This window comes from Podarcis melisellensis, assembly GCF_964234715.1.
Source record: "Podarcis melisellensis genome assembly, chromosome: 10".
Lineage (NCBI taxonomy): Eukaryota > Metazoa > Chordata > Lepidosauria > Squamata > Lacertidae > Podarcis > Podarcis melisellensis.
In genome coordinates, this window is record NC_138542.1 from 46118335 (window position 1) to 46605162 (window position 486828).

The following is a 486828-nucleotide window of genomic DNA, read 5'->3' on the forward strand; positions in this document are numbered from 1 at the left end:
CTATGTAAGGTTAATTTAGGCAGGGGTTTTAGAGTGCCTCAATTTAGATATCCTGCTCTTGATTACTGTTTGCGGGAGCTGTTTGGGGTATTTTGTGGGTTGTGCTTCTAGTGCTCTAGCTAGTTCATTAACTGACTTTAAGTCGGAAAGAGAAAGGTGGGATAACTCCCCCTTTTATAAATGATGCTGTTGTAGATGAATGGGTCAGACATAGATATAACTACGCTAGGCTTGGCTACTGATGTGAGAGAGTAATGAACACTAATACACATTTAAATGCCTGTTCCTGTTTCTGCACCCTTGGTATTTATCTAAATGATTTTTTACCTCTCTGCAGCCCCCAAAGGCTCCCAGATCAGTATGCAAATATCAGGAAGTTGATATAATAATAATTAATAACTGAGGTGCTCAGTATGTACACTTGTAAATAAGCATTGTGATATAGGCACAAACCCTCAAAACCATGGTGAGATGGGGAGGAAATTAACTCTTTCCCTGCCCACTTCCCACCAAAAATGCCTTCTCTTAAGCTTCCATTTGCATTTCATGGAAAGCCTCCATATTGTGGGAGTGAATTCCAGAGTTCAACTACATAATTATTGGCAGCCGCTTTCTGGGATTGCAGACAGGGTCTCTCCCAGACCTACCTGGAGATGCCAGAGTTTGAACCTGGGACCTTCTGCAAGCCCTTCCAAATTCAGTGAAATCTCCCTCACCTGCACCAACTTCTCTGCCTTCAAATGAAGTGTAGAATTTGGAGAGGCCATTTGTGTGCATCTCTGATTATTGGTGTTTAAAAAGGCTGTGTGACTATATAAACCTGTGACTATGCTCATCAGTTCTGAAAGGCTCAGAAAGAAGACGATATCCCAAGGAGATGATTTTTCATAACCACACAAATGCAAAGTTGAGCCTGTAATAATAATTTTTAGAAATGCATTTGACAAGCACCTTGATTCCATGAGATAATAAGACAGAGAAGGCCTACTAGAGAGAAGTTAAAAACAAATCCCAGTGAAGAGTAATGGATGAAGCTGGTGAATCACTTACCTTTGGTTCCTAAACTGTTGTGAACAACAACAAAAAACCCCTGCCTCAACACCCATTGTGTGTCAAGTGTGTCTCCTGCTTCTGGCCCTTAAGTTCTGCAACAGGAGAGGGAGGGAGAAGGGAAGGAAGGGCTGTTGCTCCTCCCCTCTATATCCACTTCGTGCCCCATCATTTTTTTCTTCAGGGAGGCATGTTTGATGAGTCTTGGCTGCCATCGCAGTGGAGCATCATTGTCAGCCCTGTAGTCCTCAAGGGAGTGCGTGACAGGCAGGGAGAGTTATAACTGTTGGGAGCGAGAGAAGAGAATGCTCCAAGCAGGCTCTTCCATGCAAATCGAGGCCTTAAATTGCACAGAGATAAATCACAGCAGTGAGGAGTTGAGTGACTCCCATTTAGGAGGGGCATTTAAGCCTGCTGGATATTCACAAAGGATCAGGCACTGTATCATGCAGAGCAAGCAGATGTGCCATTTAGGAATCGGACGTGTAACTGGCTTTGGTCATGCATAGGATTGGACTGTATCCTGAGCCCTCCCACATAGATAATCCTAGCACATTGGACTACTCCTGCATATAGGCCCACAGAAGCAGATAACCACCCCTCTTAATCAGCATCAGAGAGACAGGGTTGTAAGACCTCCTGTGAGTCTCTCCCACCACCCATGTAGTTACTATCATCTTGCTAAATGGTTACTGCCTGCCCAGTGTATGTGTAAGGGCAGCCCTTTAGAAGTGGTGGTCAAACTGGTCTGGTGGTAGAACATAAGATTCTGCATGGGAACAAAGTACAGGTGGGTATCCCAGTTTACTGCTCTCCTTGTGAAGAATGTCTGCATATTTCTTAATACGTCCTCCGGTGCCTGCATTTATTTTCACATAATCATTGCCCATCACTGCTGAGACTGATTGGCGAACACACATTTCGCACGCACAAAGGCTGATACATGTCACAGGTGCACGTGCTCTGATGCAGACCCTTTAATGCCAAAGACTAGTCCTTTAACTGCTGAGATGAGTGTTATAAATGAAAGAGACTCTGAAGTCAGCAAACCATAAAATTAGCATTAGTGTGAAAATGACACCATTGCATCATGTTGAATGCAAAACACACACAAAGCAAGAGGCAGCCGCATCCAGTTCCCTCCCTCTCCCTGCTTGCGCTCTCTCAAATATGTGAGCTGTAATGATTTACAACAGCCCGCAAGGTACAGCATGAATTTTCAATAATCCCCAAATCCAGACTGCTTCCAGTGTCCTTCCATTGGTGTGCTTAGGAATCCTGTGATGGATTGGACATAAGGAGACCATCAAATCCTAATGGAAAATCCATTTCATAAAATGTTCAGGAAAGGTCTATTAGCAGCAGCCTGCAGAAATGTCACACCCTGTACATAGATTTTGTTTTCCCCTTGCTTGCAAAATGCAACATAATTTTCTATCCTGACATCACATAATAATCCAGGTGTGATTTTGTACTTCAAACATTCCAGTGCTGCTTAACTTAACTTAACTCGGAATTGGAGAGGCGGGGAATCTGAAATGGAAGCTCTGCACAAGGCATTTTGGCATGAGGGATGAAAGTACTCTCCATTTCTCATTTTCTCCAGTCTTAAATTCAGTTCTCCACATTTCACAGCTAATATATATACCTAATGATAATTCATCAGCATTAGAGTGTGAATTTCTCCCAGTTAAGCGCATTGTTATATGCAGTTTTGGCTAATGTTTTTGAAAGCAATTTCCCCTAATACAATGTGTCTTGTGTGTTATTTTCCCCAATATATTCACTTTGTGGTCACTTTCTCCTAATACTTTTGTATTTTTGTAAACATCATTTGGTTGGTGAACTGAATAGCAAAATTCAGCTGAGTGCAAATTTCAAAGGATAGCTGTATTTCAGTGCGCATATTGTTTCAGAAAGTGCAAATTTGATACGATTTGGCTTCAAATGAGTCCTGAATCAAATTTCTCTCCCATCTCTAGTGGGGTCTGACTGTGATGACTTCAGGGAAGGGCATTTTTATTTTTATTTTTTGTATCCCCAGCATCACTCCCCCCTCCAATCATCCCACAAGAATAATGGAAAAGATTTTAGCTAATGACAGTATGGAAGGTATATGCTCTAACACTGGTTACCCTTTTTTCTTTCTTTTTACACTTGGACCGACTATAACAGCAGATACAAATCACTGGTGACATAAAGCTTCCTCAAGTAATACAGATTGTGCATTTCAGTGGAGGTCCCTTGAGTGTTTGTGTGCTTGTGAATCTTGGGTCAATGTGTGGTGAGAGAATTTTTTTCTCTCCAAGTCCAGTGGTCCAGGAGTCACACATGCATTTTGCTATATAACCTGATGTTCTTGTGAGTGGTCAGGTTCTGCAATAAGACAGCACCACCACAGTTATAAAGCCTTTGTTCTTCAGCATGGCTATCAAATTGCAGACAAAGCTGAACCAGAGGTGTAGTAACAAAGAGCAAAATCTCATTGCTTCCATACCACTTTTGCAAACAAGTTTTGCTTTCTCCTGTGCAAAACAACAGGTAAAATATTTAAACAATATAATAAACATCTGGTTGAATCAGATCAACACCTCTGTATTCTGTTCTCACAGTGGCCAACGAGATGTCTATGGGAAGCCTGCAAGCAGGTCCTGAGGACAATGGCCTTCAACCACCTCACCACTGGAGGCTAACTAAAAATGGGTTCCGAGTTTGAATTTGGTTCTGCTGTAACGAATGTGATCAGAATGATCACATGCTTGAGAAGTTCTGCTTGGCCCCGTGATATCTGGGGGATAGAAACTGCGGTCTCCCCAGAGATATTAGCTGCTTTTCCAGATTTTCTGTAGCCTGAAGATTCTTGTTGTGGGGAATCCAAGAGCCCGAAGTATATGCAGTTCAAATTCTGGCTTCTGGCAGAATCAGAAGTCTTATGTTCCACTCCCTGTAAAGTACTTTCACAATGGCAAACAGAGTTTCGTAATCCTCATCAGAATCCAATTTTTAACACCCACCCCACCTCAACGAGGGAAGAAACAAAGCTGCCTGTCAGATTGGAACTGAAGTGAAGCAAATGGGACAAGCTTACTGCATCTGGCAACTGGGCTTAAAACAGGCAGTTGATTGACTCTAAAATGACACCTGCTTATTCTGCAGTCTGCTTTCTGGGTGTAATGAGATGAAGCTGCTGACATATATAAAAAATAATATAATGATGGATTTGCATTCCTCACATCATGGCCCTCAACCAGCTTTTAAAAGTAGCAGGAATCTGGTGTACAAGGCCTGATGAAAGTTTTGAATGAATTTATGTCATATGAGAGGCAAACACCATAGCACTCCTGCATCAGCACAGCCAGGCGCCTTTATCTGCCCCAGCCACACAAAACATGTCTCTCCCATATTGGTTTCTACAGCCACAGCAGGCGCTGTGACTCTCCAAGAGCTTGACTTCACTTCCAAAGGCTCGCTCTTCTATTATTGTGTCATTTATCGCCATGTTCCATGAATGAATCCTCCAGGAACTGAGGCAGAGCAAGATTTAAGTAAACAGGTCTGACACTGCTATGTTTAGTTTGGCCCCTACAATGGAATCCTTTGCTCAGAAGGAAGTTCCACTTTGTTTAATACTCCATATTACATATGTTTCAGATTACCGATTTTAAGGCTGGTCTTTCCCCTCTTCTGGATCCCTTTCTACTATCCTGCTGAGGCTGTCCAGATTCCTGAGGTGAATCTCAATAGGATTATAAGACGTAATTGTTGGGGAGTAATTTCCCTATCTTCTTGCTGACCTTGTAAGGAAGTATTTCCATAGTAGAACCACACATGGTATTCTAATATGGAAATAAAGCCACATTTGTGGCTTAATCAGCAAATGCTTAAAATGCCTGCTGTATTTCAAACTGCATTAGCACGTTGTTGAAAACACCAGAGAGGAGGTGGGGATGTCTTCACCTGAAATGCATTGCCTGTTGATTTCTCCACACTTGCTTTACCAGGAAGCCGTTATCTGCACATGCATTATCCTCAAATGTACACACCAAGAAAATACTGGATACATATAATTTTTGGCTAACACCATGTGTACAAGACTTCTAACACCATTGGTGGGAGTGCACTGGAGCCAGAAGTGGCATTCTGTGCTTATTTTACATAAGTGCAACAGACCAATAGGGAGTGCCTTTCATTCCCTAGAAAGAGATCCATATTGGTTCAGAGAAATACTCTCAAGGCAGCATAAGGCATGTGTGCTGAGCTTTCCCACTTATGCTGATCTTTGGAGCACAAAAGATAGGTGCTCATTCTATTTCTGGTCCATGTAAAATTCACATGTGCTTATTCTTTATACCATTTTGACCTGTTTTCACATCCATTGCAATTTTACACACACACGTTTAAATGTAATTTAAATACATAAATATGTATTGTATTACAAAATATGTATTTAAATATAATTTTATCCCAATGTATGCATTTATATGTATATTCTCTTTCAAAATACACATTTTAACTTGTTTTGCTAACACTTTTTTTAGCTAAGAAGTTAATTACAAATTTTGAAAAATACAAAATCTGAAGGATAATTACATTTCAATCTATGGGAAATGTGAATTAGGTTAGTTTGTTTAAAAATGCAGACCAAATAAATTTTTCCTTTCCTTCACAAATGTGGTTAGTGAAACATTTAGTTTGAATAACGCTTTAAAATTCCCAATTTGAAGGCATGGATGTGAGCTTGTGCCTAAAAGCCTTTTCGTGGGTGAGAACTGAAGATATCTGCGCAAGGTGCTAAGTATTTCTTCCCACTGTGCAGAACATCTTCAATACTCATTGACCTGAATAGAATGTAAAGAGATACAGCACCTCAAAACTATAGAGAACAGTTTGAATATTCAAACTGCTAGTGTATGCACGGTCCCAATAAAACTGCCTGTCCCCAATTTCTATCTCTGAAGCAGTCTGTCTTTGAGTGTGTTCACTTCTGTTCCCCCATGATTCAAAAATGCAGCCCACAATTTTGTGACTTTGTCTGGTGGTAAAACCATGAAAAATGCAACACTCAGCCATACTTCTGTTTGGTCCACATTATATTCTGCTTGTCCCGTGTTTTCAAGGCTCATATCTGAGAGGTTTTTTATATGTTCTGTTGCTTTCCCTGGGAAAAAGCCTTTCCTACTCCCAGGAGGGAAGGGGTTGTGAGCGGGAGAAGATTCCTGCGTCATGCAGGGGGCGCTCTGCCCCCTGCTTCAACTCCAGGGCTGGCGCCACACCCTTCCCCAGTTGGGCACCCAATAGGGGAGCTCGACAGGGGCGTGGCTTGCTGCTTAAACGCAGCCGCGCCAGCCATCCCCACCATTGCACACACATTTTCTTCGAGTCACCCACCCTCCACTCCCTTTAGATTAGCTGTTCCTGAGACTTTGCTATGGACCTCTGGTTGGTCACCCTGTTTAACCAGGGGGCCTGGTAGGAGTTTTTTCAAATTGGCTAAATTGGCCCGGCCTCTTGGTTTTTTTCACCTACCTCATAGCAACCGTCACAACTTTCGTGGTATTTGGCGGTTAGGCATTGGAATGTGTTGTTGGTGTTTCGGGGGGCAAGGTGTGGCCATCACCTTCCCCGACAATTTTGGGTATTCTGCTAAAGGAATCCGGCGGTCGTGGATCCTGTCCGATGCCCGTGTGGCGGGGGGCCATGGCACGACCCTCGGTGACATCAGGAAGAGAGCCTATAGTTGGATTAGCATCAACAGGCTTCCCCTACTGGTGGTTAACCCCTCCTCAGACTCACCCCTCTACAAATGGGTGGAGTCTAATGTTCCGTGGTCCAATGCCTAAGCCAATACCTTCTCACATGCTGTAATCAATAAAGTTGTGGCCTTTACCTTACCCATTAACCTTACATTCTGTGTCCACGTGTCTTTATTCCCCGAGCGGGGATCGGGTCCTCGAATCACAACCTGCTGTTTAAAGCTGAATTGGAACAAATGTAAATCTACAGAAAAGTCAATTGAAATTTGTTATGATTCAGAGGCAAACAGTGGGTTTTCCTGGGGATAGTGGCAGGGCAAATGAAAAACCTCTTGGACTTGTGTCTAGAAATCATTGGAGAAGCTAAAGTGTGGACAAGCTCTTGCAATGTAAAACTCCCACAATATTTCTGGATTATTATTTTTCTGGAGACATTAAGCTTCTCCTAGATTCCATGAGATTTCCAGAAGTGGATTTTACGTTGTCTGAAAGATCACATAAAATGCAGAAACTGACAGGTAATAAAACATTGGGAAGATGGAATAATGTGGGTGCAGCCTAGGTAACTTTTATAATCAGTTCCTAGTCTTGATAATCAGCTGAAAAGGGTGGGCAACCCCCTCCTTTTGCTCCACTTGGCAGTGAAGTGGAGCAGTTGTTTTAAAAAACATTTATTCTTGCTACCATACTGCAGAAACAACCTCTTGTGGGGAGAGCAGGAGAAATAACACCACACCACAGTCGTTCTTGTCAAAAGGCAATACTTTAATGTTCAAAACTTTCTACACAAAGTGCATTTGTCTCCTGTGTTTTGTTTCCTTCACTGGGGAGACTTTCCAATGAGACTTCCTTTCCTCCCTGTGCAGTTTCTGAGATAGACAAAATTCCTGCAGGCACAAGGGACCTGTGTCTTCCTGTGACTCCCCACTAAAGGGACTGGACAAGAGAGCCCCAGTGGAAAGGAGACCAACCAGGCATAAACAGACCTTCTCACATAATAGAGCAGAACCTTCACTCTAAGCCAGCATACAGAAATAACCTATTTTGTTGCATTTTATAACAACCCCACTCTCTGGGAAGAATAGATGTGTCGTCTTCTTTTTCAAAACCATTAGTGAATAATTAAAAGGGAGAGGCAAAATATTCTCTAAAGATAACCTAGTCCTTGGTTGCCATGGTAACACATTTCCTAGGCCAAAAGCCTTTTCCTTTACTTGTAGAGAGAAATGAAAATGCGAGCGAGGAATCTGTTTTTGGGAAGGAAGGATGGGATTTTGTTGATAAGGTGTAGATGTCTGTGCTGTTATAAATTCAAGTTAAACATCAGAGCATTACATAACAGAAGCTGGCTGGGATTTCTATAGACACAAATTGGTGGCAGCACCTTCAGATAAATGAGGCATTGAATATTTCATAAAATGAAGGCTAGGCGAGATTGTGGATTCATAGCTGGGATAACAGATTATAGTTTTTCCAACAGCATAGATTTTGTCTGTACCCAAACAATTCATCCAGATTAGTTGTCAGGTACACATACTAAATGGCTGAGTGTGCATTCTTTAGGGTGACTGTGTCATTTGAAGGGATATCAGAGAACCCTGCTCTATTTGTCCTCTGAAGGACTGTGTAATCAAGGTCTACTTTAAAGATAAAGAACAATGAGAAAGAGCAGGGCTTTTGAAGTTGCCTATCAATAGTTAACACCAGCAGAGCAGACCAAAGAGGCACACAGGTCACCTGGTCAGTCTGCCTCCAGATTTGTATCTAAACATATAAATTGCCATATGCAAATTTTATGCAACTTTTTTTGGTGATGCATTAGGGGCCACCTGAGGACACTTATTTAGGAGGAAGGGACAACTGCTTTTATCATCTAATTATACCTCCTAAGAAGGTGGGTCACCTTAGAAGGTTTGGGAAAGCACCTTCTCTAGTCATTGGCCAAGCTAGAAGCCCCCCAACAAAGACCCTCCTATTGTAAGGTTATGAAAAATGTGCAAACAAAAAACAAGCCCCTGAAATGTAAGGGCTCACAAGACAGAAACGGTAATAAAAATAACTGAAATGTATGAAGCAGAAAACCTGCTTGTGAACATGAGATGGTGCTTTCTCAAACATGACAACCGGAGACCCAGCCTAGCACCACTGGAGAGTGGGAATTACTTCTAATTAAACATGCATAGAATCAGGCTCTAAGCAATGCAGGTTTGAACCCTGCTCTACTCTTTGATGGCGACCATTCTCAGGGCAGAACAACACTTTACAGTACAAACACAAGCGGGCCCAACACTAATACAGAGACAAACGGGTGGGCAAAGGAAGGGTTAAGCACCCCTTCTGAATTCCTCAGACTTTGCAGCCACTCTCAATACAAGGAAATTAAATTCCTAGCTGCTTTTCACGTCCACCTCTCCACTATTTAAGGCTACATTTGAAATAACTGCAGACAACATTATACACTGCATATTTTGTCTTTGCGTGTGAGTGGGCTTTCTCTCTCCACATTTCAAGCATATCTAGGTACAATTTCATATATTCAGTTCACACCTGATATTGTGAGTGTGCAGATGTGCATTGGGCTCCCCATTGAGTTTTGCAGGGATTTTCATAGGCAACATCCAATAGGAATGTAAAATCCCTACCTACTATTTTGGCAGGCAGTGTGAGGTCTACTGTGCCTCTGTTGGTGTTTGGTATGTTGTCGTCTGACAGCTGTCCAAAAGCAAAAATGGCTGGAGCTTCCCTGACGAACAGACTGAACTGGCTCCTGCACGATTTCGGCATGGGATGGGGATGATGAAGTTGATCAATTTCAGTCTCAGTCTCATTAAAATGTTTTGGTAGGGACTGCTTCCTTGCAGGGGAGTGTGTGTGATTTAAAGAGGGGCTGCCTTTTCTCTCCCCATGACAGTTTTATGCTTGAAAAAGAAAATAGGTGGGAAACATGCCACAAAATTCAGCACAAAATAAACATTTAAAATCAACACTGCTGTTATTGCTTTATTAACGCAGACCAGTGGCTTATCTGAAGAGGTGGGGATTTCAGAACTCTTAGGGGATCCCAGAGCATTAGACACACTGCTCAGTTCAGCTTCTTCACTCGCTAAGGAACATGTATTACTTTCCGAGATGTGATGTCATTGTCATTCCATCTCCATTTGGTATTTACTGCCTCATCAAATATAAAGAACAAAACAACTTTTTGACATACAGACCAGCAGTGCCCTTGCTTCTTACGTTACAGGGGGGCTACAATCATGGCTCTTTAAAGGGCCTTGACCCTTGGCGCAAGCCCCAAAATTGCAGAAGGGGTCCACAGAGGTAGGTGTGGTCCACTCTATGCAGCAGAGGAAAGGTTTGCCCAGCTCTGAAAGCAAGCTCTCCTCCCTATGCACCTCTCCCCCTCCACCCCGATGGCATGTGCCTTTCAGCGAAGAGAAACATGGTAGCAGGAAAGGGGATCGTTTCCTACTGTTGTTTTCCCAAAGCCCTTTAAGTTGGCTGCCAACTTTTCCACCAGTACCTGTAGATGTGCCATGAAACAGTGCTTCGATCTGCAGCTGTAAGCGAGAGAGAGATTCCATCTCCATGATGGGAAAAGCTTCACCTGCTGATTTCTGTGGATCATGCTTCTGCCAAAGGAGCCTTCCAGGTTGCTCCCACCCCTGGGTCAGTTGGCAACACTAAGTTGCATCGCTGAATGTCCTGCCCTAAAACTGAATAATAATAATAATATATCCTTTCCAGAAATCAGTCTTCCTAGCAGAGGGCTTGGCTAGTGGTAGAAAAGCAAGACTGGATACAAAGGCACCCTGAAAGGGGGATTGAATCACTGGGAATGAGTTACATGATAGAGAAAGAAACGGACCTCTCTGTTTTTTTGAGAACGATCCCTATGACTGAGCAGATTTCGTCTAACCAGCCACTATATCTAACCAGCAAAGGGCCACCACCCTGATGATCAATCCACCCTGTTTGCAAAGCACAGAAAAGGCAAGCAACAATCCTTTCAAACATTCACTGGTGAATAAATAACCCACTGTATTGCATATACACATACATTTACACACATGTACACAAACATACACACACTCACTCAAGGCCAAACTACATGTGACATTATACATGCAGTTTGGTGTTGTGTGTAACTTTTAAAGACCATAAATAGCTGATGTGGGGCCAAATCACGATGACTGACATTGCAGCACCTGGGGAAGCAGTTTAACTCTTTCCTCCTGCCCCCCTCAAGTTGCTATTTGGCATCAGAGGGAAGTGCTCATTGGAGCCAGTGGGGGGCTTCCTTCCTGTGGCAAAAAGCAGCTTGAGTGGGGCTGTCAGGGTTATGAAACAAGGGGAAAGGGTTAAAGCCGCCCTGCATGCATCGTGGTCCCAATCCATCCTGCTTCCTGCCTTTCAGCAGCAGCAGCTATTTAAAGTTTTTAAAAGATACATGCAATGCCAACCACAGCTACTGTTTGGCCCTCTCCATCAACTTCTGCTGTCGTGGCCCAGAAAGGTGCAGACTGTTTTGAATTCTTATCTCATCTGACACAGTCCAAGAGCCACCACACTGAATTAGCATAGAAGGCCATAAAAAAGCATTAGGGAGGAACAAGGCTCACCTATCTTCCCTAGGATTATTCGGCGATAAATCCCCGTGTGTCAAAGTTATGAGTCCCAAACTGGAGACAACTAATGGCGCTTTACGCTTGAGGTTCGGCCTGCTCCTCTTACTCATTCTCTCACGTTTCATTTTTATTCTTTCAATATATTTGTAAAAAATAACATACCTTTCTCTAGAGATGGTTTTTGCACCTTTGGGCTTCTAAAATAGACTCTTCAAAAGTACTGAGTGATAAAGAAAATAAACTCTACACCCCAAACCCCTTAACAGTACAGAGTAGTTCCCCCCCAAGCAGCTTTCTTTCTTAGATTTTTTTTTTTGCAAAAAGAAAAAAAAAGATCAGTGAGAATCGGAGCATCCAGTAGTTGACCTGTGACGTCTCGTTGTCACACGCACCCCTTTAAAAAAAGCAAACCTGAATAGCCTCCAGTGCTCCATGGCCCCACAGTTGGTGCCGCAAGACCCTCAGAGTTCACATTTAAGAAATGGAGCCTTCATTGTCCTTGCCTGAGGAGCTCAGCTACACTGAGAGGGCACAACCCCAGCTGAAGATTTAATGAGCATTTTCACATAGTCAGCTGTCCTTTGCTGCCCCGTCTCCCCCAAACAGCTGGACAATAGCTTTTGCACTATTACTATTTCCCAAATAGAAACATAGAGCAATATGATTTTCCTCAAAAGAGATTCCCAAACCCTTAAAACACAGCTTGGTTGCTGATTTCAGTCTGAAACAATCCCTCCCCCCAAAGACCCTGCCCTTTTCACGCTTAGCACTTTTCTGGAAGTCCTAAGCTCTCTGTAAAAAAAATAAATAAATCATTCTCTATATCTGTACATATATATTTGTCTATGTAGAGGAGTAAACGGCTGCCCCCCAGGCTACTCCTTGGGCCAGAGGCTCTTCAGCCTCATCACCCAGAATTCTCTGGATTCCTATGCCCCACTGTCATCTTTGCAGAGGTGGTGGTCCCGTGCATGGGTAGGTGGGTGGGGGGGTCCACATATTGCTTTCGCTCTCTCGTGTCTCTGAGGTATGGTACAAAAGTCTTTGTTTTCCACACATACACATACACACGCACACGCACGCACACACACACATATTTATATTTTGCGTGTCTGCTTGTTTCCTTCTCCACAGCTCCTGCGTTTGGAACTGTTTCGGAAATGGCAGCCAGCACACGCTCCCTTGTTCACACGACGCTCTTCCTCCCTGTCTTAGGGAGCTGCCTCATCTATTCCTCTTGCTGACTCCGCTCCCCAGCTGCAACTCGGAAGGAATTGGAGAGCTGTGGCCTGCAGTCTCAATCCTGTCTGAGCCCTCTGGTACGTTGCCCTCCCGCGGAGAGGGGCTGTTCTTGCAGAAGTCCGTCACCCACGAGGGCATGGATAAAAAACCCCTGGGGTCAACAGAGTAGAACTGCTTGCCGTCGGTTGCTGCAGAGCCCCGGGAGGAAGGGTTGGCATGGAGACTGCTGGTGCTGTTGCACTTCTTCACAAGCGCCAGACCTTGGGGCGGAGGGGGCGGCGAGAAGAGGGACGTCAGAGAGAGACTGCTGAGGGTCTCTGACTGCTCGCTGTTGTTGCCTCCGCCTCTCAGGCTGCTCCCTGCGCCCTCCTCGTCCGAAGGGTCCATGGAGTCATGGTAAGTGCAGCCGGGGCTGGTGCTCCCGCCGCTGCTGTGGCTCCGCTGGTGCCGGCTGATGTTCCGGAGAGTGAAGATCCCACGGCCCCTCAAGCTCTGCCTGCGGGAGGCAGGGGAAAGAGGCGCCACCAAGGCTTTTTTGGTGGCTGTGGCTGGCACTGGGCACAGTGCAACTGGGAGGTCCAGGGTGCACTGGGGCGAGTCACTGAGGTTTAAGCTGTCCTCCAGTGTGGTCTGCAAGCTGCCTTCCGAACTGTTGCTCCTGCAGTCTTCCAGGGAGGTGTCGCTCTCTGTGGTCTGCAGGGTCAAGAATCAACAACAGAAACAAAGTGGTTGATGAGCAGTGATGCCTGCATTCCAGGGGGTTGGACTGGTGAACCCTCTGGGTTCCTTCCAACTCTACTGTCCTATGATTTCTCAGTTGTCATGCTATTGGGTGAGGGAGAGACTGGGGCATCAGCTGCAACTGGGGCATCAGTGGGAAGGTTAACAGGCAGTTCAATGCTGCCTGCCCCCAATTCACGTCTCACCACCCTGAAGAAGGCACACTGGACACGGTTCCAGTTCTTAGCTGTCAATCAGCAGTATCTCCAGAAAACAGCAATGTGCAGCACCATCACAAGGACCACTGTTGGCCAAACATTAGGTAAAGGTAAAGGGACCACTGACGATTAGGTCCAGTCATGGCCGACTCTGGGGTTGCGGCGCTCATCTCGCTTTACTGGCCGAGGGAGCCGGCGTACAGCTTCCAGGTCATGTGGCCAGCATGACTAAGCCGCTTCTGGCAAACCAGAGCAGTGCACGGAAATGCCGTTTACCTTCCCGCCAGAGCGGTACCTATTCATCTACTTGCACTTTGACGTGCTTTCGAACTGCTAGGTTGGCAGGAGCAGGGACTGAACAACGGGAGCTCACCCCGTCGCAGGGATTCGAACCGCCAACCTTCTGATCAGCAAGTCCTAGGCTCTGTGGTTTAACCCACAGTGCCACCCATGTGGATCAGACCAAATGCCATTAATGTCAGCACCCTAATTAAGCTATGTTTAATTAGAGCAGACCCACTGAAATTAATGAATGTGACCAAGTTAGATCCATTAATTACAATTGGTCTCCTCTGAGTAGAATGTAGTTGAGTGCCACCCACTGTCTCTAGCAGTGGACATCTACACGACAGGTGTTTTCTTGCTTGTTTCCAGAACCTGAGAGAGGGACACTACTTCTGAACATGGATGTCTATGTCTTTTCAGTCCTGCCTAGAAGACATTTGATGAATCTGTCTCCAGTTAATTAGCCTTTCATTTGAAAAAGCTATCAGAGATGGTGGCCAACATCACAAGTTGTGGTAATGAATGGTATTAATTTTGCGCTTTGTGAAGAGATATTTCATTTTGACTCTAGTGCCAATCAATATCATTAGATGCCCTGCAGTTCTATTATTATATAAGAGAGATACTTTTTTCTTTCCATGCTCTCTCTCAATTCTCCCCACACTGCTTTTAATTTTACACATCTCTTTCAGGCCATCCCCTTTTAATTATTGTTGTTTAGCTGGTCTGCCAACATGTCAATGCTATGTAAAAAGGGACTCTGGAGTGCTCTTGGCACATGTGTCCTTCATGTGCTCAAGACCAAAATTGTACATCCTCCAGCAATTGATTTCCATCTTAGAATGTGGGCTGCAACCAAGCGGCTGTAAAATAGCAGGACCTGGAAGAGAGGAGCCATGTCTGGGAGCAGGTCTCTCTTCCCCCCTTCACACAACCCTTCATTCCATAGCATATGAAGTGACTCCAATGTACATTAATTGTCCACAGCATTAGAATCAGGACAACAACAAGGCAGGTATGGGTTTAGTAGCAAAGTAAGGGAAGCACACATAATCTTGGGGGATTATTTATGTCACTCAAGCACCCAGATAACTGGGGTCCATGTGGGGCATGGAAGTGATGCCAAGTGGGCACATCAATGTGCCCAATCGCTGCTGATCAAGAAAGACTCCTCCAGGCTAAAAAGAAAGGTACCCTGCCTCTCTCCAGGCCTCTTGCACATAGGGAATTTATACTCTCTGTGGGATTAGTTTACATCTGAGAGCCTGTAGGGGAATAGGCCCCTGGTTAAAACTATGTGAGATGTGGACATGTCCTCCCTTGATTGGTAATGGACACACACCTTGATGTTTCCCCAACAGTACCTATAATAAAGGAGGAGGAGGACTCAGAAGATCCTGTATGGATATTCCTGCACCTTGTTTGCAAGGTGTGGATGTGAGGTGGTTCGATCTTGGTATAAATATAGGGGGAAATAGGGAAGAGCATAGATGCTGCTGGATCTAGCCTAGTTCTCACAGTGGCCAACCATATGCTCATGGGAAGTTCACAAGCAGAACCTGAGTGCAAGGGCACTCTCCCCACCTGTGGCTCCCAGCAACTTGCACTGAGAGCCTCTCATAGTGGTGGCTGAAAATTGCTATCATAGCTGGTAGCTGTTGATAGCTTTATCCTTCACGACATTGCAAAATGGAAATTTTCCCTGATCGGGACAGGAGAGGACTATTATCCAGTCTGGGGCTGCAAAGTAAGGTTGGAATTCCACATTTCACTTCTGTGTCCTCAAAGTCAGGACCAAGAGTCCAGTTTGCAGCGTTAAAGCTTTGGGCCTTGAGAATAGCCTGGAAAGTCACAATCTTAATGTATAAATTAAGTAAACAAAAAACTCTTTTCCTTATCCACCTGCAGCTTTCCACTGCTCATCTTTCCCCCAGACTTGTTCTTCATTCACAGGTCTGGGCCATTGGAAGTTAGAGAGAAAAACACCTGAAATGAGGTGTGGCCAAGCTAGGGAAAAGCCTTTATACTAGGTTTATCTAATATTCAACCCCAATAATGTATATTTAGTTCTGAGGATCTCATCATTGCGTGGATACCTAGTTTTATTAACCCCCCCACCCCAAGATAAAGACAATTCACAATACAGTGTGGAATTGTGACTATATCACAGTCCTTGCGTCTGTGATGGAGCTGACACTAACTTCAAACATGAGCTCATTTTCCTTGAAGCTTTGCTCTGTGTCACTGATGAGATGCTAAAACAAGCAAATGGAAGAAGCCTGTCTTTCAGCAAATTCCTATAGAACGAAGTTGTTTGTGCAGAACAACCCCCCCCCCCACACACTTCCAGGTCAGAGTGCAAAATCTAAATGTGGCAGTCACCTCTTTTCCCACACAACATCTAACCCCCTCTACCTTAAGTCTATGAGAAGCTAAAATGTCTGGCAATGGACAGATGGAGGAATGGTGGTTGTAGGAGCCCTTACCTGGTGGATAAGTGAGCAGTGGACACCTGGAGATTGCAGGGACGCCCAGGAAGCTTGCAAAGAGATTTTTGGGAGGCTCTCTGGGCAGGAAGCTTTCTCCTGACTTGGTGGATTGGCAGAAACAGCTGGGACGAAAAACTCTGCTCGCAATGGTAACAGGGGATTGGATGCATCTGGAGAGAAGGGGGTGGGAGGACCTGACAGAGTCAAGGAGGAAAAAAATCAGCACTGTTCAAATCCGTTTCTACCCATGTCAGAAATCTGCAGGGTACATCCACATGTCACTTCTTTAATGAGGAAACACAGGCAATCAAACTTGATTTTTCTTGTAATGCTTTCTTCCTCCTTGCCATCTATTCGCTCTTTCTTCCCGGGTAGCCAGTACTGGAAGTACTCAGCCTGCACTTCACCCTCAGCCAGTACTTCCAGCAAGGACAGTAGCTAGCAGCCCTTTTGGATGGGTGAATATGTCACTTTCATTTTGTCTCATTTTTCCAATCTTTCCCAAAGTTCAGTTCTCTACATTTCTACATCAATTTGAGATTTTCTTTTTAAAAGTCCCGATGAAAATTCACGAGCTTCTTGTGTGAACTTCTAATACACACACTTTTATATACAATCTTTTGCAAGGCAATTCCCCCTAATATACTGCATTTTTCTATGTTTTTTTTAAACTAATATATGCATTTTTATGAACACTTTACCCTAGTGTATACATTTTTGCACACATTACTTGGTTGGAGGACTGTACTGCAGAATTTGGAGGAGCACAAATTTTGAAGGCTTGAGTTTCAGCTCATGCATGGTTTCTGAAAAGTGTGAATTCAATATGTTCACTTTTAAATGCAAACTGAATTGAATGCATTCTCTTATTCTAGCAGTACCTCTGTTCCAGCCATGTTTCTTCTCCCATTGCCCAATCTTCCCTGAGTAATCCATCAAGGGCAGATCAGCCAACACCAAGAAAGAACAGAGCTGGTGATGTGAACAAGGCCTAATTCAGTACCCATTGGTGTGTCAGCATGAGAGACTGTGGCAATGGTCCAGGACTGATCTTTACTTACAGGTTGGGCTTTACTTTGAAATCTTTTTGGCTTTAAAGGAGAGAGAAAGCCAGAGACAATTCTAGGATGACTAATCTCTGCTTTGCCATGAAGCTCACTGAGTGACCTTGGAAGAGTCAGTCTCTCTCACCCTAAACTACTGCATAGATCTGTTGGGAAAAACGTACTACGTATGGTGCCCTGAGGTCATTGGAGAAAGGGTGGAACATAGAAATGAAACAATGAATTAAAAAACAAATAGTATTGCCAAGGCCAGGAGGCTGAATTTGCAAACTGAAGTTAAAAGATGTGCAGCTCACAGATGATGTTGGGAAGAAACAGTTTATACGCTTAGATTTATGCAGCCAATCTTGCGATATATTTTGTCCTTGGCAACTGATGAAGTGGATTACATTGGCATTTCCCCCCTTCGGAATGGATGGAATGGGAAAGAGGATTGGGAAAATCAGTTAATTTATTTCCAAGTATGCAATTTGGAATTGATGAAACAGTCCATGCATTTGTAGTCAGCTTTCTGTAGCTGAGTACAATATGTATCTTAAAAAGTGGCCCTCGGAAGAACAAGGTATCTCTGCGTGGCACCATGGGATTGTCCAAAGGAGCACTAGGATATTGCCCACCTGGGTTGCTCTCGTTCTTCAGCCAAGACTGGACTGGACTGAAAGAGATTTTCTCCACTTCACACAAGTAGCTTTCTGGAGTTGGAGAAGCTTCCATATTTGTTAAAGGGAAGAGACATTCCTCCAAACCCACAATCCCTGTGGAGTTAGGACTGTCTTCACCATCCTAGATAAAAGAAAGACGTTTGCCTTATAAAATTTCAAATTTATCCAAAAAATAGAAGAATAAAATCATCGTCAAATCCATTATTTGATCAATAAGAACATTTACAGCTTTATTCAAATACCTGCAGAATATGCCTGGGACACTAGAGCCTAGTTGCAAGAGGCATTAGCCACTGGGTTTGTGGGTAGCAAAAGGGATAATTATTTCCTACTTTCATCAAACAGTTCATCTCCCTACGCTACCCTGTCCTTGGGAATTTGCCTCCCCTTAACATCTCTAGTGCACTGACACTTATCCTACAATGATCACTAACTGGTAATCAATCAATCAATCAATCAATCACATCCATATCCCATTACGATATGCGTCATCTGCATCCAGACAAGTTATAGCTAGCAGAAAAAGAAATGTATGAACATTTGCAATAACTTCTCTATACCTATTTCCTCTTAGAAACCCACACCACTTGCTCTAGTCACACAAACACAGCTTACTAGCTTCATTTTCTGTCACACATATACCACTCCCTTCTATTGCTCTAGGTGCTCATATTCCAGACCCCAGGAAGACGCTTCAGTTTAAGGAAGGGTTGTATAAGTGCCTGTATACCTTAGTTATTATGAGAAGGTGGAGGGAGTGGAGGTCTCCCATCCAACTAAGTTTGTTGGCCATCACAGCCTCCTGCAAGTTTCCTAGCTTAATTACGTGTTGTATGAAGAAGTACTTTCTCTTATCTGGCCTGAAGCCCAGTGATTGTTTCAAAAGGGAATATATATCCACACAAACTCTTGGAAAGTTTTACCTTGGCCTCCTCCTCCTTAGGGCTTGGCTGATCGACACTGTTGTTGTCTCCATCGTCCCCAAGCAGGATGGAAGACTTATCAGAGTTGAGTGATAAGCCTTCCATTTCGGCCAGCTGAACCTGCAGTCAGAGGGGGTGGGGGAAAGCTATCACACATCACAGATAGATTCTATCGCTCAACCAGTCACATTGCTTTAAGAAATGGTTCGATGACAAGGAGGAAGACCACACATGAGGTTTATGGAGTCCTAACCCAATTCTGCATACAATGAAATAAATTGTTTCTGGAGAGAAAAGAACAGAAAAAGAGAGAACAAAGTAGTCACTGGCATTTCTCATGGACCATTTTAGCTGCAGTACATTCACTATCAACATCTTCTTGGGTTGGAATGCAGAGAGAAGGTGTTTTGTTCAGCCCTAACGATTTTGGCTCCGTGATTCTGGATGCAACTGATTCCATACCGGTGGAGGAAAGACAGGGGGATTCTCCAGACAGAGCCTATCCCAGAGACCAGTTGAGGAAAGGACACCCTTGTTTGAGGATAGAAGAACCTGTTCCAGTCAAACAGGATGATAATAGGGACGCCTTCATTCCAGCAACAGTAACCATGTTTCATGCAATCCATATCAATATCATGCAGCTGAGCAACTCCTCCAGCTATTTCCTTCTGGATTCCCTGCTTATTTTTCTTATTTTTCTTTTTCTAATTCCAGAATACTAAGATGGAACTAAAAAAAATCACCCTACTCTCTTTTCTCATTCTACCCCCTCTCCTGTTTTCCCACTTGTTGCTTTTATTTAACTTTATAAAGGAATCTTCCTTGTTTTCAAGTCTTTGCTCCTATGTCTTTAGCTCTTGTTTCTTTCCACCATAACTTTCCACCTTGACATCTTCTCCCCATCTTCTCCCATTTCATTCATTGAATTAGTTTTTCCTCGTTATTTTCCCTCTGATTCAGCCTACATAGCTCTATCTTCAAATTCAAAAGGCAGCACTGGCCTCTAGAGAACTTCTACTAATCTAGTATGGCATTTGATCTTTTCTGGTTGCGTATCATCTCCGTGATCTTGACCTAGTTTGCAGGGCTCCTCGGGCAAGGTCTTTGCTATCCTGTGTTTGTGTAGAACTGCGTGTGCATGTTGTGTTTGTAAATAGTGACGAATGATGATATGGAGAGCTGATGGCTTTGGACAGGAAGTATAGCAGAATCAGTGGCAGTGCCATGTTAGGACTCCTTCAGACCAATACCTCATTGGGAATGAATGGAAGATATGCCTGAAGTAGATTTCCAAAAAGGTAATCCACCATCATGATGTAATCCAGCAAACGGACACAATGACGGCAATCTTCGTAGCACTAACACAACGGTACTTCCATGGAAGCTATCTACTGAACTACTCAGGTTAGAGCATTGTGGGCACAATCCAGTGCATCATCTTGTGTGCTTAAATCCTGCGGTGTCAGTGTGATTTATGCATTGCGTGCTGGATTGTGCCCAATGCTATGCAAAATGTAGTATAACCACCACCAATGATCCAAACATTGAGAAAAGAAAAGAAAGGAAAGGAAAACCACAATTACACCACGTCAACACACAACACAACTATCTACACACAATATCTACACACAAAAAGGAAACACAGCCTTTGTTTGAACTGTTCATCTAATGAGTTTCATCAACTATCACACACATAACTGAAGTTCATATCAAAACACCCTCAACTCTGCACCTCTGGGAACACTGATATATTACATCTGCAAAAGACTGTAAAAGTAACCCTTCCTGATTTGTGGCTTTCAAAAATACCCTGGGATTACAAATGCTAGAACAGTTAATATTTGCTGTACTGCTGCTTTGCAAGAAGTGACAATCTTTTCCACTGAAATCCAGCACAAAAAGAAGCACCTAACAAATTCATAAAGAGGAAAAACATTCTGCTCAGAGCTTCAATTCTCCATTATGTGTTGACAGATCATGTGATGCCAATTAAATACTCAATGAGTCTATGATTCTATGTGCCACCAGTACAAATTGCTAGATATATGCAAACCTCATAGAGACAGATAATGAAATTAGACTAATGTCATGAAAGGAGCAATGATGTTAGTATGGTGAGAAAATGTCTTACATTTTAAAATTCTAGCCTAGACTACAGAATACTTACACATTATTTTAAAAAGAAAAGAGTTACTGCAACATCCCCATATGCTTTTCTATCTGTTTTTTTTAATGGTGTGGGAATAAAAATATTGTTTCTATTTATTTACAGTGTGAGTTTCTGAAATACTTAAGTTCAATACTACAATTTATACACATTACAGTTGTTGGGAGGAATCTATTTAAAACTAGAGTTAGGATTTTCATGCTATACTCTCAAATGTTTATATGTTTTGAACAATAAAAATATCTTAGTGCTTTGAGAATTAAAATATTAGTTTGATTTTAAGGTGGACAAACCCTGCAATAATTTCTGTTATTTCTCTCTCTGTATTATCTTTTATCGCCTAAAAAATGTATTGGACTAAAATGCGACATAATTTGATTATGATTCTATGAAAAGGAAACATCATAATTAAAATATTCTATTGTAAACAGGGCTTCTTAAAATAATAAAAATTAGGGTTTCATGCATCAATCCTACAAGATGCCCAGCCTTTTGACCACAGCAAATGAAAAATGCAATGGCCACCATCATCCATGTAGCTCATTTAGCTGGCAAAGTCTAGTGGTTTATGGAACATAAAGGGGAGATTTGGGCACAATCCATTCAGCCAGTCACTCTGAAACAAATGGAAGGGACACAAGAGTGCTACTTTGCTCTTATGGAGTTCTGAGTCATTTCAAATTTGTGTCTTGCCCAGGAGAGCTTCCCAGTCTATTTTGCCCTTGATCAGGAGGATCCCATTCAACTTTGCTTAGAGCCATTCCTGACATCACACTTTTATAATGTTTTGAAAATGCTTGCAGGGGAATGGCTGGAACGATATGCATCTCTAATGTGGAAGTGGTCAGACGCAGGTTTAAAATTTATGAATGGCCAAGCAGGTCCCAGGAATATTGCCAGGTATTTCTCAGATTTACATCTGTTTCCAGAGCGTAAAACATCACTTTCCTGGAAATTTTCAGGCCGCTTTCCTTTATGCATAGTTGAAATACATCTAAGGAATGGGTTGTGCATTTGTGGAAGCAATCCACAGACTTCCCTAGTTCAGTTACAGTGGTACCTTGGGTTGCATACGCTTCAGGTTACATACGCTTCAGGTTACAGACTCCGCTAACCCAGAAATAGTACCTCGGGTTAAGAACTTTGCTTCAGGATGAGAACAGAAATCATGCAGCAGCGGGAGGCCCCATTAGCTAAAGTGGTGCTTCAGGTTAAGAACAGTTTCAGGTTAAGTACGGACCTCCGGAACGAATTAAGTACTTAACCCAAGGTACTACTGTACTTGTTTTCAGATGGTGCCCCAGAGCAACAGAAATTCTAATCCACAGTTTCTGGGACTACGTCAAGCTCCTTACTGGGGTCAAATAACCTAATGGATGTGGTTCATTAATTGTAAGCTTCTGGGTCATTCTGAAGCATCCACTGGACTAAACATTGTAGCTGAGAGTTAAAGGGATACTTATGAACTTTGCTAGGTCAGCATGACTACTTATAGCACAATCCTAAACATGCTTAGGACAAGACATGCCTTACAAGTCCTATTAAAATTCAATTTGGCTTACAGATACCTGAATGTTTCAGGAGGCTTTTGGGTTCTCAGATGGTTCACCATTTAAAAAATATTACTACCCCAGGCAACTGCTGATTTGTTTGTGCAACTCAGGCCAGCACTTGATTTCAAATATTTGACTGGAAATATGTGGGAATAAGCCAGATAATGTTAAGGAATGCCCCTTATGCTTCACTTTTCTTACATGAAGATGATCTCCTTGGAGGAAATATGGATGTGAAATGTGGTGCACATTATCATTACTATTGGCCACAAGTACAATGATTTGGTGCCTGTGCATTTGCTTCTTTTCTCTATGAAATACTCTCTGAATACATGTAAAACTTTTTAGTGCACACACATTTCCCTACATAGAGATTAGCAGGAAACAAATAATGCTAAAAAAAAAAGACACTGAGTTATATAGAAATCAAACTAAATGCACAGTTAAACATTTTATAACTACGGGACTTGAGAGTGCAGAGTTTTCTCTGGCTTGTGTGCTATTCTGTAGTTATTATCAATGTCTTGAATAGGCACATTAAAGTTTGTATATATGTATATGATTTCCCCTCTCCCCTTTTTACTCCAGCAGCAGTGCACTAACAAATTGAAGGGGATGGATTACTGGAGCTAAAATTAAAGGATGCATATTTTTTTGTTTACAGTCTCAGGGGCTCACTCAATCCAGACCTAGGATACTGAGTTCTATGATTCTCTGTAAACTTGATTATTCATTTTATGGTGTTTATGGTAATGTACTTATTCATTTTATGGTTTTGTTGTAATGTACTTTTTAATACAAAACAAAAGTTTTGGCCGCTAATGATCAAGAAGATACAAATGTAGTGCGTTGTTAATATATATATAAAATCTAGTATGTATATCTAGCATATGGAGCCAATCTGACTTCTTAGATATGATAGTAAACTACTACTGATAATCTTTGTTCACAGGTCAAAGACTTCTCAAACTCTTTGAAATCAATGCAACTAAGACATTTAAATTAAATGGAGAGAAATGACAGTGGATGGATATGGTACCTGCAAGAATGACATGAGTTTCTTGACATCTCCCTGACCATTTCTGTAGCAGCTACCTACAACAGTTGCTAACACCTAGAGTCAAAATCTTATTTCTCTCATTGTAGCCTCTTTCTATGTCTTCCAGCAGCAATTTTAATCATACACCAAAGGGTCCACAATCAGCCATTTGCCAACAAGATGAACAGACAAAGTGAGGATTAACCAATATCTTCATGTTTTAAAAATGGATTTTACTTATGAACTACACTTTCATTGGAAATTTTGCTCCACAGAAACCAGAAGATATTTAATACTGAACAACATGCCTAAGTCTCATCAGCTTAAATGGAAAACTGAAGAGTAGAACTGGGCTTAAAACTGATCAGGCAAATGCCTTGTTGAACTGATAGCTGATCCTTGAAAACAGTGAGACAATACAGCGTCTACAACCTATTTTCTCCTAGTGAAAAATTGAACTCTGCCTCCATGATTTCTCCTTGCTCTGTCTATCTACCTATACTTTTCTGCCAGCCTCATTGGTCCAGCTGTCTCTTCATTCAGCCTTCTGCTGATACAAATATGCATTTCCTCCTGACAAGGACTTCACTTCAAGAACGCACTTCAGTAACAAAACTCAAAGCTTCAAGTCTAAGTCACCTATCACCAGGAGACCATCCCAGGGAGATCTCAAAGGCCTCAGGGTGTGCGGGTGTGTTCTCGCACGTGTGGGGGGGTCCCCCTCCCATATCCTCGCACGCAGGTTACCTCTTGCTTGTCATGGTTACACTTCTCGCACATGGCCGGCGAGGAGTAATGATGGAAGACGGAGCCCGATAGGTTATCGATGATCATTAACTCCCCGTCGAAGGAGTCCTTAATAATTAAAGAGACACTGTCCAGCCATAAGTTCTCCTAGGGGACAAGAAAGGGGGAGGATGGGAGAAATAATTTTAAGAATTCCAAGTTTTTGTTTGTTTCAGTGTTCTTCTGTGTGAGTATATCCAGAAGGCTAAAAGAGGTTGTATGGTCTTACAAAATGAAAGTAAAGTAGGCAGAATGTGGCCCTGCTTGATGATGTAAAAGGGAGGGGCTCATATGACTAACTGGCCATGTGTAGAGAGGCACCACAGAAGCTTCATGTCCAAGGCTGCAAGTGTTCCTCAACCTTGCCCTGCAGTACCCCTTGTGCTTTGCTAACACACCTCCACACACACACTTAAATCCCTTCTCAATCCAGTTTGAACTCCTCAAAGAACTCTGGTCTCAGTTCTACAGAGCACCCTTTGCTGTTCCATGTTCTGGCTCCATGTGACTGCCAATTCGTCCAAACACCCATCCTAGAACTGAATGCCAGCCGGCCATATAGTTATAGACACACCTTTTTCCACCATCAGGTTCTGCAACCACCTAAGCTGCCCTTCTCCTACCCACATCAATGTGCCAAAGTCTTGCAATTAAGCAACACAACAACAACCAAACACCGCCACCTACCTGTGCAGGAGAGTAACATGCCATGCACAGCTGTCCTCCAGGATCCAATCTCCCACCTCCTCCATCGTGTCCAGCACTCGGTGAACCACAGTTACGGGAGCAGAGGCCGTGGGCCATCTCCAGCTCAATCTCAGCATCCATTTCTGCATCTTCTTGTGCTTCCTTGTTGCTGTCGTCCAGGTGTTTCATAAGCACAGCTACTACTACATTGATGAGGACAAACTGGGCGGTGAGCACGAAGCTGACAAAGTAGAGTGGCGAGATGAACTGCAGGTTGCTGAGACAGCTCCGGTCGTCATGAGTGCATTCACGCAGTGTGTCCTTGAGGAACATGTTAGGCCACAAATGAGGAAGAAAACACCCTCAAAGAAAACCAAACAGAAACCCCACAACACATAGACATACACATACAGAGAGAAAGAAGAGAGAAAAGGCTGAAGTAATGAATGCAAATGTGGTTGCTCTCTCAGACAAAGTATACAGACAAAGATGGCAAGATGGCAGCTTCTGGACACAGAACTCTCCTCTCTTTTCCAATTCCAAAGTTTCCTGGAATCACAGGAAATCGGTCGAGTGGGCTGGCGTTTTCTAGCAAGCCAATGAAATGTCAGTTCCAGTTTACTCCTAATGGGCTGTCCGTCTGTCTATCTACTTACATGATTTCTATGCCACCCGATGACACAGTTTTCTAGACTGCTTACGATAAAACATTAAATGGCAATGGCATCAGTCATCAATAAAACAACAAAAAAGTCAGTGGTAGCAAGTAAAACACCAGAAGGTGTAAAGCATCACTAAAGGCAGATCTAAGATTCAGTGGATTAAAAGTACAAAGATCTAAAAAACCCAGGGAGATAAGAATGTCTTCACCTGGCACTGAAAAGAATATAAACAAAGCACCAGGCGAGCATCTCTGGAGTGGCCATTCCATAACCAGGTGCCACCACTGAAAAGGCCCTTTCCACAGTAGTCAACAACTGCAGCTCATTTGCTGAGGGCAGCTGGAGAAGGGCTTATTTATTTCAGCACATATAAACAGGAACACTGCTGTCAGGCCCATGCAGAGGGTTGGGGGCAGCCAGGTACACTTGCCCCGGGGGCCCCTGCCAGGGACCAGCTGCCTTTTCGTTTGAGTTTATAACTTTATTCCAACAAGACTCTCGCCCCAGGCCTCAGGCAAGCTCTGCACAAGCCTAACTGGTGTTAATATGTTTGCTCTTGCAAAATAAATTTTATAGAGTTAGGGATTTGGCGTCGAATGTTATTTGTTTAAGTGACTAGAAACCATGCGCAGGGTTACGAAGGTAAGGAGGATTCTTGCACTGCTTGCTCTGGAGAGTTTACTCATGGGCCTTACTGCCGCAGTTCTGATTTATCTCTTGTCAAGGCAGGAGGACATGGGTCAAAACTAGAGCAGGCATATGGTGGAGTGTCTTTCATGGGGCCTTATCTGATTTCATATTCATAGGTAAAGGTAAAGGGAGCCCTGACCATTAGGTCCAGCTGTGGCCGACTCTGGGGTTGCGGCACTCATCTCACTTTACTGGCCGAGGAAGCAAGGCGTACAGCTTCTGGGCCATGTGGCCAGCATAACTAAGCCGCTTCTGGTGAACCAGAGGAGCACACGGAACGCCGTTTACCTTCCCGCCGGAGCGGCACCTATTTATCTACTTGCACTTTGACGTGCTTTCGAACTGCTAAGTTGGCAGGAGCAGGGACCGATCAACGGGAGCTCACCCCATCGCGGGGATTCGAACCGCCGACCTTCTGATCAGCAAGTCCTGATCAGCAAGTCTGATCACCCATCCCTTCATATTCATACATTACTCTAAAACCAGCTTTTTATATTTTTTAGCTTTTACATCTTAATGAAAGAACCCCATTCCACACAGGGAGAGGTTGCATTGCTACAGACAATTTTTATAAAATACTAGAGAATGGCAGTTTGTGTAATATGGTGAGAAGGACTTGTGCCAATTTCTCAATTCTCTTTCCTTTCTTCTTGTCAGCTTCTGGTTCAGAAAACCAGATTCTACACAAGCTCTGATAATACTATGAAAATTCACCACCTTTCCTGAGGTGAACTCTATGTGCCAAACTGTGATCTGTTCAGGTTCCTTCCTCCCAGGAAGCGCCAACACTTCTACACCCAGCCACAGATTAGATGTTTGCAACATTATTCAATCCTACTCTTTTCTCTATCCTCTCACACACACAACTAAGTGCCGGTCTGTTTCCATTTCAGGATGTAATTCATTGGGACCAAAGACATATTTCCAACAGTGGCCCAAGTTACCTTCATGATTCCATTCCAGTTATCACCAGTGGAGACCTGGAAAAGTGTGAGGAAGGCCATCCCAAAGTTCTCAAAGGTGGCATGACGGCTCATACCCTCACAGGGATTCTCATCGTTGCAAACTGGAAAGAAGTAATTTATAGGAGAAAAAGTGAACCATTGGCTATATTCCAGTGAAAGGCAAGAGATGAAAAAGCAGTTCTTTGTAATATTAATTGTAACTTTATATCTAAGTCCACATAAAAATAGCTTTTGCATACTGTTACTGGCCAACAAGCTGGAATGGCCAAAATGACAAAAATCTGATGAGTTCCCATATTTATCAGGTTGCACACATGCATATTGTTCTTGCAATATTTTATGTCAAGCTACTTTCCAAATGTCTGCCTTCCATTATTACATTTGGAAGATCCAAACTATATTCCTACATTACTTCTGGATGCTACTGTGCAAAAATGCTGTGTTTGCATTGCTCATTAAAACTGATGGCCTATTAGGATGCATAAGCTTCAGTCAGCAAATGTATTGGAGCCAGATGTTAGAGCCAGTGAGAGTGACAAAGTAAATGACTGAATTTCTAATTCACTTAGTGATAACAGCTACAACTTCATCTAATGGTTGTTCAAGTGTTACATCCTCAAGAACTTAAATTTTGAGGAACTCCATGATTCAGCCCAATAATTCCAAAAGGACTGGTCACAGTATATGGCAGGTGGTTAAATATAAAAATAATATCTATCAATCCATCATTTTGGGATCAGAGGTCATGTCTCCAAGATTCCTGTGTGTACAGGAATCATCTATAATTTCTTCTTAAATAACAGAATAATGTATACAAGCTCATTTTCTGTATATGAATGTAGGGCTGTGCCCTGGATTCAGCCAAAGTCCAAATCCTAAAACAGATTGGGTCAACTTGGGCACAGCTGGGCTTCAGTCGAGTTGGGCTGAGATAGTCCTTGATCAACCCCAAGTGGGCATACCCAGGTACTGGTTTTTTTTAAACAATTCACTGGGGTAACTGTATGGAAAGCAACAGCCACCCATCTTTGAAATAGACTAACTGCGGGCAACAAACCATGCAAGAGAAATTCCCTGTCATGATAGATTCTTGGAGATACTCAGAAATTCTGCTAATTGCTGTGGAAAAAATAACCCTAAAGCATGATGGGAATCTTCCATGCATCTTGTAACCCACCTCTGTGCTAGAAACTTACTGAGTTTCCCAAAGAGCTCCACTCCTAGAGCAGCATAGATGAAAAAAAGGAGCATGAAGAGCAGTCCAAGATTCCCCACCTAAGAAAAAAATCAAACATACAAACCAAAGTCAAGCCAAACTAATGCGTATGATACAAGCGTCACCAAGCTGAGACCTCAATCCCCATTAGAGTAGCATGGAGAAAACATACACACACACACACCTCTGCATTTGTGCTTCTTACAAATGATTCAGATAATCTATTCAATTTATTGGAGGGATGATGGCAGCCCCAAGTAGAGTGTGTTACAGTAGTCCAACTGGGATGTATCTAAGACATGTATTATTATGGCCAGATCCGACATCTCATAGTAGAACCCCAAAGGTGGCTTAACAAATACGCAGCAGCAAATTAGAGAGTCTGAAAAATGCTACCAGATTGAACATGAGAAAAGGAGGCGGCAATTTCAATTGTGGTGTATACTAAAAACACTTTGGAAATGAATAGTCTGAACCAGAAGTGGACAGTCTGAATTGGAAGTTGAAATGTCAACAGAGAGCTTCAAGAAAGCACACCCATCTTCTACTTGTTCTCCCTAAACTGAATTTGACTCAGAAGGTGTGACTGAAGGGCTGGATTCCTGGGTTGCTCCTCCTAAGCCGGGAGCATAAACAGTTCCTCCAAACAAGGTATGATGCAGGGAGCAGAGAGCACCACAATTGCATACCCAGGCACATGATGTCAGTAGCCTAGTGAGGGGCCAACCTTCAAAATAACAAACACAACATTGATATTGGGTTGAAATAGTCTGAAACCTTTATTGCAAGTATGCTTATGCCAAGGCATTGGGTATGTATCTGGTATCAAGCAGTGAGTCTGCTGGTTGTTAAGGGGGGGAGTGCTGAACCTAACCAGAGGGTCATCCCCTGACATGCACCAGGTGTTACAATCCTGCCATGGCCACCACTAGGAAGGGTGCTATGGTCCATTAGCCCCCATGAGAACTCTTGGACAAAACACCCTTCCCGGACCCCTTTAATGGAGTACCTGAACAGCTAAGGATCCAACCTGGAGAGGTGCTGAGCATTTCCCCATGGCCACACGGGGCAGGGAATGAGATCACGCCGTGGCCAGGCTGGGCAGCAAATGCCCAATTAGTAGAGACTCCCTATCTGCCCACCCCTTCCCCAGCCAAAATCAGGCACTTCAATTCCACACTTCTGTAGTACACCTGGCTCACAGCATGGAAGGTTGACTACTACATGGTTTGCTAAGATTGTGTCTGAAAAACAAGAGGAGGAAAAAGGAAAGACATAAAGCAAAAGGTTATCAGGATGGAAAGGATTTAATTTTGAAGTACTTGTTCTGCCAGAGTTCATAGATCTTTGAGAATAATAATGTTATGGATAATTTGGTTGTCCCCTGAAGAGTCAATGTGCAGAATATGGAAACTCAACCCAATCACTTAAGTGCTGAAAATTTTATTACTGCCTCAAGTGAAACCCCCCATGCACTACGGCTTAAACTATGGCTTAATCTTTGCAGCCTCCACCATGCAACATTATTAAATGAAGCTGCCTTCTAAAGAAATAATGAACTATTGTGCTTTCTAGGCTTTGCCGGTGCTTGAAGAACAACGCAGCACAAGTTCTTCAGATAGGGAAACATGCCTTCAGATGCAGATAACCTGAAGACACTGTTTTGCAATGATTCTCATCCTGCCTGAGAAGGCAGGTGCAGAGGGCAGCCTTGGGTGGATGCTACTCTTTCGGCCTGGAATGCTGTAAGGTGCCACCTTGTCCCCAATGCTTTTAAATATCTATATGCAGCCACAGGCAGAGAACATTAATCATTCTGGAGTGCAGTGTCACTGGAGTGCTGATGGCCCCTGGCTAACATCAAACCTAATGCCAGCAGTCAAGAGTCCTAACTTGGATGCAGTTATTATCTGAACAAACTGAAGTTGAATCCTGAAAAGATAGGGCGATGATGGCAGGCAGTCCAAGGGACCCAAACACAGGGAGTATGTGTGCCTGTTCTGGATAGTGTTGCACTCACCTGGAAAAAGTAAATGTACTGCCTGGTGCTGCTCATGGCTGCCCAAGTGGTGGCAGTGGTTAGGAAAGCCTTTAACTGATTAAGCTGGTTGCATCCCCTCCTTGATGACAGAGACTTGGCCACACTCATCTATGTCCTAATAATTTCAATGATAGATTACTGCAAAATGTTATATATGGTAAAAAAATAAATATATCTGATTTTGAACCCCCCCACCTCACAATGTGGAAACTTCAGTATTTTTATGAAGAGCAATAGTTTCACACAAGTGGGGTTTAAAACACCACTGATGAGCCCTTTCCTCCTGAAGGCTGTACTCTTGGGGGAGGGTGATGCTGCCCTCTGAACATCTAAAACTCATAGCCTCTGTAGCATAACTCCCTCATTTGTAAATGATAAAAAGTGGGTACGTGTTCTCAGTGTAAGAAAACAAGGGATTCTTGTTTGCGCAGACAGAGCAGCAAACAGAAAGCAAGAATTCCACAGAATTGTAGAGTTGTAATCCGGAGTACAATTAAAAAAGTTGCATCAGATAGCAGTGCACTGGAGGCAAGAATGTGATATCACGCACAAGTCTCATGTGTAACAATTTGAGATAAAGTTTCAGGCTCACCTCATTCACACAAAGAGATTATCAAATAACCAGCCAACAGACAAACACATGCTCATATTTTTTTATAGACAAGATAGAAGATAGCCCTCTTGGATGCCATTATTCATTCTTTGGCAATTATCTCCTAAGAACCAAAGTGTATGTGTAATCCCTGTTTCCCAAGCCACTTATCCATCAAGTGGAATTCTGTCAGTTTGCTCCTGGCTTGATACCCATGGGAATCGAGTGGTGGGCAGTGGAAACATCAATACTGAGTATTTCTCTTGAGCAGCTGCCTTTTGCAAGTCATGCAAATCCCCCTATCCAGCTGCTGCCTTTCAGGTGACATTTCACTACATGCAAAGATGGAGGAGGCATTATTTCTCATGGGACAGGAGACTTGATAAACGATCAGGCATTCGACAGGAGAATGGAAAATGGAGAAGGAAGAGTGAGAGCCAGACTTAGTCAGGCCCATTTTTAGTCTTTCTTTTAAAACAACAACAACAACCCCAAGCACATTATTTTTATTTGATGTTCCCACTTTACAGTTACATGAAAAAAAATAAAAGAGAAATAAGAAAGGAATTATTTATATATTTAAAAAATGGAACCACTGCTCATAGTGTTTAAACGTTCTTAACATCCTCTGGCACTTGAGTTCAAAGAGGAGAGGAGATTTTGTGCTTTTTGTAGATTAAGAACATGAGAATGTAAGATGAGCCTGCTGGATCAAGCCAATGGCCCGTCTAGTTCAACATCCTGTTCTTGCAGTGGCCAACCAGATGCCTGTGGAAAACCCCTAAGCAGGACCTGAGCACAACAGCACTTGGCCTTCCTGTGGTTTCTTGCAACAGGTATTCATTGCTGCCTCTAACTATGGAGGCAGAGCATAGCCATCATGGCAAGAAGCCATCAACAACCTTCTCTCTCTCATGCATTTAAGTTGGTGGCAGATACTGCCTCCTATAGGATCAAGGTCTATAGTCTAGCCATGTGAGATGCATAGTTGGCAATCTGGGGAACCATTCTAGCTCCCCAGCAGCTTCCTAGCTGGCCTTCAAAACAGTCACAGATCCAATCCACCCTTGATGACTATTTATTTATTACATGTTATGTCTTGCCTTTTCCCATCATGAAACTCAAGGCAGGGTACATGAGGTTCCAAACTGGCCTCCCATACAGGGACCACTGACCAGACCTAGACCTTCTCACTCCATACATGAGCTAAAGGAAATGGAAGTAAAGGACTGAAGTGTCCCTTGCCGTCAATTTGAGAGTGTGTTATGCCACACTTAAACTCCCATGGAGGAGATGAGAAACAAGCAGCCTGAAGCATCTTTCTGAGGTAGGAAAAGGGCTAAGACCTCCTTGCCTTGCCAGTTCTCTCAGTCTTGTTTGCCTCTCTGAATATTGGACATGGCCTTCCCTATTACAAATGGGACGTCCAGGTGATGTAACATGAAGGGTCTATTTTGGCCCCAGTAATATCATTTTTCAAAATCTGGTTTTCAGCCCTTATGGTTGGAGAACAATGTCTGACAATGTGGTGGTAGATATTGCCAAAGGTCCTGAAAACAAAAATGGCCATAGGCAGTGTCTTTTGACACACCAGTCACTGCCAAAATATTTCCAGTTCTGAGAATAGTGAAATCAGAAAGAATGATGCCAAATTAAATACAATTCTGCATTTTTGCATTATTTACTTTGAGCACCAAAAGCATGCATTGTTAATACAGAGTACATCTAGCCAAGGGCATAGTGAGATAAACAAAAAAAGAAACGAAAGAAAGAAAGAAAGAAAGAAAGAAAGAAAGAAAGAAAGAAAGAAGAAAGGAAAAGGAAAATAGGAATAAGATCATTTAACACTGTGTAAAAGCACTGTGTTCAATGAGGCTAAAAAGGGATAAAAGTATCTAAGGGGATAAAGAGCTAATTACCTGAATATTGTTTCTTTTCCTGAAGTGTGAAATGAAAGTCAGTGGAGCTAATGGACGGAAGCATAGCTGAGCAATTGTAGTGTTTTGGCAAGTGGCAAGCCTACTGAATCAGTGTGATTGAAACTTACAATCTGCACAGGGCTGAAGCAGATCGTTGCTGATCCAAGGGTTCTCTGCTGTCATGGGTATTTGGAGTTACCATCATTATTTTTACACAATTGTTGCTGTCTCCTTCCTGCCTCATGTAGTGATTCAGTGAGAGTGCCTGGACTAATGGTAATGATCACAGCTGACCAATGGGTGTGAGAGTTGCAGGCATGTCAGTCTCCCACAAAAGCACTATGATTTGCCAGACAAAGCTGACAGGTGGAAGTGTATATAAGATACAAAATGGAGAATATGATATCAGACCCCATTTGCTGATAAAGAGCTCTAAGAAAGTTTGCAAACTTACTGTTTCAGATATTTGTTTTTAATTAGTGAACTTGAATCTTAAGTCTTATTATTTTTGGTTAGTAAACTTACAAATGCATATATAAGTTGGCCAGTAGAAAATATCACTTCATCAGTCTTGGGCTTCTAACCTTCCTTTTTAAAACAAGTATCGGATATCTTATTTGTAGAAAAGAATGTGGGAGCGGCGATACCAACCGCTTATCCAAAAGGCAGAAGATAAAATAACTGTGCTTTCAAAATTTCAGAATTTGTAACATGTACAATGCAGTCACAGGAAGGCTTACTCAGAAGGAAGTCCCACTGTGCCTGGTGGAGCTTACTCCTCAGTAAGTATGTTTGGGAGTTCAGCCTTGGGCTGCACAATTCTACACTCCCATACTTGGGAGCAAGTCCTCTTGAATGCAACAGAATTTACTTCTGAATAAATAAGCCTAGGGTTGAGCTGTTGGCAGCCAAGGCCTACTTTCTTTTCCCCTCAGGAATGGCAGCCTCAGCCCATCTCATAATTAAATGTTTTGACTCTTAAATGAAAACAAAAAACTAGTGCAAAATCCTCTGTAAAAAGATATGGCTTCATTTACCTGTGGCAGTGCTTGCACGACTGTGTCCAGTAATGCTCGCATTCCAGTCGCCATCTTCAGGAGCTTCAAAACTGTCATGGGGGGAAAAGCAAAGTGGGTGGCTTTTCACACAGGATCAGCAAACCAAGCAATGGTCCTGTTGCTGGTTTTTCTCCCTAATGTGTCTGATTAGAGAACACTCCTGCCAACATCTCATCTTTTTCTCCCCACCACCCAGTCTCTTTTTCTCAGCCACTCGCCTCCTCTCCATTTAACCCCTTCTGTTTCTGAAATGATAGTTCCCAGTAATTATGGTGCCCTCGCCACTATACAGATGAGCATACTCTCTTGGGTACCAGAATTCAGAGGATTCTTACCAAGGACCAAAATTGCAAGGACCAAAAATGCCCTTGGCATTCTCAGTGGTCCTGTGCAGCCTAACAAAGGTTGCAGCAGCACAGCCGTACTTCTCATTGATTTGGGTGTCACCAGGTAAATGTCAGAGGAAATAGGTCCCCACACTAATTACTATAGGGGCCTGGGTTCTGGAGATGTTTGGCTCAACTCGTAATTAGCCCATACATGGCTAACTGGGGAAGTTCATGCTCTAAACACCTCCAGTTCTGAACTCTGGCAGCATCACTTGCACAGGTACATGTGAATGTCTGGCAATATGTCTGGCAAAGTCCCAGTTAGTTGAGTGTTACTCAGTTGTCAGTCAGAAAGCAGCCCTGCTCAAGTTCATAGTTCTGTGGAAAATTCAGAGCACTGGAAACCTGCATGGTGTTAAGAAGAGCCCTGCTACGCATGCTGAAGAGTCACATTGGATAAGCATGGTAGGAGAAAGATGCCAGAATGACTGCATCTGTGTGGCTCTTGCACACACACAGAAGATGACAAATTTCACAAGCATCAAGGGCATGTGAGGCCCAATATGTGATTTAGCAGAGACTCCAAGTTGCTTAGTCTTCCTCAGTCTAGTCTCCTACTAATACATTAGGAACATAGGAATATAGGAAGACCATTGGCACATCTAGCTCAATACTGTCTACTGACTGGACATGGCTCTCCAGGGTTTTAGGCAAGGAGTCCTTCTCAACCTTGTTGGGGGGTGCCAAGCATAGAAACTGGGGCCTTTGGCATTCAAAGTGTATGCTCTACCTCTGAGCCACAGCCCTTCCTCGTCCTTCTCGAAACATGCCTATTGGTCAGTCTGTGCTCTGTAGCTCCCTCTGTAGCTCACCTCGGGCAATACGCAGCACTCTCATGATACGGATGATGGTGGGGTTGATGGGAAGGGCAGCATTTATTTCAATCTCCTCAAGTGTGATGCCCATGACTGAGAGCAGAACAATGGCCAGGTCCAGTTGGTTCCACCTTTAAGAGATGGGAATCAATTTATTCCTTTGACAATTTTCATAAATGACACACTTTCAAACTAGGCACAGCTTATCAACAAGTTATTTGTAATGCTGTACTTATCAAAGGTTCCTTTTTTTAAAAAAAAATGGAACAAAACATGGAAATCTGTGTTTGCTAATTAAATAAATGAGCATGCCAATTAAGCAAACGGACATCCTTTATTTTGGCTGTTCTGTTTGCTTGGATGAGAATTTATATTTGCATGGTATTTGATTATTATTTGGCAGGTGGGGAGGCACATTTTTTAAATATGATACATCAAAATGCTTTATACTGATTCAATATTGTTCACTTTGATTGGCAGCAGCATTTCCCGCCCCAATATCTTAGATTCTTTAACTGGACTGAATTTGGGACATGGTAAGTGTGTCCCTGAGGAATGGTGATTAGGGAAGGAGCTAAGAGATAAATAGAAGACAAACAGTTTATAAAGGCAAAGTGGTGGCCAAGCTGGTGGGAAATGACTGGAGAGTTTCACTGAGTGAAGGAATGCCTTGATATCCATGTCACCTGTATTTCCTTCCAAGGAAAGAGGCTTCCTTCTAAGCCAACCTCCTCCAACCTGGCACCCTCCAGCTGTTTTAGACTACTGCTCCCATCAGCCCCAACCAGCATGACCAATGGTCATGGATGATGGGAGGCAGAAACTAAAATTCCCGGAGGGTACCAAGTGAGGAAGGGTGCCCTAAGCATTACTTTGTAAAAATGTCTGTGGTCAGAGTCCCCTCTCCCCAAATTCATGCTAATTCAAATACAGTAGGTCAGGTAGTGAATGGCATTCCAAACACAGAATGTGTCACCTCTGATCTTCTGTGTGCCACAGGGTATGACTCACGTTCTTTCCGGCTCACCTGTCTTTGAAGAAACGTCTCAGCCCAAAGGCTACAAGCTTCAAAACTGCTTCCAGGACAAACACAGTGGTGAACATGTAGTTGCAGTACTTGAGGGCAGTCTCCAGAGACTAGGAATTGAAAGAAAAGGGAACATTAATGTCATCAAGTTCCCTGACCGGTCTGTGAGAATCAAAAGGAAGAAGGTGTGGAAGCATACTTACTGATTTTGAGCACATGCACAATCTTTTCTCCTAGACTGAGTTCAGGAAAGCTGTTTGCAACAAACCCACCAGTTTGTAGCAAACGCTAATGACTAGTCCCTGTGTCAGTGATAACACCCCTTTCCTCAGAGCAATTTTTCAAAAGTAACCTCTCCCACTTTAAAACACAAAACAAAATGCTGGACAAATGACTACCCCAAGATACACTGGAAATCACATTTGGGGTAGAAAACTACCCCATAAAAAGGGCTCAACGGACACCGTCTGCCCTCTGAGGAAGAAAAAGAGAGTGATGGAGCAGGGAAAGACAACATCTGGCGGGGGAAACAAAATAATTATAACATCAGGGCTTGCTGAGTCTGACTGTCTCCTCCACTGCAGTGCTGATTTTACATTTTACATATTGACTGCTTTAATATTTCAAAATTGTAAACCGTCTTGGGTGCCTTGGCAGAAAGGCGGTATATAAATGCAACAAATAAACAAATAGTAAGCATCCAATAATATAACATGCATTTAAAACATGTTCCCCACCCCAAAGATTCCTGAGAACTGGAGTTTGTTAAGGATGCTGAGAATCGTAGCTCTGTGAGGGGTAAACTACAGTTTCCAGGATTCTTGGGGGGGGGAGGAGTCATGTGTTTTAAGTGTATTGTGGGTGTGCAGGCAAAGTGGACATCCCACCTGGTTCATGGGGTGTCAAGGAAGACACACCTAGAATTTAATTTGGCAGCTGAACGTATGTGAGGTCTAGTGAAGGCAGGAGAAAGCAGTGTTCCTTGTAGGAGAAAACCCACCTCTGCTACTTTTTACAAATATATCTACATATTTCTAGGATTCTTGAATACTGAGCTATCAAAAGGCTATGTCTGCAGTGGTATACAGTACCTCAAGTATCTTAACATTTAGTTCCTTTCTGTTTTGTTTCTTGCTGAGATTTGCCTGTTTCAACCTTGCTTACAGTTCATACATGATTCATTCTTCCATGATGACTGGCTGGTCTTTTATTGTTTTGTAGCAGCTTTCCATGGCTTAAAAAACCCCAAATGCCAAATTTTGCACAGCCAAGTAAATGCCTCTTACCTACATTGCTGCTATGTGAACCCCCCTTCTTTTGTGTGAGAGGGGAATCTTTGAGGACATGTCTTTTGAAGGGGCTGCAAAACAAATAGTCTGCACAATATCTCCCCAGATCTGAAGAGGAAGCCCTAGCAACTACCATGGCTCCTGATGTGGTGACCTAGGAAAGGGTTTGTGGTGGCCTTCTTGGTTATAAAGTTCCCTCCCTGTGGAAATGCTGTGGTCCTCTTAATGGATGACTTCTTGCCAACATCTCTCTTTGGGCAGGCATTCAGGAGAAGAGTGCTAAAGCTCACTTAATGCACCTGGATTCTGTTAGGATTTTTATCCACCAAGCTGTCCAGCAAGTAGCACTATGTTGTTTATATCAAGTGAGTGTCTGAGAGCGTGAGACTGGAAGCCTCAGTACTGTTGGAAGTTAGTTTCACTTCTCTGTGTTAGGCTGTTCTGTACTGATGCTGAGAGAGCACAGACGTGCTGATGGATTCTTTGTATATAGACTGTAAATAAAGTAGTTTTAGAGCTACTAATTGGCTCTTTCTTCTGTTATGAGATGCCAGAAAATGAGCGTGCTCCTCTCAGGAGGGAGGGGTCGCTTATCACCGGTCTCTCTGGACTGAGGAAGATTTACAGCCAGAGGGTGACCACTGGAGAGACGCGCCGGTGTCTTGGGAAGGTGGTGGCCTTCCCAGGCATTTTTCCAACAGATTCCCCCAAAGAATCCTGGGGACACTAATTTACACCTCACCGTGCTACAATTCCTAGCACACTTAACAAACTACAGTTCCCTGGATTTTCTGATGGAAGCCATGTGCTTTAAACGTATGGTCTGGATGAACTGTTAAGAGAGTTGATTTGCTATACCGTGGTACCTCAGGTTAAGTATTTAATTCGTTCTGGAGGTCTGTTCTTAACCTGAAACTGTTCTTAACCTGAAGCACCACTTTAGCTAATGGGGCCTCCAGCTGCCACTGCGCCACCAGAGCATGATTTCTGTTCTCATCCTGAAGTAAAATTCTTAACCCAAGGTATTATTTCTGGGTTAGCGGAGTCTGTAACCTGAAGCGTATGTAACCCGAGGTACCACTGTACATGTACTTGGTTTAATCCTTTTGCTTATTGGTTCGATGTATTTGTGATATGTTTATTTCATTGTTGTCTACTGCTCTGTGATCTTGCAGGGTGAAAGCTGGGTTAGAAGTATTAATGATGGTGATGATGGTGATTATTTCGGGGGGGAAACAGTAGTACTGAAAACAACACTGGAGAAGGGGGCGCAGAGGCACTTGAGAGAAGAAACAGGTTGGCCAGGGCAATGGCTGTAGCTCTAAGGGCTTGCTCTAAGGGATGCTGTGGTAAGACTGCACCCTTGTTTCTGAAGTATTAATCTCATCACAAATATGTTGTAGTAGAGTTTAAACCAGGACAGGACTTGGTATTAGATGCAGGCTTATGAGTCATACTGCATTCCATGGAAATGAGTCACGTTGCATTCTGTGCCACAGGGCTATCAAGCTATGCTTCTGCTCTGAACAATCTCTGTTCATCTGAACGATTGTATCGTTGGAAGGTGGGTGGTATGAAAGGAATCCAAACATCATTACATGCCACTTCTGGCATCAGTACAGTGGGACAACTTTCACAAATTAACTGATCAGTAAATAAATGAGGGGTCTCCAAAGAGAACAATCTATGGGCAACAGCTCTTCATCTTTTTTGAGGAAGCGGGAAACTAAGTTTTCTGAAGAAGTGGTATCTGAAGAAGTGTGCATGCACACGAAAGCTCATACCAAGAACTGACTTAGTTGGTCTTTAAGGTGCTACTGGAAGGATTTTTTTTTTTGTTTTTTTCTGAAGAAGTTAGCAGACTTTTTCAAAATTGTATGAAGCTCCTGCAACTCACTAGAAAGAGTTCGGATAATTATGTCTGGCATATCTGGAGTTCCATATGCTTGAGCCACCTTAAAGCATTTTATTGGCATTCCATTATGCCAGAATAATTAACAGGTTGGGAAAGTGACATACAAGGAGGCGAAGAGAGATGTCTCCTACTTGAAGATTTGACGGGTGTAACAAGGAGGGAGGGAGGAGATAGGATGATGAGCTTATAAGCAAAACCCAAAAGAAACTGGGATGCAGGAGGAGAAACAAGGTATAAACCATAGGAATCCTGACAAAAATTGTTCTTGAAGCCTAACAGAAAGAGAAGGTGAGTTAATGACTGCAGTTCTGCCCACTTCAGATCTTAGAAATTAAAGACCCTGCCTCTTGAAGATAGCAGGCTCTGGAGGCAGAGGTTTCCTGGCACGCATGAATACAGAACTGAGCAGGATGTACTTACCCAGAGGGAAAAGACCTTTTAATCTTATGTCATATATATTTGATTCTGAGAGCCAAGAATTCATTTCTTCAACTAAGCCACACTAGTACTGTGTGTGTTTTGGTAACAGCATCATTTTGGTTTAGGAGAAATAGACAGGAAGGATTCTCTCTCTAGGATCATGCCATCCCCCACCCCACTAGATGACAAACTCCTTTGGACATGAAGCGAAATGGGAAACAAGGAGTAGCAAACAGGTTGGATTAAGAAATACACATCTCATCTGGCAAACTGCACTTTGAAAGCGGAAAAAATAAGGGTTGCATGCCACCCCAATCTCCATGAGTAGTGCAAAAGTCCTGGGGTTGCAGACATGCTTACCAGGGTCTGTGCTCCCTTTTGAGACACAACAGAGACTGTGGTCGCCCACTAGCACCCAGAAAAGAAGGGCCCCCACTCCCTCTTGTCTGGCAATCTTGCCCTCTGATGGTTTCCTGGATGGGCCATTACTGACCTTTGACCTCTGCTAATGGCCCATCCAGCTAGCTCTGCAAAGCTGGCTTGGCTTGTTAGCATAATTAAAGTCAGGGGTTTTCCATGTTTGGTGAAGTTTAATCGAACATTGATTAATTCTAACTTTTACTGACTCCAGAAATTATGGGGAGTATCTAGCATGCAGGAATTTAGGGGATTCTGCCCCCCCACAAACCTATAACATCAGACATGAGCTCCTCACCATTAGGCAGCCCTGTTCAGGGAAGTTTTTAATCTGTGATATTTTAGTGTATTTCTGGTTTTTGTGGAAGCCGCCCAGAGTGGCTGGGGAAACCCAGCCAGATGGGCGGGGTACAAATAATAAATTATTATTATTATTATTATTATTAGTTTGTACCTATTTGCTGTACTTATCCTGTTAGATCTGGCTCAATTTATGGACAATTTTGCACAGTGATATTTATCACGGAACTTTTCAACTGGCAAGGTGGACAATCATATAGCACGTGGCTCTAGTGAAACTATATAGTGACCAGACACAGGCCCTAATAAAGCAAGTTTTGTAATAAAGGGGACCTGCTGTTCTTTGCTTTGTGAGTGTAGTGGTACCTCTGTTTAAGAACTTAATTCGTTCCGGAGGTCCGTTCTTAACCTGAAACTGTTCTTAACCTGAGGTACCACTTTAGCTAACGGGGCCTCCCGCTGCTGCCGCGCCGCTGGAGCACAATTTCTGTTCTCATCCTGAAGCAAAGTTCTTAACCCGAGGTACTATTTCTGGGTTAGCGGAGTCTGTAACCTGAAGCGTCTGTAACCCGAGGTACCACTGTAGTTCTCTCTGTAGCCTGTTCCCAACTCATCTTCTAATACCATTTTACTCCTAATTGCTAGACACCTATTCTCTACTTTATGTAAAAAGCAGCTCTTTGTGAAAAGGGGAGGAGAACAAGGAAGGAGGAGGAAGGCATAAAGGTGGGATTTAGTCCCTTGAACTCACTCACCATTGGCTGGTTGTAGTGCTCCAGGGACATAGTGACAACGTTGAGGCAAATTATGAAAGTGATGAAGATGTCCAAGTAGTGGCTGGTGCAGACTGAATGGATGAGGAGGCGGACAGAGCAGTAGGTGGCATAATACGGCAAGCGCTGTGCTTCTGCCATGGGAGTGGCAAGGGGAGCAATCCAGGGAGGGAGGGAGGGAAGAGGAAGAACAGAGAAGAGGCAAGGAAAGGAAAGAATGGAAATGGAGGAAGGGGAGCGAGGTGAAAGGAAAGGAAAAAAAGAATGTAATAAAAGGGAACCAGAAGACGGGGAAGAAAACAGAAATGAGAGTGAGTAAGTGAAAGGGAAGAGGGGAGGAGAGGGGAGAGGGGAGGGACAGAAAGAATCTGTTAGTCCTGTGTTTGTAGAAATGATACTAAACCAGCATTTCATGCTCCAACAAATTGAGTTTTCAAATGAGCACAGGAAGCAAACATCTCCAGAAAAGGAAAATCTGAAGTAAGGAGAAGTTACAGGGACTTCCATGGTTCTGGGACAGAGGTGCATTCAAAGGGGTTTAAGGAGCAGACAAGGGGAGAGGAAAGGCTGGACTAATTCACATCCAGGTGCATTTGGGGGTATGTGTGTTTTTCTCATTAAATCATGTACACACAAAACTACCCGCACAAATAAGAGGCACATTGAAACGGGATTCTCTTGGTTCCAAGCCTGTCTTAGAATATGATGACTGAAAGAGATAGAGATAGCCATGGGCGCCATCTACCCAAAGAACAGGTGATGTTAACAGGTTTTTGGGGGCAGATGCTCAATGACATTTGACCAAGCGGCAAACAGCTCTCACAGTTTTGCCACCCACATACACATTAAGAACATAAGCACCTGCTGGGTCAGGCCAATGGACTCTCTAGTCTGGCACCCTGTTCTCACAGTGGCCTGTGAGAAGCCCAAGAGCAACAGCTCTCTCTCCCTTTTCACATGGTTTCCTCTGACTGTGGAGGTAAAATGCAGTCACCTGGGTTAGCGATGTTGTATTCGTTGTTGTTGTTTTTAATAAAAAATGATAAGTTTTTTTTCTCAGAAAACTTCAGCCTACGAACCAACAAAACACTTAGGTTGTTCCTTACTCCTACGCTTCTTCTCCAGGCGCCTCAGGCGCTTCTCTTCCCGCCGCCGGGCCTCTTCTGCCTCTTGGTGTTGCCGACATTTGTGGAAGTTCTCCACCACCACCCCTACAAACATGTTGAGGACGAAGAAGCTGACGATGAGCAAGAAAGAAATGAAGTAAAGGAGCATCCAAGGGTTGTTGTTGGTCACTGGCTGGAATTAAAAAGACAGACAGACAGACAGACAGACAGACAGACAGACAGACAGACAGAGACTGTAGTTAGCACGTTATGAGAGGAAAGACCAAGAAGATGATTTTGTTGAAGGAAATCAGAGATTTCTGGAAATCAAGGAAGACGGCAATAATTTATGTTTTTTATGACCAATGGGAGACCCAAACTTCATGGAAATGTGGCGCAGGACACATCCTCCCTCCCCTCAAGCAGTGGAGAGTGATATTTGTGATTTATTGAGGAGAGTTTACAGGCAATCCTTCCTTGACTGCCGGTTCTTTTCTTTCCTGCTACTAGGGAAGGCATGGTGCATGAACAAAAGTACTGCCATCACAGTGACATTCATCCATTCTGTCCATCATGAGGATGGTTTTAATTAATAGGGCAGCAATAAAAAAACTAGAGCAGTGTCATGTTGAGGAGAATGAATATTGAGCTGGGAAGGTTCCTGCTTCTCTGAGTGGTCAGGTCAAGCTACTGTATTTCATCCTCAGTCCTACCCTTGTAATCTACAATAAGGGGATAATAATAGTGTTATATCTTGCAGGTTTGTTGCATGGAATATTCATAATTTATATGAAGTACAGAGGAAAAGCAAAACAATCAGTCCAACTAATTTTTAAACTCTCCCACTCAATTAAAAAGTGCTTTAAATTATTTTTTTAAAGCTCTCAGATTTATTGGGCTATTGCACACGATGATCTTGATCAAATTCCAAAACAGTATCATTTTTTCCTGCACTCTAAACTTTTGGGGGGAATACAAACCAGGAGTGCAGTGTTAAGAGCTTATTGAAACAGTGTCCGAAAAGGATTTGACATGCGTGTCTTTCTGTGTGGGGGTGGCATTAGTATTTAGATTAATAATATTGGTAGCTGGAATACAAGAATAATAATTACAGTATCAGAGAAGAAGACTAGGATAATTACAATAATTCTCTGAAGAACTCATTTAGCAATGTATACACAAATTATTAATGTTTGATCACTATTATCAAGTCATTAAATATCAGAAATTAGTACAGGCACAACAGCATTTTTCAGTGAAGTAATTTTGCAGCCCTGTGTGTATATTTGCTGCCTGAGATGCCAAAGAGAATATCCAGATGGGTAATGAAGCTAAGCTAGAGAAATGGAACGGTCAAATCCTATGCATGTCTACTCTGAATAAGTAATTCCCAAGTTTCAGGTAAGTGGGTCGAGGTCAACAGTCTAAGGATTTTCCAGATTATTTTAAAAACAAAGCCCTGTTTTTGTTTTTGTTTTAAAGTGTTTTACTCATTGTAGAACAAATCCAGCATGGAATTTAATTCTATGTACTGGAAAGGGGGAGAAACCTTGTTTGTGGTGGGAGTCATTCTGCATATGTAGCAGGAGAGTGAAGAACTCTCACAAGAATTAATAAGGAGAAGGCGGCGTCATTGGTAAGTAATTTATGTCACAGGCACTGTTCAATAGGAGAAATCCACACTAAAATGCTGGTGAATTTTTATATGGATCTTTAAAAGAAAACTCACGAATCGCTGCACAGGTGTGGAGAACTGAAATTCAGTTTGGAAAAATGCAGAACTGAGAGAACAAAAATTGACAGATTCTTCTTGTCCTTATTCCCATGTAGGTAAAAACCATTTTGTACACATATTTTGGCTGCCCTAGAACTGTTGTGAGGTTGTGCTAGAAATGGTTCTCTCCAAACAAGACCAGCTGAAAACCATTCTGCTATACTGAGAAAACAAGTTGCGTTCACAGTGTGGGTGTAATATATCACCGTCACTGTTTAGGTCCTGTGCAACTGCCATCTGCATTAGGGAAGTGATCTTGCATTATTAAAGTGAACAGGAACAGCAGCAGATTTTAGCTGCCAGCCGTGAAAAGCCCTGCCTAGGGTGGGAATTGCCGCAAGTGATCATCAATCTGAAGAGTCTGCCATCATGCCCCAAAGGACACATGATACTACTGCAAAGCCATTAAGAGATAAAGAAGACGACGACAGTGATTGGCAGAAGTTTATGCAAAAAGAATAAACGTGGGAGCATTAAAACAATTTTCTCCATGCTAGTTACCTGAGAGATATGCCATGTCTGCACGCACAGAAAACAAAAGCTACACCCACTACAAATTAGATGAGGACAAACTGCAGTAAAAACGGAATGGCCCGGCATGAAAATAGTACCAATCAATCTGAGAAATCTCTGAGGGAAGCAATGTGCTTTCAATGCAAGGTGTATATACAATCCTAGTACAGTTAAATAAGGAACTTATACTCTAAGGGCGCCTCCAGACTGTGGCAAATTCGTGGAAGGGATTCGAGCATATACTTGCACTGTTGGTTTGTGCAATGAAAGTGGATTAAAGCATGCTGTTGACCTAGAGCAACAAATCTGCTTTTAAAAATGCAAATCAATGGTTAACAGAAAGATGCACAAACATCTCACAAAGCAACCGCGGATGAATTCTCATTGCATAACTGTTGCATTAAAAAGTCAGAATAAATGCTCAATGAAGAGTTTGTTTGGAGGGGGCTGAAAACAGGAGAGAAACAGCAGTGAGAGGGAGTGATAGAGAAGAGAAGGAGAGAGGACTGCGGGCAAATGTCTTGATGCGCATTTAAAGCCTATTTACACTTGGGAATGAGGATCAAGAGTATCCACTAAAGGCCATGGGGAAAATGCAAGTTTTGAGGAGAGAATAGAGAACTGGAGAGAGAGAGAGAGAGAGAGAGAGAGAGAGAGAGATTTGGCATTGCAGAGGTACTCAGAAAGGCAGTTCAATGCATACAGCAAGAGGACATATTAGAAGGGAGGGTCACCTGAGAAATCTGTTATTCCCAAATTCTGCTACAATCTGACCTGATCTCTAATACTAAAATGCAGGTCAGAAATGGGTAATCTTTTGGAGTTTGCACTTCTAATTTTGCAATGCAGCTCCCGCACTCAAAAAAAGTACTAAAATGCATCTAGAAATGCATGTTTTCATGATGACATAAATTTAGAAAAATGCACTTTGCGAGAAAATACCATTAGGAAAATATGTTCAAACATATATATTTTAAATTGCAGGGTCTTTTTTTATGCAGAAACAGGGAGGATTGGCTTTATGAATGAACACATGCAAAACAGACATTGACCAGAAAAAGAGTGCTCTGTCTATGCTCACTCAATGTCTTTTGTCATAGAGAATTCATGAAAAATGGCCTGCTGCACTATGTTATCCAGAAGAAACTTAACCACTCCCCCTATAACTTCCTAGTACTTGGGGAGGTACATAGCAAAACAATTAGGAGTCATCAAAGATGGCTCATCGAGCCTATTTAACAACCCAGCTGAAAGCAACATGAATGATCATTTTGTAAAGCAAGTTCCATACCTGCTGATCAACAGCCACAGCATCCAGTCCATTGTACATAATGTTGACCCAGCCATCTTTGGAAGCCAGTACAAAGAGTGACATCAAAGCCTGCAACACATGAAAGTGAGTCAGCTTTTGACTGGTTCAGGGGTTGACTATTTGATGCACACAAATGAATAGCAAAAAAACAGAGAGCTCCTTTCCTTCCTTCTTCCTCCACCACCCTGCCAAAGTTCTCCAGGAAAAGTTGATGGGAGAGGGAAAAGAATTTGCCTGTGAAAAGGGGGAAGAGAGAGAAGGAAGTGCTGCCAGACAGCTGTCCTCTGAGAAATTCGTCCCTAGAGAAACACCAGATCAGCTCAGTCACACTGTTAGTTTAGAAAATAACTCCTCACAATACACGCCATTCCTTGCTAAAATGTCACAAATCTATCAAATCCAAGGGGTTGCAAAAAAGGGAAACATGAAAAGTATCAGGAAGGACTGTGGCATGCATCTGATTATAATTTTTTAAGAACCCACTTATCTCCCTTTAGAACTGGCTCTGAACTCTTCCCTGCCACGTCTCACTCCAGCATGGAAAATTTGCACTCCATGCAAAAGTTGACCCTTCAAAAAAGATTCCAAGACACTTCAAGAGGCCTCCCTCCACCAACACTGGGAGAATATTATGGGAGAAGTATGGAGCATCCATTAAGAAAACATACAGATTAGAGAGTGAATTTCAACTGGATGCAAACAGGGAAAGAAGCTAGAATATTTTAATCAGAAATGTAAAGCATCCTCCATAAACACTCGCTCTGCTTGCTCCCTTAAGAGCCTCCAGAGGCTGAGACTCGGCAGTTTCCCTAGGCAACCATTTTCATTTCCCCAACAGTTCTTTTTGCAAGGAGATCTTCTCTAATGTCCGGCCTGAACATGCTTTACTGGAATCTAAACACACTATTTGTAGTCCTTTTTTCTTTGTCCCTTGTAAACACCGTCCCCCCGATTGATTTCTTTCCATTTAAAACTTGCCACCAGGTCTCTTAAGATAGCATACAACGTAAACCGCATGAAAATGATATCCCTGTTCACACAACTAAACAGAGCATACTGAACATGTGCTGCTGCAAGGCAGGATTGTGGTGGCAGGCCTCATCTCCACCCTCCATGCAGTGCAGGGTCTGTAGGATCCTGCCTTCCTGTCCTACATGCCCAGTAAATCCTGATTAGCACCATCAACAGCGTTGGAATTAGAGTTAAAATTCTGACTTTTGAAAAGATATTTGAAAATATTTTCAATTAATTATTACAGTTTAATCCCTCATAATGCATAGCTGTTTATCCTTTCCACATAAATCATGTGCACATGTCCTATGGTGGGAAGGGCCACAGCTCAACAGTAGGGTGTCTGCTTTGCATCTAAAGGTTCAATTCCTGTCGTGTCCAGGTGGTAGGGCTGGAAGGGAAGCCTGGAGGGCAACTTCTAGTCAGTGCAGACAATGCTGAGCTAGATGGACTGATGGTCTTGTGTTACCATCAAACTTCTGACACCGTGTGTTGGCTTCAGCTGTTTATCTAGAAACTCACTATAAGCCAAGTTAATGAACTTTATTTCTGAAAAGGTCTGGGAGCCTACATAAAGTAGTAACAAACTTCTGCAGTCAGGCCACTTCTCTGAGTCAGCTCTGCAGCAGCTGGCCTCCTAGGCTATGCCTGTTTCTCTTAAAGGGGCCATGTGCCAGTTACTTAACTACACAATTCATACAGGTGTGACTCAATAGAAGGCAGCTTTCTACGTGTTCTAGAACCTCAACATGCTATTTCTCGTTCTTTTTTCTTTTAGGTCTCAGAGGTCTTCAGCTTTCTCTTATATTTGAGACCACTTGAAAGATTCCTGGATACCGTAATTGAGATACGCTGCTTTTATTGAATTTTTTAAAGCAGCTTCTGAATTGCTGCTTTGCATTAATCATTTATTGTACAGTACGCCAACTTGATATTATTCCAATAAGATGAGGTATATCAGTATTTTAAACCAACCAACCAACCAAACCAAAGCAAACCAGACCTTGAGGCATTATCTGAACCAAAGTTAAGCACTGAAATTAGTAATGGAGTAAAGGCTACAGTTCTTTAACCCACTTACCTGGGAGCCAACCCCATTAAACAATGGTATTTACTTCTCAATAGACATGTAAGTGCATGCTTAACTGAAGCTTTAATTGCCGTTTTTATTAAAACGTGATTGGTTTAGTTTAGTTTCAATGTGCTGATTTTACTGCTGAAACCAAGGAGACTTAGAAGCGCTTAATGTTGGATGGACTGTGCCATTTGCAATTCTGATTCTTAAGATATATCTATCTTACAATGTGGTAATGAAAAACTGGATACGCTTCTGAAGATGAAGGCTCTCAACAGCAGTACTACAACCTCCCATCCTTCAATGTAAGGATCCATGTCTGAGGTTACAGTCCTTCCTTTTGGGATGAAGACACCAGGGAGACTAAAGTGAGTCTAAGGAAACTTGGAGGGTTCCACATTTACCTGGCCCAGATTGTCGAAGTTGTATTTGTGATGGACCCACTTGTAATTGGCAGCCATGCAGTCAGACCTATTGGTGATGTTTCGGGTGTCCACGCCCAGACAGTGGTAGAACTTCCCCTTGAACAGCTGCAAGAAGAAACCACTTTGTCAGAGATTTTGCTGTTAGGAATGGAGGGTGGTCTCCTGAGTTTGGTTACGAGTCAAGGCAACTTGCTCCTCTCGGTCACTGACTGCCACCTGGTTTAAGGCCCATTGTGAACTGAGAGTCATTAACCCCCTGACACCCATTTGGAAGTAGGTAAATGAGAAAGTAGCTGAATGGGGACTAGCAGAAGCAAAATGCCCCCAATTCTATTCCCCAGGCCAGTCTAGAGTTATTCTGTTCCAAATTGTTACTGGGTTTGCTGAATGCGAGCATACTGCTCCCATGAATTAAATACTCGGAAAATATCCCCTACTTCTCAGACATTTCAACATAAATTTACTCGGTGGTGACTTAAAAAAAATCTGTTGCCCCAGTTCCCTTTCCCATATGGCAGGGATTGGATTGTGCATTTGGAAAATCTCAGGGTGACTTCACACGTTACAGGAAGCTCATCTGCTTTCTAGCACTTCCCGTACATGATGAAACTGCCATCCCTACATACAGATTAAGTATAGCACATTCTTCCAAATGATAGAAGCACTACCCACTCCAGCAGACCTCTGCAGTAGGAGCCTAAAATAAAAGAGAACGTCACTACTTTCTTCTTCAAATAGTCGTGGGTGGATCCAGTGCTTGGAATGTGGGGGAAAGTCAGGAATTAACGGAAAACACTTTTTTGTAATAAAACAGCAGGTAGATATCTGCGCTCTCAAGCATTTCAGTTTGGACCAGCAGCCAACATGCCATTTCAGCATTGGGTCCTGAGGTCCAGCTGAATCTTACTGTAGCCCTGAACACCAGCCTTGCACTCTTATTATTTTGAAATGCATTCCTTCCAGCTATCACATTAGAACTGGACCAAAGTGGGAGTGTGAAACAGTGAATATGACCCCTCCTCTATTTTTTTATTAAATCTCGAAAAATATTCCAAAATATTTATTCTCATAAACAAAATGTTTTTCCCTAATATAAATTCCTTCTTGACTTCCCACCCCTCCTTTCCTGATGTTTGTTTTTTACTTCTTTTTAGTAGTGAAAATGACATCTCAAGCTCATCCAAATAGGTTCTTGCTTTCTCTGTGCCTGCATTCTCAGGGATGAGCTGGGAGCCTGCCTAACATTCCTCTTCTTCCAGACCTTTGGCCAATTAAACAAATTATGGCCTTTTAAACTGTGTAGGATATTATTTTTTGTTTGTTTGAAAGACACAGGAACCAGAGTGGTGTAGTAGCTGCAATGTTGGACTAGGACCTAGGCGACGCGGGTTCAAATCCCTCCTCAACCATAAAACTCAATTGGGTGACCTTGGGCCAGTCACACTCTCTCAGCCTGACCTACCTCACAGGGTTGCTGTGAGGGTAAAATGGGGAAGAAGAGAACCATGTATTAACAACAGTACCTGCACACCAAGAATGCCGAAGATGATGAAGAAAGCACAGCAAATGAGGACGATGTTTCCAATGGGCTTGAGTGATGAAATGAGTGTCTCGACCACAAGCTTCAGGCCCGGCGCACGACTTATAACCCTGAAAAAGAAGCACTGTGAGGAGCAACAATAAGGGAGACGTAGAACAGAGAAGCTTTTCTCAATGCTTTACGAAGAGCTTCTCTAAAAAGTATCACGGCACAGCTGCTTGCCCCATAAAGCAACACGGCAGATTTCCAGCAAGGGCATCAATTCATCCCCATATATGTATTTTTGTACACATTACATGGCTGGACAATTGCATTACAACATTAAGAGCAATGAAAATTTCGAAGAACAGCTGTGCTTTGGTTTGCATATTGCTTTTGAAAGTGCAAATTAGGTACCTAAATGCAAACTCAAGTCTAAATTCTCCCCCATCGCTACTGTCAAAACTGACTCTGGATACATATACACCCATTCCCTGCCTCTATGCTTTTTTTTTTTAATTAATTTTTATTCAAATTTCCAATAACCATTCCATTTATAATTTAACATCCAATTTAACTTATACATCTTTTAGACTTCCATCAGCCTATCTGACAATTTTCATATTTATCACAACTTCTCACATTTCCTAAATTTATGTTGCACTTTAACAATCCTTATTTTATCTTCTCTTTTAAGCGACATTCCTATCTATTCTTTTCACAGAGCTTCCTGAAATCCAACAAGCGTTATTTCCTGATCACACACAGTTTAGATACACTCTGTAAATTTATTCCAGTCCTCGGTGAATCTCTGATCGCCTTGGTTTCGAATTTTCCCCGTTAATTTGTCCATTTCTGCATATTCCATCAGTTTCATTCTCCATTCTTCCCTCGTTGGCATTTCTTCCTGTTTCCTGCTTGTTCTTTCCTATTTTGATCGGCCTTGTCATCACAGACTGTATCTAAGATGCCCTGAGCTCTTGACCCTTCTTATTGCCCTTTCCAAAACCTTTATCATGGCAAAACATCTGGGAGTCCACACAAGCTTTCCCTGGGTGTTCAGAAGCAGGGTCCTTACAAAAGAAAGGAGGAGGGAGACTAGCCTTTTGGATCTCACCTAAGAGGGCGTAAAGTACGCAGCAGCCGGAGGACTCGCAGCACGCCCAGAATTTTGGCTCCACCAGCAGAGGCTACCGAAACCACAATATCAATGATGGACACGAACACCAAGAAGCCATCCAGGATATTCCAGCTACTGCGGAGATAGGCCTGCTCCCCAAAATATAAGCCAAGGGAGACTACCTAGGGGAGATGAGAGAATGTATGAGTGTGGAGAATGTGATAGTCAAGCAGTAACGCTGAGCTACACTCCTGGAACTACTACACAGTGCAGATACTTGAGGGTTTCACCTGGGTACAGAATTCTTGATGGGAACAGGCATGGGGTTAATGCAAAGCTGATCACAGACGCTGATATAATGCTTGGCTCTCTTCTAATAAAAACAAGAACAACCAAAACTCTGGGGAATAAAAAATGGACAGGAGGGCCTGATTTCACCTCTAACAAATATCTTTTTTAAAAAGCTGCTAATAGCCACCAAGGCCCTGATGATCTCCTTGCTGCTGCTGCTTATACTATATACAAATCCCTTCATCACCACAGAGATAATTTCAAGTTTTGGAGTTCTGAGATTTGGAAATGAAAGGGTTTTAATCAGTGCTTTTTTCTGGGGGTATGCATACCCCTAAACATTTTATGAAACTTTGTACTTTTGTCCATTTAATGTATTCATTTTCCCCAATTTGAACTATAAAATGGTGATTTTCTTGAGTCAAAATGAGAGTACCCCTAAGCATTTTTTTAAAGAAAAAAAAAAGCACTGGTTTTAATTCTCCGTACTCCCTATCATGCCAGCCTGTGGGAAGCAATTGTACAAATATGACCAGCAAGAAATATGGCCACACTGAATATTTACTCATTTGGGGTGTGTGTGTGTGTGTGAATGTACTGGATCCTTTCTTTGGAGGAGGGAAGAAATGTTTATTTGGAAAAAAAACACAACCCCTGAAATCACTTTCAAAGTGCTGCCATTATTTGCCCCACCGTCTGTCTCTTGGGTGCTATTCTCATTGCTCCCCACCCTGGGTTCTCTCTTTTCTAAAGTTACCCTAGCCAGCCAGGGGTCATGCAGTGACATTGATGCTGAAATGCTTCACAGCTCATCAGATTCTGCTAAGTGCTGATATCATCATAGGCAAACAAAGCCTATTGGATGGTGCTCTGAATAGACAAAGAACTGCTGCCCTATTTGCAGCAATATATGTACATTCACCAAAAGGGCGTCTGCTCTCTTTCAACTCTGACAAATATATTTGTGAAAATGGCACCCCTTTGTACCTTACCCGTCGCCCCCCTCCCAAATGGTATGTTTGCCTCCCTGGCAGACTTGGAAGGGGCTAGTTGGGTCAGTGAAATGGGGACGGCTTGGTAGCTGTCAATGAGTGACTTACTTTCAGCGTCATCTCAGCAACGAAGATCGCTGTGAAGATGTAATTGGATACCGTAAGGAAGATTCTCTCCTGGAATAATCAAAGGCAGCCTCAGAATATATCTAGCAAGAGCTCTGCAGTTTGAGTCATTGCAACGAGCTTGGCAAATCCTACTTGGTTGCTAAGAGTCAGGTGGATCTAAAAGTCTAGGGTACTTTAAGGTCAGCTGCCAAAAGCATCCCCCTACCCAACATCTCAAGTACATTATAATATGCTGCCGTCCTTCCTAGTCTACTGTTGTGGCCCAATCATTTCCTAGTGGATGTGGTAGAAATAAAAAATTAATGTGAACAGGCCAGCGACTGAGGTTTTCTTTTCATTTACATTCACAAATACCTAAAAAAAGAGATACAAACACAGCTAAGGGCATGGTCACATAGCCAGTTACACTGCACCCAGTGCACTCCCACTGCTAGTTTTAGAAGTCACATTCCCATGACATGAGCCACAATCCATGCTGACCCTATACTTTGTTGACAAATACTGCTATTTGATGCGTCTCCTCCTCAAAGCAGCTTCAATTTGACTAGAAAACTAGATGCAGAGTTAGCAGTCATGTGACCACGCCCTAATAGCCATTGTGCATGCACAGATAACAGCTTCATAAATGGGAGTTCTGGGGGAGGGGGGTTGCAGGGGTGAGGAAACCAAACAGGTTGTGCCCCATCCTGTCTCTGTGCAAATGCAGCTTAAAACGCAGCAGGGGGGAAATGAAGCTGCTGCATTCTGAGCCACAGTTGTGAACATGCCCCCCACTTGTGAACTGTTACACCACTGAATAGAATCCTCATGTAGATGGTGCTCATAGCAATCACATCAAGTATGTGGCTCTTCTGTGGTTGTGGCAAACTGTTCACAGAACATAGGAAACTGCCTTATAACAGCAACATATATAGATGTTCATTTGGCCCAGCAGCAGCTCTCCCAGGTCTCAAGCAGAAGACCTTCTCATTACTTGCCAGGTGAGCCTTTTAACTAGAGATGTCAAGAATTGAGTTTGGAGCCTTCTGCATTCAAAGTGTGTCCTCTGTCACTAAGCTATGGTTCCCCCCACGACCGGGCACAACACTGGACTGTCCCTGCAAACCCACCTAGACCTACATTTGCAGAAGGGAGGCTTGTTCACACAGTTTGCCATGAGCTGGAAAGTGCTGCCTGCTATGTGCCCAAGGTTCATAAGTGGAATTTCGCAAGCCTCGTCTCAGGAATGTGAAAACAGTCTTCAGTGTGCATGTTCTCCTGATTATACATTTAAAAGCTAATCCCCAAAGCACACAGATAAATCATCTTATCTAACTTTCATCTTCAGTGTTGTCATGTACACAATGAGCTTCCCTCTTATTGGCAGGTGTATAGATTTCCAATACATGAGAAAGATATGTGTTTTCCTCATTTTTCACTATCATTGGCTGCTGTTCTAGTAATGTACCGTATTTTTCGCCCTATAGGACGCACTTTTTCCCCTCCAAAAATGAAGGGGAAATGTGTATGCATCCTATGGGGCGAATGCAGGCTTTCGCTGAAGCCTGGAGAGCAAGAGGGGTTGGTGCGCACCAACCCCTCTCGCTCTCCAGGCTTCAGGAAGCTATCCACAAGCCTTGGGAGCTCCACGGGAGTTCCCGTGGGGCTCCCAAGGCTTGCGGTTAGCAGCCTCCAAACCTGACCTGGTTTGGAGGCTGGCGGTGGGGAAAGCAGCGCTTCTCCCCACCGCCAGCCCCACAAGCTCGGGGGACAGTGGGGAGGTGGAGAGCGCCTTCCCGCTGTTCCCCGACCTGGTTTGGAGGCTAGCAGTGGGGAAAGCAGCGCTTTTCCCCACCGCCAGCCCCACAAGCTCGGGGGACAGCAGGGAGGCAGAGCGCGCCTTCCCGCTGTTCCCCGACCTGGTTTGGAGGTTGGCGGTGGGAGCTGCCTGCATCCCGAAGCCTGGAGCGCGCTGAGCCACGCGCCCCGGGCTTCGGGAAGATATCCACAAGCCTGGGGAGACCAGCGCGACTTCCCACCGGGCTCCCTAGGCTTGCGGATAGCAGCCTGTTCTGGGGGCTAGGGTCGGGGGAAGCCCGGGTTTCACCCGCTCCAGCCCTGCGCCTGGGGGGGGTGTAATTTTTTTTCTTTATTCCCCCCCCCCCAAAATGAGGTGCGCCCTATGGGCCGGCGCGCCCTATGGGGCGAAAAATACAGTAAGGAAGTACCATTCTGAAGTTTTAGATAGGAAGCGTTTTCTTCACATAGAATATATTGTCAAGGATTTCATCTGAATGGCTAAAGTATTTTACAAGCATATGCTCTTTTATGTCACACACATTTATCTAAAATAGATATTCTGACACTTACTAACACAGATAAGAAACATCATCACTCTAACTCAGGACAGGGGGCCCTTTTCAGGCAGAGTGCCAAATTACCCTGGTAAAAAGGTGTTTAGGGCTGCATACTAGTAGTGGCAGGCCCAAGCTCACACATGCAATCACACATATACAAAGCTGCTTCCACTGGAAACAGAGGCATACATTTAATTCTTAGTAAAACTAGTCAAGTTCCATTTTCCATTTCCTCCATAGACTTGTTTTACCAAGTTTGTAAAACAAAAAAACAAAAAACAAAAAACCCCACACTCTCCAACATCCTTTCTATGTCCTAATTGTGCAAAAGGTAAAAAGAACTCTGCTCCCCTAAGATTCTATGGTCCATCTGAACAGGTTATAGTACTCACTGTGCTTCTCTGTTCAATCTGTGGTCTCTCCAGGGCAATAGTGATGCAGTTCAGGAAAATGAAGGCCAGGACAATGTAATCAAACAACTTATGGGCGATGATAGTTTGACAGAGGATACGAAATCTGAAAGACAGTTCACTTGTTTGTGAAGTGCATATGTTTCTAAGGGATGATAGGGGTAGTGAGAAGGTTTGGGGGAATTGGAAGATGATAAAATTACTCCCTGAAACTTTAGCTGTTAAACCTCCTGTTCAAAATTCGTTTGGTTCCACTTGAAGACTGTGCAACTGATTTAATTAGTATTGCCTCATGGCAAACTTTTAGAATCTCTCATTTTATTAATAATAAATAGTAGTAAATTTTAGAGCTGGGATAACTTCCTCTGCTGCTATAAGCTTTGCAAAATAATGCAGAATGTATTGTGAAAAGAAGATACAGTAGTGCAACATTGCTAAAAAAAATACATCATGGTGTATGTCTGATAATGTAATGCAGGCATCAGCAAACTTTTTCCGCAGGGGGCCGGTCCACTGTCCCTCAGATCTTGTGGGGGGCCGGACTATATTTTTTTTGGGGGGGGGGGGATGAAGGAATTCCTATGCCTCACAAATAACCCAGAGAGGCATTTTAAATAAAAGCACACATTTTACTCATGTAAAAACACGCTAATTCCCAGACCGTCCGTGGGCCGGATTTAGAATGCGATTGGGCCAGATCCGGCCCACGGGCCTTAGTTTGCCTACCCATGATGTTATTCATAAACCAACCATGTGCTCTAAAAGATGTGCAGGTGTGACTGAAGGTAAATGCAAAAAATTCAAGGCAGCGTGGTAGTATCACACCCCAATTTGCCCATCCCTCACAAACATAAGCAAAAGTAAAGGACACATACCTGTTTTGTGGTGAGAAAAGGTAGATGGACCAGTCTTCACGCAACTCACACCAGTCTGGCTTGTAGGCCTCTATCATCTTTTTGATACGGAAACACAGGCTCTGTGAAAAGCGAGGCAGAGCATCAGAAGTTGCCGCCTTCTTCACTTTCCCCATATGAGCAAGACTCCTTTAACGCCTTGCATACCAAAAACTGAGACACCTTACAGGTTCTTCATCTATATGGATCATTCACTACCCACCATGCCCCATGCAGGGTAAGAAAATGACTTGAAATCACAGCTGTGGGAGACGATGATGGCATGGTCAGAGCGTTCAGAAGTTTCTCTCTGATCTGACATAAAACTGAAGGGCTGAAAAGAGAACTTCAAGGTCATCAGAGCCAACTGCAAGCACCATGGCAGGATTAATGAACTAATTTACCTCCTAGAAAGTAGAGAATCAGCACTGCCATTCTTACTTAGACTGAAAGCTTTGCTGATTGGGCAACACTTAAAATTACTAACAGCCATGGGCTACTGAAACAGCTCAGAGCATTGCCTTCTACCGAGAAAACCCCCAAATGCCCCTTATTGATACTGACATTTCACACCTGGTGAAATCCAGTGAGTTCCTTAGAGAGAGAATTTTATGTAGCAGAGACTGAATCCTGAGCACCCTTACTTGGGTGTTGGGAGTAAGTCTCGGGGAATCAGACTCAATTTGAAGTAACATTGCATAAAGTTCACAGTATTTTTTCAAACATTGGCTACATCAGAGGTTTGTGCATTCTTACTAATATTGCCTATTCCATAAGTAATAGAGAGACACAGTTAGAGGCATGCAGGTATCCATGGGGATGTTCCTAATGCCAAAAATATAAAGGAGAGTCTGAGATGTAGTATAAGAGGAAATATTCTACTAACACATCTGGAATTTCAGACAAGACTCAGGCTAAGGACAGGGCTTCAGATAGATACACGTAAAGCCTAATCACTGCTGATCTTTAAAAAACAAGAAAACCTATGAAGATTGATAGGATTCTGCTGTACTTGTGGGTGGGATTTTTAGCTGTTCTTGGTGTATGACAGAGATTGAATTTTCATGTCTTGTAAGCTGCCTTGCGTGGGCAGTGTGCCCTGAAAGGTGGTAGAAGCACTCTGAAACCAATTAAATAATGCCAGAAGAGTCTATGGCTTGGGAAATCTGGGGAACCATAGAGTTCTATAGAGTTCTTCAAAAGCTGATCACTCTTCAATGAGATCAGAATGGGCAAATCTTCCTGGAAGATAGCTCACTCACCACTAGGGAAGGGCAAATGTCTCAATTTTTGTCTCTCTGTTTCTATTTTTTTCTGTTGTCAAATTCAGTTCTCCACATTTCTGTATCAGTTTGTGATTTTTGTAAAAAATATATATATCGTGAAAACTGATCAGCATTCTAATGCAAATTTCTCCTAACATACATGTGCTGGTATAAAATTTTGCCTGATATACACATTCCAATAGGCAATTTTCCTGAGTAGAATGCGTTTTCATACGGTATTTTCACTAATATATGCATTCTTATGCACATCTTTACCTACTATTTCCTTCCTTGGTATGCATTATTTAATTGAAGAAGTGCAACACAAAGTCACAGAACACAGTGTTCTTTTCAGAGAACATGACATGAAAAGCATTTCATGGGAGGAGAAGTTTTGGAAAGGGTTCTCTTAGAGCTTCACTGTGATCTCTCTTTGCACAGTACAGGCAGGAAGTTCTGGGCTGGTCCAGCTCACCCTCTGCTATGATGGCTCTCCTCAACTTTACAAAGCCCTAGTGCCCCTTTAGTGGAGGAAGCAACTACTTACATAGTCTATCTCCTCCTCGTCTTCTCCATGGTCTTTGCGGTTGTTCATTTCTGGGAACATATCCTTAGCAATGTTGGGCATTTTGCCATTGCAGTTTTGGTGCTCACTGGGCCCTGTGGTCACACCCATTTTCCGCAAAGGCCTGTGATTGGATAGGACCGTGGGTGCCAACTCCACCAGTTCAGAGGAGCCTTTGGTGTCCAAGGAGAGGGTTCGCCGATGGTGGTGAACTCTTACTAGCCCTTCCTGTTCACCCTCTGATGCCCTGTGTCGTTCCCCGGATAAGAGGGACTCGTGCTCAGCTGAAGGAGGCTTGTGCTTGAGGCTGTGTCCCCGGGCGAGGCTGTTCCAGCTGGAGCGGCGGCTCCCCCAGCCCCCAGTCCGGCTCCAGGCACCGTAATGAGAACTACGAGAGCTAGACTGCAATAAATCCAAGAAGAGGGTTCAGCGCCCCCACCCAAATAGGAAAGCAGCACAAGTCAACATCCTCAGCCATTTATTTATTCAGAATGTTTTCATTAGGAAAATCACATGAGGCAGTTCAGAATCAGCACAGATCATTAAAATTACAATGGAACAATAACTTACTTCAGACTAGTTGCTTTTACTTCAAGCTCTTTTAACTGTAAATTAGAGGTATATGGTTTTGGCTTGGTCATCGTAATAACTAAATCACACCCAACCACCCAGCACTACTCTTATCCATTTCCATAGGGCTGGAAGGGAAATGGATCTTGCACATTCTAACAGTGGGGACAACGAGTTCTGGAAAACCATGGGTGATGTGGAGCAGAAATTCATGGAAGATACAGCTTTCAATGGCTACTAGTTAGGATGGCTATAGATTATCTACAGGACCAGATGCAACATGTCTCTGGATGCCAGTCACTAGGGAACAGCAGGAGAATAGGGCTATCACTCCCTCAATCTGCTTATGGGCTTCTCAAAGACACCTGACTGGCCTCTGAAGGTAACAGGATGTTTTGGTCTGATCCAGCAGTGCTCTTCTTACATTTGAACTGAAGCTGGAGTTGGGATTAAGGTTTGAATTAAGAGAGATGTTGATTAAGCTATAGTACACATGCTCTGAATGTAGAAGAACTTATTCTCTGGTCCCATAAAGTAAACTATCTTATTCTCAGGTGTTAGGACTGGAAATCATTGTAGTATGTTGGCTTTAGGTAACATGTGCTACACCTAGATTTAAATTCACCCACCAGAGACATCACACTGCTTTTCCTGGATTCGAGGGCCATGAGGACTTGGTCTGGCTGCAGAGTATTGCGGGAAGGGTTGGGAATTCCAGCAGCTGCTCCAGGCTGGTTGAGACATGGAAGGCTGGGGTCAAGATGTCCATTTGGGGTCATGGGAATTGCACAAAGCTTTGGATCTAAGCAGAAAAATGCAAAGGAAAGAGAGCAAAGGACATTCCGTTTTCCACCCAGAGAGCCCTTCGATAAATGCATTCACGTGCTTTCAGATATATAGTGAACTCGAAGGAACTGTGCTCATACATAAATTCCACATACATAGATTCAGACTTTGGCACTATCTCCATAGCAATGCCTCTAGGAAATAGGGAGAACAATATGGGAGAACAAAAAGTATCCTTCTTCTCCATCATCCAATAGCTTCTGCACTGACAGTGCTTCATACTTTTCCCATTAAATCTGGGAAACGTTCTCCTTGGGAGAAAGTAAAGCTTATTCTTTATTGCCCAAATGCTTAGCAAAGAAGATTCTTGCAGTAGGCACTCCACTACAGCAGCAGGAGAACTGATGCAGTAGCAATAGCTATCCTTAGTGTGAGCAGCTTAATATTCACATACATGGAAAGAAGCAAAACGGCAATGACTGATGATACCCCCCCTTCCTGCTTTCAAATCGAAGGCAGCTGTAGCTTTGTTCCTGCAGCAGGCACACATTACAAAAGGAGAATATAGTAAAAATGAGAGAAACCGATGAAGACATTAACCAATCTGTGACAAGCTGTTTTGTACCCTATGTTTGAGAGCCACCTCTGCGTCCCCAGACCAACACCAGCAAGTCTCTTTTCATTTGTATCTGGGAATCTATCTACTACCAGACATGTCTTGACTTCCCTGGAAGCAGAGCGCCTATTGAGCCATTTGGCCTTGGAAACCCGTCAGCAATATTAGGGGCTTTGAGGTTCTGAAGCAAGCAGACAACCAGTGAAGTTCCCTCCAGGTTGGGCACCCTACAAACCAACAGCAAATAAAAACTGAAGTCCAGAAGGAAAGGCAGAGATGTATCTTTAGAATGGTACACACTATTGGGTGCTGCCATATGGTAAAGAGAAAAGATCATTGCTCACAACACAAAGGTAAAATGCAATTTCTCTCTTCAAGTACCACTCCAATGTAGTAAGGGTGTCTGACTGGCGTGAATTTCCATGGTACGTTGCCCCCATCACTTTCTTTAAACCCCGGACTCCCAGCGAACTTCCCCCTCTTCACTGTGGTCCTTAGTAAGAATACGCAGGCTTGTAACCGGCATTTACAGCTGTTTGTGTTGAGGGCAATTTGCAGTATTCTCAAAGAAGTGCAGAGGGCATTGCTTTGGCTATCACACAAACAAAATTCTGCCATCCTGTCTTTTGGCTGATTTTACAGATGTTTGAATCCAACCTTTTGTCAAGTCAAATCAGTACCCACGGGGTATTTTACACAGATTTTTTATTTCCGTCTGATGTGCTTTGTGTGATTTGAACACTAGGGGTTTGATTGAAACTCAGTGTGGGAGCCCTGTTCCATCAGCAGCTTGAACATCTTCATCATTGTTATCCTAGTTCCTATGAGGTCGAGTAGAAAAGCCAAGTATCCTGATTTCGCCAAGCCTGCCTAGGACATCACTGTTGCCTTTCAAAGAGAAATGGCAGGATCTGGGCCACAGCGTGTCCAAAAGGCATCAAAATCCTTTAGTAAAACATTGCAATAGCTTTGCCTTTTACTATTAGAAATGCAAATGCATTCAAATTGTCCATTGCTGTGGACTCAGAGCACATTTGGGGTAGAGGAAGATGAAAAGGGAAAGCTGTAGCTCAGTGGTAGAGAAACTGCTTTGCATGCAGAAAGTCCTAGTTTGATCCCCAGTGTCTCCAGATATGGCTAAGACAGAGAATCCTGCCTGCAACTCTGGAGAGCCACTGTCAATCCAGTGTAGACATTACTGAACTAAATGGACCAATGGTCTCACTCAGTATAAGGCAGCTTCTTATGTTCCTAAGGAGGGAACTTTCCAAGATGTTATGTTTTCACATATAAAAGCAGAGACCAACACAACTGTAAGTAGGATCCAAGATTATTCCGCTTTTACAAGGCAATCAAAAGTAAGACCTACTGAGATCAATGGGGATTACTCCCAGGTAAGTCACTACGATTGCAGCCTAATTCAAAGTTGCAAGGTAGTTATGCTAATAAGCCAGAATTGCAGCCAATCTTGAGAAATAGGGAAAATGGGCAATATTAAGTAATAGACTTTATTTCGCTACTCTCATGAAAACCAATATGTTCACAAATTAGATTTCATGCAGCGGTTCTCACTGCAGTTATAGTCATGCAGAATTCCTATACCACCTTCTCTTACCCGAGCCATCTTGGAATTTGTCAAACTCCTCATTGTTTGATGAACTCTGATCGTCATCTGAATATGACCGGTTAGCATCACCCTGCATTGGGAAAATAAAATCAAAGACCTGGGAATTGTGAGCATCCTGAGAGCAAAGGAGGTGCTTCCCTGTGATTCCAGCATTTTGTGGCTTCAGCTTGGTAGGGGATTTCCAAGGCAAGGCAAACTACTTTATGGAAATCATTAGCTGACATGCCACTGCACAGAAGAGGCAACACCTTAGTGTCCAGGCCATGTAATGGCACATGTCCTTGCTTTTCTTGCAGTTGCTTTGAAACCCACCCTCCGCAAACACGTTCCTTGGAAGATCACTGGACATGGGATGCCTCGCCACCCTTTCTAAGCCCTTCAGGCTATGTCCCCAACCAGCTATAGATGTGTGCCATACCCTCCCTGAAAGCAGCTACTGTAGCAACTCACCTCGGCCTGGAATCCCTCCACCAAGATGGCCACCAGCAGATTGAACAGAACATAATTGCCAAATGTCATGAGAGCCACAAAGTAAAGAGATGCCCATGGAGAAGTTGAGGCCATGCCATTGTAGAGCACAACATTCCAGTCCTCCTGAGTCAAGATCTGTAACACAGAACCCAAGCTTGCAAAGTCAAATCAAGAACAAAACATGCAGGCTGGAAAATACATTAACTGACAGGTAAAAAGTATCTAATTGGTTTTATCCTTTTCAGCCCGCTCATATGCATTAACTTTTTTCTGTTTTGGTCATGATATATCTTTTTTCCTGAGGAGATGCATTGGCTGTGTTGTGCTGTTCCAATGCCACAAGCACTCTCTGAAATGTAGTGGGTTGTCATTTACAGTTTACTGTAGAGTAGCAGAAACACTGTGGATCCCTTACCAGTGGGCCGAGCTGAGCTCACAATCATTAGTGGGTTGCAACTGATGGCATGGTGTTAAGCATAGCAGCAGGCCCACAAGCCTGATGGTTCAAATCCTATCCTTTCCCTTAATCACTCCTTGTTTCTTGGAAGACATGTCTCCTTCCCCTCCCCTTATTCCCTTTTCCTATTTCTTGGTCTCACCTGGAACACTGTGACAATAGCCCAAAGTAGGGAGTCAAAATTCTTCCGGTCAGGGACTGTGTCTCCTGTGTCAGTCCTGAGGCTGAATTTGCACCCAAAGATGTGCATTCCCAGGATGCTGTTGGAAAGAACAGTTTTTTAATTTTTAAATCAACACATTTCTGATGTAATTTTCATTATTAAAATGTTCTTATTTATTTACCACATATGTATCCTATCCTTCTACTAAAGAAACTAGGGCAATACATATATGGCTTGTCACAGGACCCAGAGCTCTGCCTCCTCACCCCCAGAAGAAGAGGTCACGGATATAGGGGACAGAAGGATTTGCCCTCAGAACCAGCCTTTGGTGTCCCTACCTCACTGGGAATTCTAGCACCAGGAGAACCTGTCATGCCAGTGCCTCTCTGGCTGGAAGAGGCTGCCCTGCCTTCCTCAGACTCGTTTGGAGGCTGTAGCAGAATCCCAGACTCCACCATATTGCTGGGTCATGGGCCATTTGCAACTTAGATTACTAGTTCTAATCCCATTTATCCCAGGCTCGTTCACCGTGAATTTGTTTTCCTTATTATTCAGGGGGAAAATGCTCTGTCTGTTGTTAACCCTGGGTAACTGTCAGCAAAACCCATACTTAAAGGGTTTGAACGTCTGTTCCTCTACCTGCACATTTCTGTTAGCGCAGCAGTTCAGGGTTTCCTGACTAGCTACTTTGCATTTATCTTGATTTTGTGAACTGTCATTTTAATTGGTGATTTCCTGAATTGTTCAGATCCCGGCATTATTGCACATTGTTTTCCATTAAGGGCACAGAAACAGTGTTTAATTGCACATGACTCCCAAAAGGAAGGCACAGAGAGCAGAGAGAGTTCACAACAATTTTCTCCCTTTAAACACAGCCTGGACTTGGTGCTTTTGGTTGTGATGTTGGTTGCCAAGGGTGTTTTTTATCAGTTTAGGTTAGTTTGGCAGCTGTGGCTTAAACTCTTAATAAATATCATTTAAAAAAATAAAAATAAAGACTGTTTGGAAAATGCTGCTGGCACAGAATGTGGCTGCTAAGACATCCAGATCGTATTACACCTATGCTGCATCAGTTACATTGGCTACTTTTTCATTTCCAGGCCCAATTCAAGGTGCTTATTTTAGCATATACCGTAAAACCCTAACTAGTTTGGGACTATGTTATCTGAAAGACAGCTAATACATCAACATCAGCACCTGAGACCTTGCTCACCAGCCCACCAGTGAGACCCATTAGGCTGGTGGTGATGGGCAGGGGCTTTGTTAGTGGTGACCCCACACTTTTGGAATTCCCTTCCCATGGCATTATCACTGCTGAGCAAAACAAAACTCTGAAGACAGAAGTCTGCATTTAGCTGATTTGCACTGCTGCTGCTGGTGTGTGTGTGTGTGTGTGTGTGTGTGTGTGTGTGGTGTAATAATAATTTCCTGTGTTTTGAGTTTTGCAAAGCTGCCTTGAAAAGTGTTTTCCCCCTTAACACAGCAAGTTTTAACAAACAAACATACATCCTTTCTTGTGACTGAACAAGTAAAATGGATCTCATTCTGGATAGTGTCTCTGCACCCTGGAATTCCTCTTTTCACCTGAATATAAAGATAAACAGCATGAGGAGCATGCAGAAGGTAGCGACATTGTCCATGGTCTTCATGAGCACCACCAGCTGACGCCGCAAGGCAGGCATGAACCTCACCAGCTTCAACACCCTCAGTAGCCGGAATGTCCTCAACACGGACAGGCCACCATCAGCTTGGCCTATGATCTCCCAGATGCTACAAAACAGGGACAAAAGCAACAAGAGACAAGGGAGGGCCAGAGTGAGACCTTGAGAAAAGTAATAGAAAGGAATCCCAAAGGATGATGAATGACAGTGTGAATATTATAAATAGAAGCAACTTTTATTTGAGTGATCTTTAACTGAGATCCAGGTAGACTGTGTTTGCCAGAGAGCGGGAAGGAGGGAGATAATTTTGGTTGTCAATTGCACTGGTGTCTATAAACCAAATATCCCTATGTGTAAGAAATACAAAGTTTGTCTGAATTAATTTGGTGAGAACAAAATACACTTGCTTATAACTCCTGAGTTATTCTTTGTTCTTTGGAGTTAATGTTCCCCTTATATCCTTCCCTTAGTCAATTTCAACAGGTTCCTTCAGGATCTCTCCTGAAAGCATTTTATACAAAGATGTTATGATGCTCCACAGAAGCGAAAGCTTGTTTCCAGCCTCAAGAACCAGAAGGGAAGAAACAAAGGGTGAAAACTACAGCTTAGCCAAAACGGCAGCCCCAGTTCACTGCTCTGCCCCCCCCCCCCATGTTTGCAGGTGGCAACTGTTTTGGTAACCTTCAATGGAGCCATAATTCAAAAAACATACACAAACACCGTAAATGGTTTTGGAGGTGCTTTGCTCAAGGGTGAAAGCAGGGGCTCTTTCCTTTCCTTTTCTTAGTCCTGCTCATAAATTTCAGCAGGTCTACACTGAGTAAAACCTAGTTGAATAATATCTTCTGGCTACCACTACCAAGCTCCCCTCTTCTCAGGTGCACTGCACCCTGGCAAGTAGGAAGTAGGGAGGTCCTGGTGGCCAATCTCTCTCCCTGCTGCCAAAACCTCTTGCAGAGCGAGCGGCTTTTAGAGTGCTAAGACTGAAGTAGGAAGCTGCAGCTGCCAACCTGCATGATGAAGGGCCTGTTTTGACCCCAGAGTCCAGCAGTGAGGGAGCCAGAGAAGATTCCTGGGTCTGAGTCTGAAGCTGGTGATCAGGGGACCACCAAACTGGAAACTGGCAAGGAGGAGCTGACTGAAGCAGATGCCACAGCACCAGGATTCTTAAAACTAGAGTCAGGAACTTCCTGGATAATTTCCTCTAGATGTGAGGAAGCAAAGCTTTGTGCCCCTGTAGAGTTGTCAAAAGTCAGAGTAGATTCATCTGAGCTAAATGAACCTGATAGAAGTCAGCTTCCTCTGTTCCTGTATAAATGGTACTCTGAACAGGGTGGGTGTTTAGAAACTGATGGACAGTTGCAGTGAATGGCGAATCTAGGCATAAGGTTCTCTTACAGTTATAAGGCTGCACGTGGACCTATATGATCGGACAGTGGGTGGTATTTAACACCAGTCCTACTCAGGGAATGTCCATTGAAGTTAATGGACCTGAATAACTTTGGTTCATTAGTTTCAGTGGGTCTCTTCTGGGTAGGACACAGTTGAATACTAACCCCCCCCCATGTTTAACGGATTTATGCAAGCAGAACCATGATACTCATGGTTTTATATATAGCAAAATGGATCACAATTACAAAGTTAATAGGAATTGTCCTGAATCCAAAGGAAAGCTGGTGGAAAGGCTGAGAACAGACTCCAGAATGGCAAGTTCCTTGGTCCTGTGCACTACCTTTTCAAGTGGCTCTCACATTTTATTGATTAAAATGTTTAATATAAAGTAGTGGCGTCACCAAAGGCTAGAATGGCTTGAGATGTGCTGTCCCAACACAACATTGCTCAGAACACTGCTTGGAATGAGTTTCATTTACTTCTTGGGCAGCCCCAAAACTGACCCTCACCCATCTTTCTTACACTACTTCTCATACATTGATGCATAGCTTTGATTATCATTACCTGATGATGACGATGATGCTGTCATAGATGTTGTAAGGATTGCGAAGATAATCAAAGAGGCCAAAGGCAGCAAGTTTCAAGATCATCTCTAGGGCAAACATGCTGGTAAACACAACATTGCAGATTTCCAAAATATTAGTCAGCTCTTCTGGCTGCAGGAGAAATAAAATAAAATAAAATAAAATAAAATAAAATAAAATAATCAGAAGCCATTTAGGAAACTTTCTATCACACACTGTTCCGCCTAGTGTGCAAGAAATGGGGACTCTGGGTAGAGAAGAGACTCTTGCAACTTTTTCATTTTATTATTTATTTTTTAAATTGCATGTTAAATGTCTGTCTGTAAAACCACCATCTCCCAGTGATGTCCCAATATTTCATGATGTTTCACTTGTTATCCCCGAGTTTTTACCTTAAATCCTTTATGTTCTGTTTTGGTTCTGTCTCCAGGACTGCAGGTTGTTGCTGTTTTTTTAAATTGTAGCTGTTTTAGGGTGAAGAACAGCTTCACCCTATGAAATGAAGAAATGAGATTGCAGGAAGCTTAATGTGCCAATTTGGTGTTCCAAAGAAGATTGAGGATTACTGTGATGTTCCATAGAGATTTACAATATACCATGTATATTGTACTGAATGCTGGTTCCTTACGAATAAGGATATGCGATACAGATTATGGACCAGCATACCAACTGGGAACTTGAAATTGTTTTGAAGATCCTCAGGGCATTTGCACTGAGGCCGTTATATGCATGTTGAAAAACCTTATCTGTAAAATTTGCATCTCAGTACTGAGAAAGGTATAAGTTATTTCTGCAAGTTTCATGTTCTCATTTTAATGTATGCATATTTGGGACTTAACCGTACTAGTGCCCTCTTCTGCCTCCTATAGAATTACATTACTATGTTACTAATGTTGATCTTAGACTATAAAAATTTAGAGTGAATTCACTGCTGGATTGCCAGACATAGCTCTATTCAGTGGCATAGCGTGGGGGGTGCAGGGGGGGCCGGCCGCACCGGGCGCAACATCTGGGGGTTAGAGTTAGGGGGCACAAATCCACGGATTATGGGGCGCAAATCCACGGGTTAGGGGGTGCAAATTACTTGCCTTGCCCCGGGTGCTGACAACCCACGCTACGCCACTGGCTCTATTATGGACTTGGTTGTATTCAAACAACAGAAGCACACAATTTCATTTTTGTGGTCTTTCACTGACTATTTCTATAAATAATTTTGTTTTGCATCAAACTTTGTTGTTCTTTATGATCATTGGATATATATTTTTTCATCTGCTTAATTGGCACAAACTATTTCAATCCCCTTCTTTTCTTTTCTTTTCTTTTCTTTTCTTTTCTTTTCTTTTCTTTTCTTTTCTTTTCTTTTTTAAACCATCAACAAGGTATGCTTATCATTTCCACCATCCATGGCATGTGCTGGAGCACTAGCACCAGACTATGATGGTATACTAGAGCTGTTTTCTAAAACGAATTAGCACATTTCTTTTAAAAATTGTTTTGTATTAAACCCTAAATGGCCTCAGTCCAGTATACCTGAAGGAGCATCTCCACCCCCATCATTCTGCCTGGACACTGAGGTCCAACACCAAGGGCCTTCTGGGAGTTCCCTCCCTGCGAGAAGCAAAGTTACAGGGAACCAGGCAGAGGGCCTTCTCAGTAGTGGTGCCCACCCTGTGGAACGCCCTCCCACCAGATGTCAAAGGAAAAAACAACTACCAGACTTTTAGAAAACATCTGAAGGGCAGCCCTGTTTAGGGAAGCTTTTAATAACTGAAGGACTATTGTATTTTAATATTTTGTTGGAAGCCGCCCAGAGTGGCTGGGGAAACCCAGCCAAATGGGCGGGGTATAAATTATTATTATTATTATTATTATTATTATTATTATTATTATTATTATTAACATTTCCCTTAATGCAAAAGTCAATCAATCAATCAATTTTTGGAAACAAAAAATAACACTCACCCCAGTTATTTTGAGATTTCCTCTCCATTTGCAATAATGCATATTTTCGAACAAAACTTTCCTCTATCCTTCCTTTCTTCTTTTCTCGGTGTTTTCAGCTTCCCACCCCCAGTCCCTTTTTATACCCATATTCTTCTAGTAGCAGCTTGCTAGGCCTTGTTCTGCTAATCTTCTCACATAACTCTCTCTCTTGGCTGCTGTCTCATTAATTACCCAATGGAATATGTAGATATCTTGGAATGTATTTTATCGAAGAGGAGCTTGTTATGCTTTGCGCTCAAGCACACACTTAGGCTATAACACAATTCCATAAACAGAGTATGCAGCCAATCATGTCACTTCTATGTTGCATACAGAACAAGCGTGTCAAGAAAACTGGTGGCATGATGCTATTACCCCCTGGGATGTTTGTGGTGAAAAAAAGGCTTGAATCAAATGATTCAGCCTTGGATGCATGCGGTATCAGGGTTTCACTCGGGTCCTTTGTGGTCTTCTTGGAACTTGCAAATAACATCCACTCACTAAGCCAGAAAAATACAGTTCTGCTTAGTTTGTGTGTGTGTACAACAAATAAGTGATTGAATGAATAGACTTCAACCACCTGCCCTCCGATGCTTTCTCCTGAGTTCCCATTCCAGTTCCTGAGCGCTTTGTCCCACATAATCATCTGTTCACTCACACCAAGTGGTTTTGACAACTGCTGTCCAAAAAAATCCCCTCCCTCCTGTATTCTGAAAAAGCAAAACCCTTCTCTCTCCACAGCCTACTAATTCATCCCCACACTTTCTCGGGATCAGTGACTTCACGCTAATTTCAACACAATGAGAAGGGGAAAACAACAACAACTGCACACCTTTCCCATGCCAGATGATTCTTTATTAAAGCTGCCAGTTTCCCTAAGTGAAAAAGTAAAGACAGAATGGGAAACAAGGCCTCTATTTCCACCCATAATTATGTTTGACTAATAATGCAAGTGCTAAAAGGCAAAAGATGGAACGTAAAAACTAACAGAGTGATCTTGTACATTGTCACACAGAAGGAAGAGTAAGTGTTTGTAGGGTAAGACTATGCACACTGTAGTAAGCCCCAGGGAAGCAGAATTTACTTTGGAGTCAATCTGCATAGGATTAACTTCTAAGGGTCGTCCCTCATAACTTAAAAACCTGTATTGTAGGGTGAAGAAAAGACAGACGGTAATTTCAGAAGGAAGTGGAAATCCCTCCCCTTATTTATCTCTACTTTTACCATCTCTACCATATAACACTGGTCCTGAGATCTGCATTGGCTCCCAGTACGTTTCCAAGCACAATTCAAAGTGTTGGTGCTGACCTTTAAAGCCCTAAACAGCCTTGGTCCTGTATACCTGAAGGAGCATCTCCACCCTGATTGTTTAGCCCAGACAGTGAGGTCCAGTGCCAAGGGGCTTCTGGCGGTTCCATCACTGCGAGAAGTGAGGTTATAGGGAACCAGGCAGAGGGCCTTCTCGGTAGTGGCGCCTGCCCTGTGGAACGCCCTGCCATCAGATTTCAAGGAAATTAGTTTCAAGGAAATTTCAAGGAGATTTCAAGGAAATCAGATGTCTTTTAAAAGACATCTGAAGGCAGCCCTGTTTAGGGAAAATTTTAATGTTTAATGCTGTATTGTTTTTAATATTTGAATGGGAGCCACCCAGAGTGGCTGGGGAAACTCTGCCAGATGGGTGGGGTATAAATAAATCATCATCATCATCATCATCATCATCATCTACTTTTCATTTCCTGAGCTGAAGAATCAGGCAGAACAAGAACATTTTGGCTCATTCAATAAGCCTCTGTGTAAAACTCCCGCAAGCTGGTGTGAAAGATAGCAGCTTTTTGCAATATGTGTTCTGAGGCAGGTTGAAAATAGGATGCTGTCCTAAAATTTGTATGTTTATCCTGGACATGAAGGAACGCCAACTGTAATTTCACCCTATCACTCTCCAAGGCAGATATCACATTAGAATATATTTTGCATTTTACTACCACTACCCACTTCTGAAAATGTTGAGTTGCGGGGAGGAGACGCTAGAAGAAAATACGAGTGAGGACTGAGCAGGACAAAAACTTGTTTTGTAAAAATAGACATAACCTGCCTCACTGTGAACGCTTTAATTTCTAAATCGCATTGTGGTGTGTTTTTCATTTTTCCTTGCCTTTCTGAGAAGAGGTCTATGGGGCTTGCATTTTCCTCCCCCTTCATCTGAAATAGATGAGAGATGTGAAACCCGAGGCACGGAATTGTGCCCTGAATATGACTAGCATATTTCATTCTGATCTCAATGTTCAAATGGAGTATCTCACAAACAAATAAAATGCTGAGTGTGTGGGAGAGTGAAACTAAAGACCTCACCTTGTTTCACAAAAAGTAGTGGTTTTTGACATGGCAGGGCAGTGGTAGAGAGAGGTGGGGAGCAGCTTTTCTAATATCCATCTACTTCAATTATTCCTGCACATGGTACTAGAGTTGCACGTGGTGGAATTCCCGCATACAGTCATTCAATAAACACACCCCAGTGTTCAAGCAATGACACTAAAAATGTCAAAGATATCACACGGAACCACTCCGACAAGTCTCCCAAATAGAAATAGCAATGGAGGTGCTGTATGGGGAACTTATTGCAAGCACAAAATATAGCACACAGACCAAGTCTGGGAAATGCAGTCTCCACCCCACAGAAGGGGTATTGAGGAGAGAAGTGTGGCTTGCATAAGACAAATATGTAACATTAACAAGTGCATATTTACTTTGCTGAAAATGTATTCTGCAGAAAGGTTATAGGGGGGAACTTCTATTTGTAGTCTAATGCTCATTTCCATGAAGCTCCCCACCACAGAGACGAGCGCACATCCAAGTGGATTAAAGATACGCCTATTTTTGGCAAGGCGTTTTCAGATACCAGGCCTGTCCTATTTAGATGTGCGCTTGTCTGTATGGGGGCAAGCACAACCGTGATGAAAATAAGCTCAGAGCTGCACAAGCAAATCTGCACAAGAAAAGAGCTGCACAAGAAAATAAGCTCAGAGCTGCACAAGCAAATCTGCCCGAAGAGTCTTTGGCAGAAACTAGAAAAAGCAAAAATACCAATTCCAGCCCAAACCGAACAGATTATGTCAGTGATAATGAGAAATGTAATGTAGCATCATGATATACTGGTGAATTGTCTTCCTTGCTCCTGCTGACGTGTTCTCTCTCTCACGCCTTCTGTGCCTTCGTGAGGAACTGATGTTTTAAAAGTCATCCTTGTCTGTCTCTTACCGAAAAGGTCACCTGTTCCCGCTCACTCTCCTTTCCTCCCTGACATCTGTTTCACTAGTCAAGTGCACATCTGCTAATCTTTTTCTAATGGGCCATCACTCACCCCAGGGAATGGTTCTACCTAGGGAGCTGGGTAAGAAAAGAAGAGCGTAGGAGAGGGAGACAGGAGAGGAACGGCTGGGGAAAGGCAAAACTTCTAACAATTCCACATTCCAGAGTGGAAGGGAAAATACAAAACAGAACACGGAGAGCCAGAGACACAATGAAAAAGCAAAGCAAAGAGGAAGCCAGAAGCAAATTATTAGGATGGGAAAATAATGAGGGGAGGGGAGGCTGAAGACATGCAATACAACTAAAGCACATGACTTCCCTCAAAGAACCCTGGCATACAAAACAAACAACGATGAGGATAATATATGAAGCCCAAACTAGACGCTTTGTTGGGGGTGTTTAACAAAGTTGCAGGAGTGGGAGGAATGATGGTCAGCACACACTTGGCTGTTTCACACCAGCTGTTGGACCAACCTATCTCACAAGGTTTCTATGAAGGAAGGAAACAGGTGGTGGTGAGGGAGATTCAGTTTTCCTGCTCAACCACAGATCTCACTTACAGTGCAATCAAGAGCTAGCTCAACTGAGTTCAGTAGAATTGACTCACTTTGGATCTTGAGCCAGCTGTCAGCCTAACCAATCCCACAAGGTTGCTGTGAGATTAGAAACGGGGAGGCGAACCATGTACAATGGCAGGCATAAAATGTAAGCAATATTCAGAGGCATACTTAGCTGCTATGAAGTTAATTCATTGATAGACCTATGCTCCATAAATTTGTCCTAAAGAAAGTGGCCATCACTATTCCCAGTGACAAGGAGGTTGACAAACCTATTATGTGTTGTATAAAGAAGTACTTTCTTTTGGCTATTGTGATAGGGCAGGTTAATCTAAGACAGGAGTGGGGAACCTGCGATTCTGCAGAAGTTGTTTGACTCCCATCAACCACAGCAAGCATAGCCAATGGTCAGGGATGATGGGAGTTGGAGTCCAACAACATATGGAAGGCCACAAGTTCCTCACATCTGACCTAAAAAGAGAGTAAAGTCTTATCTACACTACACTAGCTCATCTTTATTATTACTTCATACTTTCCAGGGCTGAGTCACGGCACTGATTTTAAAAATGTTCTGAAGTTAAGCTGTGGCAATACTGGTTCAAATTAAACCCTTTCCAGAGGTCTTAGCACATACTGTTGTTATGTTCTGATGGTTATTCTATAAATAGTCCTAAACAGTACATTAACTCAAGCTTATGTAAAATTTAAATGAAGTAACTCACGCCAAAATCTCCCTTTAGCTACATGGCTCTTGGATAACCTCTCCATCATATAAGTCATGTGTTTATAATATTTGAATACTAGTAGATGATTATACTGATTGTTCTTTGCCCTTAGTCGTTGCCAATCAAAATGATAACTACTCAGCTCCTTTAATTTTTCTTTTATGTCAGAGCTTTCTTTTTAAAAAATGATTTATGTTTTTATACAGGCCTCCTCTGAGCTGGGCATCATTATTTTTTAAGAATGAGGTGGCTACATTAGTGCTTATTATACAAAGCAGAGGTTCTAATCAACCAGGGCCCTCTTAAAAGGCTATGCCCACACTGTCTGATTCACAGCCAATTCTGTGCTATGAATATTCCATAAACAGAAAGCAAGACTGTGGGCAGGTTAGTCAGCAAATGTGGGTTATCATCATACATATTGCAAAAAAAAGGGGGGGGAGGAGAAGAATGGTATTTTCCACACTCAACTGCTATCCTGTCAAACTTTCACAGAAAAACAATGAAACTAAGGGTGGTAGGGATTGCCCTTTGATTATTGTTGCATATAGTAGAGTTTAGTTTAGCTTTGTATTTGTATTGTTTTGTTTTCAAAACTAATAAAGCATTTTTTAAAAGAAAAAACTAAGGATGGAGGAGAAATTTGATTCGCATTGCATTTAAGTGTCAAACTACCTAATTCACAATTTCTGAAACAATATGTGAACCAAAACACAACCATCCTTTGAAATTTGCATTCCTCTGAATTTTGCAATGCAGTTCTCCAGCTAAGTAATTTGTACAAAAATGCATATACTAGGGTAAATTAATGATAAAGTGTGCATAACATAACGTAGTGAAAATAATACACCAAAAATCCATTACCAAAAACTTCTTTGCAAATCTGTGTTTCTGTGTATTCAAGCATTTGTATACAGCCCACTTACACAGGGGTTATGTTCTAGGCCCCTGCACGCATAACTGAAATCACGTAAACTGGGGAGTGCCATTCCTCCCCCCCCCCGATCTTCAGTTCTCTCTCCCATTCTCTCCCCAATCCAGATCAAAATATCTGTAGTTGAAGCTATGGGGCTGCCTGAAGAATACGCAAGAAAGTTGCTGCTGCTGCTGTGCTACCCCGCATGTCAGCTGTTAGGCGGGGAGGCTGAGCAGCCAAAACAAAGCTTCACTGCATCTCAGGTCTCTTTGGGTCTTCCTCTGCCCTCACTGATGTCCTCTTTGGGCTCTGGGGAGAGTCTCCTTGTGAGCTACGAGGACTCTCCAGCTCTCTCCCACCATTTCTGGATTTGGAAAAAAATTACTTATTTATTTTCCTGACATCACACATATATGTGGTTGCACACGAGTCAATCATGTGTAAGTGGGAGAGTGCCTGTATTTGGAGAAATGTCCTGATGAATTCTCAGAAGGACTGTTTTGGTGGGGGGAGGGGGCGGAATCTGCAAACTGATGCAGAAATGTGAGACCTGAATTCAAGATCGGAAAAACGAGAAACTGAGAGAAACCAATATTGACAGATTCATCTATTGTTAAGAAGAAGCTAGGGGGCTTTTTTTTTTAGTTGTGTGGATGTACAGAAAGATATTGTATGCATGACCTGGTAGCCGTCTTTCTTATCCTGGATTTAACTTGGCCCCCACTAAGCAGTAGGTGCCAAGTTCCCTGACAGGCCTTGGTAAGAGGAAACAGACCCCTGTCAGGTTTGTTTCCTGATGCTCACATCAGGTTGCCTCACTTGTCAAACATGGAGATGACACCTTCCTCCTGACCTTTGACCTCACCCTCATTTTATACCCACTCAGATAGTATCTGCCCACATGCACTACCTTCTGCTCTCTCTTTCACTGTCCACAGAACTGCTCACAGCAAAGCTCCAGCTTCATTGAGGCAGATCACAGGATCTCCACAGGACCATCAGTCTGCAACTACATTGCCAGTTCCTCCCTCTTCTGACTACACTGAAACACATATTTCACAAGCACTTCAGATGAACCAACATTCCAGAGAGTATGTTACATGGCAATCCTAACTACATCTACACAGAAGTCCCATTGGATTCGGTGGGGTTTACTTTCAGGTAAATGGGGCTAGGCTTGTCACCTATGTCAGGAATACTGAGCAAGGGTTGGTCATCTCTCACTATCTTGATACGATGTGCTGTCCACAAAGCATACCAACATGCATCAACAAATACAGATCACCCGAGTTCGGTGAAAAACTGTTTTTATGCAGAAGAGGCCACGTTGTGCGAAGGCGACCATGTCTTCTGATGAGCAACTGGACATTCATAATGCAGATTCTTTGCAGTTGTAAACACAGAAATATAATTATTTTCTACAAAGCTATAATGTTGATTTAAAATGCCACATTATTAACTTTCTACAGACATCAGGGTGCGGCTACTGAGGGAATATTTCATGCGGAGGAACAAAACTAATTTGCATGAATTAATTGCCTGCAATTAACATAAGTTGCAAATTGTTTTCATGAACTTAGCTGAGGCCAAAACTACAATGTGTTCTCTATGTGATGTGAAAATGTGGCATCAGCCCTTGGGGGGAAATGGAAGAAAAATCCTGAGAGATTAAAAATAACACCAATAGATTAGGAAATTATTTTACTGGCTTCACAGTTCAGAGTGTAAGCCTGTGGGTAGCATTTGTTCTTTTAATTCAATTGTTGTGCTGCACCGAGTGCCGAAGCACTTTCCAAATAAGAACAGCTACAGCAATCACTACTCTAATAATTCCTGTACTTTGCAAGCCCTCTTTGGAAACCCCTTAGGTTTTCAATTTTTGAAACAAAATCTTTACAACATCAAGGCCTGAAAATGTCCTGTTACAAACAGAATGAGCACTGGAATTGTCACAATTCTAACACAAATATCTGAGTTTCCTTGTATGCGCCTTGAAAGCTGGGTCCTCTGCCATTCCTACTGCATACATCAGTAGCAGCAGGCGGGAGGGGGTACCATTGCACACCTGGCCTCCCATCAGCTGCTTACTGGAAGGGACAAGGTTGGATTGGCTCTGGTGATGCAACTGGCCTCCTCGCTGCCTCACCCTCCTTCCCCAAAGCTAAAAGCAGAAGTAGCTCCACTGAAAGAAAGCTGGTGTTGCAGCTCCACCCAACAGAGTGAATCACTTTGGCTATACAAGACACTAAACAAAAGACAAGACTGCCACATGACAGCAGCGGTACGTGCAGGCTTTGAGCGGCAGGTTGTCAGTACAAACATCTGAGGTCTGGCACAGCTGCCTTTTAGGTTACAACTCTGCTCAATATTATGTGTAGCTGATTCCTCTGTGACAGTTCAGAGAGCCTCATTTGTGCCCAGACATTTGCCTTTTCTATTTTGATCTATTCTTTAGCACAGTTTCAGATTAAAAGGAGAGTTCCTGCCCCTGCTGCCCCTTGAGAGGGTTCCTTGAGCTCCATCCGTACAGGGCTCACTGGATTCCCTTGTACCTCTGTAGAAACGGGCTGTGCTTGTGTGTCTCTTAATTAAGCTGGAAAGACTGGCAAACGGATGGATTTGATTTGAGCGGTGGGTGAAGTGCCTGCGCTGTCCCCAGAGGCTGTATTAAACTAAACCAAATAGACTAAGGATTCAGTTAGCTAATGAGGGGAGAAATGAGACCGAAAGAGAGGAAGATAGTGGGAGCGGAGAGTTGGCAAAAACAGAAACACACACACACACACACACAGATCAGCTGAATGGAGCATAAATAGAGGAGGACAAGGAAAGGGACAGAAATAAAAGGGAGAAAAAGGTAGGAAGCTGTGTTGGTTCGTCTAGATCAATATTGTTACTAGTAGTGCTTCTCCACGTTTTCAGATAGGGAATCTCTCCCAGCCCTACAAGGAGACGCCAGGAATTGAACTTGGAACTTTCCACATGCAAAGCAGTTGCTCTACCACTGGGCTATGGCTGTTCCCCAAGAGAGAGCAGGAACTGAAAGGGAGATATAGAACAAGGAAGCAAAAGGAGGTGGAATGCACTTCAGATGGTTACTTCACCTATTAATCCCCCTCCCCATTCATTCATTTAGTGAACACAGACACTTGTTGCCCGGTGGGCTTACCAGCTATTTCTGCCCCAAAACCACAGTGAGGTAACACCTTTATTAGGAACCAACCCAAATGTCACAGAGTTGTTTCCAGGACTGAGAACGAATTGATTAACTGCTTTATTTCATTTTTGTTTAAATGGGGGTATGTCTGTTATTTCTTCTTGATCCCAGCAGTTCTTGGTACAACCTGTAATCTGCAAAACACTTACCAGAGGCTAATATGCAATTACTCCATCTTAAAAAATTGTTACAAACTGCAGACTCTGGGGCTTTAGTAACATGAACTATTTTTTTTTACTACACTCACCCAACAAATAATTTTCTAAACATCCAGTCTGAAGATGTTTGGAGGAACTCAAAAGCTTGCTCATGTCTTTGTGACATATTGGTTTGGCCTAACAAATGTAGTATTCTAGCATGGCTTTAGCATCTCCCCTGCCCTGCAACGAGCCAACAGAGCTACTTATGTTTTTTATAGGCTGCATCTTCCTCAGTCAACCTAGAGCAAATGTCTCCCATTCCATTTGCATAGGTGCCAGATAGGTGCCAGATACCCTGGCCTCAGTTCACAGGACCACTATTGCTACTGCAAAGCCTCCAATTGGATTTTCCTTCCATACTTTCTTGTGGGGTGGGGAAGATGTGCAAGCCTAGTATAGAGTTATGCACAAGATATAATCATAGAAGCTCTAAGGGAACATGGCAGATACAGGTGCCTTGTCCAGGTGCTGCTTGATTATATACTTAGGTCCTTAAATACATGAACTACCGTATTTTTTGCTCTATAAGACTCACTTTTTCCCTCCTAAAAAGTAAGGGGAAATGTGTGTGCGTCTTATGGAGTGAATGCAGGCTGCACTGCTATCCCAGAAGCCAGAACAGCAAGAGGGATTGCTGCTTTCACTGTGCAGCGATCCCTCTTGCTGTTCTGGCTTCTGAGATTCAGAATAATTTTTTTCTTGTTTTCCTCCACCAAAAACTAGGTGCGTCTTGTGGTCTGGTGCATCTTATAGAGCGAAAAATACGGTACCTACCAGCTCCTAGGCCCCCCCAAATCCCTACAGAAAGAGTAAACTCACTTGAACATTGTTGTGTTGATGTCCCGACAACCACAACGTGCTAGATAACAGCCATACTTTTCAAGGTACACAGTATCGCCTCAGACTGCTAAGTTAATTTATTGTTCACTGCCCACCAGTCTAGCTACCTGTTCATGGTGCTCAATGCCCATGCTGATGGTGTTCACAAGGATGGCGATCATGATCCCACGGTTGAAGTATTTGCTCTCCACAATTCCCCTCAGTTTAACCCTGACTTCTTGCCACACGTCACTCCAGAGAGCCAGCTGTCCACCTTCTTCTCCATCCTCCTCCTCTTTCTCCAGGTCTGTAGTCCCGGTGCTTTCTTTTCTTCCATCTCCCTCCTCTTCACTGGGTCCTCTTCCCTCTTCCTGATCCGAATCAGCGCTCTCAAGCACGGAGAGTCTCCGGGCTGCTTCCCGCTGGGCCTTGTGACATCTTGGGCAGTTACTGGGGTCAGACGTCAAAGTCATGGCAATCGGTTGGCCAAGACCTTGTGGCACATAATCAACACAGTTGTGCTTTCGGCAACGTCCTGGGGAATAATAAATACAGGGATCAAATTTAAGGGGAAAGCAGTGCTACATTTCTGCATCTCAGGCAAAACAGGTCCTAAACTGTATTGCTAGCCATTTTAAGCATGAAGGAAATTAAGCCCTGGAACCGTCTGCCAAGGGAAGTGTTAGGCTCATCATCACCAAGAGACTTTAATGGAGACTGTTTGTCTCTCAGAGACATGCTCTACTTCAGCTACAATAGATTACACTCAATTGTGTTCAGCTCTGTAGTAGGGGTAGGATAATTCTCCAGACTGCAGGAATCACTAAATAAAAGGCCATGGCGTGTGTTATCTCAGAGGTGAAAAAAAGAAAAAACATCAAAGCTTCTTCTGTCCTTAAAATCTATGATCCCCTAGTTATCACTTAAATAAATAGTTTCACTGGCAGAACATATTGCTGAAAAGGTCCTTGCCTGAGTTCATCAGAACTGCTGAGTTTTTACTTAATGTCAGTGTTACCTGTTATATCTGTAGAAAGAACAACAACATGAAGAGAAAGTATAAAACAGTCCAATGTTGCAAACTTGCTCAAAAAGTTATTCTGATTTCAAGCTAGAAGCCCCTCTGTTCCTCACCGCGTGAAAATCTAGCGGAAACAGGCGAGAAGGCACAACTTCATGCTCCTTTCTGGCACTACAGGTCATGCGACACTTTTTTTAAAGATGTAAAGCTAAGATACTTTATACCTGAATATGCAAAGTGTGAAGGCAACCAGTTCATCAGAAGCACAAGTAAGGGAACTAGGCTTGACTGCAACTCCCTGCTGAGTGTGCAGGTTCACCCTGGATATATGGAGCAAAACTGGACAGGCTGATCTGATTTGACAAGCTAAGGAAACCTCTTTAGCTTGCATTGGCAGTTGGGCTGTTCTTATAACCAAAGTAATCTTGTGGGATCCAGAGAGGGGTCAAAGTTGAGTGGCAGAGCACGTGCTTTGCATGTAAACATCGCCCGGCACCTCTCAATACTGAGCTAGATGGATCAATGGCATGACTCAGGGCCAAACAAGATGAGACATAAAATGCATTTGTTAAAAATACAGTTTGCTCCTTTGAAGCTGCTGTATGCTTTGATACAGGCAACATCATGGGATTTCCTCCCAATACATATATCAGCTTTAGAGGTGGGTTTGCTTTTTGTTTTTTTTTTAAACTCAGGACCACAGTAGGGGAGGAAAGAATTAAATTTCCCCTTCCTGTGTTCTGCAATCCCCCGAAATATCAGCTGCTATTAAAAATACATGTACAGTATATTACTGTAAATAATTATTTAACATTGCATCCAATTTGGCCCTCCGTATAAGGTAACTTCATATGATCAGGCAGTAACTAAGAGGCACCCCCCTCATTTATTTATCAAATCCAACAGTCTTTAGATATTCAGCTACAGGGAGTGGCATTGAAAGACAGCTGCAGTTACCTGAGAAATGTGCCTTTAGTTTCCAGTAGTGATTGGTGAGCTCCTTATAGCTTGATTTGGAAAGGGTTTGGGGTAAAACATTTTCCTCATGTCAGAAAAGTCCTTCCCCCCACTCCAAGCCCATTCCAGAGTTTTGGCTGAATCACATGGATGATGATGTCATTAGAAACATAATTGAGTTTGAAGGCCTCAATTTCCAAATAAACACCATGACCCCTTCTTTTCTCCACAAACTTATGAACGAGTCTCAAGATGGCACAACTCCATTGCTGCTGCCTCAGTTGGCACCATGGAATTTGGGTTGGAAAGGGAAGTGGGCAGCTGTGGTGGTTTGTGAAGAGGGCTGGTACCAGGATGAGCTCATTAAAACCAGGCCCAAACTTTGGTTAGGGTTTGATGTTTGAGTTTGATTCACAAAGAGCTTAGGAAGCCAAAACCAGAGTTTGCTATTCCGAACTCACTCCCTTATGAATCTCAGCACTATTATTATTCCTAACATACCGCTGTAAAAGTGTGCAAGTTTTCTTTTAGAATGAGGACAGAACATGAGAGCAGGAGTGGTCATGCAGAAAGAAATCATCACCTCTAGGTGATAAAATGCTCTCTCATCATTAGAAAGCCAGAGATTGCAGGTCTGGAAGAAAAAGCGATTTCTTTGCTTTATCCTTTTCCCTGCTAAATTCACCTTGATGGAAAGTTAAGCACTAAAATGTAGCTTTGAATGTTGCTGTTCTCAGGCTAGAAATGCATGTTCAAGTACAGCATTTACCTACAGCCTGAGTTCCTTTACTGTTAGGTGATCCTGGGTCCACAGACGGGCTTACTGCTGTGGCAGAGGCATTCCTTTTGCAATGTCATCTTGGAAGGAAGCCTTCAGGAAGCACAGAGGTGTGATGCCATAGACAAGAAAGGACCAGGAGGCCAACAGGAAAGGGAGCCCAGCAATGGCAGGAAAGAGGGGTATGTAAGAATCCCAGTAAAGGGTGGTTCATTAGTTGGCATGGTTGGAGAGCTGTATTTCTGGAGCTAGATAAGGTCCAGGACAGCCCAAGAATTCAAGTAACATCTGAGTGACGTGGCATCATTTTAAAATATTAAACTACATTTTAAAATCTCTGAGACTCAACTGTGCTGAAGCCACTAAAGCTATGAGTAGAAAGAACTGTTGGTTACTGCAAACTTTTGGATGCCATCCAGGATAATTTTACAGGACCATGGCTTGCTTTCCATGCCACAAATGATTTAAAATGTATTTTTTTATATTCAACAAATAAGCCGTTCAAAATGTCCTCCTGCGTAGATTTTGCCACTGAGCTTTACTGCAGGCCTGTCCTCCTTAAAAATGCTAGATTACCTTGGTTTTAATGGTCAGTAAAGTCTAATCCTCTTTATTGTAAAATCAGTTTCTGCAATTGTGTTTCCATTTGCCTGCCTCATATTATATTATGGCAATTTTTCTGACCTACAAAAGGGGCTATTCCCCCCCCCCCTGAAGATCTGATGCATCCTAGATTAAATCAATGAACAAATCTCTCACCAACAGATTCTACTCAGAGTTTGTCCAGTGTACTGCCTTCTCCTCTATGGCCACTACATAAGTTTTCTATTAGCACTGCCATCTCTGTGCCTACCACACAGTGTTATCTATTAGCATAGTGGGTCATGTGTTTTAAGTACTCTGATTCATACGTATGGTCTTATCAATCACTTATTTCCTCTCTCTTCCCCTACCACCATCATTCTGCTGACTTGGCCTTGCAAATCTTACTGTATTGCCTCTGGTCTTTCCCATTCATGCTCCTCTTGGCAGCGCTCGGCTCCGTTCGGCCCAGGCGCCGATCTTGCAGGCTGTTGTAGAAGCCAAGGGTGCGGCGCTTGGCCTTGCGTACAATATGGCAGACGTATTGGAAGATTTCTTCATAGCAGTCCCCTGGTTCCATGTAGCTGGCCACGGTGCTGGAGGACAGGTACCGTGCTCGCTGCTCCTGCATCAATTGGTGCTCTCGCTGCTTGGTCTCCGAAAACTGTGTAGCAATGACCACCAGGCATAGGTTGATCATGAAGAATGAGCCCACCTAGGAACCAGAGGAGAAGAGAGGCATAAAGCATGAATTTAGAAGGAAGCAGGGAAACAAAAATCTGGAAGGGAAAAAAGGTACAGATGCAGTTGAAATGCTGCCTCCTGGAGAAGTATATTTATTATTTACCTTTATGGAATACTTACATCCTGCTTTTCTACTTGACAAAAGACCTCCAAAGTGGTTGAAAATAAGTTTGCAAGTCTGTCATCAAGATGCATTAGGTTGGCAGGCAACAGAAACAGGCTTTTTTGGGTTGTGGTCCCATATTATGGAACTTGCTCCCAATTTTTAAATAGGCCTTGAAGACGTTCCTATTTCAAGCTGGTTTTAACTAATATTCGGAATGCTCTAGATTGTTTTCAACTATTGCTGTTCTAATGTTCCGTTTTAAGCTGCTTTTAATTAACATTCGTACTACTGCAGTTCAATTGCTTCTATGCTGGTGTTTCTAATATTTTAGCACTGTTTGTGATTTAAATGTTAGATTATGATTGTACAAGGAATAGGAATTTTATAGGATTATTTAGTTTTTTAGTATGATTTGAGCTGCCTTGGGATGGTTAGCTCTGTAAAGCAGCATACAAATGAAATAGATAGATAAATAGATAGCCAGATGATGATAGATAGATAGATAGATAGATGATAGATGATAGATTTTAAAGGAAGTGGAAACTCTAGGAGAATGGAAGGAAAAGAGAGTGGTGATTGGAAATGTCCATGTAGGGACCGCTTACCAGCGGGAAGGTAAACAGCGTTTCCGTGTGCGGCTCTGGCTCGCCAGATGCAGCTTTGTCACGCTGGCCACGTGACCTGGAAGTGTCTCCGGACAGCGCTGGCCCCTGGCCTCTTAAGTGAGATGGGCGCACAACCCCAGAGTCTGTCAAGACTGGCCCATACGGGCAGGGGTACCTTTACCTTTACTTTAAGATGCCACTGCTGCTGCTGCTGTGGCTGTAGGAACAACCTTAATTTGGGACAGGTCCTCATTGAGAAGATTTCCAGCTGCATTCCATGATGGGAAAATACCAGGTTTACTATTTTTGACTTCACCATTATGCAGCCTTGGGTAAAGGGCTTTGGCAGGGGGCGTGACTGGAGGGGATGCGATGTCCAGTTTGGTTTTGTTCCCTTGATTGCTCTTTACTTGGACTCCCAGTCTCTCCTGTGCATAGTTAAACTATGGAACTTGCTCCAGCAGAAGGTAGTGATGGGCAGCAAATTGGATGGCTTTAAAAGATGACTGGACAAATTTGTGGAAGATAAGATTATCAATGGCTGCTAGCCATGATGGCTATGCTCTGCCTCCATAGTTGGAGGCAGCAAAGCTTCTGAATACCAGTTGCTGGGAAACACAGGAGGGGAGAGGGCTCTTGTGCTTGGGTCCTGCTTGCAGCTTTCTCACAGGTATCTGGTTGGCCACTGTGAGAACAGGATGCTGGACTAGGTGGGCCATTGGCGGATACAGCAGGCTCATCTTATGTTATTAAGTTCTTAAAGAAGAATCCTAAAATATATCTGTTTCCACATGTCTTTTTCAACTAATTGAGGTGCTTTAATTCAGTGTATCTCATCTTTCATCTGTCCTTTCCCTTGTGTGTCTATTTGTTTAGGGTGTAAGTCTGCAAAAATGATTCTGCCTTGCCTTTTGTGCTTAAAAATACTATTCTGATTTTAACAGCTTGGGGAAACCAATTTCATTGGTAGCTCTGATATTGGGCCAGGAGCATCTTCATTCCTAATCCTGAATATTAATTTAAATGGTGAGATATTTATTACAAAGATGGCTCTCAAAAATGCTGGTTTGGTTATTGGCATGTCCATAAAACTATAGCAGTCAAGGTGCAATTCTGCCTTCATTATAATTAACGCCCTTTCATTGACTTTGCTTTCTCAGTTCCCACTACAAAAACCCCCTTCTTCTTTGGCGATCACTTGTAGCTGAGTAAGATTGTGTTCCAAAAACACGGTTTTAACAATGAGTCCGTAAGTGACTGTGGAGGCCAATTCTGGATCCCCATGTCCTTCCACAGTGGGGACATTGGTTTCCGGGTGGGAGTTGATCATGATGTGGATTTGCCAACCGTGCCTTCCTCTTAGCACATTTCTCCCTTGCATCCTGAGTTTGAGTGTCTTCAAAGCCCATGACACCTATGGTAAAGGCTGTTCTTCAATTGGAGCACTCACAGGCCAGTGTTTCCCAATTGTTAGTGTTTATATTACATTTTTAAAGATTTGCCTTGAGACAGTCTTAAACCTCTTTTGTTGACCACCAGCATCATGCTTTCCATTTTTAAGTTTGGAGTAGAGTAGTTGCTTTGAAAGACGGTAATCAGGCATCCGCACAACATGACCAGTCCAAAGAGGTTGATGTTGAAGAATCATTGCTACAAAAACCCATTTCACAACTCATACATTATAAACCAATACAAAAGGGTTATTTACCTCATTGCACACAAGCTAACCCAGGATAACACATGAAAATAAGGGGAAGCATCTTTCCAAATGCACTCCGAAGGTCATCTGTCTCACAATCTGTTGGGTAGGGCATAACACACCAAAGAGAACTGACCCAAGAATAAGCATAAAGAGCCAATTCTGCCACCTACTTAAGTCATAAGTAGGGGGTGGGGGAGTGATTGTTTCTCCACCTAGCCGTGTTCAAACATAATTCCCCACGTGATGCCTCTGCACTCCTGGCACTCAGCTCACACAGGCAAAGGTGCCCAAAGGCTCCATCAGAATATTCAATCCAGGAGCTCTTTCAGCATTTCAAAGGGGGCACAATACTGCTAGCACTTGAAAAAGCTTTGAAGAACTGAAACGTTCCTGGCCAGCTTCAGTGTTAGGACAATAAGCTGTTTCAAAATAATATAGAGAGGATTTTTATTTATTGAAAAAATGGCCTTCAAAGCTGTTCTAAAGTTGTTTTGCCTTTAACCATCTGGTCCTCCTCCACTTCAGCTTGTCCACTCTTTAGAATACCGAACACGGTGTTGGAGGGAAAAAGAAAAGAGGGAGAAAGCACTGTTTGGTTTAAAATAATCCCCTTTGACCTGTAAAGATTTTGCAAAATGCTCTCTGCTTTTCTTTTTGAAATTGTGACGGTTGTGAATCCTCTCCTATTCTAAATGCATTCCCTCACACATTCCTATTCTCACCTTTTTGACTGAACAGAAATGGCAAGTATTTCACGAGTCTTCAGAGAGTAGAGCCTTCCCCAACCTGCTGCCTTTCAGGTGTTTGGGACTCCAACTCCCATCAGCCCCAGTCCACACATTGGGGAAAAGCTGTATGGGAATGTACACCAGGACTGGGGAAGCTGTAGCCTGCTAGATCCTGCTGGACTCCAAGTCTCATTGTTTCTATTTATTGTTCATGCTGGCTGGGGCTGATGGGAGTTGGAGTCCAACAACATCTGCAGAGTTACAGCTTCTCCAGTCCCAGTGTAGAATTCCATACCCCTGGCTGCAAGCTGGGTGAATGGAAAGAGAAGATGGAATCCAACCTTTAGAATAGTTCAGCGTCACAAACTGCAGCAAGACCAGAATGCAACCTCATTCATAAAGAGGGAGAAAATGAAATGTTATATGGGCATTTAGTTTAGCTGGTGTAGACTAGCCTCCCAAAGGGGGATACAGGAAAAAGGCGACACGAGTTTTGCAAGAGAGTAGAATCTTCCATTCTCTACAGAAAATGTATAGAGGCATCCAGCACCCTTAGCCATAGTAAAAAGGGCAACAACAGAACTGAAGCTGATATGGGTAGGAAGAAAAGGGGGGGATATATATTCAGGTTATACTTGCTCTGGACTACAGAAAAAGAGTGTTAAAAGTCACACTCTTAACAAGAATGAATGGCTGTGCTCCTTATTATACCACTATTGGTGATGGAAGACATGTGTTGGAGTATATAAAGATTTTGCTGGCAGAAAAAGTAAAGTAAAGTAAATGTAGTTCTTGTAGGGAAGGGGTGAGAGAAAATTGGTTCAATTTATATTTTAAAATAAATCTATCTAGTGAGTGATTCCTGAGACAATATGCAAACAGAAACACAGTTATCCTTTGAAAGACACAACTACACAATTTGCAAGTTTTCCAACAAAAAATGTGTACAAAAATGCATATATCAGGGGAAAGGATGCATAATAATGCATTTATGTAAACTAAAACATTAAGAATTTTTTTGGAAGGACTTCTTAATTTTTTTAACAACTGATGTGTCAATTTGGAGAACTGAATTTAGGATTGATAAAAAGGGGAAACTGAGAGAAACCAAAACTGATGTGAGAATTGTTTCTAAAAACATGTCCTTGAATACTTTTTTAAAAAATGTATATTTTTAGTACATGGGGGTATTTTGCTTCTTTCCTTTTTGCCAGAGCTGTTGTCCAAGTTTTGTGGATGTGGGAAAATTCTGACAAAAAGGGGAAAAGGAGCAGAAATTGCTGATATTTGTTTATTTGTCCCTTGTCCAGATGGAGATCAATCCATTGCAAATGATTAGTATTCTCTGTCATTGTCGCTTTCAGTCAGCACAAATATGTAATTCATTATGTAACTCACACACCCCGTCATTTTGCATTGAGAGTTCTTTGCATTGAAATGGATGGGGTGGAATAAATGAGAACACAATTACATAATTTATGTAAGATTTGTAATTTTACCACAGTGGACATTGAGACAAATAATATATTTTTTTATGGAAGATGAACTGCAGCAGAATAGAAGCAGTGCTGCAAGCAATTACACAGTGGAATGGAAAACAGTGCCTTCTTCCATCCCAACTACCTATAAGCAGGCAAGTTATCAGCTGTTACAGGGGTTCTGGAGACTCCATCCAACTGGCTCCTCCAATGATGTGCCCAGGCCTTCGTGTTCTATTTATCAATTCCACGAAGCCAGCATGGACTGTGATACCTCTTGGAGCCAGTTCAGAGAAAATGCCATGTGGTGAAAACCCCCGCTTCAGGCTAGCCATTGGGTGAACTGTCAGGCAGCATGGACTTCTCCAGGAGTCACAAAGGTCTGGGTTTTTGTATTGGTTTTCTTTAAAAATGAGGTATAGAGAACAAAGAAGGTGCTTTCATTCTCAATAAGAAAAACAAGCAGCTCAGGCAAAGGAAACTTGTTTCAGCTGTCACCCTTAATGAAGCTTTTCAATCCCAATTTAAAATACTCTCTGCTTTCCTTTTTTCATTAGCTTTTATTGCTTCTTTTTAATCACCCACTTAACTCATGCCTGTGGACAGTGGCTTGGAAACATTGAACGTCTAAGTGACTACAACTCCTTTAGATGAATGTGACAGAAGAAAGAAAGAAAGAAAGAAAGAAAGAAAGAAAGAAAGAAAGACTGCAACATAGGTTCAGATCATCAGCATCTTATTTGCTCATTTTATCTGAAATTAATTGAACCAAAAAGAACCCCCCCCCCGAAAAAACCCCAAATCTATCTTATTTCTCTTACCATCACTACTGCTTTTTTCTTCTGCCATTCACTGTGATCCATGTTCCTAAGTTATGCCTTAGGCCAGCCTTGGGCAGCCTAGAGCCCTTCAGATATTCTGAACTACAACTCCCATCAGTTCCAGCTAGCAGGACCAAAGGCTGCCTAAGGCTGGCAATGGTTGCTGCAGACTATAAATTCACTGGACCATGGACTGTAAGTACTTAGCAATTACAAATTACCATTTAAGTGAGAAGAACAGGAGACCAAAATGTCAGAAATATCTCGAGTGAACTCTAGCTTCTCAGTCTAAAAAGGCAATGCTAAATTTGATCCTTGAATTTCCTTGAATGATTTTGCTACTTGGAAAAAGAAAAAAAGCCAGAACTGGAATACTTTGCATTTTGGAATGCATACAATTAACACATTTTGCTTTCTACAGCTACTTTTGCTACAATGTGTGTTTCAGGCTCCTAGATTAATTGGGATATTGACAGGATGCTATCACCTCTGGTGAAAGGACAATTGTACTTACAATGATCAGCAAGATGAAGTAGATGAAGTTGTAGAATGAATGAGCATCCATCACATAGTACATAATCTCAACCCACCCTTCCAGTGTAATCACCTATAGAAAAAGAAAACAAGAACAAAACAATGTAAATAACTACAGAAGGACAGTACAGTGGTACCTTGGGTTACATACGCTTCAGGTTAAAGACTCCGCTAACCCAGAAATAGTGCTTCAGGTTAAGAACTTTGCTTCAGGATGAGGACAGAAATCGGGCTCTGGCGGTGCGGCAGCAGCAGGAGGCCCATTAGCTAAAGTGGTGCTTCAGGTTAAGAACAGTTTCAGGTTAAGAACTGACCTCCAGAACGAATTAAGTTCTTAACCCAAGGTACCACTTTAATGTAAAGCAGTCAAATCCACTCCAATGAGTTGACTGCTCCAGTCCACATATTTTGTGTTATTATGCTAGACTTTCAGTGTTAGGAACCCTCCACTTGATGCAAAAAAAGCAGAACCCACAAATCTTATAAATCTTTCCAATTAGTGCTAAAGTAGCACTAATTTGATCTGGGCCAGCAGTGCAGTATCTTTTCACTATGACATGAATGGAGGGATGGGAGTTTTGCTCCTGTAGACTCTCTGAATCCAGTTGGGCTCTCTGAATCTGACACATTTAGCTGAATGAGAGCCAACCAAAGTTTAGCACTTCTAAGTGAGTGCTGTTGATTTCAATAACATTTAAGTGTGTCCTAACTTTCCCAATGAAATCACTTGGCAGAATATTCAATGTCAGTCTAATCATACTCTTAGATGGCTTCAGAAATTAAAGGAAATAATCGTAAGATTTAGGTGCATTCCCATGTTAGCCTCACCATGTGTTGAAGGCCTACAGGCTAGGTTTGATCTACACATGTAGACCGAGTAAATATGTAAACAGAAGTAGTTCTCTCTAACACATTTCAGATGCTTTAATACCAGTTATATATGCAGTCTTTTAATCATCAAAAGAGAGTGGGAAAGTCAGGAGTTATACACTAATATCCTTATATTTGGAAACAATTAGTGAGTTCACGGTTTAAGTGGTAGTTGAGCAGATGAAACATATGGACGATAATCATGATGGTTCGTATTCCCTGACAAGCTTATTGCAACCCACTGCTGCACTGAGTAAATACTTAAGGAGCTAAGACATAACAATTCATGACAACTGATTGTCATCCACATTATCAAGCTATTGCTGCAGGTGAATGGAATTTTAAGTTCACCCTATTCCAAAGGCCTACTGAGTAAGAAGAACAGTAATATCTTACAACAAGAAAGATATTAAGTTTGATATCCTCATTGGCTTTTCCTTATGGAGCAAAGCTTTTTAATCATCATCATCATCATCATTATATCTTGCTGTGCTACCAAATGGTGGTATGTTGATGTAAAGGCACTGGAGGACTTCAACCAAGGACTATTGCCACAGCATACAGGTGAATTATTCCCTGCCCCACCAGGACAGCTCTTAAAGAACTGAGGGAATTTCCAGCCTAATCTTTGTTATGCTGCAGCTCTACATGCCAGAGTACAATCTACTGTTGCTCTGTCCAGCTATGGCCCTGAGACCTGCCTAGCACTATATGACTTCCCAATTCAAGTTGAGCTCCTCTGTCTGAATAACTCATAAGATGGAGGAACAGCACAGAGTGCTACTCTACATCTGGTACCTACCTAACGTATATGTGTGTTCCTGACTCTGGCCATTTGGTTCATTTCTGCCCAACCCTGTGTCCCAACACCAGCCCATCTTTTGACTACATCTCTGGTTCTCATCCTTGTTTGTCTGAACCAGTGGCTGACCTCTAGCTTGAACCTGATCACATCCTTCTGCCTGTAGCCCAGGGATAGGGAAACTGTGGCTCTTCTGATGTTTTTGGACTCCAACTCCCATAACCCTGACTATTGGCCATAATGGCTGGAGCTGATGAGAACTGGAGTCCATCTGGATGACTACAAGTTCCTCATCTTTGATCCAACCCATATATAATCATACCTCGGGTTACAGCCACTTCAGCTTGCATTTTTTCGGGTTATGGACCGCCGAAACCCGGAAGTACCGGAACAGGTTACTTCCAGGTTTCAGTGGTTGTGCATGTGCAGAAGCACTAAATCGCGCTTTGCGCATGTGCAGAAGCACCGAATCGCAACCTGCGCGTGCACAGGCACAGGTTGTGAACACCGTGGGTTGCGAACGTGCATCCCACACGGATCATGTTTGCAACTCAAGCACCCACTGTAATATTTCCATCACAAAAGTAGCCTGACAACTATGCTATCACCACATGAATAATACAACATATGCTGAGACCCACACTACTGTTTCAGTAAAGGACTGTATATCACTAATGAGAAGAAGTGTAGGTCACATTTATAGACTTCGGACTGGTTCCTGGACATCTCAGTTCAGATTACCTGAAATATAACAATCCATGCATAGCCAATATTATCAAAGTTGATAGCCCCTTTGTGTGGGTTGGCATTGCCCGTGCGACACTCATTGTAATACTGGTTCCAGTTGACACACATGCCGCTGACGTTGAACTCCTGTCTTACAGAGGTGTAGTAGTAATAGTCATCCTTGTCCAAACAGCAAACGTGGCCTCGCTCCTTCAGTGGGGGAATCTCGTGACAGCCCATGATTCCATTATCTCCTGACAGTGAACAGATGAAGGGCTTTTCATCGTCCTCCTCAGGTTGATAATAGAGAGGAAGGGTAATGTTACCTTGTCTGAGGGGACACAAAAGGCACACTAATTAATTTGTTATTGCAAACACTAGAGTTAATATTCCAGGCGATGGGCAGTACCATGATCACAATAACCTTCCAACCAGCTATTACAGGGATATAGTTTATTAAGGATCATGTAGTGTCACAGAAAATGAGCTGCTGGTTTCCCATTTAACATTAGCCACAGTTTGCTGTGATGTCTGACTTAGCAAACTATGGCTAGCACTCATCCCTCCAAACCAGAATAATAAAACAGGAAGTTTCTAATTCTAGGGAAACAGAAATTACACAGGGAAAGGAAACAGTGAGAGACAGCAGGAAGGGTGGAGAGTGAATGGTTCTGTGGCTCATTCAGGATGACCCAAACAGTGGTCTAGAGAATCAGCTGAATTGAGCTACAGCCCCTAGCAAAAATCAATTTATAGACATTGGGGAGGGCGGGGGGAAGGTTTTAAGAAAGGCCACAGTAAGAGTGCAAGTTTTTATTCATTTTTCTTCCCTAAGTGGCATACTTTCCACGTAGTCAGAACTAAAATAGATAGCAGATGTATGCCTCATGCAGCAAATGGGTAATCTGGGACTGTGCCAGTGTATGGAAGTATTTAACATACTTATTTCCTAACATCTGACAGCAATACTTCCCATAATATTGAATCCAAACTTAAAACTGTAGAATCCCACAGAATTCGAGATTTGTAGAAAATTAAAAAGACCGTGAATAATCTTAAAATATTACAGCAGAGTCTGGAATGGCAGGATCAGCTGCTTCGCCCATTATTTTTCGGAGGTGTGCCAAAGGTGTTTTAAGCACAGACCTGAAAATCTAACATGAATGCACCAGACATGTTGCTTTAAAAAAAATGTATCATAAAGGTGCATACATCAGGGAGTCAGGATTGGCTGCATCTCCTGCTGAGGAATGTGAGAGATGGCCTGGAGGCTGATCTACAACTTCCAAATGACACATCTCTAGCATTACAAATCCACAGGGCCTGAGCACTTGGGTCAGGGCCAACAGCCAGGTGATCTAGGCAGCCAACCAGAGATCGTGACCCTGCCTTCCCTGGGTTGTCAGCCAGGTTGTCAGGAAACCTTTTCTAAACAGCAGGGGGCAACTTAGGGAAGCATGTGTGAGGTTGCTAAGCAACATCTGAAACTGAATATGGTAGAGGAGAAAGCATAGGGGCCTAATAGGCATTTACTGGGTAATTCCAATCAAATGGCCATTTTGTTAGTGATTATCATTCAGATTAAAAATAGAAGGTTCTGCATGAATCATATGAATCATGCTGACAGGTTTTTTTGTTTAAAGACTGTTTGGGAGATAAAAACACATTCTAGCATCTCTTAGCCAATGGCAACCAAGCCTTTCTCAGATGTAAATATCTTGGGAGTCAGGAGGGGCAGAGAGGAGTTGTGGGTGGCCTAGGAAGGGCAGGACTAGGGATGGGAAGGAATTTGATTCTGTTTGCATTTAAAGCCAGATTTTTCAAATTTAAACTTTCTGAAACACAGCCATCCTTCAAAATTTACACATAACTGAATTTTGTAATGGAGTTTTCAAACCAAACAATGTGTACAAAAAGGTATATATGTACATAAAAATGAATAAACTAGTGAAAGAACATGCAAAAGTGCATTGAATTGGGAAAAATTGCTTGCAAAAATGTGTACGTGAGTTAAAACGGCATACAAATATGTGTTAATTGGGGGAAATGCACTAAAATGCCGAATAATTTTCACAAGGATTTGTTTTATTGCATATTTAATAGATTTATATTTCCAATTTTAAATTTAAGATTGGAAAAAATAAAAAACCCAAAGAACTAAAATCAACACATTATTTGATTCCAAGGCAGGACCAGAAGGTTCACTTAGTAGGGGACCCCAGATTCTGGCCATAGGTCAGTCTTTTTGTGGACTGGCAGTCTCTACTTAATAGGACTGCTTCCTTTATCATTTGTGTAATATACAGAATATAAAGCTGGCAGGACACGGGATGAAGTTGGCTGTTGGTAGCAGCAGCCAAATATCACAGCCATTTTGCCTTTGATAGGAACAGAGCACATTGTGTCATTCTTTAAGCCTGTAATGAAAATATTCATAAAGCGACATGAATTAGCTACATATATAAAAAATATATTCTTGATCTGGTTCAAGGGACTTGGTAGGGTTTTAATAACAGCTTGCTAGGGCTGCTGCTTGAGTTTTTTTAAAAAAATCTCTGATTTGGCTATAAGGATGCTTTAAATTGCTGATTTGTATGTCATAACTATTTATCAGTGTCCATGTTGTTTTAGTGGGCTAGAGTTTGGCATTCTTTGTTGGCTTCTTAGTGTATTTTTAAGTGGAAAAGTGAAAAAGAAATAAAAATAAAATAAAATGCACACTCAGAAATGCACGCTCAGGTTAGGCCCAGGCTATGTGAAGGACCATATTCTCCCATATGAGCCTGCCTGGACTCTGAGATCTTTGGGGGAAGCCCTTTTCTTGGTTCTGCCACCCTAACAGGCACACTTGGTGGCGATGCAAGAGAGGGCCTTCTCAGTGGCTGCTCCCAGACTTTGCATCTTTTTAGTAAAAGGAAGACTGCGAAGCTGCCTGCTATGCTGTCTGATGTGGTTATTCCCCTCTGCCCCCCCAAAGCCATGCACCCCTATATATGTTCTGCCCCCCCAAAAAAAACCTCTGGACCTGATTTGGGGAGGGTGCAAGGGTGCACAAGTGGAAATCATTTGCTGTAGTGGATATGTTTAGTTTGATCGTTCCCTAAGGTTGTGAACTAGCTCAGCAAGAAAGGAAGTTAAGAAGGGGTAAAGATAAGAGAGGCTTGCTTCACAGACAGTTCCCTCTCCCCATCACTCACATTGTCAAGTTCTCTTCCATGAAACAGCGGTTTCTCAGCAGACCAGCCCATAGCTGCACCCCAATGATGCCAAAGATGAAGAAGACGAAGAAGCAGAGAAGCAAAACGTTCCCCAGCATAGGCAGGGTGTCCAAAAGCAAATTCACCAGGATTCGCATGCCTGCAAGAGGGACCAGGGCCAGGAAAGGAGAGAGGGATAGATCACGGCATAGGAGGGAGGAAGGTAATTGAGAAAAAGAAAGGGAAAGGAGATATAAAACAGAATGGGGAAAGAAAGAAGACGACGTTATGTGGGGGAAATCCTGGATCGAAACAAGGTGGAGGCAGCTAGAGAACTCTATAAAGGAGGTGTGGGGAACTTTTGGCCTTGTAGATGTTGCTGAACTACAACTCCCATCATCATCCCTGGCTATTGGCCTTGCTTGCTTGGGTTGCTGGGAGTTGTAGTTCAGCAACATCTGCAAGGCCAAAAGTTCCCCAATCCTGTGCAGCAGTTTTGCAGCTCTGAATTAAGTACAGTAGCACATTTAGCCAAATGGTGAATCCAGGCCTATCGATGCATGTTATATCTGTTCTTATTTGACCACATTACTTATGCAATGTCTCCAAATATATGAGGTGCTTTCAAAAAATCAAGATACAAGGGACTCAGCTTCTGGGGCTGCTGACATGATACATGCTTTAGAATGTCAGAATGCAAAGATGCAAAAAATAAAATGAAAAGGAAGAAAAGGTAATGTGTGAAACTTCAATTTGTTGACAAACCCTACCATGTTTTGAGCTTCATCAGGGAATGTTTACTTCAAAGAAAGCTTCTGTTCAGAGAGCCAATAAGAAGGAGCTCCTCAATCATATCCAAGAATGGCTTTCTTTGAACTAAGTATTACTTTATTAAGAGAGCGTTTTAGTTCACAATGCAGTGGCTTTTGCCATGCACTTTTTCTTCTTCTTCATTTCCTTTGGATCTTGATTAATTGGACGCTACCCTATTCTCGTGCGTAGAATCTGTAGCATCTTCAGACTACAACAGCTGAATAAACTTTGGGCTTGTTTCTCTCCGTGATCCCTTTACTCTGCTAAGATAACGGACTAGCCCCTTGGATAGGATAGATTGCACCCGTTTACTAAATTAATTACATTCTCTGTGTTCCCTGTGGTCACTTGAGTTCTGCAAATCCTTCCAAGCATCAATCACATTCCTAATCCCCCCACCTGCTTCCCTCCCCACAGCTGAGACTCCCTACTGCAGGGGTCCAGGGAATTTCACATTACAAGATGCTGCATGTAGGCCAGCATATAATTAACTAATTAGCTATTTATAACTAGTTCATTACTTCAAATGGCTGGGGAAGGGAGAGGGAAAGATAAGATTAGGATTCAGCGACAATCCCTAGAGGCACCAGTTAATCCCCTTTTTATGCCCACTGTCAAGTAATTAGCCACATCAAGTTGCGCTTTACACTTTGTCTCATTTTCCTGCTTTATTCTGTTCCTGCGCCTGGGAATAAGGGACTCTGAGCTCAAGGAGAGCACCTGGAATTGGCTACAATGAAGGCTTGGGGCATTCATAGATATAGGTGCAATTTGTACAGGTACAGATATTAATTCCCATAACAAAATCCTGAGGTTTTCAATGAACAATGTGTGTCCTGAAACCTATTTTCTTTAAGATCTGTGAAATCCAAGTGAGAGAAGAAATGAACAGATGTCCAAAACTGTTCACATAACACCACTGGCAAGTGAACAGCACTTACATACAGAACTGCCACTGGTATTAACATTTAACTCCAGGGGCTTTGATTTTAATCAATGGGGCGACATAGTTTTATAACCATCTTACCACTGCATGTCTTGTGGAGTTAAAAGTCCCCAGATTGACATCGTTTCCAGCAAAACCACGAATAACAATGAAATATACTGTCAGTGTTTTCTCTCATTAGCATGGGATTAGACAAATGCATGGACTCTAAGACTATGCATCATGGCTGTATTTCTACCTCCAGAATGAGAGGCGCAGTGGCCCCAAATGGCAGTCACTAGGATTCAACAGCAGAGAGGGCTGTTGACCTCATGCCTTTCTTGAGGGCTTCCCAGAAGCATCTGGTATGGGAAACTGAATGCTGGATAGGCCTTTGGTCTGATCTGGCAGGGCTCTTCTTACAACCATATTTGACCATATATATCCAGCATCTTAGAAGGGCAGAAGGGGGTGGGGTGCTGCATCACTTCAAGTAGCATAAATGACTGAGGAGAGAAGTGTGGATGTTGAGTCCCAGTTGTGGAAGAGGCCTCTGGCAAGAGTGAGTGGGAAAGGATGAGTATATCTAAGGAACCTGCAAGAAGTTTCACATGGGACAAATTTGCAGGGCAATTTAGACTTAATGAAACTGCACTGTTGTAGCCCCTCTAGGACGACTCCTTATATAATGTTTCATGCCTAGTGTCATGTCTTTCAGAAGTTATTTCATGAACAAATTTTCAGGGGAAAGCGACACCAAAATAGTCCACCTACTGAATGTTTCTCAGTTAAAAATCTCATCCAAAAAATCTAGAGTATTGCTCATGAAATCACTTCCAATAAAGGTCCCCATAGTTAACACATTTCAAAATAAATTTTCCACTTGTAAGTAACCTGGGAACATTTCAGGTCCTCACTGCCTGAACACCATACATCATGCCATAACTGTCCTTCAAAAGAACATCGGAAGGGACTGCTGGACCAGGCCAGAGGCCCATCTAGTCTAGCTTCCTGTTCTCATAGGGGCCACCCAGAGGCCTACTGGAAACCCACAAGCAGGACCTGGGTGCAACACACCTCTTCCCTCCTGCAGTTACCAGCAACTGACATTTAGAAGCATTCAGCCTCTAACAGTGGAGGTATTAATCATATTTAAATATCACAAGTAAATAAGAATGTGGTGGAAGAGAACCAAGGACAGCAAAATGAACATGGGTAAAAGCAGGAATCAGCAAACTTTTTCAGCAGGGGGCCGGTCCACTGTCCCTCAGACCTTGGGGGGCGGTGGACTATATTCTGAGGGGGGTAAATGAACGAATTCCTATGCCCCACAAATAACCCAGAGATGCATTTTAAATAAAAGCACACATTCTACTCATGTAAAAACATGCTGATTCCTGGACCGTCCACGGGCCGGATTTAGAAGACGATTGGACCAGATCCGGCCTCCGGCCCTTAGTTTGCCTACCCATGGGTAAAAGCATTTAGGACCTGCCTTTGTAATTAGTATGGTCTTCACATGACTGGTTTTAACCCATGATGTTTCTCTTTCTTCCTGCACTGACTTAGGTTGCAATAAACAAGCCATATACCCAATCTGGGAAAGCTCCATTAAAAAAAAGAAAAGAAAAAGATTTACATGTGTTCATACTGGGAGCAATTTCAATTTTCAGTATTAGCAGAAATCCAAAGGCAAATGTTTTTAAAAGAGGAATGATCAAATAAATAGTCATCCCAACACTTCGGTTTGGTTCAAAACTTTAGCCTCCAAACACCAGCAGTTGCCTTGTTTCTGGGGCACCAAATTATACAGTATTAGTGAGAGTGTAAATGTGAATGTGCTCAGAAGAGAAATGATCAGATGGGCACTTAAACACAACATATAGAGTCAGTTCAAAGCCTCCATCCCCTGACTATCAGGATGTAGTATCAGGAACCAGTTGCTTGGCTTCTGGAGCATCAATTATTCACCCGAAGAGAGTCTGAACATCTTGCCTGGGGAATATTGCACATACCATTACCTGCTCCTAAGTTTCTGATATATGCCAATAAAAAGAACAATGGTTAAGGGGGACTCTGCTAGCTTCTCAGATCTCCTCCTCCTCTTCTTGAACAAGCACAGCTGAGGCACAGCATCCCCACCTCACACATTTGTCAAATGGAAATAGGGACGCTTTTTACCTGATGCGAAAAGTCAGCTCCTCACAGTGAGGCAGAGAGAAGCAGCAGCAGGAGCACACATGGGCTCCGAGAGTTGACAAGCCCTGCTAAGTAAGTGTGGTGAAAATAACTCCACATCATGCATTTTCCACTTTCACATAGACAACACCATATCCCTATCATTTTCTTCATACCACCATGAAAATCCATATCCCATAATATTCAGAATGTCAGAATTCATTATATACCAGGAAAACCTGCAATACCTGGCACCATAGACAAGATGGATGCTATTCTGTCAGTCAAAGGAGTCCATTAGGACGATAGGCCTCATCATTCGCATTATTATTAATAGTAGTAATTTATTATGTATGCATAAAGTCCCAGCAATGAGAGATAAGCATAATGAGAGAGCAGGCATTGTGCCCCTATTTAACAGGTACAGCTGGGGAATCTGCGTATGTAACTACCAACATCTGTACTACCTTAAGTAGCGGCTTTTCTTGCCTGAAGATTACTTGCCATCTAGCAGGAGTTTTCATGAAATCTGGAGAATTTGTATCAAAATTCTGAAAATCTTAGCTTGCATTTTTAGGCTCTCGCTGTTAGTCTTAAAAGTGTGTCTTAAATCATTCGAAAAGTACACTGTGCATAGTAGCGCCTCCATCAATGTGACAAAGCCAAAACCACATCATTTTCTCACCCTGGCAGGCTGGAAAATCCTGTTGCCACAGGGTGACGTGTGAATGGGAGAAACGAACTCTGAGAATACTAATAACTATTCCCCGGAACTGTCTTCTGCTTTTGGCAGTGCATATATTTGTAAATTAATATTCCCATTGCTAAATATTAAATGTAAACTGAGATCATAATTAACTGATAGTTATCTCCCCAAATACCCCTTTGCTATTAGCTCAACAGCTGGATTACTCTAATGCAGCATTTGCCAACCTGGTGCCTTCCAGATGTTTTGGAGCACAACTCCCATTGTATGAAGTGTGTTAAGGCTGCGCTACGTGTACTTTTCGTTTTACAGTGGACATCGCTGGTGGAACCTGGCTGATGTATAGACAAATCTGGGTCAAGATGGGAAGCAGCAAAGCACAGAAAGTGCAGCATCTTCACAGCATACCTGCCTATGGTTTGCTGGCCTCCACTTTATTGACATAGATTCCAAGCAATCTATATTTGCTACGTCCCTGGGGACTACATTCACACTGAAACTATCTGGAGGAGACATCCAGACCAGCACTGTCATCTCCAATCCCAAAGCAGACCTTCTCATAAGCATGGCCCTCCAATGACAGCAACTATGCCTGAGGACTTTAATTGTAAAAGCTGCAAGTGGTCATCCGGTTAACCTTCAGGAAGCCAGGTAAGAATGCCCTGAGTGACAGGAAAAGTTAAATTCCTCCTTGCTTCTCTCCACTCTGCCGGGCCAAAAAGAAATCCACCCACCCGCAGCAGCAGCAAATGTGGAACAATTTGTGCAACGGCTATAGCACAAGGACATGAACCTATGGCACAGGGCCCTGGCAGCATGCACAGAGGACCACTGGGAATACCCAAGCATTCTGTAATTACTCCACTGGTAATTCAGGAGGCGATTTTGATTAACACTGTTAGAGTGCAGCACTGTGCACATAGCAGTGTCATTTATAGAGACACAGAACCAAGGTCCTGACTCCTGATCAGTCGGTGCTCATTAAAAAGAGCCAGTGGAACAATCTAAACATCACAGGTAGCCTAAGGTTTCAGCCAAATGTCAAGGCTGCATCATTAATTTTGCCTGCTGTACCTCCGAAAACTCTGTAATTTGTTTCGGTACGTCATTTTCTTCATTTCCTTTCTTGCCGAAGTATATTGCTGTGCAACAAGTGGCAAGCTGTGCAGCAAGCAAAGGAAAACGTGGCTCCGGCGTCTTAAATCTGCACAGTCAGTTAATAAAAGTCGCTATGTCCTTTGGGGTTCATATGGACAAATGGTGTAGTACAAACACAAGATCAGTTTAAATATAAGCCAACGCCAAGCCCTTTTGGCCAAGGTGATGCTGCTGCTGGCAGTCCAGATAAGAATGCCTGAGATCAGAGCAGCGTTTGAAGACAGCTGTAGTGCAGCAGTGGAGCACAGAGCGCACTCTTCGCATGCAGATGGGGTTCTGAGTTTAATGCCTGGTGTATTGAGTCCCCTGTGTGAAACTCCAGAGAGCCCCTGCCAAGCAATTTCAGGAAGCGATACTGAGCTAGATTGACTAATGGCCTGACTCAGGTTCTAATGTTCCTGTTTGCCTTTAAGAAGGACCATGCGTAACCCTTCCCATGCTGGCTGCCATTTCCCCCATGTAACCCCACCTACCAACTACTTTTTAAGAACAGAAAAAGAGCCTGCTGGATCAGGCCAATGGCCCGTCTAATCCAACATCCTGTTCTTACAGTGGCCAACCAGATGCCTGTGGGAAACCCACAAGCAGGATTAGAACACAAGGCCACTCTCTTCTCTTGTGGTTTCCAGCAATTGGTGTTAAGAAGCATTGCTGCCTACAACCATGAAGGCACAGCGCAGCCATCATGGCTAGTAGCCATCACTAGCCCTCTCCTCCATGAATTTGTCCAATCCTATTTTAAAGTCAATGTTTTGTCTAGTCCTCTTCCTGCCCAGTCCAGATCCATGTTTGCAATGCTATGTGGATATATAACTGTGGCAGGGCAAAAGCCCCAGATGTCAGGAGGGTAGTGCAATTAGGATTCTCAGAGGAGCAATGTGCAGCTGTCATACTGAACTGCCCCAGACCCCTATGGCATATACCGTATACATGTGCACATTAGTTTAGGGGACAATCAATGTTGCTGGACCACAGCTCCCATAATCCCTGACCATGGGCTATGCTGTTCAGGACTGATGGGAATTGGAGTCCAACAACACCTGCAGGGCACCACAGGAGGAAAGATTGCTCACTAATCTATGCACTTCTAGTGAATGCTACAATAACTGCCACTCCCTTCCTTTCATATGACTGAAAGTCCTTGGGGGGTCAGTGTTACAACACCCTCCTTCTGTGGGCTCCTTGCTCCCTCCCAGATGCCTCAGAGCAGATGCACATGCCATCCTTATAATAAGGCAATTCTCGCATTTGCCTCCTATATCAATGCTGGTCCGAAAAGTGAGAGAAACTCTGTGAGATTCAGAAGCGAACTAGTTAGCTTGGAGCCCAACAGGTGCCTCCTCAACAATGGTTTCTGAAATGTCTTAGGAAACTTTTTATTTGCTGTCTTCTTCTCCCACTGCTTTCATTTCGTGTGTGTGTGTGTGTGTGTGTGTGTGTGTGTGTGTGTGTGTTTTCCCTGTCAGCCTCTCTCTCTATTTTCCTTTTTTTATTCTTAACATCCTCTCAGCGTGCCTTTTTCTCTTGCTGTTCTCCTCAGACTCTCCGTCCTTATAAGCTGTTGTCTGGAGGGCTCTGTCCTCCCCTCCTCCCTGTTTATCCTTTTCTATTGCCAGAGCAGAAGCCACACTGGCTCACAGCGAGGAGCAGCCAATATGAAAGGGACAATGACCTTTTCTCAGGCAGTCTGGGGTTGGGGATTGGGGAAGCAGCCATTCCACAAGAAAAGAAGAGGAGGGCCTGGACTATCGAAAGGGAAGGGAGGAAAGCTCCGATGAAACAATATTTGGCAAGCAAAGCAGGCCTTCTAGGGCATCAGCTATGAAAAGATTTGATCTTTGCAGCGAAATGCGCAAAGAATGAAATATGCATGAACACCAGGTGTGTGTTCTGGAGAGAGAAAGTTGCAGCCTCCTCACCCTCCTTGTGGGCAGATTTGCAGGGATGAGGCTGTGTCTGTCAAGGGGAGCCGGTGGAGGAAGTTTCTAGCTGGCAAATTTCCCCCAGAAGGCAAAGCTTGTGAAATATACTTTTAAATGTACCACTCTGTCACAGCCGGTGTGGGTGTGTAGGGAGAGGATGGCTGGTTCAGGGAAGGGCCTTGTTCTCTAGTGTCACATTAAGACCAAGGAGATAAGTCGGTGCAAATGTCTTGCTCACACACACAGCCCCACACAAGGCATCCCGTGTCGTGAGCAGTGGACAGGGAGGTTAAGAGAAGCAACTCTTCGAATACCACCCAAACTAAATGATACAGTGGGGTTTTTTGGGGGAGGGGGGTCTCCCTTTTGGAGCTGGACAGAGTGAATCGACTGCCTGACTCTGGAGGTGCCTCAGGGCCCTTGCTGACAAGCTTCTGCCGACTTCATAGAGTCCATGACTCCCTCCAGACAGTGCCTGTCAACCCCTATTAGCTTGGCTGCCACAGCTGAAGCCATCTTGAGTGAAGCAACCAGCATGTGCCAACCCTTGGGAAAGGGGAAGCGTAGCAAGCCACTTAGAAAGAGGAGAGCGGAGGGCTACATGCAATATATACAGGCAGGTCTTGCAATTATATCCCTACTATTTAAAAATGCTTTCTTCTTTGCTTCTTTTCCAAAGCAGGCAGCCTTCCTGTGGCCATTGATTTCCACTGCACAGATGGTCCCAAAGACAAACGGCATATTGGACTTGTGGGGAGTAGTCTACTCCTAGTCAATAATCACCCTTGTAGCACCCAAGAGTCTTGATGTAAAATATTAAGAAATGAAGCAGCATAATAAAAGTAGACATGAGGGTCTATTAATACTGTTTTTCACTCCCACTTTACATAAGCATGACTCCTAAGGCATGACTAGGTACGCAAAGGGAGGGAGGTTGAACATATGGACACAACTGTGAAGATTCCTATGGATGTAGCAGGTGGTGGAAAATGCTGCAGTGATCATAGAAATCTTTACCAAACCCCTCCATGCCCAGCTTGGACCACACGTTGATCTTCCCATAAGCTGCTGTGAGTACACACAGTTGAGGAGGGCTCAAGAGCTACTTATACATTGAGAAACTATGAATCAAAGTTTTCAGGGCTCATTGTCACCAACCAAGTGTGATGAAAAGAGAATGCATTGCACCAGACAACAGCAATTACACCTTGGGTTGAAACCGAACTACAGGTATCTGCTTTTGCTGAGGGCAAATCAAACGTCTTCCTGTCTCCATTTGCAACTCTGTTCTACAAGGGAAGGGGGGATGTCTCAATTTCCCTTTCCTCCTCCTTTGTTCCTACAAGTACATAATGTCTCCCATAGTCTGAATTTGTCCCAAGCAGTTCCTCTTTCTTTCCATAGTGTACCTTGCAAAGTAAAAGGTAAAGGTACCCCTGCCCGTATGGGCCAGTCTTGCCAGACTCTAGGGTTGTACGCTCATCTCACTCTAGAGGCCAGGAGCCAGCGCTGTCCGAAGACACTTCCAGGTCACGTGGCCAGCATGACGAAGCTGCTCTGGCGAGCCAGCGCAGCACACGGAAACACCGTTTACCTTCCTGCTGGTAAGCGGTCCCTATTTATCTACTTGCACTTGGGGGTGCTTTCGAACTGCTAGGTTGGCAGGCGCTGGGACCGAACGACAGGAGCGCACCCCGCCGCGGGGATTCGAACCGCCGACCATGCGATCAGCAAGTCCTAGGCACTGAGGTTTTACCCACAGCGCCACCCGCGTCCCTACCTTGCAAAGTACAAACACATAATTGAGCAGGACAGTCTTAGGAATCCAAGATCATGCAGAAACACAGATACAATATTGTACAATAAGAGAAAATGACTTACACCTTACGCACTGTTCCCTGTCTGAAATACTCTCCATTGCTTTGAAGCAATGCCCAGGCAGGTTGCTCTCTCTCACTTCATGCCTTTTTGCAGAACTCCTTTCATGGAGTATCGCTGTTCCAATTCTTCCCCTCTCGGGCCCAATTTTAAAAGCTCAACATATTTTTTAAAGTTGAATATATAACAATCAGGCACGAGATGATGCTACACTGTTGAATTTCTGATATGCAGTTGCCTTCTCTTGCCATGTTAAATTTAAATGAAGTTCTGATCTTACAAAGAGTTTCTCATGCCAGAAGCTCAGCTTCAGTGGGACTATTTGCGCATGTAAAGATAAATAATGTACCACATGTCATTCCAAACCTTAGCAAAAGACTCTTGAAGCCTTTCAAGTGATTTCAGTGTAATTTGGATCAAGCTAAATGTTTGAAAGTGTTCCCTTGTCCAAAAATTTGCAACTGAAAATGATTGTTTTTCCTAGTTTATTTAAAACAATTGATAGAGCATTTTCTCACAAACGCTGTTGAGATGAGTGATAGAAAATTCTTATCTCTCTCTCATAATACTTGAATTTGTGGTCATCTAGTGATGTTTTTTGGCTGATATATCAGGAAAGACAAAAATTAAACAAACAAGAGCTTCTTCACACAAACCATTAAACAACTTAGGAAATTCACTAACCCAAGTTATGGCGAAAAGAACTAGACAAATTAATGAAGGCTAAGTCCCATGATAACTGAGTATAACCCCTATGCTGTACTGGGCAACTCATGGTCTGGGGGCCATATCCAGCACCCCAGAAGCTATTCTGGTGCCTCTGAAGATACCCCCTCCATTTTGTCAGTAGTGGTGATAGCTGCATTGCTTGGGTAGTCTGCATGTGTTTTGGCATTCTGCCCTCTGTTGCAGGCTTTTTCTTGGTAATGGGTGTCAGGGAACTGCCATCGGATCCAAGAGGAGAGGTAAGGCTCCCCAGTGATGCCGGAGAGGGAACTAGCAAGGAGAGAGGGAGAGCTTCCGCTGGGGACGGAAATCAAGGTGACAAAAGGAAGAAAGGGGAGGCTGAGAGTACTTCGGAGGGAAGGCTCCGAGACTCTTCCAGTGAGATCAGCGGGGAGAGCACAGGACCTCCGCTTGGCACGCCTACGCTGCGCAGAAAGCTTCCGCACAGAGAAGCTAGGAGGAGACTGGGAGTCAAGGAATTTCTATGTTGGAAAAAGTTCAGGAAACGCCCACTGACGGATTCTGCCAGTGACTGAGACAGTCTAGTTTTAAGGGCTGTCAAGCCAGGGAAAGGTTTAGCCATACAACCAGCGTGGAGCAGTTTGTGGCTTATGCACAAGCAACCCCAACTCCCATTACAATGGGCATTAGGCATGACCCAATACTTCATCTCAGGCACTTCCTATAGCTTTACATTGGTGCCTGTCAAAGAGATAACAATCTTTAATGATCATTCTCAAGAGCAGCTGAAGTGCGAAGCCACAGATTGTATCTCTTTGTCAAGAGATTGTATCCCTTCATAAGGCATCAGCATGAGGCTATGGTTGTCAAAGGTATCCATTGAAGATTTCCTTCCACCTAACTGTTCAACCCCCATCACAGCACAGATTCTTGCTATGAATGCTTTTTGCCTTAGTTTGTGCCAATTATTTTTAATGTGCAAATTATGTCTAAATAGATTCATAAATTGTTTTGTAATGTACTCTGTGTACATATTCATTGATATATAATTGCTGCTGTCCTGACAGGTTCCTTGTTGCTTTTCTTTTTTCTGAATTGTAGTTTGCTGACTTGGTGTTAGTTAATTGTTGTTACAATCAGCCTATATGCATGAAGACAAATAATACTTTATCAGAAGTAAGCCCCACTAGATTCAGTGTGGCTTATGCCCAGGTTAAATTGGGTTAGGATATTAACCGTAAGCCTCTGCCTACTGTGAATGTTAATTTTTTTTTTGTTAGCTGTAGACTCCTCTATACAGTCCTTAGTTAAAATCCAAACTGCTTTGTCCAAGTGGGGAGAACCAGCTGGATTTGACTGCTTAGGTTTGACCATCAATTCACCCCCTAAATCATTGTATTAAAATATTTGTTTTCAAAGTGTCCTTGTCTCACTTTCAGCCCAATCCCAAATGCTTTGCTGTCCCCTGAAGTTTTGTTGTTACATAACTTGTTTCCCCCTCAGTCCTGTTTGTGCTGTGAATTTAAAAACCAATGGAACACATAATGTATTATTATTCTTTTTCACATGGTAGGAATGCATTGGCACAAAAAGGATTTAAAGCTGTCAAACACAACAGCATATTTACTACAAGCATTTCAAAGATTAATTGGCTTGAGAGGTATGTTTCAGCAGACACACACACACACAACCATTTTCTGATTAATATCCACATTTATGAAATAAAATGTTGCAACAAAAATGACTTATATGTGGTTAATTCGCATTACAATGACTGAAGGAGCCATTCATACAATTCAGGACACAATGAACAAAAAATCAACAGGGAGCTAAATTGACCTTCACTAATGCCAGAATGAGGAAAGCAAGATGAGATGACAAGTTTACTGTGAAATCAAGCTACTGAGATAAGCTGTAATCCTATTCCCATTTACCTGGAAGTAAGCCCCATTGAATTCACTTTTGATTGTACAGTTACTTCTGATGGTTAGAATTACAGTCATAGATTAGCCACTTCATTAACTTTTATTTAAGGTACCGCAAAACTCCTTGGTCTTTTTGCTGCAAAAGACTAACAGGGTTACTCCTCTGGGAGGTCATTAACTTTGAAAGGGAACACACAGAGAAGGCACCTGTTTTGTAAATATCTTTACATGGCTGGAATATGCATGGCTATTGTACACTACAACATAAAAAATACACTCATATATTTCAGCAGCAGCAGACGACAAAATGGAAGAAAGGGCTGTGCAAAATAAACCAATTGCAGTGGAGTGGAAAAGACCAGTTGGATGTATGAATGAATGTACTTTCGACTATCCTTAGATGAAGGTACTTTTGACTGAGTTACTTCTGACTATGCTTACATGAAAATACCAGATGTACATGAGACAAAGGTAGACATCACTGGCAGGCACAGGAACCAGCAACAGACAAGAGGAGGAAAAGCAGAAGAGAGAGTATAATAGGGTGAAACTAATTAGGAACGGCAAGCATGCATCAGTGAAGCCTGATTTGGACAATGGGAAAGGGGAATGGTGGAAATTTGCAGCTGGTATCTCTGCTTATCCTCAAGTCTTTGAATTCTACAGACAATATGACCTTAATAGGTAAAGGTAAAGGTACCCCTGCCCGTAAGGGCCAGTCTTGACAGACTCTGGGGTTGTGCGCCCATCTCACTTAAGAGGCCAGGGGCCAGCGCTGTCCGGAGACACTTCCGGGTCACGTGGCCAGCGTGACAAAGCTGCATCTGGCGAGCCAGAGCCGCACACGGAAACGCTGTTTACCTTCCCGCTGGTAAGCGGTCCCTATTTATCTACTTGCACCCGGAGGTGCTTTTGAACTGCTAGGTTGGCAGGCGCTGGGACCGAGCAGCGGGAGCGCACCCCGCCGCAGGGATTCGAACCGCCGACCTTTCGATCGGCAAGTCCTAGGCACTGAGGCTTTAACCCACAGCGCCACCTGCGTTCCCAATGACCTTAATAGATTTTATCTATTTCAGTATCCACAGGATGAAGGTGGGCTATGTTGTTCAATTTATGTGATCTTCTTCTATCAATAGCTCCACCATGTAGTCTACAAGCTGGGATTCGGCAGTGGGGAGGAGACAAAAAGATTGCAAAATATTGATTTCACAACTTAAAAATTATGTAGAGGGAACAAATATATTTTTATAGGCCAGAAAAAGGTCTTGGAAACTCCATTTTCTTCCCACGTTTGCCTCTCCTCTCATAATCTCTACTGTATAGACACCTTTGTGCAAATTACTTGAAAAGTATTGCTCCACACTGGTGGTGACTGGTGGCTACTGGAACTGGTAAGGTGGAAGGTAAGGAGACCAACAGTAGGTGGAGCCAGAGCAAATGATTGTCAGAGCCAAGTAATACTAGTTTTGTCCACTTCCTCCACACAGCTGTATTCCATGAAGCATAAGACTAAAAAGGAGGAAGCTGACAAGCACTAGTTGTAAGAAGGCAAGAAGGCATGGGCTGACTGAAGGCAGACTGAGGCTGCTGGTGCAGTGACCCATTTGCTGCAATGAACCAGTCTCTGCTGCTCCCCACCTCTTCTCTATTGGGGCTTTTGGAAAGTCTACTGCAGCAGGATGAGGCCATACAAGCATCAGTTTTGTCGAAAAACTTCTACTGCTTTGATCACTGCCTTAAAAGTGTTTGATTCCATAGCCAAATTCATCTGTCCATCAGAATTTTATATTCACTCTCTAGCACGATGCAGCTCTCAAAAGCCATGAGAAAATTCACCCGCTTCCTTCTGCATTGGACATTCTCTTTCAAGGGATTTTTTTGTTGGCATCAAGCAATGTACTCTATGCAGGAGTAGAATACAGATTGAAGATTGGCAAGTAAAATGCTGAATATCGCTTTTGCTCATGACTAACCTGCAGTCTGGCTGTTTTACAGCAGTTTCATTGTATTACTTCAGATTAGTGAGTCGACGACAGGGCTGTGCATCAGGAGAGGGTGATTCTATTTCTGATGCTGTGACTCACTGGATTTTGGTCACACTCTCCCCAGAACACAAGACTAATAATAGTAAGACATACCTTTCTGGAGTTTGCAGACATTTTCAGGTAAATCTTAGCATGGCTGATGGATTTTATGGATGAGTTACAATTATAACATTAATCAACAATAATGTAGAATGCTCATATTTATAATACTGACTACACTTGGAACACCGCAAGATCCAGCAGGGCTGCTCTTACAATAAAAAAAAAGCCCAAGTTGTTACATTTACTTTATCTATACAGTGGTACCTTGCAAGACGAAATTAATTCATTCTGCGAGTTTTTTCATCTTGCGAATTTTTCGTCTTGCGAAAGCACGGATTCCCTGGGTATTAATGGTTTTAAGAAAAAGGAAACAAACTCGCAAGACGTTTTCGTCTTGCGAAGCAAGCCCATAGGGAAATTCGTCTTGCGAAGCAACTCAAAAAACGAAAAACTCTTTCGTCTTGCGAGTTTTTCGTCTTACGAGGCATTCGTCTTGCGAGGTACCACTGTACATATTTTTTTCATCTACATATGTTTTCACTCAATGGTACCAAGTTGCAGATATCTGCTAAAGGCACAGGCCCAGTGAAGATTTTCTGCACTGTATACCGGTATACCTTTTGCTCTCCTGACACTCAGTTCAATGGCTGCTAGCATGCATTTATTACTGAGAAGTCATCCCACAAGCACGCAGGCTTGGTGCATGCTGAACAGCATTATTATTTTGAGAGGCACCTCCGAGCCGTAGGACACCAGCCCTACAATGCTCTGCCCTCTAACAACTTATTCTTGCCACATTTCAGCAAGACTAGTGTTACCCCTCCTCTCCCTATCCCCATCCATGGTATAGTTCCCTAAATTGCGGGTGGAGCAGGTGCATTGAGCAGTAGTTCCTGTCACAACAGCCAGAAATGGGAGTTTCCAGTTGACTGCTCAATCCAATCTCAGCCAGCATTGGCCAGCATGTGCCTTGCATACCAAAGGTTCCAGGTTCAGTCCCTGCTAGCATCTTCAGGGAGGAAACTCTAGTCTGGAATCCTAGAGAGCAGCTTAATAATAATAATAATAATTTATATCCCGCCCATCTGACTGGGTTTCCCCAGCCACTCTGGGCGGCTTCCAACAAAATATTAAAATACAATAGTCCATCAAACATTAAAAGCTTCCCTAAACAGGGCTGCCTTCAGATGTCTTCTAAAAGGCTGGTAGTTGTTTTTCTCTGGTGGGGGGGCGTTCCACAGGGCGAATGCCACTAATGAGAAGGCCCTCTGCCTGGTGCCCTGTAACTTGGCTTCTTGCAGTGAGGGAACTGCCAGAAGGCCCTCAGCGCTGGACCTCATCAATGTACTGAGCAGGGCTGAGGAATTGGATCCAGTCAGTGGGTTGGATCCTTAAATCTCTTCCCCTACTTCCAACAGGCCAACTTCATTATAACATCAGGTGACAAGTTCTAAGTGTCTTGATACAATGACTGATTACTTGCTCGGTGGTTACAATTATCCCCTTAGAAGTACAGGTGTGGTAGGGATTGAAATCAAGCTTGCAAATGGACCAAAAGCACCCAAAGGGGACCTCCCTAGTGCAGCCAATCCCAGTGGGGCTGTTAGTGAGCCCTGCATGTAGAGGAACCATCAAGAACTCACTTCTAAGCTCCTGATTGTTTCTTTGGTGCTCCACACTTGATGTAGGGCAGGTGGGCATGGTTTGGAGGAAATGCTGCCTTCTTCCCTATGGACCCTCTTGGGTGCTAAGATTGACAGAAGGTTGTTCCACCATCCTCCTGCTACTGCAGGAGAGGACATTATTTGTGGTAGCCCCTAAGTTGTGGAATTCCCTCCCCACAGACGTGCATCTGGCATCTTCATTATAGAACTTTCAGCAAATGCTCCTTACCCTTTTGATACCTGAGATGTGTATATTTTTAGGACCCGCCTTATTTCTGTGATCATTACATTGCTTTAGAGTGTTTTTAACACCGTGTTTTAATTGTTGTAACCTGCTGGTGAAGGGTGGTTAAATAACAACCACCACAACTACCACCACCACCACAGCAGTGGCTAGATAGCACTGTACATTCTTGGCAATCAATTCTTCAGCAAATCCCTACCATCACAGGATTTGCCTTGTAACTTAGCAGACAGAACTTTAGCCAAGTCAGTTGCTGTAAAGTACTAGTTGTAAGCAACACACATCCAAACACAGTACAAAATGAGACAGAATTGACAGTCACAGCTAACACCGTGGCAGCAACAGCAGCGAGAAGAGGCATTTTCTTCCACCTGTGTCAAAATCATGACGGTACAAGAGGAAGATATGATTAAAGACTTGCCACTCAAGAGGGATGAAGTGAGATTGTGCACAACTTCAGAAAGAAGCGAGAGGTGGCATAGAGGCAGAAAGGTGCCACTGGAGAGGCCATAATAAGAACTGGCTGGGGTGACATGCAGCCAAGCTTTTCTAGAGAGACCTGGGGCTGCTTCTGACAAAGACCTACGGGGATCTCTCTCTGTCCCCCTCTCTCTCTTGAGCTGTGTTCAAGGTGCCACCCATGAGGCTTCGGTTAAGAAGAATATGAGAAAGGGTGAATGTTAATAAAAGGATGCAGATGGAAAGGGAGAAAGAGTATATCTGGGCCACACAGAGAATTAATTAGCTGGTTATAAATTTTAAAATTGCAAAAATAAACCTTCTATCATTTAGAAAAGTGAAGTCTAAGAGCCCCCAAGTTATCGAGTCTCACTCCTGCAACAACAGGGTTTTTTTTGTGTGTGTTTTTGCAAGAGCCATTCTACCCATCATACAGAAGGAGATGTTAGAATTCTGGACTATGGCTACATCTATACCAGCATTATGATACTATTTTAATAGTCGTGGCTCCCCTGAAGCATCATGGGAGCTGTAGTTTGTTAAGGGTGAACTGTAGTTTGTTAGGGGTCCTCTATTCCATTCACAGAGCTACAATTGCCAGAGTGGTTTAATAACCAAGCCCTCTTTCAAATGAACTCAGGGCGCCTGCCCTCCCTAGGCACTGACAACTGCCATTACACCGCTGGTCATAAGTATTTGAGTGCCTTTGTCACAGCAAAATTGCTCTAGTTAATCTCTTTTTAAAATTGTGGCCAACAGGAGACTCTACACCCTGGTCACATGATAATCTTTCTGGACAACCCATTCTGAATTAAGGACCTTAAAATAGGAATCAATAAAACATTTTGACAATATTTCATCACTTGAACATTTTGTCCACTGTCTCAGCCTATGCCTGCCTTCAATTTACTTATTTTAAAGTACTTATATTCCACTGCTTCTGAACAAACAAATAATTCAAAAATCTTTGATGCATTTACATAGGTGGAGCCTTTTCTGACCAGTCCATGTTCGTTTCTGTCCACTTTCCCCTCGCTCCTTTTACATCCCTTTATATTATTCTTTTCCCTCTGCTAATATCCACTACTCTTCCAATTTTAGCATCATCTATGAATGTCATTAACAAGTATGACTCCTCCATGAAGATTATTAATGAAGACATTAAATAAGGTTTGTGGGAAGGACCCAAATGTTCTGTCACTAATCTGTGCCATGTCTAGCTAGACACCTGCTACCAACTCAGACCATTTCCAATTTTTCATTATTTTTTCAAACACAATCCTCTTGCCATTTTTCGGTTATTGCTGCTTAGCACTTATAAAGCATTTTCTGAGTGCTGCATTAAAAGATAAGACAGTCCCTGATTACAGACTCAGAATCTCATAAACATGATACAAAAGGAAAAGGGAATGAGGAGGGGAGAGGAAAGCAAGCACTGGAGCACTTGATGTGACAATGTTTCTATGCAAATGAAAAAACCAGAAGTTTCCCCCCTCATATTACTAACAAAAATGCCTCTTTGATCAGAAGTACTGAAGATGTGGCTGGAAATCCCTGCATTTATAATAACTGGAAAAAGAAACACATTAAAGTAAAATTAATCCCAGAACAGTGCTGGTGCTACAGAGATACTGATGTGGCAAAGAGGACTGAATATTAAAAAAATAATGCTTTATTTATATGTGTGATTTTTATTCATGCTTTAACAGGTTATGGTTCGGTGTTATAGTAGGGAATTGGTAAATGTTAGACTATTCAGAAACAATAATAAAATATGTATACAACTAATAATAATGATACACTGGGGAAATGGGGCTTTTAGTTTGGCTCCCTTATGTCCTGCACCCACTGGACTGAAAAGATTGCTCAGGAACCAGCATCAACATTTCCATGCCAGCTCCTGCGCAGACCTGAAAATAATTTTTCAGGTTTGCCGATGCCACCGGTATCAAATTATTAGGTGCCTGGATTTGTCAAGGCCTGAATGCCTATTTCAAGAATGAGGATGCACAAGCTCCACAAAATGTGTCTGGAAGCTTGCCCAACATGTCTAAAAGTTTTCCCCCAGACACATTTATTACCTTTCCAATATTACATTTTCTCACATCTTTAGGCACGGACTCCCAAGACTGCACTTCTGTGTTTAAAATAACATGAGAGGCAACCCCGAGGAAGCAAACCCTACCATAAATCTTTACGTATTGTCAGAAAGAGCGGTGATGAATGGCTGAAAGTGTCTCACAAAACCTTACGTGGAAATTGCTTCTGTGTATCTGAAACAGGTAAGCAATCCCACAGAAGCTCCGCAAATTGTTCTTAGCGCAATGTAGCAATGGAACAGAAACCTGTTCCAAACACAGACACTTTTGAGCATCACTGGAAGGAAATCGAACCCAGCGCAGATGAACAGGTGAGTCTATGCAGATAGCATTTGGGTTTCAGTTCTCAATATTTCACATTTAGTAAATATTGCTTAGCCTCCTTCTCCCTAAAACTCCTCCCAACTCTTCTTACCCCTAAGGAATGTGAGACCTGCATGTTAAAAACTGGAATAAAAGGGTGTGGTGGGAGAGGGAGTTTCAGGTTAAAAGTGAGTAGCAGGCAAAGGTTTTGACACTCCCTCTGTTCCTGACCTTTTCAGGTGCAAAGCATCCCCTCTCTTTCCTAGAAAACCCACCCAATTGCTGAGGTCACAGAGGCGCCAACCTGAGCAGAAGATTGGAAGGGCGATGACACGCACATGACATGCGTGTAACACAGGGAGGAGCCAGGGTGGAGCCAAACGCAGCGGCAGCACGGCTTCTATAGCTGATGGCTCCTCCTCTCTAGTGCTCCGCCTCTTCTTCCTCCTACCACTGTCATTGGCTGGGGGCTGTTTCCCCCTCCTTCACCTCCACGGCAGGAGAAGGAGTCACAAGCCACTGAAGTCACACAGCGCTGCTCTTGGCTCTGCAACTGAGTGGTCTCAACATTGGGGTTGTCCGGTCCCCCCCCAAAATATTTTATTGGGGCAACTGAAGAGACCTGGACCCCCTAAAGTTGATGCCTATGTAAGGTCAACATGGGAGGCCCCACCTGCTCTGCGGCTGACTCTTTTAGGAGGTGAGAATGAGAGAAAGATACCTTTCGGTAGTCTGCACTTACAAGTAAACCACTCAAATCCAAACCTCCCAGACTAATTGCACAGAGAAGAACATATACTGTATTTTTCCATCTATAAGACGCCCCCATGTATAAGATGCCCCCTATTTTGGGGGACTCAGATTTAAGAAAATGGGGGGAGATGGCCCCGTGTATAAGACCCCCCCCTAATTTTTGACATTATTTTTAGGGGGGGAACCTAGTCTTATACACAGGAAAATGTGGTACTTTGAATTTTGCACTTCTCCGAGCTTTGCAGTACTGTTCTCAGCTCAAAAACATAACAAAAATGCATGAAATCGTATGTTTTAGGATAATTTTTTTTAGAAAAGGCATACATTGAGCTAAAATAATCTATTTGAATACATATTTTGTGGTACATAGTGCAATGTATCAAATACTCAAACGCTCTACAACAATATAACCAAAGTAAAAACAAACAAGCCCATGTATGTGCCATAGTAAGACTAGTGATATTTTAATTGCCCATCCCAGATAATGAACTTCTCAAGCTAAAGTGAAAAACAGGAATGAAGAAAAAGCACATGGCAGGGGCTGGGACCTACTAAAGGCTTCTCCCTTTTTTTTTTGCAGGGGTGGGGAGAGGCAAACTTTGTACAAGGCCAGAGTGACAATCCTCTGTACTCACTTGGGAGAACGAATGGAAGAATCACTTCTCTTGGCTTCTCATTTCCCCAACAACAAATTCAGTTCACTTTTGCAGCAATTTGTGATTCTTTTCTTTTTATAAAAACCCTCATGAAAATTCTTCAGCATTTTGCTCCTCACAAACACATTTTGTATGCACTGCTGACCAATATACACAGTACTGCAAGCAATTTACCCTCAGATAATGCATCTTTGTTATGTTATTTTCACCAAGATGATCGTTTTTTTATGCACACACTCTCCTAATGTAAACCACGTTTGGCTGAAGAACCGAATCCCAAAATTTGGGCCAAGAGTAAATTTTAAAGGATGGCTATATTCCAGTTCTCATATCGCTTTGGAATGTGTGGATTTGATAAGTTCAGCTTTTCAAATGCAAACTGAATCTTATTTTTCTGCCATCCCAACTCAGTTGCAGTTCAGGAAACAGGCATAGGAATGAACAGAACACTGTATGAGCCATTGTGTTAGATGGCCTACTATCCTGGAGTGTGGTGTGAAGCAGGAGTCACCCTAATGCTTCATCAGAAAGGCAGGATAAAAATATAAATCAAGGAAAACCTATAAATAATTACATAAAGATTTAATCTACTGAACAAAGCAATGAAAGGGGGTTCCTTATACAGTGTGATGTGCATAGCCTCACTTTACCCTTCATCAGGCAAAGGAACCCTGTCTTTTTTTGGTGACCCTGCACAGAAATAGTTATTAATAATTACTAATTCATTACCAGCCGCTGTGTGATGCCTAGTTGGGCAAACACTGCTGGCATTATTTGATCGGAGTTAATAAACACAGTGGAATACCAGCCGTGCTGCGGCCTTGGCTCCGCATTGCCCTCAGGAGGGAGGTGATATTTTAAAGCAGCAAGAAGAACACAATCCCTGCTTCTATTCTATTGTGCTCTCGCACTTTCCCTCCCTATTAACTATTCTACTGAAACGCGTCTGTTTCTCTGGCCTGAAACCTGACATGTTGGGGAGGGGACTCCATTAAACTATACTGTGTGTGTATACAGAGCAACTGCATCCCGGTTCACACCGTCGCCTAGCAGATTCTGATGGTTCAGCTCCCAGTGGAGCCTGACTCATATTTATATATCATGCACACAGAGCTGCAGAGGAGGAAGAAGGGACAAAAGTAGAAGCAAGACGAATGGGGGGGGGAAGGTGCCCATTATCTCACTTCCCTCCATGTAGCATAGGTCTTAGAGTATTTTTAGATTACAAGGGGAGTCATGCAGGAGACAGCAAATGCCGTGCTCCTGGTCCCTAACTTGCAGAGCAATGGCACAGTTTTAGGACTGCTTTACACCAGGTTGCTTCCTTGCATAGATATCACTCCAAAGTTGGGAAAAGGAGGCACACCATGCACACATCACCGTATGATTGGTTACATCAAGAATGACGAGCCCTTGTCAGCTCAAGAGCGCCATTCCCTTCTGGGTAACTTTCCAGAGGCAATAAAAGCAGGCAGAGCAATGAATGCAAATTTTGCATTTGCACAGTAGACATGCCCCTCTCTGTTCTTCATCCAGGGAAGCAAGAGGCTTATCAGAGTTCAAGGACACCTTCCAGGCTGTCAAGAACACTCAAAGATAGTGTGAAGCAGGGCCAGTGAGGGATGTGGCTTCAGGAGAGTCCTGAGGCCCAGATAAGGAGACTTGGATGGCCATGTTTGACCCTGGGCCCGAGGTTCCCAACCCTGGGTTAAATGTTGGAACATGTATTCATTCATCTGTGTTCTTATGCTTCAGCAAACCCAGACATAGCTAAGGCTCCATCTGCACCATACATTTAAATCAGCAGCAAACCACTTTAAACAGTGATGACTTCACCCAAAAGAGATTTTGAACTATAGTTTGTTAATGAGGGTGCAAGAGTTTTTAGGAGACACCTATTCCCCTCACCGGGACACGGGTGGCGCTGTGGGTTAAAGCACAGAGCCTAGGACTTGCCGATTAGAAGGTTCGCGGTTCGAATCCCCACAATGGGGTGAGCTCCCGTTGCTCGGTCCCTGCTCCTGCCAACTTAGCAGTTCGAAAGCACGTCAAAGTGCAAGTAGATCAATAGGTACTGCTCTGGCGGGAAGGTAAACGGTGTATCCGTGTGCTGCTTTGGTTCACCAGAAGTGGCTTAGTCATGCTGGTCACATGACCCGGAAGCTGTACGCCGGCTCCCTTGGCCAATAAAGCGAGATGAGTGCCACAACCCCAGAGTCGGTCACGACTGGACCTAATGGTCAGGGGTCCTTTTACCTTTTTTATTCCCCTCACACTGCTACAATTCCCAGTGTGTGGTTTAACAATTCTTTTTCCCGGGCAGACACAGAAAACTGCAGAACAAGAAAGGAGAATTCGACTAAACATTAGGAAGAATTTTCTGATGGTAAGAGCTGTTCTGCAGTGTAACTAACTTCCCTGAAAGGCAGTGGACTCTTCTTCAGAGGTTTTTAAACAGACGTTGGGTGGTTATCTGTCAGGGGTTCTTTAGCTGTGATTCCTGCTTTGCAGGGGGTTGGACTAGATGACCCTTGGGACCCTTCCAACTTTACAATTCTGTGATTCTAAGTATCCAGGGAGAAAGGTCACTTAATAATCTACTGAGCAAGGCTTCCTAAATCAAAGCATATTTATAATAGGGAATCAAACCAATAAAATGTCTGTAGCTTCTCCAAATGCTACCAGCCCAGTCCAAGAAAACAGGGTAAGGGCTGGAAATTCTCCCTTCTGTGCTTAAGGCTCTAATTTGCTGCTGCAAAGCCATTATCCATACACATACCAAATGCTTGTAAATTAGACTTCCAGTGAGAATGTTTACATTTGGCATTTAATTCATCTGACTACGCCTGGGGCTTTGCTACCGGCTCCTCCATAGGCTCCTGATGTTACCTGGACTAGTTGAAGGAATATAAATCATATTATTCTGTGCTTTAAAAAGCTCTTTTCAAAAAGTACTGGAGTACTGAAAGTAGCTTAATACAGAGACCAAGATTTCAAAGCAGGCCTGTGAGATGGGGCCTTAGGGATTGGGGGAGAAAGGGGAGTGTAGGGGACACTGCCAAGTTAAAAATCCCACACCTAACATCTTAGCTTCAAGGAAAATGGAAAAATAATTACACACTTCCTACATGACCAATAGACACTAGCGTCCCAAGGGGCAACCTTCTGGTGAAATCCCAAAACTAGTTCCAGAAATGGTCCCTAGGGTTGTTTGAACATCACACTTATACAAGATACAATCCGTGGTCCTTGTTGCTTTGCCACTTATATTAGGAACACAGGAAACTGCCACTGCTCCACTTAGCTCAATACTCTCTATGATGATTAGCAGTGGTTCTCTGGGTCTTAGTCTTTTGTAGCCTTAATTGGAGAAGCCAGGGATTTAAATGGAGACCTGCAAAGCATGTCCTCGGAGCTGCACCCACCAAACCACCACCCCCACCACATGATGTGTATGCTTTCCTTATCTCTTCTTCTCTTGGATAGGCTGCTACAAACAAAGGAAACTGCCATATACTGAATCAGAAGATTGACCCATTGAGCTCCATGTTGTCTATATTGATTGGCAATGTGTCTCTAGGATTTCAGGTGGGATCTCTCACAACTCCACCTGAAGATGTTAGAAGCTGAACCCAAGACAGTGGACCCTCCAGATATGAACTTAATTCATCCCAGGGGTCTGTACTTACCCCAAAAAGTCCTTATCCAGAGGTGCTGCTTCTGCGCACGGCACGATAGAGTGCTTCTGCGCATGTGTGCGTGGTGAAACCCGGAAGTGTATACACTTCCAGGTTTGCCACATTCACAACCCGAAATTATGTTACCCGAAGGTAACATAACCCAAGGTACCACTGTACCTTTTGCATGCAAGGCAAAGGCTCTGTCCCATAGACACGGGTCTGGAGCTTAGCATAGCCACAGCAAGTATTGCAATGGTGTGAGAAAGATGTGGAAGAGTAGAGGGAGCAGCAACAAAAGCAGCCCTCTGTGTCCCAACTCTTCTTAGTGCTGCCCTAGCCCATGGGTCTAATAACAAATCCCTTACACAGAAGTTATCAATAAATGTAGGACAAGCCCAGGACGAGCACAGTAAACCTAACTTCCTTCTCTACAGCAGGCAGATCTCCCAAAGACTCCAGTTTCATAAAAGGAAGAGAAGTACAGTTTGAAGCATCCATAATCAAAGCTGTTTACTCCTGTCTCTCAAATTCCCTTTATCGCTGACACAACCATTTGGCGAAATCACCCACTCTCTAAGAGGACCACAAGTATGAGAGACCTTTTCTCTAAAATAGTGTTCAGCACTTACACCATGACCTACAACAGGGTAATGTCCTAACCTGAAGTGGGTCAACCGTTGGCACCATAACCTTCCCAAAATGAAGCATTCTGAATAAACAGACAACCTGATTTGTTTGCACAAAGCTTGTGCCATGGTTAGACTGTGTCTGGTCTTTATTGAGCATTTATTCCAATCTGTTTACAGGATAGTCATGCGACAATGATAATTCATTCTGATTCGCTTGTGTGGGGTTCACACGTTCTCCGATTAATTCTTCACTCATTCCACACCTTGCATTTCACCATCACTTTCCTAACAGCAAAATGTTTTTTGACAGAGCCGGTTAGGGGAATCCCGCCCATATCATCTACCAGATTCCCCCTTACCCATCTGCCTGATGATGCTTCCAACAAACCCCAAAATGCTGGTAAGACGGAACTTCCTTTTGCAGAAGCCTTGCTAAGTATTTCCTAGTAAGGCCTGTTCTAAAGTTCCTTTAATCCCAGTTTAGTGTTTTAGCTCAGAATTTCTGTTGTGAATGCTGTCCCTTCTATTAAAAGGATTTTGCTGTCTGTCCACAGCTCATGAATCCCCCAGACAGCAGTTCAGGAGGATGGGAGAGATCAGCATAGTCTGGGTTCAGGTACCAAGTAGCTGGAAGGGACTGGATGTGCTGGATAAGCTGATTTGCTCTGCACACCTGCCCTACGAAAGCTTCCCCAGACAGCAGTGCAAATGGGTGTGAGAGATCAGCAGGGGCTGGACGCAGGTGCCATGTGGCTAGTAAGTTCTGAATGTGCTGGATGAGTATGTGTGCTCTCAACCCCAACCCCCCTAAGAAGAGAGAGAGAGAGAGAGAGAGAGAGAGAGAGAGAGAGAGAGAGAGAGAGAGAGAGAGAGAGAGATTGAAAGAAGAAAGGCAGATAGACCTACTAGGCACACGGTTGATGGCTTTGAGGGGCCTCAGGACGCGCACAGTGCGGATTGCAGACAGGTTGATATTCTGGAGATCCAGAGAATATTCCACCATCCTGCAAAAAAAGGAGAGAGGAAAGATAATGGAAAGTGAGAGACATGCTTGAAACTAGCAGGGGAGATGAGCAAGGCAGGAGCTGAAGCTGTTCACATAGGCAGGATGGCACAAAATCCCTTCAGTGTGTCATTTCTTCCTCATCAGACTATCCTGAGACTTTGCCGGTAGAGAAGTATTAGAAATGAAGCACTGCTCCATGCATGCTAATCATATGTGAGTGCGCCTCCTGCCTGCTCGCCAAGGCTGGAGATACCAAGCAAATGACTGACATTCAGGGCGGCATATCTCACGCTGCATGTCAACGAAGGGGTGTTGGTGACGCTATAGAGACAATGATCAGAGCATGGATCCCCTCTGGGAGACCCTTAGAACTGAGCATGAGCACCTGGTGCTTCACAGAAGCAGGCGCCAAAATCCCACGGTGGAAAATCGAGCTGCCACAATCCATGCCCTTTGGAATAGAGATGAGCTGAAAGAGCAGCTCTGATAAGCTGTCAGGAACTCCTAGCCTGGAGACTCTGCTGAGCCCTCTTCCTGGCATTTACCTGCTTTGTTTGTTGCAAGGGATAAGGGACTTTGCTGTGGTTATAGAACACTGCACCCCCCATTGCCCTGGAGGCGGGAGAGAAAAGATCAACAAAGGGGCCACCAAGCCAAAAAACATTGGAAGTGAGCTCTTGAACCACAGAGGCTTGATGGGGGAAGGAGAAAGGTTAGCCTGACACTGAGCGCAGTGGCATCAAACAGATTTCCTGACCCAGATGGTGGCACTTGTGTATGCAATACATATTTTCTAGGAATTTCCTTGGATGTAAGAAAGCAGATACTGCTGTTTAGAGATGAGAAACTGGTGGTGGGAGAGATGACGATGACAAAATCTGACTCCCAAAGACCTCCCTCCTCGCACCCGGTCCTCTGAACCCATTGGCCTCTCCCTTTCTGTATCATGCAACTGCCTTTCAAAAGCCTTTGGAAACTTCAGGTTTCTATGGAAAGAGACACTCATATCACTTTCACTCTCCAGTGCTAGTCCAGCTTCACTGGTAGTTACCAATTATGTTTCCAGGCCAAAAAGCCAAATTCAAAGTGCTGGTTGTAACCCTTAAGCAGAGGTGGAGCTAGCTGCTTTGGCACCCAGAGTGGGCAAATGCTGTGCACTTGGGGGCAGTGCTAGCCGCCTGTGGGGGTGAGGCTAGCGTCCCAGGGGGGCGCCACCCGTGGCAAGCATCCTGGGGGGGGCACCGCCCATGGCAAGCATCCTAGGGGGGCAGGGTGGCGATGTCACCCTCCTTCAAGGATGACACCTGGGGCGGGCCGCACCCACCGCACCCCCCTTCCTCCACCAGTGCCCTTAAGATCTTCAGAAGTCTGGGACTAGGACATCTGAAAGACCTCTCCCCTCCCCATGAACATACCTGTGTGCTCCCCTGTTGATTGTCCCCTTGACATTCAAAGCATGGCAGATATGAATGCCCCCCATCCATTCTTATTATTTTTCTATGGTGATGAGAACCTGCCAGTGCACTTCACTGCTGACCTTTTGACAAGCAGCAAAAGCTGGGTTTTTAAAAGAAGATCTTTGGGGCTTAAGAAGTAATTATTTGGTGCTCTTCCTGATTTTTTTTTTTGGGTGTGTGTGTGTTTGGTTCTGTTCTCATGTTGGTTGTGTTTTATGTATCATTGTTTTAAACTGCTTTGTTACAATAGTTTTATTAATGAGATGTCATGAGCTGCCCTGGTGGGCTGGTCTGATAGAAAGGCAGGGTAGAAAGGTCAACTAAATAAGCAAGTAAATACACAGAGCTGTCCCAAGCATGGTGTAAAAGTGATGCTGAGTGTGTTTAACCCCCTGTTCCCAATTTCCCAAGTCTATGTTTCATTGAACTGGCTTTATGTATAAATAAAATTGCATTACTTGTCCAATCAGCATTAGCAAGCCAGGGACTGAGGAGATTTCACCCCTCCCATATAGATAAGGTTGCTGCTAAGATCAGCTGCAGGCACTCAGTGCAGTTTATCATTCATTTATGCTTAGAACCCATTTAGCTCTGTGTATAGTTGTATTATAGTTGTAGACAGAATAAAGAAGATATTCTACAGAGCTGCTCTCCGAGTCGTTTATATACTCTGCTAGACTCTGCTAGACTCTGCTGTGCGACTCTGCTGTCTTCTTGTGGAAGTGAATCCGGTGCTCACAACTCTAAGCTGTGAGTCCACAGCACTTTGACCTGTCCCTGTGCAGAAAGAAGGTGGTCTCTGGAAGTGCTACCCAGCTCGCCTAGCCCAGTCGGGGCTGAAGTGCATGAGTCCAGTTGGTGGTACTGGCTCAAGGGCGATGCTGACATCGGTTATGGGCCCAGTCGTTGCTCCAGCTCGCCTAGCCCAGTCGGGGCTGAAGTGCATGAGTCCAGTTGGTGGCACTGGCTCAAGGGCAATGCTGACAGGGACCCATGGGCTAGGCTTTGGAGATGTAGCTTGCACAAACCTCATTTGATAGAATCATAGAATTGGAAGGGACCCAAAGCATCATCTTGTCCTATCCCTTGCAAAGCAGGAATCACAGCTAAAGAACCCCTGGCAGATAGCCACCACGTCTCTGTTTAAAAACCTCCAATGAAGAACAGTCCAGAATTTAATGGAAAGAGAGCTGTATTTGAATAGGTAATTTTTTATGGTGCACATGGCATTATGCTTCAATCACGCCTCACACCAACACCAAGTGAGATGCTGGCAAATGATTTTTAAAACAATTTCCTTCTTGCTGTGAACAGCAGCAGGAGTTTTGGCAGTGTCCTGTTTTCCATAAGAACCTGTCTTAACCTTGACTGACCCTGAGTGGCACAGAGAGGAAGGAACACAGCTGAGACTGAAAGACCAGCAGCGTAAAGCTGCATTGATGCTGAACCCAGACAGGGTCCAACATTGAGCCTGAACTAAAGCCTGTCAGCCAAGAGCGCTGTGAACCAGAACTTTCAATTCGGGATCTGCAAGAGAGCACTCCTGAGTCAGATGCCCGTGAGGAACCTTTCCCCTATACAATAGGAGCCTCATCCTCCTCACTCCCATGCCTGTTTGGCAACAAGGGAAAGCAACACTCAAGGTGGGAGACGTCTGGTAAGTAATTGCGTGGCAAGCTCTGGGCCAGAAGAATGTTCATTTAATGTTCTGCTGGTCAGGAAGGGAGCAGAGCCTTGGAGGGATGATCTAGTCCAGGGAAGAGGTCCAGAGCTCATACAGAGCAAGATGTTCACTTGCAGCTATCCAAGGTCCTGAAATTCCAGCCTGCCACTACAATCTCCCTAACTATGTGACTTGACAATTGACCAGGTGAGCCACTGTCAGACAACTTCCATGAGCCCTGTGAGTTCTGTTTTCTGTTGTCCTGGACCATGCACAGAACTGAACAGCTAATGAACGAAAGGCGAGGTGGAGTATCTGTTGCTGCTCCCTCTGGGAGGGGTGGCTGATGGAGCACTTCACCTGCATCTTAGCTTCCTAATGGTGCTGACTCTTCAGCCCTTGCTCAAATGGAACTATGCCCCCTGCTAAAAACTGGCTTACCAGAACAACTGCCAGAATAAAACACTCACATGACATTTCAGCCCACTGTAAAATAATGATGTCATCCTTGTTCATATCCCATCCCTACCTTCTGTGATGGTTCTTTCCTGCTCACTCATTCCATACATATCCAAATTCCAACTTTTTTCTTTGCTAAGGGCATACATGGCACCCTGAACTGCTTGGGGGAGATAAACTACAGTGGGTTCTTTCCACCCTGCTGCCTTTCATCTTTGAGAAGGCACATTTGTCCTATTCCTAGTGGGCCGGACTGACTAGCATTAGGAGCCTAAACCACCTAGCATCAAGCAAAGCTGTGCTCTGAATGAACCATGCACATAGAATGATATATCCTTACTTCACCCAGTTTGGCTCCAATAACGTTCTAGGAAGGACTGGTATGCCAGAAGGCAAATAACGGAGGGACATGAGGGGAATAGAAACTGAATTCTTGTAGGCAATAGTGTCTGGATCTGCCTCTCAGGGCTTATTAAAAGTTGATTTTCTCACCATCAGGCCATTCCCAAGGAAGGCTAAGCAGACTTCTCTCAGCTGACTACGCTGGAGGAAATAAGTGCAGGAAGGAAATGTGAGCTGGGATGAGGGATTCAAGGGGAGACCTCAGATGGTCACCTTGAAACCTTCAAGGAAAACTAATTGAAAGACCAGAAGCAGGGGAGTATAGGGCCTGAAGAAGGAGACATTTCCCACAGAGCCTTCATAAGTCACCATTAACTTTTTTTTAAAGTCTTAAGTGTTTTCATTTATTGCTAGACGCCTTGAAAGGTGGGAGTTGAATATATTAGGTCGGGGGAGTGGGGAGGATAAAGAATCAAGCTGGAGGAACCCAAGTCAGAGAGAGGGGTTTGGTTTGGAGCTGAGGTGGTGGCCAAGCACAGAGCTTTCCAGTATTGCATAAGGAAAGGGGGTAGCAGGAGCTGAGGTGTCTTATGAGGAAAGAGAAACATGTGGTTATACAGGTCTAATCCTGAGTGGAACAGAGGCTCATGAAGCCTGACTGGCCCATGGTCTCATTCCATCTTAGTCACAGGGAGACAGAGAGATTGGCTTATAGAGTATTTTTGGACATGTGACTTAAGTGGTCTTTGAGAGCTCCTTGTATGCTATTTATGAGCATGTCTGGTCCTTGTTAAGGCAGAAGGGAGAGTGGAAGAGAGGCATTTATGTAATGCAAATGTGCATTCTGATAAACGACTGGATGGGGAGAGAGGGTGGGCATTCACAGCACAAACTGAAAGAGGAAAGAGTCACCTGAAGCACCCTGTGTGAAAATGCCCCAGCAGGCCAATCCTATGTGCTCAGATATAAGTCTGTGAGCTCAAGCAAATGTGTGCATAGGATTGCAGCCTTAGAGTGACTTTGGATTTTATGAATCTTCCCTGGAGGAGATTTGTGCCAAGTGCCCTCGCTGGAAGTCAATAACAAAATCTCTGCTGGCTTCGATGAGGTGAAAGTCTTGTTTCAGGTATGGCTGCATCTCTATTGCAGGCTTGACCTGCTGCACCCCAATTAAGGGAAACACAGACAAATAGAGTATCTGGGCTTTCACAAAACCCTGCAGCCTACGCAGCAGGATTTTTTCCTGAATAACCTTTAAAGCAGAGCAGTTTCAAGAAGCAGCAGGGTGTGCACTCCTGACTGTGGTGTGGGGGAGGCTGAGGGCCGGCTCAGACAGTGACAATGACCTAGCATAGACCCCTCAACCTGAGAGCTGTTAAAAAGGAAATATTTTGTTTCTTTTCTTTTTTAAAAAATTCATTAAGGGGTGAAGAGGAGTGACTCTTCCATTTTTCGGGGCACTCTCACTTCAAAATGCTCCCATTTAGATGTACTATTCCATTGCAATAAAGGTCGCTTAATACAAAGCCAATGCATTTTAAGACCAGAATGGAGAAACATTTTTTTTAATCTGAAATGAGGGTATGGAGGGAAAGCCTCAAAGTCAACCTGAAATGGAAACAACCTATTTACAACTAGATGAACGTGCCACTTAAAGTTAATAATGAACCATTTTAATTTAAAACAAATTAAGCTCCTGGGTGCCTGTCAGTCAATACAATGGCTTATACTAATTGGCCTGACAGCTATAAGGGAGGGGGGCAAGTTTGCCTCTAACAGGGCAATGGCTTAGAACATGGCTTCTTTTACCTTAAAGGTAAAGGGACCCCTGACCATTAGGTCTAGTTGTGACCGACTCTGGGGTTGCGGCACTCATCTCGCTTTATTGGCTGAGGGAGCCGGCATACAGCTTCCAGGTCATGTGGCCAGCATGACTAAGCCGCTTCTGGTGAACCAGAGCAGCACACAGAAATGCCGTTTACCTTCCCGCCAAAGCGGTACCTATTTATCTACTTGCACTTTGACGTGCTTTCAAACTGCTAGGTTGGCAGGAGCAGGGACCGAGCGATGGGAGCTCACCCCGTCACCGGGATTCAAACCGCCGACCTTCTGATCGGCAAGTCCTAGGCTCACTGGTTTAACCCACAGCGCCACCCGTGTCACTGGCTCTTTTACTTTAGTTTGCATCTATAAAGAAAGAACCTGTAAAAATGTTTGGAGGCTGTATGTCATGGGATGTCAGGTGCTCAAGGCTGCCCTCAGACATTTTGCTGCCTGGGATGAATGGCAAGATGGTTCTGCCCCCACTTCCTTGGGGGAAGGGCTGTAGCTCAGCTGTAGATCGCCTACTTCATAGCATTTCCAGGAAGAGTTGAGTGTGATCCCTATCTAAAATCCTGGAGAGCTGATGCTAGTTCCCCACCAACATCTGGTTGGCCACCATGAGAAAAGGATACTGGATTAGATGGGCCATTGGCCTGATCCAGCAGGCTGTTCTTACGTTAATCAGCGAAGACAATATTGAGGTTGATGGGCCAATGGTTTGACTTAGTATAAGGCAACTTCCTCTATTCCTACATGCAGAAGTGGATAGGACTGGCAGCTGAATCTTGCTCCAGCAACAGGGCAGCACACCTGAGGGCAAAAGGCTATCTTAGGGGATGCTGGGTAGACAGACAGTACAGCATATGCAGGTCTCTCCTCCAAGACCTCAATGCTGCTTCCTGCTCCTCAGGATCTGCAGCCTGAGGTGGCTGCTTCCTCCCTCTGTCTAATGGTGGGTCTGAACTGGAAAGCGCTGTGGGGAGGGCTGGCTGATGGCTTCCATGGCCTACTTGGGAGCTGCTTTGGAAGCATCTAGTTTGCCACTGTGGGGAACCGAATGAACATCTGGTCTATTCCAGCAGGCCTCTCCATATGTTCTTAAATCCCTCTTTATGGCAGGCACGTCAGCTATCGCTAGCTCTTCTTTAGAGAAGCAAGGAATGAGGCTGAGTGTCACAGGAAAGGGGATCAAAAGGAGAACCCAAATCTCTGAAGCCTTGCTCCTGAACATTCAGATCAAAAGGGATTAGAGCTGATAGAATTAATTGGTATAATTAATCAATTAATTCATGAATCATGTTAAAATTCAGTGCGGTCCCCTGTGGAAGAATTTGCAGGGCTGATGGCACTGTCATAAACAATTTATGTTCTTTTTCCCCAAACAGGTGATGCACTTTCCAAACAATAAATGGTTTGTCTGTGAGAGTTTGACAACAAAGCCTTTTCTCCTTCATTAAATTGCATCAAAATGCCACATGCACTGAAATACTGTCATAGGTATTTTAACCAGTTAATGAACTGGCTCCACTGAAATATGGTTTTGTTCTGCTCTTTCATGGTGCACGCTGGAGTCTGCTTACACAAAGCCCTTTTTCCTTGGCACGCTGTAAGAAACAGTTGAACTGTAATACTTCACTGATGTATATTTGTGTGCCCATTCATTGAGTGGGGGGGGGGGAATACTTGGTCTTGCCTGGGCCCTTGAGGAAAGAGTGACAGGGCATTCCACAGCCCAGGGGTGTGTGAATTAGGATCCACAAAAAGCACCTTTCAAATACCCACTAAGAGAAGAGGAATACACCTACACCTTTCCCAAGGATGCTTCTACATTCTCAGGACAACTCTAGCAACAACTCTAATCCTGAAAGTTAGCCAGGCCAACAACAAGTGCATTAAAGTTGGCAAATGACTGACTGATGAGTTCGAGAACCAAACCCTATTTGAGAAGGGGGCCATCACTCAGTGGTGAAGCCCGTGCCTTGTGTGTAGAAAGCCTCCATTTTGCCCCCAACCACCCAAGTCTTACAACTAAAATGAGCATGTATACCAGTGGACTCACTTCAAGCACGAGCATGTCAAACAAGTGCTCCTATGCTCTGAGAGTGCTTTTTGTAAGTGCATCAATCTATTCAACTGGAAGACAGCAATGGATCTCCTGCCTTGCATATTGAGAAGCCTCAGGTCTGGTTCACTCATGCATGCACATCATTTGATGTGCATTTTCAGCGCTGTTGTGTACAAGGCATTGGGAGAACACACAATGCCCCAGACAGAAGAACCGTCACCTCAGAATTGTCCATTCACAGATGAAAGTCAATGTTTGATGCTGCATTCGTCAAGCAGTCAATGTGTATGTGTAAATCCTTCCTCTGCATTTGTGCGTATGCTTGCGTACTATTGCCTGCCTCATTCCTCTCTCGCAGCATCAGGGCAGAGGGCAGAATTCTCCTGACGGTTGCCATGTGTACCCACAAGGAATTAGAGAACCCACCATAGTCTCCTCATTACCCGAAGCCTCTGTAATTTAAGCAAAGATACTTATTCTTAGGAGGAATATGTTACAAGAAAGTCTATTCACCGGTGTGCTTATTCCAAGATAACAGCACAGGGGAAATGTGGGAGATTTATGAAGCCAAACAAAACTGCATAATTGCCAGTAAGAAAGGCGTTAAAAACCACAGAGAAGAGTCAGATTGGTTATGACTCCTCACCTTTGGGGAGGAAGGAAAAAAGGCTTGTTTCCTGTTCCTTTTCCTCTCTTCTTCTTGAGCCATTTAAGCTGAGCACATGCCCAAGGCTGGTGCTTCAGAATCAGACCACATGTTTGAGACCAAGTTTTCTTTTTTGTTTGTGTTGTTTCTGCTCTAGCACTGAACAATGCATGAGTGAGACCTGTGATTACTATAAGTAAAGCATTTAAACTTACTAAATGTTGTTGTCTATTCACTCCGAGAGGGGTAGAGCCAGGTGAGAATTGTAGGTGCTCAATAGTGGGACATTTAAAGGTCTAACAACAGATATCCCCCATACTTTGCAAATGCTGCATAGATCTGTGTTTTAAACTCTGCTGGTGGACTGTTTTGGCTAAAGACTAAGTTCAAAGCCCCTCCTGCTATTTTCAAATTCAGGGTCAGCCATTTTTTCTTTGCAGTTCCCCACGGATGTGGGACTTCAGGATTCCCCAGTTATTTCCCAACAGGAAATGCTTCAGTCTTCATGCCTACTGCATTTACAGGCCAGGGGCCATTTTGAAGCAAATTCTTCTCAGCAAGGAGATCCCACTAAGAACAATCAACTACACATCTTCTAATCTAACATAATATATGCTGTCATCTGCCAGCAGTGCCCTTTTGCTGTTTGCATAGGCTGACTAGCCAGGTCTTTACATAAAGGGATACATGGAAACGAATCATATATTAATAACTGTAAAAAACAACAACAACAACAACCACCTCAAACAGAGTCCACCAACATGAAGCTGCCAAACTGGAATGCCTTAGCAAATTTGACACTTTGGGATTCAGCCTCAACAAACGCAGGATACGGCTAGCTCATTACACGAAGAAATTGACTTGGCTCGTGCTATTGATCCTTCTGTGCCTAGTCATCAGACTGGATTCTGTATTAATGTGTGCTCTGAATCCAACTACAACATACCAATAGCTATCTCTTGTATTGACCTTTCCCTCTCACTTTGTAAAAAGAAAAAGGGGAAAAACAGATATTTTTTTTCTTTCCTCCCCTAGTGTGTGTGTGTGTATGCATCTAACAAAGCAGGCTCAGGCCCACAAATGCTTACATTGCAAGAAATGTGCCAGCTGATTCTATGTTGGCTTTATTGCAATTGACCAACATAGCTAATTTTTCTGGCATTTGTTACAAAAGGAGGGAACATAAATGGGGCAACAGAAAGTTTCTGCATTCTAGTGGTTTTGATTTTAAGAAACCTAAATTCAAATCCCAGCTTCAGACAGCCTGGCGTTCACTGAGGCCAACCGCTCCTCTCTCAGCTTCAGCTTCCCGTCTGTAAAATGGGTGAACTATTTCATGGGGTTACAGCAAAGATGAAGCTTATCAAACGCTCTGCAGATCAGAAGTGCTACATGAATGCTTAATTATAATGTGCTCCGACTCTTTTCCAAAAATAAGACATTTTGTAAGTTCAACAGTACATAATTACATAGCGAAGGCTCCGAGCTTGAGAGCTGTCAGCACCTAATTCACTTCATGCATTATTAACTATCAAAGTTTGCTCCGGTTGCTGAATCAGCTCTTCTTGCCCAGCGCTAGGCCCTGCCTTGTCCTCCCGTGCATCTAACCCAAAGGCTGCCTGCTCCCTGTGATCCGTCACTCAGCGCTGCTCCCAATCCAAAAGATAAAGAGAGCATGTGTCAAAACCTTTCACAAAGGGACTTGTCGGAGGGACAAATGTTCCAGAGCAATCGGGTCAACCTGTTGATGTGTTGTGATTGTTTTCTCCTCCCCTCTCCACACTCCTTTCCATCTCTTGCCCCCCTCCGGCCTCTGCCACCACATCTATCCCTTTTTTGGTTTGCTCACATTTGGAGTAATAGAGTGAAATGAGTCGTTTCCTGAAATGCAGTGGCATAGATGCAGCCCCCCCCCCCGAGCTCACAGAGAGAGGCAGATGGGATTTTGCGCAGCCAATAAAAAATATTCAAGCTCCTGTTAAACAAAAATAACTCAGAGAGACATGGAAGGCTCATTAAAAGGAAGAGAAAACCTGAGCAGAGGCGGATCATGTAAACAGAAATGGGGGGGGGGAATATAGAGGATTGTAGCCAACTATTTTTTTACTTAGAGTAGACCCACTGAAATGAATGAAACTTAGTTAATTAAATCCATTCATTTAAGTTTGTCTATTCTGAGTGTGATCAATGCTGGCTGGATAAATAACTGCACATTCACCCATTCACCCACCCACACCCACCAAGCCTATACAGGAGACTCAATTCACATGTAAAAGCATAGATTCATATGCAAACAAAAATAGGGAAAATAACTGACTGCTCAATAAAACCGCCAATTTATAGCAGCAGATTTTTCAAATCAGTTACACTGTTCCAGCTAAAATTGATGTCCCTTAAAAATATCTCTTAGTTAAGTTATTGACATGTAAATGAAGACAGACGTGCACATTTTTCAGTGAGAACTGTGGAGATCTTTTACTGAGATCCATCATGCAAAATTTGGTTGCAATACCTTAGGAAGTGCCCAAATGCAAAGTGAACAGATGTACAAACAACTTTCCAAAATATATAGTAATAAAGTGTAGCAACTAAACATATCCTTTCCTAAATACTGACTATATTTTAAGATGTTTTTAGCAGTGCAATATGAAGCACATGTATTTTGAGATTTACTAGAATATATCTATAGCTATAAATGTGCAATGGACTGCAAGAAGATCAAATGCATCCATTCTTAAGGAAATTAGCCCTGAGTGCTCACTGGAAGGACAGATCGTGAAACTGAGGCTCCAATACTTTGGCCACCTCATGAGAAGAGAAGACTCCCTGGAAAAGACCCTGATGCTGGGAAAGATGGAGGGCACAAGGAGAAGGGGACAACAGAGGATGAGATGGTTGGATAGTGTTCTCGAAGCTACAAACATGAGTCTGACCAAACTGTGGGAGGCAGTGGAAAACAGGAGTGCCTGGCGTGCTCTGGTCCATGGGGTCACGAAGAGTCGGACACGACTAAACGACTAAACAACAACAACATAAATGCGCAAGCCAGAAACACAGAGAAATAATCAGAGGGAGTTGGATCTTGTAGGACAGACAAGCTACGCAGCCTGTCACACTTTTAAAATATAGCTTCTACCTCCTTCGTTCAGCTTGACAGTAGTAGATACCGTTCCACCACATTTTAAATGTGAGGTATAATTCTGCTTGCAACTCAAGGAATGCCTTCATTTATAGTCAGACACATTACATTTACCGAACATGAGAAACAAACTTTTTTGTGCTTGAACTGGAGAACAGTCCCCAGGGAGTTAAAGGCATCGAAGTTGGGAATAATCCAAAACTTATTACTCTCTCATCCCATTGTCCTTATCTGCATCAGAAAGCCAACACCATCTCTCTGTATGCAGAAGGCAGCTCACTGGTGGTTAATAAACGATTTAAGCAAATATATACACGAACGGATTAGGAAGCTTAACCACTTTTAAAGTGGAGGGGAAAGTCCTCTGCAAAACGCTCTGAGCACAGAGCCTGTAAGGTAATTTAACGCATGCAGCATTCCTCTACCACTTTCCTTTTGGATCGTGGCACCAATCTCTTTCGGAAGATAATACCCTGGGCACAATCCATGGGGATGAAGCTTTGCTTTGAACCTGACAAGTTATCTCCAAAACAAAATTGTTCAAAAAGCAATCTGGCAATTTCCTTCACTTCATTCTGCTAGTCTCAAGTAGTTATGTGCTTGCACCCAAAAAGCTCATTCGGCAGCAGGCTTGGGAACTGAGGTCCCCACCAAATAACTGCAAAGAGGGAGGATGAGGTGTGTCATTTGTAGTGGGCAGGAGAGGGATCCAGACTTGAGCCTGCTCTTGTCATTTATCTAGTTTCTGACTTGGAATCCAATTGGCAGGTTGACTTCCACTCTATTACGGGGCCAAGTTCAAGGTGTTGGTGCTAACATAAAAGTCCCTGGACAGCTCAGGACCTGGTTACTTGAGAGACCACCTGTATCCCTCATACAGTTTGTAGATTGCTGCAGTCTGTAGAACGGTTTCTTCTGCAAGTTCCAAAGATCTCAGAAGCCTGCTCCACAGAAACTCAGAGGAGGGCTTTTAGTGTGGCTTTCGCCATTCTGTGGAATAGCATTCCTGTCAAAATATGACCAGCGTCCACTATCTGCGCTTTCTAGAAACATCTGAATATATTTTTGTTCCCACATATTTTCCCAGCTGCATAAATGGGTCTTTACCACAAGTGTCCATTTGTTAGGGTTTTGTTTTTGTTTTCAATGTATTTGTGTTTTTAACTGTTTAAAATTATATGTAGATTGCCTTAAGACGGTGTTATAAAAGGCCATTAATAAATCAATAATAATAAGCATTTAAACTAGTTAACTAGTTCAATTAACTAGTCATTAATCAGGAGAAAAAAATCAGTCATGCTGGTCACATGACCCGGAAGCTGTATGCTGGCTCCCTCGGCCAATAAAGCGAGATGAGCTCCGCAATCCCAGAGTCGGCCACGACTGGACCTAATGGTCAGGGGTCCCTTCATCTTTACCTTAATCAGGAGAAATACTGGTTTTTTAAAACCCTGATTTTGCTGAAAAACGTAAGGAGCAAGAAGTGTACTTTTTCCAGTAGGAATAGACATTTCACAGAAAGGAGTTGCTGCAGGAATAAGGAATGATGGCAAGAAGTGAGAAATGAAAGCAACTGATGGCAATTAATGATGAAATACAAAGGTGCTGGGAAATCAGCCTCTTTGGAAGCCAGACTTGGACTTGAAAGTCCTGCTCTCAAATCCCAAGTATTTGAGGTGAGCAGGTTCTATCAGCAGTGGAAACAAGTCCTGCAGTACCTTAAAGACTAACGCAATGGTGATGGCACAAGCTTTCATGGACTAGATTCCACTTCATCAGATGAACAGGATGCTAGTCCACAAAAGCTATGCAATCAGAAATTTAGAATACTACAGTCTCTGGTTTCCCCACCCTGTAATAGGCTAAAATGCAACCCCTCTGGAAGTTTTTTTTACTCAGCTGTCTTGAATATGCACTATGCCGGTGTCCAGAAGCACCTTTGTTTATTACTTCTAAACATTTCCATACATAATTTGCAGCTGTGTCCTGGAGATCTGCAGCTGCAACAGAGTTCCTTATTGTAGATAGAGTAAGATGAAAATCCCATAGGAAGAATTCTCTTTGCCCTCTTTCCCACCCCATTTGCTGAGGTCAGCTTTTAGCTTGCAACCCACAGAACAGTTGACACAACTTGTCAGGCACGCAGCATTAATCATTGGGGCCTTGGCACAGCACATGAAGAATCCACAGTGACATCTCTCAGGCAGGGCCAGAGGCTCTCGTCAAAGAAAGTTACTTCAGTTTTGCCTGTGCTCTAAAGAACAGGCTGGTTAGTCATTTTGAGAAGCACAAAAGGGGCAATGAAGAGTGAAAAACTGGAGGAACGAAGAGGTGGGGAACACAGTTTGCCAGGCTTGTTTGGTATTTTTTACCATATGCGTTGTCAACTGTCAAAATCAATAAAGCATTTGCTCCAGAAAATTCTGACATTAACATTCATCTCCAGTTTCTGACATTATCTTCTCAGTTTCCAGAGGGGTTACATCTGATGAAGTGAACTGTAGTCAACAGATGCTTAGGCATTAATAAATTTGCTATTCTATATAAGTGCCACAAAACTCTTTGTTGTTTTATCTCCCCTGCATGCTCTGTATTCAAATCCTACCTTATATCAAATTTCTTTTCACATTTCCATCCTCATCACTGTCTGGCCTTTAAAATGGTTTTAAAAGTCTGCCCTTTCCTGAAAGCTTTATAAACACACAAGCATGGATCCTGAGTCAGTAGCACAAATATCCTGTCCCTGTGGATGGAAAAGAGTTGGGGAGAGAGCTCTTTTCTGCTCCCTGGTTAGAACAAAGAGGAAAATTGTGTGCTCCACTACTGGAGATGAGGATTTACAACTTTAAAACAAATGTATTTTATCAAAAGAAGAGGTCCATAAAATTGCAGGACGTTGCTGGTGTGGGTGGGTGGGGAGAGCTGCTGGCCAGTCGTTGCTGACAATACTACACTAGATGGTATGAACTGTCATAAGCATCTTTCCCTGTGAAAAAGGGACACTTGCACCAAACACATGCATCTGGAAAGACCCATAGGTAGAATAATAAAATTGCAAAGAGGGAAAGGTCCCAAGGGATCATCTGCTCCAACCCACTGCAGTGCAGGAATCGGAGCAAGGAACGTACAACTGCAAAACAGCCTTCAATTCCCAGGTTCAATTCCTCCTATCTCCTCTTGAGAGCAAACAAAAACCCTCACGTAACAGGAGTCCCCTTCATGGATCACTGCCTTGCCGTGGCGAAGGGCCTTGAATAACTCAGAGAAACTATGAGCTATGCCATGCAGGGCCACCCAAGATGGACAGGTCATAGTGGAGAGTTTTAACCAAACGTGATCCACCTGGAGCCACTCCAGTATCCCTGCCAAGAAAACTCCATGGACTAAGACAACAGGCATATAAAAGTTATGACGCTGGAAGATGAGCCCCTTAGGCCAGAAGGTGTCCAAAATGCTACTGAGGAAAAGCGTAAGAGTGGGAGAACGTAGAACTGCAAAACAGCCTTCAATTGATGGGTTCAATTCCTCCTATCTCCTCTTGAGAACAAACAAAAACCCTCACGTAACAGGAGTGGAATTAAAACAAACCCTCTGGCTGAACCCTTGGAGGGCTGCTGCCACTCAGGATACTGGGGTAGATAACGTCATGTGCCTTTTTCATTGCAAGCCCAAGGATTGCTCTATGGGTGCTCACTTGGCGCTAGCGTGACTATAAGCGCAGCTGCTGTGTCTGCTGACCTTGGGCATCACCCTGCTCCCTCTCCTTTCCTGTTGTGCTCCTATTTGTTTTCTAGCATATGCTTCCCCTGCCCTCTAGCATCTAAGGACATTAAAAAAACAACAGCCATATGTATCTGCAATTTTAGCAACTATTCTTCTTCTTCATTCTCATCGCTCAGGGAAATCTTTACCCGAGGAAAGAAAACAACCATCCTCGGCCCAAGCCCTGCAAACTAATCTGATGGCCGCTCCAATAATAAAAGGGTGGGTGGGGGAGGAACGCAGAAGCAGCTTAAATTTCCCAGCCTGCCATCCCCTTAAGAGTCCATTGCTGTCTGGTTAGTGTGCCCCATTAGTGCTAATGGCAATGACACGGCGGAGCAAGAGAAGGGCGGGCAAGAGAGCAAACAAGCGGCTAAATTGCTTAAGTGGGCGGTGAGTGTCACACAAGACACACGCCATCAGACCTCGTTATGAAAAGTGTGCACCACGGCTCATCTGCAAAGCAAAAGAGGCAAAGAGCCCTGGAAGTAACAACCAGAGACTGGTCCAGGGCCTCAGAAACCAGTTCCAGGCTCCAGATTGGGAACAACATCTACTCAAACCGTGCCTAAGGTTGACACCACAAATGCAGCAGAACACAGGTCCCTGCCTCTCAAATAGATAAGGCTCTCACATGATTGCCTGTGTTAATCATGTTGGCCATTTCACAGTGTTAATCATGCTGACCTCTCACAGGCAGGGAAAGGAATGTGGCTGATCTGTGCTAGCATGCCCACTGGCTGTTGTTCTTTTTCTGAGCACGATTTAAAGCGCAACTTAGCCTATATATTTTGGAAAGTTTTCTGTTTCCTCTGTATTTGGACACCTCTTAAAATAGAACCAAATTTTGTGTGGTGGTTCCTGAAACCAAGCAGCAGATTTCTGTCTACATTTGGACACAATTCTGAATCAAGATGGCAAACTAAACATTTCAAAGCTGCACCGATTTAACCACTGATTTCAAACTGATTTGGGGGTTTCTTAGGATTATGGAGCAATGTCAGGCATGAGATGGCTTGTGACTTATAAATTGGCTTGGGCTTCCACTTGGAGAGATCACAGCTGGCATATGTGATCTTCAGTCCTTCCTAAATTTATCCTCCACTGACTTGTTCATGCCTATCTTGGCCTGACCAACACATTTCTGTTGCACTCAACTCTCCCCCTCTCCCCCAGTCCATTTCTTCTCCCAATTCAGCTACCCCATCTGCTAGCTCTGCTCTCATTACCACTCTCTTCTGAGGCCAAGGAGTTGCAGAAGCACCCTTGGTGGAGTGCTCTAATCACAGGGCTGGCAGCAGCCCTCATTAAGGTCCCTGCCTACCCTCATTCCCAAGCTGCTGCTCTGAATATAGCTTTCTGAAGACATCAGAGCCAGGAGACAGGGTGTAATTTCGGCCCTTCCAGCTTTCTTTCTTACCAACAGAGGGTGTTCTCCCCCCCTTTCTTCTTTACTCTGTTTCTTCTCCTAGCACTGAATAAGACATATCTTCTGGGAGTGAAAAATTAATTACTAATTACACAGTTACTTTAGTGTTCAGTCCTGAAGCTGAGAAGCTCAACACCCCAAGTAGTGAATAGCTTAATTGAGTAAGTAGGTTTTTTTTATTTAATCAGGGATTTGTTTATTTCTCGACACCCATCCCTCGATGCCCAGAACTTATTTCACACCCCTGTTCTGTTTAGATTTCTCCCAAAACATAGAAGGGAAATGCCAGACTCCATTAAGAGTGGCAGTGATGCTTTGAAGCTAATGTGCGGAGGCATAAGCAGTCACTCCAAGTGGCGACTGACTTAGTGTGGATTGCACAGCTCTCAGGGGTGGAGTGGGGTGGCCGCTCTGGTGTTTGAGCTGAGACGGATTTCTAAAAGGGGAAAAACACACACCAAAAACAAAAGAACTCTGGCAACCCAGACAGTTCTTTGAAAGATAAAAGAATTCAGGTGCCTAAATGCTGCCTTGGTTTCCGAAAATTGATGCTGGCATCCTGCAAAGCCCAGTTTTAAAAATAACGGGTTGCAATCCTTATTGAACACTTATTTGAGAGTAAGACCTACTGAACTGTGGCTCAGTGGTAGTCTGTTTTGCCCAAAGGTCCCAGGTTCCATCCTTGGCATCTCCAGGTAGGGCTGGGAATCTGCCCTGTCTGAAATCCTGGAAAGCTACTGCTAGTCAGTACTGACCAGGTATCTTCAACTTTTTCAAATTCAGGATCTGCTTTCAAACGCCATGCATTTGAGGACCCACTTCTCAATCTTTTACCATATATTTGCATGATGGTTATTCTCCTGTCACAAGCCACCTTGAATCAGGCAGCAGCCCACTAGAGCAGCCTTTCTCAACCTGTGGGTCCCCAGATGTTGTTGAACTACAACTCCCATCCCCCCTAGCTAGCAAGGCCAGAGCTCAGGGATGATGGGAGTTGTAGTCCATCAATATCTGGGGACCCACAGGTTGAGAACTGATGCACTAGAGGGTCCTGACCCCCCAGCTGAAGACCAGAGCTGTAGCAATATAAATACCCATTGAGCTGGACCAGTGGTTTGACTCATATAAGGCAGCTTCCTCTGTTCCTAACTTACTTCCAGCTGAACATGCACAGAATTCAGATGAGAGTCAACCTATAGGAAACTCCCAAGCAGGATTTCAGCACAAGAGCACTCTCCCCTCCCACGGCTTCCAGCAACTCGTGTTCAAATATTCCAAGTGGTATTAAGTGACTGGCAGAGTGCAATCCAACACTTAATCTCAGGTCAGAGGGTATAGCACGGCAGCCTGCAAGTGTGAGGCTGAAAGCGTTGGGCGAATTTGGTGTGTGGTTTGTGACCCTCTTAAGCATCTGAGCACTCCATGCCAATGTGCGACTTCTAATTTATTGTTGTGAAAATGTACTTAAGTGTTCCGTGCTGAAAAACATGACATCAATGATTCTTTAGAACTGTCAAGCTTTGACTATCCCCTATTGCTCTATTCTTGCAAACCTCTGTCAAAGAAATGATACCGTGGGCATTTTCCAAACAGACTTCTTTTAGACTGTGGGTGTATGTCTTTTACATTTCATTAATTAAGGATAATGAGACAAATTACATTAAATGTACGTTTCACATTAACAGAAGGGTGAGTTTTGTTTTGTCAGTAATTAATTTAACAAACATGTCAAATTCTTAGGAAATTTGGCCTTCCTTCTTTCACTCCAGTGTTTTGACATCACAGCATTGGCCATATAATTTCTTTTCCCAATGACAGAATAGGCAATTCTCTTCTGCAATTTGCAGAACATGCTCTTGCAGCGATAACCATATATTAAATTAATCCATGCAGAGTTATTCGTATGTCATGTTTGTATGTTAACAAAAAATATTAAGGGGTCAAGACACAATTGTTTGAGATATTCTTGGTATATTGATTCTATTCTAGAATTCCACAGCTACTAAACAAGCCCAACACATTGGGAAGCTAGTCTTATTTATCTTATGAACTAAAATAAATAAAATTAGTGCAATATACCGATGTGATGTTAATCTGGAACAATTTTTCCTTAAACTACAGAATGGCGGATAGATAACAACAACAACAACAACAACAACAACAACAATTTATTATTTCTACCCCGCCCATCTACAACAACAACAATAATTTATTATTTATACCCTGCCCATCTGGCTGGGTTTCCCCAGCCACTCTGGGCAGCTTCCAACAAAATATTAAAGTACAATAGTCTGTTAAACATTAAAACATAAACAGGGCTGCCTTCAGATGTCTTCTAAAAGACTGGTAGTTGTTGTTCTCTTTGACATCTGATGGGAGGGTATTCCACAGGGCGGGCGCCACTACTGGGAAGGCCCTCTGCCTGGTTCCCTGTAACCTGGCTTCTCGCAGCGAGGGAACCACCAGAAGGCCATTGGCGTTGTACCTTAGTGTCCAGGCAGAACAATGGGGGTGGAGATGCTCCTTCAGGTATACTGGACCGAGGCTGTTTAGGGCTTTAAAGGTCAGCACCAACACTTTGAATTGTGCTCAGAAATGTACTGGGAGCCAATGTAGGTCTTTCAAGACTGGTGTTATGTGGTCTTGTTGGCCGCCCCCAGTCACCAGTCTAGCTGGTGGAAGAACCCTGAGTGAAAGAATGGGAACTGATCTCCAGGATGGGAGACTTGGAGAGGAAAGGAAATCTCCCAAGGCAGAGTATGGGCAGGGGTCCTGTCAGTTTTCGCGGGGGGGGGGGGGAATTAAAAGCTACTTTTGGCTAGAGAGACTATTCTGTATTTGTGCACTATTTTTGTACTTTAAATACGCTCCTGTCAAAAGTGCCAAAGGCGAGACTGGAAAATGCTCACATCCCAGTCTAGCCCGCTGCATAGATTACTTTGTTCATCACTCGAAGGTCTTGTTATTTAGGGCTCATAAACTGAATGAATGAATGAATGGCATCCGAGCACGAGTACATTGGCACTCCAATCGTAACTCCATTGACCCTGGTGATCCACATGGGGACAGCATATCAAAATATGATACACATGCTGATAACCTTTTTTGTACAGCAACTAATAAATAAGATGAAATATAATATGCATCAGTCAAAACTTCATGACGCATCTCCTTGGGGGGCAGGATTAGAAAGTCGCCACATAATTTTGGCCTGAGTGCATTGGATCTCAAATACAGGATGCATTTCAACATGCCTACAGGGAGTGCTGAGGTGGAGAGGGCAGGCATGCTCATGCTCCCGTCCATGCAATATGCTGGATCAGTGGGGATTTTTTTTATCCAATCTGGCCCCAAATGGAACAGACAGGTTTACCAAGATCTTGCTCACTGTTTGTCATGTCTTCTCCTGATTCATTCTAGAATGAAGGCTCAAAAGCATGTTGTAGATTAGACACATTTTTCGGTTAATCAGATTTCCCCCTTGAAAACACTTAATTGCTGCCCTTGATCTAATAATTTCTTAATATACAAATTTAGTTGTAAAAGAAATCAAACCATAGATGTCAATTATTGTTTGGTTGAAATTAAATCAGGCTAGATTTAAGTACTTTTAAGTCACATTGATTGCAATGGAGGAAACTGAAGAATGAGGACTTGCAGGGCTTAATTTTGGCTAGATCATTCCCTATATTAGTATTGTTTTATTGTACTTGCTCTCATCTTCATCTTCCTATTGTACCTTTAATTAACACATTTTAAAGTTTTAAATAACACAGATCACTGATAAAAGCTTGCAATTGAAAAAGTAGACAAAGGGGAAAGCAACAAGACAAAAGGGCAGGGTTGATAAAGACTATGGTTAACACACGTATGCGGTTGGATGCAATTAAGTACAAACTTAAATAAATTACAGCCTATGATCACCAAAATTATAGTGTATCAGAAGTAGAGAGCAAGAAGGGCTAGGGCAGACCAATGTCAGAGGTGCCTGTTCACTGACAGTAAGGGGTTCAGTAACACGTACTCAGATGACTCAAGGAACTAGGGCACAACACCACAAGTTATATGAGAAACATGAGTGCTTCCTAACCCCAGTTTTAGCGAACAACAGGAAATGGGTTATCAAACGTATCAGCTGTAGTTCAGCAGTCCCTATGAAGCCTAACATTGGAAGGAGTTGGTATTCAGAAGGCTGTGAATATGAAATATTAATTCTCTAACAGCAGTGTTTGTCTTTGTCCATGGAATTTCCTTGTCAGGGATACTGGAGTGGCTTGCCGATTCCTGCTCCAGGTGGATCACGTTTGGTCAAAACTCTCCACTATGACCTTTTAGTGATGTATGGAAGTGAGAGCTGGACCATAAAGAAGGCGGATCGCCGAAGAATTGATGCTTTTGAATTATGGTGTGGAGGAGACTCTTGAGAGTCCCATGGACTGCAAGAAGATCGAACCTATCCATTCTGAAGGAAATCAGCCCTGAGTGCTCACCGGAAGGACAGATCCTGAGGCTGAGGCTCCAGTACTTTGGCCACCTCATGAGAAGAGAAGACTCCCTGGAAAAGACCCTGATGTTGGGAAAGATTGAGGGCACAAGGAGAAGGGGACGACAGAGGACGAGATGGCTGGACAGTGTTCTCGAAGCTATCAGCATGAGTTTGACCAGTGGAAGACAGGAGTGCCTGGCGTGCTCTGGTCCATGGGGTCACGAAGAGTCGGACACGACTAAATGACTAAACAACAACAACAACAGCAGTGTTTACATTACAGACCTGAAAAGCCAGCTTGTGGTTTACGCTATCAATGGCTACTAGTCACAATGGCTATGTTTTACCTCCACAGTGAGTTGCTGGGAATCGCAGGTGAGCAAAGTGCTGCTGTGCTCATGTCCTGCTTGCAGGCTTCCCACGGGCACCTGGTTGGCCACTATGAGAGCAGGATGCTGGACTAGATGGGCCATTCACCTGATCCAGCAGGCCCTTCTTATGTTCTGCCACAGAGTGGTCCAACATGCAACCCAAGAGCCACATGTGGCCCTCCTATTTTTTGGCAGCCCTCAGCAACATTTGACGGCCCCTGCGGGCCTCAAACTGCCTTCCCAAAGCTGGGTAAGGGAGACCTGGGCTTTGGGGAGGAGGCATGAGGGCTCTGACTGGGTACTAGAGTCCTCCTCCCTCATTCCCAAAGCCTTGTTAGCACTTTCCCAGCTTTGGGAAGGAGATGGGAAGGCTCTAGGACCTGGTCAGAGCCTCATTCTTCCTTCTCAAAACCTGGTGTCTTGCATAGCCAGCTTTGGTAAGGTAGCATAAGGGCTGGGTTGGTGGGGGCATCAAATTTTGGCCTTGCCACCCAATAAGGTAGTGTGCAGCCTGCGGGTTCCATGCTGAAATACATTTGCGGCCCGCTTGTTATGAAAAGCTGGGCTGCCCTATTCTGCCAGCAAGCAAGACAAAGGAAGCATAGATTAGAACTGATGGAATATAATGATGTTTCAGTCTACAGTTTAGCTGTAAAACCAGGCAAAAATAATGCAACCTGAGTGCTCTTGACTTTAGCATGCACAGAGGACTATGATTAGAATGCATGCAGACATTAAAGCACTTGCCCGCTGATCTTAACCGCTAATGTGTGTGAAGTAGTGGGGACAATGAGGACAGGAGAGGTCTTCTAGGTCAGAAAGAAGGGTTTCCTGGATTTTCAAAAAACTGGCACATATGACACAGACACCAGAACAGGTAACATATAATTATTCTTTCTGGTCTGGAAAATGTCTTTTCGGCAGAGATTACACGCTACCTTATATAGTCAGTTGTGGCACCCCCATCGAGACAGGCAAAGTAAGCATCTTAACCCGACACATGGGTGAGTTTCACCTGAAATAAGATTAGGCACCCTGACAGTTCAGCTAGCTGGTGACTCAGTGTGGGTAGCATGAATCATGCATTCCACATTAGCAGAGATACATTAATATCTCATACCAAATGCCAAGACAGGCATCCCAAAGGGAGAACAAATTCTTATGTTTGCAAGCAGCAAAAACCAAATGAAGCCAAATGGAAGGTAAAACGTAACCTGCACATTTGGAGGTGCTCTTCCTAGGTTTGGAATCGGTCTCTCTCCTGAACTGGTGATCAGTGATGTAGTGAGGAGGGGATGCATGAAGAGTGCAGCTCCAGGAATTCTTTCGGAGCAAGAGTGATGACATCATCTGCTAAGGTGCTTTGATAACTGACAGTCCTTCCTTGCTCTGGCAAGTCAATGATGTGATAATGAAGCTTTCGTGTTTGTTTGCAGCATGTTAACATAGAGGAAGTCAGACAAAGAAGAAAACAACCAAGCAGAGGCTGGGTACTTTTTTCCTTTTGTTTGATGGGGTTCCTCCTTTGTGCTAGCATTTCTTTGCAAGATTGTTAGCAGTTCTAATTTACAGAGCCACTCCCGACTTAAGGGGGGTTGCGGGCTCACACCCCACCTACGTCTGCGTGGGGCTGGAGCCCCGCGGAACTTGGGAGTCCCGGGATTCATCATACCCCGCGCCAGCCAATCGGCTGGCGGAGGGGGTGGGCTTAGGAAAGTTCATTTAAGGTCAGGGCAGCCCGTGCTCGCCCCCTTTATTTCTTTATTTATACCCCGCCCATCTGGCCGAGTTTCCCCAGCCACTCTGGGCGGCTCCCAATCAAGTGTTAAAAACAGTACAGCATTAGATATTAAAAATTTCCCTGAACAGGGCTGTCTTCAGATGTCTTTTAATGATAGGATAGCTGCTTATTTCCTTCACATCTGAAGGGAGGGTGTTCCACAGGGCGGGCACCACTACCGAGAAGGCCCTCTGTCTGGTTCCCTGTAACCTTGATTTGAATTGATTGGTTTTGCCGATTATTTTATTGTTTGATTCTTTTTCTAAACTGCTTTGAGGGGTGTATGCATTTTATGAAATAAACAAATGAAATTATGAACATTCAGTTCACCTTTAAAGCTGAACCCAACTAATAAGCAATATGTGAGCCAAAACACAGCCATCCTTCAAAATTCAAACTTATCTGAATTTTGCAATGTTTTCTCCAGCCAAGTAAAACGCACGCACCTGGATAAACTGTGCTTATACATGCATACATAACATTAAACAATGCATTATATTATGGATAATTGCTTTGCAAAAATGTGTATAAAGGGAGAATTTTGCACTAAAATGCTGGTGAATTTTCAAGAGGGCTTTTTTATTTTTAAGCAACTGATGTGGAGATGTGGAATACTAACTACTGAAAAAATGAGAAACAGAGAGAAACTTAAGCTGATGGATTTGTCCATCCCTACCACTACAGCACTGTTGAAGATCTGCTGAAATATAGGGCTACCTTTTCAAAATTGCCATCTGATTTTGTACGCTCAGCTTTAGGTGTCTTTAAGGACTTTAGTTCTCAAGAATTTGTGTGTGCAAGTTCCTTTAAGATAAGGTATTGCTGGGCATGTACCATCAATCGCAGGTCAGTCCTTGAAAAGAAAACCAGTCATTGGAGGAGATCATGTCACAAACAGGTGGAAGAGGGAACAGCCTCATGTTTGGGCAACAGCTGCCAAAGACTGGCTACATTCACACCTGGGAACCTGCAGCTTAATCCTACCAAACAACTGGAGAGAGGCTCCAAATGCCAGACTTATCATTTCTTTCTGCAGTTGCATGTTTTATTTAACCCTACGTGCGCGCACACGCACAAATGCTTTCATTTTAGGAGCTGTCTGATTTCTTAAGGGAAACGGCAAAGAAGGAAAATATTGATTTAGGGCCTTTTATTTTAAAATTCACTCCATAAGCCAGGAAGGGGGGAGAGAGAGAGAGATAATAAAGTTCTAGTGATGTCAATTCTCTTTGCCATGGCAACTGTACATTTTTAGTGACAGCGGAGTCTTCCTCCTGAAGCTGCTAAACTGCATGGGAAGTGGGGGCGAGAAGGGCAAGGAACAGACAGTGGGATTTATTTAGGTAAAACTGTAACTCTTGAAATTTGCGGGAGGGAGAAGACGAGGAAGATAGCTGAGTAAACAAAATAGGCATATCTGCTCTTATGTATGTAGCGAGGAGGGTTGTTTTATATATTTTAATTTACAATTTATAGCTAGGCCTAACTTAAGAGCTTAGAGCACGTTGCAGTGGAACAATATCCGCAAATGACTGGTTTTGTTGATATGCCTCATTTTCATACAGGGTATGATCCCCACAGACAGAGATATTGCAGCTGTCTACTCTTCTGTAGCCTCTTCTCAAAAGAGAACACGCTGCCTCTCTTTTCAGTCCCACCCACCCAAAGTAAACTTGGGAATTCAAAGGTAATGATTGAAACTTTGGAGTTTGACTTTTGAAATGCCAAGGTAATTTCACACCTAACATTTCCCTTTCTGTCTCTCATTTCTGATAATGCTATAGAGAGAGTCATAGATCTCTAAAGTTGGAAGGGACCACGAGGTCCCAACCCACTGCAATGCAGGAATCTTTTTGCCCAACGTGGGGCTTGAACCCATGACTCTGAGATTAAGAGTCTCGTGCTCTACTGAGATATCCCGCGTGTGTGGGGTGTGGGGTGTGGGGGTGTTTTAGGCTGATTGCTTCCAATGAGTGCTTTGAAGCATGGATCCTAAAAGTCAGTTTGTCACCATTTCCTTCCACTCCAATATTTGTTTATCATTTGCTCCTTACGTTTACATACCACCTTCCTGACGAGGCACCGGAGGTGGCTTACATTTTTAAATGTTAATGGAAAACGTATGGCACAAAATATTATTGGGCTGACTTCAGGAGCTGATGGAACAAATCTTTCCAATATCTTCTTATATATATGATCCATGGCTGTGGAAGTCATTTACTGCTGCTGTTTGCATATGACTGATGCAAACACCTCAGCAGGGCCAATTGTGTGGCTCTTTCCCTCATGATCAGCACCCACCCTTTCAATCATGTAGGAAAGAGCAACATTCATGGACCCCATCAGCAACTTAGCACCCCATACTCATGTGGGAGTGCTCCACGAGGAAACAGCTCCCACCAGTCATAGAATCATAGAATTGCAGAGTTGGAAAGGATCACAAGGGTCACCTGGTCCAACCACCCTGCGATGCAGGAATCTTTTGCCCAATGTGGGGCTCCAACGACATTAAGAGTCTCATGCTCTACCAACTGAGCTATCCTGACTTGAACCGTAAGGGAAATGACTATCGTTCTTTGGTAGACTTCTGAAAACAGTATCTAATGGGGCATGGCACAAAAGAAACGGGCCCAGATCTCCTCTGGCTTCTTGTAATTCAAGCACTAGCACACAGGCTATCACAGCTACATGTGAAGGAGGCCTAACTTATGAGGAGTATGGTGGAAAGGGAAGTTGGTATGAGCTGTTTGCTAGGAAGCAGGAATGAGCCAGAATGCAGTTAAAGAGATGGAGAAAGATTAGAGGCCCAAGTGAGGGATCTTTAGGACAAGTTCACTGACACAGTCATTCTAGATGTGGGGTAAGGTTAGCTTAAATTTGACTACATGAGATCTCACTCTGGCTTCATGACATTAAGGTTGTGCAGCAGGTTTTAACATCTGTTTTGTGAAATACAAGCCACATTTTTTACCATTAATCTCTGGTATATCTCTATAAAGATAGCTGCATTAAAGGTGGCCTTCCACTTTGGGATTTGAAACTGAGTCACAACTAGCATGGCAGACTCACTTGGAGCTGGTTCAAATATGGGGATCCAGTTTGAGTTAGCTTCCAGTGTTTCTATCTGTTGTAGGATTGCAGCCCTACACCTAAACATCCACACACACACACACACACACACACACACACACACACACTCCAATGGAAATTTATGCATAGGCTCTGTTGGGTCTGCTCATTAGTGTATCCCAAGTCAATGTGGGCTAGTGCAGTCACTCTACTGCTTCACTCTGCAATTAGGAAATCTGGAACCACCTTTGTTCCCACCTCCCACCCTTTCCCACCTCTGGAGTTAATCCTGCCTTCACTGTAATTAAGGGGAACATCAGCATCAATATTAATGGTGGTTTGCGCAATCCTAGGTCCAATTAATCCAGGATACATTTCCCTCCAATGTGATAAGATTCAGATTGTTCTGAGTTAACTTTTGTTTATTATAAACGGTTATCAGTTTATTGGCAGAATCATGAGCAACAGAAAACAGTTCCAAGGTACCATTCAGAAGCAATGGCTTTTGGAGTCATTTTGGTAGGTGCACATGTCATGTGGATTTCCTTCCATCTGCTCATTAGACCCCCCCATCATGGCACAGGCTCTTGCTGTGAACAATTTTTGCCTCAGTTCTCTACAGCAAAAGTGGTTTTTATAAACAAAAAACAAAAAAGGCATCCATACATATATTACTTTGCAATATATGTTATTTAAATAGTCATTCATATATAATTGGTGATGTCCCAACAGATGCCTCATTGCTTTTCTGTTTTCTGAAGTGTTGTTTGTTGATTTTGAGTAAGTTGTTTGCTGCTAGACAAAGACTGAGTGCACAAAAGCTGCCAATCCTAGCCATGTTTACTCAGAAGAAAGTGCCACCGAATTCAATGAGCCTTACTCTGAGGTAAAATGGGTTAGGAATGCTTCTTACTGTGAATATTAAAAACCAATGGAATGCATCATTCATTATTGCTCTTTTCAGATGGAAATTAGCTTGGGCCATTATATTTCAGCAGACACACGAACATACGCACACATGGCTATTTTCTGAATAGAATACGTGTTTATGAAATAAAGTGCTGCAATTTTTTTTAAAAAAGGGATTTATATGCAATTAAGTGGCAGGAGTAATTCATACAATACAGGACACAATGAGCAAATATCAGCAGGGTGCTAAACTGGCCCTGCCTGGTGCCAGAGTGAGGGAAACAAGACAGGATGCGAGTTTATACTGAAATGTGAAATTAAGTTAGTGAGATAGGCTGCAATCCTAACACCATTTAACTGGCAATAAGCGCCACTGAATTCAATGACACTTACTTCTAAGTAGACATGGTGAGAATTGCAGCTATGGATGACTTTGTGATGAGCCATTAACCACTTTATTAACTTTGTCTTTATGGTGTCACAGGACTCTTAGTTGTTTTTGCTCCGGAAGACTAACAGTGTGACCCCTCTTGAAAGTCATTAATTTTGAAAGAAAACACACAGGGAAAGTAAATGAATTGTTGGTGGCTGAGCTATGCGTGTCTGTTGCGTGCCACAATGTACATTAACAAATATAAAGTTTCACATCAGTAGCCATTGAGATGGGGGAAAGACTCTTGCAAAACAAGCAAATTGCTGTGAAATGGAGAAGACCAAATGGAAATGGAAATGAATGGTGGAACATTATTTTCCTAATGTTCACTGGATATTTTCATGTATGCACAGGAATATTAAATGCTGTGTCAACATGGACTGAGAAATAAGGGAATGGATGCTGGAAGGAAGGAAGGAAGGAAGGAAGGAAGGAAGGAAGGAAGGAAGGAAGGAAGGAAGGAAAGATCTGCAGTGGAGGAAAATGGGATTTCTCCCAACACACCTGTGTGGCTTGCTTCTAGCGCTTGAACAGAGGAGCTTTCATAGTGCTGTAGCCATAGAACTGCTAGCACATTTGCAAAGTTAAGCAGGGTCCAGTATGCTTTCAAATTGGATAGGGGACCATGTGTTGAGATTCCTGTGTTGCGCAGGGGGTTAGACTGGGTCTCTTCCAATTCTACAATTCTTCCTCCCTACATAATCATTTTTGGTCAGACATTTTTAAATATCACCATGAAATGAGTGAAATGCATTCTGAAGCTTTTGTTTTAGTCCATATGGTCATGTCAATGCAATGTCTAGCATCAGTGTTGGCTGCCGTGTCTGCTCAGGAAGTTGTGTGCCGGCCCTTGATTGTGCAGCATAACCTTTCCCAGCATATGTTCTCCTATCACTGGGATGGCATAGCAATATGCAAGCTGACCAGGGCACATGTGCACACCAAGCCCATTGTACACTTGCAGGCTCATCTGCATAGATTTCATTCAGATGAAGTTGAGGGCCTTTGGATGTTGAACTACTTGCTGGAACAAGGCTGTTAAACTACCCACGGGCTGTGAGATAGTGCCTGACTGAATACGTTGAGCAGGCAGGCGCTGTTGGGGAAAACGAATTCCTAACAACAGATGGTATTTATATCAAACGTCTTTCTGGAGCTGGCATAAGAGGCTGAACTGCATTTTGGGGTACAGCTAGATTCAGCTGCTCTTAGTCTTTTGGGATTCATTGACTTCTGACTAGGCCAACTGCTTGTCTTGTCCCCCCCACCCATGGATTAGGTAAAGGTAAAGGAACCCCTGTCCATTAGGTCCAGTCATGACCGACTCTGGGGTTGAGGCACTCATCTCGCTTTATTGGCCGAGGGAGCCAGCATACAGCTTCCGGGTCATGTGGCCAGCATGACTAAGCCGCATCTGGCAAACCAGAGCAGCGCACGAAAACACTGTTTACCTTCCCGCAGGAGCGGTACATATTTATCTACTTGCACTTTGACGTGCTAGGTTGGCAGGAGCTGGGACCAAGCAACGGGAGCTCACCCCATCACGGGGATTCAAACCGCCGACCTTCTGATCAGCAAGTTCTAGGCTCTGTGGTTTAACCCACAGCGCCACCCGGGCCCCTCTGCCACCCAGGTCCCTCTGGATTACCTGTAGATTATTTGACAGGTATTAAGGATCCAGAAATCAATTCCGAAGACCTTCAAGAGGGTATGAGTTTTAAACTGAAATATACATTTTGCGTTTTGTGTGTGGGTCTTTTTTCCCCTTTTTCCTTTTGCATTACTTGCTTCAAGAGCAAAAGATGGCCATAGATACAAGCTGTGTTTCCTTATGTGGGGGTGGGGGTCAAGAGTAGACATGGACCATAAGAGCCCTGCTGGATGAGACCAAAGGCCACCTAAATCCAGCATTGTCTTTCCCACAGTGGCAAATCAGAGGTATCCAGGAAGCCTGCAGGCAGGACAGGAAGGTGATGGCCCTTTCCTATTTTCATCCTCTAGCAGCTGGGACTCAGTAGCACACATCCTCTGCAGCTGGAGGCTATGTACTGCCATCATTACCAGTAGTCAGACTCCTCCTCTATGAACTCACCTAATGATCCCTTTTTAAATTCATCTTTCAAAGTCCCAGACTTTCAATTGCAAGGAGGTTATAACCCAGACGTTTGCTCACTCTTGGTTCAGTATGATGGGGAATATTATCTGCTCACATGCAGAAATGGCCGGCCTTGGGCTTAGGACTGGTGCGTCTCTCAAAGGGGAAAACAATTTCTCATTTGCACATGCCACTTAATTTGACTGTATGACATTTGAAATTGGCCAGCGCTGAACATTGCGGCTGGACTAAACGGCGAGGACAACAGAAGCTGCTAGACGGCAATAAAGCACCGAGGCTGATTTAAAATAAGCCAGGTGGCTGGCAATGCTGTGCTGACTCACTAGGCTGAATACAAGCAAATAAGTGCTGCAGCCATTCATGCAAGGGGCCTGCTGTCTGCTCAGGCTTGAACCCACTGCCACTTCAGCCAGTGAGTTGCGGATACAGGTGATAGATGATTATTCTCAATGGTGAGGGGGGAAAGCATGTCTATGCGTTCTTACAGGATGGAGAGGGAAGTCTGGTCCTCAGAGCAACAACTCTCTCCCCTTCATATAGCCCATTTTATAAAGGAAACTATTCTGCAAAGCTGTGCCCACCAACGCAGGCAGTGAATTCTCGCCAACCATTTGACTAGCAAATCCTTACGGGCCCCTTGCTCAGGGTGGAATGAGACACATGAAGTGGAAACTAGCACTTTACTATAGCAACTTGGCTGTTAAAAACACTCAAATGTCAACATGTCCCTGAGGTGTGCTTAGGTGGGCCAATAGGATGCAAAGGCAGAAGCACAATGTTTTGGGTTTTGTTTTTTTTATGAAGATGCTCTGAATGCCAACACTGTAAAAAACAAACAAACCACACCGATTTGATCAAGGAGATTCTACTCTGTTCCCACCTGCCTTACTTCCGTGCCTTATATTTTCCAACAAGTGCCCATAATTATGCCCAGAGGGGAGCCATATATTACAGGGATCTCTGTGGGGAGTACATGTGTTTCTGTCTCTTCTGTAAGCACAGACTTATTGCATTTCCCCCCACAACACATATCCATCTTTTACAGAGAGCTGGCCATATGGTATCAGGGCAGGACAGAGTTGAGTGAACCTACCACCCAGCTCCAGACAGGCTACTCTCATGGATGCAGCCTATTTACATACATAGAACTCAAGAGGAGCAATGAGACCACAGACTGAAGTATATGAGATTCAAATCTATATTCATACTCAGCTTGGTCCTGCACTGTGTTCAAAGCACGCTGATAGATAGTGCCCAGTTCCCATATTGACAGCTTTTCTCCAACGGTTCTCAGAATTTCAAAAAGAAAGCAGGAACTTACCCAGCCATAACAATGAAGAAATCCAGGCGGTTCCAAGTGTCTCCAAGGTAGCATTTCTTGCCAAAGATCCCCAAGGCCACCATTTTAAAAATCATCTCCATAGCAAAGAAAATGAAGATGAAATCGTCAAAAACCTGAAAGACCCATAAGAATAAGTGAGGTGGGGTTCAACTTGTCTCCACGGCTATTTTCCCTCCACCTTATACTTCACAACATTTTGAGCAAGTCTTAATTTCAATACTCAGAACAAACTGTCAGGTGCTGGTGCGGTTGCTCGAGAGCAAACAGGCAAGACTCCAACCTGTCTTTTCCAGGCTTTATTATTAGTGCAAACTATTTACAGTGAAGAGTGTCGCAAATTCATGTCTGGCTCACTCGCTAGCAGAATCTGGGAGTGGGCAGTCCTTATACCTCCTCCAGCATAACAGTCGCGTGATCCCCAACCTTCTCCTCCGTTCTCTGCACCTAAACCTACTGTGCAGCATGGGCGCTGGCAAAGGGGTACTTCCTTCCCCTCCGGATTGCTCAGGCTCGGTGTTGAGGCTCTTCCTAGCATCCCCTGCTCCCACCACTTCCTCTCCATTGGAGGTGGGGCTTCCCTCCTCTCCAGAGGAGAAACTGCTTCTCTGATTTTTGGAGGTTCCCTATAACACAACTGCCCTTCCACCTCCCGGCTCTGAGCTGATGGCAGTTCCCTGACACAAACATACACTGACATAACATTCTTCTACACTGTATTTGGGATGTTTCATTGTTGTAAATGGAAGCAGCCACTTCTTGTAGCAGCAATGTGGTCTAGTCTTGCATTGGAAAGCACAAAAGCAGATGTGCTGGTTCAGACAAACAAGCCAGAAGTATTGCCAAGGCAGGCAAGGAAGAGGATGGCTCTTTCCTCCCCTCCTTCTGTTGTAGGGGAGAAGGGAAGAAACAGCAGTGTTGCCTGTGTTAATTGTGTACAGGGCAAAGGAAGGGAGATGGTAGAAGCCCACAGGAAGGTCCTGTGATAAACCAGGCTCCTGAGTTTTGAGAACAAAGGGTTCACTAATCTACTCTGAAGCAAGAGTGGCTTGGCAGTCTAGGAAATCCCAAGCGGGTGGGTTAGAGGGGGCAACACGGTGGTTCACCTACTGCCATTATGGAGAAGGAGTTACTTACCTGCAAAATTTTACATCTGTTGGAGAGGCAGTCCATATCATCACAAGGCTGGTACATCCCAAGGGTCACACAATTCAGTAGGATCACCATCATACTGACAAACTCAAACCAAGTGGGAGGAAGAAATAAAGTCAAGGAAAAACACTCAGCCACAAAGAGTGCAACCAAGTCCAAGTTCTGGCAGAATAAAAGCATTTAAAACACACACAAATCCCATTCGCAACAAAAACAAATCCCTTAAACACCTCACTTCGGACTATGCAGCGGGTACACCACTGGACCAAAGTGGCTTCATACAAATTACACATCAGGTGGTAAATCTGTTCCTGAGTAAAACCACTTCAGGTTGCCAATGGAAGAAGGAGGAAATCACATGGAGTAAAGCAAAGTCCTATATAAATGCAAATCTGAATGCAATATTCAACAAGAAAAAATGCAAACATCAATTTTTAAGCGTCTGATAAATCCTTTTAAAACCAGATATAATAAACATATTTTTTATGACATTCTGCATGCATAGGCTGGAAAGAACACCAGAACAGTAGGTTTATATGAGTACTATTCTTTCTTTCCCCTTTTTGTAGCATCAATTTATTTTCTTTCCATCTCACCCATTAAGAAAACTCAATAAACAACCCTCCCCCCTGCCCCACAAATGACAAAATATAACTCACAGTTACAATTCTCCTCACATTTATTATGGTTCACTTAGCATCAAACAACATCAACCAAAAGCAGTATCATTCAACACACTTGGTACAAACATATAAACCCTCTTCATGCATTGGCAGACAAGCCCCATGCCAACCACTTCCATGGGTTGAAGCCACGTCTGCAGCTAAGGAATCTGCCAAATGTATGTAGGTTTCAGCTCATGGGAACTGCCTATGTGAATTTGGCAGGTTGTCCTGCAGCTGACATGCCTTCAACTCGTGAGCAGCCTTGGAGAGGGTCAGGGCAAATGTGCATAGTTCTGCTCTCCTCCCTTGAGTGATCATTGCGATGAGTTTGACAGCGCCTGAAGTGGGCCAAGTTCAGAGGTTCTGCTTCCAAACAATATTATTATTAATTGCCTTCCACATACATAGAAGGTGAAGTACAAAATATAATAAAACAGCTAAAAACCAGTTTAAAACAGCATGGAAAATAACAGCAAATTAATGTTAAAAACAACACAAAGTAGACACCCATGGCAGTGACACATTCATTCAATTGGGAAAGCTTGTTGGAAACAAATATGTCATCCGTTGTTTCTGGAAAGTGCAGATACCGGACACCTGTTGTATTTCAACAGAAATGCTATTCCACAGGAAAGGGACAGCCACACTAAAAGCCCTGCTCTGAGTTACTGCACTGGCCATGAGGCTTCCATAAAACAATTGGATTTCTGCCTCCTGTGTTGACTTCTACTTTGGTAAATTAATCCATCCATTATCAATACATCCCAATGTTTTGAGCCCTGTCCCCTTCTACTGGTGTTTCCATTTTGGTGCAATCTTTTTATTTCTTAAGAACTGCTGGATCAGAGCAAAGGCTCATCTAATCAAGCATCATGTTTTCCACAGTAGCCAACCAGATATCTTTGGGAAGTCTACAAGCAGGGCATGAGTGCAATAGCTCTCTCTCCTGCTGTTGCTCCCCAGCAAACGGTCTTCAGAGGCATACTGCGTCTGATCCTGGAGGTCATCCTGACTAGTGGCCACAGATAGCCTTAACCTGAATTTGAATAATTCTCTTTTAAAGCTGTCCAAGTTGGCAACAACCATTACCACAAATTATGGCAGCGAGTTCCATAGTTTAACCATGTGCTGCTTAAAGAAACACTTATTTTTTGTCTATCCTGAATCTCCCATCATTCAGCTTCACAGGATGCCCCTGGGTTTCTGTTTGATGATGATGATAATTAAATAATAATAATAATGATGATGAAATTTTATCTGTATCTTTCTCCATACCATGCACAATTACTTGCCTTTCTCCCTAAAACTCTTTCCCCATAGGGGAGTTGCTTCAGACGCTTAGGCATTTTGGCTGCCCCTTTCTGCATCCAAAATTCTGTAAATCATGCCTCAGCAGCAAATGAGGAAGATGTGCCTGCTTGAGGTGTATGTCCACACTGAAGCAACAGATTGAAGAAATTAGAAAGGATAGATTGGTTTGGAGCAATTGTCTATCCTACAGTGGAGGCCAATGAAAACTAGATTGCTTTCAAATGATTCTTCTCTTCCTCTCTTTCACAAGAAATTAGGGATACTAATTTCTTCCAATTGCCACACTGGAAGGAACAGAACACTGGTTCATCTAAACCATTATTTTGCTCCCAACAGTGACCAAAGCTGGATGTAACTTCCATAATGGGCTTAATTATGCTACACTTTAACTAGGGGAAAAATATGTTTCTTTACCCCAGCTGGTAATCAGTAAACATCCTAAAGCATGAGGATTGATAGCCCTTGTAATTGTTTTCCTAGCTGCTGCATGTTGCCCCGGCAGATGCTTATCAGACTAAATGGCAAAACATTCATTTCTGGAGGCTCATACCAAGATAATGCCTAATAATCAATAGCCAGAGACTCGGAGTCATTTTATTGTAGTTTTCTGATAGTCCCCCCACCCAAAATGACTTTGCAGATTTCACTAAATGCCACTTCTCTTTGTGTATTATGAAGCACTGGAAACACACAAAAGCATGGATTATTATTTACACTCCTTTTTATTCTATATAATCCTGCACTGATTTTCCCCCTTCCCAGACTGAACTATCCTAAATCCAGATTTACATTTCTGCTAAAAGTTTTCTAAATTGCTGTTGCACTGGCAAGCAGCCCTAAATTCAATGAAAGTGCTTTAATGCCCTTTGTTTTGTAGCTTATACATTTAAATTTCATTTAAATGAGAATAAAGCCCCTATTATTCCTCCTTGTAAAGAGCTACCGAAACCCATGAATATTACAATCAACATCTATACAGATAAAAGGAGACTGGGTTTTACTAGACTGCACAGTTTTGAGGAAGATTTAAGATACACTGGAGTCTGTTGCTCAGTGGGAATAGCAAATAGGCTGAGCAAGATATAAGAAGAAGCAAATAGAGGAATGCAACTTGATAGTTCATTCCTGAATGCATTTACTTACCTGCTTCCTTCCAAACAGATGTGCTTGCAGCCTTATGTCCTAATCCTAAAGTGGTAAAGGATGCACATGCTACTTAATCAAATGGGACTGAATTGCATGTAACTGCGCTGATTCAGTTTAAGACCATGAACACAGAAAAGCAAATACCCTTAGTGTATCTCTGGTTGGATGTGGTATTGCACTGATCATTGGTTTGGGGAAATTGGGAAGGCTGAATCCAGACCACTGCTGCCCTTTGTCTTCTTCCCAAACACATCAACAAAGCTTTTAAGTCTGGGAAAATACACATGCAGCAGCCCACTGTATGTATAAAAAGGTAAAGGTAAAAGGTAAAGGACCCCTGGACAGTTAAGTCCAGTCAAAGGCGACTATGGGATGCAGCGCTCATCTCGCTTCAGGCCAAGGGAGCTGGCGTTTGTCCACAGACAGCTTTCCAGGTCATTTGGCCAGAATTACTAAACAGTGGCTGCCATTTACCTTCCCACCACAGCAGTACCTATTTATCTACTTGCACTGGTGTGCTTCCAAACTGCTAGGTTGGCAGACGCTGGGACAGAGCAACAGGAGCTCACCCCGTTGCGCGAATTCAAACCGCCGACCTTCTGATCAACAAGTCCAAGAGGCTCAGTGGTTTACACCACATTGCCACCTGCTCCCGCACGTGTATGTATAGTGCTGGATTGAGTCTCCCATCCCAGTGATGTCCACAAACATACCCCATTTCTTTTGCCCATTTAAGTGATTATACACTATTGAGAAAGGAAAGGGCAGACACTTAGGGATGTTACCATGGCAGGGCAAAACCTGCCCCCTTAACTCTGGACATTGTGGGCAGGTGAGGAAATCCCATGGAGGAGTGCAGTTAAGATGCATCTCTGAGAAGAAGACTCACTGAGAGAGACTCTCCATAAGTTCTTGAAATATACAGCTCCCTGCCCTTTGCTCCATTTTTCCAATCTATATAAAGGGAATTGGGGACTTGCAGCATATGTTCCAGAAAGTTCTACATTTCTCATATAAGGTCTATACATAATTTACAGTGTACCCTCTTAAGTTCTAAATTAAGCAACCATAAAATGAGGAACTCCTTTCAACATAACTGTCCCGACATCTTGAATTCCTACTGGCATTGCAAAATAGGAACAGTTCCAGTTTCCATCCACCAAAAGCTTGGAACAAACATATGTACGTTCCCTCAGGGAAGAGAAGCTGGTAGCGGAACCTGATCTGCCTTGGCTTCGGTTTTTGTCCAGGAATGTTTCAGCAGCCAAACTCAATGGTCCTCTGCCCTGCATTTTGCTCAGGAGAGGCAGCAATACACTGTGTGCCAGTTCTCCTTTCTGTGTTAAATTGTTTGAAGATTGCAAAAAAGCATTCCAGACTATCATTTGGCAGTCTAATGATGCAGAATGGATACTTCAATGGTGAAATGCACATAGATGACCAGGATAACATCACTGTAACTTTATTTTAATTTATACCAAATATATAAACCTCAGGACTTATACATAACTACAAAATGAGTAACACAGGTTGGTCAGATCAGCAGGATCTTCTCAGCAGTTACTTTAAGCAGCAGATACAATCTAACTTTGACAGTCACATGGAAGTATGAAGCCTTTTCAACAGTGCAATCCTGTGCATGTCTACTCAAAAGTAAGCTCCATTGATTTCAATGAGACTTTCTTTTTAAAAAATAGTGAGTAAACGGGTTGGAAACTAATAGATTTTTCAGGTCGTGTGTGTGTGTGTGTGTGTGTGTATGTGTGTGTGTAAAATTCCTTTTAAATGCTTCATCTGAGATGGAGAGAGCAGGAAGAGGCTATTCTCCTGCTTGTGGACTTCCAGGGCCACTTGGCTGGCCACTGTGAGAAACAAGATGCTAGACTAGATAGGCCAGCAAAGCTCTTCTCAGATACTAAGCCTCCATTTGCACAATACCTTGAAAGCATTATCATGCCACTTGAAACAGTCCTGGCTTCCATCAAAGAATCCTGGGAACTGTAGTTTGTTATGGGTCCTGGGAGTTGTTAGGAGACCCCTATTCCCCTCACAGAGATACAGCTCTAAGTATTTTAACAATCAATCCCTCTTCTCACATAACTTTGGGCATCACTTTCTGTTCCACCCTGTGGTCGACACACACAGGTCTGTTTCCATTCTGCTGCCGTTGGGTTTCTGCCAAAAACTATGCTATTCATCCTGCTGTCTGCTGTGGTGAAATTACATAAATTACGTAATGAATTACATTCGTTACATAAGTTACATTGCCGTTACATTATTCCACCCTATTCATTTCAGAGGAAACACAATGCAAATTTGGGCACAGAGACATAATCGATTATGTATCGTTTGCAGACAGTAAAAACCAATTGTATTTGCTGGATCGATCTTCATTCTGGACAATTTCCACTCCTGTTTTTGTCAGAATCCTCTGCTGTCCCTATGGGGCAGTGGGTGACTTTCACACACACCCTTCAGCCTGTGGCAAAATTTAACATAAATTGAGTGAAAAGGCGTATCAGTCATGGAGGGGCTTAAATATTTATATGACCAATTCCAGCATGTCCAAAAGGAATGACAAGAGATAAAAGAAGTCAAGTGAGAAAAATAGAACTTTGTTAATCTCTCTCCATGTCCTATCCACCTACACACACACACACACACACACACACACACACACACACACACAGACACACAGAATCAAGAGTGTTCAGAAAGGGTTAATTATAACTATCTGCTTCCTTCAATGTGTCTCACCACTGCCAGCCACAGGGACTATCTCTAGTCACCACGGCAACAAACTTGAACCAGGTTTATAATCCTGCTTTTTGCTGTATCTCATTCTCCATCCCTTTCTATTTCTCTTCCCCCTCGCCACCCCCCAAACCCTCTCCTGTATCTAAGCGTGTAATTAATTTCAACTTCTGACAAAGACGGTATTCAAAATCCACATCATTCAGTCAGAAGTTTCATTACTAATTAACTTTCCTCAGTTCAAATTTTCTAATTAGCAATGAACTTTCCTTTTCTCGCTCCCACCATCCTGGCCGTCCACGTTCCTGCTGTTAATCTTTTTCTCTGTCCTGCTAAATCCCTCCCTCCCTTCTTTTCTTCCTCCTCCTCTCATTATTAGTTTGTATTTTGGAACCCAGAGGCATACAGAAGTCGGTAACCTTTTGAGACAGAGCTGGTCTCTATAGCTGGGCAGTATTTAAAATAAATAAATAATCAAAGCCAAGAACACAGGAATTGTCACACTGGATTAGACTGTCTGTTGGACCAATATCCTCTTTCTGGTGATGCCATGCGCCAGATGGTTCACAGGAACTTGCAAGAAACCCTATTGTGAACGATTATGTAATCACACACCCTAAGGGGAAGTTTCTTCCTAAAATACCATCCGTTTGCAGGTGGTTCATGTCCTTAAGGAAACAAAGGTTTATGTCTTATTTTATAATAACTTGTGACTGGAAGGTGGACTACTGCAATTAAACCATAATTTACACACTCCACCTAAAACCCTTCTGCAGTTCTTCTTTCTGGATCAAACGCCTCCCCTCCTACTTTTCTCTTAGTCCTCTATTTCCTGCTGCATTGGTTCTGCTCCAGTAGCTCAGCACCTTATTCCCACATAATACAAATGAATAAATAAAATGATGGTCCGGAAAGGAAGACCATTAATTTTAATTTCTCGGCGAAAAGTCACTGCAGTTGGTTCCATCTGAAAGAACATGTATGAACCAGATTCATAATTCCCTTTCCATTTTGGTGACAATTACTGCCAATCGCCTCTTGCTTCTCCCCTCAGCTAGTGATTGGCTAGGATCCAGCTGTGACTCTTAATAAGGCCATCATTTCTATTCTGAAATATATGCGTAGAGCTTGGGACTGTCAACTGCTAAAAGCCATAACATCTGAGACACTTAAAGAGTCCCAGGAACATTACAGGTCATAAATGGGGAGTGAACATAAAACAGTGATAATGCATACGTGCATCAGCATCAAATTCTGTAACATATCCCTGAGCTAACCCCACCTCAATCTATTTTTAAAAAACCTTTTCATCGTATCCTAGTAGTTTGGTTCATGGGTGTGAATGTTGTGATCCAGTACACTGAATCCTATACTTAGACCTGGAAAAGCTGGGTTCATATCCTCACTTAGACTCATGCCAACTTCAAACCATCTTTTTTTGTGTTAAAAAAATTACTTAAATAATGCAGACGGAATTCAGATAGAAAAGAAATCCTGATAACACTTAACTGATGAAAACAGAGCAGAAGCAGTATATCAATTGAAGAGATTTACCGTATTTTTTGCTCTATAAGACTCACTTTTTCCCTCCTAAAAAGTAAGGGGAAATGTGTGTGCATCTTATGGAGCGAATGCAGGCTGCGCAGCTATCCCAGAAGCCAGAACAGCAAGAGGGATTGCTGTTTTCACTGCATAGTGATCCCTCTTGCTGTTCTGGCTTCTGAGATTCAGAATTTTTTCCCCTTGTTTTCCTCCTCCAAAAACTAGGTGCGCCTTGTGGTCTGGTGCGTCTTATAGAGCGAAAAATACGGTATACTTTTTTACTTCAGACTTTGTATATAACAGAAAGACACTCAACCAAACAGACAGAGGAAAAGCTCCTCCACAACAACACATGCACCCCTTGGGTAGCTAACACTCGGAACAGAACTAACCCTTAAATTACACACTGAATATAGCCAGAAACTTCCAGCATTTTGCACTCCATTGGATCTCCCGGGCTAAAAAATCATTTGAACTTTCTATGCATGTATTTTTGTAGGTGCTTTTCTCTTTAAAATACATGCCAGTGCTAATTTGGCCCCCATATGTGTATTTTAATGAGACAAACATCTACAAAAACACACACAAACAGCACAAATCATACGAGGCCCACAGCACGATTAATTCATATCTGAGGTTTATTCACAAGTACTAAACTTAAGAATTGTAGGAACAGCCATCACACAAAGCACTGGATCTCAATCCAACTTCTGCTACCTGTAATATAAAGTGACTAATGACCTTCCTGATTGGATTATTGGACCAGAGAGGAGCAATAGATGGGCAGCAACTAGCTCACCAAGGCCTTTCTTCTAGGAAAGCTTTCATCACGGGTATAGCACAAAGCATCTACGTACACACACAGCAAATTTATATAGGTCTTAATTCACAAAACCCGACATAGTGTCTTAAGGACCACCTGATTCCTTATGCTCCACTTCAGTCATGGAGATCCTCTGATGGGGCACTGCTGGGATTTGCTCAGCCTTTACTAAGACCAGGTTTTTCATGTGATGGGCCCTGCCCTGTGGAACTCCCTGCCAGTAGAGGCTCAGCAAGAATAATCCCTGCTACTTTCAGACATCTCCTGAAAACTAACAAAGGCCTCTGAAACGTGGATTTATTTTTCCCAACCAGTTTTCAAAATAAAATACAGCAAAGCATCCTTGGTAGCTTATTGGCCCTCTATTGTCTCTTCTCATATAAGAACCTAGACAAGGAACAGGATGCCTTGAGTTTACTGCAGGACAGTTAATATTTCATTTAGAGCAGAAGTAATGGCTTGTGGTGCGAATGTTAAATCATCAGACAATGCTAGGCAGTGAAGGGCTCTGCCACGTCTCCTGTGGCTGCCTTCTCACCATTTTACTGACTTTCTACTCATCCTGTTGTCCTCTCTCTTTCTCTCCCCCTCTCTCTTATCCTGGCCAGTTTTCTATACAATACAGGTGACAGCATGACAAATCCTCCACCACCAGCACAGTCTGAATCTGTCAGTCTGGGTGAATAGGAATGTCTAATTTATTTTCCCTTCTCTTGTGGACAAAGGCTTTCTTTGCCTATGTACTTGGGACAGTGGTTGTGAGGGGGGTGTGGAGTAGGCTTTCAGTAGACATCAGGTCTCCTCACTCCTCTGCAACTGGGTGGGGAGTGGAGACCAAGACAAAACATTTTTCAACCTCTGTGGTTTAAGCAAACACATTGGCAAAGTCACTTACCTCATTTATACCTCTGGGCTGACTCTGACGTGGGCCCCATCTGCACTCTACATTTAAAGTAGTGCCATACCCCTTTAAACAGTCAGGGGATGAAAGCAGCAGAGAGCCGTGTTCACTGTTTGACCTGCCCTAAGCTCACCAGCTGCTCCAGGTCAGAAGTAAGATGCAGCAGCTAGTCCAGTAGGCTTTTGTAAATGTAATGGGTAAAGAGAAAGAGACACCATTCTATCCTTTGCCTGGGCTGCACTGGTGAATGCTCTTTACCAATGTACATGTGTGCCCTTGTTTAGCCTTCTGAACCTGTCAAGGTCTTTCAATTCCATAAACCACGATATCCTTTCAGATCACCTGGCTGGATTGGAAATACAGTGGTACCTCGGGTTAAGAACTTAATTTGTGCTGGAGGTCCGTTCTTAACTTGAAACTGTTCTTAACCTGAAGCACCACTTTAGCTAATGGGGCTTCCTGCTGCCGCCGCACGATTTCTGTTCTCATCCTGAAGCAAAGTTCTTAACCTGAGGTAATATTTCTGGGTTAGCAGAGTCTGTAACCTGAAGCGTATGTAACCTGAAGCATATGTAACCCATGGTACCACTGTAGATGGAGTTGCTCTGCACTGTTTCTGTAGGTTTCAGAAGAACATAGGAGCGTTGGTTATCTAGTGGGTTATCTAGTCCACTGCTGGCCACTCAAGCTGGCAGCATCTTCTCCAGGGTCTCAGGCGTTGGTCTTTCATGCCACCTGCTACCTGATTCCTTTAACTGTAGATGCCAGCAGGGACTGAATGTGGGGTTTTCTGCATGCAAAACATGTGCTCTGAAAATGAGAAATGCCCTTTTCCTACTGCCAAATGGCCCTAAAGTATTGTTGGGGGAATTCCTGTTCTACGCTTTGGGAATTTGTCCTGTGGTTCTGTCTTCTTCCATATGCTTTTAAAACATTTACATTAAACCACTGCTGGAGGTTATTAGGGAATTTGGAGCTTAGTGTCATCAGTATGCTGATGACTCCTCGTAATAGTTCTCATTTTTCTCAAATACCAATGAGGCAGTGGAATCCCTAAGCTGTTGTCCAGAATTAGTAATGTGCTGGATGAGGGCCAATAAAAGAAAACTTGGCACAGATCAGGCTGAGGTGATGACAGTTAGTGGGGCTTTAGATGACGGAACTGGTGAATGGTGTACTCCAGATGAGAGTTTTATACCTTCTGTCAGAGCACAGGAACTTAGGAAGCTGCCTCAATAGTCAAACTAGCTCAGCATTACCCATGCCCGCCATACCCTCTCAAGATCTCTCTTGGATTGCATTATAAGCAACATCTCCATCTTGTACACAAAGTGTTTCCTTTTCATGCAGCACTCTCATAAGATGTAATTATGGCCACCAACGTGGATGGCTTTAAAACAGAATTAGACAAAGTTATTGGAGGATAAGACTATCAATAGCTATCAATGCCACAATGGCTACGTTTTCCCTCCAATGTTGAGGGCAGCATCCCTCTGAAAAACAGTTGCTGGGGTATCACAAGTGGAAAGAGCGCTGTTGCAATCAGGCCCTACTTTTAGGCTTTCCATAGGCAACTGATTGGCTAGGATGAGAAATGGATGCTGGATTAGATAGGCTTTTGGACAGATCCAGCAGGGTTCTTCTTGTACAGGAAGTCCTGTTCCCTTTTGCATCTGGCCACCTTAGCTGGTGTCAGTCTTCAGGATTTAAAATGCATGTTTACTTGGAAGTCAAGTCCCAGTATGTTCAATGGGGCAAGCATGAATAATGATCTGCTGATCTATCCTATGGAGCAAAATGTCTTGGCTGGCCATGAATTGGACATTGTCTAGCCCTGGCCCAGTACCAAAGCAGTTTTTTTGATAAAATTCCAAGCCGGGATTTATACAATAAGTCTGCTTTCTTTCTATCAACACCTGTGGCTGGAAAATAATCCAGTTGGCAGACTCATACAATGAGGCTGAGCCCAATTCAAATTCTGAACTTTGGTTGTTATGCATCTTTCCTTTGTGAGATCATCACAGCAGCAAAAGCAACTTTAGTTGAGGGCATCAACCAGAGAAGAATAACCCCTGAAATAGGTATTTCTGTACTCATTCTGTTTGGTGAGGAGAAGAACCAAGAGCTAAGGAGTGTCTTAGCTTTGCTGATATATCATTATCATCTTTGACTAGCTGCCTGCTTTACAGCCTAACAGGTTTCATTTTCTATTAAAATATTACTATTTGTCCTAATATCTATAGCTATTTGTTCAGCTGATGCCTTTTTGAGCATCCTAAAATCCCTCAGACTATTCAGCTGGCAAAGTTAGTCTCTTCCATTAGCCACACTTCTTGAATTTTTCATGTGTAAAGGATATTTCTTTTGGCCTGGATAAATTCATGTGCATGTTCACATAATCGCTGAAGGGGATTCCCCATGCTTTGCTTGTTTTGTTTCTGACAGCCTCCTTTAACAGTGATGCAACTCTGTGTTGACTCCAGCAAAGTTTGACAGAAATGGGCCTCTAATTAGATCTTCAGCTGCCTCCTTGCTGACTCTGTGCATTTTGAAGTTCCCAGTTTTCCTCCTCCAGGCCATTCCCTGCCTCCTCATCCCTCCAAAGTTTAGCACTGGTATGAAGAGTGATCGTTCTCTTCCTGTTTTTCTGGGCTTCTTTAACAGTTTGCTCTTTCTCTCCCTAGTCACCCTTACTAAAGTTGCAGGTGTGGGACTCCCAATCCATTTTATCCCTTCACTTTATTTTTAGCGCTCTTTCTTCCTCCCTCTTCAATTCATTCACATCCACAGCCAAGTCGCTTGGGAACAGATGAAGTTGCCTTATGCAGGAGGGTTACCAACTTTTGTTTTTGTTGGCATTTATTTATTGCATAAGGGACGTGCATGGCACTGTGGGTTAAACCACAGAGCCTAGGACATGCCGATCAGAAGGTCGGCGGTTCGAATCCCTGTGACGGGGTGAGCTCCCGTTGCTCGGTCCCTGCTCCTGCCAACCTAGCAGTTCGAAAGCACCTGAAAGTGCAAGTAGATAAATAGGTACCACTCCGGCGGGAAGGTAAATGGCGTTTCCGTGTGCTGCTCTGGTTCCACAGAAGCGGCTTAGTCATGCTGGCCACATGACCCGGAAGCTGTACACCGGCTCCCTTGGCCAATAAAGCGAGATGAGCGCCGCAACCCCAGAGTCGGCCACGATTGGACCTAATGGTCAGGGGTCCCTTTACCTTTACCTATTTATTGCATCTATATCCCATATTTCTTCCAAGGTGCTTAGTGGCTCCCCCCACTTTTTATCCAAATAACAACTCTTCCAGGTAGGTTACACTTAGTGATTGTTATTGATCCAAGCTCACTGTCAGGGAGGGTTTCAAGAGCAGGTCAGCAATAGCTCACAAACTATCAGTAAAGTTAACTTTTTGTTCAAAGAAACAAAACAGCACAGGCCTAGTGAGCACAGCAACTCATTCCAGTAGATCTTGCCCCAATGAGTCTGTTGCAAGGACTGAAGGTCCTCGCCCTCCCACAGCTGCCTAAGTCTCCTTTTCCTCTGGGTCCTTCCCAAGCAATCTGAAACTCTGATGGCTTGTCTGTCTATGCTGCATCCTCTTCATACCCCTACGGGTTCTGGGAGACCAGAGGAGAGGGGAGCTGGTTGCAGCAGGAGAGGGAGACCCTCTGGCTTCTTCAGCAACCTGCCTCATCTTTGCCTTTTAGCCCTCCTCCTTTCCAGCCTTTGCTTCTGCCTCTGATTCTGGCTGCTCTATGCCACAGACTCGTTCTGTTCACTAAACCCTATTACCTCTTTAGCTTCCAACATCTCCTCCTCCCAGTCCAACTCCTCCTCCTCCCTCCGACCATTCATCATCGTCCCACCACCAATCCACTGGCACTGAGCCTTCTTCCCTTGGGGTTTCCATGGAGGTTTCCCAGATGGTGCCTCCCACCACTTCTCTGCATCCAGCCTATCTATTACAGTCACACAGTGAACTTCATGGCTGAGTGGGGATCTGAAGCTGGGTATTCCTGATCCTAGTCTAGTACTCTTAAGCAATGCACTGCAATGGGCCACTCCACTGCTTTTAATAGCAGCATAACCACCAGACACCAACAGGTAATAACACTCAGCTCCAGAGGCAGTAGAACAGGCTAACCCATTTTTTAATAGTAGTCTGGCAACTTCTGCCTTGTATTGCTGAAAATCATGTAAATTTTTTTTTGTGCTGCTGGTTTTAGCTTGGGAACTGTTATAAACAAATGAATGGGAAAAGCATACTGGAGGAGAAGGAAAGCTTTCACACACTGAAAACTTGGAGGATTCCAAGGGCCAGTTACACAGTTTACAATTTGTAAATCCAAATGCTTGTTTTCCCTGTATACTAAACAGGTTGCATTTCTGCTATTTCTTATTTTTTACTGGATATGCTGGTTCAGAAACATTTCCTCCCTGAGAATGTGCTTGGGCAAACTTGTTCTTGTGGTGCAGTGGAAATTCACACCCACATCTGCAGACTTCACCTTGATGTTGCTGCTACAAAAGGAAATAACCCAGCTTCTTGAATCAGATGGCAAGGAATTCTATTTGCAGGATTAGTTACTAGCTTACTGTGATTATAGCTTTACTGTATGCAGATTTTCAGCCTGTTGACTGTTGTTAGCCATCAGCCAGCACTCCAAGCATCAGCATCGGTGACCACATGCTTGAGGCGGCAGATAATTTCATCTTCCTGGGTTCTAGCATAACCAGCAACCTCCTCACTAATGCTGAGCTGGATAACTGCGGTAATAGCTCATCTCTCCAAGAGGGTATGGGAGAATGCAATGCTAATATCCAATACCAAGGTGAAGGTCTACCAGGTCTACATGTTGAGCACGCTACTTTGTGGAGCTGTATTGTGGGCAACTTACAACTGTCAGGTGCAAAGCCTCGACACCTTCTACAAAGTTTCAAACAAACGTGCTCCCCCAAGCCCACATTCCCAACATGTTTGAACTCCTTTCTTAGTGACATCTATGCTGGCTTGGTCATATCCACAGAAGGAAAGAGGGCAGGATTTCCAAGGATGTGCTCTATGGGGAGATGGCTTCAGGAACCAAGCCCATTGGCAGACCAACTCCATGCTACAAAGATGCCTGCAAATGTGTCATGAAGGCGGCCAACATCAACGCTGCCATGTGGGAATTCCTTGCAGACGATCACAGTGTCTGAAGACAGGCAGTCAGGGCATGTTTTCCATAGCAGTGAGCAGAAGCTGCAACCTCCAATACTTTGACTTTACCCCTCAAAGTGCACTCCTCTATTTTCTCCCAAGACAGATGGATGTCAGCAACAACTACTGCTGTATCTGTGCACCATCAAAAGATAATCATGAATTTTATTTAAAATACTTACATCCTGTAATATCTTTATAGGATATTTTAGGTGATGATAAAAGTAGACATGAAAGTTGGAAGCTTAAATTCTACACAGGATTTAATATATCTTATATTCCCCATAATAATCCCGCAATGCCCATCTCCACAGGCAAGAACATAACTACTTTTACTTAAAAGTAAGTTCCATTGTGCTCCAGAACACTTGCTTAGATTGCAGCCTTCAATCAATAAAGGTTCTCCTAATCTGTGGTGTGTGAAGCGGCTCCTATTTTTTCCTGGCATTATTGAAATGGCTCTTTAATAAGTCATTTCCTGTTCCCTCCTGGGCCACAGCCATTACTGAAATTGGCCCATTAATCAATCATTTCCTGATCTCTCCTGGCAAACCAGCCCTGTAATTAATTGTTTTCTCTTTGCAGCCAAAGCGATCACACCAGTTGCTTTTTATTTCTTTTTTATTTTATTTTTTATTAGTGCAATTGCAATGTAGCAGGAAAAAATGAAATAAAAATGTGATTTTTAAAAGAGTCATAATTCCAGCTTTTGGAGAAGAGACTACACAGCAGGATATATAATGCAGTGCAATCAGGAAATGGAAGGTAAGCAATATAGAAAGGTAGGTTTTCACCAGTCATGTCATCAACTGCCTCATAAACCAATCTTCCCTCCAGACAAGGTGGCACTGTAACAAGTTAGAAAGGCTTCGAGAAACAAAGTCCTTAATGAGAGATGAAAACACAGAAACACTGAAATAGAGCTGTTCAGCAGTGACATAGTTTGCCTTTGCTATGACAGCCTTCCCCAATTAGGTGTCCTCTAGATCAGGCATCCCCAACCTTTGGCCCTCCAGATGTTTTGGCCTACAATTCCCATGATCCCTAGCTAACAGGACCAGTGGTCAGGGATGATGGGAATTGTAGTCCAAAACATCTGGAGGGCCGAAGGTTGGGGATGCCTGCTCTAGATGTTTAGAACTCCAATTCCCATCAGCAACAGCCAGCAGGTTCAGTTGTCAAGGAAGTTGGGAATTGTAGAACGGAAACAGGTATGAGGCACCAGGTTGGAGAAGGTAACAGGGTGAGCCCATGCTGTAAGTTCTACAAAAAGGTTGTGAAATGCATTTGAGGCCTAAACTTTTGACTGTCTTACCATTTACAAAAGCTTCCCTGCTTAGTTGTCTTCAGGCAATTCTCACTTACCACAAGCGACCAGGCAAGTGGCTGTTTGCAAGCCTGCACTAGTATCAGGCATCCTGAAACTACAGCCTGATTAGAAGTTTCTAGGAGAAGTTTTAAAGGCAGGCAAAGATGGGCCAAATTTATATATTAGCAGGCATAATATATTAAAGGCATGAGACAAAGACTATGAAATTATAATTGAAAATTCTCAAATGAGTCTAGCTAGATAAGCGGAGGACCTTCTTTTCTTCACTGCTATTGAGAATCTCCCAATTTCTCTGAAAACTCTCTTTTGATTCTTAGCAAGTTAGGAAAAGGACAATCCACAATTCCTGAAGCACATCTGCTTGTAGTAGTTTAGAAAAAGGATTTCTACAGACAAAGGTTTAGTGAAGAGAATAGCTTTAAAATTGGAAACAGTTATTTTGGACTGAGGAAACCAAGGCTTCCTACTATTCAGATGTGTTTGTTGGCCATTGTTTGTTTATGCCATTACTTAGCAAGTCACAAGTTAATGACAACTTGTCTCAAAGATGATCCCTTAAATCATAGCTACCGTAGTTTCTCCAAAGCTTGGTTTATTTCCCAGCTACTCTCGCCTCAGGCCTTTGTAGTCAGATGAGTGTCTGGGGTGCATGGTCAAACACAGTATGGTTAGAAAAGGGTGTTGGGTTAAAGCAACCCAAGTTTCTCAGCCAACAAGAAACCCTTGCTTCATATTGTGGTTTGCTGGTAAACAAACCATAGTTAACCTGATAAACAGGCTTCACATATAACACTATTGGTTGTAGCCAATGCTAATCATACTCAAAGTAGTCCCACTGACATTAAAGGCCATCAGTAATGTAGGTCCATTAATTTTAATGAGTCTGCTGTGAGTAATACTTAGTTGAATACAACCACATGCTACAATTTAAATAAAACATAGTTTAATAAACCATGGTTTAGCATTATGTGCAAACCAAGTCAGAAGAAGCAACTGCCACTGGACTGCCACTCAAGCAAAGGCACTGCTTGTGAGAACTAGCTCTTCCATGTGGGGGCCATTCATGTGACTGAGGCAATTTGTGTATTCATAGTAGCTCAGAACAAAGGCCACCACAACTGTGGCTAAGCAGACAGCCATAGTGCAGAGGAGCCAATTCTCACAATTAGTGCATCTTCTGCAACAGTTCTGCAAGGGCAGCACCACATGTTATCATGGTCTCTCTATGTAGGGGACACCTTCACTTTGAACTGGGGCTATGGATTCAAATTGTCTGTAAACAGGCACAACAACAAGACATAATCATGTATAGTTAATGGAGCTGTCAAATATCTTGGCAGCAGCCAGGGTCCAGCTGACCCAGATAAAAGCTTGACCTAGTGACCATAAGAAGAGGAATCAAGATGCTGCTCAGAATTGTTTGGCTTGCTGCAGATTTGAAAACAATCTAGCTCAGCCAGGGCCAAGGAGACAAAAAGACTGACAACTAAAAAACTACAAACCCCATTCTTCCCCCACAATCAGGCTACAACTCAGATCAGCTGGATATGTGAAAATATTACATCTTGTTCACCTGTAACACATTTATGAAAATCCTAATTCACCTTGGGAATGTGCTACCGTTGCTCTTACTTTCAAGAAAACGAACTGTTACATAAGGAGATTTACAGCATATAATGGGCACTCATTTGGGTGACTGAAGTCTCCTATTATTTGTACAAGCAAGTACTTTAGGCTTGCTTATTCATTTCATTTTTATTTATTTATTTTCACATTCTGCACTCACCATCCTGGTCCTGATTTCAGAGTCTGTGTAATTTGCCAACTTGATTTATAAGCTTCTTATCTGAAATTTGCATTCATAGTGCACATTTTTTCTTCATAGTCATTTGCAGGGAAAAGGGGCCTCAAAACTACCACCCAAATCATGTTCCCCTTTCCTTATTCTGCTTCTCCTCCTGACAACCCCCCTCTAGCCCCTGTTGCCTCCTCGGCCTTTGCCCCATTTCAAATGACCAACTAGGGATTACCATGTCTACGGGGCATGTGAAAAGTCTGATTAATGATGCAATCATTTGCAAGTCTATGTAAGTCCTCTTTAATTGTATATGAAATATTTATAGACAGCTTTGAAGTCTAAAGCCCTCTCAAAGGTGGCACACAGAAGAAAAGCCATAGAAAATAACTACAATTAATGAATAAAAGCCAGGAATAATTTAAAAGCCACAAATATTAAAAGCCAAAATACAGCTAAGTCCATCAGCCACAAAATAAAAGAAGTCATCAAGAGAAAGCCAGGGAAATAAAATGGTTCTTGATCCCAGATGGAAGCACATTCAAAATTTGTGGGGTTGCTAAGTTCAATGGGTCTTCCTCCCAGGTAAGCACAATAGGGTTGCAGGCTATGGAGAGTTCCCTAGGATATGAAGTCGTATTCTGTCTCCATGAGCAGATAATGCTTTGAGATGCTCTATTCAGATTTCAACCAAGAAGGTGGGCAAAGAAAAGGTATATGGGAAGAGAGAGACTGTCATGCATTAGACAGGCACACTTATGAGATGTTCAATATGTTGTGTGACTGCAGGCCACTGACCAGTTAAAAATTGGCAACATGGTCCACAGGCCAGCAAAGAACTTTGGTTCCAGTTTAAGTGTAATCCCAATTCCCCTTATTCCCCAATTCTGTCAGCAGAGGCAGAATAGGTACATAAATATTATTTAGCTTGACCTTCAAATGCATACACGTTAGCCTTTATAATTTACCATCATTAATTAGGGCTACAATTCAATATACCTCTCTACTAAGTTTCTAAAAGCATATATTTCATCTCACTGCTATGCATTTTATCCCACATCTACCACTTACTGATCTACAACATTTTTCCAGGAAACTGGCAATCCTGGGTGTTGGGTGGGGAGAGTGAGGAGGAAAGTTCCTAAACATGTAGGTAGAAAAGCCCTAATAATAATGCTAAGCAGAAATGCTTCCAGAATAATTCAGTACAGTTGTCAACTTTCTTTTAATATAAAGTAGAATGAAGGTGTTGGGTAAAATTTTAATGTAAGGATCAATTGAAGTTTGCATTTCCTGAATTTGGTAGCATTTAAATTGCAAATTCCTTCCCGTCAACTCGGAGCTGGATCTAGGCAGTGAGCATAAGAATTCCTTACCTGTAGTGGATTTCAACTTATTTTTTGTATGTGCTATTGTTATTTTAGACCCTTTTAATGTATGTAACTGTTGTTTATATATATATATATATATATATATATATATATATATATATATATATATATATATATGCAGGTTTTGGTGTCCTCGGGTGTCTTCCCGTGTAAAAGTTGGGGTGTCTAGGCGACGTTTCGACGAGGTCTCACTCGTCATCTTCAGGCTGGTGCTTTCGGCTTCTTGTTACTGGAACAGAGCAGGATCTCAGTGTTTGAGTTCCTATAAATACTGTTGAGGGGGTGTGGTGTATAGCCTCCAATGTTCTGGGCAGAGAGGAAGTTCCCAGGCTAGTGTGCCTTTTCTTCTTTTGTTCCTTAATTACTTGAGGGATATCTTGAGTGATTTCTTGAGTGATATCCTGAGTACCACTTAGGTGGGTCATTAGGTGTGGATTAGTTGCTAAAGTCTTTGTGTCTTGACCTCTTGAACTTTGTGAAGAGTTTTTCTGAGAAGATGGCTGTACTGCACTTAGTTGTGCTCTGGCTTGGCTTCGTGTATAGGGGCGAGCTGTGGTTTTGTGGCCTGTGTCAGCCAGATCTGTGTAGGGATTGCAGGGGGGTGCAGCATCCGGAGGTGCCACCATGGTTTGGCTACTGGATGGTGTCTGTAATTTATCTGTGGAGAGGGTCTGGGTTTGGGTCTGGTGTGGTTGATTGGTGATAGCGTTCTGTGTGCCTCTGGATCTGGTGTCAGTTTTTGTGGGGAGGGCTAATTTCCAGATGTCTGGCAAGCGGGATGTGTCGTCACGCTTGTTCATGTTGTGAGGGTGTTTCTCTATCTCGATGGCTTCCATGATTATTCTCTTGTGGTGATGTTCCATGTTAAAGAGCAATTTGGAATCTGCAAAATTAATTTCGTGTCCTGTTTCTTTCATGTGTTGGAAAAGAGAGGAAGTTTTTTCTTCTTTTTTGACGGCATTCTTGTGTTCTGCGATACGTGCATTTATTCGTCTGTTTGTTTGTCCAATAAAATCCAGTTGGAAAACCAAGGGGTCTATGAAATACCCTGCAAAGTCTGCCCAGCCACGTACATTGGACAAACAAACAGACGAATAAATGCACGTATCGCAGAACACAAGAATGCCGTCAAAAAAGAAGAAAAAACTTCCTCTCTTTTCCAACACATGAAAGAAACAGGACACGAAATTAATTTTGCAGATTCCAAATTGCTCTTTAACATGGAACATCACCACAAGAGAATAATCATGGAAGCCATCGAGATAGAGAAACACCCTCACAACATGAACAAGCGTGACGACACATCCCGCTTGCCAGACATCTGGAAATTAGCCCTCCCCACAAAAACTGACACCAGATCCAGAGGCACACAGAACGCTATCACCAATCAACCACACCAGACCCAAACCCAGACCCTCTCCACAGATAAATTACAGACACCATCCAGTAGCCAAACCATGGTGGCACCTCCGGATGCTGCACCCCCCTGCAATCCCTACACAGATCTGGCTGACACAGGCCACAAAACCACAGCTCGCCCCTATACACGAAGCCAAGCCAGAGCACAACTAAGTGCAGTACAGCCATCTTCTCAGAAAAACTCTTCACAAAGTTCAAGAGGTCAAGACACAAAGACTTTAGCAACTAATCCACACCTAATGACCCACCTAAGTGGTACTCAGGATATCACTCAAGAAATCACTCAAGATATCCCTCAAGTAATTAAGGAACAAAAGAAGAAAAGGCACACTAGCCTGGGAACTTCCTCTCTGCCCAGAACATTGGAGGCTATACACCACACCCCCTCAACAGTATTTATAGGAACTCAAACACTGAGATCCTGCTCTGTTCCAGTAACAAGAAGCCGAAAGCACCAGCCTGAAGATGACGAGTGAGACCTCGTCGAAACGTCGCCTAGACACCCCAACTTTTACACGGGAAGACACCCGAGGACACCAAAACCTGCATTCCTGTACCCGTGAAAATCTACGAAAGCATATATATATATATATATATATGCAGGTTTTGGTGTCCTCGGGTGTCTTCCCGTGTAAAAGTTGGGGTGTCTAGGCGACGTTTCGACGAGGTCTCACTCGTCATCGAGTGAGACCTCGTCGAAACGTCGCCTAGACACCCCAACTTTTACACGGGAAGACACCCGAGGACACCAAAACCTGCATTCCTGTACCCGTGAAAATCTACGAAAGCATATATATATATATATATATGTGGGCTGTATGTATGTGTTTTTTTATATGTGGGCTGTATGTATGTGTTATATATTGTAAATCACTTTGGGATGCCCCAGTTCACCTCACTTGGTATGTTATTCCTCTTCTGATTGCTTTCCCCGACTTTGATTGGCTTGCCAAACTGCAAAGAAATGACCTTCCCATCGACATCCTAGTATAGCTGTGCCAATGTATTATGCAAATGTCGGACTGACTGAAAAATTACCAGAAGCTTCAGGTGGTTCAAAATATGAACTAATGGGAGTTATTATTGTTATGCAATAATATAATAATAACTCCCATTAGTAACCCGACTAATTATTAATCTGACTAATTGCCTTGACTATGAAACGTTTTCTCAAGGAAGATCCACTAGGTGTCTGCTTTGCTACCTTTCAGGAACCAGGTGAAGATTGTTCTGTTTATTCCAACTGTTTCTTAATAGGTTGTGATTCAGGAATATTTTTAATGGAGTTTGTTTGTGCTTAAGGTCGCTGCTGTTTCTACTTTGCTTTGCTTTTACTGCTGGTTAGGGATATGGTTTTATTTTATTCACTGCTGTAACATTTTTTTACTGCTGTGATATATATTTATTTTCTTGAGAGCCACTTCAAAAGCCGCTCGTGGCATAAAGGTGGCATAAAAATATTTAATATAAATAAACAGTATGGAAAGGAGAGTAATTTTATGCTTGTTAGTCACAATGAATTAGTATGATGAATTAGTATGATTAAGAGGCAGGATATAAATATTTTAAATGGTTCAAATGTTAGAATATTCCTTATGAATAGGAACTCATCTTTCAGGAATTCCTGAGGTTCCCATTTTAGAAGGTGAATATGCTTTGTGAATAGGGAGTCCCTTTTCAAGAAGCCCAACAGATCCTTTTTAAATCCCTACTTCTCTTCAGCATCTTTCAGTGCATTCACTCAGTCTCTAATTCATTTTATCCAGATGGTTCAATATATAGAACTGGCAATATTTCAAAACAAAATGCTATTTTTGTTTTTAGAGGATATATCTGTAAGGCTGGCCCCAGAATAATTTAACTAGAACAGTTGCTAGTAAGTAGTAGCCACTTTCCTTAACAACAACAACAATTACCAAAGACAATTTGGCAATTTGGAAATTAGCCTGCCTTCACTTGAGGCACTTCATGAACTTGGGGCCCATTCAAGGCTGCTTTTTCACTCCCCCAAATCACTGTTGGGCTTTTTAAAAAATGGCTGTAACTTTTTTCTTTTGACAGAAGATCATGAAATTTGCAGGCATGCTACCCCCCTACAGAGTGTATAAATCCTGTCAAATTACAGACAAATAGGTCCAGGGGGGAGGATTGTGCTGAGCACCTTTAAAGGCTGATTTTATTTTTTAAAACTTTTAAAATTTTGGGCAAAATTGGATGAAATTTGCAGTTAAGTTTACTCCTTCCGAGGACATGAATTCTGCTAAATTTCAGAAGGATAACTGCAGGTGTTTGCTCCAAAGTGAGGCCAGTGCAACTGTAGAGAGGGTAAATAAGGAATCACTGAGGCTATCCTTGTGTTCTGTGGGCAACTGGTCTGAAAACTACAGAATGAGAGATGTGCAAGACAGCTGCCAAATTGCAAACTATAGATTCAGGAGATTTTGTGTTACGTGCCTTTAAAGTTGGTTTTGGGTGGGAAGACCTAAAATGCACTTGTTTTTCAGATGAAATTATTTCCTCTGATTACAAACTTGACCTGTTAGTGACAATGCAACTTTCCCTCTGACATTTCTCTGCTTGATGTTAACCCTCCCCTCCCCATTCCCTGACAATATGGTGTTGTTGTTGTTGTTGTTGTTGTTGTTGTTGTTGTAAGTTAGGAGGCATAACTTTCACTTTCAGTAGCTAAGTATCTGCAGCATTTCCTCCTCGCCCATGTCTGGATCACTGAGATACTACAAAATGCTTCAAAAGAAAAGGGAAAAAAATCCTCTGAGGCACCACAGTTCACCTCAAAATCCATCCAAACCCAATACTACTAAAAAATACCCTCATTACTAGAGAACCAGATCACTGTTTTTCAAAAGGAGTTGGTGGAGGGAATCAAGGAAACTATAGACACTATAGCCCAACCACTGTCCAAGATAAATAACTGAGAGACCTAAAGTACTATTTATATGTATTGTGATGTATCAGGCTTTCCTCAGGTTTATTAATTTCAATGGACCTACTCCAGGCAGGACTTAGTTGAATGAAACCTATAATTATATAATAATAATTACATTTTTCAGTCACTTTATGCAATAAAAAGTCTCAAAGCAACTTGACAAGGTAAAAAGCAACACATAAAAGCAATTTAAGACCCAATAAAATGTAAAACCATGAATACTACAAAAGAGATAAAATACTTGCACTGCAATGCATTAATAAGGACAAGTCCTACCTATAGAGAATGTTTTGCCTTTAAAAAAAACCGTGATCCTTAGGAGTTCTGAACTATGACATTCTTTTGGATCAGGCATCTCAAAATGGAGACTGGTGTTGACAAGAAAGGGTGAAGCAAAACCAGATTATGTGCCTTGCAGAATGCTTTCCCACAAAGTGGCTAAGGGTGGCCAGCTAATATATCTATATAATCATGGTGCAGGCAAAGATGCAGCTAATAAAACCACATCCCATAAATTGTTAGACAGAAAGTACACGCACACACAAAAAAACCCTGTTGCCAAGTCTTTTCCGGAAAGAGCAGCCCATCCTCTGAGCCACCTCAGAGTCTGAACACTGTAGGCCATCATGGAATGTAACAAATCACCAGTCAGAGGCCCAAAGTTCCTTCTACCTCAGGAACTGATAAAAGTGTTGCCAAGGCGACCGCTGCCGGCTTGGCTGACAGCTGCAAGTCAGGCCAGTTTGCTGGGCGGTCGGTGCCAGCGGTACATTCAAAACCCAACACTGTGCAAGGCTGATAAGCTATTTCTCCTCCTCTTCTCCCTCCCTTTCCCACCTGTGTGACATCAGGTATTTCAAAATAGGTAACCAGGGAGGGGGGTCAAAAACGTTTGCTAATTTGCATGTGGGATTATGGTGCCTTTTCGTTTTGTTTTTTAAATGATCAAAACCAAGTTCTGTTTCCTTTGTCCGATTGGTCCTGTTGACCTTTCAGACATACTTCCCAGCTTCAATTGCTGTGCAGTAATTATCACGTGGGCTGTGCTGTCATTTACAAAGCTCCCGTCTTCATAGGATTTAAGACGATTTTCAATGAGGTCCCCTCTTTGCCAAGGTACTTCCTCCACTGGCAGTCACACATATCTTGAATATGTCTTCTTCTTTTTTTGTTGCTTCCTGACTGCCGCCTTTCAGAGGTTTCTTTGAATGTGCGTAAAGAGAAATGATGCACTGTGTATCTGTCAGAATAGACCGAAATTTGCTGCATACGCACTTGGCTTTCAAAGAAAGAGACACATGTACCCCACCACACAGCATCAGCAATTATGCGATATATTGTAGAACCAGATGGGATTAGTGACAAATGTGACTTTGCATATATTCAGGAATGTTAGTTTCTTTTAGAAGAGCGTAAGAATTGTGATTTGGGGTCAAGAGTAACAAATGACTAAGTGAATGTTTTCTTAGCGCACATTTCTTATGTGGTAAGAAGTCTCTTCTGAGTACTGAGCCTGTCTTCAAGACACGAAAGCTATACTGTATGGCTTAAGATTCAATTGTCACAATTTAATATTCAAGGTGGAAGAAAAAATCCACAGCTCATAGAAGTTCCAATAATCATGAGTTGCAACCCTACAAGGTTTGTTTGTTTGTTTTTTAAAAAGTTATAATATGCCAATGAAACAAACTTATTTTAACATAAAGTGCTTTAAAAGAGTGCTGTCATGCCATGGTAGTGGCAAATACTTTTGATATCAAGGGACCACAGAAGGCAGAAAACTTTGACATCCAAATTACCATTGCCCTAGAGAATGTGTGTTGCTTTCATAGCACTCTGAGGCAGCTGGTTTCCCGAAGGTGATTTAATTTAAAATGCACCAAGATGGAGGTAAAAAACCTTTGCCAGATGTTGTTGGACTAGCACTTCCATCATTCTTGATCATTGGCTATGCTGGCTGGACCTGATGGGAGTTGGAGTTCAACAAAAACTGGATGGCCACAGGTTAGCCACCCCAGCTTTAAGGATTCACTGGTTACACTGCCTAAATTAATTTCTGTGAACACAGAAGCTATACCTATCAAACTTTGCTCTATTTGTAGCACCTCAGCTGATTTGCGTATCCACTCTTCCACCAAACTCTTCACAGTAGCTGGTCAGAGTCAGATCCATAACGTTTTGGTGTAGCTTAGGTTGAAAGGCTTGTTTCAGATGTCATGGTCAAATACTGAGCTGTTCATGTTACAGATAGGTATCCGCGTTGGTCTGCCATAGTCAAAACAAAAAAAAAATTCCTTCCAGTAGCACCTTAAAGACCACCTTAAAGTTAGTTCTAAGTTAGAAGGGTCTGGTGACTTCTGTTTCAGTGTATCTGAAGAAGTGTGCATGCACACGAAAGCTCATACCAAGAACTAACTTAGTTGGTCTTTAAGGTGCTACTGGAAGGAATTTTTTTTGTTTTGAGCTGTTCATGCACTTCAATTCCCTCTTTTATTTTCTTGAACATTATAACTGTAGCTTGCTGTGACATCCCAGCTGACCAAACTTTGGTCACATAAGCTTTACTTTCCCTCCAAATCAAAACTTTAGGACACATGTGAACTACCTAAGTTTCTATTTCTGGTTTGGAGGCAAACTATGGTTTGCAGTAACCATAGTTTGCCTGATTTGGTCATCACAGCAAACAACTGTTACTGCAAACAAGGAAGTTTGGGAGGAAGTGCATGAAGGGAGGACGAGGAAGCGTGCAAGTCCAATACAGTCATACCTTGGGTTGAAGTTGCTTCAGGTTGAGTGTTTTCAGGTTATGCTCCGCAGCGACCCGGAAGTAATGGAACACATTACTTCCGGGTTTCACTGCTCGTGCATGCGCTCAAAATGACATCACACGCATACGCAGAAGTGGCAAATCACGACCCGTGCACATACAGATGCGCAGGTGCGGGTTGTGTTCGCTTCAGGATGCAAATGGGGCTCCGGAACGGATCCTGTTCACATCCAGAGGTACCACAGTACATGATTCTCTGATGACTGATCTGGGCTGCCATGTCATGTCCAAGACAACCCAGGAAATGCCACTCTTGATTGCAGATATGAATTTAGCTTTCACATATCTAACTCAATGCTGCAATTAGGCACTACACCACACTGGTTCTCTTTAGCTGAATGCATTGTAGATATCTAATTGCCAAATCTCTGCTCCATGAATAGACCACACATACGAAAACATGCATACCTTTGCAAACCCATCTTCCAAACATCTGTGGTAGCATACCTTTTTGACTTCATTCTGTTTTCAAAATACTCTGGAGAATGTACTCCTGAAGGAAGTGATGGAATTCCCATTATATCAGCCTGCGTCCCTGAAGTTGGCCTGCTATTACTTTGCCTGCCTCATAATAGCAGCAATGCCTACCAATAGTTACAGAATTTACGCCACTGCGTCGTTCTTTCTTTCTTTTTCTCTTTAAACCTTGGCAATTGTTATTGCTAATGCTGGATAACCCTCTCCCTGCAAGTGCTTCTTTATTAACTGGCAGAGATTGCAAAAGGATCTATGAGGAGCAAGCAAGTCAGGATAATTCCTTAGTCACCTCCAGCGCTGGCCAGCCATAAAAGTGAAGCGTAAGTACCCAGAAAAAGGTAATTATCATCAGCCTTTTCAGCAGTGGCCAAAGGACAAATTGCTCTCCAAATCCATCCTTTCCCGCACTTTGCCCCAGCTTCCCATAACAGGCAGGGTTTCTTGCCTGAGCATAAAAAGCATTGGATGAAATATCAGGGGACAGCAATGGAGACAGATACACCATCTAGAGAGCTGTCAGCTAGCACTGCCACAATACATTTCTAATCCTTGGCTCCCACACCCCCCTGCCCCCTAAGGACTCACTTCCTCAGCTGGGCCCTTCTTCAGAAGCCCTGCATTTTCACTTTATATGGGAGCCTCGCAAGAGCAGCTTCTATTCCTAGAACTCCTCTTTCACCATAAAGGAGTTCCAGAAGTCAGACTGACTTGTTTTCTTTCAAATTGGCCCTTTAAATACGATCCTGTTTATGTTAGAAAACATGCTAAGTCTGACTGAAATGGAACACAATATGTTTTCTTTTGCTCTTCAGACAGGGAGAATTCAGAGACTGCTCCTTCTGCAATGAATCTGGTTTATTTGCAGCATGGAGGCACAGCCTGAGTACTCTCTGATATATGAAGCATCCCTTGATTGTGCAAATGCTTCCTGATGGTGTCTTTTGTGTTCCTGTCACTCCTGATTTATTGGGCCTTTTCCACACAGAAAAAGAATTTGCATTTCAATTTCCATTACTAGTTTCCCTCTCCCCTGCAGTGTTCCACATCTGGAAAATATGCATGCTTTGCTTTCTCCCACAGACATTTCTCCAGTCTGGAGAATTCTTTAGCAGCTAGCAGGGAATGGGTTTATGGGGTTTATGCCTACTACCCATAGCTGCCTCTGCCCTGGTTTCTCCTTTGCCCCTCCCGGATTCTCTTTTCCTTGGCTTCCAGAATGGAGGGGAAGGGTCAAAGAGGCTCCTCTTCCTGCTCATCCTTGTCTCCCAGCAGCAGAGCTAAAGGCCTGAGCTCTCTTCTCCTCAACCATCCTGCCACATCTGTTGTCTGAGGGGCATGAGAGGGCCTTCTCTGTGATGGCCCCCAGCTTGTGGAATAAATTCCCCTCCAAGGTGCTGTCTTGTACCATCTCTGTATGCCTTTGGCTGAGGGTGTTTTCTCTCCTGCACTGTTGTTCAGTGCGGCTATTTTGCTACCTGGCTCATTTTGCTGCTTTGTTCTACGATTTTAATGAAAATTGTACCTGTTTTAATATTGTTTTGTTCTTGTAGCCTACCTTGGGACCATTTGGTAAAGAGTGGACTATAAGATCAGTCAGTCAAATTTATAGCACTGCAACCATCACAGTCTTATGAGAGTTCCCTGGCAATTTGGAGTTTGAATCTCCACCACCATGGCCACAGAACTACAAGGACACCCTCTTTCACATCTGGAGCTCCAGAGCACTGTGCCGCTTCTGTGCCCATACACCTTCCCCACCACGGACATTTTCTTTCTCCCCCTGTCCAAACCAGAGGGAGGATGAGGTGGGCGAGTGGCCCTCAGATTGGCAGCACATGGGAAGAAGTAGAGGCACAATCCTGAACAAGTGGTGCCAGGATACTATAAGAAGTTCATTATATCGGCATGCCAGGTGGCCTGTCATCCTTCTTACACCAGCTTACATGGATGATACATTTTGACCAGCTTTTTGCATGGGTACACATCCCTACTAATCACCCTGTGCAGGCAACTGGCCTATTACTGATGAAACTCTGTGCTTGGAGCCTGAAATGCCTTGAGAGCAAGCACATTTTATTATAAGGTTCGGGATAGACAAAAGAAACTATGAAATTCACTCCCAAAAGAGGCAGTGATGGCCTCCAACTGGGATGGCTTTAAAATAGAATTCGACAAATTCACGGAAGATATGGCTGCCAGTGGCTACTAGCTATGATGGCTGTGCTCTGCCTCCATTATCAGAGGCAAGAAGCTTCTTTCTGAATACCACTTGCTAGAAATCGCAGGAGGAGGAGAGTACTGTTGCACTCAGGTCCTGCTTCCAGGCCTCCCATAGGCATCTGGCTGTCAACTGTGATTACAGGATGCTGGACTAGTTGGGCCAGTGGCCTGATCCAGCAAGCTTTTCTTATGTTCTCACATCACACTTGCCGAAGAATCCTGTTTCTCGGGTTCTAAAGAAATGACACCATTGCTAGAAACCTGCACTGGATGTACTGTGATATTCATTATCATTGTACCCTTCCCCCTTTTGGAGAGGAGGAATATTAATAATATTACAGTGCGTGCAAAATGTAGTAAGCCATGTTGTCTTCAAATGAGAGCTCCCTGGAGGCCTCACACCGGGAAAACAGCAAGTATTTCTGAGACCACGTTTCAGCCGTGCAGGGAGAACAGCGTGAGCAGTTGGGTCAGGTGGAATTGGCACTGGCTCTTACCTCACTCTGTTTTTGGCCGCATGTTTTGCTGTCATAAGTGGTAAATTCCAATAGACGAGTTTACAATGCTGTGTAGATAAAACCCAGGAATAGAAATCGTTTTCTCACAAGGCTACTTGAAAGTAGAAATCAGAAAGAATTTTTCAGATCCTAGATGAGTGGTTTTCAACCAGTGTGCTGTGGCACCCTGAGGTGCCTTGAATGATGGCCAGAGGTGCCAAGGGCAACACTGGGCCTCTGTCCCTCTTTCCTTCCCTCTCTCCTCTGATGCCCTCTCCTGTCTCTGCATCCCAAAGGCTTGCACAAATGCGCTTATTGCAGCAGCCCTGGCTACAAGCTCCGCAGGTGAATGGTGCTTCTGGGAGGCACCTCTCTCTGGGGCATGGAGGGAGAGCAGCTCAGAGACCAGGAGTGGCGATCGCAGCTTCCCAGAGGACTCCCAAGGAGAGGGGAGAGGAGGCACAGGGAACACTCTGCAAGGGAGATTTTTGAAAAAGGGTGAGAGGCTGCCAGCTCTGCAGGCAAGGTATGCTGCTATGCAAAGTGCCAGGACAACAGCAAGAGGCACAGACCACCCTCTTTCCTGTTTACCAAGCCTTAAATTAGTTAGAAAAACAAGCCATCATATCTGTAAGCAACTTAGTTAATCTCTACATCAATCTCAGGCAAGGAACTCACCTAGCTCTAATCTTCTCCCTTATGCGCTGTTTGGCTCTTGACAATATCTAGGAGATCTAACTTTCCCCCCTGTGCTATTTGTCTTATCTAAATTACCCCCATGAAGCTATTTGCCCTGCGGGGAGACACATGCAGGAACTATTTTGGGGTACCTGCATGTTTTAGGCAGTGTTAGTAACCACTTTAGGAAAATGAATAGAAGGACAGACATAGTGGGGTAGCACAGTTTTGCCCCTCCACATAATGCCTCTGCAGGTACAAATTTCACCACTATGCGAAGCAAAGGAATTAAACGCATATTAAAATTTCAGATGGACAACCCTGTCAATGTTAGATACTCTTGGTATCTCATTTTTCCAACCTTAAATTCAGTTCTCTGCATTTCTGCATCAGTTTGCCATTTTTTACAATAAAAAAGTCTTCTTGAAAATTTGTCAGGATTTAACTGTGAAATTCTCCTAGCACATGCCTTTGTTTATGCAATAATAATAATAATAATAATAATAATAATAATAATAATAATAATAATAATGTCAGAGCCACCCGTCTGGTCCCAGCTCACAAGAGACCCAACTCCAATCCGGTTTATTTACAGAAAGTCTTTATTGAAGATCATGGTTGCGTTTGCATTCCATCTTTGTGACTCTACGTCTGTAACGTTAGACCGCTGAAGTACCCTCTGAATCTGTACCGCCTCGGCACCAATTTAAGAGGCTTGTGCTGGACCACCTCTTCCTCTCCTTCCTTTTCCGCAGGGTCTTTCTGCCCCCCTGGGTTCCCCCTCGCCGGGACTCGCCCGAGGCTGAATCCTCTGATGCCTCTGCCCCCCTCCTTCTCGCTTTGGGGCCGGGCTCCTCCCCAGGGCTCTCCTCACTTCCGCGCGCCTCTACATTTGAACTTGGCGCGCATACGTTGCTTCTGACCTTTCTCTCGACCGCTACACTGCTCCTGGTGCTACTCTCCACCCCCTCCGGCTGAGCGTCCTGCTCCGATCTCCTCCCCCTGTCTCCTTCTCGCTCTGCTCCCTCTGACACACTGGTAACTCCACCCCCTTCACTCCGTTCCGGCTGAGAAGCCGGCTCCTGTGTCCAACTCCTACTGGGGCTTCTCCCTTCGCTCCCCTGCTCCTCACTGCTTCCCCCTTGGCCTCCCTTTGGTCTGATCAGGGGGGCTCCCTTCTGGGAGTCCTCTGACTCACTGGACAGACTCATGGACGACCTTTGGTCATCGTCATCCTCCTCATCTCTCTGGGATTCTTCCCCCTCGCTCTCTGTCTCCTCCCCCATCTGCTCTTCTCTCCCTGAAACCCTGACATCCATCCCCCCCTCGAAGCCCCCCCTTCCCCCCTCCCGCTCGGCGGGTGCCGGTTGTGGAAACTGCGGCTCTTCGGGGGTAGGCTCAGGATACAGGTCGTCTACGTCAATGTTCTCTGCTGGCAGTTCTGTGTATGTGTGTTCGAACTCGGGTTCTCCACCCAAAGCCATCTCAGTCTCTTCTTCCATTGCTACTTCCTCTGGTGCTGCCCGCCAAGGACCCATCATCCACCTCTTACGCCATTCCTCCTCTGGTTGCTCCTCCCACCAATAAGGGGTTTCCGTGTCCACCCCCGAGCACGATCCCCTGGGCGGGCTTGATTCTGGTGTTCTTTCCTCGGGGGAAGAGAAACCCCTGAACGTGCTATCTGACAATGTGGGTGTGAAAAGCCAGTCATCAAAGTACTCAGCTGGCATGGGTCTATGTGGGAAAAGTGCATGGAACTCTTCCTTCAAAAGGGGTTCGTCTAACGCGTAGCCCGGCACCCAACTATTGGCAGTGGCTGGGGTGCCCTCTCTGGCGAGAAAGTATTCAACCCCCTCTTCCCCCCATCTCGAGTCCAGTATCTCTGTGACCTCGTTGAGGGGTTCGGCCCTAGGCGACCCCCCCCCTTGGGTGCCCCTTTTCGTGGGTCTGGTACTGTTTCTGACTCTTGAAACCTGTGCGGGGCTTTGTAGGGAGTGAGCACCGACCTATGAAAGACCGGGTGCACTCTGGAGCCTTCTGGAAGGGCCAGGCGAAATGCTACAGGATTGATCCTAGCCTCAACTTGGTATGGTCCTAGCTGCCTGTGTCCTAGCTTCTTCTTGGCTAACGATTTGGCTGGCATCGCTTGGGCCACTAACCATACCCAGTCCCCCACCTGGATGTCTTCTCCCGCCCTTCTGTGCTTGTCCGCCTGCACCTTATAGGCCTGTTTGGCCAGCTCCAAATGTCTCCGCAGCTCCTCGTGCACCTCTTGCAACTCTGCTGCGAACTGGTCGGCCTCTTGAGGCACCCCCTCTCCTGGTGCTATAAGCCTCGGAAAGGTTCTGGGATGACGGCCATTGTTCGCGAAGAACGGCGTCACCCCGGTCGATGCGTGCTTCGTGTTGTTGTAGGCAAACTCAGCCATCGGCAGGTAGTCCACCCACGCTGCGGGTCGCTGATTGGCGTAACACCTCAGGTACTGCTGCATGATCGCGTTGACCCTCTCTGCTTGGCCGTTGGTCTGTGGATGTCTCGCCGACGCTAGGTCGATCTTGACGTGCAGGATACCCAGAAGCTTCTGCCAGAAGTTGGAAACAAATTGGCGCCCCCTGTCGGACAGGACGGACTGCGGTAGTCCATGCACTCTGAACACGTGGTCGATGAAGAGTTTGGCGGTCTGTTCTGCCGTCGCCACCTTGGCACAAGGAATGAAGTGCGCCATCTTGGTGAACAAGTCCACAACCACCAGCACCGCCGTCTTGCCTCTGGAGCTGGGCAGGTCAGTAACAAAGTCCAGTGCTACCCTCTCCCACGGCTGCTGCGGCGTTTCCAGCGGTTCCAACAATCCCGCCGGCTTCTGGTGTACTGGTTTGGACCTCTGACAGGTGTCACACCTGGCGACGTAATCCGCCACCTCTCCCCGCATCTGGGGCCACCAAAAGTCCCTGGCCACTAATTCTATTGTCTTCTCCTTGCCGAAGTGGCCCGCACTGGGGGCGTCGTGCAATTGCTGCAGAACCTTTGCGCGAAGTTCGTCGTTAGGCACGTAGAGGGCACCCTTGCGAGTTAAGAGTCCGTCCCGCAACTGGAACTCATCGTCTCTTTGCGACCCGCTGCGTAACTCCTCCATCTTGGACTGTGCAAATTGATCCGCTTGCAACGCGCGTCGCACCGCGTCCAGGTCGACTGCGATGGCAGCGCACGCCCACGCCTGCGGTGCGAAAATGTGCTTCGCTGCAATTGGTGTCGTCTCCTCCAGGTATTGCGGTTTCCTGGAGAGTGCGTCTGCTATAACATTGGAGTCCCCCGGGATGTATTCTATTTTGAAGTCGAAATTCGCAAAGAATTCTGCCCAGCGCATGTGTCTTTGGGTCTGCAGCTTTGCCGTTCGCCAATACTCTAAGTTCTTGTGATCCGTGCGGACCTGCACTGTGTGCTTGGCTCCTATGAGGAAGTGTCGCCACGCTTTGAAAGCTGCATGAATGGCCAACAGCTCCCTGTCCCATATGGTGTAGTTCCGCTCCGTCTTGCTGAGCTTCCGGGAGTAGAAGGCGCCCGGCCTCCAATTGCCTTGCGGATCCTCCTGCAGAAGGACGGCTCCAACCGCTCTGTCTGACGCGTCGGTTTCCACCCGCATGGGCCTGCCGGGATTCACGTGCAGTAGCTGCTCCTCGGAGGCGAAGAGGCTTTTAAGCTTCCGAAAAGAGCGCTCTGCCTGTTCCGTCCAAGCGAACTTCTTCTTCTTGGAACTGAGGGTGTCCGTGATTGCTGCCGTCTCATTGGCAAAACCTTTGATGAATTTGCGATAAAAATTGGCAAATCCGATGAATCTCTGGACTTCCTTCCGATTGCGTGGGCTCTTCCAGTCCAACACCGCTTGGACCTTGACTCTGTCCATGGCCAGCCCCTCGTCGGACAGCTTGTAGCCAAGGAAATCCACCTCCGTCACATCAAACTGGCACTTCTCCAACTTGGCGTACAGCCTGTGCTCCTTCAACCTCTGTAGGACCTCCTTTACATCCTTCTCGTGAGCTTCCGGCGATTCCGAGAAAATCAGGATGTCGTCGAGAAAACATACACACTTCTTGTAGAGGAGTCCCGCCAACACGTGATGCATAAATGCTTGGAAAACGTGGCTGCCATTTTGGAGACCAAACGGCATAACTCTGTATTCATACGTGCCTAGAGGCGTGAACATGGCAGTCTTCCACTCATCGCCCTTCCGGATGCGGATGAGGTTGTACGCTCCACGCAAATCCAACTTGGTGAAGATCTTACCCTTCCTAACGGTCGCTAGGAGGTCGTCAATCTTGGGCATGGGAAAGGCCTTGGGCTTAGTCAGTCTGTTTATGAACCGGTAGTCCACAATGAGTCTTTTTTGGGGCGTGTCTTTCTTCTTCACAAAGAAAACAGGACTGCCTCCCACTGCTTTGGATTCCCGGATGAACCCGCGCTTCAGATTATGCTCTATGAATTCTCTGAGCTCTTGCATCTCGTCCTCAGACATGGAATACAGCTTTGCAGTTGGCAGCTGCGCCCCTGGCACCAGGTCGATCGCACAGTCGTAAGGCCTGTGAGGCGGCAACTTGTCAGCTTCTTTCTCGCAGAAAACCTCCAAGAATCCCTCGTACTTGTGAGGCACTGCCTGCACCATGCCCAGGTGCAGTTGCTGCTCAGCTCCTTCCTCCTGATTGGTTTGGATGCAATGCTGAGCACAATACGATGAGCAGAAGGTGATTTGCCGCTGGTACCACGCTACAGCGGGACTATGCCTCTCCAGCCAACTCATGCCTAACACAATGGGCGTGTCTGACAGGTGGGTGACATTGAAGCTAATGACTTCTCGATGATTTCCAATCTGCATCACCATGGGAGGCGTCTGCTGCACAACTTGCCCTCCCAGCAATTTCCTGCCGTCCACTGTGACCACGTTCAGAGGCGTCGTTGCAGGCAGGAGCGCTATGCTATGCTGCTTGACAAATTGTATTCCCACAAAATCTGCATTGCTCCCCGAATCAATCGTGATGGGAACTTCCAGGGACCGTCCATTTGGCAGCTGAAGGGTTGCAGTGAGCTGCACTGCTGGCTTGGGTGGTAAAGGGTCTGTGCGTTGCAAGGGTGCTGGGGACTGTTCTACAGATCCGCCTGGCTGAGCCCCAGTAGCTCCGCTTCCAGCCAGGCACTGTCGTTTCCCTGAGGCTGCTCTCCTTGCACCACTTCCGCTGCCACTGTTGCTAGAGCTGCAGTGTGCTTCTGGAGCCTCTGGGGGCACTCTTTCGCCATATGCTGTGCACTGTCACAGATGTAACATTTCCTGGTCCCTCTAGGAGGCTTCGCCTTCACTGCACCGGAAACAGGGGCTCTGGATGGTGTCTGAGCCCTAGCACCACCAATTTCCATCGGCTCTTCTCCTTGCCTCCCCAAGGGCGAGGGGTGCGTCTGGCTGAAGTCCCTGGGGACAAAAGGGGGGGTTGTCGCTGGTGCACGCGCCTGGGGTCCCTCCCCCTCGTGCCACGGGCGTCCCTCATGTCGTATTCCGATAGCCAAAGCCCGTTGCACTACGTCTTCTAGGGTCTGGGGTCTATCTCCCCTGGCGATCTCATCCTTGACGGGGGGGCTAAGACCTTCCCAGAAAAGATCTCTGACGGGTTTACTATCCTTCTCCCAGCCCAACGCAGTTAGTAATGCAAAGAATTTGGAATGATATTGACGTACAGTGGCTTTGCCTTGCCGCAGTCCGTGCATCTGTTTACGAGCAATATCCACATCCACAGAGGACTGGAAACAAGCATCCATCGCTTTAATAAATTCATCAGAATTGCGGCGGGCAGGGCCATCTTCGCGCCACAAATTGCGCAACCAAGCTCTGGCCTCCCCATGCAGATGCTAAATTATGAACCCCACTCTCTCCTCCTCATCTTTAAAATCATGACGGAGCAAATGCAGTGCATAGACGACGTCTGCCCTGAAGTTAGGGTAGTCTTGCAGGTTGCCATTAAAGTGCGTAACTAAGGCGCCCCCCCGCCGTCCAAGTGCAACGCCCTCCGATCTGGAACCCGGAACCCCTGCCCTGCTTGCCTGCTCCCACCTTGTTCGCAGGTCCTGGCAAGCCTTGTCCAGTTCGTCATTCTTCTTCTGCGATGCAATGACTGCAGCTGTGAGTTCGGTAACCTGATTCCTCAGCGTAAGCAGCTGTTCCTCCGCGCTCATGGCTGCTCCCGTTGGTGAGCTTTGCAAAAAAAAATTTTTTGCGTTCTGTAGAGGGTACTTACTGTCAGAGCCACCCGTCTGGTCCCAGCTCACAAGAGACCCAACTCCAATCCGGTTTATTTACAGAAAGTCTTTATTGAAGATCATGGTTGCGTTTGCATTCCATCTTTGTGACTCTACGTCTGTAACGTTAGACCGCTGAAGTACCCTCTGAATCTGTACCGCCTCGGCACCAATTTAAGAGGCTTGTGCTGGACCACCTCTTCCTCTCCTTCCTTTTCCGCAGGGTCTTTCTGCCCCCCTGGGTTCCCCCTCGCCGGGACTCGCCCGAGGCTGAATCCTCTGATGCCTCTGCCCCCCTCCTTCTCGCTTTGGGGCCGGGCTCCTCCCCAGGGCTCTCCTCACTTCCGCGCGCCTCTACATTTGAACTTGGCGCGCATACGTTGCTTCTGACCTTTCTCTCGACCGCTACACTGCTCCCGGTGCTACTCTCCACCCCCTCCGGCTGAGCGTCCTGCTCCGATCTCCTCCCCCTGTCTCCTTCTCGCTCTGCTCCCTCTGACACACTGGTAACTCCACCCCCTTCACTCCGTTCCGGCTGAGAAGCCGGCTCCTGTGTCCAACTCCTACTGGGGCTTCTCCCTTCGCTCCCCTGCTCCTCACTGCTTCCCCCTTGGCCTCCCTTTGGTCTGATCAGGGGGGCTCCCTTCTGGGAGTCCTCTGACTCACTGGACAGACTCATGGACGACCTTTGGTCATCGTCATCCTCCTCCTCATCTCTCTGGGATTCTTCCCCCTCGCTCTCTGTCTCCTCCCCCATCTGCTCTTCTCTCCCTGAAACCCTGACAAATAATAATAAATTTATTTCTTTATTTATACACCGCCCATCTGGCTGGGTTTCCCCAGCCACTCTGGGCGGCTTCCAACAAAATCTTAAAATACAGTAGTCCCTCAAACATTAAAAGCTTCCCTAAACAGGGCTGCCTTCAGATGTCTTCTAAAAGTCTGGTAGTTGTTGTTCTCTTGTCTAACGCATACAGTTTTGCTGGCAATTTTGCTGAACAGAATGCATTTTTGCAGGTTATTTTCACGAATATATGAATTTCATGCTTATTTTCCCTTAATGTATACATTTTTTGAGCAGTTCACAAAATCTGGACAATCATGAATTTTGAACGAAAGCTGTGTTTCAGTTTGCATATTGTTTCAGGAACTGTGAATTAGGCAGGTGTGCATTAAAATGTGAAGCAAAGAGAATTTCTCCCCCATCTCTAGTTAAGATACAGCCTTTGTATGCACTTATATGTGCAAGGGGATTGGGAGAAGGGTGTTAGATATGATCATATTGAAAGTGAGGAAAGTTTTCTCTCGTAAAGTTTATCGCTGTGTGCCTTTCTCTAACAGCTGCTTTCTTGCTTCACAGCACCCTCTTAGGTTGTTTTGGAGACAGTGGCACTGTGTTTGTGCCAAAGCAATCCAGCTCTCTAGGGCTGAAACAACATTTCTTCCAGCAGAATAGTGTATTGGCTCATCTAGTCTTGTTTAAATGTCACTAGCAAAGGGACATCCACAGAGGCACCGTTCCAATGGTGGGGGAAGAAGGCGGGTAAAGAAATCTCAGTAGAGGAAGGAAGATGCACAAAGCTACTTAGAGCTGCTGTTCTTTGCTGTGCCCAAGATTAAATTGCAAAAAGGCAGCATACATTCAGAACATTTTTACTATACAGTGGTACCTCGGGTTACAGGCACTTCGGGTTAAAGACGCTTCGGGTTACAAACTCCGCTAACCAGAAAGTGGTTGCTCCAGATTAAGAACTTTGCCCCAGGATAAGAACGGAAATTGCGCACCAGCGGCGTAGTGGCAGCGATAGGTCCCATTAGTGAAAGCACGCCTCAGGTTAAGAACCGTCTCAGGTTAAGAACGAACCTCTGGAACAAATTAAGTTCTTAACCTGAGGTACCACTGTATTTTAATGGATGATATCTAGCATTAGTTATACTCAAAGTACTGTAGACCCCTTGGAATCAGTGGACATTTTAATGGTCTCCTTTAGGTATGGCTCATCATCCTATGATTATTATAATACTATCAGGTAAGGTAAAGGTAAAGGACCCCTGGACAGTTGAGTCCAGTCAAAGGCAACTATAGGGTGCAGTGCTTATCTTGCTTCAGGCCGAGGGAACTGGCGTTTGTCCACAGACAGCTTTCTGGGTCATGTGGCCAGCATGTCTAAACCACTTCTGGCACAATGGAACACCGTGATGGAAGCCAGAGTGCACGGAAACGCCGTTGACCTTCCCACCACAGCAGTACCTATTTATCTACTTGCACTGGTGTGCTTTTGAACTGCTAGGTTGGCGGAAGCTGGGACAGAGCGATAGGAACCCACCCTGCCATGCAGATTTGAACTGCTGACCTTCCGATCATCAACACATATTCAGACCAAGCTGTCATGCACACACACTATTTAACCGAAAGGAGTTAAATTTGCATATCTTTGCACATAACACTAAATCATATTTAGAAACAAACAATGGCTTACAGTGAATTAGCGGCGTCTGTTCTTGGCTTCTGCCTGCGGTTTCTTTGCACAGAAAAAAAACACAAGTGCTGGTCTGCACATAAGACTAAGTGAACACTGTAGTTTGTTTCCGCCTTACTCAGCAAAGCAAGGGACAGGGCGGACACAATCTGAACAGAGGGTAGAATCTGAGCAGCATGTACAAGCCCACCAGTCATTCCTGTAAGCCATGATTTGTTTAGGGCCTTTCAACACTTACTATTTATAGCTAGGGATTAGGGATTTTTAGTATGCTGCCACACAACAACAACAACATCGTCATCATTTAGCTAGTATTCAGGAATAATGTGCTCAAAAAACACCACTTTTTCTCCTACTGTTATAAACAACAACAAAACCCCTTATTTTAATATCCAAAATGGATCATCAACATTTTCATTTATTCAGCATATGTACAATCATTATCCTGGTTTCTGTGTGGAGGGGTTGGAGAGTCGGTGGGCATAGTCTGGAGACATCTGTTTTGCGCTGCTTCCCTCTGACCGGTGTGAGCTATCAGTTTGTGAGCTCAGTTCATAGGAAAAATATGGCAGATCGAGATGATAACACTCAGTCAAAGTACTGCCCATAACAGCAATCATCAGCTGCAGACAAAATCAGAATTCCGGAATACTAGGCATCAATTTCTTTCTTAAGCCATGAAAGGGCTTTTGCCATGTGCATGCTCATAACGCCAACATTTAGTACCTGGAGGAGCATGTAAGGGGTTTGACTACAACCATGTAAATTTTCTCAATTTGGGCACAACTCACTATTAGCATGAAAATGAAAGCTCAGTAATAACAGCCACATGCAACCAAAGGTGTGGACAATCAGCTACTTATTCACTCTTAAAAAACATTGGATGAATAGCAACTATGCCACTGTAAACAGTAAATGCAGAAAGGCCCTTAAGACTGTGGTTTATTGCAATGTGCAAATCAGGCTAGTAGGATGAATGATAAGTGCTGCTCCTGAGAAATAATCATGTGTCATCTGAAACACAGGAGAAGTAGAACACAAATCGGGCCCCTGGATATAAGAAGATACTGTACCTCCTCAATTGAATGTTCACTCAGATATTTAAATTTTACTATTTTTACCTCATATCACCATCTCAATATAAAAATATGCATCTTTTAAATATTGTGTCAATCATTCCTCTTCCTCCTCAGCACTTAAGTCTTTGAAACGATGTAGGTTCTTCTTATTATATCCCTTGCACCTATTTCCTGCTTTTACACAGAAAGCCTACTCATGACGTACGCTCTGTGTTCCTCTGCACCCGTGGCACTCATCCATGCATCACCAAGGCAAGCGGGTAAAAGTGAGCAGAGCAGAGGAATCAATAAGCAAAGTCTAGTCTAGTGCCTCGGCTCACTCCTGGAATGTGTAACATTATGCCTGCAAAAGTGATGGTGGAAGGTAAGAAACACCCGTTGCAATCAACTGACCGCACTCTCACATCTTCTTAGTATATCCTCACAGCCACAACAGATGATGCAATTCTGGCCAACTCTGCAAATAATTGCATATCACTAGGAGGATAAAGACAAAACTAAGGACCACACAGAACACATATATTAAAGGGAAGCCACATAGGGCTATATCACTTTGTCCTCACATTCATCAGACAAAGTCATGGAGGAGAAAGCTATCAGTGGCTACCAACCATGATGGCTGTATGTTCTACCTCCACTGTCAGAGGAAGTGTCTCCATGTGCCCATTGCTGGGAATTACAAGCGGGGAGAGTGCTGTTACACTCAGGTCAGGTTGGCCACTATGAGAAAAAAAATGGTAAACTTAAAAGGGCCTCGGGTCTGATGCAGCAGGGCTCTTCTTATGTTCTTGTGAACTGAACACACAAGTGGGAACTTGGTGGTGGAGACACTGTCGAAAGGAAACTTTGCAAAAACACCAACATGCACAACAAAGTGGTTTGTCTTCTCAGAACCCTTAGAGGTGCCCTGCCTCAGAATCCCAGACACAAATACTCATGAGGAACCCCTAACACATTTTCCCATCTTTTAAAGGAACAACATTGCACTGCAGAAAAGAAAAATCACATTAGAGATGTAAGGGATGTAAGATGTTGTTGTTTTTGCTCTAAGCAATCACCAGTATATTTGAAGGGCTGCCTGTTCACATCTGAATGTGCCTGTTCCCGAAGATCTTCATTAGTGGTCCCACTTCGACAGTTTAGGCAGGTGACAACTGAAGGTGGGGTGCCATCACTGAGAAAGCCCTGACCGGAATATCCTCCCCAGGAATCATCATCAGGTTCCCACTTTAGTAGCTTTTAGGCACTAGATGAAGAAAAGTTTATTCTCTCAATTTCTTAGTGGATAATATTTTAGTGCAGCTTATGCTGCTAACTGATGGTTTTGTTGTTGGTTTACTTTTAGTGCAGTTAATTTTTATTGCAGTTAATCACTGCATATGTATATTGCTGTTTGTCTTCAACTTTTGTATTTGCCACCCCAGGAATTAGTTTTTCAATGAAAGGACGGGAAAAGTAATGATGAATAAACAGTAACTTTGTAGGAGACAGAAGTTTCCAAAATATTTTTATCTATTTGCTCTATTGTTTAATTTAAAACATTTCATAGCTGCTCTTAATCGCAAATGCAATTCCAGAATGGATTATAGCTGAAATACACGTCCATGTACACAGTGCAATCAGCTAAGCAAACAAAGCAGAGAAATGACAAACAAGCCATAAAAAATTTGCATCCATCCTGGCACTGAACTCTAACGAAGGCCTGGACAAATAGCCAAGCCTTCTGCTGGCCTTGAAAACTCAAGAGGGTTGGTGCTACTCCAATGCTAAAGGGAAGTGTATCTTCCCTTATGACACCACATAGTGAGCCTCAGCTAGAGGGGGCACATCCAAAAGAACCTATCCGATGGTTACCCCTAAAATACTAAATAAAAGATAGAATCTTTATTAAGCCTGTGGCTGCATTCAGACATGATGCCAAACCATGGTTTGGTGTTATCTCTGAACTAGCTTACAAACCATGGTTTTTGAGGGGCTACCAAACCATGGTTTGAATTTAGTTTGCAAACTGCCTGTAGTTTGCTGTTAAATTTGAGTTTACAACCACAGACAAACCATAGTTAGGATGATTACTCCATCTCAAGAGACCGCTGCACCAAAGAGATAGGAGTGGATTTATGAGGAAGAGCCATACTTAAGTGGTCGAGTACGCACTTTACATGCAAATGTCCCATGTTCAAATCCTAACATCACTAGCCGACGCTAAGGGATATGTCTGCCTGGCACCCTCTAGAGCAGGCATAGGCATGTTTTGGGACTACAACTCCCATCATCCCTAGCTAACAGGACCTGTGATCTGAGATGATGGGAGTTGTAGTCCCAAAACATCTGGAGGGCCGAGTTTGCCTATGCCTGCTCTAGAGTCTCTGTTGGACAGTGTAGAGTCTACCCTAGATAGTATTGATCTAGATGAACCAATGGTCAGATGCAGTATAAGGCAGCTGCCTACATTCCTAATTTCTGAAGTTGAGTGCTGAGCAGATGGAAAATGAACAAAGACGAGCAGCTCTAAACCACAGCATGCCTGCTGTATATCTAGAAATACAAAACATGGTTTGATTCCTTAATTATGGTCAGCACAAAGCATGTCTTGAAGAGGTATCTAAACTGAGTCTATATCTTCCATTTTATGGGACTACAGTCAGTAGAAAAACACAACTGATCAGATGAAATGGCCATATTTAGGATTACACAACTTAAGACTCAGAGAGCACTATGATCACTAGTACAGCTGGATGGGTTGCTAAATGTGACATATAAAAACCAGACTACGTCTTGCCATTTACAACCCGAGAGGCTGTGATCTCACTTATTTGTCTGCAGGAAAAACAGAAGCACAGGAGCAAAAAGAGGAGTTCAGACAGAAACTATTCGATTGGCATGGTTTTGTGATCACAGTGTGTGTGGTGCTCCAAAGCACAACTCCCACAGGGTACCCTGTAGACTTGGTGGATTGTGAGCACTGAAGCAGCTTGCTCCATACTGTCATAGGCAGAATTTTATGCCACAGAAGGAACAGAACAGATGTGGAAAGCCAAAAACATTCCCCATTTCTTTATTGTCCCTGTCTACAGAAACCGCCTGCAGCTCTTGCGGCCCTCCGCATTTCTGTGAGTTGGTAATTTCTTTACTTTCACTTCTGAAATTTCTGCAAGATGAAGGGATGCAAATAAGTAAGCTGCCTAGAACTTGCCGATCAGAAGGTTGGCGGTTTGAATCCCTGCAATGGGGTGAGCTCCCGTTGCTCGGTCCCTGCTCCTGCCAAGCTAGACGTTCGAAAGCATGTCAAAGTGCAAGTAGATAAATAGGTACCGATCCAGCGGGAAGGTAAATGGCGTTTCCGTGCGCTGCTCTGGTTCACCAGAAGCGGCTTAGCCATGCTGGCCACATGACCCAGAAGCTGTATGCCTGCTCCCTCGGCCAATAAAGCGAAATGAGCGCCGCAACCCCAGAGTTGGTCACGCCTGACCTAATGGTCAGGGGTCCCTTTACCTTTTCCCTTTACAGCAGTTACCAGATTTGAAAAAAGCAAGGTTTGGTGGTGTTGTTAAAGCTTGTGCTTTTACTAATTAAAGATGGATAATTGCACAATGAACCTGGAATGGAAGGGGGTGGGCACGTATGATTGGGGCAAATTAAGCAGTGTCACAGGATGTTTCAGAACAACAGCTTTAGCAAGCTCAATGTTCTGTGTATTATTTTTTTAAAAAGTCCAGTGCTCAGATGACGGGTGGAGGTGGGGCTTGGTCCTATCTTGTGTTTTTAGGACTTTAATCACTTTATTTCAGGGCTCCAGGTGTGAGAGGATGAAGGGCAAACACTAATCCACACAGAGAAAGTCCTGATGGGACACTTTCCAAGACTGCAATGCAACATTGCACACTTAATACTATTGAACTCAGTAGGAATTGCGTCCAAGCCAGCTTGTGTAGGAGAAAAAAAGAATGAAAAGGAATTGATAATATCCCTTACAGTGGGGGGGGGGATCTGTCCCTCCAGTTGTTGCTGACCTACAACTTCCAGCATCCCTGGGGCCTTTGGCCATGCTTTCTGGGGCTGATGGGAGTAGTTCAGCAACATCTGGAGGGCCAAAGGTTTTCCCCAACCTTTACCTTACATGTTACATCTTTAGTACAGTGGTACCTCAGGTTACATACACTTCAGGTTACAGACTTTGGGTTAAGAACTTTGCTTCAGGATGAGAACAGAAATCGGGCTCCGGCGGCGCGGCGGCAGCAGGAGGCCCCATTAGCTAAAGTGGTGCTTCGGGTTAAGAACAGTTTCAGGTTAAGAACAGACCTCCGGAACGAATTAAGTACTTAACCTGAGGTACCACTGTACTTAGAACACAAAGGGAAAGGTTCAGCCATCAGCATTTTGCTGTTACATAACAGTTTAAGACTGAATCATAAAAGCATAGAGTTGGAAGACACCACAAGGGCTATCGAGTCCAACCCCCTGCCAAGCAGGAAACACCATCAGAGCACTCCTGACATATGGTTGTCAAGCCTCTGCTTAAAGACCTCCAAAGAAGGAGACTCCACCACACTCCTTGGCAGCAAATTCCACTGTCGAACAGCTCTTACTGTCAGGAAGTTCTTCCTAATGTTTAGGTGGAATCTTCTCTCTTGTAGTTTCACTGCATCTCCAGTGGTGATACATTGTGTGGCCAATATTTGATATATTCCGCTTCAGCTCTCTTTTAAATTCCCAATGCTTTCTTTATTAGATGCATACATTTAATTTTACTGAATTTGGCTTGAGATGCCACACACTTCCAAGTGTGTGAACCAGGAAGCTGGAAAGCCCTGCCACCGTGGGAACAGCAAATCTGGGTTTGCTGTGGAAATGGGTTGGTAGATTGACGGTGGCACTTTTATTAATTCACTTGTTTATTTGCCATATTTATATTCTGCCCTTTACTCGTAGGTCTCAAAGCAGAACTACATTAAAATCAGAATAAATCTAAAACATATACAGTATAGCAAACATGAATTCCGTATAAATTAAACCAGCAGTAGGAATGAAAATCCAGCCCAGTGTACCTTAAAGGTAAAGGTAAAGACAAAGGGACCCCTGACCATTAGGTCCAGTCATGACCGACTCTGGGGTTGCGGCGCTCATCTCGCTTTATTGGCCGAGGGAGCCGGCGTACAGCTTCTGGGTCATGTGGCCAGCATGACTAAGCTGCTTCTGGCGAACCAGAGCAGCGCACGGAAACACCATTTACTTTCCCACCGGAGCGGTACCTATTTATCTACTTGCACTTTGACGTGCTTTCAAACTGCTAGGTTGGCAGGAGCAGGGACCGAGCAATGGGAGCTCACCCCGTCGCGGGGATTCGAACCGCCAACCTTCTGATCGGCAAGCCCTAGGCTCTGTGGTTTAACCCACAGTGCCACCCGTGTCCCAATCCAGTGTACGTTAGCCATCCTCAAAAGCCTGAGCAAAGAGGTACATCTTCACCTGACACAACAGCAACAGCCATGTTGGGTTAAGAAGCATCTCAGAGGGTTAGCTGTTTATATTTATTTCACTGGGTGGTGATTAGCTTGCTGATGATAGACCACTTCATAGATGGCTTGATAGGGCAAAGGTACTCTGCTATAGAGAGGAGGGGGAATAGTGGCAGGGATGGCCTTTGGTAATCTTTGGTAATATGGTGCCCTGAGTGAGCCCAAAATCCGTCTCTCCCAAATGGATCTTCTCAATTGTGGATCTTCTCAAATTTGCGCCCCCCTCAGTTTGGCACCCTGTACGGGGGAACCACCAGCGCCATACTAAATCTGGCGCTGAATGTTGGGCTCACCTTGTTGTCCCACATCTGATCCTGGGCAGTTTGGGACCATTAAGAAGGCTCAAGGGGACCAAGAGAATCATCTTGCTTCACAACCACCTCCTTCGCAAACCCAGTTGCCTCCCGCCACCTCAGCCTTCATAGAGCACAATGGAATACAGGCTGGGCAAGGGATTTGGAAGAGCAACAGAATCTGTAAGTGAGAGGAGGCAATGCTCTCCTGAGTAGTTTCAGGCAGAGCACTAAATTGGAAGCAGAACAATCAATCTCTTGAAAGCAAACCCTTTGGTTTGTTTGTTTGTTTGTTTGTTTGTTTAGCTAGCTAGCTAGCTAGCTAGCTAGCTATCTGTCATCTGAGGCTGGCAAGGGATGGTAGTTTTAGTTCTGTTTTTCCCGACAGTCAAAGCTACCGGTAATTTTGGCAGAGGATTCACTTCTCAGGGGTTTGCACTCAACTTATAGTCACCTCTAGTCAATAAAGTTTTGTAGAGTTTCAATAGCCTACAAAACCTGCCTGGCCAATGTTCGTACATCATTGTTGTGCCCTCTAAGCACATTTATTTCTTTTAAAACCCTATAGTCCCCCTATAGTCAGCTGAAATGTGTGACACTTACTAGCTGTAATCCATGGCATGCTCTGGCTTTCCGCTGCTACAACCTGCAGTATGAGGAAGGAGAAACAGGTACAGGATGAAATGGCAGGGGCATGAAAACTGCAAGAAGGAAAGTGCATTTTTCTTCCAATGTCATCTCCAGATGAAATGGGAAGGAGCAGCTGCAATCCTGAACTAAAGCACTGCATGCTGCAACATTTTGCTGCAGGGTCCTCTTTGTTTAATTCTAGACTGCTGCACAAACATACCCCCAGTAGTTTAAAATTCCAACTTTGCAACAAGATAAAAGCTGGCTGTGACTGACAGAAATCCTCTTTTTTTGTCCTTTCCACTATGAAGGCGCTTTCTTCTTAATACTTGTCACTGCCCCCCATTATTCTTGGATTTCCCCATTACCCAATTATGTCTCTTGCAAGGCTCTCAGCGTTACATGTCTTGTAATGGATTTTGCCACACATGCCTCAATGGGGGTCCTGAGAGTGCCAGATAAATCATCTGGTCTCAATACATAATTAAGAAGTTTGGGTCTATCACATAGTACAGAAGGGCTTGTCTTTGATGTTGCAAAACACTAGGCCTACTACAGGCATAACAAGCCCCCCATTGGGCTGACACATATACTGCATAGTTTTTGCAGCTCTTGCCTCCAGGAGCTTTTCAAACAGGATTACTCTTCAATTCCTGGGAGTCGTATCAGGACACTGCAAATGCCCTATCCCTTCCATTCCTGAGCATCACGCAGATTTGTTTCATGTGCGCGGCGCAGCCTTCCTTTATTCTTCCCCAGAAATCTGTCATCCTACACGCTTCCCAAGGGTTGCTCATCATTACTCCCGTATAACCCAAGATTCAAATTAATTACTACTTAGTTGAGCAAGTAATGGACAGTCCCCATTGGCTTCCCTTACAGTGTTCCTCTTACGGCAGATCAGCTATGCTACTTCCCAATCAGTTTCTCCTACAATGCATTGGTCATTATCATTGCTGGCTCTACAATGAGCCCAACTAAGGAGGATGCTTCAGCGGATGATTTTGGGAGGGGCGGCAGACTGAGGTCCTACCTCACCTCCTCCCACCCTGACTGGTACCTAACATAGCAGGCACACACTGTTAGGGAAAGAAAGTCAAAGCGTGGTGGCAGGAGGAGGCAGTGGTGGAAAGAAGCAAATGGTGGGAGAGGCTGTAAAACAGACCAGAGCATCACTAGGTAGGTTCAAGCTGCAAAGCCCTCTGAACTCAGTAGTGCTTGCAGCTATCCACAGTGGCGTAGCGTGGGGGGTGCAGGGGGGGCCGGCTGCACCGGGCGCAACATCTGGGGGGTAGGGTTAGGGGGCGCAAATCCACGGGTTAGGGGGTGCAAATTACTTGCCTTGCCCCGGGTGCTGACAACCCACGCTACGCCACTAGCTATGCAAGCATTCATAGGACTGGGCTGTAAGTCCCATTGAACTCTATATAATGGTGCTGCTAAAACCAACAAGATTGATTTGACAGAAGTGGATTGGGATCAATGGATCTGCATTCTCAAAAGGGATTCTCATCTCTCTTTTGACAGACTGGAAGTGGGATAAAGTAAATGGATATGCTTGGAAGTTCCATTCAGAAGATTTTTCATTTTTATTTTATTCCATTCTCCTCTGCTGTCCCCAGAGCTTCTTTCCAAAATACCAGTCTGCAACTAAACATTTTTCTATCCCTTCAAGTGTGTCCTCAAACACACAATTTTGGTAATACCCCATCTCCACTCACATCCCTTGTCTCTAGCCTGACTTGATGCAATTGCATTTGCTCACATTGATCGATTGGAACCCTCCCAACACCCTTCCCCCAGTGTAAAACTTATAGGGCTGGGGGTGAGGGGAGAGAGAGATGACTTTGATATCAATTGAACCATTTCAGCTCCCATTGATTTCAATGGAATAATTAAGCATGCCAATCTTTCGCTAGAAAGTTCAATACATTCCCCTGCATATGTTGACTCAGTGGTAAGCGCCATCACCCTGAATTGGACTTACTCAAATGCTAAGCATGCCTAGGATCACAGACTTGGAGGTGCTTGAGTGGCTTCTGATTTCAGACTGCAATCCTGTAAACCTAATCCTGCAGTTATCTTAGTTTTGTATTTTTAATATTATCAAACCCACTGCCCCCCCCCAGACTAAAGGCTAGGTTTGGTAGGGTGGGGTTGGAGGTGGGGTTTTTTTAACCACCCACAAATAAACAAATCTATGCACATTTTCACAGGGGTAAGCACCCCAAACATAACGGAACTTTTCCCACCCAAGTAAAAATCCTCACTATTACAAGCTCCTTAAACTGCATTGTTAAATTGCAAAGATCTGGGGCTTTTCCTCTGATTAGAATCACATTTTAGGGTTGGAACAGACTTTGGAGGTCATCGGGCCCAACTTACTGCTCAACGTGTGCTCAACAACACAAAACAAGTACATTACAAATGATTAAGAGGGGATGCCATAGGTGGTGGTAGTGATCACCTGGTGACTGTCAGGTTGTGTGGCAGATGTGTGTGTCATTTTCTGGTTTGCCTCATGGAAGGTGTCAGTAAGTATTTCCTCAGAAAGCCACAGTGCACGCTTCCTCTTCCTTCTCAGTTCCTGTTTGCACTGGCTAGTCATCTCCTACACTCCCAACTGCAGCCATTTTGTTTAATGCCACACTCCCACTGCAGCCATTTTGTGACAGGCACCCACTGCACTTTCTCAACATTTGAAATGTGTCCATTGGCTCAGAAAACACCACTGCAAGTCTCCACTCTTTCAATGGAAATTAGTCAAGCAAAACCAATTCTGAACTTCCTTCCACTTGGGGGAGAATAAAATTAAAAAAAGATCTAATATGTATGAGCTGAGAGTTTCCAGCTGGATCTGCTGCTCTAAAATGAAGTTCTCATAATTTAGTTGCAAATAGGTGGGCGCAGCCCAGAGAAATGTCTGGGGGCTCAGGGATATTTAGCTCATCAGAGACCATGTAGCAAATGAGAAGCAGACAAATAAAAACATAACTGGTTCTATCTGTTCTCTAATGCCCAGATAAGGCTGAGAATAAATAAATCAAATAAAAGCCATTATGTTAGCAATCCCGGATAGTAACTTGCAAAGAACATGAGGTAAAAATAATTTCTCCAGTTTCAATGTTATTACCTAGAGGTCTCTGTTATTATTTTGATGTTTATTAAGCATGCACAGAATGTTAAGCCTTTTCAAAGTGCATGAGGTTCTGGCCAAAATTTAAACATATTGCATCATCATTTTTTTTGCCAATAATAGTTAATGAGAAGTGGCTTACAACAGACCACAGTGTTGGCTCAAGTGGCTGAGATGTTTATGAAGTCCAGACCATGACATGGTTCATCTGATTCTACTCCTCTTAAATGGTTTAGTGAGAAGAGGGGAGTCCTTAGTTTGGAGGAGCACCAATGAGGAGAGGCCTGGGCCATGTACTCTTGTCTATTGGTGCCTCTATCACAACAATGTGGGACCTAATTCACAGCTCATCAAAAGTAAGTGACTAGTAGCTCAATGAGGAAGAACTCCAAAAGGAATGTGGAATGAGCAGACTCCTTAAATTGACTTGTTGTCCCAGTTTTTGGCTTTAGGGGCTGCCTTACTAGAGTTGTGAGTTGTTACTAGACCTGTAATTTTTCCAGGTTCAGCTCAGCGTCTTTAGACGTGAAATCTCCCAGTGGAGGGTGGGTGCATCTTGGCTTTAATGCACATGCATGTAAATGGCAGATATGAACATGCTAATGAAGCTCATTTTGAGCTCTTGATAAACAGATCACAAGATAATTGTATCCCCCCCACCTTATCTTTAATCTACCAGTGCAGGAGGTAAATGAGCACAGCATATAGCAGAGAGAATTGAGCCTTCCGTAATGTATAATGGGATACCTCAAGCAGTCATCCCTGCTCATAACACAGACAGATTCCACTAGACAGGTGAAAAAGTAGATGGTACAAGCAGAGCAATCATGTGCATTGACTGTGAGTTAAAAGGAAAATGTGTGAAATGCCTGTCAGAGCTGAAAGGATGCAAAGTCTGGAAACAGGATCTTCCCACTTCTCTTCTTATCAGGGTGAAACAGTCCTTGCCTGCTGCCCGCAAAACCTGCAGTAAAGTATATTTTCGGCCCTTCAGGCAAATATCTAGCATTGGTGTGGGGGAATTGGACAGGCCTCTCTCATAATACTAGAATCCAGCGCCATCCAGTGAACCTGAATGTTGGGAAGATTCAAGGAAGACAAAATGAAGTACATCTTCACACAGGGCATAGCTAAACTATGGCATTTGCTCTCACAAGATGCAGTGACGACCATCAACTAAAGAGAATTAGACAAATATTTGGAGGATAAGGCTGCGAGTCACAATGACTATGTTCTAACTTCATTGTCAGAGACAGTATGCCTCTGTATACTGGTTGCTAGGACTGGAATCCAAAGTAGGGAGAGTGCTGTTTGCAGGCCTCCCTTAGGGATATGGTTGGCTATGGGGAAAACAAGGTGCTGGACTAGATGGGCATTCAGCTTAATTCTTATGTTCTTCCTTGCTCTTTTTATTGAAAGTCCCATCACCTCCAAGTGGATATAGAGACACACTTGTAACACCTATGTGCACCATGAGCAGAACCACAAATCTTCTCCATGTGGATTAAGAGGCAGTGAGAAAAACCAAACGTTTTAGTCTACTCTTAGTCTTAGTCTACTCTTAGTCTTAGTCTACTCTTAGTCTTAGTCTACTCTTAGTCTTAGTCTACTCTACCAAAGTGGGTTGGATAGTACAGAGTAACAGTTGCATGAGGCAATGCATTATAAGCTCCCTGCAAACAAATCATAATTAATGCTCAATAATCAGCTGATGTTGTGTAACCTCCCCACAAATTTTTGTGGAAACAAATCAGGATGAACACTGAATAAACAGGTCATCTGGAAGTAGCCTCTTTTTTTCCATCCTTCCTTTTGGGAGCCATTTTCCTCTGTTCAATTTAAGTTCCACAGACATCCTTATTAGGAATTCAGTGTCCCCTTTCCATGTTAGCTTTAACTTTAATCCCCAAAGTGTAATGATCTCTATGAGAAGGCACTTTTTAGTGATAATGAGTGTGTAGGGGCTTAATACTGGTTGGTTAAATAATATTAACTAAAGTGAATTCATTAACCTGTGTGTAGATAAATCCTCCTAAAAAATATATATGTAATTCTTTTCCTTTTGTTAGCCTTCGCATTAAATTGATTATTTGGCTCCAGCTGTGCCCACATTGAACTGGGTGTATTCCAGACATATTTAAAGGCATGATACTTGCCCCCCTCCCTTCCACCCAAGAATTTCTAATCTGAGAATCATGATATTTGTCCCCCTCCCCACCTGCATTCTCCCTTTCCCTCTCCAATATCTTCCTTGTCATTCTCTCTCTTTCTCTCTTGCTATCTTTTAGTTTTTCTAGGGCAGGATAATTATAATATAGCCACAAGGTAAAGGCCAGCAGGCTTACTAAAGAACTTATTTTGCAAGAATGTGTGAAATTCAGGTTAATTTCATGTAACGAGGTTAAAAAATTAGTTAATCTTTGTGTGGGTGTCTGCGTGTGCAAGGAGTTGTGATTATGATGGACCTGGGAGAGAGAGAGATGGGAGAGGTGTTAGCCGTGGTCCAGGCTTATCTGCCCCAGCCTCTCCTGTGCACTAAAATATACTCATTGTTTCTGGCAAAATGATGCACAGTTGCTGAAAGCAAGCCAAGAAATGGCGTGAGGTTACTCCTCTGCAGAGCAGCTTCTCTCTTGGCCCAGCAAGAAGCCATTCTTGCCAAATTCTAGAAGAGAAACGGCAGTGACAGAGTGTCAATCTCGCAAATGAGAATAAGAGCATCCTATACTCAGACGGAGGCTGGGGGCCCAGGGAGGGGACGACAAGTGAGGCCTGCGTGAAGAACGAGGAGAAGAAAAATGTCCTGCAGTTGCTTTATTGATCCTCTGTAATTAAGGGATACATTTAAATTTCTGCAACGCCATGGAAGTTATTCAATTACTGAGATGCCTTTTGGTGCAAAATGCCCAGCTCCATTAGAATGGTTAAGGAGGGTTAAAATGGGAAGGAAGGAAGGAAATTTGCTTCCTGGTTTGTAAGGCAAATGGGCACTGAGCTGGCTGGAAAATGTACGGAACACTTGATTGCACTCTTATCTCTACCTGGAATATAGTGCTAAGTAATTGGGGTGGGTCTGAATGATCTCTTGGGTGCTCACTAACTCAGCAGTTCTCCTTTCATAGATTTATGGTTTGAGCCCACGACATCATTTGGCCTGGCATATACTATTATTATATGAGCAGCTGTCCAGGACCCTCCTGCTGTTAAGACGATTAGCTTTATTTAACCAAGGCTAAGGAAGGATGAGCAACCTGGGGTGCTCCAGATATTGTTGGAGTCCAATGTCCATCAACCCCAGCCAGAATAGCCAATAGTCAGAGGCAATGGGAGTTGTAGGCTCAAATTTATAACTGTGGAAACTTCAGTCCTTGCAAAGGAAGTATGCATTCTTGACTACAAAAAGTTAGATGTTTTACAGCTTGAAATCGGGAAGGCTAATACTTGGGTTTCTGTGTTTGTTTGTTTTTCAGTCACAAAGTAACTAAATGGAAATAAGTGAAGAAATTTGTTCAAGGTTCCTGAGAATTGCAAAGATGGACAAACACTACTGTTTTGTTAGTCAGGCACCAGGGGATCTACCGTAGATATATGAATAACTGTGGTCATGCTGCATAGCATGTAATCTGGCTGTTTAAAGATAATATGCAAATATTGGAGAATCACAGCTTTTGGGTAAGAAAGAGTGAGTTCCTGGCACTTATGGGGAAAGGCTAAGCAGCCTGAGAGCAACATTGGTTAAAAAACCTGAAAGGAGAAGTCCAGGGCACTTTCAGGCAGGATGGAAATTCTACCATCCATGTTGACAGTACTGAGGTAGGAGGACCAATGGTCTGGTTTTTATCAGACAGCTTCCTATGTTCCTATGCTCCCCTTTCCAAGTTACCAAACACCCACTGTCCCCTTCTGATCTGCTGTCCATAGGATCTCTTTTGCAACCACCACAGCTTTTTACAAATAAATCCTGATTCTGCTCAAATACAGCATTCATACATTTAATCAAGTAGGAAGATTAAGCAATGATAGCCACATTCTTTGCAATTCCTTCCAACAGCAGAATTTATGGTATTTGATTTTGGAACTGAGTGTGTAAAATGCTGAAATCTCTAAAAAAATATGATAGCAGGTAGCAATATTTTTCCCCTATATGATTGGGGGGGGGGAGAGCAAAACAAATCTTAATGGCATATCAAGGTAAACTCATTCCTGATGAAGCACTGTTAATATTTCTTTCCCACCTTTCTTCCATCGTGGAACCCACGACAATGATGTCCCTGGTAGCAACTTCGTGTGTCTTTAGTCCAAGCTTGGTTGTGATAAGGGAATGCTTATGATTAAAATTTATGGCACAGATTATCCAAGAAGTCAATGTGATTACATGGTTTTAATAGCTATAAAATGGTCCATTATAGCCAATCTGAAAGAGAAAATGTTGCAATGGGAGTGTGACATTTAGGAGCTTTCCTCTTCTGTAGTTTTGAACTAGGAATTCTAACACTGTAGGAAAAACTGCTTTAAATGGGGAATGGAATTGTAACTTTGAGATATTGGCTCTGCAGAACAATTACGCTTGAAGTTCATGAAAATACCATCCTTGAAAACACTATCAGGTTACACAATTTGTGACAATGATTTTCTTAAATCCGCCCTTTCCTTGCCACCATGAGGACTGGAATCCTGAGCTTTGTATGCCCTCCAATCAGAAAGCAGGCAAGCCTGCAGAAAGCCAGCTGAGGTCAGTAGGGTGATGCCCTCATGTGCCCTCCCGAACCAGCCACCAACACAAAAGTGCTTACAATCGGTGAATATATGTGTGCAAGCCGCTTATCACTGCTGACTTAAAATATGCATAATATAGCACCAAGCAAATCATTTCATATGCGGTAACTTATCTAAAATGCTCAGTTCACACTAATATTTGTGTGAGATTCCTGTCATTTCAAACTTCCAAAACATCACAAAACCATGGTAAATATTGGGTGACCACCCATATTCCTTCCTATGCTCAATAGAGGGGGAAATAAAGAGGGGGAGTTATTCCCCCCCCCAGCCCCGAAGAGCAAAGAAGCCAAGACAGCGAGTGGGATCCATCCCACTGGCTGTCTTGGCTTCCTCTTTAGCCACGCACAACCTCTCCAGCTGGGAGAGGCTGCGCGCGGCTTTGGCAGAAGCCAAGACAGCGAGCGGGATGGATCCCACTCGCTGTCTTGGCTTCGTTTTTAGCCATGGGGCTGGGGCGGGGGAAGCCCGAGCTTCCCCTGACCCCAGCCCCCAGAACAGGTCTGGGAGCGGTGGCAAGGTTGCACGCAGCCTTGCCGCCGCTCCCGGAGCTTGTGGGGCTGGGGGAGCGCTCCGAAAGTTTGCGGATAGATGCCTGAAGCCTGGGGAGCGCAGCGGGAGTTGGCACTGCACTCTCCGGGCTGCAGGCTGCTATCCGCAAGCCTTCGGATCCTGGCGGGCACTCCCGCCGCGCTCCAAAGGCTTGCGGATAGCTTCCTGAAGCCTGCATTCACTCCATAGGATGCACACACATTTCCCCTTCATTTTTGGAGGGGGAAAAGTGCATCCTATAGAGCAAAAAATACGGTAATTTTGCCACTGAGACACTAATGGAAAGCCTTTACTGTTCTATTGTGTTATGTAAATGTATGAACCCACTCACAATATGAAAAAAGATACCAAAGAACAATGAAATGGAAATAAATCTACTTGAGTAGCAAAGAGTATGGGACAATTTTATTTCTGGAGGGAATATTTTTGAAGTCAGGATCCCAGCCCTTTCACCCCCACTGCACACCCAACACTGCTCTATTCTGGATTTTAATTATAGAGTTTACACAGAAGGAGGAAAGAAGCAGTAGCTAACCTATTGTGGAACACATCTCTCTTCATTCTTCTCCTTGTTTCCTTGTGCAAGATTTTGGCTTATGGCGTTTTGTTTTGTTTTTTAAAAGCAATTCCTTTGTTTATTGTAAGAACAAAAGAAGATGAGGCCCTGCTTTATTTCTTAACCTTATTTTGCTCATTGCCTCACTATCAACTGCCAACCCTGCCAATTTGGAAACAGCAGGTATCTCAGGTTACAATCCTATACACAGACGTACGGCGGGGGGGATTGATTAATTTCACTTTTAAAGGCAAACTTTCCTAATTCACACTTTCCAAAATACCAACCCAAACACAGCCTTCCTTTAAATTTCGCATTTGTCTGAATTTGGCAATGCAGTTCTGTAGCCAAGTGTGGGTAAAGGTAAAGGGACCTCTGACCATTAGGTCCAGTCATGGCCAACTCTGGGGTTGCGGCGCTCATCTTGCTTTATTGGCTGAGGGAGCCGGCGTACAGCTTCTGGGTCATGTGGCCAGCATGACTAAGCCGCTTCTGGCGAGCCAGAGCTGCGCACAGAAATGCCGTTTACCTTCCCATCGGAGCGGTACCTATTTATCTACTTGCACTTTGATGTGCTTTCGAACTGCTAGGTTGGCAGGAGCAGGGACCAAGCAACAGGAGCTCAACCCGTTGTGGGGATTCAAACCGCCGACCTTCTGATCGGCAAGTCCTAGGCTCTGTGGTTTAACCCACAGCGCCACCCGCGTCCCATAAAGTGTGGGTATAAATGCATATGTTAGTGAAAATAGCATACAGGCATGCATTATATCGTGGGGGGTTTATTTGCAAAAATGTGTGTACTGTATTAGGCAAAATTGAATACAAATGCTTTATCTCCAACAGCTTGTCCAGTTTTAGCCTCCCTACAGTGTTCTGTAGACCATGAACATTTTTTGTTGTTTAGACTAGAGAGAAAGCAACTTCTTTGTAACAGTGAAATGTTGGGATACAGGAAAGTCTGGTTTTGTCCTCAATGTTGAATTTTTAACATGCCCATATTAGAGGCATGCCTGCTCTTCACTGTTTTCCTATTATTCCCTTCAATTGAGATAATAACAATTATTCCTTCCTGTGAATGGATATATGATGCCTAATAGCTTCACTCAGCCCACGAACTCAACTCTATGATTGGATCATGGTATTTCTGTGCTGCCAGAGGCGAAGCAACCTGCTCCGGTACCCGAAGCGGCGATCGTCCCGGGGGCGTGGCCCGCATCCCAGGGGGCGTGGTGCTCCATCCACAGTGGGCGTGGCACACATCCCCGCCTTGGAACGCCCCTGTGTGCTGCTTGGCACTACTGTATCCATTCAAAGAAATCTAGAATGAACTGTTGTAAAGGTGGGGTCTATCATTAGCTAGAAGTCACAGTAGGGCAGAGACTGTTGAGAGCTGAAATCATTTAAAATGGGAGCTTTTCTTCTAATGCAAATAGCAGCTTCAGAGGAGTAGTATCATCAGGACTGCAGGTGGGCAAGAAAGGGTCAAATTATCCCTGCCTGCTGAGATCCTGCCTGTTAGCTGCTGCCCTGGGAAGCAGCATTAAAAATAATGAACCAATTAATCAAACAAACAAATAATGTACATGTTTTAATGCAAAGACAGATCCTACATCTAGTTTGGTCCTTGGGCATTATAGATTTCTGGTAATCAAGGATTTCTCTCTACTGGAGGATAGAAGCCAGAGTAGACAGCTAGATGGGTCAGTGATCTGACTAAGTATCAGGCAAAGTCATAGATTGAAGCAAAGAATAGCCTGGAAGGAAGTCGGAGGACTGTGTGAAACAAATTGGGGAGGGGGGGTATATATTTGCTGTGCAATCAGCTGATCTCACAGAAACGCCTGCAGGCTTAGGGGTCTTTCGCAGGTAGAAAGTGTTTTTTACATGGCAGGAAGAAAAAGATAAAGAGGATTAGGGAGAGATTGCAGATAAATTTTGAAAGCAACATGCAACCTCAAGGAAAGGAGAAAAGGAACTAAGGAGAGACATTTGTTTGTTATATATAGTGAAGGGGGACAAAAAAACCAAACACAACCCTGAAATCCCCAGCGGATATATGTGTCTGACTTCAATGCTTAAGAACATGGAATTTCAAATTTGTTAAATATAAGTTTAATTGTAAATGGAAGCAAAATGATTGAGCAAGTCAGACTACCATGGGAAGGTGATTTAACCTTTACCTGAGCTATGAATGTCTATTTTTCCTTTGGAATGCAGACATGGGCACTAAGTGATCTGATGCTGAATGCTCAGAGTGTGATTTTATTTTATTTTAATTCTCCAAAGAGGCAACATCAGATACAAATGAAACTGGAACAACAATAAAATCAGCAATAAAATCTCCGTCTGACAAGCATCTGATCCAACTCCCAGCAAAGTCGATGGATAAATGATCCCAATGGAAGCTAGACAGAGCTTCAAATCACTAGACAGAGTTGAGAACATGATCCAAAAATAATCCCTGTGTGGTGTTTAATCAATTATGCCATAAATGCAAAAGAATAAAGAAATATGTCCAAATTGTGCTGTGCTTAAAGTGCTCTCCCATCACTAAGAAAACAGCAACAATATGCATATCTTTAGTGGCACAGAGATATACTCACAACTGTTGCCTTTGCCAAAAATTTCAAGCTATTTCAGACAAGCTATCTTTTAAAAAAGTTGTTCCATTCTTTTCTTTACATTCATATTTTGCCTTTCCTCCAAAAAACAACAAAAAACCCTCACAGCTTTCTACATAGTTCTTCCCCCCTCCCACCCACCCCTTTTATTTTCACAACAAGTAAGAACACAAAAGGAGTTGTCCTGGATCAAGCCACTGAGCCCATCTAGTAAAGCATCCTGCAATCACAGTGGCCACCCAGATGTCTATGGGAGACGCACAAGCAGGACCTGAGCGCAACATCTCTCTCCTCTCCTGTGCTTTCCAGCAACTGGTATTCAGAAATGCACTGCCACTGACCAAGGAGCCAAGCATAGCCATCATGGGCAGCAGCAACTGATAGCCTTTATTCTCCACAAATTTGTCCAATCCTCTTTTAAAGTCATCCCAGTTGGTGGTGTGATAGGAATTTTGAGGTCTTAGATATATGGTAATGTTCATAACCACACATACATAGATCAACACAGGAAGACCGACCTGAAGCCATTTTGATTCCTAAACTGAGCCAATGTTTTCTCTGCAAGGTCAAAGTGGGAAACCTCCCATTGTCTCTTTCCTCACAAATCCTGTCTTAAGGGCACATTTAAGATATGAATAGGGTGTGAGCCTGTGACCTGGCCCAGGAACTAAGTATTTATCACTACAAAAGAATGGCCAGGCTCCCCAGGCAATCCAATCAAGTAACCTGCCAGACAGGAGATAAACAAGGACAGGAGAAAAACAACATTCAAATTTCTGTTTAGACTGCCTTTTCTGTGATGTAGGTATGATGTATCTGGGGGGTGGTCTTAGGTTACACCCCTTCTGTGATGTATGTATAATGTTTCTGGGGGTGGTCTTGATCTACAGGGTGGCAATTTCAAAAGTCTTTGCGTGGCGAGTTCCTGCCCCCCACCAGGATAAATAAAGACACAAGACACCATAGTTTAAGGTTAAATGGGCGAATTAGGCCACAACTTTATTGAATTCAGGAATGAGAGGCATTGGCTTAGGCATTGGTCCTAGCGACTATCCGGCTCCAGCCCATTTGCTGGAGACACGGGGAAGGGTTAACACTATATTGGGGGAGTCTCCCGCCGAGGCACGTTGACTAGGAGCTCCCCCGGGTCACCGCTCTGGGGTGTGCCTTTGGCCCACACCTCCATAGGCTTCGGACAGGGCCACGCCCCCCGGAGTCCTTTAACGGACCACCCTTCACTCACTGGGGGGAGGTGATGGCATTCCTCCCCCCACACACATCCTCTTAACCCCTTCTTACCAATGCCTACCGCCAATGCCGAAAAGTTGTGACAAGTTGCTACGAGGTAGGCGAAAAACCAAATGGCTGAAATTGCCAATTTGGAAAAATTCCTACCATGCCCCTTGCGGCGACAGACCGAAGTCCATAGCAAAGTCAGAGACCTACCTAAAGCCTACCTAAAGGGAAGGAGGGTGGGAAAACGTGGGGGCTAGCCAGCGAAAAGAGGGCAAGCCCCCTCTGCGTCGGCCCTAAATAGGGCAGGTCACGCACCCCCCCAGCCAGCCGATTGGCTGGCTGGGGGGGCAGACACGGCCGGGATTCCCCTGCTCTCGCGGGGGCTGAAACCAGCCCCCGCTCACATGGGGGGTGGGCGTGAAGCCCGCAACCCCACCTCCTGGGCAGGCCGGAAGTGGCTTTATAAGGCCTTACATGCCATTTTTCTGGGTTCCTCCTCTCTCCTGCAGGTGAGGGGAGCACCCTGTTGCAACAGATCAATAATGATCAGGCTTACTAGCTGCTTTGCTTCTCAATATTCTCTGGCTGGCCTCTGTTATCTTTTCCTACCAATAGGGAACCTATGTAAGGACTCTATATGGGCTGTTGGATACCCCATAAGGGAAAAGGGCAATTTTTTATTTACAACAGTGGCCATCACTGCCTCCTGTAGGAGCAAGGACCACAGTCTGTCTATGCGCTGCATGAAGACGTGTTCTCCAACATTCAGCTTCACTGCATGCCCACAAGTCCTAGCATCATAAAAGAGGGAGGAAAAAAAATTCTCCATGCACTGTCTCCATGCCTTGTGTAATTTTCTACATTTCTATCATGTCGCCTCTTACTCACCTTTTCTATGAACTAAAAAACCCAATAAAAAGTAGATTAGGATGAAGGGTAATGATTGGCCCAGATTTTGACACTGGATCTCCCTAATCTTACTCCAATGCTCTAACCACATGGGCTCTCAGCAAAGCATAAAATAAAGTTTCTATCTCCTCCTTCCACCCACTCTCAATGACAGAGAAGTGCAAAAGTCTGGTCAGGAGGAATGATTACATGATTTTCATTGTACATTGAATCCATGATGAATCCGTGATGGGGCTGGGAAAAAGTAGGTCATTACCACATCTGAAGTCCTACACCAAGGGATTATAGAAAACACACATCCTCAATATCTTAGATATAGTTATGCTGCAAAGCTATAATATACAAGCTCCTCCTGACAATAGGTGGAGGTGATAAAATGTAGTTTCAGGGTCAGGGTGCCCAGAGCCAAAATGGAGGGAGGAAAGTGAGGAAGTGTAGGGAGTAGGATCAACAGAAGGTACTTGAGGAAAGGATGACTGGAGGAGCAAGAAGAGAATTGTGAAAAGGGAGGGCCAGGGAGAACGAGGAATGTCAGAGCCTAGGAACAGGAGGCCCTGCTTTTGGGGGTTTCCATAGGTATCTGGTTGGCCACTGTGAGAACCAAGTGCTGGACTAGATGGGCCTTTGGCCTGATCCAACAGGGCTCTTGTTATGTTCTTTCCTGTTGACAGAGAAGCCCGGGGTAAGCTTTGGTGCCAGGACTGGGAAAATGGGAAGCTGCTTTCTCGTGAGTCAGGCCACTGGTCCGTTTTGCTCTATATTGCCTACAACAACTGGCAGTGGCGCTCCAGAATTGCAGATGGGGTTATCTCCCAGCCCTACATGGAGATGCTGGGGACTGAACCTAGGACCTTCGGAGTGCAAAACGAGATGCTCTGCCCATGCTGCAGCACTTTCCCATAGCATAACTTACCAAACAGAGGAGAGATGCTTTTAAAATATGAATCTGAATTGAAATAAGAAGCAAAATATTCAGTTACATGTCTCTAGATAGTTATGCTGAAGTATATAAATAACATGGATAAGCTTTTGTCTCCTTTTTATTGTACCAAATAGACCAGCTTATTTTTTTGTTATTGTTTTAAAATGTTATTAAGATGTGTTTTGCCTGGTCAAAGACCAGACGTAGACTTCCCTCGGCTCCATAATAGCCTCATATAATTGTTACAACTGGAAGCGGCTCAAAGATCAACCCAAATACTTTTAATAATTTAGCTACATCACAGATATCATAGTGTGGAGCAAGCAGATACCAGGGAGCAACACGAGTGCTGTCTGGAAGGTACGGCATCTGCTTGCTAATCCAAACAATCTGATATGCTACAAAAGGGCACACATTATGCAGCTTAATCTGGGGGCTGAAGTTTGTAATGGCCAAGCAGGCCTTGCCCACAGCATCCCTAGGTGACTGCCCAAGGCGAGTGCATTTTGGTTACACTGGTAAAAGAAATCTGTCCAACAATAATGGGACCAGTCAGAATATGAATCAATATGGCTAACCTGACCCAGAACCTACACCCCCCCACACACACACACATACAAACTAGCCACACTGCAACCAACCAACTGAATGCAACTAACCAAGCTCTGGACTCACTAACCTCTCACAGATACAACCTATCCACGTGATGTTGGCACAACCCCTACACTAACACTAGGCAACCGAATGATAGCACAACACAGACCCCACCTCTCACCCTCCCTCTCTTGCCTACCCAATTGTACTTTTCTCCACTTATTTGTCTGTTTTGTAACACAAGAAAATCTTTAATAAAAAATATTTTTTAATGAAGAAGAATGGGACCAATGTGCTTTTGTTACTTCAGAACAGTAGCAGGTGAGGGAAAGGCACAGATGCTAGAGGGTGGCAAGAAAGAGGGCCTGACACCAGAGAAGGCAAGTTATGATCAAGAACATGTCAGGACGGAACAAGGCACAAGGAAACAACTGAATGGGCAGGGTATGAAATCTGGGACCCATGTCAGTGAGCGACCTTGTTAGGAGCTCATATTATTAGGTGCATTTGTTTTTTGTTTTTTGTGTTCTTGTATTTTTAAGTGTTATACCTAATTATGAATTAGTGGTGGATTGTTTAATTTTATTGTATACTTGTTAATATGATTATTTATTAGATTATTGTTTTCCTGACTATTTAAATTTTGTTGTTAGTGAATCATAGAATTGTAGAGTTGGAAGGGACCCTGAGGATCATCTAGGCCAACCCACTGCAATGCAGGAATATGCAGCTGCCCTGTACAGGAATTGAACTTGCAACCCTGGCATTATCAGCAACACGCTGTAACCAACTGAGCTATCCACGTTAACAATGTTATGTAAGACTTTCTGATGTTGTGAGCCATCTTCAGCATAGTTTACGATAGAACGGCAGCATACAAACTGTGTACACACAGTAAAGTAAATTCAAAGCACATTATTGTCCTCAAATAATTCTATGCACTGTAATTTACCTATCACAGTTATAATTTTCATCAGCTCTTAACAAAATAGTTCCCAGAATTCCTTGAGTAAAAGAGTATGCTTCAAATGTGATTTAAAGGTGTAGTGTGTACACAACCAATGACAATGATATATGACATCTCAGCTACAGACTTCCTTGTGGGTAGCCAACAAAGTTCCAGGAATGAACAGCACACTGCAAACAAAAAGGGTGAGAAGCACTGAGAGATGGGCAGGTGATTTATAATCCCACTCTTAAGGTTTCTAATACCCCAAGGCAACTCTTGCCTTAACAATAATGCTGAGGAGCATTCACCATTTGCTTCCAAGAGATGAAACAGAACATTGTAACACTGAAAAAAGAAGCAAGGGTTTTTTATTTTGTTTTTAAGCAGAATAGCAAATTACAATTCTGGGGTTATAAACTGACAGGTCAAAAAACTATGAATGTGCCTTGCACCACCAAAGTAGCATGAAATTAATTAATTATAACTATGAACTAATGAAATCTGTGAAACAGCTAAATTCTCAGTTGGCTTGTTCCCTCTCCCACCCTGAATAATGGCATTTTAATCCCAGGGCTAGCATGCATGTAGCGAATTTGCTCCTGTAGCCTACATGCTACAATTACTGCTGTTTCCCTTTCCATACTACCTCTCCGTTTCTCCAAAGTTCATGCTCGAAATGTCCTTCCCCCTGTTTATAGTCTGCTCCAGTGGTGGCTTCTGCCTTAAAGAGGAAGCAGGCGTCCAGTCCAACCTGATGCGTCCAAGGCCAAGCCCTCTAGAAGATGGCATGCAGAAGGCTGGACAAACAAAAAATATACACATCCCTCCAGATTTTAGTTTTGTTTCATGAACTCATTCAGATTCATTCTGAAGGAGCCGTTGAATGTACCACATTAGGTGCTTTGGGTCAAACACTTATTCTGATCTGTTTGTTTTTATAGTTCTGCTCTGCTTCAGGTTCACCAGACTTTCAGAGGATGTCTGAGGTTCTGTTCCATTAAGTTAAGGAAAAACTAGAGCTGTCCCAGTTTTTGGTTCAGGCAAAGATTCAACCAAACGGAACATAAAATCCTGTTTTTCTCTTTATACTTTGATTAGGATATAGATGCATGCTTGTGACCCAAAAAATTGAATCAACCACATTTGTGTGTATATATGTAAGTGGATCAGTCAACACCTCTTACTTTATCATAATTATTCCCTCTTGGTATGCCAGTAGCAATGGCTATGACTCATCAGTGTGCTTCTCCGAGACCTCAGAGCACTAATGGAGCTTCGTTTCAGTGCTGTTATTTGGTTGTCAGTGTGAGTCTTTTCATTGTGATCCTTGGCAATTTACTCAAAAGTATGTTATTCTGAGTTCAATGAGACTTCCATTACCTCCTAGTAAGTGTGATTCAATTGTAATGCTATACATACTTACTAATAAAGAATAAGCCCAATTGGACACAATAGAACTTCCTTCTAAAGAAAGATACATAGAATAAAGGTTCATGGGATGCAGGTGGCGCTGTGGTCTAAGCCACAGAGCCTCTTGGGCTTGCCGATCAGAAGGTTGGTGGTTCGAATTCCCACGATGGGGTGAGCTCCTATTCCTCTGTCCCAGCTCGTGCCAACCTAGCAGTTCGATAGCACACCAGTGCAAGTAGATAAATAGGTACCGCTATGGCGGGAAGGTAAACGGCATTTCCATGCGCTCTGGCTTCCGTCACAATGTTCCGTTGCACCAGGAGCAGGAGCAGTCTGTGGACAAACACCGGCTCCCTTGGCCTGAAAGCAACATGAGTGCCGCATCCCAGTCGCCTTTGGCTGGACCTAACCGTCCAGGGGTCCTTTACCTCTTTACATAGGATCTAGCTCAGGGCAGCCCAACTTTTTATACCAAGTGGGCCACAGGAGTACTTCAACACAGAACGCATGGGCCGCACACTGCCTTGCCAAAATCTGACACACGCACACACACTGCTGTCTTGCGGCTGCCTTCCTAAAGCTGGGTAAGCAAGGCTCCAGGCTTTGGGAAGGAGGCGTGAGGCTCTGGCAGGGTCTTAGGGCCTTCCTACCTCCTTCCCAAACCTGGGAAAGCACTAATTAGGCTTTGTGAAGGAGGAAAGAGGACTCTTAGACCCTTACACCGCCTTCCCAAAGTCCAGCGTCTTGCTTACCTGGCTTTGGGAAAACAGCAGATGTGTGTGTCAAATGTTGCCAAGAGCCACACAAAAAAGATTCGGGCTGCACACTAGACCACCCAGATCTAGATCTTAGTTCGTTTGTCCTACAAGCCATTGGAATCTTTTACTTTTTTGCAATAAATTAACATTCATAACACTTCCACGTGCAGTACTCAACACTTAAACAGCTACATATAGAATCTGGCATGCCTTCTGCAAATCAATCCAGCACATATTACTGTTGTTATTAATCTCATAGGCACTTTTCAAAATCTTTTTCAGAAAATTGCATACAATCTGTCATTCTGGTTAGATACATCACTAAGTGGCAGCGCATATTTAAAATCCATAACACATTTGACAATAAGCCTATCTATTTCCTTATGTAAATGAAAGTGACTGAATGACTAGCCATATTTATCAACATAACCAACCATATATATTGGTTAAAAATGAAAATAAATCACCTCCTAGAGTGCATTTATGTGCATATATCTAGATTAAAATACCTGTATCATATAACTGTCACCAAAAGCAACAAAAATCACAGCTGCACCTTAAGCAGTATCTGCTTATGAAGCCATGGGTTTTCTTCTTCATTCTTCCAGAACAATATAACAATTTAACAATATACACCAGTTTTGCAAGCAAGTGTACTAGCCCACATTTCCCATATGTGTGTACACACTCCTGTAAGCATCCAGCCATCTCACTGAGCAATGTTCTCACAATTCAAAAAACTGCTTTCTCCTCTGAATCACACAAAAACTATTTTTTTTCCCATTTCTCTTACCAGTTTCATATCCAATTTCACACACTCAGTAACAAACTAACCTGGAGCAGACTTAACAGTTGCTTGTTAAGTACACTACTACACAGTAGTGTCCACATCATAACCCCACACTGTGCCTATGTTACCTTAATATTCTATGATGTATTACTTAGTTATTCTAAATTGCAGAGTGCCAAAGCAGATGTGACCTGAGAGATCTTGCAGAAGAGGGTATTTAAACCTTTCCCTCACCATTTCCAAGATGAAGTATATCATCCAATGCTAGCACCAGTCACACTGCAAAGAGGTGGGCATTCCACAGATGAACAAGGTTGTGGTGACAAGGAAGGCCCTTTCCCAAACCACCACATAATGGACATTCCCTAATGAGGGGGTACAGAGGAGGGCCAGATAAGAAATTAGATTCAGCTCTCATTTTAATGCAATGCTACCTAATTTGCACTCCCTAGAACAATATGTGGACAGAAATGCAGCTATCCTCCAAAATTCACACTTCTCTGAACATTGTAATGCAGTTCTCTATCTCTCGCCACCCCCAAATGTGTATATTAGGGGAAGATATCTATAAAATGCATACATAAATGAAATTATATTACACCTGCACATTGTATTATGGGAATTTGCTTGCAAAAATGTGTATATTAGGCAAAATTGCATGCAAAACTGTGAATTTTTATGCAGACTTTTAGAAAGAAAAATTCTCAAACCGATGCAAAAATATGGCAAAGTGAAGTTAAGGCTTGAAAACTGAAAAACTGCGAGATACCAAAATCGCAAGATTCATCCACCCCTACTCTTAGTCACTGTCATCCACTAACTTTCCCAATATATGATATTTGGTCAATTTCTGGGCTTGCATTTCATGCAGCTGCAACGTATCAGCCAACCTGCCCCATAATCAGAGTATTCTAGGAGGTGCCCAGGGCATCTCCTAGTTCGTTCCATGAAGTGAAGTGTGGGGTAGCCAGGGCGTTACTGGCTATTATAGATGAGGCACTTGGTGAGTGACTGGAAAAATTATGAGAAATGGATCCAGGTAGACCATGCTTAATGAAGCAATTGTGTAATTGTTTCAGGTTACACAATCTCTTCACTGTGTGACAAACGCCGCAGAAATCAACTCCATCCACATTCTCACAACAGTCATGTAATAATGTGAATCAGCACACCCTACGCGTACCCCAAATGAATTAAGTGGTTGAAGCATTACAGCCTAGCTTTTTATTAACAGAAAATGGACAAACTGGAAATTCAAATAATTACAGCATTTATTGCTTAAAGAAAAAGGAAGCATTAACTGCAAGAGCTGGTTCTCTTACTACCTTTTAAAGGAAAAATGTTTCACAGGGGTTATATGCTATGCTCCTGATCCTGGTTTCCCATCTTTTGAAGCTGCTAGTTACATAACAAAAATCAAACACAATAAATGCATTCATGCATTTAACATCTCACCTAGCTTGGCTGTGAGAAACAGCTCTGACAATACAAAATGAGTGGAGCTGGCAACTCTACACAAAACTCCCTTCAAGGATTTTAAATGAAGATCCCTTCAAAGGTGAGTTTCCATGGGCGACTATTTTCCCCAGGAACTCTTTAACATTCCCTAGTGCCATTCAGTTGGCACAGCCTGTAATATTTTCAGGAGAAAATTGGTACATTTAAAGGAGCAAAATATTCAAAATATGAATAAGAGCAAGCCATATGAGCCTGCCATTGTCTTGTATAAGGCTGGGACTTGAAGGGAAGAATCTTAGAAAAATATCGCCTTTGGTCCAGTTAACTGGGTAGTTCAAAGTTGCAGTTTTGATAAAACATGATAGGTAAGACAGCAAGCACAATCAAAATTTTCAGGACCAGGGACATGGTAGTAATCAGAGTTAGCTCATCACCATAAAGCCTTAGATGTTGCTCCTGCAAGGTCAGCTTAGAGGACCTTAGAAAGCAAGTACAGGGTTCTGTACCTCTTGTTTGTCTTGTACGGCTAACGCAGTAGAGGTAACCATATGCAAGCGAGACCCCAAGGGCTAAATGGAAGAGCTTACCCTTCACTCACTTGCTGGTTCTATCTTGCTATCCAGGGCTCTTTTAACCCTTTTTCTTCTGTCAGGCTCTGACACCAGAAGTAAGCTTGATTAAGTAGGAAACAGAGAAGGATTGACAGGCACAGGAAGGGTTCTACAAAGATTCTCCTGTAGAAAGGCCCCTTCTCCTGAGTTCCTTTTATCTCAGCAAACACAGATTTGGGAATATGGATTTACCAAGGTGACGTATAGTTCTGCACTTTGGTTCCAAATCAAAGTCTGTAATGAGAAGCTTCCACAGATCACATTTTCTTCCTCAGCATAGACTGTGGCAGCCATCTCTAGGAATTCTGAACGATTAACTCCAAAATATGTATTCCCCCTGCAACTCTGGATGTATATATTTCATTTATATAGCCCATTTCTACTAGCACAGCACATCCTATTCCCAAAATGTTCAGAATTTCAAACATTCAACACAAATTAATAAGGCTGTTCTCAAAATAAGCAAGACCTTGTTGTACCAGCCAATATACAGTAGGTACACAGTTGGCAGACCTACTCCAGTATAATTCTGTACATACCTCCAACCTGTTAACTTAATGAGAAAATAGGTACTACTCCCCTAAAACCAGATACATGGTGCATTTTAGTTATGGGAAGCTCTGGTTTCATTTTCACAAGAAAGGATTAAATTTATCCTCTCTAGACTTCCACCAGTCTACCCTGTGCTTCTTTGGGTAGACAAGGTCTTAAGTTGAGAAGTAAAAAGATGTTTAATTAATGATCAGTGTAAAAGAGAAGCACAATGAAATGAAAGAGATAGCTGAAATATCAGAGCTGCAGTTCAGAACAGATCTACCAAGATTTGTGAGGATGATAAATTACTCTGAGAAATTCATTCCAAATTTATCTATGGTTAATAAGCCCTTAAGGAAACTGCAGGAAAATGACTCTGCCTTCATGTTGGTAAGAGAGACATCAAGAGGCGCACGAGCAGTTAAAACATGCTGATCAACAGTCCATCCCTTTTAAAAGTATAATTTCCCCTAAGCCAGTTGCACCGTCAGCAGATGTATATTCCAAAAGATGTACAGAAGGAGCTTTTTGCTAATGCAAGATAAGCAGCCAGATGCATTTGCAATGAGACTCTGCTACAAAGCCAAAAGAAACAGGAGGGGAAGATGGCAGAAAATATTGGCATCTGTGTATTAGTTGTGTTACATTCCAGCAGTGCGTTCAGGGGAGAGAGAAACAGATTTAGTCAAGTACAAGGTACTTAAAATGATTGGGGAGGGGACCCAAATCTCTGCCTTCAGGTTTATTAACGTTTCGCTTCCAGTATAGATCAGCAATAAGCAGACGTTGAATGCTACAGTAATAATAAGTGGGGGGGGGGGGAATCAAAGCCAACTATAAGAATGCCAGTTCATACACAGTGCAGTGTTTGCCACCGACTGAGCTAAAAGAATGAGTAACATTTTAGGCAAGGCCAGGAGGAATTCTGCTTCACAGGTTTTGCCTCGAACAATTTACATTTGCACATTATTAACTCTGGATATCCCGGTTTCACATCTGCTTTGCAGACATGCAATGGTTGATATAAGAGGTGTTACCTTTCACCAAAAAATTAGCCCTATGCTTATTTGCATATGGGAGGGTATATTATTTGCATATCTGGGGAGAGATCCAGAGCACATCTCCCCTGGCCATTACCACTTCTGGAGCACCAATGGCTGGGTGACAAAAGGCTGCAGAAGTTTCTACACCTGCAACTGGGGAAGCTTCTACAGTCAGGCCTCCTCTACCCAGCCTTTCCCCTCTGCAGATGGAATGGGAGCTTCACTCTATCCTATGGCTACTGGGAGGCCATTTTAGAGAACCATAGGATTCCCTATGAAGAAGATTCATCATGAAGAGGGAGAAGAGCAATTTATTCTTATCATTACTCACCTTTATATAAGTCCACCTTTCCTCTAAGGAGCTCAGGGGAGCATGCTAGTGTTACCCTGTTCAATCCTCACAACACCCCTGTAATGTTGCCTCAGAGGCACCAGTGAAGACAGATACCAGATTTATTCCATATAATGTTGTTTGATTTATTTTACAACCAGAGGGTAGTTTTAATATTAATCATGGTCCTGTTCTGTGCTAACTACCTCACACACAGCTGACACTCGCAGACTGCCTCTGGCTCAGCCGTCACCCTGCTGTGCAAACCTCCCAAAGGGCTTCCCTCCAAAACGTAACAAACCTGTTAAAAGGGTATCGCCGCAATTCCTACAAAAGTAGGTTAGGCTGCAATATTATACAGCACTCTGGAATCTTTTGATGAAGAGTGGTTGAGAAACATTCAGAATAAATAAATATTACAATTATGACTGACCCAATATCAGCCTTTTCCATATCCATGGTTAATGCGTTAACTACGACACTGGCTCCCCAGTTTATATGATAAGGCAGCAGAAGTGGAATCTATGCAAATATATGCCAATAGACTTGATTGCTGTTACACACTTTATGTGGGGCTGCCCTTGTGTGTGATCCAGAAGCTATGGCTAGAGCAGAATGCAGCAACCAAAATGCTCACGGGACCAGGTGACTGGCAACACATTACCCTCTGCTGAGAGAGCTGCACCAATTGCCAATTAGCTACTAGACTAAATTCAATTTTCTTGTGTCAATTCACAAAACCCTGTGTCAATTTCTTGCGTCAATTCACAAAACAACTTGCATTTGTTAAGCAACTCCTGATTCCTTATTTTCCACCTGCATCACTGAGATCTTCTGATGGGGCATTTATTGTGGTTCCCATGATCCTGGGGTCCAGTTGGCCTTTACTAGGGACCAAGAGTTTAGTGTTGTGGGCCCTGTCCTGTGGAACTCCCCAGGGGCAGTGTAAGGGTGTGTGTGGTGGGGGTGGACCACCCTGGGTGTCACCACTGAGGGGGGTGACAAAATGCCGGGTGGCACTCACCACGGGGCTCCAAACAGTCTGCCCACTGCCTCCCCCTGTACAACAGCTGAGTGGGAGGAGGCAGGTAGACTCCTCAGAGGCCCTGTGGAACATCCTGCCCCAGCTCACCCCGCCCCTGGGTGCAGAGCACGCACACCACCCCAGGTGCCTGATTGGCTTGCTCCACCATTGGAACTCCCTGCCATTGGAGGTTCAGCAGGAATCATCCCTGCCCATCTATCGAAAATGGTTATTCAGACAGCTCTTTGACACACGATTTCCTCCCTTCTTCCCAACCAGATTTTATTAATGCTTTCTTATGCTTTGACGGTTCTCATCAAAGTTACTGCAATTTTTATGAAAAGTATAATTTTTAAATAAGCAAAATAATAAGTAAATAACCAGACAGTCTAGTATAACCCTTCAAGATTTCTTAAATGAAAAACAAATGGAGCAACAACCTGGAATTTTACAGTGACGATGGAGGCATTCTGGCCAATGCATTCCACACCAAGCATAATTCCATATCTAATAAACCACACGTCTGTATGTATGCTCCAGAGAAAGACACCGTTTCCCCCAGGAATATGTAGGGGGGGGGGATATTCACTAAAATACGCAGCAGTCATCAAGTTGCTAGGAAATAGAGATAAAGAGGGCAATATATTTTGTTCTTGCCGTGGAGGGAGCACACTGATAAGAGACATGATAGCTCACTGCAGAAAGTCTGATTGCTGACAAGGGAGTCCAATTCTCAGTTACGGATTTTAAGACCCAACTAATGTGAGCATTTTATTTCATCACTAAGATACTCAAAGTTAGCAGGATGTCTATAAAAATCTATCAGGTCTATGGGTGTGCACCCCCCCCCCCGGAAAAGCTATGCCTTCAGTACCAGTCCATATCTACCATTACTAAAGGAACAGAAGCAGAAGCATTAATTTCCCCAAGCACAGATGATAACAAACAGGCAAACACAGACTTTTCTTCCCACAAGACACTAGTTATCAAAACCCAAGTAAATACCAAGCTTACAAGTACAGCTGGAAGACAGACAAAATAAACTACCTTTTTTTTTTGGTACTATGGCAAATACAGACCCATCGTTCCAAATGACAGTCAGGCAACACGCATGCCAAGGAACAAACAATAACAGCTGGAGGCCGAAAAGAGTTGTTAGCCCCTAAACACCACTACAATCATATAACAGGGAGGCAAGTGTTTGGGGCGATGAGAAAAATCATCAATATTTTTTCTCAGCTGCTGACAACGTCCGAGGAACCTGTTCCTACAAAAGAATGAGGCAAGTCTGGTCTCCTAAGGGAACATGGAAGAGAATAAAAGAAACTACCTCCGTGCCAGTAGAGTCATTACAGGAATCAGCATTGGCCAAGATATAAATTACTTGAGGCCCAGCTGCGGCCTGGTTTCCACATACAGCTGAATGAAGTGAGAATGAAGCAGCAGAGGCTGGAGGTGGTAGAAGTGGACTGTATCAATTCAGACTGAGATGGAGAATCCCGCTTTGGGGCACTCCTCTAACATGGGGTGGAGAGGAACTCCCTGCATGTAGAAAATAGTTGCTGAAAATGGCACAGTCCTCTCTGACACCTCAGGATTCTATCACCTCATTCTGCTTTTATGTCTTGCCAGTCTTGAACTGAAGGCAAATTCCTTTGCCTTCTTACAAAGTGCCCTGATGGATCACTCCAGCAGTTCCCCTGGCCTGGCCACTTTGGGGAAGAAACATTTGGCTTAGTGAGTTGTCTGAACTGGAGACTCAGCTACATTTGTAAAGAAAACACGCTTTATATGTGTCATAACACTGCGACATCAGATGGCGCTGTGGAGTCCCAGTTTTTCACCAACGGGATTTCTCTGCATGAAGTTTACAACACATTTAACCGAATTACTTCTTTGATGTGTCTAGATCCAGCCTGGGACTCGTGGTTAATCTCCACCCTCTGCCAAGGATAAACTAAGAGCAGACTTTGGCTACAGCAGAGCTAGCTTGCCAAGCCCCAGTTCAGATGGCATACTAAGTCAAATATTGGCTCAGCTCAGCATGAGGTAGCAGTAAAAGGGACCAGAGAGTAGCAAAGTTATCTGTAGCAGTCCACACAGTTTGCACAGTCCCACTAAGCCATAGACAATCTTGCTCAGCTACAAGTGCTTGCACAAAAAGAAGAAATGACAACATATTATCCCTTTGATAAGCAAGAAGTCCTCAGATACACTTGTTTACATTTTGTTTTCATTCTCTCTATATATTTAACAATAGTGTGTGCATGTCTGTGCGTGAGAAAGAAAGACACCCAGTATATGATCAAATACAAAAAAATCATTTTCTTTCTTTTTTCCCCTTAAACTTTTTACAGCACCTTTGAGTGGGATTCCTTCTGATGGTGGCATTTTTAAAAGCTGTCACCACATGCTGAAGAGACAATCCACCTTCATGTGCTGAAGCTTTCCAATTCAATTGTTAGCATTTGGATTTTAAAATGTTGTGCCTCTTTCGCTGCTCAGGGTAGCTACGGTGTAAACCTCACAGAGCCCTCTGGTTTTGTGCATGGGTCTCTTCCATAGTTTGGCAGGATCACAGTCACAGAGGGCAAATGCAACCGCTGAGTTTTCACTGGGAAGCCTTTTGAGCTCGATGGCTGTGAAGATTCCACAAAGACAGTGGTCCCAAAACCAACAAAATACTGTGCTAGACTAGTCTGACTGTAAGCAGAGCTTCACAGCCCCACCTAGATCGTGGGTGTGAGGTGTCCTCTTTCAGTGTGCCATAAACAAAAAAGTGCTACTGTTACTGCATGAAGCCACCATTTGGACGCACCCCAAAAAGAAGCTATGAAATTATCACATATAATTTGTGACAACATCAACCCTGTCAATTCTGCTTCGTTGGGTGAGAGACTACTGCTATTGAGTGGTATTATGGCGAACCTGCGGAACAGCTAGTTCCTGGAGCTAAATAAAAACATATGAAGAGGAAGGTGCCATTTTTTTTGTTGGGGGCGGGGAGCAACCACTATGCTTGGATAAGAAACAGAGTTTTAATATAACAGGATCCAATGAATATAGCATCCTCAGTTGCAAGAGGAGATTGTGACAAAAACATTGAAGTGTTTCCAATTTCCCTCACAGTTTTCCTTGGCACATCTAAGGACAGAAAGGAATGAAATGGAAAGGACGACAGAAGGAATTAAGCCATCCTCTCACACCCATTTCTGAAGATGGTGGCGAACACAATTCCACTCCCATTCTTTTCACTGAGAATCTTTCCCAGGAAATAAAGTGTCGCAATCTTTGGCAATTAGATAACACAGATCCCATCCCTGGTCGACTGCCTAGCCTGGATGGGGTTGCACTCCCCCTGAAGGAGCAGGTTTGCAGTCTGGGGGTGCTTCTGGATCCAGCTCTGTCACCAGAGACCTGGGTAATCGAAGTAGCTAGATGCACCTTTTATGAGTTGTGGCTGGTGCAATAGCTATGGCCATTCTGAGCTGAGAGAACTTGACCACAGTAGTTCAGGCATTGGTGACTTTCATATTGGATTACTGCAATCCATTCTGCATGAGGCATTCCTTGCACTTGATCTGGAAGCTGCAGTAAGTGCAGGATGCTGTAAAACAGTTGCTGACAGGAATGTCAGCATATAAAACTTCTGTTCCGAGATCTGCAGTGGTTGCCCATTTGCTCCTGAGTCAAGCTCAAGGCAGTACTGTTACTATATAAAGCCCTTAACAGTTTGGAGCCAGTTTACTTGTGTGATCACCTTCCCCCACATATATCCACTTGACAGCTTTGATCTTTAGAACTGGCACTGTTACAGGTGTGACATAATACTCATTCCACACTCATTAGAAATCAATCTTTCAGTTGGCAGCACCTACACATTGGAACCCACAGCCTTTTGACATCAGGCAGAAGACACCTTCGCTGTACTCTTTTTGGTGCCTGCTTAAAACAGTTTTGTTTAGGCATGTCAAAACAGACATGCACAAGTTTTATGTGTTTTATTTCTTTTTAGCAATTGTTGATTTTAATCATATTCTAACTATTTCCAATCGAGGGCTACTGAATATCAGAATTCAATCCAGACAAATGGTTCTTTGCCTTAGAAGTAACAAGAAATGCAGCCTCAATGTGTATTGCTGTGTTCTTCAGCATTGTCCATGTTTCACAAAGCGTTTTGCCCAAACAATTTGTGTGTGCGTGTGTGCATGCGTGCACACACAGATATGAACTAATAAATTTACTCAGAAGCAGACAGCAGCATGCACCTCTGTTCTTTCTGTATCACTACAACCTGTAGCCCAGTTTTCTCAAGGCACAGGCCCTGTAATATATGCACAAGCTGCAGTCTAAAAATATTCCTTTCAGTATCAAGTAACTGATTAGGCAAGATGGGTGTCCATAACGAACAAAAAGCAACACATATCTGTGCCCTCACACTGCAGCATGAGTTAATCATCTCCCTAACAAACCCAATTCCCATCAAGAACTGTAAGAGAGCTATTTGCATGATCATTTGATGACAGGTATCTCTAACACTTGCTTTATTGCATACTGCCATTAATTCCATGGTAGCCAATCAACAAGCAACCTGTGGTTTTCCTCCTTGACAGAGAAGATGAGGATCTTAGCAGGTCATAGAGAAACTTTTTATAAACTTCTTGGATGTCATTAAAAACCATCCCTTTCTCACTTAAGCAGCTAGGGCAGGGGTCACCAACCTTTTTCAGCCATGGGCCGGTCCTAAGACCATGTGGTGGGCTGGACTTTTTTTTGGGGGGGGTGAACAAATTCCTAAGCCCAACAAATAACCCAGAGACACATTTTAAATAAAAGCACACATTCTACTCATGTAAAAACATGCTGATTCCCGGACCATCCATGGGCTAGATTGAGAAGGCGATTGGGTCACATCCGGCCCCTGGGCCTTAGGTTGCCTACCCCTGAGATAGGGAGTAGAGGCTGCAGCCATACTTTCAGCTACTACCTTCCTCTTCTGTAGACTACTCTTTGGATACAAACCCAAACTCTTATGTATGGAGAAGCAGTATAGTTTAGGGGTAAAAGCGATGAGCTAGGACCTGAGAGACCAGGGTTCAAATCCCCACTCTGCCAGAAAGCTGCTTCTCAGCCTAAGCTATCTCACAGAGTTGTTGTGACAATGAAAATGTGAGGAAGGAACCATGGACACCCCCTTGGTTTAAAGGCAGTGCTTTAAAGCGTGCAAACCACAGACACCATGCAGAGAAGTGATTGTGCTAAGTTTTGGAGTGAATCCCGAGTTTCTGTTGGTTTATACTACCAGCTGTAGTTTAGACCACGAAGCCGGTTGTGCACTGGAACGTAGAAAATACTACAGAGTTATGTGCAAAAGCACTGCTTCCCAAAGCACCCCCTTCCTTGCTTTCGTTTCCCCCTTGATAATAATTTACTTTAAAATGGTGAAAAACAGTTGACATGTTTGATGATCAAATCAGTGAGAATGTAATTATTTTGATAATATTTAAAACATAGCCTTTTTAGTTTTGATGACATTTCCAAATGCCTAACAATAGAGACTATGAACATATTTATTGTAGTCTAATTATGAAAAACATGGAACACACACAGACTCAGAGATACAACAATTAAGAACGTTGGTAACAGTTGCTACCATCCATTGTTGTCAGGCTTTGACATGCTCAGCTACCATCCATTGTTGTCAGGCTTTGACATGCTCAGTCACTGGGTGATGGGGGAGGAGGGAGAGGTGAACAAGAATGCTATAAAATGCAAGCACTCCGTGGGGTGAAATCTTGTGTTTATGTATAATTTCTTCTTGTTTAATTACACGACGAATCCAAGCTAAGTCAGTAACATTCTGCCCATATTAGGGTCAGGCAGGGAAGGAGGCAGAAACACCTAAAGAAATGTGGAACTTGTGATTCTCCAGATGTTCCTAGACTCTGACTGCCACCATCCTTGACCGTTGGCCATGCTGGCAGGTGCTGATGGGACTTTTGTGGGACATTTATTGCAGTTGAACCAACAATTCGTGTTTTGCTAGATAGGCACATGCAGGTGCTAAAGCTCACAGAGCTTTCCTGTAAACTTGCAAGAGATAACTCCGTGAGATCATTTCCCTGTGGTGCCTTGGCAGGAAGAGGTGAGACTATATATGCTCCTACCTGGTTGGGCACATTCTCCTCTTTCCAGCAACTTGAGAGCATCTAAGTCTGAGCTCCAGTTCAGATTCCACTTTTAAGCTAGACTTTAGTATTTGTTAGTAACTTAGCTAGCATTTTAAGCCTGCCTACATCTGCTGTATCTATTATTCTTGAAGACGTAGACTGACTGAGTAAATGCTATTTTTACCTTTTCTCAAAAAGTGTGTGTGATTATTATTTTGAGGGGGAGAAAAGCAGGTAATACCAGGAAAATCCAGTCTGCTTTAAAGCACCCCGGATTACTAATACTAAAAGGCTAAAACTAGCCTATCCAAGCTTTCCTTTAAGCTGCAAAGGGACGGCACTCTGCTGAGGAAAGAAGGATAATATATAATAAATATATCCTCTCCTAGCATCTAATCAATCCAACCAGTTGGAGTCTGGCAGCATCTGGAAGGCTGCAAATTTTTCAACCCTGCTGAAAGTCATCAAAAGATTTGAGCTCAACCCAGATTTGAACAAATGGACTTTCAGCTCATTATGCTTCATCCTTCTATAGAACAAGGAGTTTGAGGATGTGTTGCCATACATAGGATCACCAGAGGCTAGGTGGAATCCTTAGAGGGGACAGATATGACCTAAACACTTTAGGTTGCCTGTCTAGGCCTTGTCCAATTTTACAGTCAGGCTTATGTGTGTTATGAACCCAACAGTTTTCACGATCTGCAAGAGAAATGTTTTTTCTCCTGTATCTAGAGAAGCATTCCCCACCCCCAACAGAAGAAATAATGTTATAAATGTTGTAAATGTTATATACTTTTTTGGTAAAACTTTATATTGTATTGCTAAGCAATTTACTTTTCCTTGTCATATAATCTGGATATTTTAATCCATCTGAAGAGGTCTGGTATAAACATGCAAATATTTATAATATCTATTATTATTACTATTATGGGTTTGTTTAGCTCTTATGCTACTCTCAACTCTAGCACTGGGTACTGATTCCAAAAAAGGAAGGAAAGAACACAAGCCATGCACCTTTGATATATGGATGATATAAAATTATTTGCTGAATCCAAGTACACTTAACAACCTCATAGCCACACAAAATATCAGCAAAGGTATAAAAGTGTCGTTTGGTCTTGAAAAATGTGCAACTCTCCGCACGATTAAATGAAAATGTGAAGATCTTCCATAACAAGAACACTAGGTAAACACTTACATACAGCCTGCACTTGGTAATAATTCCTTCATAGTAATTCTTGCAAGTACCTGAGGATCATTCAGAATACCAGAGATTTCATTCAAGTTTAAAATCCTCCTACTGGCTTCTCTATAGACAGAGGGTCCTAAAAATACAGAAAAGTGAACTTACAGCTGAGAATAAAATAAACGCAAATAATACCAGGACAGTTTTATGTGGGTATAATGAAGTAGACTGGTATGGATTTGAAGAGTAATCCTAGCCTCAGGTTCTTCCTGTTAGACAGTATAGACTTGCTTCTAGACATCTTTACACCAGTGAAGCACACCATTCAAGGCTTGTCCCCATTAGCAAAGTCACATAAACAATGCAGATAGGAGACCAGAGAGAAAAGAAACCAGATAACACGTTACTTAGGAAACAAAGCAGTGTATAATTCGAGAGGTAAAGGAGAGATGTTTTGCCTTTCTTCTTTCAGGTCTTGAACATAGCAAGGATATATTCAACCAAAGATATGAGGGGATACTTGCTCAGAACTATACAGTCAATCAGTGCATGTGTTGCCTCAGTGAAGATCGTGCCACTTTGCTTGGATGCTAAGCAACATCTCCACCCATTGCCCTCTTGGCTAGTTCACTTTTACAGTGACAGAATTAACTCTTACGTGACAAATGGAATGATCCCTGCTGCTGCACTTCCAGCAGTCCCTGCCTTCTGCAATGATGCAATGTTACGCCTGCAGAAGAAATGGTGAAAATGAAAGTGCTCCCATTTAAGTCAACAGGCAGTCCCCAACAACTGCCTACTACCTTCCTTTCTGCCTCCTTCTCTGCTCCTACTGTTACAGCAGAAGATACAATGGTGATTAACTCTGCAAAACATATAAGACCCTGCCAGGGAATGCAGATAGCACTTATCAAGGCACACCACATGAAGCTACATTACTGTCATCGTGTGCTTAATACCTGGAGCACGGCTGTGAGAACTTGGTGACAAGGACAGTGGCGAAAGTGCACTTGGTGGCGAAAGCCAGCTGAACAGTACTCCACCCTAGGACTCCAACAAACATCCGCCAAGAATCCCATCTCCACAATTGTAACTGGATCTGCAGGGACAATGAAACCCACACAGGTAAAGCAAGGGAGGGGATTCCATACCATCCCAAGCACCTCAAGTCACAGAGGGAGTCCCACTTCCCTGATGCAATGTGGGAACAACCCACTAGCACAGGAGATATTCTGAGTTGTAGAAAGAGGAGCCCTTCTGGCATCAAGCCCCCCAAAATAGGTAAGAACCCATCATGCACCAGTAACAGCAAGAGGAAGTGCTGCCATCTTTGGTGGGAAACACTAGACACGGCATTCCTACTGTTGCCACTTCAACTGTCAGTACCTCATCTGAACAATGCAAGCCCACTGAGGGTTTTCTTTGCAATCAAGCGGTATATATATAAATGTTACGAAATAAAAGTACGTTGTTACTGCAGGTCCCTGTCTTAAGCGGCTGTTACTTCCACATCTTACCCTTGTAGGTGTGCCAAAGGAGTGCCAGTGACCCCAGATCTCCTTTATGCCATCACTCCCGCTGACGGGGAGACTCCCCTCTCGGGGGGGGGGGGAGGCGTTGCATGTGCCAGCGAGAAAATGCAGGGTCAAAGGGAGGAGGGAGGCACAGAATAAAAGACAGAAAGAAAGATGTAGAGGGGGACAGTGGAGCAGAAAACATCCTTCAAGAGGGAAGAGAAAGATTGCAGCGATAAAAGAGATAGGCTTAATGGCTCAAGATATCCAGACAGCATAAAATATAGATAAGAATGAAGGGGAAGGTGCCTAGGGAGATAAAATGTATGGAAAGATTGCTTTTGAAGGATAACAAACCACCAGAGATCTAGAGAAAAACTGCCACACAGCCCCATGACCTTTCTCGCTGGGGTGCTGCACTCCCCTTTTAAAACAACAAGGACCCCTCTCAATCAGTAGATCAAAGCACTGGCAAATCAGATTTTACTGTCACTGTGGGAAACCTGTTGCTTTACTAATAGATGCTGTGGCGTTTTAAGGAGGATAGATTCGTGCACTTTGCACAAGGCTGTTTATATACTTTCCTTAATGAGTAACAAACAAACCATTCTCATTCTACCTCATTCATACTGAAGCGCCAGCCATGCCTATCCATGGATGCAATGTGACTCTAGCCTATCTCAATATTACTCCTGGTGCCCCCAGAGTACTTGTCCCAAAATGGTCTTGGCCTACAGACAGGACTCTGGAAAACTGATTCAAAGTCATTCTAGTTATGGCCAGTTTTGTTCCTCAAAATTTGAACATTTTTATTTCAACTCACCTAGTTCTCTTCTAATCCAGTTTATCATCAGCTCCTCACCCTCACACACCTGAATGCAGTAGTGGGAACTGCATTAGACCCAGCAAGGGTGCTAATAGGGCCCTTAAGAATGTTTCTCCAAACCACACTCACATCCTATGTGGCATCAGGTGTGGGGAAGATAATATCACAACGGCAAAGGAACTATCAGGAGCCGAAAAGAGACCTCCTAGTTGTACCTTGGCAACTGAGGCTTGCTGACAGTGCTGATTGGTGCTACAGCAAGCCTTGCAGGGATTGGCTGTGCTATCTACTACCTGATCAGGCACTCCCTAGGGCAGCTGATTCCTGCTTTCAGCAGGGTTTTCCTTAGTGTGTGCTAAGCCTGACACCAGATGATTGATGGGTGGGCAGACTTGCCCATCTGTCAAAATGTTCTGCAGAGGTGCTCAGAATCTGGCCAAACCACTGAATCTGTTCCCCACCCCTTCCCTAAAAAAAAAAACGCAGTGCCTTTCCTCTCCCCACACTCTAACTGTAGTTTATTAATTCTTGCATGCTTGATGAAAAGCTGGGGGAGAGCAATTGGCCCTGCACTGCCTTTGGAAGGTGTATCTGCACATTGTGAATAAGTATATGGTGGCCAATGACTTCATTTTACTAGTAGATAATCTATTATCACTAGTAGGTATACAATGGCAATAAAACTGGCAGGCTGTGACATGGAATGTAGAAGGTTTCTACTATATCCCTCAATGGACCATTTCACCCCCAACATTTAATTACCAGTAGTTTATTTAGAAATTCTAGACCCTATTTCAGGACCGCCCCAGGCAATGCACCACTCTAAAATTAAGCGTAACAACATATAAAATCATCCATTTTCAAACACATATACTACTTAAAATGAACAGCACAAGTTAATTCAAAACACAGCAGTTAACAAAATGCAGACTGAAATAAAACCCATTTTTTATATCAGAATTAAGCTTTTGCTCAGGCAATTTCCCTACAGTCCTTCCAGGATCAATCTTGTCTCTACCTCCTCCTTCTTTGATAAGTACAGCCTGAAGGGTGCCACCATGCTCTCTCATCAGAGAGCATTTAAGCAAGCTTGAGGTAATTCTAGTTTTGTAATCTTCCCTTGAATCAATCTAGCCTGTCCTATTCATTATTTTGATGCCCCTCCTGTCAATTCTTTCCAATGATAGTTGCATTGTCCTACAATGCACTTGGCATGCACAGTGTGACTCCTATTGTGATTTCACAAACAGGGAAGTTATTAAATATTTGATGTTTTACTATTTTTGATGTTTTAATTTGTTGGAAGCTGCCCAGAGTGGCTGGAGCAACACAGCCAGATGGGCGGCACATACATAATGAATTATTATTATTATTATTATTATTATTATTATTATTATTATTATTTTATTACTATTATTACTATTATTATTGAATTTCCTACATCCAATAACGTGAGCAGAGTTGATAAGGCATACTCTTAAGCCAGCTATCTACTTTTCTCATTTTTGTATTTGTATACAAGAGTGACAGATAGTTTTGGTTAGATGTGTCAAGATACTTCCCACACTGGTGGCAGTCTATTTCTCCCAATTCCCACCTGGTTTGTGCTAGTCTCCCCCACCCCCACCCCCCGACAGCTCTTTTCATGCATGTCCGCAACAGCAGGCCATGGAAGCCTATGCACAGTATATAGTGAAGTCTTAGTTCATCTCAGTCATGTCTTTGTAACTTGCTCTTCCAATGCAGGCACAAATCTCCAGGGCATTGCAAACCTCCAAACACAACTTCAGTGTTATCAAAGCATCTCAAGTATAAAATGACATTTAGACTTAGATCTGGAAAATAACTTTCAGCATTGTGTGAATTTCACCATGCAATTTCCTCTCTTTCTCTCTCTCAAAATTGTGAAAACAATTTGGAACTGACAATACGAACCCTAGGATGACTCAAAGATAAAATATATTCTTTACCGTCTTAGCTTAGTTGTAATTAACCATGCGATTCTGTTTCCTGCTGAGCAGAGATAGGAGCACTTCTGAGTCCATGAGTTAGTGGAGGTCAAAGACAAGCCAGTGTAAGGAATGTCCCCTGACACCAGTGGTACCACCAATCATCAGAATCCTTATGCTGGTGGAACAGTACCAGTGCAAGGGGGAAATGGGGCAGAATTTGAAAGATGGGTGGGAGGGAGATGAGTGGAATTTCGTAAGAATTTCAAACTGTAGCCTTGTGGAAACCAATTCAGGAGAAGCCTTCTTCCCAAGCCCACATGCAAAGTCTTGGAGGACACCCTTATTCCTGCACCATTGAATTTTATTAACATATACAAGAAATGTGGCCCGTTTGGAATCAGAGACTCCCTGCAAGTTTGAGCTGCTTCAGCTCCAGGGGCCAAATTACATTATAACAGCTTTCTCTGGAACCAGACTCCAGTAAACCTGGTTTTGTTTTTTCCATGAATGATGCAAGCTAGTAATTTCCTATTATTATGTGTTTGCTATTACTGTACTACACATTGACAACAGAGTAATTAATCTTTGTAGTTTGACAGTGATTTGCACTTCGCTTCCTTGCTGTTACCATCTGCTCTCTTTGTGGCAGGGCAACGAATAGGAAGAAAGAACCCGCTAGTGAACATTTGTCACAGGAGAGCGCAGGAAGGGGGATCCTGCAACCTTGTAGACGTTGTTGGACGCCAACTTCCATCAGCCCCAACCAGCATGGCCCAAGATCAGGAATGATGGGAGCTGTGATTCAGTAACATATGGAGGGCTACAGGTTCCCTATGCTGCTGCATTTGTCCAGAGAAACAATGCATTCAGGCAGCACTTTATTCCATTTTCCTGACATTTCCTTGCCTGATAACCTCTACATTTTATGTGATCGTTCACATGACGTAAAAGGCTAGTGCTCATTTCCGTGTTGTTTCCATTAAAAAATCTGTTTGCAACCTTATTAACTCAGGAAAAAATGAGTTTTGTACTATAATTTCACAATACAAAATTTGGTGCAGTATCCTGTCATGCAGTTCTTTCCCACCATTTAAAATTGAGCATGACATGGGGGTATATTGATCACAAGGCCACAGTTGCACAATGCAACAGGCACTGCAGTGTAAAAGGAACATTAGAAATTGGGACAAAGGCACTAGGATTATAACAGTGGTAGACTTTGGGCTCTCAGATTTCAGCGGCAACCTGTGTGGCACTAAAATTTGGCACCTGCTTGCCCCTCGCATTCCATTCTACAGCATTCTTGTGGCGTGCCCTGCAGTGCAGCTGAACCAGTCATGCTACGGCTAAAGACGCCTAGTAAATCTAACCAGTAAATCTAACACAACAAACCCCACATCTGAACACAGCCAAAGTGTGTTATGGAAGTTAGACAGACTAAGGGCATTTCCAAATAATGATTGGTTTATAGTTCAACAAATACATGTGAGGCAAAAGAATAAAAACCAGCACAAGATCTCAAAAGGGACTATGGATTCATCTTAAATTATAAAACCTAGTCCCCCCACCACCACCCCACAAAACACCCCATTATGTGTGGACTGGATATCATACTATTACCTTTAAACCAGTTGCTGGCTAAAATGTGACAGGGCACACTTTGAACTGATCACTTCGAAAAAGTCTGTGTGGGCGGGATATACAAAAGGAAGTAAATATAATTTAAGTGTCGAAGAAGAAAGACTAGATAAGTATAAATGCATCTGCTAGACTATCAGGGATCAGCAGGGGCAATCAAGATAGATAAGAAGACTGCAGACAAACCAATAGATTTATTAAAGCAACTTTAACTATGGAGAATAAAAAACCTTTAACATCCTTTGATAGCGGTTCATTTGACAGGTTTTGAATTCTTACATTATTACTGCATAAGAAAAAAGAAAGGTTGCAGTCACCATAACCTCCAAGTGAAATTCTGTATTACTGAAAAACATGGCCAAGTGCACCAATTTGCCTTAATGGTCTCAGATGCCAGCTAGGAAACGAGTAGAAGAAAAGTTCCCAAATCCCACTGGGAGCTCAGCTGTGCATAAATCTCTTAGGCCTCTTTGGACATTCCAGCCTACATTATGACAACTACCTACCACCCCAGGGGAAAACATCCAGTTCTGAGTTCCTTATTTCTTTACAAAGTTAACATTTGCCATCCTGTCTTACTCATGGGAGTAGTCAGGATTCTTGTTAGGGGGCAGAACCTCAGATTTGTATTGATTTTTACTGTTTGGGGGGCAGCTGCCCCCTGCCCCCCCCCCAGCTATGCCCATGGTCTTACTCCCTTTGCCTAGAATTTTCCTCCCCATCTCATTTAGAGCAATACATCCACCCTCCTGCCTGCAAGGGAACGGTGTGTTTCAATCTTCATTCATACTTGTAGCTGGGATGACTGAGATATGATAAAGGTAAAGGTAAAGGGACCCCTGACCATTAGGTCCAGTCGTGACCGACTCTGGGGTTGTGGCACTCATCTCGCTTTATTGGCCGAGGGAGCTGGAGTACAGCTTCCGGGTCATGTGGCCAGCATGACTAAGCTGCTTCTGGCGATCCAGAGCAGCACACGGAAATGCTGTTTACCTTTCCGCCGGAGCGGTACCTATTTATCTACTTGCACTTTGACATGCTTTTGAACTGCTAAGTTGGCAGCAGCAGGGACCAAGCAACAGGAGCTCACCCTGTCCTAGGCTCTGTGGTTTAACTCACAGCGCCACCTGCGTCCCCTGAGATATGATAGTCACCTTCAAATATTTCAAGGGCTGTCACATGGAAGAAGGAGCAAACTCTGGAGGGTAGGACTCAAAGCAATGGATTCAAGTTACAAGAAAGGAGATTCTGACCAAACATCAGGAAGAACTTTCTGACCACCGGAGCTGTTCGACAGTAGAATGGACTCTCTCAGAAGGTGGTGGACAATCCTTCCCTGGAAGTTTTTAAGCAGAGGTTAGATGGTCATCTGTCATGGATGCTTTAGTTGAGATTCTTGCATTGCAGGGAGTAGGACTAGATGACCCCTGCGGTCCCTTCCAACTCTACAATTCTATCAACTTGGTAGCCATGCCTCATTTTCCCCATCATGCCAATGCATAAAATGATTAAGTACTGGTGGAGTTTCCAAATAGTTCTGTTAATCATTTCTGTTGTTTCACCCTATGAATCTTCCTTTCCCCACCAGAACATGGCACTGGTGTACCAGTACAAAATCTTCCTAGGCTTATGCCACATTCACACCATACATTTAAAGCATTGCGATACCTCTTCAAACAGTTTGGTTTCTCCCAAAGAATTCTGGAAGCTGTAGTTTGTGAAGGGTGCTGAGAGTTGTTAGGAGGCCCCTATTCTCCTCCCAGAGCTACAATTCCCAGGGTTCTCTGTGAAGAGGGATTGGTTGTTAAACTTCCGTGGTGACCCTGCTGAACCCTTCTTAGCAGCATCTACCCAAGGTCAAGTTCAGAAGAGCAGGGCTATTGCTGACAGCCAAAGGAGGAAGAGTACAAGGAGGCAAAACCAAATTGGAGTGAGTACAGTGGTCAGTTGATGGGAAGACTAATGCAATTCATAGGAAAGAAAGCAGATAGTAGAGAACATCACAAGACTGAGAGGATAGGTGTTTCGGCAAAGCAGAGTTTAGACAGGTGGTGGTGGGACATCAAACCATAAGCAGTAACTACAGAAGCATCCATTTGGATCCAAGGGAAATTGAAACATGGGGAGGCTGCCATCCAAATTGCTGGCCAAAGAAAGCTCTCCCTTGCATTTGGCATAATTGGATTATTCCCCAAATGTGCCTTTCCTGCCAGCAGCGCAAGCAAAGTGGTAGGAAGCAAACAAAAGACAAGAAAATAAAGAGAAGGAAAGAGGAAGCTGGGGATTAGAGCCCCGTGTGTGTGTTTTTTGTAACCTTCCCATTAGATGTCAAAATATTGTTTCTCTTTTTCCTTTTCATCCTGCGTCTCGCTGCTGCTGCTGTGAGATAGGCCTTTTTGTTTTTATTTTATGGAACAATGTAAATGCTTTACATAGTCTATTGCTTACTTCTGCCCCCTTACTCTTTCCCTCCTGCAGCTCTTCTGCTTTCCTTCCCAACACTGCCTGTGGGCCCTTGGTCCTTTCCTGAGGAAAGCACTGTGCTCCCCCTGGGCCTGCTAGACACACACACACAAGGCAAGACAAAGCCATTTCCCCGCTTCACTCACCAGGTTGGGATATACACACATCCAGAGTGCCGAGAAACTGCTAAGCAGATTTCCAGTTCTGGAAAGAAACGGTGCATTGCAAGGGTGTTCAGCGTGCAAAGGACACAAATGGGCTAGAGGCTGATGTGGGGTTGGAGTTTCTGGCCTGAAAACAACAACAGGCACACACACACACCATGATCCTCCCATGTGGGAATGGCAGCGCATCCTACTTTGCCACATGTAATGGCATATGTGAATGACACCACTTAGAGCTCTGCAAGGCTGTTGACAGCTTGCAATACATATGAAGGTTTTTGCTGACAGAAAGGTGGGGAGACCCTGTTAATACTGCACTGGGCAGGAATCCATCTGAGCTGGTTTCTCGTCAGTGTCTTTTGACTGAAATGCCTCCCCCTCAACTCTATGCAACCGTACCCTCCTTTATTTTATCTTGTTATCTCTTGTGTGTGGTTTTCTGATTCCCCCCCCCCCATGAAGTCTCCCTCTCCCTTCCTTCAGGTCACGGCTCAGCCTGTGCAAAGCAGAAGCAATGCAGCAGCAGCAGCAGCAGCAGAAAAACGATTTCTCTCTTTCCTTCTCTCAATGCTCTGTTGGTCCTTTATCCTGCCCTTGCCCTGAGGCTCACCTATTACCTTCTCTTCCCCTTCTACCCACATTCTGAATTTTGCTCCTTCCTCTCTTATCTACCTCCCCACTCTCTTTGTAATACACATTTGTTGATCCTTTCCCCCTTTTTCCTTTGTTAAAAGGAAATGGATTTTTATGTCTGGATAAATGTTCCTCAAGGGACGCGGGTGGCGCTATGGTCTAAACCACTGAGCCTCTTGGGCTTGCCGATCAGAAGGTTGCGGTTTGGATCCCCGCGACAGGGTGAGCTCCAGTTGCTCAGTCCCAGCTCCTGCCAACCTAGCAGTTCGAAAGCACGCCCAAAAAAGTGCAAGTAGATAAATAGGTCCTGCTCCAGCGGGAAGGTAATCATCGTTTCTGTGCACTGCTCTGTTTTTGGTGTTCTGTTGTGCCAGAAGCGGCTTAGTCATGCTGTCTACATGACCCAGAAAAATTGTCTGCCGACAAACGCCGGCTCCCTCGGCCTGTAAAGCGAGATGAGCGCCACAACCCCAGAGTCATCTGTGACTGGACTTCACAGTCAGGGGTCCTTTACCTTTACCTTTAATGTTCCTCAGTTTTGTCACCTGCTGGAATTGAGGATGGGTACATACCACCAGCTGAACACAGAGCTAGGTCGTTCTTTTTCTCTATTCAGACTGAAGCTGTCTGCAGGGGAAACACATCAAGATGCAGTGTTCCATAGCAACAGGGTAGATACAAGGTAGATGTGGACTGGGGCTAATGCTGTTGTGTGGACGCCGCTTCCCAAACCAGCTGTGGGAGCGCATTGGATGCAGAGTAGAAGGGAGTGTATTCACAGCCTCTTTGGGGGCTAGCAGTGGTGTCCAAACTTTTTTCAAAGAGGGCCAGATTTGATGAAGTGAAGGGCCATGAGGGCCGACTAAAAGGCCGACCAAAGTTGTTGACCTTTTTTTTTAGGATTGAAATTGTTGAGCTTTTTCATGATTTTAGGGATTAAACCGACCAAATTAGGCTCCCGAAATGGACTTTGGACATGCCTGGTACAGTGAAAGGAAAGGAAGTTAGGAGGAAAGGAAGGCGAGCAAATAGTTCCAGTGGCCTGGGAGATATGAGTAGGAAGTAATGGCAGAGTTATATTGGATTGTTAGGAGGGGTTTTGAGGCCAAGGCAGAAAGGCACTTGCAGAGTCAAAGGACAGGTGAAGGTCACACAATATGCAATTGCTGAAACCTCCCAGTTGAAAAACAAGTGGATTCATTTACATAATCCCTCCGCTAGAGGTGAATTAGAGGTTACTCTATTTCCTTTGGTTAATCCCCCTATTCAAATCACTGGTGGTTTTTCCATTGAGCACATTAGAAGCAGAACTAATACCTTGGACAAAGGACCATGTTTGTGTTTGTGTGTATGATTTTCGTTGCAATGAAAAAGTTTTTTAAATCAGATGGAGATCAGCTGGTCAGTCTACTGCAGCATGTGGGACAAAGCTGGTCTGGTCTAATTTTCATTCTCACAATATGTTTAAAGCACTTTTTTAAAAAAGGTAAAGGACCCCTGACAGTTAAGTCCAGTCGCGAACTACTCTGGGGTTGCGGCGCTCATCTCACTTTACTGGCCAGGGAGCCAACGTTTGTATGCAGACAGTTTTTCCAGGTCATGTGGCCAGTATGACTAAGCCGCTTCTGGCGAAACCAGAGCAGCGCACGGAAAAGCCATTTACCTTCCCGCCAGAGCGGTACCTATTTATCTACTTGCACTTTTTGGTGTGCTTTCAAACTGCTAGGTTGGCAGGAGCAGGGACTGAGCAATGGGAGCTCACCGCGCGTGGGGATTCGAACTGCCGACCTTCCGATCAGCAAGCCCTAGGCTCAGTGGTTTAGACCACAGCGCCACTTGGCTTCTCCCAAAGAATCCTGGGAACCATAGTTTGTTAAGGGTGCTGAGAATTGTAGTTCTGTGAAGGGCAAACAACAATTCCAAGGATTCTTTGGAGGAAGCCTTGTACTTTGTATGTGTTTTGGATATATGGCATGAAGGTGACCTTGTGGTGTCCACGGAGTATAGTGAATTGGTGAAACAACAGGAGCCACTTCAGAATCAGAGACTTAAGGCAGTGAAGATGGCAAAATGGGGAGGGAAAATGGAGTGGGAAATTCTTTTTCTTTATTTAAACAGCGCCATCAAAGTACATAGCACCTCACATAATAACATAAGCAAAGAAGGCCAGTCTTTATAAGGAAGGGTTTACTGCTGAATTTTTGGCAATGGGAGTGGAAAGCTGTGCAAATGCAGTTGAATGCACTTAGGCTTCATTTCAATTAAGGATTGTATCCAGAGGGTTTGCAGAAGAGGTGGCGTTTGACAAAAAGCCATGGTTGGTGAGAAAGAAAGATATGAGAAAGATTACAATTGAGTTGAATTCCATCTCACAATTCTATGCTTTGCATGGCCTCGTGCAAACTTCCATTTTATGGTTTTTAACCTCTAGTTAATGAATCAAAATATTAAATAATTCCAGTCTTCAACTACAGTGCTGCTCTGAGCCAGATCACAGTGCCAATTTGGCTCATTCAAAACCACATGAGAAGAATCAGCCGCGTTTTCTCTTCAAAGAAGCATCTCTTCTCCTTTGCACCTTCATTTGCTACAGAAAAGTTCCGGTGAGGAGAGCTGCTGAGCTAATCTGCTTTCTACCAAAAGCAGATTATTGGTCTAACTACCCAATTTGGTAGTGGCATTCCAGGCTAGGAACATAAGAAGCTGCCTTATACTAAGGCTGACCATTGGTCCACCTGGCTCAGTATTGTCTACACGGCCTGACAGTGATTCTTCAGAGAGAGTTCTCTTCCAGCCCTACTTGGAGATGCCAGGAATTGAACTTGGGGCATTCTGCATGCAAATCAAGATGCTCTCCCATTGAGCAATGCCCTTTCCCTAAAGGTCTTTCGGGCAAAGGTCTCTCCCAGTCTTGTTAATGGGAGATGCTAGGAACAGAACTAGGGTCCTTTCACATGTAAAGGAACCTGCAGCTCTGCAGATGCTGCTGAACCTCATAACTCCTGTCCCCCTGACTATTGACCATACTGGGAGCTGTATACAGCAACATGTGGAGGTTCACAGGGCTACTCCCCACCCACCCCTGTTCAGGCCATGTTCTCTGAACACCCACACATTGGGGATGCAGACGGGAAAGACATTACTGCTGCCCAGCTTGCAGAGGCTGAAGGAATGAGTCACGCACAGCATTTTTGCTCACACAGAAGGGATGGGAGTGCTGGCTGAGTAGAGAGAGAAAGTAATGTGGGAAACAGAGAGGCTTCATTTAATGTTTTCATCTACCCTCCAACTCCATTTCTTGAGCAGCATTAGAGGCAGGTGTGTGTGTTTTTTCAGCAGGAACTTGCCGGAACTCTATTCCAGCACCTCTCAGGTAGGCACCATTGCCATTCTAAGAGAACAAGGGAGGTGTTCGTGGTGAGCTACAGCACTTCTTTTTCTAGAAAAATAGCACTGATTAGAGATACAGTGCAAGGAGCTCACTGCCCAACACATTCAATGGCAACACGCCAGATTTTAAAAGTCAAACCAACTCAGAGACATGAGAATGGTCTGTATCCTTTTATTTCCAGTCCTCTTCTCCCTTCATTTTCACCCCCCCTCCTTTCAGGCACCACCATCTCCTCTAGCAAACGTGCCTTAATAACACATGATTCTACTGTCGATAGAGGGTGTGTGTACATGCTCAATTTGTGTCAGGATCTGCCACATCCACCTGCCATCTTCAGCAGCGTGAGCATGCAACAGCTACCGCTCTGCCTACCCAAGCAAAACATTGAGTTCGGTATTACTGTTACTCTTATCATCTAACACGTGTTTTCACACCAACCATATGCAAAGAGTCGTGCTCCTCTCCACAGCCAGATGGCCCTTTTCTGCTCATTTTTTGGAGGTTTGTGCAACAGTGCGCTGTGCTCAACTGCAATTGGCGCACACAGTGGAGGTCTCATATGACTACTGTGGGGAAAACGTGGCTACAACATAATGCAAGCTGAGAAGAATAAGCAATCCCAATCAAGAGAAAAAAATAGGGTGTTGGATGCACAGCAGAAGAATGCCAGTTTGAACTTCACTGCAGGGAGAATTGAGGTGCTTCTCGTCACTATTCTTTGACTAAAACTAGAACTCAGCATCATATATTTGGTGCCTTCAACAGTGATTCTGATGCAAAGGAGATCTGTCTAGGCGTGGGTCAGCAGGACTCTACCCCAGGGGAATCTGAAGAGTACTCTGTGGGTTACCTAGAGATACAGGGTTTGATACCTGATTTGTAGCTTTACAACTGAGACAAGGTGCGCCCCTGCCAATGTAAGATGGTATGGCTAAAAACCACCCAGTAACACCAGAATGCTGCCCATTTACATCTTTGCTAATACTGCATCTAGGAGTAGGACTTGGATCATTGGTATGGGCTCCCAAGGTGCTTAGATCCCTTTATCAAAGGAAATACTAGTTTTTACTTAAAAATACTAGTTTTTACTAGTTTTTACTTAAAGCTGTCTTTTACTTAAAGCTGCCATAGTTCAGCCCTATGGCACCTCCTATTTCGCAAGAGGGATTCAAGCTGGGAAATGTAGGTTTGCACAAACGAAGAGTGGATTAAAGTAGTCTGTGTCACCATGCCAGAAACCCTCTTTGAAAAAGAAACTGATTTTTGTGCGTAGCAAAGGGATGAGGAAGTCCAATGAAAAGTTTGGAGTGAGCAAATGACTAATTGCAAGATTTGCAAACACCCTGCAAGTAAACACGGGTAAATGTTCATTGTTGCATAACCCACATCCATCTCCAAAACTCAGTCTGAATGAATAGTTGATAATTTTTTATGGCAACCATCTGTCTCGAGAGAAAATGGAGAGCACCTCTGGAGGCAAAGTCAAACTGTTAAGGAGTAAACCCTACACAAATCTGGAGTGGAGTCCTAAGACTCAGTGAAGACCTGATATAATGAAACCTCCACCTAAGTTTTGAACAAGCAGATCAGGATGAATGCTTAACAAACAGGCCATCTGGGTGGGCGCTTAGCTGCCTGGAAACCCACTAAGATCACAGCTCAGTCTCCACTACGTCTTGGTCATCACACACAATCTCTTAATGTCTGAATCAAAGGGGTTTTTTTTATTCTTGGGGATGACTGTTTCCATCTCTTTCTCTGCTAGTTAACATGGTTTTTGTGCTGCTGTGTATTTTATCTTGGTTCTGATATTTAAATACTGTTTTTCATTCTTTTACTTCTTGTGAACAGTCCAGAGCATGCATTATCAGACAGCCTGTATAAGTGCACTAATTAACAGCATGCTGCTAACCATGTCTACTCAGAAGTAAATCCAGTAGGGTTTTCTCTCAAATAAGTGGGATTAGAATTGCAGCCTAAATTTCAAGCACACACACGCATACATGAACCATGCAGACCGAAAGCTTTGCTAGAAACAGGAGGGTGGCAGGAGTCCTTTAAGGACTAAGGGCTTGGTTCATATCTTGGGCAGATTAGTCTTTCTCACTGACAGTTGAGACTGCAGGCTTTGCATGTCAAAGATCTTGTATTCAATCTCTGGCATCTCTAGTTAATAAGCTCTCAGGTAGCCAAGCTAGAAATTACCTGTGCCTGAGATCTTGACTGAACAGAAAAGAGGAATTGCAAATGACGCACTGCATGGCAATGGCACTGGAAAACAGCACCCCCATATTAAGTCCTTCTCCTCAACCCCGTATTGGGACATTATCGTTTCCCACCACTAATGGCTTCTTATTTGTTTCCAGGCCCAAGTCCAAATGCTGGCTTTAACCTACATGGCCTGGGCCCCAGGTACCAAATGGTACCTCTCTTCCAACAAATATATTTCCCTGCCCTAAGATCATCTGTGGAGGCCCTCCTCTGGACGCCCCCTAATTCTAAGACACAGAGGCCAGTAATGAGAGAGGCCTTTTTGGAGGTGTTTCCCCCACTTAATCTGTAGAACATTCTCTCTGGTGTCTTCCATAACGGCCTTTCAGTGCCAGGCAAAGACTTTTACTTTTCCTTTAGCTTTTAAATGTCTAAGATTTTAAAAGCATTGGACTGCAACTAGTTTTTGCTTGCATGGGTTGAGCTTTTTGGAAGTTTTTTGGTTTTGTATGGCTGTTACATGACTGACTTACATGACTGACTAACTTACCCAATGGATGCTAGCTAATTGTAGTAAGATTCTGTTGAATGTCCTTTGGGAATAGTGGTTCTTCCGTCAGATTTGTAGGCTATCATTAAATTTCTGCACTGTGCAATATTCTCTTTCCCGTTTAAATGGTTAAATTAGGTTAGCCTGTTTGTACTGTTTTATTATACGGGTTGGTTTTTTGTATTTACTTATATTCTGCTTATTTTTTATTGTTAATATGCTTTTTGAATTGTTATATTATTGTTCATTTGATATTTTATCAGCCACTTTGAACAGAATTTAGTGGGAAAGTGGCATTCAAATAAACAGATGATCTGATATTCGTTTCCTGTTGCAGTTGGCTTGTTTTAAGATGAACTGTTTATATTTTGCTATGCTTTAAATTGTTTTAATTTTTATTGCATATTGTCTGGAGGCTTTCCCCAATGCAACTGGCATCATCATCATTACCACATGTGTTTCCCATGCCACCCTCTCTACCAACAGTTGCTGAACTGCAATTCCCATCAGCCCAAGTAAACATGGCCAACAGCCAGAAATGATGGGATCAGCAGCATAGCAGCATGCTGTGGGCCAAAGCTTACCCAGATCTACTCTACACAATTGGCTGGTGCAACAGAATGTGATGGCATGATACAGAACAAGTGATCCTACAACTTAACATGGTAATGCTCTCTTTGCCAGCTATCTAAGACTGCATGCGCCCCATACATCTAAAGCAATTTTAAAGCACATTGAAAGCACATGCACAAAACCAAAGAACCCTGTGAACTGCTGGCTGGGAGTTACAGCTTTGTGATAAGCAAACTATAGTTCCCATGATTGTGGGTGGGTGGGTGTGATTTGAATGCATGGTGTGTACACAGCCTGAGTTGTTTTCAATCCGAACCTGGGTCTCCACATGTGTCAGGTGTGACTGAGGCATGACAGCCCTGTTGCTACAATTTCTTTGGACCCCACTGCAGTTTCCAAATATAAGGCGGAATCTGTGTATCTTTCAAGGCACGCCAATGCAGCAAAACAGCAATACAGGCAAGTAGCAGAAACCCCTAAAAATAAAATAAGCACACCAGAGCTTCAGATTTGTCGAGCTGCCCGAGTTGCTCCTTTTCTATGACTTTAGAACTGCACCAGCCACAAACACAACCTCTATAACGTCGAGGCTTTCCTTGACTTCTGCTTAATTATATTTGTGTATTTTCATCCTTGCTCTCCGTTATCTCCAAGCATCCCAATTCGTGAGCGTTGTGACTGTATCGTCCTTATCTAGCGCTGAAATAATAGAGACTCTCTGCCATAAATCACCGTGCAGCCCTAAAGACATCTAAATTCTATGACACTAATCTGCTTAATCCTACTTGAGAGCCATCCAAATGGATTTTAAGCATCCAGGGGAAATCTGCGAGGTGCATCCCCAGCTCAATTAAAGGCTACCACACAGTAGTCAACTTCAAGGACTACAAAAAAAAACCCCCCGCAACCGGTTACACATGACTGACCTTGTTTGTCTGAAATGCTCCTTCCTGCTTAATAATTAATTGCATTTGAAGGTGGATCCCCTTATCCACCCACTTTCTCCAGAATACCAATTTCACAGAAGACACACCTTACATGTCTTGGCCTTTATTGCCACTCAGAAAACAGGTTTGTTAATCTAGAAAAAACACAGCCCTCTCTCACTGTGATCATAGTTGCTGATGATAACACAACTTCTCAAACAATTTGAACATATAGATAATACCCCTAGCGCTACAATTAAGAGAGACAGGCTGGGGAACCCTATGTCTCCATCAGCCAAGAAAAGCTGAGACACATATTGTGCATCTACATATTGTATGGGACCATAAAATATCTCAGCCAAGCTTGCAGGTGCTCATTTGCCCCTCTTATATCCCAAGGGTTTCATGTGGCTGTTCTGGTATAAGACAGAGATGGGGAACCTACAGTCTTCCCAGCATTGTAGGACTACAGCTCCCATCATCCCAGGCCATGCTGGCTGGGACTGAAGGGAGGTGTAGTTCAAAACCTCTAGAGAGCACCAAGTTGGGAGAAACTGAACCAGAGTATTTTAGAATTTCCAACATTTGGGTTTGGAAGTTAACACTGGAGCAGCACACAGCTGCTCGTACTGTCTATGGAAAATACTAAAAGTTACTGTGGTAGCCATTCAACTGGTAAAAATAACCCCATAAGGCATGGATGGGGACCCTGTGGCCTTGCATATACTGCTATACTGGAACTCTCATTGTCCCTGACCATAGACCATACTGGCCAGGACTGATGGGGGTTGGAGTCCAACACTTCAGGGGCTACAGGTTCCCCATCCCTTTGTCAGGAAGTTTATTGGTTAGACCATTATTTCAGCAATTTAAGGGGATGCTTCCTGCTAGGTTAAAACTGATTCTGTGACCTCCTCCTCACCCCTGCTTTGTGTTTCTAAGAGCCACCGCAAGCCCTTTGGGCAGAGACTTCTGTCTATAGTTTATTACTATCCATTTTATCTGGCAGCAGAAGAGTCACATTGCACAATGCCAACTGCTTTGACTCTTTTTCCATCACAGTTATAGGAAATTGAAAGTGGTCTCTGACCATTTTAAAGGTGCCGTCTTTTACTTTCTCCATGGCTGGCAAATTCAATCAGAAAGTGTCTTGGCACTTATATTTCACATTTATTGTCTACATGCATGTACTCCTCTTAGTTTCTGGACGGAGATTTTGGCCTCCCATTTCCAGCCACTGGTTTGTGATCACCAATTGCATCTGGTGACAATCTGTCCTAGTTTAAGGATAAGACAGTCTGCTATTGACAAATGCCCTGCTAATGAAAGAGCTCGGTGCATTAGCCTACCATGCAATTTTCAGATCTGCTCTTATGTTTTAATTCTTTCCCCTAGGGAACCATATATTTTGAGGAGAAAGTGGGTGGAGTGTGTGCCTGGAGTAGACCCAACACAGCTACTTAATTAGGGACAGTGCTGGCTTTTTCTTTTTCTTTTTGTTTCTTTTCTTTACAAACACACATGCTTCACACTATCTAGGTATAATTATGACTAGCGGTAAAAAAAGATTAGTTTTTCCAAGAAGAATAAGTTTCATTATCTAATGCATGCTTCTTGATAAAGGTTTTCCAGTGAGGACTGAAGGAAGCGAGATTGTGCCAGACAAAATGAACTGCAATGTCTTGTCACCAGGGACTTGGGTTGATTTTAAAATACTAATACAGTGGTACCTCAGGTTAAGAACTTAATTCGTTCTGGAGGTCCGTACTTAAGCTGAAGCTGTTCTTAACCTGAGGTACCACTTTAGCTAATGGGGCCTCCCGCTGCTGCCGCCACATGATTTCTGTTCTCATCCTGAAGCAAAGTTCTTAACCCGAGGTACTATTTCTGCGTTAGCGGAGTCTGTAACCTGAAGCATCTGTAACCTGAAGCGTCTGTAACCCGAGGTATCACTGTATCAAATAGCTACAAGTTTCCAGTACTGAATTTCAGCTATTAAGTGGCAAATATATATGATAAATAGCAAGCTGTATTTTATATAGAGTACAGCTAGAGGACTCTATGGGGATGTGAGTCCTCCATAGCTGCCCTTCTCCCCAGGCCACCCTCTTTACTGGCCCACTCTCTCTGCCCTCCTTCGGAGCTTTTGCTTAAGTGGAGGGGTCTATGAATTGTGACAGCGCCTCTTGCTTGCCTGAGGGGTTGATGAAGAGGTGTCTGTACACGGAAATTAATTTTTGACTTTGCAAAGCTGGAATGTAACCAAAATGCTACTTAGGATATACATTAGAAATCAAATAGAGCATTGCCTCTCAAATCCTGCTGCAGCTTAATCTAGAGAAGTAGCGGGGAAAGATGATCAGGAAAGAGGTGGACATTGGGTCATCCTACTTTGGATGGAATAGCACTTCCCATGAAAAGTCAGATTTGCAATCTGGGGATGTTCCTGGATATGACAGGTTCTGGATACCCAGATAGCAGCTGTCACCAGAGGTGCCTTTGCCCATCTCACACTGCTGAGCCAGCTGCTCCCATCCTTGAGAAAATTAGATGGCAGTAACTCAGCTTCATTACTATAAGTCATCCTACATGAAGTTACCTTGAAGCTTCATTCGGTCTAGAATGTAGCAGCAAGGATATCAGTGGGCGCTCACCCACTTTTTCTTAGCATGCATGCATGAATGAATGACAGGCTGCCAGTTTGTTTCTGGGTACAATTCAAAGTGTTGACAATTACCTTTAAAACCCTAAGTGGTTGGAGAGTCCTGGATGCCTGAGGGCCAACTCCTCCTACATGTTCTCTAAGATCTGCTGGAGATGTCCTTCTCCACCTGGCTGCCTCCAGACCACCAATATATTGTGGGGCAGGGGTGGTATGTGTGTTCAAGTATACATTAGAACAGGCATCCCCAACCTTCGGCCCTCCAGATGTTTTGGCCTACAACTCCCATGATCCCTAGCTAACAGGACCAGTGGTCGGGGATGATGGGAATTGTAGGCCCAAACATCTGGAGGGCCGAAGGTTGGGGATGCCTGCATTAGAACCTTAGGTTTGTGCATTTGAAGTAGATTAAAGTGCTACTTTACTCTAGAACAAAAAAGCCACCTTTTTATTATGACGAAAACAGGAGTTTTTGCAGTTTGGAAAGTGATGGGGAAATGCATTGAAAAGTGTAGAATGAACAAATGACTAGCAGGAAGACATGTAAACACCATGAAAGCACATCAGGACAAATACTCTCTTTTTTACCACCCCACAAACAATTGCTCAACAAGCTGAAAAACATCTTCATTTATGCTACAACGGCCGTGAGAGTTTTAATAGCACAAAGATGGAAGACTGAAGAAACCCCAACTAAAGAATCATGGCAAGAAAAATTGATGGACTATGCAGAAGTGGCAAAACTGACATATAAGCTACGGGACAAGGATCACTGTGACTTTAAAGATGAATGGGAACCCTTTACAAAGTATTTGAAGATGCAACAAAGCAAACTGGATTCCTTGGCTGGCTTTGAATAAACATTCACAAACTTTTTATTGATAATAGTCAGCTAAATAGTTTGAGGATCTATACAGCTGTGTAACATGCAGAAAACAGCATTCTTAGAGAAATCAAGTGGGTGGGAGGAAAATGGGGCGAGAAATAAGGATGATATGTTTCTGGATAAAATGTTTTGTTTTAATTTTGAATTTAAAAAGTTTTTTTTAAAAAAAGTAAAAATCTAAAACTGAAAAAGAAAAAAAACCAATTGCTCAACAAAGACTGGATGCAATTTTACTGCCACATAAGTTTTGTGCAAGCAAACAGGGAAGAATGCTCAATAAATAGGTTGTCTGCAGGCGTCTCAAGTCCCAGCTATGGCTGAGGCATGTTTGATTGGGAGAGAGCCTTCTTGGTGGCTGCACTCAAATCATGGAACACTTTACCTTGTGATAGCTCCCCCCTTCCTCACTGTTTTTTGCCGCGTGATTAAAGTAGCAAAACTTTGCCTTACTAGATGGTTTCCATGTGGTAGGTAGGCAGACCCTCGTTTTATGCTGTTTTTTGTGCACAGCAGTTTTCATGCTGCTGTTTTATTTCTGTTAAGGGATTATTTTGGGTTTCAGACCCCCAAGCCAACTTGAACACTGCAGAGGTATCGGAAGTATATGGGATATTTGTTTCATTGATGGATTGCATTTATATGCCACCTTTGTCTCCAAAGGGCTCAGTCTGGCATACATGGCTCTCCCCTGTGAGGTGAATTAGGCTGAGAGGCAGTGACTTGCTCAATGAGCTTCATGGCCAAGTGAGGATTTGATCCCTGGTTTCCCAGGTCCTAGTCCAAGACTCTTAACCACTGCACCAATCAAATAAGCAAATAAATATATTGAATATCTGCCAAGTATTTAAGCTCAGAATCTTGTGGTGGTGGGGAATCTGGGGAGTATGTCAGCTCTAATCACGCCCCTGTTCCAAAACATATCTATGAAGGACACAATCCGTGTAACCTCTACCATCTTGGCTATGAGTTCTGGGAGACCTGCTTCCCTGCTTTGCAGGCCTTTTCCCATCTCGACTGAGAGGGCAGAGCCCTGGCTGATTCCAGCTACAAGGGATGAGGCTGCAGAACCTCATCTTGAGCTGAGGTATTCTTTGAGGAGTTTTTTTTAGGGGGGCAGTTGTTGCTGTTGGTTTTTGGTATCTTTATTATAGATGTCATTGTGATTTATGTTGAAATTGTTCAGCCACTTTGAGCAGGGTTTGAACTATAGAAATGCGGCGGACAAATAAAATTATGCATACATACATTTATGTATTTTTGTACCTGTGAAAATAAATCGCTCCCTGGGTGCTCCCCAGGGCAGAAAGAAATTGCAACATACTAATAATTCTCCTTTTGCTTCCCTTTAATTATTTCCAAAATCTGCCACATCACCATACCTAATAACAGGGCCGTGCCTGGAAAAATAAGCATAATCCTGCATTGATGCGCTCTTTGAGTTTGTATTAAGTAATTGGAACACTCTTACGAACAGTTTTGTAGACTGCACACGCATTTTAAAAAATGGAAGAAAAATGAACCCTTTTACCAGGCTTTTAACCACAGTGTAGTAGGAACAACAGAATGTTTAAAGTCTGTTAAAGATTAATTAATCCATTTTAAGTGCTGCTCTTGAGAATGTCTGCCAGTGCAACCTCGTGAATCCTAAAAGCTTATTGTTTGCTTTTAATTACCATGACATACTGAAAGAGTGGTATACACACATTCACGGCCATACTTCCGGGGGGGGGGGCATAATAAACTAGCCTTTAATTTGGAGCCTGGAAGGACATGTGTACAGCAATACAAAATCCTTTACTATATTAACAATGGTAGGTGGGGAGAATATTCAGCCAAATATTCAACAAAATAATGGTCCACCAAATCCAGCATCCTTTTCTCACAGTGGCCAGATGCCCCTGGGAAGCTTGCAAGCAGGACTTGAGCACAAGAGCACTTTGCTCTCCTGCAGTTCCCAGCAACTGGTATTCAAAGGCAGCATGCCTCCAATAGCAGAGGTAGAACAGAGCCATTGTGGGTAGTAGCCGTTTATAGCCTCATCCTCTATGAATTTCTCTAATCTTCTTTTTATAGTCATCCACGCTGGTGGGTCATTAATGACTCCTGTGGGAACCAGTTCCATAGTTCAACTATGTGCTGTGTGAAAAAGTCCTTTCCTTTATCTGCCCTGAACCTTCAAACATTCAGCTTCATTGAATGTCCAAGAGATCTAGTGTCAGAGAAAAGCTTCTCTCATCCTCTCATATCAACTGTCTCCATGCCACGTGTACTTTTATAAACTTCTGTCATGTCACCTCTTATTCACCTTTTCTCTAAACTAAAAAGTCCCAAATGCTGAAACCGCTCCTCATAGGGGAATTGCTCCATCCCCTCGATCGTTCCGGTTGCCCTTTTCTAAACCTTTCCAACTCTACAATATCCTTTTGGAGGTGAGATGATCAGAACCGTACACAGCATTTCCAATGTGGTTGCACCTTCAGACGCAGCCAGCATTGCCAATGGTCCCGGATTACTGTTATTAATTTGATTTATTACCTACTCTTCATTCATGGCTGGGTCTCAACCATTTGGATGGCGTGGGTCCCAAAAATATGCACCTCTATGGTCAAAGGCCGGGGTAAAGAGATGCATATTCAGCATTTGCTGGAAACTGTATAGTGAAGGTGCCAGATGCTCTCTATGGGGAAGAAATTCCACAATTTAGGAGCTTCTACAAAGAATATCCTCTGCCAGGCCACTCCTGAGCTTCCAGGGGATAGTGGAGCTACCAAGGAGAGCCCTCTGCTGAACTTAAAACTCAAGGGGATCTGTAGGGAAGGAGGCCGTCTTTCAGCTATTCGAGGCCCAAGTCACTTAGGGCATAATAATAACAACAACAACAACAACAATAATAATAATTTTTATTTATATCCCGCCCTCCCCAGCCAAGGCCGGGCTCAGGGCGGCTAACAAGCAATAATAAAAACAAGTTGAATGAATACAACTTAAAAACAACATTAAAATACAACATTAAAATATTGAAACATTAAAATATTAAAATACTAATGATACTATAATGCCAATGTGGAATCGGATCCAAAACAAACTGACAACCAATGCAGCTGTTTTAAAGCATAGACCCATGTTCTAAAAGCTCTAAAAGTTCTTTTAAAAGTACTAAAAGCAACTCCAGTTCTAAATATTCTAAAAGGAACCTCAGCCAGTAATCTGGCTGCTGCATTTTGCTCTGGTTGAAGCTTTCAAGAGACCTTCAAGGAGAGCCCAAGGAGAGCTTCCAGTCTGGAACTGATCAGGAGCATGGAGTACAGCAGCCAAGTCATTTCCATCCAAAAGCGGCTGTAGCTGGTGAACCAGCCATAGGTGGGAAAGGGCACTCAGAGCCCCTGAGTCCCTGGGGACAGTGTTGGATCCACAAGCACCCCAAGCTACAGACCTGCTCCTACGACTCCGTCCAGGCCAGGCCATCTCCCCCACTCCACATTTATCAGCCCACATCCAGCCCATCATCGTGTCCAAAAACTGACCTAATTGGTAGGAGTTGTAATCCAACAACATCTAGAGGGCACCAGAGGGCACCACTAGAGGGAGGCTGACAAAGATCATGAGCTGTGTTTGGCTTGGTGGGTCAGACCTACTCCAAATCAAAGGGCTTCTTTGCTTAATTAAGAAGTAGATTTTCCTAACAAGCCACAGTTCAGCTAGCTGCTGAAGTGCTGTCTCCATGGACACTTGCAACAGATGCCTAGCTGAGGAAGAAAGAGGTTGCTTTCTACAGCTGCAATTCCAGAAACTACTTGGCAGGACTTACTTTTCACTGAATGCTTATAGGAACAGTGTGAAAAATATTTTATATAATCTGGACATCTGCAAACATTGAAAACGGAACCTTGCTTATTAAATATTGTAATCTAAGTCATGCCATTATCTATTTTGTATATGTGACTGCATTGCTGTTCTATTGCCCTTAGGAGATTTCATGGGGGCCAGCTCTATCATTAGACAGAGTGAAGCAAATGCCTCAGGCAGTTGATTTTGGGTTTCATGAAAAGGCAGCAAATGGTTACTTTTTTATTTCTTAGTATTATATTTTTTATGCCAAGCAATAGGCACTTGTGGGAATTTCTCTCGCCATGATCAAAATAAGCAGTAGTTCAGTGCTCAAAAGGGCTCCTCTCTGATGCTGGAATAATACCTAAGCCCACTTAGTTGCTGGCCTTGGTCCTGAATTCCAAATCCACACTATTCCAAGCCCAGAAACTGAACTTTAGCACCAAATTTCAGAGCACTTGATAATGCACACTACATCTCTCCACCAAAAAGCTACCTGGCAAGCAAGGAGACCTGAAAAGAGAAATATCACTAGAAGAAAATTATCCCCTCAATAGCATTAACAGCAATTTGCTGCGTAGACAACTGCAATCAATGTAATTGCCAGGAGGTAAAATAAGATCTTTCATTATGAAATATTGGCAATATACTCAGCTTCAAGCAGTTTATGATATCACCACAACTCCTTCTATTTGTAAATCCAGTACATATACATGTGCATATATATACATGCATATGTCGGTACATTTTGCTGTTCTTTCCCAAAAATGCCTACAGTGCTTATAAATGCTGCTGTTAGAGCCGTAGAGCTTCTTCATCTAAATCCCAGCAACAAAACTTGAATGGAAATGTGGCTAAGCTTTCAAAAGTCCTTGCAAGGCAATTACTACAGCATGAGAGTACAAGAGAGTCTAGGTGGTACAAGGGAACAAATTTTTCCACCGTCAAACACCTCCGAAACATTACAGTACATCCATGTAATCTTACTTTTCCCTGCAAAGAGATACCCAGCATTAATGTGCCGTTGTAAGGTAGGCAGTGACTGTGAAAAACCTTAACTACAATTCTTGTAAGCTCACAACATTGCTTCCTCTCATGTTGCTATGCAATCTCTCTCTCCTCTCCCCATCCCCCACAGATTCATTTTGCAAATTAGTAGCAAGTGAACAAAGACAATAACATTAAAAAGTGGGGCTCGTGCACCAACAGATGTACTTTGTTCATTTATTTAACATGCACATTTTGGCTTCAATTATTGATGCCAATGCTCCCTTGCTTCAGTACTCCCTTGCAGAAATAATGAAATCATTCTCAGATGAAACATCACCATGCCATTCAGGTATAGATTCTTGAGAAGAGGGCAAATTATGAGTTGTGGGGGTTAAAAATTTTTCTTGCAAAGTACAAGTTAACTGATTTTCAAGTGCATTTGCAAAAAATGAAAAGTAATGTGGGAGCTCTGACCCATCAGATGCACAAGTATTTTATATTGTGTGTGTTTTTTTAAAGAACAGTTTCTTCCCGCTTTGGCATACTGAACCCCCTTGCCTCTTCCAAACCCAGCCAGTGAACAGCTGCTGTTTGTTATGAGCTACCAGCCTGTTTAAATAAGGAGGTTAATATTTTACAGGGCAGGGGAGTAGTGTGCACTGCTTACTTTCCCCCTCTGCTTTGCAAGGGGGAGCAAATTCATTCCTGACATAGCTACACTAAATTCAGTAGGCTTATATCAGAAATTTGTTGCCCTTGTGCCTAGAAATTTCTCCTGGATTGATGTATTTCTTGCATTTGACTATTGCATCAATTTATACTTCTGAGTGCAACCAGGAAGACTATGGGCTACGAAAACCCAGCTGTCCTAAAATGACGCTAGTGAGGGTCGCATTTTGGCTCTAGAGGAGATGGGAGGTTTGCAGAGATTCATAGAATCATTTAAACCCTCTTCCCAAGTGCACTTCACTAACTTTCTAGTAATCCTTATTGCATTATTAACACACACACTCGATCCCATGTGAGGGAGAGCAGGAATGTGTGCACAGTCCCCTGTTCCCAGCTTACCAGAAGCTTTGTATGCTACAAGAGAAGCAAGAATTTTAATAGCACAAAACTGGAAGACCAGAGAAGTACCATCAAAAGAACAATGGCAAGAAAAACTGATGAATTGTGCAGAGTTATCAAAGTTAATGGACAAACTGCGTGAAAAGGACAGTAGTGATTTTGAAAAAGAACGGGAACCTTTCACAATATATCTGCAGAAATGAAACCAAAAAAATGGACTCACTGGCAAGATTTGAATAAACATTTGCAATTTTATTTACAGAAAAGAAGTATAACAATGTGATAACATAGTATTATATACAAACAGCAGAATATATCATTTGATGTAATAAACCAGAAATGGAAGATGTGGGAAGTCAACAGGGAGGGTGGAAATTTAAAAATGAATGTTTGGTAATGATATTGGATATTTGTTATGTGAAAAGAAAATCAATAATATATTTTTTTAAGGAGTGATCTTTGTAGCCTAACCCAGCTGGTAGGGGTGGGAGAACACCCAACTTTGACTTCATTCAGCGTGGCTTTCAATGCTTCACATGCACTCCTTAAGGGATCTTGGAGGTTTTTGTTTTTTTCCAGAAGCCCAGTTGGAGTTTGATGGCACATTCCGACCCCGCACACAACTGTAGCATATTGAAGCAATCATGAAAACAGGCCCTTACTCAGTTCTGATATGGCAACTGTAGGTCAAGTTCCCAGTTGGGAGAGTGGCACACAGAAGTAGCCATGTGAAGAAAGCACATGTTCCATCCAACCCAGTCTTTGCAGCCTCTCAGAGCGTAGGTTGTATTAGGACTACAGTACAACAACACAAAACATGGCTGCATGATTCTGTTGCATGGATGTTGTAACCAGCCTCTAAATCCTGCAAAATTATCTCCCTCCCCAAAATCCAAGTTGTATGAAGAATTCAATATGCTACATCAGCTATGTGCAAAGGTGTCAACTGGAACAGTGCAGAAGGGCTTCCATGAAAAAACACCAGGATAAGGAAAGGAATACAAGAGTGCTAAAGTTTGTGAAACTGAGGGTGTAACATAACTACAAGTCCCTGTCTAATCTTGCTTTGAAACTGCTTTGGGCCTCCTTTTCTCACTTCAAAGACCACTGTAAATAGTCTAAAAATTATTTGAGATTGTGAGTTGTTTTAAACCAGGCTTCCTCAACCTCAGCCCTCGAGATGTTTTGAGACTACAATTCCCAGCATCCCTGACCACTAGTCCTGCTAGCTAGGGATCATGGGAGTTGTAGGCCAAAACCATCTAGAGGGCCAAGGTTGAGGAAGCCTGTTTTAAACTGTTTTTTTAAATGTTATGTTGTAAATGGTTTTAACACACCCTGAAACTTTAGTGTGAAGGATGGGTAATATATTAAAACAACAACCACAACCTTGCTTCTTGACTACCTCCTGCAAAGGTAAATTCTCTGGAATAACTGCATTTGGCACAAAACATTATTGCATTTTTCCCCCACCCACCCTCAGTTTCTGGCTCCATTAGTCAATGATGGCAACATATAAGGTCAAGGGTGCATGCTGATTCTTTTTAGATCTATTCGCTGCCTCTGATAACATCAATCAAAAGGATTTGTTGACATGGCTGGGGACTCTCAGCATGGATTTACAATCAGCTCTGTTCTTTTTCACAGCCAGAAGGAAACTCTACAAAAAATCTTTTCTTGATTCTCTGTAACTTAAAGCATCCTCCTCAAACATCATCTTTTTATCTCCAATCTATATAATCACCCACCTTTCATCCACAGCATTTGGGGACAACTTGGCCCTCTCATTAAACTCCTTTGTCTTTCCCCCTTCTTGATGGGGGGGTCTTCTTCTCTACTTCTCCATTTTCCACCTACCAATTCCCTCTCTGTTATTCATACCTCCCCCTCAAGTGACCCATCCTATTTCCTGACCAAGTGATTCCTCAATGATAAGTAGAAATTCAGTGGATTTCAAGAGTTGTCACATGTGATCACTGCATGTTGGAGATGCTGTGTAATACACAAGTGTGTATAAAGATGGATCTGCAAGTGTGTCGACAACAAAACCCAAAATGTGGTTCCCCACTAAAGCAGAAGCACTATTCTAGTCAATAGTCTGTCTTCCCAGTGTGAGGAACATTCAGTTGGCACTTAATGTATATGCCAGGGGAAGCAATGTAAATTGAATGGTTAATGTGCACAACACCTGGCCTTTGTGCACATTCACCAGGCCTTATGGAGAATGTGTTCATTATCCATCCATGGTGACGGATGTGTCCATAATCTGTCCTGATCAATATACATAATCTCCATCATGTCAGAGAATGTACAATTTGTACAAAATTCAATTTATGTGTATTCTTCAAGACCCATAATATATCTAGTAGATGATGCTATTATGTCTTTCCAGTTCGCAAGAGGGAATTGGGCCCCTGTTGGGAGCAACTGGGAGATCCTATTGATTTTTAGGAATAATCAGACCACTAAGCACTTCCTGATTTCTCACAAATCTGAGGTGGTTCCAACACAACTCTCAGTAGATACACAATAATTCCCGTAACAGCCTCTCTCCATTTTAAGCCCTGCACTTGAAGAGCAAACAGAAATTGCTATTTGAAAACATTATGTGCTGCTCTGTACTTGTTCTGCCTTTGAGTAATCTCCTGGCTGGTACTGAAAGGGTAGGCTTTGACCTAGAAGGAGTTGAATTTGTGAAGGTCATGAAGGTCAGTCCCTTCAGGAAACCATCAAGTCTAATCAAGTCAAGTTTATTTGTATCAGCCATAGGCCACCACAAAAAGAAGGAATGAAAGTATCACCTCTCTACATCCCAGAATCACAGTCCTGCAGTCAGTTTCATACATGAGTGGGGGCGGGGGAATAAATCTACCTCATGTTATTAAATGTTAAAATTAAAAAGAAACCAATAAAATCACACCAATAAAGGAAGCAAAACATATTCCCTAAACTGGTGTCCTCCAGATGTTGTGGACTAAGTACCCATCAGCCCCACCCAACACAGGCTTTGGGTGATGGGGTCTGTAATCCAAGATATCTGGAAGGTACCAGGTTGGAGAAGGCTGCTCTACTCTCAGTAATTAATATTTTTGGTTACAATAATAATTAGTATCACAGCAGCAGCAACTGTATAGTGCCATCACAGGGCATGGTTCTTTACAGAATATAAGACCAGTCCTTTCCCAAGAGGCTTCCAATTTAATACAGAGGAGACAAGCAAAGACTAGGAGAGAGGGAGGCAGAGGTGAACAGAGAAACAGAATCATAGAATTGTAGAGCTGGAAGGGACCCTGAGGACCATCTAGTCCAACCCCCTGCAATGCAGGATTATGCAGCTATCCCATACAGGGATCAAACCTGCAACCTTGGCATTATCAGCACCACACACTAATCAACTGAGCTATCTAGTTATGCACACTTAAGCACCATTAGAGTATGACATAGAGATCATCCTTATACCAGATTCTTTTTATTATTATTACATTTATATCCTGCCCTTCCTTCCAAAGGTAAAGGGACCCCTGACCATTAGGTCCAGTCGTGACCAACTCTGGGGTTGCAGCGCTCATCTCGCTTTATTGGCCGAGGGAGCCGGCGTACAGCTTCCGGGTCATGTGGCCAGCATGACTAAGCCGCTTCTGGCAAACCAGAGCAGCGCACGGAAACGCCGCTTACCTTCCTGCCGGAGCGGTTCCTATTTATTTATTTGCACCTTGATGTGCTTTCGAACTGCTAGGTTGGCAGGAGCTGGGACCAAGCAATGGGAGCTCACCCTGTCGCGGGGATTCAAACCGCCAACCTTCTGATCAGCAAGTCCTAGGCTCTGTAGTTTAACCCACAGCGCCACCCTTCCTTCCAAAGGAGCCCTTTAATTATAAAAGGCTACATAAATATATCAGACCACATTTGGAAGAATGGGGTGTATGGCGTGTTAGGAGAGGGGGCCAGGGAATATGGACTTCAGCATATGAACTCTGTCCAGGCTCGGACAAGGCTGCTCTCAGCTGAAGCAATGGGCACGAGTTGGGCTCCTGTGAGGAGTGGTGGAACCTCATTTGAAAAGTGAACAACTTGTGAAGTCATTGCAGCACAGTGCCAGCTGCAAAGATGAATTGCCAGGAGAGGAGAAGTTAAGCTGGAGCCTCATGGGAAACTGCACTGGCAACCTGCTCTTGGCTCACACAGCGGACAGGACTGCAGCCTTGAGTCTCCAGCAAGTCTCTGGAGCACGATTCCTTTCGCATCTTCAAATATCAAAATCACAGTGGAGCTGTGCAAGCCATTTTATTCACAGCCCCCTGCTGTGCAGGCTGCTATAAAAAAAAATCAGAAATGTTAAAGGAACTGGGTGGTTGGAGCAGGGTGATAAATACAGATGAAACCTCAAGAAATTTTGGAGCAAATAGAATTATCATTTGTAACCTGTAAGGAAATAGCATTTCACAGAACAATGTGGATTGTGCAGTACCCTATAATGTTTATTGCACTTTAAAACTGTATTTCAGTTGAATCTGTACACGCTGGATTCCAACAGCATAAGGAAAATCTTGAAAAGACAAAGGAAAGAGGTTTATTTTTCTCTAGAGAGAGTATTTTTCACAGACACTCTCATATCTCGTGATGGCTGTCCCAGTGTTGCTCTCATCATAGCTTTCTGTTGGAGCTATAATCACTACAGGTGTTCACATAAATAGCCCCTAATAATGCAGAAGGTCTCAGGAGGGGTGTCAGAATATTTTCAGTGAAGTGCCAACAGAGCCCGCATTTTTGACAGAATGAACATTCATCACTGTGGACACATTTAGAAAAACATGGCAGAAAAAAAGTCTGCTTTTTGGAACCCTTTAATAAGCGACTTTGCAAATTGGATTGACATGCTGTTTAATTCACATTCTTCCTATTGTTCTTGTGCCTTCCATTTGGAAAAATCAAATCAGTTTATTTTAAAACTTAAAAATAGCTCAGCTATCTTTAGATGCCCCTGGGAGTTCTCTTGCCTCACTTGAACACAACTTATCCTCATATAAGGCTTTCCTTGAGCCACAAGATCAGACCCCGTTTTATGCATTTGATTCTCCTAAATTCTTGTTTTAATGTGCTTTTATGCTGCTACTTTACTGGTTTTGGGTAGCATTTCTTTTTAACAATGCTGCTTCCTTTTATATTGGATACTGCTTAGAGACCTGCAAATTATTTTCAACAATTTATCAATACTTTTAAATAAATGAACAAACAAATATTTGCAAAGAGTTTAAGAAAATGATGTGTCTTTTTATACACACACATATATAACCTGCCTGATGCACATCAAATGTCTTTCTTCTCTTCCAGCAAAATTATGTTCCAGTGAGTGCTCACAATATGCTCCAGATGGGGTTTTAGTGTTCATTTTGTGACAAGAGTTTAATCTTTTAATGGATAGGGAGGGGATCCTACTTCTAAACCCTTACTACCCTTCCAGACAGGAAGAAGTCAGTCGTCTTCTTCTTATCCCTGGGGGACTTTACTATACATTTCCTCCATCCATCCACAAAAAATCACCTTTACATTTGTTTTTTGAACTGACATTACCACCAATCTATCCACTGGCTTATACTGCACAGTATATGACACAAAACAGACTCTGTTCTCCACAGATGGCCTGAAGCGCAGAGGCTATACTCAGTGCAAGACTTAGTAAGCAAGCAGTTCTACTGAATTCAACAAAGCTAATGCTAATTTGCTCCAGTTGAGACATTTGACATTCACCCTCCCCTTTTATCCCTCCCAAGACCAATCACAGATACTCCAAGACCTGAACATATATATTTTTTTCAGTTTAGAATGAAAAACATCATTGTTGCTGGCTCTGTCTTCCAGTAGGCCAGGAGCCCTGCATAAAAACTCTCCCATTCAGGCCCCAACTTCCTTGTTCTGATCTGCCTACCCCATCTTCCCCCTTTCACAGTTTCGTGCCCTGAGAAGAAGGGGTCTGAAGACCCAGAGGTCTTGCCGAAGACTTGGGTGCAGAAACCATTCCCAGAAATAGTCCCATCAGCACTAGGGGAACTTGGTAGTCAGAGATGCCTTCAGCCACAAGGCCTGAGGAAGTTGCCATGGTCCCTTCTCCATGGACTCCTCTTCAGATCCCTCATCTGTGCAGGGTGGGGTACCTCTTACTTACCGTATCGTCTTCAGGAGCAGAGTGGTATGGGAGCATACGGCTAGATCCAGCTGTCATTGAATAGAGTGCAGTTCCTTTAAGCTCCAATTTCCTCAAAGCTAGAATAGCTCAGTCTGTAGAACATTAGACTCTTAATCTCAGGGCTCTGGGTTTGAGCCCCATGTTGGGCAAAAGATTCCTACACTGTAGGGGGTTGAACAAGATGACACCCCCCCCCATGGTCCCTTCCAACTCTGTGATTCTGTAGAAGCATAAACCTGACGGAGGAACTATTTTTAAAGACCTCGTTTGGTTTCAGATCTGGAGCAACTCTACACAGCTCCACAGGTAGCTGACCAGGGTCCTGAACTGAGCTTCACTCCACTTGGGCCTTAGGCTGGAACAGAAGCTGACTCCAATGCTCCCTCTTCTGCTCCTTGTCCTTATGCAGTAAGACATCAACAGAAGGATGTCACTGCCAAAAGCCAGGCTTTTCCCTGGTGGTGCTAGCATATGTGATCTAGTCTCACAACTGCAGGCCAAGCATTCCCAATGCCAGGCTATGGAAGAAAAATGAAATTGCTTCCTATATCCAAGGAGCCCCATTTGCCCCAGTTAGCGGTACAAGCTCTGTCTTCACACAAGCCTCTGCATTATGACAAACTCCTGGACTGCCAAACTCCCAAGAACCAGAGGCCCTTTGGAAAACACGGGTGCCATTTCCCATCACACAGGGTACAGACTGAAACCCAAAGTTTAGTAACTTTTTAAAAATATACAGTACTGAATTATGCTAGATCCTTAAGTTAATATATAAAATGTATTGTAAAAAATTATAGACACAAAAGTAAAATCAAGTAAGGTATTACATACAGGCAAGTTACAGGGAACCAGGCAGAGGGCTTTCTCGGTAGTGGCGCCTGCCCTGTGGAATGCCCTCCCACCAGATGTCAAAGAGAAAAACAACTACCAGACGTTTAGAAGACATCTGAAGGCAGCCCTGTTTAGGGAAGCTTTTAATGTTTGACAGACTATTGTATTTTAATATCTTGTTGGAAGCCGCCCAGAGTAGCTGGGGAAACCCAGCCAGATGGGCGGTGTTAATAATAATAATAATAATAATAATATTTATTAAAATAAGTCAAAGAGGGTAAAGGGCCTAGGATGATGGAGCAGGTGCCAACCAGATTTCCTATTGATGGCAAATGTGTAGTAAAATTCTTCACATCCCTTAGTGAGATATAACATAGCTGCTGGAGGAAAGGTATATTAAAAAAAAAAAGACTTCAATGATATATTAGCCCCATACACACCATACATTTGAAGCACATGGCTTCCCCTAAAGGATACTGGGAACTACAGTTTGTTAATGGTACTAGGAATTGTAGTTCTGTGGAAGGTAAACTATGGTTCCCAGAATTCTTTGGGGCAAGCCATGTGCTTTAAATTCACAATGTGGGTGTAACCACTGAGGGAAGCCCCTGCTGCTTACATGTCTGTAGCATGAGTTAAAATAGTTGCTTATCCTCTGCGTACTTTGAATGTTCCTTGTCCCAGTGTGGCAGATGAGCTACCACAACATGAACAAAAAATAGAGATCAGCAAAATGGCAAAAATGAACAAATAAGAGACACTTCTGGAACCTTACAGGAACCTGCTGCTCTGGAGATTCTGTAAAGGCAGAATCTCTAAGTAGCCACCACTGTCTTCCCATTAGAACAGACCCATTGTCATCCATCAGGAGAGCAAAGAAATTTAATTCACTCAAGTAACTGCTGTGCCTGGAGAGCTTATTGGCACCAAGGCAAACAATTTGCTTCTTCCACTCCAGCTTCAACATCAAAAGTTGAGGTTCTTGGGGGGTGGGGATCAGTGTTTACCATTTGTTTCCACAGCAACAATCTGCAAATTCTAAAACTCACAAAATAGCAAGCTGAAGATCTGAAAGCAAGATGGTATAATCACCATGCTTCAGAATCCCTTCCCTGGGAATACAGCAACACTAATATGTCTAGCTTCTCACACAGATATATATATATACACACTCCACATAAAATATCTTGCAGCGAACAAGCATGATAACTCCCTTCAAATATGTGGGGCCTCACTCTCTTGTGTGCTATCACAGGATTTCAGCTTACCCTCTTAGTTGCAGACATTTTGTCAAAATCTCCTGCTGTAAACTGTCCTGTACATGAACTCAAACACAAAAATGCAACATTCATTTTCCTCTCCGGAGTCACTCAGACCACATCCTGTGAGCACTGCAGGATGTGCTTTCATGTAATGCTTGCGTCTTTGCCTTTCAATGGAACAAAATGGCTGCAAAATCCACATTTTAGCATATTCCAAAGTGCAGCAGAAATATCTCCAGCTTCCGTGTGTCAAAAAATACTATTTTGTATTGCCTTCTCTTGTAGGGCGTTTAACAGGCTTTCTACAAAGACAACTTTCTCCCCCCCCCCCATATAAGGCTTCTTAGTTAAGACTGTGTGACCCTTCTGCAAGTGTAAACCAAGGGGTTCAGTTTCTAAAATATACTGTTGGAGAAACAGCTTTATTTGCATTGCAGATGATTTGCAGCTACCACCTCTGGTAAAGACTATTGCTGTGATAGAGTCTAAACAAAAATAATAAAAATAAAAAATCATTTATACCCCAACGTATGGGCTGGGATTTCACTGAAAACTCTGGTGGGAATTTTATGCAGACAGAAGAAGGGAACTGAAAGTGAATTTTTACCAGGCAATTGGAATAACCACCTGTTCCAAGGAGAAATGTCACCATTAATTCTTAATGTTCACAGACTGGAAACACTCTTTTGCAGGCTGGTGCACTGGAAGACTTGTCCAGAGCTTACACCAGCACAGCAACTATATATTTACAGGTGATGCAACAAGATCCAGTGTGTGTGTGTGTGTGTGTGTAGTCATTTCATTCAAGGCCCCTCTGGACTGCTGCCCTGTCGTTTTCTGCAGGTGAGTTCTTTCACATGCAATTGACACAATATTGGTGCATTAGTGGTGGATTGAGATTGGACCGTCCACACTTCATTTCACTTTGTTACTTTTCCTGTGACGCTTCCCCAATGTTATCACATTACTGCCATCTGGAGGGGCACTCTTGTGCAATGTACAATAAAAGTAGGCTAGAAGCAGCAGCAACAACAACCCCAGAACATTTGCGGTATAAAAAAATTACAGGACTTCAGCAGGAAATTACAGGATATACACTGACAGAAAATGAAGCCGAATGGCCTCTCCAATTTTTTTGCAGGTGCAAGCTGTATTGAAAACAGGCTATCACATATAATCACCCCAATACAGTCATGAGCACAAATCACCAGGAATGCACAATTAAAGTACATCAGGAGGGGCACTCAGTTATGACTCGGAAAGCCGCCTTTTCAACAAGATAGAACTTTTTTGTTGAAAACATGGGCAACTTATGCAAATACACACACACACTAACTTTTGAGACTGTTTTATGGAAACCAAAGAATTAAAGCTCCCAGGCAAACTCCAAGGAAACACACTCAGAAACAATCATTTGACTTTGTACCTAAGCCTTCAAAAATTAAAGTAAACCATTTCAAGAGGTATGTCAAACATTGGCAAAAAAGAGAGAGCTTATGTTCACCCGATGCAAAGCTGAAATTGTGTGACTGGTTACAGCCCAGCTCTTTATTTCAAGTATGTAACATGCTATTTTGCTTTCCTGGACCATGAATGCCGTGTTCAAGACTCATGGAATTAAATGACGATTTATCAGTGACAACAGCTGCAGAAGGAGCAGCCATCTCCTCTATGAGCAAAGAAGGATGCGTCCAGGATGCAACAAAAGCCAAGCAACTGAGCCAGTGAACTGCATAATATGCCTTGTTATTTCCCTGTTTCTTATATTGATCTTTTTTAATGGCATGCTCATTCTTGCTTTCATGCTCCCATCTAAAATATTGACCTCCCATTGGGGAAGGAGGGAGAATGCGGGTTTATAGGCCTGTTAAAGAGATTCCATTTGCACAGAACTTTAAAATGGCAAAGTAAAGTTGTAACTCAAAAAAAATCCACATTTGGATCCATGCAGTGTCCCGCCGAGGTCGGTGCAGACTCTGTGTTACTGAACAAGTCCCCTTACAGATGTTTCCAGACTCTGATCTGGGGTCAGCAAATTCCGTATGTCAGTTGAGATGCTTATGCAGTATAACCACAGTCCAGCTATCCTTTTACATGCTCGACAAACACTACATGGTTGCTCACTTCTTATTTCTGGTCCTAATTTCCATGGGTATAATGGGATGGCACTGGGGCTGTACAAGGCAATTGGCCATGGCATCTCCACAAAGTAATGGTGATTATATGAAAGCAGACTGTGCCATTCTGATTGGGAATTTAAACTAGAGTTTATAAAGGACATCAAGATCCTTGTGGGTAAAAGCTTCTATGTAACAATACAAAACCACTCAGCAAGTATGCATGCAACTAGAAAGCCTGTAGCACATTGCCTTAGATCAGAGAAAACCAACCTGGTGCCCCCTCCAGATGTTGCTTGGCTCCAACTCCCATCAGCCCCAGCCAACATGGCCAACTTGGCCAATGACCAGGTGTGATGGGAGTTGTAGGTCTACAATATCTGGAGGTAATCACATTGGCTACCTCTGCTCTTGATGAAGTAGTTTAGAACAGAGGGGGCTAATTTATACATGCTTAGACAACTGGCCTTTCTAGCCCAGTATTGTCTACACTGACAAGTAGCTGGTGCCCAGGGCCTCAGGCAAAAAGATTTCTCAACTCACCATGTCTTTATAACTGGAGAGTTGCCCAAAACTGAACCTGGGACTTCTGTGTACAAAGCATTGGCTTCATCACTGAACTATGTTGCTAATTTGGCTTCCAAATTTGGATTGCAAGATTTGCAAAAGCCACCATCTCCCCCAAGCAGTTTGCAGATGTGGGCTTGCATCTAGACCAGCAAGTCAACAGAGGCCCGCTGTGACCTCACAGCAGATCATCCAATGGTTATCAAGTGAAGTGGAGCAGCAGCAACAACAGCAAGAAAATGAAGAATCTCAGAAGAGAGATTCATTGACAGTTATAGGCAGTTACATTGCATTCCCCTTTAATAGAGAAACAATTTACTACCTCAACCTCTTTATCTCTTTCCAAAGGGGCAGGTGTGTTCATCTGCTGTAGCATAATCAAGGAAGAGTCTTGCGGTACTTTAAAGACTAACACATTTTCTTTATCTCTCCAAGCTTTGATAAAACTGTAAAGAAATGCTTTTCATTTTCTCATTTCCAATCTAAATTTTGATCTTTCACAAATAATCTGGGCTCTGAAAAACACAATGCCTTCAGAACTGAAATTTCAGGATTGTTTTAAAAAACGATCTAACAGAAACAGACATCTGCTAATAATTTTTTCTGCTAATAAATATCGGCACAGTAACTGTGATTCAGCCCTTTCAAACTTGCATTACTAAATGCAAATGAAAAATTGAGAAAACCATAGTGACGCTAGCTTGTCTAGATCCTTTGTTAAAATTCTGAGCAGTGAAAGTAGACTAAAAAACAGACGCTTTCCCTCTCCTTAATGTTAATGATGCCCAGCAATATTTCTCATCATTATCTGAGTCAGATAAGGTGATTCTTGGAAACAGGAATGGACTGGATGAAGGCCACTACAGTGAGGCTGAATCCTGACAAACTGAGGTCTTGAGAGTGGGTGGTTCTCAAGTCAGAATTTGGTAAAATTGTTGGGTCATATGTCATTACATTGTTTGTATAATGAACAGGTAGTGCATTGCAACCCATTTGTGCAAAGAGGTTCAAGGCAACAACTAGTTTATCTATGCCAGATTTGCATGAGAGATTCAATACCCAAAGGGCTACATCTACACATGGCCAGTAGGGAGACATGTGAATCCTGAATTTCATACCACTGTTATGGTCTTCAGCGTTAAATAATGGAAGCTAGGAAACAGCAGTAGGATTGTTTGAATTGGTTCTGTTTTGGAATTTATAAAATAAATACAGTTAGACTGAAAACCTCCATAAAGAAACTGGGCCCTTTCAAATACTAGCAAAGTTACCCATCCTTTCTCACATGGCCAAACAGTTTGTGCTGCTCTCGGAGTCCGAGGACATCAGCAACAAGACCAAGAAAGCTGTCAGTCTCCCCACACCCTCTTGGCTCCACCTACCACTGCTGTACAGTCCATTATCTGTCTTGGACTCAACTACACTCAACCACAAAGCAGTCTACTAGGGTGAGAAACAGATTAGTAAATATGTGTACATTAATGCAGACTCTCCTCACTCTACAGTTTCAGTGTCTTTACCACTGGTACCTGGTACCCAGTGTCCATTGGGACTGGTGGGGCAGAAAGCAGGAAGCCAAAGTCAACGACAGGCAGAGCCACCTCCTTATTGGTTGTAAGTAAGATGGCAGTCAGGTAGGGGTTGTCATGGTGCCCCATTTTCCCTAATGGTCCTTCACTGGTCCCTAAATTCAAACAAGCATACAAAACACAATGCTAAACCTTCCTGAGCTTCCCTCTTAAACTGTTGCAATCCATAATGTACCTTTTCCTGTGAGAATCTGTGTCAGAGCCCAAATATTGACTGTGAACTCAATCTCAAAACCTGGCTCCCTATTCCCCACCACCAGAACTACATTCAATTTTTGGTTTGTACCGAAACTAAGCCTTGCAAATAAGCCCACAGAAGACAGTAGTCCATATTGGGGTCCATGACCCATCAATCATTTGTTTGTTGAGCCCATTGTCTGGTGATCCATCCATGAGTGGGTGATGTATAAGGATGGATTGTGCCCTAAGACTACTGGCTTGAATTGGTAGATTTAGAGTTCAAGTTTATTGTGTGCTGATTTCAACTAATGAAGATGAATTTGAATTAGTGGGCGGGTGTATTAAAGGCACACTTCTTCATATTTGTAGGCTATTTTGATGGTACTGGCATGTTAACACAGTAAAAAACGAAATATGTATTACTGAGTTGCATGCAATCTAACATTAGTGCTAGAAGCAGGAGAGTTTGAGGCGTTGCTCAAGCCGCCAACAGAAGCAGTATAACAGTACAACACAGCATACAATAGGCTAATGACTTGCAACTCTTCTAACAACCCAAGCTGGCAATTGTACTACCCTAAGAATGGGGCTCCCACTAGCAGAATGGCCGCTATGCTAGTGAAGTTGCCACAGATGGATCAATGCATCCCTTTACTTCTTACAATGAGTGGCCTTTGGGGTTTCTTAAATAAGTTCTCTTACTTCAGTATTTCAAGCAGTCACTTTTAGGGAGGTTATGGTAATACACGAGTCTTCTGAAGACTGGTTCAAAAGACAGAAGCTTCATCAAAATCCTTTAATCCTAATGCAAACACTTTGTAAATAAGCCCAGTGTCACTGACTTGTAATCAACGTTCAGATTATCCCCCGACAAATACCTTTGCCTCTCAGAAGATGATGAAGTGGGGTTCCCCTCCCATCCAGTCAGCTGTTGCAAGCGAGCTTGTGCTGAAAAGTCAGGGAGAGGCCACGACTCCTATAGAGTTTTCAGCTCTCCAGAGACTTCTGGCTGGCACAAGTGCGACACCCATTAAATGTGGCTGCAAAGAGGACATGTGGAAGATGGATGCTTTCTTGTTATATGCTATGTCTACAAAAACAGCCAAGGGAAATGAACTGCTCCTCCACAACGTAGCCTTCTCAGGGAGTTCATGAAAGTTAGCTGCAGACAGCTGTCGCTGCTGCAATCAGCTGATAGTCTCTGATCACTGCACCCCAGGAATCATTTCAATAACTACAAAATCCCACCACCTTAGCTGCCAACAGGATAATAGTGAGACACATGACAGGGAGACCACAAGTCCATGGAAGCACTGTTTAGATTTACAGGTATAGGGAGAATGGAATGAACTTGGGAGTCTCCAAAAGATGTTATTGTTATAGTCACGAGGCAAAGACTGAGGCTGAATAGACTTACAGCAGCTTCAGAGCTAATCTCTATGATTCAGTAGGGAAATGCATGATAAAAGGAGCAGCTGATCATGGTCACAATCCATAAGGTGTTGCTGCAAAACAAAAGGCTCTTCATGGGAGCAATACTTGGTGGATTGTGATGAATTATCCACACTACTATTCTTGCCCAAAGCCCTGCCTCCAGGATGTGTTTAACCCAGGATTTTAAAAAGTTGGAGTGGTTTCCTAGGGGCAAGCATGTAATGTGTTTTGAGGGAGGACATAGATCGAATACTTCTAGGGCAATAAATAAAGCAGTTAGTGAATTCAGTAAATATACAAAGGCAAGAATTTCTGTAGTACGTCAGACAGACTCATCAGGCCAACTCTACCATTAGGCAAAGTGAAGCAACTGCTTCAGGTGGCGGTTCTGGGGCGAGCAGTAGGAAGGGAAGGCAACAGATATAAGGAGTTGGACAGAACTGTGTGTGTGCCCCATATAGCCTGCTCTGTACCTACTAATCTGGCCTGCTGTCCTCAGATGTAGGAGAATAAAGTGTTTTGTCAGTTGTATTGAATTAAGATTAAACTGCCCATCCTGGAAAGAGGAACAGGTGCATCTTGGCTATTGTTGCAGGCAGAAAATTGTATTGGGCTGGCCCTCAGACTCCTGTTTCACCCAATCCAGTATCTTCTTGCTGGCATGTGGAATAATGTGGCCAGACAAGATCCTCTCCATAAACCCCATTTCAGTTAATGATCAGTGTTAGCCCTAAAATTTCTGGACCATCCATAATAATTCCAGCTGTCAAGCAGTCATGGACTACAACTGCAACCTGTTGCAAAATTTAATAATCAATCCTATTACCAGGGCTGGCCCTACCATTAGGTTAAGCAAGGTGGTTGCCTGAGGAGGCAGATGATGACGGGTGGAGAATAGACAGGGTTGCGTGTGCCACACAGGTTACCTTGCGCCTTCTAAGCTGCCCTACTGCCTTTCAGATGCAGTGAAGGACACTGTCCCTTCACCAGTGCTGAAAAAAGATCAGACTGCTAGATTCCTTGCAAGTGTTTGTGCACAGAATGGGGAGGGGATCTTGTCCTTTGCCTCAGGACAGCAATAAGCCTTGGGGTGGCCATGTTTATAGCTATCAGATAGCTTACTGTATATCAGAGAAGACTACAAAATAAATGCATGCCACCACATCAAGTTCTCCTAGAAACAAGTTAGCACTGCTATAACCTATGCTCTGAAGCTTTCAAAGAGTCATACCGTGACGCCTTTGGCAGCGCAGGAAAAGTAAAGAGATGAAGGGGGGGAAATACATTTTAAAATGTTTGTCCCCTCTCTTCTCCCTGCCCCTCATCTCTGTTCTTCTGATTCTAACTGACAGTCGCTCCCTCTGAAGTCTCCCATTTCGCAAGCAGCTCCTTTTTGCTTGCATATTGCAGCAGCCAAGGCACTGTTTAAATGCAAGCAGGGAACAAAGTGACGCATTAAATATGTAAGAAATGCCGTCTCTTACCTGTCAGGTGCTCTGCAAGGGCAGGAGAACAAAGGGAGGGCAGAGAGGAAGGAGAAAGGCTAGAAAGGGCAGCTTGTGGTTTTGAAAGGATATGGATTGCACACCATCTTGATGCACCAACTGCGAGGGCTGGTGGTCTGTTTCAGGCAGAAGAAAACCACGGGGGCCAAATCAGGATAGGGCACATCTGGGTCCGGCGGAGGCTCCATGTCACCATCATCATCTTCGTCACCCAGGTCTGGGGATGGTGGTGGTTGCTCCAGCAGGGTTGGTTGCTCACTCATTCCCGGATCCACATGTTCCAGAGAGCACAGAGTGGGATTGCGAGTGGGTGGGTTCCCCGACTGCCGGGTAGAGGAGGGGTGGGAGCCATGTTCGGCCATGTTGGCATGAAATGAGAATCCCTGGAAAGAGACAGAAGTGACACAGTTGACGAACAGTCCACCACCAAATGCACAGCGCAACTGTCCTTTGCTTTGATAGAACCAATCCAAAATGTTAGATGAGCTTGCTTGCTTGCTTGCTTGCTTGCTTGCTTGCTTGCTTGCTTGCTTACTAATGTCCTTCTCATTCCAGGCCATACCGAGGAGTTTTCATAACTCCTCCTCACTCTGGCTCAATAAACACATTCATGATGAAAAGGCAATAATATTTTAGCCCTCGGTACAGACCCCACTGGCAGAAGCAGCGCAATCTGTCAGTGTGTGTGTGTGTGTTACACACTGCTGACGAGGCCAGGAAACTTCATGGTAGACCTCCATCTACGGCTAATTATACCCAACACAACTTGGCATATTGAGGATGTGGGTTGACAGGATCCATGCCAAATTTGGTTGGCAACTCAGCCCACATGTAACAGGCCCCTGCAAAGTTGCCTATAGTTGGTCGAGTATTGGAACGATTAACATGAATCGTGCCATGATCTATGCGGGCAGTGATGCAAACACCCAACTGTTTCACCACATGCTGCCTGGACACTGTATGTAAAATCCACTCAGCTCACATATTCAACGTCCCACTTTGGTTGCGTCATTTAAAAATGAGAGTCTCACCCCATCTATTCCCTCTTCATCCACTAAAATCCATTTAGAAACTTGTTGCCAAAGTCATTTTTCCTGCTACTTAATCAAACCACATCACTCTCTAATCCATTATACAGTGTGAGCCACTTGACTGGTCCTACATATTCCATGAACACAACACTGCATACAAACCATTTTCTGTCTTTTAAAGGCCCTTCAGGATTCTAGCTTGAATCCTGCATCAACGTTCAGCATGATGCCTTGAAACTCAGAGAGTACATTTAGAAAAAGTATAAAACTTGTATGGTTTTCATTATCATATAACATCTCACTCTCAAATACTATTTTCCCCTAGGACTTAAAATTCAGCTGAAAATTTCCTTTCCCCTTTTGAAGGAATGAATTTATAGTCCTGGACTGCTTGTGTATATGATGTACTTGTTATGTCTTCATGCAACTGGCAAAGGGATACATAGCTTTGTTGTCTATGGGGAGTATAGGGTTAACTTGGAGACCTGGCAGATTTGTCAAGGCTCAAATAGCTCAGAGCATGAGATTCTTGTTCTCAGAGTTGTGGGTTTGAGCCCCACAATGGGTGAAAGATTCCCGCATTGTAGGGGGTTGGACTAGATGACCCTCACGGTCCTTTCCAACTCTACAATTCTACGATTCTATGATTAATTAAACAACAGGGTTGAGGCATCTGCCATTGCTGATGTGAAGGATAGCACATCCCTCATCTGAGGGCAGAAAATGTGAAAGCTCTAAATTTCCTTGAGCAAATGTCCCAAGTGGAGGAGCATATGATTGACAGGCAATGCCATGAATACAGATAGACAGACAGACAGACAAGAGACAAGCGGATTAAGGGGATCTAAGTTTGGGAAGAAGGAACAAGGAACAAAAAGCCTACTTGAGACCAAAGAAGCCTGGTAAATTAGGGATGGCTCAGACTAGGGCTAAAGGATCATATTTATCCAATTTTGTTCTGAAGAGAATATTTTTGGTTTCAGCAGGTTTGGGACATTGCATTTATATGTAATGTTTACATGGGGATACCTCAAATGGGGGAAGAGTGGCAGAAGCAAAGGGATACACTCTGTTGTGGCCAGAAAGCCAGGTGGTTGGGACATGGCCATCAAACCTGCCTTTCCCCATAAGGTCCCTAGGCAGGTTACAACAATATAATGTACCATTATCAATGGAACACCCCAGTGTAAATTCAACAAAAGAGATGGGCCCCAGTGAAAGGTGTACAATGAAGATGCCAGAAGCCCATTTGTGGGGCAGGAGTTCCACAATTTAGGGGCTGCCACAGAGAAAGCCCTCTCCTGGGTCACTATTCCCTGTACTTCTGAACTCCCAAGGGTGCCCCCAGAAGGTCAGCAGGGATAGAGGCAGTCTTTCAGATATCCGGCACCTCAATCATTGAGGACTCTCAGCACTAGTGTGAGTACCTTTAACTGGGCCCAGAAATGAAATAGCAACCAGCTGAATCTGAAAGGTAAGCTCTGGTACCAGGTACATAGCAGTGCACTCTGGAAACAAACAAAAAATAATCAGAAAAAAATTAATGTGGCAGCTATTAAATAGGTGCAGGTGGGAGGGGATAGTGTTGCGCAGCTCCAGTTCTCACTTGAAGCAAGGCTCTGCTCCACAAAGTGAACAGCTATGGAATACTGTGGCTTTTTAGGAAGATTAATCAAAAGGTGAGAAAAGGTTACTGAGAAGCATAGGACATAAGGCTTCACTGCAGCAGCCCTGAAGCACTGCTGGTTCTGGCACAGTGCCCTACCAAACAGCTGCTTAAGTCATTCAGAAACACATAATGACTATTGGCTGAATTAGAAAAGCAGGCACATGTACTTCATGTAACAGAACACAAAAAAGGAGGGAAGATCAGCATTTCAACAGGGTTTACTTGAGGAGAACCTCTAGGTTCCCAGGGGAGGCACAATTATGCAAAAGCTCATGGATGTGAGAGCAAGCTGGTGCCCATGAAGTCCATACCCTCCAAGATGTTGAGTCCCAAAACATGCATCTTTCTATCTGCTCTCATGCAGGTCACATGACTCATGTGGAATATTACAGAGCCCAAAATATGTGCTTGGGGGAAGCGTGCTCTCACAGTGCCCCAAAATGTGCTTTTGGGGGCACCATGTGAGATCACAGTCCCCCACCCTGCATTTTTTTCCAAGGAGAGATATCAGCAAAAAAATCATGCAAAATCATGGCCTCTCAAATGGTTGCAGGGGAAAACAGGATGTCCCAGTTTTTCTGGGATACTTGGGGGGAGGTATAGAAGTCCTCAGTTGCAACTGCCTGCAAAAACCCTTAGTGCAGTCACTGCCTCTCAGCCTAGGCTACCTCACAGGACTGTTGTTGGAATTAAATGAGGGGAGGGAGAACCATATATGCCACCTTGAGCTCATTGGAGGAAAAGGTGAGATATAAATGTGATAAGTAAGTAGGAGTCCCAGACTAACTTTACTTATGCAACATGAACTGGCTGGTATGTTGATGGAATCTCCCTTCTCATAAAAAGAATAGTTACAGGCTGGAAGCACCCTGATCCCTACAGCCATTCTGAAATCCATCTGTGCTTCTTCGCGGACATCCAGTGTTGGCTTCCATCTAGTGTTTATTTGGTTTGAAAAAGGTTTTTTCCTTTTAAAAAATGTAGATTTGAATGCATTAACTTCTATGTAAAGTGTCTGAGCACCAATTGCAGAGGGGGCACTGCATAAACATTTATGATGTCCCTGTTGTCCCCCCCCCTTCATTTAAAGAGCCCTAGCAGGGAAGAGCACTTGCTTTTTTTCTGAAACACATAAAAACAGCTTAGATGCCAGAGCGCAAGGAGGAAGTGCAATTATTGACAGAAGACTGCATTGTGCCCCCTCCTGGCGCCTTATGCGATGGCGTTCTGGTCTGCTGTGTGATGGAATGCGTCTCCCCTCATTCTGTTATTACAAAGAGGGCAGCACAGAACAGCGTGTCACACTGGGGTGGCTTATGTAGCAATGCGAAAGCATTTAAAAACATCAATTTCCAGTAAAATCCAATTGCCAACAGTAGAGGATTTATCAGTGACAAAGATCCAAAACACAGAGCTTATCTGCTCATAATCCTGTCTCCACTCTAAAAGCGGAACATTATCTTCCCCGTGTTTCCCAGATCTTTCTGCCCATGAGCTTGCCTTTGTTGTGCTGTTGCTATACAGCCCATGTTCAATCAATGTTGCTTGGTCTAGACGTGCAGCACCTCCTGCTGTTTATCTGCAGACCCTTGTTCTCCGTGCAGATCTGTTTCCAGGCATTCCAGTCACGCCTGGACACAGTGGGGCCAACACCTTGCTCTCTAATCTGTGGGCAGTCTTTATACCTGCTTCTAGTTTGTTTTAATAAATTATATCTCAAGTTCTTTCCATCAAGGCGAGTTCACCCCGGGCACTGGGGAAGCATCTACAGATGCGCAGCATATTTAGAACTGCAGCAAGAACACAGGGAAATGAGTACATTATGTTGGAGATGTGCAAATGCAAATATTTTATGCCCAAGAAAAGTGAGGAAATCTTCCCAAAAGAAATGGCAGTTTGCATATTAACAGAATGGTCTATTATGGGGGGGGGGGAGGAATCTGTGACTGTCCAGATAGATGTCAGGAGTAGGAGTCTCTGACCACTGGTCACACTCGTTGCAGCTGATGGAAGTGGGAGGATCACAGGTGAGGCTACGCAGAGTCTATTATTTCCTTGTATATTTCAGGATGGCATGATGGGGATCATCATAGTGTCTAGATCAAAAACTTATTTCAGAGTAAGCATTCTGTAACTCAAATATAACATCTGAAGCTAGCTAAAAATTATTAGAATCTATTTTAAGAGAAATATTAGTACAAATAAATGCTCCTTATAACCAAGTAAAACAATTATAAGGAAAAATCTCTGCACATTCTCACGACCCTGTGGATAATGCATTAAGATCTGAAATTGTTTGCATAAATTACATTTTAAATTAAAATGTTAGCATGCGTTGCCAGTATTCTGTAATATTTTACTGATACTCTGCAGCTGCAGTTCTATGCCACTTACCTGACAGTAATTCCCACTGAGTGCAGTGGGACTTACTTCAGAGTAAACTTGCATAAGATAGTGATATAAGTACTGTGCAGACTTACATGGGAGCAGATCAAACTGAACTCAGTGGGACTTGCTGAGATACAAAGGTGTGTTGTCTTCTGGCAGGGACACATGGCTTGTTTTATCTGCTTATAGTTCACCCAAAGTCCTGTTCAGAAGGTTGCATCCATCGCAACAGCTCTACTCGCACAACAAACTTGCATGCTTCCAATGGAACTTCCTCCTCTCCTGTCCCCCAAGGCCCCATGTGCCCTCGAAATCAGCTCTGGGGGTTTGTTGGACCTTCTGGAACAGACTGGAGGAGGTGGAGGAAACAGAAGTCCCATTGCAAGAGCAAAGCTCTGCTCATGCAGTGGTGGACACAAGCTGTTGTTATTTTAGTGTGAGGATGGATTAAGAAACACATGGGCAAATATCCCAAATGGACACTGATGGGTTCACTAAATAGCTACACTATTTGTTTGTTTGTTTAATAAACTGTTTGATCCAAAAAATCATAGCTAAAGCATGGTTGAAATACACAAACCAATTATTAAACAAATAAACATCAACCCATCAGCATTAAAAACAAAGAAAAAGCTTTTTTAAAAAAAATATAAGCAATTAGACCTTATGTGTCTGGTTTCCAAAATGATTACATACATGGCCACAGAATTTGCATTATACCACAGGTTTGACCCCAGCACCATCATGACAGATACAGGTCATTGCAGCAATCCAGTGGCGTAGCGTGGGTTGTCAGCACCCGGGGCAAGGCAAGTAATTTGCACCCCCTAACCTGTGGATTTGCGCCGCCTAACCCTAACCCCCAGATGTTGCGCCCAGTGCGGCCGGCCCCCCCTGCACCCCCCACGCTACGCCACTGCAGCAATCCAGTGTCTTGGTGGCACCATAAAAAATGCTGGCCATTGTGACCATACCAGCAAAAGCCCTTTTTGAGCCCATTCATTCATTCTCATTTTCCAACCATTAAAAAACACAGATCTGCCTCCAGTCTATCCAAGCACAAGGATGCTCTTACAGCACACCACAAAAATCCCAAAATACCCAACTCCTTTCCCTCAAAACTATTTGCTTTTTGCACCTTTGGTGATACGTTTGTTCCAGATAACCGGGCAGTGACTTCTGAGACACATCACACATAGAAGCAGATCCCTTTTCCCTTTCACAACTTGAGCAGGATTTTCCCTACAGCCTCCCAGCATGCTGTTGTTGAGTCCACCTTCTGTTCCGTCAAGGCCACAGAGGTGAAAGGTTAGTTGAAGACTGCTGGGTGAAAAGGCTTGCTTGTTGTGGAAACTCCAAAAGACTAGAAGGCTGGCAATTCCAAGCTATGCTTTACACGGCTTCATAATTAACAATACAATGCAACAAAGCTATGGAAAGCAACCTCATTAGCATTTCCCAGTTTCCGCTCACAGTTTTATTTTCAGGATTTCTTTTGCACTCCCGCTGCCAGGTATCCGCCATAGTGAAGAGCACAACTCTCTCCCTCTGGCATTGAAAGACACAGTTTATGCCTTAGAGCAGTGTTCCCCAACCTTGGGCCTCCAGCTGGTTTTGGACTACAATTCCCATCATCCTTGACCACTGGTCTTGCTAGCAAGGGATGATGGGAGTTGTAGTCCAAAAACAGCTGGAGGCCCAAGGTTGGGGAACACTGCCTTAGAGCGAGCACTCACTGGTGGGGTAGCAACTGGTCTGGTAGTGCACCAGGGATACCTTTTTTGTGAGTGAAGGAAGGAAGGAATTGCTGCATCAGACAGATTATCTACTCCAATTTGCTGCAGCCTAAACAATTCATTACAGGCTGCATGAATGCAGAAGCAGATTAACCAGTATGGGCACTGTGAAGCTAAGAGCACCCTCTTGACAGAGAATAGCCCCCACCCCATCCAGCTCAAATAAAATCCTTCAATCAATCCAGCTCAGATGCCAGCAGGATCGTGCTTAGTTACTTCCTAGGGAGGCAGCGTACTGTAATTCGAGGAGCAGGATGGGAGTGGATATGGACTCTTTGGCCCTTAGGGCTGATTCATGCCATTTCCCCTATTTGGAGATCACCCTCGTGGGGAAGGGCCATAGCTCATTGGTAGAGCATCTGCTTTGAATGAACAAGGTACCAAGTTCAATCCCCAGCATCTCCAGTACCAACCAGTGTAGCCTATATATACTGAGCTAAATGAATGAATGGTCTGATGGTATAAACTTCCTATGTTGCCTTGTAGGACACAGTGTGAAAGAACCATAGCTAGGACCATGCAAAATGTCCCAGGTTCAATCCCTGGCACTTCCATTCAACAGAAGATAAGGCAGCAGATGATGGGAAAGGCGTCTGCCTGAGAACCTGAAGAACAAGTGCCAATCAGAGTAGTCAGCAAGAAGTAGTTGGATCTGGTAGAAGGCAGATTCATTGGCTCCTGATATTTCTTTTGGGTTAATAACCCAGTAGCACGGAACATTTCCACCAGCCCACATCCCAGGGCAGTGGTGAACAATGGAGATATCATGTGTAATTTATTCATTATTAGAATATTTTCAGCTGAATAACCTCGCAAATCAACTTGTTTAAAAAATGCATGCATTATAATTATGTTAATTAATGTAAATTAACAATGATATCTTCAGTAGCCTTGGGCAGAACGGCTGGCTCTTACACTCAGCTCTTTTCTCCACTCCTTCTGACTGCTTTTTACAAAAACAAAAAACACCACCTAAGAACTGAGAGATCCAATCAAGGAGCTCCAGCATCCCATCCAGTTTGGTCCAGTGGTTAAGGCATCAGTTGAAAGTGTCCTTTTCCTGTCTCCCAGCTCACTAGGAGAGATTCAGTGAGCTGAGCCAGTGTTGATGCCCTTCGGTTGTTGCTTATCAATCAAAATATGGCTCTGTAAAAAAATAGTTGCAGACTAGCAACATATCTGGGGTGTGTGTTGCATTTAAATGTATGCAGAGTAAGGAGCTTGTTGATTTTTCTAATTAGCAGATAAATTATTATGATTTCTCAATGCAAATAATAGCCCAGGATAAAATAATTTCTCTAACAAAATGTACACCACTTAATCAACCCAAATTTGTCATCTGAATTGAGAAGGGTACCTCAGCTGACAATAAGGAACTTGAAAATAAATATTGGGACTTTGAAGAGACTGGCACTCCTGTCCACCTCCAGTTCCTCTTGCTCTGCTGAGGCTGCAATCCCAACCCTACCTGCCTGAAAGTAAACCCCACTGAATAGGACTCACTTCTCAGTAGATATGGGGTGCATCCAGACTTTTGCCATTTTCAGGGATTCCATCACATTATCAGCAATATTTTTGCAATAAGGAAAGGGAAAATGCATTGGGAAGTGTGGGGTAACATTTAATTGATGGAACACCACATCTAACCTCCCTGCAAACAAATCACAATGAATGCTCAGTAAATACTAGCAGAGGTCACCTAACCTCCCTATGAATTTTGTGCAAACAATCACAATGAATGCTCAATACACAGTTAGCCTGGAAACAACCATGGGTAGGATCGCACTGTCAGGTTACATCTATGTTGCACATTTAAAGCACTCTTATCCCATTTTAAGGGACGCGGGTGGCGCTGTGGGTAAAACCTCAGTGCCTAGGGCTTGCCGGTCGCATGGTCGGCGGTTTGAATCCCCGCAGTGGGGTGAGCTCCCGTCTTTCGGTCCCAGTTCCTGCCCACCTAGCAGTTCGAAAGCACCCTTAAGTGCAAGTAGATAAATAGGTACCGCTTTACAGCAGGAAGGTAAAGTGTCTCCGGACAGCGCTGCCCCCCGGCCTCTTAAGTGAGATGGGCGCACAACCCTAGAGTCGGACACGACTGGCCCGTACGGGCAGGGGTACCGTTACCTTTACCTTTATCCCATTTTAACAAGCATAGCTTCACCCAAGGAATCCAGGGAGCTAAAGTATGTCAAGGTTCTCCTAACAACTTTCAGCACCCTTTTCAAACTACAGTTCCCATGATTCTTTGGGGAAAGCCATAAATGTTAGAAGTTCCATAAGAGTGCTTTCAATGCATAGTGTGGATGTGACCTAAGTTGCTAAGCAGCTAGGCTACTTCAGTTGCATGGCTCTTTCTTCCCAGGAAAGGCTGGATCCTGCAGCACTATCCCTTCCCTGGTTACCAAGATGCATGTGTATGCAGCTACCATATTGCTGGAATCCAGTTTTCTTTACTAGAAATAGAAGCAGAGAGCCAAACTTTCCCTGCTCTGCGCCCTTACTTTGAAAAGCCAATATGCAGTAACACAGCATCAAAATGAGAAAGTGGGAGCCCTGAAACTGGTGGCTGTGGACCCCTAGGAGAAGAGGATCACAGGAAAAATAACCTGCCACTTCCATGCCCACTGCTGACATCACTGCCATCATAGAGACCCACCAATATCTAATGAAATAGTCCACAGCAATTAAATATGCAGCAATTTCAGCCCTGATGTGTCTTAAAAATAACCACTCGTTGAAAACCCACTGTCAGTCTGGACAATTTCAACTAACAACACAAGCTTAGCCATGTATGCAGAGAAAACCTACCAGATTAAATGGGGTTGGCTCTCAGGTAAGTGAGATTAGGATTGCTGCCAACGTGCCACAAAATAAACTGAGCCAATCTCAAAGCAGCTAAATTGAAACCTTGTGCATGAGAGTTGCTGGAATTTTTTTTTTGGCTAATGCGTGATTACATCATACAAAAGGAACCACATTTCAGTGACTGAGAAGGACAATTAGCCATTCATAGGCCAAGGCTGCAACGGACACCTAGAGAGCAGCCTTTCCTAATCTAGTGTCCTCAAATGTTTTGGACTACAACTCCCATCAATACCAACCAAAGACAACCAACCACAACCTAAGCCACACCCCAACCTATCTCACCACCAAGGAAATACAACAAGTGAATAGTAAGAGAACACATACAAGTGATGCTGACACAAAACCCCACATATACACTAAGTAGAAGAATAGAAGCATTGCCAGCCGACCCCATCCCACTCACAATTCCCCCCTCTCCCTCTTTCCCCCTCCTTTCTTCCTAACCTAACATTGTATGCAGCACTGATGTCTCACAACAAATGGAACTGATCTGTAGGGGGGGGGGATAACTTGAAAAGAGAGACAATGCATGCATTTTTGTAAACTTAGAAATCTATAGCAGGCACCCCCAAACTCGCCCCTCCAGATGTTTTAGGACTACAGTTCCCATCATCCCTGACCACTGGTCCTGTTAGCTAGGGGTGATGGGAGTTGTAGTCCCAAAACATCTGGCGGGCAAAGTTTGGGGGTGCCTGGTCTAAAATATCTGTAGGGCACCAAGAAGCAGAGTTTGGATTTGGATTTGATATCCCGCTTTATCACTACCCAAAGGAGTCTCAAAGTGGTTAACATTCTCCTTTCCCTGCCTCCCCCACAACAAACACTCTGTGAGGTGAGTGGGGCTGAGAGACTTCAGAGAAGTGTGACTAGCCCAAGGTCACCCAGCAGCTGCATGTGGAGGAGCGGAGACGCGAACCCGGTTCCCCAGATTACGAGTCTACCGCTCTTAACCACTACACCACACTGGCTCTCAACCAAGTTGAGAAAGTCTTGTTCAGAGGCAGAAGAATAAGTCAGTGAGATAAAAGAGTATTTAATGAACACAACTATTCACTTCTATCTTAGTCCAACAGCTGTTATGCTAGAAGAGAGCATTCTGAATGGAGAGGGGGGAATCAGGAAAAAAAACTGAATGCATTTAGCAAAATGTTCTAATCAGGAAGGGTCAAAATTTTTCAAGGGTGGTTGAGAAGTGATGGTTTTTCTGCACACATCCCAAGCACCCTAAAGTTTGAATGCAGATATGCAAACATAATGTGGGTGTACGTAGCAGAAACTTCCATTATCTCAATGTCCAGGAAAAGTTCCATAATTGCAAAGGATGGGTGCACCCACACCACAAACTTAAACCTTGGGGATTGGAGCCTGTAATGCTCTCTCTACAGACCTAATGATGCCCAAGGTTCTTCAAGTGAAAGCCCAAACAGCTGAAGTTGTTTACAAGTGGTTTAAGTCTGTGATGTGGATGCAACTGATGTAGTTGGCCAACATCTGCAATGACCTGGCATCACATGCTATGTTTGAAATGGCAAGGGCCCATTCAACTCACATGGACAAGAAATGTAACATCTGAACCTCCATCAGACTACAGAACCTGTTGATTATGCTGCTCTCTATCTCCTAACATTTCCTTACCCAAATGGCCTCAGGGTACATAGCCCCTCTCTTATCCTTGCACACTGTTCTGGGAGATCTCCCGACCCCCACCTAGAACTGAACTGGGGGAGTGGGGGAGGAGACGGGAAGATACGATTGCACTAGCAGGACTTGCTGCTCTGGCTCCCACTCACACAGCTAGTTGAATCAAGCCCATTATGAGCACCTGAACAGGTCACTGTGGGCATCTGCAGTAAAGAACACCGTGAGTCATGAAGACAATCTGCTGCCCTAGAATAGAAGAGCAGCGATTATCTTATTTTTGAAGTCAGTATTTCCCACTTCTGCTTCCCCTGGAAACTGGCACAGGTAGATCAAGTGATGCAGAGGGGGGGGGAATCATGTATGCCTTTTGTAAAAAGCCAATTTCAGGTGAAATTTACATGGAGAGATGCCATGATTTCTGACAAAAGAAATAGGACATGTTTGCACAATCCATTAGGGTCAAGAGTCACCCTGTTACAAATGTGTATTCTCAATTGATTTAAAGAGGGGAGTGCCACCCCATCTTGGACTGCTGGTTTTAAATATGCCCAGCTGAAACTTTCAATAGATGCTGCAGTCATGCAGCTTGCCTAGCTATCTATTACCTAGTGATGAAACAGGTCACACATTCACAGGAGAAATGAGGAGGAGCCCACTGAATCACCGCCCATGCTCATCACTTATCTCTGCCAGGGAGGGATAACTTTATCCGTATCTATGGGACGAGGGTGTGCTGCTTTCGTAGTGAAAAATAAGACATCCCAAGTGGAAACCAGAACAGATTAATTGTGTGATAAGAGCTTCACTGAGAAAGGAATACTCCAAGATGTATTCAAGGTAAATTTCCATCACGTAGGTTTGGACAGAAAATGATCAAAGAACTGTGTAGGTTATAGAAAAGGGAAGTCAATTCATGTGGGTCTTTGTGCAAATCTAGCCTTATTTAATAAGGAAAAAATGCAATATTCAGGAGCAGAAATGCTAACAAATGTGCCCTTTCTCAAGAAAAATTAAAAGCTGCCTGAGAAAGAGCCTCAGGGAACATGACAATCCAACAAAATTTCTCTCACTCTCTTTCTTCTTCCTTGCATCTACCCAAAATGTTACTGGTATTTGAGGTCTCAGAAATGGACATTCTCTGCTCCATCCACTATATCCACTATACCAGTAGTTATTTTACAGCCTTGCCCTGAAAATTGCTCCCTAGTTTCATGAATCTTGCATCTCCCTCTGTCTTGCACATGCACTAATATGAAGAAAGCTTGCTCATTTGGCCATCACAGGTAGTTAATGGCCTTTAGCTTGCCCCTTTCTGGCTTCAGAAGTAGCTGGTTTTGCAGCCAGAAGGTTGGAGGGTGTATTTTGATTCTTCTGGAAGCAGCTGGTCTCAAATTCTGAGCTTCCTAATGAGGAGAAAAAGGTATCTGGTGTTGAAGGCACAAGAGAGGTGCTTCAGAGAGTGGTAGGCAAAGGGCCACCTCTGTCACAACAGTTTGTACCACTTAAAATATGCCTGGTTCTGCAGTCTCCAGTGAAGCATTTTATCATCCAGAATTGTGTGACAACTGACAAGAGGGTAGGGCTAAGAGCTCAGATTTGAAGGAAGCAAGTGATTGCATCTCTCTCTGTGTACTGAAAACAGAATTGAACAAGATTTTGAAATATATTTCTATCCCAGAGTATGAATTTATGTGGATAAATACACTGGGTGATATGACCAGGTACACTTCATGTGATCAAAATGGTTCTTTCTTCGTGCCAGCCAACATGATCACAAGAATCACACACAGAGGTTCCTTCATATGGTCACTATTTTACAAGAGGCATTTAAGCGCACATTGAAACATTAAGTTGTACAAGTGAATTGGATTAAAGCAGGCTGCCACCCTAGTGCAACAAATCTACTTTTTAAAAGGACTTGTTGTAGTTAGGAAAGTGATAGCGAAGAGAACAAATGAAGGTGTGTAAACACCTCACAAGCAACTCAGGATGGATCCTGATTGTTGTATAACTGCCACACACAACCCCCCCCCCGAAGATTACTGAAGATTAGATATAACCTAACCACTGTATAAACTGTGTGCAAGAAAATTAGGATGAATGCGGAATCAACAGGTTGTTTAGAAGACTCAAAAGTTTGTCCTCACAGATATGTGCCTGAGAACAATCAAGACAGGTCATGTAAACAGAACATGTCCTGCACGAACCACTAATTGGAACCTAAAGTGTTTTACATTATCATCCTCATCTCTGCTCTGTTTTATTAGAAGAAACTGATGCCTAATGACTCAAGTGAAAATTAGGGCCAGGGAAGACCCAGGTTCAATTCTTTGCTCTTCAACATGCAATCTATGAAGCTGTGGTTTAATTACTGGCTCAAACTTAATGTTAGTGGCTTGCTGAGTCACACAAGGGTTTTGGCACAAAGGGGGGGACAGGAAAGAGTGCACATGGTGAACAGTTGCCAACGTGCTTCACCCACAAAACACAGATCGGAATACATGACTCAGTTATCACATTTAGTGGCATCCTATAACCACAACATTACACAATGATTTTTCATACGATAAGTTCACCACATGCCTTTCCCTTGTCATTCTCTGCAACAGAGAAGATGGATGTGGAAGGTGAAAGCTCTAGCCTGCCTGTTCTCCAGCTACATCAGCAATGACCCTCTTCCTTTTCTGTCTTTCCAACATTTCAGCAGCAGCAACATCTGCAACCTGAGGTGATTGCTTCACTCTGTCTAATGTTAGGGCTGGCCCCATCCATAGGTCAGACTGGTCTCTGGTCCTTCTTTTGTTGTTGTTTAGTTGTGTCCGACTCTTCGTGATCCCATGGACCAGAGCACGCCAGGCACTCCTGTCTTCCACTGCCTCCCGCAGTTTGGTCAGACTCATGTTTGTAGCTTCGAGAACACTGTCCAACCATCTCGTCCTCTGTCATCCCCTTCTCCTTGTGCCCTCAATCTTTCCCAACATCAGGGTCTTTTCCAGGGAGTCTTCTCTTCTCATGAGATGGCCAAAGTATTGGAGCCTCAGCTTCAGGACCTGTCCTTCCAGTGAGCACTCAGGGCTGATTTCCTTCAGAATGGATAGGTTTGATCTTTTTGCAGTCCATGGAACTCTCAAGAGTCTCCTCCAGCACCATAATTCAAAAGCATCAATTCTTCGGCGATCAGCCTTCTTTATGGTCCAGCTCTGCTCCTTCTTAATGGCTACCAAAACCTGCCACCTGGCCTTTCCTCATGGTAAGGCCACTTTTGGAAGGGAAGCAGAACTCTGCCAAAAATCCCGTAAAATCTTCATGCTCTGGCTCTTGTTTGCTTTAGAGGATGAAGCTTGGACCTTAGTGATGGTTGTGGACCACTCTAAGTTGGAGCTATGATAGACCTCACTAACACTTTTGAGGCACAGCATCTGCTAAACATTTGATACTGTGGTTTGAAATAGGTTCAGCTTGGCAAGCAGATGATGAAATAAGGAACATGATGGGAATTACCATGGACGTTTGCACCGTGCCTTGTCTCCATCCACAGGATTTATAGTTGCCGCATATTTGTAGATTCCTATCATGTCCTTTCACTTTACCAACCTATACATATTTAATTCTTAATCCTTCCTGATAAATTAATCTTCCAAGCCCCCAGGTCAACTGTGTCCTCCTTCATTAAATCCCTCTAATTTTCCAGCATATTACAGGCAGTAAAATGCCAACAATTAAGAACTGTATTCAGAGAGGTCACAGGCAGAAACAGAAAATGGGTGCATTCGTGTTGAGGTGGCACCTCAAATGACCATGCTGATTTCCTCCCCAGCCTTTACCCCCTCCTTTCAAGGGGCAAGTTCATACCCAGATTATTTGCTGATTTCTCTCATACCTTAAACTTCAGCATAGGTAAAGGTAAGTCAGTTATGTCCAGTCGTGAATGACTCTGGGGTTGCAGCGCTCATCTTGTCATCGACCATGACATCCTTCTGGACCGTCTTGAGGGGCTGGGAGCTGGGGGCACTGTCATACAGTGGTTCCGCTCCTTCCTCCTGGGCCGTGTTCAGAAAGTGGTGGTGGGGGATGAGTGTTCAGACCCCTGGCCGCTCACTTGTGGGGTGCCTCAGGGTTCTGTCCTCTCCCCCATGCTTTTCAACATCTACATGCAGCCGCTGGGAGGGATCATCAGGAGGTTTGGGCTGGGTGTTCATCAGTATGCAGATGATACCCAGCTCTACCTCTCTTTTAAATCAGAACCAGTGAAGGCGGTAAAGGTCCTGTGTGAGTGTCTGGAAGCGGTTGGAGGATGGATGGCGGCTAACAGATTGAGGTTGAATCCTGACAAGACAGAAGTACTGTTTTTGGGGGACAGGAGGCGGGCAGGTGTGGAGGATTCCCTGGTCCTGAATGGGGTAACTGTGCCCCTGAAGGACCAGGTGCGCAGCCTGGGAGTCATTTTGGACTCACAGCTGTCCATGGAGGCACAGGTCAAATCTGTATCCAGGGCAGCTGTTTACCAGCTCCATCTGGTACGTAGGCTGAGACCCTATCTGCCTGCGGACTGTCTTGCCAGAGTGGTACATGCTCTGGTTATCTCCCGCTTGGACTACTGCAATGCGCTCTACGTGGGGCTACCTTTGAAGGTGACCCGGAAACTACAACTAATCCAGAATGCGGCAGCTAGACTGGTGACTGGGAGCGGCCGCCGAGACCATATAACACCGGTCTTGAAAGACCTACATTGGCTCCCAGTACGTTTCCGAGCACAATTCAAAGTGTTGGTGCTGACCTTTAAAGCCCTAAATGGCCTCGGTCCAGTATATCTGAAGGAGCGTCTCCTCCCCCATCGTTCTGCCCGGACACTGAGGTCCAGCTCCGAGAGCCTTCTGCGAGAGGCCAAGTTGCAGGGAACCAGGCAGAGGGCCTTCTCGGTGGTGGCGCCCGCCCTGTGGAATGCCCTCCCACCGGATGTCAAGGCGCTGGACAACTACCTGACATTCAGAAGACATCTGAAGGCAGCCCTGTTCAGGGAAGTTTTTAATATGTGACATTTTAGTGTATTTTTCATTTCTGTTGGAAGCCGCCCAGAGTGGCTGGGGAAACCCAGCCAGATGGGCGGGGTACAAATAATAAATTATTATTATTATTATTATTATTATCTTGCTTTACTGGCCGAGGGACCCAACGTTTGTCTGCAGACAGTTTTTCCAGGTCATGTGGCCAGCATGACTAAGCCGCTTCTGGTGAAACCAGAGCAGTGCATGGAAACGCCATTTAACTTCCCGCTGGAGTGGTACCTATTTATCTACTTGCACTTTGACGTGCTTTCGAACTGGCAGGAGCTGGGACCGAGCAACGGGAGCTCACCCCATCGTGGGGATTCAAACTGCCAACCTTCCGATCGGCAAGCCCTAGGCTCAGTGGTTTAGACCACAGCGCAACCCACGTCCCTAAACGTCAACATGTCTACTGTGATATTGTAACCTTTGAGCACCACCTGCTTAAGATTTACAATTACTTTCTGCCCCCCACCCTTCCGCATCCCAGAGACATGAGCGTGCTGAAGCTCATTGGTAGAGCATTGACTTTGCACGCAGAAAGATCCATGCTTCAATCTCTGGCATCTCCAGAGAGGGTTGGGAAAAAACCCCTTGCCTGAAACCCTGGATAGATGCTGCCAGTCAGTGTAGATAATAATAAGTTAGATGGCCCAACAGTCTGAGTCTGTAGAAGGCAGCTTCCAATGTTCCTTTGGCTTCTTTGTTTCTTAAAGCCGAATCTCATTATCTCTTTTTTCCGATCCACACTTCTAATCTCTCTGGTTCTCATTGTATCATTTCTATATCCTCGGTGGTATTAAAGAAAAAACCCTTCTAATTTATTATCATCTGTAAATTTCATTAACATGCTATTTACTCCTTCCAGATAGCTAATGAAGATGTTAAGGACGATGGGACCTGAGAAGGAGGCGGAGAAGAGCCTGGAAGCTCCCAGGAGAAAAGGGATTGGAGCTGTCCTGACTGCTAGATGCCTCAGGCCAGGATGTTTAGCGTTGGCGGCAGGAGAGTGGAAGCTGAATAAAAAGCTCTTTGCCTCTCGCCTAATATTCCTTATAACTACCTGTTCAGTGTATGAGGAGGTCTTTGTTTCTCCAGGGTATTTGATTAAGGTCAGAATATTTATCGGCATAACAAACACACACACAATCCTCATTTTCTTACAGAGTTCCGGCCTCCAGCTGTACAGTAGTCACTGAAAGTAAAGTCTTTTGCACATTTGTTAAACTACAGGACATCACAGGAGGCAGTGATGGCCACCAACAAATTCATAGAGAGTAAAGGTATCAATTGCTATGACCCACGATGGGCTATGCTCTGCCTCCGTAGGTCAGAGGCAGTAATGGTTCTGAATAACAGTTGTTTGAAACTGCAGGAAGGGAGAGGGCTCTTGTGTTCAGGTTCCTGCTTCCAGCTTTCTCACAGGCATCTGGTTGGCCACTGTGAGAACAGGATGCTGGACTAGGTGGGCCATTGGCCTGATCCAACAGCCTCATCTTATGATCTTATTGTCTATACAGTGGTACCTTGGGTTACAGACACTCCAGGTTACAGACGCTTCAGGTTACAGACTCCGCTAACCCAGAAATAGTACCTCGAGTTAAGAACTTTGCTTCAGGATGAGAACAGAAATCACGCGGCGGCAGCGGGAGGCCCCATTAGCTAAAGTAGTACCTCAGGTTAAGAACAGTTTCAGGTTAAGAACGGAGCTCCAGAATGAATTAAGTTCTTAACCCGAGGTACCACTGTACTGGAGAATGTGGTTGTACAAAGGCCTGCTTGCACTTTCTGGGGATTCAGGTCTCTCAAGCTGAGGGCTAGACTAACCTTAATGCAGAGTACAGAATAGGGTCTTGGGCATGAAACCGTTACCCAAGAGCGAAAAGGAGGGTTTTTGTGCTGGATTTCTTTTGAACTCCTCAGCATTTCCACTATGATGGCTGATCCTTCATTGCTAGACATGGGAAACAGTGGTTATGCTCCCAACTGGAGGAAAGTTTGAAATACACATAAGCTGGTCGGCGAGGTGTGCAGAATACCAAATTTCCTGCCGGGATAATTTCAAGGATAGAACAGCGTGTGAGTGAGGGAAGCTGTATAAGCGTGCAAGAGAGAAAATATGCACTGGTGTACCTTCCAAGAAAAAAAACACAGCCTAGAACAGTGTTTCCCAACCGGTGTTCCGCGGCACACTAGTGTGCCGCGAGACGTTGCCTGGTGTGCCGCGGGAAAAATTTAAAAATTCGAAAGATATCCGGAGAGGCGGCCTTCAGGCGAGTTTTAATTTTAATTTTCCTTCTCCCACTTAATGCCCCACGCTCGCCCGAGCAGCTTGCAGTCCTCGGTAACCACGGCGACCCGAGGGAGGGGAGGGAACAGGGAAGTCGAGGGCGGCGGCGAGCCGCGATGACGTCAGTGGGCCGCGCCGCCTCGCCCTGGCACGGTGTGAGAGCCCCGGCTAGTGGCGCGAGCTTCGGAATAAGTGGGATCCGCGTGCGCGAGACCGAGATCGCGGGTAAGGAGCTCAGCCCTGGGCAGGAGGAAGCGGGGCCGCGCGTGCGGGCCACATCCCCACAGAGAGCGAGCCTCCCCCGGCCCACCACTCCGGGCAGGTCCACTCGCATGAGGGGGCGGCGATGGCGACGGCCGGCAGCTTGCCTGCAATGCCATCCCTCGAGCAGGCGAGGAGCCCGGAGGCTACCAGATGCGAGTCCTCTTTCCCACCCTGCTCGGGAGTCCAGAGCACTTGGTCGCATTCAGGATCTAGAGTGGGGAAGCGGGGCTTGTGTCTGGGCTGGACACATTGGGCTGCCTGTGCCGCTCGACCTGCGGGGAGAAATCAGGGTGGGAGTCACGACCGTGAGGCAGGGCTGCCAAGTGTGGCAGAAGAGGACACGGCCGTCGCACCTGTCCTTAGGTAGGAGCTTCTTCCGTGTCGACCTGCTGCCCTAAAGTCTTGGCTTTTTTCTTGGCTTTTTGGCAGTTGGCACAGAAGGAAGGCAAGGGGGAGGGGAAAAATTGAAACTTACACTTTCGTGCGTCCCTCCTGGCGTGACGCTGCGCGCTGACGTCACAGGGCTGTAATGGTGGTGTGCCTCGAGATTTTTTTCATGAAACAAGTATGACTTTGCCCAAAAAAGGTTGGGAAACACTGGCCTAGAATTATGCCTCACTATGTTTCAGCCAGGTCTAGAAATATGAACCACTCCAAGACCCATCCAGCCTTCACTGATCACAATATACCTTACATCTGACCTGCTTCTGTCTCAACAATATATGGAAATCACAAAAGAGTCAGATCACAAAGCAGAGTCTGCACCACTGGAAGGAGCATGAATGTACACTGTTGCTTCCAGGAACATCACCCTTACTCAAGCCACAATGATTTCCTGTACTCCTGATTTATTTCCCAAAAAATTGTAGAGGTCAGGGGTGCCAACTTGAATAAAATATTGGGGGGCAGGTAAGCCCTGCCCCACATAATCGATCACAAAATACAGCATATTCACACCATTTGAATTGCAATGTCCATCAGCTTTGGGGGCTTCTGCTCCCTCAAATATTATATTGGGGGCAGCCTGAAGATGTGCTGTGCTCTGGACAAACCAGACACCCAGTGTTCTTGCCACCTTCACCAAGTGAGGGAATGGGATGCACACAGTATAGTATCCTATGTTTAATACTTAGGCCAACCCTCTGTTTGTTGGGCTCCACTACAACCAATCCAAATAGCTAGCCGATTGGAAACACACCTACAGGGGAAATAAAAATCAGGGAGATTCCCAATAAACAAATATTATTTGTCAAGAGTTAGAGGTGGCTCTTTTATGGCTCTCCAGATGTTTCCAGATGACAACTCCCATCATCCCTGCTCACTGGCCATGGTAGGTGAGGCTAATGGGACTTGGGACTTCAACAATATCAGGAGGGACACAGAGTTAGCCTCTCCTGGGTTAAAAGCTGCTTCCTGGTGACCCAATTTATGAACACTCAGCCAGATTTGTTTGTTGTCTGGGTAGATGATGTTGTATTTACCAAGCATGATCCCACACTTTCCTTATTGGGAAAAGGTCTGACCTTTAGGGGAAGTGGGTTGGTTTTGTAAGAGCTCCAAACTGGCTTCAATAATGCAGCCATAATTTGTAGAGAGGTGACTGAATCCCACTAGATAATAGTGACAGTCTAGAAGTATGGAAGTACATAGAATCACACCAGTGGAGACCTCAACAAAACTATCAATAAAAGTCAAGGGTGCAGACAGTAAAATCACCCTCACATCTACATGCCAGATTTGTTCATCTTAACCATTATTAACCCAAATACCAAACATACAAAACCATTAACTACTGCTACAAATACTGTACATTTGTACATTAATTCAGATAAATTTACAGCAAATGATGCTTCAACCTACAATGGTTAAAGTGGAAGGCATTTTCCAGTCTTCCAAAACACACAAACCATTCCACTTTAGGGATTGTGTGAGTACACTTCAGGTTAATTAATCCTGGATAGAAGATATGGGTGTATTCAAGGTTGTGAGGACGTTTTCCTAAATAGTCACTGAAACAGCAGAGCCTGACTCTTTGCCAGCCTGATTGTGCGAAGAAAGGGATACTGACTTCATAACCCAATCCTGAGAATGCTTGCAAAAGAAAGATTCTAATCTAATAGAGTGATTAAAATGCCAGAACCAGAGAGTAGAGCATATCCCACATCAGCTCATTTGAGCTAAAAAACAACAACCTGTACTGTAGTTATATGAACATCAAGGACAGGATGGATGTGGGGGGAAATACACAAGCCTTGCTATGATCACAACTGAGACACACCTCAAGAAATGAAGTAAAGTTATCATTCCCTCAGGTACAACTCCTGAGGGCCACATAGCAGCAGTGAGTGGCATCAGAGGAAAACAGCCTTTGTACAATAGGCTACCTTCCAACTAAGGCAAAACCATGACTTGGGATCTATGCCTCTCCATCCTCTACCCAGGCAAAGAAGAGGCGTCATCACATTCAAGATAATGGGCCACCAAAGCAAAAGTGCTTTACTGGGGTGCAGAGCAAGGCCAGTCAGGATAGGTGTGGCCTAGGAAAAGAGGAAATTGTTCCAAGGCTGGATAAGAGAGGCCTAGAGGGCCTTATATGCATCTGAGGTTTCCCACTCATTCTCTAAGGTTCCTAGTTCAAGGATCCCTGAAACTGTGTCTCACCATTCTTACTTTTTGAGCTACCTTGAAAACCCTCCTCCCCACTGTCTTCTGTTGCTAAAGCACAGCAGACATGGCTTTAGTGGTGTGTGGCTACTGGAAGACAAGGTTGCAACGTTATGATCCACATGTGGATCTACCACAAGGCCACTTAAAATTAAGTGCAGAAAGCACTACTAATTTATTACTTGATGCTCAATCTGCCGTGTGTGCAGTTCAGGACAGATCCAGAGGTGTTGCTCTCAATGAAGAAAAATTTGGGTGGTTGTTGACCTACCTATCTGAAAGGTTAGTTTTCATCTACAGATCCCAAGCAATTTTCAATGCTTAAATGGAAATAATGTTTTCCAAAAGTAGTTTAGGCTTTGGCCTCTTTTACTATTTCAAAAGAGCCTGAAGTGCTCTTCTAAAAGTTATTATTAATATGCTTTTACTGTACATAGCAAATGTTCTCTCTTTTGTCCTCAAAACAATTCTGACGTAAGCTACTATTCTCCTTTTACAGATGGAGGATGAAGGCTAAGAAAGTGATGTTCCTAAGGTACAGGAAGAGTGGTCATGCTGAACTCAAGGCTCATGGATCCAAGCCTACATCACTATCCATAGGTCTACGTGGCTTTTGGTAAATGATGCATGGCTCATTTCTCTGCCCACAAGCTCATGTCAACAACTTTAAACTAGGTCAAGAACCACATTTAGAACTGGACTGGTTCACTTTCTGCAAGAGGGATGATAATTCCAAGAGACCACCAGTGTGATCCCATGAGTAACTTGTGGGATATGAAGAGCTGGATTTGTGTCCTAGCTTAAACAATGAACTCACTGGCTAGCTTTGAGGAAGTCCCACACTATCAGTCACCACCTGTGCATCTGCACAGGCAAGACTCAAACCAGGAGCCTTATGGCTCAGGCACCAGCTCCCTGCAGCATCAAAGCACTGGGAGGTAAGAATGGGCAGGGCAAGCCAGCTAGGAGTTTGCTATAGCAGCCCATATTCCTCAGGGCTTGGGGAAACCTGGTGGCGCTTGGAGAGCATAGGAAGCTGCCAGTGATTGATGCTCAACCTCTGAGTTATGGCCTGATGCTACTACAGGATATCAAGACCTGCTAGCCTCCTTGTGGATAACTTGTCCCTAGAGGAGGCCACTGTGTCCTCCCACTGCACATCAAGACTTCTTGTACTCAACCTGCTTTCTTCCACATTATCTGTCACTGACTTGTCCTCTGCCGCCTCGATTCAGTCTGCCTGCCCAAAAACTCAGTGCCTGCATACTCTCTTTTCCTGCCTCTGTTCCAAAGTTGCACAATGGTTATGGGAGTCATGACAAATTGATGTGGGGGAGAGGGGGACAGACAGACGATGGAGCTGATAATTGAAAGGCACACTTTACAAAACAGCCTCTTCAGATAATGAACAACATGGGGCCCGTTCAAGTGCAATTGAGTACAGTATGTCCATAGTGGCTTTCTCTAACTGTACAATACCAAATAACAAACGTACACCAAAATGAAAGGCATACTAAAGCCCTCAAAGCACCTTGCCTATAGAAGCCAAGAGCCATTACGGTCATTTTTTGGACGGGGAAGTGACGACAAGTTTACACATGCACATTCATAATGCAACAAGTGCAACATCAAAGGGAGCCCAGCATGTGTGGAACAGCCATCTGATAAACAGTTAAATTATCACAGACAGAGCTTTGAAGTCACTGCAGACGCAATGCTTTTCAACGCAGGTGATTCACATGTTCAGCTGTGAGACTTCAAGCAACAAATCACTTGGTGAGGAGGCAGCTAGAATGCCCACGATTCTGTCAGTTGGTTTTAAAGCAGAGAGACCCTGTGGCCTTAATCCTAAAATACAACGGGTCAGCTCACGCAAAGGTCCATTGACTTAGCCCACCGGCAGGTATAAAGACTCAGAAGCAGGCCCTAGGCTGCTGGACCAGTTTTTAGAAATATACAGCTTCCAGTAAATCAGAGCCTGGTTATTTTAATGAATTCTGCTGCATGCACACAGTTATGAGTCCAATGGGATTGGATTTGTTTGTTTTTGAATTGTTGTTTCTCTTTTGCAACAAGAAATCAACAGGAATAAAACCCACCCCACATTTCTGCATTTCAAATCAAAGTAAATGCATCAAACGACTTCTGTGTGTCATTATGTGCAGTGGCTGAGATTCTAGTCTTTCCCTTCCTCATCCACAAGTGATACAAGTTTATCCTCTCCTCTCCTACTCTGAAAATCTGCAATATTTGGGCATTTCTTTATTGAAGCACAAGGCTGCTGTGATAAAGTGAGTTGCACCAGGCAGAGCTCTATGGAGTTTCCCAATCTGGATTCACTTGGAAGATGCCGCAACCATCACGACTGAAATGCAGAAGTGGACCTGGGGCTGGAAGAAGCAAGGAGGCCAGGAATGTCAGAGCAAGCAGAAAGGACAGTCAGGTATGGAAGTGCATTGAGTGAACCAGAAGGAGATGAGCTGGAGAACAGCAAGGGTTTGCACATACTGACAGATTGATACACAGCCTTACAGACTTTTCACGTCTCAAAATTCCCCTTTCTCCCCACAATTCCTTATCCTTCTCACTATATGAAGTGCACCTAGCTATTTTGCAAACCACAGAAACCACTCGCTGCAGCCTTTGTTACACAAGTGCTTTGGGGCTGTGTGTCCGGATTGCGGATTGCTGCCTGTTTCTCCAGATGCACAATTTCACACTCAGCAGAAGTGTGGAAAGATGTGCTGGAGAAAAGAATCATAGGACTGCCTGAGATTTTAAGGAACGCAGTTTCTTTGGGCTGTGTCACCTGGGTTGACTCTGCAAATCATCACACTATGCCCTTTGAACTAAAGGCAAAGAGACTGACACAGGCCTCCATGGCTGCAAGCATGCCCAACAGCTGATAAATCTTTCAAATGGAAGCACCCCAGCCTTTCTGCACACAGCTACTGTACCAATAATATTTACCTCTCGCTCTCAGTAGTTCTGAGCCAATGTTGGCAGGAGCTCTTGCTGGACTTGACTGCTTCACCAGGCTTTTGGGGAGCATGGTCAAACCAGCAGAAAGTGGAGTCCTTAGCATTTGCCATGCATTTATCCTGTTTTTATATGTATCTGTTTCACATATATTTGTGGTGGTAAGTCATTGTTATGCACCTGAAGCAATGAAACAGTATAGGAAAGAACTCTCAAGGAATGAAATATATATAGAAATAATTCAGCAGTGGTGAGAAATCCCCTACTAGGGGATAAACAGTATGTATCATGGAGATGGAGGACCTGCGGCCCTCAGATATTGCTAGACTACAATTCCCACCATGCATTGCTCATTGTCGATATTAACTGGGGCAGATGGGAGCTGGGGAGTCCAGCAACAACTGGAGGACTACAGGTCCCCTATTCCTGCATGGGGTTCATGGTGGAAAGTGCGGCAATGTTCAGAGTGCTGAACTAAGGAGACCCAAGTTCAGATCCCAGACTAATCTGCTTAAAAAGCAGGATAACCCCCATGTATTTCACCCAGAGCTCCTTGAAGAAAGTGTAGGGATGAAAGAAAGCTGTGGCAGCACTGGAGTGGATTTCTACATGCATGAGCCTTTCCTTTTTACATCTTGGCTGGATTGAGTGGCAAGATAAAATGTTTACGCCCCAGTTCAGTCTCCTGTATCCATCAACTCAGACAGCATAATATGGGGAGATCCAGCAACTCCCCCAGGATAAAGATGGATGCATGGGACCAAGTCAGACCACTGGACCATCTAGCTCAGGGTTCCCACAAGGACCGGCATTGACTCTCCAGGATTTCAGACAGGGAGTCTTTCTCATCTCTACCTGGAGATGCTGAGGAATGAACACGGGGCCTTCTGCATGCTCTGACACTGAGCTCGGGCCTCTCCCACAAACCCATAGCATATGCAGCATCCTCTAGGGCTCTTGCCACCTTCACCACAGTGAAGTTGCAACTAAAGTCGCAAAGCTTGAAATAAAAAATATATAGAAAAGCAAGGGAGGTCACTCCTAAGCACTTCCAGACATACAGTATTCACCCTTCACCTGCAGAATTAGCCATCAACGGCCCTTCCCACTGTTGCACATAGAGAGGCAGGTGCCAGGTCTGCTCTGCATGTTGAGCTTGCAAGTGCCCAGGCACATGCTTTCTAGTGAGATGCCTGGGAAACCTGCTTTCCCCATTCTTTCCAGAAACAACAGGACACACTCACAAATGCCAGCCGCAGCTGGATAACTACTGCCCCCTTTGTAAATCGGGGTAATGTGACATTTCTTCCAAAGCTAGTCAGGTGCACAAGGATGCGTGTCCATGTGTCACTGGTATGAGGGCGCACCTGACCCTCCCCTGCAAGAAAATGGTGACCTTCTAGAAGGCTTGTCTAGACTGAAAGTGAATATCTCCCTTGCAGCCCACCCACCCCATTTCAGCCAACAAAGAATGATATGCCATTAATACCGTGATATTTTGCAGCTTCACAACCCACTTTAGCTTGTTGGAATGTGTGCAGAGAATTTATCAAGGCAGAGATCCATCCACGGTCCCCCACACATCTGAAATGACCTATAAGGCTGAGGCTTCGCCCACCAGCTCCACCACCCCATGGGCAAGTAATTTTGAAAAAGTTGCTTTGGGAGAATTGAAAGCATCACATCCAAAACAAGATGAGAGGGGAGGAAGTCAAGAGTTTGGTGAGCCCTCCCTTCTCAATTGCTAATAAGAAAACAAGCCATTAATTACCATCCTGGTTTTTGGAGAGATCAGCAAGCTTGCTATATGAAACAAGGGAACTAATACCAACTATCACTGGAGAGTGGCTGGAGAGAGAAAACCAAAGCCCTAAACAGAACCAGACAACACCTCTCTCATCAATCTTTTTCCGCCTGGAAGGAAAACCAGTGTGAGCTGGGGGTTCCTTTTTGTTGTTTTTCATTTTCTAGGCAATGACTGTTATTGAAATCATCCCCCTTCCCTGCCACCCCCCAAACCTCCAGCTACTTCTCATCCGACTGTTGCCTGTGTCCATGAAACAAACTGAATTCACTTGAGTGTTGCAAAACGATACAAAAGCAAGGAGGTGGGGGGAGAGAAGAGGAGAGAGGTGGGAGGAAGAGACTGCTAAACATTTGCCAGTATACATAATTCCCCCCCCCCTTTTTTTATAAGCTCTCCCTCTTGGAAACAGCTTTCCCACATGCTCCAAATAATGAGAATAATTAATCATTTGTTGCATTATAAAGTGTTTTCCAACTGTTATCCTCTCCAGAGCACTTTGCGCTACTGCACAGACAATTGCCAGGAAATAACAACCACTGTAGGATTACTCCCCAAAAAAACAAATTAAACAACAACATTGTGAAGAGATCCCAGGGCTTTTAAACACAGAGTCAAATTAAGGGGTAGGAGCAGCAGCAGAGCCAAACATCTTTTGCTATGAGATGGTTTAGCCAAAAGTTAAATAGAAAGAGGAAAGCCTGGTCCAGGAAGGGGGAATTTCTGAGCCCTCCCCATTGCTTTCCACCCCCACAGAACAATAAGGAACCCATGTCAGATATCATATGTCCTTCATACCTGCTATGCCATATTTAGAGACATACGAGAACACACATAAAGGGAACATGTTATTGGTCCTACGCACACAGATCTTTTCCTGGAACAATTTTGCAGATATATCACTAGTTACATGCCCTGCACACTGGATCACCACCCCACCTTCCCCATAGAAATGATGATCACTTATGGGATAAACAGAAGCAGCGGGAGCCCCACAGAGAGAGGCTTGGTCTGTTTTTAAAGGTTATTATTTCTAAGGTTCGAGGAGGAAACAGGTGCTGAAGTGAAACGCTTATGAGGAGAGGATTCCAAAGGGTCGCATCCAACATTAGTCAGGCTAGACCCTCTGAAATGAACGGGCTTGCCTAACTTGGGTCCCTTCATTGCATTTCGATGGGTCTACTCTAAGTACAACTTAGTTGGCCACAGCCCCCAAGTTCCCTGTTTTTGTTTAATTAAGAAGAGCAAACAAACAAACAAACAAAAGCCATCCAGGCAATAGGTTAGCCAGGTGTGTTCTCGTCACCTACCTTTGCATGGAAGAGAAATATCCGAGGAGGAAGGGGTGGGGGGAGTCCAGGTCCAGAGAAGTTTGTAGTTTGACAAAATTCCCAGCCGGGGGGAGGAAAGAAAAAAGACACCCCACACGCGCGCGCACATCTACAACGGGGCTCCCCCCCAAAAAAGAAGACGATGAGGATCAGCTGAGCGCCGGGGAGTGGAGAGTATGCAGTTGCGTTAGATCCATAGCTGGAAGCGGCGGCGAGGGCTGGGAGGCAGGAGAAGGTTTAAAGGGGAAATACATGGTAAAAAAACCGTGCCTCCGATTCAGGCTGGAGTCCGAAGGTTGGGAGCCTGAGCTGGAACTCTTGGCGCGCGCGCCCTTGCGCGTCGGGGTGGGAAAGGGGGCTGGATGGAGAGGGGGGAAGGAAGGAGAGCGGGCGAGCGAGCTTCCCAGGAAAGAGCCAGGTGAGCGAGAGGAGGAGGGAGGGAAGGAAGCAGGAGAGGTGGAAGATGGCAGGGGAGAAGTTTGGAAGGGAAGCCTGGAAGAGGAAGAGGAGAGGGTCGTCTGCCGTTGCTTTCTCTTTCTCCCGCGCTGTGCCTTATGCTAGGCTCGGCTCAGGCTTCGCAGAGTGGATGCACCGGGAAAGCAACCGAATCGCTGAACAGACAGAGAAAAATGCTGTCCTTACAGTGACACCAAATGTCTTTAGGGGAAACCTACAATTACTGGAAGGCAATTTTAGGGGAGAAAGGAAGGGGTGAAGCTCGCTCGCTCGCTCTCCCCATCCCCAACACACACACACAATTCTGCCCCAGTTCTCGCTGTTGGGATCAAGATGACTGGTTAACAGGCACACACACGTCTTCATTTCCAATTTTTCATCTGAGGACTTCAGGTTTCTCCCTACCGGTTGGGAGGAGATTGTGAATTTACCCCCTTTTCAGAGAGATGGAAGGTACTTCCAGAGGGGAACTTGGTGTTATAAATGCGTGGGCTGCCAAATGGGTCACTGATTGGCAACAGGTTTTTGTTGTTGTTAATTGGATTTTCGATGGATATAATCTGGATTAAATTTGGGGAAAATGTGGGCTGGTGTTTGGACGATAATGACGTGTGGGTGCTGCAAAACAAACAAACAAAAAGCACTTGTATACATGTGGAGCACCGATCCCACAATAAACACATGTCTCTGGAGGTGCCTAGAACAAAACTGCTGCTTCTTGGATTGCCAACAAGTCACTTCCAAGCAAGGCTCAGACTGAAAACGATTCACCAAAAATACGTTGTCACGTGGATGTAGAGAGCAGGCAACATGTTTGGTTACAGGGAGTTTGGGACTACACTGCTAAATTAGGATTATGGCACATTACAGATGGGCAAATATGCCAATTTTTGTTTTCCTCAGTTTCTCAACTTCCAAACGTAAATTCACTTTTCCACAGTTCCACATCAGTTTGAATTAAAAAAAAAACACATGAAAATTAATCAGCATTTTTGTATGACTTTCTAACATACACACATTTACATGTGACTCTGTCTAACATATGCACTTTTGCAAAGCAACTTTCCCTAATAGAGTGCATTTAATAGAGTGCATTTAGGGACGCAGGTGGTGCTGTGGGTAAAACCTCAGTGCCTAGGGCTTGCCGATCGCATGGTCAGTGGTTCGAATCCCCGCAGCGGGGTGAGCTCCCATCTTTCAGTCCCAGTTCCTGCCCTCCTAGCAGTTCGAAAGCACCCTTAGGTGCAAGTAGATAAATAGGTACCGCTTTATAGCAGGAAGTTAAAGGTAAACGGCATTTCCGTGTGCTGCGCTGGTGCTGGCTCACCAGAGCAGCTTTGTCACGCTGGCCGCATGACCCGGAAGTGTCTCCGGACAGCGCTGGCCCCCGGCCTCTTAAGTGAGATGGGCGCACAACCGTAGAGTCGGACACGACTGGCCCGTACGGGCAGGGGTACCTTTACCTTTAATATGTTATTTTCACTAATAAGCACATTTTTATGCTCTCTGTGTACCCCAGTATATGCATCTGTGTACACATTACTTGGCTGGAGAACAGCACTGCAAAATTAAGAAAAGTGCACATTTTGAAGGATGGCTGTGTCTCAGTTCACATATTGTTTCAGAAAGTGTGAATTGGGCAGTTTCGGTTTTAACTTCAAACAGAATCAAATTTCTACCCTATCTCTCTGCACGCTGGCACTTAACGTCATTCCATCAGAACCTTCCAAAGGGAAGTGGGTGGAGGCACTACTTCACAAGTTGGTACAAAAACATACTCTGACTTCTTTGAACAGTTTGAAAAGGTGAATAAGCCCTACTGATGTGTTCAGAGTAAATGTATGTGGGCTTAAAGTGGGGAGGGGGCCTACTGCCCAGACTACATTCAAACATATTTCATATAGGTGTCAATCTCATGTGGGTACCCATTTGGACATCTAGAGGACTTATATTGAAATCATTATTATCATTATCATTATTTTATTATTTATACCCTGCCCATCTGGCTGGGTTTTCCCAGTCACTCTGGGCAGCTCCCAGCAGAATAGTAAAAACACTTAAACTAAATATATAAGAACCATGTACTGACAGTCACTGTATTTACAAAATGAAATGGTGAGTTGCTATTATTAGTATATAATATTTTTTCTCTTTATTTCCCCCACTTCTTATTTTTACATTCTCTTTTTTTCTTTTCCTCATAAAAGAAAATAAAATTTGCTTTAAAATAATAATTTTTTATATATAAAAAGTGGGGAGCTGCAGGCATGCCAGCCCCACCACCAATATCCCTGTATGCACTTCAGACTGGCTCACGTTCAGCGTGAAGATCTGAAGAGGGGTTCTAAGCACATTTATGTGAACTTTGGTGTGAGTTTATTGTAGAATTGGTGTTGTAGTGTTTATTATATTTATTTACACCCTTTTGATACCACTTAATATATAAAACTATATCAAAGTGGTGTAATAACAGACAGCTTAAATAACAAACATTACAAAAATACAGAGTTAACACTCCTCATACCCTGTTCCAAGCACAATAGGTTTGGTGAGTTTCCCAGGAGGCCCCAAGGATGGAAAAAAAGGACACCCCTCTACTCATAGTTCTTTTCCCAGTCTCTCTTCCTCTTCTTCTCCAGCTGCTTCCCTGTTCCATGCCTGTATTATAATGTAGCAACTATTATCAGTCAAACCACTTTATTGTAGAATGGGCATCCACACCACACTATCAAAATGAAAGTCCACACTCTTTATGCATGTAATCAGGACTTAACATGGACTACACAAAAATTATTCATTGCTAGTGTAGAAGTCATGGCCACTGGGCCCATCACCTCCTGGCAAATAGAAGGGGAAGAAATGGAGGCAGTGAGAGATTTTACTTTCTTGGGCTCCATGATCACTGCAGATGATGACAGCAGTCACGAAATTAAAAGACGCCTGCTCCTTGGGAGAAAGGCGATGGCAAACCTAGACAGCATCTTAAAAAGCAGAGACATCACCTTGCCAACACAGGTCCATATAGTTAAAGCCATGGTTTTCCCAGTAGTGATGTATGGAAGTGAGAGCTGGACCATAAAGAAGGCTGATCGCCAAAGAATTGATGCTTTTGAATTATGGTGCTGGAGGAGACTCTTGAGAGTCCCATGGACTGCAAAAAGATCAAACCTATCCATTCTGAAGGAAATCAGCCCTGAGTGCTCACTGGAAGGACAGGTCCTGAAGCTGAGGCTCCAATACTTTGGCCACCTCATGAGAAGACTCCCTGGAAAAGACCCTGATGTTGGGAAAGATGGAAGGCACAAGGAGAAGGGGATGACAAAGGACGAGGTGGTTGGACAGTGTTCTCGAAGATACAAATATGAGTCTGACCAAACTGCGGGAGGCAATGGAAAACAGGAGTGCCTGGCGTGTTCTGGTCCATGGGGTCACGAAGAGTCGGACACGACTGAACGACTAAACAACAACAAGTGTAGACGTTCCTTAGCACATTTGAGTGGTTGTTTCTTCAATCACATCCCCTGTTTGCTTTTCACCTGAACAGTCTAGCTACATAGAAAGATGCATAGTTTTCTCAATTAGGCTGCACCACATTTTTGGATAAAGGCATCTTTCCTAGTAATCCCTAGCCTTGGGCTGGATACCCATCATTCTCTTTCCACTCACGCATAGTCTCTTGCACTAAAAGATGGGTGAGTTTTAATGTTGTGCAAAAAAGGAATCCTAAGCAACAGTTGTGCTAGTGGAAACTCATTGCGAAACAGATTGCACAATTTTATCTCTGACAAAGGTACTTTTGGCAAGCAACGGAATATTTTCTGTTTCCATGTGTACCATGTGGCATGATTCATTTTCTTGAGTCTTGCTTAGCTTATCTGCAACCAAGTTGGCATGTTGAGAATATGGATTGCGTGGATCCATGCAGAGCTTGGCACAGTGCTGGTGGTGCTTCGCTGTGCTCTCAGTTTGCAGCTCAATCCAGATTTGTCGCATCACCATTGACCTACTTTTTGCTAGGTTTGCAGCATGGAGCATGTGACATAACTCACTTTTTTGAGCTTTACTACTCTTAGCAACCAATTTGGCATGTTGGGAATGTGGGTTGAGAGGATCCATGCAGAGCTTGGCACATCATACAGTGGGTTCGACTTCATTGTGCTCCCAGTTTGCAGCTTATTCCGCATTTACTGCACCTCTGTTGACCTACATTCCATAGATTTGTGCTAACACACTATTCTTGTAAGTTTAGATGAGAATATAAATGAAGCAGATTCTCGGTATGCCAAACGTGGATATGTGAAGGGGCTCTTATTCCTTCACCTGAAAGCCTCTCTAGCATGCTGCATCTTTCATGCTCTGGTTTTCTGTTTATATATGAATGATGTAGGCTGTGTACACACTAAGCTTCTTGTGGCACAAAAATGGAGCTTTCTCGGTCTGGAGTTGTTTGTGCTTATCCTCAGCATGCTGATTGCAACTACCGTAGATTGAATCTAGATCCTGTCGTCCACAAGGGTGAGCATGGCAACTTGATACATGGTTAAAAACTCTCCCTTGATGAGGTTATCCATGCCTTTTCCTCTCTGCACATGCCCCAAGTGAAGGAGGAAGTGGTGATTGAAACACTGGTATATGTCTGCCCACAAAATCATTGGGCAGGTGTGGACACACCCACTCATTGCCAGGACCACCCACATCTGTTTTCATCTGCTTTCCAAGTGGACAAACTGCAGGGTAATGTAGAATCGCTTTGCAATGAGCTTTTATTTTTCAAATGAAACTGGTTTCTCAAGAAGCACTTTTCAGGGGCAAAAAGTATGCAATAGATTGAAATTGCGTGTGGACTACATGGGGAGGTGGGGGGTGGAAAGTATTCAAGTCTCCATTGATTCTAAAACAAAACATTCTGTGGATGCAGTCACAGTCTGTTGGGGTGTGTTAACTGTGTACCCTGTCCAGTAAAGACCGGACTAAGCAGCCTTCACTTTCCTCCCAGCTCTGCAGCAAGTCTAATGGGAGTTCTACTGTCCCTCCATCAAAATCATTGGGCCAATGACTTCCTACTAGGTTCAAATCATTGCTACTCTATTAAAGTAAATTGACCAGAACCACAACTAGACAAAAATCATTTTAGCTCTAATGCAGTCAACATGCCCTTGAGAACTACGGGGTCAACTATCTCTACCAAAAAGCAAGCAGTCTTGCCCCCTTTTCAAACCAGAACAGTGCAGGAGGAAATCAATGCCTTTTATGTTTCTTTTCTGCCATAAAAGAATTTGCCATATAGAGTTATTTCAGGCTTCCTCAACCTCAGCCCTCCAGATGTTTTGAGACTACAGTTCCCATCAGCCCTGACCACTGGTCCTGCTAGCTAGGGATCATGGGAGTTGTAGGCCAAAAACATCTGGAGGTTGAGGAAGCCCGAGTTATTTTCTTCCTTCAAAGATTTTGTGGAGGCAGATAGATTAGGCAATGTGTAACATGGAACGGCATTAACTATTTTTCATTCAAGCACACACTAAATGGGGTCTGACTTTAAGCTTCTCCACTGTCAGGCATCTTTTTAGTTGCCACAGATATGAGCACCATCAGTTAGAATGATGCATGCAGATGAAGCCCTTTCTCTCCTTCCCTCCCAGTTATCTTTCCCTGGTGATTTAGAACGGTGTGGAGATCGAGAGACAGACACCCAGTTGCAAGGTAACCCCAGCTCTCTGGTTTTCCGTAACAGTTTGCAATACCTCAGGGGGCATATTAAGTCCATAATATTTTCCCTGTGATCCAGTTTGTCCTTGCAACTGTTTCTGCTTCCACCTCACATCAGGTTCCCAGTGGTGCATCCTGTGATGTTGATCAAGGGTAGGTGTAGTAGCCTCTGAAATGCATTTTAAACAATGCTTTAAAATATGAGATTTGAGCATGGCAGTGCAAGAGAGAATAGAGATCAATGATCTCAATCAATTGTAGAACTGGGCAGTTCATGCAAAGAGAAATGTAAAATATGAAATGTATAAAATGTAAAGTATTACACACAGAAAAGAAGTGTCAAATATAGTGTAAGATTGAGAGTACTTAGTTAACAAGTTGGTAGCATCAGTTGCAGTAAAATATTCTGGGGTTGTAATAGATAATAGGCAAAGCACTTGCCTTTGTAGTGGAGTGACACAATGTGGAGTTAGACGTGATCAGTGAGGTGGCCAACTGCACTGATAGCACCAAACTGACCTAGGTGAGAAAAATAAAATGGGATTGTGAGGAGCTCCAAAAGGATCTCTCCAAACTGAGTGAGTGGGCATTAAAATGCACAAATGTGACACAATGGTTTGGTTTGCACAAAACAAACTATAGCTTGCAGTTGGATGTCTCCCTACATCAAACCCTTTCCACCCTCATTTAAGCATATCAATTGTTGTTTTATAATAAATGTATTGGTGTATTTCATCTGCTCAAAGCAGCGTACAAGAATATAAACAACAAATTAGTTTTTAAAACTTAAAAATATTTATCGAATCCAAAAACAGATTACTTCCCCACATGAAACTTTGAGGTGGGAGAGTCTCCACAGGAGGACTTGATGCATATTTGAACTGGTTTTTCTTGCTCCTCTTTACTGAGTTTGTACACCTCTCTCAATATCCTCCCCTCTCGCCAGTGAATTCTTGATCTGGAGTTAAAGGTTCATAGTGAAAGGCTTGCAGTTGATCATCTCCCTAAAGGAAACACTTAAGAAGAGCCTATTGGATCAGACCAATGGCCCATCTAGTCCAGAATTCTCTTCTCACAGTGGCTAACCAGATGTCTATGGGAAGTCCAAAAGCAGGACCTGAGTGCAACAGCATCTCCTCACTTGTAATTCCCAGCAACAGGTATATAGAAAATGGTGGTAGAACATAGCAATCATGGTTAGCATCCATTGATATCCTTATCCTCCATGAATTTGTCTATTCCTCTTTTAAAGTCATCCAAGTTGGCGGACGTCACTACCTCTTGTGGGAGCAAATGCCATAGTTTAAGTATGTGTGAGGAAGTATGTCCTTTGGTCTGTCCTTGAAGCATCCAACATTCATGTTCATTAATAAACCCTGGCTCTAGTATTATGAGGGAAACTTCTTCCAAGCCACTTTCTCCACACAACACACAATTTTATACACCTCTATCATGTCCTGCTTTGCTCCCCCCCCCCCAAAAAACCCCTCAAGGTGGTAAGGTCCCTCTGAAAAGACTGTATCACCACATATGAACTGGTTACCAAGCTGCACATTCCCCCCACACACACTCTTGCTGTCTTTTTTCCCCCTCAGAGAGGACAGGCTGAGAAAGGAAGATTTCAATGCTATTGCACAAATGATAAATCAGAGCATTATGATTTCACATGTCTACAGTACACCAACAAGCCTTTTCGGGGTGGAGGGGAGAGAGAAACGCAATTGAATTTATTCATGCATGAATATCAATGTGAGAAGGAGAAAGAGGGCAGTGAAGAGACTGAGATGTTGGGGACGGAAAGAGAGGAAAAGGAAGAGAGAGGAAAAAGTGGCGGGGAAAGAAAACAGGAGAGCTGAGAGAAGGAATGTTAATAATAAAATGCTACGAGTAGAAAGAGGAACAAAAAGGTCCAACTGCATCTTCAAGGCATCTTCTATTGATCCAGACTGCCTGGCATTATTTTGAACTTAGACTCACAAACTCTTCATGCCAATACAGGGAGAAATCTATGAGCGAGGGCTGCGGAGGGCAGCCCAGCAGGCAAGAGAGAGAATGTCTTGATTCATTTTTCATACAGATGCTCATTTGTGAAACGTATTAAAAAAAGTGGAACTCTTCTGAACTAGCTCCGATGGAAACTTGGTGTATAAGCCACCTGGATTTCAGAAAGATTAGATAGATAGATATCCACACCATACATTTAAAGTAGATGCCTTCCCTCAAAGAATCCTGAGAACTATAGTTTGCTCATGTGCATTAAATGCACTTTAAATGTATGAGGTGGGTGTGAACAGAGAGAGAGAAAGTCTAAAAACACTCACTATTTAACTATTCACACTGATACAAAACACCTTGCTATCTGAGGTAAAAAGAAGATGGCCTCCATCAGCGCCGCCCCCCCACCCCAAGTCCATATAGTGAAGGAAACCAGACTGGCAGCTGAACCTTATCCCATTGTTCTAGGCACGTTTTGTAACAGGGAATTTCATAAACGTGAGCAGTTTCTGAGCTCTGGGCACAGTACTGCACCTAAAATTTCAGATTAAAATTGCCACTGTTAATCAGAGGTAAATCCCAACCATGTTCAATGGGGCTTCCTCCCAAGTAAAGTATGCATGGATTAGGGACCTGAAAACTTTTTAACCCAACATGTTTTGTTTACGTTGCCTTGTTTAATGTACTTTAATGTATGATGTGCTTTTAATCTGAAATATATTAGCCACTTCGTTATCATGGTTTAAGGAGTGCATGTTAAAGTGTTATCTACCTCAGACTCTCACAGTGATGCTTAAAATCAAAACAAATTTTTGGAGTAGGATCATTGAAGGACCCTTAAGTCTTATGTTTGTGAACTGTATGAGGTGGGTATCTCTGCCATCAGTTGTATAGGCCTTTAATATGTGTTGATTGTGGTGCCAAAAAGATATATTTATTTGAAGGAAAGGGGTATAGGAAGAATCCAGGGCTTGTCTGCAGAGTGGAAGGAAAGGGGGACCTTTTTCTGCCTTCCCACTTCCAGCCACTCTCTGAAGCCTGGAGAAGCAACCCTCATAAGAATATTAGGGGGGCCGGCAGGGGAAGTTTGGCTTTGTTTTTTGCAGTCTTCAGATGAGGACAAGACCATGTGAAAAATGAACATAAGATTTCAGCTGCAGTTCATTCATTTTCAGCTTTGTATTGTTGTTATAAAAATGTGCACCTGGACATTCTGTTGTTGCACCCATAACCTAGGTTTAAGGTGCCATTTAGCTCATAGCTTTCATATCTCAGTTTCTAACACTGACCTTTCTTCAGCACTGGCAACAGAAAAATATTCCCCACGACACAGAGAAGGACACAGAGCAGGCTGGGGATGTGCACTTTGCCACCACTCCACACCCACAAGTTTGCTCCACTCACTTTGCCTCACATCAGCCGTCCCCAGTTGGGTGCCCTCCCTGTGTTGTTCAGCTACACCTCCCATCACCCCTGACCATTGGCCATGCTGGCTGGGGCTGATGGATGTTGGAACCCACAGCACCAAGAGGTTGGGGAAGGGGCTGCTCTATGGCTTCTGAAAGAAATAAAGAAAGTGCCTTCCTTTTCATTGCCTGAATCGATGGTGCTCAGTGGTAAAGAAGGGAAAGCGGTACATTTTCAGTTCTAAAGAGCATTGGGGCCCTCCAGGAAAAGGACTTCAATGAGAGCGATTGGTTTTATTTAGAGGGGGCGAACTACTATCCATTGTGACTTGGCTGCAAACAGCTTCAGAGAAAGGGGATGCCAGTAGGGGACAGGGAGAGAAAGAAGATTCTCACAGACAAGAAGCAGCTTTGGGTCAATGGCTGTCCCCAGGGCAAGTGGATGGGCAGGCGGGATGACGTCCTCTCTTCGTCTCCCACGCTTCTGACCAATCTGCTTTGCAGCATTTAAAATGCATGAGCACCCACATCCCAAGGGGAAAGGCAGGCTTCCTGGTTTCCAGCTGTTCCACCACATCCCATGTTTGAATTTAAAGGGTTTGTCTTACAAAAACGTGACCTGTTCACACCTCGCCTTCATCCCTACAGCCGTACCACAACCAGTGATTACCAAGGATGACTCCATTTTGATGCTATTGGTATGCATCGTGACAAACACCAAGTATTTTGGCACATTTTCCTCTGCTGTTGCGGCCAAAGGCAGTGAACTTATAAAAGCCTCCCAACAGATGCTTTTGCTCAGCTCTTCCTTGAAAACTACTATCATCATCATCATCACAATCAATAATAAGATTGATATACTGCTTAATATGCAAAATTCCTAAGCGCGTTACATAAAGCACAGTAAGATAATTTTTTTTTAAGTAAGAAAGAAAAATGTATATAGAAAATTGAAACCCAAAAAGACAAAGGAATGCATCAGCAAAAAGAGCATTGAGGAATTCTGATACATAAATAAGTCTTTATGCAGCTAGATATACAACTATAAAGGCATGAGCATGTAAACAATACTGTTCCGTTCCACAAGCACTTGATCCAGCATCAGCCACGGCTTGTGGCTTGTTTATATAATCAGCTGACTGGAGAGGACATGTTCAACCAAGTCTGATCTTATGCCATCAGAACCAATATGTGTTTCTTAATATTCATGAAATTTTTAAACTTTAATATGGCAAAATTCATATAGTTAAGAAAACAAACAAAAAAGCATGTCTTTTACCAAGGTCTCTTATTTGCTTGCTTCCACTGCCTGGGGAATTTACTCTCTGCCTCAAACCTTTTCCCCAAGTTCAGACCTTCTGCTTGCAGTTGGGTTAAGGACAGGGGGAGTTTCTCATTAAAGGACGAACCTGTCAAATTCAGAATTTTTGAAACAATATGAAAACCAAAATTCGCACTTGTCTGAATTTCGCAAGGAAGTTCTCCAACCAGTACTTGCAAAAATGCATCAATGGAAAGTGTGGCTATATTAATGGAAATAGCATACAAAAATGCATATTAGGGGAAATTGCATATAAAAACATGATTATCACACTAAAATTGCTAATGAATTTTCCTGGGGATCTTTTTTTGTTGTTGTTAAAGAAAACCCCTGCAATTTGCTGCAGTAATGTAAAGAACTGAAATTAGATTAGAAAAACAAGAAACAGAGAGAACCAACAGTGACAGATCCTTCCATCCCTAGGTTGGGCTCTACATGTTCTCTAACCAAATCCTCTCTCAGCTTCTTATATGCTTTACCATGAGAAGATGTCCCATCCACAACTTATCCTCTGCAGCGGGATGGGCTGGGGAGGGTGATAAGGGGCAAGAGGACCAAATGCCATCACCACCACAAGTCCCACCACATGGCTGGTGCTTCAGTACCACCTACAGGACAACAGCTGGCAAATCACTTGGGCTGAGAGCTCCTGCCAGTCTTGGAAGGGTGGGGGGGAGTCCTTGCATTTCACAGAGCTTTGTGTTGAACGTGGATGTGTAATAGCAGGACTGAAGAATAAGCGCCACAAATCCTCTGCCTGCTTGCTCTCTAAACAGAGGGAGCCAATGAGAGCCGGCATGTGTTTCTCAGCTTCCCACTACAAAAAGGGTATTAGGAAAGGCAGAGCTGGTGGGGAAGAGAGAGAGAGAGAGAGAGAAACTGAGTGCATGAAGAGTGGGATCCAACGCAGATGGAAGTTGCCACAGCAGAAGAGGAGAAGAACTTCTCAATCTGTATATTTAGCTCAGTGAGATATATATACAGAAATCTACAGCCAACTCAGCCACTTCAACCCCCTCCCCGGCAGAGTGAGTCATCAGCTCTGAGATCTAAAGTTAGGCTCATGTCACAGCTTTATATTTTCGTGTTCTCTCTTCTCTCTTTTATTCTCTTGCTATTTTCAAGGGTGTGGGGCCTCGAGCCTGAATTTCTGGGAGGAAATAAATAAATAAAGAGCGCACTGCCAGTCGTGAGTGGGTGGTAGTGGCTGCATCACCTTCTTCCTCCTCTTGCTGGGTTTTGCACACAAGACAGGCTCCTCACATATCAAGGCAGGATACACCCTGACCTTCAACAGCTCCTCATCCGATGTTCATGCCAGCCGTGGCATGCACAATAGCGGTGACTCATAGGAGCTCGTGCTGGCGTGCGTAACTATGGCATTTATCGGAGGCCCGGATGGCTTCATCAGCGGGCCTGATGAGACACAGCAGGTATCAAATCACCTGTTTGGGTTTCATGACAGCTCCCGTGCAAGATGCAGGGCTAAAAAGTATCATTTCTGCCACCCCCACCCCCGCTGCCACTGTACCCATGGGAGAACCAACATAAGCCAATTGTTTAGAGTGGCACAGGGAGGCAGTGGCATGGCAAGGAGCTGAGGTTCAGCTTAAAGGGGATGTCATCACAGGGGAAGATAGTTCTGTGATGGCACAGTGCCCATTTGGAAAGTGTGTGTCCTGCTCTGGGTGGTGTAGTGATGGTCATACATCTGAGAGAATTCAGAGGAGGCTTTTGAGAAGCTGAAGCTCATTTTGCAGCGAGATGGATGCACATTCATGTCCAAACTTTGTTCACAGGGATTGCCTCCAACCAAGCTTCCTGCCTTAGCTGTACCTGTATTGACTGCATCCCACACCATCATGCCTGGTCCTGTCACTCTGTACTGTAAGCGTTAGCCATTGTGGAACCAGTGCAGCCAGGCCCAAGGGCACAGCCAGGATTTGGGGAGGGCAGGCTTTTTCTTAGGGGGGGGAGAGCATGAGTTAGCTATGTATTCTTATTGATATTTATTTATTTTGGGGGAAGCTGCCCTTCCCTGCCCCCCCTTTTCTATGCCCATGGCCACACCATCTCCAAAGCAGGAGTCAAAGAAGAAGCATTCCAACAATAAAGTACGTGCAACCTCCTTTTCCCCACACAGAAACAGAAAAGCTACATCGCAAACCACAGAGCTACATTTTGCTTCCTTCATTTCTGGTGTACAGCTCATGCCAAACCAAGATGTCTGTGATCTGGATGTGCTCTTGGAATGAAAGGACCAAGCAAAGCAGAGATGTTGTTGGACTACAGTTTCCATCATCCCTGGCCATTCTCCATGCTGGCTGGGGCTAATGGGAGTTGGTGTTTGTCAACTATCGGAGGGTCACAGGTTACCCAGCCCTGAGCTAGGAGATGGAAGCAGAAGAAAGAGTATCTGAGGCATTGGGCAGTCCCACTGAGAAATACAGAAGGTGTGCACAAGTGAGATCTCTGGAACCATGTTACCATCACCGGCACATGGAAATGGGAGGGGCTTCAAGGCACACCAGGCTGCCCTCTGATCATTGGCTGCTCATCTGCTCCTTGGACATTAGATGGGAGACAGCAGGGGGACCATAATCTGGAACAGTGGTGAGCCTTTCAGGAAGAGATGATGAGCTTGTGGCCCTCTGGATATTATATGACCACCACTCCCATAAGTGAACTCTTCTCTTCTTGTTCAGATGGAAACTCAGTGTGTAACCCACATGGATTTGGGAAGGGGTGGGCGGGCAGAAGGGAGATATCCACACATTTAAAGCACATTACTTCTTCCAAAGAATCTTGAGAGCTGTAGTTTCCTAAGGGCACTGGAAAGTTTCCTAAGGGCACATGGAACTGTAGCTCCATGAGGGGTAAACTACAGTTCCCAAGATTCTTTGCCGCCACTCCACATATATCAGCGGCTGCCACCTGAAGCAGCTGCAGTCACACTGCCTAATGGTAGGTAATGTACCAGCCCTCCCCTATTCAATGCCCTCAGCTATACCTCCCATAATACCTGCTTGGTGGCCATATTGCTGGGGCTCATGAAAACTGAAAGCCCCAAACATCTGGAGGGTCACATTTGCTCTAGGGAAATCTCCAGATGCACCTGTGCCTCTCTGTGTGTGTCAGAATCCAAATGATTAAGAGTTGAAGCCAACTAACCTTCTTGGGAGGGAAAGAAAGAAAGAAAGAAAGAAAGAAAGAAAGAAAGAAAGAAAGAAAGAAAGAAAGAAAGAAAGAAAGAAAGAAAGAAAGAAAGAAAGAGCCCTCTCACCCAGCTTGTCCGGAGTTTAAGGCTGGGCTGCCATCAGTATGCTGATGACACCCAACTCTATCTGTTGATGGATGGCCATCCTGACTCGGCCCCAGACACACTGATCAGATGTTTGGAAGCTGTGGCTGGATGGTTACGTGGGAGCCGGTTGAAGTTAAATCCTTCGAAGACAGAGGTCCTTTGGCTGGGACGGGACGATATGGGATTGGGGGGGGGCAACTCCCATCTCTTGCAGGGGCGCAATTAGTGCCAGCACAGTCTGTTAAGAGTTTAGGTGTAGTCTTCAACACCTCCCTTTCCATGGAGGCGCAGATTGCAGCTATAACAAAGGCGACATTTTTTCATCTCCGCCAAGCTAAGCAGTTGGTTCCTTACCTCTCTCGCCCTGACCTAGCCACTGTGATCCACACGACAGTCACCTCCAGACTGGAATCTTGTAACTCGCTCTACATGGGGCTGCCCTTGAGACTGACCCAGAAACTCCAGCAGGTGCAAAATGCCGCGGCAAGACTCCTTACGGGGTCCTCGCTGCGAGATCATATTCACCCGGTGCTATACCAACAGCACTGGCTCCTGGTGGGGTACAGGATCAGGTTTAAGGTGATGGTTTTAACCTTTAAAGCCCTATACGGCCTAGGACCCTCGTACCTATGGGACCACCTCTCCTGGTATGTCCCACAGAGGAATTTACGGTCTTCAAACAAAAACATCTTGAAGGTCCCAGGCCACAGAGAGGTTAGGCTGGCCTCAACTAGAGCCAGGGCTTTTTTGGCTGTGGCTCCGATCTGGTGGAACGCTCTGTCACAAGAGACTAGGGCCCTGCGGGACTTGAAATCTTTTTGCAGGGCCTGCAAGACAGAGCTGTTCCACCAGGCCTTTGGCCAGGGCACAGCCTGACTCCCTCCTTTGGCAATCTTCACAGAACTCTAGTCCAATGGTTGCCATCAATTTGACTTGAATTAATTTTATAATGAAAAGATTTTAGAATGTTGTTTTATTTTATTGTTGTTAGCCACCCTGAGCCCGGCTTTGGTTGGGGAGGGCGGGATATAAATAAAATTTATTATTATTATTATTAAAGAAAGAAAGCAAGCAGGCAGGCTTGGCAAGGGAGGCCATGAAGGAAGCAAGAGACACAGAGATACATAGCTCTCATGTGAAGAGATAAAAACTATTTACAGAAATAAGCCTTAGAAGACAGAAACAACAAACAAAGCATGAAGCGGAGAAGGGAAGAGTAATGAGTGTGATAGTGTTCCAGTGGTAGGAATCGTCCAAGAGTGGAATTCAATTTAGTTCCTCAGTTCACTCTGCCAAGGCAGGCAGGCATGGAGGTGAGGAAAACGGCACTCCAGATTTCAAAAGTTTATCTAAAAATGGGGTCAAGATGAGTTACTAGAACACACTGGTACAGTTGACTTTCAAAGTGAGCCTGTGATGCCGTGCTGGAGTGGGGGCTTGATTGTTTGTCTCACAGTTCAGCAATCTCAAAGCTATTGCATCTCCTTTCCGATTCCTCAAATGACTATTTCAAGGAAGCAAAACCCCAGTCACTGAGTCTCTGCTTCCTTGGCAACTTGGCCAAGATCCTTGATTACCACCATCCTCCTTTACCATACTCTATCGTGCTTCACCAGGGCTATCCTGGGGGTTGGGAACCAAAACTGGGGTGACACTCTGGACGTGTCCAGAGAAGCGGACACGGAGCAATGGATCCAAACTACAAGAAAGAAGATTCCACCTAAACATTAGGAAGAACCTCCTGACAGTAAGGGCTGTTCGACAGTGGAATTTGCTGCCAAGGAGTGTGGTGGAGTCTCCTTCTTTGGAGGTCTTTAAGCAGAGGCTTGACAACCATATGTCAGGAGTGCTCTGATGGTGTTTCCTGCTTGGCAGGGGGTTGGACTCGATGGCCCTTGTGGTCTCTTCCAACTCTATGATTCTATGATTCTAGGTTTGCAGAAGTACTGAAGATGATGGGAGAAACCTGTAAGGAGGATTCCACCCCCCGCCCCCCCCCAAACAGCCCAGTAGGGATTGATCATGCTTAGTGGCTACAGAGTGGTCTATGATTCTATGACACTAAGCTTTTGGGCGACATTCCTGACACTGGTGGCCACAGCTGACAGCCCTGCAGCCCTACCCAACCCTCTGCCCCACACTCACTACAATACTTGCAGCAGTTTTTCAAAATTAAAAGCAGTAAGGAGAAACAACTACAAAGATGGAAAAGAAACTACGTACACACACACACACACCTCTACTTCAATCTGGTATTCACTCCCAAATAGTTTATGAAGAAGACTCTCCCTTAGTCACATGGAACGATTCCTGCTCCAGGAGAAAGGACAAGCTATAACAAGATGTCAGAACATATTGACAGAAGGATGGGTGTTTGGAGAAGCTTCTCTGGTTACTGCAGCCAAATCAAGGAATTGTATTTGACTCTTAACACCTCGGCCAAACTTATCGTGCCAGGGATTTGATTCAATTTCAGGCTAACAAGTTCACTGTTATCGAAAAGGTTGCACTCATAAACTCTAGAGCGATGTGGATTCTGTCCAAGTGCAGCTTTTGAGAACAAAGAATCCACGACTCTGCCGGCTGCTAACTGGAACATCCTTCAGTGTATTTAATTTATTCAACTTCTGAAGATTCTTCTATTGCGAGAAATATTCTTTTCTATTTTTCATTCATATAGGTAGATCTTTCTAAAGTGCAAACTGCAATTAGATATCTCGCTTTCCGTGAGCGATGCAGCTCGAGAGCCTTTCAAAACATATTCAGTCATGACCAGATCACAGAAAGAAAGAAAAAAAATAGCCTATATCCTTGTACTTCTTAAGTAGGATAGTTGGAGGCTCTGTTCACCCTTTGAACAGAAATATCTAGGCCTGTGCTTCTGTTCCCTCCTTAGAGATTATTTATTTGCTCATGATAGGCCCACAATGGCCCCCTTGGAAGTGGTGGTTTTTTTTTGCAAGTGTATTCCACAATACGCATGCAATAATAGTGGTGGATTTACAGTGGACCATCCACACATCATTCTGTTTTATTAGTTATTCTGCCATGCGTCCTCACTATTATCATATCATTGTCATCAGAACAATTCTGGTATAGAAAGTTACAGGATTTCTGCAGGAAACAAAGCGGTATATCCGCCCTGAAACTTTTGCAAGCGCAAACAGTATTGAAAGTGGGATCACATCCGCCGGGATAGCTCTGATGCATAGTGTGTGGTGATAGTAATGCCAAGGTTGCAGGTTTGATCCCTGTATGGGACAATTGCATGTTCCCACATCGCAGGGATTGGACTAGATGATCCTCCAGGTCCCTTCCAACTCTTCAATTCTATAACTGCTGTGATACTATTAGGAGTACAAATCCTCATGAATGAATAACAGAAAAAAGGATGTCTGGAGGATCTGAAAATGGTCACAGGTGTGGGTGTGTACACAGGCTGGGGAAAGGCCCCAGCAGCAACAACTTCTATTGCTGCTTCTTACTCCAGCTTGATACAAGAAGCTTCTAAAGCAGAAGAAGCTGGACATTACAGCTACTGAATGAATGGGGAGCAAGGCTAAGTTCAGAGAACCAAACCAGCCTGGATGCGTAGTGCAAACTACACATTGCACTAAATGCATAATTGCATTTAATGTATCTGGGTGTGTTTTTTCAAAAATCAGTCAGCTGCAGACAGGAGCAAAGAGGGTTGTAGCTGTGGGGCAAAAGAAGGGGAATTAACCCTTTCCCTCTGTACTCATTTCAATCCAGGAGAAAATCATTCCCTGGCAGCCATTATTTCTGCTGGGAGGGAGGCTGCTATTTGCACCAATAACAAGTTTCCCAACCAGGAATTAGCAGCAGGGGAGAGGAGGGTTGCCCATTTTCACTGGAAACACAGCACAGTTGAAACGGATTATCTCTCCAAACCACAGTCTCCATTCAGAATTGCGTCCACCCCGTGACCGCTATTTAAAAGCAGACATTCCATGCAATCACGTGGCTTCTGTAACATGTCATTTGGCCCTCAGTTGCCCAGCAGCAAGAGTCATGGAAGAGGTTTGCGTTCCATCACTGGCTACATTCGGTCCACACCACCACTCCAAGCAGAAAACAGCTGGGAGGGAGGGAAGGTGGCCTCATTAGCTATAGTCAAAGCAGCCCAATGCGTTTTGCCCAATGGTTGTTTAAAATGTCATCTTCAAGGGTGAAATTGAAAAACCAGCCTGCAGAGATCTCTGTTACATAGGTCTCCTATTCACAGTAATCAAAGTCCTGAGACACATTCACTTTTTGGTTTGGGGTTCATTTAGGATGCTCTCCACTTTTTGCATTTATTGTTCACTAACTATTGCATAGCTTAGTGGAAAGGGCAATGTCATGTAAACATTTCTCAAGTTGTTTCATGTCAATGTTAATTGTAGCCCTCTTCTTCTTGGCCACCCCTTTCTTTTTCACCCATCTCTTGAATCTCTCCTTCCTCCTACCCCCACTTCTTTTTTGCAAACCTGATTTAATGCCACAGTAGTGTGTCGTCTGCATATCTTATTGCTGGCAGAGCTACAAGTTTAGTACACCATAAAATATGGTCTTCTAGTGATGCTCTTGGTAAACACAGCGCAGGGTCTATTATGAAGCCCTCAGGCCAGAACTTCAGAACTTCTGGGCCCAGTTTAATGCTTTTTTTGACCTAGAATGCCTTAAACAGCTCATGACTGCAATAGCTCAAGGACCACCTCTCCCCATTTGAACCAACCTGTGATTATCATCCGACCTGTGATTATCTTCACATGCCTCTTCCTCAAGAGGTCTGGAGGGCAGCAACATGAGAATGGGCCTTTTCTGCAGTGGCTCCCCCAGGGAACACTCTTCTCAGGGAGACTCTCCTGGCACTTTCGTTATATATTTTTAGGCAAAACCATTCCTTTCCTCACAGGCTTTGGGCTAATTAAACAAGCTATGGCCTTTCAAACTGTGACTGGGGAATTGTTTTTGTTTGTTATTATGGTATATATTTTTGTGTTTTTATGTTGTAAACTGTCCTGTGGTCTTCAGATGATGAGTGGTATCAAAATTTTAATAATAAATATCATCACCATCTGTGTGAATAAGCCTTGAAACTGGTTTGTCTGAACAGGTCCAACAGGCTATCATAGAATCCGTGTAATTTCCTGTGCTCCTTAAAGCAAGGGTGGTAAACCCATGCACATCCACATGTTGCTGGACCACAGCTCCCATGACCTCTGACCCTGAGCTGGGGCTGATGGGAGCTGGAATCCAACACATCTGGAGAGTGAGGAGTTCTCCACCTCTGCCTTAAATCAACATAGTTCTGCTTAATTCCTTTCACTTGATCACCATGAAAGCCATTGGTCATAACTGGGAAAAGGTGACTGTGTGAACATATCATATAGCAAAAACAACCCCATTTATCTTACTAGATTCTTTCACTGTCATGATATCCACACAACCCTTTCCTTTGAAGTAGCCAGCCTAATTATGCACTGTAAAAACCCATCCAATACCACATTTCAGGGTGTAACATGGTCACTGTGTGAACCACCTCTAGCAATGCACTATTAGATGGCTGAAATGTGTTGTGTGTGTGTTTTTTGTTATTTTATTTTATTCCTCTTCTCTGCCAGGGGAGAAGATTCTGGGCTGGCTTGACTGATCCAGTTTGGCAGCCCCTTTGTTTCTAAATCCTCTTGTGTCCCACAATCCCCTTGGGTGGGCTTTCCACATAAGAAGAGAAAGGAGAAGAGACAGGAAGATATAAATATCTGAGACAATGCTTGAGTTCCAGCAGCCTAAGGGAGAATTTTAAAACCACAGTTTATAAAAACACAAGGTTAAATAAAGGAGACTCTTTTTTATTATTAAAGGGCATTTTGCATTCCACTCCCTCTCAGTGAAAGTAATATTTTCAGAACTGGAACTTGTTTCCCTCCACTCCACCTCTCCAATTTCTCCTCCTCTTCCTTCCCCATCAGTCAATTCTTTCTGCTCTGTCACTCCATGTCAGTCTACAGATTTGATGCAAAATGTCTCTGCCTCATGCCAGTTTGCACTGATACCCCAGACAACCTTGACAAGTAAACACTGACCACCACCTCTTAGATGAGATTAGCCCAGTGTGGATCCTGAACACACCACGTTTGCTCACAGGGAGGACCATATCCAATTGAGGAGGGCAAAAGAGAGAAGAAGAAAATAGAAAATTCTCACCAGATCAACAGAAGCAAAAAAGGGAGGGGATACAATCTCTGCTCAGTCAAATGAAGGAAGGATTAAAGGAAAACATTGTTTATCACTTCAGCTGCTCCTGGTTTACTCTTTCAAACAGTAATGAAGTTGGAACTGGAGGAGTTGCCTAATTGCAAACACTGCTGCATTTCCATTGTTGTTTTTCCATGGCTCCTGAATGGCTTGAAATTCACATTCCAAACCATCTCTCTTGGAAAGGACAAATGAATTGCAATTGAATCAACAAAGCCTCTCCAAATCACCTCCTCACAGCATCCAGGTTATTTATTTAGCAAAGGCAGTCCGGTTATGGCAAGCCACAGCATCCCTCATCTGCAGTGCTCAACACTCAAAATACACCGTTTGAGTGTGTATATAGCAAAGGGGCAGTCATCAACAAGATGCCACTATCATTAACTCAGAGATGATGAAATTAAAAAAGGAAAATCACCTGCATATATCTGTCAACAGGAGACTTGTGTGGGCATTCGCCAAACAAGGCATTTTATAAACCTGCTCCAAGAGTCCTGATTACATTTTATTATTTTGCAGTTTTATAAAGCAGATCTAAGCATTTGTGCTGAACAGCAAGTCCCACTGATTTCAGTGAAATTTACACCCTAGTAAGATGCATCAGATTTCAATATGTCTGATTCTGGAGAGTGCTGTTGAGCTCAGGTCCTATTTGCAGGCTTCCTATAAGCACCTGGTTCACTGCTGTTACGAAAACAGAGTGTTAGGCTGGACAGGAATTTGGTCTGATTGAGCAGGGCTCTTATGTTCTTAGCTCCAACCCAGATTTGAGTTTCCTGTCCTTGTGTGCAGTGAAGTCACTGTCCCATTGTTGGTGTCAAAGTAAGATTCAACTGCCTAGCCAGCTGGGTTCTGTATGTGGGTTAGACTCTTGTGGGACAGTTAAGCCAAGGGGCCTGGTTACCTCTGGGAATGCCATACTTTGTAAGCTCCTGCCCAGTTGCTTCGATCCTCAGGAGAGACACTCTTAGTTGCCCTGCTGGGTTTGCCTTATGCCCCCTAACTGCAGGGCCTTCAGTGTACTGGCATCTTTGGAATGTGCTCCCAACTAATGTCAGGCAGCCACCTGCAGCATTGGCATTTAGGCACTTAAAATTCACCTGTTCACCCAGACTTTCCCTGAGGGGACACCCGGCTATATTGATGTTAAGCTAATCTAGTAATTTGTAATGTATTTGCCACTTGTTTTATGAATGTAACTTCATTGTTGACTTTATGCAATTCACTACCAGGGTATTTCTTCTTAAATGTTGGCATGACCAAAAAGAAAAAAGAAAAATTGCAGTGGGGGGAGGGGAGTCCTTTTGCCTCAGGCAGCAAAACGTATTTGGGCCAGCACTAAGAACTGCTGATGGTCAAAAGCCTCTCAGAAATGGCAAAAACAAAAATCCATTTTGACCGTGTGTCCTTCCATAATCCAAAAACCTACAACAGCTGAGCAGAATCCAGAATGTACATGTCACTTCAAATGCAAAAGCAAGCATCAAGAAAGCAGCTGTCTCCGCTGAGGATCCTCTGTGCCTCGCAAAGCACAGTCAGCCTCCGCAGCGAGTCTTGCTAAGAGCTGTGTAAACTCAATGGCATTCCAGAGGCAAAATTAACAGTGTGCCTTGCCCTCTGATTAAAACCCTGCACCCACTAATGAAAAATGGTATGCAAATGAAGCACAGCCCTCAGGCTTGCCACAGGAGTCTGGAGTGCCTCAAAGGTGACTCTGCAGTGGAGCGTTGCGGTCACAGTGCTTGAGAAGACACCAAGATAGTAATTTTTGGAGAGGTGGGAAATGGCGGAAGGTATTTTTCCACAATCAGTAACATGCCACTCGAGGCAATGTCAATAATAATAGTAATGGAAGGAGCGCGGGGGGGGGGGGGCAGCGAAGTGTAAAGTGCTGCTGCTGACTGAAATCTGAAATATGTACCGTCATTTCTATGGCAAATGAAACAAAGAACTGCTGGAGGGGTGGGGCGAAAGATTCCAGGTCATCAGATACCACAGAACACTTGGTACAATGTACTATGCATCTTGAATAACTTTCTTGAGTCACTGAACTGGTTTAGATTTTTGGACGTGAAAGAGAGAAAGGAGCAGGAAAGCAGTGAAGGTCCCAGACGGAAGAGGGAGAGGCAGTGACGTCTCAAAGCTGAAGGAATACAGAAACAAAACATTCTAGCCCTGATTCAGCTCTGGCAGCCTGATCATTTGAAAAATGTCATGGAGATGGGGGACAGGAGTGAGAGTGAGCAGTCTCACAATGGATGAAAAACAGAAATGGCCCCTATTTTCCTAGTTACTAACTGAAGGTGCTTCCTCTGGGCTCCATACCAGGGTAACTCATTGTGTAATTTTGCTTAACTGTAGTTTTCACTGAGTTTGGCAGCAAGCTGTTTGGACTTACTAAGGAAAAGTGGAGCAAACAAGTAAATTAAATTAAAATAAATAAATGAGCAAGCCGATGGAGTGCTGAAATTGATTAGACCAGATTGAAAACTACTTCGGACTAATCAATTGCGCTTCTAAGGGAACCCTTAAAAACACAAAAAACTCTTCTGCACTATTGAGCAGGAGAACTAGCCTTGCACTGTTGTGCTTATAAATTTTCCTGTAAAAGGAATCCGTTAGAATCTATCCAATACAATTGATAAGCACTCGACCATTACCTTCTAAGTACAGAAATACGAGACAAAATTAGGAGAAATTTTTAAAAAAAAGTATGTGCGGCAGAGGCAGTTTTTACACATGATCAGTGATCTTATGCACACAATACAATAGGTGTTTGAAACAATAATGCATGCACCCAGTCGCAGAAATACTGATATAGCACCAGCAGCGTAGAAAATTGGATTTAGCCATCAACCATAGTTTGCAGCTTGACTGCTAACAAACACAGTATTTCCAGTGACAGAGGTTCAGCTTAGGGGGGAAAGTGTCTGTATCTATCCTCAGAGACCAAAGCGTTAAGGAGGCATGTTGATTTGTTTCAGAAAGCATGACATTTTCACACAGCTTCTGACTTGCTGCAACTTCCTGCCGCAGATTGGCTCCCCCTAATATATACTGCCAACCCCTTTCAGTCAAGCGTGCATCCATGCACACACAGAACAATGGATACTAGCCAATGGATACTAGTTCTACCTTCACCATCAGAGGCAGTGTGCCTCGGAATCCCGGTTGCTGGGAAAGACAGACGGGCAGCATGCTGTTCCGCTCATGTCCTGCTCACAGGCTTCCCACAGGCATCTGGTCTGCCACTGTGAGAACAGGATGCTGAGCCAGACAAGCCACCGGACTGATTCAGCAGGCTGTTCTGTTCTTAATACTTTACATGCAACTGTGAGATGCAGTTGCTGGATCACAAACAAGCACAGAGATCTAACCTACATATTACGGAGACCCCAATGAATGGATTCAAGGTACTTGTCACCAGATCCTTTCCTTATTTGGGGTCACTTTGCCTTTTAAAACAAGCAGGGAGTCCTAGCCAACCTACTCACTGATTAATCCCCTCTCCCTACTTCACTCCCAAATCTATTCAAAAACTCATTGAAAACTAATCAGGCTTGTACAATTGTTTTGGCACACTTCAGCTTCAGCGCGGTTTATTCAGTTGCCTTCACATATGGCTCCATCCAAAAAGTGCCTGGGGAGACCTGTCACAAAAAAATAGAGGGTAGGATTACCTGCTAGAAAATAGCTAGCTGGTAAATCTTGATACATATAGAATTTTTTAAAAGGAGGGTTCAAGATGATGCTGTATTCACAAGAGCAAAATTCCCCCAGATGTAGAGAGAGACAAATAAGACATCTCACATAAAATTTGCTGGGCCTTGAAAATCTTCCCCAGAATAGAGAGGCCTTGAATCACCAGGTAAGACTAAATGTCCTTATTGGCTGCTACCACGCTAGGGCCCTTTAGTGTTGCTAAGACACTGCATTTTAATAATCAACTTAGCTCTATATCCTCCAACAATGCCCTTCCCCATAGCCAAGTTCCTTTAGCAATGTTTTACTCAGAAGTCTCATTCAGCAAATATCTGCTGCAACTTGAAGCATTTCCCCTTTTAGTTGCAAAGTAGTACAGTTTCAGGATGAGTGGGGAAATAACCTCTCAGAGGAACAGAAATGGACAAATTAAGAAGCATTTCATCATTACAATGCCCTGCTGTACAGGAAGCAAACAGAAGCAGAAGCTGCAAAGATGAAGCTTCTAATTGAAGGTACAGTAGCCCTGAATGAGCTCAATAGAACTTTGTCAGTTAACACTGGATAAACTAGTGGGGCAACTGCATTTTAAGGGTTTGTGGAGGGAATAACCACAATAGTCTGAAAAGCAATAGTGTGAGAAGAGATGAAACACTGGAATGCAATGGTTTGAAAATGACATTGTCTGGATTTTCTGTCAAAAGTGAATGATGGATGACAGTTCCACACTAAATGGATACTTGACCCTTACCCATAGGTGTGCGTGCTTTGCAGCCTTGTAGTTTTGGTTCACTTTTCTTATAGCACATCTGCCTTATGCCATCTATACCTGGGATGGCCTGTATAAAGTGGGAGGGCACAATTAACGAAGTTCCCCTACGCACAACGTTTAAAAACAAGTCTCACTGATTTCAAAGGGCTGGAAGAGACTTTACCATTGGATTAGGATCCAAATTATTAGCAAATAAATACATACATAAGTAAATAACTATGTTCCTTTCTCCACGTCAACAATGCCAATGTGGACTATTATTTCGCTACATAAGTAGGATATGAAGCTGTCTAGAGCCAGAAAGTGACAGTGTCCTTGCCTAAAGATTTTACATAATTACCAAGACAGGGATCAGAAAGATGCTACAGACTGGCAGAGAGGAGTCAAGCCATTGACCGTGGAGCCACTAAGTGGTTCAGGAAAGGGTTTGTCAGAGAAGCAGTTCTGGAGGACTACCTTAAGAAAGAGGGGACGCAGGTGGCGCTGTGGGTTAAAGCTTCAACGCCTAGGACTTGCCGATCGCGGTTCGAATCCCTGCGGCGGGGTGCGCTCCCGCTGCTCGGTCCCAGCGCCTGCCAACCTAGCAGTTCGAAAGCACCTCCTGGTGCAAGTAGATAAATAGGGACCGCTTACCAGCGGGAAGGTAAACGGCGTTTCCGTGTGCGGCTCTGGCTCGCCAGATGCAGCTTTGTCACACTGGCCACGTGACCCGGAAGTGTCTCCGGACAGCGCTGGCCCCTGGCCTCTTAAAGTGAGATGGGCGCACAACCCCAGAGTCTGTCAAGACTGGCCCGTACGGGCAGGGGTACCTTTACCTTTACCTTAAGAAAGAGTGAGGCTGTTATAGGCATGGAGAGCAGGCTGGCTGAAGTGGGAGATGGAAACAAAGTCAGTCTTATATATATTTCAGGGATTTGCTGTACCACAAGTTATTAGAATAGGTACAGGTGCTGATTTCTTTTTTAATGGGCTAGCTAGTGAATTGGTCTTATTTACACGGCAGACAGTCTAAGAACATCAATTCCCAAACGTTTGAAGCAGAGCTCAGATGCGTGTGAAAAAAGCCTCTGTTCAGCCGCAATGAGCATGGACCAGGCCCTGCATTCAGCACGCTGCAACACACCTGGGCAAATGCCTGGCCTCCTGGTGAGTGAGCAGAAGAGACAGCTGAAAGTAAACTGCCAATTCGCATGAGTCCAGTACTAATCAGGCTGGCAAGGCTGTGCAGAGCGCGAAATCGGGCGGCAGGAAGACTCAGGCAGGGAGCCAGCAGTAATTACCATGATACTGTAACCAGAACACACACACACAGGGCCAAACTATTTACCATACTAATTACTATTTATCCCTGTTTATGGCTCTGGACGGCTGTGGGATGGACTGATTGACTGACTTTCAGAGTAAACTCTTTAAGGGGCTGACTGCGGGAAGAAAGGACTCTGCTGCGGCTGCGAAAGTTCTCTTGCACAGGGTTGAGTTAATATACACAAACAAGGCTGTCAGTCCCTGGGGAAAGATTGAAGAAGCTCACGACATAAATCCCAGGAGACTGCTAAAAAAGAAATATACAAGGATTTCCTGTTAGAGACACAGTTCACTGACTGTTTTCATAACCATCAGAGCCTTATCTGTATTCAGCGAGTTCCTAAACCATCATTCTTCACCCTATAGGAACAATGAAGAAACAATTTAAGGTATTTCTTCCTAGGGAGGCAGTTAATAGTATTTTATAAAGGCTACATTTGGTCTTTGCTGAGCTGAGTTGTTTTGTATATTAAATATTTTAATATAGTTTAATTAATATATTTATGGTTGTGAATTATTTTATGATATTTTATTGATTTGATATTTTGATTGTTATGGCAGCTAGCTTGGAGTGCTGCAGAAAGTGAGGTAGAATTTTATGCATAGATTTTTTAAAAAATGTGCACTATTATTTTTTCCTCCCTCTTAAGCAGCATCTATTACCGTTAACTGCCTTCCATTAAACAGTTTACATTTTTCAAAGCTGTTTGCAAATATTAATACAGAGCTTGCTTGGAAAGAAAGAACAAATGACCCGCATTACAGAGGAGGAAACAGGCACCACCTGGTGAAGCTGATCTAGCTTAAGTCATCAAAAAGCAGGGCTGACCTTGGGACTACTTCATGCATTACTATGTTTCACTGTAACCAAACAATGGGGGGCATTCAGTGCTAGTCCTACTCAGAGTAGGCTCACTGTTTTTGTCCTCCTAGTGGTGGAGCATTAAAACTGCTAGCATATTTACAAAGCTAAGCAGGGTCCGGTATAGTTTCAAATTGGCATCGTGTGTTGAGATTCCTGCATTGCAGTGGGTTGGACTAATGACCCTTAGGGTCCCTTTCCAACTGTGTGATTCTATGAAGTTAATGAGCATGACTAACACTGCTTCCTTATTATAAACAAGTCTACTCTGGGTAGGACTAGCCTTGAATGCCATCCAGCAGATTTACGAGAGGCAGTGGCTTCCCAGCATGTTCATTTATGATGCACATACAATTTTTAAAAATGATATGCATCCACCAGAAATATAGATTTAGTGGGTCCCCAAGAAGGGTCTATGTACCTGCTAAAAATATATCTACACTAGCTACTTTTCTGTTGATTCATGCTAATAGACAGTGCTGTGTACACAAGTGTAGATTTTCATTCTGCTTGCATTTTTTTAAGCCACCAAAATGTATCAACCTTAGTGTGTCATCTCATAGGGCCAGTTTGCCAGAAGTTATGAATATCTCAGCCCTATATGGGGACTGTAGTGCGTGCATGAGAACACAAGCTCTGACCTCATCTCTATCGCTCTCCATGTGTTCAAGGAGAGTGTTAAAAGGAGGAGGCCTCTTGTATGTACTCAAGACAATGCTTATTTTCCTATAACTAATCCTGTGGAGAAAATGAACGTTGTTCTGCAACTCCTTTCCTACCTGAAGCAGGGTTTTTAGTCTGACATACCCACCTAATCACTAAGCTTGGCCATCTGTTTTTCCCTTGGCATTGTAGATGCCTGCATATCATGCGGCCTTTTACAGAAATGTATTTTCCGAGTCCATTGTGCCTGCCCCCCATCACCACACAGAGACATTTTGCTCATCCTAACAAACCAATCAATGCATAAAAAGGACCCATTCCACAAATGGGAAAAAAAGCAGCCCAGTTAACAAATATGTTGGAAACGAGGAATAACATGAGACCCTTTGTGCTTGGTCATCACAATGAAATGTGTTACAGGATGGCAAAGGAGAGCTCCAGTATGGACACGGGCTTGCTAGCCTCTCATCCTCAAAGGTCCCTCCTAAAGTCCATGAGCCATCAGATGGCCCCAGAATATTACTTTTGTTCCTCATTGAGCAGGCAGCTCACACAGCATTAGCTGTTCCTATATCCTGATGCTAAACTTCATTAAGACAACATATTTTTATGCAAGGGATTCCCTCAGATAAGCAAAGGTTGGAGCGAGGGGAAGCCTCTAATATTTCTACCGATGAGAAACTGACTTCAGGCATTCCCTGTATTATTAAAGTACCAATCCTCGTAGCAAGAAGAAAAAAAACATTGCTTTCTCAGCCACTATTCCTCTCAAAGATGTCTCCACAGGAGCCTGTGGGGCTTTATCTCTCTCGCTATCTGACCTAAATTGGCTCACTGTTTAACTTCTTCCATAATATTGTAGATAATCTGGGTTAACCATGCATGTAATCTGCCCTTTCCCTTTCCATTTCCACCCGGTTTGGATGAAATTTTTATTTTGCCCGTTGCATCACAACCCCAACAGTGTCAATCTTTTCATTCTACCTGTCCTTCAAAAACCTTGACTGTCACTAAGTACCCCATAATCTAAAAACTACAAGGTACATAGATTAGGGACAAACCAAGGAAAATTATGAGAAATGGGAACTTTATTCAAGAAACAGACAGAGGAGGCTAGCCTGCTCTGGCAAACCCACTCCTTGAGCCAAGCCTCAACATAGGAAGCTGCCTTCTGCTTATTCAGACCATTGTTCCATCTAGTTCAGTAATGCCTGCACTGGCTGGCAGCCACCCTCCAGGATTTCAGACAGGGTTCTCTCCCAGCCCTACCAGGAGATGGCAGGGACTGAACCTGGGACCCTCCACATGCAAAACAGATGCTCTAGCACTGAGCAAAGGCTCTTCCTCATGATGAAGGATGTATTTGAACCTTCACCATGGGGGAGGGGAATCAACCAATGGGAAAATGGTACATATCTATGCAGAAAGTACAGTTAAACAGACTAGGCATATCTCTACATTTCTAGATAAATATATCTAATAAAAGGGAAAAAAAATATCTCTCATTTGATTGGTAGGTTTTACACACAACTGTGCTGTTGAAAATGGAGTAGTTCATCATCTAAGGTTTTTTTTGTTTTTTTAAGAAATAGAAAAGAGAATTGGGGTACAGTATAAGATACCAGTTATAGAACAGGAATGGACAGGGAAATTAACTTCTAAATAAATCTCTGATCATTTAAAAAGCTGCTATATCTGACACAACACAAATTAAGTTGTATTTGTACTTTGCTGTAGGTCACAGGTTGCTGTTGTGAAGCAGAGTGAGGCAGAACTTGCAAGATTAAAACATACATCCTGGATATGTTCCCTTACACATAGTTTTGAGAGGGTAATTGCTTAATGAGATGCTAGAGGATTTGATAGCCTATGATCCCAAGTCTTATTATGTTTTCTCAAAGAAATTGTTGACAGCATTGTTATAGAGTTAGAAATAAGTCTACGCACAGATGCTAAAATGTGTATGGCAGCTCATTGCAGAGGACAGCAAGAAATACCATCTGTATCAAAGTGCTATGTGGTTCACAACTCTCATATCAAAATAAACTTACAATTGGATGAACCATACGGAATTGCAAAATAATGAATTCATTGAAAAGTGGATAGTGCTTATTATGCTCTGGAACAATAGGCTCCAAGATAAAATTCATCCTCGTGCTTTTTTCCTGTTCAGTAAAATTGTCTTCTCCTTGTGTGCCTGTGTAGATGTTATTTTCTCTTTGTTAATAATAATAATATTTATTACTATTTTTTGTTGTTTATGAAATTTCTGTCCTGGAGCAGCAAACATTAAAAAACTAAAACCACACAATTTAAAATAAAAACATTTAAAACCATCCAAAAATATTTAGAGCAGGATGGTCCAATGCAGCACCTGAGGGCCAAATGCGGCCCTCAATGCCTTATTTGATAGTCCTGAGCAACATTTGATACACACCCTCCAGCCCTTGCACTGTCTTCCCAAAGCCAGGGAACCGAGGCACCAAGTTTTAGGAAGGAGGAAGGAGAAAGGTGGAAGGAAGAAGAAGGAAGGAGGGCTCTGACAGGGTCCCAGAGTCCTCCCACCTCCTTCCTAAAGCCTAGTTAGCACTTTCTCTGCTTCAGGAAGAAGACAGGAGGGTTCTAGGACCCTGCCAGAGCCAGAGCCTAGAGCCTTGCCGGCTTAGGGAAGGCAGCGTGAGGGAAGGGGAGCGTCAAATTTTTGCCTCGCTCCCCGGCACCACGCAACAAAGCAGTGTGCAACTTGCAGGTTCCATACCAAAGTACTCTTGCGGCCCACTTGGTATAAAAAGTTGGGCCACCTTGATTTAGAGCATCTAAGAAACATTTGAAAACAAACACATACGCTCATGGTTGTTAATTCCAAGGTTGCCATGGGCAGTATATTTCAGCCATCAATTGCCTGGATAAACAGTGTTATGTGTTAAGCATTATTGAGACACCTGCAAAAACGTAAATTTTCTCTGCTACTCACTTTCAGCTGATCAGCGTCCCTATCCAGCCTCTCACTTCTCTGCTGGATGCTCCCATTACATGAGTGTCAGGCTTGTAGCTTGGGGATGCCTAATGAATTCCCAATATAATTTTTGGGCATAATCCCTCCTCCAAAATTCAGCACTGTAGTGGTTTAATGACTACTGCAGATCTGGCCTTAGTGTTGAAGCAACCTAAGTAACAAACTGAGGCCTGGGCCACCCAGTTGCTAAGCAACCTTTTCTGAATTAGCCACATAAAATGCACACCACTAGATCGCCAGTTAGAGTTTGGGATTTTTAACCAAGCAAGTAGGCAAGGAGAGTAAAGAGGAGGTTTTTATGTTGCCTGCTAATGTCACAAAGCTCTGAAGATTCACACTCAAAAAACCTTGTAGTTTTCTCTCCTGGAGATCCCATGGGTGATGGGCCCTTTCCTCTAATTCAGGCATAGGCAAACTCTGCCCTCCAGATGTTTTGGGACTACAACTCCTGTTAGCTAGGAATGATGGGAGTTGTAGTCCCAAAACATCTGGAGGGCCGAGTTTGCCTATGCCTGCTCTAAGTGAACTGTTAACAAGTTTCCGAATTCATCCTGTTTCTCTGACTTTTTCCAATAGCACATCTCCTATTTGCTCTACAGTCTTTTGCCACTCAGTATCTCCCACTACTATCCAAGGGACACACATCCATCACCTTGCCCACTCAAAGTTCCATACCATCACTGTTTTAGGGTCAAGTCACCCATATCAAGAATGTGATATGTTATGAAGTTTTAAGGGGAGCTGGAATCTATCCACCCTGTAGGGAGGAAAAGGAAATCCTATTCAGTCACTCCATCACAACTGTCAGAAAAAGTATTTTAATTGTGGGTTTTTTGCCTTTTATCTTCAGTTATTAATGAGGACAATTAGCGTCCTCCAAGAGACAAAGAGCAACTCCCAAAGTCAAAGGAGTCACGCTCCTTTGAGAGAACCAAACTGTTGAGCAATTTCACCTCTGGGTGGAACCAACTAAGTCCTCAGTTTGGCTGACCAGATGGCACAGATCTCCCCACCCACCCTATTGCCGATGCCTTGTTGTGCTGTTGTGACAGACTAAAAATAACCAAACATTAATAGTCAATCAGGGAGAGTGACAGACAAGCAAACTGCACCCCCTTCTTTGGATGCATCCTGCATACATAAACCAGCTCACTTGGACACAAAGGAAAGAAAGCATGCATGACAAATAGGAGCAAAGATGGAGCACAACAAATGCAATGCAAATCAGCACTGTGCCAGGTTGAAGGAAAGCAAGCCTTAATTCTTTTGTTGCTCAGACCAAAGGGGAAGCCCAGCTCAGGTTTTACAAGGACCAGGAGTTGCCGCATATCTGGCTAGTCATCTTGCAGTTCCTTCCTGTGCTTGAAGATTCAAAATGGACTGTTTTTGGCTTGTTTGTTTATTTAAAATATTTTTATACTACCCTTCATCATATATTTCAGCACAGGGAACAAAAATAAAAATAGGCTTGATCAGTTGTGCACCCTGTCATTCTCTATCTACCCTGTCACTCTGTTGTGGATGTCGCTACAGCAGCCTGGGCTAGGCACTCAAGTTTCATGCATTCTCCTCTCCCAGCTTATGGCCATCACAACAACTCACTGTGTACACTGGCCTCATTTCTGTTTTCCATCATTTGGCCTAGTGTTGAGACAGGTTCACTTCCACAATTAGAAAGTGCAGGTTGCAAAGTGTATTACAGAAGGAGCGTGTCACACCAAACTCCAGGGCAGTCTTCAACAGTATCTGTGGATCTGTCCATGTCCTTGGTGCTGAAACAGAAGCTGACCAGAGTCCTTGCCTGCAGCCGTGATATGCAAAGCATCTTTTCCCTTTCCTTTTGTATAAGGCAATAGCATATGCTTGACATTTCACCAGCTGTTGGCAATCACCCAGCGCTGGCCTTAGACATTTCAGCACCCAAAGCAAAAATGTAAAATGGTGACCCTCACCTCTGTATCTAGCCATGTTTTTGTAATGATACAAAAAGATGAAGGAGAAAATGCGCCCCCTCCCCACAGTTGGTTCATGGCAAGGCTGGTAAGCACAAAAGGGAGGGAGGCAGAAATCAAACAGCATACCACCCTCCCAAAGGAGAAACTTGTTCTCAAAAGCACTGGCAAAGAGGATTTATTTCAGCACTACACATTTCAAACCAAAGTTCCTTCGTCAGGAGTGATCCTAAATATTGAAATTCTATACACTCGCCGTTGGAGTACTGTTGCCTAGCTGGCAACTTATCCTCTTACTTGACACTTTCAGGAACAAGGTTCTCCTTTTTGCATTCTTTCAGGTTTTTAGTGAACCATGCATCTGCCACTGAAGGACAATCACATTTCAAATATTTAGCCTGGGAAGGCAATGACCCGATTTGTGCTATATATTTAAAGCAGTATCATACCACTTTAAAGAACCGTGGCTTTCCCCAAGGAATCCTAGAAGATGTGATTTGTGAAGGGTGCTGGGAGTTGTTAGGTGGTCCCTATTGCCCTCACAGAGCTACAGTTCCCAGAGTAGTTTAATAGCCAATCTTCCTTCCCAGGGAACTCTGGGAATTGTAGCTCTGCAAAGGGATTAGGGGTCCCTTAACAAACTACAGTTCTCAGGACTCTTTGGAGGAAGCCATGACTCTTTAAAGTGATATGATTCTGCTTTAAATGTATAATGTAGGTGGGGATAGCCCTCTGCGATTATACTCCAGACTGCATGAGCAGAATGCAACCTCCCCCTTCATTTGTGACCTCAAGAAACATGGCCACCCTCTCCTGCATCAGGACGAAGCAACCTGCTTTAGAAGGCACCCTCATGGGAAGAATAGACTAAGGTGTGAATTGAACGTCTGCTTGGTGTAGCAACATTTTTGTCAAGCATTTGGACACGGATGGAATTTGGGTTCCATTCTAGGCAGCAAAATGGATCTGCACTGCCAGAAAGTGTATATGCGGGGAGGTACAATTCATACCTAGCCAGTCAAAGTTTCGGCTTAATAGAACGTAAGAGCCTAATGCATCAGGCCAAAGGCCCATCTAGTCTAGCACTCTGTTCTCAAAGCGGCCAAACAGATGCAAGCAGAACCTGAGAACAGCAGCACTTTCCCCAGTCTCCAGTTCCCACCAACTGCTATGCAGAGGCATACTGCTTCCAACAGTAGAGCTGGAACATAGCCATCATGGGAGAGCCCTGCTGGATCAGGCCAATGGCTCATCTAGCCCAGCATCCTGTCCTCACAGTGGCTAGTTGGATGCCTATGGGAAGCACAGAAGCAGGAGCTGAGCCACAGCACTCCATTCATTTGCCATTCCCAGCAACTGGCTTTCAGAGGCACACTGCCTCCCACAGTGAAGGAAGAAGGTAGCCGATGTGTTGCCCCAACAAATGAAGCACTATAGTTCATTCATGTCTCCCAAGCTCCAGCTCCAGGGCAGCTTGAAAAGAACTCCTTGCCTGCTGGCGATGCAGCAAAGGAAAGGAGAGAGAAAGGAAAGGGGAAATGAATATATACGCAAGGAAGGAACATAAAATTGCCAGGCAGTGCAGTATCTGAATTGCCTGTGACAATTTAGAGGCAGGCTTATTCTCCCTAGCCTCCTACAGAGACAATGAGTCCTGACTGCCTGTCAGAATCTGCCCAAAATATGTCACTGGCAGAGAGCGGGGCCTCAGGTGTTTGAGCCCCGTGCAGCTGACACAGGTATGATGGCTGAGGTCAGGGGTGGCATTTCCCAGAGACAGGCACTGAGGCACTGTTATAAAAGCCAAGTGACTAAGTTGCCAGGATTGCTATTGTTTAATGGAACACAAAGATGGATTATTTGCCTGGATGGCTGAGGCTTGCTAGTTTGAGGGGAAAGCGAGGAACAGGTGTCTGGGTCTTTTATACCGTCTGGCTGACACACATGTATTCTGTTAAGACTTTAGACATCAGCAAAATAGCTGCCGCTCTCTTGCCTGTTTGGATAGTTTTCTCCCCATTTTTGTTCTCCCATAATAATGTGGGCATGCAGTGACAACACTCAGCAATAAACTGCAGCCCAGGTAGGTGGTTTCTTTTTACAATTCTCCTACAATCCCAGATGTGCTGGGGTTGTCTGTTGAGTTCTGCACGCAATTATAAATAGTCCTGCAATGGGTGCAGCTTAACACTGAATCAGCTTAAAACACTGACCATGGCACCTCTCAGTCCTCTTCCAGCATCTGTGTCACAGGTATCAAATGTGCCAACATGCTGCCCTCCAGATGTTGTTGGACTACAATCAGCCCCATTCAAGGCAGTTCATGCTGCAACCACAGAACTATTTTAACATGTGACAAATTCTGCACAGAGCCACTCTACCCACAGTAAACTGGAGGGTGGTTTCCTGCCACAGGCTCTATTTGAACACCCAAATAACATCTGTAAATGCCATGGCATTACTGGATCCTCTCCTCCTCTTTGTACACCTTCCAAGGAAGGGCAGGTGCCAATCACATGTTGTTTTCAATCTCAAGGAACTGTCTATCCAAGCATCAGAGCTTTTTAGAAGTGGAAGGGGTCTTGGGGGTCATCGAGTCCAACCCTCTGCTTCAGCACAAGATCTGCCATGCAGGATGCAACTACAGCACCCTGGTACAGATGGCCGTCCAGCCTCTGTTTAAGCACACCCAGTGAAGGAGAGGCTGTCACCAACCTGCCTTGAATATTACAGAAACGTGGATAGCCCAGTTGGTAGAGCATGAGACTTAGTCTCAGGGTCATGGATTGGGCAAAAATATTCCTGCATTGCATGGGTTGGACTACATGACCCTTGTGGTCCCTTCCATCGCTATGATTCTATGATTCCCCGCCTGCATCTAGACAGCAGAGGTCAGCCAGCACTAAACTAGCTCACAGAAAGCTTCCCATGGACTTGTGTAGCTGTAAACACGTAAAATAATTGCTGCCAATTAAGCAGCGCTGATTTGAAAAATAATTGAAATTTCATTTATACTTATTGCTTTACACAGAAGGCTCTGCATATGACAAGCCGGCATCAATCAAGCGTCAGATTTTTTTAAAAAAACCTCCAAATGATGCATGGGAGAGATTGTGGCAGCTTAACTCCTTTCCAAAGGTCAGCAGGGACAATCTTCATAACGTCCTCAGCACAGAGCCCTAAGCCAAGAGCAGCCAACACGGTGTCCTCTATATGTTTTTGAACTACAATTCCCATCAGCCTCAGTCAAGATGGACAATAGTCAGGGATGGTAGGAGTTGTAGTCCAACAATGTTGAAAGGTCACCATGTCGGCTATCACTGCTTTAGTCTCATTTCCCCATTACCTGTCCCCCTCCAGGGTGATGCCTCCATTCAACTCTTGGGAGCTGGGCCTACAAAGATTCTGGACATTTTCAACCAGGGCACAGAATCACTAGGGACCAGTAACTAGGTGGAAAGGCTGGAGCTCAGCGGCAGAGCATCACCTTTGTATGCAGAAGGACCTGAGATCCATCCATGGAGAGACCTGGAGAGTCAGTGCCAATCAGTGTAGGGAGTACTGAGTGAGATGGACCAATGGTCTGACTCAGTTAAAGGAAGCTTCTTATGGTCATAAGGAGGGAGAGGAGTCACCAAGGATGGGCAAGAACTTGTGCAAAGCACAAACACACCAGCTTGTCAAGGAGGGCAAAGAGGCAACACTATTGAGGACTTGGTGCATCTTCTCACTCTGTAGACTGTGCCAAGGGTATTATAGGAATTAAAGGCACTTTTTATTCAGGCAATTTATATACCACCCGTCAACTCTGGCCTTCTGGGCAGTTCACAAAAGTTTAAAAAATTAATAAAAACACAAAACACAATTAAAAGGCTAAAAGCAATCAATGGAATAACAATTCCATCACAAAGATCAGCATAAAAAGATCACACTGTGGCATAAAATCAATATGAAACGCAGCAGATAAGACAGAGAACGAGTAAAAGAAGAAAAACAAAATAAAACTTAAATTTAAAGGCAATGATATGAGACCTGTGCAGACATGCCTTTGAGCAGCAATGACCAAACTTAGGCTGTGAGCCTCTTGGAGACAGAAGTGTACACGTTTTGAAAAACTGCTAACAAGGTCCATGGGACGCAATGGAATATATATCAACCAACTTTGGCTTTGTGAGCTAGACCCTCCGTGTCCAGTCCTGTCATAATAGCATGAAAAGAACCCTGCTGGGTCAGGCCAAAGGCCCGTCTGGTGCAGCATTCTTTGAGCTTAAGGCTCACAGAGGAAGTGGCCAGTCTGAGTCAAGTCCAAGCAGAGAACACGACAAGAACACGACCTTAGACCGCTCCAAAAGAGACCTACTGGCAACTTGCTCCTGAAACAATTGAAGATGTGTCCCAGCAAGCAGATAGAGCCCATTGAAGACCTGGAGTGTGGTAGGCCCTGCCTCTCTGGCTAGCTGGTTAAAGTGTCCTTGCCTTACGTTGTAGTGACTATGTAGTCTATGACTTCTGCAAGGCCTGAGAGAAAGGGGGTCTGCAGAGGGGTCATATTCTGAGTCAGAGGGTGATGGGAGGACTGTCTTCTGCCTGGGAGGGCCCTGGATAAGACAGTGATGGTTGCCCATGCTCCCAACTAAGAAGGCCTGAACCTTGTTCCCATCAGAGCACTCCATTGTGGGTCAGCCACCAACCCCAGGAGAAGAACCTCTCTGGCTGTAATGCTGCTCCAGTTCCCATACTACTTGCAACACGGCTATAAATGAGGGCATAAGCCAAAAGCAATCGGAAGATGCCACCCACAGACTTCCTATTAGCCTTTTCTGACTTCCCATACCTCCCTGAAGGCACACATCAAGCATGTGTCAAAATTTCTGGTCTTTGTAAACCACTCAAGAAGACTTTTCCAGCAGAGGAGCAGGGTAAAAATCTTTAGATGAATTAATTAATGTTCATATAGTTACTATTTATCTTTCTTTCTACACATTTTCTTTGCAAAATGGTTTGTAATTTGAACTGCATCTACAACAATCTTAAAAGGGAAGGAATCTTGCTAGAGACAGGTGACTTGCTCAAAGCCATAAGAGACCATTCAGAAACTGATCCCAGGCTTCCTGGATCCAAGTCAAACACAGCTGACTAGACAACACTGGTTCTTAGCAAATCAATGCCGTATTCTCCATGCTCCCAAACCAATGATAAAAGAACACTGAAGGTGCCACTAATGCCGCTCATTCTTGGTTAATTTGACAAAGCTGCTTGAGCAAGGGAACAATTGCATCACTTTGTGTTAACAAGAGGAAACTTTAGGTGAACAGAGCAGCGATGTACTGGGAATGGGTTTGCCTTATTGCACACAGAACAAATAGCTGGGGAATGAATAGTACATCTCACTCTAAGCCCTACAATATCCTCCTCTGCTCCAGCATGTAGCCAAGAGGCACCAGGTCTAAGATGCCTCTAAATGGAGGCGAACAATTACAATAAAGTTTACTCCTTAGATTGCAAAGCCTTATTTGGCAGACAGGCAGTTAAAATAAAACTCCTTCTCTCCCTGAAACTCTGAGCCAGCTAAGAAATGGAATCCCTGCAACTCCCTGGTGTGATGCAGAGAAAATAATATGTCACAAATGATATCACTTAAAGAGTGGGATGGAGAGCCAACGCACACCAGGAATCATGAGCAATAATGCCAGGCAGAGGCTCTGTGCTGGAGCAGAGACACCTAACTCATCACTAAGGGAAATGGATGTCACTGGAGTAATGCATGAGAAATTAAGAAATCTCCCCTCGCTGACCAGGGTCTTCAGTGGGGCTAGAGAAGGTTACACAAACAATGTGTTTCTTTCCTTTCTCTTCTATATCCTCTCCCAACTTCTGCTTTCTGTTTCACCATTGAGCCGTATATTGCTTTCAGCCAAAGCCTAAACCTATATTTTGTTTCCTGATGCAGCATCACATTCTTGATTGCCTCTCAGCTACTACTTCTGCCTCTTCCCTCCATGACCCAAGTAAGCTTTGTTAAAGACGTATTCTGGGCATTTCAAAATGGGCTGTTCCTTTTTAATGTCTTTAAACTGAACATGACAGTAAACAATAACATCAGAAACAATAACATCAGAGCCAGTAGTTGATGGTAATGGGGCCTTTCTTATGGCCTTGGAAGGCTATTAAAATCTGAGGAAGAGGAGGTGCTTGCAGAAAAACAGCTTGTATAGGGGCCTTAGCAGAACACTGGGAGCTCTCCTTGGTCCTGCAGGTGCTCTGGGTTTCTCAAAGTCCTTAGCCTATTGCTTCAGACTATGGAAGGGAATTTGCTGAGCTTTCCCCTGTGAGCCTGGAGCAATTACAAAACACAGTGCTGCCCCCCCCACCTTGAGAACTCCAGCAACTGCCAGAAACTCCTGAAGACCCTGTATGTGCAGTGAGACCTTGAACTCCTCATTCTGCCTCCAGCCATCTCTTTCAAACATTATGGCACTTGTCTGTCCTCTCTCTACTAATCTTATCCCAGTTCCTTTCCCTACCACTCCTCTTTCCTTCCCTTCTCGTATCACTCCCTTGCCCTCCCTGGTCCGTAACCCCTTATCAGAAGAAAGCCAATGTATGTGCAACTGAAATAACAACAGTCTTCCCTTGCCTACTGCTGACTCTCCCCCCCCCCTTTATTTAGCTATTGCTCAGTGTTTAGAGTAAAGACCTATTTTTCACAGAGCTGGACAAAAGTCAGGTGTGTGTGCGTGCTTGGTACAATGAACTCCTGACTGTCAGGGGGCAAATCTGTTCCCTTCAGGCCTTGCTGGCTGACCTAGAGAAGCAGAGAAAGGCTGAAAGATTTGTAGGCAAGTCCTTCAGTACCAGATTGCAACATCTCACTCTGAGAGCAACAGCTCCTCTGTTGCCCCAGAGAGCAAGTGTCTCGGGGGTGCAAGGCATCACTCTGAACTTCAATGAGAAGGAAACCAAGAGATAGACTGGAAATAAAACTACCAATTTTGTAAAGCCTTTATGCCAAGAGTGGGGAACCTTTTTCAGTCTGAGGGCCACATTCCCTCATATGCAGCCCTCTGGGAACTGCATCCCAGTAGTGGGTGTAACAATGGACATGATTCTTCCATTCTAGCCACATAAAGGTCAAACACACAAACATTCTGACAAGCAAGAAGCATTATCACAGTTCAAGCCAGGCAAAAATATTAAAATGGGGGGGTGGGGTGGGGTAAAGGTTCACAGCAGGAACTATGCAAGGTATTGCCTAGGGAGAGTGTATTGCATGGAAGAACCCCCAGAACCTGATGGAGAGATATGGAGGACCACATTTAGCCTGAGGTTCCTCACACCTGCTATATATGAACCTATGGGCCAACCATACTTGGAATGGAATACAGTTTTGGTTGCTCCACCTCAAATTAGGATACTATGGAACTGGAAAAGGTACAGACAGGGGCAATCAAAATGACTGGAAGACTTTCCAAAAAGAAACTATTACAATGTTTTTGGGCTTTCTAGTTCAGTAAAAAGTGAGAAGGTTTCCTCTCTCTCTCTCTCTCTCTCTCTCTCTCTCTCTCTCTCTCTCTCTCTCTCTCTCATGCTGCCAAAACCAGGGGTCATTGTTCTGACAAAGGGCAGGTGTTCTGTTTGGATTCCCAACACAATGAACACACAAATGGGGTGAAGGCTAAAAATTTCATTTTACAGCTAAAAAAGCTGCAGAACACAGCAATTAACTTACATCCTTTCTCTGTTTGGTTGCTGGGAACCCCATCAGCAAGCAATGTAACTCCTGAAGCTGGAGTGGTGGTCAGTACACATCATGTTCCAGACATGGCTTGCATTGAAGTTCTGATTAACAAAGCTGTTCTCTGGACTTATATACTCTTGGTGTTCCATAAGTCACATCTGGTATTTGTGTGCTAGATCAGTAGCCCTGCCAATGCTTATGCATTCTTGCCTGAGTGAAGGACCACTTAGTATATGTCAAGCAGCCAACACAGATAGCTCTAAAACTAGTGAATCCCCCGTACCAGCTGCCCCCTCATGGGATCCTGTTAAGGGCTTACCTAGAGATTAAACTTCCCACGCAGTGCCATCTCAGCATATAACTAACTCAGAGAAGCTAACATTTCACAAAATAACAAGAGGGAAAGAGAATTAACCACTTAAAGCCCCAAGTCTCAAAGATTCTCCAGGAAGGAAAGGAGACAATTGTTGTATTTCACCAAAATGCCTCAAAAAAGAACAATGGTCTTTCTTAATATTCCACCAGTCACCAAAGGAAGCTGAATGGTGAGAAATGTAGGGCACACAAAAGGAATTTCTTCACACAGCACACAGTTAATTTTCAGAATGTGAAAGGGTGATGGCCACCAACTTAAGGCAGCTTTAAAGAGGGATACAAAAAATTCATGGACAATAGGACAACCAGTGGCAAGTAGTAATGGTAGGTATATGCTACCTCCAAGACAGATTTGGCATAACAGCTGCTGGGGAACAACAGTGGCAGGAAACTAGGCCCTACATTTGCAACAGCTGGAGGTTTCTAGTTGGCCTTAGTAAGAAACAGGAAACTGAACTAAGTCGGGCCTTTGGCCTCATCTAGGAGGACTCTTGGTGTTATGTTCTTTAAAAGATGATGTTCCAACACTACACCTAGGTAGTCCAATAATAAATAAATGACTCATTTGTTCATCATGTCCTATGGTATATGATCTTCATTTCACCTCTATATAAAAAGTCCCCCATAATATTATTGTGAGGAAGCTGGTAAAATGTGGGCTGGATGAGGTAATTACTGTTGTTTTTAATAAATATTTGTATTGATTTTCCAATATCGTTCTAATAACAGCCTCATAACAATGCCAATTTTATCCAATTAATACAATTATTAAAACCAATGATTAATATACCAAATTATACAATTTAGCTAAAGTGGCCTCCTCATGTCCTAGATTTGATGACTCCCTCTTTGTTTTATGTTTTGCATGCCAAAATCTTAATAATTTCAATTACATTCCCTTCAAGTTAATAATCCTTTATGCAACGGCTACAATCTTATGGTTTCAATTTGTGTTAATACTGTATATTAAGTAATTTATAAAGTTTCAAGTGAGGTACTCAGAATGAGGTAACTTAGGTGGATTTGTGGCATGTTGACTGACTGAAGAGTGCTCACTAAAGGTACCCCATCATCCTGGGAGGAAAGTGGAAGGTGGAACATCACAGGGTTCTGTCCTGTGCTTGTTGTTGTTCAACATAAATGACTTAGATTAAGGAATTGAGAGGATGTTCATCAAATTTGCAGTTGACACCAAACTGGAAGGGGCAGCCAATGCCACTGAAGACAGAATCAGGATTCATTATGACCTTAACAGATTGGAGAACTGGGCCCAGACTAACAAAAGGAATTTCAATAGGGACAAATGTATGGTTCTACATTTACACAGGAAGAACCAGCTGCACAAATTTAAGATGGGGGACACCTGGATTGCCAATACCACATGTGAAAAGGATCTAGGGGTCTTAGTAGACCACAAGCTTAACATGAGTCAATAGTGTGATACAGCAGCAAATAAAGCTAATGCTATTCTAGGCTGCATCAACAAAAGTATAGTGTACGGCTCAAGGGAAGTAATAGTACCATTCTATTTTGCCTTGAACAGGTACTATGTCCAGTTTTGGGTGCCACAATTTAAGGATATTGACAAGCTGGAATGTGTGCAGAGGAGGGCAAGATGATAAAGGGTCTGGAAACCAAGCCTTATGAGGAACAGTTGAGGGACTTGGGTATGTTTAGCCTGGAAAAGAGGAGATATGATAGCCATCTTCTAAAGGGCTGTAACATGTAAGATAGAACCAGATTGTTTCCTCCTATTCCAGAGGGAGGACCTGTACCAATGGATTCAAGTTACAAGGTGATTCCAACAAAACATCAAGAATAACTTTCTGACAGTAAGAGCTGTCCACCAGTGGAATGGACTCCCTCGGAAGGTGGTGAACTCTCCTTCCTTGGAGGTTTTTAAGCAGAGGTCAGATGGTGATCTGTCATGTATGCTTTAGTTCAGATTCCAGCATTGCAGGGAGTTGGACTAGATGACCCTTGGGGTCCCTTCCAACTCTACAATAACGTTGAGAGTTGTTGGTTTTTTTCATTCCACAGTGTCTGGTCTTTCTTTTTTTAAGGTTAGCAATTCAGCAAAAGGTTGTGCATCTTTTTTCCTTCCAGTATCAAGCATTTTGTGCTGAAACAATTTTCCACACTTTCTACCTAAACCCTTTATCATCACTGTTGCACACCACTGGATTCTCTCTTTTCTTGGTATTGCCTTACTAACCCTAGAGATTATACTGAGGCCTAATCAGCAGCCAACAGAACAGTTTCATTACCTTGTACATACAATGACTTTCCTAACTTACACGAAGTCTGATTTGCTTCATATGATGGCCACAAGCGAATAATTTACTCAAGCATGCAATCCCTGTGGACAGTCTCTCATTTAATTGCATGTACTGCATGAGCCAGCCCATACATGTGTAACATTAGCACACTGGTGATCTGCAACCTCAGAGGAAAAGCTGTTGGTGCACCAACCCTACACATCTTTGTAATAAGCACAACTGAGATGGGTGTCATGGTCCGGTTCACAGGCGATCAAAGTCCCAGATGGGGATGTCAGGACCGGGGGCAAGATGGCGAGTTGGGAGCAGAAACAGGAGTCCAGAAGCCAGGAGTCAGAAAGCCAAGAGTCCGAGGGTCAGAGTGCCAGGAGTCAAGAAGCCAAGGGTCAGGAAGCAAGGAGTCATGAAGTCAGCGGTCCGAGAAGCAAGGAGTCACAAGGTCAGGGGTCCGAGGATCAAGAAGCAAAGAATCACAAAGTCAGGGGTCCAAGGATCAAGAAGCAAGGTGTCAAACACAGCAAGGCAGGGGACGTGTTGCTGTGGCAAAGAGCCAAAGGGAAAATGCTAACCTTATACCCCTTCCCGGCTCTTGCCACCAGGTGCTGTGAGTTACTAATCAGCCTCACCTGTGTGGCCACACCTTGCCTCTTCAGAACAAACTTAGGAAGGCCCCAGTCCTGCAGAGTCCTATTGGTCACAGGGCCTGGCTCCTGCACACACACCTGACAATGGGGGCCACTGCAAAAACTTCCCCAGGATCCACATCAAAAACACGAGGAAAAACCTAAGTCATTTGCTCCGGCATAAGGAGGGGCTGAGAATGTTCTGCAGATTGTGAGTCTGTGGAGAACACCGCATAGGTTTTTAAAATGAAACTAGCAATCAACAATAAGGGTCATTTCTCTGCCTGTAGGAGGGATGGAGAATCATTCCCCCCCCCTCCAAATGTTACTGGGCTCAAGCTCCCATCAGCCCCAGCTGGTATGGCCAATGATCAGGGATGATAGGACTTGTAGTCCAGCACCATCTGGAGAGCCACAGGGTCTTCCTTCCTTGCCTAGAGGGCAATAACCTCTTTTCCCTGCCCACATTATGAAATATTAAACAGTACTATTATTAAAATAAAGGCACCACTGGAACACAGTGGGGCTAGTATAGTGCTTAGAATACAGCTTCTTTTCCCTCCCCTGTCAAACTGAGAGGCCCCAGGACTCAGGAACTCATTCCTACTCATTTTAACATACCAGGGATATCTGGGGAGCAAAATGAGCACACAAAGGCTTTTAACTCCAGCAAACCTCACTTTTTGACCTAAATCAAAGGTCTCCCCATGCTAAGCCACAAAGCCTTGGGGGGATTTCACCACCACCACTCCATAAATTCAACGGGCAATAAGCCCCGACCTCATTACAGGCAATGAAACTAGAAACTTGGATCCTGCATTCATTGCATACACACAAGCAAACATTTTAGGTACCACCAGCAGAAAGTTATTTTATCCTGATATGGGCTAGTGCGAAAGACTTCCGAGTTTTTTGAGAAAAGGAGAGCTGTTGGGAAAGACATCAGTGGCTACAGCAGCAAAGATGATGTGCAAATCTTTTTGCTTTATTGTGCAGCACAGTTATTAGATTTTCAGTCAACAATCAAACTAGAGACGTGCAATTTTTCCTTGAAAGTGAAATAATTTACTCCAATCTCATTTCTCTCCACACTCCTTTCTCCACTGCTCAGTGAGATCCCTCAGCAAACAAAAACTATATTAGGAATGTTCCTAAGCTGACTGGGGTGGGGGGGAGAGAGAATAGTGGGAACATTCCCATTGTTCCCACCATCTGACCCTATTGCAGCCTGCAAGACCCCTGCAACTTCATGGCTTGTGAATAGACCAGGACCCCCCTTTGAAGCAATTCTGGACTTACATTTGGCAAAGTGCTGCTTACCTGTGGGACTCTGCAGCAGGAGATCACTGAGTGGAAAATTTAGTGGCAAGCTCACAGATGTAACAGGCCATTCAACAATTGCTAGCCATCTTTTCTGTTTCCCTCTCTGGCAGACATGCTGAAAGATTCAGGGTATTCACTAGAAGTGGCTGACATGCGACCCTCCAGATGATGTTGGACTACAGCTTCAATCAGGGTCAACCAACATGGCCAATGATTAGGTGCCCTGAACCCCGGGCCCACCTGACAGCAAGTCAGCAGGCCAAGTCCAAAGTTCAGAGTCCGAGGGCCAATCTACACAAGCAAAGTCCAAAGGTCGGGAAACACATTCCAGGGTCAATCCAAGTAATCAAGTCTGAAGTTCAGCAGTCAGGATACAGTCCAGAGTCAAACCCAAAGCACAGTCTCATAGAGTTCCAGGAGCATTCAAGTCAAGGCCCACCAACATGGGCAGCTGAGCAGACACAGCCCCTCGGCTCTGCTTCCCTTTTGTACTTTGCATGCTGATTACAGCACCTGGGCTTGACGAGGTATGTGACCCTCACCTGTTTTGAGCCTCCTCCAGCTGAGGAAACACACGCCTCTTCCCAGAGCTAACAAGACCCACCTGCAAACCTCTGCAAACCTGTTGGACCAGAGATTATGGGGAGGCGCAATAACTATGGAGAGGTGCATTATTTTTTTCAATTTCATGACCAGCTAGTGAGCAATTTCAAATGTACATATATTTACAAGATCAACAATGTAAATAGGCTCTTCTCCCTCTCTCGGAGAGGTGGCAATGCTACTTTCCTCCCTTCGGGTACACATATTTTAGTTATTTTGGTGTTATGTGCTTCTACCTCTGGCTTTAATTCTACTTCACGCTGGGATTATGGCTCATCCAAGCAATGCCCTCACCTCTGAGGTTCCGAATAAAGTCCTCCAGCATCATTTAAAAAAAAACAACAAGACCCACCTGGTTGCTGGGTTGTGGGCCCTTGCCTGCCTCAGCCTCCTACAGCACACCCTGCTGCTCCCTACACCTCAGAGCTATGTTCGTGGAGACAGGGGCCCCTCTGGCTCTAGTGATGGGTCTGCTGCTCTGGTTCCTGTGCACTGACCCCCATCTCCTCGCTATCCTCCGTCACCCTGTGAGTACTTCCTTCCCCATCTCTTGCTTGCCCTGGTGTGTCCCAGTCCCAGCTGCACCTCCCCTTCTTCTTATTCCTCTTCCTCTTCCCCATTGCCCTGTCAGTTCACGACATCAGGTCAATAGTGGGAGCTGTAGTCCATCAACATCTGGAGGTCTGCAGGTGTTGTGAGTCCTGAAGAGACATCAAGGAGTGGCTGTTCCAGTCGGGACAGGGGGAGGCAGAGGAGCCACTTGTTGATGACCCTGGGAATGGGCTGTTTCAGGACCTTGAGAAGGGGAAGGAGTTACAGGTAAGGAGTCAGATCCCAGGGAGAGTCTCAGCAGCACAGCCTCCCAGTGCTCCACTTCACCCTCTCCTACATCATCCAGGCATGCTGCACCCACTGAACCCTCAGCTTCTGTGCCCATTTGGCCTCCCATCCTGGCACCACATCCAGCAGCACAGAAGCCCATTTCCAGCCCAACCTCTCAGGAGGAGTCAGGTGCTCTGTCTGGTTTGGAGCAGCAGCTGTCACCTCCTCCATCGCCTAGGTCACAGAGACACCAATGCAAGTAAAAACAGACAACTCAGGTCCAGCCCATCAAAAGTTCATAGAATCATAGAACTGTACAATTGGAAGTAATCCCAAGGGCCATCTAGTCCAATCCGCTGCAACACAGGAATCACACCTAAAGAATCCCTGGCATCCAACCTCTGTTTAAAAATCTCCAATGAAGAAGAGTCGACCACCTTCCATGTCCATTCCACTGATGAACAGCTCTTGCCTTCGGAACATTCCTCCTAATGTTTAGTTGGAATCTCCTTAATTTTAATTTACAAGCTTACTCCATCTTCCTTGTGAAAGCCCTTCAGATATCATATCACCTCTCAGTCTCCAGGCTAATCATTTCCAACTCCCTCAACCATTTCTCACCAGACCCTGTTGTTTGCCCATTTCCCGTGCTGAAGTTGTGCCCACCCCATTCCCATATAGCGGGACTCAAGAGGGTGTGTTGCTTCTTGGATCAGCATCTTAGCTTGCTTAGCCATGTGCAACACCTGCTGTGCCTTTGACCTGTACGTTGCCCAGGCATTGCACTCATCTGAACATTAAAGATCTTGGCAGAAACTGTACTCAGAGTTCAATGTCTTCATCCAGTTAGAGCCAGGACAACAGGTTAGCCACCACATATATAAACTGGCTATATTTAAAGATCTCATCCCAACATTCAGTTTCACAGAACAGCTAGTAGGAATGAAATGATGGGCTTCCTCTTGAAGAATCCACTGCTAGTTCTTGATGGTTGTAGCCAACAGAGCAAGATCAGTCAAAGGACTATCCTGCAATGGCACTGGGAGTAACCCTCTGCTTCCTAGCAAGTATTGATTTGGGCTGGGCCTCCTGCACTTTATTTCATTTTATTTCAAAGTACTGGGGATTTCAAGGAGTTGTTCTGCAGAGATTCTGTGAAAAGATGCACCAGGCCCACCTCTTCCAATTCCCCACCCTCAAAACCCCTGTTGCCATGGTAACATTACTGACGATTTCAAGCCATAAACCAAAATTTGCATTTTAATGGGACACAATTAGAATGTTGAGACAAATGCTTCCTCCTCTCTAAGAGGTAATAAACACACATGCACGCCCCATGGCACGTAACACAATGGTGCTGTGCAACATAGTACAGACAGAGGGAGGGAGGGAGAGAGAGAATTTGGGAAAAAGTTATACTATAGGAAGGGTCTGTGTGGGTTTACAACAGAATTTCAAGCAAAAGGCACAGCCTTTGCTACTTGTCCCAGCTTGGTCTCTGTGTGCAGCTCCATCAGTAAGCAAGGGAAGCATCGGTTGTGTCAGGGCGTGTCCAATATCCCTGGGGAATGGATGCACTAAATCAGTGAGTTACAAACCATTGGGTTTGGGGTGGGTTTTTTAGGGGTTTCTTACTGCCAAGAACAGCACAGTGGTACCTTGGGTCACATACACTTCAGGTTACATACACTTCAGGTTACAGACTCCGCTAACCCAGAAATATTACCTCGGGTTAAGAACTTTGCTTCAGGATGAGAACAGAAATCGTGCTCTGGTGACGCGGCAGCAGCAGGAGGCCCCGTTAGCTTAAGTGGTGCTTCAGGTTAAGAACAGTTTCAGGTTAAGAACGGACCTCCGGAATGAATTAAGTACTTAACCAGAGGTACCACTGTAATAGCAGAAAAGCATCCCTAAAAGACAGCTTGTACACGGGGCACACCCAGACAACTGGTTTACTGAGCATTCATCTTGATTCATTCGCAGGCAAATCAGACAATATTGGCTATTTAATGAGTGTTTATTCTGATCTGTTTGCGGGGAGATTGGAAAATAAGAGCACTGCTGGATCAGGCCACTGGCCCATCTAATCCAGAATCCTGTTCTCAGACTGGCAAAACAGACATTGTGGGAAACCCCCAAGCAGAACCTGAGCACAAGAGCAATATCTGCCACCCCCCACCCCCTGGTGGTTTCCAGCAACTAGTATTCAGAAGCATAGCTGTCAACATTTCCCTTTTTTAAAGGGAAATTCCCTTATTCCGAATAGGATTCCTCGCAAGAAAAGGGAAAAGTTGACAGCTATGTTCAGAAGTGCTACGCCCTCTGACTGTGGTGGCAGAGTACAGCCATTGTGGCTAGTAGCCTTTTTTTAAAGCCATCCAAGTTGGGGGCCAGCACTGCCTCCTGTGAGAGTGATTTCCATAGCTTCACCAAAGTGCTGTGTGAAGAAGTGCTTCCTTTTATCTGTCCTGAATCTTCCAACAGATTAGATAGGGTTAGGTCCAGCTCCTGAGGGCCTTCTGGAGGTTCCCTCACTGTGAGAAGTTACAGGGAACCAGGCAGAGGGGATTCTTGGGAGTGGCTCCCTTTCTGTGGAACGCCTTCCCATCAGATGTCAAGCAGATAAACAACTATACAACTTTTAGAAGACATCTGAAGGCAGCCATGTATTGGGAAGCCTTTAATGTTTGATGTTTTATTATGCTTTTATATACAGTGGTACCTCAGGTTAAGTACTTAATTCATTCCGAAGGTCTGTTCTTAACCTGAAACTGTTCTTAACCTGAAGCACCACTTTAGCTAATGGGGCCTCCTGCTGCTGCCGCACCACCAGAGCACGATTTCTGTTCTCATCCTGAAGCAAAATTCTTAACCCGATGTACTATTTTTGGGTTAGCGGAGTCTGTAACCTGAAGCGTCTGTAACCTGAAGCGTATGTAACCTGAGGTACCACTGTATATTGTTAACCACCATCTGAGGCAATCCAGCCAGTTGGGTAGGGTATAAATAATAAAAGTATTATTATTATTATTATTATTATTATTATTATTATTATTAGTTATCCCACACTTTCCAATGCATTTTTCTATCACTTTCCTCATCAAAAAAACCCCTGAGCTTTTGAAGAAGTGGTTTGTTGTGCAAGACCTCCCAATCAGCTATAATTCTGCAACCTTTGACTGAATCCCACCCAAAGGAAGCACTTAGTGATCTGTTTTCATAGTTCATGCTGAGCAACAGGGAAGCCCTACAGATCTGGCTGCCATCCTTGTGTGGACAGCACAAATAATCCTATCCTGGCAATTTTGAGCTGGTGAAGCTCACACATTTCCTAAAGAAAGAAATAACCCATTGAGAACATTTAGCTCCACTGAAAGCCAGTGTGGTGCAGCAGTTAGAGTGTTGGACTAGGGCCTGGGAGACCGGGGTTCAAATCTCCACTGGGCCAGGAAGCCCACTGGGAGACCTTGGGCCGGTTGCTGTCCAACCTACCTCACAGGGTTGCTGTGAGGATAAAATGAGGAGGGGAGAACTTTAGAGGCCACCTTGAGCTCCCTGAAGAAAAATCTGAGATATAAATGCAATGAATAAATAAACACATCCTATTATCTGTTGCAAATGGAGAGGGTTCCTCAGCAAGCAAATTCATGCAGGGTAGCTTCCTTGGAATTGAACATTCTGAAAACCTCTGTGCTATAGCAATGCTTCAGAGCAACCAAGAGTGGGAAACAACATGTCCCATGGACCTCAGCCAAGTGTACTCTGAAAGAAATATTCACAAAGGAGATGTCTGTTGGGCATCTCTGACAGTGGTGCCATTCAGGGCAGGAATATGGGGCAGATGTCAGGGGCTCCACCTGGCCAACTGAGCAGTGGGATTCTCAAAGGCAGCAGGGATCGGAATACACATTGTAATCCAAAATGGGACCTCCTATAAAACCATTTGAAGTTAGTGAAGTAACACAGATTATGATCTAAATGGGGAGTGCACCCATTAGACCATCAAGTCCCGAGTCTAAAATTACTGTACGACACTACTGATCTCTGGTAATTAAGATAAACTTCCAGAGAATTCTCCTGTCTCCCCTCCCCTTCCTAGGCATTATCTAATATCTAATTCACAGCAAATGGGTAATTATTTCCCCTTCAGTTTCTTAGATCAGAGAGACATGTTGTTGAATAACTGTCACACATTTTCAGCAGATGGGCAGATATTTAGAAAGGGCAAAAGAGGTAACATTTAAAAAAAAAAACTTCTAAGACATCTTCATTTGATCCTGCATCTATTCCACCACCGCCACCCCTCAAATCCACTCTGTATTAAAAAAAGATATATATTTTTTTGAAAGGCAGAAAATGACTTTCTCCTGCCCTCGGTGCAAACCAAATTCAAAGCAGGCAGCTGCTAAGAGTGAATAGGAAGAGAGAGGGTGTGGAGGGAGAGAGAAATAAATTAGAAATAAAAAGGGGGGGAAGCAAACAAGTGAATCATAAAAGCTGCAAACCGCCTGGAAATTCCATTTGGCTTTTCAATTTGAAAGTGACATGACGCCTGAGCAGGAAAGCAGGAAGGGGAGAGGGAGAAAGAGACCAAGAAGGAGGGGGGAGCTTCCAAGCTAAAGGGGGAATGGGCCAAAAAGTCATGTTGGTTGGAGCCCATCCAAGGCTTTGACTGGGCTAAAATGCAGCCCAGCATGAAACCTCCCCATCTTGCGAGTAAGGGGTCCCAAGAAGCCAAAGAGAGGGGTGGTTCCTGAATGCAGGGGGTTGGCTGCACCTTGCTGGGAAGCCTGTGAAAAGCCCACATTAATAGGGAAGTGATAATGAACTGCTTAACCGTTCCCTTGAGAGGTAAGAACCAGAGGCTGGCAGTGTTTGAAAAGAAGCAGGCAGTGTTTAATGGGCACATGGAAACAGCAGATTAGGAGCCAGGGAAAGGGGGAGGGAAGGATTTAAAGGGGAAAGTACATGGTAGCCCATTGTCAGATAATCTGGTAGCTTCTCTCACGGAACACAGTCGTGCAGAATAAGGGAGAAGTGACCATAGTGCTATTCAGTGCTTTTTTCTGGGGGGACACATGTGTATACGCATTTTGGGAATCTTTGTACTTTCCTCCACTTACTGCGTTTATTTTTCCCAATTTGAACTATAAAATGGTGGTTTTCTTGAGTCAAAATGAGAGTACCCCTAAATGTGTTTTATTTTTGTTTTTAGAAAAAAGCACTGGTGCTATTAAATTAAATGTGCAGGTAAATGACCAATTTCCAAGAAAATCCAACATGGTCACATTGGACTTTGGATGAAGAAACTTCATTAATAAATCAATATTATATAACGAAAAAGTTAACTTCCCCACCCAAAAAAATAAGGGTTTTTTGTTAAAAATGAAGTTGAAAGCCAAAGTTAGGAGGGTCAAATCACTCCAAATGCATGGGAGTTGTTTAAAAGCAGAATATAGTATATAACTCAGATCAGGAAAGGCAGGGCGAAGAAATTGCCAGCGTGGTTAACTAGCGGAGTCAAAGAAGCTACTACCAGCAAGAAGGCATCCTTCATAACATGAGTCCCGTCCAAATGAGGAGAACGAAAAGGGATACAAATATTGGCAAACGAAATGCAAGTGGGCAATAAGGGATGCTAAAAAAGAATTTGAGGAGCATATTGCTAAAAACAACATTATTTAAATACATTAGTAACAGGAGACAGGCAGGGCTAGTGCCAAGGCTGCAGACCTCTGAGGGGCACAGGACTGTCTTTTGAGGGACATAGTTTTATACAGATTAGTTTTGGTTATATCTTAAATTTCTGAAAATAATTTATTTTTATATTTTGAAGTATTTTATCATTTTTTAAGTAATTCACAGATTAGAATTGTTTTTAATGTATATATGAAATGGGCATAAAGTAGAGTTGTAGGTTATGCATATATCACTTAATTTTAAATCTTACCTTCACATCTTATGTATTCATTTTTCTAGTGAGCTATAACTGATTAAAAAAAAAGACCACCAGTAGCTCAGTACCACAAATGAAAAGGAGCAAGCAAAGCAAAGAGAAGTTTCTCCTGAAATACCTTCGTACACAGAAAGCAATTGGAGAACAAGAATATGACTATACTGTTGTTGAAACCAGCACTAAGGGAGCTGAATGTGGTGTTTGTACTACAAATGATATAAAGTCCAAGACAGAGGTTTCACAAATTGGAGATATTTTTGGAAAACACACAGCGGAAAAATAGGATGTCAAGAAAAGTGAGAGTGCTGCAAAGACTGCAAGGAGATGGTATTGTGCCTAACTTCAATTATAGTGATCCTGCTAATTGGCCTAAATATTGCCATGATAATTTGAGACAACTTACCGTATTTTTCGCCCCATAGGACGCACCTAGTTTTTTTTGGGGGGGGGGGAATAAAGAAAGCTTGAGCTTCCCCCGACCCCAGCCCCCAGAACAGCCTGCTATCCGCAAGCCTAGGGAGCCGCGCCGGTCTCCCCAGGCTTGCGGAGAGCTGCGCGAACCTCAGGCGCGCTCTTCAGTGCGCCCCAGGCTTCGAAATGCAGGCAACTCTGAGTATCCTTCTGATACTTCCTGTATCAGTGGCAAGTGGTGAATGTGGTTTCTCAAAGCTCAAACTTATAAAAAAAAACCTTTCATAAACTGAACCATGTTGCAGAAGAGACTAGTCGGCTCGGGAACTATACAGTGGAACCTCGGGTTAAGAACTTAATTCGTTCTGGAGGTCTGTTCTTAACCTGAAACTATTCTTAACCTGAGGTACCACTTTAGCTAATGGGGCCTCCCGCCACCACTGCACGATTTCTGTTCTCATCCTGAGGTAAAGTTCTTAACCCAAGGTACTACCGTATTTCTGGTTTAGCAGAGTCTGTAACCTGAAGCATCTGTAACCCGAGGTACCACCGTATTAATTGAACATGCCCAAGTATCAGCACTTGACCTGAAGGTACTGGTGACAAAATTTTACAAAGAAAAAGGCATGCAAAGTGAGATTTTGATGTGCCCGAAACTGAAACTTTTAAGAGACTTAAATTTCAACATCACAATTCACAAGATTATTCAAAATGATTTATGTGTTAAAACATCATCTTCTGCATTTGAGAAAGGTAATCAAAGATTGTTGTATCCAATTGGTTAGAGCGTGATGCTGATAATGCCAAGGTTGCAGGTTCGATCCCTGGGAGCTGCATTGCAGGGGGTTAGAGTAGACAACCCTCAGAGTCTCTTCCAACTCCTATGATTCTATGATGCTATTACTTAATTTAAAATGTGATTTAAAATGAATTTAACAATTTCTATTTTTGTGCTTTTCATTTTTTCAACAAGACATCAGTTTTTGAAAATTGAAGTTAGCAATTTTTTGGGCGGGGGGCAGGGCGTAGTTAGCCCTGCATAGGGTGCAAAATAGCCTGGCACAAGCACTGAAGACAGGCTGGTTTCTATGGGGAAATTCTGCAGGTACATAATTCTGCATGCTTGTATTTATAGTCTGTATTAAGCTGAAGGCCTAGGTTTCAGCAGAAGGCAGGGATCTGGGGGCAAAGGCTGTAAGGGTGCACACTGCCTAATGAAAGCTCTTTCAGCATAGAGTGCGGCAAAAAGCATTAATCAGCAGATCAGGGTTTGCATGCAGAGGAGCATCTGCTGATGTGATGAGAAAGGGTGGGGGGTGGAAATCACTTAACCATGGATGACATTAGCAAGAACATGATCAGGAAGGGAAGGCCTGAAAAGAACCATCTATGAGGAAGTGGAGCAAGGACTCAGCTAGACTGCTGCAAATATAACATTTAATTTATTTGCATTATACAAATGTGACCGTAGATGACGATGGTGAGCTTATGGCAAATCCAGCATATTTTTCAAAACTTTTTTTAAAAAAGCATTTTCACAGCATTTTTTATATGTGTTTAGATTCCACCCAATGTATTACTAACAGGTGGGGTAGAAGGGCCTTAAGATATTACTTAAGTCCTAAATACAGTCATAGTCACAGAACATATATTAAATAGGATCCATACATTGTTCTTCTGAACTTGGTATATTAGTTTGTTGATGTCAGTATGGCAGGTTAGCACAGGAATTAACTTGCATCTCTGCATACTGGCTTTGCTGGAAATGGCACAAAAGCAAGCAGAGGGACACCCCTAAGTCAGAAATTACAAAATTAGCTCCACCTGCATTGACTAAGACTAGAGTGGGGTTTAGGAACATTTTACTGCATGTGTTTTCTGACAGGTATATGGAAAAGCACATGAACTTGACCTTTGAAGAGTTTGTAAGTAAACCAATTTTTAACTTACCAAATGTGTGGCCTTTTTCTATGCTAGGGGAAGAGGGGAACTTTGGAAGGAAGTTAGAAGGGCATGTTTTAAAGGTCTAACAACCTATATTTCCATGCTCTGCTGCACATTTTGTGTTTTTAAATCTCTGCTGGGATTCTCCCACCATCGACTACTTGCCCCAAACCTTGATCTTGGCATCCAGGAATTCTCCTTTCCATATACCTTTTCCCCCTGCCAACCAACATAGGGAACCTGTGCCTCTCAGATGCCGCTGGACTACAACTCCCACCAAACAAATAAAGAACCCAAATACCTGAATATGGAACCAAGTGGGAACTAAGAGGTGCTCGATTTTAGGAAAGAAGCTTCCAGTTGGATGTTCAACAACATCCGGAGGGCCACAGGCCCCCCCCCCCCACACACAAATAATAATAATAATATTGAGATTAGATCAGACTTCTACCTCTGCATATGGAATTTGAGCTCTGTCTCTCAGGGGGCAACAAGGAACTGCCTGCATTTGTATGCTGAACAGATCCACAATCTCAACAGATGGGTGATTTGCTTCCATCTGGATCTGCACCATCTCCATCTCCCCCCTTCTGCCTATATAAATTATTCCAAGAAGCTTTTCAGCTGTGGTTCTACTAGTAGCAGCTTGTTGCTGTCAGTGTCTCCCCACCACGCTCCAGCTTCTTGCTAAGTAGCAGCCCTGCCCTGGCCCTCCCATCCATACTGCTGGATTAGTGGTGCCTGAGTATACAAAGTAAAGACTTCACTTATATTCTCATATTTTAGCTGTGGTGTGGCAGTTCTCAGACATGGGGCCCTCTCAGGCATATTCACCCATACAATCAGCAGTGGCTACATAGCCACCTAGTATGGATATTTCATCTCCATTTGTTTGCACAAATGATGGGGGAGATTAGATGATGTTGGCTGTTTATTGAGCATACAGTCTGATTTGCTTGTGAGGAGCTTACACAATGTTACTCAACTGTTATAGCCCACACATCCCAATGCATTTGGCCATCACTTTTCTTATTGCAAAAAAAGTCTGATTTTGAGGGAGGGAGGGAGGGAGGGAGGGAGGGAGGGAGAAGTGGTATGTTACACAATGACACCACACAACCTCTGATTGTGCAACCTGAATTTGTCGGTTTGTGACTGAATCCCACCCAGAAACAGAAAATGATGCTTATCATGCTCCAGAACCTGGAATGAGATAGAAAGCAAGGCCAGTGCAAGAGGCCACAGGGACAGATGTTTGGTTAGTATTACCCAACATTGGGACTCTGTCACCAGCGGCCAGCAAGAAGAGCTATTTATTTGCAACCAGTGATGTTCAGTTGCATATCTGACTGTCATGGCTCCGTGGGGAATTCCTTCGTCATTTCCCATTCAAGGGAAAGCAGCATTAGGGTGGAAACCCTGTCTCACAATATACCTTCTTTCTTCAAGGTTTTCTTCCTGCACTTCTGATTTATCAAGGAAGTACCCAGCAATAAGCATGAGAAACTCATCTGCAAGCATCCTTTCCCATTCATTCCATTTAGGGCAGTTGCAACAATCCTACTTATGGTGGAATTCAGGGAAGATCAGGATAAGGGAACTTCTCAGTGGTGGCTCCAGATTGTGGAACATTACTAAAGGAGGCCACTAAAGCAGAGCCAATGGATTTTTAGGAAGAAATGCAAATCTGACTCGTGGCTGCATTGCACAAAGCTGCAATGTTCAAAAAAGGTGACATCTGCTAAAGATGCCCAATTGTTTTAAGGGTCAGAAAGTATGTGGTGGTTATTATTTATTAAATTTGTATACCACCCTATACCCATAGGCTTCAGGGCAGTTCTATGTATAATTTCTTTTCCCTATTCACAGTATCCTTTCCTCATGTTGGTGCCACCATCACCCACATTGCCCATTCATTCCCATCCACTGGAGAGCAACATTTAACACTGGGGGGAATTGAAAATCTCGGGATAATATGGGCAAATCATCTGAAACCAGCAGAGCTTGCTCTGATGCTGTAATGTGGCATTGCAAAATATGGATTGTAAAAAACAAGAAAGTCCTTTGTGCTGTTATAGTAACCTAGCCCTACAGATGCCCAGTTCCCCACTACACTTCCATCAGTAACAGAATCATGTAGACCGTTTAGGGCCGTTTCCATAGCAGCACTGATTATTTAGAAGGGGAGAGCTTTAGGTAGCTGGAAGTTCCCTTTTGGTTAAGTGTTTGCGCTCCCAATTGGGCCTCCTCGGGAAAGAACCCCTTTCTCCATTCCACGCAGCTGACCCCATTTAACTCCTCTGCCCTCCTTCATTTGCCAGCATCAAATATTAATTGCACGGCCCTGTGATGGAGGGGAGGTTAATGCACCTTGGCATTTTATCAAACGCAGTCGTAGCCAGACCCTTCCCCCACCCACCCACCGCCCCCTTTGCCTGGCAAAGCAGAACTGATAGCCACAGTCCTGGAACGTGGAGAGAGCAGATGTCTTTGAGGACACCTTCCCCTTTTGGAATGGGTGGCAGTTGCAGAAGCTTATGCCTGAGAAAGCCCCATGTTAGAGTCCCCAGAGAAGGCTGAGTTGCCTTCCATCTGTCGGTTCTGCCTTCCTGTCTACTGTTCATACAGTTTGAGATGGGGCTCAGCCAAAGAGTGAAATATCAGTGTATTTTTGATGTAGCCGTTTGTATTATAGAAGCCCTTGATAGAGATCCCCTTTTCCCCCTATATAAGAAGCGAGGAGAGAAATCTGCCTTTCCTGGGATATTGGGAAACAGCAAGAGTGGGGAAGGTTGACTGATATCCAGCACTAATGGGAGTCTCCCATTGCCAAATAGGTTTCTCAGGCTAACTAGGATTTTTGATGGGGAATTTAAAGGAGGCAATAGGGCTGGTGTGGATGACAGATAAGGAGAGACTATTCTAGACAATAGCATTGCACATGCCTACAGGCAAAAGCCCAAAGAGAAACTAATGTTTCACCAGACCTACTGTTCTGTGAATCAAGGTTTGGAAAATTTTAATCTTTACCACTTCCCCACCCCGCCCTTCATGTAGAAAGCCTTTGAGGCTGGGCTTCAGTATGATCACAAATATCCAAGTGGCCTAGGAAATTTCTAGTCCCCTAGAAAAATTAAAACACAGAGCCCTTTGCACTTTGTTGCACAGACTTGGAGCTACATCAGGAGGGACAACAGACCTATAGAACAGATACCCCTAGTCCACCCAGTGGAGGTTGTACTTGCAGGCTGCACATTCACAAAGGCTTGCCCACACAAGTTGTGCAAGTTTCCTGAGTTTTGCTGCCTTCGCTTTGGGTCCGAGTGAGGCAGGGAGAGATGCTGCCGAGCTGCCGACTGTGAGAGAAAAAGCAGTTCTGTAGGAGTGAGACATATATGTCTGCCCCCACACAGCTGGACCCATAACTGGCATTTTTGTCCATTTAATTGGACAGCTGCCCTTCTGTGCTTGTGCGTGAGATGGAATACAAATGGGTGCATGGGCCTGTGTGCTTGATCCCTCTAATCGCACACTGTTTGTTTGCTAATAGAGACAGAGAGTGTCACGCTTACTGCTTGGCTCTCGTTTCAGCAATGCAGCAGGGCAGCCACAGGCAACATGGAACACACTGCCAAGCATGAGCACAGCAACCTGGAAGACGCTGTGCTCCTCCTTCACACACACCCCAACACACACACCCCAAGTTAGAGCAGAAACCACAACAGAGAGGAATCAGGGCCTTCTTGAGTCCTGGAGCTGCTCACGTTCTCCTGATCCGGCTGACAACAGCACCTGCGCTTCCCCTCTGCGGTGCGGCACAATTTGTTTTCCTAGACTCCTGATCAGATGAGACATATCTGATTTTGCAGCATCACAAGGTTGCCCCACTTGTACGACTGCCAAAGTAAAGCTTTCTCGTGCTGCTCTGTGGATTCTGACAGAGCTAATGGCACTGCCCACTATTCGTTATTCATGGTTCTACAGGGCCTGAGGCCATACCTGGTGCCACTGTAAGCATCAGCATCAGGTAAAGAGAGAACTATTTTGGATGCAGGGAAGGTAAAAGTTGCGCTTGCGGCCAGGAGAGCAAACCAGCGCCTGGGACTGCAGAGTGCGGTTGTGGGGATGCACAGCAGTTTGTGCACATCATGGCACACCTCCAGGTGAAATACCTCCCTCAAAGAAAGATCGGATTCATATTTTGCATAGGTGAGAAAATTTGAATAATTTTCTTCTTTTTTAAAATACGAGTGCCCTGATTCTCCCCGCCTCTGGCTTTTTAAAAAAACAAAAAACAGCTTGCTACCATTTGACGGTGATGCAGGCATGTTCCTCAGACAGACTCCCTCTGGGAACGACGCTACATCATGAGACAGCCAGCTTCAATCCCAGGAGTCCCCTGCCCCAGAAAGGCAGGCAGATCAGCAGAGCCACTGCTTCAAGTAGCGGCAAGACTGGTCATTTTGAAAGAGAGACAGAAATCCCTTCGCCGTCTTGTATATAAGGTAAGCCCAACATACTTCAAATCCCCTCATCCCCAAAAATCATGAAACAGCCCACCCACCTGGCAAAGGTGGGGTGGAATATTCAGCCCAGCACTAAAATGAACAGTTGTTTGAAATAAACACATGGTCCCTGCAAACATAATGGGTTTTTAAAAAATATCAGCAACACTATTTCCCCCCTGTTCTTCATATAGTCATAGAATTGTAGAGCTGGAAGGGACTCTGAGGATCATCAAGTCCAACCCCCTGAAATGCAGGAATATGCAGCTGTCCCATATGGGGATTGAACCTGCAACCTTGGCATTATCAGCACCAGAAAGAGTTCTCAGAATAGCTTTAAAATGTTCATAGACAGTCCCTGCCTTTGGTCTTACATTCTAAAAGACACAATACAACGGAAAAGGGTATTAAGAAAGAGGGGGAGAGCAAGCTTAGGCACTATTTTTTACTTTACAAGAATTCTTGCAATGGCCAACTGCGACTGAAGGAGTTCAGGGAGAGGAAGCCCCCCAAATCTGTTGGTCTTTCAGCAGAGTAGATGGAGAGGCTTTGCAGTTCCATCTCTCTCCCTTGCCTATGGCCTGGTGGAACCAGGGGTCGCACCCACACCATACATTTAAAGCACGATTCTTCCAAGGTGTTATGTACTGAGTTGAATAGGATACAAAAGGCAGCAGTCTGATTGGTCCTAGAACAATAGGATCCAAAATGCAGCAGTCTGATTGGCCCTAGAACAATAGGATTCAGAATGCAGCAGTATTATTGGTCCTAGAACAATGCAGCAGTACGATTGGTCCGCAGGAGCCACCCAATCCAGCTCCAGGTGGAATCCGCAACCTGATTGGCCTACAGGAGAATCCCGGAATTAACCAGTCACGTGTGGCCCATTGTGTAAATAATGTATATAAAGGAGACATTTGGGGGGGAACTTTCATTCCTCACACTATGAGCTGAATAAAGAGCATGAAATCCACACTCGACTCTGAGTATATTTCACAAAGAATCCTGGAGATCTTGTTATGGGTGCTGGGAATTGTAGCTCTGCAAGTGCTCTGCAACTACTGTGCCCAGGAGTCTTTGGGGGAAGCAAATATGCTTATATATGGTGTGGACGTGCTGCAATATTGAGTGCTCCTCTTCAACATTCCAGCTAGCCAGCCATCCTTCTTTCAAGATTCACCATTCCAGTCCTCTCATATTGACTTCTGGTCTCCACCCCAGAAACTCACCACTCTGTAGCCACTAAGCATGATCAATCCCTACTGGGCTGTTTTTTGGGGGGGCGGGGGGTGGAATCCTCCTTACAGGTTTCTCCCATCATCTTCAGTACTTCTGAAACCTCCCTCTTCTGTGTGTGGATCCTGCCATCTTGGATATGAACCAACACTTGGAGAGCATGTTTGCTATGAGTGTGCAAGCTTAATGAATGTGCAGAAGCAGATAAGGTAAAATTAAAACATTATCAGTGAAGTCAGCCTTATTTCATTTATGAATGGGGTTCATTCATAGTTGAAATAGGAGGGTGAGAGGGACCATGTTAGCAGAGATGCCCATGTAGCAAGATGAAGAACACAATTGCATATGGTGGGATTTCAGACTCTACATCTCAACCAACAACCTGCTAGGCTCCCTACCTATACAAAGAAGAAGAAGAATAAATGTGGCCTTCCTGAGGCACATGGCATCTCAACAATTTAGACAGGATTATACTTTTATGACATGGACTTTTCAACAAAGACTTTCTGCATTTGAATATGGTTGGGTTGGGGTTCTTTTGTAGTTTGTTTTTGTTTATAAAATATAAAAAGTGATAATGTTCATTTTGCAAAACCCATTAAAAAAAAATATTACTGGAGGTGGAAGGGGAAAGTATCCCAAGAGCTCATTCAATTGATCATGCAGAAAAGCCCTTAGGCGGCAGCTGAAATGGCAAAAAACATGCGAGTGCATCATGTCAGCCTGAGCCATATATCAAAAAGGGGAAGGAGTACAATCTGCAAACAACACCTAATGACTCTGCTAGGACTGACATAATGGTCATTACAGAAGGATCACTGCTTTGAAAAAGTCTGTGCAAGATGCCTTACAAACTGGGACAAAGGTTGGTTTGGAGGAACATGAGAGGCTCCCACTCAGTGTTCTGTGGCATTTACAGAAGCGTTATTGATCAAAAACACAGTTTGATAAAGTGCAAAGGAGAAGACAGACAGCTTCTTTACTTTGAGACTTGTGTGCAAGAATAAATTTCAGCAGGTGTACTTCTCACTCATGGGCAACAAGTTGCACACTTTGAAATCCCCCCCACCCCCATGCAAGTTTTAAAAGATGCAAGGGGCAAGTCTTCAATTGAGCTTAGTTTATTTGTAATATTCAGTTGTGTTTTTCTTATTCTTATCCAGTTTTTAAGGTGATTTTATTGAACGCTGTTTGAATTTTTATTATTTTGTTAAAAATACATTGTTAGTGTGGTGTTAGAAGCTGAGATATGAAAGCTAGGAGCTGAATGGCACCTTAAACCTAGGTTATGGATGCTGCAGTGGAGTGTCTAGGCGCACTTTTTTATAACAAGAATACAAAGCTGAAAATGAATGAACTGCAGCTAATATCTTATGTTCATTTTTCACATGGTCTTGTCCTTCTCTGAAGACTGCAAAAAAACAAAGCCATGCTTCCCCTGCCCGCCCCCCTAATATTCTTATGAGAGTCCCTTCTCCAGCCTTCAGAGAGTGGCTGGAAGTGGGGAGGTAGAAAAGGGTCCTCCTTTTCTTTCAGCAGTGGCAGTTTTAATCTGAAATTTTAGGTGCAGTACTGTGCCCAGAGCTCAGGAACTGCTTGCATTAATGAAATTCCCTGTCGCAAAATGCGCCTAAAACAATAGGAGTTTTGAACTCTTTGTTAGTGTATTTTTAAAACACTTAAGAGATCTTTATCATATTAAGCAACATACATTTTTATGAATGAATGAATGTATTTCATTCTAGTCACCCTAACAACAAGCAGGAAGAGCCATTCTGGATATAACGTTGGGTCAACAAGATCTGGGCACCATCACTTGTATTTTTGGAAGACACTTCACACACTCCCAGCCACAGTTATCTATTTGTAATAGGGGAACATTAGTGACCAACCTTACAATGCTATATATATATAAAGGTATAGGTAAAGGTAAAGGTACACCTGCCCGTATGGGCCAGTCATGACCGACTCTAGGGTTGTGCGCTCATCTCACTTAAGAGACCGGGAGCCGGCGCTGTCCGAAGACACTTCCGGGTCACGTGGCCAGCGTGACGAAGCTGCTCTGGCGAGCCGGCACCAGTGCAGCACATGGAAACGCTGTTTACCTTCCCGCCATAAAGCGGTACCTATTTATCTACTTGCACTTAGGGGTGCTTTTAAACTGCTAGGTGGGCAGGAGCTGGGACCGAAAGACGGGAGCTCACCCCGCCGTGGGGATTCGAACCGCCGAACATACGATCGGCAAGTCCTAGGCACTGAGGTTTTACCCACAGTGCCACCCGCGTCCCGCGTTAGTATAATAGCATAACACATATGCAAAGGTACCTTTGCATATGTGTTATGCTATTATACTAACTGTATTCAGCATGGTTTATTGTATGAACATTTTTTCCTTTTTTATTATTTAAATGCATTTCACATGTTGTTAAAAGAAATAGGTCATTGTGCTCATCAACAAGCCAGAGAAAGGTATTACCCTCAACAGACACTCTGGCATGCGCACGCACGCACGCATGCACACACACACACATACATATTGCGGGTCACAGCAATCCTTCAGCAGCCTCCTCCTTTGCCTTCCAAGAGGCTAACTGCAAAACATTCTGTCTGTCATGGAATGGCGACACCTTGTGATGAAAGGAAGCAATTGCAAGAAGGACCAAAGTAATTCTGTGCATCCTCTGATGGGCCCTGCATCACCTGACATTAAGCACACTTCTGAAAAGGCCACTTTGCTGTCACTGGTGAGGAGAAGCAAACAAACAGAAAACTCCCTTCTCCTGTGCTGCAGAAGATGATGGAAAAGAGTAGGGAAGGAGGGACACTGCCCCCAGCCTGGAAGCTCCTCTAACCTCCCCGCCACATCCTTTGACATCACCCCCCTGTGAGCACTGCTGTTTGGGCCACAGTGTGTGTGTGAAATAAGTGCAAGCAAAAGAACTCAGCAGCTGGTTTTCCACCAATTGCAATTTACTCTGATTCAGCTTTAAAAGAGCAGGTTTTCACAAGGAAACGTCGGGGGGGGGACGACGACTTGTGCTTGGACACAGAGCTTTTAAGCCCAGACAGTGCCTGGGAAGCACGAAGGAAAGGCAAGTGTGCACAAGCCCTTTGATGTGCGCTCTTTTACTGTTCTTATACTGAAGTGTGGAATTGCAGAGTTGGAAGGGACACCGAGAGTCATCTAGTCCAGCCCCCTGCAATGCAGGAATCTTTTGCCCAACATGAAGCTCAAACCCACGAGCCTGAAATTAAGAGTCTCACGCTCTACCAACTGAGCCATCCCATAAATCATTGTTCTCATATTAAAACCAAAGTATATGGGGGGGAGCAGTATATTTTATGCACCATAAACTTAACAGTGGGAGAATTTCATCGCAGCTGATAGGCTTCCAAAAATTCCCTTCCACTCCCCCTGCATTCTGTTCCTCCAGACAGTCTCTGGCTGCTGTGATGGCTTTCTAGGGCTGCATACACACTTTCCCTTTAAAGGACATTTGAAGTGCATTATTTATCTCAAGTACTGTACCGGTAATTCTAGCCATCTAAAGTAATTCCAGCCACAATTCAAGTCCACTCGGGCTAAGGGGGCACTGCCCAACCAACCTTAGTCAGTCCCCCACCTGCCTACTTTCTCACAACCAGTCAATAGGGATGGCACAGCTTGACAGCTACCTCATCCCCTGTCCCAGGCTATTGATTCCATGGGCACAATGAATGTTGAAAACACACTGTATTTTATCATTTATATTATGACCGGGATAGGGAATTTCTAGCCTGTGGGTCTCTTTTCTGGCCATGCCAGAACAGTTCTTATTGTCAGAAAGTTCTTCCTAATGTTTAGCCTGTCAGGGTTAATGGTGCTTCTAAGACCAATTTGAATTAATTAGTTCAGCTCCTGCCCTCCTGAGCAGCGGAAAACAAGCTTGCTCCATCTTCCATGCCCTTCAGATATTTGAAGTTGCCTACCCTGACACCTCTCAGTCTAAACATACCCAACTCCAACTCCCTCAATAGTTCCTCCTGCATGCAGGTTTTTGCAGCACCCACGCAATCTTGTTCTCATCAAAATGCCATCCCACATTTCTCTCCACCCCTCCCCATTTAATCTGAACTGGTCGCTCCTTTGGTGGTGGTTGTTTTTTTTACTTATTAGTGAAAAGGCAAATCTGGATTACAGCAAGTGGGATATGGGATAGTATTTTGATAAGGATGTCGTTGTGAGGAAACTATGCAAAACTTGTATGCATGAGCAGCAACCGAGTCCAAAATAAACTGCTTAGTGGAAGCGCCCAGAGTTAAGATTCCCCCACTCCCATTTTAATCCATTAAAAATGTCCTCATTAGCAAGGTTTTAAAAACTAATTTGCATTTACCTTTTTAAAATACAAATTGAACTAATTAGTTCCTTAGTTCCTCTCACAGAGGTCCTACGTAGCCTGAATACAAAATGTGATTTACTGTTGAATCTGTACTGTTCCATTAGTTACAGTATTATACATTTCCACTGGAATAGCACTGCATTATGTGTCGACATCCAGCTCCATCGTTCTTCATATTTATCTGTATTTGCCAACCCGAGGCAATTTACTCGGCAGTCGCTTTACCTACAAAGAGATATGGATCACTGGCTGGCTGTTCTGCAGGCGTGTGGTGTAAACACTTTTGGCTTTTAACTGGTGACATCGCTTTGAAAAATGATGTTTTCCTCCCTTGCCTTTATGGCTGACTGAATGCAAGCAAATGGAAGGCAGTTCCTTGAATTTCGGTCTTGAATTCATTGAGCATGTAGTTATTTCTGACTGTCAAAGTGGGGGGGAAACCCAAACCCTGACTGTTCTTATTTCCAATATTTGGTTCATCTCTCCCTTGTAAATTTTTTATCTCTCTTCCTCTTGGTTTATAAATAATGAATACCCCATCAAGACATACAGTAAGATGATAAACAGGCGAACAACCTGGATCTCTAATCCAGCTCTTAGAGGTCATTCTCGGGAGGTAATAGCAACTTTAAGGCTGTGTACAAACTCCTGTACAAACTTTGAGGCCTGTGCACAAACACAGTGTGCTCCTCCAGTGCGCTTCCACCACTGGTTTGGGAAGAAGTGTGCATACAACGTTAGCCACAATCCATATTGATCCTGTACCTATCATGTCACTTCGTAGGAAATGCTGCATTTTGATGCATTCCCCGGTGTTATGTACTGAAGTTCTCATCCTGGGCCAGCAGTGGGATACTGTAGATAGTTATGCAAATGAAGGATCGAAAGTGACGTTCAGTGATTGGATAGTTTTAGAAAGTTGCAACAGTTACGTTGTTCTGGAGCTCTATATAAGCAGGCTGACTGAGCTCTTCAGTTCAGTTCTATTCTGGCCTCTGAATAAACAAGAGCTGTTGAAGAATCGCTGTGTCGTCTGATATGTTCGCCCACAACTTAACACCCCGCAAACCAGCTTCAATCGAAATTGAGAAAAAGAACAACGTCGCTGTGTTTTAAGCTGGTAATGTGTACATAGCCTTGGCCTCAGTCCTGTTCTCTTTCAGTTCTGTCAACAAAACTGAATCCACAATAAACTGCTGTGCAAAAGGCGCTCTTCAATATCCTGTCTGTCCCGCATTTGCAAGGGATTGATCCTTCAGTGTGGCAGCACCCACTACTCTTTGGAAATCTCTGCCTATTATTATGAGACAAGCCCATTCACTATACTGCATTGTTTTTGGCATGTGCCATTTTTGTTTAGGCACACCTACCCAGACATACAGTTTTAAAACACAATTTTAGCATATAGTTTTATTATGTGACTGTTTTATACCTGCTGGTTTTGTTTATGTTTTGATAAATTTAATGCCAAGTTGTTTTTAATGTTTGATTTTGCTGCATCTTTGACATTGTTTTAAGTAAACCAACTGCGGGGAGGGGAGTTGTCAAATAAGTTGTATATAAATTTGTCAGATTAAATGGCAATAAATTGGGCACAGAAGTTCAAAGCGAAAGGAATGGATATATTGAAGGAGAGTTCTCAAAGAGCTTCCAGAGCCTACTATGTGAAAGGAAAATAAAACAGAAATGCCAGCACTGTGTGTGTGCCCATACACACAGTGTGTGTGAAAGAACACTGGATATGGAGTGTGCCCAGCCCAGCCTATGTGCAGAACTTCGTCAGAGAGAACTGCACAGCACTTCTGGGATATTATGGGGCCCTCCTGCAAACCCCCATAAAGTTCTGCAAATGTTTGCAGCTGCTTCCACCTATAGCCCCACTGCCTTTCAGCGCCACGTCATTGGCCGAAGACAAGCTCCCACTCATAAGCCTGCATTCCAGAAACACGCAAAATGTTATTTGCCCCTCATCTTTCAAGTCTTCCTCAAAACCCATTCTTATATTTCCCCCCTCCCCCGCCTTTTCTGCATCTGGTGCTTTACCATCCTTATCTCACTCATCCTAAAAAACAATCCTGTCTGCAGTCTGTCTCAGGTATTCTTTAGTGTCTCAGAACCAAACAATTGTCACATAGCCTGGGCTGGGCCCACTCCATGTCCAGTGTGCTTTCACCGCTGGCATTTGAAGCTGAGTATGTGTGACGTTAGCCACAGTCCCTTACCTATCCTGTAGTTTCTTGAGAAATGCTGCTGTCTGATGTGTTTTCCTGCAAACCAAATTCCATCTGATTTGAAAATGTAAACTACAGTTGAGCTGAGGCATCTGTTGAGCATGCACAGATGGCAGCAGCACATGTGCAGGTGACAGCTTCATTCAATAGGATTTGGGGGTGTTGCAGGCACAGGGAAACAAATCAGGTAATGTGCATCAGGTGAAGACATCCCCACCTCCTCTCCAGTGTGTGCAGCAACATAAAAATGTGACCTGAAAAGCAGTGGGGAGTTGACTTACTGCATTTTAAGCTGCTAATGAGCACTTAGGCATAGTTTCCTCTGACTTCTTTTCTTTTCTTTTCTTAATAGCCAGCATGGCAAAGCAGGGGGCAGGGAAAAGAGGCAAGTTGAATAGGGAGCATGTCAAAAAAATCAAGCATGCCGGGAAAAACACACCGAGGATGCCAGCAAAAGTGACATATAGTTCAGCCCTTAGAAAGGCCATCCAGCACATGGAATTTGAATCAAGGTGTTCTGGGTACAAGGTCTAAACTGGACTTCCCTCGCTTTCACTAAAATGCCAGTGCGAACATCGGCCTGGCAAGGAAAATAACTTGTTACTCTTCACTATTCCTTTATCAATCTCTATCCTCTCTTTCAGTATTCATCTTTGCCATCTAAGGTAGACAGGCTTTAAATTAATTAATAAATTTCCTGCATTTATATCCCACATTTTTCACCAATTTCTATTCATCCATATATATTTTTTTTTAATTTACTTATTTATTTATTTATTTTATGAATTGCTTCCCATGAAACATCCAAAGCAATTCACAGTAAAATCAGGAATCAGAATTGGAAGGCTCTCAGTGAACTGGGTAATTCAACAACAACAAAAAAGATGCCAGAAAGTTTTGTACTGTTCCTAAATCAGCCTAAAGGGCCTAATGGACAGATAGGCACCGTATACATTTTTGAAACAGACATCACACAGAGGTGGTCAAGACTCTCATGTTTAACAGCTCACCTGGCCGCCATTGGTGACAAGGAATCCTATGAAAGGCGACTGAGCAAGATGGCAGATCTGCCCTCTGCCAGCCCACTTGGTTTCTGACTTGGCTGCAGAGGAAGGGGCTTCCTCTCATCCGCAGCCAGCATGCAAGTTGTTAAATACAAACCTATTCATGATGATTTATTTAAAACACTGAGAACTGGGATAGCTCATTTGGTAGAGCACAAGACTCTTAATCTCAAGGTGGTGGGTTCAAGCTCCACATGGGCAAAAGGATTCCTGTACTGCAGAGGACTGGACTGGATGACCCTGGTGGTCCCTTCCAATTCTATGATTTTATTATTTATATCCCACCTTTCCATGGGGTAGAAGTGGGCTAGGTTTGGACATCTCATCATGTGATTGATTCACTATGTGCACAAATCATAATTTTTCCACGACAGGTGGCACTTTGAAAAGTCACTACGGAAGCCTCTAAGATCAGTACTGGCACATCAGGAAGTCAGCTTACTCTGAAAAAATGTTATCTCCATCACATAAAGACATCCAATGGCAGTTTCATTGCACAGCCAACTCCAAACATATCACACTTCAGTTTAGCCCGTATCAATCCTTCTTTCAGGGTCAAGTGAATCAATCCTTATTGTACACTTCATTTAAGGGTGATAAATCTTGAATGGAGAGATTTAAGAGAATATAATGAAGCCTCAAACCATTTGCACAGAACAGAGGAGGAAGACTTTAAAGCGGAAAAAGCAGAGAGGAGCCTTTCCAAGAGCTCAGCTACTGAAACTAATTTGAGCAGTGGCATTTTCTTAAACTGCTGATTCAGATAAAACAACACAACAGCTGAAAAGCACACTGCTCAGTATAAAATACATCCTCGCTAGTATTTAAAGGAATAATAAAATATCTAGCAAGATTAATTCAAAGCCTTTGGTCAATAAACCCTTTAAAGAACTGGCACAAAACGATATTGTCTGGCACGGGCAAGGCCGAGATAAATTTGATTCCTTGAGGAACAGAAAATGTAATGAGAAAATCTCTTAATAGTGCCAGCATTAGCATTACAAGGACAAGGGGATACCAAAGTCACCAATTTGTTGCAAGTGCTACGCTGTGCTGCACATGCCAAGTAGGCTGTGAGATCAGAATAGAAAAAGAGGAGCAGGAGCCGAAAGGAGGGGGTGTCAGCAATCCTTGTCCAAGAAAAGCTGCCCAGTTGCAACTTGGATGCAATAAATTATCATTGATCCCTGCCTGGTAAGTTATTTCCAGCAAAGTTCTGTCGTGCTTTTCCAGGATTGATTTTTTTTTTTAAAGTCTATGAAAAAGTGAAGATCTAGAGCTGCACTGATACAGTAATAATACATGCCTGTTTCTCATTTATAGATTTTCAAAGGATATTTCATGTGGCCAAATATGCAAGAGAAGTAGCATACACACACTTATATATACATACTATAAATCCCAGTCATGAACACACACACACAAGAAATGAAGTGGGGGGAAATTGTGACTAGCTTCATGAAAGAGGCTAGTGGTGAAGGCACTAGCACACCATTTTTAGTCATCTCCTTTCTAGACCAAATCACAGAAGACTCCCCACTTCTTTCCACTCATGCAGAGGGAGAAGAAAAAAACCTCAGAAGCCTCTACCAGCAAAATTAGCCCCCCGTGAGGCTGCATAAAAATCATACATTTAGAGCAGGCCCATGGGCCAGATGAGGCCCAATCGCCTTCTAAATCCGGCCTGTGGATGGTCCGGGAATCAGCGTGTTTTTACATGAGCAGAATGTGTCCTTTTATTTAAAATGCATCTCTGGGTTATTTGTGGGGCATAGGAATTTGTTCATTTTCCTCCAAAACTATAGTTCGGCCCCCTCAAGGTCTGAGGGACAGTGGACCGGTCCCCTGCTGAAAAAGTTTGCTGACCCCTGATTTAGAGCACATTCCCCCTCCCAATAATCTTGAGAACTGTACTTTGCCCCTCACAGAGCTACAATTCCCAGAACCCTCAACAAACTATAGTTCCCATGATTCTTGGAAAGGCAGAAACATGCTTTAAATGTATGGCGCATTTCCAGTTCAACCTGTTTCCATCCACATTCATTAGATTGCTCAGCAAACTGAATAGAGTAATACAAATTCACATTCAGTAGAGGGAGGACAGTGAGGTGGAAGAGTTGGGAGACAATTAACCAATTGTAGACTGCTACAGCATGTGTTCCCTTCTCCCAGGCTTACCTGGGTGGGTTGCTCTGTGCCGGCATCCCCAGCTGATGGAGTGGAGTTTGGTATTTATGTCTGGAATCCCAAGTCCTGTTAGGGTTCTAAGCAAATAAATATTGGTAATGTTATCAAGCTACATGAGGAGAAACAGGAATATGCCTCTCCCTGTACCCCAGTCCCCCATCCCACCCTTCTGCTGCATGCCAGTACCACCACCACCCAGCTGACCTCAGCAAGCAGGGGAGCGTTCCACAAGGCTTTGACAATCATCTACTCAGCCCCGGGGGTAGGGAAGATGAGTGGCAATGCCGTGCACCAGAAGGCTCTTGCACTTCCACCGCCTGAGGCAGCCGCTTCCCTGTCTCATGGATGGGCTGGCTCTGTTCTCAGGTTCTCTGTACACTGTAAGACTAAGTTGTTCTGTACAATGTGCTCCCTTTTTATGTAAAATGTTCTTCCTCCCTGTAACCTTGCATACACTGTGCCTTTAAAACACATTCAAAGCACTTTATTTACCCTCAAAGAATTCTGAGCACCATCGTTTACACCTCACAGTTTCTTCCCCCTTGTGCATGCAGTGCTCTCCTCCAACTACTGCAGTTCCACAGGCTTTCTTCCCTAAATCCAGAGATTCCCTGTACTTTCAAAATCCAGTTAGGAGAATTACATTGATTGCATAGGGAAACTCCAGGTGTAGGGAGGAGAAAGCGTGTGACAATGGTAGGTGGAAGACAATGCTGTATGGATGAGGGGGAATTAAAAGAGGGGCAAGGGGCTCATAATCCATACTAAGATGAGTTATGGATGGGGTCCAAATCTTCAGTAGAAGATTGGGCCCTAAAACCCATTTGATTAACCACAGTTCTTTGAAAAACCATACAGCAGAAGCTGACAGACACCACTTTTGCAGGACCTACTTTGCTTTTTTTATTATAAAATGCTAACTACAGCCAAGGCCTGGGGTTAAATAATGACTTGAGTTGGCAGGTGGTGGTGTTGGAATACTTTTAGAATTAAAGAACAGAGAGCGCCTTCCCATGCTCAAGCTGGAATTTGTTTTAATTATCAGAAATGAGCTCACAGTTCTGTCACACCTACATGCCATTCCTGGTTTCCCCTCAAGTCTCTTTAGCTCAGCAGCATATTTTAGAAAGGGGTAGAAGAGAGCCTTTTGTTGTTGCAATTTGTTGTTGCAACAGCTAGGAGTTGTTGATCAACTGCAAATTACCCTGAGATCTAGAACAGATCCCAATCCACCTTCTTCTGCACACGCCTGCCCCAGAGCATTGTTTCTTATAGGGTTTTGAGTTGAGATGAAGCTTTGGAACAGCAGCATGGATGCAAAATTGTCCTCTCAACAGCATGGAGGGATCCTGCCTTCTCAGAATAACCATTTGGAAATCCTAAACCTCACATGGTGTTTCCTATTAGGATCTCTTTGTTATTTCATATAATTTTTTATTTCATAAAATTTATATACCACTTGACTGTAAAAACAACAACAGCATTTGTCACTCAAAGCATTTGTCACTTAAAATAATTTCTGAAAATAAGCAGATTTGATATCAGTTATTCATGCAGTATTCCACTGACTTAAGGGCCATCCATAAAGCATATCACACTTGTTAAAGCCTTTTTATAATGGAATATGACAGGCACCCACTATCTGTGCTTTCCAGAATACATGCTTGTTTTGACAACCTTTCTGAGATGGAGAAGGTCTCTGCTATGGTTGTCTACTTTGACGTTTTTAAATTTATCTGTTGTTATTTTGTATTGCTTTTAGTTGTGTTTGTTGTATTTTGTACATCACCCTGAGACATAAGTGGAGTGCAATAAAGAAATGAAATAAATGCTGTCCCACCCAGTTATAACACTTTGTCCCATTTTAACCAATAGTAAGTCCCTCCTTTATAAGCTTTTTGCAATCTCCTCCTACCCAGTACACAACATACTTCATGGATAATCCCTTAGCCCGGTTTTTCTCAAACTGCAGATCTATTATGTTTTTGAATGGGACTCATAATGGTGGACTATTTTTTTTCCCATTACCAGGGGCATTTTTGCACTTCTTTTTATTGGGCCAACAAGCTCCCTCACTCACTCCATGTCACACTTAAGTTCTAGGCAACACAATGACCATGACTAAAGTTTTCATTTAGGACTTGTTATGGTTTGAAGGAATTCTATAAAAGATTGTTTATTGTATATGTACATAGTCATTGTGTTGCCTAGACATTGCTGACGTTCTCTTTGCAACATGGGTTTGTTTGGTTACTTACGCTTAAGTTATAGGCAAACATATAATGCCTACATATAACTATGTTAACATTATGAAGAAAATCTAAATTTCTTCATTGTTGACTAGGAATGTGAAATTCTTTCATTTTCTATTGTAGAGCAGGAAAATAGGCTCCAGTAAGTGGGGTTAGGTTTAGACAGGTTGAGTAACTTTACAAGTGAGCACTGCCTTAGCCCATCCCTCAGATTTCTAGGAAACTTGAGCAGGCTCGCCATACATGAGGAAAATTATTGAAATGTCAGGGGATATGCAGATATATGGGAATGTGATGGGGAAAAACAGTGAAAATAGCTCAAAAAGCTTTAAATCAATTTGGGTTTGTTCCCAAAAAGCTCAACAATATTGGCGGTTTCCTTTTAATAGCTCAACAATTTTGGGGTCTTCCCAAAAACGCTCAACAACTTTGCGGGTGACAGGAATTTTGGTTTTTAATATGGCAACCCTAAAACTGAGTAGACAAAACATTTTTATTTTAGAAGCTCCGATTTTTTGTTTTACATATTGTAAATCTCATGACATTTACTTGGTTTTGTAAAGTGATTTTTTTTTTACTGTTGTTACCTGTCTGGAGCACTCTAAAATTAGACGGGGCAGAAGTTGCTATATAAATAAAAATAAGAAGGATAAACAGCCAACTTCAGCCCCTGGAGGCTCACAAGATGTCGCCGTAGAAATGGGGAATACTTCAGCCACTCAGGGTTCAATACTTTACTGACTTATCTGGGAGTAAGCCCACTGAACTCAATAGGACGGTTACCCTCAGCGTTCCCGCCTAAAAACTAAACTGGCCATTCCTTCCCTCGCCCGCTTCCTAACTACAGTACTGTACTGTATTTCATTGCCCTGCGCAACCGCCAGCAAAACCTAAGCACGTGCGGCATAGAACTACCGGAAGTGTGGCAGAAACCAGCACGGCACACCAGGAAGTGTGGCGGGAAGAAACACGGAAGTGCGTTCATCATAGACAGTAGTACCATAGAGGCGAGACAGGAAGAAGGGCATTTCACGTGGGAGAAGCGAGGCAACATGTCAGCCTCCTTGCTGAGGAAGGGTCTGGAGTTGCTGGAGACGGCGGGAGGTAGTGTAAGGCAGCGGGGGACTAAGGGAAAGGGATGAAACCCGTTCGTTCTTTACTCTAATAGGCTTTTTCTCTTCCTCTGGACAGCGTCCGCTCCCCGGCCCAAGAGGGCAGCCACCACCAGCCCACCCAACAAGCAGTCGCTGGCGAGGGCGAGGAAAAAGAAGCTCTCTCGGCCCCAAAAGGAGAAGGCGACAGTCAAGGGCAAAGTCATCAAGTCCGCGTTAGGTGAGCGCCGAGGAGCCATTATCTTCGAATCCACCCATAGGTTTTTTACCAATCAAAGCAAAACCCTTAAGGCAAGCTTGCTCTGAATCCCGGGAGGATGCAGTTAATCACTGAAACCTTATGTTTATTACGATGACGAACAGCAGAGATGCTCAAGTTTTAAAGCGAACCGCTTTGACTTTCCTCCTTCTTCAGCTGTTCTTATGTGTATCAGATGCTGCAGCCGAGGTGGCAGTTTCAGAACAGGAGGGAGTGTGGCTGTTGTCGAGTGATGCCTGTTATTCTCCTCCAGGTTGAGGCTTTTTAGTTTAGAGAGAAGGCGAATACCAGGAGATATGCATCCAGGTGCATTAAACTATGCTTGGTGTGGGGAAGGTGGGTAGAAAAAATGTTTTTCTCCTGCATAATACTGGAACTTGAGTGCAATCCAACCAAGTTGAATGTTGGAAAATTCAGGAGAAACAAAAGAATGTATAAACGACAAAATTCATTCCTACAGAAGGTAGTGATGTCTACCAATTTGAGTGGTGCTAAAAGAATAGACACATTCATGAAGCATAAGGCTATCAGTAGCTACTAGCCATGATGGTTATGTTTCCCTCCTCTGTGGGAGGCGGTGTGCTTCTGAATACCGGTTGCTAGGAATCACAGGTGGGGAGAGTGCTATTCTGCTCATATCCTGTTTACTAACTTCATGTAAGCATCTGGTTAGCAACTGTGAGAACAGGATCCTGGACTAGATGGGCCATTGGCATGTTCTCTGTGTTTCTTCAATGAGATCCTGTATCAAATATATAGATATATCTCCAAGTATATATACCCAGGCATTTTGAGTTTTTTCTAGAGCAAATGACATTTCTGTTGCAATTATGGATCAGCCAGAGAGGCCTTAATTATCTGAATATTACCTCACCTACAGTACCCTCTGTTCACATCAAAGGAACTAAGGAATATGGAAACCAAAATGTTTTGCTTAAATATATGTTTTGTAAATCACTGGTGATGAGTGCAGGGTCTATGTCAGTTCATATGGAGAAAGGCAGTCCTTGAGGTCCTCAGATGGTTTGCAGATTAGGAATTCAAAAGGAAACCGAAAAGACAAACTGACTTTTGCCCCAGCTGGAGCTGCTTTAAAAAACTCTGTGCACATGGAGAATTGTGAATGACATGCAGGAACATTCTGCAAGACTGTAATAACACATGCCCAGGCATCTGTCCTTGTTTTGTATCCATTAGTTGCTTAATGACCCGATTTGTGTATTTGTATAGACATGAATCTCTCTACTACCATCACTTCCCCACTTCCTTGGGCTTCTCAATGTACTGTATTATAATTAAGATCTGGAAGGTTTTGTGATTGGCCTATTATCTACCTTGAAGTGACTGCAGTATTCACTTTAGTAAATAATTTTGCTCTCCACATTGGGAATTAACACATGCCCCACGCATGGTCCTAGTTGATCCAATGAAATACCACCTTACCGGTTTTATCTGTACTTTTAGATCTATAACCTGTGCTATACTATATGATGGGCAATTAAAAAAATCAATAAATCTGGGCCGTAGTGGCAATGTCCATGCCGTACATGAAAGAAAGTATCAGTCATAGCAGCATGTTACATCTCGCTGTATCTGTTGCATCTTACTAACAATTATTTTCTTAACCTTCCCAGAGGAGTATACGAAACATCAAGCTGTTGACCATTTTCAGGAAAATGTGAAGTACATGACGAGTAGCCATTTCATGACAGACAGCACCATCACTCAGAAGGTGAGCCTTCTACTCTGTTCATTAGATTCCATAGTTTACTTGGAGGCAGGGGTGAGGAATGTGCTGCCGCTGCAAATTTGTTTTTCCTGCCTTGTGCCTTGTCACACCCCCTAACAATAATGTTTCTTTAATAGAAATTGAGTTGATAAAGTTTGCCTGAAATATGGGTTCTATGTGCCATATGTTGTGTAAGAAAAACTAACAAATTTCTATACCTGTAAAGTATCAGTTGAAATGATGTCTCAAAAGGAAGAGCTGTAGCTCAGTTGCAGAGCATCAGTTTTGCATGCAAAAAGTCCCAGATTCAGTCTCCAGATGGGACTGGGGATATTCCTGGCCAGAAACTACCAGTCAGTGTGGACAGTATTGAGCTACATGGACCAATGGTCTGACTCTGTGTAAGCCAGCTTTCTGTGTTCCTAAGGTCAGGGCATCTTGAGAAAGAACTTGCATTTTTCCACTTACCGTCTAATTCCTATTGCTTCTTGCTCTGCCATTCTTATCAAATGGTAAATATTTGTCTTAATACATTAAAAATATATTTTTAAACCGTCTGGGGAATTCCTAAAATGATTTCTACTAGACTGTAAAGCAGACTTTTTGACTCAAGTTTTTTTTATTATTATTCTCACCTTGCATGGGTCCTTTTCTTCCCAAAAGGAAGAGGCAGTTGCTTTTGAAATTGGACCATGATTTAATTTTAGTATTGGTATGCAGCAATGCAGAGCGTAGCCTTGTTGGACTGAATTTCCTTAAATTATTTTGAACCAGAGCCTAGACTTGGCTCTATTTGAACAGTGTGTCAGCAGTCTGTGCTCAGATGATTGTTTGAGCTGGAAGATAAATTGAGATTTGAGAACTGTAAGTAGTTTTGCAATAATAGAAAGCTGTAACTTCTCGTTTCCCTTTGTTTTGTGTCTGAAGGTTTTGGCCCAAAATAGAGGCAGGAAAGCCAGAGACCGCCGTCAAGAGGAGGAGAAAAAGAAGCCCGAAGGCACTGTTTTCACCGAGGAAGACTTCCAGAAATTTGAGAGAGAATATTTTGGGGGAACTGGAGCAGTCTGACGAAAACAGCACTGTCTCCTGGTTATGGAGAAAACATCAAAGATTAGGATACTTCCTTTTTATAAGCAATTGGGAGCAGAACTTTACTATAGGGAGCTGAAGCACCTTTACATCTAACTTGTTCAGTCCTCTCATGCAGGATGTCTGCTCTTTCTTACCAAGAAAACATTGTTCCTAGGAATAACCTACTTTGGGACTTCTACCTCTCTAATACTTTTTGCAGCAGTATGAGAAAATGCTGGCTGGAACCAATCATCCCCCACCCCCAAATAGTTAAGAGGCCTGAGAGACAAATTGAATGCAAATGTTGGGGCAAGGGGAATTCGCTAAAAGTGTGGGAATTAAATACATTTCCTTTTGCAGCAATGCCACTAGGAAAACATAAATGTGTATTTTATTGTTACACTTGCATTTTCGTCCTTCTTGCAAAGAAATTACAGCATATATACAGTTGTGCTTCGTACCCCAAGTGATCATCTCTCTAAAGCATCTTAGGTTTCTGTATTCAGTGTGAGGCTGTAGTAACACTGCTTCTGTTAGTAAGTGAAAAGGGTCTCTAGTTGACAGTTTCTGAAAATGATTCTTGAGGCTTACAAGGTAGGTATTTATGGTATAGCGTAACTTGTGCTCTTACAGTAGCTTGAGGGCAAGTAGCTTGGGGGCACTTCTGGATCCTTTGCTGTCGCTTGAGGCCCAAGTGGTCTCAGTGGAGCGAAGTGCCTTCCATCAGCTTCGACAGGTGACCCAGCCACGCCCCTATCTGGATAGAGATAGCCTAACTTCTGCCACCTGTGCTCTGGTAACCTCTAGGGTCATAGTAGTAGTAGTAGTAACATTTCTTATACGCAGCTCATCAGACTGTGTGGCCCCACTCTGGGCGATTACTGCAGTGTGCTATACATAGGGCTGCCTCTGTAGACAGTTAAGAAACTCCAGCTGGTGCAGAACTCAGTAGCCAGGTTGCTAACCAGGACAAGAGGGTTTGAGCAGATTACACCAATCCTGAATTGCCTGTTGATGAGTTTCCAGGCTCTATTCAAAGTGGGGTTTTTTTACATATTAAGCTTTGAACTGCTGAGGACTGCCTGCCACCATATGAACCGACCCAGACTGTATGATCGTCATCGGAGGACCTTCTTTGTGTGCCTCAAGAGGTCTGGGTGGCAGCAACACAGGAGTGGGCCATTTCTGCAGTGGCTCCATTTGTGGAATGCTCTCGGGGACGTTTGGCTAGCACCTTTATTACACACCTTTGGACCCCTGGCAGAAATGATCCTCTTTAACCAGGCCTGACTGATTTAACATCCTATATGCCCTTTTAAATGTGTCTATGGGAGTGGGGTTATTGGTTTGTTTTGCTTTTGTATGTAATTTTCTTTTTGTAAGACATTGATCTTCAGGGGAAGGACAGTAGACAAATTTAATAAATAATACAATTGTCATTTAAAGTGCTCAGTATACTTGGACCAAGTTGGGCTGGGAGCCAATAGTGTTGGAGGGTAGCTGATGGTGCAAATGTTCAGCAGCTTGTGAACTATTTAAATTATTTCTTAATTTTGCAGTTTCTGCAAAACCCTAGCATGTTAGTCTCCCCAAAATGAGATGGGAAAGCCACTGCTCTCCAGCTGTTGTTTGAAACTTTCATAATCCCAGAGCTTTGGCCATGCTCCCTATGGCTGATGGTGTAAGGACCACAGCTCTCCCTCAGTGAGCCAATTGTTCAGTTATTGTGCAAATTCATTTTAAGAGTCGCCATCTGCACCTAGCAGCCTTGGGCAGCTGCCAAGCCCCCATTCTGGCCCATTTAAAAAAAAATTGTCATCTGTATTGAACTTTTCAGTGCATCACTCCAAGTGCACCAAAATCGCCAGTGCAATTTCTAAGACTGCTGAACTCATGCCAGATAAGTCAAATATGTCTTTACTAGTGGAAATACCCCTCTGCCCCAATTATGTGAAAATATTTTAAATATTTTCTCCACCTCATCTTAATCAATTTGGGTTTAAATTACTTGGCAAAATCTGCTAGATGGCGCAGTAACTTTACCAAAATGTGGCAACAGCACTCTGCCAGTAAATCTACTGTGGATGTCAAAGGCTATAGGTGCATAGCTTTTGCTGATTGCTAAATTGTTAGGCTGTTGAAAGCTTCTTCAGAATATTAAGGGAAAAAGCATCTCCACCAATGTAGGAGGCAGATGAAGCTGTCTTGCTGTCAAGTGTTCTTCAGTGTGGATATTCTTAGTTAACTTCCTTTTCTTTCTCTTCCCCCCCCCCCAGCCCAGGGTGTAGTCACACTTTACAGAAATGCTATCATTTCAATTCTTTATGCATTTTTCTTGCAACATGGCGTTTCAAAACCTTGTCTGCAAACAGCCAAAGATGTCTGACAAATTACCGTAACCAAATTTTTTAAAAAAAAAAACCTCATAGAACTAGCTCTTGCTCCCTTGATGGACTTTTGTCAACTGTTATCTAACCAAATGACACCCCCCCCCAAGTACATAGCAGAGTAAAACTGCTATTAAGGTTGCTTTTGAGAATAAAGGCCTTTGGATCATTAAACTTAGAACTATTTATTGGTTGTACCGATATATATGAAAATATGCACACATAACTAGCTTGGAGATAAATACTACCAAAAGTGCTCTATCCCATTTTTTAAGCCTTATCAAATGGAGTTGCCAGGTTCCCCCCTCACCAGCATAATCCAGACCTCTCTATTTTTATTCTTTTTGAATTTTATTAAAATCTGCAGACCAAGCCTGCTGTAAGTAAAACCTCCATTTGCAAGACACAAGACAAATGTGTACTAGAAAATAATTTATTAAGCAACAATACACAGCTCATTGTACTAAGCTCTTATATACATGCATGTAACATATACCCTTGACTACCCTATTCTGGGACTTTAACTTTTTTACCCTTGGCCTTCCGGACCTCTTCAATTAGATCTTTCAAATACTGAATTTCTTTGCTCAGGGAATCTGCCTTTTCCCTCAGTGTTTCATTTTTCTGCTCTAGTTCTCTACACTCTCCTGATAAGGCCTCCTGCTCTAACCTTTTCTTCTGTCGATAGCGTGTAGCTGCAGTCTTGTTTTGCTCCATCTTCTTCAGTTTCTTATCTACTCTCTTTTCTCCTTTCATCTTTACTGACACTACCTTATCTGCAGGATGATCATAAGGTTTGGACCTCACAGGGCTATCATGCAAGACTGTGACTGATTGACAATCACTGAGGGAATTAACAGAAGTGGTGGGGCTTTGCTGGGGAGACCCCAGGTAAGATTCTGGACTCATGCATATTCCACTATCATTGTCTGAGTGAGCTTCATCCTCTTTTTCACACTTTGGAATCACCACTACTAAGATATGGGCTTCAGTTTTCTTGTCTCCTTCAAGAACATCTACTTCACTGCCTAATTCTAAACTGAAAGAATGGTCTGTAGTGGAAATCACTGACTCTGGAGTGAGGGGAAATGGAAACAAGGGGGCCAGTGGGGCCACCTGGTCTGCCCCAGAGGGAGACTTAGGAGAATGAATAATTAATTCTGTTATCAGTGGAGTTTCTTTGTTGGGAATTTCTTGGACAGGAGGGTCAAATAGATCACACGTGTCCTCCAACGTGGCCATGAGCTCATCTGGGGAGACGGTGGCTTCCAGATCATCGATACCCAACAGTGCATCGAAGTCAAATTCCTTCAAATCCATCTTCTCCACCATCCAATCCATGCCAGAGAAGGCATCCTCTGTTAAAGAAATGACATTTTTTTTAGAAAAAGAAAACAATGAACTTTATAAATGAGGGTTTTAAAAAAGTGTTTTTTTCTCTCCTTTCCTGTGCTCATTTAACATATTTAGATGATGTTGCTAGCACTCATATCAGCTCAGCTCTTTAATCTTATTAAGAATGCCACACATTTACTACATAGAACTATAATTCAGCCAGGCCACCCGTTTTCAGAATACGTCTTAGTCTGTGTCTTACCCTGGCTGTTGTCTGTGGCATTGTTCGAACTATCCACAGCCAGCCATTCGGAAGAGCCCACTTTAGCCTTGTCGCTGGAGAACCCATGCGAACTGAGGTTCTTGGCCACCTCCAGGTAGTCATCTAGGAGGCCCAGGCCCTCCTCAGCCACCAAACACGGCTGGTTGAAGGGGGACAGAAAATCCCCCAACAACATCTCTGTGTTTGAGAAGCTCATTTTGGTCAGATTTTAGTACTTTGTCGTCAAAAAGCGTGGACAAATAGATGGTTTCTTTGTCGAATACAGCAAAGCTGCTGTCTGATGGCTTGAAAAACCTGAAAGACACAAGCAATTTTTGTTGTCATTATAAAGTTGTCCATTGATGTTGAATTCAGGTTATCCCTTGAGAGGGAAAAGACGAAAAAAAGTACATTACTGCAACAACAGCACCCCATGATTCCAGTTTTGGACACTGTATCTGGATCCTATCCAAGAGAGTTCTAATGAATACCAACAAAGCACTATTGTACAATAGCGCCAACTAGGATTTGTGGAAAATGTTCTCACTTCTGCAAGGCAGCCTGCTTGGGTTTCCTCCCAACCATATATGGTCACAGCCACAGTTTCAGCTCCACCCACCACTTTTCCTGGTCTGATTCATGCATTCACAAGCGTCAAAGGCAACAGCTGCAGCCATTTCATGATCTGCCTGCTGTGCATGTCCCCACCCTATAAATAGGGAGCCATTTTGTGTCCTGCCACGTTCCATGAAGGGTCGATTACTCCTGGTATCCTGGCATTTTTCTAATCAAGGCTGAGAAGCAGCAATATAAGGGGGTGCCAAATAGTTTGAATTCACATTCAGTGATCAAAAAAGGGTAACACTTTCCACAAATAGATATACACAAAACTTATTTCAAGGTGACAGGGAGCCATCTGAAATCCCCACCCTTTCTTGGAAAGCTCCATATGGCACCAATCCAAAACAGTCAGTCAGATCTGAAGCTAGGGAAAGCCAGCATTTTTCTCCTTTTAAGTGTCTTGGGCCCAGCAAAATTAAAAATTAGAGCTGCTCCTTTTGCCCATCATTGTATGTTGAGAAAAGCTTTACCAGTTGCCTGGCAAATAGGTACTAATAAACCACAGCTGTTTGGCTCATGAAAGCCACAGCAAATTTACCTTAAATGCCATCTTTGGTCTATATAGGAAGGGAAGACACAGCACAGATCTGTCAATAGTTCAGATCTCATGAGCATTTGCTTAGCTATGAAGGGAAATCACTTTAATTACCCTGGGAAGCCCAGAGGCTCATTAAATCATCCTCCACTTTGGACAAACAAACCTCTCCCATCCTTTTTCTCTCCAAGGGAAGCCTTGCCCCACCCTCTGATCTCCTTTCCACTTCCAAGGTAGATCTTTATTTTGGGAGGACGAACTATGGTATTTCTACAATGTCACCTTATCCCCCACTTCATGCCCCGCCCACAAAAGCATATGTCAAGGCGCGACCCTTTCCCAGTGGGGGAAGCGGAGCGTAAAACGCTGCTAATTACACCCCGGGGCTTTTAATCCCGTGAGATGAGTCTATGAGCTCCCCCGCCGCCGCCCACTACTGTCTTATGTTTAAAGATGGTTCTCGTCGCCCCCTCCTTCGGAAGAATGAGGCGATCGTCCCGTTTTGTTCCTCCTCGATACTCACGCCATGGTTGCAGATGCCTGGAGATGCCGAGGCCGCGGCCGATGCTGCTGCGCCTCTGCAATGGCCGATGCCGCCGCTTGCACTGCCGCACCTACCATGCCATGGCGGCGGCTGCGGTAGCAAAAATCACCCCCTCGCTTCGACGCCGCGTTTGAGCTGCGCCCCGGACAGCGACACACAACAGCAGACTACACACTTAATTCTACAGTCAGACAATGAGGCTGCGCCGCCCGCGCTTTCCGTATTTATATGCAACAAGATCCGGCAGGACGCGCCCCTCGAAGAGCAATCACTCCAACAGGATCCTTCCACCAACCGTTTCCAGAGTTAAAATAACTTCGTTCAAAGAACTGGATTTTCTCAGAGGGCACTCTGCAGGACTCTAGGGGCCAAACGTACAGTTCGCGGGGCTTGGCGACTGGATCTGCCTGCCCCTTCTCAAAAGTCAGCGGAAGGTTTTCAGGTACTACACTGTGCTATTTTACTCTAATGCCGCTCTCCAGGCTCTCAATTAAGGTCAGACCGCGTGACGCAGAAACGGCTGGCTGGCTTCCTATTGGCTTCCTTGGAGCAGTGGGAAGGCGACTGGCTGGAGCAGATGGTGTCCCGAACTCGAGATAGCACGTGAACATAGAAACACCCGATTGGCTGACAGCGCCTGTCCACGTGTACTGTAAACCGTCATTGGCTTAGAGCGGGAAGGGCGTCAATGGGTTCCGAAAGGCAGTTGAGGGGTGGGAGGGAGGCAGAATTATTTTCTGTTTCGCACGCGCGCATTAAAAATTCAACCGCCTCAGGTTGGAGGACGGCGCAAACGTCCTTTCGTTGTCCCCGTCCTGCGTGTTTCTTAATGCGCTGCTGCTGCTTGCCTCTCCCTTCTTTTGGAATGTGGATATAGAAAAGGAAATTTGTTCCATCTTCTTTGCCATCCTTTTCCTTCCCCCTTTTCCAGAACGGCTGCCATGTTTGGTCGGTGTGGCAAGAGACTAAACATGGCTGCTCCCCTGGAACTGGCGTGACATTTGTGGAGCTCCGTCCGCAGGAGCCCTATAAGGCGCAGTAACCGCCTCTCCCTCTCCCTTTCCTGGCTGTGCTGGGGTGCAGATGGCGCCTGGCGAGCCTAATCGCTCCCCACCCTAATGCACTATGAAAGAGATAAGAATTGAGTGTAACGCAGCTGCTTTTCCCTCAAGATGGCCAAGCTGCCCACAGAGTGGACATAAAGCCTTCGGGGGGCGTGGGGGGGAGATGAGCCTTCAGGCAGCAGCAGCAGCCGCCCATGCTGACTCGCACTTGCCTGCCTGCCTGCCTCTCAGGGCCGCATAGCGAGGAGTATCTGGTGCGCTGGACTGGATCCGCGCCTCTGAGCTCTCGGGAGGGTAAAAGGATGAGATCGCTATGCCTTGGTCGGTGCTCGCACGTTTTTCTAGGTAGCACCGTAGGCCCAGTCCTCTTCTCTGCACCCAGGGACGATAAGCGAGAGAGGGAAGGGTGTAAGGAGCTGCTCTTTGCCCTTGCCATGCACGTTTCTGTCCTCCCCAAAACTGGAGCGCGTAGAAGAGATGGTGCCGCTGGGGTGTATGTGTTCTGGGGTGCTTTCTAAGTTGGGGAACCCCCCCATCCTTTCCAGCATCTGGTGCAGATGGCATAAATTATTTGGCCACCTTTTCCTTCCCTCTCCACTCGGCTTCTTTTCCTGCAGAATAACTGCCTCAATGCTAAGCATAGGGTATGGTTTTTAAAAATAACATAACATGTAGCTTGACCCCCTTCGTGTTGGGTAATCCACTTCCTTTCTTCTGCCAGTATCTCTGGGTGATTCACAACTTTTTCTTCCTCCTTCCCTCATGACGGGAATCAACATGAAAGTTCATGTGTGGTCTGGTAGCCCTGAATCAATAAAAGCACAATTGTTTCTAACAACAAATGAAAAGCGAGGGAAAGGGAAGTCTTTGGGATTTTCTTTTTTGCAAAATGAAAAAACTACACTTATCTGTGTACTAAGGCATTCACAATAGAAGGATTAATCATGATTTGTAGTATAAAGTGCACAGCTCTGTGACCTCTGCTGCATTTTCTTATTGATCTCATTTGTATTCTGTCTTTTCTCTCTCGAAGAGACTGAAGGCAATGTACGTGGAGTCATCCCATTTTATCTGCACAACGTCCCTGTGAGGCAGGCTAGCTTCAAGGTCATATAGCGAGTGTCATAATTGTGCTGATTAAGTTTTGGTCCAACAAATCTTTATCTCAATTCCATTGTGGCGTCCATTTTTTTCTCATAAATAAAGCAATGCTGCAGCTACCAAGCAAGCACTGGACTCAGCTGCGCAGCAATAATGGTTAGCTAAGGAAAGACATAGTCACAGAATACTTGCAGTAGTTGCTGATTTCTGCTAAATATGATGCTGTATTTACTGTCATTTTCAAAAAGATACTAACAAAGTATGTATGAATGGAAAACTCTTTACTTGAACTGGCTGTTGTTACTGTTGCAATTCCATCCATATAAATTTACAAATAGCTAATACATTACTTATGTTGGATGCAGTGCTTTGAAGGCCAGGTAATTTTTGTAATTTTGTTGTACTGTTAATACTATACACAACTTGTCTCAAAGCTATGTAGCGCCTAAAAGCTTTAGTGTTTCAAAATTAACAAGTTCACAAATGAAGAGTGTTCACAATTGGACTTTTTAGCCTGTCCAGTGCTACTTCAACCTGTGTGTTGGTTGGGAATATGAAGCCCATGAGGTTATGTTGCTAGTTAAAAATAAACCAGTTCTAACACATACACCTTATTGTCTCCTTCTTTAAGATAAGCGTTGTTCAGCTTCTGTTTCCTCTTTTCAAAATAAAATCTTCAACAGGATATAGTAAAAGGAACTTCATTTCCCAAGACTGATGAGGGGGAAAATAATCACTAGGTGGACACGTCAGCACCAGTGTTTTCCATTGACAGAGTAGCAGTTCTCCTGTTTGCTTAAAAGGTCGTACAAGATTTTATTGACTGATGCAGGTCAATCTGTTACTGTATTTAAAAAGCAACAACCATGCCCCTCAGGGTCACAAGTGATAAAGTTTTTTTTAAAAAAATTGATTTAGCACTGCATTGCACCAAATATGTGCATTTGGCAAATACATTAGATTACCTCCTTTCTTTTTTTTAAAAAAATATTTTTATTAAGGATTTTCTTGTTTTACAGAAGTGTAGTGCCTCGTATTTTTTTTTCTTCTTCTTCCACGTAGCGTTTTCACAAATCTGTTTCATTTGTTGAGGCATTAGGGGGAGAAGAAAAAAGAAAGAAAAAAGAAAGGGGGTGGAGAGAGGGAAGATGGATGGGGGTGGGGTCGGGTGGCGGTGTTTCTATTATGTTTAATGTATGTAGAGTTTGGTGTCAGCGTTGCTTGTGTTCACTTGTGTTCCTTTGGTGGTGAGAGAGGTTGGGGTTGGCCTAGGGTGTGATTGTTTGCTTGTGATTGGCTGTGGTGATCTTTGTTTTCGTGTGTGAGTGAGGTGGGTGGGTGATTTGAATCAGGTTAGCCATATTGATTTGTATGTTGTTGGTGGATTATTGTCATTGTCCTGTTGGGCTGTGTATGTGATAAAGGGGAGACCTCCTTTCTTTTTCTTTCTTTTTTACAAATTTAGTTTGGTTATTGAAGATAGATTACATGTAGGCTAATTTTACATATGTGCAAAAATAGATTTCACTAGGCCAAAACACTCATTTTTACAACCAGCCCCCAGTCACATTGATTTTGATGGTGCAAGTGTATCTGTGTTTGTTCAGCCCCATGGCCTTAACTAGATTTGTGTGTGTGCAGCTGTTCTGTGAAAGGGGTGGGGAATGCAAACGTAGCTGAAGAATCCACTGGTGCACATTAGCAATACTTGGCTTATTTACTTCTGCTGGTTTTGAAAATGACAGCAACAGAACTTACTGTATTAGGCTTTAACAACCATTGAATTAAATACCGTAAGTATAGTTCCTCAGATAGGAAAATATTTTAACATTCAGGATGCTAAAACCACAAAATCCTACTTTAGTTTTGTCATTTGCTCTCTGCCAAAGAAGAATCCCCTAAAGCACTTCAGTACTGCGGAAATCTAGGAAACTCTGCTTTCAGTTCATAAAGGGGGATGCAGCTGCTGCATGTCTGATTGGCTGGGCAAATGGGTGGACATCATCACAGGGTGCTGACTGGCTGCTGTAAACGATCTCATATCATTCCCCTCCCTGCTTTAGTGAATGCCTTTTTAAGTGAAAATGAAAAGGTCATTCTAATCATAGTTAAATCAATGGAAATTAAATGTAAACCTTAACCTCTACCCCCCCCCCCAGAGATAATAAATCTCAATGAAAGAGCTCATTGTGGAGCTGAACAAAAGGCACAAGTTAAATAAAAAGAACTGGCTTGCCCTAGCATTACAAAGGAAATAAATCCTTAGCATTTGTGGCGATGAAAGATTCCAGAAAGAAATTTCTGTTCCCTGGGCCAAAAATAAATTCATTCAAAATTCTTATTTTGGTACTTTAGAATTGTCTTCTATTTAGGCATGAAATGTCATTACTTTCAGAATTATGCTGAGAAACTAATGTACCTAAGCTGGGTGGGTAACAATTTTTCAGCCTTACAGCAACTTTATAGGATTATTATAATTAGTCTTACTGACAAAGACTTGCCCCTGGCAATTGGAGGGAATTGAACACAGCATCCCAAAATCTATACCCAGCATTACAAACACACAAATCAACAATTTCTTTCTCTCTAATGTAAGATACAAAAAAAATGGAATGTCATGTTGATACGTCAACACATCTCACCATTTCACAGCAAACAAACAAACCACCAGCTCTAGTTGCTGGAAATTTCCCCCACAGCATTCAAGACTCCACTGAATTTCCTATATCCCCAGGGGTATATAATCCTAGTGGATCCCCCACCCTGCATGGGGTGTTTTGCCCATGGAAATGAGTTAACAATGACAGCGGGTTTATGAGCACTCCTGTTTCCAGACCTTCCTTCCCACAGAATACCAAACTGAGGGCATGGCCTGCTCCATGTGCTGAGCTGACAATAAACTTTATTCAGTTTTTCAGAATAATAATCCTGGAGTTCTCCAATACCATGCTCCAGACCACCTTTACCAGCGCAGTCAAGGAGACTGTTGGGCAGCAGGAATCAGTATAATTTGGTTCAGGGATGGGAAACCTCTGGTCCAGGGACTGGACTCTTCCCCAGGCCACATCACTCCCTGGCCTTGCTTCATAATCTAAGCATTTTCCCAGGATGGGATGTGCCCTTGAACTCTGATGATGCCTCTTGCTTGCCTGGATGGAGGCTAGAGAAGGATGTGTGAGTGTGTGTGTAGAAACTAGCCTACTGTAAAAAAGGCAAAACTCACTTTCATTGCTCCATGTCCTTTGGACTCTTGCCCCACCCACCACTGATATGTGGCCTTCGGATAGTTGCCCAAAACAGAATGTGGCCCTTGGCCTGAAAAAGGTTCCCCAGAACTGCTGTATTTGTTCCCTCCATCTGTAGTTTATAACAATCTGGAGTTGGAATATAAGAGATGTTTGCAGACATACTTGAATTAGCCTTACAAGGTGGAAGACCAAGGCCACATTCACAACATGCATTTAAAGCACCATGATGCCACTGCGATTTTTACTACGATTGTAGTTAAGGGTGCTACAATTTACTGGAAATTGTAGTTAAAGGTGCTGAGAATTGTTAGCAGTCTCCTTTTCCCCTCACAGAGCTGTAGTTCCAGAGTGGTTTAACAACCAATCCCCATTCACAGGGAACTCTAGGAATTGCACCTTTGTGAGGGGGCATCAGATACTAGAAACCGAGGAAGCTGCCTTATATCAAGTCAGACCATTGCTCCATCTAGCTCAGTATTGGCTGCACTGACTCAGACAAAGATCCAGGGATCTTCTGCATGCACAGCAGATGTTCCCCTACTGTCAGGAACCAGACTGATGGGTATTGCTCTGAGGAAGAATGTGAGAGCCCCCCTCTCCCTCTGCTCAAGGGCCTGATCCTGATGTTCCTCTGGAGCAGGAGGATAGTATCGACCTAGAGCAATGGTTCGTGGAAGGACACAGTTCGAGAACTGACAGTTGGGTTGAGCTGGGAGAAGAGCAACCAAGGGGAGAGGATCAAGAAGAGAGGGAGCTGGTTGGATCTCCCTCACTAGAAAGTGTGCAGCACATGAGCCCTAGAGCCAGGCGTCTGGATAGGGTAGCCTCTCCGAAGGCTCAGTGGTGGAGGGATCACATGGTGAGGAGACGGAAGTAACCAGAGAGAAGTGGGAAGAACTCAGTTGGGAGCACCTACACGGTGAGAATGGATGCTGAATGTTTGTGCTGTGTTCAATAAACCTCTGTTGCTGCAAAAGACTGATTTTGCTTTGTGCTGTTATATACAAAGAGAGGGAAGGTAAGCCTTGCCTGGCAGCATGACGCCTACTGAACTACAGCCATTTTCCAATTGAATAAATTGAATTTAGGCACCTGTAGACATTACTGCTCTCCTAGTTCATACCAAATGGCAGCAGCCTGGGTTTGAACCTTAACATTATGTAAAGCAGATGCTCAGTCACTGAACCATGGCCCTTCCCTCCACTTGGGTGGGGGCAACAGGACAGAGTTGTGTAAGACTCTGATGACCATCTACTCCATTGCTACAGTCCACATTTGGCCATTGGGCAGGAATGGAGTATTGCTACATTCAAGAAAATGCAAGAAGTGCTCAGAATTGTTCCCCTTAATCTACAGAGGGGGAAATCCTATGGAAAGCCCGGTTATAGCCAGTTAACACAAATAACATGCTCCTGTTTTGCATCTCGTTCTTTAGAAGCTGATATGCTTCATGAAGCATAACCAGTAATACAGCAAAAGGTCAAAATTGCAAATGAGTATTGGAATGTAAAGGGCAGACAGGGTTACAATTTTGTTACTTAAAACACAATAAAGGATCAGGTAAGGATGCGATTGTTGTCGTACTGGGTTGCAATGGGATCCTTTGGCTAGTCTACTCCACCTACGGACACATGGTTGAGTACATTTCTACACTAGGTCAGAGCAACCATATTGTCACGCGATTCTTGGAATTACACAACGTCCCTCTTTCATGTTTCATTTTTCTTCACTGAATCACCATGAAAATATTATAATTACAACCGTAAGCAGAGTCTTGTGCTGCAGTGAGCTCACTGGGCCCAAAGGCACCAATACTTTGCTATTACTCCACTGCTAGACGGTTAACACAGCAGCCCACATACAGCACAGAAAAATGTTTACTATTTAATTTAATGCCCTTATTTATTTTAATCCACCTTTCTCCAAATGCAGGACCCAAGGCATAATAAATTATAACAAATACAACTAAAAACACACAAGAAATATAAACATCAAAGCAAAAAAAAACCAAAAACCCGTGTTTTTTAAAAGCACTGTTTTCCTTTATTTATTATGGAGATTTTAGGTTGGTGGAAGGAAGCAGTTTGTCCCAGTTGCCACTTAACAAATTTAGTTGTTACCCAAATTATGGCACAAGGAACCATCAATGCAGATGGTGATATTTGGGGAAAAGGGGTGGGGTTAAAAGCTGAACACACAGATGTTTGATAGTGATACAGTAACTTAAGGGATGTCAAAAAATGAAAGATAAATCATGCATTCAAAACATATATTCCATACCTGGTGGCCAGTCTTTCCCTCACTAGGCCAGGTAACTTGATTACCGTAGCTTATAGACCAGGTGTAAGGAATCCTTTTTTCCAAAGGGGTGAATGTAAAAAGGTAAAGATAAAGGACCCCTGACAGTTAAGTCCAGCTGCAGACGACTCTGGGCTTGCGGCGCTCACCTCGCTTTACTGGCTGAGGGAGCCGGTGTTTGTCCACAGACAGTTTTTCAGGGACATGTGGCCAGCATGACTAAGCTGCTTCTGGAAACCAGAGCAGTGCACGGAAACACTATTTCCCTTCCCGCCAGAGCGGTACCTATTTATCTACTTACACTTTTTGGTGTGCTTTCGAACTGCTAGGTTGGCAGGAGCTGGGACCGAGCAATGGGAGCTCACTGTTGCGGGGATTCGAACCGCCAACCTTCTGATTGGCAAATCCTAGGCTCAGTGGTTTAGACCACAACACCACCCACGTCCCCTTTCGGGTGGATGAGTATGGGCTTATTTGAAGAGGAGCCTTTCAGATTGTAATTGAATAATGCAGCTTATTTTGAAGTTTTCAGCGCCTACATACTGTATATGCCTGCTGTTTAGGTCCCTAACATACCATGCAACATTGGGGATGTGATTACGAAGGCTAGAGTCCTAAGATGCCTTGGCTCTTCTGCTTTTTCCCAATCAAATAACCTTAGGAGCAATAGTTGTAGCAGGTTCCCAACTTGTGTTGCCTTACGGGGAAGTAAGGCATTATATAGGAATGGTGACTGCCTGGTAAGGCAGCAACATTCCTCTCTCTGCTTTCCACAGTGACAGGAAAGACTACTAAATTGCTTACAAGCCTCCAACAAACTGTTTCTCCATATGCTCACATTCGCCCCAATCATAAGAGCTGCAAACTTGCTTAAGGCTGCAAATCAATGCACACTTACCTGCAAGCAAGTCCCATTGAACTAAATAAGTCTTGCTTCCAAAAAGTATAGGATACAGTTAAAAACGAAACCTGAGGTTTTCAGGGAGTTTAACTCCATGATGTACAATGCAGTCAGTGGCAGAGTAACAGAACTCACCTCACAAATGTTTATCATAAATTCAGGTCACAATGTATAGCAGCAGTGTACAGCTCAAATTAAAGAGAGCCATTTTCATTTTTCCCCAATGAAAGAGTTCCATATCACTATCTTAAGTGGGGAGAGATGGGGGAAATCTTCCATGCCAACTGTGTTCTATTTTTTAAACATTTCCCAGTAACCCAATATCTTAATAGTAATGCTAACTTAGAAGGGACACAGCATTCTAATGGATGAATTCCATAGCCAAAGAACTCCAAATTACATGTCAAGAAATCACCGATTCTATATTCAGAGTTAGTAATGTGCATGATTATCAGACATCCCTGTTTCCCGGGGACAGTCCCTGGATTTACAAATCTGTCCCCAGAATGTCCCTGGATTTCATTTAATGTCCCTGGATTTATATTTTAAGTGTAGATTTATTAGGGAATAAATGTTGCGTGATTGGTTCAACGGCACATCATATGGGGACTTCCGGCAAGGCAAAATGGCGGGCGCCACTGCCGAGGGGGAACCGGGGATGCCCGGCTCGTCAACTGGGGGAACCACTGACCCCACCCCTGCAACCCAAACCGAGCTGGGAACGAGAGTACCCGGCCACCCGGCCGACTGCCCAGTGGCGCTCCAGGGCCATGAAAACACCGGAGCCAATGCAGGGAGAAGAGAAAGGAGAAAAAAGAGGGGAGCCATGACCTTGCTGCACCACTGCCGCCACCGCTGAGGAGAGGTAGGAGAGCACCAGGAGAGCAAGGACCCATGGCAGAGCCCAGGCCCGACCCGAGCCTACTCCATGGCGGCTAGTGCTCCAAGAGAGCAGGCCGGGGCCCAGAGGAGGTCACAGAAGAGAAGATGATAGTTCTTAACTTTTTTTAAAAAAATAACTTTTCTCTTTAAAAAAAAAAAAAGTGTCCCTGAATTCTTTGAAAAAAATCTGGTAACCTTATATTATCACATTTGATGGGTAAAGCCAAAACAGGAAGAAGGCACAGAAGATAGAAGCAGGAGTTACCACCCTTGGCTCCTTTGAGAGGAAGGGTGGGATAGAAATTTTATAAATAAAAAGCAGGGATCTTAAGAACAGGAGGACAAGCATCCATGCTAGGCATAAAAGCCAAGACCTCCAAGTTCTCTGCTCAACTCCTCCTTACAAACACACACCTTGACTTCTAATTTGCTGAGGAATTGCGCCTTTAAAAAACAAAATTGAACACTGAGTTGTGTGAGAAGCCAATTCTTGCAACCTCTGCACCAAGGTAATATGACAGCTATCTTTTGTGGAATTTCCAAGTGACTTCCACAAGGCATATGGTGAAATGTTGATGTAAAGCTATAGCACAATCTTATTTAAATTTTTTACAGCATACGAGGCAGCATGTTCTGCAGAAAAGTCTATAATTTTTTGCTCACTCCTTGCCAAGATTTGCTCACAAACTAGCAAGTGTTATTTGAAAGCTGTATGCAGTTGTAGATGGATTATTGTATGGCTTAAGTACATTTCTCCCTGTGGGCATTACAAGCTGATAGTTTAAAGATTTTATCAATCTAACTAGCACACAAGGAATTTTCCTGTCCCCCAGCATACAAAATGTGAAAAAGGCTATGCATCTTATGTTGTAGAGACATTCAAAAACAGCCACACAATTGTGGAAAAGTTGTTTTATTTCATAATTTCCACACAGTCACAGACCATGCACTAGACCTTGTTCTTCCAACTCCTTTACACAGCATTAGGGCTTGAGAGAGGCTGAAGTATCTAATTCCTTTCTCTTCAATATCTTGGACACACAGACACTAGAAGAAGTCTACAATTTACATAATTAAGTTGTCGCATTAAGAATTTTAACAGGTTTGGAAGATCAGTAGTGGAGTTTGACAACAATGAAAGACTTCAAGTTGAGATAGATGGTCCCCCCCCCTGCAGTTTAGAGGCAAATCACATTAGCTGGTGTGACCTAAACATCAAGATAGTATGTTGATGCTTTCCCAGGGTTCAAGAATGCAGCAGCAGACTTCAGCCTCTGGGCCTATGACAATCATTCATTTTATACCAAGGCCTCCCCATTCCCCATGATATGGGGGAGCAGCTAGACACTACTGGCATCTACAATTTGTTCTGACATTTCACATAAGGAGTCCACAAGTGCTTAAGACCAAACCCTCCTATATATACCAATACACATGCATTTTTACTGAATACTGGTGGCGGTGTAAACGTTCTTCAGAATGAATCATCTAGTCACATAGCAGAATTGGTGCAATATTGTTATAGCTGTCCCGCATAGCCTGTCCCGCATCCCCTGCCACAGAAATAAGGAATAGCCCAGACATGCTTCTCCCAACCATCACCACTTTAAACTTTGTGTTGACTGTCAAAAGCATGGTCTCTTATTTCCTACTCGTGGAATTATGTGCACCTACCATACTAAGAAATAGGCTCAAATCCCTCGTCCTCTTTTAGGTGCCTCAAAGAAAGAATTCATTACTTTGAGAAAGGAACAGCTAAAGCAATTAAAGTGAATACTACAATTGTGTCTTGCTGGCCTAAGCCTACATTCAATACGCATTTAGCTTCATGGCAACATGTCTTGGGCAAGGCTTCTATTAATTATGTTCCTAGTCAGTAATAAAGCATTCATTTTCTTAAATGAGCATGTAATGATATGCATTTGAGAAGCAGAAAAGCAGGAGAAACTAGATCCCTCCTACTCTCCTTGCAGGATCTCCCTGCTACCATGCTGCTTTGAAACAAGCAACAGAATGGTGGCAAAGAGGAAACTGGATGAACACAGAAGAGGTCAATGTGGGGTTTCGTACAACTCTTAAAATATCTATTCATGTTCAAATAGCAAGGTCTCCATCCCCCTAAAATCCGCATGCATCCATGTCAGCATGTGTGGCAGGAAGACTTGTACTGGAAGGACGGCTGAGAGATGAGTGAAAATCCTGGTGTTTTTCCAGGCTATGTATTACCAGACACCCACACAAGTCTTTGGCTGTAAATCTGGTGAGGCTTAAATAACCGCAACACTGTTTCTCCGCTGTGCAACAAATACCATCTAGCAGACAAAATTGAAAAGACAGACTGTTGGGGGGGGGGTACCCAGGTTAAGTTGGTATATAGATTAAAGACTCCACTCTGGAACCACACCAAAGGCTTAACTTATGAACATAAGCACCACCTTAAAAAAAAATAGAACAGGAAAGGGCACTTGTTCCTTATACTATACCTACAAATTATCTCATTATTTATGGTGCCTTTTCAGCAGCAAAGGTGAGCATTTCAGATGTGAAAACAGGGGAGCCATGCCTGCAAAATTACACACAACCATAGCAATGCTTGTCATGCAGACTCGACACACAAGAATCTCGCCACTTAGGGTACCCCCTGTTACTTTTCTTTCTTTTTTGGTGATGGCAGCAGTAACAGAACCAAACATTCCTGAGAGATAAGACATTCACAGTCAATGCCCATTTCATGTCTGCAGAGCGGGAGACATAGCTAGAGTGAGCGGCCACTCCCTGAGCTGTGCCATTATCTCAAGGAGCAGCCAGAGATGCAGAGCAGCATTGCGCAAATTAAAGCTGATGACTCCTTAAAAGCAGTAAGGGCAAGGTGATTAAGCATGAAATGTGCCACCCTCTTTAAAAGCGTATTAAAAGCACAATTTTACTTTTTATTCAAGCTTTCTTTTGCCTTCCTGTAGAACCTTCGTCTCTTGTTTCTAGTGACTAGTCATTTTATGGACCTAAAGTTTGGCAGGTACAAGGTAGTGACCATTAATTCTAGCAATTGGGTGATGAAGGTCTGAACCTCAACTACTCCTCATAGCACACTCCAGCCGCAGTGCTTTCAGCAAGAATTTGAATGTTCAAAATGGAAATATTTGAAAATATGGTGCCTTACTTCCAGAGCTACTTGTTCTATGTCACAATAAAAGCTAAAGAATGTGTTTTCCCTAGCAGTTTGCATTTTCTTGGGCAGATACCACTTGTAGTGGGACGTGTTCTTGATAGCCACATACAGGAAACTGCTCTCCCTACATTTCTCTGGACACCTTAAGGGTCTAGCGCCACTTTTGCAAACATGTATGCAATAAAAGAACCCAATTTGTGTACATTGAAGGGCATCCGATTGGCTGGGGACTTTATCCCATTTCCCAAAAATGGGGATACATTGGTGAGAACCTATGCAAATGTGCAAACTCTCTCTAGACACCCCCCCCCACGGCAAATATAAATACAATCAATGCACAGAGCTCACACAAATACATTCTCCACTATAAATATTTCTCTTGAAACTTTTCATCCAGACTGTCATGCATTTTGGGGTGTGAGAGGAACAAAAACAAACTCCCACGCACAAACCAACAATAGGGGACTGAATCCCTTGGGGGAAGAGGGCACAGAATCACCATATTTAGATGTTTCCAAAAATTGGCAGTAGGTTACTGCCCCAATCCCACACTTTCCTAGGTGGGAGTGAGAGTTTTCAGTGCAACAAGTCATAGCATATTACTGGGGTGGCGGGTTGCACAGGGTTGGGACAGGCAGTTGGGACCACAGCAAGGACTTTTTAATAGACCGAGCAGCCAATCCACATAATTTCTTGCCCCATGAGACAATGACTATGCGGGTAATGGAACTGGACTAATAGCACCAAGAAATCTAATGGACCTCCCCGCTCTCACGGTATGATAAGAACGGAAAGAAAAACAGGACGAGCTTGTGAAAAGAATGGGGCAGGTTATGCATATCTCACTCAGGATGTGTCAGAGAGAACCTGTCGTGGGCAGGAAGCTCCAACACTGTTCTCACGTATAAGGCAGCTATTCTGTTTGCAGGAGGACCTCTGGTTCCGAAAGGGAACAGTACAGAGTGTAACCCAACTCATCCACCTCTTCAGGAGTAAGCTCTGAAAACAAGTTCACCTTGGGATTCAAAGCGCTGGGAAGAACCCCTGCTTCCAAATAGCCAATGAGCTCTTTCAAGGCCTGCAGAAAACGGTCAGCGAGCATGTCTTGTGACCAGTCAGTCTCCTCCAGGTGAAGTATGACGTTGGTAAGCTGGCTGGCAGAAAGGTGACTCAACGCCGGGTTCAGCTTGCATATGGCCTTGAGGATCTTGAGGCACAAGGAACGGCAGCCAGAATCAGCCTGGTCTAAGGCCCGCAGGCGAGCTGTCTCTGCCGGCCGAAGACTGAGCCGCCACAGATTATCATACTGGGCCAGTCGGTGTGGTTTGGCTACCAAGACAGTGTCACCTAGTGTCACAGATGGCAAGAAGTCTATGAAAAGGTGCCGATCTCTTTCATACTGGACCTCCAATGTCAGAGATTCCAAGGGTGCTGCTGGACGGATCACATAGTCTAGGAGGGTCCCAATAGCTGGCCAGTTGATGGAGCCTGCCACAACTTTCTCAAAGGTGCTGGACACTGCCCTGGGTGAAAGGTAGCCCCCCACCACACAGCGGTCCCAGTAACTGCTACCACGAGGGAAGTATTCTGGGTTTTCCCGACGTACCAGGCAGAAGCCAGGGATGTTCATAATGGTGTCTTCACCTGGAATGCAAGACCACAGGTTCTGTTCCAACACCAGAGGAACCATGAGCTGGATGTGATCAGCAGTCACAACCTGCCAGGGGGGAGAAAAAGAAGAGGTTTTCTAAGGCCCTTAAAAGGCCACACTATTTGGCTAAGGGGAAGGCTGGAATGCAAAGGAACGTTGAGCTAGGATTTCTATGATGCTTGGTGCCGTGCTAGAACATGCTGATGTATCAAAGGCAGCATTAGAAATAGTTCCTCATAAATTAAACAGTAAGAAGGAAATAAAAGCAGAGTTTATGCTTCAAAGAAACTACTACCTTATTGAGATGCCATTCACATGCTCACAGTGATTATTTGCAGATAGGCATTCCCTGGATACAGACCAGAGAGACAGACGGGGGAGTTGCCTGAGTTTTAGTGAATAGGAGTAAGTCTGCATGTAGGTGAAGCTTACTTGATGTTTTTAATTCTGTAGATGTTGTGCAATTTTTTTCTTGAGATGTTTTGAGTATTTAGTCATATATAGATTAAAATGTGTTGCAACCTATCCTAAGCCCCTCAAGTGGAGTGCATTTACATTAACTAAAGCCCGAGAAGAATGCTAAGAATGTAAGAAACGAAGAAATGAAATTGCTTCCTCAAAATAAAACGTAACTGTTCACATTTATGGTGAATACAATAAAAGAGCGAAGGACATATAACAGAAAACAGGGAGCCATTCACTGAATCAGACCATTGTTCTATCTAGCTCACAATTGTTTATTCATCAACTGGCAACAAATATCCAGGGTTTTTCACACAGGAGTCTTTCTCAGACCTACCTGGAGTGGCAGGGACTGAACCTAGGACATTGCTGCTTCTATGTTTTTATTGTCAAAAGCCAAAAGACAACTATTTAAAGACTGAGTTTGATGAAACATGATACGTTTCTCCAAGGAAATCACCATCACCATTAGGTGTAAATTTAAGTTTTATCTAATACAAAATACTACACATAGAAGTCTTGATGTAGTGTTGAATCAAGTACGTCCATTCAGAATTGCTCACTTAAAGGCTTTATGTTCATCAGGGTAGCATGAAGGAATGGCTCCCATGCCCATTATGTATTGAAAAGAACAGAAGAGACTAAATAATGTAGAAGGACCATGCACAGTCAGGAACAGATGTGGGCGAGAAAAGATAAAGATTTGAATCTTGCTCAGTTGGAAAGAGAGGACATTAAAATTGCAAAAAAGGAGGGAAAGTACTTTACAGTGGTACCTCGGGTTACATACGCTTCAGGTTACAGACTCCGCTAACCCAGAAATATTACCTCGGGTTAAGAACTTTGCTTCAGGATGAGAACAGAAATCGTGCAGCGGCGGCAGCAGGAGGCTCCATTAGCTAAAGTGGTCTTCAGGTTAAGAACATTTTCAGGTTAAGAACGGACCTCCGGAACGAATTAAGTACGTAACCAGAGGTACCACTGTAGAGTATTGGGGAGAACAAATTATTTCCTATGCAAGATCAAATCACAAAAAAAGCCAAGAAACATGACCACAGACAATTCTAGGCACAAGACCATGATGCTGAGAGAAACACTGGCAACAATAAAGTTTGCATGTTCTCTTTCTCTATCACACCTATTGAAGAATATGTAAACCTTCTCACCCATCCAAATTACCTGCAAATCATCATAGAGGCTACCACTCAGGTACATTTCACGGAGAGGCATGTCTGGCAGCTTGGCACGGAGGAAACCACGCAGTTCTGCACATATATCTACAGCAGCCTGCTTGGCTTTCGCCTGCTCTTCTGTAGGGATGGCCACCTTCCTCCGGTAATACGCGAACAGCTTCTCTTGCAAGGACATTCGGAGGCGGGACTTCTTCAGCTCCACCTGGCTCTTCTTGATGGATGATTTCTGCTTTGTGGGTTTGATCAAATCTGCCAGGATAGGTTGGAGAGAGAACAGCAGGCCTCAATATTGCACCACACAGAATTCATTAGGTACAAATTGCCTGTACTGAATTGCACCTCTATTGAATTTGGAAACACTGAGGATTAAACTATGCGAGACAAAAAATCATTGACCACACTTTTAACCTTTCTTTAAAAGTAATGGCAATGTGCATCTTGATACAGACAGCAACAACACCCTTTAATTCATGTCATTTTCCTGACAAAAACAGTACAACCTCCTAGCTTTAATCTTCCTTATGAGGACAAACTGAAAAGTACCCATGTGCTCTTCCTGCACACTGTTAGTGTTATGATGTAGTGATATAATTTCTCTTATATATGTTATAATTGTAATAATTTGGACAGTCTGTTTTCTGTAAACTGCCTTGAGCACAAATATCTTTGTTGAAAGTACAGTGTAAAATAAACTGACTGATTTGAAAAAGATGCTCTTGTTCCCTGGAGATTTTCACATAAGGCACTAGAACAGTACTTGTCAGGAATACATTGGGTCAGCAGTATTCTTCCTCAGAAGAATGTGCTGGACTTACTGATCTGTAGGCTCTCTTCCAAAACTAAGATCCTTTCTTAACTAACTGTTTTTAGACACCAGAACATGTAAAGGTGAAAGGTTTACCTGTTTGGCAACCAACCTATGTAAGAAGTTGCAGAAGAGTTACAGGATGTCCCTCACCTATATCAAAATCTGAAGAATCAGTGGGAAGAGTCTGCAGAGAGCGGCTAATATTAGTCTTCATATCTTGGTTCAATAACCGAGATGATGATCCAAGCCAACTTGGTTCCTCCCAGCTTCTCTTTCCTGACTGACTCATGCGAGTGGGGCTGGCTGGAGCACTGATCGCCCGGTCATACATCTGAAGCAATAAAGTGGGGAGACAAGAAATTCAGTGTATGATCCATTCAAAAGCCTCCCTGTGTAGAACCCAATGGTGAAACCGTCCTGGAAGGTCTGTAAACTCCATCTTGGTAGTCAGGCAAACATGGGACTAATCAATGTGAGCTGTAAAATGAGCTTATCTGCTTGCTTTGAAGCCTTGGCTGCTGGCTTGGCTAGTTGGGAAAAGGGAAGCTTCTACCTGTCAGCTACCCACTTATCTGAGAGATGGATGTGAGTGGGGAACAGGTCCCTAAGATAGTGTGATTAATTGGATTATTTCTGCCAGTTTATATAGCTTGTTTTCTGTATAAGTAACACACAAGCTATTAGCCCCTCAAAGACGAAGCATGGTGGTGCTTATAGCTTCAGCGTCCATCCTGAGGTGTAGTGGCAAGGAATTCTATGTTGCCTTGTATGTCTCTTATATATATCCTTATAATAAAACATTAGAACTGATTACTCTGGTGTTTTGTGCATCTTTCTTTGGAATCCCTACAACTGGGTCCTTCGGAGCACCAGTCAATCCTTCACTTTGGTCTGTATTTGGACCCACAGGACAGAAAACTCCCATTGCATCTTTATCGTACCCTAAAGTCTAGGCACCCTTTCACTCACAATGTTCACTCTTACCCTTTTAACAGCCAAGGTGGCAATCCCCAGCATGGCAGCACCTCCCACACCCAGGACAAGTCGCGCATTGGACAATACAAAATCAATGGCTGTGCCAATGCCATTGTCATCCTTCTTTCCTTTGCGCTCTCCAGCGCCTGCCATTGCTCCTTTATGGGAAGAGAAAAACCAAACACAACTGTTAACATATTTCATTTTGCACATTTGTCATTCTGTGCTTCCTGATTAAAGCTAGAATAAGGAATTGAATGCAGCTCAACAACCAAACCCAAGTCTCTATCTTTTACTGCTAAATAAAACTAAGTTCCTAAGGAAAATGAGAATATATGAAAAATGGTATGCTCTTTAAAAATGAAATGATCTCAAGTTTTCATAAACTGATTTCCAGATCATAAAAATAGTTGTAATAAGAGCTTACAATATTGTACATAAATAGATCTTTCCACTATGAAAAACCATCAAAAGCTAGATGGGAGTTTTCTCAACCTCTGCAGTTATGCATTTCTCTTCTTCTTACCACCAAATGTATAGGTCACTCCTTGCAGTGTGATCTGCAAGCTTCCTGGAACTACTCTGGCTCCCATATAGCCTAGTCATGTTACATTTAGTCATTCAAAGTAATGCTTTAGGACAGACCTACAATCATTTATAAATGTTCTGAATAAGTAAGAGAGCACATTCTACCTGGAAAACAACCTACCTGAAGTTTACTGCATCTGTGAAGAATGGGGAATACTCCCAGGCAGGACACTTTTGGGATTCCTTTTTCAAGTTTGTACCACACAGCCAGTATTGACCATCTAGCCCAGACAGTCAAAAGGGTTGATGAAAAGGAAAGTGGTGAGTAAACAGGTGGGGGGCAGGAAGGGAAGTCTCTAAACCAACCCCCCGAGTTTGGAGTGCAAGAAAGCCTGGCCCTTCTCCAGCTGTCTTTCCTTATCTTTGAGCTGCTCAAGATGTTGATTCTTGCGGAATTCACGCCGGATTGTGTCAAAGTAGAAATCACGGTCAGTATAGCGCAGGCCACGTCCCTGACGCAGCAGAGCGCGATAGAGGTTCAGCACTGCTTCACGGGTCCACGCTGCCATGAAGGATGAGTGGAGGGCGGGCAAACTGAAGGGACATAGAATAAACAGAGAAAATGAAACAATCCAGTATGTTTGCAAATTATAATATTTAGCCAATTCGTCAATTGTGTTTTATCCAAGAGGTAATAATATCAACAAATAAGAGAAATACATCTATTTAAAGCTCTATCCATTACAACCTCCTTCAAAGTTATCCTTTATTTATTTTCTAAGCAAAAGACAGAGAAGACTCCACTAGTCATATTAAAAGAAATGCCAAAAAAAAGTTCCAAAAGGTGAGGAAAAGCCTTTTTAAAAAATACAACCTACATTCACATCCCACAAAACTAGGTATAAAATCTCAAAGGGAGATGCAATCAAGCAGCCGGTGGCAGCGTTGCCTCTTTCTAGGCCGGCGACTTAATCAGAAAGTTGGGTTATGGGGAAACATCATATATGTATTTTAAATGAAATTATTGTGAAGTCAGATTTATTAGAAATTATTGTGACAATGTCAATCTCCTGGCAGACTTAGAATGAATCTTGAAATCTTGAAATACAGAGAAAGTATATCGCAAAATGTTCCTGATAATAAATGGGAAAGCAAAACAATAACGAAATGTGTACAGACTAACAAAAGGTAAAATAGCACAATGAGAAGAATCGGAAGTTAGTGTTTATGGTGTGTGTATGTTGTAGTGTGTGTACTGCGTGTGGTATATACTGTATGTACTAAGTTAATTCTTATAAGTTATATGTAAATTGGTGTTAATTGCTGTACAATAAAGGTTGTTTAAAAGAAGCAGCATCGGAATCCGGTGGATTTCGGAGATGGCGGTGACGGCGACTGGCAGATTTCCCCTCTCCCTCCAGCCTACCACAATACGAATTATATACATATAATTATTAATATATATATCTATTGAGTGCACGATGAGGAAAATGAAAGGCCCTCAGAGGAAACTGGAACTCAAGGGATCAAGGAAGTCTTTCTCCCCTCCCCTCCGAGCCGGGGGTCCGAAGGGAGAGCCCCGCCAGTCCCACCGAGGTTGGGGCGGGCCTATGGCTCCGGGCGTCTCCCCGGAGGGAAGAGGGGGATTGGGGCTAAGGGCAGGCACTTGCTCTCGGTACCTTCGCGGAGGAGAGGAGACCGTCGCGTTTCAGGGGCTGCTCGGAGCCCACCTCTTCCCGCTCCCGGCACAGCTCCCGGGGTCACTCGGCAAGATGGCGGCTTCTCTTCCGGGGCACGACCTCCTTCGCCATGGAAACTCCAAGAAGAAAAAAATCCACAAAAGGCCCCGGCTTCCAATTCGGCCCTGGGGCGGAGGGGCATCGACGGAAGAGGATTTAAATGAAGCAGAACAGGGCTGAAAACAAAACCGACCGACCCCCTTCCTGCGCTCGGAAATAATAATACCCTGCACTCTAAAAACGTTATATTTTGCTCATTGAAGGCGGCTGCGCCCCTGCTGGTCTGTTTGCATATAGAGCCTCTGCGTCTTGGATGCTTTTATTAAAGGCTCTGTTTTTTTAAGGTGATGTGCGAAGCAAAGAGCTGAGCAACGGAGTTAAATTTAGGCATTAGACGTGTGCAAGTTGCATTGCTTATAAATAAGGAGTTCTCTATGGCAAGGCAGGGGTGTAGATTTATGCTTAGACCTATTGAAATCCACGCTTCAGGTAGTAGTAACTTGGAAGTCTCACCCCCCCCCCAAGTTGGTCAATTCTTAAAGGTAAAGGGACCCCTGACCATTAGGTCCAGTCGTGGCCGACTCTGGGGTTGCGGCGCTCATCTTGCTTTATTGGCCGAGGGAGCCGGCGTACAGCTTCTGGTCATGTGGCCAGCAGGACTAAGCCACTTCTGGTGAACTAGAGCAACACACAGAAATGCCGTTTACCTTCCTGCCGGAGCGGTACCTACTTATCTACTTGCACTTTGATGTGCTTTCGAACTGCTAGGTTGGCAGGAGCAGGGACCAAGCAACAGGAGCTCACCCCGTCGTAGGGATTCGAATCGCCAACCTTCTGATCGGCAAGTCCTAGGCTCTGTGGTTTAACCCACAGCGCCACCCATGTTCCCCATGTCAATTCTTAGGCATGACTAAAAAGAGGCTGCAGTACTAGCCGTGTCCACCCAGCAGGAATAATTCCCAAGGAATTCAGTGGGATTTCCTCCAAGGAAAATGGGTTGCAGTCTTCCTCATTCGTAAGAATAGAGCTGTTGGAAATGGTCCTCCTGCCCAGAACTGGTAGCCTGTGTGGTAAGGTTACCAGATTTATTTATTTTTTCAATGAACACTTTTCAACTTCATTCATAATGGATGGATTTTGTCAGAGGACTGATTTGTAAATCCGGGGACTGTCCCCGGGAAAGGGGGACATCTGGTAACCTTAGTGTGTGGTATAGTGGTTAGTGTCAGACTAGGACCTGGGAAACCAGGGTTCAAACGCCCATTTGGCTATGTAGCTCAGTGGGTAACCTTGGGCCAGCCACTTCCTCTCAGTTTAAACTTACCTCACAGGATTATTGAGATGAGCGTCGGAACCCTATACTGTAGTCGCCTTTGACTGGACTTAACCGTCCAGGGATCCTTTACCTTTTACCTTACCTATTGTGGAGATTAGTAGAGGATGAGGAGAACCATGTACATTATGTTGCCTTGAGCTCCTTGGAGAACAAGCTGGGCTTTGAATGCAATAAATAAATAGCTCTTCTACCCTTTATAGTGACATCCTTTGCTCCTGTTTCAGAAGACTATGGAGGATGCATTTACTCTTCCAAACCTTCCCTTCCCAGATCTCCCCATCATGTCTTTGGCTATGTGCCTGATCAAGGATAAAAGCAGCTGGCCTTTTGGTTTACATTGCTTTGTTGACTTGGGCAATGCAGTTGTAGCCTCTTGGCTGCTCCTGCTTGTCAGTGTTTTTAACCAATGAATGAAGTCGGAGCTATGATTTATAAGTGAGTTGGTTTGGATAGACATTTCTGAGGTCCTAAAGAGCTGCTGGTTTACCCTCCTGTTTACTGATTCTGCTTATTTCCTACTCCCTGGAATCTCCCTGGAATTTTACTTCCTTTTCCCAGCAACCAGGATGCAGCTTTCTTGGGCTGGGTTCACCTGACATTGCATAGTCCCTAGAAGTTTCTTTCTGCAAACCATAGTATAAATAAGCATGGATGAATGTTAAAGAATCCCTCTTCTTCCCAAAAGGCAAATGTGAAAACTTTGCAAAGGGGCTTAGACACATCTTCTGTTTTGCAGGAACTAAAGACCAGACACTCATTAAGAATTCACTGCATAGTTAACAATGGTATTTCTACCCAGAAGTATCTTTGTGATTAATGGGGGTTACTCCCAGGTAAGTGGGCACAGGATGGTAACTGAGGCTTTGGTTTAGGGTTGACATTTGGGAGGGAAGGGTTCTTGTGTATTTAACAGCTGTATGGCAGGGAGAAATTCAACAGGTTAAAACTTTTTCCTGTGTGGAAGATACAATTATGTGGAAAGCTTCACCATGACTATTCTCTCTAAATTTGTGTTATGTCATGCATGCCCCATGATAGTATTACTGTATAATTGATAAAAAATGAACTGATGTTTTAAACCTTTTCTAGTTGTATGGCTTGGGAAAAATAAGTTTTCAGTCCTAGGCCTTACTTCTCAGTAGGCATGGTTAGAATTGTGCTGTTCATTTTCTCCCCAGCTGCCCAAAAACAAATTGGTAGGCCTCTGCTGTGCGTATGTGCTATAAAACACACTGAAGTAAAAAAGTAAACAAATCCTCAGTATATTCTTATCTGTGTGTAACCCCATCAAACTCAGTGTGGGTTACATCTAAGTAGAACTGCATAGGTTTGGGAATTCTAATATGAAGTAGTTAGGATGAAAATTGAAGCAGGTTTTTATGTTTATTTATTCACACACACACAGCTTTATTGTGGTCCATAGACCCCCAAAAACATATTTATTATTGTCTATACTTATAGCCCACCCTTCACCAAATAGTCCCTGGGTGGGTTATAAAATTGCCACAATTAAACAAGTACAATTGACATTTAAATAAATAAATAAATAAATAAAATCCACAAAACAGCCAATAACAAAGCAACAAAAGAATAGCAGGGCATCAACTATAACTTGACCCACTGCCTGCAGTCCCTATCAAATTACTACTCACCTTAAAAAAAGGAGTGTCCACCCCTGCCTTAAAACATAACTAACAGGTAGAAATGCAATGGGAGAAGCTTTTCCCCCCAGAAGTGCATCTCTGCTATTGAATTGGTGCTTGCTGTGAGGCATTTAAATGTACACCAGCATCGCAGAGTGGGGGGTGGAGTGCAATATGAAGCACTGCCTGGGGAAGGTAATCCTTGTTTATTTATTTTGTGTGTTTGTTTTTGATAGAGGGTCCAATTTCAAAGCAGCAGCAAAACAGAGACCCTAATCCAGCCTACTACTTTAATTCCGTTGTTACATTAATCCCTATGCATTTCTGTCAGTTTTGCCCCACATACAGAGGGTTCTGCCAACAGCAATCACAGTCAGCAAGTGGTGCTCAAGAAGCACTGTTGCTTTGTAAATGAACGTGATATTCTAGAGAAGGACTTGAGAGCATAGATATAAGAAAGAATAGCATGGAAGGCTCCCGTTATGTGCAAGAGCCGACTGTCCTTCTCCCACCCCTCATGCTCAGCTCAGCTCAATGGTGCCGCCTTCTGGTTGTTTTCTTGAAAGCTCGTTGCTGACACACTATTCTTGAGAATAGCATTTCTGATTGGAAATTGTGGGAAGGTCAGCAGCACAATAAGTGCTACAAATAAACTCCTTCCACTTCTGTGAGAAGAGCAAAGCATTGTGGACTTGGTTGCTGGACTTCGTGGACCTGTCCGAGTCCATGTGCCCGGATGGAAGAAGAGGTTGCTGAGACATTTATGGCTCAGGATGATTAAAAAGAACAAAAAGGGGGATGGTAGTAAATCCTCCTGCTCTTTTTCAGTGTATGTTTTCCTATGAAACAGGAATTACAACCTGCACTGGTGTCAGCATTGCTTCAAATTTGGAAGGTGGTGATATGGTTCACTTTCTGCCCATAGCTTTATGCACATGCAAACAGTTCTGTTTAATGAACTTTAAACTTGGATATTCTCACCAGGGTTAAACTGCAGAGTCCATGGGATTTATGGATCACTCTCTTTTAAGAAGAATGTGTATCCTACCCTGCTCCTGATTTCTTTTGTTAACAGAGAAGGGCCCACACCATTACTTTCCAGGGTGTCTCTGTCTAAACTAGAGAGCTAGATTACTTCCTTTCTAGAGAGCAGGCCTATGAAAAATCTGGTATAGTCTTGCACAACTATTTTGAGCATAATATCTTTGTGGGGGAAACAGGGGAATGCATCGTTGTACATAAGGAGTACGTGGACACTGCAGAAGGCATCCTTCCAACAGAAATATCCAGTATTCATGAGAACGTACATATTCCTCATAATTGGATGCTTGGAAGTAATTTTCACTGAGGTCCTTAATTCCAATGAATGCATATAAGACTGAGGAACCACACAATCATTATGATTTCCAGGGCTTTTTTCCAGCCAGAACTCTGTTCCGACACCTCTCAGGTGGGCATCATTGCCATTCTAAGAGAACAAGGGAGGCGTTCATGGTGAGTTCCAGCATCTCTTTTTCTAGAAAAATGGCACCGACTATGCAGAAGCATTTTTCAGGGGCTTAGTGAAGGTTAGTGGCCTTCAAGTGTCCTGCGTCCAGGGAATCCTTTCCTTGTGGATTCACTTGCACGAAACTTGTTGCACATCAGGATTCTATAGTGTGTTCTAGGATGTATTCTCAAGGTTGCCTAAGGAGGCAAATACAAAGCCAAGAGTGTGTTGAATACTTGCTTCCAACTGCAGATTGCTGAAAACTGGTAGCCATGAGCAACCTGTTTTTGTTTCTTACCTGAAAACCTGAGCTCTGTGCAACATGATTTGTAAAGGAATTCTGTGCAGGTTGTTTCTGTCAAAATGAGAGACAAAGCAATGACTTCCTCAGTGTACTGTCAAAAGCTAAGAAGAGGGCATCTACACTAGACTGGCAAGTTCTCCCACTGTAGTGCCAAGCAAAGTAGGAACAATGTGGCATGCGGAAACCTATGCTGATCTTGCTGCTTGGGTAGTAAAGACTATTATGCTTATCATTTCTACAGCACTTTAGAGTGTTCATAGTGGTTCACAAGCATTGGTATAGCTAATTCATTAGTTTATTAACTGCACCTTAACAACTATGGAGTCAAAAGATGGTTAAAGGTAAAGGTAGAGGGACCCCTGACCATTAGGCCCAGTCGTGACCGACTCTGGGGTTGCGGCTCTCATCTCGCTTTATTGGCCAAGGGAGCCGGCGTACAGCTTCCAGGTCATGTGGCCAGCATGACCAAGCTGCTTCTGGCGAACCAGAGTAGCACACGGAAACGCCGTTTACCTTCCTGCTGGAGCGGTACCTATTTATCTACTTGCACTGTGACATGCTTTCAAACTGCTAGGTTGGCAGGAGCAGGGACCGAGCAGCGGGAGCGCACCCTGTCACGGGGATTCGAACTGCCGACCTGATCGGCAAGTCCTAGGCTCTGTGGTTTAACCCACAGCGCCACCTGTGTCCCCACAAAGTGGTCATTGTGGTCCCAAGCATTAAATGGTGATTCCTGAGACTGGAGAACTGTGAGATGGTGTTTCTAAACTGGAATTTATTGTGGAATTGATTCTGCTCTTATCCACACGTGTTTTTCACAGCATCTCCATTGTGATGTCATCAAAATGCCAATACCCCCCTCTTTTGACATTTAATCTGGATTTCCCCCTACTCCAGCTAATAAAAACAACCCATTATACATTTGCAGTCACTGTTCGTGTGAAGCTCATTAGTATCGTTTGGAGTGAATGGGTTTGTCATATTTTGGTGATGTTTCAGGGGCTACTCTCTGTCATCACACCCACACTTCCCTTTACTCCTTATCTGGGCACAGCCTAGCCATTTTGTTTCCTGCAGCATAATACCAGATGAAAAGCACCCATTTTTACAGATTAATGCTTACTAAAAGCACATCAGGTTCAGAGGAACCATTCTCTCATTTACATAGTAAGTGTGACACATTGTCTCATAGACTGTAATCTACATATATAGTGGGCTTTTTAAAAAGAATACCAATAAGGAGGTTTTGCACAAGACCTGTTGTGCAAGCCTTATATGAATCTACTAAATATAATGCTTGTGCAATACCTAGTTATTATTTAAATGTTAAAATTGAATGGCAATGGGTATTGTACCCCAAAAGTCTCCATTTTGCCCATTGTAAATTAATATCACAGGCTGGAAATGTTTGTTCTTTTATGGGAACTTTGTTCTTCCTGGGAACTTTTTCTTTTGTATAAGAAAAAGTGTGTATGCACAAATACTAAAATAGTACATCCTCAGAACTAAACAAAAGAAAAGTAGTGAAAGGATGGGGAGGAGTGATTTGAGTGGGACAAAACAGCAACTCAAATTATTCTCTTACACACACCTGTTTTGTGATCATGTTGAAAACAAGAAGCCCAGTTTAAAATATTATTAAAGCAAGTTTTAGGCAATTGCCATAGTTTTGGAAGTTAAGCTCTTCATAATTCACAAACATGACACAGCAGCCAAATTATGGCCCAGGGTAATTTTACCAGACATACATAAACAGAGCATTTGGTTATCTCAATACCAAATCATATATTCAGCAACAATATCACTTTTCTTTCTCACAGGTTCCTGTGAGTCCTAGATATTTTTTAGAATTTGGTATGGTATTTTTGTACCATTCCTTTATTTGGGACCGAGTTGTCTGCTCTACTGGTGTGGCTGTGGCGAGAGTACTAAAGCCTGGGTGTGATGTTATGCAGGGACCGGTTCACATCTGGATTTACAGGCCAGTAGTAGTGAGTTAGTGCCAGTGGAGGGTTTGGACTGAAGCTGCTCCTCTACCACATTGCAGCTAAGGGAGTGCTTGCTACTTTGGTTGGGATGGAACCAGAAGTTGAATGTTCTCTTCTGGTATGTTGATTAGGAGGCAAAAATGCACTAACTGTTTTTGAGCTTGTGCTGAATGGGATTTCAATGTGCTAGTAACATTTGTTGGCAGCAGTGGCAGCTTAAGGTTTCCGCTGGATATTTGTTATGCGTTGTATGTAGCTTGTCTGGGTTTTTATTTTTTTTAAATTGCTTGAAAACAACTATCTTACAAATGGTAAGGTGTCATGTTTACTAGCTGCCATTGATCTGCCTCCATTAAAAACAGTTTGCAAAGAATGAAAATATTTTTTTCCATTTCTGATTGCATTGCACTGGTTTAGAGCTGAGAATCTTGCTTGCTTGAATATGGTGGGAAGATGCACAGCAATTGTTAAGGCAGACTTGGTTCTTTAGTGTTCCTCAGATGCACTGCTAAGAAGTGGCTCGGGGGGGGGCAGATCTTCTGCAACAAGCCCCTATTTCCTTCCCCTTTCACCTTCTTTTTAAAAACTTATTTTTCTTTGCTTACAAAGTGGCTGAGCACAAGGCAAAGCACCGTGTTGATGAGACCCCCAACCACCCATCAACTTGATTTTCCCAGAAGCATCTATACATATAAATTTGTGTGTGCAATTATTTTATTAGCAAATTTGTGTCACGGGTCTGTGTCCCAAGTCTGTTAGGCTCTTCTTACGCTCTTAAGTAGGAGTGGCAAAGTTTATTAGCTTTTGAGCCACATAATTGAAGTATTTGCAGAATGAACAGAAGCACTGCCTTCTTTGCCTTCCATCCCTCAACAAGTCCTGCAGCTATCATTCTTCCCTCTAGTCTGGCCCAACAATCTTTGCCCTGAGCTCCAGAATCTGCCTCCACCAATCAGACAACAGATCAGTCCCTTTCCTTCTTTGCTAACCACTTCTCTTCTCAATGTGAAGTGTAGCTGGGAGAGGAGATGAGGAAGATTGAAGAGCTCAGCCTTACGGCACTAATGTATATGCACACTTAAACACATCATGCACAGCCCATTCCTAAGCATGCTTACTCTCTGAGGTCCAATGGGACTTTCTTCCTACTAAGTATGTGCATAGAAATGCACTGCCGCAGTGATTGCATTTCTATTTGTTGTCTGAAACCATCTGGGATCTGTGCTTGGAACTGCTTAAGAACAACCTGTCACTGCTGAGCTGTGGCTTGCCTCTCAGAGTGAAGTGCCTGGATGAAAGCACCATGATTAGGTAAAATAAACCGTTAGGACTATTGCTGAAAACATTTTATTATCTGGAACTGAAGCTGTAGCCATTAGCAGAAGAGTAGGGGAGGTGGGAGGAAGTGACTGAAAATAATTTCTTTACTCAGAATTTTACTAAGCAGAGTGTATGGAAATCCCATAAACTTGGAGGGCTTTGCTTTATTGACACAATCTTTCCAGCTCTTTAGATTGCAGTATAAAGTTATATTTAGTTCTTCAGATCATAGTGTTCCCAACAGTGTACAACCCAAATTCAGCAAAGCATTTGGGCATGTGCTTAACTTCAGGCCCTTAAGTAATCCCATTGCTGGGCTGCAAAATACTTAAGCATGCCAGTGCGTGGGCTTCTTCTCATTTTGCACTTTATTGACTGGCTCAGAGGTAAGCCCTAATACAGCTTTATGTATGCCACAGAGATTCTCTTTAGGCAGAGAGAGCTGTGGCATATACATTTTTAAGCAATGGACTTAGCTATTTTTAGAGGATTTGTTTCCATTTTCTGAATGCATCCGATCAATAGATGTTTTGTCCAACTCCAGAAATACAACATATGCCTATTTATTTCATTTTTATTTGAAGAATGTGTGCAGTACTATCTAGCAAGAAGGAAAGTCCCTAATGAGCAACTATATATAAGACAGTTTCCGTCTGATTCTTTGGAATCCAGAAGGAACAAACAAGCTTCCTCCCACTGGCTCTAAGATTTCTTTTTATACATGGTGTTGGAAACTTGTGCATGCGGTAATGGCACTACCAGATGGGAGGTTTTATGCATGAAACCAGACCTTTTGAATAAACATTTGCTGAAATTGTTCTTTTGTGATAAACAGAGGTCCAGGGTGGAAGGAGCACTGGTCTGGTACCAGATGTCTTAGTAGAGCAGTATGAGCACTTTCAGACAGTTGCTGGTGAGGCTCAGGTGTGTCAAATCACCCACAGCCCACAAAAGGACAATGCCCCTCCCTGCAGTAGGTTCAGTAGAATCAGTAGGTTCACAACAATCACCACTCCAAAACAGCCATAGTAGCTATAAACACACAGGTTACTTGCTACCTTTGAACAACAAACCAACAACACCAGAACTGGCTTATGAATATAAAGAACATTTTTACTGGAATAAGTATATACCCTCATAAACCAACTAGACAATGAGCAAACTAAAGTACAATGTGCATAACCAAGCCTGGAGATACTCATAAATATAGAATGTACCAGTGTCTCTCTTGTTGCTGTACTGGTTATATATGCGATAAATATGTCATAACACAGCTGTGCTCATGGGATTTTATATGTTGGCAGTACTACCCATGCAGTCGGGACTAGAATTTCTGAGCATAGCATAGCGCGGGTGGCGCTGTGGGTTAAACCACAGAACCTAGGACTTGTCAATCAGAAGGTTGGCAGTTCAAATCCCCGCGACAGGGTGAGCTCCCGTTGCTCAGTCCCTGCTCCTGCCAACCTAGCAGTTCGAAAGTACGTCACGGTGCAAGTAGATAAATAGGTACCACTCCGGCGGGAAGGTAAACGGCATTTCCGTGCGCTGCTCTGGTTCACCAGAAGTGGCTTAATCATGCTGGCCACATGACCTGGAAGCTGTATGCCGGCTCCCTTGGCCAATAAAGCGAGATGAGCGCCGCAACCCCAGAGTCGGTCACGACTGGACCTAATGGTCAGGGGTCCCTTTACCTTTTATAGTTATTCCAGAAAAATTGTTCTTTATATTCATAAGCCAGTTCCGGTGTTGGTGTGTTGATCAATTATTATAACACCTGATACTTTTTGTGTATACTAGTTACCTTTGTCTTGGAGGTGTTTTCCTTTGGATGCCATGTCAGAACTGTCCCTGTTTGTTAGACACTTCCAGAAACAAATGGCATTAGCCTCCCTCCTCACAATGGTGGGAGGGATAGGAAGATGGAAGCCTCTTTCCTTATGCTACACTGAGAATGCTTTGTGATATGCTGTCCCAGAAGGATCAAAATAAACTAAAGGCGCTGGTGACTTCAGCAGTAAGCCAGTTCAGTCTTACTTGCTTTATCAGCTCCTAGAGTGTTATCATAAGTCGGGTAGTAATAACCACTTTGGCTGTCATACAGCATGGAATTGAAACCTATGATTTTTAAAAACACTTTTCCTAAATGCCCAAGCAATATTGAAATCATTTCTGTGGAGTGTAAAATATCGAGCTTATTTTATTTCATAAAGGAATAATTGCACAGTGCAAAAGTTTAAAAATGCAATTAAGATCCCAACTGGCAAAGTTTGCCACAGAAGCAGGGCTGCTGTTAACAGGCTGAATATTTACAGGTTTAATAACGGCACCAAATCCCTTTCTCTGAAGTTGTTACCTACAAAACCTGGAGCTGAGACAGTGAGCCATATAATCAAAAGCTTTGCAAAAGGAGGACGCAAAGAGAAAATGGGAACCTTCAGTTCTCTGGGGATAAGATCTATTGTCTGGACCAAAAGTTTCACACTGTTCCTCTTTTGTCACTGCTCTTTTCCTCCATCAGTGGAGTCACTTTAAGCTGCACTTAGGAACATAGGAATTGGTCCACTTAGCTGATTATTGACTACACAGACTGGCAGTTGCTCTTGTCAGGCAACAGTCTCGCCCAGCCCCTACCTAGGCTTTGTACCCATAGCAGGTATCTATGATTGAATCATCTGTACCCACCAACATTTCCTCACCTAGTTGTATTAGATTATCCTAACCTCACTGAATTCAATAGGGCTTACATCTGAGCAGATGTGGTTCAGATGGCACTGCTAATTGCTACGCATAGCAAAAGATAAACTAACAACATTTGCAATCCTACATGAAGGGGAATTGAACCCATGTTATCATTTCCAGAAGTGAGTAAATTGCTCCATGCAGGACACTGGGCAATTCATACTATGAATTAGTGTCGGGCAGCAGAAAACATGGCATAGGATTGTTCTTATAAGGAGGAGTTCATGCAAGATCACCTATTGTCTGTTAACTGAAGTTTGCTTGAATAGGTTGATCAATGTAGGTGCTTCCTAATCCTTCTCTCTCATTAATAACCTATGTAAACAGTTTTGTGTGCTTTAGTTGACCTGAGATTTGATTTAGAGAGGTACATGGTGCGGAGGAAGACGTTTGTTCACTCAATTAATTTTAATTGTATATAACTAGTTGCAAAACTGATTGAGGGATTGAAGGGAGAAAGAGGAAGGGAAGTATGCAGGCGATGAATGAGTCCTAACAAATAAGCAGGCATTTACCATAGGTGGATTATTTGCAGAGTGAAGGAAAGAGACAGAGTATGCAGAGATAAGTATGAACTTGTCCTATTTTAAGACTGCTGTTAAGTAAGCCTTCAATGACTAACTGAACTTTTAACTAAAGACTGCAATAATTCACTTATTTATTCATCTGTGTGTATATTGTCATTTATTACCACATATTTTGTATTATGTCTCATTTGCTCCTTCTCCTATCAGAGACAGTTGAGATGGGTGTATGGCACCAAATCTCTCATTCTTGTTTGTCTGAGAATTCTGCGTGGAATTTTCAGGGGAGGGGTATACATATATATATCCAGTTGGGAATCATGTGGTTGAAAGTGGCTACATACTCTGCTATATCCTGCTATGGAGAAAACACAAAATATCTTTAACTGCGCATAGGCTTCCTCAGTTGACTGGGCAATTGTGCTCTCAGGCTAAAGGGAAGGAATATACAAACACAGTCAGAAACAAGCAACTCCCCTCTCCTCTTCCACGAACATCTTCCAGTTTCAGTTGGAAATAAAACCACCACACATGCTCATTTCCCTTTCATGGTTTGTAATTTGTTTTATTTCTTCCTTTAAACATCCCTTTAAGGGTGAAATGAAATCCAACCATTTACAGAGAAAATGATTTCAGAATGTACACTTTGATTTTTCCCTTACAAAAAAATTATTAATAATTGGTATTTATAAATTAGACTTTAAAGGGCTTCTTCAACTTATTTGGCAAGTCCCATGTATTCCTTAGCCAACAGGGGGCACAAAAGCTATTTCTTTGTGCTGGGACAAGAGATCCTGTATCCTTTCTTTAAGAAATGGGCTATTTTCAGGACTTTCCACGGTAGAATACTGCTCAATTGTTCCCTCAGGAATCATGCTGGATAGTGGTGTGCACCCTTGTTGCAGGTTTTTCTTCATATCTCTTTTAGGCTAATTTACCAGCCTTGTTCCCCCACCCCCACCTATGAGAGAGTTCTGCATCAAAATTCTCTCTAGCTTCTTTATGGCAGGGGTGGCAAAGTCATAGCCTTCCAGATGTTATTAGACTACCACTGCCATCACCCCAGACCACTGGCCATGCTGGCTGGGGTAGCTGGTGGTTGACTCCAACATCATGTGGAGGGCCACTGGTTTCCCAGCCCTACTTTTATAGCGTGGTTATGGCCCATAATGCCTCCCCCTCTTCCCCCCAACAAAACTCATCAACTCCATATTTTCCCTTTTTAAGATCCTTCAGAGTTTGAAAAGAGCTCCGAAGGTTGAGTGGAGTACCATTCCTTTTTTCCAAACCATTCAGTTTAAGGTCTGTAAAGCCATGGCACCTTGTCCCTTCCAATCCAATCCAGAGGGTGACTACTTCCACGATTACTCCAGATCTCCACCAGTAGAGGACAGACAGAGAAATGAAGTTCGGCAACTGCCTAGGAGCAGGCAACAAGTGAAAATTAATGGTATTTCAAGTCTGAGCTCTAGATTCGCAATGAAAATGCCGTAGTTTCACCAGAAATGCTTCAGAACATCCTTATGTGCCTGCTATAGAAAAGAAGTTATGAATCTTCCAGTTTTCCTTTTTCAGCAGCTGAATACCCAGTCTTAATGACAGTATCGGGAAGACAAGGAGCTACACAGCAGAGAGAAAATATCTCTTCCATACAGATACACAGAACTAAAAAGAACAGCCTATCCAGCTCTCTGCGCAGTTCCAACTTTGTCCCTTGTAACTGGATAAGGTGTGAAGTAGCCCCTAAGGTCACAGAGAACATATGAATATGAGTAAGAATTAGTACAAATTGATAACCAGTCACATAAGTTGCTGCCTGTATTGGTCAAGGGGTGAAACGATGCTTACAAGTAGGTCAAAGGAGCTCTTCTCTAATGCTTAGTTCATATAAAGAGCAGATAACACAAGGAAACTGTTCCTGGACCATACCCATTTCGTACTGCAGCTATGGGATCTTATAGCAGAGTGCTATCTCATTGGTGAGGGTGGGTAGGAATCCCTAGAGACACAAAACAAACAAATCATAGAAAAGTCTATGGTGGCTATAATTCTTCTCCCTCACATCTTTCTCTCACACAGGGAAGTTAGTTTTGTTTTCAGATAAGGAAAAGCATTCAACCCCCCCACATACCTTGCAACTTAAAAAGAGGTAGAGTCAAAGACCAATTTCACAACCTCATTTTGTACAAATCAGGTTTGAAGACAGTGGAATGTGGCACTATGGGAGATAGAGCTTCTCTGAACAAATGGGAAGTTATCCTCTAAATCCTGTCTACAAAGTGGGCACTCTCTCCACAGTTACTGGCCATAGTTGCTGTCACTGGCCATGACAATACTTCTGGAGGTCTACTAGGGATAAGTGAGGTGGGTCTGTTGTGGGGAAAATGGGAAAGAGATACTCCCCAACTTCCTCCAGCTATTCATGGAGAGAGGAGACTCAAGCTAGCTCTGCTACAAGTTATATGCTGGCATTCATGACGGTAATAGTACGATTGGTATACTTGCAAGTAGCAATTATGCAGCACTATAACAAAGACTGCTCCAAACCTTTCTGCATAGCAGGAAAAAACTCTGCTAATATTTTTAAGTCAGCCCACCCTTTGCCCATTTGAAGTGGCATGAGTTATTCTAAAAACCAAAGTTCTTTCCAAACACTCATCAATACAGTTAAGACACGACGTCACTGCAGCTGCAATCTGAACACAAATTCTGTGTATACATTAAACTGATGGAGGGGCAGGCACTAAATATCCACTTGCACAGCATCAGCTACTTGTTAGTGTGCAGCCACTGACACACTCCAAAATGAGGCTGGCTTTGCCCACCAACCACACCAAGGGCTCATCCACACTTCTGTCTGCCCCACTGCTTTCTCATGGGAAAACCCATAGTTTAGTGCTGAATTGGAACAAACCATAATCGGCAAAATCACTCAGACCTCTGGCTAGAAAGCAAGGGACAAGCGGAAGTGGGGACGGACCCTTAATTACCTTTGTAATGATGTGCAAGGATCTCAGATTCTCTACGTGGTACCAGCTGGGTACAGTCTTATTACAAGATGGAGGCTGTGCACACCCTGATTTTTCTACATCAGTTCCTCTACAATTGTGCCTGAAGGTTCTTCCATTAGGGCAGGTTCTTCAATCATCTCGGAGCTCTCCTCTTCTACCTGTTGCATACACATTTAATATTTGACTCACTCATTTTCCATTGACTCTGCAAGTCAAGGGGTAAAATTAGGTGCCTAAATTACTGGCTTGCCAAGATACTTCCCCAACGTCGTTTCTCCTTTAGCCACTATTGGCCACCCCCCACCGGGATGCAGAAGTCCAAAGGCTTTTCTATTAGTGCAAAGTTCCTTAATGTGGGACTCTGTTCCCACTACATAATAAATAATTAAATAGAGGGTTCTTAAACTGGAAATGTTAAAAAAAAACCATCGTACGCAAAAGGCAGTCCTATTTTTTAAAAAGCAAAGCTTTTACTGTAAATTCTCCTTTTCTTCCCCTACCCCCAACCCAAGAGGTCAGTTTCAAGTTTCACTTTGGTGCAGTCAAAGAAGGGGACCAGAACAAAGAGTTCTTTCAGTGTCCCAAAGGAATTCAGTGCTAACTTATCCAATTACAATGGGATCTGTTGCTTGCACACAACGGGGCGGGGGGGGGGGGCAAACCCCCCACCCCAAGGAAGGGGGAGAGTTGCGGAAAGTATAACGGGGCTAGGAACAGCCTGGCTGTCTGTGTGTGTTGCGCTTTTCAGTGACAGATGGAGCCTAGAGACAGCAGTGATGGGAGTATTACGAATTCATGAGCAGTAATTGTGAAAGCCCTAGATGTGCACAAAGCATGCCCTGTAGAGCAAGTGCAAGGACTGAAATGAACAGCGGGCTGGATTGGAGGAAGGAGCTCGGTTTGCAGGAAAGCAGCACAGTGCTGAAGATATGGTGAAGTCATCCCCTTGGTCCTCACTTCTTGAAGGGCTATTTTTCTGAATTTTGTCCCAACACGCTGCAGGCTCACAACCAAGCACTGCAGCATAGCCAAAGCTCACATTCTCCAGGTCCCAAGAGCTGGAGCCCATCTCTCCCCCCTCCCCCTCCCTTGCCTCTCAACACACATCAGTAGTGAAGGAACATACTGCAACGATTGTGTTAGGCAGGCTGGGTCATGAGAGCTGAAGGTCAAAGCCTAGATTCCCATTTCCTCCAAAGACTGAAAGAAAACTATTCCCTCTGTGTAGTGGGCCTTTGTATGACAGTACTGGGAGCCAATGGTGCTTAACAAACCTCCATTTGTCACCAGTAGCTGCTTTGCTATTGCTGCACATACATTTTGGAATAGCCGCTTGAGATCTGCTCCATCAACTCTAAACTCCACTGTGCCCGCTGTACCCAGTATGATTCAGGATCCCTCTCCTTTAACCCAATGAAGATCTTCTCAGAGAAAAAGCATGCAGCCCATTCCATGGGTCATTTTAGTGCAGCCTTCTCCAACACGGTGGCCTCAAGATGTTTTGGACTGTAATTCCTATCAGCCCCAGCCAGCATGGCCAATGGTCAGGGATGATGGGAGTTTGAATCCAACAATACTTGAAGGGCACCAGGTTAGAGAAGGGTGGTCTAATGCTTCAACAGAGAAAGGAACCATGTACAAAATTTAGCATTGCCTTAGAGTGGTGCACAGAGTTAGGTTGGCATCACCAGCCAATCCATTCACCCATCCCACAAAAAGAAAAGGGGCTTCAAGTGAGCTCAGCTTTAGGCCGGAATTTCCTTCATTTTAAAGGCATAAAGGTCAATTCATACAACCATTTTTACATGGCACAGCTAAACGCAAGATGACTTTGGTTGGTACAGGGAGCCACTTCTCCCACCACCCCTTGGCTCAAACCCACAGGCCAGAAAGTTTGCCACTAGAAAAGGTCTAATCATCTTGAGCTATCCAAGCATTCACAAGACCAGCAGCTGCACCAAAAAAGAAGAGTCAATGCAAAGGGATTTCATCACATGAAAATGGTAGAGCATGAACTGGCTGAGCGCATCATGGAGACAAAGCATTAGGAGTGATGCCAAAGGAAAACTATAAAGAAGACACAGCACTTTCTGTGTCTTATAGGGATCAGGAATAATGCATTTGAAGGGCAGGAAAGACAAAGGGAACGAGAGAGAGAGAGAGAGAGAGAGAGAGCGCACACGCACACACACACACACACACACACCCCACACATCTGAGTAACATACTGTTCCAGTGGCAAGGAACCTGTGTGCACCTCCTATTGCTGCACACATATCACCCATTTTTTTGCAGTTAGCATAGTAGCTCACTGTTTAATATATTTCCTTAGCAGCAAACATAACATGGGGTTTACAATACATTTCACCCTGACTCCATATAGTAACTTAAAAGAGACATAGAGGAGCCTCTTCACCAAAGGAGAAAGGATGCACACCGTAAATGGAATACTTAAACGCTTGGCTCTTAAATCAGCCTCATCCGCCACACACCCTGTCCCCTCTACTTGCCTATGCAAACCACATTATAGGCGTGCAAGTGCTAGACTTCCAATATAGCACTGTCCTCAAAATGGTGGCATCATAGAGCCAAGTACCTTTACACCTCTCCTGTTCCAGAAGTAGTAGAATGGGCGCTGTAGCTTTAGCATCCTAATATCTCCTTTCCTTAAAAGCAACTCCAAGCATGACATGCACACTGTTTTAACTGAAAATGTAAACAGCACATTTTGTTGTCGTGGAAGAGAGAAAGTAGGACCTCAGTGGGCATTCCCCTTGCAAGTCTGTGGGCTACAGCCCTACTGTCATGTTCCTTCCACATTAGAGACTGGCTACCAAAACTATCCATTTAATGAGCAAAACCAGACAGCTTTTCGACCTCCATAGCCTGCCACTTTGCAGAGAGTTTTTCCCTGAATGTTCATCATCATCAGGTGGAAAGCAGAGTTCTTTGGTGCTACCGTACTCCCAGTTTGTGTGCACACCCACACTCAAATGTAACAAACACACGTGGCAAAATATACATATCCTAGACAGACATGACTCCTGGAGTCACCTACGAAAGTTCTTTCACACTTATACACACATTTCCTAGTGAAGCTGCCACCCACCTGTTCTGGCTCCAAATAAAGAGCATTGTATCCAGGGACACGGTGCTCTTTGGCCAACCACCACATGCTCTTGAAACGACCAAGACAAGAAGAGTCCACACATCTACCCTGACCTCTGTCCATAACCTCTATGGGCTGAACAAGTGGCAATATGCTAGGAGAGCAGAACTTAATTGGACACCCATTGGTTTCAAATGACTCAGATGAACATTGGCTTTTAGCAATGGAGTTTGACATCACGCCCACCTAAACTACAAAGAGAGGCTTCTGCACCCTCACACATCCAGCTGTGTGCTCCTCATCTCCATGTCACACAGAGAGGCGCTACCTGTCTTAAGAGTTTTCTTCCATCCCACAAGAGAGGTGAAGGAGCTGTACCTCCTGCTGGTTCTCAGGGCCAGTTCCTGCATCCTCTGGTCCTTGTTTACATGGTTTGGAATCTCCCCCACACCCAGACACACCCAAGTATATTTTCTGGGATGGGGCAAACAGAGGCTGGAGAGAACACACACTTCTCCAAGAGGAGTGGGTGGAGAGGGGGGGAAGAAAAACAAAAGACGTACCCCACTTCCCCCTTTTTCCATAAAGTCCCATGCAAGCCCCACTACCCTCACCCAGCCCCCTCTGCTTTCTGGTAAGGGTTCTCCAATAAGTAACTAAACCTCTGGTAGTTCTTCAACAGATATTTGGGGGCATACATTTGTTCTTTGGGGTCCGCAGCAGGGTACTCTTGGGTGGTGCCATCAAACCACCCACCAGTCCGAATTAGCTCCCGGATATAGTTAAGGTCCCTCTTGTCCTCGTAGTCACCCCAGCGGGGGAAATCCCCATTCTGGGCTGACACCAGTTTGAAGTAGATTCCTTCTGGTGTAAAGCACCAAGAGCAGTGCCAGCCAGCAAAATGGAGCGGGCTACCCAGTGACCACTGCACCAGAATGTGACCTGTGCTGTTTTCATACTGCCGAAAGCCTGGCATGGTGTAGTACTCCCTCCGGCGCAAGCGAATCCCATCTGTGGCGTAAACAGTTTGGAGCATCCCCACCGTGCAACCAGAAACCACCTCCAGGGTGCCGGGCTGCTTCCAGAAGAATCCGTAGAGGGATTTGCGCATGTGGAAAGCAAAGGGCTCCGTCCAGCCATCGTAGAGTTTGAGAAAGAGCACGCCATCGCGGGCCGGGATCTCGTCGGCGTCGTCAATTATGAAAACATCATCGGGCCGCAGATTGCGGAAGCGGGAGATGCCATCCCGAGTCAGGAAAGTGCGCAGGTAGTCATCGGCAATCCAACCATCCTGGCGCCCGCCTGGGGGGAAGTGATCCAGGAAGACATAGAGCAGCTTGTGGCGGATGTAGTCAAAGGAGCCATTGAGCAGCATCTCGCGGAACTTGAGGGGGCGTGGCTCACCATATGCGGTGAAGTTGGACTCACAGACCACAAAGGCATCTACCACATCGCCCAGCTCATGGAAACGCACGTCCAAGAGGTCGAATTCGTGGTTGACGTTGATGGCATTAATGACTCTCCGAGGAACCTCCCGTGGGGTCAGCCGGTCTTTAGTGGGGAGGTTCGAGTACTGGACCACGGTGGGCACCCCGCAGCTAGGCCCATGCCAGCCAGGCAGGCACACACACTCCACCCACTTGCGCCGCTTTGTCCCATTGGTGCTCAGAGGCTTCCGGGCTGTCCGCCCCGAAGCAGCTCCTTCTATTTTCTCCTCTGGCCGGCCCGCTAGTGGCTTTTCCAACACCTTGGTGCCTGGTTTGAAGCAGACACCGCCAGCTTTGGTATGCACAAAGTATTCCGCCGTGTCTTCTGGCAGCACAAACTCGGCTCTATGCAGCTCTTCGCCAGCTCTGCTTGGGGAGAGGGGCTGGAGCAGAGGTGAGTGGGAGTACAGCGGCGTATGGAGGAACTCCGGGCCCCCAGGCTCAGGGCTGACCTGAGGTGTGACGGGTGCATTGTTCCAGAAGAAGTTGGAGACCAGGTTGGGGCTAAGCGACGCCAGCTCCCTGGGGAATGTGACATAGGAGAGGGCCTTCAGGAAGTGAAGGAAAGAGATGAGGCAAAGACCAGCCATGCACAGAGTCAAAAAGAGTTTGTGGCGTCTCATCTTCATCCTGGGATGGGAGGGAGGGAAGACAAAGGGAGAGAAAGAGAGAAGTTGGGTTAAATATTTCCTAGCCCACAGAGATTGTTTAATCATTGGTTGGGTAAAAGGCAGCAGTGCCATCAGGGACAGAAGCCAAGCCCCCCACCCCACTCAGCAGAATGAGCTAGAGGTCCCCCTGTTGTAAACAAAAATTGCCCCTTTCCCTTATGGGGTATCCAAGAGCCCATATAGAGTCCTTACATAGGTTCCCTATTGGTAGGAGAGAATAACAGAGGCCAACCAGAGAATACTGAGAAGCAAAACAGCTAGTAAGCCTGATCTTTATTGATCTGTTGCAACAGGGTGCTCCCCTCACCCTCAGGAGAGAGGAGGAACCCAGAAAAATGGCATGCAAGGCCTTATAAAGACTTTTGAAATTGCCACCCTGTAGATCAAGACCACCCCCAGAAACATCATACATACATCACAGAAGGGGTTTAACCTTGTCAGCTTCGCCTCTGAGCCAGTGCCACCGACTGGGCTCAACCTCTTCAAACCTAAGACCACCCCCCAGATACATCATACCTACATCACAGAAAAGGCAGTCTAAACAGAAATTTGAATGTTTTTTTTCTCTCTCCTGTCCTTGTTTATCTCCTGTCTGGCAGGTTACTTGATTGGATTGCCTGGGGAGCCTGGCCATTCTTTTGTAGTGATAAATACTTAGTTCCTGGGCCATGTCACAGGCTCACACCCTATTCATATCTTAAATGTGCCCTTTAGACAGGATTTGTGAGGAAAGAGACAATGGCAGGTTTCCCACTTTGACCTTGCGGAGAAAACATTGGCTCAGTTTAGGAATCAAAATGGCTCCAGGTTGATCTTCCTGTGCAGATCTATGTACGTGCTTGGTTGGTACACTTATGAACATTACCATATACGGTATATAAGACCATAAAATTCCTATCACACCCCTAACACACGAGAGCTGGATTACATTTTGAAGAAAGTGAAGGAATACATGTTTACGATCTAAAGATGGAGCCCTCCATAAGACTATTAAGTCCAGCGTGTAAAATTACTTAACTGCACCACAGTTAAAATGTTGCAGGATGGGAAGCATAACCAGGGTTAGGCGTTTTTCCTCCTCACAGATTTAAGCAACAAAGGTTCAACAAAGGGCACTACATGGCATGAACTGAGTCCTGACAATCCTGTAAAAATGTACAGCTCATGAAATCAATCCTAGGGGAGATAATAATTCTGTAGAAACTTACAGTTCTTGCAGCTCTCCTCTACCAGTAAACCACAACCCAGAAACCTGGGCTTAGCTCAGTTTCCAAAATAGGGCGAAGCTTATATAAAGTTCTGCATTAACAAAGACCACAATGCACACCTAGCTGGCAGGAAAGTCCATTCATAAATAACAGGCTTAGCTTTTAGTTCAAGCTCAGCGTAGGCTCAGCTTAGGTTTTGTTGTTGTTGTTTAGTCGTTTAGTCGTGTCCGACTCTTCGTGACCCCATGGACCAGAGAACGCCAGGCACCTCTGTCCTCCACTGCCTCCCGCAGTTTGGTCAAACTCATGCTGGTAACCTCGAAAACACTATCCAACCATCTCGTCCTCTACCGTCCCCTTCTCCTTGTGCCCTCCATCTTTCCCAACATCAGGGTCTTCTCCAGGGAGTCTTCTCTTCTCATGAGGTGGCCAAAGTACTGGAGCCTCAGCTTCACAATCTGTCCTTCCAGTGAGCACTCAGGGTTGATTTCCTTCAGTATGGAGAGGTTTGATCTTCTTGCAGTCCATGGGACTCTCAAGAGTCTCCTCCAGCACCATAATTCAAAAGCATCAATTCTTCGGCGATCAGCCTTCTTTATGGTCCAGCTCTCACTTCCATACATCACTACTGGGAAAACCATAGCTTTAACTATACGAACCTTTGTTGGCAAGGTGATGTCTCTACTTCTCAAGATGCTGTCTAGGCCTGTCATTGCCCTTCTCCCAAGAAGCAGGCGTCTTTTAATTTCGTGGCTGCTGTCACCATCTGCAGTGATCATTGAGCCCAAGAAAGTAAAATCTCTCACTACCTCCATTTCTTCCCCTTCTATTTGCCAGGAGGTGATGGGACCAGTGGCCATGATCTTCGTTTTTTTGATGCTGAGCTTCAGACCATATTTTGCGCTCTCCTCTTTCACCCTCATTAAAAGGTTCTTTAATTCCTCCTCACTTTCTGCCATCAAGGTTGTGTCATCTGCATATCTGAGGTTGTTGATATTTCTTCCGGCAATCTTAATTCCGGCTAGGGATTCATCCAGCCCAGCCTTTCGCATGATGAATTCTGCATATAAGTTAAATAAGCAGGGAGACAAAATACAGCCTTGTCGTACTCCTTTCTCAATTTTGAACCAATCAGTTGTTCCATATCCAGTTCTAACTGTAGCTTCTTGTCCCACATAGAGATTTCTCAGGAGACAGATGAGGTGATCTGGCACTCCCATTTCTTTAAGAACTTGCCATAGTTTGCCGTGGTCGACACAGTCAAAGGCTTTTGCATAGTCAATGAAGCAGAAGTAGATGTCTTTCTGGAACTCTCTAGCTTTCTCCATAATCCAGCGCATGTTTGCAATTTGGTCTCTGGTTCCTCTGCCTCTTCTAAATCCAGCTTGCACTTCTGGGAGTTCTCGGTCCACATACTGCTTGAGCCTTCCTTGTAGAATTTTAAGCATAACCTTGCTAGCGTGTGAAATGAGTGCAATTGTGCGGTAGTTGGAGCATTCTTTGGCACTGCCCTTCTTTGGGATTGGGATGTAGACTGATCTTCTCCAATCTTCTGGCCACTGCTGAGTTTTCCAAACTTGCTGGCATATTGAGTGTAGCACCTTAACAGCATCATCTTTTAAAATTTTAAATAGTTCAGCTGGAATACCATCACTTCCACTGGCCTTGTTATTTGCAGTGCTTTCTAAGGCCCATTTGACTTCACTTTCCAGGATGTCTGGCTCAAGGTCAGCAACCACACTACCTGGGGTATACGAGACATCCATTTCTTTCTGGTATAATTCCTCTGTGTATTCTTGCCACCTCTTCTTGATGTCTTCTGCTTCTGTTAGGTCCTTTCCACTTTTGTCCTTTATTATGGAAATCTTTGTACGAAATGTTCCTTTCATATCTCCAATTTTCTTGAACAGATCTCTGGTTCTTCCCATTCTATTGCTTTCCTCTATTTCTTTGCATTGCTCGTTTAAGAAGGTCTTCTTGTCTCTCCTTGCTATTCTTTGGAAATCTGCATTCAATTTCCTGTATCTTTCACCATCTCCCTCGCATTTTGCTTGCCTTCTCTCCCCCGCTATTTGTAAGGCCTCATTGGACAGCCACTTGGCTTTCTTGCATTTCCTTTTCATTGGGATGGTTTTCGTTGCTGCCTCCTGTATAATGTTACGAGCCTCCATCCATAGTTCTTCAGGCATTCTGTCCACCAAATCTAAATCCTTAAACCTGTTCTTCACTTCCACTGTGTATTCATAAGGGATTTGACTTAGATTGTATCTTACCGGCCCAGTGGTTTTTCCTACTTTCTTCAGTTTAAGCTTGAATTTTGCTATAAGAAGCTGATGATCTGAGCCACAGTCAGCTCCAGGTCTTGTTTTTGCTGACTGTATAGAGCTTCTCCATCTTTGGCTGCAGAGAATATAATCAATCTGATTTCGATGCTGCCCATCTGGTGATGTCCATGTGTAGAGTCGTCTCTTGTGTTGTTGGAAAAGCGTGTTTGTGATGACCAACTTGTTCTCTTGGCAGAACTCTATTAGCCTTTGCCCTGCTTCGTTTTGATCTCCAAGGCCAAACTTGCCAGTTGTTCCTTTTATCTCTTGACTCCCTACTTTAGCATTCCAATCCCCTATAATGAGAAGAACATCCTTCTTTGGTGTCACTTCTATAAGGTCTTGTAAGTCTTCATAGAATTGGTCAATTTCAGTTTCTTCAGCACAAGTAGTTGGTGCATAAACTTGGATTACTGTGATGTTAAAAGGTCTGCCTTGGATTCGTATCGAGATCATTCTATCATTTTTGAGATTGCATCCCAGTATAGCTTTCGCCACTCTTTTGTTGACTATGAGGGCCACTCCATTTCTTTTACGGGTTTCTTGCCCACAGTAGTAGATATGATGGTCATCCGAACTGAATTCACCCATTCCCGTCCATTTTAGTTCACTGATGCCCAGGATGTCAATATTTATTCTTGCCATCTCATTTTTGACCACCTCCAACTTACCCAGGTTCATGGTTCTTACATTCCAGGTTCCTATGCAATATTTTTCTTTACAGCATTGGACTTTCCTTTCGCTTCCAGGCATATCCGCAACTGAGCGTCCTTTCGGCTTTGGCCCAGCCGCTTCATCAGCTCTGGATCTACTTGTACTTGTCCTCCACTCTTCCTCAGTAGCATGTTGGACGCCTTCCGACCTGAGGGGCTCATCTTCCAGCGTCATATCTTTTATATGCCTGTTGTCTTTGTCCATGGAGTTTTCTTGGCAGGGATACTGGAGTGGCTTGCCGGTTCCTCCTCCAGGTGGATCACGTTTGGTCAAAACTCTCCACTATGACCTGTTCATCTTGGGTGCCCTGCTCGGCATAGTTCATAGCTTCTCTGAGTTCTTCAAGCCCCTTCGCCACGGCAAGGCAGTGATCCATGAAGGGGCAGCTTAGGTTTTAAATGCAGCTTATTAGCTTAGAGTGTAGGTGCAGACCTCAGTTTGGTTTGAAAAACCAGCCTACAGTTTCAAAAGCTAGAGTGCAAGCATTAAAAACGAGGCAGGCTTACAGTGAACCAAAGCTTTGCCTTCCAGAGGGACTTGTCTTTCTCATTCCTGTTTTCATTCCCTTTTTCATTCCTGTTCACTTTCTATCTGCAAGGGACTCATCTGATCAAAAACCCCCATTAGACCACCATTCACTAGAACAACTCCTGTAGTTGATCTACACACCCTTTTTTTTATATAAAAAAGTCCCCTGAGACTATTTGGCTGCAGCACAAATTGGGGGAAGCTAGCCAGGTATATGGCAGTGAAGGCAAGGCTCACAAAGAGCCTAGTTCTCTGGGCTCAGCCCTACTGACAAGAGAAGCAGGAGTGGGAAAGGAATGAGAATAGTATGTTACCTACTCATTTTGTTTTACTGCTATTTGGCATTATGAGCAACTGGAAGGAAAATCAATTCTGAACTTATTTGTCTTCGCCCTTTGATGGGTATTTTATCTGGTTGCTGTCAATCTGTGTAGATAATACAAAAAAAATTCCTTCCAGTAGCACCTTAAAGACCAACTAAGTTCTTGGTATGAGCTTTCATGTGCATGCACACTTCTTCAGATACATACAGTGTGCATGCACACGAAAGCTCATACCAAGAACTAACTTAGTTGGTCTTTAAGGTGCTACTGGAAGGAATTTTTTTTGTTTTGACTATGGCAGACCAACACGGCTACCTATCTGTGCAGATAATGTTTTCCTGCCCTTTTGTCTTAGTCTGATGCAGTTTATCTGGCTAAGTTTGCAGTTCACAATTAGCTGCTGAGGGGATCAGCCTGTGCCCCAACAATTATAATGATATTCATGTGTGAGTGAATCTAGTAGTTCTGGGCAGGGGGAGAAAGAACAGCAGGGGTAGGAGCTTCATGTCTTGCTGTTCAGTGAAGTGTTTTCAATTGTATATGTTTTCTTTTTTAAGAAGCGCACTACTTAAAAGGTCTTGTAATGAAAGGCTTTCTATATCTGAACTAAAGCTTTTTGCTGTTGGGGGCAGATACCAAAACGAATGATCTAAAATACTTTTGGTGATATCTAGGGATTGCTATGCTGCCATTTTGACCTGGATGTGATTATTCATGGTTTAATAATATCAAGATTTGACTCCTGGGACATGACTTAAACAGTAATGACCCTGAAAAGCAATGGAAAATGTAAACTGATATAAAATGCTACCCGCCTGGTTATTCATTTGCGATAGGTGCTGTTTCTTAAACTTTTCATAATCTGCACTGGCTTCCTGTTTCTAGGTTCAGCTCCAAGTGCTGGTTCTGATCTTTGCAACACTTAAAAAAAACTTCAGATATAAGTAGTTTTTAGTTCAAATTGCAATACAGTGCAACATATCATAAATAAAGAAAAAATATACGGTAATTAAAAACCATACAGTATCTAGCACAACAAATTACAATTTCTACAACAGGCGGAAAAGTCATTAAGTAGTCTGTCAAGACACTCAGCAATCTTCAAATAGTCTATTGGGTGGGGAACCACTGATTTAGTTTTTCAGCTTTGATTTTTTTTTTTTACTAGTAATAAGAATTATTTATTTATATGACACCCATCTGACTGGGTTGCTTAATTAAAACATTAAGCGCAATAAAACAACAAACATTAAAAACTTCCCTATATAGGGCTGCCTTCAGATGTCTTCTAAAAGTCAGTTGTTTGTTTCCTTGACATCTGACAGGATGACGTTCCACAGGGTGGGTGCCACTACCAAGAAGGCCCTCTGCCTGGTTCCCTGCAATTTCACTTCTCGCAATGAGGGAACTGCCAGAAGGCACTTAGAGCAGGATCTCAGTGTCTGGGCTGAACGATGGGGGGTAGAGACGCTCCTTCAGGTATACAAGGCCCAAGCCATTTAAGGCTTTAAAGGTCAGCACCAACACTTTGAATTGTCCTTGGATACATACTGGACACGGATGGCGCTGTGGGTTAAACCACAGGGCCTAGGGCTTGCCAAATCCCCGCGATGGGGTGAGCTCCCGTTGTTCGGTCCCAGCTCCTGCCAACCTAGCAGTTCGAAAGCACAAAGGGCAAGTAGATAAATAGGTACCGCTCCAGCGGGAAGGTAAACGGCGTTTCCTTGTGCTGTTCTGGTTCACCCGAAGCGGCTTAGTCATGCTGGCCACATGACCTGGAAGCTGTCTGCGGACAAACGCCGGCTCCCTCGGCCAATAAAGCTAGATGAGCGCCGCAACCCCAGAGTCGGTCACGACTGGACCTAATGGTCAGGGGTCCCTTTACCTTTACCTTACATACTGGGAGCAAATGTAGATATTTTAGGACCGGTGTTATATGGTCCTGGTGGCCGCTCCCAGTCACCAATCACCACATTCTGGACTAGTTGTAGTTTCTGAGTCACCTTCAAAGGTAGCCCCACATACAGCACATTGCAGTAGTCCAAGTGGGAGATAACCAGAGTACGTACCACCCTGGCAAGACAATGCGCAGGCAGGTAGGGTCTCAGCCAACATACCAGGTGAAGCTGGTGGGCAGCTGCCCTGGACACAGAATTGACCTGTACCTCCATGGACAGCTCTTAGTCTAAAAACGACTTGCAAGCTGCGTACCTGGTCCTTTAGAGGCCCAGTTACCCCATCCCTCCCCCATTTTGTGAGCTGTTTCTTTTTCAGTTTTAAAATGGGATAAAAGTTTAAATTCGAAGGTACTGCTTTTGCTGTTGGGGACTGATACTGCAGTAAGGTTGATACTGTTCTTCCAGGTGTCAGAGAGAAAATTCTGTCTTTGAAAGGACAAGAACAGCTCATGCAAAAGAAGAGCCCGTTTCAGATGTCACCACACTGGCAGAAACCGCTATTTGCAAGAACTACTATTTGCAAAAATTGCAGGCCAGCTGCAATGCAGAAAAGACAATTAATGTGAAGGACATCAAGGCTAGTTTAAGGATGCTCATCAGTAATTGGAAGGTAAAATAGGCCTTACTTTCTATTTTTGGTAATGTCTGCAGGATGTGGCTGAAGATGGAACAAAACCCACAAAACTAGTTCAGTACACCTGGGACGCTCCCAGACTCTAACTGATATTCATAATATTGGATTTTAAGTTATTATTGTTGTTATTATTATTTATTTATTAAATGTGTATAGCGCACTTCATCCAAAGATCAAAAATACAAAATGAGAACACAAAATACATAATAAAAACAATAGAAACAAACCAACAACCTTCCCTGCCCCCACAAACATGCTTTTGCCTGGTGCCTGAAGATATGCAACGAAGGCTACAGGCGAATCTCCCTGGGGAGAGCATTCCACAAACAGAGAGCCACTGCAGAAAAGGCCCGTTCTCGTGTTGCCACCCTCCAAACCTCTCATGCATGTGGCACCTTAAGAAGGGCCTCAGATTATGAGTGCGGGGTCCAGGTCAGTTCACTTTGAATTGGGCCTGGAAACTAATTGGCAACCAGTGCAGTCAGGCCAGGATCAGTATAATGCAGGCAACTCTTTATTTACACAGGGGTTGCATTTTGGACATTCACACCCATCAGCGGAGGGCACACAAGCACGTTCCGCCCTCTTCCGGGTCCAAAATGACCTGTGCATCGGTGGTTGTGTGTCAATGAAATACATGCAGAATGGTCACCACCTGTATACTCAAACCATCTTGCCTTGAGCAACCTGGCTGTTGAATTCTGCACCAGTGGAAGTTTCTGAATCACTGTAGTTTTAGTCATTGAAAAATTGATCCAGGAAGTGGTCAGTTGATTCTTAACCTGCCAGTGGAGTGACCATCCTATCTATATCTAGAAACTGGGTCCCCATGGCCAGTTCATGATTTTTAAAACTGACAATCATTTATAAACTTCTCTTGACAATATTAGTCTTTTGTTATGGGGTAACAGGACAGTCCTATGCAGTAAATTCAATAGAGTTTACTTCCCAGTACGTGTGCTTAGGAAAAAAGTTGTATTGTATGAATATGCATCTACTGGTTATTCTAGCAACATATTTTTATTTTAAATGTCACTGAAACATTTTATTCAGAGATTTCTTTGTTTAATCAGCATATCTCTTCATTTTATGTGTAGCCCATATGAAATTCTAAATTATTGTTGTTGGTGTCCATCTGTTGGGAGTGCCACGTAATCTGCCTAATTTAGAGGCACCTTCCTGCTTACCCTGGTTCATGGCTCAAAGGGCTTTGGGAACAGCAGACAATCTGGCAAATAAGAGTTACGTCAGAGCTTCTGCTGGGTCCTATATCACTGTGGGGGTGAGAGCTCTTCTCCTTCCAGCCTGGTGAGTACTTGAAAGCCTCTAAGTTTTCTAAAGAAAGGGAATAAATATAAAAAGCATAATACAAAGACTATTGTTTATCTTCTTGACCTCCTTGGACTCTTCACATAGGTATTAATCTGATGACGGAGACAGGCAAAATACTGCAGCAAAGGGTCTGAATATCTTGTGGATAGTTCTTCTCTTAACGCTGCTTAAATTGGATTTTGGTTTTGGTGTGTTTTGCAACAGTTTCACATTACTGCTGACTCAAGTTGAAATATTTATGCACTGGCATCCCTGGGGCATTTCCCAAACTTTTGATACCTGTGGAACAGGGTTTTAATTCTTTCATTTTTCTTTGATCAAAACTGAATTTCCATCCTAAAGCTTTAATTAAGGGTAAATAATAATAAATAATAAAGGGTAAATGTATACATTGTCTTTGATCCCAGAACCATGGGCAGGAATATTGCTGGGATATTCAGTGCATTTCATATACTGCTGCCTCTCATCATTCTTTGTCCAGTCAGGGACAGGGCCATGATTTCTAGCAATGCTTCTAGAATTCCCTCATACCCTCCAGGTGTCACATGGGCTGCACTGGGGAATTCCTGCCAGTCTTTAACACTGGGGATAAGGAATGTGTGGCCAACGGCTGTGTTTGCACTCCAACTCCCATCTGCCCCAGTCAATATGGCCAGTGGTAGGAGATATTTGGAGTTACAGCCCAGCAACCTCTGAGGTGCCACTAGCTCCCCATCACAGCTTATGCCCGCCTTTAGATGACGTCGCCCACTGCCCACAAAGTGGCAGAAAGGGTAGTGAAGGAAACTCTGTGGAGTCCCTGTCTACACAAAGAGGCAAAGAGTGATGGATGCATCCAGGAATGCACCTTAAACTACGGTACTTAGGAAATACTGTATGTTCTGACTCCTCTTATGGTACACTAATGGAAGGGAGGGGCCATAGATCAGTGGTTGAGCCCATGCTTAGCATGCAGAAGGTTCCTACTTCAATCCCTGACATCTCCAGGTAGAACTGGAAAGACCACTCTCCAAAATGCTGGAGAGCCAGCCAGCCAGCGAAGACCAGAAAAAGCTAGATGGACCAATGGTCTAACATGGTAGAAAGCAGCTTCTACATGTTTACAAGTGATCCTAAGCTACTACCACTTGGCTCTTTACCTTATACATGTTTCCTGCCCTTTGTGGTCAAGTCCACCTTTCTAACATTTCTAAGAAATCATTGCAAATGGCTCTCATTTTATTTCAGCCACAATGTCATACAAACTATGACAGCTTAAAGAGCAAGCAAGCTAGCCTGCCGACTTTGACCCTTTCCTCCCCATCTTCCTTGCTTGGAAGCATCATGCAATTAGAAATTAATAGGTGCAAGAATCAAAGAGATATAAGCAGAACCGATAATTTTCCTCTTTTATCTGTCTCTCCACGACTTGTTGCCAAGAAAATGAAGCAGAAAGAGCCAAAGTCCACCAGCTCTACTCAGGCAGGCAGCCTGAGTTGCATTCTCCCCAGGATCAAAACGGCATGCTGTTAATGGGTTTCCATCTGATATCTTCTAGTCAGGAGTTAGGCACTATCAGCAGGAGTTGCCGGAAGATAAACAAGGAGCGATCTTCAGAAGAGGTTATGGCAAACTTCCAACAGTGCAATAACAACAGCCCTTGGGACTACGACCTAGTTCTCACTGAGTGGTAAGATTTCAAGTGGGAGAATTGTATGACTAAATGATCCTCCATACAGTAATCCTGTGAGCCCTCTGCCTTCAGTGGTATACAGTACTATACAATACTCAGACAAGGGGTTTTACCACTGCAACAAGGCCTAAACATCCAGCTTTCCCGACAACCAGATTGTCTCCAAATCCACCCACTAGGAACACACACACCTTCCTCCTTAATACTGTTGCAAAAGTTGGGTACCACCCCACCCTCTGCTCAGTGATAGGAAGATCCCAGGGGGTTCCAGGCATTCCCCCCCCTCCAGTCTGTGTTACTTTGGCCAATCCCATCACCTCAAACAGACACCCCAACACCTTGGCAATATCTGTCTCCCCAGGCCAAAAGATTCCCTTCAACACCTTTTGTCATGTTAACAGATTTGCTCTTCACTAGACCAGTCAGACTGGTTTGCATAAGACAGGAGGAATTCCTTGTCTGGCACAGCTTGTAAAGGTAAAGGTAAAGGTAAAGGGACCCCTCACCATTAGGTCCAGTCCTGACTGACTCTGGGGTTGCGGCACTCATCTCGCGACCCGGCGTACAGCTTCCGGGTCATGTGGCCAGCATGACTAAGCCGCTTCTGGCAAACCAGAGCAGCGCATGGAAACACCATTTACCTTCCCGCTGGAGCGGTACCTATTTATCTACTTGCACTTTGACTTGCTTTCGAACTGCTAGGTTGGCAGGAGCTGGGACCGAACAACGGGAGCTCACCCCATCGCGGGGATTTGGCAAGCCCTAGGCCCTGTGGTTTAACCCACAGCGCCATCCGTGTCCAGTATGTATCCAAGGACAATTCAAAGTGTTGGTGCTGACCTTTAAAGCCTTAAATGGCTTGGGCCTTGTATACCTGAAGGAGCGTCTCTACCCCCCATCGTTCAGCCCAGACACTGAGATCCTGCTCTAAGTGCCTTCTGGCAGTTCCCTCATTGCGAGAAGTGAAATTGCAGGGAACCAGGCAGAGGGCCTTCTTGGTAGTGGCAACGGGAGCTCACCCCGTCACGGGGATTCGAACCGCCGACCTTCTGATTGGAAAGTCCTAGGCTCTGTGGTTTAACCCACAGTGCCACCCGCATCCCAAATCTCAATTAATGAAAATCCTACCATTTACTAATTTCTAGGGTTTAGGGGGATCACCCCCCAAAATCTATAACAATACTCTTTCCACTACATCTGCAGGCAGAGAAGGGTTCACTACATTCATGTATTAATTTGAGGGAGGCTCAAGAACTATGGTGATTAAGAAGATACTCAGCATAGGAAAAGACAGGTAAAGCATCTGCTGGGAGAGACTCCTGTCTGAAACCTTGCAGAGCGGTTGCCAGTCAGTGTGGATAATTCTAAGTTGGAGTTTTGCCCTTCAGGCATAGATGTTCTTCAGCAGTTTTTAAGATGAAGGAAATTCCTTCATGTCCAGACACAATTATCTATGCCTGAAGAAAAGAAAAACAACCCTCTAAATTTGCAACTAGTAAAACTTATCAAGTGGAAAGCATTTAATGTATCCTATTACAAAGGTTTTTTTAAAAAAACAAAACAAGAATTTGCTTTAATAATAAAAAGGCAGCAGCTTGAAGTAGGTTTAATAAAGAGACCCAGACAGAGGTTATCAAAAAAGGCCAGAAAACCTTGTTCTGTTTCTTAATGCTTGTGAAACATGAAGACCTTTGGCAAAGTGCATTCACAGCTATCCTAGTAGGAATACACCTGGGCTATTAAATTCAGAATGATTTTCAGAATGACAACCCTGGGCATCAAAGGAAATGCAGACCAAAATGTTCCAGTGAAATAAATGCTGCTTCCAAAGTAACTAAAGGCAACAAACCTATGCATGTGCATAGGCAACTTCCAAGAAAGGCTCATTGACTTTAAAAGGAGAGACGTACGATCCGGTAAGTGTGCATAGGATTGCAGGCTAAATGAGTTATGTCAAATTAAAACCATAAATCAGTAGAGATCTCTAAGATGTAATAAGTTTCAAGCCAGAGGGTGTGAGGCTGCTTACTTAAACTCCAGTTCGGGGGTCAAGAACAAGTTGCCGGAGTTTCTTTCGAAATTTTTATGCACGACATTTAATTATGTGCATAATTATTTTTATACACAACATTTCATTATGAAGGCAGTGGACAGTATGGGGAGGTCTATGCAAGCTATGGATCAGAAAATGAGGAAGGAAGGGGACAGGGCAGAAGATGACCAGCAGAAGCAGAGACTAAAGTTATCTTACATCTCCTTCCTCTACCTTATGAAGCAATTCATTTCCAGATAAAAGAGAAGTAGCATTGCACAGCAGATAGAAGTCTTTGGTTTGCCTCCATTAAGAACTCTCTAGACAAGGCACTATTTCTTCCAGTCAGCTCTCCATTGGCAATACAGGCATAAAACTGGCCTATCTTACAAGGCTAGCATAGGGCTGACCAAGAATGTGTGTGAAAAAGTGATCTGAGCTATATAGCCGGTTATTATTGAAAACCAAGGACAAAGTTTCTTTCCTGAAGCCAGGACAGCTAATGCCAGCAGTTGTTTGTGTAAGTAGCATTGCCAATAAGAACAAGACTGCCTATTCACCTAAAACCGCAAGCCAGGGGTCAGCAAACTTTTTCAGCTGTGGGCTGGTCCACTGTCCCTCAGACCTTGGGGAGGCCGGACTATTTTTTTGGGGGGGAGGGAATGAACGAATTCCTATGCCCCACAAATAACCTAGAGATGCATTTTCAATAAAAACACACATTCTACTCATGTAAAAACAAACTGATTCTCGGACTGTCCGTGGGCTGAATTTAGAAGGTGATTGGGCCGGATCCGGCCCCCGGGCCTTAGTTTGCATATCCATGCCCCAAGCTTTGGGGCACCCTTTGGCTAGATGGCCTTAGCAGGCTTGCCAGCCCAAGTAGCCCCATCAGTGTTGCTGCTGCCCATTCTCTTGCTCCGTGTCTCAGCTCAGTCTGCGCCACTGCCCAAAAAGAGAAGGCAAGGTGACACAGGCTGTTTCTCCTGTCGGGACCCATCAGAGGACAGGTGAACCAGCAACATGAGCAAGGAGTAGCAGCAGAATCAGGGGACTGTCAGTTGACTCCTGCTGGGATATAAGCGTCGCTCGAGGCCACAGGCTTCCAATTCTGGCCCTGCATTTAACTATTAGATCCACTTACCCAAACAAAATTTATCTCTGCCCATAGCTCCTCTTGTCCAGTCTCCTGCTGACGAGGTAGCAATAGCACCGCACTGTTTCTGTCCACCCAAGTGTCCCTCCTAATAACCTTTCTCATTCCATGCCACCAATTAGTGATATTGCCGCGCACACAAAATATAACCTCACCCGAGCCACCTCAGAGGCCAAGAAACATTGCTTCCAACAGTGCACACAAACCCCTTTGTTCACCAAGGCAACGTATTAAAAAGCAGGGTCAGCAACCTTTCTCAGCCATGGGCTGGTCCACTGTCCCTCAGACCATGTGGTGGGCCAGACTATATTTTGGAAAAAATAAAGAACGTATTCCTATGCCCCACAAATAACCCAGAGATGCATGTTAAATAAAAGGACACGTTCTACTCATGTAAAAACATGGATTCCCGGACCGTCTGCGGGCTGGATTGGGAAGGCCGCATCCAGCCCATGGGCCTTAGGTTGCCTACCCCTGTATTAAAGCCTCCCAGAAATCATCTTTTGGGCAGGAGAGTCTGCCACATTCTCAGTCTGCCACTCAGCTAAGAAGGGGATGAAGGCCCATTTTTCACTTACAGCTAGCCGGTCCAAGCAGAGAAGCCTTGATGGAGCTCCACTGGAAGGCAGGAGTGCTGCTCACATGACACCAAGTAGTTCTGGTGCAGGAGATGAGCCCCACTTAGGTTGGTGGTGGTTAGGCCTCAAACTTTCCCCACTGTTTCCTTATAACTACAACTGGGCCTAGGCCCGTGGATGTCACATTGTGAAAGACTCTTTTCATAGCATCCTGCTTGCAATCTTTTTTTCTTAAAAAGTTTGAAGACATTGGGAAGCACAGGAAAGCAGAAGCTTTCACAACTTGGTAGCAATAGTACCGGTATTTCGCCCTCTGTTATACACACATATACCACAACGAGGACTTCTGAAGGAAGTCCAGAAGTCCCTTTTCACAGCCGCAGCATTGAACACTACTGATAATAATTTTTATTAGTTTTCAATCACTATCCAATAATCGCCTCATTATAACAATACCAATTTATAATACAATTACTAATACCAGTCATTCAAATACTGAATTATATAATTTAGGTGCCCCCCCCCCCCCGCATGCTAGAATGGATGGTTTGAGGATTTTATTTCTGCGTTCCAAAATACTGAACACTATTATGGGTCATGACCATTGAAACATTGTTCTAAAAATATGAGGCAATCTCTCTGTTTCTCTCCCCCCCCCACACACACACACATACAAAATTTTACAACACATGAGTAGAGACCCTGGCCCAAATAGGATTATTTGATGAGGATACACAATTGTTCAAAGGAGGGCTTGCTTACCTTAAATTAACAGGTTTCTGAAAACTTGAATAATCATGGCCTGTGGATAATTAGAAAGACAGAAGCACAGCACTAAAATCTATAAATTGGCAGTTCAGCTTGGGGTTTATTTAGATATAGGAGCCCTCACTGATAAGCCCCCCCCAATGCTTCTGCATCGTCAGTGCCATTTTTCTAGAAAAAGAGGTGCCAGGACTCATCATGAACACCTCCCTTGTTCTCTTATGATAGCAATGGTGCCCACCTTAGAGGTGCTGGAACTGAGTTATGGCTGGGAAAAAGCCCTGGGGCATATACCTCACACTCTTAACTAGGGCTGCCATACGTCTGGAATTTGAGGGCGTGAGGGCGTGAGGGCGTGGAATCTGAAACGTGAGGGCGAGCCGGCGAAAAGAGGGCGAGCCCCCTCCGTGCCGGCTCTAAATAGGGCAAACCACGCCCCCCCAAACAGCCAGTGAATGGCTGGCTGGGGGGGGCTGGCCCGGCCGGGATTCCCCTGCTCTTGCGGGGGCTGGGACCAGCCCCCGCTCATGTGGGGTGGGCGTGAAGCCCGCAACCCCACCTCCTGGGCAGGCCGGAAGTGGCTTTCCCGGACATAGCCGGGATTCATCCGCCAAAAATGTTGTCCTTGGCCTAATTTCCGGAAATTGGCTCAATAACTTTGCCAAACCTTTGTGTCCAGATTTTCACTTTTTGAAATATGGCAACCGTACTCTTAACCATCTGCCTGGTGGGCAACTTTGTTGTTAAATCTGAATTCACCTCTGAGAGTATATATAGCATATAGCACACACTAGAAACCTTTGTTTCTAATCTGGATTTGACCTACCCACTGGCAGATGGATTCATATCCTAGGGTTCCAGTTGTCTCTCTCCCCTGTGGGAGACATCACTGCAATAAAAAATTCTTTCATTGGGGAAACTTGAATTATAGAAACTATTTGTCATAGCACCCCAAAGCTATCAAATTAAGATCAGCCTGCCCTGCTCCTAACCACACACAGAGTCACCTCTGCATCCTTACATACCAGAGATTCCTCATCTCAGAGAGGAAGAAACACTTGGCCTCTGGGTGGGCTGACATTCTGTAGCCTTCTCTCCCATTTTTCCTTTTTCCATTTCCTGAGATTAACATTGCAATGCAAGAAATGCCTCTGAATTGCAGGCGTGTGAGGCCAAAGTTCATCCAATGAAGCAATCAAGACATTTCTCCTTCACCCACAATTAAGAGAAAAACAATGCACAGGTAGAAAGGAGACAACAGACCGCAGGGCTAGTCTAAGTCACTTTGTTGTCTGAGACAAAGGAGATGGTGCCCTTTTCTGTTCCACACACAGAAGCTGCCAGCTGACTCTTAATTCAACAATGGTGATGGAGTAGTGCACCTAAAGCAATGGGCTAGTATAGCAGAACCAGGACATGCCATGTAGTAGTCAACCATTTCCCCTCAGTTGGAGGACAGAGCTGTGTAAGGGAGGCTTAGGGAGATCGGAAAAGAGGCTGCCACCATTGTCTCCAGCAGCTGCTGCCTGAACATGAACCAGTACTGACCGAACGTATGAAAATCAGAGAACTTAAAGGATCTTCCCACCCCCCAAAATAACTATGGAAACCAGAGGTCTCCTATAACACCTAGATGAAACTGCTGAGTGGGGTTATCTGGAGTTTTGGAGTACATTGTCAGCAATATGATGACAACACGCAGCTTTACTTCTCCTTTACATCTGCAGGTATGGCTGTGCAGGATCTCTGTCTTTCCTTGGTAATGGGCTGGATGAAAGCCAGGCTAAAGCTCAATCCAGGTAAGTGAGGCACTGCACTCCTATCTGGACAAGGATAGCTTAATTACTGTTGTTTATGCTCCGTTAACAGCTGGGTTAGATTACTGCAACACATTATATGCAAGGGCTGCCTCGGAAGGCGGTTCAGAAACTTTAGCTGGTATAAAATTTGGTGGCTGGGTTGCTCATGGGGGCAAGATGGTTTGAACATATTGTACTGGCTGCCAATTACAGTGGTATCTCGGGTTAAGAACTTAATTCATTCTGGAGGTCTGTTCTTAACCTGAAACTGTTCTTAACCTGAGGTACCGCTTTAGCTAATGGGGCCTCCTGCTGCTGCTGCAAAATTTCTGTTCTCATACTGAAGCAAAGTTCTTAATCCAAGGTACTATTTCTGGGTTAGTGAAGTCTGTAACCTGAAGCGTCTGTAACCCGAGGCACCACTGTATTATTTCCCTTCACCATGGAGGTTTTGGGGTGGGCTACAATTTTAAAAATGCAACTGTTAAAATAAAGATCAGTTAAAACAAATCACAGAATAAAATGGTAGGTCCTAAAATATATGAGTTGTCAAAGGCTAGGGGTAAAGAGGCACATCTTCAACATTCAATGAAAACTCCATAATGAAGGTGCCAGACACACTTCTGTGAGGAGGGGGCGATTCCACAGTTTAAGGAGTGCCACAAGGGTTGCCCTCCCCTGAGCCACCATCACCTCCAAACTTCTGAAGTCAGTGGAACTACCAGAAAGATCCCCTCTGCCTGTCTTCAAACAAGTGAGCCTGTGGGGAAGGCACAACAAGCCCTACAATCAGCAAAATATTACTAGTTTGTGCTGTGGCGAACATTAGGTGGTGTATTCAGATACATATGTCGGGTCAACGATGTACTGAGACAGTTTCATGGTTGTCATGAAGTTTTGGCTCAGCCTCAGCATGGATATTGGAAGTCCCTCAATACAATCATGAAAGTGTTCTCCATCATCACATTCAATATTACATTCTGCCAGCTTGGTGAAGGAGTTTGTAGTACAGTAAGGTAGACAGTGGACTAACAACATCCCCTTTCTGTCTCACTGGCCACAAACACCACAAGCAATCACTTGAACCCAGACACAGCGTGTATCAGTCTCACAGTGAGGTAGATGGATTTTTTTAAAAAATGGGTGATAGTGACCTCCCTTCCCTGCCTCTCTGACCTATAGAGTGGTGTTGTACTGAGCACCCAGGCAGACACAGCCGGGTTAGAGATGGGGAATCTGTGGCCTTCCAGATGTTGGACTCCATCATCCCTGATCATCATTGGCCATACTGGTTAGGGCTGATTTGGTTTAGAGTCCCACAAGGAGGCCACAGGTTCCTCATTCCTGATTTAGTGATTTCAGCATGTAACAATCAACTGAGCCAGTTAAGAGATTAGAAACCCATGCTTTTTTTTTTTTTTAGGTCAGCAATTTAATGAGCACCTTTTCCTGCAGCAGAATTTTGATTGCTAATAGTATAACACAGTCCTGTTACCTGGTAACCAAGAAACAGAAGCCAGAATTAAGCTACGGCAGAGAAGAGTCTGGGTTGTTTCCCAATGACTTCTATGGGACACAACATAAACAAACCTTATCCGAGGGGCATGTAATTGTTTTTGTTCATTACTATGTTTTGTGTGTTTCTATTGTAAATAAAATGAAGTGATCCTTGGTATAGAAATTTATTAAGTAAAAAAATAAAAATGTAAGGAGACTGGGAAATGAGAAAACATCTTCTCCAACTTCAAGATACTGGGGTCACCAATCACAGGGAGCAGATTGCCTTCTCCAACTAGCATCCCTGAATGCATTCTTGATTTTCTTTCCCACTTAAGTCAATGGCTCTGGCACTTGAGACATGGTCAAGGTAGGGCAAAGCCTGCCTTCTACTTGTGACACTGAGTCCCACTGAGTAGGGCCCTTCCAATACATAGATTCACTTTCCATCATACCCTTTCTAGTATGAGTAGCCAACATGGTGCCCTCTAGATAACCTGGAACTACAACACACATCAACCACAGCCAGAAAGACCAATAGGGACGATGGGTTCTGTAGCCCCAAAACATCTGGAGGGAACCATACTGACTACTCCAACCAACATCATAATGGCTCGTATTCTGCTAGCTGCTATTCTCTAATAATTTTTCAAGAAATAAACTCTCTTCAAATTATTACCTGAATTAAGACACCTAAATCTCCTTCTGAAAATTAAACCATTTTACAGGTTCATTCAACAGACAGCTGTAATTTATTTGGTACATGGGGAAATGACTAGATCTAAGCTATTTTAGATCTAAGCTATTATAAATCTGTGCTTATTGTCATTTTCCTAAGCAGTAAGAAACTGGGGCCAAGAGCAGTAAGGTTATCTTCTCCTTCCCCAAAATTAGGCCTTTTTATTGTTCAGAATTATCAAGTGATTTATACCATCCTGTCCTCACATCCGAAACATAATGGAACTTTAGTAAACAGGTCAACAATTACTGACATTGATGTTCACCTTGGGAGCTGAACAAACAAAGGATGCAAACAACTTGGTGTTATTCCTTACTAAGAAACTGCCCTTACAAGACATTCTCCAATATGTGATCTGGAAGCACAAGAAAGTAATTGGGATGTGTCTTGCACTCAGATATCTGTGCACACCAGTACAAGACACTTGAAAAATGAAACAGCAACCTGGGAACCACAGAACCTACTTATGTTCTAAGACATTTCTGCACCTGAGGCAGAAAATATAGAGAGGCTTTGCTCCTCATCCTGCTGCCCACCGGTAGTGAGAATCATAAAAATACCTATAATATTTTTAAATTAGTTTCCAAAGATTGCTTGAGGACTCCTTTTGGCATAACAGATGTTGCCTTAGAAAAATAAAACTTAAAATTATAAGAATGAAAACATTAGGAGTGTAATTATGCGCTCGTGAATAAGCCCCACTGAACATATTAAGACTTTTGAGCAATTGTGCTGTAGGTGTTTACCTTTTAAATTTTAAAGAGGGTGTCTCAAAATGGCTTTAGGAATGGGTTTTTCCTCTTCAGTGATGCCAGTGGGTGTCTGCAGACCCAGTATGCCCTGTCCTTCAAGGGGAAATGAGGACAGATTGTAGTGATGGGGCAAGTGATGCTCTACTTATCTCTTCCTACCCTACCCTGCTGAAATAACCACCTTGGGGTGGGGTTGCTGGTAAAATGAATTTACCCCACAACTGATGTGCTAATTTTCAATATATCACATGTATATTGTACAAGTGGCAACTGCATGTTTCCAGTGCAAGGAAATGATTCTTAAGAACACACAGGTTAAATGTCAAATTCATTCTACACTAGCAACACAACCATATGTAGTTCTATTATGTTTCTGCACACTAAGAGACTGGGTTCTGAACTCCACCTCTACCCCAAGCCAAAAAGAATACAGTGGCACCTTGGTCTACGAACTTAATGTGTTCCATAAGTCCGTTCTTAAACCAAAGCGTTCTTAAACCAAGGCATGCTTTCCTATAGCAGCGGGGGACTCAATTTACAAATGGAACACACTCAACAGGAAGTGAAACATGTTCTGCTTCCAAGACAAAGTTCACAAACCAAAACACCTACTTCCAGGTTTGCAGCATTCTTAATCCAGGTTGTTCGTAAACTAAGCTGTTCTTAAACCAAGGTACCACTGTATATAAATATACTTCCTTCCAGAATGAAGTCACCAACAGGCCTGCCTTTCTTTTAGCTGACTGCCCTGAAGTAACCCCAAAACTGTTTGACTAACAAAGGTAACAATGAACAAAGAACAATACATTACATGCAAATGTGTATTAAAAATTGTGATGGCTTCTCCTATGGTTCTATGGATACGTTGGACTACAACTCCCATGATCCCTGACCACTGGCCAAGCAGGTTGGGGTTGATGGGAGTTGCAGTCCAACAGGGGCTACAGGTTCTCTCTTGCTGCTCTAGAGAAAAGCTGCTTTAGACAATGTGAAGTGGAGAAACAGAGGGCAGGGATGCTTAACTCCCTATTACCCACTATTTTGAGTCTGACCAAACTGCGGGAGGCAGTGGAAGACAGGAGTGCCTGGCGTGCTCTGGTCCATGGGGTCACGAAAAGTCGGACATGACTAAACGACTAAACAACAACACCCACTATTTTCTGCTACAACTCTTCACCTTCTTTATTTCTTCCTTGAAAAAGATACATTTTTGTTTGATCAAAGTGGAGTTGGTCCCATCCAGTCACTTCCTTCTGTGCACAGACATCTAAATACAAACCGGTTCTCTCTTGTAAAATTCTCCTTTGTCATATTAACAGAGAGTCAGTCTTTGATTGGATTATGTCGCCCTGGCAGGTCAGTTCAGGCTGAAAACACATCCTTGTTTTACTGCCGTTTCTTCTCTGAAGAACTCCATGTTTATGCCCTTTTATTTTTCACTTTGCATTTGACTTAATGAGGCCATATATCTTCGTTTTGGTACGGAATGTTTAGTTGTGTTTTGAGGACTAATCCTCCGGGCCAGATACAACATTTTTAAAAAGCTGTTCTTGAAGACAAAGCAGGAAGTTATCTGTTCTTGTTTAAGCCCTACTTCCCAATGAATGCCCATAAAGATACTTTAGTGCTTGTTTTTCAAATAAGGAAACCAACTTGGCTTTAATGGCTTCTGCTGTGTCCAACCAGATCAGGCCACTTCAGTATTGCTGCTGTAGCAACTTTCTTTGGGATAATTGGGACGTAACCACCCAAAAGTCACAAAAGGAGTCTAACTTGGGGAGGGGGGCAGTGGAATGAGGTGCAAAGACATTTTAAAGGGCATAATGATGCAGAGTTTCAACAGTTTCAATGATTTCCTAGATCAAGTAGTCTTGAAGGAGCTCCTGTAATTTTGCTACGGTTACAAAGCACCTTTGCGGGAGGGGTGTTTTAAAACTGGCCTTTAGAAAGCAAAGCAATTTTCTTAATGGATGGCTTTTCTGTGGGGCAGGTTTCTGGAAAGAGGGGCTCAGAAAGTGGAAGGCACTGCAAAGCACAAATGACAGGATCACTGCTGGGGGCGGCGGCGGCAACAAACACACACATCCCCTGGTCACTTGAGGTTTGGCAGCAGGATCACTTTCCCACAGTAGCAGCTCTATTACTGTTTTGGAATAGAGCAGTCACTCCACCTCCCCTTCCCTCTCACCCCCCCTCCCTTTCTGTCTGCACGGGTCCCAACTTGGCTCCTTCTCTGCTTCAATGAATGTTTGGGGAGAAGCCAATCCTATGCAAAAAGCATTCCCTGTCGCTCTCTCTCTGAACCCCCCTCCCACTCACTACACACACACACAGACAGGGGAAAACCTGACTCCACACTTTAATCTAAGGGGGTCTCTCTCTCTCTCTTCCTCCGCCCCACCCTTTCCTCTAATCACAATCCAAAGGTAGCAGGGGAGCAAAGCCCCTTCCAGTATGCATTACTTTTGCTCGAGGGAGATTCACTTGATCCAAGAAGTGGCCTTATTTATTTTTCCAGCCTTCTTTTGTTCTCCATTTCCTCCTCATGAGCTCTGGCAAGACCCAGCAAATCACCTCATCCCCAGCAATTCTATAAGATTAACACACACACCCCACACACATTTTTAAGAATGATTAGCCAATGGGAGAAATAATGAAATACCCCACACTAGGGATGGCCATGGAATCTGTTTTAAATGGATTTATTTATACATGGAATTTGGAGGTTCTGATCAGACTGTGTTTTGCTCACATCACTGCTTCTTGTGTAATATGCCAATTTATGTCCAAGCTGTGTGTGCATTGTTGTGGTTGTTTAAAAGTCCAACTAATTATGTGCAAAATTAAATGGGGGGGGGGGAATCTAAAGCTTCATGCTGTACTATATTTCTCCAGCACAATTCCACCCACTCACACAGTTATACATATTGTTGTATGATGTGCTGGTTATTTTAGGAAGCCAGGAGTGGATATGTATACATCATTATATGTATAATAGTTCATATATGAGAACTGTTAGTATTTTTAGCAAAAGGGTCCTTATGAAGATTAGGAAGCAAGACAGGAATTAGAAAAAAACCATGCAGATAAACTCGTCATTTGAGATTTGCAAAAAAATCCATCCCTCCCTGGGCTGCCACATATGTAACCAACAAAGTCTGATGAGTTGACTTAAAAGAGGATGTACTGCCCACCTAGTAGATTTCTGCTTGGGCGATATCCATCTTCTTGCAAATAATGGCCTTGCAGCTATAGGACCCTAACCAATAGGATTAAAGTTCTGTAGAAGCTAGCTAGTTAACAGTTTCTGCACAGTAGTGACCGGCACAACATACCCCCAAACCAGGTTTTACAATTGCTAAGCCTAAAGCGAACATTTTGTAGCATATTAAACTCATAAGCAAGGCTTAGGCACTGAGTTTTAAGAAACCTCTCAGTAATTTCAGAGGAAAAGGGGGGATATACACTGAGGGTCTTTGAACTATGATAGAAGTATCGTCCACATGATTCAAGCCAAGTGCAGATTTGGCAAAGATTCCCCTGAATCTACATTCTCAGCACACCAAATTTGGATATATCTCAGAATTGCCTCCTCTAGAGATGTATGTTTTTGACCTCAGATATAACTTTCTAATAGTAGGTGGCGAGAAAGCCAGGAGGACTAGGATCACGTTCACACCATACATTGAAAACACTATGTTACTACCTTAAACAGTTGTGGCTTCCCCAAGGAATTCTGGGAGCTGTAGTTCAGTAAGGTAGCTAAGAGTTGTTAGGAGGCCCCTATTCCCCACACAGATCCACAATTCCTGGAGTTTCCTGTGAAGAGGGATCTATTGTTAATGTGGCTAATTTTCATACTCAAGATCAGCCTCATTACAGGGTGGGCTTCAAGCTGTCATGCGCCACCACCCTTCAGGCAGGGATGTGGAAGTGCAGTTTTAGTGGCAGGAAATGCTATGGTCAGATTTTGTTCACAGTGTGCTGCCCATGATGCAATAACTTCACCGTTGGGATTTGAGAATTGTTTCCAAAAGAACACAGAGTCTATGCAGCATTAAGCACAAACTACTTTCTGGAGACAATGGGTGTTATGTACGGAGTTGAATAGGATCTAAAATGCAGCAGTCTGATTGGTCCTAGAACAATAGGATTCAGAATGCAGCAGTCTGATTGGTCCTAGAACAATGCAGCAGTATGATTGGTCTGCAGGAGCCACCCAATCCACCTCCAGATAGAAGTGAATCCACAATCTGATTGGCCTTCAGGAGAATTCCGGAATTAGCAAATCACGTGCAGCCCATTGTGTAAATAATGTATAGCGTTTCCCAACCTTGGGCCTCCAGCTGTTTTTGGACTACAACTCCCATCATCCTTAGCTAGCAAGACCAGTGGTCAAGGATGATGGGAATTGTAGTCCAAAAGCAGCTGGAAGCCCAAGGTTGGGAAACACTGAAAAGCAGATACTTTGAGGGGACTTCCATTCCTCCTCACCACTATGAGCTGAATAAAGAGCATGAAATCCACTCTCGACTCTGAGTATATTTCAATGGACACCCTACAACCTAGGAAGATAGCAGTGCCTTATACCAGAACCTGCCTTACAAGGGCAGGAGCCATAGCTCAGTAGAAGAGAACATGCAGGAAGCCAAAGGTTCAAACTCCAGCATCTCCAATCAGGGCTGGGGGAAAACACTTTTTCTGAAATCCCAGAGAGCCGCTGTCAGGCAGTTTAGAGAATACTGAACAAGACAGACTGAGAAAGGAGAACATGTCAAACCTTCAGAACATTTCAGTCTACCAGAACACTCTGCCACTGATACCAAGGTGGACATACTTGAGCAAAGGAATTTCAAACATAACATTCACACAGCGCAGTTGCATAAGTGTTACAATCCAGTCTTGTTAGCCCTTTTGACAGATCTGAAAAAGGCTGGAGTTACAACAATGGAGCAGCAACATTTACAGAGCTTACCAAATCAACATAAATTATATTAGATACTATGTTTCCATTTTTCCACAGCATCACTTAAATAATTAAAGGTGAAAAAGTTTTCCAAATGCTCTTTTTAAGCACCTGTTTTAAGCCCATTGTATTGCTTCCTTATGAACGCAAATGGGGAATTTATGATAGATAATAGTACAGTAATTGACCCTTGGGTAGCCTCTCAATCGACCCATTTCAGTTTCTGTTCTCACAAGGTGAGGGGGGGACTTCAATTACTAGTGTCCTCTCAATTTTTAATAGCAAAAAGGAAGTGGGGGGGGGGAAGAAACTAGCAATTAAGCCCTCCCCTCACGCAGGAACAGAAACTGACACTGTGGGGATAGGATATCACTAATCCTCCTCCTACAGTCATTGAGAAGGAAATCAGGCCAGCTCTACAAAGGGAGAAGCTTTAATAAGCATTACTGGAAACCTTTGCTGAATGGGACTTACTCGGGAATTAATACAGGAGGAGTTTGGCCATAAGGAAGGGCCCTGATGGACAACTGGGCGCTTTATCAAGTGCTTGTGTGGAACCTCCCATTTTAATTCGGCTTCCAGCTAATTGAGGAAAAGAAATGCCTTAGCAGCACTCAGAAAAAGGAATCTAGAATGGAAGCGGCCTTTTGTCTCACAGCATGCTGATATTTTGCTGCAGTGTACCCAGAGGCCATTTCATACATTACAGGAAGTGAAAAAACACCACATTTCTATGGCCAGCAAACTAGTCTTTTAGTGGCTTTAAAACATCTGTGCTTCAGAAAACTTGTGGTGAAATGTACGCACCAAGCCTCAAGCCAACTGCATCTCCTGAGAGTGGGTTCACTACTTAATTTTAGATGTGCAAATGCCCTTCAGCTGTTGACAGGAAATGTGTGGTCCCACTGTGTCAAAACAAAGTCCTAAACCAGCCAGTCTGAACCACTGCACAGCCAGTACACCTAGTTTGTCTGCAAGCCACCAGCCCAGTCTCCACCGGTCTGGTGGCTTCCAGATGTTGTGGACCACAACACCCATCAGCCCCAGCCAGCAAGGGAATACTTTGAAGAACATCTACCAGGCAAAGAAGTGGGGGGGGGGGAGCAAATGCAAAGAGGCAGTAAAGCCACTCTGATTTCAGCTGCTGAGATATAAATCACCAGGACCCAATAGCACTATCTCCAGTATTTACAGGAAACCAGAAGATGCTGTTCCACTGCACAAATAGCCTATAAATGATGTACAAGCTTGTTTAATAATGCAAAAGCCATCCTATAGCTCTCCTGGCCGTTCCAAATGCAGGTGTGGCCACAAAACAATGGCAGGAACTGGTGGGAAAGCAGGATTCATTTGGATCATGCACTCATGAAACAAAAAGACTTTTAAAAAATGACAACAGGGCTAGTAAGCAGTGGGGAATGGCCATATGGCAAAGGGTTTAAAAAAGATCCTGCCCCCCCCCCAGTTACAATCAAGGAGCTGCTGCAGCTGCAAAGAGACATGGCTAGCCACAAGCCTGAGATACTAAAATAAAATCATGCTCAAAGTAGGAATGGCAGAGAGATTTGCTTCAATTCTCCTTTAAAGGTGAAGCTGCTTTATCGGCACTTTCTGAAGCAATTCAGGACCCGAAACAGCCATCCTTCCAAATTTGCACTTTCCCAAATTTTGCTAAGCAGTAATGTGTACAATAACGTACATGATGCAGTAAAGTGTGCACAAAAATGCATATATTAGCAAACATAACATAAAATTGCAATATATTGGGGGAAATTGCTTTGCAAAAATGTATATGTTCTGCAAAATTACGGTACATACAAACATATTAGGAGAAATTTGCTGGTGAAGTTCCCTTAGGTCTTTAAAAATAATTTGCAAACTGATGTGGAAATGTGCAAAAAGTGAACTAAAGATTGGAAAAGTGAGAAACTAAAATTGACACATTTGCCCACCAGATTCACATGTCATTTGAACACTGGATTGTAGCAAACATCTCTCTTCAGACTCTCTCCTAGGGCTTTAGTTTAGGATGATGGAAACAACACACACAGGATCACAGAATTGTAGAGTAGCAAGGGATCCTAAGGGTCATTTAGTCACATTCCCTACAATGCAGGAATTTCACCTGGATCATACATGACAGATGGCCACCCAGTCTCTGCTTAAGAACCCCTAAGGAAGGAGAGTCTACAACCTCCCCAAGGAGTCCATTCCACTGTCAAACAGCTCTTACCATCAGCAAGTTATTCCTGATGTTATTCCTGATGCCATTGGTTCAGGTCCTACCCTCTGGAGCAGGAAAAAGCAATCTGGCTCCCTCCTCTAAGTGATAGCGCTTTAGATAGTTTAAGAAGGCTATCATATCTCTTCTCAGTCTCATTGAAAGAAGACAAAAGTAACTATGCCAGGTATTCAAGATAAGGCATCACCCACCTAGGTTGCACAAGGCCCAGTTCACACATTGCAGAAGAGAATAAACCTCCTCACATTTCTACCACAAACTGACAGCATCTCCCCCACCAAAAAACTGTTCCCAATCTCTGCCGATCCAGATATTTTGAGTGAAGAAGGAAGAGGAATATGTAACAACATTGTTAATTAATAACTGTACATTGCTTCACTCTACTTCCTCTAGGGCATAAAAGATTGACTCTATCCCTGAACCGGCCTGACCTTCGTAATTAGCCTCCTTTATGGCGATGCCTACATTGCTCTTTTGTGCTGGGCAAATAGTCAACACAGAGCATCCTGCCTTTCCCCAAAGGGCTACCCCTTTAAGTAGTTCTCGTATGTCCAACGTAACCTCAGCCAGAATGTGCTTGGTCTGTTTCCTCTCTCGCTAGCAGGGATGCGTCAATTTTGGTTTCTCTCGGTTTCTTATTTTTTATTCTTAATTTCAGTTCTTCATATTTCCACATCTGTTTGCATTAAAAAAAAAACCCTCATGAAAACTAATTAGCATTACGTGAGAATTTCTCCAAATAGACTCATTTTTTGAAAGCTATTTCCCCATAGATATTGCATTTTGGTGTGGTATTTTCACCATTGTATGTATTTTAATGCAGACTTCACCTCAGTATATGCACTATTGTACATGTCATTGACTGGAGAGCTGCACTAAAAATTTAGAGAATTGCAAATTTTGAAGGATGGCTCTGTGTTTCATTTCATGTATCATTTTGGAAAGTGCAAATAATATAGACTCACCTTTAAATGTGAACTGGTTTTTCCAGGTTTTTCTTAATCTGCCTTCTCATGTTAAAGACTATGCAAGTCTGGTGAAAACAGGCTGTTTATGGCATCTTCAGTTATGTAGTCACTGGGCATAACTTTATGACCACTGTTCCATAGCAACTGTTGTTATACTTCACCGTATAGATGGGTTTATGAAGCATTTGTGTATCCTTCTGCTGTGCTGAAGAAGAATTCCACAAAACAGTGGGCATATCTAGAATCACTGTTCACAATGTCTGTTTGCGAACTACTTCGGCAGCATTGGACATCATAAACAAAGCCTTACAGCCTGTTTTCACCAGATAAGAATCTGATACATTGCTTCTTTCAGAGACTTGCAGTCTTCAAAGACTTTCAGAGACTTATAAGACTTATGGTTATCTGGTTTTATGTTTTCAAGAGAATCCATTAGAGTGCATATTTTGTGACTTTCAGAGATTCATAAGTTTTCTGTTTATGTGTTTTCATATACGGTATTTCATGTTATATAAAGAGCGTATATTGATATCGTATCATTGTATTTGATCATCGTGTTGCCTTCGATATTACTGACTATTGTTTGCAACACAGGGGTTAAATTGTTTGTTTACTTCTCGTGTTAAAGGGCCAGAACAAGGGTAATCTCATTTTCTGCTTGGTTCATAGAGAATTTTTGCTCTATTCTAAATAAAGTGCATCAGACTCTATCTCTCTCTCTTGCCAGCCTCTCCCTCTCCCTAAGAGGTTCTTCTCCTTTTGTTTCAGGCTTCAGAGAACTGGCACCTCTTTTCAGTAAGGTAAAGGGACCCCTGACCATTAGGTCCAGTCGTGGCCGACTCTGGGGTTGTGGCGCTCATCTCACTTTATTGGCTTCTGGGTCATGTGGCCAGCATGACTAAGCCGCTTCTGGTGAACCAGAGCAGTGCACAAAAACGCCATTTACCTTCCCGCGGGAGCGGTACCTATTTATCTACTTGCACTACTACTAGGTTGGCAGGAGCAGGGACTGAGCAACGGGAGCTCACCCCGTCGCAGGGATTCAAACCACGGACCTTCTGATCGGCAAGACCTAGGCTCTGTGGTTTAACCCACAGCGCCAACCAAGTCCCTGCTCCACCTGGGTCCCTGCTTTTTTCAGTACTATAGTCTTTTCAGTACTATAGTGCTAAGCCAGAAAAAGGGAGGTCACCGATTAAGACAGGGGTTTTGTGCAGTGTCTACTGTATTATTATGAACCGTATGCTACCTGTCCCGATTCTGCTCATGTACTAGTCTGCCATTAGGATTAGCAAAGATCATTAATTCCCATGTGGTTTACAAGTGTCTGGCACATCAGAGCACCTGAAGTTGCACTCAGCTCAGTCCAAGCCCAAAGTTTCACCCTTTCTTGATCCCAATAATCCTACACTCACCAGTCCTGAACACCTCAATCCACAAGCACAGATGTAAGTCAGTTTTAGCAACAACCTCTTCCTAGGAAGCAACAGCATCATTGTTCTGTCAGATGGGCAAGGAATCTCTAAAAATTACCAGCATCCAAGAGTAGGGTTCCCTACTCATGGGGAACACCATGAAGTTAAAGTGGTATTAAGTACAGTATATAGATTTGAAGCAGATCTATGCCTCAGTGCCCAAATGGACTCAATACCCTCCTTTATTGCACAAGGAGAAACAGGCTTCTCAAGGCATCAGTGTTTGCAAGACAGTTGTTTTCATAGCCTTGTTTTCAGTTCCATTCTAATTATTCTTAGTGCTACAATAACTATCTTACTGTAACTAAAACCAACATAGCAATTACACAAGGAAGATTGCAGACTAGCAAGAGATTTTATGCAGGGTAGCTGCTTAAAGGAGTGTCTCTAACACTGTGGTTTTGTTTGTTTTAAAAAATTAACAACAGGTGTATCCCAGGTGAACCTTCTCCAGTCCCAAACATATTAATGGGTACCATAAGTCCATCCCACTCATTTCAGCAAAACCTATTTCTAGAAGTCTGGGCATGTGTGGAGATGAGGCTTAAGCACACCTAACTCTGAATAAAAGCAAATTGCAAAAGCACTTTCTTGGCTGTGAGTCTAAGTACATTACTTGAAATTCCACTGAAGCTAAAAAGGCCATCTTTAGAGGGCACTGTCTACCCAGCAAGGTGTGGCAGAAAGAAGTGAGAGACAGAGCCATCTTGATGGAAGGTGGCACCTCTAGTGACGGAATATCCTCCGCTGGGAGGTTCTGTATTTGTTCTGGCACCAGGCGAAGATTTGGGCATCAAGTAAATACTCCCCATCTTTTTAAAAAAATATATATTAAGTGTTTCTAAGATGCACTGTTGGTGAATTTCAGTCCTATTGGTTTTAATCCATTGATTTAATCTCTGATGCTTAATTTTATGCTGCATTTGTGTTTTTGTGCTTTAATTTATTATTTGTTTGGTAGGCCACCTATTAGTTCTGGTTGTAGGGCAGCATAAACGCGATAAATAAGTGGAGTTTGCTTCCATATATGCTAATAGGAGAGAGAGTGAGAGTTCTTGTTTCAAAAGTTGCATTCCTACAAATGCAAGTACTAAAGAGGGCTTGACATTTTGCATTGCTTCCCCTGCCCCCTGAGCTCCCTATCCCTTTGCAGTTTTATTGGGAATTGTGCCAGTAAGTTCAATGGGGCTGCTCTTAAGTCAATGCGCAGGATTGCATTGCAAGGGCTTTCAGATCTTGCAGCCCATGCCTCCATGCACTCTTACTGTCTGTTGCCAGTCAGTGTAGGCCAGGGATTGGGGTCTGTGAGCTTCATTCAGGTGGTCTGAGACATGCCTGTGCAGAACGGTGGGTGCAGTGGCTGCCAGTCATTCTTAGAACCTGTAAGTGCTCCGGGAAGGTAAACAGAATGGATCAGAAGTGATATGGGGAAGAGGCATTTGAAAGGAAGCAGTGAGAAAGATATCCAATAAATGGGAACAAAGGTGAGAAGAACAAACTTGAAGTCATAGTAGGAGTAGGAGGATAGCAAAAAGCCCTTTTCTAATAGGTCTGTACTGTACATGGTTACACCCAGCTGCTGTTGTTGGGTAAACTCATTAATAAGCTGCTGTCATCTTTTATCTAAAAAAGGTAATGGGAGGCTAGGATCAAGAAGTTCAGTTTTAATATATTTGTTTTTAATGGTGGCAATCTGTTGACGCCAAGAAATAAGGAATTTCCCCACCCTTCAGCACAACATGAGAAATAAAAATACAGTTCAAACCACACAGCATTTAGCGTAGTACATTACAAATGCTACAACTGGCACAATAACCATTAAGTGTTCTGCCAAGACTCTCTGCAATTTTCAACAGGTGTGGAAGGTACTGAACTAGATGAGGCAGTGACCTGACTCAGTAAAAGGCAGCTGGTTATGCACTGAAGTCAACAGGGAGTACTATGAAGCAAAGGGTATACAGCAACTTCAGTCCTATACCTGGAAAGATTTTACAATAGTCAAAAATGCACCCGTCAGCCTCAACTGTGAATAACATAAGACTGATACTTGCAAGCAATACAAATCTTTAAGAAGGAACGTTTACTATCCTCCAACACTACTAATTATTATTCCCAAGAAACACAACCACCCAAATTTGTACTCTTTTTTGTTATTTTTATTCAGTTGTATCCCCCCCTCAATTGGAGCTTATTTCTTTTCTTACGTTTTTTATTGAATAAATATACGGTATATAAACATGTTTTAAAAATAGAGGAAGAGGATCCTCACTGCAGATTAATTTCCCTCAGTAACATGGCCCATAGATTTCACTGTTAGGGTATAATTATTTACTTAATATAAGTAAGGCTGCATTGATCAGGAAACAAAACTCTAGGAAGATACAGGAATGGATAAGAGCAGAAACAAAAAGAAATAAAAACAGTAGAGAGGTTAAAGTGGAACAAACCCACTTCTTACCTACTGAGAAGCTGCTTTTCTACTTCTTTGATTGAGCCATTACCCAGAAACTCCTGGCTACACTCCTTTCCCCACCTAGTTGGGAGTACTGTATGTCTCAGGAATCAATGGGACATACTGTACTTCTAAACAGACACATATAGCATTACACTGTTAGTAGACTGGATGTTGGTCCCTTCTGGTATTCTTCAGAAGAGTAAATTACATTCTGCAGAGCCTCTGTTTCCCATTCTGTGAAATCGTGGTAGTGCTACTTCCTTCCCACCTGGGGCTGATTAATGCAAATTGGCCACAAACGTGAGATTCCTTAGCTAATTACGCTTCCTCCCCCAGTGCTCGCTAATTGCTTTGCATTCCCTAAAGAAGTGGAGTGTATACCTAAGAGCACTGCCAAGAATGCCCCATGATCTGTTGGTCCTGCTGGAACCTACAAGTAACCTAACCACTGTCCAGGATAGCATATCTGAAGTCAGCAAGCTAGTTTAGGGGCCCCAGGACAGGCCACTGTCCACTTTTTGCCTAATGGTAGGGCTGGTCTAGAGGGGGGGCAGGGTGAGACAGCAAGCAGAGAACTCTTGTCAATCAGGAGCAGGCTGAAGTTATCCTTGGATCTCCTGGTAGATATCTGGGTGAGTTGCAGCAGGTTGGCATGGATTTCTGCCTTCTAAGTTATAACAATAGCTTGTAGAAGTTTATTTTAAAGCAATCTGCCATGATGACGTCTGTCTTTGGGCTAATTGCTTATTATTCTCCGAGTTCCTCTCCCTTTGAGATGCGCTGCTTTCCTCGTATTGTTCGTCTTCAGTTATTTGTTTAGTATCCTTACCAGCAAGGCTGAAGCCAACACAACAATCATCCATAAAAAGATTGTTGACTTTAAAGACATTTTAGACAGTGTATCTATACAGCAGGCTCCTTTCTGTGTATGTTAAACATTTGCTGTCATTATGAAACCTACAGCAGCCATAACTTTCAAGTGAGCCCTAATGAATCAGGAGTCCAAAGGTCGCTGGCATCAGGGTTTGAGCTTTATATTTTCAGAAAGGCCACAACAGCCAGGGAGAGGCATCATTAGAAGGGCTATTTACTTTTCATAAACCTGTTTATGACTTTGGCATACAACTGGGAGTTCACATGATAGGGTGCTGATGACACAATGAAGAAAAAGGATTTTGTGCTTACAGAAAAAGAATATTGCTGGAAGAAGGCTAGGCTAGCATCCTTCTATCAGACATTTAGTTTTAGGACTTCTTTGCATGGAGAACCATTCAATCATGTGAGCTCCGACCTGCAGTCTCAAGTAGACATGAGATAATCCAGGCATAACATCTCATCTGCTGTTTAGGAGATGGAGACTGCCCACACCATACGTTTAAAGCACCCCCCCAATGAATTCTTGGAATGGTGGGTTACCTCTCACAGAGCTACAATTCCCAGCACCCTTAGCAAACTACAGTTTCCAGGATACTTTGGTGGGGCCGGGGATGTGCTTTAAAGGTAAGGTTTGTACGCAGCAGAAGTCAGGTCTAGGAGGTTTATGTTATGCTTTAAATGCCATTTTAAACTGATGACTTCCTTTTTAAATGCTCTTTTGATTTTGTTAACCGCCTTAGCTATTTCACATTAATTAATGGGGTTGCTTATTCTGATGCACTTTCCTGGAGAAATACTCTAAAATGAACTATCCACCTGTTGTCCTTAGAACAACAATCAGCATTGCTGCAGCAGATAACATTAAGCTGGCATATGAAGCTGCTCATGGAGGCTGTACATTTCACAGGGAAGTGTTTCTTTGGACATGAGGAACAGAGTATATACCAGAAGCAATACTTCTGTAGACGTGGAGAATGAAGGTGGCACATTGGGGAAGGGCTGAGGCTCAGAGGTTAAAGCTTGCAGAAAGTCCCAGGTTAAATCCCTGGCACCTCCAAGTAGGGCTGGGACAGACTCCTGCCCAAAAGTCTAGAGAGCAGCTGGCAGTCAGTGTAGATCAGGGGTGAGGAACATCTTTCAGCCTGAGGGCCACATCCCACTCCGGGCAATCTTCCAGGGGCCACAGGCCAGTGGTGGGTGGGGCTCAGGCAAAAGTGGGTGGAGCAACAAATGCATATCATACCTTTCTACAATAGGCTGATTTATGCACACACACCAGCACTGCAGGGCAGGGGCATAGCATGGGGTGGGGGACTGTCAGGGTGCTCGCCCTGGGTACATTGGGGGGGGGGCGCAACTTGCACCACCCACCCGGTCAAGTCAGCCCTATGCCACTTTGCAAGGCTGGGATCTGATCAGATCTCAGCATCACAACGTGGCTCGAGGAGGGTGGCGTGAGAAGAATGCCAAGCATGTAGCCTCCTTCTTGGATAGGTACTTCGGACTCACAGGAGCTTTTTCTGAACAGTACAAGGCTCTGCATGTTTACTCAGGAGTTAGCCCCTCTGTCTGACTCCCAAGAAAGTGAGCATAGGATTGTAACCTAATTCCCTTAATTTTCACAGCATACCTGCAATTCTCCCAGTTTGGGAATGAATGGTCTAGAGCAGCCTTTCTCAACTTTGGGTCCCCACATCATCCCTGAGCACTGGCCATGCTGGCTAGGCATGATGGGCGATGTAGTCCAACTACAGCTGGGAAAGTTGAGAAAGGCCAGTCTAGAGACACCTCAGAACCTACAGCTCTATGTCCTGGGTGAATACAGGGAGCTGCCTAATATTGGGCTAGACCATTGGTCCACCTACACTGACTGGCAGCAGCTCTCCAGGGTTTCAGTCTGGGCTCTTTCACAGCCCTACTTTGAACTGCAGGGCATTGAACCCGGGACCTTTGGCATGTAGAGCCGACGCTCTACCACTGACCTACGGCCCGTATGAGCACCTGAGGGCTTGTCTCCATTAGTGCAACTCCACTAGTCAATTTTATCTTGGATTCAAGCCAATACACAATTAATCTGCTTGATCAGGACCTTAGACTGAAGCGATCACCATGCTGGCATCAGCATGGTTACCTGGACTGGGGTCATGGTTACTGTGTCCTTCTAGGCTGTGCCTGGTTTAAATTTCCTGAGTTTTCTCTTTTTCTTTCTTCTTCTATCCACTTTATTCTTCCTTGTGTTTCATTCTGTTTCTTGATGCTCTGAGTTAATGAGGAAATGCAGAGGAAGGGGAAAGACCCTGTTTGAGAAGCAGGGAAGGGAAGATCTCCCCGGGTGGGGGCTGGGAGAAGAAAGGGAAGCTCCCAGGTGAGAGCTGGGAGCATATGCCAGCTTTTATCTGTGATAAGAGTTAAGATCTATCTCTGATAGGGGACTTTGTATTTTCTTCCCCTCTCCCTCTTTTTTGCTTTTGTTTTTAATTTTTATTTAGATTAGTTTGTTATTTATTGTATTGTATGCTGGAAAATGTCCATAAATAAAAAGCAAACAAACAGGGGACACAATGTCCCGCAGCCATTCTTCTCATGACAACCTTAAGGGGAAAGCAGAATGGCTTGACTACTCACAGCACACACCTGCCAACCTGGTGGCACACCGAGCGGAAAATACTTCTCCCCCTGCTTTGTGCTCCCCCCCAGCAGGGCGGAAGAGGAGAAAGCACTGCCCACACCCACCAGTGTGCAACCGCAGGCGATGCGCAGTGAGTGTAAGCCTTGGTGCACATGACCTGACCCAGAGATATGAGCCGGGCTTGATATGCCAGGCAATGGCCGGCCACCCACCCTGGCATGGCTGCAGGCTGTGCCAGGCTTCCTCAGCACTGCCACCTCCTCCTCAAACCGTATCCCATTCTGACTGGGTCACAGATTCCAACAATGTACAAAGAGCCCGTTTCAGAGAGCGCGGCCCCACCTCGAGCCTTGCCAGCCTTGGCAACTGTTAGTCACAGCCCTCTGGGGAAGCTCTGCCCATTGCCCCTGTCTGTTTCAATGGGGCTTTTACAGGAGAATTTCCTGGGCGGGTAGTCCCCACTGGCACTTATCCTGCCCCCCCCCCGACTCCATTCCTTCATCCAATCTGCCCATTCTGGCTTTCTTTCTTTTTTTAATCTTCAAGATGTTGTTCTTAAGAAAGCTTGTGACAGGAAATCCAGCGGCAGCTTGATAAGACCTCTGTCCCCATGCAGAGTTTTATCCCCCAGCCAAAAGATTAACACACAGCTGTGTGTGTGTGTGTGTGTGTGTGTGTGTGTGAGAGAGAGAGAGAGAGAGAGAGAGAGAGAGAGAGAGAGATGGCATAAGCTGCAATCAGGTTATATACACACTCCTTAACTGTTCAAGTATATCAGACGTTCCTACTATTTTATGTAAACCGCTCAAGAGATTGTTATTATTTAATTAAGCAGTATTGATGTGGTGAAATAAGTAAAACTGTAGATCTTGGGTATATGCATATTTAGCCATTTTTAGGTCAAGGGCGAATAGAAGCATGGAGCATTTCTGAGGGCCTGGTAGTGTGTAAGTCCTCCACAGAACGGTTGCAGTGGCTGCCCAGAAGGTACAATATAAGAAAGGAGGAAGAGGCCTTCCTCAGTCTGCCACAGCCTGGTGCCCTTCAGCTGTTTTATACTACTCCTATTAGTTCCCAGTCAGTGGTAGTCCTAAACAGCTGGAGAGCACCAGACTGGGGGAGATCGTGCTACATGATGGGCTAGGGGAGAGTCAAGTGGGGGTGATGGACCAAGGATCAAACAAAGGGAGGTTCTGCTTTTACAAAAGTCCCCCACCTACAAGAACATGCTGCAAACTTTCTGGATATAGATTCACACATTATTATTATTATTACTATTATTATTATTATTATTATTATTATTATTACTTTATTTTAATTTATGACCTACCCTTCACTCTCTAAGGTCCCGGGACAGGTTACAACAATTAACATACAATGTTAAGAACAGTTCAAAACAGCTCACAGTTGCAAAAATAAGATGGAAACACACATCTCAGGTGTCAAAGTCCAGGGCAATGAGGTGTGTCTCTGGCATTTGCTGAATCCATGTTGTATTCAATGGCAGTCCCACATAGGTGTGCACTGCAATAATCCAGCCAGGAAGTGACTAGAGCACGGGGCACAAATCATGGTTGTCCAAAAGAGGTTCTAGCTGGTGAACCGGCTATAGCTGCAAAAAGGCACTGTTATCCCCCCTGAGGTATCCTGAGCCTCCAGTGACCGTGCTGAATCCAGAAGCACCCCCAACCAACAGACCAGCCCTTCCAGAGCAATGCAAATCCATCCATAACAGACTGTCTTCCCACCTTCTGGGTGTGAGAACTTGGGACAAAACACACCTCTGCCTATTCAGGATTCGGCCTCAACTTATTGGCCCACATTCAGCCCATCACAGCCCCCAAGCACCTTTCTAACACCTCAGCTGCCTCTTCTGGTTCAGAAGGAACAGAGAAAGTGAGATTATATTGGCTATCTATCCAACCTTTCTTTGAAAAGATCCAAAAAAAGAATTTCTTTCACCAGCTTTTAAAATTATTTGTTGCTGAGTTTCTCTCATGGCTACCAAATTTCTTTTCGTCATGGCTCCTGTGCCTTTAACAGCAAACAGAAATTCAGCAGGAAAAGCATGGGGATGCACTAACCATTCACCAGCTAAATTTTGCTTCTCCTAAAGCTGAAATAGGTATAGAAACCGTGCAGGAAAGAGTTGGCAACCCTAAAATGTCTTCTAGTCCCTGGCCACTCTGTATGCTTTGTGTACATCCCATAGTAATGTGCATGCGCCACTTTCAGCTTACTATGCAAGCACGCCCACAAAAATACAGGCACAAGGAGCAAATAAGGACAAATGGAAAAACAACCCTAAACCAGCACTTTGATAAGCACATGAACTCTGGATAGAAAATGATTACACCTAAGAGACTCTGATTTCTGACAAGGTGTGTTCAGTCTCCAGTCTCCTGGTTGTCTTTCATGAGTATAGTGTGTGTTTATATCAAAATAAATCCTAGGATACAATACAACAAAAACCTATTTCTTCAGCTGCATCTCTGTCTGCCTGCCTGATATTTTCTATCAGGAAGAGGCCATAGCATGTCCCTGAAGCAGCTCAAAGTGCTTGAGGGATATGGTGGCATTTCAAGCAGGCACCACAGACGCAAAGAAACATGATGGTATTAGAAGCAGCTGCTTGGACAGCAATCGGGGAAAGGGCCTTCTTAATGTGAGCTGGCACCCGCAGGGAAAATTGGTCAGGTTCCCTCTCCGCATTCGGCTGGGTGCACTCTGCATCCAGTTTTGGGTCGTCTGCATATTTGCAGAATCCAAACCAAGGGATATAGATATCTGGCACAGCGCCCCAGCAGGAAAGGATGTCACACCTGCAGCAAACTTCCTGTCTCTACTGCAAAGCTACCTTGAGTCAGTCGGTCCAGCTACTAGGCTGGGAGCTTTGCCACAGCCTGTGGTAATTGTAGGCTTCAGTCCAAGTCTACTGTTTACAACAAGACTTCACTGCAGAGACTCAAGGATTCTCAAAGGGCATCAGGGAAGGGAAGATTTGGGCATTTCTCCCCTCCAAAAGACACAGACGAAATGCCATCTTCCTAGACCTAGGGTTGGTTTGTTTTTTAATGCCCCTGTCTCTGTTGTCTCACCAAATGCTGCACAGATTGTCCCCACTTTTACTTCTCTATTTGGAATGGAACTTATCTTTGGAGGCGGGGCTTCAGGGAAAGGGGCCGTAGCTCAGTGGTAGAGCATCTGTTTTGCATGCAGAAGGTCACATGTTCAATCCCCAGCATCTCCAGGTCAGGCTGGGAGAGAATCCTGCAATGAAACCCTGAAAAGCCACTGCCAGTCTGTGAAGACAACACTGAGATGGGTGGCTCAATGGTCTGGCTTCATATAAGGCAGCATCCTATGTTCCCCTCTTCTATCCAGGCTGAGTACTGACTACAGTCTTTCAGAAATCTGAATGAAGTACAGAAGAACCACAGTAACATGCATTTTTTAAAAAAAAAAATCCATCCCACTATAGGCAAAGCAGATTTTCCAAGCAATGCAAATTCTGCTGGACCAAAGGCCAATGGGATAGGAAAAAAGAGAGCACACGTACCAACAGGCGGCGATAGCCCTATTGTACTATTTTCAAGTTTCTGAAAAAATGTCACCCAGTTCCTAGTTGATGTCAAATTTGACCCCAGATTTGCAGCACACATGGATCACATACCCTATGGCGTGCCCTGCCATCCAGTGCAGGGGGAAGGGAAAGGTACTATAGATTATAGTGACTAGAGTTTGGTGGATTAGATAACGTAGATGATAATCAATCAGAAAATCAATAGGATAATAAATAGGAAAAATTGATAATCAATAGGAAAAATTATATGAAGAATTTCCAGTGACACAAGGATTTGTTTGGGAATGTGTGGCCACTCTGCTCATCACATAATTATCACTGCCTCTCTGCTTTCCTGCATTTACTTTTTCTTCTGCTTACAATCCCACCACTCTAGCATGTGCGTGGGATAGCACATAATGAATCTGATGGCATGGGTGGTAGTCCATTAAAGTTTGTGCCATTAAAAAAAATGCTGGTGTGGAGGGAGAAGCACAGCAGTTCCAAGGAATGGGGGAATGGGCTGCTTTTCTTGATATTTGTGATTCCTCGTGATCTGAGCTCTGCTGTATAGGGAGTTGAGGGGCTGTAGGTCAGGGAAGAGCCATAGATCAATGGTAGATCATTGCATGCAGAACCAGAGAATTGTAGAGTTGGAAGGGATCCTGAGGGTCATCTAGTCCAACCTCTGCAATGCAGGAATCCTGCCCACCACCATCCCTGGGTGGCCATCAACCACCAGCCTTTTGGTCAATTGCCAGTATGACTTAGTAGGATGCATCTTCCTGTGCTCCTATGTATAGGAAGGTAGTGAGCCTTGTGGATGATTCAGTTTCTGCTGAAATGTATGTATATTTTGGGATTTACAGATGACTCAGCCCCTTCCACTCTCAGCAGTGACTGCGGAGGGGCATAAACGCATCTGAACCTCCAGGAAATTTGTTGGTTAACTGAGTAACACTCTCAGCCTAAGGTCTAGCTCAACATGCAAGTTCATCCCATGATGACTGCAACATCAAGTGATGACTGGCATGTGTGAAAGGGTCAGCTGCAATCTATCACCACACATGGTTATTTGTATCACAAAATGCTCCAACTCAGAATCTATACTTTTTCAGTGTTGTCAAGTTCATATATTCCACTCCCAGCCATGGTGCATTGACTCATGTGATGTACATATGTGCAAAAGCAGCCTATAAATGATTGCCAAGTATGTCCCTGATTCAGATCTAACTCAAAGTCACCAGGTTGTCTTTGGCAAGCCACTACTGGCCTTCCACCTACAAATATGGGGATAAAAATACTGCCCTACCTAACAGGGTTGTTCTAAATATTACTGAGATGGTTTGTGTGAAGAACTTTCAACAGGCAAAAAAGCTCTGCTGTGCTATCCTTGCTGCTGATGGGAACAGCTTTCCTAACTGTGAAAATTCTACTTTGGGGGAATATTTGCTCTTGCCTCATCTATTTAGTGGTCCTGAAAATGTGCCAAGAGGACAGATTTAATGTTGCCCAAGAAGAGAACCCAGCAGGTAGAACCCACAAATCCCTGGAGAAAGGAAAGCTGGGGGGGGGGTCCAAGTCTTCTTTCTCTTCCATCCCTCCTGCTTGCTCTCCCCACCCCTTCTTTCCATAATACAGCCTAAGTAGGTTTACATCTGCAGCACAGGCTCCACTCCCCCCCCCCACAACACCTTTGTTGTGCTCCAGCAGACAATCACATCTCCCTGGGATGGAGCAGCACCGGATGGTCCCTCCTTCACCACAATATACAGAGAGGCAGAGCTCTGTCTGTCTAGCTGTGCATCTTCAGACATTGCCAGTGGCCCTATGTATAAGCCAAGGGAAAGAAGCCCAGCTTCTGTATCAAACCCTGTCTAGGGATCATTTAAAATCAACAACACAATGAGCAATATGCTTGAGGGAGTGGATCGAAAAGGAAAACCTGTGCTTATTCTATAGAATAAGTGTTCAAAATCGCACCTCTCTTTATCTCATCTCTCTCTCCCCCCCCCCCTTATTTACTGCCTATAGCACGGTGCAGGCTTGGCACAAATACACCATCAGTGCCCTCCTGGCATTGAGAGCTGGGCAGCAGATGGGCTGTTGCTGCAGTGCCTGCGCTTGTAGGTTCCCAGCCATGCTTTGAGGTGTATCTCTCTCTCTCTCTCTCTCTCTCTCTCTCTCTCTCTCTCTCTCTCTCTCTCTGTAGGGTGGGAAAGGCAGAGTGGGCTTGCAATCTAGCCTTGGCTTTGCAATGCAGGAGATCCCCATCAACCCCCACCTCCGGAGACACAGACACACACACACACACACACAGAGAGAGAGAGAGAGAGAGAGAGAGAGAGAGAGAGAGAGATGCTGGGGTTATGGTCTTTCCGAAGGGGCAGCATCTTCTCTCTGGTCATGTCTTAGCCATCCCTGCAGATACAGGTGGGTCGTTTCCCAACAGTGCTAAGGAGGAGAAGGAAACCCAAACACCCCCCTTCCCTCTTTTCCCCATACTACAATCACAAGCAGCAGCAGAGATTGGGGGAGCGATGGCAGAGTCCCTGCCACCCCTTACCCTCCCAACACACACACACACACACATCTGCAACCCCCCCCCAATTATTTCTAAGGCTCAGAGTGAAGTAAGGCAAGTGAAAGATCAAAAACACTTGGAGTTTCCTCCTGGATGGATGGTGCAGAGTGTCTGGTCCCCAGAACACCATTAGCTCCCTCACTCAAAGAATGGACTGATTATGACCTCTTCCCACACCCCTAGAGTCTTAAAATAATTGTGCCTCCAAAGAAGCCCCCCCCTTCCTAACCATACACAAAGATCTGGTGGGGGGAGGGACGAAGCGAGGAGGCACAAGTGGCAAGGGAGACCCTTGGGGTCAGGAGCGATGTGGGGTGGAATGGGAACACACGTCAAAGGGGAAGATGGGTGGAATGGGGCAGGGAAGGGTGGCAGTAGGATGGGGAGTGGGGGGCTCGGAGTGCAAGTGGGAAGGGGGGAAGCGGGGAAGGAGGGCCGGAGAGGAGAGCGTGACGGCGGGTGGGGGGCAGGGGGGGGCTTCTCCCACTTACCCATCGCCCGTTGTTTTTCAGCAGCGGCGGCGGCAGCGGCGGCGGCGGCTCCTCTGCCTCGCGGGCCCCCGGTGGGGAGATGCTGGACTCCGCAGCAGCCTCTCGCCCCATCCCTGATTCCGGCAGCCGTGGCCGCCCCCCGGCATGGCTCAGCCGGGGCGAAAGCCCTCCACCTCCCTGCTCCTCCTCCTTCCCCCCTCCAGCAGCAGCCTCTGCAGGGGAGGGAGGAGGCGAGCGACCCACACACCGGGGTGCGGAGCGTGGCTTGGGGAGAGAGAGAGGCGCAGGGAGCGCAGGATGAAGAGAGGGGAGGATGATGAAGATGGTGGTGATTATGAAGGCGCAGAGAGAGAGAGAGAGAGAGAGAGAGAGAGAGAGAGAGAGGCAGGCAGGCGGGGCAGATGGATCCGGGCAGAAATAGGGAATGTGTGCGTGGGGGGGGGGGGAGGAAATCACCTCCTCGCGCAAGAATAATACTAATAGTTCTAATAATAATGCGGCCGAGGCTCCTCCCCCGCCTCCTCCTCCTCGGAGCCGCCAAAGGAGGGAGCCCGATGCTAACGGGGAGAGAGAGATCAGGTTGGGAGGGCTGCTCTCCTTCCCTCCCTCCCGCCTCGCCTCGCCTGGCAGGTCTCTATGCTGCTGCTGCTGCTGCTGCAGTCATTCAAAAGCCCTGCGTGCGTGAGAGCGGGGGTCCGTCCGTGCCCCTTCCGCCCGCCGCTCTGCCCCCGAAGGTCTCAGCCCCCCCAAAAAACCCTCCTTCTGCCCCCGCCAAGCCAGATCGCCGCAGCTCCTTCCCCACCTTCCCGTCCCTCCTCCGGTTTAAAAATATCCCGCCCCCTACCCCGACGCAAAGTAGGGAAGGGAGCGGACGGGGGAGGGAATGAGGAGAGAAAGGACTCGTCGGCAGGAGAGGGATTAAGTCATCCGAGCATCATCGTGACCCCCAGAGGCGCTCTCTCTTTTTTGCATCTAGGTAGGAGTCGAGGGTGGGCTCCCCACCATCTTCAAAGCGAGCTCAACCCGACGCCCCTCACAATACAAAAAGGAAAAAACGGGACGGATATTTGAGTGTGGAAATTTACGCCTAGCAATTGGAGGCGGCTTTTGCAGCTTAAAGAGCTGTGTGTGTGTGTGTGTGTGTGTGTGTCTTTTTGTGCACTGGCGCTCCTGTTCTGCCTCTGCAATGGAAGGCAATACAAAGGAACGCCTTGTGTTTGGAAGCCGAGTTGGGAAGGGGTGGGAGCGGCGGGGAGGAGACGGCGGGGTGGGCTCGGTGAGTGTCTGAACTGGGCACGACCACTTGTGCTGGGCGAAGGAATGCGCCAAGCTCGGGACCGAAGGGGGCGGGCGGTGGGGAGTAGGCCCTTTCCCAAGGCACCTGAAAGGGCAGGGAAAGCTGCCAGGACGGTGCAGCGGACAGCTGGGAGTGGACCCGGCAAGGCCTGGATTTGAATCTGCTGCGCGTTCAAGGCACCGTCTGTAAAATGGGCACAACGGACACCCTGTTCCAGAGAGGGCCGTGGCAAAAATAGGTGGGTCGGGGTGCAGTTTGAGGAACAGCTCCACTCCAGTTCAGACTGGCAGACCCATGATGGGGGCGGGGCGCATTTTAGGAGCCTTCCAGCAAACGCTCCTTGCTACCTATCCATCACCAAAAAACAGGAAATGGAAGGCACATATTTACCTAATATTTACATAGGCTAACTTATATGTATTGATGCAAATTTAGACATTGATACAGTCATTCAGTACATCTGGCCAGTGTGGCTGCTCAGTTTGCTGTCAATGGACCACTCTTCAAGGTCCCTGCTCTCCCTCCTGATGGATCTTGATCTATAGATTGGACTTAGACTGGAAAGAGCATTTCAAACATAGGACTATCCTCCAATATCCCTTCAAAAAGAAAGAACTGCTCTCTATGAAACAGAAGGAAAGGCTACCCTGCGATAAATGTATAGGTCAGCACAATCCTCCGCATTTATATTCAGAACCAAGCCCCAGAGTTCTGTGCATCTTACTCGCAAGTAATCATGCACAGGTTAGCAGCCGTTGTTCATTTTGTTTTGCCGGTGATACAAATTATTCCCCTCTCTACAAAGTGGAACATTTGTTGTGCCAAGTTAATATTCCCCCAGCATTCAGACTGGGTTATTTTGTCACTGCAGCAATCCAGCAAATGTGATTATGAATCCTATGTGGCGGTTGCACAAGTCCCTCTTGGGCAAGGCTTGTGACATGGCAAGGGACGAAGACATGAGGACCTTTCAAGCTGTGTTCATCCACTGATTGAGTCACTGATTACTTTTAGCTATGAATTCGTTCATTTATTAAAGGAATTTGTAAGTTGCCTTTCAGAGCACAGGGCCTTTCATTTCATTTTTAAATTGCTTCCCAGGAAACACATTGAAGGAACTTGACAATTTAAACATCAACAATTTAAAAAAAGTCAAATCCAATGCAGACTGAGATAAAAAATCTCCACCTATAAGTCTGGGGGCGGGGCGGTGTTTAGGAGGCGCTGGAAAAAAAGAACAGGGGTGGCATATGTCTGATATCATAATCTGACACTACATATTACATTACATATATAGTTGCAGAGAGTTTGAAAGGGCAGGTACACCACACTGAGGCCCAGTTCCTACAGAAGTGTCTTCCTGATCAGATTATATATGCAGGAAGCCCTCTCCTGCAGTGATAGTTGGGGATATAAAGGGTACGGCAGTCTTTCAGGTATCCTGGCTCCAGGCAGTGTGGGGCTTCTGAAACCATTATTAGCACCTTTAACTATTAGCAGTTTCATGGGGAAAACACCATGAGCAGGGTTGTTTTCAAGGGGTCTCTACGGTACCATTCAAACCCAGGAATGTTTTAATATAGATCTTCTTTTTAAAAAAAGGAAAATGCTAGCAAGGCTTCTCACCCCACCTAGCAATTCCTTTACATTTTGTAAATCCTTTTGTTTATTCATTTTGTTTATTTCTTTGGAAATTGCACACTCTTCTTCTCCAATGTTGGAATAATACACTACTCTCTTGATTCCCCCCCACCAAGTAGTGGTTTTGAGTGTGAATTCCCTCTGCAGTAAGCCTGTCTCCTTCTGTTAGTTGGGAACAGATATTGTATTATTGGTGTTTAAACAGTGGTGCCATCAGACACAACTTTGGGGCAGAAGTCTGGGCCCCCTGCTTAGCAGAATGAGCAGGCAGGGCCACAAATACAGCAGCAGCTCTCTTACTGTAACAATGGGTGCTATTCTGGGCTTTTTACATGGTTTACAGTGGTACCTTGGGTTATGAATTTAATTTGTTCTGGAAGTCCATTCTTAACCCGAAGCGTTCTTAATCCCAGGCGTGCATTCCCTACATAGGCCCTGGAAGCGGATTGCGTTTGTATCCTGGGGCAGAGTTCACAACCCGGGACACCTACTTCCGGGTTTGTGGAGTTCATAACCTGAAGCGTTCGTAAGCAGGACTGTTCGTAACCTGAGGTAATACTGTATTTCTTTGGATCGTGGCATCAGTGCAGCGGGCATAAGTTTAATATGAAATATATCCCACATTAACTATCTCTGACCCTGGTTACAGGCACCTATCTCATACATGACTCAGAGAACAGCTGAGGTCCTGACTCTTAATAGTTGCAGCAAAGATCCGGATTCTAATCCTTTTATTAGCCAGGAAGATCTAGCGATCAACCTCCCGTGGGCAGGAAGAAGACAAGAAAGATCACTTTTTAGGCAAATTTATGATTCAAGAACTGTAAAGATAAAATGTGGCCTTCCCAAAATTAAGCTCATGTCATCCTCACTTCACACTTATATTGCAGAAACACAATAGTAAGCCAGGGAGAACCAACCACAGTTGAAAGGATTTGGTGTCATATTATTCACTCACTGAGCAAGCCCCTTCCCTTGGCTCATGAAAAGTTAGATTCCAATTATATTTAAACCCAAGGTTTTACAGTGGTTTGTCAACTCACCGTTCCAATGGAACCCCTTCTTGCCACACATCAGCCCTACGTCTCACTGAGAGATTTCTGTTGCACGGCTGATAGAGGAGTTTAAGGTAAACGCTTACATTTCGAAAAAGGCACAGATCTCTTGACTTTGTGTTCCATGAAACTCCAAGATCAGGTATTCCTTTCTTCTTTTTACTGTGAGTCTGTGGCACGTAGCTGCACTCATTCACCGACCTTTGGGGTAGTTCTTTTTGGGATTAAAGTGTGCAGGATTAAGGTGTGTGTTGGCCGCGTATTTGTATCTTACCCTCTAAAGCAGCACACACTCCCTCCCCTCCCCATATAATAAATCGATCTTTTCTACTTCCTGGTTTGATAAGTTCTTTATTGGGTATAATAAAGAACTAGGCACGTAATGATACGCTGGGCAAAAGACTTTGGATATAATATACAACTTAAAGAATGGGAAAGGTTGTGGGATAAAAGGATAAAATTTACAGCCCGTAATGCTTTGAAAGAGAATATGATGAAAAGAATGTATAGATGGCGTATTACACCAGCGAAATTAGCTAAAATGTATAAGACAAATAATAAATGTTGGAAATGTAAAGAAAAAGAAGGAGCATTTTATCACATGTGGTAGGAATGTAAGAAAGTAAAGAACTTCTGGGAAATGATATATAATGAGATGAAAAAGATGTTGAAATATACATTCTTAAAAAAAACAGAAGCATTTTTACTTGGTATGATAGGCCAAAACATTAATAGACAAGATGTCAAACTGTTCTTATATGCAACAACAGTGGCAAGTGTATTGTTAGCCCAGAAATGGAAGGAAGAAGAAATTCCGACGAAAGAAGAATGGCAGGCGAAATTAATGGACTATTCAGAACTGGACAAAATGACAGGAAGGATTCGAAACCTGCGGGACCAGAGATTTACAGAAGATTGGAAGAAGTATATGAATTAATTGAAGAGCAACTGTAATCAACAAATTACACTAGTAGGACTACAAGAAGTTTTGTAAGGAGAACTATATGAAGTGTTACAAAGTAGAAAAAGATAGAGATATTGGTTATGAGTTTGAAATGTAATAGGGAAAATAAGAAATGTATACTAAGAAACTAGATTGGAAAAATTTCAGACAGGACTGATGGAAGTCAAAACAACTGAATAAGATGTAAAAGTATGTTTAATTACGTACTGCGAACATGAGTTTGACCAAACTGCGGGAGGCAGTGGAAGACAGGAGTGCCTGGCGTGGTCTGGTCCATGGGGTCACGAAGAGTCGGACACGACTAAACGACTAAACAACAACAATAACATATATAAAGAACTAGGAACAGCTTGTTCAGAAAGTTCCCTATAGTGGACATGACACGTCTTCCCACTTCTTCAGTCCAGGGTTTCTGCTGTGCTTATTACAGGCCATTGCTCAAGTGACAAGGAGACAAAGAATCTACAGTGAACAAAGAGGGAAATGGATGAACCAAACATGTCTGCTGTGTGGCTGTGCATGAGGAGCAGCCCTGCAAGGGCTGACCAACAGCATCCTTTGTTATTTCTATGGGTCAATCTTCTTAAGAAAAATATGGGCCCAAACCAAAGGGCTATCTGGTCCAACATGCTGTTTCCCACAGTGACCAGTCAGATCCCTCTGGGAAGTCTTCAAGATTGCAAGACTGAAGGCAAGACTAGCCCAAGGCATTTTGCTGCCTGAAGCGAAAGGGAAAATGCTACCTCCACCCCATTCCATGTATAGAAACCCACTGGACTGGCAGTTGAGTCTCATTTCAATATAAATGAGGTGATAGCATCTCTATAGCATAGCAGGCTAGTCTAGATGTTTAGGCAGAACAGGCAGTGTAACATGCACAGCTCTGTTCTCCAACAGGGGGAATGGTTGGGTGGTTTAGGAGAATCAGCCCCTCCAACATCAGCCGCCTGAGGCAATTGCTTCACTTTGTCTAATGGTAGGGCTCTGTGTCTGGAGCAGCAGCATAAAGCTATCATGCTTGGCCTGATGTTGCACCTCTTAGGCTTTTATGGCTTGCAACTGAACTTGTTCAAAGAAGAAGAGTTTGGATTTGATATCCCGCCTTTCACTCCCTTTAAGGAGTCTCAAAGCGGCTAACATTCTCTTTTCCCTTCCTCCCCCACAACAAACACTCTGTGAGGTGAGTGGGGCTGAGAGACTTCAGAGAAGTGTGACTGGCCCAAGGTCACCCAGCAGCTGCATGTGGAGGAGCGGAGACGCGAACCCGATTCCCCAGATTAGGAGACTACCGCTCTTAACCACTACACCACACTGGCTCTCAGAACAGCAGGATCAAAGCATAATAAATCAATAGGAAGGATCTGGGTGAGAAATATGTTCATAAGTGGGAGGGTGCACATAAGTTCCCAAGGGCAGCTATATAACTTTGTTTTAGCACAAACAACAGAGACATTTTGCAGCACTGTATTGTGGCCTAAGTTTTCTTACTGTTACAGTTTATTTGTGAGTCTTTAAGGTGCCACAAGGCTTGGCTACTTTCATATACATGTGAGCACATGTATGTGGGGTGGTTAATGGAATTGTGGTGGTTGGCAACCTGGGAGAGAGGAGGTTGCATTTCTAGAGATCCCCTCACCTCACCCCGACTACTATCACTCAGTTCTCCTGCCTCTTTCTCCAGCTCACCTCCTGTTGCTTAAAGATAAGGGCAGTGGGCATGCCAGCACCAACAGCTTGAATCTTTGTGCAAACAGCAGCTTGCACAAAGGGCTGCATGTTTTGTAGTTGAGTTTGGAGAAGGAAGAAGCCGAAGGAGTGGCGAAGGGCAAGCAGCCAAAGAACTCCCCACCCTCAAAGGAAAGAACCTACTTGCACTGCTTCTGGCACGCAATTGTGCACATTCACTCCCATGCAAACTGCATGCCATAAATGGCACCACATTTGCAGGCCGAGGGGGAAATGCAGCTGAAGAATGCTTTGAGGGATCACGTGGGAAGGCTTGCTGATAAAGATGAGAAAGCGTGCTTTAGGTTAAAATGTTTAGGAAGCTGTAAAATAAGAAGAAAAGCATAAAGTCCTTCCACCGTTGCACATCCCATGGGTTTGAAATAAGCTCACACAGTTTGCTTTCCCACTGAACTGAATGGGAGTGAAAAGTAGTTAACTTTCACTGGCTCATGCCTAATAGTAATAGTAATCTTGTAATGGGATGGGACAGGTGATAATGTCCAGGCCTACCATTACGAGTGAATTGTCTGTGCAGAAGTAGGATTGGGTCCCATTGATAGCCATGGAAGCTTCCAAGCACATTTTAGTCTTCACAGGATAGCCCTGCAAGCCTCAGTCCAGTGCCAGTTAGCACTGTATTTTATTTAACAAATTAATAAGCTGTTTCATAGCATGAAGCCACAGAAGTATCGTATAAGATGAAAATAGAACAAAACACAAAAATGAAAGCTCTAAGAACAAAACCATTTTAGTAAATCTGTCCCCCCCCCCCCAACCCTTAATTGGGTTGTTGTTGTTTTTTTTAATAGGCTCTTGCGAGACTGGACACTTTCTGTTGAGTGGCAAACTCTACTGAGCCACCTTCAGAAGTATGTGAGAATAAGGGTTGTAGGAGAGCAGGCTTTCCCTTGTCCCCACTGGCTCCAGCCCTGACTTTCTCAAGTTGACAAAGTCTGGAAAGAGCTTCTTTGCATATTCAGCTGAACAGGCTTAGAATCCTTTCTGTGACTGGGAACTTAATCCTACACAATTGCTTCCTCACCTGGGTGCATTGCCAGTGGTGGCGTTGCCAGTGTTGAAACACAATTGAAATGTGTTTTGATTGCTTCATGGGCTTATAATGTCAGAAGACACACACCCTGCCACCACAATAAAAGGGTTGCCTCTGACTACCTTTTATCTTCATTTTTTATTCTTCACTTTTGCACACTTGTTGGACTTCAGCAGCAGCATAGAGAGTCTCACTTTTACTTTCTGTCTGGGTGAAGGAAAGTCTCCTTGAACGATCAATAACTTCCTTTGGACCCTGGAAATGTAGCTGTCCGTTTTCTTTTCTACAGCCTTTAACCCCTAAGCTAGAGCAATGTGCTAGATATAATGTTTTTATGGTTGTGTTCTGATATGCCGGTATTTAAATCCTTTTCTGTTTTGTCTTTATTCAAAACCTGTAGATGAAAATGTTTGTTCTAGCACAAGAACAAAGGACTTAGAGGAGGGGTGGTGGATTCCTACCCTCCATCCCAAGGGCTGCATAACCTCATGGGCAACTTCCCAAGGTCCTCATGCCACTGGTGGGAGTGGCCAGAGGCAAAAGTGGGTGGAGCAACAGGTATGACTTCTACCTTTGTTGGGCTGCCTGTGTTCCAGCTATGCAAAAGCCCATGGTTTCTACACAAACCCGTCTCTCTGCATCCAGTCAAGTAAGAGACATGTTTACATATCCCAACCAGGCAAAAGCACTTGCGAAGAGCGCAGAGTAAGGCTGGAGAGAGGTGTGGCCTAGGAAGGGCCAGAAAAAGAGGCCAGCTCCCGCCTGAGGTTCCCAACCCTTGATTTAGAGCATAACCTTTGAAAAGCACATTATGTTCAAACATTGTGTTGCCTAAGTGCTCTTTACAGTGCCCACTGCAATAAGACTGTGCTGACCCAGACATTGTTTGCATGCCCCAACTGGGAAGGGCTTGTACTTCCCAATCTTAAAAAAAAAAAATGGGATGGATTGACTGCAGTATCAGGGCTGGGTTGGGGGAGGAGGACTGGGAAACGACTTTAGCAGAATTCTGGACACAAGAGACAAGGTGGCCATCTGCCCTACTTTATAGAGACTGTTCTCTGTTTATTTTTTTATTTTTTTTAATAGATATTTATTGGAGTTTTTAGAAAAGAAATACAATAATAATAAACAGTGTTGCTTTGTTTTTACAAAATTTCATAACATCCTTAGACTTCCTCACGTCTCCCGCTCCCACTTGCATCATTAATAAATTTTTGACAAGCAAATTATCATCTTATTTCCAAATTTATAACCACTTATTTAAATACAATAAAAAAATTCTCCTATAAATTTTGTTTCTCTTAATCTCTCTTATCATCAAATTCTGATCTATTTTAGTGATGGCCAATTATTTATAACCAAGCATCCTTCTTAACATTCCACTAAATCACAATGTTTTTGTAGATAAATCTTGAATTTCTTCCAATCTTCTTCAATCCTTTCTTCTCCCAGGTCTCGGATTCTGCCAGTCATCTCCGCCAATTGCATATAGTCCATCAGTTGCATCTGCCATTCTTCCAGTGTGGGTAGATCTTGAGTTTTCCAGTTCTTAGCGAGTAGTATCCTTGCTGCTGTTGTTGCAGAGACTGTTCTCTGTTTAAAGGTGTTCTTTGTTTGTGTGGTTCATGTCTCCGTTAATGAAAAAGAGCCAGAAGTAAAGAGAGCGCAGATCTACAGTTTGCACCTGTGCAGGTATATAGGCCGCCTTGTCTCAGTCTTCCCTGTTATGTAGAGCAGTGTTTCCCAACCGGTGTTCCGCGGCACACCAGTGTGCCGCGAGACGTTGCCTGGTGTGCCGTGGGAGGGAGGCGGGCGAGTCGGGTGGCGAGAGGCGAGAGGATCGGGCGCGGCAGAGGCCAGCCCCGCGCTTGGAGAGGACGCAGCAGCCGTCGCCAAACCCGATCCTCCTCCTCCTGCTCCGCCGCCGTCCTCTGGCTCTCGGCCGGGAGGAGCCTGCGGCGACGGGGCGGGCGCCGAAGTTGGCAGAAGTTGGCGCGCCTCCTCGGCAGCGCCTTCGTCCTCCTCCTCCTGCCTCTGCTCTCCTCCGGCGGCGGGGGCGCGCTGCCCTCCCCGGCCGGGGGGCTCGGCGGGGCCCGCGGGGAAGGAGGCCATGTTCGCGGCGCGTGGGATCGCGGCCCCCCTCGCCCGCCTCCGGCCCGCTCCCCTCCCCCTGCGCGCTGCCCTAGCCATGCGGGTCTCCTCCCCCTGCGCCGCCGTCCCCTTTCCACATCCTAGGAGCCGTGGTCCGCCTACCGCCCCCGGGCCGCGGCGCGGCTCCCAGCCCGGGCTGGCCTCCGCCTCCTGGGACGCGCGCCCACCCCCGCGGCCCCCCAAACTTCGGAGCAACTCTCCAGACGCTTCTCCCCCGCCTCGGTCTCCCTCCTTTCCACTTCTCTTCCCCCCTTCCTTCCCTCTTTCTTTCTCTTTCTCTCCCACCCGCCTTTCCTTCTATTAACTTTCCTTTCCCCTCCCTTCGTCCTTCCTACTTTTACTCCTGGGCTCCTCCCCCCTTTGCGCAGCCACAAATCAATCTCTCTCTCTTTTTCCCCCTCTCTCTCTTCTTTGCTCAGACGCAAAAAAGCGCCGCTTTTTGGAAATCCGGACTGCTGTCCCCGCTGAAACGATACTTTAAAAAAGGAAGAACCCACTGGCTCTTATTTCTGTTTAAAGCAGTAGATCCCGAACTCTTTTGGCCCACTGCCCCCTTGGTTCCACATCCCCCAGTGTCCCCTATGCTTACTCTATAGAAAGCATTACAGGGGTTAACGCGGCTCGCTAAGGAAGATATTAATAGAATTCTGCATTTGGGGGGAGACCCTAACAGTCATCTACCATTACCTTCTATGCTGTTACTATTTTTTTATTTTTTTTACATAAGTAAAAAGTGACCTTTCCCCATCTGGCATGGTGGTGTGCCTCGAGATATTTTTCATGAAACAAGTGTGCCTTTGCCCAAAAAAGGTTGGGAAACACTGATGTAGAGGTGTTATGTACTGAGTTGAATAGGATTCAGAATGCAGCAGCCTGATTGGTCCTAGAACAATAGGCTCCAGAATGCAGCAGTCTGATTCGTCCACAGGAGCCACCCAATCACTCCAGGTGGAAGTGAATCTGCGACCTGATTGGCCTACAGGAGAATCCCAGAATTAGCCAACCACGTGGTGCCCATTGTGTAAATAATGTATATAAAGCAGACATTCTGGGGGAACTTCCATTCCTCCTCACCACTAGGAGCTGAATAAAGAGCATGAAATCCACTCTCGACTCCGAGTATATTTCAGGAGGTCTATTTATTTTTCTTTAAATTTTAGTGGGAGGGGGTATAGTTTTTGTTTTAAATATTTTAACTTTTAACCCTAGCTAATATTTTTTACATTTGTATCTATTATTATTATTATTTATTATATCACTTGCTACATTTTTTTGTTTCAAAATGTTTTCCATTTTTTAAAAAAGAAAAGCCCACAATACCAAATGAAACTAAAATCTTTATTAGCTAAAAAGGCTCATGCTGCAAGAACATAAAAAGGACACATCCCACATACCTCACCCAGCTAAAAGAGGAACACCAAGTAGGAGTATGATCCCTGGGTAAATGAGAATCAGGTGTATACTTATGGGGGTGGCAGGTGGTAGATGGAGAACACTGGGTGAGAGACAGGGAAATGTCGGTCTTCCAAGGTGAGAGACTGGGAGGAGTAAGGAAAGATCCCAGGTGAGAGCTGGGAGTAGCTGCTATCTTCTGTGGGTCTTATGGGCTAAGAATTAATTTTAAGAGAGGACTCCGTATTCTAGTTTTCTATTTGTACTATTTGAAGCAGCTGTTTTATTGCATTATGAAAAACTTTAACAAAAAACTCATAATAGGTAAATAAGAATCAGGTCTGGCCCAATACATTTTGCTGCCTGAGGCAAACCACAAAATGGAGCCTCCTGATCCCCACCAGGGAAGAAAGGCTGAGTGAACATCTACATCAGGAACAACACAGGGGGGAAAATCTACTATCCCTGTGGATCCTGCCGCCCAAGGCAGTTGCCTCACCTTGTCTCATGGGTGAGCCAGCCCTGATAAGAATATTTTCACCTGGTGCCTAAAGATTGATAGTGATGGTACAAGGCCCATCTCTCTGGGGAAATCATTTTAACTGTACATTTAAATTAGGACATGCAATTTTTCTGCAAATCAATACCTTCTTTCATCCTCTTTTTTTGGGTGGTGCATAAATGACCACTGTGATGCAGGACACAAAGTGAGAAGAACAACAGGGAAGACATTTGCATCTTTAATGTTAAGGGGAAAGAAAGACAAGTTTTTGCAGGTTGATATGTGGTTAAAGCTTGGGTATTTGCATGGGAAGTGCTGTAGATCAGCCTAGTGCCTTCCAACTGTTTTGGACTCCAACCACCTCGTTGAAATTTAAGATGGAAATTTAAAATTTCTCTTAGGAATTACAGGAAATGAAATAAATAGAAAGGATTGTAAACTTTTCCAATATGCAGTAACAGCGGCAAGAATATTACTGGCCCAGAAATAGAAACAGGAACAAGTACCAACATTGGAGGAGTGAAGAATGAAGCTGATGGACTATGCAGAACTTGATAAACTGACAGGGAAGATCAGATATCTATGAGACCAAAAGTTTATCGAGGACTGGGGAAAATTAGTGGAGTATTGGGAATGTATAAGTGATAATGAAATAACGTTAGTGGCATTTAAAGAAGCTCTGTAAAAATTTAATAAATATTGAAAGAAAGAAAAACAGATGTGGAAGGGTATGTTAAAAGGCAACAGTAAACCTAGGAAATGTGTAACTAAAAAGTTTAATTCGGATGATTGTCAGAGAGGTTGGAGGAAGTCCAAAAATGAGAAAATCTGTCAAAGTTGTAATGTGGTGTGATATGTTTTTTTTGTAATGGAAAATTAATAAAAAATACTTTAAAAAAAAGAAATTTAAGATGGACCACCACTTACTGAATGGGACTTTCTTCTGACTGGACATGCATGTGATTGCATTGTTAATCAGCTAAAAATGTGCCTCCGTTAACTGAGCAGCAAATTTTATATATATATATATATATATATATATTTGCTTTCGTAGATTTTCACGGGTACAGGAATGCAGGTTTTGGTGTCCTCGGGTGTCTTCCCGTGTAAAAGTTGGGGTGTCTAGGCGACGTTTCGACGAGGTCTCACTCGTCATCTTCTGCACCCCCCTGCAATCCCTACACAGATCTGGCTGACACAGGCCACAAAACCACAGCTCGCCCCTATACACGAAGCCAAGCCAGAGCACAACTAAGTGCAGTACAGCCATCTTCTCAGAAAAACTCTTCACAAAGTTCAAGAGGTCAAGACACAAAGACTTTAGCAACTAATCCACACCTAATGACCCACCTAAGTGGTACTCAGGATATCACTCAAGAAATCACTCAAGATATCCCTCAAGTAATTAAGGAACAAAAGAAGAAAAGGCACACTAGCCTGGGAACTTCCTCTCTGCCCAGAACATTGGAGGCTATGCACCACACCCCCTCAACAGTATTTATAGGAACTCAAACACTGAGATCCTGCTCTGTTCCAGTAACAAGAAGCCGAAAGCACCAGCCTGAAGATGACGAGTGAGACCTCGTCGAAACGTCGCCTAGACACCCCAACTTTTACACGGGAAGACACCCGAGGACACCAAAACCTGCATATATATATATATATATATATATATATATATATATATATATATATAAATTTTCCATACATTCATACCACATTATAATTTCTATTCAACTTTTCGGTTTTTGTCTTCCTTCGGCTTCTCTGCCAATCATCCAAATTCTGATTTCTTTAAATACACATTTCCAAGTTTTGGTATTGCCTTTATACCTACCCCCCTCTTCTATTTTGGTTTTTTACAATATTTCTTATGCTGTTACAGAGCTTCTCTAAATGCCACTAACGTTATTCCGTTATCACTTATACATTCCCAGTATTCAGCTAATTTTCCCCAGTCCTCAATGAACCTTTGATCTCATAGATATTTAATCTTCCCAGTCAGTTTATCAAGTTCTGCATAGTCTGAGCAGCAAATTTGAATGTATATTACTTTTAAAAGAGAAAGCTAGTGCCATCTTCAAAGAGATGTTCTCCTTTCTTTCTCTCTCTCACACAGGAGGATACCTTCTTCCAAGGCAAGGGTAGGGAACCAGTGGGCTTTCACATGCTGTTGGACACTTCCAAGCAGCACTGTCAATGTTCAAGGATGATGGGACTTGTAGTCCAACAATATTTAGAGTGCCAACATTCCCCCATCCCACTTCTATATACTCATCAAGGCCAATAGCTGTTGGGAGCAGAGCTCAATGTAGGACAACCTTTCACATCATGGTGCCCTCCAGCTATTTTGGACTGTAACTGGGGCTGATGGGATTTGCAGTCCACGACAGCTGTTGTCGACCGTGAGGCTGGTCATGGAGGTTCATCCCCTCCTTCTCTTCTTTGACTGCTGGATGGACCAAGGGCATTTTCTTTTCTTTCCTTTTTTCCTTTTCTTCCCTCCCCCACTCATGCTAAAAGCAATGCTTGTAAGCAGCTGTCTCTCCCAAGATGCTATTAAATGTTTGCTTGTGCACTTCACAGAGAGCTTCCCACTGGAGTTTATGTATGGATGTCACTCGTGCCTTCTGTGTTCTGTTATTGTTGGCGCTGTGCGAATCTGGGTACACAGCCTGAAAGCGATAATTGACCAATCAATACAAATAAGCACTTAATGGATTCACTGCACATTCCAAACATAGCTTTAACCAGAATCTACAAAGTGGGCTCTCTCAATAGAACACATATGAAATGCAGTTGGTTCAGCAATGAAACAGTAATAGTACTAGTAGTAGTAGTAGTAGTAGAAGTAGAAGTAGTAACAGCTGCAATCCAATGAAATGAAATTTAGTCTAATCCTATGAGTTATAGTCAATCTGTTGGTCACACTTGCATATGGGTGAAACAATTTTTCTGAAACAAGAAGCATACTTTGTTTTTTAAATGGTGCACACCTGTGTCATAGCACACGTCATTTTAGATGACAGGTAAGGAAACCTGTGGCTGTCTAGATGTTCCTGGTTTACCGTCCTCATCATCCATGGTACCTGGAACTGATGGAAGTTGGGAGTCCAACAACATTCGGAAGGTCACAGGTTCCCTTGTCATAGAACAAAGATTCTGTGTGTGAGAGAAGAGAGAATGCCTCTTTGAAGATGGTGCTTGTGAGCATTTTTCTGAAGCATTTTTTATTTTTTAAAAATACATACATTCAAATTTGCTACCCACTTAATAGGAACACATTTTTAGCTGATTGAAAATCAGAGAAAAGTTCCATTCAGTTCAATGGAGCTTCCTCTTAGGACACTTGGGCCTTAGTGACAAGGAGGTGTAATAATTGGAATATTAAAGTAAAAATGCAGCCAAATATTATCCCTATAACTTTGAAGGAAAGTTTCTTCAAACATAGATGGATAGACAGATAGACAGATAGTGTATTGCATCAAACCATTTAATGAAAATGTATAATTCACAAGGAGACAACTATTGAAAACAAAGAAGCTGTCCTTAGATTATATTCTTTTTGACAAGAGGTGATGAGGATTATAACTGAAATTCTTGGTAGCAGCATAATCTGAACACCAAAATATACCTTATTGGGATATCTGAAAGGCATAGTAAAAGAGGAAAATATGGAACTTGCAACAGCTATTATCACTGCAGTCAGACTAGTCACAGCAAGAAATTGGAAATCAGATAAACTGGTTGACATGCAATGGCATAAAAATGTATGGGATATAGCACTGTTGGCAAAACCTGTATATTATAAAAGAGACATTGAAGGAAGTGCACCAAATAAATTAATGAAAAATAGAGTTTGTTGGTTAAAGAATGTAAAATTCCAAGGCAATGCCCAACCTTATATATCATTTTCATGTTCACACATGTTCACTTCATCAAATCTGGCCCTCTTTGAAAAAGGTTTGGACACCACTGCCATAGACCTAATGTCTTATTCAGTATTCTTAATGTTATACAGAATGTTTATGCCTTTAAAAATGCACTCATCTTTGAGCTAATGTTCTTCGTTTTACATACTGAACGTAAGAGCAAATTACCATAAGATCAAATTAAGCAGTTCACACTTCGGATGCACTGACATTTTAAAAATAGGTTATATTTTGTAGAGAGCTAAACAATGTTTAGATTTTTATTTTCTGCTGCTGGTTATGTTTGTATTATTAAGCATGTAATAAAAAAAACCTTAAACAACAACTGAGCACACAGCCTTCAAAGGATAAAGGAAAACCAAAACATCAAAGAAAAGAAATATCCACATTTCATGCTCATTCTGGAAAACAATAGTTTGTTTTCAGATTTAGAATAGTTTCCTACATGGCTAGACACACATGGTGTGGAGATGGGAGTGGGGAACCAACCCTTTTCAGGGGAACCCGCTACCTCAAAAGGTTCGGCTGTCTCCCTCCTTGTTTGTATTCAGCCATTCCTTTCTAACCAAGCTTTGATTCCGTTGCTGCATCAGGTATTGTCCATGGGTGAAGCTCATTCCATTCTTGCTGCTCTTTCCAGTGGAACAATTTGTGTCTTCACAATTGCATCACCGTAGGCTTTATATTTGTAAACCACTTGGAACAACTCTTTTGGAGGAAAGTGATGCACAGAGGCTTGGAGCCAGTGTTAGTCCTGCTCAGAGTAAGCCCATTGACATTGTACTCTGAGTAGAGCAACTGAACTGACATCAATATAAGAAAACAGAACCATACTAACTAGAGGTAGGAGGATCTGGAGCTACTTCCTAGCAGATACCATAGATCAGTAATGAAGTCTTTACTCCAGCAGTAGCAGCAACAACAATCTGTGTGAGTGATCCCACTTTCAATACTGTTTCAGGGTGATCACACTGCTTCATCTCCAACCAGTGCATGCCCCATAACTTCCTCCTGCAATCCTGCAACTTTTTATACTGCAAATTTTGGTATATTTTTCTCTTGCTCTTGTTGTGCTAGGGTCCCTCCAGATAGCAGTAATGTGGTAGCACTGGAGCATCATTGTTGTTGTTGTTGTTTAGTCGTTTAGTCGTGTCCGACTCTTTGTGACCCCATGGACCAGAGCACACCAGGCACTCCTGTCTTCCACTGCCTCCCACAGTTTAGTCAAACTCATGCTGGTAGCTTCGAGAACAGTATCCAACCATCTCGTCCTCTGTCATCCCCTTCTCCTTGTGTCCTCCATCTTTCCCAACATTACAGAACAACTAATAAAGCGGGATAAATCTACCATTAATGCATTCTATTGCAGAATACACCTGCAACAAAACGCCATTTTGGAAGGGAACCTGAGTTATGAAAAGAGCAGTTTCTCCTGAGCTGCTGCTGTGATTGCCAGAACTCAACCCAGCAATTGATTCTGACCCTTTAACATTTTTATTTACTCATTAAACGGGAGATGCAGCTGTCCCAGTTCTCCAGTCCTGCTATGTGATAAACCTGGAGGCCCGCTTGATTTAAGATTGATGAGTGTTTCAGATAGGGGAGATTTTTCAGCTGTGGCCCTGGTGCTCTGGAACTTATCCTTCACAGAAGAGGAATTTTCCTTCCTCCTTCTCCTGTCAACTGACAGCTGCCATTCCATCAGAAGTGGTGGGAGAGGAAGGTAAGCAGGACCACTCCATCAATGCCACTGAGAGACCAGCAACTTTTGGCTAATGCCTGAGTTTGCTTTTCCCCTACCTTCCTTCCTTCCAAACTCTCTTCCTTTTGTGGTGTGACTTTGAGATTTGAAGCCTTGTTATTGATCTTCATAAGCCACTCTGAGAACCCTTCTTGGAATGGAAGCAAGTGAGATAAAAATGCTTTGAATTAAATAAGTAATTAGAAAACTGAAGCTCAGTCCGCCCCTGCAGAATGTTAGAAAGAGATACAAAACTTTAAAAAAATAAAATAAAACAAACATACCTAAGTTATTTGTTAAGCATATGATTCTAGTTTCACTGAACTTTCCACCTGGAAAATTGGGAGTTCTTCCCCCATTTCTATAATGATTTGGGTTTTGTTTTCTTGAAGCACTTTCTAATATATTGCTTTTTTTTTGCTCTGTGTATTTGCATGTCTGTGTAGAGTTCCTTTTGACAGATTGGCAGGGAACGTGTTGCCAGGTTGTGGTGACCTGCCACTTCTAGCTGTGTGACTCAACCCTTGGTGGGTAGGTGCACAGCCTACGTGAATCTGTCCAAAGATGTAGGGCTCCAGTTATTAGCTCATGCCCTCCAACATATCACAGATGAAACTAAAGGCATGTTGATCCCCATTCCAAGGCTTACATCGATAGCCCTGCCCTCTCTTGGTTGTTAGTCACACACATTCCTGACAGCCCTCCTTCACTTGCTGAGTGCTAAATTCACTAGCTCTTCAAAAGCCTTTCCTTCACAAATTTAAAAGCCAAGAATGCCAATTGCAATTTTGGTAAGTATTAGAGCAGAGCTGAAATCAAGTATTTGAATGCCCAGAGCTAGCTTGCAGGAATTATTTGAGCCACATGACTTGAGTGAACATAAAGCAAGTCCCTCTGGGAGTGACAGGACTTGATGATTTCCCATCACTCCAAGGGGGAATTGTATGGAGGAAATGTGGCTGCCCCAGTGAATTCCCTCCAGGAGCAATGGGTTGGTCCTAGGGGGCTTGCTGTACGTTCATGCAAGGCATGTGCTCATTCAAGAAGGCCTGTGATCTAGCTGCTCAGGCTGTGGGCTGCTGGATACATGGTTTTAGAAGGTTTAAAAGGGAAACCACTGGGTGAGACTGGAAACGGGGGCATTGCAGAACCCTTGGACCAGCTTGTAATCAAATCCACTGGGTGGCAGATTCTGAAGTAGACAATTGATACACTCTGGCATAAGTCAAGATTTCTCCTGAATGGATCAAGTTAAGTCCACTTTAGAATTCAAGAAGGGCAATTTCCTCCCTACATACTTCACCCTTGAAAACCTGTTAGAAAATTTCTCTTCCCCCTGGAGAAATTAAGTGAAAAATTGTATTTTCCCACCTATTTCTGTGCCCATTTCCCTGGAGAATATGTTTCAAGAGACCATGTAGGCACAGCTCAAGTAGATGCATGCCAGTAGAATATAAAACTTGGCTACAATAAGTTATCAGCTGTTCCAAATATACCAGCTTCAAAGTGTGAAAGGGCAAGCTGTGCACTGCGCATGGTGCTTTAGCATTTATGTTCATGCTTTTACCTACATGTACACTAGAGTCAAGGTGCACTCAGAGATTTAACCTCTAAAGCACACATAGCGGACATGTAGATCTTTAGATACCATTGGACTCCAATTCTCATCAGTCCTTGCCAGTGTGGACAATGGACAGGGATGATGGGTGCTGAAGTCCAATGCCATCTGGAAGACCCCAGGTTCCCAGCCCTTGCTCTAAAGACCCTGAATTAGGAACTGAATCCTGAGGGATGATAATGCTAGTAACTCATCTTCACAAAACTTCAAGCAGTGTAGTGGGTTGCGTGTTGGACTAGAATTGGCTTCAAATCCCTCTTTAGGCATGAAATTACTGGGTGACCCTCAACCAGTCACTATGTCCTGGTCTACCCTTCCTCATGTGATGTGCAAACTACATATGTACCCTGAGCTTCTTGAAAAAGGATAGAACAAAAATAATAATCAAACTGATCTTCAAAAGACAAAAAATGGACTGTGATTTACCAGGGATGACCAGATCCCACAAGCTGGAAAAAGCTACAGAGTCTTGCGATAGCTGCAATCCTAGCCCTGCTTACCTGGGAGTAAGCATCATTGAGTTCAGTGGGATTCAGAGCAGTCACATTACAGCGGTACCTCAGGTTACATACGCTTCAGGTTACAGACTCCGCTAACCCTGAAATAGTACCTCAGGTTAAGAACTTTGCTTCAGGATGAGAGCAGAAATCGTGCTCCAGCGGCGCAGCGGCAGTGGGAGGCCCCATTAGCTAAAGTGGTGCTTCAGGTTAAGAGCAGTTTCAGGTTAAAAACGGACCTCCGGAATGAATTAAGTACTTAACCCAAGGTACCACTGTACATTAATTACAGCATAAGCTTTTGCGGACTATAGCCTACTGTATCAGTTGCAGGAAGTGGAACCCCTGATTGACTGGCACCTATGCACTTGGTAATGCAGGGGGGTGGGGAAGTAGGGGAAAATGGTCAGAGTACGGTTGTTGCCACCCATCCCTAGAAAAACATGATCGTCCTTTTTTTGGTGGAGGAGTCCTGTTTGGACTTCAAATGGCATGTGGGCAGAGGGTGGGACTGGGAGGAGGAGTTTGAGAGAGTGTGTTTGAGAGAGTGGGATGCGAGCAGAGGTGGGTTGCAGAGAGCAAGAGCGGATTTGCATTTTGCACAGACCTGGCCCATCTAGTCCAGTGAAGAGTCTGCATGGGCAGAGAGAAGGAAGGGTGGCCAGCCGAAGAGCAAGATCAGAAGATAAAGAAATCACTGAGCAGAGTGTAGCAGTTAAAAGGCAAGGGCACTTGCTACCCCCCAAAAAAACTCCTTCCTTGCAAAAGTGGTGGTGAGTCGGCTCAAATTCTTCCTCTCCAGTTGGGGTGAACACCATGCAACTGTGATGTTTCGTGCTGGTTTGTGCCAAACAAATTGGCATTACAAAGGCCAGCTATGCATGTAATATGCAATATTCTTCTTACAGTTGTAAATAATAGCGCTTTTGTTTCTTTCATTGAATGAAGCACCATAAACCATGTGTGTCATTGTAATGGATTGTTTTGAAGTCATTTCTGCATCAGGTAAAGTAATTTTTAGGGTGGAGGGGTCAACCTCTCCCGTATTCTGCCCAACCTGTTCTTTATTTTGCCCAGCCAAAGGTGGAAACCCGAGAGAGAGAGAGAGAGAGAGAGAGAGAGAGAGAGAGAGAGAGAGATATGAAATGCAAAAGGAACAGACAGTGATGACTACTTAAAAGCAAAACAGTTGAAGGGACCAATTCATTGCTAGGCCCAAACTAAGACAATTTTTCATAAAATCTGCAGGCATAATTTATATGCATAGATATCTCTGGGCAAACTAAGGTGGTAGGTGGACAAGAGATCTCTGGTGCAAAGTACCCCAGGGCTCAGGTCCACTCAGCTATCCTTTAATAATGCCCATTGTGATTTACTAGGGACAGACACCAGAAAATAGAAATGGCCTCAGGATAAAGGAAGGGTGTGTTAGGACCTCACAGCCTGCATATTCCCTGCATAGCCCAACAGAGGGTGAACTCTTCAGCCTTGGTTCAGTGGGGATCACCCACAGAAAGACAAAGGGGCAACTTTAGTCACCGTGGTCTTTCTTTCCTGTTTCATCCTTGAGTGCTCTTCTGAGACTGCTGGCAAGTGGGATCAATTAGGCCTAATTGTGTTGGTAGTTTGTGTTATGCAAACATGAATCCCATTAGGCAATGAGCAATGTCCACTAATTCATTTCACACAGGCCAGTGAACAGCTATCAGATGACAAAAGCCATGAATAGCTGGTGGACCGTCGGAAAAAACAAAACACGAGGTCACTGCCAGGTAGTGCTGCCACCTTTATTGTTGATAGAGGCTCTTGGGCTGCACATAACAGGCATGAATCAAGTGAAGCTTCTACTGGCTGAGAGATGCACAGATGGGCAAAAGCTTTGGGTCTCTCCAAGTGATGCAACCTCAGTCGCCGAGACCCTTCTATCTGGCCAGTCCCCTCCCAGGCACACCCTTCACTTGTTCTGCTCTCTGTACTTCTCTAGTGATTTTCTCTGGCTGGAATATGTCCTTGAATGGTGATAAATTCCACTTGCTTGCTTGGATGAAAGGCGAAGAGTAGTGTGTGTCTGGCCAGACCTACTTTGCCCACAACCCCTAGAAGGTTTCCCACAATGCAATGTGGCCCCTGGGTTCTCCACCACCATGTTAAAGGCATAAAAGGGGTGTCAGCTGAAGCATCAGGTGCTTGTAGTAAGTGTGAGCTCATTTACATCAGATAAGTAAGGCCATCAAAACTTCGCTATTGGCACAGTTGACTGGACATTACAATCACGGCCAGAGACATCTATGCTCTTGCAAGATGTGGTCCTCTTGAGCTGCTATACAAGGGACAGGTTTACAGGTCAACCTGAGAGATCAACTTGCAGGTGTCGCCATGGGTATCACTCCTCAAAGGGAAATGGGCCATTGCAGTGAATCCATATGATGGAAACTTTAAAATTAAATATCTAGTACTTTGCACAGCGGGGGGACATCGTTAGCAGGATGGAAACAGGAAAGTAATGAGCAGGATGGGATGAGCAACAGAGAAAAGTGAAGGACATGACTGGAAACTGACGTATGTCTTGGTCTATGCATCCATGGACTTCTCCTAAAAAGCCTAGACCTTTTAGACTTTCCACAGTCTGAAATACCTCTTTTGATCCAGTGTGTCTTCAGTATACCCGGTACATCTGGGAGCTGGGACAGTCATGTCCTACGGGATGCTATGAAGTGATGGGTTTAGGACAGAGCTTATGGCGTTGAGTATAACCTTGGGAACAGTTGACCTGCCAGCAGTCAAGTCCGGTTCAAAGACTCGTATCGCGCAAACCTTTTGAGAATATTTATTTTGAAATATATTCATGCCACCCATCATCAAAATTGTTTCCAGGGTGGTTTGCAAGAACATAAAAGATGAGCCCAGAGATAAAACAGCAGTCAAGGATATTTAAAATGCTTTTTGCATTCCTTTTTTAAAAAGACTG

At 43.8% G+C, this 486828-nt stretch overlaps 6 protein-coding genes and 1 long non-coding RNA gene across 12 annotated transcripts; 2 read left to right on the forward strand and 5 right to left on the reverse strand.

Moving 5' to 3' along the window:
• Positions 1–11990: 11990 nt before the first annotated feature.
• Positions 11991–373266, reverse strand: CACNA1I (calcium voltage-gated channel subunit alpha1 I). 5 transcript variants are annotated; one of them, XM_081928146.1, is made up of 38 exons: positions 373122–373266; positions 370274–370359; positions 272188–272498; positions 152390–152501; positions 151235–151368; positions 119864–119961; positions 94192–94351; positions 91010–91325; positions 88577–88669; positions 82287–82593; positions 78669–79075; positions 66798–66949; positions 64765–64950; positions 63160–63277; positions 62540–62695; positions 62078–62186; positions 59690–59862; positions 58473–58892; positions 56643–56743; positions 55750–55873; positions 53001–53069; positions 51607–51791; positions 50494–50620; positions 48950–49075; positions 46439–46528; positions 42861–43053; positions 41737–41888; positions 36641–36750; positions 35611–35744; positions 34389–34459; positions 28780–28858; positions 27563–27684; positions 25267–25587; positions 24541–24687; positions 19035–19154; positions 18067–18232; positions 16383–16579; positions 11991–13366 (listed from the first exon to the last, which is right to left on the reverse strand). In XM_081928146.1, exons 3-38 carry the CDS (start codon positions 272475–272477, stop codon positions 12656–12658), a joined length of 6576 nt encoding a protein of 2191 aa, XP_081784272.1. In that variant the 5' UTR covers positions 272478–272498; positions 370274–370359; positions 373122–373266; the 3' UTR covers positions 11991–12655. The 5 variants fall into 5 exon arrangements, with proteins under 5 accessions (XP_081784272.1, XP_081784274.1, XP_081784273.1 ...); XM_081928148.1 differs by lacking the exons at positions 370274–370359; positions 373122–373266 and adding an exon at positions 299862–300633 and having other exon boundaries at positions 62078–62159; XM_081928147.1 differs by lacking the exons at positions 370274–370359; positions 373122–373266 and adding an exon at positions 299862–300633 and having other exon boundaries at positions 16383–16555.
• Positions 373267–373512: 246 nt separating this feature from the next.
• Positions 373513–377105, forward strand: RPS19BP1 (ribosomal protein S19 binding protein 1). Its single transcript, XM_081928790.1, has 4 exons — positions 373513–373638; positions 373726–373866; positions 375540–375637; positions 376562–377105. The coding sequence occupies exons 1-4, from the start codon at positions 373587–373589 to the stop codon at positions 376700–376702; spliced, it is 432 nt and encodes a 143-aa protein (XP_081784916.1). The 5' UTR covers positions 373513–373586; the 3' UTR covers positions 376703–377105.
• A 2406-nt stretch (positions 377106–379511) lies between these two features.
• Positions 379512–382556, reverse strand: ATF4 (activating transcription factor 4). The gene is made up of 3 exons (XM_081928805.1): positions 382369–382556; positions 380690–381004; positions 379512–380450 (listed from the first exon to the last, which is right to left on the reverse strand). The coding sequence occupies exons 2-3, from the start codon at positions 380904–380906 to the stop codon at positions 379600–379602; spliced, it is 1068 nt and encodes a 355-aa protein (XP_081784931.1). The 5' UTR covers positions 380907–381004; positions 382369–382556; the 3' UTR covers positions 379512–379599.
• Positions 382557–382741: 185 nt separating this feature from the next.
• On the forward strand, positions 382742–385159 carry LOC309379563. The gene is made up of 2 exons (XR_014172538.1): positions 382742–384097; positions 384487–385159. It is a non-coding gene; the product is annotated as an uncharacterized lncRNA (long non-coding RNA).
• A 7621-nt stretch (positions 385160–392780) lies between these two features.
• On the reverse strand, positions 392781–400990 carry MIEF1 (mitochondrial elongation factor 1). The gene is made up of 5 exons (XM_081929233.1): positions 400851–400990; positions 400151–400299; positions 399317–399497; positions 398345–398607; positions 392781–396769 (listed from the first exon to the last, which is right to left on the reverse strand). The coding sequence occupies exons 2-5, from the start codon at positions 400292–400294 to the stop codon at positions 395966–395968; spliced, it is 1392 nt and encodes a 463-aa protein (XP_081785359.1). The 5' UTR covers positions 400295–400299; positions 400851–400990; the 3' UTR covers positions 392781–395965.
• An 11-nt stretch (positions 400991–401001) lies between these two features.
• Positions 401002–402890, reverse strand: MIURF (mitochondrial elongation factor 1 upstream open reading frame). The gene is made up of 2 exons (XM_081929234.1): positions 402349–402890; positions 401002–401263 (listed from the first exon to the last, which is right to left on the reverse strand). Exon 2 carries the CDS (start codon positions 401236–401238, stop codon positions 401026–401028), a length of 213 nt encoding a protein of 70 aa, XP_081785360.1. The 5' UTR covers positions 401239–401263; positions 402349–402890; the 3' UTR covers positions 401002–401025.
• A 16070-nt stretch (positions 402891–418960) lies between these two features.
• On the reverse strand, positions 418961–465018 carry MGAT3 (beta-1,4-mannosyl-glycoprotein 4-beta-N-acetylglucosaminyltransferase). 2 transcript variants are annotated; one of them, XM_081928333.1, is made up of 2 exons: positions 464289–465018; positions 418961–421988 (listed from the first exon to the last, which is right to left on the reverse strand). In XM_081928333.1, exon 2 carries the CDS (start codon positions 421985–421987, stop codon positions 420482–420484), a length of 1506 nt encoding a protein of 501 aa, XP_081784459.1. In that variant the 5' UTR covers position 421988; positions 464289–465018; the 3' UTR covers positions 418961–420481. The 2 variants fall into 2 exon arrangements, with proteins under 2 accessions (XP_081784459.1, XP_081784460.1); XM_081928334.1 differs by lacking the exon at positions 464289–465018 and adding an exon at positions 436489–436978.
• Between the last annotated feature and the right edge of the window lie 21810 nt (positions 465019–486828).

Excerpts from the sequence above, each read along its gene's own strand:
- RPS19BP1 (XM_081928790.1), top strand. The coding sequence starts at position 373,587 with ATGTCAGCCTCCTTGCTGAGGAAGGGTCTGGAGTTGCTGGAGACGGCG. Across the intron at positions 373,639-373,725 it reads GTTGCTGGAGACGGCGGGAG|CGTCCGCTCCCCGGCCCAAG; the intron begins GTAGTGTAAGGC and ends TCCTCTGGACAG. Across the intron at positions 373,867-375,539 it reads AGTCATCAAGTCCGCGTTAG|AGGAGTATACGAAACATCAA; the intron begins GTGAGCGCCGAG and ends TAACCTTCCCAG.
- MIURF (XM_081929234.1), bottom strand. The coding sequence starts at position 401,238 with ATGGCAGCGTGGACCCGTGAAGCAGTGCTGAACCTCTATCGCGCTCTG.
- MIEF1 (XM_081929233.1), bottom strand. The coding sequence starts at position 400,294 with ATGGCAGGCGCTGGAGAGCGCAAAGGAAAGAAGGATGACAATGGCATT. Across the intron at positions 399,498-400,150 it reads CCACCTTGGCTGTTAAAAGG|ATGTATGACCGGGCGATCAG; the intron begins GTAAGAGTGAAC and ends TTATTGCTTCAG. Across the intron at positions 398,608-399,316 it reads TTCTTCAGATTTTGATATAG|ATTTGATCAAACCCACAAAG; the intron begins GTGAGGGACATC and ends CTATCCTGGCAG.
- MGAT3 (XM_081928333.1), bottom strand. The coding sequence starts at position 421,987 with ATGAAGATGAGACGCCACAAACTCTTTTTGACTCTGTGCATGGCTGGT.
- CACNA1I (XM_081928146.1), bottom strand. The coding sequence starts at position 272,477 with ATGGCCGAACATGGCTCCCACCCCTCCTCTACCCGGCAGTCGGGGAAC. Across the intron at positions 35,745-36,640 it reads AGACGTTTCTTCAAAGACAG|GTGGAACCAACTGGACCTGG; the intron begins GTGAGCCGGAAA and ends CATCTCTTAAAG. Across the intron at positions 13,367-16,382 it reads ACTGCTCACTTATCCACCAG|ACCACAGAGAGCGACACCTC; the intron begins GTAAGGGCTCCT and ends TTGACCCTGCAG.
- ATF4 (XM_081928805.1), bottom strand. The coding sequence starts at position 380,906 with ATGAGCTTCTCAAACACAGAGATGTTGTTGGGGGATTTTCTGTCCCCC. Across the intron at positions 380,451-380,689 it reads TGCCACAGACAACAGCCAGG|AGGATGCCTTCTCTGGCATG; the intron begins GTAAGACACAGA and ends TTTCTTTAACAG.